This window comes from Euwallacea similis, chromosome 19 (genome assembly GCF_039881205.1).
Source record: "Euwallacea similis isolate ESF13 chromosome 19, ESF131.1, whole genome shotgun sequence".
In the NCBI taxonomy this organism is placed as follows: Eukaryota; Metazoa; Arthropoda; class Insecta; order Coleoptera; family Curculionidae; genus Euwallacea; species Euwallacea similis.
In genome coordinates, this window is record NC_089627.1 from 1620382 (window position 1) to 2197097 (window position 576716).

The 576716-nt window shown below is 36.3% G+C and overlaps 33 protein-coding genes and 1 non-coding gene across 67 annotated transcripts; 21 read left to right on the forward strand and 13 right to left on the reverse strand.

Annotated features, from left to right (window-relative positions):
- The first annotated feature begins 11156 nt into the window (after window positions 1-11156).
- Window positions 11157-91427, forward strand: Miox (Myo-inositol oxygenase). Its single transcript, XM_066399416.1, has 8 exons — window positions 11157-11166; window positions 87304-87344; window positions 87422-87605; window positions 87749-87957; window positions 88251-88387; window positions 90006-90140; window positions 90843-90941; window positions 91001-91427. The coding sequence occupies exons 2-8, from the start codon at window positions 87333-87335 to the stop codon at window positions 91107-91109; spliced, it is 885 nt and encodes a 294-aa protein (XP_066255513.1). The 5' UTR covers window positions 11157-11166; window positions 87304-87332; the 3' UTR covers window positions 91110-91427.
- On the forward strand, window positions 13511-61591 carry LOC136415046 (serine/threonine-protein kinase Nek2-like). Of its 2 annotated transcripts, none has more exons than XM_066399412.1 (2): window positions 13511-13530; window positions 60046-61591. In XM_066399412.1, the coding sequence occupies exon 2, from the start codon at window positions 60053-60055 to the stop codon at window positions 61487-61489; it is 1437 nt and encodes a 478-aa protein (XP_066255509.1). In that variant the 5' UTR covers window positions 13511-13530; window positions 60046-60052; the 3' UTR covers window positions 61490-61591. The 2 variants fall into 2 exon arrangements, with proteins under 2 accessions (XP_066255509.1, XP_066255508.1); XM_066399411.1 differs by lacking the exon at window positions 13511-13530 and adding an exon at window positions 58755-59078.
- alpha-Catr (alpha-catenin related) lies at window positions 30246-57882 on the reverse strand. Of its 8 annotated transcripts, none has more exons than XM_066399500.1 (14): window positions 57583-57667; window positions 49107-49289; window positions 44208-44388; window positions 39944-40104; window positions 39396-39605; window positions 39112-39343; window positions 37983-38152; window positions 37648-37902; window positions 37311-37589; window positions 36835-36990; window positions 36606-36782; window positions 36343-36549; window positions 33112-33162; window positions 30246-32237 (listed from the first exon to the last, which is right to left on the reverse strand). In XM_066399500.1, the coding sequence occupies exons 3-14, from the start codon at window positions 44239-44241 to the stop codon at window positions 32103-32105; spliced, it is 2067 nt and encodes a 688-aa protein (XP_066255597.1). In that variant the 5' UTR covers window positions 44242-44388; window positions 49107-49289; window positions 57583-57667; the 3' UTR covers window positions 30246-32102. The 8 variants fall into 8 exon arrangements, with proteins under 8 accessions (XP_066255597.1, XP_066255591.1, XP_066255589.1 ...); XM_066399494.1 differs by lacking the exons at window positions 49107-49289; window positions 57583-57667 and adding exons at window positions 52412-52578; window positions 52642-52883; XM_066399492.1 differs by lacking the exon at window positions 49107-49289 and having other exon boundaries at window positions 57583-57882.
- TRNAK-UUU (transfer RNA lysine (anticodon UUU)) lies at window positions 56377-56449 on the forward strand. Its single transcript has one exon. It is a non-coding gene; the product is annotated as a tRNA-Lys (tRNA).
- On the reverse strand, window positions 61743-67850 carry ND-MNLL (NADH dehydrogenase (ubiquinone) MNLL subunit). 5 transcript variants are annotated; one of them, XR_010752579.1, is made up of 3 exons: window positions 67714-67849; window positions 63691-63930; window positions 61743-61920 (listed from the first exon to the last, which is right to left on the reverse strand). XR_010752579.1 is itself a non-coding variant. In XM_066399420.1 (3 exons), exons 2-3 carry the CDS (start codon window positions 63774-63776, stop codon window positions 61830-61832), a joined length of 177 nt encoding a protein of 58 aa, XP_066255517.1. In that variant the 5' UTR covers window positions 63777-63863; window positions 67714-67850; the 3' UTR covers window positions 61743-61829. The 5 variants fall into 5 exon arrangements, 3 of the variants coding, with proteins under 3 accessions (XP_066255517.1, XP_066255518.1, XP_066255519.1); XR_010752578.1 differs by lacking the exon at window positions 67714-67849 and adding an exon at window positions 64025-64160; XM_066399420.1 differs by having other exon boundaries at window positions 63691-63863; window positions 67714-67850.
- On the forward strand, window positions 65170-68731 carry LOC136415048 (carbohydrate sulfotransferase 11-like). 2 transcript variants are annotated; one of them, XM_066399414.1, is made up of 7 exons: window positions 65170-65371; window positions 66144-66312; window positions 66366-66453; window positions 67807-67918; window positions 67976-68120; window positions 68201-68390; window positions 68456-68731. In XM_066399414.1, the coding sequence occupies exons 2-7, from the start codon at window positions 66145-66147 to the stop codon at window positions 68680-68682; spliced, it is 930 nt and encodes a 309-aa protein (XP_066255511.1). In that variant the 5' UTR covers window positions 65170-65371; window position 66144; the 3' UTR covers window positions 68683-68731. The 2 variants fall into 2 exon arrangements, with proteins under 2 accessions (XP_066255511.1, XP_066255510.1); XM_066399413.1 differs by lacking the exons at window positions 65170-65371; window positions 66144-66312; window positions 66366-66453 and adding exons at window positions 66972-67111; window positions 67428-67580 and having other exon boundaries at window positions 67648-67918.
- LOC136415040 (prestin-like) lies at window positions 69064-72343 on the reverse strand. The gene is made up of 13 exons (XM_066399400.1): window positions 72253-72343; window positions 71987-72105; window positions 71744-71904; window positions 71579-71690; window positions 71347-71522; window positions 71074-71238; window positions 70913-71017; window positions 70616-70749; window positions 70186-70561; window positions 69898-70134; window positions 69672-69818; window positions 69464-69623; window positions 69064-69403 (listed from the first exon to the last, which is right to left on the reverse strand). Exons 1-13 carry the CDS (start codon window positions 72309-72311, stop codon window positions 69249-69251), a joined length of 2106 nt encoding a protein of 701 aa, XP_066255497.1. The 5' UTR covers window positions 72312-72343; the 3' UTR covers window positions 69064-69248.
- swm (Zinc finger protein swm) lies at window positions 79225-86854 on the forward strand. The gene is made up of 16 exons (XM_066399396.1): window positions 79225-79454; window positions 79632-79750; window positions 80305-80435; window positions 80875-81482; window positions 81581-81953; window positions 82337-82564; window positions 82677-82814; window positions 82945-83157; window positions 83326-83481; window positions 83981-84110; window positions 84232-84380; window positions 84603-84807; window positions 84928-85136; window positions 85352-85465; window positions 85773-85922; window positions 86046-86854. The coding sequence occupies exons 1-16, from the start codon at window positions 79396-79398 to the stop codon at window positions 86121-86123; spliced, it is 3060 nt and encodes a 1019-aa protein (XP_066255493.1). The 5' UTR covers window positions 79225-79395; the 3' UTR covers window positions 86124-86854.
- A 136-nt stretch (window positions 91428-91563) lies between the features above and the next one.
- Window positions 91564-92644, forward strand: LOC136415051 (uncharacterized). Its single transcript, XM_066399419.1, has 3 exons — window positions 91564-91756; window positions 92027-92158; window positions 92393-92644. The coding sequence occupies exons 1-3, from the start codon at window positions 91657-91659 to the stop codon at window positions 92470-92472; spliced, it is 312 nt and encodes a 103-aa protein (XP_066255516.1). The 5' UTR covers window positions 91564-91656; the 3' UTR covers window positions 92473-92644.
- Window positions 92645-101365: 8721 nt separating this feature from the next.
- On the forward strand, window positions 101366-102381 carry LOC136415050 (uncharacterized). Of its 2 annotated transcripts, none has more exons than XM_066399418.1 (4): window positions 101366-101550; window positions 101666-101821; window positions 101875-102015; window positions 102064-102381. In XM_066399418.1, the coding sequence occupies exons 1-4, from the start codon at window positions 101490-101492 to the stop codon at window positions 102288-102290; spliced, it is 585 nt and encodes a 194-aa protein (XP_066255515.1). In that variant the 5' UTR covers window positions 101366-101489; the 3' UTR covers window positions 102291-102381. The 2 variants fall into 2 exon arrangements, with proteins under 2 accessions (XP_066255515.1, XP_066255514.1); XM_066399417.1 differs by having other exon boundaries at window positions 101382-101550; window positions 101660-101821.
- An 11094-nt stretch (window positions 102382-113475) lies between these two features.
- On the forward strand, window positions 113476-294727 carry LOC136415041 (uncharacterized). The gene is made up of 14 exons (XM_066399401.1): window positions 113476-113877; window positions 142499-142604; window positions 284774-284915; window positions 286829-286896; window positions 286986-287124; window positions 287180-287301; window positions 287437-287676; window positions 287731-287925; window positions 288084-288269; window positions 288589-288663; window positions 288751-288849; window positions 289602-289727; window positions 289784-290086; window positions 290283-294727. The coding sequence occupies exons 2-14, from the start codon at window positions 142523-142525 to the stop codon at window positions 290381-290383; spliced, it is 1878 nt and encodes a 625-aa protein (XP_066255498.1). The 5' UTR covers window positions 113476-113877; window positions 142499-142522; the 3' UTR covers window positions 290384-294727.
- A 44-nt stretch (window positions 294728-294771) lies between these two features.
- Kdm2 (Lysine demethylase 2) lies at window positions 294772-310720 on the reverse strand. Of its 3 annotated transcripts, none has more exons than XM_066399399.1 (17): window positions 310524-310720; window positions 304325-304547; window positions 302503-302734; window positions 302260-302447; window positions 302083-302203; window positions 301874-302030; window positions 301647-301817; window positions 301395-301554; window positions 299658-299811; window positions 299415-299570; window positions 299270-299363; window positions 299028-299203; window positions 298818-298923; window positions 298610-298756; window positions 298314-298461; window positions 297766-298086; window positions 294772-297653 (listed from the first exon to the last, which is right to left on the reverse strand). In XM_066399399.1, the coding sequence occupies exons 1-17, from the start codon at window positions 310569-310571 to the stop codon at window positions 297226-297228; spliced, it is 3030 nt and encodes a 1009-aa protein (XP_066255496.1). In that variant the 5' UTR covers window positions 310572-310720; the 3' UTR covers window positions 294772-297225. The 3 variants fall into 3 exon arrangements, with proteins under 3 accessions (XP_066255496.1, XP_066255495.1, XP_066255494.1); XM_066399398.1 differs by lacking the exon at window positions 310524-310720 and adding an exon at window positions 305193-305309 and having other exon boundaries at window positions 298818-298920; XM_066399397.1 differs by lacking the exon at window positions 310524-310720 and adding an exon at window positions 305193-305308.
- A 1531-nt stretch (window positions 310721-312251) lies between these two features.
- Window positions 312252-315901, forward strand: LOC136415045 (uncharacterized). Of its 2 annotated transcripts, XM_066399408.1 has the most exons (5): window positions 312252-312459; window positions 312572-312706; window positions 313868-313925; window positions 313980-314980; window positions 315033-315901. In XM_066399408.1, exons 2-5 carry the CDS (start codon window positions 312575-312577, stop codon window positions 315282-315284), a joined length of 1443 nt encoding a protein of 480 aa, XP_066255505.1. In that variant the 5' UTR covers window positions 312252-312459; window positions 312572-312574; the 3' UTR covers window positions 315285-315901. The 2 variants fall into 2 exon arrangements, with proteins under 2 accessions (XP_066255505.1, XP_066255506.1); XM_066399409.1 differs by lacking the exon at window positions 312252-312459 and having other exon boundaries at window positions 312466-312706; window positions 315121-315901.
- LOC136415044 (hippocampus abundant transcript 1 protein-like) lies at window positions 315401-327146 on the reverse strand. Of its 2 annotated transcripts, none has more exons than XM_066399407.1 (10): window positions 326900-327146; window positions 322346-322563; window positions 322190-322287; window positions 320958-321108; window positions 320752-320901; window positions 320511-320698; window positions 320248-320457; window positions 320044-320192; window positions 319888-319984; window positions 315401-317419 (listed from the first exon to the last, which is right to left on the reverse strand). In XM_066399407.1, the coding sequence occupies exons 1-10, from the start codon at window positions 326978-326980 to the stop codon at window positions 317313-317315; spliced, it is 1449 nt and encodes a 482-aa protein (XP_066255504.1). In that variant the 5' UTR covers window positions 326981-327146; the 3' UTR covers window positions 315401-317312. The 2 variants fall into 2 exon arrangements, with proteins under 2 accessions (XP_066255504.1, XP_066255503.1); XM_066399406.1 differs by lacking the exon at window positions 326900-327146 and adding an exon at window positions 323494-323893.
- Window positions 327147-328573: 1427 nt separating this feature from the next.
- GABA-B-R2 (gamma-aminobutyric acid type B receptor subunit 2) lies at window positions 328574-336222 on the reverse strand. 4 transcript variants are annotated; one of them, XM_066399395.1, is made up of 20 exons: window positions 335969-336221; window positions 335668-335917; window positions 335507-335610; window positions 334237-334374; window positions 334008-334186; window positions 333840-333955; window positions 333555-333787; window positions 333277-333502; window positions 333070-333226; window positions 332861-333007; window positions 332685-332794; window positions 332369-332622; window positions 332199-332309; window positions 331979-332147; window positions 330966-331204; window positions 330715-330917; window positions 330321-330651; window positions 330078-330264; window positions 329816-329995; window positions 328574-329743 (listed from the first exon to the last, which is right to left on the reverse strand). In XM_066399395.1, exons 2-20 carry the CDS (start codon window positions 335822-335824, stop codon window positions 329370-329372), a joined length of 3615 nt encoding a protein of 1204 aa, XP_066255492.1. In that variant the 5' UTR covers window positions 335825-335917; window positions 335969-336221; the 3' UTR covers window positions 328574-329369. The 4 variants fall into 4 exon arrangements, with proteins under 4 accessions (XP_066255492.1, XP_066255491.1, XP_066255489.1 ...); XM_066399394.1 differs by having other exon boundaries at window positions 328574-329761; XM_066399392.1 differs by having other exon boundaries at window positions 328574-329764.
- Window positions 336223-336851: 629 nt separating this feature from the next.
- Window positions 336852-344541, forward strand: coro (protein coronin). Of its 2 annotated transcripts, none has more exons than XM_066399404.1 (9): window positions 336852-337014; window positions 337442-337639; window positions 341520-341645; window positions 341775-341937; window positions 341992-342376; window positions 342433-342595; window positions 342652-342924; window positions 343276-343496; window positions 343547-344541. In XM_066399404.1, the coding sequence occupies exons 2-8, from the start codon at window positions 337442-337444 to the stop codon at window positions 343456-343458; spliced, it is 1491 nt and encodes a 496-aa protein (XP_066255501.1). In that variant the 5' UTR covers window positions 336852-337014; the 3' UTR covers window positions 343459-343496; window positions 343547-344541. The 2 variants fall into 2 exon arrangements, with proteins under 2 accessions (XP_066255501.1, XP_066255502.1); XM_066399405.1 differs by lacking the exon at window positions 336852-337014 and adding an exon at window positions 337242-337377.
- A 281-nt stretch (window positions 344542-344822) lies between these two features.
- On the reverse strand, window positions 344823-346954 carry LOC136415042 (transcription factor IIIA-like). Its single transcript, XM_066399403.1, has 2 exons — window positions 346799-346954; window positions 344823-346493 (listed from the first exon to the last, which is right to left on the reverse strand). The coding sequence occupies exon 2, from the start codon at window positions 346438-346440 to the stop codon at window positions 344851-344853; it is 1590 nt and encodes a 529-aa protein (XP_066255500.1). The 5' UTR covers window positions 346441-346493; window positions 346799-346954; the 3' UTR covers window positions 344823-344850.
- Window positions 346955-347449: 495 nt separating this feature from the next.
- On the forward strand, window positions 347450-348526 carry Dpm3 (Dolichyl-phosphate mannosyltransferase subunit 3). The gene is made up of 3 exons (XM_066399537.1): window positions 347450-347713; window positions 348226-348303; window positions 348354-348526. Exons 1-3 carry the CDS (start codon window positions 347564-347566, stop codon window positions 348417-348419), a joined length of 294 nt encoding a protein of 97 aa, XP_066255634.1. The 5' UTR covers window positions 347450-347563; the 3' UTR covers window positions 348420-348526.
- A 74-nt stretch (window positions 348527-348600) lies between these two features.
- On the reverse strand, window positions 348601-352465 carry LOC136415112 (uncharacterized). Of its 2 annotated transcripts, none has more exons than XM_066399535.1 (12): window positions 352207-352465; window positions 351878-352130; window positions 351710-351823; window positions 351473-351656; window positions 351276-351421; window positions 351087-351222; window positions 350656-350838; window positions 350390-350493; window positions 350208-350323; window positions 349906-350025; window positions 349574-349693; window positions 348601-349514 (listed from the first exon to the last, which is right to left on the reverse strand). In XM_066399535.1, the coding sequence occupies exons 1-12, from the start codon at window positions 352305-352307 to the stop codon at window positions 349226-349228; spliced, it is 1866 nt and encodes a 621-aa protein (XP_066255632.1). In that variant the 5' UTR covers window positions 352308-352465; the 3' UTR covers window positions 348601-349225. The 2 variants fall into 2 exon arrangements, with proteins under 2 accessions (XP_066255632.1, XP_066255633.1); XM_066399536.1 differs by having other exon boundaries at window positions 350390-350484; window positions 352207-352463.
- Window positions 352466-353578: 1113 nt separating this feature from the next.
- Window positions 353579-366890, reverse strand: Sos (Son of sevenless). 2 transcript variants are annotated; one of them, XM_066399787.1, is made up of 23 exons: window positions 366506-366890; window positions 365024-365143; window positions 364827-364970; window positions 364603-364767; window positions 364405-364416; window positions 361928-362106; window positions 361711-361871; window positions 361445-361658; window positions 361289-361377; window positions 361071-361232; window positions 360847-361013; window positions 360481-360789; window positions 360138-360271; window positions 359798-360083; window positions 359484-359747; window positions 359249-359431; window positions 359058-359172; window positions 358751-358917; window positions 358330-358491; window positions 357939-358246; window positions 357484-357673; window positions 356824-357098; window positions 353579-356703 (listed from the first exon to the last, which is right to left on the reverse strand). In XM_066399787.1, exons 1-23 carry the CDS (start codon window positions 366593-366595, stop codon window positions 356523-356525), a joined length of 4077 nt encoding a protein of 1358 aa, XP_066255884.1. In that variant the 5' UTR covers window positions 366596-366890; the 3' UTR covers window positions 353579-356522. The 2 variants fall into 2 exon arrangements, with proteins under 2 accessions (XP_066255884.1, XP_066255885.1); XM_066399788.1 differs by lacking the exon at window positions 364405-364416 and having other exon boundaries at window positions 366506-366889.
- A 955-nt stretch (window positions 366891-367845) lies between these two features.
- On the forward strand, window positions 367846-410162 carry pigs (pickled eggs). Of its 3 annotated transcripts, none has more exons than XM_066399763.1 (15): window positions 367846-368130; window positions 369388-369731; window positions 387052-387125; window positions 390519-390614; window positions 393224-393370; window positions 393903-394113; window positions 402712-402819; window positions 403180-403352; window positions 405732-405926; window positions 406036-406204; window positions 406291-406471; window positions 406525-406725; window positions 406783-407082; window positions 407170-407306; window positions 408251-410162. In XM_066399763.1, exons 2-15 carry the CDS (start codon window positions 369558-369560, stop codon window positions 408434-408436), a joined length of 2352 nt encoding a protein of 783 aa, XP_066255860.1. In that variant the 5' UTR covers window positions 367846-368130; window positions 369388-369557; the 3' UTR covers window positions 408437-410162. The 3 variants fall into 3 exon arrangements, with proteins under 3 accessions (XP_066255860.1, XP_066255859.1, XP_066255861.1); XM_066399762.1 differs by lacking the exon at window positions 367846-368130 and adding an exon at window positions 368938-369312; XM_066399764.1 differs by lacking the exon at window positions 367846-368130 and adding an exon at window positions 368938-369173.
- A 30199-nt stretch (window positions 410163-440361) lies between these two features.
- On the forward strand, window positions 440362-453005 carry LOC136415299 (uncharacterized). Its single transcript, XM_066399814.1, has 4 exons — window positions 440362-440696; window positions 440745-440883; window positions 451356-451475; window positions 451942-453005. Exons 2-4 carry the CDS (start codon window positions 440792-440794, stop codon window positions 452063-452065), a joined length of 336 nt encoding a protein of 111 aa, XP_066255911.1. The 5' UTR covers window positions 440362-440696; window positions 440745-440791; the 3' UTR covers window positions 452066-453005.
- A 12241-nt stretch (window positions 453006-465246) lies between these two features.
- LOC136415296 (fatty acyl-CoA reductase 1) lies at window positions 465247-473812 on the forward strand. Its single transcript, XM_066399812.1, has 10 exons — window positions 465247-465434; window positions 465641-465855; window positions 467496-467747; window positions 469445-469590; window positions 472301-472410; window positions 472482-472680; window positions 472739-472820; window positions 472879-473036; window positions 473088-473348; window positions 473657-473812. Exons 1-10 carry the CDS (start codon window positions 465431-465433, stop codon window positions 473757-473759), a joined length of 1530 nt encoding a protein of 509 aa, XP_066255909.1. The 5' UTR covers window positions 465247-465430; the 3' UTR covers window positions 473760-473812.
- Window positions 469615-470337, reverse strand: LOC136415264 (uncharacterized). Its single transcript, XM_066399783.1, has one exon. The coding sequence runs from the start codon at window positions 470335-470337 to the stop codon at window positions 469615-469617; it is 723 nt and encodes a 240-aa protein (XP_066255880.1).
- Window positions 473813-474025: 213 nt separating the features above from the next.
- Window positions 474026-510143, reverse strand: Liprin-gamma (liprin protein kazrin). Of its 5 annotated transcripts, none has more exons than XM_066399468.1 (21): window positions 509864-510143; window positions 509595-509766; window positions 490037-490145; window positions 485973-486356; window positions 485705-485891; window positions 484439-484571; window positions 484227-484381; window positions 483126-483253; window positions 482894-483070; window positions 481933-482071; window positions 481676-481882; window positions 481448-481535; window positions 481037-481203; window positions 480449-480648; window positions 480010-480198; window positions 479761-479919; window positions 478874-478997; window positions 478640-478784; window positions 476422-476587; window positions 475225-475472; window positions 474026-475162 (listed from the first exon to the last, which is right to left on the reverse strand). In XM_066399468.1, the coding sequence occupies exons 3-21, from the start codon at window positions 490073-490075 to the stop codon at window positions 474982-474984; spliced, it is 3216 nt and encodes a 1071-aa protein (XP_066255565.1). In that variant the 5' UTR covers window positions 490076-490145; window positions 509595-509766; window positions 509864-510143; the 3' UTR covers window positions 474026-474981. The 5 variants fall into 5 exon arrangements, with proteins under 5 accessions (XP_066255565.1, XP_066255561.1, XP_066255562.1 ...); XM_066399464.1 differs by having other exon boundaries at window positions 480010-480219; XM_066399465.1 differs by lacking the exon at window positions 509595-509766 and having other exon boundaries at window positions 480010-480219.
- Window positions 493560-500793, forward strand: LOC136415215 (SLIT and NTRK-like protein 2). 4 transcript variants are annotated; one of them, XM_066399688.1, is made up of 4 exons: window positions 493560-493820; window positions 493877-494781; window positions 494834-494934; window positions 500767-500793. In XM_066399688.1, the coding sequence occupies exons 1-4, from the start codon at window positions 493765-493767 to the stop codon at window positions 500776-500778; spliced, it is 1074 nt and encodes a 357-aa protein (XP_066255785.1). In that variant the 5' UTR covers window positions 493560-493764; the 3' UTR covers window positions 500779-500793. The 4 variants fall into 4 exon arrangements, with proteins under 4 accessions (XP_066255785.1, XP_066255784.1, XP_066255782.1 ...); XM_066399687.1 differs by lacking the exon at window positions 500767-500793 and adding an exon at window positions 500593-500622; XM_066399685.1 differs by lacking the exon at window positions 500767-500793 and adding an exon at window positions 495398-496369.
- Window positions 510144-511730: 1587 nt separating the features above from the next.
- On the forward strand, window positions 511731-514681 carry LOC136415027 (glucose dehydrogenase [FAD, quinone]-like). The gene is made up of 8 exons (XM_066399377.1): window positions 511731-512117; window positions 512175-512305; window positions 512360-512587; window positions 512639-512859; window positions 512912-513347; window positions 513400-513569; window positions 513773-513970; window positions 514030-514681. The coding sequence occupies exons 1-8, from the start codon at window positions 511946-511948 to the stop codon at window positions 514304-514306; spliced, it is 1833 nt and encodes a 610-aa protein (XP_066255474.1). The 5' UTR covers window positions 511731-511945; the 3' UTR covers window positions 514307-514681.
- Window positions 514682-514840: 159 nt separating this feature from the next.
- Window positions 514841-517041, forward strand: LOC136415026 (zinc finger protein 557-like). Its single transcript, XM_066399376.1, has 3 exons — window positions 514841-515076; window positions 515130-515394; window positions 515756-517041. The coding sequence occupies exons 1-3, from the start codon at window positions 514951-514953 to the stop codon at window positions 516835-516837; spliced, it is 1473 nt and encodes a 490-aa protein (XP_066255473.1). The 5' UTR covers window positions 514841-514950; the 3' UTR covers window positions 516838-517041.
- Window positions 517042-517118: 77 nt separating this feature from the next.
- Chpf (Chondroitin polymerizing factor) lies at window positions 517119-521042 on the reverse strand. The gene is made up of 10 exons (XM_066399375.1): window positions 520474-521042; window positions 519989-520207; window positions 519726-519877; window positions 519518-519670; window positions 519257-519463; window positions 519006-519172; window positions 518552-518766; window positions 518252-518499; window positions 518020-518188; window positions 517119-517969 (listed from the first exon to the last, which is right to left on the reverse strand). The coding sequence occupies exons 1-10, from the start codon at window positions 520895-520897 to the stop codon at window positions 517695-517697; spliced, it is 2229 nt and encodes a 742-aa protein (XP_066255472.1). The 5' UTR covers window positions 520898-521042; the 3' UTR covers window positions 517119-517694.
- A 5044-nt stretch (window positions 521043-526086) lies between these two features.
- Window positions 526087-527240, forward strand: LOC136415101 (protein takeout-like). The gene is made up of 5 exons (XM_066399513.1): window positions 526087-526246; window positions 526302-526394; window positions 526447-526597; window positions 526670-526818; window positions 526874-527240. The coding sequence occupies exons 1-5, from the start codon at window positions 526183-526185 to the stop codon at window positions 527173-527175; spliced, it is 759 nt and encodes a 252-aa protein (XP_066255610.1). The 5' UTR covers window positions 526087-526182; the 3' UTR covers window positions 527176-527240.
- Window positions 527241-527783: 543 nt separating this feature from the next.
- On the forward strand, window positions 527784-531350 carry dtr (defective transmitter release). Its single transcript, XM_066399799.1, has 8 exons — window positions 527784-527878; window positions 528001-528182; window positions 528245-528618; window positions 528669-528733; window positions 528789-528874; window positions 528924-529061; window positions 529132-529359; window positions 529468-531350. Exons 1-8 carry the CDS (start codon window positions 527784-527786, stop codon window positions 531348-531350), a joined length of 3051 nt encoding a protein of 1016 aa, XP_066255896.1.
- Window positions 531351-533387: 2037 nt separating this feature from the next.
- On the forward strand, window positions 533388-540569 carry LOC136415117 (protein takeout-like). The gene is made up of 6 exons (XM_066399540.1): window positions 533388-533514; window positions 539339-539431; window positions 539769-539916; window positions 539975-540108; window positions 540195-540361; window positions 540414-540569. The coding sequence occupies exons 1-6, from the start codon at window positions 533442-533444 to the stop codon at window positions 540549-540551; spliced, it is 753 nt and encodes a 250-aa protein (XP_066255637.1). The 5' UTR covers window positions 533388-533441; the 3' UTR covers window positions 540552-540569.
- Window positions 540570-540927: 358 nt separating this feature from the next.
- On the reverse strand, window positions 540928-544076 carry LOC136415115 (tubulin gamma-1 chain-like). Its single transcript, XM_066399539.1, has 8 exons — window positions 543907-544076; window positions 543763-543843; window positions 542670-542840; window positions 542338-542572; window positions 542085-542279; window positions 541647-541890; window positions 541383-541565; window positions 540928-541328 (listed from the first exon to the last, which is right to left on the reverse strand). Exons 1-8 carry the CDS (start codon window positions 543953-543955, stop codon window positions 541149-541151), a joined length of 1338 nt encoding a protein of 445 aa, XP_066255636.1. The 5' UTR covers window positions 543956-544076; the 3' UTR covers window positions 540928-541148.
- A 437-nt stretch (window positions 544077-544513) lies between these two features.
- Window positions 544514-546374, forward strand: LOC136415297 (tRNA (guanine(37)-N1)-methyltransferase). The gene is made up of 3 exons (XM_066399813.1): window positions 544514-545092; window positions 545153-545983; window positions 546278-546374. Exons 1-3 carry the CDS (start codon window positions 544561-544563, stop codon window positions 546370-546372), a joined length of 1458 nt encoding a protein of 485 aa, XP_066255910.1. The 5' UTR covers window positions 544514-544560; the 3' UTR covers window positions 546373-546374.
- Window positions 546375-576716: the final 30342 nt, after the last annotated feature.

Sequence of the window (576716 nt, forward strand, 5' to 3'; positions counted from 1 at the left end):
GCCAACGAAATCTATCAAGGGCAATTCAAATGCCGACGAAGTATATTACAGGCAGTTCCAATGCCGACCCGGTTTATTGCGGGGATTTCCAACACCGACAAGGCATGGCATGGGAAGTTCCCATGCCCCAACTAATGCTCACCAGGGTCGTACCCCAGGGGTATGACAATCTTAAAGTTAATTCCTACTATCTAACATGTATCCAGCTTAAAAGTAACGCCTATCTACAAGAGACGCGATCCTACAGTGATGTCATTAATTTTAAAGAGTGATTCCTTGTCATATTTTATGAAAAAATGTTCATATAAATATGTGTCCTAACTTGCATCATTTTCGAGATACAGGGTGTCAAAATTTTATTAAAAAATCGATTTTTTATTAATTATTCAAAAAACTTCGCGCCGATTTTGATGAAACTTGGCATGTTTGTTAGCATTAATAAAAGGCTACGTTTGATGTTATTACATTTTAAATAATAATTCCAGTGGTGTCACAAATGGTTACCTGATTGATATTTATTACCTATTTTTGTGAGTAGGAAAAAAATAAAAATATTGAATTAATATTTTTATGATAGGTATTCCCAGAAATTAAGCGAGTCACTAATAAAGTCAAAGGACAAGAAAGTTCTATTTTTAATTATTTAATCTGATACAAATATCTAATTCAGAAAAAACGGTGGCGTACAATAATCACACTATAAATATCAATCAGGTAACCATTTGCGACGCTACTGGAGTTATTATTTAAAATGTAATAACATCAAACGTAGCCCCTTATTAATGCTAACAAACATGCCAAGTTTCATCAAAATCGGCGCGAAGTTTTTTGAATAATTAATAAAAAATCGATTTTTTAATAAAACTTTGACATCTTGTATCTCGAAAATGATGCAATTTAGGGTACATATTTATATGAACATTTTTTCATAAAATATGACAAGGAATCGCTCTTTAAAATTAATGACATCACTTAAGTTACACCTTGTATTAAAAATAATACTATTTCTATTCAGTTAAGTCAACTGGTAAAATTGTTTTAAAAGAACTTAAAGTAACTCGTGTTACAGTTCCTTTACTTAGGTTTCCATACCCAAAGCTGCCTTTTACTCAAATAAACTGCTGCCACAGAAATTTCAAAAACTAGGCAGGTAAATTCAGCTGTTTTCCGCAACCTCAAAGCAAAGTTCTTCCGGTTACGTTTCTCTGTGCCATATAATATTAAGTTTACTTATCCATTTCCATATGTAGGTAATTTCCGAATGCAAATACCAGCGGTTTTTGCCATTAATTTCCCTGACACGTTTTGTGGGGAATATCATGCGGTAGATAATCTCTCATAGTAAGGCATCGCAATATTAAAGCTTTCGGGATGTTACACATGCAAAACAACCACCACAATAGTATGTAAATTGACTTGGTCAGGCAGCGGCCGCTATTCGATAGTTTCACACGATTAGCCGCTCTGTAGTTCGGAGCCGATTTATCCAGATTTATATACAGAGGTGTGCGTGTTGTGTCAGTAAGAAATTAGATTGGATGGAACACGAGCAAAAGAGTTTAGAACAATATGAATAATTAAATTAGGGCAGAAACTGGATAATTGATTATTCTTTAGGCCTTATCACTGTAATTATAATTATAAACCTTTAGTTTAGACGAGATATATTGATGCTGTTTTTTCAATATAGAATCATCATGATAATAATTTTAAAAACTTTCTCAATCATTTAACTTCGTATAAAATTAACAATTGAGAAAAACAAAATAAAACATTTCAATTCTTAGATATTTTAAACAAAAAAGATTTGCAAAAGTTCAAAACAGGAATTTACCACAGAACAGGCAACTCGAACCAAATGCGAAAGGAATATTCTTATAGAAGAACGTTCTGCCCAACAAAAAAGGACCGGTAAGAGTCACGAGACCCAGCCCCACAGACAATCATAATAGCTCTCTTATGAATGGCAAGAAACAGAATATTGAATCCAGAAACCCAGAAGAGCATGGGCTCTAAAATTAGATGCCATATCAAAGATTCATCCCAAAAAATTAAAAAAAGAATGAACAATCCGCTTCAAACGTATAGCAGATATTTAAAACAGATTTTATAGTCGACGACTATAAAAAATGATATCTCGAAATAATTGAAAAACGCGCTTAACATATTACACTATTCTAACAATATTTTAACAGTTAAACTTTGGCAATTTATTGCTAATTCCGTCTTGATTTTCTTAGAATTAATAACTTCCGTTTATAATCAATAAAAGTGCTAAAGAATACGAGGGAGAAACGTGGCAGTCTTAATTTATTATAGCGCATTTCTTGAGTTGTAAATACACAAAGGGAGGTTCTCGGTCACTATGTCAACGTTTTTTAGCCTTGAACGAATTGATTGTGTCATTTAAAGTATTTGTAAAGTCCATTCTTTAGAGATATAATAGTGCTGTTAGCTCCATTTCTATACAGAGAAATAAATGGTTATTTTAAGGAATCATCCCGTAGAGGTATATAACTTTTAGGAGTAGAATAGCAATTCCACGGTAGAAACGTGCGATGGGGTCAAGTACAGGCAATTATACCAAGTAAAATTCATTACTGTGAGTGCAACGGGTAATTTATGTCTTATTAAATTGCAAACTCGAGCAAGGTTAGATTTGGCACACGTTCCCGGCTAAGAACCAATTTGCATTACTTACTGCCTCTATCGAAAGAGCTTATTACTATTACCCGGTTATAGGTTATCGATTCGTTTTCGGTAAATTCGATTCGAACTTTGAATCTATTTGTAAAAATTCATGTAATGAAGGCCTTTATTTAAATTGTCATGAAAGTGAAATATAAAAAACCATTTCATTCACCACCATCACAACCATGCCACAGTAGATACTTTGAGATCTAACTTTACGTTTCCCTAACTAAAAACTAGTTTAAAGTTCATTTCGACTGATTCAATTAAATTTATTGGACTCTATTCAAAATATATGAAGAAAAAATACAAAATTCAGTAACATCTATTTTGACTCGTTAAATGAGTAATGTGCCATCCTTTTATTCGAATCAAAGGAACATTGCTATATTACCATGTAGTATACAATTCAAACAAAAAAGAAACAATAACACCCATAAAATGAAAAAATGAACAGAATCTCCTTAACAACCTCCACTTTCTCCTAATAAATAACAACTAACCTGCGATTTATGATGCTTTTCTCAAATAAAAGGAGAACAAAGTATTTGGCGACACTCAAACATTTCGTTTGTTGCCGTGCTAACACTCAACTGACACTAAGACATCTCAGAAATTATATTTTAAAGTATTTGTCCAATAGTATAGCCCAACTGTGTGAAAATATGTACTTGAATTTTAATATTTCTACTTATTGGAGATATGGAAATTTAATTTAGTAAATGATAATTTCATTGGTGGACATTTCTATATGGGACACACTGCATTTGCATTTTAACATTTTTACATATCAGAGATATGGAAAGTTAATTAATTTAAACTTAAAAAGAACCAAAAAAACAAAATCGACAACATCTTCTTTCAATGCTGTACTAGAAAATGAGAAAAACTTTAATCACACAGTAATAAGATGATAATGGTGTGGTTTCCAGTTTATAAAGAATAAGCAATCGAAATAATAACAATTACGGGAGAGTAGCCTATGTTGGACCACTTTGACATATTCTAATTTTATACGAATATGTACATATTTTTAATGAAAACTATGTAAGGAAAAAAAAGTTACAAGTATTGCCTACAAATTATTATATTTATTATTACTTCAAAACAATGTGAAACAGGGAAAAATACATTTGAAAAATGGGAGTAATTGACCCAATCAAGGAAATCCGTCTCCCACATTGGACCACCGATTGCCCCAATTCGACCATTACATACAATTAATACAAAAGTACTTTTTGACATTTGGACTAACTCCAGCACATTTTGTGTGAACCCAAGTGTGGCATTTTATGCACCGGATCATCTCTGCTTTTTTTCTTCCTCACAAATAAAACAAAACCATGTTGCCTTGGTTTTCTCTTTTGTTTTTTGTTCCAAGTTTTGTTTGATTTTCCTTGATTTGCTGCAGTTTTAAAAAATTTCGCTTACTTGTTATTACTACAGCTTTCTAAGCAGTTTCTCTAGCTCGAGAAGATAATGCGCCTGTCTGTGGATTCCGTACTGGAGGCGGTGACAGTTCATGAAGAACATTCTCAAAACCTTTAATTATTCTAATTTGACGTAAATCAACAGTAAAGTTATTGAATTCACTGTCATTTGACGTAGATATTGGCGCAGTCCTTGGTTTAGATTGCAAAATATCTGATGGTGTAAATTGTCTTGAAAAACATATCGATTAACGGGCCAAACACCACAGACACGAAAAGTACTCTCGACTAATGCAACTGTTGCTACTTTTCCATATGCTTCATTTTATTTTTATACATCATTGTATTTTTCGGCCACATCAAAAGCTAATTTTCTCATGTCCTTGATAGTTAATCCAAAAAAACATTTTCAAGATGCAGAATGTGTTTAGCAAGAAATTTTTCCATCTTGACAGAAAATGTAGGTTGTCTACCTAATTTTTTCATTTCACTCAATTTAAATTTTTTTTCGTCAGCATGTCTTTTAATAGATGCTTTAGAAACGGAATATATACAACTGTACTCGTTCAAATCACAGTCCCCATTTTTATAACCGTCAACAGCCATTAAAGGTTCGCTTTCAGACCAACGGCCGTAATGTCCTCTTTTAGCCATATCAACTTTAAAAAAGTAAATTCAAAATAAATAAAAAATTGATCCTGAAGTTGCGTCACTTAGATTGGACTGATCCAATATAAACAACCACTATACATATGGTCCAAAATGGACAACTCTAACCTAAATTCGTGCATACTTTATATTAACTCGCTTTGAACTAATAACATTGAAATTATTACATACAATTATAGATGAATAAATTCTCTATCTAATCGTATAATAATTTAATCGGTTACTTACTTTTCTACTACCTTACCAGGCTTTGGAATACACGTTTTATTAAAAAGATAGTTTGTAAATACAAAATTACCACTGGTCGGTTTATTGCGTACACAACCCCGTTGAAATAACGATATTACCTTCTGTAGGGACTATGCAACGTATATTTTCTATTTTTAGAATAAGTTACTAAGTAGTTTTAAAGTAACGATAGTAGTCCAATCAAGGCGACAGTCCAACATCGACAACTTTCTCCTAAGTTTTATTTATGATATATTTAAATTTTTGTTAAGTTTCGTGGAATTGTCGGTCTGGAAGCTTAAATTTCTGAACGTAATTGACGACAAATTTACATTGCTGGCAATTTTCATTTTTGACACCTCATTCATAAAATCAAATTTTATACGATTAGGGAATAACGGATAAAATTAATAACAAAAGCTACACACCACTTTAAAACTTAACTTGACCCAAATTTAGAATACCTGAAATAATTTACAGCGATGCTATACATATTTTTGTAATATACTCTGTTAGTACATTACAATATTAAACATTAGGTGCGGAAATACTTCATTCAAAAGTTATAGAAATTTCACGTTCATGTGTTTTAACTATGTATTTCCAATTCTAACTTTCTTACGGGACCGGGGAGTGAAAAGGGTGCTGAGTGAGGTAATTAAAACGTGGTTTTTTACCTTATTTATATTCTTTTACCTTCTTTGCTGGAATTTGGGGCATTTCTGGAAGTGAATGGCTGTTCTCAAACCAAGTGTTTTTTACGACATCTATGCGACACTTACTTGATTTTGAGCAACGATAGATGCCCAGATCAGTGTCAATAAAATAATAATGTTAAAAAGTTTTAGGTTGGTTATCATGTCCTTTACATTTTGTTTTACATAAAGGAAGTTTGGGCAACAAACTATGTTGAACAGCAAATTCAAAAGTTTCTTGTCGTGATCGAGGAAGAGACATTTCTCTAAAATGAACCGACATTTTTAACGATACACATACTGATAGAATATCAAAATAATAATTTATTTATATAAATAAGAACCACAAAATTTGCTTGTAAGTATTGATTTTGAGATATATGTTTACCTTTTTTTTGCTTCCAATAAATAGGTAAAAACATTTTTTCATTTCTTGCAAATTCATAAGCTTCATGCCTAATTTTAGGAAGATCTTTTTTTGCGATTATTGTAGTATCGGGTTTTGATACTACTGTAGATATAGGATGGTGTTTATATCTTATAATGAAATCACAGATAGGAAAGGACTATAAGTATGCGTTTATTAATGTAAAGTGAACAAAAGAGAATATAAAGTAACTTGTGAGTTTAGCGAGCGCGGACGCGACTTCTGAGTTACCAACGACAACAGAACCCAGAAGAAAAGAGAGCTTGTACATGCCCTGTAAAATCTTAAATATTAAAACCCATGATGATAAACCATGGGCGTACCCTGGCTAGGGTGCCATCTGCACCACCCGCCGCATCAAACCGTTACGTCTTGGCTGGAAATTGGAACTGCCACTATAGGGCCAACGAAATCTATCAAGGGCAATTCAAATGCCGACAAAGTATATTACAGGCAGTTCCAATGCCGACCCGGTTTATTGCGGGGATTTCCAACACCGACAAGGCATGGCATGGGAAGTTCCCATGCCCCAACTAATGCCCACCAGAGTCGTACCCCAGGGGTATGACAATCTTACAGTTAATTCCTACTATCTAATATGTATCCAACTTAACAGTAACACTTATCTACAAGGGACGCGATCCTACATTATTATATTGAACATAGCATCTTTTTCAGTATTAGCAGTTGCAAATAAAATAAAAGTATCATATATTTTTCTTGTGAAGGGGCCACGCTATTGTTTTAGTCGGTTAGGTTAATAACTCATTACCAACTACTGCTCTACATATGTTTATGGTTAGTTTAGGTTGGTTCACGTTTTATTTTATCCCACCTAGCACCCCTTTTCCCACCCCGGTCCCGTAAAAAAGTTAAAATTGGAAATACATAGTTAAAACACATTAACGTGAAATGTCTATAACTTTTGAATGAAGCATTTCTACACCTAATGTTTAATATATTCGTAATGTACTAACATAGTATATTACAAAAATATATGTCGCATCGCTATAAGTAATTTCAGGTATTCTAAATTTGCACCCTTGACTTACTTGTTATTTCAGAATGAAGAGGCTTTAGTTTTATTTTATCTCATTATCTGCTAAAACTTACCTTTAAACAACAAAAAACCACAATCAGAACCTTTTTTAATTTAAACCTCAAATTTACCTTACCCGATCTTTCACTTTCACGGCCCTATTCTGAGGTCAGCAACATCCAATGGCGTCCTTCCCATTACGTCATTCTCGTTGACCTGCCAAAACTTACCTGTAAACAATTGAAACAACAATCAAAATCTTCCCATTCAAATTGAACCACATCTTACCCCAATCTTTTACTGCCATCGCCCCATCCTGTGCATCGGACCATCCAACGGTGTCTCTCTTCAATCAGAGGAGCCCCTTTCCCCTGCAAAGCCCTAGACCTTACATCCTATCGCACTTCCTCATATTAAGCCGCGGTTGAACTTGGCGGTTTAAGATGAGAGAGCACGGGTGGAGACCTCGTTCTACTAAGCCTTGAGGGGGAAACGCACCTCCGACCATCAAGGGCACTTTTACCACATAAGGAGAAAATAGTTTTTGGTTACACCCGCTATGATGCGCGACACGCACTTTCACTCACTAAATGTCAGGTACAGAAAACTCGTTTTTGGTTAGTAACTGTCAGCTACGCGACACACACGCACGATCAATAAATGTAAGCTGACAAAACTTACCTGTGAAATAAAAAAAAATTCATAACCTATCCGATTAATTTAAATCGAAAATTAATCTTACCCCGGTCTTCTATTTCCATGGCCCCATCCTGGGGTCGGCACCATCTAACAGTGTCCTTCCCATTCTCATTGACTTGTCAAAACTTACCTGTAAACAATTGAAACAACAATCAAAATCTCCCCATTCAAATTGAACCACATCTTACCCCAATCTTTTACTCCCATCGCCCCATCCTGTGCATCGGACCATCCAACGACGTCTCTCTTCAATCAGAGGAGCCCCTTCCCCCTGCAAGGCCCTAGACCTTACATCCTATCGCACTTCCTTATGTTAAACCGCAGTTGAACTTGGCGATTTAAGATGAGAGAGCATGGGTGAAGACCTCGGTCTCCTTAGCCTTGAGAGGGGAATGCACTTCTGACCACCAAGGGCACTTTTACCAGATAAGGAGAAAATAATTTTTAGTGACGCACGCTACGACGCACGACACTTAACAATAATTGCGCAACACGCACTTTCTCTCACTAAATATCAGTTACAGAAAAATCATTTTCGGTTAGAACATGTCAGCTACATGAAGCTTACACTGGATCACTAAATATCCGCTGCACTGGTGACGTATCTCACGAATCTTTAAAACAAATGAACAGCCGATTATTTCGATTAATAACTCCAGATTATAAACATCTTGTTTGTTGTCATGCTACCACACGACTAAATCATCACTGAAACGATATCGGTACGAAAATATATAAAAAAACTTTACAATCTACCTGTTGCAAAGGTACGAGTTATAAACCGAACAATAACGATGATACGTTCAAAAAAACTTTTCAACTGTTTTATGCAAAATGACCATACGCAAAACAAAATAATATACAGTGTACTCTTTTCATTTTCCAGAAATCTTTATAAGAATGCGAAATCCATCTAATAATGTTAAATCAAACAAACAGTTGTTCGCATAAGTTTAAATACTGAAAATTGTATTTAAATTATTGAAAACTCTCGAACAAGATGATTGATATTCATCTGAAACTATAAAATCGATGCTAAATATAACAATTATTCTAATTAAGCATTAAATAAGTTAAAACGGCGTTTAGTATGGGAGCCTTGTAAACGTCAATACTTTTAAGGGAGTAGTTTCACGATGCAATAATTATTTTGAAAAATATTGTAATTTTCAAATCTATTTCCTATTTTTTTTCTGAGTTAAAATACCGACTATTTAGGATTTCATATGGAATTAAACACGTTGGGTTCATGCGAAACTTGGCTTAAATTAAAAAACAAAATTTAAAGGAAAAGTTTAACAGTTTTGTTAGAAAAAAAATTGTAAACTAAATGGTGACTAAACTTTTCGATTTAATGCCTTATGAAGTTCTAAATTATCATTGTTTATCTAAATTTGCCAAAGAAACCTCTTACATTTTTTGGTGAATTTCACTTTGAAATAAGAAAAATTTACTCCACAAAATTGTGCAGAAACAGCTTATTCCAGCCTTCACCTATTTCTTATTCACGAGGAATTTTCCCTTCTTGTGAGTCGTAAAATAATCACATGATTTTGGTAAATATATGTCTCACACGAGAACGATAAATTATTAATAAATTTTAACAAAATAAGAATTTTTATCCTGGATGAGTGAAGGACGGAATAAGGGACCATTCAATAATGATTTGAGCCACAATTTGGTTCATCGTCCCATCTTTACTGTGACAACACCCAATTACGTCGTTGACCTGAAAACCTCTACCACAAATTTATCTTACGTTATTCCCATCGCCCCATTCTATGTGTGGGACCATCGAACGGCATCTCTCCTCAGTTAGAGCTTACTGCCTGCAACGTCCTAGTCTTACATCCTCCCCTACATTGCTTTTCCCTCTGTTAAACTGTACTTTAACGGTGGAGAGCAAGCGTGGAGTCCTTGTTCCACTTAATTTTGAGGGAGAAACGCGCCTCCGATTCTTATCAGCTTGAGCCACAATTTGGCTCAAGTAGGCATAAATTGTTGGCATGCCGAAGCTAACCTATAAACGACAAAAACAACATTCAGTACATCACCTTTTATTATAAAGCACGAAGCAATCCTACCTTGATCATTTAGTCTTATCGCTCCATCCTGAGTGTTGTAAAATCTACGGACGTCTTTAGAATTAGGTCGTTTCTGGAGACTTATTGCTAGTAGTATCAACCCACCCATACATCTGCTGTCTAGATTTTTGCTAAATATCCTAAATTCATTAAAAGGAAACAGACTCTGACATTAAAATTTGTATTAATTTTTAGAAAAAAATAGAAGATATAGTTTTTTGGTTTATTCACAAATGCCTCTGATAATGGTCAAAGAATAAAATGGAATGATTCTTGCATGTTTACCAAGAAATCTTTAACAAAAAAAAGCAAAATCAAAGATAGATCCTATACCTATACCTATTAATTTAATAGACTGATATGTGACCTTTTGCTCAGTAAACATGAATAATGCTTGTTATTATTATTTTAAGAATTAAGGACAATTAACTTAATTACTAAATATTAATTGACGGAATTCGTAATTTTTGCTTTGGCTGAAGAAGTTAAAAATTTCCACTGTAAGAGTTTCCCATTCAACTCTGCTGTACAGAAACTAAAGAAAAGCTCCTACTTTAGGATAAACTCTTTCGAAAAAGGCTTAGCAGAGATAAAACAGATTTCTTATCAAAATTTATATAAATTTCCAGGGAAGCAATACTCTTTCCTTTACGGTTAAAATTTTATGAAAAGTAATGTAAATATCCATAGCTTTTTTTGCTTCGATATTTGATTTCTCAAAAATCTAGTTTATATTGGACATCTTACACATTAAATATGAACGATAATTAAAATTTTCACGGAGAAAACTGATTAGGAGAAACGAGAGAGGAATATGAAATTCTAAACCGGTTTCGGGTAAAAATTCCCCCAAATCGAAAACTATTCGTCTAATCGTTTCGCATAAATTAAATATTGTATTAGCCCGGAAGTCGTCTCCGAAGCAAGTTGGGTGTATTGTTTAATATTGCCAAATAGCTTTAAACGGCTTTAGAATACTCATAGAGGCATAAATTATTTGAAATCACGATTTACTTGCATAAGAGATCGTAATAAAAACAGTAGGTATTTTAATGCATTATTTCGCGTGTAAACTACAACTTATTAATTAATTACGAAATATGTATTAAAAAGAGGAATCAGCCATTTTGCAATAAGCGAATAACTTACATTAACACTAAGAATTACTTAGATAAACCAAAATTTGGAAGCTAAGTGGTTGTCTGAGGTTTCTGTTGAGGTTTGTGTGTGTTTTCTTCCTTTTTAAAGAACTAAACTCGGAATGATTTATGTAAAAACTTTTAAACATGCAATTTGAGACGCCAATTTAACGAATATCACGCGGGAAACAAAATTGGACAATTGCGTAGAACTTCCAGCGTCAGCTAAAGTTTTCCAAACAAATGCCAACCAATAATCACCATGAAGATCATTCTGCAGCCATAGCTCATGCGTCATACGCGAAATCGACGTAAAGTAAGTATCAAATGTAGTCTTTGTAGAAAATGTTTTCGACCAGTTTTAGTTTTATAAAACGGTATTGGGTTTAGAGCAGGTAATAACTCGACCGGTAGCATTAAGGGTTAGTGATTCAATTGCACACTATTCTTAGTTAATTAAAATATATGCACTTCCTTTGATTTTACGTTTCTTTAATAATGTTCCTTTTATTCCTAACGTTCCTAAATATGGTTCCTCGGTAAGAATGTAGGCATTTAATTTTTTCGATATTATTTAAATTTTTTCGATATATTTAAATAATTGTGAATAAACTAGAAAGGTAAAAACTTTCCAATCTGTGAAACGTAGAAACATAGAGTTCAAACTTAAGAACATATTTGGGAGTGACAGGGTAATTTGAACATTCTGAAAGAACAAGAGTTTCAGTCTCAGACAGGTTTTTCTTGGGAAAATTTATTACTGTCTTTGCAGCTACATTGGGATTATTATTATTCAAAATTCAAGAGATTTAATTAAGCTTTTTTGAACTAAGAAAGGTAATGTTCCAATTATAATGGGATGTACTATTTATTCACTTCGGTGTTAGATTGGCAGTGAAAGCTAAGTCGACGTGACAACAGCGCTATCCACCGTAGAGCGTTATTTATATTATGTTTTTATATATGTATGAGGGCAGACAGGGACACTTTAGCTAGCACCACTTGTCTCAAACGGACTCGTTTCTCGCTTTGTCTGGTTATTCACACAAATTATCTGTTTTTCGCAATATTTTTTTACCATATATGTACACTCCCGAACATAAAATTAAGGTCGCTTGAAAAATTCCTCAAAGCTTGTAGAAACAAATTCGAGAAGACACTTTTCCAGCTCAGGATGGCTTCTCTTCGAAATCTAAAACGATCTTACAATTAAACAATAATTACATGTGCTTCGGCGGTATGAAGGGACTGAGCTGCTCACTCGAAGACCCGGATCAGGATAAACAAAGGCTAGAATATCTAGAGATGACTGCTTTTTCGTGTCTATTGCTTTGAGGAATCGAACGGCAGTTTTCCTTCAAATTCATATGCAAAAGGTGAGAAATGTAAACAAAAGCGATGGATTGTTAGGAGGCAACTTCATGCTACTAAAGGATCCTCTAACTAGAGCTACAAGACCTTTTGCACGAGGACACTTGGCTTAGACAGTAGAGGATTAGAGTCGCGTATTATTTTCCAATGAATCTCGATATTGTCTTACGGACTCAGACAAACATGTGACAGTGTGGCGACGACTAGGCGACGAATATGCCCAAGCGTATATTGCTGGACGGCTTCGATTTGGTGGAAGCTCAATTATGGCCGGGAAGAAATATCTTTTGAAGATTGTGCGGAGTTAGTTTTCATCCAAAATGGGGCTCTGAATGTGTTATCAGCAGAGGTTCTAGAAGACCATGTTGTACTATTCACGGTTATTCTTGAAGAGAACGTAACCTTTATGCATGATATTGTACGGCCTCACACTGCTCGCATTGTTATCGCTTTTTTTGACGATCACATGATTTGTCTAACCTGTTCGAAGTCCCGATTTGAATCCAATAGAGCATGTTTGGGATGAGATAAAGAGACGCTTACCGAGACACGTATACCGGCTCCTCGAGATTCCACACAGCTTTGCGAAATGCTGGTGCAGGAATGGAGCAACCTTCCGTATAAAGTTAATAGATTATGTTACAAGTGAGTAAAATTTGAATAAACTATAAACTATTAAATTAATTGCAAATTAGGAGTTGACTCTAATTTTATGCTTGGTAATGTATATTATTGTTCGATACCAATAAACTTCAACTGTAGTTAGGGAGATTATTGGTGATATGTTGCATAACCCGTGTCTTTGAAATCACGAAATTAAAGTAATCCAAACGCGAATATCTTATCCATAGTTAGTTCGACGTGCCATTTTATAAATTCCTGAAATCCGGTAATGTCCTGGAAACATTAGATTTGTGGTCACTTCGAGCCGGAATCACAGCGCTTATTGGTCACTTCTGCCGGGTAGTGTTGGATTGGATTAGAACCTATGGAATATGGAACAATGTCGTCCACGAATTGAATGTGTAGCCCCAATAAAAGCAAGAAACTAAACCCCGGTGAGTCAGTTTTTTTTATCACGATTTTACCTTTAAAATTCTGCCTAACGTGATAATTCCCATTTCCTGCATTGAAGTAGTCAATTTTGCTGCACGAAATTAACGCAATTTAGTTATTTATTGTTTTCGATTTGAACGTATCTGAAGGGGCAATCAGTGAGCTTTAATTTGAGAATGTTTAGCAGCAAAACTCGTATTTCTGAATCTTTGTGAATGTATTTGTTTATTGAACGTTACGGTATCGATATTAGCTGGAAATGCCTTTGAACGGTATAAAAGAAATATCCCCGAATAGATCGAGTATGGAACCCTGCTGAATGGAGTCTCTAAACGGTAGTAATTTATTCTGAAGACTTTGGCATATTCGCAGAGTGCTAAATGAACATTTGTCTCATTTTAAACAGTACCTGCTTCGGAATATACTAGATAATAAAGAAACCTTTCAATGCGAAATTCGCCTCAAGAGTATAAAGAACTTCAGTGAATTTGACAAAATTCAAACTCTTTTTCCTTCATTTTTTGTCAAAAATACTTTTAACTTGTTAGTGCAAAACAGAATCGATTTAAGGGAAACGGGAAAATTGTCTTATTTGAAATTATGCTGTAAGGGCGATGCACTGAAACTCGTGAATTCTCTTGACATAATGTCCGATAATTCAACTCATCATAATAACTCAATCGCTTTAAAGTTGCTGCAGAAACGATGCGAAAATGAAAAGGGAGTGGTTGATTTTCACGTGAAAAATGTACTTTTCAATTTACCAAACGCGACTAAGGAATTAGCTGTAAATATTAAGAATCTTATTGATGCCGTTAAATAACATAAAGCAGCATTAGAAAAGTTTAAATTGCTTACAGATACGTGTAATGCCTTGTTAAGCCCGATGATAATAAGCAAACTTGACTGTACTAATCGTGAGTGGGAATGAAAGCAGTGTAACACTAAGTCGTCCATCATTGACCAGTGGGTTCAATTTTTGAACTAATGAGTGTTTTGTATTTGAAGCTGTTCGCAATTTCCGAACTTTTCAGTCACATAAGCACGACCAAGACAGAACCGAAAAGAAAGGTCAGGAAAGAAAACAAATGCCATTAGTTTAAAAATTATACTACTATATTCATATTCTTTAATTGGAAAATTTTACAGAAAATGTTATATTTATATCCAGAATAATTTTATCCATCTATGCGTTTATTTCATATAACTATGAATGATATAAAAATACAATATAATGAAATCCGAAAACAGAAACTGTGTAGTAGTTGTTTACGGATGGGACATCTGAAACAGAAATACAGGTGAAATAGTTATAAAAAGTGCGATCAAAAGCATAATACTATGTTAAACTTCGAAAAACGTCCATGAAGTGAACGCATTCCAACTCTTGGTAACGGCGACCATAATCCGTCTTGAATTTACACTAAATCCAAGAAAAATCGCAGATAAATTCACACTGTGGAGAAAATTCTCCAATGTCCCCCGGTAAATTTTTTCCATTCCCTCAGACAAGGAAACATTTCAATATCATCAAAAATAAATTCAGTTCCGGGATAGAGTAGAAGCAATATTCTTTAACGATTTGCCTGTTCTCTCTCAAGATTTACCACGAGCTAAACAGAGGATATTTTCTTATCCCTGAAAGTCTTTTTCTCTAAATACTAGTAGATTTCCGTACTTGAAAAAGTAGAAAATCGTTTAAAAAATGTATATACACGAAAGCCTCTTCTTACCCATTCTAGTAAATTTCCTGCATGAAAAACTAGATAATGGTAGATAACTGATGAATAAAATACTTAAAGTTTATATAGGAATTAAAAAGGAGTCTTCAGATTCCTGAGAAATTTCCTTAATAAAGTTTCAAACATTTCTTATTTGGAAAAATGAGAAAATCTCTAACCATCGATATAGATTGAAAAACATCTATGGGGTGAACGCGTTGAAAACCCTGATAATCACGCCAACAATGCCCCTTCGTTATTTCTACATAAACACGAATCATCGAGTGGTACCTAATCCATGACAGAGCGTAGCTGGTGAATAGTACGGAGAATGTAAATAGTGTACAACATTGGCAACCGACCAGGATACCACATTATCCTTGCGTGTTCTAGATAGAAACATTATTGTTCACTGCAACTATTTTAATCACAAATGAGGAAACAAATTGGCATAAATGCAATGCAACGCTTAATTGCAAAAGCCAATGAAATTTAAAAAGCGAAAACCTTTATAAAATAAAAAATTTAAGTGTCCAAAAAATCAATCTTTCCTTATCAAGTCTCAGTCAAGTTGTCATAAAAATTAATCAACGAATGCACGCGAAGATAAAATGCAGATATAACGAATTTGAAGTCAGATTATGGTTTTTGGTTTTGACAATTCTTATTAAAAATTAACTTTGTTTAAAGTCTCTGGATCAGTGCTTCAGATTTCAAAAAAATGTTAATTTAACGGACGAACAATTTAATGAACCAAAGCAAATTGATATTTTATTAGGTGTAGACATATTTTATAATTTGTTAGGTTCGGACAGACTGAAATTAAAAACTCCTGTCCCAAATTATGGTATACATTTCTTTAAAATTCTTCGATTATTGAAGTTTAATAAACTTAACGGGTTTTAATTATTCCATCTTGAAAAACAATGCTATACCTAATATTTAAATAGTAGGATGCTCTAAAGAAATTTTGACAATTTGCCATAATTACTTTAAAAAAAGTGTAAAAGACATAAAATCAAAACCACACCGGTTAAGAAACAAATATGGGAAATACGAAAATTCAAAATATTTCTATATATGTTAGAAAAGACCGAAAAACTAAGCAACTGACTTATAACCATCGTAATAGAATTTTACACTTCTTACTGTAGTATAAAGTAGGGAACAAACTGAGCCGCGGTACTATTAACGAAGCTGCACCAGAATTCGACGTTACTCGATTAAGTGTGTCCCGTATTTGGCAAAAGGCTAAAGAGCAATATGATAATAGATCTTCTTGTGCAGATGTTTCGTCTAAAAAAAAAGAAAAATGTGGTCGAAAATGCAAAAATTACTCAGAAAATTTGGACAAGATCGGGAATATCCCGTTCAATCTTCGCAGTACAATCCGTAGTTTAACTTTTTTATCAAACATTCCAAGATCAATTATTTTTCGCATCTTTAAAGAAGGCACACAGTTGAAATAAATAACATCAACAGTAAAATCATTGCTAACAGAACAAAACAAATTAGCTCGAATAAAATTTTGCTTATCAAAGGTGAAGCCAAATGGATTTTTGAAGATATGTATGATTATGTACATATTGATGAAAAATGGTTTTACCTGACTCAAAGTAAACGATCTTATTATGTCTTGTTTGATGAGCAAGAACCTCAGAGATCTTGTAAAAGTAAGCGTTTTATTACCAAAGTTATGTACACGGCTGCAATGGTCAGACAGCGTTTTGATTATGCTAAAAAACAGTATCTTGACAGAAAGATCGGAATTTGATCCTTTGTTTATCAAGAGCCGATCAAACGAAACAGCAAGAACCAAAAAAAAAAGGATCCTTAGTAACTAAACATATTAGATCTAAGTTTCCAATGGAACATAAACTAAAACCCGTATATATTCAACAAGACAATGCCAAACCACATGTACGTGATAATGATGAAGTTCTACTGACTAAAGAATCAAAAGATGGATGGAATATTCAGTTCCAATCACAGCTACCAAATAGTCCAGACTTAAATGTTTTGGATCTTGGGTTCTTCAATTCGATTCAATCGCTCTAGCTTCAAGAATCTCCAAAAACTATCGACGAATTAATCGAATGTATGCAAAATGCTTTCCATGCGTGAAGTACAGACGAATTAGATCATGTTTTCTTGACTCTTCAAAAGTGTATGGAGTCTACTTTGATAGCTAGAGGGGACAATAATTACAAAATTCAACACATGAACAAAAAAAAACTTCGCCGTGAAGGACGCTTACCAGTGTCAATAATGTGTAATGAAGAGGCTCTTTCCATAGCTCGAAATTTCGAATAACCTAATAAGTGGACCTATTTTATGTAAATTACATACTTTTAAAAGATAATTAGTAATGTAAAAAAATATGAATTCATTTGTTTTGTATACCATAATTTGGGACAGAGGGAGTAATAAATTGCCGATGCACTGTACTTAAATGTGAATATATAAATATATAATTTCCAGAAGATATATCTGCAGGGACCTTGAAACATGAATTTGGGTCTGTCCATAAATTACAAATATCTATTACGTTTAACGTAATATTAAATATTGCTAAAAAACTTGGTTCAATATTAGCTTAGTCATAATTTCACTTTTCTGGTTGTCTGAAAAACCTGACGAGACAGAGTTCGTGGCCTGAGCTCTGGGAGCAAAAAATTTAGATATTCCCGTCGTGTTTGTTCGGAACGTTTCTGGGCCCATTTAAATAAACTTAAACCCCCGTAACATTTACGATCCAATAAAACACAAAAAGAATGTAAAAAAGATAAAGCAGATTATGCTAATTCGTGTCGTTGATATTGTTGAGAGCAATTTTTCTTATTCATTCACGTGTTTACTGGATTGCTCGGTTGACTGAGGGTAGATAGTCGACGTTTGCACACCGAAATAGAAAATTCCCCAATGACTAATTTAAATAATTCCTCTTATTCTCAAAGGCTTTCAGTTTAATTTAAACAAGACTGAACCTCGCCGTGATGTTTACGATCCAATAAAGCACTCAAAGAACATGGAAAGAAATAAAACAACACAATTTATACTAATTTACTTTCAACGTAAATTTTATCCCCGAATTCTGTTTGGACCCGGTTCCTCAGTCTTATCGGGGCTTTTAATTATTAATCTTGTCTCGAATGCGGGGATCTTTCTGTAAATTAAGGTAATTAATCTATTTTTCTTACCAAATATTAGGAATGATTCTCTTCATAAAGTTGAAATAGACGGTGTGGTGGCTTCGCGCAGAAGGCGGGTTTCCAGATTTAATTAGTTTTCTGGAGTGTTAGCGGCTTTAATTAAACCTTCTGCCCGTGCTTGGTAACTCTCAAGAAGGTATGAAGGTGCGATTAATTTATTTTTCAGAGTACTTTTCTATTACTTTTTTATATTATAATGTAAATGCTTAATTATATTATATATTGGGTATAGTATAGCCACCATGGCAATAGTAATTAGAAATATTTTAACTTTATTTACTTTATTGAGTTACTGCACCAATACTCGGCAACTCGGCACAAAATCATACATTTTCTTCTTCCTAAATCCATATTCCATGGTATGATATAATTAAGGTATAAAACGAATCATAACACAGCAATGAAAATTTCAACAAAAGTTAATAACTGGACAATTGCTTTCGTTTTAAAGACTTTCCAATTTCGTATTTGCTTAACCCGATGGGTCACCGAGGACGAGTAACCTCAACAGCAAACCTTACGTTCTCCTTAAATTGGATTAAACTTGTTCTGTTTGCTTCTTTTATTGTTGTTCTTGTTTTATTAGATCGTAACTATCTGAGAGGTCTAACCCTCTTTAAATGAAATTAAGGGTAAACCCAACAAAGGGATTTAAAAAGGTTACAGGGGCATTGATTTCGCTTAAATTTGCTTCAGGTTTACGTAGATTAGCACTGCGCTGTGGTGTTGCTTTACAATTTGATTCAAATTTCCAGGAATTTCAATCTTCAATTAATTATTAGCACACTCCGTTCCTTCATAACTCTCTAAACTATATATTGTTTTGGCGATTTCAATGTAACTGGAAAATATTGGCTTATAGATCTTTTGAGATAATATAATATATAAATATAAATAATGTTTTACGCAGCAAAATAACAGATTTTTTTTAGAAATGTTCAAGTTTTATTGTACCTTCATAACATGACATTACAATTTAATATATCATCTCACTAAATTTCCAGAAAGAATCCAATTTGATATTTAACCTTCCTTACATGGTCATATATCAAGTTGAACTCTTCCTGGTTTTCTAAAGAAAGCAATGAAACTTGCTGCTAATGTTTTAACTTGAAGGCAAGTCCCTAAAGAGCAACGGGAATATTGACCATGTCGCACATATTAAATTTTAAGTTTAATTAAAATTTAAAAGAAAAATAAAACTTTAAAAAAACTTTTAAAAATGTCATTATAGTTACATTATTTCCACTGAAACACCGAAAAAGTCGTAAATGCAGTAGACCTTCAAGAGTCTAAATAAATGCAATTTTCTGTCTTTATCATATCTAATTCATACTGGTTTGTTGAAGAATTTCAACTATCTTCTTTTTGAGTGCTCAATGGAAAGACAACAAGAAAGCGATAGTACCAAAATCTACTTTAATTTAGAGAAGAAGAATGGCACTAGACAAAGGGATCTAAGATATTGTTGATGTTAACGATTGCAAATTACTAATAATTAAAACCTTAATGAGTCAAATGAGGAGAGAGTGGATTTACGCCAATTGCCATCGAGCTGTATCTTTTTGTATTTTTTGCATGTATAAATTTTTGCGTAGATAGTGCTTAGGTCATTTACATCGTTTTTTTTTCCTTGACCGACTTAACTTTAGCTGCAATTTCCGCCATTTACAAGAACATTATTTTATGATTATTACGTTATTTATCTAATATTCCAATATTTTCAAAATTTATAAGATGACCAACATCAGCATGATACTGATCATGCACTAGTAGTCTCCATCAATCTACAATCACTGTTCCCTTGTCTCTCAGAGACTTGGATTCAAGTGAAAACAATAGCAATAAATTCCATTGTATACTTCCATAGCTCAAATTCTTATGGTTATGATTTCGTCACTCTGAAGAAGATAATAAACATTAGAGAGTGCCTGATAACTTAAATCTCGATTCAAATACATTAATCCCGTCGTAGTTCCAGCGCCGAATCGATACAGTTCGATCATAAACGTTTTTTTGACTGATTCGTCATATTCGTTTATGCACACTCATTCTTAGCTATAAGGGCTTATTTCTTCTCCGATTTCCTTCCGCCTGTTATTTTTATAATTAATATCTGTATGTATATTTGGTATGCAAGAGATTACATAAAATATTATGTTTCCTAACACATTTTTATCAATCTCTCGTCATTCATTTTGCTTTTATTCACTTACTAGTAGATACTCTCGTCCAGTGCGCTTCAGGCAAAACTGAATAATTACTGAGAATATTAATTAACAGGACCTGAGACTGATCGAAGCCCGTCGACTTGAAACTCTTCGGCGTATGATAAATATAAGCACTGCTATCACATTTTAATTAAAGGATTTTTTTATGACGGATAGTTCGGTTCTATGATGAGACTGATGTATTTGAATCGACTTTAAGAGTTTTTCGTCTTACCGTCTAAGACTGAAAATCCAAGAACTTCTAGTCTGTGGAAAAAGTTTAAGGCATTTAAATTTTTTTTATATTAACGGCAAACTTAGTAATGAGAGTTTCCAAGTTGATGGTTTACCTTACAAAATTACACACAGTTTCAAGCAAGTTTGTAATGAAAGCGATAAAATTTAAAAAAGAGTTTTGAACTTGATAAAACCTCATAGAATTACAAACAATTTGACGCTTTCTCGTTTGGTATGTTAACCAAAGATGGGAATATGGTTCATTTTCAAAGCTTCTTAATTATGTTACCTGTTCATATGTTAATTTTACCTCTTAAATCTTCCTAAAAAAACAGTCGGTTTATGGAATTATTTATAGGCTTATTTACAGTTCTGTATTTACTAATATACTTTTCGATAGGAAATTATCAGATTCATTTCCACTTGAATCATCACGACTTTCAATTAGAATCCAAATTAATTTTTCCTTAGGAACCGGCAGTAATTCGCATTACCACTAAATTGACAAATTTGTCAAAAATTCCTGGAAAATTGATTATTAATCTTTTCCCCTATTACTCCGGATATGTCCCAGGATTCCAATTAAAACGACTGATATTCCGGGACTTTAATTTCAATCTGCGAAACTGTATTTACTTAGCTGAGGCTGAGCCCCCTAGAAAATTCTATTAGATGTCATATTTAGCAACGCCACTGAGAAACACACAGGACTTCGTTAAACTTGAGGTTTATTCCTAGCAATAACCATCCAGTGTCTGCGCGGAGTTAAACAAGCCATTGAGTACACATGAAGTTGCTGGAAAAGAAAGTTTTCTGGAGCGACAAAGAAGAGCCCCCATATCGTTACTTTTTACGCATTCTTACTAATGAGATTAGGAAATGAAGTCGCTGAGGAGTAACGGTTCCATTTCGCGGCCCGCATATGGCGAACGACGACCCCTTAAAGGCCCGGAGAACCCTGAAAGCTTCTTTGTTTTGGGGTTTTAATTTGAATTAGGAGGGGTCAAATGGAGATTGTTAATTGAGGACGCGCTTAAATGGTAAAAGAGGAAACTTTGCTTAAATGATTATTTTCATAAAAAAAGTTGATAATTTCCTTCTAAAAGCACAGGATTTTCTCAGGTTTCAAAGAAAATTTTACTCTTCTTTGACATTAGCTGAAAATAACTTTGTTCATAGGTATTTACTGATCCTAATTTCTAGATGATTCTTTCCTAGAATTACGATTTTGATTTTTACATTCTTTTTTCTACAAATTTTTAATATTAATTTCAACTGTGAAATTTCAAGAAATTACCCGGGTCTGGATTGCCCATATCTGTTTTCTATAATTTTTCAAACTTCATCCAGATATTTTTTCTCAAAAAATATTGCGATTTAGAAAGAAATGTCTTATCATTTCTAGTAAGCCACTGACCGTTTCTTTCCGAAAATATGAAAATGAAATATTTAATTAATAAAAAAATAGCATGCATTCCTCCTTTTTTGGCCCTAAACTTCTAAAATGAGTGGCGAAGTGAGGAAGCTAAAGTGGTGTCCGATCCCATGGAAAGTATCGTGACCTAGGTTCTCGCAATTACTTGATCCATCTAATGGAGTAAACCTAAATGAATATCCAGTTATTTCAAAGAGCTCAAGAATTATAGAATTTTTGTTATAATTTTTAAAATTTAAATCACGCTTTTTCTCGAAGTCTCGGCAACACATCAACATATAAGCTTGGCTGTAATACTTCAGCAGACACCAACAACTTCAACAACAGTCTTGCATACTCTGCTGTTTAATAACTGTGATAGTGTAGAGCTCGTTCCTTTTAAAGGAGAATTTCTATAACTTAATAAAGCTGACTTTGTGTGCACATCTTGTCTCTTAAAAAAAATTTGAAATAGCATTTTTTAATATCCCCACAGTTTTCTCGGTTTAAGATAATATTGAAGATATTTCTTCAACAGATGAAATCAGAAAATTTTTTTTTTTAATCACGGCATTTTTGCTTGCCTGCTTCTGGTTCATTGTACACGTTGCCATCAAGCTGTAATACCTCTCGTGGCCTCAACACGGGTCCCATAATTCCTCAAGTTTCAGAAGCAGAAGGTCTTACTAATTCGTATACCATTGCATGTTTTTAAAATATTTGGTTTTAAAGCACGCAGGAGCTGACACTGATAGAGTATTTTCCTGCAGAGCCAAAATAGTTTCCGTTGACATTGCCGATTTTTGCCTGCATTTAATTGACTTCAAGATAACCCGAACTGACGAGACCCAATAAATTCGAAGCAAATCTCTGGGGTGCTCGAATTAACTAAACGCAGAGCTGGAATGAGGCATACAATCGCAAAAATTCTTAATTTTCTTAGATTTATTTACTAGTAAGTGATTAATATTTTAACTCATAATATACTATATTTTCTTCGATTTTCTTCGACCATGTGCAGAAAATATGTTTACAGTATGTTCTTTTAAACTCTATTGGCATTCTGGTTCCTTACATTCCTCAATTCACGCTGCTTTATTATTTAATTGGGATTGTCCTGAGGGAGATTACCCTGCATTTCCTATGCAAACCAAAGCAATACAGAGCAGAAACCACATACAAGCACGGAGTGTCGCTGGAAGTTGTTTAATCCTTTGATAACCCTAAGCTCTGTTGAGCTTGCGGTCTACGAGAGACGGTCAACTTTGAAACTGGACACGATTATAAACTTAGACGAGAAATTGGCCAATTTGGCGAGCATTTTTGCCAACACGAAAAATACGTTCATGCAACATTAATTTAGCAAATTCTTCGCGTTTAACTTCCCGATCCCCCACGTACCGATATGCCCGATTTTTCTTTGGAAAACAGCCTTGAGAGTGCGATGGGGCACGAACTCTCAGCATCCCCCCATCAAACTTTGAACGATGCCGTGTTTCAAAACTCTCCGGTGAACAAGATATCTCGGCCTGTCCTTTGCGGGAAATCGGGGCCGGCTTTAGTAAAACTTTCATTGGAATCGATACTCCCCGCACACGTATAATGGATATATGTATGTGTACCTACTGCGAGCCCCCCTTCTGTGTTTTACGGCATAAAACACTTCTTGTGTTGCATATAACTTAGGGAATTTATTGCCCAATGTCTCGAAAGTGCAGTGCGGACGGCTGAATATTTTATCGTTTGGATGCAATATTAGAATAATTTATTGAGGAGAAGTGTTCTGACGGTTTTCTGCATGTGTTGTCGTCACTTGGTCCACTGGGTATTAAAGGGTAATCGTGAAAGCTGCTTAAGGGAAAGATGTAGATACCGGGGTATCGAAACTTTGGCTAAGGGTAAGTATACCTGGAAAGATAACGTTTTAATGCCTTAATATGGTACTCAAAAATAATTTCGGGGAAGTTTCACGTTTCAAAAGTAATAATGTTTCATCTATTTTTGAATGTTACACGTCAACGCATTTCTCTTTTTCCAATACGCAAAAGGAAAACTTTAAAATATACAGCCGTAGGGATATTTAAGACTTTCTCAATAACCGAAAGTGTAGAAACTTCAAGAAACATATTTTCTTTATAGGGCGGATGAAAGAATATCGCTGGAAACTCATAGGCCATTTATTTTGATTTTCTCAATAGCCAGAGCAGGAATTTTCATCGCTTTGTAGTCTTTCCTTTGTAGAGGGAATTTGCAATCCAAACAACTATTCCAGTAAGCCTTAACTCTATAACGTAACGTTAGCGGGAATTCTTTGGAATTAGATTGTAGGAGATTTAGACAATCTTCGTTATAACGAAAGGCCTCAAACGCAAAAACTTCCTTTGTTAGAACGCTAATAACAGGGCGATACGCTCGTTATATTTCAGGCTGGTTTAAAGTTAATTTGTTAAATACACCGAAAGCAGCCAGTAAAAGATTACGAGAGACCCTTAAAGGGCATTACGAAACAACTGGGAAACTTCCAAGACGCCTTTCTTCGGAACAAGAGGAACACTTTATAATTCGAGCACAATAGGCTGAAGCGACAATCCGGCAAAAACAGCCTTTGCCAAAGGTCTTGATAATAATATGCCTGGATTAGTGCATTTGACGTCTATTAGTTTAGAGTACTCAACAGCTTCTCTTGAAACACACAAAATGGAAACATTTTGGTCTCTTCAAAAAACAGTAAAAAGTTCATTTCCTCTAGTAACATCGAACATGAATTGTTCAAGCTTACTTTCGAATGTTATTTCAAAGGACTTCTATTTGCTTGGTAGAGAAAGGATGTTATTGTAAATTTTCTATAATGGGAACGAAGAATTGGGAAAGCATTCGTTTAACGTTTGAGACATACCATAAAGAAATCTATCCATAAACTATTTATTTCGTTTATAGTTTAATGCAACTTCTATGCTGACCAGAAATAAAATACAACTTGCAAGATCCAAGGACTAAGCTAAAAACTTGCAGCCGCTTTTATAAGAACGTGTTTAACGTATAACGTATAAGTTAAACGTTATATAAGTTATATAAAAGTTATATAAGTTAACGTATAAGAACGCATTTAAATTACCTTGGTATGTTCCGGAAAACTAGATTAGTCAATACAGTATTCAATAGGAATAGAAAATCTCCACTACAACATCACTTTTGTCATCAAATTCTCTCATGAAAATGTAGTGATATCTCATGATTTGATTGTCCATATATTTTCTCTTCCAAAGCTCCCTTATAGAGCTTTGTGAGTAATCTTGGCAATAAATTTATCCTCCAATTTAGTGCAGGTTAGATTATACCCGGACACCTTGAGTACTTTGATTGAAGAAACTGGATCCATCCTGACAAATTACTTGTTTACCATCATCAATGCTACTTAGCTTTTCAGGCATATCCGTAGATTCCAAAAGTATTAGATTAGTAAGGGTTGGAAGTTTTTTGGTGGTATACAGTGGCTACCAAAAAAAGTAATAGTTTCGTAGTAGTTCCACGATTTATCCCACAAAGACATCATGAAGACTCGGGTTCGTTAGCAAAATTGTACTAACATTTAATCACTACAAGTACTGATTATAACCGCAAACAAGGGAATTTCAATTTTGCCGAATGTGTTTAATTCTTTGAAATTGTTCAAAGCAAAACAGGCGGAAAAATAATTCGAATCTCTTTAACTCTCCGCCGCGTTGCAAAAAAGTTTAAATTATTTTAACTTTGTGGTGAATTTATTTATTATTGCCTTTTTTGTTGAGGTTTTCTTTGTCTAAGCTCTGAGCTACATATGTTAGAGCGTGTAAATATAAATTTCAGTAAATGTAAGCTTCAATTTGAATTAAAAGATAGAGGGCAGTGAGAACTAGAGAAATAAAAAATTAAGAGATAAGTTCTTGTTTAATATGAAATTTCGTTATTTTGGTGGAACTAATAATAACAGCACTTCAAATTTCTCATACTTCATAATCCTTCATTCTAGGTATTTACTTAAAGTATTTTTTGGTATCTTGCAATCACAGTTCTGCCGATAAATTATAAAATACTACCTACATGCTTCTAACCCACCAGCACCTTTTTTACAGACCCTAGATTTGTTCCTTTTTCCATATTTAGGTAGGATTTAAGGTAAAGAGGAGCGCGTAAGGTAACTTTTTCTCATTTCCATAGGGGAATCTGTAAATAACAAATAACTACTGCTCTCCAAAAATTGAATAGAAAATAAAGGAATTTTTTTAAAACATACTTGACCATAATCCTGCTACAATGAATGAATGTCACTGCTTATTGCGGATATTTGCTTTAATGAGTACAAGTTCTGTGTTTAATGCGAATTCTGATCGCGTGGTATATTCGCTTTTCCCAATTGGCGGTTATGAGCATGAGACATTAGAGTGACAATTTATTTACGAATTTGTAGAACCAACAGACTTCATAAGGAAATTCACAAATTAATTCGCAAATTAATTAATAAAGAAACTGACAGCGTAATAGTGGTTTTGCAACTTAGTAACTACTTCAGCTACAGTATAATGAATTAGTTATAGTCTTTGTGATGTAAATAGTAGTAAGTTTCACCAGTTGACATTAATTAAAAAGATAAGTGAGTGGTTCTAATGAATTATATTTCCTGAAGAACTTCTCCAAGCTATACCTAAAAACCTCTAGCGTATTATATAGATTTAATTCACAGAAACGAGTTCCAGAACCTAAGAACTTATTAAAATCATTTTAACTGAGAAATATAACGTAACACTTGTTTCACTGCTATCAGATGATATACGAGTACACTCTGTATAATGTGCATCACATAACATTTCGTCACTTCTATGAAAGAGTCGCCACCTGGAAGTTAATTCTGAAAATTAGGAACTGATCGATACGAGTTTCAGTTCTTCAGCATTTGCAGATTCCATTTCGATGTTTTCTACGTCTAGTTAGGTCTAAACGACAAAGGTGTCAAACCCATTTTATTTGTTCTTGTACAAATCAAGTAGATTTAAATTAAAATTATTTTCCCGAAAGTTCCAATATTTAACTTTAATAACACAATTTAACTCGATCGGACCTATGTTGTCTAGATCTGTGTGGTATTCAACTTCGGGAGATGCCGAAGAAATCAATTCTTTCATGCCCATATAAATAATGGGCAGTGACAAAAGCCGAATTAGATATATTAGGTCGTGTAGTATGAAATGAGTAGAATTGAATTGAAACTTTAGTCATTTTTTTTTCATATGAAATGTTTTTACTGTCAATCGAAATATGCACCACCATTATCAATACACTTCTGCCATTTAACGGGAAGTTCATTGATTCCCCTGCAGTAAAAGCCTGCAGGCCGGGAGTCGATAAACTCTTGGAAGGCAGCTTTGACAGCCTCGTCGGAGTTGAATGTTTTCCCTACCAAGAAGTTATCCAAATTTTGAAAGAAGTGGTAATCAGTGGGTGCTAAGTCGGGTGAATACGGTGGATGACGAAGAGTTTCCAATTCCAACTCCTGTAGCTTGGCCAAGGTGACTTGTGCGGTGTGTGGCCGAGCGTTGTCATGCAACAATAGCGGTGCACTTCGATTGACTAATCTTGGCTGCTTAACCGTCAGTTGCCTCATCATTTCGGTCAGTTATCGGCAGTAGACATCAGCCGTAATCGATTCACCAGGTTTCATGAAGCTGCGATGGATGACACCTGCGTTGGACCACCAAACGGACACCATAAGCTTCTTTTGATGAAGATTTTTTTTCGCACAATGTTTTGGTGGTTCATCTTGATCCAACCACTGCGATGAACGTCTGGTATTGTCATATAGGATCCATTTCTCATCACAAGTAACAATCCGATTCAAAAATGGATCGTTATTATACCGGCACAACAAAGAAGCACAAGCTTCGAGACGTTGTTCTTTCTGTATGTCGCTCAACTCATGCGGTACCCACTTGTCCAGCTTTTTCACCTTACCAATTTCAACCAAATGAGTCAGTATTGTTTTTTTGGTTACACTGAATATTAACGATAATTCGCTTGCACTTTGACGTGGATTCGCTTCCACGACGACTTTCAGATAATCGTTATCCACTTGAGTTTCAGGTCGTCCACGTGGTTCATTTGTTCAGGTTAGTTCAGGTCAAAATTGCCAGAACGAAATTTCATGAACCAACGAGATACTGTTTGCTGTGAAGTGACTTCAGTACCAAACACATCATTAATATTGCGAGCCGTCTGAGCTGTTGTGGTTCCACGGTGGAACTCATATTTCATTAACACACGAATTTCACTATTTTGCATGGCTGCACAAAAATTTTTATAAAAATAAAAGTTTTCAATAATTTTTAACACTTTAAACTCTGATCGAAAGAGGAAGAATGTGCCTTTTCCACATAAAAAAGTCAAGTGCAAATATAGATTTAGAGTGAAGTTATTCGCAGTTGAATGTGGCATTTCGAGAATCTACTCATTTCATACTACACGACCTAATATTACCGAGACTAAAAATCTGTGGTTCATCACTCGAGAGATCATCCGCTCTGTAAACCTGCACCGATAAGTAACACTGTCACGCAAGTCTCACTAGGCGGGTAATAGTAGTGAATGGACCGAAAGGGGTCGTTGGCCTTTAAAAGGGAAACAACCCCCTAAAAATTCTTTTGGTCCTCAGCTCTTTCAAGGTAAAATACAACCAACATCACCCTTAGTATTAGACATACCAAGCTGTGATAATTAGTGTATATCCTAATCTTGTGTAAATAAAGTGGTTGAGTAGGAAAAATACGTATTTAATCTACTGGATCAGTTTCTTTGTCGGGTTGAATACTGATGCTTCCTGCATGTCTACCGGGAACTATAACGCAAAACGAACCCGTTCACTCCAGGTGCACATTACACTTACAAACCTGTCGGGTTTATAGGTGTTTGCGTTTACCAATGGTATTCGGAGTAACACGGCGTGTTGTTGGTGCTAACGGGGTAATCTATTTTTCCGTTACGAGGTGAACACACTGAAGGGACCAGTATTCTAATCCGGCAAGGATACTAGTCCTAGATATAAAATACGCGCTGATACTGCTCGACTATCTTTATTTACACAAAACTATTGCTACGTTTATTATCACAGCCTGTATGTACTATACTGAGGGTGATAATCGTGGTACGTTATCTCGAGAGAGCTGAGAGCCAAAATAAAATAAGAGTAAGAGAGCTTTTAAGGGTCGTTTTGAGTTTATATAGCTAACCAATCCTTTCGCTATTTCCGCCCCTGCTACTCGTCAACTGTCATTCTTGTGAGTGTCACTTGTCGGTGCAGGTTCTCGGAGTGAACTACTCTCGAGTGTATAATGCACCACAAACTTTAGAAATGTCAATTTTGAGTAGACATGTCCAGTTTCAATTTCTAACCTTCTAGTGTCAAACGTTGACACCACACTTCAACACATACTAAAATTTTATATTCCGCAGACTTCTAACGTCACTCATATGTCAGATTCGACTACTGTCACTGTCCTTTATTTGTCATACGACGGCAAAACAATTGTTTCCCATGACACCGCCCTACTTTTAATAAATACGAACAGCATATGTATGTATGCATGTACATTGTACTACAGGCTTTTTTAAACCTTTATCATACAATATCAGCTAAATTAATGCCAATATGTTTAATTTGATGGTTATTTAGAATTTGATTTAAGATTCGAAATAATTCCGGAGATAGGCATGAAAAACTGAATTTTAAAAACACAATAGTGATCTTTATTTAAACTTAACTTTAAGTAATCTGACATTGAACCAGGGTTTATATCTCCTTCTTCTACTTCTTATCGACTGAGGATAATTTATCGATAATATTAGCGGGGTAAACATTGACAAGCAAACATGTATGCCCAATAAAACCAGAGTAAATTTATTATTAAACATATATTATTTATATTAAAAGTTATTAATATCTCCCAACAAGTCACGTCCATAACATCAACGAAACGTGTTAAAAGATCGCCCATACCAGTTAAACACATCGCCCTATTTTTATGTATAATATTCTCACTTTTATTAATATTTTAATAATACGTTAGTAACACACAATACGTAAGACCATAACTAGCTCTATAATCATTAGGTAAGTACGATTTAAGGTACAAAAACTACATGCTACGCTTCTGGTCATGAAAATATTTCTTTGGTATCACTATCGTAACGTACTAAGCTCCTTTTTGGTGTTTACGAAACAGATTTTTATATAAAACTCTCGAGAGAATTTTTTATCGAAAGTTTTGATTTTTGGGAAATCACATTTTTCTGAAACCTATTGCTGGCTTTGACGTGGGAATGTTAATAGTAAAGGCGATATCCAAGAACCAAATCCAAAAATGTTTCTTTTAAATTTTGATTTCATGAAACAAACATTAAAAAATTAAATAATAATTATTATCATAAAAAATTCAAACGAGATTTTTTTATGTAAACGCACAAAAACTAATGGTTTTTAATACAAACTAACAGGGTATAATAATAATTTTTTAATTAAAAATAATTATCTAAAACATTAATTTGTCTACGAGTATCACTGTAAGTATGATGTTTACAGGCACGACATGTATTATAATATTAAGTAATACGTAATACGAAACTGTTCCTAGACTTAGAAGAAGTGTCAAAAGGGAGAAGTGTAAAGAAGATGGATTTTTTTCTTTTAAAAAAACTTAAAAAAATTAAACATAAAATAGATGTAGGTAAATTCTTCTCTAAATTTAACATTTGGAAAAAGGGAGTAGGTAAAGGCATCAGTAACTGGTATTTAAGGCGTTTTGTTCTTGTTCTTCTCTATTTGTTACTAATGTTCTTTTTCTTTACTGTACTCTAGTAGACTAAATTGTTTCTCACAAACATTTCTGAAAGAATAATTAGTGAAAAGGTCAATCTATGTTTTTTGTAGTTAGTTAATAGTGTTGTGCCAAAAAACGACACAATAGCATAACCACTTCGTGAGTCCTTCTTGTCAAAGATGTATTCAAAAATCGCCTATAAATATTGTCAATTACTGGCCTCAACCCTAAGAATAGATTACCTGTAACTAAACTAACTCATTTGAGGAACAAACACCTATACAGACACAAAAATAGATTATTTAAATTATAATTATACGTTTATATACCTTCTGGCAAGTTTTAACTTTCAATATATAATCTAGAAAAGCTTAACCTTGTCTTAACAATTAATATATTATATCGTTACTTTATCGGGCTAAATGCTAAATATCGAGGTGATTGGTGTAAGTTATTCTTTATGCAGTCATTTTGAATGATTGTTTTTCATTTTTTTATACTTACTTTAAATCACTACTTTAGTTGCTAATGGTACATACTTATAAACACATCCTTGCCTCACTTGAGTGCTGTTACTCACAAAAAATGGAAGATCATTTTTATTGTTTTAGTACGATTTTGTAATTTGCTTTGTTGTGATCAAGGCAGGCAAGAATTAGTTGGTTTCTGGTTTATGAACTGAGTATCCAAATTATTTATCTAATTTGGAAATTGAGTCAAAGACCATTACGGAAAGAAATTGCCTGAAAATTTGGCACGATTTGGGAAATTTTTCCCATCTATAACAACCAAAAAAAGCAAATTTGATTCCGCGATAGGCCGATATAAGAAATTGAGAAAAAGTAAAAATGCAAAAAAGGGAGATGTCCTAGAACAACAAAAAGGAGACCCGAGTGCGTCTCGAGTCCCCCTTGTTGCGCCGGGACATCCCCAACTGTCATAAGCTTTGGTCTGAGCCTGTTGCCGTGCCGCCCTTGGAGTCGCCACTTGCACCACCTCCACTGGACGGGCCGCCCTCACCCCCCATACCTCGTCCAGTCCCGCTGCCGCTGCCTCGAAATTCCAGTTTGTACTAGAAATTTCAAAAGGAAAAGATTTCTATTAGTGTCTTCTAAATGCCAATAAACAGCCTAGCAAATGTTAGGTAATACAGGCCTAGATTTGAGTTAACTTCCTAGACTTCCCTTTTTTTTCCAGGCAACTGAAAAATTGGTTTGTCATTTTAATAGGCTTGTATTAGTAGGATTTTGAATACCTATTTGTACTGAAACATTCATAGAATCTTCTAAAAAAATCTTTATAAATAATATAATTCAGCAGTATCAAACCGAACAATAAACCGAGCAGATAAACCAATTACTTCTCTTGCTCAAGTTCTCGCTTTAAGATCTGATGAGAGATTTTGAAGAAAATCTATTTTTCTGTAAAAATGCAACAAGCTCTATGCTGCATTCGCTGCCGTTTATAGCACTGCCTAATGAAGCAAAATTTTACTTCATCCTTATACTTCATTCCTGAAACCGACGCCCTCTTAAACTTCTAAAAATCAATATTGAAATTTAATCGTACTAAGAACTGTGAAGATTTCAGTACAACTGCAGTATTACCTTTAAACATTTAATCAAAGCAATCACTTGTTTATATACACTTTCTTATGGTGACCAATTAAACATACTATACGTAAATAAATAATTACGGAGTCCATTAGCCTTATGGTAATGTCAACAGGCGATTTGTTACGGCCGTTAACTGTGACTATAGCATCTATGAACCATACACTTCTATGTATATTCAACTTCTAATAAATAACATCTAGTTCTTACAAATGGCACACACAATTGTATACAGTTCGGTAGCGTGCTCGAAAACAAAATGGTCGAAATCAAATTGAAATAACAGGTTCTAACACGAACACAAGTACGGGCAAGCACCATCAAATGATTAACCTGGTAATCGTCATGGTTGTTGAGGAAAGCCGGGTTGTCGGGCAAATTTAGCTGATATAAACAAGAACAAAGTTAATAGCTATTTTTTTTTGTTGTTTCAAGCAATAGTAAAATGCTATTGAAGTTTTTTTTCAAAAGTTTATAAATAACGTTTTGCTATTGCAAGATGAAACCAATAAACTCTATGTTGTGTTAGCTGTAGTTTTCGCATGTTAGTCGTTTAATGGCTACAAAAAAAAATAAGAATTTTTCCTAAATCCTTGTTTTATTGCGAATTTGCTAATCAATTACAAAAATCAGCATCCTAATTTATACAGTCATAAGCTTTTTTCGAATGATATAAAAAATGTCATTTCCTTGTTAATTCTAGTCTAAAAGGTCATATTATGACCTTCGACGTCTACCCAAAAAAAGTTATAGGTTGATAAGGTTGGTAAGGTTGATAGGTTGATCCCTGCAACGTGACTTAAAAAAAGGTCTGCAAAATTTTATCCGATATGCTAGAACTTTTTTTTACTCGAGATAAAATCGATTTTGTGTTAACAGGCAACATCAACAAAGTTTTAGTTTAATACAAAAATAAAGAACTAAAACGATGCCATGACTTTTCAGGAAAAAGAGGAATTTTATATTTTTTTACAAGTTTTTGCGTCACTTTTCGGGGAATATTTGATAAATAATAATACTTTTTATGGTTTCTGTCGAAGACCACCTTTCAGATTACAAAAGATATAGATATAACATCTTTAAAAAAAAGTTTTTAACTATTTAAAATCGGATGCTACATAGTAGATATACGATACTATGGGGCTTTTGGCTTAATAGTGTTGCTGTTATCGTGGCTTACTCGTTGCGCGTGGCTATTTTAAGTAAACATTCAAGGTCGTTTTAGATTAATTTCGCGCGCATGCTTGTGAACATTATCAATAAGATCCATAGTGTCCAAAGGCAATTTGTATAGTGCAATTTGCTGTTCAGTATGGAAGACGGTGTGAATATCTTGAGATTGATTTGGGGGTGTGTAACTAGGGGTTTTTGGGGTGAGATACGGGGAATGTGACTAGGGTTTATTGGATGAAATATGAGATGTAACTAGGAATTGTTAGGCAAGATGTTAAAAAAAATGTTTATTTCATGAATATATCATCTTAGCCAACCACCCCTAATTACATCCCTCCATATCTCACTCAACAACCCCTAGTCACATACCCCCTACACGCGCAAGATTCGTCCAAAACGACCTTGAAGGCCTACTAATAATAGCAACGCATAACAACCGAGTCACGCTAAGGCTAACGCCATTGAGCTAGAAGGCCTATAATATATTTACTAATGCTGATTTTCAATATCCTTAACTTTTTTCCTTGTGTGTATTATTTATTTTTAATTTAATCAATCAATATAAAGTTACCAAGATGAAGTGAAATCAATGCATATAAGCAAGACTGGTTTAAAGAATTGTTACCAAAATCAGTCGTTTTTATTTTTGAATTGCTATCTATTCAACTTCACTTTACCTTAATTTTGAATAAAATGTGCTGCTGATGATTTACTTTTAATTTTTACAAGTGCGAGAGCAAATTAAGCATAACTAATTAAGCACGAATAAACGAAATAAAAATGCCTAAAAAAATAGGTAATTTTGTGAGTTGTATATACAATAAAATTCCAATTAAAAGAAACGCACGCTTAGAAAAAAGGAAATATGTAAGTTTTTGGAACAATTTTTCAAAATTTTCGAGTTTACTTATGGAAAGGATCAATCGAAGCTACGTTTAAAAGGGTTGATGTATTAATGAAGGAATTTACTTTAATGCGTTTAAAGAATATTCTGTATAAAAAGCTGGACCATTTATAACTAAATACAGGGTATCCTATAATCAATGATAATCGACAGATTGATTATAATAATGAGTATATACAATGTAGGACCAAAAATTATGAGCTTTTAAAACTAAAAAGTCCTGCCGACACCGTTCTGTTTAACCTAAATAATAAAAGCGCTTTCTCAGAAACATTTTTATGCGACAATTTTGGTTAAAGTTATGTTGATGTTCGGAAAATCGATTTTTCTTAAAAGGTCAATAAATGATACAACCTCCTAAATATTTGGAACTCTTGAAAAATTATTTTTCTTGCAAAAAAATTGATGGATGCTACAATTATTTCAAATTGGATTACTGCTTTCTCAAGGTCCAATACTATCTCCAATGCCCTGAAAACTTGTGCCAACAAAATCAATAGCGCCCTTCGATTAAACTCAATTTTTGGCGAAATCCCAACGTTAATATTGGTAAAATAATAAATTTCAATGGCTGACCCAAATACTACAATGTGAATGGTTATTGAATATAGCACTAAAATCATCCGTTTTCGAATCAATAAATATCTGAAAATCTGAAGATCTACCTAGTCTATGTAGCGTAAAGAGAAATTATTTCTAAATTAGCTGGCTACATTAACCATGCCTTTAAAAGTTCCAAATCGTCCACGTTAGAAATATAAAACTAGAGAGAAGTTTCAACAATCAGAAGGTTTAAAATAGAAAAATCAGCATTATACAGAGTCGAGGACCCTATAGGTCTTAGCAATTTATGTCAGATTTCATCTGCAAAAATATAAACTATAGGTCCCTCCCTGTACAAACCAAATGAAAAAAGAAGGCACTAAAAACAAGAAAACTAAGCTTTCAAATATATTTTTTAAAGACAGTCAGCCATGCAATAACAAACTGTCATAACGCAAGTTTAGTTCAACAAAACCACAAATGTTAAATCATAAAAGTTTTGAAACATTAATCACACGACATGAAGGTTAGATCATAATGATTTTTCGTGAGGGTACGTACTTATCGAGGCAAAGTGGCAGCGCCTCTCAAAAATCTCTGTTCGTTTAGTAATCTGTGCAGAGCCTGAGGACTCAACTGCCCAGGTAAAAGAAACCCGTTCAGTTCATCACACGGTATAGTGACTCTTTGTGGTAATGTGATATTAAACTAAATAAAAAAGAATAACAAAAGAACAGTGAAATAAAAGGAAACAACTATCGTAAAACAAGAAACACAGACAGCATAGAAAAGAACATTGAGAAAAAATAATAGAAAGAGGAAGTGAAGAAGAAGTGTTGAATATGAAAGTATTTTAACATCAATACTTTTAGAAAGAAGAGTAGTGTAGATAGGGTATCATAGTGTGACACAAAGTGGCGAGTTTTAAGAATAGTAACACTTACCTTGGTAGCGCACTCAAAACAAACTGTAACGACTTTAGAAATAACGTTCATAAGATTTTTGGTTTCCTGTATAACATTATCCACTTTGGTGAAAGTGGCCGCCTTTCCCACCGTGTGATCCTTCACCGTGAACTGCAGCCTTTGAACAAAAGTTGGGACCTTATCAAGGTTCTCAAGTAGTTCTTTCTTTTGGGCACCACCAGGCACCTGTTATAGACAACCTTCTCTAACAAAAGTTTTGTAACGGTTAGCTTTTTGGGTACCTGGTAACTGAATTGCCGGATAACCTTGTACAACCTGTTTGCCTCCTCTGCAAAATACTCGGCTTGAGTGAACAGATCTTGAGTAGTTTTAAGGGGGCCTTCGCCTTTCGTAAACTGGTACATGGAAAAGGCCATGGAAGACATGTTTTTTGCTCTTTTGACTATATCATTGTTTTCCTGGAATATGCAAACTTGGAGAAGAAGGAGGTTGGTAAAACTATGCACTTACATCCATTTGGGTACTGTTATTCTCCTGCCATTTTTCGGTTTCGGCCTCCATTTCACTGGTTGCAAGTTTCATTTCTAACCCAGACTTGGCGATCTTTTCCTGCTCTTCGGTGTCCAGTCTCACAGCCTTAAGGGGTTTCGACGTGGTTCCATGTTTCTGAAAATGAGTTAAATATATAAATAAATCTTTGAAAATTTGAGAGCTTTTATAATACATCTTCAATAATTCAAAATATACTATTATATAAATTATTTTGAAACGAATTGTATGAATTTTGAAAGCCATTTACTCAACTGAGATTTTTTGGGTCGATTCAGAAATCAAATGATTCATTTGACTCTGACGTAAAATAACACTTCTGATTTTTTTAAACACACCCTTTTAATAGCTTCAGCTTTATTACGCCTAACGGGTCATAAGTAGGTTACATTAAGTCAATCCTTAAAGAGTCTTCAGAGCAATATAAGCATACTTACCCCAGGCCTGGGCAACGACATATAAACTTGCTTCTCCGGCTTGGCCTGGCTAGCTTCCAGTACGTCTTTCACAATAGTAGTAACATCAGACACCAACCATTGATACATTTCAGCAAACACTTCTAGATTCTCCTGAGAAATTTTACTGCCAGGGTGCAAAGACACCGTCTTAGCTGCGGTTACCACCTGGGGTCCGTACACCCGAAGATTGATCTCGGTAAATCTCGCTGAAACCTGAAGAGTTTCTGATACTGCTACGTGTCGCAAAAGTTTACAAACCTAAAAAAATCAACATGTAACAAAAAGTTTCATATGACTCAAAAAAAAAACAACTGACTTCTAAAATGTGGTCAATGGAATCTAGGAAGTGGTCAGACGTTTGATGTAGCCTATCAATATCCCCTGATAGCGCTTGTTCACGAATAGCTATGACCATTTCCAGCCCTTGCTTAGTAGCTGTGTTCAAATCCTGGGCTTGGCTGATGGCAGCGTTGGCTAAATGCCTGGATAAGTCTCGGGCTGTGTTAATGCACACCTGTACTGATTCTTCTACCTCAGGTGAATTCACTATACCCTCAAAACCAATTTGTATCTAAAATTTGGTTATTTAAACGTAGAGAAATCATGATACACACAAGAGAACAGCAATTTATGAATTAATCACTCACTTACCACATTAGCATATAAACCTAAAAGATGGTCTAGTTCAGCCTTAAGTCTTTCGCTTGCTTCTAAGATTGCTTCCCTGTGTTCGTGGCTAGTATAGGCACTGTCAGTGAAGTCCTGAGTTCTTTCTAGTACCGCTTCCAGTGCTGCGGGCAATGTATCTTGGCAGGAGGCGTCTAGAGTTATAAAATTTTCATTAAGTTTTTTCCATATTGTTGAAATTGGAACGGTCAAATAAATCAATAAAAAAATACTTTTCTCTCTTTCTAATGTTTTTCGTAGCAATTTTTTAATATAAGCACACTCAAAACCTAATGGGAGGACTTAGATACTAATGATATTAGTGAGAATCTCATGATCATTAATAAATATCCTTAATAACCTCGGTCTAAGATAGTAACGTTCTTCTAGCATATGCTAAATTTAATATAACTCATCATCTAACGACTTGTCATTGACGGGAAATTAGCTCAGATGACCGTGTAGTCAGTGTGTAGACCGTGTGTCCTGCGGTCCTGGTACGGATTTATTGAAAACCTTCTTTCCACACTCAAGGCATCTAGTAAAATTCTATATAAACGCAATGAATAAACAGCTTATCTCCATTTCCAGCCGTTTATTGTACGATAAATCTACCCCTATGTTTACCTACCGTATATGTAACGCCACCCTTTAGATGCCCCACAAAGATAAATAAAAATCTCTTTCGCTTCTGAATATCGTTGCTCCATGGAGCGTTACAAAAGGACATTTTTGTTTCTGAAGCGTGATTATTACCTAAATCCCTTTCATGCTCAAACGTCAGGAATTTGAAATAAAATCAGATGTTTGGCTAAAAACCGTTTGAAATTCACATTGCATGCAAACACTCGCCACGGAAATTCTTCGGACGTAACAATGGCTTTCTGCATAGCTTCTGTAGTTTCTCGCCCATTAAAGTTTTCGCTATGAACTCGCATGTCTTTATTTTGCCACATAAATCCCATTCGAGACTTGTTAATTACATAAAACACACTTCGTGGCTGACTTTTAGATCGAGTTCAAACATGCCCGATTACAGAACGTACACGAACAGAGCTTGTAACTTCACGACATTTAGACGGGCAATTTCAGTAAATCTGAAATTAATACTGACCCATCGTAACTTTACAATGTTCCAGCAACTTTTGCAGATGTCTCATACAAGCATATGCTGTCCCCCTATCATTTTCCATTTCTTCTCTTTGGGAATGTACACTCGTTTCGCTGCCATTCAAGACACCATCTTTGACCACATAATGGATAAAGTCCATAGCTCTTCGCATCTGGCAGAAGACGGTATCTCGATTTTCTCTCGCTGAAGTACTATCTGGATGTCTTAAGCTGGTCTATATGGGGAATATGTAAGTGTAGTATATGAATAGAGAAATAAAAATGTACCTTGCTAGAGGTTAATAACATCATTGTAGACCTCTCTAAAACCTGCCTAGCAGCGGACATTTGAGCTCTCCTTCTCTCGTCCTTAAGATCGTTCTGTCTATCTCCAGTGAGATGGGCAAGCTCGACCATTTCAGCCCCAAACTGACTAAAAGCCTTGACGAACTCGGTGAAATTGCCCACAGATTCTAAGCGATCTAAACTGTGTGAAACCTGAAAGGCAACAAAAATTTAGCTGTTATATTGGCATTTCATGATATCCCCTTCAAATTTCACAAGAACCTGCAAATTATTGTCCTCTCAAGAAAATTCTTTTTTCCGAATGGCATAAACATTTTAAGATCTTAACGGTTCTTGATAGGGCAGTAATAGAAATTAAGGCCTATAGAGGGGGATTGTAATTATTCAGGTTCCTGGAATTTACTGTCGTCGAAATTAACGTGCCATAAGAAAGTTAGAACTGATGGGGTCGTATAATAAATTGGGGACAATTTTCTGCATTGCGACAGCAGTTTAACTTGACGTCTGTAGAATTTTATAGAGAATCATACCTTATCCTTGGCTAGAAGGAGTTGCTTGACGACTACAATATCGGCCAAAAGTAACACTCTGGTAATGGAAGCTAAAAGGCATTTGGCAGCTCGTACTAAAAGAGTTCGGTCTAGAGATACTTCTTCGTTGGTCTCTTCGCATATCTGCTCTATGGCACTGCCTGAAAACCAACATGTAAACCTATTGAAAACAATCGCAACTTAAAGATGAAAAGACCAAGGTTTTAATACTCCTGCGAAGAGCAGTCGAAAAGAGAACGAAAAGTGCAACTCTGCATTCATAGAAGCTTAAAATTTCAGACTGATTTATGAGAGACAACAGGCCGTTAAGAGACTAGCATTTTCTTCAAAGTGAGAAGGTTTTTGTTGTTTCAGCCTCAAATCCGCAAAAGCATTTAATATACAGGCAAACTTTCCTTAACTGCAATGAATACAAAAATCGCGTTTTCAACTTATGTAACTTCTGGCTGAATATAAATGTAAAAAGTTTGCTAATACCTGAGCGACCCAAAAAGCCTTATCACAAAGATTGAGAAATTCAATTCGTATTCAGAAATTTTTACTACACACACAAAGTTTCTTTGGGAACTGGAAAAATCCCTGAGAGTTTTAGCTGGAAACCTCTCCAAATCCCTGCATCATTAGCCCTTTTTCATGTAAAAAGCAGCAGGTGGAAAGGTTCAAATAGGCAACGATAGTATATTCCTGTCTTATTTTATGAGATTTATTATTGACACTGCTTATTTGCTATAAATATGTAAATTAAGCGATTCTACCAAAAATAAGGAAGTTACTACGGTTTTCTTTGACCTTGAAACACCTAAAAAGGCTCATTGCAACCCAATTTTCAATTCTTATCTCGCCTTACAATAAAGTTCCTGTTGAAATTGTATGCATTTACCTAAAGCTTTCTAGTTATTCGGATCCCAGTGCCCGACCTTCCAACGAGAACATTTTAAAGCTTCAGCAACTTTAAACGAAAAGCATTTATTCTAATTCGATTTTGGCTCGTCTCCATGACAAAGCTCATACTCGGTTCCAATAATCCTGGTCTGTTCATTCGATTTTCCTTCGAAAACTTTCGAGTTCTCCGAGCAAAAGTTCCAGACAACCGACCAAATTATGTGTTTGTCTATCGAAGGTTCGTAATTTTCCCTTACCTAAATATTTGGACTGTGTTGCTCAACTCTTATTTTTAGCAATTTCTTTCGGTCGTTTATAAATAATAATAGTTCGAAAGCTCACCCAATTTAATGAAAAATATTTTAAACGGGACATGAGGAAAAGCACATTGGAATTTGTGTCTAAATAAAAAACAAATGGATGTTTATACATAGAATTTAATTGACCGGTAATTTCAAGTCCTTAAAAGGTCAACTGAAGAGAAAGCTTGACAAGACAATTAATATCTACCCAATTAGCTTTTATAAATATTCAGATAAATGAGAACTAAACGGGGTTCATATTTAGTATAGATTGATGAGGGACGTGAGCTTTCGAACAAAGCTTCATTGCCATAGGAGTGAAAGGATGAGATTACTAAGCAAAAATCAGTAACAGAAAAATTTTTTTGTAATCTCTCAACTTAATTACAAGAAGATTAAGCCAGTTAAACTCACTCAATTAAGGCTTCACCGCCAAACCAAGCCTTGAAAAAATCTCATTAGAAGTCTTTTTCGATATATCTTGTTTTGTTTGCGGGTGTGATTCGTGCCTCGAGATTTACCACAAACCGCTAAATTTATTAGGCCATTACCACATAAACAAAGAAGCTTTGCATTTAAATTCAATGGAGCTCTCCTGCGGATTTATTTTCCTTTTAGAAGGACCCTAATCTGACAGAGCAAAATGAAGGGGGATTTATTTTTATCTTTTAGCTCTGGATAATTGTTCCGGATCGGGTTTGTTGAGTTAACGAGTATCGCTTTCACAACGGGAAACTTAATTTCCTAACCATACTTAAAACATGATTTGAAGTATTTTGTAAATAAATTTAAGTTAGTACGTTCATAATCATAATGAGAGCCTATCGGTTTCCTTAGAGATATCAGATATTCATATATTCCTGAAAACAAAAATGGTCGCATTTAAGTTCAATAATGAAAACCACCTGTTTGGCATGCACAAGATGTTCCAGGTTACACTTGAAGGAACGTGAGTCTGAAAGGGAATTTTAAGTGCTTGGCTACGTTTATGAATGTTATTGATAAAAGACTTCCCCATTTAAAATTAAAACTGCTATTATAAAGCACATTAGGATGTTTATGACAAATTTCGCCAAAAATTGTTGAGTTTTTTTGAAAAAATTATTCAAATAGCCCTCTTCCCTAGCAACCCCTACTTGTGCATGAGGCCTCGTTCCCAAATAGAATGAGAGAAAAAAAGAGAACAATTTAAAGGTTCAAATTCCACTAAGTTCCAATAAGCCCAGTTAAAATTAGTTCTGAAAACTTTCCTTCTCCTCACAGACGTGGAAAAAGATTTTGAATCCGGTAAAAAAATTTCTTGTACAAGTTAGAAAATAATAATATCTTAAAATAGGCAAAATCATGTAAAGGGTGATGGTTAAAAAAACTCAAGTAACCGTTGAACGTTGAAGCGAATATCAGCAGTATGGAATCAACTGAGGTGTTAGTTAGATCTTTGATCGTAAATAATAAATTGCTTAATCAACGCCCTGTGATTACGGTTCACCGCCCATTGCGAGGTTTTTTTTAATGGTCACCCATTATTATCCTACTAAACAGGAACGGAGTAATAATAACGTTAATTAAACTTTATGTAAATATAAAGGAAAATTACCCTAGCGCATTATTTGCATGTAGACATATCACAATGTGCCGGGTCTTGAGAATAAGTGGATAGCTCTTAAAATTTGCATAAACTTTACATAAGAGTTAAAATTATCTTGAAAATATGTGCTAAAAAAGGATTTTAGATTACTGCGACGATACACGTTTTGAATATACCAGACTCAGGTCATCACTCCTCCTTTCCAGGCCATTTCTAGCCCCCTTAATGTGTGCCCATTTTGTATGAAACTTCATATCTCGAGAGCAAACTCCCAAACCTTTTGGGCGCATCGAACTTTCGTGTTTGAAACTAAACACAACTAAACTTTTAGCCACAACAAGTGGCAACTGTGCAGTTGTGAAAACGGGTCATCAGTGACAAAAGTTTCTTCTCGTTACCTCTATTCTTGAAACGTAAGTGCTCCGTTTAAAATTTTAATCTAAAACCATTCTTTCCAGAGCGTAACCTTGTCACGCTCCTTAAAAGGTATTCTTCGTGCAAAGGGTCTGAAATATTATCTAATTCTATGGAGTCATTTTCAAAAGGTATGATGAAATTGACATTTGACAAGATGGGAAGAAATGCGACATCCACTCTATAAATTTCGCCCTATTCTTTCCAATTTCATAGATATGCCAGGAAAAAACGAATATTGTGGGATACGATCTTCCCTTTGAAAAAAAGCCTTTTTGTGGAAGCATGTGAAAAGAAAAAATCTATGTGAAGTAAAGAGCAAGATATTTTAAGGAAACATTACTGTATACAAAAATGTCTCGAGGGTTTAAATCAAAAAAAGCTTTTTGCCTCCGAGAAGTTGAATAATACTCCTTGGAAGTCAGAATGAGCTATCAATAAACATGCATAGTTCACGAAGTGAACGTCGAAACGAGTTTCCGCATAAATGATTCCACAAATTGAATCGGGCGCATATCTAGATAGTAAGCGCGAATTCGTGGAAATAAAACGAGCATTCCCTCGCTTTAAACGTGTTCCAAGGGTTAGATATTGAGCAAAAGTTACGGGCACAAGGGTTTATGAATACTTAAACGTAAACGATAAATGCTCCCACTTACGGATACAGCAAAAAGAAAACCGAAAATATATATTTTTTATTTGAGCTTGAAGTTTTAGGGTTCAACTTCTTATCCAGTTTACAGAGAATTTGCTGAAAATTTATGATTTTCTTGAATAAAAAAATAACTAAGCCCGCGAAGGCAAAGCAGCGTTGGAATCCGTCAATGAATGGAATTACGCGAATACGACTTCCATTACGTTTAATCACCTGAATTTCTTTGCTGCTGGTCAAAACTGAAATAAAAACTGGGGATTGTAAATATATTGCAACCAATAATTTTAACTCCATTTTCCTAAATTTTCTCTGCACGCTATCTAGAAACCGCTCTTACAGAACTGGAGAGGGTCGTTAATTAGGGAAAAGAAAAAGATAATTTTATATCTATAACAAACTTACCAGCTTGTCTCGCTTCTTTGCAAGCTTCGTACATGCCCTGTCGTATTTCCTGATAATCGTCCGCAATAGTTTCACCAACAGTAACGAACCTCTCGATGGCCAAGTTGACTCCTTGACCAACGCGCGCCACTGCCGTCGACCGAAACGAACCGACACTGCCATGTTCTATCAGCGAAGAAATCTGAAAACGTAAACGGGAAAAATCAGGGCGACGGATTTGAAATTTATCCAGCGAGGTAAAAAAAAATGTGGGTCTCTTACACGAGGCGAGTCCTAAAATGCGGAAAATGGAGATTAAGAGCCGCTAGAAGTAAATAATAAATTGTCGAGGGCGAGCTACAATACAAATGATGGCAAAAAAATTAATGGGGTGGCAGAAATTGTGAAGATTTAGACCACTTTTTAATTGCAACTGGAAAAATAATACATGATATCCTAGAAGAAATTTGTTTTATGTTGCAACTAGTGGTTTTTGCTAATGTTTGTGCCCTCTCCTGCAGCCATTACCGCTGAAGAATGCCATTTATTATTTAAATATGCAGTGGACTTGCACACACTCCAGTCACTTTAAAACCGACCTATCTTTAAAGGTAAGTGGCACACTGACTGACATTAACTCGCACATAAACCCAACCTATCTGGGTTAAACCCGTTGCCCTAACTCCCCTGCTGATTCGTTGAATAAAGTCCTGTCAAAACGTCAACGCATTTAATGGCATCCTGATTGATGAGCATCATCACCGCTTTGCATACGCAACACATCCATCTAGGACTTCCTGGTTTATCGATTTTTTTAAATTAAGTTATCACTAAGTCTAAGGACGATGTATGACACGCTTTGAAGGTTATAAAACTTAAAATCAGTTTTCCTAGGTTGCAATTGCCAGTTGACTAGAAGCGGTTGTTTTCCATTTAAGTTGAGGCATCAATCTGCATTTGAAGCAGCTGGAAGTTGGCCCTTTTGTTCATTTATCACCGGCAGTTTGCATACTCGGCCTGAAAGCCTCTTCAGAACGAGCGCTCCAAACTTTTGCGGCGATTTTCTCCAAACGCGATTCCTCTTGCTTGGATAGAAGTTGAAGAGTTTTATTAAAATGTCGAAAACACTAAGGAAGTACAACATGTTTATTCAGCTTGTATCAGAGAAGTTCCATAGATAAACGTTGGTGACTCCCGAAAAGTTAGAAGAGCACGAGGGTTAAACGGTATTCAAATTTAACATCGAACAATAACTAAATGTAATAGTAGACAATCTAGAACTGCTCTGTAGGAACAGTTGATACAGTTGAAACGCGCAGTTTATGATTAAAGCAACATAGGTGTTAACTTATTGCCGTGGGAATACGACTCCTCAAAAACAGACTATCCAGACTGTTGGACTGATTGATGTATGCATACGTACACGAATCGCTAGGTCCATCAGCAAGTGTTTATTGATATTAAATTTCTGTCAGCATGCAGGACGCAAAAAAAAGAAATACAGAAATATTTCCAATTATGTACATTATGAATTTATGTAACCCATGTCCAAACACTACTCATAAAGGAAGGAAATCCTCCGACTATACATATTGTAATAAATGCATGTAGATTGAGTAATAAATTCCGAAAACACTTTCCCCGGGACGTTCTCAGAGGAATGGATGACAATATCCAGACGCCTGTCGAAGATTTATGAGGTCATCGATTTTATTTTTTATCTGAATATGGACGTGCGAATTACAATAAAAACGTCTAAAATTGAATTAAAATGTACCATAAATCCATGCTTTACGTATAATAAAAAGTTACTGAAGAAGAGATCATTTTTGTTCCAAAAGGCCTAACTTAATGTTGAGACGACAATATGTTTTAGTTTTCTACGTCACAAAAGTTTTTGGCCTTTTAATTAATTAGTAAGCCATTTCGCTGATGTTGAAAAAAATTATTAAATTTGCAAAGAAAAAAAAATCACTTAAGCAACAATAATTAATCAATTTTTTTTCTGAAAAGTTCTCTATACAAATTTTAATTTTAGACGAGAACTAGAGCTGGGTTGGGGACATGGTCATTAATTTAATCAATTTTCCCCTACTGGCAAAAAGGAAAATGCCATTTAACTTGAATGACACAATTGATGGATTTTTTTTATTGTTTAGGGTCTATGCGCATATAAACATGTAAGCCAATGTGATGGGACAATGTAAGGCTGTTTCTTGGCTCGGATACACTCTATTAAAGTGATAAATGATTCCCTTAAGGACACGTCTTGGGACATTTAGGGATAATTCTTTATGTAGCAGAATATATGATTCCTGGCTTCCTAGTTTGAATAGAATAGTTTCATAAAATTGTCATTAGTTTTATGTAATGACAATAACTTGAAATTTTCGGCAAAAAATTGAAATCTGAATAAGGATAAAGTGTCAAATAGAAGAGATGTAAAAATGGATTGAAATGATAGTCGAAATAGAGTACAAGAAATGAAATAGGGTTATATCTTTACATTAAATTGCTTCTTTCAAATAAAATTTCTAGTTGCAACCTATGCGGAATATTGGATACTAATAATAAATTGACGAAGCTGCAGAATGTTTCCATGTAACCCATTGCATAAACGAATGGCGAGTTCCTATAAATAGCAATTATCAGCACACCCTCATAAACCCTTGTCACTTCACGTCCTCCCAATAAACCCTGGGGTTGGGCAAGGAGTGTCATTCGATCAATTAGTTAATAACTATGGTGGTTCGATTACATTCGCAGGGTGTGTGGCTCTTAAGTTCCCTTTCCATTTACATTCAGACAGTTTCACCATTAAAAAAAGCCCCAAAACTCACTCGAAACTACCTGGAGATTTTTCCAAGCTCCCACTGATCCAATATTTACGGTCAGACCCCGCTAATGTTTTACCTTAACAAAACTGCGGCGCAACTTCACCCACGGGACTTTTAGATAGCAGATAGGGACCCAGCACTGACGGGATTAACGAGAATCTTTTAAATTCGGGTCCATTTTCGAATCAATGGTCTATACAGAAAATGGACGTCGAAGAGGAAAATTAACGAAGTGGAGGAGGACAAATAAATTCGAATGTTTCTGGAAAGTTCAGGGCTATGAATCTGTCATTGCCTGGCTTAGATTTCAGAGTCTGTTGCGGTTTATAACCAAGTAGGAATAAAAAAAAGAATGAAGATCCTTCGAGAACTTGGGGAATTTTTGTGTACGCACTTATTTGGTAATTTAGTCGAAATTGACTTGTAAAGGCTTCTTTCTTATGTAATGCTTGGATCTCTAACGCATTATTACTCAATTAATAATAATTTGTAACAATCGCTTAAAATAAATGCTTTAAGTGAAGTTATCGCACCTAAAAACTTCCTTAGGAATTTGCAAAATAAAAAAAATTACTTTGACACCCTGTAAAATGAGAACAAGCCACTTTTGTGTAAAGGAAAACTTAGCCGAACCGCTCTATTTTTTTAACCTTTAGTGTCCAATACTGTATAACTGTATAGATTCTATATAAGATTTCGAAGAGAAGGTGCAAGAATATGACTATTTCTTTACAAATTATGAATTAGCCGAGCTATACTCCACAATGTCTGGAATGAAACAATGCAGTTTGGGCCACATGGAATATGCGGTTAAGCTGGGAGATTAGCTCGGTTTGCTACACTAATTGACTGCACAGTCAATTAGGGATGAGATTCCCTCTTTATCGACGCCCTGGCTCGTTTAATCCCGTAAAACTGCAGTGGAGTGCCTGAATTTTCAAACAGAAATTTGCATATCATTTGCCCAGGAGCTATGTCCCTGTTTATAGCCTAAAGAGCATAAAGGATATTAGGAATTTTGCTTACGAAGTGGCTGCAGGTTAATAAATTCAAGAGCAAAGTTTCAGTTTTGAAGATGGTGGGGCGTAATGGATTTAACTTTCACCACAGACAGCCATAAAATTGGTAATTTTTCCTTGTCTAGTATGTCGACCTAAATAAATAAATTTTAGGGTAGCAATGTTAATGCCCATTTTTCAAGAGCATGTTACGTGTCTGATCTGATGTTTAGTCCTTACAAGGGGAGAACAAAAAATTGGCATGGATTAAATAGGAACTGCTGGCAATTTTTCAAGACCAGATCATTTATCACTTTACGAGGGTTAAATTGATTTTATTGCGCCTGTTATATTGGCCTGAAATTCGGTGGGCAAAACTCGGTTTTACAAATTAGAGCACTTCCAAATTCCAGTTGCAAAACGCTGAAAAACGTTAGCCTTTCGAAGCACGTTTTATCACTTAAAATCGTATAATTGGAACAATGGCTGTTCCTAGTAAACCTTGAGAAATGGAAGCATCGAATAGTCTTGTTGACTTGATCTTTGTACTCGAATAGACCTGCCTAATGTCAGCAAGATATCAAAGGTAAGGTTTCACTAATCCAATAATAAACGTCCTTTACAAAACGCAAATGTCCCACGTTTTAAATATAAACTCGGCTAAAAGGATTACGAAATAAGCGACCTCTGCACAAACTGGGGGTGTATTAGCTAAAGGAACGCCTTGGGCCCTGCCGTACCTGGATCCATAAAGGACCACGTTCATTCACTCATTTCACCCCCAAATGAATCTAACACAGTTGTCATTGTATCGCCTTCATTCAGAAACAAAAAAATATATTTTTACAGGAATCCAGAATTAGTTCGAGCACTCTAGTTTGCATGATTTCATTAAGCTTTCAGCTTTAATGTGCAATTTTAGAACAACTATGTTTCCAGAGGTTGTGATTAATGGCCGTTGTCAGGAAACGTTGAACGATAATAAAAAACTCAAGGCTGTTTTAAATCTCTTTGGTAAACGAAAAAAATCATTGTCTCTACGGTATTACGACCGAAGAGAAGTTGAAACAAAATTATCAACATACCCGAACCGTTTCCAACCTTGCCAGTTCGGAAACTCTCTCTAACAGCTCTCAAAAGTTGTAAGTGATGGATGATCTGCCAAGTACACCTTATTTGTATTAAATTGTCCAAGATTAATTTAGGCAAGGCCTTAGAAGTAGAGAAAGAGGCGGGCGGGTAGAAGAACCATTAAAATCTGAAACTAACTGTAAATGGCACAATTAAGTCGGGCTTTAAATGGGGGAAGGCTATTTAATTTAAACCACGCAACAACGACATTGGCATGTTGTAAACCAAAAAGTTATGTAAAAGACAGCTACATGAAGATTTGCTTTATCTGCAGATGAATCAATAATCGAGCAAGAGAGGGCTAAATAAAAAAACCTGCAGTAAAACATAAATTTGCAGGGAAAGTCGTTAGCCTATTTAGGTTTCATGTTTATGGAAACCAGGGAGAAATACCGGACTCGAATGGCAATAATTGTTGTATAAGTTACCTTATTCAAATTAATGAATCTTAAACATATACTGCTTAAATCCAAGAAAAATACAAACTTCCCATTTGTCCACCTCTAAAGGCCCGTAGATCATAATCCTGGTAACTTTACCACGAGAAGAATATCAACAGAAATAATGAAATCAGAGCTAAGCCTGGGCCAATTTGTCCATTTCCATAAAAGTTGTCTTCTTTGGTAAAGTTGGACATTGATATATCGCCTTTAATGCATTTACTATGTGGACAGAATCTACTCAAATTCTATTATTCTTGTATCGACACAGTTACTTTGCGACGATAATCTGACTTCAGATACCTTATAATATCGTTGACTGGTTTGGAATAATCTAAAATATCAAAAATATATTAACTTTATTTCACAATTAGATATCTTCAGGACTGCAAAACGTTTTGAGGTTTATTACCGATGTTCGATCATAAATTTGCTCTAAATGTAGGAAATGGAATTTTTTTTGCTTTAAAAGAATTGGGCCCAAGAAGTGTTTCAGGAAAGAGGCCTGCAAAAATATTTCAAGCCTAAATTCAAGACCTGGAGATTGACATTTTCTGAAATGGACAATAAACCAATTTCGTTATTTCGAAATTGGATTCTCTTGAACATTCAACAATGTTTGAGTGAAAAGTTAACGATTGGCAGGCATATGCTGAAATGAGTAAATTTATCGATATTCGGCCATAAATTCGCCCAAACATACCAATTTCATTGAGTGGCAGCCAGATTTTCTTAAGCCTACAATAATATTTTCAGACTGCAAGAATATATGAATTTCATTGTCCCGGAAAGAGGTTTTGTTAAATTTATCGATATTTAATAATAAATTTGGTCTAAATATTTCATAGGACTTCATTGTCTTGAAATGGGCGTTTCTTGGGCCTACAAGAACATTTTGATAAAGAGTTAATGGTTCATATATTATTTGATTAGGAATGAGCAAGTTTATCGATATTTGGTGTGTAATTTTGTTTTAATTATATGAATCTGATTGTTTGTTTAGATGTGATTTCTTAGGAACTAAAAATATGATTATATTCGAATTTTAGGTTTTCAATTAAAGACGTAAACTATATAAATAATGATGTGCCCCTATAGAAAATCCTGTATTTTCGATGTTAAATTTGATGTAATTGTCACAGTTTCCTTTATTCGAAATGGAATGACAACAATGCCTCAAGTACGTGGAGGAATTATCGATTAAAATAATCTGGAAGACAACCTTAAACTTACAAAAGGAGGAGGAATTTTTCCCCTAGAAATAGAGCATATATTTGTGGAGTGAGTTACCGGTTCACGTAGTTTGAAATATACGTATATCAAATAACAACATGTCGACATATCGAGACATATTTGGTATCGAAACAACAAAACAAAACTATTGCTGCGGAACAGATATTAAATTAAATCGAAATTTGACTTTTAAAAGTTTAACTTTTACTGGGTATCACAAAGGGTTTATCACGATCAATAAAAATGTATAAACCTACCTAGATTCACGAATAGACAAAAATTGGATAGCACACCGTAAATTTCTTTTATAGAATCTGATTTTGATCTCTTTAAATTGATTTTCGAGGCTTCGCAGCAAGTTAAGACAACTGTTTCATTACTTGTCGAGATAAGTCCAAAAACTAAACAATTTGATAAACCTGACCCAAAAAAATGATATAATTCTTACTAATTAGCCGATTTAATTGATTTTGACTACCTAGAAAGTAGAACTAAGTAATCCTTTTGATACTACACGAACATTGGCAGAGAAAATTGAACCGTACTCCTGGATAATCCCATTTTTCATTCACCAAATTTGCCCTGATTAATTCGTTATATTCCATGTTTCCCGGGCTCAACGTTCGCTTTTCACAAAAGGAAACATCGCTTTTCACAAAGGTAGGGAAACGCCAGAACTATAAAATTATAATCTCATTTGATTTTGTCAGGAACATGCGTAATTTTCTTCTATAGCTAGGAATTGTTTAAAAAACTGTGCCTTTGTGGGCCCTAAAAAATAAATATACAATGTATAAAATTTCAGGCAGTGCTTCGGTTAGTTTCTAATAAGCCTAAAGATTCTGAAAAGATTTCGTGCTTACATGCTTTTTCACAATTGATCTTTTAACTCACTTTTAATATACCAATTCTCACAGGTCTTGTTAGTTGATAGTTAGAAATTGGCTTCAACGAATTGATGTTATAATTCCCATATATATATATATATATATATATATATATGGAATGAGTGGATTCGCGAATAGTACAGGGTTGCTAAAATTTTAATGGTTAATCGATTTTGAATAAATCGCTCGACTGATTCATTTCTAGTAGTTACCAATCTTTAGATATATTTTAAGAAACTAGAATTTCTGCAATACCAAACTCCTCGCTATATCAATTATCTATAATAAACTATTATTTAATTTTGGGTTAAATATAGAGTGTAGTGTATTTTAGTACTACTAAATTCCTTAATAATATCTTTTTCCCAATTTCCACAAGTAAAGTGACATTTTATAATCCAAACAAATGGCTAATCAATAGAGTGTCATTTCGCAACTAGTTACATATTGAACGCAGGTACCTTCGTTTCATTACTCATTCAACAAATGAGACAATGCTGTAGCTCTCCACATATAGTGTACACTACAAGAATCATGTATGAAAATAAGGAAATATCATTTTGTGTAACTCGGATCATATTGCAATACCTTGCTTCGCTCGTCCCGCAAAATCCCACTTGTTACAAAAAATGATCCATTTCCTAACTGGTTACATAAATAGCTGCGACGGTGAGACTGAAATAATTAAAAAATTCATACCTTTCCATTCATAGCTCGACTTGACAAGCACGATCTAGGCAAGCTCATCTTCTCAGTGCTTCACTCACTACAATCAGAATGTACCTTTTGCAACCGCACATCTGAAGATAAGTTTCAATAGGAAACACATTTTTTGTGAAAATCTTTTACATAACGACAATCAACTTCTGAAAAGGTTTTTTTAAGCAAGCAAAATTCCCAAATGGAATACTTTAAGAAAATTATTGTACAGCGTTATTGTTGATTGGTAGAGGAGGTCTAACAGGTGCCTCCAGACCTCGGAAAACAAGGTTATGCCAGTAGTTTCAGAGATGATGAGCAACACAGTTTGAGAGAGAGTCCTATTTCAGGCCGAGTTTCTTTGGTCAAATCCGTTAAAGACTGTTATAAAGCAGTATTTATATTAGAGAAATGTGGAAGAACGAACGAGATAACCCGCCAGACAGCGCGGATCCGGGAAGACTATATCTGTGCTGCAGTGCTCTCGAGTCCGGGACTCCGGAGGCCTATCGATCACCTGGATTTCGCGCCAAGAAATGAAGCATGCGCTGCAACATCCCTCTTTATCTCTCACAGACGCGCTAACCTACACTCATTTCCTTCTGTTAGAAGCTAGAAAGCCAATAACGTATGTCTCAAGCCGACAACGTCATGATGTGGACCATTCTATTCAGATGCTGATACATTAGAACATCAGAAATGTGTCACACACTGAAAGATTAGCATTCTTGTCTGGGACTTTAGATGAGCGATTACCTCGGAAAAATAGAACTTTAAGGGCCCCATTACGTGGCCGGAATTCATCGTTTTACCAATTCATCCATTTTTCCCATCTTGATGCCTTCCATCAAGGCCGAGGCATTATAAACAGTCCCGTCATAAATCAGCTTTCGGCTCGAAGGTGGAAAATCCTGAATAAAGGGAAAAAGTCAATTCGCAGCGAGTCGGAATTCCGGCAGAGCGACAGCGAAGGAAACGATCCTGCTGCTGGTGGTGGTGGATCCTGCGGCTGCCGCAAAAAGCGGAACTGCTTAAGGGACGTTCTTTCGTTATTAGTGTCGAGATTTAGTTTTTGCAGAAGATTTAGAGGGTGTGGGTTTAAAACTGCAATTGGATATCATGGACATAAATAGGAAGTAAAGAGAAATACCTGTGGATTCCAGACGTCCAAGCAGAAATACAAATTCACAATAGAAAAAACCCAATAGTCTGCCACGCCCATCAGCTAGCCTTGATGGTCACAATGACCCACTTAGAGCAAAGTGTTACTTAAAATAGGTGAAAAATTCTGTTAAATCACATATAGCATATAACACCACACATTTTTTTTATAAGAAAATAATAAGAATACCTACATTTAGACGGCCAAAAAATAGCGTATACAATTCAAAAAAATTTAAAAATAGACTTAATCTATAAAAATGGTTTAAAATGACTACCACCAGCTATGACACATGAATGCAATCTACTTCTAAGTAACTGACATGATTCTTGGAAAAAACTGCATGATGATTTTTTAACGCCCTGTATTTCAAAAGAGAAGCCATTTCCGGGCATTATAGGAACTTCTTTTATCAGAAGATTATCCTCTTAAAACAGCGCCGTGTGTTTAGGATTGGCAATTTTAATATGAAAATACTTCAAAAATTTCAAATAATGTTAAAATTGTTGGTTCTTAAACAAAGGAACACGGGAACCTGAGGTAATGCCAAACGGACAAAATTTGTATATTTGATTTCCTGATTCCATGGCGTGTCTAACGAAATATTTCCAACGCATTACGAAGAATTAGACATATTTGGTCCCATTGATCGATTAAGTCCGCAGTGTGGTGCTAAATACTTTCATAAATGGCAAAATTCGAAATTTGAACCATAACTAATGATCGACGAGGAAACATTAGCCAGTTTTGTAATTTGAAACTCAGCCAAAGTTCCTTCGTTATTACCTCAACTCCATCTCGTAACAACCTCCGCCAAATATAGCGTAATATAAAACCAGCCGATTTTGGCACTTTGCACCATGCTCCATGCTCCAGATACAGATACAAGCTTTAAATTCGTATACCTACATCAGACATTATGTTTAATAAAAATTCTACGCGAGCAAATTGGAAATCGGTTTTTAGCTGAAAACGAATTTCCTCTGGATAAACTTTTACACCCCACATGGGTCGTAAATTGCCAGATTTATTTGGCGGTATATCAAAACTTTATGTCACTCGTAAATAGAGATGGTGAGCTCCGATATTAACCTGATGGAAACAAAATTTAAAAATTAATCTTTGTGGTACAACCCATGAAATTCGATTTGTCAACAGGTGCGATTGGCCAGAAGAGAAAAAACCAAAACTGCCTATATAAAAATGATGGAAGCAAATATTCTACCTGATAAAATAAATGAAATACGAGCATATTTACATTATGAATGGGTTCATAAATTGAAAATTGATAGAAATGTAAATTCAGCCTCAGGAAATGGTGATGTAGTGCTTTCTGTAAACTCGAATGCAATTTTAGATATGCTCTGCTGCATATTAGCTACTATATTCCCATCATTTAGCATATTGATGGATCTCGAGCATTGAGGTAGACATCAAAATGAGAAAAGAACTTAATTGAGTCGTATTCGATTTATGTTTACTGGCTACTTCCGCCAAATTTGTATTAGTATTAGTAGATTTCTAATAAGTAATTATTCATCCCACATCATTCCTTATTGATAATTATTTAACCGATAAATAAATGAAGGCAATTAATAATCGAAACAGTTTAACGTATGTGTAAAGCGAGCGCGCTGATAGACTTAAGGTCATTAATCACTCATTAATACACGAGTTACCTGCAATGTATTTTTCACATATGCATATTGCAAAGATACATATTTTTACAAATTGGCAAAAAGTCTTATGTTACGTTACAAAATATGAAATATAAAACTGCATAGATGCTTGTTAAAATTCCAAAATAGGAAAAAGGCATTTTCTACTCATTTGCAATGTTTAATATTCATGAAACGTTATAATTAAATTTGGCCAAGCTCGTCATTTCTGACTGCAAACAGCTTGGATAATTAATGAAACTTATTAACGTGAAAATGTCTGGTTTTGACTTTTGGATGATGGCTAAAACTCGTTTAAAACAAAATCACTTACCATAATCACTCAACTGAATGGGTCGTTTGAATTAATCACTGAGGTGGTAAAATCGAGTAGAGTCTCAGAGATATAATGTACCCTATTGTATATAAGGAAGACATTGACTTACCTGTAATGGAAAGAAAATAGTATGAGTAATACTTGGGTATTATCATTTTAACTACTTGGGCAATTTGGTTTTTTACCTTAAGATAATCAGATATCTAAATAAGTTCAGAGAGACGTGTTTTCGCCAAGTATCTCACTTATTATTAATGATTTTTATTTATATTTATTTATATTTTATTATATTTTTATATTATTAATGTTTTTTTCAAGAACTGGGAAATACTCCCCCGAAGATTTTGAGGTATAAAATTCAGTGAATCCACTATTTTTCCTTCATATCATATAATGTAGTTACAATCAATACAATATATTACACAGAAAATAAAAATAATTTAAATATTTTTTCGTAAAAATGTTCTATAGTTAACACCAAACAACTAAAGAAATTTAAATAGCAAAAATAGTTATAGCAAGTTTGTCTTATTCTAGTATGAATTTTCATGAAAATAAGTTGTCTTAACAATAAATATTATCTGGGACCATTAGAGGGTTAGAACTAACCAAACCGGCCCCTTGATTATATTTATGCATATTTATGTGCCGTTCCCTGCCAAGTCTTTTTAAGTAAACATCGAAAACCTATTGAAATGGTTTATGCCCTTGGACTATTCTATCTAAGAATGTAGCAGTTAAGGTTTTACGCTCAGTCTACACGCACTCTAGTAGGAAATGAACGACAAGCACTAAATTCTCGATATGTGCCCGGGTAGCTCAGTCGGTAGAGCATTGGACTTTTAATCCAAGGGTCCAGGGTTCAAGTCCCTGCTCGGGCGGATACCTTTTTTTTTATTTTAATTAAAACAAAATAAACCACATGAATTGAGTAAGGTAAGTAATATATTTTTTTACATTTATTTTATATGTTTATCATTTTATATGTTTTTTAACGTATAATTTTTAATTATCGCTCTGATGAACTAAAAAATCAAATTGATTAATATACATTCGTAATCATTAATAATGAAACCTAACAAACATGTATAGCAATTATTGCTGTCATGAATGCTTGCAGAATCCCTTTCTCTTTCGATAATTACGAAGTTCTTAGCACTTCCCCAAGGAACCAACCCCATCCCTTAGGTTCGTAATTGAAATGTTTTTGCACCTTCGATTTAACCGGGAAAGTCCATAAATTTCGGAATACTGCAAACTACATAGTTCAACCAGCAAAGTTTATGCACAATGTAAGTTTGATAAACGCTTAGTAAGATAATTAATTTTGGTTGGCTGATATAACCTTATTATGACCCGCTGCAGGTTAATAGTTTTAATCATATTAATCTTAGGAATAATACAAGAAATATGGTAGAAGATTATTACTAGCATTTTCTATGAGCAGTGTAAGTGGTAAGTGCCTAATTTGAAGGATTAGGCAATTAGTGATGTATTTAGTTTTTATATTATTTTTATTTTAGCCATGAGGAAATCTGCTAAACAATATATTTTTTCAAAAAAGTACGCTGTGGTATGGAGTTGTAGAGTAATATATTCAATTAATTCAATTTAATATTTATAATTAAATTTTAATTTTTACATGTTTCTGGAATTATTCTACTATATGAAACAAGCTACTTTTAGGGCATGCTCTTGCACCTCTGATCTCTGACCGACTTGAAATCCGTATGCATACTTAGTACCTAATTATATATTGCAATCCTTAATACCTACTAGTGCTCTAACAAATAAGTCCTAACATCTAACCTACTCTACGCAATAACATATTTCAAAACCACCCTCATCAACGTGGCCTAACCCTAACCCCCCCAAACAAAACACAGTCCTAACCGCAAACATTACATCTCCTACACAACTGAGAGCACACCCAAATTTCTCCCCTATCCCTCAAGTGAGCACCCTCAAACATCAACCACCTCAAGCAAACAAAGCAGCTAAACTACTCTATTACCTGTTTAACAAGGGGAAGCAAAGTTTGTTCTATACTACGTGTTTTAATGTCTAAACAATCAAAATTTGTTGTACCTACAGCTGCCATTTTCTACACTACTATCCTCCTTGTCCCTCACATATCATATCCACATAAATCTATCTCACTTGAAGGACCAAAGCTCCTTATTCATTCACGATCTGCCAAGAAATCAGATGGCTAATCAGCTGATTATTTGGAACAGGGGAGCTTTAGTCTGGAGCTATACGTATCCAGAACCGACAAGGATTGTACATCTATGTCTCTATCCGGACCGCGTTGCTAGTTGGGACAATGTGGAAACGGAGGTCTGATCCAAGCGGACTATTTTTATACCGTTGGGAGTCGGTCTGGAACGACGCGATCCAGAGTTTCAGTTCGAGTGCCATCTTTGATATTCGAGGGGAGAGTGGATGTCATATTTCCAGGAAACGGGAATTTTTCTCGGGGCTATATGGATCGATACCCTGCAATACCAGCAGGAGTGGATACTACTAGGAACGAATGCCTATAAGAGTCTAGAAAATTATCAATTACTTAGCTACAATATTGACAAAATGAAGAATTACATTTATCTGCCTATAATTAAACGCCTCTTTTAGGCCTTAAAACATCTTTAAATTGTGAGATCGCCAATGTGAATTCTCATCAATTGCTCATGAAGACACCGCAGAACCTACGTAAAAAAGCTGAACTTTGTGCGAATTTTACAGTAGCACAGATGTTTCCTAATTGTATATGCTATTAAAATTCTATTATAAAGATCTGAACAAGGAAATACGACGCTGACCTAGAATACTTTGTTGGGGGTTTTAAATGAGAACCCAAATTTTAAAGTTTATGACCCATATTAGTATCGGTCACGTAGCCGTTCAGAGAATAGAACACTGAAAAATTGGCTTTAGTTGCTTGCTGATATCGATTAAAAATCGCAAAAGAAATAAGTGGTAAAAAAAACAATTTTCACGTTTCCCAAATACCAATTTTTTCCTCAACAGTACCTCTCTCAAAAACTCAAAAACAGACCAGTTTGCATCATTTCAAGTACCCACCAAACCTTCGTCCGTGATTTCGATACCTCTACCGTTGCATACAAAATTCAAAGAGGTATCTTTCATCTTTGTCGGACTCCCACACAACGCATAGTAAAGCGAAATTCTTCAAAAGTACCCAGTCAGGTACCCGAAGAACCAGATGCTGTATTGGACCACATCAATATTTGAATTTAAACGGTTATTTTTAAAGGTCTCTGCAGATCGAGTGGAGTAAACATATACAAAAGGTGCGGAAAATTGAATCGGATTAAAGAGAAACGTTTAAAGTTCCTAATGTTCAAGGATAATTGAGTGTTTTTTGAGTATTTGTGTGTGTTACTGTGTCCGACAGTGTTAGTGATTGATAGATAGTTTATCTTTATTTTTGGCTTGGCTCTCCATAGGGAATTGGAATTCAATGGTGTAAACAAATATATTCTAAAGGTAAGTCTTTTGTAGTTTACTTAAGTGCGAGGCAAATATACGTTCTTGAAACAAAATATACAATATAATGGTCGTGTTATTTTTCTCTTTCAAAGCTTAGTAGGTTTCTTGGCCTACGAGTCAATTGATAACTGCGAAGATTCTCTCTCTGTGATAAAAAAAAGTAATTTTATACACTTTTATATCATATCAACACGAGTCCGTGCTCAGATTCATTATATTATGGCTTCATTTGATTCCTGCTTCAAATTCCATAATAATCAGGAGGTAATCAGTCTTAGAGGGAGGCGGGATATTCCACCATTGGTATATCAGAAACGATGACTGATACAATATATTAGATTAAATAGAAAATTTCTGCTGCAACACATTGATTAAATATATAAATAACGTTGATAAAGAAACACCAAACTCTCAAATTTCATAAATTGGTAACGATGGGAAGACATACTGGGTGATTTAGAATTTAGGTGAGGAACTAATGGGATATAACCCTGCTCACAGAGAGATCTAATGGAAAATAGTTTATTGATAAAGATGTTTGTGGAAACATTCAGTCATCAGATTTTACAGTTTTAATTATGAGGCTAAAATTTCACATTTTTGTCCTATACGGAGTGATCAACTCTTAAAAGTAGGGCTCGGTAGCGTCCAAGCTATTCGCATTATCATTTAAAAAAATAGTCAGCATTAAACGGGGTGTATACAAACTTCTATTGTAATTGAGGCAATTCAAAATTCATAACTTCTACTTTATAAAAATAATGCGAGGCAAAGAATAGGTCCCCTTAAACCTATCAAAATTAGTATCTCCAGAAATTAATGTGCCACTACGGCATTGTGGCACATACTAGTATAAAACGAATAATCCTGACAATAAATTTGTTTCTCAACATCCTCCATTGAGAACTTGCTCTCTTATATCCTGGAAATTTTCTGTAAACAAATATTTTTTCGCTTGTTTCAGATCCTAAATGGAATCGCTCTTAGACTACGCCCTTCAGAGCACACCCAACCCATCAGCATTTTTAGTGGCCAAACACAAAACCACAGGCAAACTCTACTATCTTCAAGGCATATATCTCTCGGACCTCAATTCTAGTGACCAGAAGGCATTAACTAAGAAAATTAAAACCCGTATAAACTTGATCCACCCCAATGTGCTACAATTCTTCGAAAGCATTCAGCACGAGAAAATCCTTTACTTGAAAACTGAGTTTTGCAAGTTTGACACCTTATCGTGTTTCTTGCAGAAGGAATGTGTAGAAAAAGACCGGCAAATCCACGAACAACTTCTCTGTCGATTACTGTATCAGACAGTGCTGGCTTTAAAAACTGTAGAACTCTTCATGGGGCGTCTGAGTTTAGACACCATCTTATTAGATGAAGACTTCAATATCAAATTGTACAACTTTCCTAATATGGAACATTACACTAAACAACCGAAACAAAAGGAAGTGAAAATGTCCCAGCTGGGAGCTACAGTTTTTGAGCTTTGTACCCTTAAGCCCTTTAGCAAAGCCACATTCGAACATGACCTGCAACAGCAGCCGTATTCTGAAGCATTCAGAGGGCTTTTAACTTCAATGTTGAAGGACGGCACCGGAATAAAGAAGCACATTAATAAGATACTTTGCCACCCCTTAGTGCTGCTGCAAGCAAGCCAATGGAACAAAGAAGATGGATGTTTTATAGAAAGTAAAAAATCATTATCCAAATCGTCGAGCTCAGATTTGTCCGAGTCTGAATACTCAGAAAGACTTGAGAAGTTACGCAAAAGGGAAGCAGCTGTGCAAACTAAAGAATTGTTCATTAGAGAGCAAGCAAGAAGGCTTTCAGTACGAGAACGAAAAGTCAATTTAATGGAACGAACAGCAAAAGAAAAGCTGCAGCAAGCTGAATTGTACTTAAAACGCAGCAAGGAAAACAGCGCAAGCTCCAGGTCCAGCAATTCCCAGTCTAGTCTACAATCAAAGAAAACCTGCACCGCAGAAGTTGATTCTAGCTATATCAGCATTGAAGAATCAGATATTTTTCGTACGAGCACAAAACTACAAGTAAATAAAATAGTGAAACCTTCAAACTTTTCAAGGACAATGTCGGAGAGAAAAATTCGATTCAAGGTGAGTCCTCTAAAGGACAGAAATTTTATTCGAAGAGGGACTGAGAAGAATAGCTTGAGGCAGTCAAAGATTTTAGAAAAAAGGGAAGTTGAAACTATTATAAAGCAGCAGAAAAGAAAGTCGCTATTTGTGGCAAATGAATATCAAAAAGTCGGTATTGAAAAGGTGCCTTGTGAGGTGAGCAATATTGGGTGGAGTGAGGAGACCAAAAAGCAGGCATTTGATATGCTTAGAGTATTGAATTGTGGAGACAAGGAGAACATTGATGTCAAGCATACAGTGCTTTAAATATGTATTTTGTATACTGCTGATATGTGCAATAGTTATGTAAATATCATATTATATTTTATACAATGGACACCATGCCTGCCTTGATTTTAATAAAATTGTATAAATTTTCCAAAAATATCAACATGTGATAAATGACACGAAGCGTGTGATATATTATTACTAATCAAATTGAAGGTAGAAACAAAAGGAGAGAAGAAACTATCTTTAACGCTTACTTGCTAAAGCAAAACTACAGAATTCACTTTACATCTTTCAAAATTTATTTACAAAATTTATATAATAACAGCTAATATCTGACTATGTAATCAATCATCAAGCAAATTAAAACTAGAGCCTTTCAGGGCCAGGTTGGTTTCTCCCCTTCCTTGAGTACTCTTCCATACAATGCAGACTTATCTCTGAACAAAGACAGACGTTCAGTTTCAGACCTAAATATAATTTAAAAAATCTTTAAACTGTGTGAATTAGTAATTTTTAGGTTTTAATGCTACTGACATTTTCAAACTAAATATACAGGGTGTCCCAGATAAGGATGAACAGCATGGGGATCTCGGAAACGGTAATAGATACAAAATGGTTTAAATTGGGAAAAAGTTAGGCAATTTAAAGCAAATTAATAATCTGTTTTTATATCGACGAAATTCCGAATGGTTACGAAGATATCCGGAAAAAAACGAATTTGGCGGTTTTCGTTTTTTGCAAATAACTCTTATACGGTTATAGTTAGAGGAATAAAAGTTTTACATTATTAAAGCACTTTTTTGAGAACTGTTTAGCAGTGTTGCCAGTTTTCTTGTTACATCCTTACTTTCAGAGAAAAATGAGTAAACTTTTGATTTTCATATGGGCGTGATATCAATTATTTATATTTTCAAAATCATCATAAAATTCCGTTTTCAGCCATGCATTACATTTAATATTTTTCTCAGAAACTCTATGAGTTATAGCCATTAAAGCATTTTTTGATAAGTAGGCCATGATTTTGACTTATAGTAATGGTGCACATTAAATAAATGAATGCTGTGGAAACGTCAACATTATTTAAAAGTTGTAAAACCTTAAATTTGTTTGACGTGTGCATAATAATGTCTCAAAATTGCTTTTCTAATGAAGAGAAATTTGACATGTTGTCGTGTTACATATTTTGTCACAGAAATTGTGTAGATGCTGAAGATATGTATAATATTATATATATGTATAATATATAAGTCAAAATCATGGCCTACTTATCAAAAAATGCTTTAATGGCTATAACTCATAGAGTTTCTGAGAAAAATATTAAATGTAATGCATGGCTGAAAAGGGAATTTTATGACGATTTTGAAAATATAAATAATTGATATCACGCCCATATGAAAATCAAAAGTTTACTCATTTTTCTCCGAAAGTAAGGATGTAACAAGAAAACTGGCAACACTGCTAAACAGTTCTCAAAAAAGTGCTTTAATAATGTAAAACTTTTATTCCTCTAACTATAACCGTATAAGAGTTATTTGCAAAAAACGAAAACCGCCAAATTCGTTTTTTTCCGGATATCTTCGTAACCATTCGGAATTTCGTCGATATAAAAACAGATTATTAATTTGCTTTAAATTGCCCAACTTTTTCCCAATTTAAACCATTTTGTATCTATTACCGTTTCCAAGATCCCCATGCTGTTCATCCTTATCTGGGACACCCTGTATACCCAAGTACTAAATTTAAAATGAAATTTAATTAAAAATTGTAGAAGAAATGAAGCAATTAACAATGTTGGAGTACCCAAGAAGGCTTTTTTACTTTACCAGTGGTGGTGATGATAGTATGTCATAATAATTTGAAGCTATATGAAATATTTATAAATTTATCTAGGTAAAAATTATTTTTCTTAACATGTTCACTTCATTTCACTAGTTTACAGATGTTGTCTGAATCAAAGAAACCTATTTTATTATTTTATATTATTGAAATACTTGTTGGGATGTTGGAAAATGATCAGATGATGGAGGTTTTGGTCACAATAGTAAGATGGATACAATGAAATGTGTCTAGAAATCCAGCTTACTTTTCTCACTCTAAGTAACATGAATTCTACAATGCTGCTAATAGCTAATTCCTTTTTTGAAGCAATCATTAAATACTGAATTGCTTCAATACACAATTCTTCATTATTATTGCAATTTACAAAACTAAGATTTAACAGCATATCCAAATCTCACCTGTCAATATACTTCCCAAGTAGATATCCAAGCAGGGGAACACTCAAAAAGGGCCACTGTTTAGGAAGAAGATAGTATGTTGCCATCTTGCAGTTCTTCTAATTGTTTAACTGTCTCCCAATCCCTAGCCTTGCACAGTTGTGTATAGGACCAGTCTGCGTATATGGTACTCACTGTAAAGGCGGGAAAAAGGGTTACTAAACAGTACCTCTTTATTAAAGAGCCAATTTGTATGGCCATCTGAAAATATAACAGGAAAGATTGCAGTTACATCACAGGTTTTGCCTGGTTAGAAGGTGGTAAATAGACTCTTGTACATATCGAACAATCTTACCAGAAGAAATAGATAATAGAGGAGCTGCTTAAATTGATTTACAATTGGCTTTATGGGGAATTATTTATGAATAATACGAAATTAAGACCTGTTTGGAGATTTCTCTAACCTTTTTTGAGATACCTAACCTTTTTTTTTACGCTTTTTTTTACAGCAAATGTCAAAGTCAAATTGAAAGTTTCATTAGGTTTTTTCAGTATTGCTGAACTGTTTGTACTATTTTGCACCTGCTGCACCGGAGTGTTCTTTATTGCAAATTTAGGGAACTGAATGTATTTTCTATTGTAGTGTATTAAAATTTAGTGAAATCATATAATTATCTTCTTACTCTAGGTTTTGAAGTAGGTTTGAGGTAGTTTAAAACATATCAGTATTATACAAACATGTCAGAGTTTAAAATTAATGTCTGATAGTTTACACGAATATCGCTGTAGATAAGATGAGCATTTAAATTCTCTTCAGAATGAATATAAATGAGTAAATATTGTCTACAGTCTATTATTTCGCTAAATATTGTAAGGAATTTCTTTCACCATAACATCAAGAATCTTTTCAAAATATATGATTAAATATATTTGTTTAATTTATGATGTTGTCCTTGTTTTACTTGTACTTACTATATCTACTAAAAAGAGATCCTTATGTTGCCGGAGGCAAGAAATTAGACAACATTGTTTAGATTTTTAGACCAAACCAACTGCCGGGCTCTAACCTCAATTGTTTAAACAACCTAATGAACATAATTATTTCAAATAGTCCTATTTTTCCTAAACAGGAATCTAATGAGATACCACATATAAATGAATAGAATTTGAAACCTATATGCAGTGACTTGATATTTATAGGAAAACAAGCATCCAATGATAACCGGCAAGGTGAGTAATCCCAAGAACAGTCCCCACTGGGCTCCAGATAACCCACATAGATTTTATAATTTTCTAGCTTATTAACTGTTTTTTAACATCAACTTCCCCCACTTGAGTAATAAAATGTAAACCATACAATGATCAGTGGTTGGTGACCATTTTACATACAGCACAGGAATTGAACATATGTATAAACATATTTATTTATACCAAAAATTCCATTAATATAAAATACTCAGTAAAACATAAACTGTTTAACCAATATAATTATCTTGCGTACGCAAATTCCTCAGGAAAATGGTTTTACATTATAACTACCAGACCAGTTATGTGAGCAGTTATGTTAGGATGATGTAATTAAACTCTTGTTTAAGAATTCTTCTAGGTTTAATGTCCTATAGTAGTATCTTCATTATATTTCACAGCTAGTCAATTAACAATTGAACCTTGACTCTTATTGTGATATTGGAAAACACAGATGGTAAGATGTACTACTAATTGACTTGCTTAATTAGTTAATTTTTGCTTTGGGAAGATAGTTTGGTCCCATTTATTTTATTTGTTGTGCTGTTGTATGGAAGTGACAAGTTTTTTTTAATCTATGTGTATAAGTGTGCTTAGCTGATTATTTTTAGTTTCTATGGAGATTTATCTGGTAAGGCAATATTTTTGATAAGGTTTTCACTATAATAACTAGTTAAGTTTGGAATGGTGAATTAAATCCCATTAAGTAAGTTACAATAATTTTGAAATAATTAATTCCTGTTTGTTACACTAATAGTCAGCCGAAAGTCATTTCAGTCTATGTATATAACTTGTATATGACAATGACATGTGACATTGCTTACTAGTGATTTGTTAGAATTTTAAATAGTGCATAAAGGTCAACATCCAAGGCCATAGAGCTTGTTTTGTAATTCAAATAATATAGTAATTTTATATTATTTGAAACCACTCAACAACTAAGGATCAGTAAGGGTCAAATTACAAATGTGCTATTAAGTTTACTATTAACATGGAAACCAAAATATAGCTACTAATATAGATATTTATCTATGCTTACACTTACACAACCTCAAGTTTATACATCTTATACACATATTTAGTAAAAATTTTCAAGAAATTACAAAGGAAATTAATAATCCTGGCCCTATTTTTAGGCCATTTTCATTAGAATCCACAATTTAATAATATAAGTAGTAACAGTTTTAAGAATTTTTTTCCCATTTGCAAGTTTGTATTTCATATTCCAGAATGACAGATCTCACTACAACTACTAAACCAGAATTGACTACTCTTGATGAAGCAATTGATAATCTGTCTCATGAAGACTTAATTGAAATAACCCAAAGTAGCATTAAGAGATTGATAGCTTCAGATTCTTTGCTATCTGATTTACCTGTAGATGTGACTCCTGAAGAGGTTATATGTTGAATTTGACTAAAATCTATTTTGTCTTATTATTCTTCTTATAGGTCTTATCACAAATTGCAGTCATACAAGGTCAGAGTATCACTGTGACTATATTGAGATATTCAGAAACCTCTTTAAGTGTCGTGGTAAGTTTTTAAATATACCTTATTAAATCAAACATCCAAGTAGGAAATTTAAAGCTTTTAATAAAGTTTTAAATCTCATATCATTATTTTTATAATTGATGTTTAATTAACATTTATTATAAATATTATTTTCATTTACCCAATAAAGTTCTGGTTACTATTAATTAAGCCTTGGATTTAAATTTGTTGTTTGATAAAATTGCAAAACTTCTAGGAAGTGTCTAATGAATTTTTTGTTGTTGACGTAGTACGTTGTGTTCCATTCATTATTTTTAAATCCTTTAATGATAGTATAGGTATGTAGGTCAAATAGGCAATCCATTAAGTAATCTTATTGATACTACTATCTGCAATGTATCAATCTTCAACGTAAAACTGAAGTATAACTACTTTATCAAAATGAATCATGTAATCTTTGTATTTTTTCAATTATCAAGTCTGCCAAATTTGCACTTATTATAGATCCCACAACAAAATACCACAGTCCTAGATTTAAAAAAAGCCATAAAAAGACATTTTCAGCTGAGGCTGTTGAGGCAAAAAAGCAAGAGTAAAATTAGTTGGAAGTATATTTCGAGGACTTACTGGCTACAGAATATTGCCAATGGCAAAGTACTTAAAAACGACAAGGAATTGGTTAGTAATTATGGGGTTGTAAACAGGTAAGATAAGAGTTATTAATTTTTTGCATTTATCTATGATTTTTCTATTTTTATATTAAATTATGGCTATAAAAAATTTCACCTTCTATTTCGTTTTAATAATAATTTTATTACGCTGAATTTAAGCAACCATAAAAGTGTTACTAAACGGTCGAAACCATAATACTTAGAGCATTTTACATCAGAATACTCAAATATTTTATGTTAATTTCCTCTAAAATAATACATGATTATGGCAATGTAACAAAAAGTTTCCATCTTTTATAATAGTCTAAAGTTTCTATTTCCGTCTCAATAACACTCGTGCCCCTTTTAGGTCTGAATTGAGGTTCGTAAAACGCGTAAAAGAAAGAGGCCCTACGGAAACTCACTGAGACATGTTAACTCCCAGCTATGCTGATGCTAGAATTAAGAAAAAAACATCAGTTTCTTGTTTTGGTATTCTTAGCAGCCTTCTTGCCTTTTTACGGTAAGACTTAAGCTTATGAAATATCCTAGTTATCGACTAAATGGAACGATTTAAATTCTGATTTTAGAGACGTACCCTTGGTTGGAACAAATCACTCGACAAGAAGATTTAATGTTGGGGTGTGAAAACTTACTTTTAAATCAACCATGGGTTCGCAACGTATCCCAGTTAAGTCATATTCTAGTGGACCATGACCATAAACTGCTCTACTGCTATGTCCCTAAAGTCGCATGTACTAATTGGAAGCGAGTAATGATGGTCTTGACTGGCCAGTCTAATGTTACCAATCTAGTCGATATACCTTCAAATATAGCCCACGCTAACAGCTCTACTATAAGGTATGAAAGATTTTGCGTGTTTTGTTGCGCTTTTGATGTTGTATTATCACGCTTTAGGTTATCAGAGCTTCCCGAAAGTGAGATTAACAAGATTTTGAGCGAGTATACTTTGTTTTTAATTGTGAGACATCCGTTCGAAAGGTTGCTCTCGGCATATAGGAATAAATTTGAAGATAACATTACAAGTTCTAGGTATTTTCAGGTGAGTCATTTTTTGGATACAAAAGTCTTAAAATATGTTGTCTTTTTTCAGTTCTTTTCAACAGTTTTTTTCAATTTAAGGCACGTTACGGCAAACACATAATTAAAAAGTATCGCCCAACTGCAACTATCGCCGATCAAAATTCTGGGGACAATGTCTCTTTTGCGGAATTTGTGACCTATCTCCTAAATGAGGGAGTTGACACGAACGAGCATTGGACTCCGATTTATGATTTGTGCCTGCCTTGCCAACTCAACTATACTTTCATAGGTAAAAATTAATTTCTTTTGCCGATGAAAGAAATTAAATCGTTCTTCGCCGTTTTGCTCTTCTAGGACATTACGAAACGTTGTCTCAAGACGCCCAAACCATCCTGGATATGGTGGGGGCTCCTCCAGTAGTTTTTCCAGTGACGCGGGCGGGCCATACTAAGGACAAGCTAAAGGAGTATTTCCAACAACTATCCATTTTTACCATTGAACATTTATACAAAAATTATCTGTCAGATTTTAAGTTATTCGGTTACGGATTGGAGGACTTACTGGGATATGATTTAGCTTAAAGTTATTTTTTATTTTTTATGCATAGTGTGCGAAGAATAATTTTTGTATTTTTTTTAATAAAAAACTAAGTAAACGTAAACAGGTGAGTTTACCATCCAATCTTTTCTTTAAGAGAAGCTTATGGCGATGTAGTATACCTCTAATAGATTGATCGGTTTTAAGGTGACAAACAAAAACACAAACGGGCTGCCAGTGTTTCTAATTTTGCCCACATTAAATGAAAAGTACTGTTTTCATCAAAGTAGAAAGTGATACCCAATTTTTTCCGCAGATTGTTTGAAATTTAATGGAAATGGAAAGGAACCATGTTTCTTATGTACCATGTAAATAAAAATACTACTTTTTAATTCATTAAAAATATATCATACCTAAAATATATTTGTACATGAATTATTGTCTGTTGGCTTTAAGAATAAGTGTAAATAAACTCCTATTTCAGGGCCTCTAGCCTAATAAGTACGGATAAACAAACTTTATTTCCTTAAGAATAACATAAACAAGAAAAGATCGATTTATTTACAATATGTACCTAATAGAAACTTTTTAAAACATAAATATTGGTTTGTTACACCTTGTCGCTCAGTGTTTCACTCTCTTTTATCTGTATAGAAAGGTTTGACTGAGCGAAAAGTACTGCATCATGAACTGTGGGGAAAATGAGGAATTTGCTGTCCTTTTTCTCCCACCTATCACAGTTGGTTATCACTTCATAGGCTTGACCTTCAATATGTATCATTATACAACCTAGAATCTCTTCAGCTCATATGATAAAGGCCGTACCTGAGCATCCGGCTATATACAAAGAGATGCTCAACTTTTCGAGATCTGACTGCAGCTGCCTAAGAAAGACTACACCAGACGGGTCCAGAAACGTTAAGGAACAAAAATCTATTATTATTCCTCTGGCTATTAGGTCTTCTTGGTCGCTACCGTATATTCCCTAAAAAGCGTATTATTGTAAAGTTACCAAAAAAATTTTAACCAGTACCTTCTGTTCTAGCTTTGCTCGCTTTCTTAAAATGGCACCGGGGTCCATGCCAACCTTCTGAATAAAGAGATCTTTAAACGAATCCCTTGAAGCAAAACTTAAACCTCCAACAAAGTGGATAATTCTTAAACCAGATACTTCAACAGTCTAAAATGAAAATAATTGAAAAAAAACCTTAGGTCAATTTCCAACAAAAAGGGAGGTTCTCAAATTAAAAATTCCCTACCGCTTTATGCCTCTTCATCTCTAGATACAAATCGGTGCCGGGCAGCCGGCCTAATATAGACGCCCTTGCCCTTAAACCCTGGGCAGCTACACTCAGCAATGAGGCAGCAACTCCCGCAGCTAGCCCCACGCTGATTTGCACCAATAGCGTGGTAAAGAACGTCACTGCCCAGACGAAACCATCCCAGCGACTTAACCGCCAATAGCGAGGTAAGTCCTTCACTTGCAGCAACATCCCCTCAAAAAATTGATATTATTTCTTGGGAAAAACCATAAAAATTTACCTTACTTTGAGGGCAATTACAATTATACTGGCTAAAACACATCTGGGCAAGGTTTCGAACACTGGACCAACCCAGAGGAGCACTATGAGAAGGAGGACACTGCTGACCACACTAGCCAGTTGGGTCACTCCTCCAACTGTTTGCTGAATCATAGATCTGGAGAGGGAGGCGGTTACTGGAAGGCAGGAGAAGATTGAGCCTACGCAGTTGCTCAGACCCATTGCTAAAAGTTCCTGATTCGAGTCAACCTCGTACATAAGTTTCCTGGCAAATATCAAAGCCATAGACATAGTTATGGTGTAGGAGACCATGGTGATGACGATTATATCCACCCAAATGAGAGGTAATAGCTCGAACACTGGCATTATAGGTTCGGGAAGTCTGAAACGTCCTTATATTTAAATCAGTGTTTTATTTCTTGGATCAAGTGTATACCCAGTAGGAATGTACCCTAAAGTAGTCACGTTTTGGCTCTGATGAATGCCTGTGAAGTAAGTAATTCCCGTGCCAACAAACACTGCTACAAGCTCTATAGGAAAGGGCATCCTGCACTTCTTGGACAGCCATGGCTAGAAAAATTCATATAGTAACCAGCGGCGGATCTATGAGTAAGTAGGCATCGGTGCAAAAAGGTTCTGAAGGGGCTTATGGGCCCCCAAGCTTTTGCTGGGAAGTGAAAATTGCATCCAGTACACAATTGCTTGTACTGTATTTCCAACTTCTGCAACTTACCTTAAAGAACTCATTGTTTAGTATTAAAATGGAGCAAGTGACTAGAGATATAAATAGAGCTGTGATGTTGGGTTTTGCCATTGCTAAAGCTGCATCATAGACGGTCTAAAAGTTAGAAATTTATCAAATGTAATTAACATATTATCGTTTAGTTAACTTACGTAAATAAAAGAAAAATTCCCTCTTCTCTTTCCAATGCTGAGACCCAAAAGATCTTTGAGTTGAGAACAAACTACATGGAAGGCAGAAGCGCACGTGAATCCGCTAACTAAATTATCAGAGAGCAGGCTTGAAACTGCACCAAGTTGCAAGGTAAACATTATGAGCTAAAATTAATCATTAATGCGTTATCTTAATGATAGAACCACAGTCTGAACTCAATAAATCACACCAAATACGGGACATAAGTAAGTAAATTTTGGGTCTTTATTTACCTGTAAAATTGCAACGCCAAAAGTTACTGTAATAGCCACTTGAATGTTCGTAACCTTTAAAGCATCAGGCTCAATGTTAGGATCCAGCAATTTTTGAGTACCATTGGCCATGATTTCCAAGTTGGTGTGCTCACTCACTAATTTGCCAGTCATCAAACACACTATGGCAAAAGTACCTATAAACAGTCACATTCAGTCATGCTCCTTTTACATTAGGTACTACAAAGCTAACCCATAGAAACATGCCTGGAGGTGCCGAAGAAGAAGTAGACTAGAACTGGAAAGAAGGCCATGTAGATACCGCTTATTGGGGGGACGTTTCCCAACAAACCATAAGCCATGCCCTAAAAAGAGTTCGGTAATTTATGTTTATTATTGTACTGTTAAAATTACTAACCTGAGGAATATGCATAACTGCTACAGTAATTCCACTGACAATATCCGACGTGAAGCTCCGTTTCCAGTTGTATTCGGGCAGCCATCTGAGTAGAGGAATTCTATTTAAGAGGCAGTCTAAGGGTTTGATGGATTTATAGTAGTTTGCTGCCTTACTTTTGACTGCAATAGGGGATTTTTAGAATTGACTACACGAGGAAATTTTTATAACTGTATTATGAGAATAATGTACTTTCGATCTTACCTGTAGTATAGGGTTTCTCATAATGGGCATCTTTGTGGAGCTCCTCGAGCTGGTAGATAGGCCTGGCAATATGCAGGTCAGTGCTGTTTTGCTTCGCATCGTCTTCGTTGGTATGATAGCTGAAAAAATTTGATAAAAAAGGCTCTAGAATGTAAGATTTTTGTTAACATTACAATTTTTTATCTTTATTAGACATTTCGACATATATGAATTTCGTGCGAAATATGCCCTAAATCAAGGATTTAAAACTAAAATAAACTGCTTACAGATCTCTTAGGAAGTAGTAGGATTTATATTGCAGCAAGGGCGTTTTTTCGTTAACCATTTCTAATATGTCCACACTGCATACTTTTGTAAATAGCGTTAGAGGTCTAGCGTTAGAGTCTTGATTTGGTTTCACTATGCACCAAATTTGACTTAATCTGGATTCATGCAGACATAAACAACTTGAAATTATGGGAATTAAGAACAACATTGATAAGGAAAAGATATGTTTATGTACATATATGGTGTCAAAACATTTTTTTAACCAAGAACTAGTCTATTGTGACAAAGTAAATTAGACTTCGGTTTCTCGTTATTTGCTTTTGATTATTAAGTAGGATTATGTACGGTATGTGGGATTTACCACACTGATTCGAGTAAAGGTAAATAATACATTACCGTACGCCTTACTTTACCGCCCGTCGTTTTATTTTCGTTTTTATTGATGAAGTGACGAAATCGATTTCAATGACTTACCGATTTCACAGAATTGATGTGTTTGCAGTTAAACTATAATTTTTTTATTGACAAGCTCTTGTACGTTTGTATTTATATCGAAACCCCTTGCTCTATAGATAAAAATTGATTTTGTGATATAAAAACGTCATGAATTGATTACGGGTTTCATGGTGTATAACATATCATCATGGAGATATTTCAGGTTAGTACTCTGCAAAATAATTTTAAAAAATACTAATGGTCACCAATGCACCATTTTCGATATACAAGGTGGCAAAGTTTCACAGTCTTTCTCATATCTTGCATTTTTCTCACGTATGCCTTGAGTTAAATTTTTCAAATTTCGTGCACCTGTTTTCTTTAATACCCCTTTTTGACCATGGGTCTATTAGCACTTTTTTATAATTTTGCGGAGTACTATTGCCCTCTGAAATATCTCTATAATAATATTATTACACGCTGTATACGATTTTTTTTTTAATTCACAGAGGAATCGAAATTTTCCGAAAAAAATCATTTAATGTAAAAACGTTAATGATTATGAAAAACCAAATTGTCGCACTTTCCTTTTATATACATCGTGTTATAGAGCATAAAAAGTAGCTGCAATGAAGTGAGTCCCACTTTATAACATATTCGTAAATAAAGTCATAAAAAAATATGAAAACGATTTTAAAGAATTTTTGTAGGATTTTTCCGAAATACTCCGAATTTTTCATTATTTAACGCGAGGAGCGGAATGTTACTGACCATAGAAATGCGTAATTTTGCCTCTATTTAACCAAGCCTGTGTTTCTTTTTTACCTTTAAGCATTTTTCTGTATAATTTTCTTTTAATTACATTTCAACAATCAACATTTAATTCAGTAATACATTCAATTCAACGGAAAAACTATTATAGGCATCTACCTTACCTGTTATACATGGGTTCCAAAGCACTCTTGCCCTTCCTCTCTGCCATGTCGAACGTGTTCCTCTTGTCCCACACTCTCACTGCTGCATTTCAAAACCACCCACTGCCAAAAATCCACTCTAATTAAAGTGAAATTTTATAATCTCCTCCCGGACTTGAAAATCTTAAGCACGATAATATCTAATCTGCTTAGCGTCAATAATTTGCTGCCTGATTGAAGTAGTCATTAGTCTGGAAAAAGCACACCTTTATATAACCACCCAAGCAGGTATCCTTTAAGGTCACCTATTGACTTTTACTTCCAGCCATGAAAAGCTTTAACGGGGGGCTGCGAGGGATCTATGCAGTTAGGGTGAGAAAGATAAACTAGTGCAAATAAAAGTGCTTCGTAGAAATCTTTACGTTGTGAATGTATGTAAATCTTGAACTTTGTTGGGTTCAGAGGCTGACTGATTAAAGATGTGTGATATCGGGTCAAAAAACTTACGTCGTGTGCTCTATTAGATGTATCTAAATGCCATCAACCACCATCACATGCAAACACTACTTAAAAACTGGACACACACTTTTCCTTAGCCGCAGTTAATGAATCGATGAGATGGTCAATCGCAAGGTCTATCCAATTATGACCTCTTTATTTTTATAGATTCAGATATCACCTTGGATTTCCGATTTAATCAGAATTTCTCGCACTAATGGAAACATCACAAAAAATTATTTTTTTTGTATGAGACTTATTCATGCACTGCTGAGTACATACGTGCTTTACTGAACAAATCCAATTGTCGCACGCTGAATGGACTTAGCTTAACTATCGCAGATCAATGGAAATCCCAACTGTTTACTTACTTAAGTATGGTTAAAACGTAAATGTTGTTTCTGGGAAATTGGCGACGGATTGATGTCGCTTATGACTGTGTTTTAAAAATTTAACTGGGCAGAAGAAAATGTAGAAATATGTATTCAAAAATAATTCGTTCCTTTAAGGAATTATTGACACAGCATTTTGATTATCTTATACCACGTTCTAATGGGTTGCTAAAACAATGTCACGAGGTAAAGCATAATATCTCTTCGCGCATAGCTGTGACTCAAAATGGTCATAATTGTTGCATATTATCAAATACATAAGCATTGATACTGTGGTATTGAACACCTAATAACATTTGTAAATTTGCACTAAAAGACATTTTGGAGAGCTTACCGAATAAAGGCTCAATCCTTGATACCTCACAAATTAAAATTAAATGAAAAATGAAGATATTATTTTGAAAACCGGGCAATTTTCATGAAGGTACTTCTCAAAGCAGTGAACGAAAATCCATGTTAACACCCGTTTTAAACATTATGAGGGGCTAATTAAATTAGTAGGTAAAAAATCTTTATACCTGGCTGATAAATCAGGATTATGATGGATCCCAGTAATCTGTTAGATTTCTAATTTATTGCAATAATTTGCTTTATTTCCCTTAGAAACACTGTGGACGGAGATGACTGGATACCGCTGATAACGCGGGTTTGTATTGGACTAATGAATAACTTCATTTTTGTAGCAAAACAAGGAGTGCAGATTTAATAAACATATAATTTGTATTGAGAAATTTTAAAACATGCATGTTGCAGACAGAAAGATAGCTGGAGAAGCATAGAAAGGATCCTCTGATGTAACATTGATAAGTTTATTTTAAAAGCAAAGTAATTTAGACCACAGTGCGATTTTTCCAACGTTCAAAGCCTCATAACGATGTAAGCCACACAATTTATCTTCTAATTGGTTCACCTTTGTTTACAGATTTGTCTGTAACATAGAGCGTGCCCAAGGCAACGCCATGTCTAGCGTGGGGATTTCTTAAACGGAAAGAAATGTGAGGTTGTTTACATTGAGAAAAAATTGCGCAATCTGGAGATCGACGAAACACTGTTTCAAAATTTGTAGAATTTTCGCAGATATGTGGAAAATCACGAATGCTCCATTTTGGTTTTTACTAAATAATTCAAAAATTAGAGATCGCAGAAAGTTTACAATAAAAACTAACTATAAAGTCAAAACGTCTTTCAATCGCTGGTAAGTAAATAGTTATTTAGGCATTAAATAATTGACTCATAACACTGCAAAATTGATTAAAAAGGAATAAACGTTATCAAAACTAAGTTTTTTAATCGTTTACAAAACTCTTATTATTATTACGATTTTATTTACTTTTGCGTTTACTGTGGAATTAACTCGGCTATATTAATTAAATAGGTTTAATTCTTTAAATTCAGGAATTCAGGAAACATCTGGAGATAATAACTCAGTTTTTGTTTTTTCCAACAGTACAGAACATCCATTCTTCGCTAATTATATGGGGTATAGGGTAAACGGTGATAGAAAAAAAAAGATTGATGTTCCGAGCTAAATTTTTGAGCTTAGTCCGTTGGTCTAAAAAACAAGAAAATGCTCTATAAGAGCTTCAAAAATTATATTTATGCAATTTTAAAACATGTAATTTCAAGAATCTGACTACGCCACTGGATGCTATGGCAAACACCCTATAAGAAACCGATTTCAATTTCTCGTTAGGCGAAATGATAGTCGAAATGTAACGAATAATCGCAAATTATCAATTTTCATAATTTCTCGGTATATCGGAAAAATGCTGATAGCCAGATCCACTTCGGATTAACAAACTAAATTTAAAAATCGAGCTCAGACACTAACGAAAAAAAAACTGACAAAAAGTGGACACCCTGTATATTTTATTACTTAACCGTGAAATTAATTGCTTAATTATTATATGGCAAGATATGTGTTTAATTATTTGAAATAAAAATAAAGACTTAATTTCCTTGTTACTAGCAAAATCACATGATAAAACGAGGTGACGAAAGTCACATGACTGAAGTAGTTAGGTCTGCAAGCAAGTGTGTAAATTAAAACAAGATTACTTGTTCTTTAAATAAAGTTTTTAATAAATATATTTTGATATGGGGTCTCGTATATCACCTTCAGCCAGTCAATGATTAATAGGTTCTGTATCAGTGTGGTAAAGGTTCATCTAGTATTTGGAAAGTTAATTATTTTCGGGTCAACAAAAAGAGCGATTTAGTAAAAAGATTCATGTTAAAGACTGAAAGACCTTAATCCCTTTTTAATTACTTTTTAATGCCTCTTTTTAATACACTGGGATGCAGCAGAAAACTCCCAAGCGATACTTGAAATTTTTTGCCATTGTCATTTGATGCCTCATAATTCATGTTAACGAAAATTCCTCCAAATTGAAAAAAAATCTGAATTTTCAAGTTTTCTTCTTCAACTTAATTTCAAACATATTTTTTGCATTTTAGAGTAAAAAATTACGCACAAATGGATCAAAAATATTTATTTAATTGTGTTTCTATGGTGGTTAACGTCCAGTTGTCGTTAACTCAGAAATCCAAATTCAGTGCGTGTATTCCAAATTCCAGACAAATATTTCATAAATTCTAGGAGCTATTAAAGAAAAAAATTAGAGAAAAGTAACGGTAAAAGACTCTATATCTCGGAAACGAAGTATTTGCAGATCTCCTTTTATATGAAGTTTTCGGTTGATCCTTGGTCGTAGAAAAGGCGGCTAAAATTATGTAACCTAATTTCCGGACACCCTGTATAATAGAGAATCCTGTTTGAAATTGCAGATATCAAGGGAAAATGCCATCTAGAAAACAATAGCTAATGCGGCAACATGGGATGAAACAGCTGATTATGAAAGAAGGTCAGCAAGGTTGTGTCGACTAACAGATATGTGCATAAAGTTACACAATTTGTCAAAAGCATCAGGATTAGGTTTCATTAATAAGATTATTAGGTGCATAATGCAGATTTCAGTGAAATTGGAAGCCAACTTTAAGCGAATTATAGGGCAATTAGGATGAATAGCTGGGATAAAAGTTAATTTGCAGAACATAGGATCACCGGAATTGATGCACAATACTCCTTAAAGCTCACAATTATACATATAATCGGCAATAACCCTTAGAATGACTTTGAAAATGATTTTAATTTCTCATGATTTTAAATTTTAATTAAATATTATTGTCAGCTTTGTAGCCAAATTGCTTGCAATTTATCCAAAAAGTAAGTAAATCATTAATCCGAAAAATAATAGACAACTCAATAAATATTTGCATACTACAGCTCTCTAATCTTCCGATTGCACTTACCTACAAGCAGTTCCTATAGTGATTATTTAAATTAGATAAATTTCATGCGACTATAGGTATCTTCAATCATAAAATCATAAAAACACAAATTAAATGAGTAGTCCTTTGATCAATCATTTACACTACACTACGTAGTCGTAGCATAACTACACGTAACGCAGACGACAGAACAGGGTGAAATAAAAACTATAGATTCTAAAATTTAATCTTTCTGTTTCAATGCATTTTATCCTTATTGATAATAAATGGGAAAAAATGGTAATTAAAACACATCATGTACCAGGAACTACATACTTATATAATTATGAATTAATTAATATTTTCGAATAGTGGACGCGCGTTTAGTTAGACAACAGGGCAATTAATATTCTAAAAATGAAGGTAACTAGTAAAAATAATGGTGCATATTGATAATTACTTATCAGCCTAGAGTTAAAAAAATTACTTATTATTTCCCAGTACCTAATAATATTATGGTACAATGGCAACTCCGCGAGATATAAATTAAATCTGTTGCGCAACGTTGCCAAATACGTCCCATTCAAGTGTTAACTAGACAGAAGATTTAAGTGAAAAATTAATTAAGAGGTTATTACACCCCTTAATTGCACGGTAAACTCTTGTCAAGTTTATGGGTGCATGTGATGCTGTCGTACATATTGCACGATTTCCTTCATGAAGACATGTGATCAATTGAATATTGCAACGCACTTTATTGCTCATTCGCCAGGTAAATAAGTAAGCCTCGTAATTTTATTGATGCGTCTAGTACTTAGATTTCATCTGTGTTTTATGTAACCAAAAGAAAATAAGCGTTTTTCGGCTAGTTATTCTAGCATTCATTTTCCTTCACCATAACGTCAAGAGTACTCGGTTTGTGCAAACTTTTAATTGATATTATTAATAAAACATAGAATAACAGTGACAGTTTTCTTGTATTACGAAACAGACTTCAAGTTATCGAGTAGCGTTACTCTATATTCCTTTTTATTTGGCAGATGAGGTGGAATCTTGGGCTTGTAATTAAATATGTTTTATTAAACGGACAAGGAAATATTTGCGCGATGTAGCCCTTATGGTTTGAACTTGTATTTAACTTGTACATAATATTATCTTTTAATTAATAAACTTAATTATTAATTATGAATTAACAAATTTGAAATTGCGGGATTAAGATTATTATTTTTGATTTTTTAAAGTAATATATTACATATACAGTTTATTCTCTACATAGTTTACGTGATCCTCTAACAACCTGGTGGTGAAATATAACATCATTGTTTTAACTACTCGCGCATCGAGTATTATATACATGTCACCCTCTAACATATTCCATGAATAAAGGATAGAGTATAGTACGCTAAGTATATCTCTTGAGAAAATTCCTACGTTCTTTGACTGATTCGACAGCCTCATTATCACAAAAAATCAGAACAACAGAAGATGGCTGACTTTCGATGATGCAGTCTTTCGTTTAGATAGTTGTGCTGGTAATTTTGCATAATTCCTTAGAAATTTGCGTTTGTTTTGTGCCCCGTTTGTTCTACTGAACTTTACGACTACTGTTTCCCAAAATATACCACCATCCAACATGATAATAGAACAAATAGAAGCCTTTAAAACTTGGCTGACAGCTGTTCTGAAGCCAATGTAAGTTGACCCCCATACACGGCAATTTTGCTCCTTTTGAGCCATAAGCTCCTGAACAGATGGTTCCAGGCAAAGCCCACTATTTCCCGAAATTCCTTAAAGGCAGTTCTCAATTTTTAGCAATTTGAAAACTAAGAAGATAATGCTAACATAACCCTATTTTTACCCCATTTTCAGGTGTGAGGCTGACCCGGCGGCTTTAGCTAAATATGTCCTTGCATTGATCAAAAAGGACAAATCTGAGGGAGAACTCAGAAAAAGTATGGTTGGACAACTTGAAGTTTTCTTAGAGAGAGGTAAGTAGTTTAAAAGTGTCCAGTCTATTTTTAAGGACCACCTACTTGGAAATACAGGGCGATTCTCAAAGTAACGAACACTGAATATGTGTGTGTAGATGGCTTCAAAACAAATCGTTTTTTCATGTGAAATTTTTTGCTCATATTTATGATTTCTGTGATACTGGCCTCAGATATTGTTCAAATAAGAATTCAAATGTTCTACTTTTGCAATTACCTCGCGTTTATGTACAATGGTGCGCATCCGCATTTCAGTATAAATGTTTGGAATCTGTAAACTAATAATGTTCAAATCAATGGATGTATCATGGAAACAACTATTCTTAACACTAGGGATCCCAATCAGTATATTTAAATAAATATGACTTTTTTCCCTGTGGGATTTCAAAAGTGTTTGTAAATTTGATGCCAGTTGAAAATTAGGAAGATTTAAAAAAAATTTACATATTAAAAATCAACTTGTTTCAAAACCTTTAACATGCGTCTGTTCTAAGGAAACAGCCAACCTTGGTTATCTTTATTTATTATTATTTAAATATGCATTTTAATTTCAGAAACGGAGACCTTCGTGAACCTAGTCTTTCAGACTCTGACAAGCAAGGAATACATCAACACTCCTGTAATTCCAAGTGCTAATCCTCCAAATCCAAATATTCCTACTCCTGCGCCATCTAAACCTAAAGAGGTAAGTTTGATGGTAAGTTTAAATAAGACCTTCAAGCAATGTGTTATCCAGTTCTTGGATGTTTTCTCTTAGGCTTTTGGGTTATAACAGAATTGAAAATATAGAGTGTAAACACAAGTACTCCTCCCTTTCACTCCAGCTTTTACAGTAACTATTTCTTTCAGTTAAATTTTGGACCAAATAGAGTTAATAAAGGACTAATTTTGTCAAGAATATTTGTAAGTTTAAGTGTTGAATTTTCTGTTAAAGGACACCAAACTTATTCATACATATTCTTTTGTTGGCACAAAGCACTGTAGGTATCAAAAATACTACACTCTTTGCATTACTGCAATTATTAAATAATGTTCATTGATTTTATTATTCTGATGTGCCTTTTACTGTACAAGCAGTACTTACTTTATTATTATGTGTGCAAAATTTTATTTGTGCACAATAGGCAAAGGACACCAAAGTTATCATCCAGCCCAGTGAACTGCCAAATCTCAGCGAAGCAGTTAATGGCAACAACATAGAGAAAAAAGATCTCAAGAAAGACGTCAAAAGCCGAAGAAATTCTGATAACACTCCCAGAGATACTACTGTAGGTCCAGACAGTGCCCATGGAAACCCACTTGTACCTTCTGCCATTACTTCCAACTTTCAGGAGAAAGATGAAAGGTTGGCGAGACGACGATCCAGGCACCGCTCATTATCGCGCAATCGTTCAAAATCCCGATCCAGATCCTGGGATAGGACCAAAAGGTCGAGATCCAGAGAGAAATCCCGGGAGAGAGTCGACAGAGAGTCGCACAGGGTGGACAGAGACAAAAGGGAAAGAGAAAGGATTGAAAGAGATAGAATCAGACCATGGAGAAACAAATCTCCTGGAAGAAGGTATGACAGGAGAAGGTCAAGGTCTCGTAGCCCGAGTCCTCTGAGGATTAGATCAAGGTCTAGAAGTCCCAGGCATTCTCATCGGGGCCGATTCAGGGGTAGCCGAAGCAGGTCACGGTCACTTGAAAAGAGGGAAAGGAAGGATGTTAAGGATCCAAAAAATCAGCCTAGGTAAGATTATTATTTAGTTTAAAAATCTAAGTTGCTTTTCTCACTCCTACCCGTGGTTAAAGCGATTAGAAGAAATCAGCATTTGAAACTTTTTTCAGTCCTGGAACTCCTGGTCAGGAGCGTAACCATGCAGACTCCGAGCCCGGCTCAACAATAGTACAGCACCCTTCCAAACGCAGGTGTAGAGACTTTGACGAAAAAGGTTACTGCATGAAAGGAGAAATGTGTCCATTTGACCACGGCATTGATCCGGTTGTACTAGAAGATTCTTCTTTAACCAGAGTGTTATCTTACAATGCCAATGGTGACGTGGCAGGTACGATGGCCGGCGGGGGTCCTCTGACGGGTGTACCGTTACCTCCTGGAGCATTACCTCTCAATCACCCCGTAGATAATCCGTACAACCCGCAGGCGCCGCAGATGTGGAGTGGGAATAGGTTTAGAGGACCCAGACCCATGGGAGGCGTTAGAGTAAGTATGAGGATTATTTAATCAGTTTTTATTATGTTAAAAAAATGTTTTGCGGGTTTTCCGCTTTGCGTCGAGTCTCAAATTGTTCCTGGAAGTAAAAGTAGCACTGCCCTCTTTTATTCATCCATCGCTTAACTTGATCACCCTGTATATGTATATGTTTTTTATGATATTTTCTAGCAGTTTCACGTTTAAGTAAAAAGTTGGGCAGATAGTTGGTGCAGATAGAGATTAATTGGCACTGAATTTTTCAAAACTATGTGTATATTTATACATAATGAATATAATCTGTACTTTATGTATATAATGTATTGGATCAAAGTTTCTAGAACTTTAACTGGAAGATTATATTTTAACATTTACATATACATTCTAATTTATAGCCACCAGGAATGGCCCAGTTTCCACAACATCCTCCGCCAAATCTTGGTTTTCAAAGAGAGTTGATACCTGTGCCTGTGGTAATGGACAGCACAAAACCTCCGGGAATGATGCCACCAGGCGGGTATCCCTCTGGTCCTCCGCCGCAGAGTTATGGCCCCGGCGGAATTCCGATGTCCCATTCGGGCATGGAGGGCACTCACATGCACACAGGAATGTATAAGAAGAAGGTAAAGCCATTAAAATATTTCTACGATCATGATTAGAATATAGTAGAATTACTATTATTTAATCTAAAACATTGTTTTCCAAACTTAATTATATGACATTTAAAATCTTTAGTTTGACTTCAATAGACTGGGCCCCAGGAAAAACATGTCAAATTGCAGTCTTGAATTGAAGAAGGTCCCAATACCACTGAATACCATTACCAATCTCAACAATCACTTTTCCAAGTTTGGTAGAATCGTCAATATTCAGGTGAGTACTTTTTAGCCAGTGAAGCCAAATAGATTTCTTTAACCAATATAAGAACCAAAACCAATATATTGAATATCACTTTTAAAATTGGTTTATAATTTCTAAAGACAGGTTTTTGCTTCAATTTTAGGTCAATTATGAGGGTGATATCGAAGGTGCTCTTATTACATTTTCCAACCATGGCGAAGCTCTTTCAGCTTACAGGAGCACCGAAGCGGTGTTGAATAACCGGTTTATTAAAGTGTTTTGGCACGACGCCGATGGAAATAAGCAAGAGAATGTTCCACCGGCTCATGAAGGGGCGATTAAAGATCGATTGGGTGGACCTCCAAACACAAATAAAGTATGTTTTAAAAACAAAGTGAAATGTGTGTGAAGTGAATGATATCCAATATCCTTAACATTTTTCCTTGCATGTCCTTTGAACGATCATCTGTCAACTAAAATGTATTTTCCTCTTTAATAATTTACTTAGGTTACTCGTTGCAGTATTTTATGATTTCTCTTCCAGGTATTGAATTTAGTTCAACCCAAAGCAGGCGAAGGCGAGGGTGAAAACGGCACTGTAAAAGATGAGATTAAGCCCGAGTTGACCAAAGAAGAAAGTAAAGCTCAAGAAGCTGCTGATATAAAGAAGAATCAGGAGTTGTTGGCTGCACAAGTTAAGGTATATTTGAGTTCTAAAATTAATGATTCTCTTCATGATTGGTGATATACATTGTTTGATGTCATTTCATAGTTAAAGTAAGTACTAAAGCAAGGACATTTTAATATTATGGACTACACGACAAGTCCAATATTTTTAGCCTAGTTCATGAGCTAACACATAAGCACAAAAGAGGCGACTCTCATTTCATTTTTCCAAGGTCAAGCAATATATTATTGTGCAAAGAAAAGCGTGGGTGATTTATTCTAATAAATCGAACTTACTAATTGTAGGAGACCAGCTTACATAAGTGAAACTAACGGTCTGAGTAAGACTCACATGGAGGCAGAAGTAAAATGTGCTGTACTATTGTATTGGCATTGTAAAATTCTGCTGTGGTAATGTTTTTTTTGACCATGGCTTGTTTCTAAGTGTTAAATTGAGCGTGTGCTGCTAGAGTTTATGACAAATTTGATTTGTAGTATTTTATTAGGTAATATTAATTCTATTTTTTCTCTAGATGAGTAAAAGCAAGGACGAACAACGTAAAGAAGTACTAAAAATACAAAGTAATTTGAGGAAACGGAAACAGGAACTTTTAGATAAACAGTTGTCGCAACAGAAAGTACTCCTAGATAAGATGTCGAAATGTAAGTATCTGATTTTGTAGCAAGGGTGCTAACTCAAACTCAAATATAAGATATATATAAAATTATTAAAACAAAGTTGATGGACTTTGATATTAAAAAATATTTAAAATGATTTTTATAGTGCCTCCAGGACCTCAAAGGGATGTAATTAAAGACACGATAAAAAAAACACAGGAATCTATAGAAGGAATAAAAAAGGACCTGGAGAATGCGACTTTGGCCGCCAAAACTGCCACTGGTGGAGTTAAATCTAAAGAAGATATACAAAAGGTAACAGAATAATATTTCCTCTGTAGAGATATTTTTTAGCTGTCATATGCGAGAAATATATAATAAATACGATTTCCCTTTTAATGAAACGTTTTTGCGACACGTCTTAACCTGAATTGTTACGTTTTTTTTAAATCTCCTTTAGCTTAATCCACACAACAGGTTTTGACATTGGTAACAACAGAAAAACATATTTTATTGTCAATAATTTCTCTCTCTTAGGAACTGCTTGACATGGAATTGGATGTGATTGCAAAACAGCAAGAAGGTGCTGATACCACGGAGTTACAGAGAAAAATTACAGAACTGAAGGCTAAAGCGGCGACTCTCAGCAAGATGCCGATTAGAGGGCGTAGCCGAAACAGATTTACCCCTGTTGCTAGCTGGCATTTATTGTCAAAAAATAATTTAGTGGATAACAATTATAGTGAGTGACTTTCTTTCTTTTTTTCTAACTCACTTTCCGGTATCATATGGTTTCCAATCTTCCAACCATTTGCCGTAATTGAAAATTTGGATATTGTCATTATTATATATGGTGTTTTAGCATTAGCGATGAGTGGAAAAGTAAAAACCGCCAGCAAAATAATCAACAATCTTACTACGACCAAGACTGCAGCGTCTGCTCCAGTGCCTGGTCAGTCCCAGTCGACGACCGCCTTTTCGAAACATATAACGGTGGATCATCGACCTGCTAGGTTGCTGGTGTCTGGATACGAAGCTGAGGAACAGGAGGCTGTGGTAACACATTTCCAGGTAAGTCCAAGTTCCAAACACGAAATTATTTGAGGAGTCATAGATCGATCATAAATATATTGATGGGTAAGTCGTAGAAATGTATCTATACTTAACAAGTCGTGAAGCAGAAAGGTACGACTGCATCAGGGAAAAACATTATACATATTTATATTATTAATGCTATTTGAGCTAGTTGTTACATTTGTTAAGTAATAAAATATACTTATTTTCAGCAATTCGGTGATGTAGCTGAATACTCGATCGACGCATCCTTGCCCAGCATTACGTTGAGTTATAAAACAAAGAAAGATGCTGAAAATGCTCTAGTAAAAGGGAAACACTTTCAGGTAATTGTTACTATAAATGAAATCTTTCCCACTGCCATGGGGGAAAATTATTATAGTTTTTATTTTATATATACTTTTAATTTGTGAAAATCAGTTTCTATTTGTTTTACAAGAGGTGGTCTTCTTTAAGTCTATTTGTATACTCAATGTAAACCTTTAGATGCAGTTAAATATGATATTAAATATAAAGATTCGATTAACATTTACAGTTCGATATTTTTATGGTTTAATTCTGCGTTTTTTTGAGATGTAAGGTGGAAGTTTTTGACAAGCCTTTGTTTATAACAATTTCATTTAACTATTGTAGGATCGGACTTTGTCTATAACCTGGCAATCGGGTGCCGCTCATCGTCTTCAGACTCAGAGGAGTGGAGGTTCGTCTACCAGAACCATTCTTCTGTCACAATCCGATGAAGATCATTTGATAGATCAAAGTTTATTGGAAGGAGACGATGAGGTGAGCTGCACGTTAAATTATATTGCAACAAAATTTTTAACAATAATAATTTGTAACAAATTGAACATAAATAGGCACAAAATAAAGCAAATAATTGACCACATTCTTAACGTAATATTCTAGGTTGCACCCGAGACTGAAGAGGCACTCCTCCAAGACGACGAGGATGAGGACGAGGAGGACCGATCATGGCGTCGATAGTTGTTCCGTGACAGAATTCTTGACGTTAAGGGCTGTTTAAATAAGTTTTGTTTGAGTGTATTTTTTGCAATTTATTGTTGTTAAAATACTAGGGCGAATGCCTTTCATTTTCAGCTTTCGGATGCCATAGTCGGTTCGTTTTTCTGGCGGTTTGGTTGGAATTATACCTCACAATAAGCATAATTTGTGTTTTGCATATCAGCCATGCGAAATTTTCCAATATCGAGTTCTTTCTAGTTTTGAGAGGCATAATTTAAGCCTATTGTCAGTTGGGCACATATATTTAGCTTTGAGTGTATAAATTTCCAATGTTATTTTTGTTGGAATCTAGGCGTAGTGTTTTAGTCCTATTATCATATTCCTGGTAGTCTATTATCTTTTAAATGTTAATTGTCAGCCAAAAATCTGCATTGGGGCATGTCTCGTTTCGCACTTGGTTTATCTTTTATTAACTTGCTCCTTCTTCCTTCGTTCCTATGAATTCTAGTCTGTAATACGGATTTTTGGCATTTTAAATGTGTCAAATAGCATTAGACACACTGTATAATTTTTTGGTAATGGAAATGATGAGGTAAAAAACTGAAAAGAACACAGCTTGCCCCGCATAACATGAGAAAAAAAGAAGTAAATCTTTGAAAAAATATAAAGGCATTAGAGTTAGAAAAAGATAGAGACAAAAAAGTGTATATTTTAATAAAGATAATTGACTCTGGGGCTTGAAAAAAAATACAAATTTATGAAAAAAAGAAAATCGATTGACGTATAGCAGATTGCCAAGATTTCTGCCACAGGTAAGTAAACACTTAATTTATAATAGTTGTTTATTGAAATGATTTATATTAATGACCCACTGAATAATTTAAATTTGTCGGAGGTTTAAGTTAAAACGTACGTACTATTCTATGTTTACCCACCATTTACAAAAAACATTCCACTATTACAAAATCGAGACTCGTGTAACAGTATGATAACAACAAAAACAAATTTGCTATAGCTCCGATTATCAAGTATAACTGCACCCAAAAATAAAAACAATTTGGTATTAAACATTTGACTTGTTGCACAAAGTTTCTTTGATTGACTTATCATCAAGGGTAGAGAGGATATCTTTTGATAGTGAACTATTGATAATTGAGTTTCAAAATCAATAATAGATTTGAATGCCGGGCAGTTGTGTTGCTGTTGGTTTCGGTGTGAAAATAAGTAAAAATGAGGATCCTTGTAAGTATCCTTATTATATGCTATGCAGCTCAGTACTTGTAAAGGTGGTTTTGGCAATTTTCATTATGTTTTCGTAGGTCAATAAGCCGCAAACCAACCTTATCGATCCCTCAGAATTACTCAGACCTGAGCCAAAATTTGCTGAGAAAGATATAGGCACCTTTAGAGATTTCTCAGTTAATCCAGATGATCCGATTCGGGAAAGAGTTAGGCTTACCTATGTAGACATGCACACAAACCAAACGGTTGATTTTGTGAAAGGTATAGAATACCCTCACTTAGATATGTTTCGAAAAATCCGGAAATTAGTCTAACCGGATTTTACCGGCATGAAAATATAAGTTTTCCGATCTTTAATATCAATCGTAGTTACATTGTTCATCTATTATTGTATAATGGATTAGGAAAATATGAAAAATGGTGTGGCTTCAATACTTTCAAATCAACAATGAAAAATGCACTGATAAGACTGAACGAACTGGTAGATGAGAGTGATCCGGACGTGGATATTCCAAATATTGTGCATGCCTTTCAGACTGCTGAAAGGATTAGGCAAGATTATCCAAATGACGATTGGTTCCATCTTACCGGACTGATTCATGATGCTGGAAAAGTAAGTGTTTTCTTGTTGCAATTAATTATAATTTTAGTTTATTTATGAGAATTTCTGAATCGTCTGATTTTTCTTTTTCGATTAGTGGAAATTTTCAAGCAAAGCTATCAAGTTATTACGGATTATTTTAGCTTGTACTTATGTGTAGAATGTGCAGTTCGCCATTTTATCCAGAATTGAGTATTTGGAATAGATAGTTTCACATCAAAATTATTCTACTTCTGTAGGTCTAAACATCTCTGACCATAACACCAACTGACCAATCAAACTAAAGATATATTACCTTCTTTCAGGTGATGGCTTTTTATGATGAACCCCAATGGTGCGTAGTGGGCGATACCTTCTTGGTGGGTGCTGACTGGGCTCCCAGCATCGTGTACCGAGACATCTCGTTTGAAAACAACCCAGACGGCAAAAACCCCAAGTACAAGTAAGAAAATCAAAGCCCTTGACGCATTTGATAGAGAACATCGTCGGAAATGATTAAATAATCCCCCTCCGAGTTGGCTGCTAAGCAGAAATGTTAAAAGACAGAATCTCATGAATAGCAAATGATGAATAAGAGATTTTGGGTCACATTTCAGATTCCGTGCGGCGCGAGCGGGGCATAAAAGGCCCAAAGAAAATTTGTTTGACACATCCAGAAGAGATTAATTATGATGAGCGGGCGGGGACGTCTTATCTGCGCTCCTCAACCTCTCCGCAACTCTCGTGTTTAACGACAAAATGGCAAAGTTTCTTGACTCTTGCAACTTCACAGGTTTATAACTAAATTAGTTCTCGCGGAGGAGGCAGCTTATGTCACGGGACGGATTTGTCGCGTTTAGAATTCGCTCTCGAGAATTAGGTCTCAGGTAATTAAGGCCACGGGCTTTACTACTTCTTCCACCACATATTCTCTACATTATAATCGCAATTTACTTTGAGACTTGAGATATTTTTCATGCACTGGAAATAAAGTGATTGTATTAAATCTGGCACGTGCTGCGTCTGTTTTAAATCCATCTACAAGGTGTTCCATTTAAAAAGAACCGATGTAAATCATAGCAATTACAACACGTAATTTTTTTTAATATGTATGAGTACTACAGTGAAACCGCTTTTTAGGTAGTGGCTCGTTTTTGAACTTTATTATTCTCTTCCGTTACCTTCATATTCTGAATTGTTTTAGAATAATCCGAAGTTTTGATAAACTAACATTTAATACGGTTATGAGTTTGAATTGTTGTTAAGTTGTTTAAAATCTATATTTATGTTGGTAATCTTACTTTACTTTGGAAATATACGGAAATTGCACATCTTACTCATTGCATCGTAAGTAGACGGCTATCTGACGGCTGATTATGGTGGTATCCTTTTCATATCTGTATTTTTCTGGGACACTGTATTTTTGTCTAGCTTGCTCAGATGCAATGCTCGCGTCAAGGTAAGGAGATAAAGTGAACAAATTCTGAATAAACAGCAATCTGGAGAATTCATTCAAAACTACCCTTGATTTCTCGAATCAGTCTGAGAGTTCTGCACTCTTCTTGCTGAATATTTTATTGGAAAATATCGATAATTTTTGTGATAAAGCATTCCTAGTTTGACATCCCTGTAAATGGAAAATACAGCCAGTACATCTATCTTCTTCTCTTTATTCCTTTTTTAGCTTGACTATAGGTCGTTCCATGCTACTTCATGGTACTCTCGTTCTTTTCGAGCAAAGCTCAAAATTTAATACATCGAAAAGTAATTAGTGAGTGAAAAACCCAAGCCCGATTCTGTCTTTTCGCGAGAGCAAGGTGTAAAAAAATCCCTAATATCCAATGCAGAATTAAGTCTTCCGACACCGTTAACCGTGTTATCTACGGCCCTAGACTTGTTTTTCCACTTTTTACGACACGGAAAAACTTTTTAACTTTTCTTGATAGACGTGAAAGTTTAATGAGGCCCAAATCTCTGGAGACGTTCAGTTCCTCTCCGACTTCGCGGCAATATTTAGAAAACCCCCTCTCTAGGGACTTGTAATTGGGTTACAGAATTATTTATCAATGATTTTATTTCAGCACGAAATATGGCATGTACCAACCGAACTGTGGATTGGACAATTTACTTATTTCCTGGGGACATGACGAGTATCTCTACAGGATGCTAAAGCACAATAAGGCCAAGTTGCCTGAACAGGCACTCAAAATGATTAGGTATATTTCAAAAATCATCCTTAATATTCACGTAATAATTGTATACACAAAAAGTAGTGCTAAACTCTAGGTACTACAGTTACCACTCTGTTTTCTTTATGCGTGCCAATATTAACACCATAGGTTCTTCTAATATTTATCCTAATAATGTCAATTATTCGTTTATTAACACTTTACTTTCATACCACGACTCATTCCAAACTGAATCTGTTGTGCGCGACGTACACAGAGTGATGTCTCTTCCAGGTTCCGTTGTAAGAACTGGCCTATCCTTATGTGTATTTCTTGACAATGTTTTGATTTGATGCAACTTCTATGTCAGTTAAATAAGTAGTCTTTGATGTTTTACCCTGGGTTATGGAGTTTAAGTTCAATAGTCGAATTCATTAAGAAGTCAAATACCCACCCTATAGCCTATGGCGCCCTTTACCCCTACAAGTTTAGGTTACTCGCTTTCGTGGGTATGTTACAATCTAAAGCAGATCACAAAACTTCGTTGTCATCTGCAATTATTATTATTATTATTATTCTGATTCCTCGTGCAGTTTTAAAGGTCTTTTTTACGAATGGCACTGAACGAAATATCAGAGGGAATATCTTTTTGAATTAGATTAAGATGAGTTGAGTGTGAAATTAATGTAAGCGAATTGTGAAAATTACGGGGCAGCGAGGATAATATCAACCTCTCTAATATTGTTTTAGGTTCCACAGTTTCTACCCTTGGCACACTGGGAATGACTACGGACACTTTATGACTGAAAAGGATCAACGTGAGACTAAAAATTGGGTTTTAATCTTCAAGTAGGGTTTTCTGTCTAAATAAAAAAAACGAAGTTTTCCATTTGTGTACCGTTTTACAGTCAATACGATCTCTACACGAAGAGCTCGAATATTCCTGATATCGAGGCCTTGTGGCCTTATTACGAGGGCTTGATCGAGAAGTACATCCCTGGTGAATTGGAGTGGTAGCAACTTTAATTCAATAAGTACAGAGTTTTAGAGAAATATAATTATATATTTAATAATATTTTTTATTGTATGTATTGTGTGTATTGCAATGTATCTGCAGGTGTATAAGCACCTGCCTCTCCTTCCCGACCGGGGCAACTTTGTTGGACAAAAGAGACACAATCAAAGGCGTTACGACATTTTAACGTTTTTATCTGACGACAAGGTCTTTAAACAATAAGTAGGTTGTTTTATAGCCCACGAGTCAATGTTCTCCCAGATTTTCTTAAAATATCGCCTTAAAATTTCCAAATGTGCTCCTGGACTATTGACTAACTTTCACTTGTTACTGTTGCTACAACGGACCAAGACAGTATTTACCTGTAACACTCATCTTGTTTAAGACGAAAAATTGTGTGTTCTACTTTAAAAAAATTGCAAATTCCTCATTTAAATAAAAACCAATAAGATCAGATGGCGATTTTTGTTTCTCGTTTTTTGCTTGGTCTTAGTTTGCCGCGGTATTGTGCGCCATCAGCGACCCATCTGGTCAAATCAAGTATCCACCATGGATATAAAAATCACCTTTTTGCTGTTTTTTACTTTTACCTTGGCCAATGGATTGCCGACCATGTACAAAGTGAATGAGAATAAGATATTTGAAAAAGGTGCGTTTCTTTGTGCGTAGGTGTGTATTTTTATTTTAATTTGTTTTTTTTTTAGTATACGTAATTTTGCTTTATCTAAAAGTCACGTTTTAACATACAGCTTTTTCTCATTTCATCATCTTGATTTAGAAAATTTCCGCATTATGTAGATGAGCTGTCCTCGATACGTGGGAGCTTTCCTTGGGAGCTCCTGTTAATTATCTGAAAGTCTATTTTTAGCAGTGACTTCTTATTTGAAAGAAATTCTTTAACTACTATCTCGATGTTTAGATTTAGTGCCGGTATCCTCAACTGTAATCCCACTGCCAATTTACAAAGTTAGCTCGACTGGGTACAACATTAAGCCCACGAAAGAAGATGAGTTAAATCAACGACCGAAAGGTCCTGTTTCTCTTGTCACAGGTAAGGCTCCACAAAAGGCAAAATGTCTTGATCATATCAGAGGTTATACGATGTACATAGCCTCCGTGCAAGTTTCTTTCAAATTGAATTATGAACAATTATGTAGGAATAGTAAACAAATTCCAAAAACTGAGTGCTTAAAAGGCTTCTGTTTTTTAGTGATTTTGTTCTTCGCCACTCTTGGCATGGTCACTTTTTAAAATTTTTCTGACATTTTTTTTGCTTCTTTTATAGTAAATAGTAAGAAAAAGATCTTCGCCGAAGAAAAGAAGCCCACCGTTGTGAAGCAAATAGGAGCATTTAAAAAGGAGTAGACTCAATCCATTCTGAAGATGTTGAATGCACTACTAACAATAAATAAACCAAAGTTACCACAACTAAATACCTGTGTCATGTACCTTGTTTTATTTTTATTAATAAGCAGTTAACTAACGTATTATAGATTTTACTTAAAAATGTTTATTAAAGCTATTTTAACATTAAAAACCTGCAGTGTTACTTTTGAAATCCTTTATTCTTGTTTTTATTTACTTTTGTGTATATCTTCTTTTCTATGAAAAAAGAGTTTATTTGATTGATGATTGTTCCTTTCCCTTACCGTTTCTTTTGAAAACAATGATTCATGCTCAGAACTCAATCATTAAGGAATTTATGACGGTTTTTGACTTGACTCATCTCCCCATCGCAAATGGTTGATTTGATTTTTAGCCACGTAATCGTTGTTTGATTGGTGATTTTTTCTCTTTTTTATTTAGGTGGAATTAAATGGGTAAAGTTAAGCGGTGGAAATAGCTGGAACAAACATTGTTTGTTTCGAGCAGCTGACTGCAGCGTTGCTACCATGCAAATAATGCGAATAAAATCCTCGAATACAAGGTAATAGTTGTAACCACTTTTTGAATTATAGGTTTTTATTGTTGTCATTGTGTGATTTTAAAAAGTTCTACTTACGACCAGATCTATGAAGAATCTATGAGACTATGAATGACAATTTGGGATTAAAATTTACAGAGTGGTAGGTATTTTTGATGGTTTGCCTTCTACCCCCCCTAACTTTTTTGTTAAATGCTAACTACCGACCGTTTATTTTCCGAAGCTTAAAGTTGCTGTTCAATTAATAAAGCTTTTCGCTATCTGGCATTGTTTCCGTATTTGTCACCGTTTTCCAGTTATTTGGAAAAGCATCTAGGAGCGCATATAATTTTTCATAAAAAGAGCAGATATGTCCATGTGTTTCTATTTGGTTTTCCAGATGGCTAAAATAGAGTGGATTCTCTAATTCAATTAGACTACTAACGTTATTTTTACCACATTTTAATATGCATCTAGAAATCGAAATGGGGACGTTGGGGAGCCATGAAACATAGGAGCTTTTTATGAGAAAATCTGCTCGTAATTTTCCGGTGATTTTTTTGTACTTATATCGTGGATGCTTTAAAGCCCGTCTTACACGCTTATATTAAAAAATATTATTAAATAGCTAATAGTAAAAAAAGAAGCCGAGTACGATACTTACTTGGATGCTCCTCTGTATTTACATTCCTCTCTGCAGTATTTTTGTTTGCTCATTGTTGTATATGCATTCGCTCAATTATTCAGTTCTTTTATAGATTTGTAATTAAAAATCTTTATTTGCTATTCAAATTTTGAAATTTGGCTGCACATAACTAGCGGATTCAAATAGTTCTATTTCAGGTAAAATAAACTGAAATTGAAATGCCAGCTTAAATTATCGCAGGCACGTTCATAAAGGAATTATTTGATTTGGATATCAAAATGATTTTGTTCCGTGTATTTTTCAATTAATATTTTCACCGGAAATGCATTTGCGCTGCAGCTCTAATTATTTGGAAATATTTTGATTCTGTTTAGTAATTTTAAACAAACAAATAGGTACCTATCTAAATGCCAGCCAGTCAATTGTTGGGTAAAATATATATACCCGAGAGCCCCCATTAACTTCCTTTTTCAGGATGTTTTTAGTGGTTTTAATGGAACCTCCCTTACAGCGTTGTGCTGATTTTTTTACTTATTCTGGATTAATTGTCAAAAAATGAGCCCTTATGCTCTTGTTGGACGTAAATGTTGATTAAAACTTGGCTTCGAATCAGCAACCAGCTACGAACAACTAATGCGACAAAAAATCCAATTTAAAAACTCCGCCCGAGGGCGATCGAACGATTGCGGACTCTTCTTGTTTTAACTTTAACATCAGAGGAACAAAACTAATGTTGCAGCGATTTTAATAACATAGAGCTTTGATGAAAAATTTGTTCCCAACATTGTCGCAACAAACGCCCCCAAGGAGCAATCTAAACGAATACCGGCTTCTTATAAATTCATTTCAGGTCTGCGTTTTGCACATTTTTTTAAATCGGTGTTTTGGCCTTTATAGTTTGTTATCAAAATGTCTTGAATCCACCAACATCGAGATGTCTTGCATATCTGTTTAATCTGTCCCAAAGTCTAATGGGACCTTGTCCCAATCTCAGAGATTACTTCCTATTGGACCTGTCATCCAATGACTCTATTGATAACAATTAATACCTATAGCCCCTATCATAGAAGCAACCAGGCCATAGTCTTCCTATTTGGAGAGGACTTCTGCAGTCCTTTAGCAAAGAAATCTTAAATGTGCCATGAGGTTTAGCACGTGACTTCTCGTGTTTCAGTCTGAGCGATCATAATACCGCTAAATTTCGAAAAAGTTTGCTCAAAAAACGACTTTAACATAGTAGGTCCTACTCGCATCGTTTTGTATCAGTCGTCATCTGGGACCCATTCCAGGTACATTATTAGATCTCGTCTAATTGAAACTATTCCCGAAATGATGTGTTCCCGTTTTAATTCCCAACGATCAATAACCAGCTTTAAATATAATTAATTTCGCTAGTCTAGGTAGCTAGAACGGAATTAGCTACAGTTTAGGATCAGGGGGAGGATCTGTTTAAATTATTATCATCCCCAGGGCATACGTTGTTTACAGGTTTCTCTCCGTCGATTCGATTGTTAGTTCGGGAAGATTTTGCCTTAAAGATTGGTGTGTTGCACTGTTTATGTAAGGATAACTGTAACTGCGCCAGACCTGAAAGGAAGATAGATCTTCCATGATGCTGCACTCCATCCCTAGCAATGAGAAGCGGCGGCATAAAGGGGTGTCGAAGAGCATTACGTAATAATAGCGAGTGATGGGTGAGGATTTTTTGTAATCGCCGAGGATTTAAAAAACCAATTCCAATACCCACCAAAAGCCTCCTGCTCTGTGGTGGTCGGCAATAAATTTCGGTGCAAATGGAACCGAACTCCCCATATTGTTTGCTTAAAAGGGCCGCAATGCTAAATTAATTACAGAAAAGTCTAAACAAAACTGCGGCTATATTTGCTTTAGTATAAATTATCAATGGCCTGCAGACCAGTTATGTAGTTTTGGAAATACGCTCAATTTCCTTGTGCAAATTTAACCAACAATACGCGATTCGTCCATTTTCGCGCTGCTTGTGTTATGATAAATTTAGTAGCCACAACGCATTGGCGTGTGAGCGTTGCCAAAATAAACATCGCCCTCCCTGAGGTAATAAAAAAGCCCTCCATTCATTATCATATAAACTCCAGAAGCACAAAACGTTTCATATGAAAAGGAAATGAATGGACATAAAAGAAACACTACTAGGTAATAACGCGAGGAAAGAAATCATGAGAAAGATATGCGTGTCTCTAATTTTTCGTCAAAATGGCCGTTTAATGGCGACACAGGGTGATATAATATTAAATATGGCGTGTTGGTGGGCAATAAGAATGTTAGATAGAATACAATAATTACTAAGGTCGGTCAGAGGGAGACTGTTGTCCACTACATTCAATTGATCCCCTGCACGAACCAAGAATTTGGGCCTGGATTAATCATCTAGAGCCCAGAGAGAAAGGTAATTTTCACTTTCGTATTGCACGAAAAGCGATTAAAATTTACTTGTGGAGCTACCCCGTTCTTAGAAATTAATCTCTTAGGGTCTTTTATAAGGGATAACAAAGGACCAGAAAAATATCAGTAAAAGACGCGCTGATGAATTGAGAAGGGTAGTCAGACAGAAATAAAACTAAAACATTTCCCAGAGTACCTCCAAGAGGTACTTCTTCAATCCCTTATGTCTTCCTGGAAATATTGAAGAGCACATTCCAAAATATGGGAATTGATGTGAATACCGCTTTTCCTCATCTGAATGTACCTGAAACTGTACCTTATACGCCTCAGCACCTCAGAGGAAGGTTCCTTGTGACTCACTTTTGGTATGCACTTCGACCTTAGGCTGGTTGGTTGGGATATGTCCTAAACCAGACTAGCTGAAAAAGCTTTGATTAGTAGTGAACAAAACTGTCCAGACCCTTCTGTAAGAAGAACGGCCTCACTGGTTTCACACCAAGTTCTAAACGAAGTATAATTCTGTTATAGTGCTTTCTTTTGCTGCTGCTTTTCTAGGTCTATGACTTCATCTCCATCAGGAGTTCAGTACTTAGGCGAACGAAAACACGCGGATGCAGATTGAGCTTCTTATGTCCTATTTTCTAGCAACTTCTCTCGGGGAATTATTCGGGGGAATATTTCGGGATTAGGTCAAGCGTTGAGCATTTTTCTTCAGTTTCAGGTGAGTTCAGGTCCACCGTCTGAAGGAATGCCCAATGGCGGTTCCAGACAGTTCCATGGCAAAAAAGGGAGATTTTAGTGGACAAGTGCCTCCACAGGAGATGAATCGCACATAACCCGGTCATCAGAAAAACAGGCCGGGACCTGTGAAGATTTCCTGTCCTACAAAAAAAAAAGTTAGTTAATTTGAAGTCTGGATATTTTTTGGGTAATTCTTGAAGTTTTCAACAGTCGTTTGTATCAAAGAATTAAGTCTTGTCGAAACAAGCAACAAACTTAATTCGACCCTCGAAATTTCACTCCAGACATTTACTGTCCGGGTAACTCGGGATATTATAACAACCAACAAGATCAAAGCCGACATTGTATCTTTGTAAGTTTGTTTTCATAGCTCCAGGTTAGATTTTGCGGTCGGTAAATCTGGACCAATTTTTTAATGCTCCGAGAGAGTATTTTTTCGGAAAATTGGCTTCCATTAAATTGCGCATTGGCTTTGTTGTTTTTGGCAGATGCTTACACAAAGAGCCAAATTGAATTTTCCATTGGGATATGTTTGTTAATTAAATTTACAGGAACAAAGGCCCATCACGTTATCAAATAAATATAATTACTTATTATAAAGTAAAAAGGAAAATTTGAGGCTGATGGGCCATGATGTAACGTAGGAAGGCATATACGCATACCTGTGCTGTCACCTCTCGCCCGAAGCCCTTCACGTCAGAATCCACTTAAACAACATGTTCTGCACATGTTATCAATTAACTTGACTATGTTATTCATGCATATCCTATAGGGAAATGTCAATATTGTGCTCTGTGTAAGCCCTCGAAATACTCGCGTACCGGCAATAACCGTTATGTTGACGAAGAATAGACTGAACTATTACTGATCGAGGTATTTAAAATTGAAAAGCAATAGCCATATTTGTTTTAAATTTTGTGTGGAAAAGTCGGCAGGGTATTCAGTTAATAGTGCATCATTACATGTTTACTGACAATCAATTTCTTGTAATCGAGTGGTCGCGATGGGTGACGCTTTAGAACTTTTCATTCCCTTTAACCTGTTCCAACCACGCTGCTCAAAAGGATCTGAGCAACAGGTATACTTTTGGCTATAACCTTCACATAATCACATTAATTCACAATAAATTCATATAAAATTCATAATCACATAAAAACTGTCCTGTTTCACGCCAAACGCGTTGCCTTCGAGTATCAGGTCGAAATCCAAACCGGGACTCATCTGCGAATAACGCATCGGCCCGTTCTTCAATATGAGCTTTTGCCAACAATTGTCCTTGTTCCTCAGATTATTTTGAGCAGTTTATTTTATAAACTTCAGCCTCATAAAGTCGCCCTACAGAGAGATCCCCCGGTGCTTGCCGACGATCCCAGTTGCCCCAAAACTCATTCAGAAGCAAGAGATTTGTCAAATACATGAAATCTCTTGATTCAATATAGAAACCTTACTTCCAAATCAATCTACAGCTAGTAGAAAACCAGCTAGAAGTTTAGTAAAACTAAAACGGTAACAGAAAGAAACCTCTGACTTGATACTTATCTGTACTAAAACCCGGAACGCTGAAACTTAGGAGCAGAACAAACTTTGATATTGATCTCGTAATAAGTCCATTGGGTCCAAATTGCCTCGTTCTCCAGACTCGATACTCTAGAGAAAAAGCCTTTGGAAATTTGCGCAAAAAAGTCGAAAGAATCGTGAAGATCTTAAGTGTCCTCTCATTATTATTCTGTAAAAACTTGCTGTAAGCGTTGTCCTTGAAACTTATTAAATGCTTACCGATTTCGATTAATAATACTTATAGTAATGGGAACCCATGCACAAATCTTCTAGTGAGAGCTTTGTTCAATTTTTCCGTGAATGTGACCACATATCACGTAGATAATACCGTGCAGTGCGGGAAATAAGGTCGAATGAGAGTATTAAGTTTCCCAGATGCGCAGAGCCTAATCTGTAATATAAACAGAAGATCGAATATGTTTAGAGTGGCGCACAGTGGCATGAGGTTCAATGCCGACCTTCGGGGGGGGGCGAAGCTGGGTGACGACCTAAGATGGCAGACCAGGACTTTCCTGGTCGACGGCTTTTCTTCAGAGAGGGGGCAGTGGTTCAAAATTTCGCCTAGGGTGTTAGATTTGCTAAGACAGACCCTGATGAGGTTTCAGGATTTAGGAAGGTTCAAGTAGAAGAAGTAAATTTGGCAAGCCAAATGACACTCACATGCATCAAACATAAAGACATCACTCTTGCTTTCCTGCGTTATGAATGAACGTTAGTTATCTGTACGTACCTCTGCATGGATGATTGTCGTTATGAGATTCACTAGCACCAAAAAATGATGTTAAAAATCATTTTTTTTTCAATAGTTGGGTCGAGGTTACACAGATACCATATCCAGGTTCTAGAGCGTGCTGTAAGTCGTGCTTCAGTGATGTACATTTCCCGTTCAGCAGCCACATAAATTTCATATAAGTTAGTTAGGTAACTATCTCCCGACATTGTTAAATACGTTCGATAGAGATCTGCACAACTCGTCTCCTCCTGGAGACTGAAAACCAAGAAAAAAGATATCCAAACCGAACACAGTTTTCCAATCTTGTCCATATTTGCATATAGAGGAGAGCGTTGCAGACTGGAAAATATATATCGATGGTCCCAATGCTCGGGTGTCATTCCCGAGCAATATTCTCTAATAACGCAATCAAAATGTATTAATTCCAAGAGCGTGTGGAAGTCGTTTTGGGAATCGAGTTTTCCGAATAGATGTCGCTTTTTTTTCCCTCAACGACTGTATTCGTTTGTGTTTTATCCATGAATTTTTTATAATTGGCTCCCGGACATGCGAATTGAATCGATGGGCATTAGTTCTTTCCGAACAAACATTCCCATCAACCAAATAGTTATGGGCAGTGTTCAAACATACAAAAAACCACCGAGTCAACACGACAGCGGCCAATATTGAAACAAACACGAGAACCATTGAAACAATAAAGGCAATTTGTTTAAATTGGGGAACTTACCAAATTCAAGCGGGGCAATAAATGTATCGATGGGACACGCCATTCGGTCATTATGGGCAAATGATACCGAAGATTTTGAATTTATTAATACATAAACATCTTGCCAGCTAAATAAATAACGCTCTACAATTTATTGTAGAATGCATTTTAAACATTGAAAAAAGGAGGAATCTATAAATCTATACGATAAGACGTAGCGGGGTTTTAATAGCGCTGGATTCGCCCCTTTTTTACACCCCATTACAACGCCATTAAATTAGCATTTCCACCCCAGCTCAAATATTATCCTGTAATGCTCCTCATATAGCTGTCGGAAATGTCCTTTAATATGGACACTACACTATTTCAAGTATTCCGAAAGGGTCTACAAATAGTTCTGAAGGGTCGGTCACTTTATTTAATGCCTTTTGTCTCAGTCTTGTATCGCAGCTATATTGCGGTTGATTTTTCAATCATGAAGGCAAATATTCGTGGGAAGTATTGATATCAGCAAGATCGGTAATATTAGGCAATTTTTGCTCTCTTATGGGTTCTGGTAAATATTTCGAAATGTGGGGACACGTCATGTGGACGTAATGGTCGGATATTTATTGGTATTTTACTACTCTTTAAACAAATGCACACCCATTCACGTTTCGCAAAATGCGTAAAATTTCTTGTTTGTTGTACTGTAACAAAAAAACTTACAGTGTGTGTAAAACATGTTGAGTCATTAGAATTACTTCCATCATAAGAAGGGCCGGTTAAATAGAGAATTGATATTCTTCAACCTCCAGTACCCGACTCGAGACTCTAAGAACCAGGCAAACATGAGAACGGAAAAGATCGTCATTGATTTGCTTCTAACTATGTTTGGTTCCATTAACATACTCACTTACAAGCAGTACCGACCTTACGGAGAGGCGTGGTTGGGCGACGTTCCAGGGCGGCGAATTTTCCTGATCGCCAGTTTTTCTTGTAGTTAGGCAGGAGATGATTTTCTCTACTTCCAAGCCATTTTTACAGAATATTTCCACTAGATCACCCATAAGACCTGGTCGAAGGTCACTGGTGTCCACTCTGATGCTCTGAAATCAAACGTGCATTTTCCGACATCCTCGCTAGAGCAGACACGCATTTTATATTTTTTACGCCATAGCTTACGGTCATGTGAAGTGGATACAAATTGGTAAGCAGACACGCTTGATCTTCTTTTAAATTCACCATAAGTTGTGTTGTTTCTAAAGCGCACGCCGCCTCAAACGTGTCCGTCTTCTTGTATCGCTTGCGTAGTGTCGATTAACGGTGTTAAGCCCGAAATGCTCTCCAGCTGAGATACAGAATGTCAATGTTTCATTGCTTTTTTCTTTGCAAGCATCTGAGCTTTCGAACTTCTTATTCATTCTTTACCGCATTTTCGCATTTGGATATGTGTAATTTTTAAGCGTAATCTCAAAACATGATCACTCAGTACGTACCCACCATTAATACTGTTAGTTTTACTTCTAAATCTGGGTGCGTCAGCAAATCATGTTCCTAAGCACTGTTTGATAAAGATAGTACCGTTAATATATAGGAAACGCCAGTAAAAATTCACTTACTTTCTCTCGCGTAGTAAAACATGTCAAATATTGAAGTAACCCAACACTGAAGTGTTTGCTTTAACCCCCTCAAAATGCTGAAAATCCTCGCCTGGATTTTGAGCGCCAATCTCATCCTTAGCACTTTCGGATTAGGTGAGTCTCGCCAACTTTGAGCATTTTTAATCCTTCAGGACTATTCAAACTTTCGGCGTAAATCCATTAGTTTACGTTTAACTCTCTGCTAACTTATTACGTGTTACAGTTTCAGGTTTCGTAACTCAATGTTACCACTGCAACAGCCAATTTTGCGGCGACACCTACGATTCCAGACTTGGAGCTGTTGCGAATTGTTGGGATTTGTACAAAAACGTCATGACTTATTCCAATGCGAAATTAGTTGTTAATGGTTCGCAATTGGCTTCGAGTAAGTACCGATATTTACTGTTGTGCACACAATCCTTTAGGGCAATTTCTCAGACGATATAGAGACGTTCGCAATAGCCAACAGCACTGACACCAGTGCCAGATTTTTCGACATTAACCGGAAAATTTGGGAATTTTTCAATAAAGGAGAGATCGATCAGACTACCCAGTTTGCTTGTGTTAAGGCCAGTTACAGTGAGTAACGTTCTATTCCGCCTCTGATCTGCTAACAGGATCTTCTAGGTGAAAACGGGCAGACGTTGACCTACAGAGGCTGTGTGCCCAAATACACCAGGAGTATTTCCACAGCCTGCGATTTTGTGAACCAAAAGGTGACAGGTGCCTCCGCAGGTACCGTCTACTCTTGCCACACTTGCGAGAGCAACTTGTGCAACTCCGGAACGGTCCTACAGACCTCAGCCTTAACCGTTGCAGCTGCAATGGTTCTCAGGATGGTTAGTTATGTATAGTATTTACTTGCTTGAAAATTCCACTCCAAGTTAATTATTTCATGAATAAAATACCGAGGTTTTAGAATGTAAAGTGAAATATTCAATTTCATTCCCGTTCGTTATTTGTTGTATACTGTTTCGGGGAATTAAAAATGCCTTTTAAAAAAATTAGGAGCCGGGGGAGAATTCGGCCTTTAATTCGTTCTCAGAGCTCCCCGTTCGAGGCAGTAATGTAATTGTTCCCCATCAGGGTAAAACAGGTAAATAAATACGGGATAGGTATAGGACGTGTAAACATATCGTGCGTGTAATGGGTGTTTATTCATTTGGTTAACATTTGCCAAATTAAATGAAACGCACAGTGTGTCTTTTTCCTCGTTGGCCGGGTCGTTCCAGGCATGTGTGATTGCGCTCCAGGGGCGTAGAGGGATTTCCAGAGATTTTTCGCCATCTAACACGTACGCCCATGGTTATCGCCGAGCCCTCAGTCGCCATGCTTGAAATAACCGAGTTATTTACAATACTAAATAATAAATGTCTAATTTGAGTTCGTGGCGAAGTTTAAAGACATTGAAAGCGCAGACTTCCTTTGCCAGATAAATATTGAGATAAATGAAGGGTTCTTAAAACAAACGGAAAATTCGAATCCTCGTCCTTGTACACGTCTGTAGGCAGGCAATTTAATTGAAAAGTACCTGTGTTGGCTCCCGGGGCGGTGATCTTGCTTGCTTAGACTTAAACATCCCTTCTATCTGCAGAAACGTCAGCAGGCACTTTTTAGTTTTCAGGCACTTATTGTCTTTCATTTAAGTCCCTGACAACGTTTTCCATTAAAGCAAACATGGGAGAGCGGGCAAAGCTGTCGGAAAACGTGATGCTTTATCCAGCCGTATCGGAATTATGTAAATATTGAAAATAATGCATGAATCATGTAATCTCGCTCAATTTCCCTTGGAATTATGTTCCCATTAATTACTGGCTCGATTATTATTTACTGCTGCTGCGCGTTTTAAATTAAACACACCGCCGATTGATTGATAATGGACTTATGGATTCCAGCTTTGCATTCACAAAAGGATTAAAGATAAAAGGTTTATCCTGTATACCCTGATGGCTTTATCCTGTGTTTGTGTGGAGCTGTAGAGATGGAATATAATCTCTCGAAACCGGACGCTGATGTAGTTAAAAATTGTATTTATCGGGCTCGATTGATTACCTATTGAAAGGAAGAAAAATCCCCGTCGAAGATGGCTAGTCAAATATTCCAAGGATAATCGGACATGGATATGGTTGACTCAAATAAAGTGACTTCATGATGCACTTCTGAGAAGTATTCAGCAAACACGCAAACTGGAGCTCAACAGTGAGGATCTCGGTAACCGTAAAAGATAGGAGATGATAAATTAAGATTTTGTGTATTTTATGAATCGCTTTTTCTTCAATTAAATATATCTCTCCTTGGAACCAAAGCAGCATGGTGTTGCTTTTGCAACGACAATTGCAGAAATCGGTTCTCAGTTGAAAATCCCTTGATAACAAATTTTGAACAAGCTCAAAAGGATATGGTGCTAGTCCCTGGATCCTCCAGTATTCGTATGAAAATTTCCTCTCCTTAGCCACAGTACGAATTTCCGGTCTTCCATTATCTCCTATTATCCTCCAGTAGCTGAGTGATTTGTCCCTTTTTTGTCATGCTATGTGTCCACCCCTTGCTCATCGCACCATCTAGTTCAATAGTTTAGATTATCATTATCTCTGTTTCCTTCAGTTCCTTCTATTCGTGTATTTTTTTATATAAATTTCCATGCCTCCTAAGACTAGCTTCCTTCAATACGGAATACTCCATGGCTGATGATGGGGCTCAGTATTTTTATGATGCTTAGAGGAACAAACGCAAGAGGATTAAAAACGAGCCTTTTCCTGCATTGTACCGTCCTCCTGGTGGCTTTATTCTGTGTTTGTATGGAGTTGCATGGCTACACATAGCATAATCTCTCTAAGCTCTGCACTCCTAATTTAAAAACGAATTTTTTCAACGTAAGGGCAAGTCCAGAGTGTAATTGCTCTTTGGGCTAGAAGCCGGCTCGTAATTCGCCTCATTAAAAATTCATACGACGAACGTCCGGATATTTTTGTTTTCAATTTGGGCTCTCGCTCCACTCGTAATAACTCGGAGCCGCATTTTTAAAACAAATTTGATGGATGGAGTGGAATATTAGTCACCCGCGGGACTCTGCGGTAATGTATACCTTGTTTCGGTGTACTGAAATGTTAATGCAGATCCATTAAGTCTAAAAGCCACCTTATGTCAAGCAATAACCGTTTCGAAAACTGTAAAAGAGTGGAATAGTCGCTTTGTTTTCATCGGGCCAATGATATCTGCTCAATGACGATAGAGGATATGAGCAGCGTTTTGTGAGTTTAGTAATTGAGTATACATTACCGCACTGGCAGCTTGGCTGATTGTATTGTAAGAAGACTTGAACTCGTTTATTTAAAATTTTCAGTCTGCTGGGACAACTGGGAAAACTCAAGGGCCAATGCCATGGAATTCTTGTGGCGTTCATAAGATGCGAAGAGAAAAGACGACAAAAATGCATTTGAAAATGTTCCCATGGAGTGGTTGAAAGGAAGAGGAAGCGGACTTGCCTCGTGTGCCTTCTTTAAAGCTAAAGGGCTTCAACATGGTCCAATAATTTTAGGGATTCTTTTGTAATTTGGTGGTGTTGGTGGCATATGGTGTTAGTTTCCATTCACAGGATCGTGTCCGTTAGTGTCTGAAGTCTTTTTATCGCTCTTTCCAGCCATTTTCTTACGTAAGATGAAAGTAGGATCCTGCAATGTGCGTGCAATATTATGTGTGCGTGTTTGTGTACTCGCACTGCCTATATAATTTCCTTTTACGTCTGATCAATCTTGGCACAAATTCAGAGAAGGTACGTTAGTAAAAGATATTTTTCAGTCCACCGAATATCTGGGCATATTCATCCAGGCGTCTTCTGATTCTATTCTTGAAGGTCTTGTTCAAGTTGAGTGTTTCAACGTTGTGTTTTACAGGAGGCATAATTTGCATTTGTAAGAGGTTAACGTCAAAGTTCACAGCCATACGATCTAGTCCAAGTTCGTTGATCACCTTCCGGTGTTGAGTTTGATTCCTGGGGCATCAGAAATGTAGGTTCTGTCTCTCTTAGGGGTGAAGTCTTCAATAATAATTGCGTACTTGCAGAGACGTGGGCAGAATATTTTGTCCTATGTTGGATAGTGTATGTATGTATGTATAAAACATGTATTTGGTAGTCTAGGTAAGGGGGTCGTAAAATCACAAAATTAAAACATTCAAAGGATTATTCAGGGAATGCGGGTTCGCCTTCTTTAGCTTTACTTCCAGTTTAACTATTTAATTTTGATATACGATGATTGGTGGTTTCTAAGTATGAAAGAGAAAAATGCACTGGAGCACCGAGTTTTCAGGACTCAGTAAGTAAAAATATAATAAACAGAGACTTTTTTGGTTTCAATTTTTTAGGATGTACACATTCTCACCTATCTCGAGGTGTTCAGCTTAGATTTCCGACTCCAGCTCGAACCGCGACCCAAGTTATTCATCCGTAGTATGTGTTAGACAAGAGAGTTTTTCCGACGTCTACCGGCCAGTACAGGCTCGGACGTACGCAAATGTAGCCCCGGGCAGTTCGAAGGGCTGTTCGTTTTCCCACAAACACATCCGAACGAATTTGCGAATTAGAGCTGCACTGATTCGCGCTGGCCAGCCCTAAGGGCAGCCTCCATTTGCTACTAATTCCGTCTGTTTGTGAGAGATTCAACCTTTTACACAGGGCCAGGGGCGGACATCAGCCGTTGTTTGACCCGACGCAAAACGAACGAAAACGGGGAAAAAGGTGTAATTTAAAGTCTTTATCGGTGTTTTAAATGGATTTTTATAGGTGCAATTGCAATTTTGTTTCAGTGAAAAATACACATTAGGAGCATGCCGCCGAATTTGAAAAGAGTACATGGGAAATGTCGGAAAAACGGCATTGATTTGTCATTTGATCTGCAAAAGGAGTTTAATGTCACATTATTGAATCTGGAGGCAGAAACACTTACCCGAGTGATTGCATAACCTTTCTCAAACTTATATATGTAGCTATTTTTATCATCTAGCACTTTCTAGCACCTGGAGGTGCGACTCAACTATTTCTTGAATTTCAGAACTCAGCACCAAAAAGATTTATATTTTGCCCTCTGATTGAAACGCGGAATGAAGACTAGCTAAGTCAAATCCATTACTCTCCAGAGCAATAAAATGTCGCATTAATTACTCAAAGACTTCCGAAACGGGACTGATATCCCTGTAGAGTCACGTGCCCTTAACTATGCAAGGAAGGCCCGAGGGTCAGGACGGCCGACTTCTATTTTAATAAAGAGCATTGTGCAAGTGTCAAATAAATTTACGATTATTGCCCGTCTGGCTCATTATCAACCGCATACGCTAGAACCTGCAGAATTCCCTCAGGAATCTTCGAATTCGGACCATGGCAAATTTCGAGGAAAGGTACGATACCATATTCCCAGCAGCAAGGCTGTAGTGTTATTACGATCAACAAATGCTTTTGTGATAATATATTAAGTTTTATTGTGGCATCAGTCCAAACTTGCAACACAAAGTTTTGGAATGGACGTGTGCGACGATAAGCCTTTTAAATCGCGTATCTTCTGCTATATTTTCTAGTGAGCGGGGTAAAAAAGTTGCGACATGCAGTATTGTCTACTTTCGAAATTGAAAGGAGTTTCATTCCGGTAATATTGCATTCCGTTGTTTTGTCAAGATTCGACCAAGCTACTCGTCCTGCTGTTTCACAGTTAAATAACCCCTCGGACAATAAATACGTCGACAATTTCGACATCCTGTAAACCACTCGAATTTACGCAACTCCCATAAATAACTGAAAGAGTCGAAAAACCATATCCACCGCGTGAGAGTATTCCGACCGCAATAGAATCAGGACCGCAGGGGCGGGTACGCCGCCCATTGATTGTTTTAAATAATTAAAATGTCATCAGCAAATGCGTTTCGAAACGATTGCATGTAAAATCGCATAGATTTACTGTCGATAAATGAGCGAAAAAAATAATGTCACTTCCACTAGATTGGTCGAGGTACATTGGGGAATTGTTAAGTTTATTGCTCCACAGTTGTTATCGAGCATTTTTCTCGTTAATGGAGGCCAGTTTTTTGGGGCATTTTATTATTTTTATTTTTTATTATTATGACTCCCTAAAAGCCATAGAATGACTACTAGCGGACGTGGCTTTACAACTATTCCTACACGGCTAAGATTTGAAGCACAAATTTCATTCGCCATTATGTCTAGAGACATCGCGGAAAATGCAATAATCATAATAATACTAATTCTATTAAAAAAATTGAAATGTTGACAAATAATCATGACGTAACCCGGTCATTTTACTAACGATTAAATAATCAGCCAATTAGCACTATCAACGAAGAGGTATTTCCCCGTTACGCTGAAAACCCCATTGAATCCCATTAATCACTGACATTTATTTAGTCCAACTTTGTCAATTTGCAGAAAAATGATCAATATCCCATTACTAATTCCATCCTTCCCAATTGAATCAGCGAACATTTCACAACATAAAGTCTCAATATAGCCGATATTATTCATATTTTACAACAAGAAAAACCAATTACTATGAATTTCATTTGCACTGTACATGTTTGCATTGCTGCGGGAAGTGGGAACGTCACAGAGTGATGATTGCTGCTTCTCAAGACGATAATGGTAGAAAATTTTCATTGAGTTAGACGTATTTATTTGCCTTCATGTACTGGGATATAGCAAGAGCTTTGCGCTTTATGCGCTTTACTATAGAGTTCAGGCATTTTATTTATGAGTTTTTAATGAAAAATGCGAGTCCTCAACAAGTGCTGGTTTACACTGTTTGTGTTTGTGTGTTTGGATTCAAATCTTGGTGAGTGGACACGTCTGGGGTAGTTTGTCATTGTGCTTCACGCCAGGGAATTTTAGGTGAATCTCTAAGATGTTACGAATGCACTGAAAGCGACGTGAGTTCGTGTGGAGAGCCGTTCAATAAACGAAGTGTTAGTGCTATTGATTGCAGAAATTCTATCTACACCATAGATGCTAGCGGTACCACTGATGGATCGAATTTCAGTTGCATGTTTCTCAAAGAAACCGGTGAGCTTATCTCACTATTCTGTACAAATTTGTTAATTATTATTACTTGTGTGTGACTTTAGATCTCGACTCTAATAAATCCTTCTACACTCGGAGATGCAGTGCCAGAAACTTGAACGATACATGCGAAAATATTGCGGCAAACAATCGCATGATTTTGAAAAGCATACGGACGGACTGCAGGCAATGCGAAACCGACCTGTGCAACGCATCTGATGGATATTTTTCTAAAATTTGTTTTCTGAATTTGATAACTTTGGGTTTATTGAGTGTAATAATAATCTAACAATCTTTTGCTAAACGCTATTTCAGCCTGATGAAGACTTGGCTTTCCTATAGGGTATAGGTGAGCAGTCAAAGTTTACGCCACACCTGCAGCTTGAAGTTTTGTGAAAACTTCAAGCTGCAGGTGGCACCAATTTTTGACAAAACTATGGGGAGAACGATTCTTATTCTACACCATTTCTTATTCTAAAAATTGATTCTTATAATAAATGACTCCGAAGGTTTCAGATAAAACAGTATTTATCCTACAAGATAAGGCGGGCTGACCCTTTTCGGTCTATAAGTCTCGAACTTTCAGATTTCATGATACTACCGCCCTAGACATTCATAGTTGGCAGACTCGAGTGTTGTTGCTTAAATTTGTTGCGTTAAGCAAACGCGATCTCACGAGAGGGATGTTTATACTTTGCCGAACTGACCACTATCGCATACACAGGGTGAGTTTCTATGATTAGTTCAGGGATCTGGAAAATTAGCGGAGTTACAAAGTTGGTTAAATGGGGAAAGAACTGCAGTTTTAGGGAACCAATTTATACATATCCTTGAATTTCAACAGAGAACACGACTAACTCCCCTGTTTTCCATATTTTGGTTTATCTAAGTAATTCTGCCGCTTTCTGTACAAGGAACACTTCACTCTGAAAGAGCTGAACGTTTTGCTGCTTTACCTACTCAATTCACATCGACACTTTTTGCTTTTTTACTCGAAATATCTCGTCAGATAATTTTAGCGCTTCTAGAGAATCTTCGAGGATTGCCGGAAACCGCTTGTTAAGCCATATGCCGCTTTGCCGAGCATTTCCGAGTGAAAAAATGGTAAAATTTGCTGACTTTTTTTCTTCAACCTGAAATTAAACCAATTTCTAGGCATTTTAGAAGAAATGTGACAGATAATCGATTGAAGAAACTGCAAACAATTTTTTTTTTTACTGAACACATTACGATATCTATCGGATGAGTCATAAGGTGGCTTCAATGTTAATTAGTCGACATTCTCCGTATTTGTGGGTTTTTTTGTTTAGAGTAAATTCCTTGTAAAATGATCAAAATGGTTCAGATAACGGAGCTATTCTGACTAAAATTGAGCCGTGCAAGCTCAAACTTCCTATTCTATCGATTTCAACGCTCAACCGTTCTCTAGACCTCCAAGGCCTCTTGATCTTCCAAGTTTCGGGGAGTCTAATCACCATTTACGACCTTTATTGTATCTTACCCAAAAAAAATTACTTATTTCGACTTTCCTACGCCACTGCTCCGGTCCGGCTCATTGGAACGGTTTCGCATGGATATCGTGAAAAAGCCCAAAATGTTTCTCCTTCGAATGAGCTGTGACGGTATATTGTATCTCAGACATGGACATTATGGCCGATAATTAAGTAAAAGACATTTAAGTTTTGGGTTTGTTTTTCGGTGCAAGGTCAGGCAACACTCACTTATAACCAAACGCTGTTTGATTTTTGGTTAACACAAGACGAAAATCACTCTTAACACACGAGCGGGAAATATTGTGCAGGCACCGTATACGTGAACACCGAAATCACGTGAGTGTGTTAAAAGACTTTTTATCTAGTTGTGTATTAAATTAAAAAATTAAATATAAATAAAAATTATGTCAATTTTGATTTTTTCCGGATATTTCTGGAAGTACTGGAAATGTTTACAGTCTTAAAACAGACGCCAAATAAGCATTAAATTACATAGATTTACCGTAATTTAGTCGACCGTGTAGTCCTTACGGTTTCCGAGCAGCGCATGAATTTGTAACATCCCGTATATACTGGTATATCCCGTATACCTATGCAATATTTAGAAGTCCCCCGTATAACGGACTGCATGATAAGTTTAACGAAGGAAGTTATACAGGGAATTTGAAAAATCATTTATCCCATGGGGCTCTTGCTGCGGCATATTCTACTCTTTCAGCTTCAACTAAATCACTAAACTGACCTTCCTAGGCATAGCTTGATGAACTCTAAAAATTGGCCTAAATTTGCTGTCCATTTTATTTCATTTTTAACTTTATCTATGTCAATTATCTATGCGATGCGCACTCAGCAACAATGTGTAATAATAATTAATAAAAGTTGGATCAGCGTATTGTTCCTTTCTGTTCGGTTAAGACGAAATTTAATTGTACTTTGATCGACTGTACTAGAGTCCAGTCAACTTTGTAATTGTTTAATATTGCTCAACGTTTATTTGCGTCGGTTATTGTTTAAATTTTAATTTATTGAAAAAGTTTACCGACGATAAAAAGCAGCATTTGGTCTAATTGCACTGAGTATATGTATTATATAATGTAGTATTGACTATAGTTTACCTTGCATTTAATTCAACTATCTATCTGTTACAATATGCCAGAACTCCATCTTGGTAGTCGAATTGGAACACTCTGTATAACGCTTCACCTACTAAAAGATTTCTTGGGTGTATTTCTCATGAAGGTGATTTGACTTCAAAGTGTTGGTTGCGTTATTTACGTTTTTCAACAGCTAATTGGCCTAGTCTACCATCCCTAATGTAGAACTTCATGAATTTAATGTAACAGAGCATATTATACTTAATGTCTGATTTAATTGTAAAGGGGTCTTTATGATTCTGTTTTGCGACCATAAACCGCTTCATTATGCTCCTAGTTCAATTAAGGTAGGTATATTTTATTAAAATGGCAACATGACATAAGTTCCTTTTAACAGCTGCTTAAGGCATCTTAGAGCTTATTTTGCTTTTTAACCTAAAAATTTTCTAACCTAAAAGTAGTAAGGTTTCATTTGACTCATCCATTTAAGAGGGTACTTGCAGGCTCACTCAGCCATAAACTCATTTGCCCCATAGAGCCTTATATTACGTACTTAGTATATAAATAACTATTATGTTTGACTTTATTATAAAGAGCTATTTACGATATTGTTTTGCAACCCTGAATTGTAAACTATTGAACTGACAATGACTCATATTAACTTATGGATATAAATTTCTTTTAACACATGACTAAAATATTTCGGCGGTATTTTAATTTCGATTTAAAAGTTAATTTATTATCAAATTAGCATGAAACTAAACATGAAACGTTGCATGGAACACAACGTAATGAGTACATTATATTCTTATTACATAAATAACTATTACGGATATGCTATACAGGGTGAATGTATTTCGAATTCAGACATGGGGATTCCGTTTATTCAGATTTCAAAATTTGGTGAATTCGGACTATCTTTGGAAACTAATTCAAGGAAAAATGGATGGAATTAATGCAATTTGCGTTATTTTGAATAATATTATATGAGCGAATGATCGAAAGAAGAATATATTTTGTGTAATGAAAATAAAGGAATGCATTTTCAACAATTTTCATAGACCGTGTAATGTTAATTAGTCTCCGAATATTATCGTTAATTTATTCAGTGATAAAAAACACATTTTATAGCGGCATGTAACGTTTAATTTTGATGCTGCTACACTGATGATGGTTGTAAACAATCGAAACGTCGGACTTCAAATGTAATATCACCGCGTTGTAGAAGAGGAAGAGTTGTAATGATGACCTGCCAATCATCATGATTTACCTCGCCAACTGAGCCGTATAAAAAATAAAAATCTTTATTTAAAATTTCACTTCTTTTCCAATAAATTTGAAAGTCATCGGATTTTTGAAACGACATATTCTTGAACTCCAAATGACGTAACTTTTACCCAATTTAATCGACTTCATATCTTTTATAGTTGGCGAGATCCTCATGGTTGAACTCCAAAAATGGACACCTTGTATATTTCTGAAGTGTAGTTACAATATGGCGAACTACGATATACACATTTTCACACAATTAGCATACAAAATTGGTATGCATTGCCTAATATTTTTGCAAGTGGCTATAAAATTGTGTCAGCTAATATAAAGTAAAACAAAGAAGATGATTAAGGTTCTAAGTAAACAGATAATTTAATTTTTCGAAAGAAAATGGTGGTGCACGGCAAAAGAGTTACGGACGGTAAACTGATATCTGCCCCCATGTGTCCTATAAATTTTTGTAATCAGGTCCGACTAATAGAGTAAACTCAAATGAATATCCGCGTGCCACTAAAACTGTCAGAGGCAAAATTGGAAAGAATAACTGAAACATAATTTAAAAAATAACAAATAAGTAAAATTGACCCTGTGGACATTGAAAACTGTCTCAAGGCAAATTCAATCAAATCATATTAATTGTGCCGAAAAATTGCATGGTCGAAGTTTGTGCCATTAGACGAGGACCACCCTGTGCTGATGCTCCTTGAGAACTCCTCACCCTCGCATCTCGAATTATTTCTCAATTCGCTATTTTCTCCACAAACATCCTAACCTAAAATCCATCACTATTCCTGAACAAACCCTTTACAATTTGCCCTTTTCCAGTACAATTCATCCCTTCAAACGGCAAATTCGTCCACCTACCACCTTTCAAATTGAATCAGAGAAACTTTGAATAGACTCATAGGGCCAATTCTCATTACCGCCGTCTCAAGTATATAATTATTACAATGGCAAACCGTATGATTGACCCTCCCGAGCCCGAAAGAGGGGGATGGCGGGCAAAATACAAAAACTCCCTCCCTGAACATTTCACCCTCGTCGCATGCAGCTGGTTCGGGTAAGTTCGGGAAATCCGACCGCGTTCACGACCCACGGCCTTACGGACGAGACGTAGCGGTAACATACAAAACAAATTCAGTTCGTATCCACCTCGGAGACAAACTTCGGTTGAACGAACGCTCGTTTCCGTATATCGCCGGTAAAAATAATGTTTATGTGAAAGCAAATTGTTAAATCATCGAACGAATTCGGTAATCGAAGGGCCTAAAGGGCGTTCCAGCCAACAGCACTTGCAATTTTTCCAGAGGTTGTTCCGCGAACCAGAACCAGGCAATGTTTTGGGATGTTTGTCGTCCGAACGAATGGGAATGGACCATTTATTGAACAGGCAACGTCACATGGGAGAAATACAGTGAACTTCTTTGATTTTACTCAAAACGGATCAGTGAGTAACTGGTGAAGTGTGAATGGTGCCCTTCTAGTGCTATTTTACTCTCAAGGATACTGGATCATTGAAATAAAGGTGGGGTAGATAGTAAATTTCTGTTCCATGGAGTTTCGATTGTTGTCGGTGCTGATGGTATCTCAGAGCGACATGTCGTAACTGCAAATTGAATGCACAGGTGGATAGCTCGCTTAAAATTGCCCTAAGAATCTTTTCACATATTGAGAAAATATTTAAAATTTCGAAAATTACTCGCTTTTTTGGGGGAACCGCTTTTGGTTTTTTTGAAAATAATTCAAAAACGAAAAAATGTAAAATCGTTTTGGAGACGGCGTTGAGCTGGCCATTAAATTTCTTTAAACTTTTCCTATTTAACATTTTTTCTAGCTCTTACAGTTCTCAAGATGTATGCCGGCCCAATTTGGGCCACACTGTACGTAAAACAATTAGAACGTACGGACATTCCTATCGGTTGTTTGCGCCTTTTTTGGTGGTTTTTAATTTTTAAGCATGTGTTGCCCATTTCACACACCAATAAAGCAAATATTATCATATAGTATTTCTTAATAAATGCCACAACAAATGGCACTTTAACTCTGGTACTGCAGGTATCGCATTTGCAATCTCTGATGAGCGATTATTTCTTATATTCACTGAAAGCCGGTTCAGATTCTGAATGAAATCTTATCCGGATTCCGTCCTGAAGCACTGTTTTTATTTAATCAAAATAAGATAAGTAGTCGGCGCGACATATGTAACTACACATCGATCTTCAAGAACCGCTCTACATAATGTGGGGATTCCTCTAACCATAACGACCCATAAAACCCAGTAGAAATCCTGTGAATTATGGTCCGGGGTTGGCTTATTGGTGTTAATTCATAGCGGGGTTTTCGTGCGAGTATTTCATGTTTGGTGTCCATCAACCATTAATTATTAATATTTGAAATAATGCCTAAAATTAAATCAACCGTGGATGAATGAATACCCGGTTATTCCCAATTGAAGTATGAGAACAACAAATTAATTTGCAGGGCCTGTATAAAAGCTTTAATCCGGTCGTAAATTTGAAACCGAGATCAAAATTATATTTTCTAGATTAACTGGGAGAAAACGCACAATAAATTCCGACATATTAAAACTGCAGTTCATTAACAAAATTTGAAGACAATGTAAAGTGGAACGCACAAACAGCAAACTTTTTTGGAATCAATGGCAAGCGAATCTACACAAATCGAACAAAAAGAATTTAACATTTAGTTCGTTTCTTGAAAAAAAACACAGGAAGATATATTTCGTCTGAGTCTACTTTACGCAAAAGCTGTGTTGACTTAGTTGACAAGGATATAATCGAACAAGTGCGCTAGATACATGGCGCACCTACTAATGGGAATGTTGAATGAAGATTGCCCAACTAGTGCGTTAATAATCCATTAGGAAAAAAAAACGCGCAATAATACCATATTGAGGTTTGTCCACGCCGAGTAAAGATTTTTTCCCAAGCCCTGTTTTTAGCGCAAAAAATATTACTAATGCTGCCCGATGCAGCCGCGTACATGCTAAAGGCATATTCAAATTAAAAAGTTTTATTGGAACACAATTTATTTTCTTTAGTAAATGGTTGGATAAGAACAAGAAAGATAGTTTTTTTGAAAACTCCTTTGAGCATTCAAATATCTCGGGACAAAATGTCCAGTGTGGCACACTTGACATTCCTCTTGAATCCGCAATTACGGTGGCATGGGGCATATGCTATTTGCTATTAACCGAAGCATTTTAAGGCGAACATATTACAACTTTCTGAATTTGACTTCAAGGCAATTGCGAAGTATCAAGAAGTTGTAAGAACGAAGTTGAACGAAATTTTGAAAGGGAAAATCTTACATTAATAGAAGCCAGGAAGGAGGCAATAGAAAAATTTTAAAATTATGCTACAAAAGTAGACCTAGGACAAATAATTTCTAATAAACTGACTGGAATTTTGGACAAAAATACAAGATGCAAACGGCTAAGTCCGACGTTATCAAAGGAGATGCGTTCAGAATCGTCCTGTAGATGCAACTTTTGTCCCTTAGTTTAAATATGCCCCAATTACTACGGTAGACAGCAAATGAAGCTTTACTCTTAGTAAAAATTTGAACATTTAGTTATTAATTTAATTAATAATAATAAAAAATAATTATCTACAAAATATAGCTTTACCGATTTTTTAAGATTTTATGTTGATTACCAAAAATGTAATTAATAAGATAACCTGAACTTGTAAGTTTTTATAATTAAAACATAAATATCAAATAAATGAATTGAAATGAAAAACAACGACCAACGCTATTATATTCCTACTATAAATATTAAAAGTGCAATGGAGGAAACTAACAAAGGAAATGAAAGAGAAAACAGCCATATCACAAATTAAACATAATCAGATTATTATCGACATTATTCAGGTAATGTGGCATTATTTCTTATTGTTAAGAAGAAAGAAATAAGGAAAGCAAGATATCTTATACCTGATGTAGCGATCTATTTCAGGAGATCCCGGAAGTCCTTAGAGAGAAATTGATAACTTGATTTGTCCTCTTGCAGGCCTTTGGCATGATTTGAATTTAGGTAGGGAATCCAGAAGGGTTCAACTTCCTTTAGGGCCAATAGATCTAACTTCTGGCAACATTATCTAGAAGATAATGTCCATGGCAGCCATGATACTAACAAAAGATCTGTCTTTGTTTTATCGCTTCGATAGAGGTTACTCTCTTGATAAAGTTACCTAGACGTTGATTTTTCATCACCATTAAAGGACTGAAACCGCAGATTCCGTAGCTGAGATCTTTTCCTGTTTAGAGGTATTCACATGGATGTTGATAGAAAAATACGGGATATTAACTCCCACGATATTAATACTCAGGTTACATTGAAACCAAGATTTAAACCTTAGTCTGACGATTAACGTTGGTATTTATAAAATATATGTATTATGATGGATTTTGCTGGTGGCAAAAGTAATAAAACTACACATAAAGTGAAAGAAAAGAAGACGGAGAAGATTAAAGAAACTATAGAAAAACCAAAGAAGAAAAAGATCAAAGGAACTAAAGAAGCTGAAAAAATTCTTACTAAAACTGTTTGCAATAAAATTATTTACGACTTTATTATTGAATGTGGCAATGGTTTGTTATTGCGTTGTTAAGGAAACAAAGGGACCATAAATTACTATTGACCCATTGATATGTAACCACTAACTACTGCAATTTTCGAGGCCAACACAGCATTACATAATTCTCTATCAACTCTCAGTAGAAACAAGGTTCGAATTGAAAATTAAAAACACGCCAGTCCCTTTGTAATCAGTTATTGCGAAATTTTGCATACCAATAAAAAAAAGCTAAAATAAATTAAATCTCATTGTTTAGGAACATTTACCTTTTGTGTTCAATGAATTGTAACTATAAATATTCCCAGGATCAGGTTATAGGAAGGTATTGTAGCAATCAGCATGGAGAGTTAAACTTTTTCTTGAAGGAACATGAAGGCCGATGATAGCGGTCCATTAATCAAATAATCTGCAATTAACCCGATGAAACAGATCAGAGTAACAACTCGTAAAAATCCTCATTGAACTGATACCACGACTTTTCCATATATATCTCGACGAATAAAGTATAATTTAACTGGATTTTGATTAAAGCAAATTGCATGACCATGATAGGTTCATCTTGTAGATGTTTGGATAAAGGCAAGGGACAAGGAGGGGGAATGAAAATTCATATTTGAACGGAATTTTGAAAGAATCTTGAATGTTAAATTGTTGTTTGTTATCGATTCATCCAACCATGTACCAATGTGAAAAACTCAGTAGAAAGGGATAAACACCACACATCCTGAGTCACACAGATTTTATTAATAAAACGCAACTGTTACCCAAAATAAAAAAAGATGACTACTAAGATATAAGTATTTACGTTTCTCTTTGTGTAATGATCTCAGTAATGATTCATATTAGGAAGTTTCTATGGAAGATTAGCTGAAAGATTAATGATACTTGCATGTCACTCCGAGGCTTGCATTGGTAACAAGGAGTTAGTAAATTCAATTCTCTTGCGATAACGTACCAGTAACGTTGCTAATATATTATGGATATCATTGTATGGTGTTTGAATCCATCTTAAGCCGGGGATGAAAGATGTTTTCGCAAGAGAAATTATTTAGGAAGATTGCAGGAGCTTAACTTTAAAGCAACACAGAAAATGTATTTTGAAGTGAAATTACTAATCTAGCTACCTACACTTAGATTTCAAAGTGGAAATTTCGGCGGTTATCTCCGATAAAATGTTTCTCAGATTCCGTCTTTGTGTAAGTTTGCCAGCCAGTTCACAACTGGCTTAAAAGATTTTTTTACTAGAAGTGGTAGTACATTAATTCGAATTCGGCTTCTGATTTTCTTTAGAGAGATTCTCTTTAGCACCACCGTTTTGCTATCAGAAAAGAAAGCAACACGATTAGATTTCTTCCTGAAAAATGTTTTTGAAACATAAATAAAGATCTATTAACAACAAAACGGTTAATCTCTTTAGGAATCTCTTTAGAGATTAACCGTTTAGTCCGAGGACTTGGCCTTAACTGGAATAATTCATGATATTATTTCTATATTTGCTACCACATGTTTTTATTAAATTAGGCATAAAAACTGATATATCCAACTCGCCAATTTAATAAGTATAAACCGTGCGGTCTTGTCTATTTAATTTTTTCATCGAGGAGCATTCCATGCATGCAGCTGACTGCTAAAAATGTTATTTTTAGGCCAAGCAATTATACCATTATCCTTCAAACTCTTACAGATATTTCAGTGCTTTCATACATCAAAATGCTCAGTAGTGAAATTAAAGATTAGGCGAATGCTGTTGTATTATTGAGTCGTAACAGTTCGTGCATATGTCCGGGTGGAAAGTGAGTACTTTCCATCTATCTGTACAGTGTACTAGATTTTATAAAATTATATTAAACTTAGCTGAAATAAACATAAATTAAATCCAAAATACAAAGAGACACGCATTGAATCATAATATCAACGTTGACGGTTTATTTGATATTAATTTCCATGGCAGTAAATTTAATTGCAATAGGGTGATGAAGACATTGTGACCGATTAGCTGGCTAGGTAAATAATGAGCCATATGCGTGTCATTATTACCTATTTTAAAATGTACTTTACAGCTTCCAAACACATCTAGTAATGGTTTTTTAGAGATAATAGTGAAAAAATAATATACACATTAAGTGAAAAGTATTATTTGTCTAAAAGGCCTGAAAAGATATACTTTTTACTTAGATACGTAATATCTATTTTCTTCATTATAATGAATGAATAGTTGAGCCTTTATCTCCTCAACTATTTATTTTACTGTCCCTGCTCGCTGTGAGGTCCAGGTGTCCTGGATGGTGCTACAATAAAATTTCCTACATTGCGGAACTTGTTCAGCTCATTTGCAGAAGCTTCTTTGTCGGTCAAGCTGACTACAATCCTCCGTTACTTCTCCTCAATGCTGCCTTTGTTGTATTCGATTGGAGATCCTCTCAGTTTCGTCTTCTAAGAAAAAAAGAATTAAATGTCTAAATTTCCAAATTTACACATGTAATTATCTTCCGTTTTATTAATTGTTCCCTAGTTTGCTTCGATGAATTATGAGAGAAAAGCTTTGATGGTTTTATGAAATTATAAAAGGGTAAGGCACAAAAGTTTGCTTCCCCAGGTAAGTAGGAAATTTTGAATTATTACTCAGGATATATATCAATATAATGGGGCAATTCCGAGGTTAATTTTGTTTTTTGTGCAAGAAATGTGCTATTGCTCGCCTAATCCTTTAATATTTACGACGTTATTTTCCTAACAAGCAGATGATGATAAATGTTTACATTAGTAATCAAACGAAAATGATTCACATGATAACCTACATTCAAAAGCCTTATCTTTGAATTTTTACCATCATGTTTGTTACGCTGTTACGCATCAGTTTATCATACCACAGTTTATTGATGAGTTTTCCTTAATTAAGTTGAAGTCAATTAGTGTTTTAATCGAATAATATGCGAGTAAACCAAGAGCAAATTTAAGACATTTTATAATTTTCAGAAGACTTTTAATTAAAAACTGATGGTGATTAGGAAACTTAATTTTAATTACCCAGAATATCAAGGTTCATGTTGGGAGCCTCACTCATTACTTTACGGAATTATACAAGGTTGATCCAAATGAATTGAGGTTAATTCCGGCTTTTGATATTCAGCATTCTTCGGATTTTTGGAGAAGGTTTGCTGGTACAGCTTTCCCAAAGTTCAGAATTTGTCTTCATTTTTGCAGGACCCATTTAGTTATTGAATAATGAATATCACACAAATTTGCGAAATTTTTCAACCATTTCAAAGCTTTTTTTGATTACCGAGATGGCAAATGAGGAGTCGTTGATCGAAAATGGGCCGGTGTCGTCAAGAAAGGGACGCTGACTGTTCAAAAAAGAGATCAATAGCGCGTACTAATCGTGCCTCCTTTTATTCACAGCAGTGAGATAGAGAGATAAAATAGTAGTTGGAGCAGAGACAAATTTCTTAAAACAAAATTAGACCTTTTCGGAAAAGGTGATCTGGCAGCTGATGACAGGGATCAGTCCGAACGAGATAGATGAAGACTAATAATGATTTCAGTCGAGCTGGAAATTTCCATGTTTCCTAAACAAAATTTTGAGCTAATTCTTCATAATACCGTGGTAAATTGAAAATGTTCAGTTTAATATCAATTTGGGGAATCAACGCTGTTCATCCGTCCCGTTCTTAAAGACCTTTCAAGCAAACAGGAGACCAAATAAATAACACCTAATCTGACACCTCCATGAAATCCTATGCTTTTCCTATTAGATCCATTAATAAGTAATGTAGACGACTCAATAAAGCATAAAAACAAAACCTGTTAGCATTTAACCGTGCAGGCCCGGTATCAGATGTTATGTGGCCTTGATGGACGACGACATACCAGCGAAGTCGCCTTTTATTTATGTTAAACTTTTGCCCTCCCACAGGAATGTAACGCGATACAAGACGATTTGTTTATCATCAGTAATCACTAAATCCTTTAGCAATTCTCAGCAATCGGAATGATTAGAGTAATTCATGCAGTAACCATTCTATAAGTAAAATGAAAATGTTTTATTGTTTATGGGGGAAACGTTGGGATCCGGTATACATTGATGTCGCCTGCAAACAGCGACGGACTGTCTGGGTATCTGTGCATTGCACTGTTTAAACACTGAAGTCAAATAGAAATGATTAGTAAGATCATAAATAGTTTTAAGTATGGTTCGATGTCAATGACCTGCACTCGGGTAAGTAGGTACTAATTGAACGAACCATTTGTTTACTTATTGCTCATTCGAAATAAAAAAAAACCTCCTAAGGGAGTGCTGAGGGAAATATGTCTGAAGGGGGCGTTTCGAGAAAAGCCCCCAAAGTAAGTAATAAAAATGAGTCATGTCGCCATAAATACCTAACCCGACAAACAAAGTTCCCATAATTCCTATGGAGAGCAACGCCCATTTCCATTTTCCTATTTTTGATTGCGAGTTACGATTGGAACATCGGGGACACATCTCGTCGTCCCGAGACCGAGGGTCCAAAATAATGGACTTCCTTGCACTATTCGGGATTCGGATTTAGCATAATCTGAAGAAGATTGGATTAAAAGGGATCGCAATGATCTATATAAGAAGTGCTTTTCTGTTGAAAGTGAAAGAGTTAGGCGGCAGCTAAAATCTAGCGAAAACACCCGTTTTGCCAGGGAAGTACTCTCTTCAGTAAGGACTAAGCAAAATTTGTGGAATTTTCATTTGCCGATTGATTTGGTATATCAGCAGACCGATGAAAGTACAGTAAGAGGCAAATCTGCGATCATCTTTTTAATTTCGCCATATGCGCCATGAATTACGAGTTGTAAACGAGTGAAGATATCAATCTTCAGAGCGGTGATGCCACAGCTTAAATGTTTTCGTGTCTTCAGCTGTAAAATGTGAGAGTAAGCTGTAGGCGATAATTTCAATTTTATGATGGTTTTTCAAATGAAACACCGGGTGTCATTCGTGAGCAGGGTACTTGAAAATGTAAAGTACCAGAATTCAGTAACATGGCTTTTCTTCGTTTCTTTTCTTGCGAACGATTCGAAGTGGCCTTCCTGACTTTCATACTGAAGAGAAGCATCATGGATGAATTGATCAGAATTGTTAACATTTTAATTAACCTCCTCCTCCCTCACGAGTTCACTCCGTGAAGAACCCAAATTCAACAATTCATCACGAATGTATTTTTCATTTGCCCTTTTGTCAGAACCCCAATGCATAGTTCCTGACTTCTTGACGCTGCTTAAGACTCTTTTTCGCCTTCTCTCGGTTGCTGAAAACTGTCTCTCCCTGAGGGCCATCATTCCGATTCATCTCAGCTTATCTCCGATGTGGCAAAAATTGTAAAATAAAAGTGACGTGACGCTGCACTAATAAATTAATCACTGTGAAAGCATTCCATTCATAAATCTATGGTGCGGGTTCCATATAAGGCAGCCCGTAAAAATTTACATTGTAACCTGGTTCTCGAGAGCCAAACAAAGGAAGTAAACAAACAAAGAAAAATAAGACTCATTCGTGATGTCACGAAGCACTTGCACCATCCGATTGCATAATTTAATGTCAACCGGTTCTGATTCATGAAATAAACGACCTGACCTGTGGTAGTTATTCTTCGAGTGGTGTTACTTTACTCAGCTGAAGACACACGCCTGACAGCTGTTGCTAAGGAAAAACGAGCTGGCAATCTTCTGCAAATCTAACAGGAAAACACATCATTTTGGATGTCATTTTTCCCCGTTTCCACTACAAATATATCCATAAACGTCGCTCTTCCGCTTTAAGGAAGAATCACAGACCAATAAAATCGGACTTTGCCACAGAATTTTCCAGGATTTTTTCGTGATAAATCACGTAAATCTTTATACTTATGGGCGCGCTTTCTTACTTGTCATATTAGAGCCGGTCATGATTCATATTTACCCCCAAAGGGTGGTGGAGTTTCGGGACGAATGGCATTTGCCAAAAACAAAGGTTCCAGAAAGCACGGGTTGATTGAATTTTCACTTCTTACGTGGAGTGTTTAAATGCTGCTGGAAAAAATTGCACTGATATTCTCCGTCAATGATATTCATATCGCATATTTTTTACGCAGTAGAGCGTCACTGAATCGCTTTCAACTTTTAAACCTTTTAATTCATTTTCGTTTTTTGCCCTTTTTAATTCAGCAGCAATCAATTTTTTTTTAGTTTAATTTACCATAAAATGGACATAAAAAAAAAATCGGTAAAAATCGTTTCGTCGAGCCTGATCATCAACACCATTCTTCGAATGCCTATGCCATTATGATGACTACTTTCTTCACTTTATACTAGCATCCTTCGAGGCACACATCGGAGAAACTTTAAAGAAATATTCTATCAAATTTCTTCAAGACCATCAGCAAAACCCACAAGAAAATTTGCCTGAAGGAACACGTAACTTCTTTAAAAAAGCGCAGAGTGTCACAACTTGCAGTTCAGCAAATTCCTCCTTCCTCAAGTTAAACTTCGAACTACTTAGATGTGAGTCCGATATGAGTTTTATGGCGAATTATTATGAGTACCGAAATCTGAGTCCATTTTGACTTTAAAAAATTAGATAGAGATGAAGATTCGCTTCTTCCATTTCTCTGGTCACAGATTCACTGATTGACGGTTTGGATCACTTCCACATATGGAAAATTTTTCCCAAGACTTACGAAGATGCACAATGTTTGGATATGCTAGAGCGAAAAATGCGAGATCACGTTCTTGCTCTCTTGATAGGAGCTTACTCCTCATGAGGCTATTCGTCTTTTGATTTTAGGATGCTTCAGGTAACAACCTCAGGCATCCTTTTTCAGAACACTATGCAGTTACAACTAAATGCACCGTTTCGCCACCGCGTGTTCTAAACTTATATTAAAAGAACATCATTTGGTATTCCTTACTTTCAGTCTAATTTTTTGCCTTTTTTGAATCCCTCATCTGTAAAAAGAAATTTAAAAATAAGTTAAAAAGTTAAAAAAAAGTTAAAATTTATGGTACTTCTGCAAGTTTGCTTCAGGTTCTAACATAAAAGTTTTCGTGTGTGGGAATTTGTGCCGTTATCTCAGTCTTGCGTGGGTCTTTACCGAGATAAGTAGATTTTTAATTAATGATCAACGCTGGCTCAAAATTTAATTAATAGTTACTAAAAAAGCATGAATTTTAATAGTTTTTATCCAAGGCCCCAGTGCAAAAACGTATATAAGCGGAAAAGACAACATGACCCAAATAAAAAGTCATTTATTTCCACTTTCCCGGGTTCCATATCATTTTCTCCCACAGAGCCAACCACTAAAAATTCATGAGCTATATTTTTATACCATTAATGCGGCTCCTTATAAAAGGGAACGTTGATCAAACATTTTTTCCCCGGGCCCAGCCGCGGGATGAATTTCATTTTTATATCCACTCCCGGCCATGTTTCATGCCTCAAATCCGGATCTCAAAAAGAAAAGATTAAAAAAGCAAACAAGCGTTAACGGCCAGCCTGACCAAGTGGAAATCGAACCGCAACTCACAGAAAAGGGGGCCGGGTGGGTGGGGCTCCCGGACTGACCGGAAAGGCGATCGAAGGAAAAAGTTGTGCGGAAGAAGAATCGGGAGTAGAATTTATGATTCGCTGGTATTTCTGGAGGAAATTTTGGAGCAATGCTTTTTTAATTGCCTTAGAGCTAGGGAAATTGTTTTCATGTGAATTAAGGGCAAATGTGAAACGAGGATAAATCAGGAGGTTTTGCGGGTCAAGACGAATCACGTCGTTAATCATATGACCCTAAATTGGTCATCCATGCAGATAATTAGTTCTAAACGGAAACTAGTCTCTGGCTGGCGATAAACAAGAAAGAGAGGCTCCTCTGAAGCGGTATCATTGACAAATGTTGCTGCTTGTTGCTTTTTAAAAAGTGTTTGTAAGTTATCCAATAACAATAAACATAAATAACAATAAATTTGATTAAAACCACGATAAAATCGATTCCCGTAGAGATGCAGGAAAACCTGCCGACAACCATCCAAACCATCACCTCATGAAATCTCTGTTTAATCCGAACCATTAGCCAAAGAATCATCTACAGTAAAATTCGTGATATTTCCGTACCGTGTTTCATCCTTCCTGACCCATTTTTTTCGTCGACTTTTGCAGGGGTTAATTGTGCGAACCAAGGACCCTGACAGTTATTTTAATAGCTACGTATCGTCCTCATAAAGACGCCGAATTTAAAATTCAAATTAACGTTACGACTAGAGTTTTATTTCATTTTTACGGTTTTATTTTGTCCGCGACTCGCTGATTTAACAAGTCCTCGTAAAGTGCCCGGTGATGACTTCTCTCCACGTTTTATATGTTAAATCGTGAATAGCTTCGTGAATTAACGTAAATTTATTTCTCTTAGAAAGTAAATAATACGAAACAATCGGTGGAAAAAAGACCATTCTTGAAAAAATAAATCGGAATCGGGGAACGCCGATAAATCAACATGGTTTCGGAGCCGGCTGATCGCAGCGAAGGATGTGTATAACCGGGAGGTGCACAGGCGAAGAACATGCTTTAAAGCCTGTGCCAAAAGAACAAGCTTGAAAAAAATCACAGAAAGAGACGTTAATAGTGCGACACTATGGCCTGTCCAAGCCCCAAAACTACACGTAAAAGCAAAGGAAAACTATTCATTCAGCCTCTCTTTCATCATGCATCTTTATTCGCGCCAAACTTTCAAGGTGACGCTGCCCTTACATAAAAACATCAACAAATCCATATTTATTATGAAAGGCTACGGGTACCGTCTGAAGCAGGTTCCGGCCGTAGTTCTTGAAGACTATCTACGAGTAAATGAGCCAGGTGCAAGGTTCGAGGCCATCGAAGCGAGGAATTATTGAAGTCCGAAACGCACCGATACGGGTTCGGGCAGACTGAACGAATGGGGTACCCTTGACGGTACCTCTGCGAACCAAGATTAAGTGCTTTCTCGTTTTTATTTGCCTCTGCTAGCCTGACATTCCTTGTATTATTGGGGACTAATGAAAGGATCATCTCAGAACTATCGCACGGTGCTTTGGATGCCTTTGTTCTGCAGATAGATAGCTCTACAGATGGAAAATAATTTGAGCGTTGAGGAGTGTTTTTACCAATGCCAGAACTACTTGTGCTGTAATATTTGACCTACGCCGCATAAACTGATGTTGTATCGAAAAGGAATTTTCGATTCTGGATGATTCGTCGTGTGAGCAATCCACATAAAACGATGCGTTTCAAGGAGTTATTCCACACTTACTTTTCACACAAAAATCATAACTGAACAGCGAACCAGGAACGATGAGCGGTCGGAAGGTTGTTGACTAAAACCAAGGAAGAACTGATTACTGGACTGGTGATGGTGCCTATGTCCTTTCGTGATGCTTTACAAAGTTCTGGGACGTGACTTGAAGAGAGACTAGGAGGAATCTCCTTGTGGTCTGTTGATTATGATTCGTACTTCTAAGGGAACCTCACGGAAGTATGAAATACTACTGAACTTCGAAGGGAACCGACAGGAACACTGAATAATGGCTTAACATTAAAGGAGACCTGAAGTAACCTCGGAAATTGCCACTCAAATTGCAAGGGGACTTCCCACTAATAAATTGGCAGTAATCAGTATTTTCGCAATTCTGAGGTTATTCAACTTTGTTATCAATCCGTCCGTTATCAAGCGAGAATCATGAATTGTCGGAAAAATTACAGTCGAACTGGAAACGATTGGGGACATAAGGGATCCTTCATTACTGGATTAAAATCGATAAGAACCGAAAATGTATTAATTTGAACCAATCACATGACTCGACCTAAATTGGCAATATTGATTGTGATTATGTATAGCTCATCAAGGTTCTTATCATTTTCGCTGTTTATTTTCTAAGAAGTTGCAGTACGTCGCCGTTTAAAGGGGAGGATAAGAAACTCGTCAGTGATAAACATATAAATCAAAATTCCTACCAAAATGTTCTGGTGAACCATAAAAGCAGAGTACTAATTGAGAGAGATTGAAGCTCAAGTGTATCACCACAAATGTAAATTTAGAGTTTTTCGGGGTAGTTATGATGAGTGCCCCGTCTCTAATAAATATCGTATTGTGGATTGCTCACAATATCTTTCAAATGATTTCATCCTTTAATGGATTGACGACGTCTGCATTGCTGCAACGTATTGTTAAGATAAACCAAATGAATTGCGTATAATCTACTTGAAAAGGTTTCGGTGTGCGCGTAGCAACTGATGAGTTAAAAAATATAAAAATATATTGTAATAAAAAAAATAGCACTAGGAAAAATATTATTGTTGAAAACTGTACAACTGATCATTTTAGAAAAATAGTGCCTGTGGCAACAACGGGCAGCTTGTTATTGGATCGAGGACGATTTCCCATTTAAGTGCGCAAAATTTCACAATATTCCTGTATCTATCAATGGTTTGCGATATGTTACTCCTTATGTTTGGATTGTATTTTCGAATAGAAATACCATTAAATTATAATATGTTATGAATTAGGTTCATTCGCACTGCACTCATTACACTAACTTTTTTTTGTTATATGTGGAAGTTGGGAAAACGCGTTTACACATTCCAGACGATTGGTAGTTCGGTCTGGTAATGTGGAACTCATTGACAAGCTATTGCTGAATACCCACTAAAACCCTCTTTCCACTATTCACCCAATAGTCCACCTGAAACCGCCATCAAGCATTACTTCGAGTGGAGGGTGGTTATAAGATTACTCCTTCTCCTGGTTCCTATTGAGTTCTGATTTTCTTATCTTTATGTTCATCATCATGTTGCACATAACTTCCCACTCCTCCTTTGATATCAGCAGGAGTTTCGATAGGTTCCTCTTCGTGTCTTCCTCTCCGCATTTCTCTGCCGCTGTACTCTTTTCCATCGTTAAGTTATCACAATGGAAAACAGTGTGTTTAGCATCAACCCTCTCCCCGCAGAACCAGTCTTCTCAGTTCATCTTCTTTTTTATTTAATGGAGGTATGTCCCAAAGAAGCCATGCCCCGTCATCGCCTGAGTAAGGAAGTAGTTCGTCTCTCCTCACTTGCGGTGCTTCTATCCGGCCACGCTTCTGACGAAACCCCGTGTCCATCTCTCATTTTGATTCCACCTCTTCTGCCATCATTCCATCAACTCCTCACGGTAGGCTGCTCTCTCTTCCTTGGTTTTCCCGTAGCTCTTTGCTCTTCCCGTTGTCTGAAAATCTACCAATGGGATTATTGCACTTGCCTGAACTAGCCTAGCTGACCGGTCTACTGACACTAGATCAAGTAATTTAGCTCCTTCAGCTACGACTTGGTTGTCACTGTCCTTCATTTTTAAAAATTACTTTATGGCAGCATTAAGTAATGTTTTTGGTTCAATATCTATCCAACTCACAGTAGGTCTACCCAAAGTGACATTAATACAATTTACCTAATTGAATAATAACCGTATTAAAGGACATATTGTGACTGGATTAATACGGACAAGAGTAATGTCGACTTCAATTCTCCTAATGGAAAAAAATGGCCGTAAACATCAATAAAGATGAGAAGTGAGAGTGGCTGCCACGTAGGGGCAATGCTATTGCGAAGCAATAAAATAATTCACACTAGGTGTACGGATGCAATAATCCACCTTGAAGCCTCGAAGCTGGCTCTGTAGTAAAACGCGGAATCCAATTAGCTTTATTAGTTTTCTTAATTGAAAAGGTGGGGAACTAACTCGAAGAACATCTAGGAGAAAACGGGATTTAATGATGCATGAGTTCCTTGGCGGAGGCGTCTCGGTATTGAAATCTCATCATATACGAGTGCGCTTTGCGATTGGACTCTCGAGAATTCTATCGAGAGAAAGAAAATTCGAAACCAATTCAAAGAGCTGACCTTACGAAAAGTTTCGCAATAAAAGCCGCGCTATAAAACGCAGAAAACATCCTCCTCCTCAGAAATATAAAGGGAGTCTACATCTGACACTAATGGCGCTCATTTACATTTTCTCAACTTTCGATGTCTGCTGAGATCACAAAAATGTGCATCTTTTATATAAATCTATTATTACATAGGGGGCGAAGCGTACGATATATTTTCCATTTCGGGATGTTTCCACCTTTCCCTTTGTGTCCATTACGTATTCAGACAACATCTTGTGATGGAGTGAAATGTTTCTTGAATTTTGCTCGGGGAAAGAACATACGACGGGCGTTTTTTTTTTGTTGTTTTACTCGGTTTCACCTCAGAACCGATATTTTTCTGTGGGATATTTAATTTCTCATAGCGAACAGAAAGAAAGGCCACATATGAAGTTTCGTGATATTCAGAAGTGACGTATTTCTACGTCTCATAATACGTAATAGAGTATGAATTACCTCTTCGTACAGAGTGAAACGACCAAATGGAGTAAATTCAATATCTGTTCTAATAAAATAGTGACTCCAGCTGGAGTCTAAAAGAATGATGCACATACTGAAGAATGGTATCAAACATATGGAGATTTTTGTTCATAACGTACCGCGCTGCACTAAATTGTCCTCAACTTGTTAACTTTTCAACAAATTATCATTTTTAAAAAATTCAAAAGCAGCATTAAATAGGACATAAAATACTATATTTTAATTTTTGGTTATTTTTTCAAATGTTGCTTACGTCACCGGTAGCGCAACTGGTCGATTTTTAAAAAATTGAAATATGCGTCAAGTGACACCTCAAATTAAAGGTTTATAAAAACTACACTCAATAGTTTATTGAGATTCAAAATTTATCGATTAGTTTTTGAGAAAAATAGGCATAAATTTGTCAAAAACTGAAATACAAACTCAGTTAAATAGTACATAAACAATGAAAAAACTTGTTTGTTGATAGGAAATTTGTTTGTTTGCCATTTTGCGCTCACAAACAAGTTTTTTTTTATAAATAAATAAATAAAATGAATAAAAATAAATAAATAAATAAAAATAATCAAAGACTGTTTGTGAGCACAAAATCCAAAACAAACCAATTTCCTATTAACAAAAACGCTTTTTAATTGTTTACGTTCCATTTAACTGAGTTTGTATTGCAATTTTTACAAAATTTATACCGGTTTTTCTCAAAAACTAATCGCTAAATTTTGAATTATCGTACACTATTGAATGTAGTTTTGAAAGACCTTTAATTTGAGGAGCTACTTGACTCATTTTACAATCTTAAAAAATCGGCCATAAACAAACGTCAAAAGACAGGATTTTTTTGCCCTATTTATTTAATGTTGCTTTTGAATTTAAAAAAATTAATTAAAAGGTTAACAGGGAAGGGAGAATTTAGAATCGCGCAGTATAGTGCTTTGGGTGTCCCAATTACGAAAATTTAAAAGTTTAAGACTTGGTCTGAAAAAAATGGTATCTCTCTTAAAAGTGAGGAATCCGGGTGATTTTATAAAATTTGAATAATCGAAAGTCCACATCTGAAACTTGAGAAGGCCGGAAAAAGTGATAGGGAACACTTCAATTCTTTGCTGTTTTAGGTTTTTTAAAAAAAGAAATGAACTGATTGAATACCGTTAGCACGGTGTGATAAGTCCAAATTTCCTGGTCGACAGATAAAAATCGCGTTGCGTGAGTCCCAAAATGTTTTAATTAATTGAAGAAACTTCTAAACATGAACAATTAGAAAAGTCGCAGCACAGTTTAACAGCCCAAAGTCATACTAAACAATGTTTGAAAATCAATGAAATATGATTTTTAAAAATCCCTTAAAAGTGCCCCTTCCCTTCACATTTAGGACCTAAATTTTTGAGCATTTCCAAAATTTTTGCGCTTTCTTGGTAAACCGAGTGGATTGTTCCAGAAGATCTGTTATTGGTTTTTCATATTGGCATCAAAATTCTCCTCTCTATGAGGTTCTACAGTAACGCACCTGACTTGCAATCAAGATAGTATCACCTACGAAAGAATGACGTTAATAAGAAATTCCAAAATTTGGAAAGCTTTCAATATTTCGGAAGTGCTACCCAGCGGCATACCTCTAGAATAATAAATCCTTTGGATTTTATCCGGGTTTTCCTTAGGCCGGACGGGTCTCGGGAAAGGAGATAATTGTTAACATAGAAAAATTACGTTTTTTTCTTCTACTAATCATTAACTTATCATTCGTTCATCATGAGCTGAACATGAACTACCGATATCTGATGTCCATACATAATTGTAATGTACTTTTTGAATAACCAATAACAACTTGAAGGTTCTAACTATTCGCATTCGGCCCATCCATCTCTTCTACTAGCAGTTCGACCGTTTTTGAACATGGGGTAGTTTAACCTTTGCATCAGTGCGTCTACCTGCACCCCATACCTTTAAATGCGCCATAAGCTTAAAACAGCCGGCAATGCATATGCATAAAACTGAGCACTGCCTAATCCGCACATAATAAGCCCATAAAACTTAATAGAAACTGCCCCGCAACACGTGCCTCCCCATGCATGCGTAGTCCCATTGATCATGGGGCTTTGAGGCCGGATTACCATAGTTTTTGACTGCGTTGGCCCGATAAGACTAAACGGTGTTAACCGAGGCGTTAGCCCGATATTGGGTCTCATGAAATACTGGTTTTTAAACCTCTTCTTACTGATAACTTAAATTCAAAAACTTATCAGAACATTGTTGAAATCATTGGGTATTTTCTGTCTTTTTCACGTTCGTGTATTTTCGTTCAGTTTTCATGCTTATTCCACCAGGTTAGTTCCGGCTAGCAATGAAAATAAAACGCGATTTTAGGGAAAATTTTAAATTCTCGAATTTTCCGCCGGTTCCAATTATAAAGGTCGCTTTGGATCGAAGGACGTATTGTGCAAATATGGGTCACCCAATTAATAGGAATCTGAAATATGGCGGTTGAAAATTGCGCCAACAGACGAATACTTTCGAGTAATTAGCACACAAATTGGGAGATAATTGACTGGAACGAGAGGAGGACGAGAAAAAGAACGGTCCAGGATTTTTAATTAGAACTCGTGCAAATATCCCAGAGAAAAGGGGAAAGTCTTGGCAGCTGTGTTTTTTTTCATTAACAAGAGACCCAAGAGAATGGTAGGTTAACCTAAGGCCCGGTTTGACAATCGCAATTTTAGTGACGCTTAACAATATTAAGTCAATAGACAATTAGGGGATCCGGTATGTGGGAGGACAATGTGTGGCGAAGGCCCCATGTTCATGCGTGGATCAACAAGAGGCCCAAAAAAATTTTTTAGACGGATATGGGCATTTTTCGAGTCGTAATGTGGAAAGTCGACAGCCTTTCCAAAATCTTAGGAATTTTCCAAATATCCAGGAATTACAGCTGTATTTCTCACAAGGAATTAGTTTTTAACACAATTTTTTAATTGGAAATTTGAAGGTTCCAAAATTGAGAATTTCACCCAATAAAACACTAAAAAAAATCCACAGAAAGTAGCCTGGTTCAGATTAAGTCTTCTTCATTCGGATATTTTATAAGACTCTACTGGAGGAGCTTCTGCTGGCCTTAGGACTATTTTTTTTAAGCAAAGATAGTCAATTGGAAATTTGGGGATTCTGAAGTTGATCCCATAAGAGCCAAAAATAAAAGTGAAATATTCTTTGGCTCAAATAACAACAAAACGTTGTGCCCAGCAGTAATGATGTTCTTAGGCAACGTTTGCTGTCTAACAATTGCAGACAGCAAGTTCAGAGAGTGGTGGGTGGTCGACTTCATTTTAACACAATTTCCCTGATTTTTCATTACTTAGAACCTGGAATGCGTATCGAAATTTACGCTTTAAGGTGGACCAGACTTTAAGTTGGCCACTCTCTATAAAAATGCATATTCCCCTTATCTCTCCCAGATTTGGAGATGCCGGTATAATTTTCCATGCCACTTCTGGAAATTGTAGTCTAAGCAATTTCCAGACTACTTCAACTAAATTTGATGGAAGTGCACTTTAAGCAGAATAGGGTTCGTAAAATTTATATTTTTTTTCAGTTTAATTGCGATAGTTCCCCGAACCACCTATCACAAGTAGATAGGAAAAATCCATTGGGGACCTAAAGCTGCTGGTGTCAACTCTGATCAGAGTTATTATATTTCTGATTGCTATTTGTGTATTAAGATGGCCAAGTGGTATATGGCCACTCGACGAGAAATAATGAAATCATCATTTCCCTGTTTAATGGCACTAAGCGTTTCGCAAAAAATGTATCTAATGGCACAATTTCTCAGGGGGGCACTAATTCCTAGTGCTTGAACAGCCACATCATGAGCGGTGCGTTATCGGAAACAATGCACATTGATCTCAATCATGTTTACATGAAACCATCAAAAATCGATAGAATACGAGAAGGGACTTAGATGTCCCAAAACACAGGAAACGTTGTTTGTCCTCAGCCACGCAAACCACTCGGATTCCCTCTGAAAATACGGTTGACTAATTAAATTTGTCGGGCCCTACGCCCTGGAAAAAAATCCGCCGTGAAAACAACCTAAATAAAGGACTTTATCGGCTTTTATCTTGACGAAATGGGACTGTTGTTGTTCAGGACGTGTTTCGGACCTTATTTTATTTACTTAATAATCCCTTCTTGTCTGTCGCACTTTCGACAATCGCAATGATTCCTAATACCGAAACAATGGACGATTCTACAAAAAGTAGACAACTAGAATAAGGGCGATAAACCAATTTGTTCAAAAGGCAAACAGCTTTAATCGCCTTAACCGGCAAAGAGTTTTAGTGTTTCTAACTGAAAGAAAAATAGCTCTTTGCATAGAGCAATTTAAGCTAAAACCGACGTACCTTGCATTTGTATCTCGACCAAAAAGGAATGTGTTTCGGTCTAAAAAGCTTTTTAAAACTCGGGAACGACCTATTTGCCTTGCTTTAAGCTGCAGTTAGAGGATAAATGCGAGATAAATAGTCGTTAAAAAAGATGAATTGGGGCCAAAATAAAGATAAGGGCTCCTGGTATTGTTGGTCTAACTGCCAATTGGGATGGAGTTATTTTAAACGCGGATAAGTGTCATTAGTTTTTTTACTCTGAGCTTTTGGGGGACTTTATTTGCGGGGATTTAAGCTGTGAAAATTGGTTTATTCAAATCTGATTTGCAGTTGAAGTCTGGTTGGTCGTAGTTCGCGATATTATGATCGAGATGGAAAAGATCAATGTCCTTAAGAGGAATCATAATTTTCGTTAAGGGCGATTTTTAAGCGTTTTTCAATTTTAATTTTAATTGTTTTAATCCCACAAAATCCGCTTCCTCTAGACCCCACTTAAAGACAATATTATAATTGTCTGTTGTTTTTATAGCATTTGCTTTGCTTCTATTCCGAACGGAACACTCTAGATCGGACATAAATGACATGTCAGAACTGTTGTCAAGTGTCATATTTGACATCAGTAATCGTAAAACGTCGCCTGTCAGGCATTTCTGACTTTTGTCAAAATCTCAATTTCACTTCGAAATCGACTTGACCTAAACGAATTGAAAATCGGCGTGGAAGCTGACACAAATTTGAATACTGAAATCGTTTTCAACTTGTTTGGAAATGTAGTAGGTATCTCGCCTACAAAACGATGGGGGATCTTTTACGATTTGACAATTTTTTGTTTAGGGAAATAACAGTATCAAACCTATAAAATATTTCCTAAATTTATCCCGCTTCGCAGTCCCAAAAAAAAACTTGAGGTAATTTTTTATGGAGCTTTTAACTCCCGATCGTCATGGCTCGAACAATGGGGTTATTGATACAGCCGGAATCGATGGGTGGCGGCATTCTTTTTGCTCGTTTTCAGAGGGGGATTCACGGATCAGTGTGTTTTTTGCGAACTGGATAGGATTGGCGAGTTAGCGAAACAAACGACCTACTTTTATTTCCCTTTTCGCCGTGTAGTTAATACGCCTCCGAGGAATATTCACCGGTTCCGACTGGCTGTAAGGAGGAAATTGCCATCCCTGAAAAAATCTTATATCCTACCCCCATCATACATACATACAAACGTTTTGAAATGCCTGCTGCTACCGATTCCAGCCTTTTATGAATATCGGCTATGCTCCTGGATATTTTCTGCCAGTATTTTATTTCCATTTCGTCGACAAGAAAACATATGCCCCATCAGGTATTCGTTGTTTGCACATATTTTAGTTTGCCTTTGGATATTTACCTGCATCATTGGCGTACCACTTTTTCCATTTTATCAAATAACAAAAGCAACGGACCGTAGACGAAAAAGCAACGCCGAAAAGATTCTGTCGCTCTTTCCCAGAAACTGGATTTTTTACGAGCAAAGCATTATCAGTGTTATTTGGGTTTTCATTTCACTCTACATATTTATACCTTTAATAAAGAAGAAAATTACACGGCAAGGGGCAAAATGGGGATTTGAATACGGGATAAGGGTTAGCAAACTGATTTTCGTGTTTTCCCCATTTGCCTCTCTATTCTCTGGGGGGTGGGGGGGAGGTCTTAGCTTACCTCATGATGAGCTGAAAGTTCAGGTAATAAGCGAAATTGTATTCTAAAATTTCTAAAAAAGTATCTGCTGTACCAAAATCCCGATTAAGGAAAATTAGAGCCCGTTTCTGCGACTGGTCTTTGTAGTTCCAGGGGTTTCTGTGACCCGGAGAGCCGTTTTCAGGTTTCCAGTTTCAAACTCCATATCGTTAAAATAACAGCATAAAAGCAGAGATACACGGGCACACATACAAAGGAGCGACACTGCCCCGGTGCCATAATAGCCCTGCTGCCGGAACAAATTGAATTTCGGAAGAGGAGCTGCCTTGCCAATACTAGAAGGTTATAATGCGTATTGTTCGTACGCAAAAATAGTTTTGTTTTCTATTTTCGGGAAATTATACGTGTGGAATTCAGAAGACTTGGAAATGTGAAAATTGGTTAACAGCGTCGATAACTCCCGAAGTAGGTGATTCTGCTGCAATCTCTGACAAAACGTTGACAAGAAGATAAACCCATCAATCCTGAACTTTGGGACGTCCAGTATGGTAAAAGAATATACTAAAAAAGTAATTCTCCCATGCAGCACTTTTTAGCCTCTAGACAAGCGGCCGCTCGCGAAGCGACAGAATAATCATTAGAGAGAAAATATTGCTGAAAACTTTGTTATTTACTAAGAGTTTATGTAATATGTTATGTATAAGATGTCGCAGGAACAATGCTTCGAATGAGGGTGACATGTTAGCGGATAAGAGAATAAGGCACTTCAGCCAGATATGCCTTATAAAAAAGATGCTTATTTTTGTTCTACAGAATATGTAGTGTAGTGGCGCCATCTGTCGCTGAGCGAGGCACAAAAAAGTGACTTTCCTAGCAGTACTGATAAGTACAATATTTTTATTTAATTTTTTTATAATAGGCCACCAGATCATCGGACTTTCAAGAGACTTTACGACAAGCTGATTGAGACTGGTCCATTCTGCTAAAAAAAAATTCTCACTGTAGATCAAAAAGGGGAAATCTTTATCGGAGCACTGGGGGGTCCAGAGACGAGAACCAGACGTATCTCTGAAGTGATGGGGGTCAGCAAATTGTAGATTTCTAGACTTGCATGGAAAGAGAAGTTGCTTGCATTTTGAATATACAATTTGTCCCAGATAAGGACGAACAGCATGGGGATTTCCAAAACTGTAATAGGTACGAAATCGCTTAAATTAGGAAAAAGTTGCGCAATATAAAGAAAATTAATAATGTGTTTTTATACCGGCTAAATCACTAATGGTTACGAAAATGTCCGAAAAAAACGAATTTGGCGGTTTTCATTTTTTGCAAATATCTCTTATACGGTTACAGTTAAAGAAATGAAAGTTTTACATTATTAAGACAATTTTTTGAGAACGTTTTAGCAATATTGCCAGTTTTCTTGTTAAATCCTTACTTTTAGAGACAAATTGTTAAACATTTAATTTTCCTTTAGGCGTTATACCGAATATTTACATTTTTAAAATCGTTATAAATTCCCTTTTCAGCCATATACTACATTTGGTATTTCTCTCAGAAATTATGAGTTATAGCCATTAAAACATTTTCGGTTAGTCGGTGTTGATTTTGGCTTACAGCGATGGTACAGATTAAATAAATAAATGCTCTGGAAACGTAAAAAATATTTTAAAGTTGTAAAACCTTAAATTTGTTTGACGTGTGTATAATTACGGCTCAAATTTTCTTCTCCAATGAAGAGAAATTTGATATGTTGTCATGCTGCATATTATGTCACAAAAATTGTGTAGACGCTAAACCTATGCACATATTTAAATCAGATCCCAAAAAGAAAGCAACCCGGAAAATCTATATTTAGAAGACTGGTGTCTAATTTGAAGGAATAGGCCTCGTTTAAGTATTTATTTATTTATTCTGTATCATTGTTATAAGTCAAAATCATCAAAATCAAAAAAGTTTTTGAGAGAAATATCAAATATGATACATGGCTGAAAAGAGAATTTTATGATGATTTAAAAATATATATATTTGATATTGCGCCCATATGAAAAGCAAAAGTTTAACAATGTATCTTTGAAAGTAAGGACTTTACAAGAAACTGGCAACGCTGCAAAGAAGTTCTCAAAAAATGATCTTAATAATGTGAAACTTTCGTTCCACTAACGGTAACCGCGTAAGAGTTATTTTAAAAAAACGAAGGCCTCCAAATTCGTTTTTTTTCTCGGGATGCCTTTGTACCCATTCGGAGTTTAGCCGATATAAAAACAAATTATTAATTTGCATTAAATCTCGTAAGTTTACCCTAATTTAAGAGATTTTGTATCTATTACCGTTTTCGAGATTCCCATGCTGTTCATCCTCATTTGGGACAAACTGTGTAAATCTGGATATATAGTAATAATACAACACATGAATGAATATGTGTTTTTTTTACGTTTTTTTAAAATTCCAGCATATTTTTGTGTCCCCCAAAAAGCAATGAATTTTTTGTAAAAATACGACAAAGAACGATCGGGGTAGTGTTGAAATCAAGTTGGTTTAGTTTACATTTCGCATGAGCACACCATGACGTAAGTCCTCGTGCAGTAAGAAACCATATAGTACGCAAACTCTGTTTGGATTTCGCCACGCGCATACATAGATTTATCGGCATTTTATGGGTGTTTTATATTTATGCGGCTCACACGAGACGTAAATATAGACATTTAATGGCTTAATTTTAGGTTGCAGAGAGAAAGAGCGGAGCTAATAGCCCTAACAGTTTCAAAAAGGCGTTAAAAAGTGTACCTGAATAGGTTTAGGGTGTTTCCATTTCGGTATTTATGGACAAAACAACCGCATAAAAGAGCACTGGTCTACGGCTTTTTATTTTACAGCTCCGGGCACTTTACACTAAAATGTTTTATGGGAAGGGTGAAGTTTAAAAATTGAACGAGAGGGGGATAGAAAAAAATTTAACGCAAAGAGTATTGGCCCTAAAATATTAAGGGTTTTCTATGAGGAATGAGTGCTATCGTGACATTTAATTCGTTGTATTTACTGCGCTTGAAAGGGAACATCAAAACAAAATTACCACCTAAAAAATAATGGCCGGACTAGGTTCCCCATAATGAACTACCCAAATTACCCTATAAATTCTTGCCGGGACTTTCCTAAAACCCTCCATCAAAATCGGTCACTAAAATTTACGCCCATCGTTACGTTTAGTGTTCGAACTTAATGGAGAATTCTTAATTAATTCCCTTTTCTTACGTCGCTAAAAGTATAGCTTTCCTTCCAATGATATTGTACATGTGTGTACACAAACATATAGCGTTATGTTTGAGTTGCTCTAGGGCGCCATCGCAACATGGAGCGAACAGGGAACACCTGGCAATATAAGGGATACGCTCCGTAAACACAGTGGAGCAATAAAACTAAAAGCATCATAAAACAAACCTAATGTAATTTTAATAAAGCTGAAATTATATGCGGCATTTCCTATTCAAAACAAACGAAGTAAGTTGCCTTTCATTTCGAATTCTTAATTGAATTTTCATACTTTTATTGGGATGTTATCGGGCTTAACATCAGATCGTGCTAGGAAATGCCATAAATTGAAATATGAAGGTGGTGCTGGCTTTGTGTGATTGTAGGGACATTTTTAGCATTGGATGCATTAACGAACGAGTTCTTTAATGGATGTTATTCATAGGAATCATGAGTGGAATTACGAGCATGGTAACTCAACAACAAAAGAGTTAATCAAACGGCAACAGCACGACAAACCTAAAAGCGGCTTGAAAAAATTAAGAAGTCTGGTCTGAGAAAAATGCGGTCTGAACGTCGAAGGCTGAATAGTTCAATCGCGGCTTAAGCTTGGTTCTAAAGGTGGCAAAAATTGCAATAAAAAGTGTACATTCATTTTTCATAAAAACTTTAGCTTCACTCGGAAGTTTCGAAGTGTCAAACATGGGAATACTTTTCCTACCAACGTGCAGTAAAGAGGATTTATCGCACGAAGATAATTTTTTCTGCTCCTTCACCAGTAAAAAGCCGATGACCTTAGAATGACCTTGAATGAAAATTTTATCAGCACGCAGGGCGAAAATATCACATTTTGAGTTGCGCATTTATCCCCCTCCATCATCCTCAATAGTTATGAAATTGAAAGGATTTTTCTGCCTTAAATTAAATTAAAATTTGGGAGTTGGAAAAGAGCAATAGCATCCAAATTTTTTTTTAATGGATAATTCTGCGTGAAAGACCTCAGTCAAGTTCCAATAATTAAGGTTGAGAAGGGACAACAGGGACCCTCCAAGTTTCGGCATCCAAATGGAAGCAAAATGAGAGGATTTCAAAGGGAAAACTGTTAGGAATTTTGATGTACTGTATCTTATCATAGAATGCCTCTATCGATGTGAAATTTTAGGGATTTTTAAGATTTCTTTTAAAAGTTGAGAAACACGTGAATTCATCAAGGTGCAACAAAAAAAGCAAGCCTAAAAAGGAGAACGTTCAGGAAGTTTAAGACATGATTTTTTCCGTGGAGACCTTCAATTAAGGACAAAGCGTTTTGAGGGAAGGTATTTCCCCTTAAAATTCCCCAACTGGTGTTAAATTTTCGGGATTTTACTTATTGGGGTATTGCTTAAAATCTGGAGAATTCATGTAAAAATCCTCTATTCAACGGCTTGAGATGATTAAAGACGATCAATAAGACGAACGAATAATTATTTAGGATGAACAAGGACTTTTCAGCTTGATGATTCTCTACACAAGAGACTTTAATCGATGTAAAGTTTTTAAAGAATTTCTACTTCGGATATTATTGTGTACTTCAAGAACACGGTGAATACCATCAAATTACGGGAGAAAATCCAAAATGCAGAATCTTCGAAGGATTTTCAGCCAAATATCCCAGAGAAACCCCGCCTGCATTGGAAAAACATCTAAAATTTAAGTCGAAGAAGCTTGCGAGAGTTGCTCATCTCAGATTCCTGTAAGTTGAAGAGGCTCCTGGAGCAGAATTTTCTGAAAAATCTTCAGTCCGAAAGCATTTTCATGAGAGATTCCGCACGAACCCGAATGCCCACTATCAAATATTTAAAATTGCTTAACGGTTAAGTTCACTAACTGAATCCATTACAATGCGAGATGACAATAATGCAGTCGCATTAGAAAACAAATTACCATCCCATTTTTTCCTCAAGAAGTTGAATACTGGGTGGTGCTTGATGGGCGTGGGCTATTAACTACGTGATATGTAAATTCGAGACGCAGCTCTGCGTGTGGTTGTTCCTTGTTAACAATCCGGGATCTGTCATGCGAGATTTAAGATTATCGATCATAAGCGATTGGATGGTTAAAGTTTTAATGTCGGGTTCACAATGCACGACTTCCGCGCTTGGTCAATGACATTTTCCAGCGGGTAACCGCAGCATCCGGAAGATTACGTCTGAAATTGCGTCATTGTTCGACGACCATGCCCGGCACGATCCAGGCCCAATGTTTTATAGATCTCGGAAAGTATCAAGATAATTTAATTATCCTCCTTTGATGGTCGAGGTATATGGTTTTTCTGGTAGCTTTATTATAATATCGAGGTTGTTCCAACAAGGAAAAATGGGAAAATAACAGCGTAGTTCTTAATCTCCCCGAATCGTCACGGAAACAATGAACGGATTAAACACGCAACGGAAATTCCGGCCCAAAAAGGGAGCAAAACTCGATCGTCGTCGTTTGTTTTAGCGACTATACCCCGTTGGCAAAATCGGCGAATGGGACAAAAAACGACTACAAACAATGCGAGCCATTAGATCGATACCGTTCGTATCGATAACCCCATCGACAAAAACCTTTAGGAAATTGATGCCCGAATTATACGGGGTGGGGAGATTTATGAGTCGTGCTTTTTATCATTCCAGATGGATGTCTTTAAGAGCAAAATCAGCTACAATCGCACCTTAAACAGCAGCGGGAATAATTTAAAGTTTTTTGCGGAATTTGCGCCCAATAAGCTGCGATGAGGCAGTGGACAGCGTTTATCTAAAGAATAGTGACGATGACCGGACATGTGTAGCAAGGAAGGCGAGCGTCTCGATTAACGATCTAAAAAATGATACCATTACCAACCCCATTTATCTATCACCTAATGGGGCGACGAGCCCTGATGAACGGGCCCCTTAAAAAGGGGCCAAAGTGGCGAAACAATAAGGGGGTTCCGGCGGGCACGTGCTCGACATATTTTTATGGGAATCCGGCCTTTTCTAGCCCCGTTCCGGATTAGATGAAGGAGCGCTGTTTTTGCGGCAAACAGCGCCAATGTTAAGTAGCCGAGGGCTGAAGCTTTCTTCCGAGGGCTGCGTTGCCGCGTCCTCAACCCTTTATCGCGACATATTAATTTTAATACAAAGTCCCCGAAAGCCGCGGGTCATTTGTCAAGCCATATTGGATCGGACTCATAAAAGATCCCCCATCTCGGTGCCGCAATATATCTCCTTTGTCCGGCGACATAAAGTATGAAGTGTCGCATGAACTGTCCTTTGTTTGTCGTCAAACATGGAAGCGCGAAATCAGATTAAAAGAGCGTGCGACAGTTTTTATATTGCCTAAGAGGGATGTTTAGGGGGATTTGCGTCAATATACTGGATAAAGATCATATTCTGCTGCGAGGGAGTGCGGAACAGGGGGGGGGGGGCTCTGTGCACAGGGGCGTGGAAGCAAGTCGGACTTACGGCTCATCGAATGTTGTTTGTTTCAAAGAAAATGAGCAACGCCACTGGTTTTGGTATTACTAACCATTGAATTATCCCCCTCGAGTACCTCTCATGTCTAATGGCAAATGTTGATTTTTGTTGAGGCGTTTGTTAAGCGTAAAAGGGACAGGTGTCATCCGAATGATATAAAACTTTCCCATTTATGAGGGTATATTTCTGGAAGGCAGCAGCTGAGAGGAGGGGTGTGTGGGTGCCTGTGCATATATCCACGAACAGACAGCGCCATATTTTGAGGTTTAATTTCTGTGTATTTTCTTTGTCTGCCTCACATAACTTTACAATTTTGCAACGAAACAAAACATTCTGAAAATGTATTTTTCTCTTTGTTGCAGGGCCCGCGACCGAAGTTAGCAGGAATGTCAGCAGGAACAAGTTTAAAATTTGCGGCCTGGGCCTCCGTAGTCTACTTCCTGGCTACCTCCATCTCGCTAGCAAAAGGTAAGCGAAATTCCTCACATTCTTTATCTGCCTGCAAAGAATTAATGCGATATTATGGTCTTAAGACTAAAAGAACCTAGGCGTTAGCCCGCTAGGAGCAATGCAAAGTTTCCCCTTCTAGTCCTTTCAAAAGACTTCCAGGTTTCACTTCAAAGTCATAGCTCACATTTTCCTATCCGACCGGAAAGCGTAGTGAAGTTATTTATTTCTGGGGATGTTTTTTTGATGGGGGCACATTGGGGGGCATTTCCTCCTTCGCATTTTAACAAAGTTTCAGCTGCCACTCAACCTGTCACACAAGGACTCGGTCGGTGCGGTTTTCTTGAACGTTCCGCCGTAGTTGTAGGTAGTTTCGGTTCCCTTAGGGCCTCAAACCGGACAGAGCGATATTTAAAGTTCTCCCCGAGTTAAGTTTAGAGGTAAATAAAACGGTGAAGTTGGGAATTTTCGGTTGGCTTTTCCTTTAGGAGAAACACGACTTAAAGGTTTTGAGGAGTTATGAATTGAAAGCGATTGTTTTACGAGCTCTTTGTCAAAAACGGACATTAGAATAAGATTAAGTGCCCCTCGAGGCACGAATTTGCGAAATATGGGAAGTTCAAGACGTTGTTTTATAACATCAAGTTAGACACATGCAAAATGCTAAAGGTTGAAGGAATCTTTTTTTCTCACGAGGTGAAACCTTCTGGCGACCGGGTAGTGCAGAATTTATAACTAGAAGTAACTTTTTTTTTAACGAGGTTTGAGGGAATCTGTTTTTCCACACTTCGTGAAGTCGGCACATAGCGATCTGAATTGTTTACTTTGTGTCGGGTTGATTTTTCAATCCAGGAATAATCGACCGACTAACCCTTTGTTCTCAGAGAAACATCCGGAACCGCCAACACGAGGTCATTACTTTAGATATAGTGATTATTGTATGTTTAAAGATTCATCAGGTTTGATTCACCGGTTTTTTTGATTTTCAAAACTGAACGACACATCTGGATTATACTGTTCGATAAAATATATTTTTCGATAAAACAGTAACTAGAAGTAACCTGAATTAACCCAAACTAACCTCAGCTTGAGATTAAGAATTTTCAAAAATGTTGTAGCTAGTACTAGACATATTATATCCGCACGGGAGTGTAATTTCCTGTGATACTCAAGTACTTCCTCCTAGAAGTAATTAAAAAAACAACGTAGATCAATGCTAGAGAGAAATTAGCCATCAGACCAGTTTTCTTTTGTTTTTCTCTTTCTTAACGACGCTTTACGCGAGGTTCTACAGCCGTCTGACGAGGGCTAACAAGCACGAAACGAGTAACGGCCTACAATGTGGAACATTTATCGACATAGTAATGTACTCTTTTGTGATACTTAGTTCAGGTTAGTAGTAGTTAAAGTTTAAAGCAGGTCTACCAAATTAAATGTGCATATCTGTGTGTAAAAAATATCTGGAATTGGTTTGCTAAGGATCGACAGTGATCTGATTTTTAGTATCCATGAGAATTCTCTTCCAAATAAGTTCAATAGGTTTTTGATCTATTGACCCTAAGATATCTAGATGCCAACCCACCCATGGATAAAAAGCTTTTGGAAATTTTGGAACTTGAGGCGAGCCGATTTTCCATTTGCTAAGTACGGTTATTTATGACTGGGAAACGAGAAGTGTTATTTTAAAAGACCTCTTTTGCACATATTTTCAAACCATCAAATCCACTATTAGGACCAAATTATTAATGTGATCTTAGCATTAACATTAATAGTTTTCAAAGGTACCAGGAATCTGACAAACATTTAGGCACAATATCAACGTTTTTATGGAAATTAGCTTGCGATGTAAGTTGCCAACACATTAATAATTTGGTCGTACGGCAGGTAAGGGAAGATAGTGAGGAATACAAGCTTCCTACATTTAAAATATGATGAAGCGGGCGTATTCTCAGCGCTAGTTAATACAGCGAAAGTTGGTTTGTTAAACTTCATATACAACTTGAGGCGTTGGTTCCTATTTAAATTGAAATTAAGTTAGGAATAGCAGTGCTAATGGTTAATATATTAGTTTTAAAAAATTTTGTTAGATGAAGAATTCGACCCGTAAGCCAGTAACGAAGCTGGTAAGTGATTCAAGTTGGTTCAGTAGAACGTTGTTGTATGCGTGAAAATTAGAATCTTTAGAGACTTTGGAAAAATGAAGATGAAATTCGCTTTTTATTTACAAATTCGTATTTGAAAAAATTGAATATTTGAGTGAAAACTAAGTTCCTATTGATTCTAAATAGCACAAAGAACCGCGTTAAGGTCTTCCACCGCAGGGCTTGAGGACCCTCCAAAAAACAAACAGGTCTGTATTCACAGATAGCATTGAAATTGCCGAGATGGTCTACCGATAACTCAAAGAAAATTATAAAAAGTTGTGTAATCGTCCAGTTAATAACTTACCAGTTAATCTTTAGTTGACTGGATCGAAGGATGCCCAGGAAACAGGCTGTCACTGCAGCCTAAAGGAAAACCAGTTCGCTGCAAAAGCTTCTCACCGAAATTGATGAAACCAGCCATCATTTCTATAGCAAATTAACAATCTGGTTTCTAGTTACTTCATGATGAACGGCACCTATAGCTCAACTTTGAAGATGAATAGTTTGCTCATCCTAAGGGCTGTCTTTATGATTTGTGTTCTTTACATTTTCTCGAGATAAATGTACCGAAAATTTCTGAGGTTATTTGTGCTTCATTTACTGCCAAATTCAGTTCTCGCCGGAAATAAGATGTGAAGAGCTCAGTTATTAAAATATCATAATATTAACTCAATATCGATCATCTGTCCACTACAAGAGAAAATATTAATCGGGCACCGAAATAGAGCCTCCTGACTGTCAATAAAGCAAATCGAATCACACTTCATATTAAAGTGGTGCTTTGTAGCCGGCAACAAACTTTCGAAAGACCCTAACTGACGGCTTAATTTAAATAAATTAATATCTCCATATCGTGACAAATATTAATCAGCCATAATCACCGACACGGAGCGTTTTTTTATCAAAATAGAAATTAATGTTCCCCCTAAACCATGAACATAAAACTTCAATTAAGACATCGTTGGTTGGGCAGACAACCAAATCGACCGAGAACCTACCAGATGGGAGATTAAAAATGCGGGTTGAATATTTAAAAATAATGTGTATATAATCAATCATTAAGGAACGTAGGGAACTTTCTTAGGTACCCTGTGGTCGAACTTTCCCATGTCCGCAGTGAATTATATTGAAGAGTTTTCGTAAGTTACCCAAAATTAAACGAGCTTGTAGTAATAGAGTTATGAAGAGAAAAAATTTCTCACAGAAAAACAATTACAGAAATCAATTTTGTAATCCTAATTAATGCATTTTCTCCACGAATTTCGTTTGCCAGTTTCAGAATGTTTTCATCGTCACTACGAAGCTCTTGATGAGTCCGTAGGAGTTCTGCTATTATTTCATAGCTCTCATCGCGGCATCAATTAATTTGGCGCAGTCCGCTGCACTCAAACAATTCTGATGGGTCAGTTCAAAGTATTTTTCATCATTCTTCGTTTTACTTTAAAAACTTATTGAAATGTCTACATACTTTGATCCTCCTTTCGTCAGAACAATGCAACTGTGTATTGCTTTCGGTAGATTTACTGCGGCCCTTTGTTCCAGTATACACCCCCGGTCTAAAGTAATTGAAACCCCTGGTGAATCTGCAGCAAATGAACCATTCTTCCGCGAAATGCTCGGACATTTGTTTATCCGTGCGAATTTTACGTCCGTTTGTTTGCTTCTGCAACTGACTTATATTAGCTTACGTGTCTAGTTACGGTTCGGGATCCGGTTTCCGGATAAATTGGACATGAGAGTAAGCAAATCGGAATATATTACATACAATGGACAGGGAGGGTTTAATTGAATTTCATACCACGGAAGTGAAAGAAGAGATTGTTGCTTAAGCTCAGCCAAAGATGGAGATAGAAGCCAGGGTGGGCCCCAGCTAGAATCATAAATAAATATTATTTTTTGGTATAGGTCAGCTGATATATCTATTGATACTGCTTTGGTCTATTTATTATGTATTTACTTGTTTTTTGTCCTTGCGCAGCCGCAAGCCGCTTAAATACAAACAAAGCACCTAGTCCATTTAACCTCAAATCTTTGAGCGAGCATGCGTAAACATTACAGCAATAGGTTTAGAAAGGGTATTGCAGTGTCGAAAGACGCTCCAGCGCGTAAAATTGCGCACGTGTCACTCATGACACATCTGGTCTAAAGAAGTTATATAGTAATTTCATCCAGCGATTTCGGGAACGTTGAGGCAATGTGGTTTACAATTCGACCGACTCGAGGGTGACGGGGGTACTATAGACGTTCCTCGGAACCAAGATGGCATGGACAAAGCACCGATGCAGCGTTACTTCTTTGTGTTGACTGTACTATATAGGGAATTTTTGGCCAGAGCGCATCTTGAGCGCATGAATGAATGAATTGAGTAATTGATGGGATTCCAATTTTTGATTTCACAACACAATTTAATTTTACTTAAAGCTCGCGAACTCTCCTGCTAATCTTCATTGACATAACCTCGCGGATTCTACTGAATTGGTCCTATGAAGAATAAAATTAATAATTTAATTGAAAGACAGTCGTATTTAATAATGTGGCAACATGGCGGGCCTGGCATGGGATCGCGCGGGCAGGTCTCCGGAAACATTTGAACGTGGTCATTATACAATTAACAAAGACACATCGTTTTACTTTCCCACCCGGCAGGGCACTCTTTGTGCTGGACTTGTTTTCCATTAATTCGCTTTGCGCATTTGTTTCGTATACCCGCAGCGTGCCCCTATTCTCTCTGTTGTTCAGTTCGGACTCGAATTTTATGTTTTTCCCCTTTTATATGAAAATACGAAAGGTTTTGTTCTGATTTTGACCATTATGGGAATAATTTGGTTCAAGGGAGTAGTACATCAGGGGATTCGCAGGAAAAATTGAATTGTATAAAGCAGAACTGTCTGTCGAGATATGAGATCATGCGCTGCACCACGACATCTAAAGAAATTTGGTTCGTCTTCCTGGATTCACTTCCCATCCATGTCTTCTCCTCCTTGCCATTTCTTTAACTCCCATCCAGGTCCGGACAAATCTGGATTTAGTAATTTCATATCAAAGAGACAGCTAGTCGACTCTCGTCTTAATGAAATCATCGGAATTAGCTAGCATAACTATTCGTCAGAATGGAAATACATATTAGCTTAAATGCTGATTTCTCCCACAATCAGAATAGTTCTTTCTTACTGGACAAATACCACTTATGGAGGAGATGGTCGAATTTAGTGGTAGCTCGGTTTTTACGTACCTTCATTTCGCTGAAAGCTATATAAATAGAGGTAGAGCCGGTCTTACCAGGTCTGGCGCCCTGGGCGAAATTTTTAATCACTGCTCCCTACCTCCAAGAAAAACCACCGACCAGAAAAGTTCGCCACCCTTCCTGGCGTCTGGTGCCCTGAGCTTTCGCCTTCACGTACCCCCATAAGGTGGGTACTGCATAGAGGATAATTTGAGTAATTCATAAAAAAATCCTAAAACATGAGAAATCCAAGTGTGGGTGCTGGAATTGCTGGTGCTTTGGTATTCTGGGATGATTAGTATTCTCATATAGCTGCAACTCGGACATAAGTTCTATTGCAATTAAAATCATGGCATTTCAACCGAAGTTTTTCTGGGTTAGATTATATCAGTTAATAGATTTCCGGCTTTGAAGAGATTTATAAGTAATTTAGACCATCTGTTGAGCTTAAATAAATGCAGAAAGTATCTCCATTTATACAGAAAAATACATTGGTGAGGGATGATCTTCGAGAAAGCCTAAGGGCCGTGTCCTGCTATGGCGACACTCAAGCAAAGCTCAAAATTTAATGCCCTTAAAAGTAATCAGTGTGTTCACACTAAAATGAGCGCTACACTCCTATGCATCTAATGGAAGCCGCGCTCATTTGAGTGTAAGTGTGAGCTCGTGTGCGAGTCTTGACCCATATGAAACGGGTATTAAACTGAAAGTAGTTTTGAGGTATTGACTTACAGACTATTCTCCATTTCTGAGTGCGTTATACAAGGTGCCGAAAAATTCTTAATATTAATAACATCCTTCAACCTTATGCTTGTCTTGGAGACTATTTTGAGATTGGATGCCCTTCAGGGCAATTTAATTTAGTGCGGATCACTGTTATCTGGATAGTAAAAATTTAAATTAAATATCCAAGGGAATTCTATCTTGCAAATATGCATGTCTTGAGCTTGCGAACTGAAAATCCGGCCTTTGAGGTACCTAATTGGAATTTATGGTCTCTAAGTAGGCAAAGAATTAGTGTATATAAGAACAGAAAGAATGAAATTCATCAAGGATTTTCGCAGTCTTTCTTACCAGAACAAATGTCGCGCTTTTCTGAGAACGAAAAATTACCAAGAGAAATTCGCCAACCGATTCATCACCGCAAAGACCCACTTGAATGACCTTCCTCGGTGTCAGGTCTGTCCAGTCGTCTTGAGTGCGATGTTAATTGAAGAGATACACTTGAGGTGCATCTCTTCGTTTAGACTTCGCGACACTAAAGACGCGCTGGCTCACTTCAGTTCTCCACAAAGTGAATTTTTTATTGCAGAGATACCTCACATTGAGAACGCTTTGTTCCATAATGTGAGCAAATCTTTGTGTGAGCATTTGTCCGCAGACTGAGAAAGAGCTTATGGCTCCTCTGGAACGTTCCATAATTTTTTCCATTCAAACCGACCAACGCCCATTGAATGCACTCTTCAATCTTCATTCAACATGAAAGTCCTAAGCGATTGTACCGCTGCTCCCCTTCGATGTTGAGTTATGCGGCTGATTGAACACCGCTTTGATATCGAATATCTAGATCTAAACGGACTATTTTGGACATGTTGATTCGTTATCGCTTCTAATCCAGGAGGTTATAAAAGAGCGCTATCAATTCAAAAAAAGGACGAAAAAGGCGACAGAGTGAAGTAAAAAAGATCACGATGGAAGAACTGGGAAAGTTACCAGCAGGCTCTATTCTTCGGTTGGGCCTACATTTGCTTTGATTTAGGAAAGCGGAATTTGACAGGATTTTTTTAATTAACTACCATCATAATGTGAAACTATTAAGATTTGAAGCTACCTAGATCTTTTTGTGTCGCCACCAATAATTATTATCGAGCGACTACAAAGCTCCCGAGCTCTTCTCTCGGTTCTAATACGAGATTTGCATAAAAGCTATTAAAGCGTATTCGTTTTCCGACAAAAGTTAAAGTGTATTAGCGGAAAATCACCAGTAATTTGAGCATTTAAACAGTGCGGTTTTCGTCGGATGCCTCGATATGAATTCAGACGACTGCTCGCCAGAATGAAACATGTATTAAACAAACTAGTTTAACTAGCTGGGGGAAAACGGACTGTTCTCAAACCGATTTCAGTTTATAATTCTCGAATAACCGGCGACCGCAGTAGTTTGAGTCAAAGTTTGCGAAAATACCGTTTTCCGCCTGAAATAAGCCCCCGTTTCAAAAGAGAACTTTCGTTACCTGATGGAGCCCACAATGGAGGAGCGACTTTTCGGAAAAAGTTTGCCCTTCGCGAAAAGCGATTCTATATAAGGCAATCGTAAACATCAATAAACCCAATTTCAATTAGAAAGACCATCAAAAGTTCGTTGCCACGAGGGGAGTTGTGTTCGATATACGCCCCCTCTCTCAGCTTCGATCGCATCCCAGGACAAATTACTTATGGATGAGCCCAGTGACAAGGGCAGGATGGGGTCAGAATTGATTAAGCACAAAGAAAAATGACAAAGTTGCATGCCACAAACCTTGAAGCAAGCTAAAATAATTGTGAGTTCTTCAGTGACCCCATAGGTCTGTAGCAGTAAGACCCTCTTTAATTACCATTACCTGACCTGGCCCCGACACGAGTTGGGTATAAGTCGATAAAGCTGGAACTTAAGTTTTCTCTCTTGATTTGAAATTAATGTAAGTTCCCGATAAATGACGGTGTCTGCACGGAAAAGGAAATGGACGTCAGCGGAAATAATGTGTATCGACTTGCAACTCGACCACGATAAGATAAAGGGAGTGGATCATCGAGGGGAGTTTTAGCAGCTTTTCTTATCACGAAATTTCCATACAAAGCACCCCGCTTACAGCTGGAGAAAATACGAAAATCGTCCTGGAAATGTCGTTATGAAGGTACATTTTAAATGTTCAGAACAACTGCCTTCCTCTTAACAACATTTTTTAGAAACTAATGCTAAAGCTGCCTATTTCCCCCCCGAAGCGATACGCGATGAGTTCAGTCTGAATCGCCTTGCTTGGGAATTCGTTTGGTGCCTTGGAGTAATTACCTCCGCGGTTTTCTTGAGAAATTAAGATAATATTTATTATTTTGTTTCTTATAGAGCGATACAAGCGTTCACGAAATGAATTTAGATTGCATTTTATCTCCAAACGAGTCTATTTGAGCTAAATTGTTCGCCGTTTGAAGGGGGAAAAGCTGTTTAAAACACGATGTAAAAAAGGCGAATTAAAGCGGTAAATGTGAGTTACAAAATCAAGCCAAAAGACTTTAAAGTTGTTAATATAAGAGTGAGCATAAAAACGTATTGCGGTGCGATGTTTGACACAAGAAACCACTTTAGGAGATTTAAAAAAAGTGATTTGACCTGCTGGAATAGAAAGGCTAACGATACAGAATCTTGATGATGAGAGTCTCATCGAGGTCCAAAACAGCTTCTTCTGACAATCTGTGTTCTAAACTCCATGGGGAAATGGACCCTTCTTTTGATTGATCCGCACCAATCCGCTGATTCCGCACCAATCCGCTTCAGACCCCAATGTGAACCACTAAGCCTCGCGTTGAAACTCTTCTTCAAATTTCTGGCTTTTCTTGCAAAATAGTCGAGGTGTTTTTCCTTTGCAAAATGCAGACATAGAGGTTGAGGCTCCTCTTGGACCAGTGTTCCAGAAGCTTTAAATAGTTTTTCGGCTTCTAAGGATTCTTGGAATTCGAACAATTTCTGTTTTGGAGTTAAAGCAGTCTGAAATATTCAGTTTGCGATGAAGTTGCCTTCAACTTTTGGGCGTATAATGTTGCAATTAGATCGGAAGCATTTCTTATACGAGTGATGTCAAAAAGTTTAACGATTATTTTATTTGAAGATAGAAGAGCAATAGCTTTTTTTCTACCGGTGAGTTGGTCCCAAGATCAAATTGCTGACCAAATACCTTTTTGTAAAGGATACTGCAGCAGTATGGCCTCTTACTGGTTCAGTACACGCAAACAACAGAGGTACCGAACCATAATGGTCCATTGTTTCGTCTGGTCTGGGTACGAGAATTTTCGTTGTAAAAGTGCGCGGACCGATGATTTCAGTCAGTTTTATTAATCGTTAAGTTAATTTAAGGTTTTTTTATATTGGTTTTGGACGGCATTTCCTGCAAATTTATTACCTTAAATAAATTACCACATTCTTCCTAGGGCAAAACCCAACATAGCCAATCACAGAACAGTCCCAGTCATAAGGTAGATAAGTTTAGGTCTCTTTTGGTCCTCTGTTCCATGAACTTTAAATGGTTTTTCGGGCTATTAAGAAGTGCTAGATATGCTAGATTTCTATTCTATTAAGAATTCAATTTCTGAAACTTTTAGGTGAACTTCATCAAATTTTGATTTGTGGTTGAATATTTGAAATGGGCTTGAATATGAATTGCAGGAGCCCAATTTTTCAAATTCGAATTGGAGTTATGGTCGCAAGTACAATTTTTTGCTATTTAAATTGCAATCTCGTCCTTTGGTTCTTGCGTCATTTGGACCTCAATCGAATATAGAATGCTTTCATTAGAATTGGGAAAATTGAATTTCTTCAGATTTACATTGCTTTTGTGGGATTTTTAATATAGTTAGTATTTTCATTCACGAATCACACTTAGAAAACCTTTAGGACCATTCAGCTCGTCTGTTCCAGGAATTTGCAACGACTTTCTCGCCTTTTAATGTCGCTTATGGAAATTCAATTTTTGATTGATATTCTTTGCCCTCCTAGCCTGTCGGTTGAAATCATACTGGATGAATGAATTCAATAATCTGCAGTCATCAAGAGATAGAGCCACACCCTCTGTGCGGGCGATAGAGTCGATCAAGTCGAATGCAATTGTTCTTGGGGTTTCCGCGATATCGGAGCTGAAAATTTGAAAAGTGGTTCATCCTCCCCCTTTTGGAAGTCTTCAGGAAAATTAGAAAGTTTGAGGTGCTGTGTCTCGCTTTAATAAGAAAATATGGATCCTATATTGATCCTGGAAGCCTCTATTGAGACCCTGGAGTCTTAAAAACATCATTTTAAGAACTTTCAATGCTCTGTCAAAATCGCGAAAATCGTTATTAAAGTTAGTCTAGATCGAGGACTAAGACATAAAGTAACACGTCTAGTGCCGGCTGATGGAGTTTATCGAGGCGATTGAGTGGATCGGCATTTTTAACCAATTGCTCATATATATCGGCGCTTAAAATTTGAAAAGTGGTTGAAGTTGGGTACCACGGAAAATTCCCCGGAAAATTTTTGAGTTGAAGAAGTTATATGTCGCGATTCATACACAAAATATGTGCAAGTTCAGAGAAGAAGGAGCGAGTAAAAATAATATTGAATTGGAAGGGCGTAAAAATTCATGAAAGCTCATGTTTGTTACGTACCGATGTGAATGATTTGCCCATGTCCTCCATTTACAATATTAAGCCTTCTTATGCAACACGTACCCATAAAAAAGGAAAACAAGCTGGGGCAAGCCCGTAACCCAACGGAAATATGTATAAATCATATCAGGCCGAGCGATTTTTTTAAAAGGCTCCAACACCCGAGTGATAACAACATTTCCATACATTAAGTAAATCGACCTGGATTTAAATTTTAAATTTAATCCAATGTTAGAACGGCCCACGAAAATGTTGTTTGCGAAATAAAAGTTCTGTATGATTTATATACCACGCAGTGCAGTGTATAATTAAAGAGTTTAAAGGCAGTTAAAGGAAGGAAAAGTGCAATATGTAACTTTAAAAGGAAAAAGGCACAGACGCAAAGAAGATTAGTTTATTTTCTCTTGTAGCGAGCCATCTAGTAATTCCCACTCCATCAAACTTAGTATTTTAAATTATTATTTTACATTGATAAAAGCCCCTAATAAGCTCAGCATAACTAAATAAATTAAATCCCTTGTTTGCTCGACTGACAAATAACGTGACATGCTTTCGAAAGCCCATTTGAAATGTCCGCGTCATTAAGAACCTGCCGTCTTCTTGAACATGTTCTCAGGAACAACCGGGTACAAAGAACACATCTAGATATGCCGATAAGCTTTAATGTCGGAACCACTTTAACTATCCGGCACTTGAACTTGACTTGCAACAATGTGAACTCGTTAAAGTTGTTTGAAGGGCATTGTTGTGTGGTTTGAGCTTTTTGTATAATGTAGTACACGCGCAGTATTAAGAAGGCTTAATAGCCACAATAGTTATGAAAGTCTCTCACACATACCACCCTAGGGGGACATTAACAACAGGTCTGTTGTCTGAGGTCAGAGACCCCAGATTGCCACCCTCCTTTATATGCCCCTGTCCCCATGTAGGTTATTACGTACACACCATTCTCGCCATTTGCGCTAACATTTACAGAAATGTCCCTTTTTACATATTGCGGAGAAAGGGTGAAATGAAGCTGAAGGAGGGGATTTGGAAAATCCCTCTTCGCTTCATAAGTTGTTGAGCATTTTTCTCGTTAAAGTAATTTCATTAAGGAGAATATGCTTTACGAAGAAAGATTCCTGTGGCTTTATGAGCGCTTATTTTGAATGGCAGCTTCTATTGCTGGGGTGGGATAACGGGTGACTAAAAAAAGCACGGTAGACTCAGTAGGCGATGAACCGCAGACGTTGGGCGTTGATTAAACCATTTACCATCAAACATGGGTAACAGCTGACGAGTTTATCTACGATGTGCCTCTGACCTAAAACTTCAAATGAAGTGCGACTTATGGTCTGAGTGGTCCCATTTGTTGAACTGGACTTTCTCTCCCTCCATGCACGTGGGACGCGAATTCATTTTATACGCTTGACCCACGAAAATTATGTTGATTTATGCGACCGTTTTAAATATACTTCAGTTGATCACAATTAAATTACTCAAAAATTCGTTCCTCTCTAGACTCTCTCGAGTGAAATTTCGCGAACATCCCGTTATTTAGGGGCTCAATCAACTGAATTAAGGATTTCAAACGGGGCACGCTAATGGCTAGTCATTATCACAGATTCCTCTCGAATTACTTCTCCTAATTTTATTTATCCACTGGGATGTGCTAAGAAATCATTTTAGTTGCCTGTTACATTCACGCAACGTGACGCTAAATCAAATTATCCTTCTATAACTAAGAGCTAGAGCTCCCTAAAGCTAAATATTAATGTTCTATTAGGGCGTGTGGATATAGACCCAAATAAATAAAAATGTAGACAGACACCAACGAAACGATTTTATTTAACATTTAGTTCATCCCTTAAACCCATGAAATTTATCATAAGGTATTAGGTCTTACCCTCATAGTCCTTTCTGCAACAATGGCGAGTTAATAAAGGCCAATTTTGAGCATCATATTTTATCCGTTATTATTTACATGCTGTAATCATTTATATACATATCCAAAAGGATTTTAAAGGTTAATGATAAATTGAGTCTAATTTTAAAATGGGATAAAGTTGTATATATACGAAAATCCGCAGGAAAAGCTGCTGTAATTTTGAACTCCAACGGTTCAGCCCATTTGTGAAGTTGGGAAAGCTTACAGAATTGTGTACAGAAATATTATTTAAATAACAAAACAATAGTTCTCATAGAAGCTTAGGATTCATTCGCTTCTTTTTTCTATTTTATTTATCTTCCTCAGTAAAGATTTAAGACAAATAACAAGGCGATTCGAAGCAGATACTAAATTCTTAATTAAATTAAGAAAAGTAATGAAATATAAAAAAAAGTAAGACGCATCCCAAGTCAAAAATGAGACATTAAAGAGTCAAAAAAGCTGGATAAAATGAATAGTCATGATAAACCACTGAGAAGTAAAATTTACGGTAAAACTTGATGATTAAATTTGGAAATTAATCTGAAAATAATTTTAAAATCACACAGATAAAAATAAGATAATAAATATGTTTAATAAAAAAACATTAAGAACAAACTGGTCTATGGGGTAAGGTTTAAAATTCTGTTGCAGTCCCACAGTGAGGGAACCAGTTAATTCAAATGATTAAAAAATTAAATGGGAGGTACCCAGGACAACCGAGTATCACATTTTCAAAAGAGCGCCAAGAAATCTGATGCAAGAGAATTCCAAACGAGAAATAATAGGTATCCTCCAGCATAGAGTAATTTTTAGTAATGGAACAATAAACTGCCAGAATGAGCTTTTTAATCAATTTATTCCAGTTCTCGAGCACAATTTTAGACACTTAATTAGTGTTCGTGAATTGTTTATAATAATTTACAAGATTATTTGCTTTAGATCCAGAATAAATGAATTAAAAAAGGGCGTATCGCTAACGCGCATACTTGGGAATTCCATTAGTGAAAATTACTGTCTCTTGAAAAATACCTAATATTATATTACATAGCGAGGTAGAAAGTGTTCTCGAGATTGTAATGAAACTCTCCATTTTGCGGTTTGCACACTATTTTTTCCACTATTCGCTTTTAAAGACACCATCGTGAGGCGTGTTGAATGACTGTGAAGTCGTTTTCTCCCCTTTTTCCTAAAACAATTTAATAATATGTTAATAATGACACGCATATGGCTCATTATTTACCTAGCGAACTAATCGTCCACAATGTCGTCATCATTCCACTGTTGATTTATTTATAGTTGCCATGGACATGAATGCCAAGCGAGACGTCACTGTGGATGTTTCATTTGATTTGCCCTTTTCCTGTGTCCGATTTAATTCATGCTTAATTTAAGCGAGGTATAGTTATTTTTTGGAATCTTGTAGTGGAGAAAATCGTATATACACCACGGTAGTGAAGTAATATTGACCCTTACGCCTAAGATCCCTGAGCGCCACGCCCTTCGGGATTTAAACTAGTCGTTCGGGTAATATTATAATGACTTCACAACTTTGGTGTATAATGTACTATTACTTACAACCATAATATGTACTTAAAATTGGGATTAAAGCTGGATTTATAAACCCCGTTGTTCCACATCGTTGGTTCGCCGGTGTTGCTGCTCTTGGGCTAATCCAGCAAGACAACGACATGCAAAATCATAGTGTTAACCTAAGAAAGCTCATTAACAGCAAACGACGACCCTGAACAGCAGTAAAACTATTTTTTATGGGTTTCTATGGATAAACGAACGCCATGAATCAAATCAACGGATAGTTTCTTGTCGTAAAGATAAATAAGTTGAACTCTAAAAATGCTCCAATGGCCTACTTTCGAGAACCCAGCAAACAGAAGAAGCCATAAAGGCTGTAAGCAATGTATAGTTTCTTGGGAATGCTAGAAATTAATTAAAATTGGTCAGGAAATGGGGGCGGGAAATGAATGTGGGAAATGCGGGCAAGAAACAGAGGTATTTAATATGATATTTTTCATCCTGTAATGAGGTTGGTAATGTCCATATTATAGAACACACAGCATAAGAAAAAATGTGAAACTTAGCCACTCTGTATATTGAAAGTGGTGTGTTTTTTAAATTATTTTGCAGAGTATTATCGCTCGCTGAAATATTTCCATGATGATATGGTACACCCTGTATATCAACATTAAGTGAGTATAGAAGTTTCATATGACAAGAAAATTAAAGCATGGCAACAAATGCAATGGAGCAGGAGAATACCCTTTTGCCTAAGGGCAATTGATAGAAGCCTTGTAAAAGTAATAAAAACGATAATAACTGTCGACACAATGAAATGAGGAGAATAACACATATTGCAAAACCGCCTCAAAAAAAAAATAATAAACTGAGAATTAATGCTAAGCTCTAGCCATAGCGAGCCGCTTTAGCAACTCTAGCTAAACTTCTATCGAAAATTTGAAAAAAGGGGGGGAGGATAAAGAATACTGTCGTATAAAAAAATACGTCGAAGTTCATAATACATAATGGTTGTAGCGTAATGGTGCCTTCCTCATAAAAATAATATTGAGCTAGTATATCCATATCGAAAGCAGTAATTTCATAGTGCTCGGTTTATACAAATCGCTTGGCTAAAAAATTAATCAAACTTTACTTGAACATAAAAATACAGCTGAATAAATGGATTTCCTTGATAAAGCCCGGATTATATAATCGAAAGCGGACGTTACCTAGTGTTACTCCGCATAATAACTTGAACATATTTCAAAATTGCTATTTTAGAGTCGCTTTGAATATTCGATTGCGCTTTGGTACGAATTTTTCAATGTATATTTTAACAGGTGAAAAATACAAAATAAATTGAATTGGCTTTGGCCATAATGCACTAAAAACGATAAATGGGAATTTGTCAAAATGTAGGGCGACAAAGGGAATTATAAACGTTTTCCCACACCGAGAGCGCCAACTTTTATAACGGTCAAATTACGACAATATAATTATTACGCTAAAAATATTTCCTTATCACCTTCGCACTTAGTTTCACGCTAAAATCGTGCAACTTCGCCGGGAATCTACTTATCTCGATCTGAAATACCTCCTCCAGGGTAGGAGGAGGAGGAGGAGGAGAATGGGAAGGGGCGGTGGTCGTGTCTCATGCTTCGGTCCTGCCGTGGTGCGAATTTCTTTATTAAATACCCGGGCCCGGGAAGCTAAACTTAGTTCGATTACAAAGTTTCTGTCAACACATGCTTCGGCTATTATAGCCAGAGGGCGAAGTAATCTTTGTCATGCAGAGGGTTGGATTGTCGGCATTTGGGGCGTTTGACAAATTTCTTGCTCAAAAATTACTAAACTTTCATGTGGCACTTTATTAGGGATTCAAATTGCGTGAGCACACATTTTGTTTTACGACACGGCCCGTTATATGTATAAAAGCCCCATTAAAGGGCATTTTGATTATTTTGGCGTAAAAAAAGCGCTTAACATGTAAAGTCAGCATTAAACAACGTTGCAAATGGTTGTAAAGTAAGCTTTAAAAATAAATGAGGTTTAGAGGTTAATATTAAAATTAGGCTGTTAGGAAAGGAAGATTTTATCCTCGATTTCATCGGGAAGGGGCCATTTTTTTAAATGCGCCCCACTAAAACCGTTTATGAGTTCTCCCCGCCAATAAATGCGGGTCGAAACTTTGGCTGGGAACACTTAAATTCGGTCACTATGTGGAACTAATAAATGTATCTACCATCCAAACGACCAGAAGTCTTTTGGGAATGAATGTGGGGACCATTAACGGTTAAAATGACTGCAATACATTCTTGGGACTGTCCTAAGGCGGGTCATTTTCTTACACAATTTATTCCTGGATATATCTTGGTGACCTAAAGGCTCTGATAAATCATTGTGAATAATACATTACAGCTGTAAACCATGGGGATTAAAAGTTTTACAGTCATACATAAAAGTAAAGATCTTCGTGCTGGAAGGTACATTTGTATTTTATCGACTCGATTTATTATTTATTTATTGACAAAACTAATTATTATTTTAAATAACGGAGATAAGAGAAAAATGAGCAAAACATGGACATAAGAAAAGCATTCGGAGACAAGCCAATTAACCAGATCTCTGGTCCTTCACGTTGCCCAGTTATGATGGTCCAATTTTTCGTTGCAGCTGTCTTGTATTTTTCCCATTATTGTTCTTTTATGTACCCACCCATTTCTTGGGTTTGTTCATCTATTTGTTTGACCCCTCCTTGACCGTGACCATAGAAGTACCGTAACAGCAGTCTTTAAAGTAGATTAAATATTTAGTTTCTTTTACACAGGAATCGGAATTCTACATCCTTCAAGAAAATACGGTCCGGGCGAATTATACATGATCTCTCTATTCAATGGACATCTGAATTAATTATTTACTTAATTGCCAAATTATGATTGACTTTTTATTAATAATATATGTTAAATGTGATTATCCATCTCCATGCGGTATCAAATTCCTAAGATATTTACCAATAACACTCTCACATGCACATACCTCGAGTTTATACCCATGAGTGACGATGCAACGATGAAAAATATAATAGTAGCAGAGAGATTTTGGATATACCTATAGAAGCTTCGATAACGAGGAAGAACTAACTGAATTATTAAAGCAGTAAAGAGACACATACAGAAAATAAAGAGAAATTAAGTAATCTAATAGCTATAGATGGATTAAAAAGGCCATAAATTTTATTCAAAAACTCTTGAGGTTCATCTGATAATCACACTTTCCTCCAATGGACGCATATTCTTTATATAATCTATATGATCGAAGTTTCTGTTTTTCTGTTTAATATTTCCTGCTTTCCTGTATTTCCTTCCTATAGAGTATATTACGAGAGAAAACTAAAAATTCAATCGTTGCGTTCCTAAGGAAAAAACCATATTGTTTTAATTGTTAATAGTCAATGCTGTTATAGGTAATTGAAAACTGCATAGTGAAAACATAATTACCTATACGATTTCGAAGCCAAACTAATAATTTTGTTATGCTTTGAAGAGTCGACCAATGGTGGAAGTTCATTAATATTATGTTATTTCAACATTTAGTTTAATAATTAGGTGTATTGTAACCTAATTTACACATAATTTTTTACGATAGAACAAAAAGTGGATAAAACTATAATATAATAGCACGAGTGCAAAAACCGCACTCTTTTTGTCGCTCTACATATATGATACACTTTTTAAAGCCACAATGTATTTTTGCGTCTACGCAAACTTTTCTTTTCAGGATTACTTATCTCAATATTTTAGTTGTAATAAGAGAAAATGCTCACAAATTAACAACTAAATCTTAATGCATGTTTTCGTTCAGGTTAAGATTAGATGACGGAAAAAATGTAGACATTCTGTAGTAGATACGATGAGTCTCTGATCTATATATTGCTTAATTAGTCAGATGTGTGGTATTTCCTGCACTAGCCTGCTTTTCACTTGGAGTTTAAAATCTGTGAAAATCCTAAAATCCTGAACTAAATCCGTAAACTTTCCTCTTTCTAATGAAGAAAATGAGTACATTCTATAACACATTAAAGCAAACAATTTTCTTTGCAAAAATGCAGACATTCCTATTGGCAAGAAGAAACGTTCAATGAATATTAACTATTTCCTATAAATGGTGAACATGGCGGGGCGTAGCATAACCTTTTTGGTTATGACACACTTTTTTCTTTTGCACGGTAAAGCGAAAAGTGAACCAGGTTACTATGTGCGACCCTCTTTTTGATATTATTTAGCCAAGTGCTATCGAGAAAACTGCGAGAAAGGGTAATGAACTAAGGGTAAAAATTGTCGAGGGCCCTTGTTTCGCCTTTGCTTTTAGCCTTTTTCCTTCGCTACAGTGGAACGCTTCCTTTGGTTATTTAATTTTTCAAGGATTATCCACAGGTTTTTGATTTGGCCTTTTTGGCTTTGCCGTGTTGGAGCGAGAGATGAACTATAAATCATTCTCGTATACCTATTGTCTAATATTCATGAAATGAAATGTTTCGCACAAGCTCATATCCCGGTCGGTTGGCGAGAGCAACTGAGCCAGTCGACATATAACTTCATTACATTTAAACTTTGCTAATTTAACAAATCTCATCTAAAGTTTTTGTTTACGAATTCCCGGCGTGCATTTAAATTGTAAATAAAATAGAATAGTTTCGTCCAGTTCTATTCAATTGATTTCAAAGTGCTGGCAGGTTAAACTTCTCACTCTCTCCGCCGCTCTTAGCAGCGCCCCAATCAATCGTCAAGGGGAGATAATTGCAACTTTGGCTGGCATTTTCTGATCAGGAGAACAGGAGATAACTAAATTTACCTTTCGAATAACTGTTGCCATAAAGAGCATTCGCTACTGAAGCGGAGACGCAGGCGGCATACGAAACAAGCCTCAGATTCGTCCAAATTAGTGGAATTTCGTCGTAACCCTAATTAAAGAACGCGCTATCCGGAATGGATATCTCATCAGCCCTAATGTGTTTACTAATTTGTTTTGCTTTCATGCTATTGCCACTTCCCCCCTTGACAACCCCCTTAACTAATCTCATATTCATCTCGCGCCATATGCAAGAAATTTTTTTGTCCGCGTTGTGGCCAGAATTGGTTTCATCAAAACAATGTGGGCTAGCCGAGGAACAGTTAATTAACAGGAACCGGGCATCGGATTGTGCTGTGTCCATGTTTACCGAGTTTACTGTTAGACCTGGTTCACAAACAACTGATGATTAATCCTGTTTGAGGAGGGAGCCAGACGCGCGCCACTAATCACCACAGACGGGGCCGAAGGCACGTAGAAGATTATCGGGGGCTCAGCGAAGGCCTAAAACAACGACAGGGGGCCGCGTTATTGTTTTAAATTATCAAAGTTGCAGCGGGAGTTTTGGCTCATAATACGCGTCCAAATTACAATCCGCCAAAGCGATGTTCAGGCAGAAATGGACAATTCTGAGAAAGAGTTTAAGTCCTCTTCAATTCTCTGTTATTTCAGGGGTTTTGAACAGAGACGTTTCCTGGGCAATTGACAAGAGAGGCCTTTGCGTCCTAGCTCATACAATTTTTAAGGTAGTAAATTTCGTAACATGAGATTTCCTATATTAGTCGAGTGTAGACAATGAAAATCATATTTATTTGAATATAAATGACCATTCCTGGTTAGTCAGAAATTCCCAAAAAATATCTCCACAGGGCTCTAGGTCAGGAGAGTTACATCAGTGCGGGTCGCCTCGGGTTAGTTCAGGTCAGTTACTGACAAATCCAAAAGATACCCTGCAGGACTGTTGTCAATAATTCAAAATTTAAGGTTCAATTTGCTGCCGATTTCTCAGAATGGTTAAGCGCCTGTTACGAGGACTCAGAAATGGGGCATGCCACATACGACACACTAAGCATGAAACACCCATTTCACAGCATAATTCTAGATGAATCATCGAAATTACTTTAAAACCGCACCATCAAACTCTAGTTTCTCTATGCGGTGTCCTAGGGGTTCTCGTTTACATGTAAAAGTGTTTTCGTTTTTATGTTTTTCCGGCTTGCAGGAAATGATTTGAGGGTGACAAATGGTTTCGGGAATAACGTCGGAAAGATTGAGATCATCCTTTGATAAATGCACTCTTCCTCTATAAGCTGATTGAGCGTGGCTCGTGAGTACCAGCCAAAAACCGAACTAGAATAAATCGGATTACGCTTCGCAGGAAAATGAAGTTTATATGCGATTTAAGCGTACGTTGTCGAAAGATAAACCGATGCCCGGGCGAGTTACAGGAAAATAGGGCCACTCCGGAGTGGTCAAGTCACGTATAGAATATTGATGTCCTTGAGGTTATTGAGAAAGTTTGGCGATATGCACATTGGTGGGAAGAAGAAGGCACCGCAGACTTCCTTCCTAACTCCGCCCGCAGAAAATTCAATCTAAACCCTGTCTCCACTTAAATTTTATGAATCTATAGGGGAATGTTTGCACCTTGAGGGTACATTCCTTTGACTACCCCCTAATCCGCGAAGCAGGTTATAAACTTGGCAATTATGCCTCGTAATTACGATGTTACCTTAACGGGGTTTTCCGAGGTGCCCTCGGGGGTTCCAGAACTTTCTATTCCGGAATTCTTGGCTATCGAGTGCATTACATCAAGTCGTTTGTCTAGGGGCAATCACGGAACATATGATAGCAGTTTATCCGGGACTAAAACTTAAGCTCATCTGCCAGAATTAACGAGACATTTTTTGGTTTGCACACACCTAGTCTATCTCTATCACATATGAACGGCCTCTATCCCGGAAATGTGACATATCCTGTAGTCCTTCGGGCTTAGGGTGATCCCGGCTGCAGGGATTTAAGACGTGTAATTGGGGATTTAGCGGGATAGCCAGGAACGATTATATTCGCAAAATTAAGGACTTATCCGAGCCGCTGCCTGGCACAGCCAGAAAATTAATATTTACTAGTTTTTTCTTCAATGGGAAATCTAGATAATGAAATCGGGGACTTCGACGAATTAAGCAGTACCTATTTGATGTATTCCCTTTGTCCTCCGAAGTTTGACCGCCTGAGGCAAGTATATAAACTGAATTCATTACGGCATGGGAGTATCGATTTTCTCTTAATATTACCGGCATAGATCTGCGAAACAAAACTAGTTGGGCACTACTTGATTTGAGGCATTAATCAATAGAAACCCGGCACGTTCATGAACCGATAGTTCCGAAATCGCCAAACCGGAATAACCAGCAGCAATAGCAGCAACAGCAGCGCTCCCGATAGCTGAGGTCCCTTTCCACATAATAATCCAATCAGTCTCATATAGTTAAGAGATATTTTCTAGATATAGATTGGCCCCTTTTGAAATGGATCGCGAGGAACCAAAGTTATACGGAATTAACAGGATTATATTTACGAGGGATCAGCTTAGGATAGATATTATACTTGAGGACTATAAGGAATGAAATATGAGCAACGATTCGGAAGTTTGCCGGTTAGAATAGCATACAAATTAGGCCGCATGGTGAAACAGATTTATTGAAGGTATCTGCTAAATTTGCATATTATGTGTGAGTAGTTTGTATGTTGAAAGAACGAAAACAAAATGCCTATTGGAATTAGTCACCGTCCTGTTAGAAAAGTCGAACCGTTCACATGTGTTTTTCTATTAGATAAGCAGCATGTTCCAGTTTTTAGTGACTTTTATCAGCCTGCGTTTCCAAAAAAGGCAATTTGCGACCTTACTCTCGCAAAATACTCAAAGCCTAATAGCATAGGATTTTTTTATAGAGATATTCAATGTTTGCACACTTTTCCGATGTCGCCAGTCTTCCAATCAGACAAGGTGTTCCAAAAAGCTGGTGCCAAAGTTAAGGAGATTGTAGGGGACATTGTGGTGAACAATTTTTGCAAAGAAACCCCTAGTTAAAAATGAGCCGTTTTAGTTCTAGAGTTAGTTTTGCTCAAAAACCTAATGTTACCTTGTTCACATCAAAAGACTTCGATTTTTAATTAATTTTTATTAAAGATAACGCAAAAAAAAATTATAATAAAGGTTCAAAATGATGACCCCCCCCCCCTCCTGAATTAATTACATAAATTTGTTCTTTGAATCATTCAATCGGGTGTCCGTTGTAGGATGTGCGGATCTCGCTACACGAAATGAGAAGCTAACATCACTCATCCTAACAGTTTCTTTTGGGTGGCTGTAGGAGGTTCATACACCAACGACTTCAGCATACTCCAATGCCAATTTCAAACATAATATCCCAATATTTCGATTTCTTAACTTTTTGCTCCAAAGTTAAGTGTCTCAAATCACATTTTTTCCTCTTTCCAAGGTTGCGTGTCTCCAATCGCAGTGCCTTTTGATGCACTCGTTTTTGACATAACTCCAAAGCGTGCTCCACAAGGAGCATGCCAGCGTAAATGCCGATTTTTCCAAGACCGAGTGCCTGGATTCACATTTTTCCATGCTTTTCTGATATTGCGTGTCATCCATCATATTTATACAGCAAGTTTATACACGCATTTCGGACGAAATTCCAAAGCACATTCCACTGGGTAGGTGCCAATCCAATGTTGCTAAAGAGAGATTTTAGTTTTTTCCACTGTTCCAAAATGATACTTTTTCTTCATTTTCCCCTCTTCCGTACATCCAGTCATGTTGCCTTTTGATATGCTTTTTTCCGACGTAACACCAAATACTCTAGATCTTTGCCTATACCAACAGAAAACTTGTCTGCCAAGAGATACTCGATCTTCTCACTTTTCCAAAATTACAGAAAAACTACAACTGTTTTGTTTTCGGTAAGTAAATGGAATCTGCAACATATCTGCCTTGCAACACAATCCGGTATCCAAACCAGAGTAGTCTACTATACGCTTTTGCCCTTTTTTCATATATTTTCAATGATAACTGAAAAGGGCGTGAAAAGCATCAAGTTCTTGTATTTCTTGTAATGTTTCATAAGAACTTTCTTTTGATGTGAAACCTACAGATATCAGCTTAATCCCAAATACTCTTAATGGCACGTCGTTGACCTCGCGAGTTTGACAAATGTATTCGTCCATTTTCGGCACTGTGGGGGTCTCCCCAGGGACCCAAGTGAGTCACGCCATCCAGTCCTTTCGAACCCCTTCGTTTTGCCCTTTTGGCCGTCCAAGATACTTATGTTGGGCAAAACCATGAAACGGTCGATTTTCCTGTGGCTAATTAACAGCTTTTTATGCTTAGGTCATTTTTTCTATCCATTACCGCAATATGCGTTATTAACATGGGCCATAAGGGTAGGTGGCCCCTTGTTGTTGGGTGATAAATGAATGTCCTAATCGTGGATCTGTGGGAAACGTGTCAATTTATTATTGAAGGGCGGGAAAAAATTGACACGGTATTTAATTTATAATGGCTTTGTTAGTGAATTGACGTGTTGATAACAATGGGGATGCGATGTAAAAGCCGCTGTACGAATCGATCAGGGCAAGATTGCAGGAGTAATATAAATCCGTTTCTGTGTTTATCAAGACGGATAACGTGTGTTGGCGTTGAATTAATTCCCCATTTTCTACAAGGGGCTCAAAGTTTACCCTCCCTATGACTTCTTGATCGTGATTTCCAAGTGGGGAGGGCGTAGCCGGAATCCGGAATATTGTCCCATTCAAAGCAAAAAACTGAGTCTTCTAAAAGCCCAGGCTTCTGACGTCCTTCCCCCGGTCGAATTAAGTATTACCTTAACTAGATTGATGAATGTTAATTCAAAGCGCGTTAGTCCATTCTAAAACCCTCTGAATAAGGCATTAAAACCCAGTCATTTAATTTAAAGAATTAACTTCACTTGAATGGTCCCTAAGTCCCGCAGATTTAACCAGAGCCCCTATCTTTTATTATGCAAAACACCCTTCTTCTCTTTCGTGACACGTACCAATCATTCAATATTCCCAACATAAATAATACCCCAACTCTAAATTGCGTAATTATAGATAGTGATAAACTAAGTTTTCCCAGAACAACAGGGATATAGTTTCATTCAAACGTAATTCTGCTGATGCTCAACATTACATCGCATCAACAACATGAGTGTTGCTGATGCTGCGCCAGTGCAAACCTGCATATTACTCGGTGTTAAGCCATTTGTTATATGGTTTTGAATATGGAGCTGTTTAGTACAATTCCCAGGCGATTAAGAAATTGTAGCGTACAGCGCTCTATGTCAGCAGAATAATCAGCGATGTTTATGCTCAAACAGTGGCGGAGTTTTGCAGCTGTGCTTAAAAACGCGGACGTATGCGATGATCAGCAAGTCGAAAATTGCCGGGAGAGTACCGACAGATACAAGAAATAACGGCCAATAAGGCCATCTAGATTCTTTTACCAAATTATAGAATTCAGCATCGGACGCCATCAAGAGCAGCTTTCTAATGCTCTGTTGTGCAGACAATTGAGGCGTTTTTTAGACATTTTAAAAATTTATTTCCGGCTGAAATCAGCTGGGATCGTGCTAAATCAATCACCAACCTAAGTTGATATTAAAACTTTTGGGTGCCTGCTCTGGAAGCATAGAGGGTGTAATATATCATCGTGAAGATATTTCAGGGGGCGACAGTACTCTGCAAAATAATAAAAAATTGCAAATGGACCGACCGTGAAAAACGTTTTTGACCATGGGTCTATTAGTATTTATTTAATATTTTGCAGAGTACCATCGCTCTCTGAAATATCTCCATGATGATATGTTTCACCCAGCATGACAGCAACATTCATGGAAGCCGGGATTCGACAAGACTCGTTAAGGCATTTGCCATTTTCACTTTGCATCAGCCCATCGGTGTGTTAACGGTTAGCCCTGATCTTCCTTTTTTCTGGCCACTTTCACTGTGATCGTCTTCAATGTCCTCTTCAGTAATTTCTCCAAGGAATTCAGGCAAAGGCGTCTCAAAAGAGTAAGTTCTTTCTAAGAAATTGTCAACATATGAGAAAGTAGTAAGGCAATTAACATTTTCCAGGGCTCAGATTTTGGCCGGTGTTAGATTATATTAACCATTTCTTTGCCACTGAATCGTGTGATAGTGACTGATATTCACGTGTTAAAATAGTCGATAAGTATTCGTTCAAACTACTATATTCCGAATTAAAATCGTCTAATTCCCCACACCCACGAAGCTCTAAATCATTTAATAAGGAAGCTGAAGTTCTCGTAACCAAAATAAATAAATTGATGTTGTCTGTTCACGCTTTTTCAAACTTTCACGAGGAAATCCTTCATAATTAATAATAAGGAAGTCAAATGTATGTTCGGAGGATCACGGTTTTTTTGAATTATCGTTCTTCTGTTGACAGCTCCCTGTGTTGAAATTGATTAACGAAAATAGAACGAGAATAGAAAATAGACAGACCAACATGACACGTCCTGCATTAACCTCCGAACCAGCAGAAAATCGGGCAAAATCATTCCTCGCAATCTTGTTAACCGCATTATTAAACATTCTCAGACAGATTCCCACAGATCAACTGCCGAATTTAGAACTGAGTTCCGCCTACGACCCAAATGTTACAACCACATTGACAGCTTTAAAAATGACTCGATCCTCCCCTACGTGTCACACGATACACCTAGTGCCTTTGAGCCATGTGTCGGGTGTCATGGAGTTGATGACGGCTCTTCATTATCTTCTCACACGATTTTCCTTTCCGCTCATATTTTTGTATTCCAATATTTCACTTTATTAGACAAAGGAGGAATGTCATTAGAAAACCTAAACGTGAACATTTTTCCGCAAACTAGGAACAGGAGCTCATTATGTCTTGTCGCGCCAAAAGGGCCAAAAAATGCGGTCGTTGAGGGGCAGATGGGCCCTCGTTAAGGCTCAAATAAAACCATTATCTAATCTCTGCAAGTATTTTAGTGCGTTTCACTATGAGGAAAGATAAGCGCTATTAATCTAAAAGTTGTCTCAAGGGTTATGTTCAGCGCGACTCTTCACGTCTTGGACAAAAACCGTTACTTAATAGTGCGGTTTAACTGGGAATACGACACTTTCGGCGATAACAATAATGTGGAGGAATACGCGAATTTTACAGCCCTTAAATACGTTTATTTGATGCCCATTAATTTTAAATTGGCAATTCTTCGCGAACATAACAATGGTAGGAGTAAACCTTTAATGGCAATAAAAGTGTCGCTGCTGGATATCTTCTTTTATTGCGAGTTTCTTGAATTTACCGAAGCATCAAAAATTGAAAGGCTGTTATGCAGATGACTGTCATTTGCCGGGTAATAAAGGTTTAGGGAATACATGACTTTCTTGTTAAGGGTAAAATGAGGATGCGTTCTTTTACTTATTATTAAGCGGAAAACAGGGCATAAGATCTAATAATAAAACATCTCTGTACTTTGTATTTATTTCAAGTCATTAAATCGAAAGTTGCACCCTCGTTATAGGTGAACAAGACCCAATAATATACCTGAACCTAAACGTTGCGTAGAAAATAGCCTTGTAAACAGGGCCTTAAACCCACCCCATTGCTTCCCATATAACACAATAAAGTTTAAAATTGAGGGGTGGCTGCCAAAACGCGAAATATATGACAGATTGACGGTAATCTGGGGTTTTACATGCAGCATTCACTTCTCGAGAGGGAAGTTTTAATTTGTAATGGAGGGGTAGTAGTTGGATATGCGGATCTTGGTCCGTATTCTAGGGCAAAAATCCATTTATCAAAGCAAATTGAGAAAAATGGATTGTTTGTCTCAAAAAGGTAGGTATGGCATTCTCGTTGGGTAGTTTCGGTAAAGCAATAACGGAATATTGAATCGGGGGATGGATGAATAATGCTGTATGCCCGAAGGGCCTTATTTACCCATAGACCCAATATTTCTCGGATTAGGGCTCCTCTGCAGACGTACGCGTGGCAGAGCAATTACAGGGTCACTCACCACCCTTATTAGCGCCTTGGGGTTGGATCATGGCTAAGGACATAGGATGCGGTTTGCAAACAATGCTGCATATGTGGATTTTTAACTTGGGAGATAAATATGTATATATTCGCTTGAACCTGGAAGGGAATAAAGCCAAAGGCAAAAATGCTGTATGCGTGCATCATTGTGAATCATTCCTCGATGATAAATAATAATCCGTTATACTGGGCGACGGCGCATCTACTGCAACGAAATTACCGGCAGGAGTGTCAAAATTTCAACGCTCAGAGCTGCCTCCATACAGTAATAATAATAGTAAAATGTTTGTTTATAACAATAATAATACTAAATAATAATAACAATAATAATAAATAATAACAACAATAATAATAATAATAATAAATGGGAAAATTAAAAAGACAAAATAAAAAAATAGTACATTATACAACGAGCACAAACTGCTGCTCATTTTGTGCACGAGCCGCAAACGAATTCACTAAATCACAGAGCAAAGGAGTTGTAAATTTGTGCAAGTTTTAATCGCTACTCTTTCTGCGCTTACAACAATTTGTGAAAAACACAAGGGATTTATTGCTTAAAACCGAAAAATACGATACAGCTGACACTAAAACAAACCGTGGGATTTAATCTGTTACAAAAAGTAAAAAAAGATAGGCATGAGCATGCAGTTCCTGCAGCTCTCAAAATGTGTTATGATAGTCGCTTCAAGGAAAAAATGACATTCTGATTCAGCTGATGAAAATCTAAAAAATGGAACATTGTAGTACAGTTACAGAAAATCCAGTAATGAGCCCTTACCACTGATATCTCGAAGAAACGAGTTACTTCACCTTGATCTGGGTAGTTCGGACTGACGTTCAGGAAAATTCTTTCAAAAGTGACTGTGATTTTTGTTTCCTGCCCAATATGAACTGTCAAATGACGTTCACCCTAATATCCTGCTGAATCCAATGGATTTCCGTCACGAGTATGTCTGTACGAAACTGTATTTATGGAGGTAGGTATGCACGAGATATAATTGGCATTCTGTGTTTAACATTCCGAATGAAAAATGGGGCGCGTATAGAGCACAGGGTTGAAAAATTTATATCGTCCTATAAACGCCAAATAATGGAAAAACTGCGCGATAAATGGAAAAAGTCGGATAAACGTCCTGTCTAGACTGTGAGCGAAATGAAAAATCTGTCAGGTGGCAAATGTGATTAGCAAATCGCACTGTGTTGTAACACGATTGCATATCTTTTTACTAAAGAATGTCGCCATTATTCTAACTCAAATATGACGTAAAAATATATATAACTTTTGTAATTACATCCAATATATCGCCAGATGTGTAACATGAAGATATTCAGATGAGAGATGATTTAGGGACGGAAAAGCTCTTTTACGTGTCCCCCATTTTATATTTCGTTTACAATCCTGCTGCTCCTGTATATTCGGTCATCAAAGTACCGTCTAAAAAATTCGAAGTTTGTTCAGTGCAGTTAGCACCTTCTTGCTGAAAACAATAATTTTGCAGTGTATATCGAAGTATTTCAAGGCATGGAGTGAGATTTAATTTCGATAGAACTATGTATATTTGTCTAATGTAATGGGGTGTGTAAGCATACAGTTTCCGTAGAAGCTATATATTCCAAATGAAACTTGAAGAAGTTTTAACATTTTCGGACATGTTCAGACGTGTTCCAAATGAAACCTGAATTTAGTGAGCTGGCTACCTCACAGACCGTGGGATTTTCATTAATTATTTTTTGGGCAACTTGAACGATTTCTTCTGTGAGGATGTGAGAATAATTGCTCATCTGCTCCTCTTTTTATGTAAAATGCGTCCTGTTTCACGAAACAAGTTTAAACTCCTTTTTAGAGTATTTTTAAACCCCTCATAATTGACTGCCACACTGGGAAAAGCTTCTTGGAACTCCTCGATACAAGGCTGAATGCGATCTTGCGAAATCCTGTTTATTTTCGGCCATTGAGAAAGTAACTTTCCAACAAAAAACCTTTTGCTGACACATATGTATACACACCATCATTAAAACATTGCCAAAATGCTGCTTTCAAGTATACTTATTTTTGCAAACGCTTGAAAAATCCAGCGAAATCTGAACGAAATTACTAAAAGCTGAGGCTGTTTTCAGCAAGAAAATGTAAAAAACTCACATTTTTATTTTTCTGAATTTTCAAAGATCACGTCGACTCCCGAAATTGATGCGATGTTCGTAAAGGTGCAATCGGCATTAACTCGAAGCTCCCCGGGCACATCTGCGTCTCATACATCACCACCTTTTTTAGCAAGTCGAAGTGAAACGGACTATGCCCAGAGCGCTCAGAATACAATTGCGCAGCGCGATGCGATTTTTTAAATGAACGTCCGTTATCTTATAGCGGCAGACTATATGAACCTCAAATTGAGTTCAGGAAGAACTTGTGTAGAAAATCTTATGCCAGGAATTTTTAATGCGGCAAATAAAAAGACAGTGGCAGTTAAATGGGTTTAGCGGAACAAGTTTATGTGGCCTTCATAACTATGTTGAAGCGTTTTGAAGTACGATTCCGAAAAAATATTTCGATTCAGGTGCCAAGATACCTTGTGGTGCTTAATAAGATGCGTAGAAACAACCCAAATACTCAAAGAATTGAAAGCGGTTTATAGATGTTGAAACATTTTAGTCCTTGTCCTGAAACCAGTGTATTGTCGAGCGAATTAAGGACTTGCCAGAGACGTACTGAACTTAAAGTGATGAAACTCCAAATTAAAATGAAGAGGACTTCGTGAGAGAGTATGTCGTAAATTTTCCAGTACACTTCCCAAACACGTTTTCCCCTTTCCTAAATGAAGCTGACCTGGACTTCATGGGAACTTAGCCAGAAAGCGAAACTTGCAATGCAAAACAAAAACACATATTTAGGAAGGACGTAGCACCCAATAAGGAGTTACAAAATGAGAACCGGGTAAAATGAAATTGATCATAAATGTGATAGAGCGAGAAAGAGTCAGAGGAGTAAGTCAGGGATTATCATATTGCGATACGGAAAGTTCAAATTGCAGGTTTGCACGCCACTGATATAGAGCTTGGTGTTGTGTCTCGATTTACTGGCGTTGACCTAATTTCTGCCGGTGATAATTGAATTAATATATTACAATTATAATGGCATTGTGTGTTAGCAACTGCATATTTGTCAGCGACTGATCCAATTTATTGTGAACGTAACCGTACCCCTGCCGCCTATATCGCTTGATTAATTCGTTGCCGGGATCCAGGTTTCGTTGCACTTTAAGCCGTTTTCGAGATACACACCCCGACTGAAAATCGGGGGATGTACTGCCCCTATTATTTTTCCTATTGTTGTCGAAAATGGTGGCTTACGTGGCGATTTATATAAGAAATTTAAAGCGAAGCTGCTGCCACGTACATTGAATCGGTTACAAATTTGTATTCAATAGACCCGTGATTCGATTGTCCCTTTATTTTCTGTCGAAACATTTTTAAAGGGTGCATGGAGGGTTTTAAAAAATAGGGGAGGTTTTATCGTTTCGGAGCGGGTAAATATTGATGGGTCAGTGTCACATGCGCTCCTGCAGTCATATCGTGGGTTCGCCGGAGGTGCTGAAATATTCAATAGATCTTTCAATGGCTGGGCCGATTCGAAATTACGAAAGCAATCACAACGCCCCTGTCACGTCCATCACAGATTTTAACAATGAGAAAACGCTTTTCACAAATTCGATTAAAAACGCTACAATTTTCCTTGGGTAATCAATCAAAAACGAGAACGTCGACCCGCCCCGTCGGCCACGCAAAAAACAATTTATTCGAATTACAACTGAAAGGTATTATGGACGGAGATGGATTCGGAGGATCCGTCATTTTGCCTCTTTTTCCTTCTAATTACCATCATTCTTTCGTCATTTCTTTCCCGACAATTTTTTCGGCAAGTGTGGCCATAGACATCGGAAATAATTAAGCGAACAATGCCTCGAAAGTTTGTTTCGAGGAAAAAATACCACTAATGATTCTCGAGCACGATTATCTTTGTTCTGTATAGATGATATCGAAGGGCATTCGGGGTTTTAATTTCAACCGCCCTTTCAGACAATAAATATTTAATAATCCGAAGAAAATCGTAGTACTTCATTAATAATCACCAAACGACCATCACTAAATAATTTTGGGCCGCAACGGTCGAGGGCCGGCTGATGTGCAAGCGAATGCTGCAAAGGTTCCAAGGGGTTGTCGCGGTTTCGAAAGTGTTGTAAATGGTCACACCACATGTTTAACGTACCAGCTCTACTCAACAACAGGTATTCCAAGGCTTTCAGCTCGACTTACCCTTCACGGCTGGCGACTTTATCTGCATGCAATCCAGCAAAGTTTCTGCATTCAGGAAGACTTCGCCTTCGGTCCAGCGCTGACTAACACGAAATTCCACTTAGAAATGTGTCACACAATTTAAATATTCATCTCTCGTACATGTTAGTCTACTGGCTATTTTCGTTTTTAATCCTTATTGTGCATTCATCTTCAGGACCTCCCATCTAACCATGCTTCCCTAAGACATGTTTGTCAGTTCCGATTTTCTCTAGTTCTCTTTTGTAGATTCCAATTAATTGCCTCTATCCGCGGAAGGTCTAGTTTTCGTACAAAATTCTCTATAATCTATTTCCCGAATTTCCAGAGACTGTTCAGGGATCCGGGCAATCTTCGAAACAATCAATCTACCCTCAAGTCTTCTTATGTTGTATCGAGGATCGCAGTGGTTTCAGATTTGTGATCGAGATGCGTGATTTCTCAGATGTGCAGAAGGAATTATCTTTCATTGCACATACCACAGCTAAAATGAAATTTTCAAATTTCGATAGAATTTGAATAAAATCTGACACTTCACAGAGAAATATTAATTCGACTCTGTTTAGGAAAATATCGCAAATTTGACATGGTACAAAATTAATTATAAACTAAAAGTACCATGGCCATTTACAGTATTGCCAACTGCTACCCAGCCAAATAAATTAAACTGTCGTAACTGTTTAAAACTGGACAACACCCAAATACATAAATAGATTTGCGATATTAGCGTCTGTCGAGTAGTATTTAGGGTTTTAAACATTGTTTATTGTTTTAAACAATTACAGAGCGGACGTGCTGCTGATGTTAAGTGCTCAAAATTGGATTTAGTTGAGTTCGATTTAAATACATTCCGTCCATTTTAACTGTCCTCTGGAATTACTACATCGATGCTAGCATTACGGAACGTACAAACTACACGCCACTAATAACGATCGCTTAAGCCTAAACAAGCCGCTTTTGATCTTTGCCGTTCTAATCCTTCCCTGCCACGTGTCTTAAATCTTCCCGTTTCTTCGGTGCCGCCTGCCATGGGGATTTATAGCGTGTTGTGATTGTTCCCCCTTTCATTTAAAAAGATATACGATTTCGAAGTTTCCATTCACACCCCCCTGCAGGAAAACAAACTTTAGTAGCATAAAAACGCTCATATGACGGTGGTGACGGTTTGAATCCGGCCACCAAAGGTGGACGGTCTTTGACAAAAACTGTCCTTAATTACTGCACTATTGGACAGTCGTTTCGCCTCGCCTTCCCCAATTTTAAATTGAGATGAACGGAAGCAATTATCGCATACGGGGCACTCCTCAAAATTTGTTTACCCTACATCAAAGATGGACGCGGAATCCAATTTCACTGCTCGGGCTGATTAACAGCCAATTTTACCGGTCGACGCAAAATTGCGGAAAGAGCACATTTAAGTGCAAGTACTCAAAAGAAATAAGAAGTTAAGGAAAGTAAAAAGTACAATAATCGTTTAACTGATGGAAACTCGTATAATACCGAAACTCCTCGAAGTAATACCGCAACAAAAAAGCGGCAGAAATAGCTATCAAATTGCTAACTACACTAGTGGAAAAGTTTTCAGACCGACGCTGACCTATGGCCACTTATATTGACCTCGATCAGTGGCATTGGGCGATATAGGAAATTGCTTCCAAGAATTTTTATTTTGCACGTGCAAATGCTCAGCAATACTTTACAACTAATAGTTCAATTTGTAAGAATCTAAAATTATCAGAATTTGAACGAAGCAGAAAACCTTTTAACGTTAGAGACACAAGCTGAGATTCGAACGCTGGGGAAGATACTGTTTCCAATCGAAAATGAAAATCTGGAAGCTCATCCAGGCCCGTAAATCCAACTGTAGGGTTAATGCAAGATTTGGTACTTCACAATATGAAAATCTTCAAATGTGCATTGCTAAAATGCCACATTTCTACAGGAATCAACTTTAATTGGATGTGGTCTCCAAGCGCAATTTTATTAGCACAAATCCCATTTGTTTGATTCTCACTTTCAAGAACAATGAATAACTCGGCAGTTAGTTGTCACCCCTGTAACCTAAGGCCCTGTTTTATTATTTTTAATAACTGAAAACCAATATCGTCAAAGTGGATGGGAGCGTGCAACAGCGACAGCCGCAACATTGATCGATGCGACACGAAACCGAAACGCGTTTTATGAGGAAATTCTCCAAAAGTAATTTTCTGAAATTAAAAACAGAGACTTGAAGGCCAGGAAAAGGTTCGACATTTATGGAAAGCCCTGAAGGAATGGATTTATGGTGAATGGAAATTTAAAAGAAAATTGATTTAATGAAAAGCCTGCGTGTATTAGGTTTATGGCATGTAGTAAAAATTACGGCATTAGGTTGATGGAAAAATCCAGAAGAATTGCCAAGTTGTAATACTATTGGTTAAAAAACTTACTGCAACATAGTTGCAGATGGAGGAAGTCGATTTTCAAAATGGCCCGGCACGCCCCTTGGAATTGTTGCTAAATATTTTTCACCGTAAAGCCATTTCCAGCTCTCCACGTCACATTCATTTCAAAAGATTGAGTAATAGTTATTTCTGTATGGAATTGTTGAGTAGCAAGGATTTTCGAAGCCTCGCCGGTTAGCAGCCTTCCTCAGAGGGATTCTTCCCACAGGTTCTTCCAACTGAAGAGGAAAACTTCACCACTAGTGAAGGTAAAAACCAACTGTCAATACCAAAGCTTGTGGTCAATTGTCATGCCTTTCCAAAAGCTGCAGGATCTGACAAATTTCTGCTTTTGGTACTGAATTATTGCCGATTCCAGTTTTGTTGGTCCATCCTATGTATCAACTACCATGTTCCGTCTTTTTTTGGAATGTAGTTGCCACATTTAATGGTCCCAAAAGAGGGTCAAATTCTCATTCCTTGATATTTTTAATCATAATTTTCAGTACCTTTCCATAATAATTAGATAAATCTCGTTTTTCTGTTTTAGACTATTTCACAATTATTCTAGTCTTTTTCCAAAATTCAGTGAAATGTTTGTCTACTTTAAAATCCCTTTAAATATACATGCAATCCTCTTTTAAATTTTTTAAATGATATCTTATGTCAATTCTCATCTAGAATATTGTGTAAATTTGTAGCTTTAGAGGAGTTAATTTCTACCCTGAAATCTCTGAAAATGCCAGTTTCTTTGTCTTCCAGAATCCTTAATCAATCACTTATATATTTCGCTGTCCAGAATTTTGCCCCGTTCCGAAACTATTGTCAAGTTTAAACCGAAGAAATTCCATTAACTCCAATGATTAGCACAGGTTACACTTCTGTGTTAAGGAACGTTCCAGGTTGTATTAGTTGACATAGAATGTCAAGCTAAGCCGTCGCTGGTTTCGTACTTGTTGGCACTCATCAGACGGTTCTAAGCGAATAACCTCGTGTAACGAAGGTCATAGAGGACGAGAAAAACAGCAATAACTACTTCGAGGGTTAGTACTTCGATCGGCAGTGAACCACACTGTGTTGCTCGATGTCTTACACGAGACCATTTGCCTACGACGGTCTGATGGGTGCTTGCAAGCACGAAACCTGTAAGGGCCTGGCATGAGGATTCTGTCTCCACCGATGCGATGTGGGACGTTTCTAAAAGCGGGAAAGGGGTGTAATCTCCCTCGCTTAACATTGGATTTAGTGAAATTTCTTAGATTTCCAGTAATTCCCCTAAAAGTCGTCGAGAAAACCGGTGTAGTTCATTGGCCGGTAGGGGTATCGGCCTTCGAAGTAGTTGCTTCGGTTTTTCTCTCTCTGAAGATGGCAAAGAGAAAGGCATTCCCAGGGGAGCTAAATGGGCCTAGGGTTTCTTAGGGCCCTTTTAGATCTTATCCCGGTTCCCCTTTAACGAACTTTTCCTGAATTTGCTTTACCATATTTCCTCGTGCCTTAGAATGCTTTTAGAATGTTCTCTTCAAAATGTTCTAATAATTGTTCCCAAAGATCTGCATCAACTCCCGGCTACTTCTACTCCATACGACTTGTCCTTGAAATCTTCTCCAGCTGTGTTTACTTACATCTATTAACATATTTTGTGGCATTGCCCTCTTTTTTGAGTAATGCGGTCTAAAGAGAAGCAGTCTACTTTGCATCTCTTAAAGGTTTTCATTTCCCAAACCACTTACCTTCGGCATGCTTTAACTGCTGTTGGCAAGTTTTAAGTTTCCACCTTCTCTTGTCGTGGTAAACAGACTTTTCCACCTTCCTCGCCTTAATAAAGTGTACAGACACTCGTTCGTAGTTAGTGATAGCTAATTACTCTTCCAGATTAGAATCTTCGTGGATTTCATTTGCGCGCGAGATAAGAGGGAATTAAGGGCGTGTTACGTTTACAACTTTACACCGCAAGTTTTAAGTGTAAAACGCGGTGTCGCTATAAGCCGAAGCGGGACAAATTTGCATACAAAAAGATATGGGCGACGAGTTTTCTATTCACTTTTCCGTTTTTATTGCCATGCTTTTAAGGCTCCTAAACATTAACGCTCGCCCCGGATAACTTTTTCTATGTTTGCGTTTTTAAATCTAACACGACAACGAATAATGCCCCTAAAGAAGAGAAATAGTTAAACGCGAAAACATAAATCGAATATTAATTTTCCAGAAAAGACTGTAACATGGTACATGTGGATGCACTTCCCGATATAAACTTACCGCATAATCGGTCAACTAAACTTTTCCATCCCGTTATGAAAATGGCGATGGCACGAAGTTTTTCAATTGAACGTGTTTTGGAACTTGTCGAAATTTTAAAGTTGATCGGCCGGTGCATTCTCGACAAGGAAGACTCGCCGCTTTTACTTTATTAGACATGAAGAGCAGATGCTCTATCCCTGTCAAAATGCCCCTTTGAAGTATTCCCGCAGAGCCCGAAGTTGTGCCATAATTCAGGACCGTTGTCTCTTTTAGTATTTTCAAATACTTAATCTTACGGTAACAATGAACTCTTGGGATAAATACAAGTAAACATCCCTGTACTTACCTGCGTCTTTTTCCAATATACGGTCGAATTAACGTTACAAGAGCCGCAGACTAAATAGAGATATTTCCGTGTATTTTCTCAAGCGTTTTCCCTATTTTCCGAGGACAAATACATATGAGAAAAGCACATGTTGTGTTTGCAATTCAATAGGAAAACAATACGATACGTATCAAGAGGGTGGTCGGTGGGGGCGTCAAACGGGGACCAGGGGGAAAGTGGATTGAATTTCCGTCCTCTCCGAACTATAAATGCATGCAATTTTCCAAACAAACCGACTAGAAAACTGCTACGAAATATTTCCTATTATGGCCCTCTGTTTTCGCCCAGAATACGTGATGGCACAAAAATACAATCTCGATGATCTTCGAGATTTGATCCGATGAAAACAGGGCGAAATTTATTGACGCGGGCTTTACAGAAGGTGAAAGTCGCTTCTTTTATGTGCATAACTACGTTTGTTAATAGCCGAGATGGGGGGCGAAAAAAAATTGTTTGGTGACTTGCTACTGACAGGAATGATGAGGCCATTAAGACAGAAACTGAGGCGGCAGGAGGAAATAAATAGCCGATATTATGGTAATTCTACATTTGGGGTTGTGCCGCATTATGTAAAGCACTTTGTTTGCTTTGGGCCCTGCTTTTGGGAGAAAGCCGAGAGCTGGTTTCCTCAGATTCCTGAAGTTAAACATTATCGATAAAACATTTTTACTACGGTCTGCACCCCTCCGTGTCTAATTCAATTTTTTCCTTTATAATCAAAGTAACGTCCCCTTAGCCACTGATTGATTTGCCGCCTTTAGTGCATTGTTTATTTTTTGAGGGGGATGAAATTTGAAAGCTTTCGGAGGTTTTGGGATTTGATCGTACCTTTTACTTTAAATTACATTGCAATTATCAATAAAATTTACCACGGATTCGGCTGTTGGGAATTCATGAGAAAATTTACAAGTTTCCAAAGCACTTTGCAATTTTCTGTACTTGTTTGGACTTACCTGTAAAGGGCTGAAAAAAGAAGATGACGCCTGCGACCGAAGTTTGACTTCCGGTGTGAAACAGAGGACATTTTATCGGCCAAGGGAGTAAATCTTTTTTCGGCTCGCGATAGATACAACGTTTTACGCACAAGTGACATTTTTTAGTCTTCTGTCTGTAAGTAGAATTATCTATACTTGGTTATTTGATAAAAAGCGGTTTAAAAATTAACACGATTGATTTTTATTTTACGGTCCCTTATCACGGTACGTATTGTAACTTTACGGCCCGTGGCCGCGACAAACGGGCCGTAAATATAGCATAAGGACCGCTGCTCGTAAATTCATTATTTTTATCATGGAAACTAAGATGTCAACAAACAGTTTCGATCCTTTGTGAGTAAAAATAGTAATGGGAGTAATAACGTGTTAACCTGTTAAAATATATATGATAATTTTTTTATTATAATTTTTATATTTTTTCCTATTTATTATTATTTATATATTAAAAAATATATATATGACATTGCCAAAGGCGAAGTGCATATGCGAGGGATTGCTACTATCAAAGTTGTTAAATAACGTCGATAGTAGAGCATAGACGAGCATTCATATAGTATAAGTGTAGTAAACAAATCATATAAGGGCATCATACAAAAGTAGGCTAAAGTACATTCGTACATTGAACAAAAATAATACAACCTTTACAATATCATTTTTTCATTTCGGAACATCTCGATGGTATTAATGTACTCTTTGCCGAACACTGCCAACTTGTAGCTGAACTCTTACAGAATAATAAAGCTAAAATTCGCATCCAAAAATAATTGTTACGTTGCCTACTAAGGGTATTTATTTATATTAATTGCCATTTCATTAATAATTAAGGAAACATCCGCAAAAAATATTTCCATCGTTTCTCCAAAGTCCTTTGCATTCGTTCTCTTCCACCACTTCAGTCGGCCACAATCTGCAGACAAAGAGCAAAAAGCAAAGAGGACAGTTATAATGCACTTTAACCTTTTTAACATTTCAAGACAAACGGGCTTTTCATTGGTTTCCCGTTTCCTTGATCGGATTTTCTCCTCGGTCATGTTTTTCTTTAATATGAAAGGGTTCAAAGGACACGACGACAATCTGCTCGATACTTTATGAATTATTTTCAGCGTGCTTTTTATAATTTTATTTCAATTTGTCTTGTTATGAAAACGGCTCCACAAGCAGCCATTATTTTAAAACCTCCTTGACCTATCTACTGCCCACGTTTGCACTTTTTGGCAGTCGTTCACCTCAAATGGCTGATTCTGTGTTTTTAAGACGTTTCACTGCCCCTTCCTTTTCATCCCTTTTTATAGTCCTAAAATCAGTGGCAGAACGTTCCCTTTTTTATTAATTCCTAACTGGCGCCTTATGTAAAAATCAAAACTCATAGAAATGAGTAGAACGGCACTGAGAAATTTAAACGCAAATAGAATTTTCTTATTACTGGGATGAGTGTAGATTTCCATGGAAAAATACGCATTTCCCACACCACTGTCAACGTACGTAAGTATCTACCCTAAGGTCGATACGCTGTGGGCCCTCCATCTCGAACTGACGTTGCGAGGGGTAGGAAAGAAAAATGGCATGCTACATCGGTTTTCCAAATCATTATTGCTGATAAGAATAATCTATGGGCATGTAGTTGCTCGGTGTTAAGTGAAAATATATATTTTTTATCGTACTTATCTTTTGCTAAGGTGATAAGGCGCTTTTCCGAAGGAGTTACGACCTAAAATTATGCGATGACTTCGTGCTCGTGAAAGCCGTGGGCTTTAGTCTTAGGTTTAACAAATTCAACAGATATATTATCAATGAAGAACAGGAATATGGTATTACATTATTTCAGTTATAATCATATATTAATAAGAAGAAAAATATGGAACCCTGGAATTCGCAAGTAAAACCGTACCACTGAAGTAATTGCATTGTGCAGGTGTTTTTCTGAGTCCCTTCCACAACATATTCGTAAAATTGTACAAAAAGCCGAAGGGAAATGACATCCATCAGAAGAATCATTTGACATCCACCCAGGTGGAAAGTACTCACTTTCCGCTCGGGTGGAAATTGACAGTAAGGAATCGAACGGTTTCCACCTGAACGAAGCAAACGAGAAATAACATCATTACGTATAGTAGGCACATTATTGAAAATAAAATATTTTAATGGCAACTTATGCAATGAATAAAATCTGGTAGTGTGGTAGAAAGTTAGAAGTCTACACCTGTTCCTGAGCCAAACTGTTTGTGTGTGTGCAAATTTGAGAAAATCTTGCTGATCCTAATTCAAATTAACAGCGTTAACCGCTAAGAACTTTGAGTTAACATTAGAACCTACTTCCTCGCGATACACGTTAAATTATCTGCTTGACATGTACAGGGTGGGGCAGAGCAACTCGCGTATTTGAATTTGGCGTCCTGAAGCGATGGTTGCTCCGAGGAGGGTGAGGGTAGGCACATTCGAGAGGCCAAGGCGTAAAGTTATAACAGAGAAAATGCATGTGAGGCGCTTTTTGGCATGCCTTATGACATACTTATTTTTTTCAGTGATGAGATTCGGTTCCATCTTTCGAGATCTGCCAATAAGTAGAACTTGCCCCATTGAAGCCCTGATAACTCCAGACAATTTCATCAGCACTCTCTACATATACAATTTGTTCGGTGTGTACTATCGCAAGTTAGAATAATCGATCTATGCTTTTGTAAAGAAAACGAATGGGCAATATCGGTGAGTTTTGACTATTAAGTCCACATGGCTCAGAAGTGTTTCTTGCCAACATTCAACGAAATGGATGTAGGAGATGTATGGTTCTAGTAGGACGGTGCCACGACACATGCAGCATGTTCGTCAATGACTGTTTTGCGGCAACACTTCCCAGGACGCCTCATCTCCTTGAGGGGCGATCTACACTGGCCGGGACGATCGCCTGATTTAGCCCCTTGCGACTATTTTTTATGAGACTATCTAAAATCACTCGTTTACGACGATCGTCTTAGATCTCTGGCTCACCTGAAGAACAACATTCGTCAAGCTGTCGCCAACATACCCGTCAGTGTGCTAGAAAGAGTTGAACGAAAGTTCCGATTAACGAAGTGTATTAAGAATAATGGACGTTACCTGCCTGATGTCATCTTTAAGACTATGTAAACATCAAATGTGAATGTTGCACTTACTGCTGTTCTAAGGATTAAATATGTGTGTGCATTGCTTTGTTAAATTGCATTCCTAAATGAGCATGTTGCTCTGCCCCACCCTGTACTTCCTTTTACTAAGTTTTCCTGTATCTCGTATCAAGTTATTTAAGAGTTTTGTGAGAACATAAATGGGAATTAAGACGATTACTACAGTCAAGTTTCCCAGCAACCACAATGTGAGTGCCATTGGAATGTCTTAATAATATTTTACCTCTCCCCTGTTCTTCGGTACACCTCCGGCAAATTTTCCGCAGAGTGATACAGTAATGAAATAAGCGGAATAGTGCAAGTCACACAGAAGTAATTACACAGGGCGAAAACGTAAGGGCATTTCGGAGCCATTATAAGGCTAAAACAGCCTTAACAACGTTGAAAACGCATTAGAATAATATAGAATTAGTTGAACGAAATTAATTGGGCGCGAAATTACAGCCCTTGTGATGATGGGGCGTTTTCGCAAACATACGCCGGACAATTCAGTTGGGGATCTCGCGGATCGATCGCAATGAGGAAAAACTGCTTTTTCCGATGAGATTCGGCCCCGAATCCTGGAGCTTTGCAACTCAAAGCGCCGGTGATTTATTGACTAGACAAAAAGTTAAACTTCTTCCGAAACGCTAATAGAAAACCAGGGAACAGCTTAAAACTACAAAAGGCGCTTTCAATAAATCTGCCCCTGTCAATCGCTCGGGGAAAATAAAACGCGACCGTAGCGGCACGTACTCGAACTTTGCCTTGCGGACGGCACCGATGCCAATATATAATTTTACTTGTTTAAAGTTAGAATTTATTAGTTTTATACACCCGTTCCACCTGACGTTACATGGGAAATTGCATTTCGAAAGACTTTCGTGCCTTGACGTGCACCGAGTCTCGAATCGCGACATGAACTTGTTGAACTTACTGTACACGATTCTGGTCCATTTAAACTTCTTCTATAGCTCATCTGCCAGCTAAACCCATTTTTAAATTTACAGACAATTTCGAATACTTTGGGAAACTCAGATGAACCGAATACGCTTCGCGGAATTGGTTGCGTTTTTCTATTTCCGCAATGAAGATCACTTTAACTTTCTCTAAGTTGAAGTAGGCATCTCTCTCATTCGAAGTTTCGAAATTATTCTTAGTTTCAATATTATCCCACACACATCTCAATTAAGGCCCGTATTCTTGCAAGTGCGATTTGAGGACCTTTCACAGTCGCAGGCCGCACTAATTAGCTGATAATCACACTCGGCCCGCAACAAAATCAATGTTGATGAATATTGAACAGGGGGTCGTGAAGAAGGCGTATGAATTGCTAACTTGGGGGTTATTTAAGCCGTCCGCAATGCCCCAAAGGCGAGGTGAACAGAAAAAGGAACAGGTTAGCTCTTGGTAATTTACCTACGGGAGCTGTGGAGGGAAGGGATGACAATCACGTAATGGACAGAAGCTCGAAGCTTTAAGTCTGATTAAGACCGTTTTGAATGAAGAGAAGATCTCCGGAACCGTTGATTTTGCTGAAAATGCCGATGCGACAAGAAGGCCACACCCAGCTCCAAGGAAAATAAGGTCAAAACCCGCTTCGATCTTGCTGGGTTTTATGGGACGATCTACTGGGATTGCAAATTTCTATTCTGATTTGGCTCTACAAATCTCCATCGCCTAAGACCGCCGCCTTTTTGGTACTGCGAATCTTCTTCAACTTGATGATGGCGCAGCATCCATCTTGTTGGTGGATTTGTCGGTGAAGGCACGAGGCTAGGTTGATAGTAATCTGGAAAAATGGAAAAATCAATGTGTCGGAACGCCCTTCCAGAATAAAACCAACAAGAAAAATGTAAATCTCTTGTTTTCATAATCCCAAATTTAATGTTTTCCAAACTCCATTCCACTGAGCACTCAAATTGTATTGAATTTTAACCGTCAGGTCTCCCCCGAGGTCATTTTAGCCCCAGTCTGTTTCCCTACGCAACGATTGTACATGCCCATGTGCCATTACGGTTCGTGAAACATAAAAAAAAAATGAAAAAAAAGACAAGAAAAATGGCGGACGATCGCTCTCTCTACAGAAATGATGAAGCCAATTGATTCGATATGCTGATATCCATCTGCGAGACTTCTTTTTAGCCCTCGCTGTTTCGGCTCTGCTCGTAAATCTGTTCAAGTGATGGAATAGAAGTCTTCACCCGTTCTCTTTCTTGTGTTTTTTCAATGGGCGTTTGAGGATAATTTCGAATTTAGCCGCCCCCACAAACGAAAGTCTATTTGCATAAATTAACCCATTTTAGCCGTGGTGTGCTTTGCGTGCCAATAATTTATTTTAAAACGGTTGCGGAAAATTGCATAAAGTTTTTACACACTTTGGGAGTACATTTAAATTTGAATATTTCCATAAAATCTGCGCCAATAATAGCCGGTGCAACACTTTGGACAAATATGGCAGATTTCCGAATAATAAATTAACTTTGAAACGGTCGAGTTGGGCCCATTCACAACGACACCCACTTCCAGCCGTTGGTATTGTATCAAATTTAATATTAAATTTTATCACATAATAAATTTCTACATAAATCTACATAAATATCGTTCGCAGTGGAATTATATTAGACAATGCGTAATTGATTGAGGCCCATTGTTTGAGGGAAAAATTACATACAAAAACGCGACAAAGGCCTGAATATATATTTTTACAGTTTGACAATGCACGATCGTTTTTTTTTTGAAATTTCATCAGGTGCGGTATTGTTTAATATTTTTAAAAGCAGCCGATAAAAACGTGTTTTCAGGGATGCAAAACACGCAACATTTTTGTTGTCAACTAGGAAAATATACCCAAATGTTAATAAACATGATAAACTGGGCTATAAAATGGAAAAGCCCTCGCGTTATAAATGTCATTTAAATTTTATAGTTACTGTAATGTAAAATTCTAACCTAGATTACTCGTACATTAAAAACCACACTGTTTTAAAGGTGTTTCTAACCAAAGTGGGATTATTTATGGGCAACATGTCAGTCCATTTTTCAAACTAGGATTTGCCACATGAGCGTTTTTCCTATTTTTTTTTCGCAGTTTTTTTACGCAGGGTGGAACCAGCCACGTCAATCCATACAAGACATCAGCTCTTGATGGCATAATCCCAGTAATATTGCAGGACGCTGCTCCCTTTGTTGGGCCAGGTGTTCGCTTCCAAAAAATTTGACATTTGTTCAAATGAAAACGATGGACAAAAATTATCCTCAATAGGTCCGTAATAGAGGAAACACTGGGGCCGCAGCCCGTCAGCAAAGGTTAGCTCGCTTAGGGCAAGGAAAAGTCGGTTGAAACGACTGTTCATTTGCAAGAAAAGAACCCTTATCCACCGGCAGAGAGATGCTGTCAGCTGTTTTAACATAGAAGGAGCATTGCAAGCATCGCGGCTATTAAGGAAAAAAATAAATAAAGAAATAAAAAATCACTTAAACCGAAGCTAACTTTTAATGTTTACGCTGAACAATTCGCTCAAATTGCTTTTATTTGCGTTTGAATTTATTCTTTTTAATGTTTCACTAGAAAGAATAGGAAGAATGGGAGGTTGATTTTTTATTTTCAAATGGTCACCTTTCGCCTTCGTCCCCCCACCTATTGCTTATTTCTCGCTAATATTACTGAAGGATGTAGCAAGAAATGGACAACATCGTATTTATAGAAACTTGCAAGGCATTTTCAATTACTGCCAAATACCCTTGCATCCACCAGTCAACATCAAGAAGCAGAAACAGGTCTATAATCTTGAAACAAAGTAAAGACTAAAGGGTTAAATTACTCTGTCACTCCCAAATATATTCCTAAGCTCGACTTCATTTTAGCTATAGAAGAAGCGGCTCATCAAGAAGAGTTTAAAATTAGGTCACATCTAATTTTGCATAGGCCTTTTAAAATATAATCAAATTTAGCCCTCATTGAAAAAAAGGTGCTACAGTCATAATGGATCGTGTTATCGTCGATGGGCAAAGAATGTTTTCAAGCGTTTAGTAAATGAATTTAAAATTATTTGACGAAAAGCTTTATTTCTTAAACTAAATTGGCCTATCATTCATGTTAATAAAGATTTTACAATTTATTGCGTATCCTTTTTAAAATTAGACACATTTCAAAGACATGAGCGCTCCAAGGTATGCCCCTGTCTCCTTAACTACTATATCATTTTTTCTCCGTCTTTTTCCATCTATTTAGGCGCTCATTAAGCTTTCAAAACGTTCGCCTAATTTAACTCTCCTCAAGAATTCTGGCCTGTGAAAAGTCATAATTCAGCGGGACGTTATTTTAAATGTGTCAACACAGAATAAAATTAAAAGACTGTTTTACAACCTCCATTCGCGATGAGTCATTTCGACATAGGGTGTTTATCTACCAACATAAACCAATTCAACGTTGTTTTTTGATCAACAGCGGATGAAGCTTTTCTACTGACTTCTTAGCTTTTGTATATTTTCGGAAGGCTGCCTCAGTGAAACTATGATTGGTACATAAAATAAATTATCCAAAAACTTCTAAAAATCCCAAATGGCTTTTAAACGCAGATAAAACGTAACTTAAGACCCAAACAAAAACAGAGATAAAAAGGAGGAATCATTAAGATACAGAAATACATTCCCTGGCAGCGACATAATTTAGATTAGCTGTCAGCGGGGCTGTGCATGTTAACATGCGGCACATGACTCTTTTCCTAACAGGAAAGAGATATGACACCGTATATTGCTATTTTAGATTAATGAACGTCTATTTTTGTTTCAGGTAAGAGACCGATGTTTCTTCTTGCACGTAAGTAGAAACTAATGTTTAGTGCAAAAACTCCTCGAATTTATTGAATATGAATTTTCCTTTCAACTTCAGAAAGAACTTACCCTTACCCACGTCAAGTCGTGCCTTTCCCCAAACGGTTCGTACATTTTTTCCCCAGTGATTTGTGCGTTGTCTCTAAGAAAAATATGTTTTACGTCCTGCTCCTCCTCATGTGTATTTCCTTAAAAGCAAATCGAAACAAGGGGCAAAATGAGGATCGGGATTCGTGTTCCTAATGCTGTTTTTTATAAGCTTCTTCTTGTCTTATATTTCCATATTCTCCTGAAAAGGACAAATCGAGCACACGTGAGTTACAATTACCAAGAGCAACATGAAATCCGACACGTCACTGCTCGCAAGTAATATCACTTAAACAAACCTTAATAAAATGGATGGATTTTCGCAGTTACAGTCCAGACAGTATGCGGCATACAACAAAGCCCAACCTGTATGTCCTCCCTGAAAACGTCGTAAAATCTGCCACCTCATGGACTCTAAAATTACATTTTGCAATATATTAATATTTCCGGGAGGGTTTACGTTAGGGACGGTGCTTTTCCTTGTTTTGTGTCCGCGAATATAAATGGAGTACACGTGCACTCTAATTCAGACAGTGTCATGTGTAATCCAGAAAGCGTCAATTGTGATTCAGAAAGCGTCAAAGGTAATTCAGATTTGTTAGGTTTAATTAAGGAAATGGACGCATTTACGACTTGACTTAACAAGAAGCTGTTAATTTGATTTTGTGAAAATCGAAGATTTAAAATTCTAGCTTTTAGCGAAGTGCGAACTGCAATAAAACGTTGCAGCGCTGCTCTTCCCTGAATGCGCCCGATATCCGATAATACAAATATTTAAATTTCGAAAAACAATTCAGTAACAGCCAAATATTATCGTTTCAAGCTTCTCAAATTGGACTCCTGCATCTGCATATACAGGGTGATTCTCGCGGTTCATTATTGTGAAGTATCCAATCTGCCAATACTTACCGAACTGAAAGTCGGATCTATTTAAGCTCCTGTAAAGCAAACGCCCTGTACTATATTGTTCCGTGTTCCTCAAATCAAAGGTTGAAGAATATTTCGTCCAGCTTGGCCATGAAGTTTTCGCATACCCTTCGTGGCTCTCCAAATAGTCATAATGATTTTTGGTATACAGAGTGTTTGGTAGAGCGATAGAAGGTTTTCAAAGGGACATACACGGGGTCACTTTGAATCTATATAACCATCATCGTTTTTGAAGATTAACCAAGGGAGAAGAGTCGGGAGGGCAGAGTATAGGGGCCAAGTAAATGCATTAGAAGTGGAGGTCTCATTTTGACAATGAAACTAATTAATAGTAGTATTGTTTAAGTTAGAAATAGCGCTATAAGTTTTTAAATAATTAATACTTATTTCAATTTAATCTCGCTTATTTTCTTGTTGTAATATTTTTTTTTTTTTAGTTTTATGGACTATAATTTTGTCATAATGTCATTATTTGAAAGAGTATACACTAGAGGAGTTTTTAAGACTCTTTGAATTTCTTGAGCTAGCACCGTATTGGGGAAAATTTTGTTTAAAATGGAAGAATAAATTGGGATCAAAGTATTTTATCACATTAATTTGTCTATATAAGCGTTTGTAATAACAATTTTTAATTAATTCTTGTTTTGCTTTGTCATTATGCATATTAAGAATATTAAAAAACATATTTCCGAAAGCGGCAAGTATTTAATATTAAAAAAAAAACAAACTGAACCTAGTTGTATCAACTCAATTATTTGACATAAAAACGTAAGAATGCAGATATTTCAAAAACGAGGAAACTTTGTATAAGGATAAATATGCTTATATAAATTCAAAACGACCCCATCTATCCTCCACTGAAAATTTTTTATCGTCCTACCAAACGCCCTGTATACTTGACACATCTGAAATATTGATTCAAAGCTTGAAGCTTTTTTAATTTCATTCGAGTGTACCAAATGAAATTTGCATGACCATTCAAATTAAAATGTATGGAATTTGAAGGCAGGATATACCTATAATATTATTCCTCAATTGGGAAACTGGATTGCAATAATTTATGTACAGTTACTGCATAAATTATGTCATCCTCAGAGTACTGACGTCTCTGCGTTGCAATGTCGCCTTAGTTGCAAAATTAACCTGTTCAAAATGTGGATATTTTTGTTTTGCTTTTTCTGGCTGCTTGTCAACAAATAACAAGAAAGCTTCATGTGAAATATGAGAAAGAACAGGAAACCGCAGAAACAGCTGTCTTCTTGCCTTTAAATATCCCAGAGATTTGGATTTTTGCGGTTTTGAGGTATTGCCAGTGGCGTGTGTGCCGCCTCCTGAATGATTGATCGTTCAGACCAGTTTAGCCAGTTTTCAATAATTGATTACATTCAAAAGAATAAATAACATGCACAGATGGATTATGTTTGTATCCCACTGGCAAGCAGGTTTAACTCATATTTGTTTACGGAAACTGTCAGAGGAACATATTGGAATTTACCCTATCTCCCAACATTAAACATATCACATTTTGTGTATATGTGTGTGAAGTTGCACATGTTATTTTGTATTGTAGTAAGGCGAAAAACAAAAATTTTTGCTCGGTGTATTAAGCATGACTTTCCAGTTACTGGAATTTATATAAAATATCGTGCAAGCTGGAAGCTATTAGGGCAGGCTGTTATCTCGATCCAAGTTATGCAACTAATGAGGAGTTAGCTGCTTCAAAACTAATAATTGGCTTAACGAACAAGACTTTCGTAGTGTTGCCTGTCAGAGAGGCGTCCCAACGATGACGGTTGAACAACAAGACCAACGTACTGTTCTTGATCTTTTATTAAAGAGTTTGCAAGGGAATTTTAATTGTTTATTGGGCGCTCTTCGAAGAAAGTATTCTGAAGGCCATTTGGATAAAACCTCGACCATCTTGTGGGGCAAAAACAAAGTGAAACGTCGCACCTCGCCCCTCACCTCTTCGTAAAATGACGAACAAAATTTTCGTTTTCCGGCGACGAGGCCCTCGAAACTTGCTTTGTGATTGATCCTCTCAACCGCCCGCTCCATTCATACGGCAACAGCGCAAGTTGCATTTGATCAGCAGTACTTAATATGTTCGGTTCGATGGAAGGACCAAAAGTACGTTGAGGATAGAGGAACGGAATGTGTGATGATGCTTGAGGGATCAGTCCAAATTTAATACAAAGCATAATTAATAATAGCCACCATATCAAGATATTTGGTGAATAACTATCACTATCTGAATCGAGCAACATTTTTACTACCTCTCTATCCGTAACAAAATAAACAAATGAAGTACGATACACTGCGATGCAAATTTTTCACCATATTAATCAGCAGTGATGTTCGATTCTTAGTGAAGTGAATACCGAGGTGAACGTCGAGGTGCCCAGCGAGGTGCGATGCTTCACTATGACTTTACCCCTACTGAAATCTTTGTGGATAGGCTTCAGAAATCGACACCCTGCATATGTCTGTAAGGTAACTTAACCTGTGGCAATAGCAAAATACATTTCATTGGTTTAAATTTCTATGGTTCATATTAAGAAAAACACTCTGTGTAGTGAGTACATAACTGCAAAAATGGGCGGCCGATGTACTTGCCTTTCTGAAAACATTCCAAAGTCGATCGCTCTTCTAGATCACTTTACCACACATCATTTAAATAAAAACCATGTTTTAACGTTTCATGCTGCTATTTCGGATTTGTGTAATTTGCTAATTCAGTTCAGGGCAACACACTAAGTTTCCGGAATCCAAACTAAATGAAATTACAGCTCAAATAACCGCAGTATCCCGGCAGGATAGAATTTTCCGAGGCAGGTTTTTCTGTTGTCGTTTGCCGGGAAAGCCCCTAATTGGCCATATTTCTCCATTACCTGGCGCTAAAGTGAAAAGTCGCGAAAATTTATTAAGCCGCCATTTCTGATATCCGGCCCCACTTTAAATATACTATAATGAAGTTTTTCGTTTAAACGATGAATCAGTATAGTCTGTTTTTTAATAATTTATGACTCAAGCTAACTTTATTTCGCTGCAAGTTCCAAGCAAACTTATCCTTGACACCTGAATTTAATAGTCAAGAGAAATACACACAAATCCAACATGACATTTAAATGGCACCTGTACTACCACCTATCACTTTAGGCACACGCCCCCTCTGGCTTCCGCTCTGAATCTCAGCAATGCAGTTAATTAAAGTAATATTGGGTCGAAACAAACGTTTCTCCAACAGACAATACTAGGAACACTGTTCATTAGGCCAGTTATTAGTTTTGCGGAAACTGGCTTCTCGTTAATTAAACATGTTAGATTATAGGGCATACAGGGTGTCAACTTGACTACTTTTCACTCCTATTATCTCAAAACGGAATTGATTTTTTTTTAAATTGCCGAAATACATTGATTTTGTTATTGAGGGGGAACAATTTTTATGTAGAATTCATTGCGCCTCTTTCAACCTTCCACCCCCCAGAGCCACCCTCTCAAATATCTTAAATGGCAAGGGGGATCGAGTGATACATCATTTTAGAGAGCTTTTCATTCTCTACATTTGGGTATCTTATAAATTCATTTTTCCTACTGTTATTTTCCTAGTGTTTTGATAGTGTTGAAACTAAGACTTTTTTATTCAAACATGTCTTACGATTAAGAAATTGTTGTATATAAAGATAAAACAAAAAATATTTTTCATTACTGGTCTTTAAAAATGTTTTAAGCTTTGTTGTCGTTTCATATCGTCTATCAAAAAAATGAGTTTTGTTTTGCTAGACAATTCACTACCCAATTTCAGCTTCTCATTTTGCAATGTTTCCTTTAAAGCGGCATATGTCTTAGACGGTTCGTCCTATAACAATTTATCAAGACTACCTTTTCTATGTAATTTTAGACAAGAAATCATATTTTGATGTCAAATTGTCCTAAAAGTTAAAGGATACAGGAATATGTTAAGTAAATGTAGATCCCCTCTGGTTCCGCACGCCATTTCGTATTTCTTGGCGGCCACCTTCGAAGAACCGTAGTTGCCTTAGGAGGCTTTTGTGGATCAATGTTTATACCAACTTTACTTCATATTTTCGAGTGTAAAATCAATCCTTAAAATATGTCCTCTTATTTCATTTACATCCTGTATATCGGAGGCCACCAATACTATCATACTGGGACACTGGAACTCAAATTTATTGACTCGCCATTTAATTGATTATTCAAAATACGCACCGAACATCTTCAAAAATTGAAGTTCCTCGTGCACGATTTGGAAGTGTAATATCGGAATCATTTCGAACTAAACCAATCTCTAGTAAGTAGTTATCAGAATTTCATTGAAATTGATAAAATTACCTGAGTTTCGCTCCGACAGGCCGCAAAATTAATGCGAAATAATTAAGAAATCGGGTTAATAAGTCATTTCCGAGGTAACCGGGACCTGGAGACGGGAATCGGGAAAAAGTGTCCAGGGCCATTTGCGAAATTAATTTTAAACTTGCCAAGTTTATAAATTGACTAACCCGAGAAATTTGATAAACAGGAACCGGTAACGAGGTTATCGATATTAGATTCTAAACTTGTAATTAATAATATCTGTAAACAGTACGAAAGTTAGCCACACAGCAAGAAGAAATAGATGCAGCTTTCTACATATTTGAAGATGGGTCTTTTAAGAAAGATTTATACACAAGATATATATAGTCAATAGTAAATGAATGCCAAAAAGTCTCTAGCGTTCTGAAGGATATCTATATTAGAATTGGGAATGAAGCACCTAACGCCAATATAGAATATTGAAAAGCCAAAAGATACCTTACGATTTGTGCTGCCTGATATATTGCGAACGAACCAGGCGAAGATGGCATGAAAAATTGTACCTACAGCGGTGTAATTTCCAATTGTATATCATTCAAAGCATGGAGGAGTTACATTTGTAGGGCACCTGTGTAAACGCCAAAAGATTCAAAGAATACTGTGCCCACCAAATTCACCGTTTTCCAAACGGGAATAAATAGGGCCTTTCAGCTTCCAGGGAATATAAGCACTACTAAACTTATCTTGATCGACACTGAATTCGCTTCGGTGCCTTGAAATTGATCCTTTGGAGAGCAAAAGAACTCCAATATGGGAAACAATGAATTAATGTTTCATCTGTTTCCAACTTATAAAAAGAACAACGTATGGTTTACATTATTCCTCATGTTGCAGTCAATACCTAAAAGAATTAATAAAAATATCTAGACGCGTTTTGAAGACATTTAAAATTTTAATTGTTTTTAATTAAACTTCAACACTCCAACGTGATTGTTATCTGCACGTTAAAACGTGAGATTCCCTGAAAATCGTCATAAATTAGTCTTGTCTTTTCAGAGTATCTTTTGCTGTCGTTAACCGGCTGGAGAAAAGAAATGCTGAATTTTTTTATGAATATGTCAAGGACCCTATAAAGCTCCTAAGTTAATACTTTTCCAAGTAACAAAGAATGCAGTGATTGCTGTATTAATAAAAGGAGACTTGCGACTCATTTGAGGTCAAATGTCCATAAAAGCGGGGTTCATAAAAGCATATCATCAGCTTTCAAAAGCCGGATTATATCTTTCAAGCTGCTTCTTACTAAAAACGTCCTAGATATTGACTTATTTTGTTTCTCATGTAAAACCACCACTCATAAATTTTGCATCACAACCACTTGTGATACAAAATATATAGATTGGTTGAGAAAAATGTGCAGTTGTTTGGGTAATTTTGCCAGCAAATGAGGCAGGTGCCGGTCGAATTTTTTTAACACCGAAAGGAAAATTGTGTTCAACAAACAGATTTTAAACAAGATTTTGAAATTTTTTGAAGTGAAATGACCGAGAAAAATCAATATTTGCTGAAGATTCATCAGATTAGGACTTACGAAGAAACTTACATATACAATGCTATAAACAAATAAAGTGTAATGTTATTACTGTATATTCAACGTTTCCCAATAGATATGGCCTAATAAACCAGCCTACTGTAAGTAACTTAATCTTCTTCCTCGTCCTACTAGGCCTAAATATTTGCTAGTAATTCTATGTAATTTATGGTTGAAACTGGGGTTTCCTTACCTTTAAGCATCCGTGAAATGTTTGCATGTTAAAAATGATACAACACCTCCTCTATATGCATCGCTATTTTATGGTACTCAACTTCCCGAGACAACTATTAAATTGGTGCAAATTTTTACCTTTTGCCTCATATCACGTAGCGTAATGTAACCTCGTAAAATTCGCTTGTAACAACCAATAGAAAGCGTTTTTTCCACCACTGTTTAGAGGACTAATCGGGAAACAATTTCGAAATCGACTCATAAAAATTCTGCCCGATTTATAACACAGAGGCCTGGAAAAGTGCTGTTAAATTAAAATTCTTACAAACTTTTTCATCAAATATCAATTCCGACTGCGCATCTAATTGAATAATTATAACTCGAAAGCCATCGAAGAAAAGTTTCTCACGCGCCCTCTTGTGCAGGGTGCCCGATTCCAACCTACTTCTGTGTTTGTTTGTCCATGGGCGGAGTTGCTGTTCGCACCTCTAGTTAGCAACTACCATAAATATGTTGAAGTGCCACTTTTACAGTAAATATAGTTGATTATAATTTAGATCGATTGGGGCTGGGAGTTTTGAAATAATTACATTAGTACTTTTTGAATGAGGACTTTTGAAAAGTTTTGTGGACGTCACTGATCGCGACCCCATAGTCGAACGATAATTACCCTTTTTTACCATTCCGCGATGTCGAGGCTGCCTAATGCCCTTAATTCCTCGCAGTCTTAACTTTTCGACACGAAAATAAACGGTTCAGGACGATTTTTCACTTTATTGACTCAATTCATTGTCATTCGTTCGATGCTTCGGACTAATTGACGAATCTTGTCTCGATATTATTTTGAAGAGAAAAACGCGAAGATCCTAAAGACTCGACTCCACTACGGAAACTTCCCCGGCTTTCAGTCTCCCCGGACATCGGTCTTATTATGCAAGCTGTCCCCGCCATGTTTCTTCCTTCCTAATTCCATTTGATCTTAAATATTTGAGCAACGAGGGAAATTAATGAGAAAATGAACTTGCTTTCTCGTGTTTTTAATAAGAGACGTGGCTCGAGCCCGTTTGTCGCGTCATCTCCAGTCCTATCGGGACCTCCATGTATAATTACTAGTAATTTATTCAGTTATGTGATGCAACTTTGAACCGACTGGTGGAAAAATCTGATTCCTACTTCTAAGGAATTCATAAAGGAGAATTCTCATGTGGGTTAATATAACGCGAAACAGACAGCAAGAGGGAGGTAATTTTTAAGGGAGCGAGGAGACCCTGAAATATGGGGTGTGTTCGTTGGTGTCGGTATCGACCCCCGGATGTTTACAGCGTGTTCGAAATTCGCCGAAACTCATATAGTTCGTATGTTTACGATTATTGCCGTCTAAATTCTGGTCCCGTAACCGTTACGACTTCGGAGTAAGTGAACTGATTTCGCACCGCGCTGCCTACTTCGGGCGTAAACTGTCGTAAATAAGTACTACTTCAAGTTGCTTGGGGTTTTTATTGCCGCTCCACTTGTCTGTTTTCAGCACAATTTGCACCTTCCTGATAGACAAAACGGAGGTTACATTTTGTTATCGTCAAGGAGAAACAAGTCAATGGAAATGCTTTGGAACGGATAAATTTACGAAACGTTATGACACGAGGGTTGTTTCTAAAACAAAGTATTGATTCTTTAAGAATATGGAGTAGTTCAGACTTTTTGTATATTCAATAGTGAGCTCTCATTAGACAGTTTTATGAGTAAATGTCTTTGAATCTTTGCAGCTGAACACAAGATGAACATCGAGCTGAATGTAAGACTCGGTCAAGTGATTTATGAACAATTAATTTTTATTCTAGTGTCGAAGCTCGGTTAGAGGAAACTTGTAACCTCTTAAAAGACGAAACCATCATTCATTGTAACTGAAGGATTGATCTTCAAGTCAAGCACTCTTCAACTCATTTGAATCAGTTCAATTGGTTCCGTCGACAAACTCGCTTTCATTCACTGGTTTTAATTTTTAGAGGTTGGAAGGGCTGAGGAGAGGGGGCAAGAAACATAACTACGATTTTAGCAAAAAGGCTGATTCATGATTTCATACTCTTTCATTTGGGAATACTCGTTGCACACACCACGTTTTTCCAAGTTGAATCTAAAAAATCTCGCAGAAGAGCTAAAAATCCATTGGTAACCTTAAAAAATTGCTGTAATATCTCAAAATTAGAAGTCCTTTAGAAATACGCATAAAATAGTGAAAAATCTATAGAAATGTCTTAAAAATAGACGAGAAGCATTCACTCGAATTTCAAGCCTTTAAAACAATTGAGGCAAAGTCCTCACAAAATGAAAAATCGTTGAAAATATTTAAGAAATTCCACAAAAGTTTCTGAGAAATATCTAAACAATCCTTTGTAAATACGAACTAAAATTCTAAGGAGTTCTCAAGTTTGTTTAAGAAACCTTTAGCAAACTACAAAAAACTTCAACATTTCAGGTCCGTTTGAAATTCGGGTAGAAGAAGCTCTAAAAGTGTCTAAGAAATGGAAAATTCATGCAATTTAAAGACTCTCAAGAATCGATCCAAATTTCCCAGTAGCGTATTAAATTATAATAAGAAAGCATCAAATAAAGATAAAAATGATTCGCTACTTATGTTCACAGAAATCCAGGCAGATTCGCACATATTGCCTGTGTTTTATTTTGATTTTTTAAAATTTATTTAAAAAATAATAAAAAATCACAATATTTCGTTCCGCACTCACATGTTTTATCTGGCAAAAGAACACCTAAAGCAATGAGGGTAACAATATGATGCCTGCAAACTCTGCCTAATTGAAATGAAAATTTAGAGAAATTGTTTATTTTATAAATCATTAAAAACATAAGACAATTGCTCTTAGTGAAAAATACGAGCGGTACAAGCACAATTACGATTTTAAAACTAAATTTGACATTTTTGTAGAACGTCCCCCGAAAACTAACTTCTCTCATTTCACTATCTAAGGTCAATTCGACACTCCACACTGCATCTGGATAACCCGATTATCCAACGCGAGCCAGATGAACAAATGCCGCTTTATGCATTTTCATCATCTCCCGGATTAAATTCGCCCGAGCTCATTTGCCTGAACTGTTCTCAACCGTTTTCCTTACAAACGTAATACTGTTTCTTACTCCGTCTAATCTTCTTATTGTGGTCGATCTACAATTGTCTACGCGGTTTCACATTAAATTAAATGCTGAAGCTGCCAACTTTAGACGGTTTCACTTTATAATTTGCGCAGATGAATATGAGTAGAAAGGAAAAATGTACACAGAATTTCGCAGGTAAAAAATACGAAATTAGATGTGACAAAAAGAATATGATCAGTTTCAGTGAAACCAGAACATAAAGTCCTAGTTATACAAGAAACGCACTTATTAACACGAAAAATTGGACTTGAAAGCGATGTTTAAGAAGGAAATTTTGGAGAATTGCAACGCCAAACAGGCCTTTTTTTCTTTTTAAAGAAAAATGCCAAATTTTACGATTTAATTTGTTAAAAAACAGTTAAATGCATTCGATGAGATAAATATTGCCAGCTTAAAAAGATTTGAACAACCTGGAAACTTGGCAAATGTTTGACCTCAAAATGGAACTTCTGCACCGCTAAATTTCAGTGTGAGTAATCTCGGCAATATGTAATTCTTAAAAATAGTTCCGTGGAAGGAAAGTTTTGGAAAATTAACTTAAACTTAGTAAACGAATTTTGTCTTCCATGGTGAAGTGCCTATAGCGAAATTTGGTCATTAACCGTAACACATGCTCCAGCAAAACAGACAAAATGGCTATTTTAGGTCCACAATATAGACCATGAATATTAAAAAGTAGGGTTGCAGTTATTTGTTTTATTTCGTGGTCGAACTGGTTTCAGTTGTGAGGTTATTTCCGGTGTTTTTTTCAGTTTTAATACGAAACGTAAAAACCCAGGCCCGATTGTTGTGTGTATCTGAACATTTCAATTATTCTTCCCGTTAACTGCATAGACATAGTGGAGCAGGGCATTACGTAACAAATCGATTTAACATTGATTGCCCGCGCTTTTGTTATTCCATGGACTTTGTTGACCCTTATTACGCACTGTTTGTGTTTTCGTTGAAAAATCAATATTTGTGTAAACCTCAATACCGGCTACAGCAAAACAAATCCAGTTTCAGCATACAAATATTAACATGTTTAAAATTATTTTTTCCGTTCAGACAAACGCGGTTTTGTGTGGAAAACCAACAGGAGCTTTGCAGGAAAAAATGTTCGGCTAAATTTAATATTCAACACATGTTTCCGGGAACACAAAACCGCGTAATCAATCCAGCGAAACAGACATTAAAATTAATTGTAGCTATCGCTACAACGTAGCTGGTAGCTTTCAATCCGGCGTACGTGATTATAAATATCACGTAAAACTGAAATAGGGCCGCGCTATTAGGGAACTATTGTGCACATTAAAATTTCTACATGTTTTGATTAGTTTGACGACATTGTGCATCATGATAATCAATGGATGCCTCCTCGTGAAAGACAAAATCGCCGCGTCCCAAGTAGCCTCCAACAAAAATAAAAGGGAAAAACAAATTAAATCTACCGGAATTCTCCGGGCTCTTTTCAGATATTTCCCATTCAATTAAACCACTTCAAGATGCTTGTAGAGTGTATTTGCCCTGGAAAAACAACCTTTCAGGCATTTCGGTACATGCACCTAATAAAATTCGTTTTCCAATTGAATTTTAAATCTAATTTTCGCTCAGTAGGTGGTTCCGTTTTCCCTTTTCTCGTTTGCGTTGCCTTTTATCGACCGTTGGGAGGTTTTGCTGGTTATCGATTGAATGGGCGACAAACCGATGGATGGGAATTAGCTTTTGAGGTTTCAAGTTTCAATGTATTATCTACTTTCATTAAATTAGATAGATAACAGTGCTTCTATAGAATTCGTTTAAATATATTGATTGTAACTTGGTTTAGATTCCACATTCAACGGTTGTAGAAGATTTTGATTTGGCTTTTTCGCCCTTTATTTCGAACCCTTTAGCAACGTAGGATTTAAAACTATTCTTTCCAGACCCATACAATACACTTAAACATAGAGAAGACACTTCTCGTCTCGTTTCTTGAATGACTGGGCCCACTTAGCCACTTCGCCAAAGTATTCAAGAAACACATTTCCAACGGTTTTAAGTTTACGTGTCTGCCATCAAAGTGTCATACGAATCTACTAAACATTTTTTAAATAAATTGTTCTTGTTGATATCTTGTAAAGGGTTATTCCTAATAGACTCGATTTTTAAACATAAACACTTCAGTTTTATGCTATTTTTCGCTGCCACCTAAAATTTTTTGTAAATAAATTATCTCATGTTCTGCAACTGTTTTCAACCGTTTTGATTCTATTTGTAGTTGAATTTTTTTTCATTCATTCAAAGGTTGAAACGTTAGAAAATATGGTATATTGTTCTTTCTATGACTACCTTTGATTTGAAATTAATTTTTTGCAATAATGCCAGTCCATTATACAGGGTGATTTGTAAAGAATATAGAAATAAATTATGAAAACGTGCCTGAAATAACGGTTTAAATTAAAAAGTTCTTTAAAGCTTTGCTAATTTTGCTATCTGTACATCTCTTATGGTTGCCAAAATCTCAATGCATGCATCACCAATTTGAACCATACGGTACATGTATCTTCCTCTTTTCGTGGAGATAATACGCTTTCGTTAGGAAACGAGCTCCTAACCCTCCTAGAGGGCATCCACAAATCCGTGTCATATTCAGACAGTTGTATATTTTTCAAACTTTAAAGATTTGTAGGGCCGTAACGATCTGAGACAGGCCCTCTTCTACGCGTAGATTGTACCCCGAACCCAGTTTCTTGCTTAATTAATTTTAAAGCTGTTAAAAACCAGACGCCCTGTTCCAGGACCCTGTATAATGCGAAAATATATTGTCGCCAATCACTTGGCTTCTTCTACTAAAATGCCACAACGTAAAAAGGGAAATTAGACTCGCCACGAAACCAATTTAAAAAAGATAATTCCCCTTTATAACCCTTTAAAAACAGGCAATTTTTATGTTTTGACATCCAACCCGGACCCGGGGGGAAAAAGAAAGAAAAGTAGACGGACGGCGTTATGGAGAAAGCAATTTAATTATTTTAAAAGGGAGCTTGAAAGACTACGGACAGGCGCTGACGTAGACGAAATTGCTGGAGAAATTAGCAGTGACAAATTTCTTTTTAGCTCGAAAGCGTTATAGGCAAATTTTGGAGACGCTTCTGTCGTGTTCAGTTTTCTAATAAGGGTTAATGGAATTTTAGTTTTGTTTCTTTGCCTTGTTAGTTTTCAATCACAATATTTGTTTTGGCAATAGGCCTGTGGCAGCAAGCCAGGCGTTTTATAGCTAGTTAGTAGTTAATTTCCTTTGATAATAAAAAATCCTCATATTCCTCTACGAAACCCCAGCACTGTCATGGAACTTTTCTAATTAAGCAAGAACTGACCGACCAACAGCTAATTTCGGATGCTTTAGATATCAGTCATAATTAAAACATTTTTGCAATACTTCAGCCCTTTCAGTCCGGAACGGTAGGATATTAAAAGTTTGCGCTGCTTCTACATTTAGATAAAGCCTGCAGAGGAAAAAAGTGAACTCGAAACATTCCTGTTTATATTATACTTTGCGTAACTTTTTCATTTAACCGGGCATCGATTTTCTAAATTATTTAATACTTACTTTTTCAATGACTATAGCGTGAGTATTTTATTTAAATTGTTTATAAATGGGGCACATTAATTTTTGATAAGGCATTTTCAAAGTATGGCTGAGTGTTTCTTAATTTATCTGATAAAAGGGACCGTAATTTGCTTTCTAAAAGAATTCCTTATTGTTTAGTTAATGGTTAATTTGTCCTCGTTTTGCGAATGCAATCTGAGCATTTTAAGCAAGTGAATATTAAGTTGGTTTTAGAAGGATACCTAAAAATGATTAATATTATCAGTCACTTCTGATTCTATGCCAATTTGGTCCGTCTCTTACGGGCCTAAACTGATTATTTTCCCCCAGTTTTTGACCTAGTTGAAACTCATCTTACATCTCGGTTCAAATTCCTCTTGCAGTTTAAACCCTAGTTTAACATTGTATACTCAGGTCCCTCAAAATTCCTTCCTAATAAGAGAATTCCCTCCTGAAAATTGAAATAAATATTTGTATCAATTTGTAGGCACTTATCTCAGAATAGGTTATTCCTTTCAAGAAATCCGCATTAGACTTATTGAAACGCTATGTCGGAAATTTGGGTTTATCGTCAGCTCCATCCCCAATGCGTTTGCTCGTAACATTTTTAGCTTTATAAAGGAAACGCCAATTTGAATAGGATCAAAACCGGGATCAAACCCTTATTGTTGCAATTTGAATAGGATATTAGATCTGCGTGTGTGATGGCAAAATAGCTCAATTATTAGCATCCCCTTTAATGAAAATTCAGTGAAACGCAAGTTTGCAAACAAATATAATAATATAAGCCAGAAAGATATAAGTTTGGCTAGTTTTAGATATGAAACTTTGTTGGACAATAGAGTGTCAACCCAACTTTAATTCTCTGAGAGTAAAATCGTGTTACCCCTCCGAGTTTTCATTATTTGTGTTTTTGCCTTTTAAGTTTATGGCATTTCCAGTATTTCCGCCGAGATTAGTTTGCAAGTAATTAGAACGATTGTAAAGTGCAACTTTCGCTATATGCAAGAGAATGGAGGAAATTTGCAATGAAACTCAGTTCAAAATTATGCTCTTAAGAACTCGAGTTAGTTAAATTTTTTAAAGACAAGAAAAGCGTTTCATCGCTCTATCCCAGCTAGTAAATTTCTATTTTTAACCACCCGGCGGGGTTGTTTATTACGGCAAGTCTCCCTGGAAAAGTAATTAATAACAATTAACATCAACCCCCGTCCTGACCCGGGCTCGTATTAAAAATGATAAACGTCGTATCGTTAAAATAATTGCGAATTTTTATTTCGAGAGAAATGTGGCCATATTAAAAATTTAACGACGGCTGCCAGCCTGAATAAATATGATAAAGCTTCGCCAAACTTAAACTTGAATATTAAAGAAACATGAATATTTATTAAGGAAAAAATCAAATTTTAAATAATAAAGCACAACAAGCAAATTAAACATTCTAAGGGCCATCCAGACTGCTATCCTGCTTGTTTTTAAAATTTTCAAGAGCACGTTTCTGATTTCGAAGATTCGTTCAGTATTCTAGTTTTCAGAAAACTTATTGATTCTGTTAATAAGTTAGAGGCAATTAGATAACTGAAAAAAAATCCAGACAATTAGTTTAAAAAAACTTAGATTCCCAAAGAAATCCAAAATGCACTTCTTTTCCGTTGATTTCAAATTTTAAGGGCACATAATAATCAACACTTTCTAGCGTATTCTGGTTTCCAATTAACTTATTGAAACTGTTAATATGTTATAATCTGTGGAATTCGAACAAGGCAGAAGCACCCTAAACCAATTTTCCAGACATGAATGGAGCGCAAAATCCTCTAGTTCCTCGTTGTTTCCTAACTTTCGAGAACAATTGCGGAATCGCACATAACTTATACATCAGTTAAATTATTGCATCTGTTATTAGGTAGAAAAAATTAGTTGAATTTGAACAAAACGGGATCCAAATCAACCAATTTTCAAGTCTTTTAATTCAGAATAATAGTGCAAATTGTTCTCCTTCTTTATTGTTTTTGAATTTTAATGAGTACATTTAATTCTTCCTAACACACTCTGGTTGCCAGCTACCTTACCGAGAAACTGTTAATAAATTACCAGATATCTGCTGAATTTGAATAATACATAACTCGACCTAATTGTTCAGACGTGCTCCCCTTCTTGTGTTTCGAAATTTCAAATACAAATATATTTTACAGTACACAATCTAGGTATCAATTCGATTTTCATGATAAATTTGCTATTATTCTTCAGTGTTTTAAAAACAAAAATTCACAAAGTAGGAACTTTGCATCTAACTACCAGCTCCATTTTATTCAGGGCCAGTCCAAGAATAGCAACGGTTGCAAGAAAGCCAGGGCCAACTTTCCCTCCACCCTGCAAAGGCGAATTTGGGGATGATTTATCGCCCCGCATAAATATGGCGGGGATTTAGACACGCCTGAATTTGTAGCTATGTTAATTAGGAAAATATTCTGCATCTGGAGAGATATTATTAACATTGTTCCGGTTCTGGAAGTGATCGATTTGCATATTGAAATTAGACCTAAGCGTAAGGCTTAAGGTAATTTTTGGTAGGGGGGGCAGATCTGTATTCACGCAGTGATTAAGGAAGGGAGTTCTGAAATACGGAAATTTGTTATCCTCCATATTTTTTTATATCGAATTACGTAGAACAGCACGAAAGTAATAAAAGTTAACTTTCCTTAAAGATTGCCGGATGCCGATGAATTTGTAATCTGCCATAGGCAATTTTGGGTTGGGCCATTAAGGCAAAACAGGTCTTTACCATAAAAAATGAGCCAAGTTTTTCGGGAATACGAATCGGTTCCAACACGTGGAACTTCTACGAAGTTTGTTTGGCTTTGAGTGTTTAAAAGTTCTGTTCTTGACGGCTATCTTTATCATTTTTACTATCAGCATCAGCAACAATGGGCATCCATCAGTTTCCTTATTGTACCCTTTAATTACCCGTGAGTCCCCGTCTGCAAGGGCCATTTGGTTACTTTACGATCCCCATTCAATCTTCTCCAATTGATTCACTTTTCATTTTCAAGTTACTGACTAGATATTTCCGTCATTTAATGCTGCTAGATAAACTGTATTCCGTATAATTTGGAAGACAATTAAATTTTTTTAACATTCCTCCCAAGTTTTAGTGCAAAGCAATATCCTTCGCTCGAATGGATTATGTTGCCACGTACCCACGTATCGTTCCAATCACGCGCTATTAGGAGTTCATGTCGATCTAACCCTTTAATGAAATGCAAAAATAGTTGTTTACATCACAGGGCAGGAAAGTCCTACTTTTGCTCCAGCGGATAATTTTACGCGGATGTCAACGTTCGTGGAAGTAAAAGACACTTTCCCCTAGAGATGTGTGATAAACAAAGGAAAAACAAATAGAAAAAAAGCAACCAGCGCTTTACAGTCCTAGAAATAATCATATGCATTGCTACGAGGGAAAGTGGCTCTTACACCCTTAGATCTTTAATGCCCCCCTCTCCGCGCTGGGCAGCGGACAATCCGCGGAAGGAAAATACTTTCATTCTCTTGATAGTAAAAGTTGTTTTCTCCACAGTTAGTGAAACAGACTTTTACTTACCAACTCGAACTAATTCGCAAATGAGGGGGCCAGGTGCTATTTTCTATACACGTCGTAGAAAATGTGTTATTCGTTCTTTGTTACAGTACAATTATTAGTCGCCACTTTCACAGTACAACCGTAACAAAATTATAAACATGGTTTCCTAACGCAGATTAAAAAAAAATCCCTAACAAACCTTTCAAGAGGATAATAAACACGTTAAGCAAAAAGTAATAACAAGTTTTGGTCCTTTCCGTTCCCGACAGGGTTGCATTAATAGTGTCGAAGCACGCTAGACATTTTTTTAAAAAGAGAGTTATAGCTTTATTAAAATTTTAAGTTTTTAGCTTTTCTTTAAGTGCCAATCTCGTAACAGGCCCTTAATGCTCTAAATGTAAAGAGCATTAAACTGAATGTTAAGTCTTGGCTAGACATTTGAAAGCGAGCGTAATGACACGATTCATTAATAGAAAGATTATTTGTTTTAATTTCGACCGAATGAACAGTTTGGCAGTGGAGGAAAAATTTGTTGTTGCCATGTTAAGAACGAGGGGTAGAATCGGAGATTCAAGTAATATTAAAATTCCTTCGGATTGTCAAATAACAATCTACTTTCGTAAGAAACTCCCCGTGTCAGGCCACGAAACGACTGCTAACCTTATTACGACACAGATCGCGACTCGTATAAAATGTAATAAGAAGAGTTTTAATATTTATGATTTAGTCGATAAAGTTTAGAAAATGTTTTTTCATGCTCCCTTTTTCCTTTTTGCCGACATTTGTAGATCAAGCCGAATGGTTAACAAATAAGTTAACACAAAGGACCGGAGAAATACCCACAATTGAGGAATTCGCTTTAATAACCATTTGTCATTTCTCCACTCCCCTTGAGATTTACATATTGCAGTTCATATAATATCGATTTGTCCTTTCCCCCAATTTACTCAAATACCTGGAAGTATTGATCGTCTACAGCATAAAATAAAATTCGTAATTTGCTGGAGCATTCCCCATAGACTATAGACGGTCTACACAGAAAACAAAGTTTAAAACTTTAGTTTCTCATGATATAACTAGCTTCATGGCATCATCCATCCAAAGTGTAACTTTGTTCCGGGGGAAAATAATTAATAATTAACTTCCGTAACTACAGTGTTCCACAAACGGAGCCGGCAGTATCAACACGGGCTCTTGGGAGCACAATAATTAAAGTAAAGATTTGTGCATGATTTCGTGAAATATTAACGACGAGAATTTTTAATGAACAACTGCAGGTAGAGATGTATTCGAAAGTCGGAAAGTTCGGTTAACGTCTGGCAAAGACCGGAGAGGTTAATTATTAAACTGACGTAAAATTTTCACGTGCATAAGCTGGGCTAGGAGCAAGTAGAAGTTCCTCGGTTAAAATATAAAAAGCAGGGAAATTAATTACTCTTTTGTAAAATTCCCAGTCTAATTTCCACTTGTTTGTTTATACCGACGGAGTCCATCACTCTTAGCCGCCATCTGCCCCAGAGTTTGTCGTTTTTTGGACGCGCTGGTTTCGAGCGCAATTTTTCATTGTGTTTTTTTCGTGTCTCCAACTTCTCAAGACTTACGGACTCGAATTAATAATAACAGATGTCCGCAAATATTGCCGCCAGGATACGACAGCCACAATGTTCTTATTGGCGTAAACCCTGGCAAAACAACTCCATCGTGTACATTTTTCAGCCGAGAAGTTGTTGCTCCAAAAAAAGGGAAGATTAATTAATGTTCAAATGATCTGACAAGACGACTTATTTGCACCAGCACAAAACGCGAACTTTCCGACACGTCCGCCAAATACCGTTTCCAGGACACGTCCGTACATGCCGCGGGCCGTGCGGAATAGCAAACAAGAGAGTGTATTAATTCTGATTTGTTCAAAATACCCGAAGCAGGGAATACTATTATATGCACGCACTGAGATATATTCTCTTTCGAATTATTGCCATTCACAGAGCGAACTTTAAAGACAAGTCTCAAACTTTTTCTCAGTTCACAATCTATCAACTAGAAAGGGAATCAACCTTTATGTATGGTTTCCAGGTCTCTAGTAGTGAAAATTACAACAAGTAGCTTCAATGCTGTTATGAAAATGTTGTACATGTTCAAGATTTGAGGAAAAGGGATTGGCCAAATCCCATTGTTGATATTTGTAGAGCTACCAGAGGCAAAGGGCAGCGTTAACACTATTGTAATTCATTCAACAGCTTTCTAGCAATTAATTGCAGAGAGCGGAGAGAATCCCCCGATAACGGAGAGCAAGGATGGGATGGAGAAGTGAAAGGGTGTTTCCTATGAAGATCATCATTGGCTGCTTCGCCAAGAGAAAACTCTGAAGATATGCGGCAAGGAAGTGATCACAGAGTTTTGCGAAGGAGCGAAGCTTTGTTTTTACCTTTAGAGCATTTCAGCTCGCACAACATTTATAAGACTCTTCACAAAGGATTTATAATAACATACTTAAAATGATTCATGCCATTCTTAAAGCGGCAGAGTCTATGACGCTTCTTCAAATTGCCATCATAAAGATCTCTGTCAGAGTAGCAGATGGTGTTTAATAATTACAAATAACCGTAATAATAAAGACAAGAAGGTGATTCATAATTTTAAGTAACAATACAATTATTATTGGTTGATAGTGAATGGAAAGTTTTTCCACAGCATGAATGTGGTGCAGAAAATGTTGTAGCTACAGAAGATTAAAGAAAAGCAGTTTTAACGTTTCAACTTTTTCTGTGTCACGTAAGCAGCAGTTGCTTGTGACCAGGCATTATGTAAGGGTTCACCTTCCTGATTTCTTATAGATTACTGATCAAATTGAATATCAGCAAAAATTTACGGAATCTGTCGAAGGCGGATCACGTCACCATTCTTATAAAATTTTGTAGAAACGAAGATATTATTGCAGTAAATTTTATGTGTGCTTTCACAAATTTTTATGAAATTAGATTTTCGAAAATTTCGAGCTACCAACGCGAAACCAAAACCTGTTTGATTGGTTAAAACGTTCAGACCAATACTATAAGAACGGGAACATAATTTCAAAAATTATTGTCCATGTACCAAGAAACTTAAGATCGAGGTCTCGATTTACGAGAGGTAAATAGAGGATAATCTTAGATAGAAATAAGAGTATAGTCTTAGAAGTACCCGATTTGACATATAGATGGCGATTTTCTTGTTAAAAATTTGCCCATTTTACAAAAACCTAACCTTAAAACGCTTATGCCTAAAGTTTGAGGGTGCTACGTGTAATTGTGTTTGTTTTGGAGCCGTTTATAGTGAATGCTTTTAGAGATTTTGTGAACATTGAAAAATTGGTCATGAATTCATGATTCAATACTTTCGTTTCAAAGATCTTAGTCCATCTAACATCAAAGCGGAATTAGATTCTACTCTGAAGGAAACTGATACTTCGTAAACAACTGTAAAATATTGGGTGGCAGAGGTTAAACGCGGTCGTAAGAGCTACTAAGACGACCTCCGCAGAGATTGACCCAATGAGGTGACCATTCCAGAAATTGTGGTAAAAATCCACAAAACTCTACTGGAAGATCGTCAGCTAAAATTGCGCGAGTTAGCAGATATTATAGTCATTTCAAAAAGTATTGTACATCGCATTTTGACCGAAAAATTGGATATGGAAAAGCTGTGCGCAAGATGGGCCCCGCGATTACTCATAATTGAACAAAAACAGCGCCATGAGGATGTTTCGAGGGAGTGTTTGGCAAAGTTTCGCAGCAATAAAGCCAAGTTTTTGCGGCGATTCATAACCATGGATGAAATATGGGTCCATAATTTCACACCTGAGACGAAAGAGCAGTTACAACAATAGACTCAAAGGGGAGAATCAGCTCCAAAGAAGACGAAAACCGCTCCCACTGCAGGAAAGGTGATGGCGTTAGTTTTTTTAAATGCACATGAGAAAATTTTTATTAGCTATCTCACTAAAGGAAAAACAATAAGCGGAGAATATTATAAAAATTTATTGCAGCGTTTGAGCGGAGAAATTAGGTAAAACGACCGCATTTGGCGAAAAAGAAAGTCTTATTTCATCAAAACAACGCAACAGTTCACACTTTTGATGGCCAAAATCAATCAACAGGGTTTCGAAATTTTTCCTCACCCACTCTATTCACCAGATTTAGCCCCCTCAGATTATTTTCCATTTCCAAACTTGAAAAAGTGGCTCAGTGGAAAGACATTAGCCAATAATGATGAAGAGGTGGAGTACGAGTTTGATGCCCACTTTGAAACATTCGAAGCTTTTTACTATAAATAGAGTATAGAAGCCAGGGAATATCGCTGGAAAAAGTGTGTTAATTTCAAAAGAGACTGTGTTGAGAAATAATATTTCGATTTTTTTTTTGTTAAGTTTTAGATCGGGTACTTCTTAGTGTCAGCAGTTCTTTGAAAATAGCTTTCGTATCGATGCAGACTAAAAAATACCATTAAGTCAATAAATCATCTTCCCCCGCACTACCGACACAAATGCAACAATTTAAAACCAATTTGCTTCAAATCCCACTTTAAGGTAAATAACCACATTTTTAACTTACAACCTACAATAATAACCCAATGTCACTGTTTCCTAGTGCATACAATTTCTATTTTTTTTTTCTATTTTCAGAACTTGTAGCAATTATTCAACGAATACAAACACGGTCAAATGTCAGCTGTCGTGCCTGCCGATTCGAATTTTCCCTAGTTCGTTTGCACTTTGGATTTTATGATTATTTATTGGCAGGCGGATTGCTGCACATCGCTACCTTTAGAACTGGTGTTCAAAAAATCGGATTAAAACATTGATATAGTTCAGTTCCGTCTTTCGTATTATCGCCGAATACTAGCAATCGAATTTGTCAATTATTATTATTGTCAAAAGCAAACTAATGATTGTTTGAATACAGATAATGTTTTCCGTTAGTTTGAAACCGCTGTTGACATGCCGGCCATTATCACTGTTGACATTCCGGCTAGGACTAATCGAAAGCAATTCCGATTAAATTAGTATAGTGTGAGATAATTGCATTTGAATGCTTCCACACAGGGCCTTTGTTTCCGATGCGTTTGCTGTAAAAAAGACCGCATCGATGTCGTGACAAGTAATTTTAGCTCGATTTTAAATAAGTCGGACATAAACGCCACCATATCGATTTTATAATTTCGCAGCTCAATGGTTTAATGTAGGTCTGCGGAGGTGCGTGCCAATACCCTTACTGCAACCACAAGTAGAGGTTTAACCGAACAACTTCATATTTGCTTAGTGTTGCTAACGAGCAATGTAAACTAGAACAAAGATAAGAATCAAAAACTGGAACACAAGTTCGTAAAAAAAGGAAATATGTTTCATTAAAAAAGAACAACTTTCTTATAAGAGGTAACCTTTTTTTATTTTAAATGGTTTCAAGGGTTTTTAAATACACTCAGATCGTTGTCGACTCAAAACTTTGGCAGAAATTGATATTCTAAGGTAGATATCAGGTCGTATTTTCTTTAACGATATTTACTACCCCAAGAGCTGCAGAGCGTCATGACTGCAAATTCGGCAAATAAACGAGTAATGGTTTTTTATATCATATACAAGAAACATGCAAACATCACGTGAAAACAGATTTTAATCGATACCAATCGGAGAAAACATTATGAATTTTACCCGGCGAAAATGCAAATGTATTGCCGGGGTGATAATCACCGGTGTAGCAGTAAATTTGCTACTTTTTCCACAGTATAACCAAAAAACTATTTTTTAATAAAAATTCCATTTTTTAGCTGAAAATGAGCTTTTAAAACTTGGAATACTGCCATCGTTGCTGCTCTCTAGAAGCTGAATCAAAGTTTCTTTTAGACTGATTTGTAATGCGAATGGAAAATAAGTGTACGAAATTAGTTTTTAAACATTGGCCCCTTTTAGCAGAGGTGACAATTATACAACTGTTTTAAATTTGGAACAAATATTGCGCCAGCTCCCGTTGAAATGAATTTCATGAGTATCGAGACATTGAGTGGAAGTTCCAGCAGTTGCACAATCGTTGAGTCTGCCGAATGGGGCTATGCACTCATAGTGCACCCTACGAGATCTTCTTATATCTACATCTTGGTGTGTCTGCATATGTGTAAGCTAAAAAATTTACTTTCCGTATCGTCATATTGAATATTTTGTTTCAGGTAAGATCCAGTCTCTTCCATCCACACCCAATCAGTGGTAAGCTAATATTACCTATACCTGAAATTTAGTAAAATTAATGGAATGGCACAATGAGAAAGACAAGTATAATACTATTCATGTGAGGTAAAGATAAAGAATAAAATGCTTAAGCATTGCAAATAACAATATTTTGCAACAAAAATGCGTGTAAGTTAAATTTTAATGAAGACATAATGATTAAACTAGTCATCAGTTTTATGGTCCAGGAACGCTTTTCTGTAAAACGTTTGATAGTGGTTTAAAGTTGGACTTAAAGCTAGGAGTTAATATTACTAATTGCTCATATCTGATGTATTAGAGTATGATGTAAACAGAAACATTTTCCCGGCATTCTGATCAATTGTACACTTCTCCTTCGCAGAACATGTTAAAAGATCTAGCAATACCACCACCAATAAGCGTTTTTGTTTCATCATTTAAACGATCCTCAGTGGCTTGATCTATGACTTTCAAATTTTATGTTCCTTCTTGAGATTTCCAATTAATGAGAATGGTAAATTGTATCGTCAAATTTGCAGATGCAGTGATTACACCTGACGCAATACCCCGAACTCGTTGTTATTATATATAGGAAAAAATTACTCAATTAATTCAATTTCTTTGACATTGAAATAAAGTGTTCTATGCAATAAAGCAATCATCTTCGTATAGCAATATGGTATCCCAGTCACATAGTACCAACATCTGAACAATAGATTTATAGAACACGAACCGTAATTAATAACATTTTATCAAAAGCGGGTTATCATTCGAGATGGAACAATATCCAGCTTCAAACGTCTGCTCGCTTTGTTCCTTTGCTCTCTTAGTTAGTTATAGAAACAGCATTCGAATTAATTTGAATAATCAGTCGAAGTGAAGGTGAATAGCGTCGGGATGCAACGTAGAACTTTAAACTGTACTACGATGGCGCCGATATCATTGGTAGTTAGTAATTTGCCTCGTTAAGGTTCTATCGAAAATACTCGGTGTGTGGGAGAAACTTCAAGAAGTTGCATATACCGCCCGTTCATATGACGTAGCGAATAAGTTGGACTTTAGTCGTTAATAAGTTAAAGGCAGGCCATTAGCGAGAGCAAGAATTGTTGAGACGCCCTGAAACTAACTTCGAAAGTAACCTTTATCTATTCATTATAGAAACTTGGGCTGTTAATAAATGACGACTTAATCTGTGAATCTTTAATTGCTTTTCTTTCAAAAACCTTTTCGTTTATATCGACCAAATTGGAGTTAGTCAAAAATGAAGAGCGCAATAGAACTTTTAAAAAAGTGTTAATCGTTTGGACTAACTTATCTGGAATTGTCAAATATCCGTATGCGACAACTATCTTACGCTCGGTTCCCACTACCTGACCGCCTCTCCATGGGAACCCGACACGCCATGATATGAATTCTCTAAAATATTGTAAATAATTCAATATTTAACCCCCACTGCATCCCATTACAGTAGATCCCAATGGCATGTAGATGAAATATGAAACGTACTGTATAAATTTCGAGAATAAATCTCGCCGTTACGCCTCTCAAACGATAAAAGAATGGATCGTAAAAACTATTCGTAAATATACACGAGTCTCGCATTTTATGCTCGATGCCTTTAGCATGCATATTAGGTACATTACACCATCTTTTCACGTTTTCCGCACGCCACCTTCCACATTTCAAAAGTGAATTTCTACTGAAAATATGTGAAAGAGACGGGCTAATATATTTTTTACCCCATAGCTCCAGAACTTTTTTTCCCTTCGGTGTCTTAAATCATCAGCCATATACGAGTATAAGGGAAATTGTTTGTCTTTTAGGTAATGTATCATTTGTCCATTTAAAACGCCTAAACTAGTTTGGAACTTTGGCGCAATTTTTGGGGACAGAGTGGCTATTGGCCAATAGAAATAAAGTTCAATGAATTTTCGTGTATTTACGCGAATGTACTAGTTTTACCTATGTAAAAAGCAAATATTCGCCTGGAAAAACACTCTAATGTGACAACATTTTCAAACCACTCCCGATGGAAATAAAGTTGATATGAATATTTCAAGAGCCTGTAGTTTCAGAGGTCGTAGTAAATAGTAACGTCAATTCGGTTGAGAGGGCACAAGGTAATGGACAGAAATTAAATATTTATTTGGAGGTCACATTTATTACACATAACGGCCCATCACCTTATCAATTTTTCAATATTTCACAAATGCGGGATATCTGCCAGGTATCAATAACTGTAATTGTCTAATATAACTATAAATGATATGCATGTTCCAATGTGAGTCGACAAATATTTTCAAACCGTTTTTAAAGGAGTCTAGGATATGCTCTTGAAGCGGGAAGGAACGAATTTGATGCTGTTTTCGAAACTCAGTCCGTGTGGCTTTCAAGGAAAAATGACTAAGGGCCAGCTTTTCAATCTCCTGGTAACTTTGCCACCAAAGAAACGACGAAACCATAGCAAATCAACAATTTGCTATGACAAAATTGGACAATTTCTCTATTCATTAGAGAGCATTATGAAAGTGTCGGCATGAGTAACGCCGGATGAGCATTCTCGCACTGTTGCAAGTCCTCGTATATAGCACATCAAAGAGGATTCCTTAAATTTACACTTTGCGTGATCTTTAAATATTAAAAAGTCATCCGTACGTATGTACATGCATCCAACATCCTGCGAAATTAATTCTCCGAACGTGATGTGCAAGTCACTTCTTTTATTGGTTTCGTGGTCACAATAACGCAGTATCTGGGGCTTGGAAGTCGCCATAAATCAGGAAGCATAGAATAATGTTTTAACTCCAAACGTAATTTATCGCGGGTAGATTATGTTATTGCCCAGGAGTTCGATTGCTCCGACCATAAATAAAGACGGTCTTTTGAAACATCGATACTTCGACTCGTTCTTGTATTGCCGGAAATATGAACGAGGTCATTCAGAAAATAAATTTCCTTGGTCGTGTTCAGCTACTACACACACGCGCATTCATCTCACAGTCGGATTCGTTCATTCATTATCTACGGAGCAAGTTAAACAAATTATTTAATACTCAAACATTATTATCTTCCTGCCTCTATTTGAAATTACTTCCAGCATGCCCTGGATGAATCCTCCGAGTCTGCTGCTGCTCGTGTATATGTCATCGTGCAAATATTTTCATGCACGTAATCGAATTGTGCTCAGTGTACTCCCAGAGCCAAGCCTCTGGCTTGAAACTGCCAGTTTAATTCGTTAGATTTAAAAGGGGATGATTTCAGGGAGTTAGATGTTTGAGCAATGAAATGTGTCACGTTTTCTTTTAAATTATAAACTATTCAATGAAACAACTTCAAAGCTGCAGATCCACAGCTCTAATGCCACAATATGATTCAGAGAGCAGTAATTTTATGATACCTGAAAGTTCTTTTTTTCATTTCATTTTCTGTCTTGGTGATCACTCGAAGCGGCATTTATTAGTGTTTAGTTTTTTATATGTCCAAGATTGACCTCTTACTCAAGCGTAGGTAACCAAGTGTTATTCGTGCTCGCCAAATGAGACGCCACACATCTGTTTTTATGAGGTAAAGTATGCAAGTATCACCAGTTCAAGTCGGAACATGGGAATTGTGCAAGTGCGAGAAGGACCGCATAAGGTTTCATACCCCTCGGACAAAAATCAGCGAAATGGGTTGAGAAACCAGCGATTGAAGTGGGCGGAGCCCGTCCAGATCCAGTTGCCAGATTTTTCACCGTTTCGGAATTTTTGCTGAAATATGTTCTACTGATGGATTAAATTAGTTCCGAATCTTTACTTATTTATAAATTATTGTATATTGCCCTTTATAGCATAACCGAGTTACATCATCAGTGAATATGATGATGTTTCGGTGAGTCCAAGGACTGGACCGTCAACATTGGCGATAGTCTTGAGACGAAATAGAACGATATCGGAAACTAAATAAATTGACCAGCGCAAGTAAAGCATGTAAGGAATTTTGATTTTAACGCGCAGAGTTATTTCGTTTTATTATTTTTATTTATTGGTGCCTTCTGCTCCGATATTTTAAAACATTTCCAACGCCGCAAAATCGATACTAATCTAAACATCGAAGTGGAGTCTCCGACCCGACAGACTCCACCCATTTCGTTGTTAGTCTTTCTCGGGGACATATTAAACCTTGTGCGGTTCTTCTTCCATTTGCGCGATTGGTATGTTCCGACTTGAATTGGTGTGGATATTGGTGATACCTGTGCGCACTCTCTTTGACTTTAAGCTTCCTTGATTATGGTTCCTCGTTAACAATACAAATTTCGTTCCCTTTAATACTGCGACCATTATCAAAGGTTCGTTGGCATATATTTGACCTAAAAAATTCTAACAGATTGTATGCTAAGTTCTTTCGAATTTAAATGATTGAGAAAGTCATCCAACTGATTGTTATTATGCTCGTATATTGAAAAAAGAGTTCCACAGAAAAGTTGGCAGAGGCCCTGAGTATCGCTCAAAATATAGATTTCTATGAAAACTGGCCTGACAAAAATGCTAACAGCAGTAATTTGATATTGAAACCGTCCAGGCAACCACTGAAACTAATTTTAAAGAAAATAATCTCCGTATTTTTACTGAAGTTACGGAATAATTTTATGATCATTCTGTTGTTTCAGGTTAGTTTGTTTTAGTTACCATTTCAGCAAATACTCAAAAGCACTCTTAACTTTCGGGTTCACCGATTTTTCAACGACTAACTTAGAACTTCGTTTTTATTTCTTTGCATGGCAATATTAACACACACATATTTTCCTTTCCGGTCTGTTCAGCTTTAATTCGTATAACTGATAAACTTCTTACCCACCAGTTATGACTCGTTGCACCTATACCTACCTTGCATCAGCTTTGCTCCATAGTTGAAATAACATTACATGAAAATAGCAAACAGTTATCCAAAAGCCAATCAACATTTCTAATAGCCGTCAACAGCGCCGAGGAAGGGTCCTTCAATTTCGCTATTCCATTTCGTTTTCCCTGTTCGGTAAATAGACTGGTCAATAGGCCCCAAAGTAAACTAAATATTTAATTTTTGTCAATTACTCTCCCAAAAGCTTTCGCCTATTACCGAAATTGACTGATTCAATATTTACCGCTCCTTTGTACGAATCGGAGCCTTTCGTCGAAAATTCACTTGTTTGTTTTTGAAAGCTCAGCAAAGAGCCTCGATATTAAAAATTCGAATTTACGATCGTTATATTCAAAAGACAAAACCGAAAAGAATGGACGGGAAATTGCTTTTTGCTTTTTTTTATGAAATGTGACATTTAATTTACTTTTGAATCATTGATGAATTATACGTGATACGTTTGATTTATATAGAAAACGATTATATTGCTGATTGGTTTTTATTTGAGAGCGCAATAACATTTCCACGTGGTTGTATAGCAAAACCTCCGATAAACTTTTGACCCACATAAAGCCATAAATTGTGTAGCCTCATTATTCCAGTTGAAAATTATACTGTACAAGTATTCCTCATTATCCAGCAAAATACAATCAGTCGATCGATCAATATCGGAATGATAGTGATAAATCACGTCAGTCCAGCTTCAACGGAAAATATTAAACACTCAGTCTGGCGTTTACTTTAAATTATCGATTTCAATGCAGCATTAATAGTGTAATTAAAATATCGAGCCAGTGCTCTACTTTTTAGAGGCCTCTATTCTAAAAAAAAAACCATTAAACTCGCATTAAATAAAATCGGAAAAGCTGAATGTGTTAAATAAGTTTAAACCCGATTAGACACAAGTTAGAGGTTGGAAGAGCTCTTTAAAAATGTATTAAATGCTTTGAAAGTCCGAGGTAATTACTCAAAAAAAAGTCGATTCAAGTCGTGAATTTTTAACGAGGGTTGTGGTTCGGCTACCAATGATGAATCCACTGCTCTGATTTAAATTCAAACATTATTATTCCTTTTTAATGAGGTTTTACATTTTTAAATCTTGAGTAGAGACGTACTTCGTTAAATACTTAAGTGTCTAGTTTTTACCTTCACCCATGGTGCAGTTTTCTGCTGGAATGAAATTAAATAGGACATTATTTGAGGAAAATTTTTCCCAGTGAAATCGAAACTCTCTTGAAAGTTATTTTTGAATAATAAAGTTTTCCGAGCGGAAGCAAACATCGAAAAAAAATAAAATTACTTTTTATCTCATTCTCGACTGTGTAACTTCTTAATAAGTTCGGTCAGCGATCGAAACTTTTGCGAGAAAAGCAATTTTCGGGATTTTTCCCTGTTAATAAATGTATAAGGAACTTTTATAATATACCAACAATTCCAGATATGACGGAGAAGGAATGAAATTCGCAAGAAAACTCCCGATCGCTTAATTATTTATTGCTTTCCAAGAGTGGTCCGGAAATTATAATTAAATCATTAAAAATAATCATTTGAGTTAAAGAGTCTTCGGCGGTTGAAAGATACAGAAAGAAGCTAAATTTTCCTATATCTTTGAAAACCAAATGTTTGTTCTGCCTTTAAAGTTCGATCACGGTGATGCCTAAAATCCAATATCGGTGAAATCCCTGATTAATAACCTCGTTAAAACTTTCAAGTTCAGTTTTGTTTAATTTAGCTCAAGGGTCCCGTGCTGGGGAATTAAGCCTCTAACACAAAGTTCAGTAACATTGAAAATGTTTTACTCTACAGGATGGGCTAGAGTTAATCTACTTATGATATATGAAAACAATCACGTTGATAAAGCCCCATTCTGCGATTGCGGTTCAAGGTAGGCTTAGCAGAACGACGAAATATCTCCAAATACGCAAAAACTCCTCTGGAGTTCCGAGACCCTCAAAAAACTTTACGAAAGAACGAGCTCGTTATTTTGAAAAACACATACGGATTTTTTTTAAATTATTAAAGTATTTCTCAGAACCCATCATAATCTCCCAATACCTAGTCATGTCCACTATGTCTCGAAACACACATAACTTGAGTCATGAAATTCTTTCTTCTCTTGCGATTCAGATGCAAGTATCAACGTTCGTAGATATTGGACCCATTCCACTTGCAAACTTATTTCGAATAAATTCCTTTTAATAAAGCTCCATTCTATTTCCCTTAAACCTCCCAGTTTTATGTTATAGAAACCGACTTCCGAGCGGTTAATTCTGTTTTCTCTTCGCGTTTTAAGATGAATCCCGAATGAACCCATTGTTCCTTTGTACGTATCCCGGATTTTAAGACGCCATATTCCCGTTAGCTCCCACACCTTATCACGGTAAAGCACCAAAACGTACTTTTTCGTTTATCCCAGTGTTAATACACTAGTCTAAATGAAAAGTGATATTACACGAAAACGTGTACGAGTCCGTTGTCCTAAGGGACATTTTTAGGGTCGTTAGGAATAATGGGCGTCTCACTACGTCACTGCGTTTAAATAAATGGAAATCGGACAAAGTCGTTCATCAAAAAGTTGACACAGCGACAGACGAATAGAACTAGACTCCCCGGGTTCACCTGACGGGGTTATTAATATTTAATGTCCGAGAATAGTCTGGGTGGAAATAATGGATTAAAATGTTTACTAATGGGGCTTCCAGGGATCGACTTTTATTGCCACGAAGTTTAATTTTGAGGCCATATAAGTCAAGAATAATATAGGTTCACTGTCGATAATCGCCAATAAAAATCAAACGGTTCAATTCGAGACATGGTTTATGGGCATATTGTCTGAGTAGATGGTTCTATAACTGCTATTGTCCCACACCCCCAAGGCGTGGGATCTGTTGAATATAACATACCGCTTAGATAAATAACTCCGTGTTGGACCTCCTTATCTTAGACACACTGTATTTAATAATTGTACAAAGGTTACGGTGGAACTGATGATCTCGGATAATTATAAACTCCAAGAAAAAAATTTTCACCTCCTTTGCGTGTATATCTTCGTAAAGTTTCCAATTTAAGGCGACAGGTTTTAATACGCATTAAGGTAAACTTAGCCGTAAACAAATAGATAAACTTAGAAGTTCTCGAGTGCTTGTAAATTTAAATGATATAAACTCGCTATTGTAGACTCAATCTCGAAAGTAAACTTACTTATCTGGCGCGATTTCCTTTTGAATCGACGACACGGAACGGGGGGTTGAATAACAAAAGAGGGCGGTTTATCTCCACCGCAGTCTCGATAACGTTGCCGCCACCGCCGCCACCGCCGCCACTCGTAGCTTTTCGTCGAGATCACCTGTGTCTTAAGAATATTGGATGAAATCCATTCCCGGGGATGAGCCTTATAAATTAGACTGCGATGCACTTATTGGATGCATTTATTTTTGAATTTTCTTGGTGGCGATATTAGATTTGTGGCTTTATGCAAAGAGGCAACAACGTCGATTGCCTTTAGTATGGGATGTCTTAAAAATAAAAGATAAGCTTGAATAATTATAGCTAAATGGGCTTGGATTTCATATTATTTGCGTTAGTATGTGCTCGCTTTGCCGGAAATTTTAAGATCAGTCTTAAGGGTAACAACAGGCAAGACAATGAAATATTATGCCACGCTGAACGAAACTAGCTTTATCAAATGTCTTGTTTTCAACAAACATTTTAGATCGTCATTGTTATTTTCACGCGTTTCTCCTCCACTTTCTCAATGAGCTCTATCGCTTTCTAATGGCGTCAACGGTTCAACCATGTAACTGTGCCTGAAATACATTACACGTTCCTTGCGTATTTTATTTGTTTTTTCTTTTATTCTACTTGAGAATAAGGTCTCATACACAAGTAAGAACTGTTGGAGTGGGGCAATTGCACACTATGTTCAGTTGAAACTAACTAAGAATAACGTTCACTGTTTACTGAAAGCTCGGATGAAAACCCGTGCTAACATTTTGGTGACAAAGCTGCCACCGTCTTCGAAACTTCAGAAAAATGAGAATTCTCAATAGGATTATTACAAATAAAATGGCTGTTATGAGTTGCTACCTTTTACGCAATAATATTATTCTATAATGATATTCAGTAATAAGTAATGAAATGAATCATGCTACAAACAACTTCGCGTTCCTAATGTATAATTTCTGACGTACTGTTCGAGGAAGTTTATTCTGCATTCTACGAAGCAAAATTAATTAGAATCCACCTGCTATACCTAAATGCATAAAAGTTCACATTTTACACAGTTTTTATGAAAATTTCCATTGAAAACGTATCACAACGAAGCTGATATTGCAATTGTATTACACAGATTAAGGCCGAGAGTTTTACAATCGGATGCTCTCCCTTGCTATTGCTCTTTTAGGAGCGGGGCAAATTAAATTCTAATTAAACTGTTTGCGAAAATCGAAAAAAGACATACAATATTTAGATTGTAATTTAAACACTTCAACATACCACCTGGCGCGAGGAAAATTAGAGAAACACGCAAACTGACCGGACCAGATAAAAACTCTTGGTCGCCATTGTTCGAATAAATTAAAACCGGTTTTTCGTTAACAGTTTCGCCGAAAGTGTCATGTGAGGAAATTAATGACGATTATTTCTGGAGGTGGCACAAAAACGCGACGATTTAACTGAGGAATAGGGAGATAAAATTAAATTTCGTCACAGGATGATTTGTGTAGCGAGGAAAGTATGCTTAATGCCCCTTTATATACGCGAACAAAAAACAAATTAATTCCGAACGGTTTTGGAGCGCCATCTTCAATCTGGAAAAAGTGTTCGGGAAAAAGTTTATTCGGGAACTGAGTCGATATTAAAAGGCCTATTTGCTGACCGAGATTGGAAAGATCAAAAGCAAGGGTAAATACTCACCCTCTGTTTGATAACACATCCGGAGGACAGTCGTACGTAATAACCCTTTCTGACAGGACGGAAGTAGGGGATTATTGGGGTGATTTAAGGTGTGCGCCCCAGGCATAAATTGACTGATATATGAGGTCCGAAACGTATTGCTGGAAAATGGCCTCTGGTGAATTATTGCGTTTATAGATTTGTTATTAAGTTAATGGCCGGCTCTTGCGAGCACTATAGTGCCCCCTTGAGCCAATTTTTGCAGCTAATGATCCAGTAATTTATGTTTAGCCCTGGTCATTATCCAGCATTTCTAATTAATAAAACCAGGCATTAAATGAGAAAATTATTATCACAATATGAATTTTTTAAACGAGCTTGCTAATGGCCTCCAGCGATTGATGAGGGGAGATACAAATCCCCAGGCAATTTCACATCATGAGGACTTTAGGGGTCACCAGCTTAGTCTCGTTTGAAGTGGCAAACAATGCCTCGTTTAGGCTAGTTTACGTCAAACGTTCTATCACGCAACGTTCAAGGGAATTTTCCAGTAAATAAAATTTCAAAGCAGACCGACCAGATAAATCCGCCTAAATTACAAAAACCCGTACCACTAAAAGCTCGAATATACAGCAATACACGGTATCAAAGAGCCAATAAGCCTTTGTTTCCGGCAATTTTTGAAACTACTCTGCGGCTTCCTGTATTTAAAATGGCTTGAATGGTGTCGAACTGATTTTCGGTCATGAAAATGCCAGATTAGGCCCTTTGAGAGTATTAGTAGGAATTTCTAAAAATGTCAGTAATTTTGATTTTATGAAATGTTTCCTGTAAAAAGTGGAGGAATGGCTTCAGCTTAGTTTTATTTACCTCTGTGCTAGTAATTAAGTACTGTATGTTCTGCCAAAAGTGTTTTAGGTGATTTAATCCAGTTTGGTGCATGTTCATTTTAGAGGGCGCTTCACTCAGTGGTACACTTAGATTTTTTGTAAAAAAAAATTACTAATGCGATTTTAAAAATTTTTTTCTGTCTCATTGGCGTTTCGTCCTACTCAGAGTCAGTTTATGTAAGTTATTAGTGTAGGCTTCAATACTGGCTTAATGTTGAAATCCACAACAAGACTCTGTGTGTCATACATAAGACGGTTAGGAAACATAGGAGTAAGAAATAGTCCGAATAAAATCTCGAGACGTGATATGCAGCTTAAACCATTTTGTTCTTTTTGACGTATGTATTTAAGTTTAAAAATAGAAGCCCTTGTTGCGAAGACAATACGCTCGTTACGTGTCTCCGTCTTGATCTCGAGCCTTTGCCAAGACAAGGCTTAAGTGGGATGAGATCCTTTCGAAACTTTGCCCGCTTTAAATTCGGATTAATTTTTAATTTAAATTAGACCTCCTGAGCACACACATACGTGCTCGGTCTGGTAAGGCGAATTTACAGTCTGCTTGCCTTACCCGCGGATTCCACTTTCTTGACCTCAATTTCCCTGCAAACCGATAAGGGGTCCATAAATTTAAATGCTAAACTAACACCACTCAACACCTCTAAATCAAACTTTATTGTTTGCGTATCTTTTAGGAGAGGAGTTTTATCTAAACAAAACTTTAAACTTGGAGTCGTTTAAGTAAATAGATAGGAATGAGGTGGGGTGGGAGAGTGATAGAAGAAATGATTAGGGGCTAAGATAAGCGTTTTCCAATATAAGAGGTAATGCTCGAGATGGTATTCGACACACGTCTGTCACCCATGTCACGAACCGCTCATTCTTTTCTCCAAATTATCGATCGTGCCGGCTCTAATATAATAAAATACGACACGAGCGTCGTTTGTAAAGTATTCCCGATAAAATGGCCGCTCATTGTTTCACACAGCGTCGCAGACGAGATACCGGGTGATTAATGGCGCCGGCGACTTGTCGTCTCTTCGAGAAAATTCCGACCACATTTGCCTCTTCTTGTTGCCGGGGAAAGAATTTATTAACCGGCGAGGAGTTTTACCTTTTTTTGTTTCGACCAGGTATAGGAGCAACTTCATTTGTCTCAATCGGGACAGCTTAGGACAGTGGGACAAGGATTAGAAAAATGGCACTGTCAGTTCTCTAGTCTCAGAGTTGATAATTCACTTGTCAGGTGGTGCACTGTCTCATGCAGTAACTATCCTCATGACTTCTGAGACATTCCTTCTCTTCTGACATGTTCTGAAATTATTTGCTTTTTTAGTCATCCCTGGAACTTAAATAGGTCAAAAGATTATTCATATTATCGACCAGTCAGGGTCGGGTCCAACATTAATTTCGTATTCTCTATTTATAATAGCACGCACGGTCAAGTCATGGCCAAATAACTTAAAACGATTGTTGCAATATTTGACCTGACCGTGACCAGAGTGTGATTTGACCGATAATATGAACGGTTCTTAAAGGTTAAGTCAGATTTGTTGAGGTTTCATAGGATGTCACAGGATCGGGTCGGAGGATGAATTAATCAAGAAAGGGATGGTTGTGTTTCGAGTCATGATCTTCTTGACATCTTATTTAGTACCCCACAAACATACTTCTTCCGCACAAATTTTGCCTAAGACCCAAAACATCACTTTACAGCATGATAGACAAAAATGATTTTTTTATAACTCAAAAACCTTTAAAAAAAACAACTCCGTAATACCGGATATATATATTTTTTAATTTTGATAAATAATGTAACAGATATCGTAATCAAAACGAGCGACTAAACGAGTTTGTGCACAACGTTCCCTTACAAGTCAGTCGTAGGCTTTATAAAGCAACCACGGAGCGCTCTGAAATCGTAAGTCGAAAACGCTAATTAAGACAGATCAGCAGGATTATCAATCTTAGGCACTGGCAAGACAAAGACAAGAGTTCAAGTTAAATGGACATATAAATTTAATACAAATGCACAGAAAATTCATACACAAAGGGGGAAAGTACTACTTTTTATCCAATTCTCAAGACAACTAAAATTTAGCAAAAGCCAGTATGGAACTTTTACTACTGCTTGACTACTGTATTATACAGAGTGTCCCAGAAATAATGATAAAAGTACGTGTGCCAATGTCAAAGAGATAAAATTGCTTTATTTTCGACGGCAGCCCACCGGCGTCTCAGCAACCACTTCGCATCTATCGGTGTGTAGAATACATAAGTGAAACAATCAAATTTATTGGTATTTATCAGTGACACAGTTACTACCAGATCTGAATTTAATATGAAGTTTATAAATCCGGCTTTAAAACCACCACAATTTACTTACTGCATAAAGAGACTCAATGCAACAACCCCTACTGATGGAGTAGGCATTATTTCCAAAAATGAGAAAAGCAATTAATTAGTTTAAAATATTTGTTTCAAGATAGCTGGCAGGTGACGCTGCTTATGCCGTACAGAAGTACAACGCATCCGCTTAATTTTTTTATCAGTTCCTATAGCTTGAATATTTTTGCGAATTCTGATATTCCCAACAATTTTATATCAAAAGGGATTGTGCAAGAGAACACGTATCTCTAACCGTTTTCGAGATATTTTCAATTAAATGATCCCATGAATTTTCAAATATTTCTTTTTACAATTTCTTGGTATTGCCTTATTCCCAAATTAAATTTAAAAAAAAAAAACAGATTGTTGTACAACAATGTTAAATAACGCATTTGTTCTACAACATCGTCATAAAATTTAATTTATTAGCTACACCACTGGTCGGGCGAGCCACTGAACTCTTCATGTCCAGATCGGAAATTGCATCTCGACCATTATTTTTAGTAAGGACGTGAACCCGACGGCACACGAACATGCCCGATTGCTTGAACAGTTGCATTTTTTTCCACCATTATGACGATCTATGGTCGCTTTCGGCAAAAACACCAAAATATTCCTCTGTGAAGAGACTACACACAAAACGACAATTATTTGCGAAACATGACGATTTAGGTATAGCGACATGATACATCGTTTTAAGGGAAATTTAATTGTCTTTGAACTCAGTTACTTTTATACAGGATGTTCTATTTAAATACTCAGGTTTAATGACTAGCCGTTAAAGTATTAATTTTGATCCGCTGTTTCTACATGAGATACATTTGTCGATCTTCTCGAGACGTTTCTCAGTATTTCCGCTTTTTATGAATTCAAATTGCATTGAAAATTAATTTATATGTCGGAAACCGTTAGACATTGATATAGTAATTATTAAACAGAACTTATCAAAACCAACTAGCGAATTAATATACGGGGGGTCCCTTTTAATATGCCGGAGTTGCAACTAGTTTTTTATATGTGTCCACATATCTGCCATAATAATGTCGACAAACAGGTTTTTGAGGATGGTACTAGATAAGGAGCTTTCGTGACAAGAGCTTGTAGACTTTCTTGTAACAAAACTGCATATGGTTTATTATACATTTCGTGTTTAATCCAAATATTTGGACAACCGAACGAGAAAAGTGGTTTACTATGCAAATTCTCATCTAGGGTATGGTATTAAGTTTTACGGCCAGTGTGCCGAAATTAATAGAATTTTTGTTTGTCAAAAGCGGGCCCCACGAGCTATTCTCGGATTAAGATCTAAAGATTCATGCAGAGGAAAATTTACAGAGATTGTCATACTTACTGTGCATGCAATATATGTATGTATATCCAAGAATATATGTATATTATTTTTCTTTAGGGACAAGACTCTATTTGAACGTCATGCTCCAACAAATCTGCGGTCGACAAGGGTCATGTTCTACCAAAATATCAGTTATCTCTTTGCGAATGTGGAGCTTATTACAATTGCATGAAAATGTTTAATCGCCTGCAAAGCACCATTGAGGATGTCATCACACAACCTAATTAATATAAAGTTAAGCTTTTCAAGTTTATTTTGAATATTGAACCATATTTAATTGATAACTATGTTAATTTAAGCACTTAACGATTTTCTGTCCTGTTTTATGTGTTGATGTTATTTCACTTTGTGTACCTACAGGTTCATAATTTTTGAAATAACGGTAATTATTATTATTATGGAGGTAAGGCCAAGTTCATTAGTAAGTCAAATACCCAGAGCCCATAGTCTGGCCTTATGACAATGATGATGATTATTATTATTATTATTATAGTCATTAACAATATTATTATTATTTTCACTAAGTAAGATGGGTACATGGCTAAATCACATGAGACTGAAGAAAATGTATGAAATGTACAACTAGTGATACCTGTTTGAGGCTTGATGCGTCTTCTTGAAGAGTCGCAGATGCCAACTTTGCAGTTTTCATTTGTACCCCTATCACGGACATGCCAAGTGTGTGTGAGTCTGTGATATTTTTCAAAGTTATTTATCTTCGTTATGTGTTAAGATCACTTCTCTTACAGCTAATACAGGAATCTTTAGGCACTTTTTCAAATTGAACTAGTTAAATTCTGATCATGAAAAAAATGAAAAATTATTATTACTAAATGAGAACTAGTTAGACCTCCGGTTAAAACGTTTATTAAAAATTTATCAACCATGTTACTTTCTATTTTTAATCTGGACTGGTTCAAACGATTATATGAACAAAATATTAATATGTCGTATTGCATTTTAGTTTATTTGCATTTTTGTCCGTGTTTGATGTTTTCTCGTGACATTTTTGTTATGTTCCAAACGAAATTGTGGACTATTACAAAATAAATTCTGTAATGCCGACTATATACATTTAACATTATCCTGAGGAAGTCACTAAAAGCATCGCAGTTCCGATTAAAATCGATATTACAATTTGCCTTTCCGAAAGGCAGTTGTTAACTGTAATATGGAGACCAATAAACCATTTGCCGTATTGTGCCGGGTCCATTATTGCGGCCGATATGCTCTATTATATTCTCTTTAGATATAACATATACCGGCCACATTGAATAATAATATTCATTCTGTTTGTTGCTGTTGCTGATGGGATGCTGATGTTCACTTGATATTCCGCTAAAAGCCCTTTGGTTGGGTTGGTTTACGCCTTACAATCGAGAGTTCTAGGTTCACAAAACTCTCATCCTTCATCAATCTCTACTAAGATTGAACATTTTCTGTACATTTATTTATGCTTAATGCTTTATTTATTGAATTCCTCATCAAGATTCAGGAGACCCGAAATCCATCATCGCCTTTTCGTTAATTTTCCCACTTCGCCACGTCATTGTTTATCCAGAACTGAAATCAAGATGTAGGTCTCTAATTAATCCTGGACATCCATCGGCGGCGGCAAATTGTGTTGGTTTAGCCATGTCAATATGGCCGCCGCAGACCCTTTTATCGCCGTTTAATGGCGGATAAATGTTTTAGTTGGGCGGAAATTAACAAAAACAGGATCGCGGTCATGTTGTTGTTTGCTTACGCGCTGATTAGGGTTGGGCTGAGGCTATTTGTGGCAACCGAAACTACGAATTACACAGCTGAAAATTCTTGATTCGATCAATGGCTTGAAGCTGTTATTAAACCCAATTCGCGAATCGACTGTATAGCTTACAATTTGCAACAGTTAAATCTGGGGGAAAAATTGAAGTGGGTACCCTTAAGGGGTAAGTAAATGTTAGCGCTTTTAATTTGGTTAACAGGCGGAATGCTCTTGGCTACAAATCAGTTCGAATTAAATGTTTAGTTTACTTATTTTCATGCTTATCGAATTAAGCAGAGGCTGTTATTACACGAAGTGGCACTTTCATTTGAGAAATGTATTTAAGGTTGTAATCACATAAATGAATCGCCTGAAAAAACTGATTAATATCTTAATTTAGCAAGATTTAATTAGAACGCAACAATTTAAAATTAGTTGGATCACTGATAATATAAACTGATGTTCTGTAAAAGCACACTTTAGTTTGGTTGGGAAGCAAATATTCAACAGCTACTTATAAAAAACACTGAATTGCTCGAGATGGTCGTTACTTGAGGCCAGCTAGATCTGCGGACTTATATCCGTCAGATTTTTTAAATACATATGTTCTATACATCTGAATCGGCTTGTTTATTCTTTTTTTAATTTTTGAGAAAAAAGCTTAACACACCAATAGAGGTTCTTGATTTATTCCTTTGGAAACATAAAATCATTAGTTCATGCTACTCCTGTAGAAAATCAAGAAGTCTTATGTTGTGTCTTGTAAACTATCCACTTGAAAGATCTGGTTTTGAATAATTTTTTGTTTAGAAACACATTTTTTAAAAGTCTTAAAAAACAGAATTTTCCAGAATTTTGATAAACAATTTCCTCACCACTTTCCAAAGGTTTCTTGCAGATTCATGACAGGAGAACGTTCTTAACATGAACAGTTTTTAAAAGTAGGAACATTAACTTGCCACTGAATTCGAATCAACAAATTAATCTAAGGGTATAGGATGCTGTAACATTCGATATATCTTAACAGTAGTGTATCGCTGTAACTTTCATTGTTTTACGTCAAACTTACAGCCATAAATTGTTAATATCGGATGTAAATAGGGAGATACGGAAAGACAAATGTGGAGCTGCCCGTAATAAAACCGTCCTAATTTTGACATCTGCACATGCGCGTTTTATTATTACTGCGCGCCACTAATGAGGATAGTGTTTGCTGTTATTTACGTACGTTATTTATATGGTGATCCTCAAGGTTGAACTAGCGTCTTAGATATTTACCATTTTAGGATTTACGTAAACTAAAAATGGATACCGCTGTATTTTAACGATTGTAACACGAATATTAGTGAATGGGATTTATTTCAATTATGACCTGGAACTAAAAGTTTTCTTCCGTATCTCTATATTTGTTAGAGCATACAGACATAAATCTAAAATAACCTACAGCCTAAAATATAACGCAACTCCGCAAGAACTTCCTTGAAGTATGCAGAAGCTTGTTTGGAGCGGGGTTTAGAAAATACGCATCCATATTAACAGAACTCGAATGATTTAAGATGGGAACAAAAATATATGTGGAATATCAATAATCCCTTTTCAGGAACAGCTAAAAGCTTTTTACCTTACACGTTTAAAATGCTAATGTTGTTATGATGCCTAAGTGCCCGTCAGAGTTAGCTTAAATGATTTATACTGGAGTAGGTCGGAAACGAAAAGTGGATAGTTGAGATCCAGAGCTCGTACTTAGAGATTCAAATTCTTTATGTGCCATGGGAGTGGATGCAAACGAGTGCGTTGAAACCGTCAAAAATGGTTATACGTATTGTAGTTTCGGCTGTAGAATACCTGGAACAACCATGGCACACTCGACACTAGTTAGAAACATAAAGAAGTGTGAACTAGGAATTACCTTCTTACACATACTTGAGCTGGATTTATAATTTCGTTAGCGTAAACCAAAAGTCGGAACATTACGGAATAAGACGAATGAACATCAAATGTTTAAGTTAACATTAAAAACAAGTTAACGTAAGATATGACCTCTGGCAATTTTGACATCGCGATAATATTAGAAAGTTTTGAACCACTAATTTAACACGCCTTAACCGTTAGTTGACATATTTTTGAAGTTTTCTTTAACGTTAACGGGTTTCGCTACGTACGGCCTGACATCGCTTACCTTAAACATTTCTCCAACGTTATCATCACCAAAATGATTTTGCAATTTTCACTGTAGGAAGTATGAATAAAATAGAGCGATTTTTAGATCTAAAGTAGAGTAACTGAACGGACCCTCACCTTTAGTTTTTTCTACGATGCGGTCAACGGGAAAATGTTATAACTAACACGTGTGTTAGTGAACGATTAATAACATTAACTTGATTAACGCGTTCGATATGCATGCGCGCTACACTGGTCTGATTATTATTCTCTGTCATTAATAAGCTTATTCGTTAAATAACCGCTAACGTTGCTACGTAGTTTTATTTATAGTTTTCAAAGTTGAGCTAAGCTTTATAACCCTAATCGGATTTGTGGCAAAAAAAAGTTTCCAGCAACTCCTCAACTTAAGATGAAACTTTCGCATGTGTGTTTTCTTCACTATATTAACACCTGTTTGAGTTATAATAAAAACATAGGGAGTTAATCATCCCACAACTCGTCCTGAAGTTCGTCAAACTTCCAGCTCTAAATTAACTCCGTCTCCGAAACTTCGGGCTCATCTAACATTGCGCTACAGATAAAAATGAAAATTAAACGCACATCTATCATCCTTTTATGTAACTAACTAATTTTAGTTGAATTTAACTCGGTGCGGTTGTAGATGGCGCCCACACACCTGACGGCAGATAATTGATGGCTCCGCTATACGTACGAACTGCTTTATTATTTTAATGGCTTTTCGTAATCGCCGCAGACCGTGAATCGTATGAAGCGATCGTATCAATATTGTTTTAAGGAATACATAATAGAGGGCTTTGTTCGGCCATTTCAGACGATAGAGCAATATTGAGCTCTCAATTGTTTTGGCCCGACGCCAACTCTGATCGTGCTGAAAACACAAAAATAAGAAAAGTCGTGGTAAGTAAACGAAAATAGCGTTTTTTTAATGTTTGGCAACAACGCGGACAGTTTGACAGCGGCAAATGAGCAGTTGAATGATGCGAAGTTGTCAGTTGTTGAGAGATTTTTCTGGCTTGCAACGTTTCGTATTTTGAGCTCGTGCAAGTGAGTTAAATCCGATTGGATATGTAACACTCAAAACTCTGAGACATCATCGTTGTCTGGGCTTGACAACATCGCACAAATTTTGGAGAGCGATTAGTTGGGGTTGTCTAGCAATTTTAGCGTCTTGTCGCTATAATTGCTTCATAGAGGGCAATGAATGTCGCGAGGTTGCCACGTGCACCTCAATTTACACAGTTGTTACCCTCAATATCGAATCAGTCTGCCCAACTAAATCGACGTTTGTAAATCTTTTTCCAAAGCGCGTCACTGGAGTCTTGTAATTCACACAAAAACCCTTTCTAAACGATATTTATACTTGCTGCATGATCAACAAGAAGAAGTCCTCGAATTATTTTTCTCGCACCAATGTCACCGTCAAATACCGACAAAAAGCTTTGACACAGACACATACCACATTGACTTGGGCGCGGTAAAACTAACTTTTCATCTTTGCTGTAAACAGGTACCTGAGGTATTCAACTCGTCGCTCGCTGACGGAACCCGTTTTAAGTGCATTTTTTCGGTACGATTTCTCACCTCAATTTTTAACGTCGTTTCTCCCTGAAGACAAATAGAAAAATAGCTCCGAATCCAAAATTGGACCATAAACAATCTTGCACGGCAAATCATTTAAGCCGAAAGACGTAATAAGTCAGCCGTCCTTAGATCCGTAATAAAAGAAATGGCGTCGCGAGCGCCGCCTTGCGGCATAAATTTTTCAATATGACTGGGACCTTTCGCTAGATAGTTTGCATTAGAGATAGTCGTGAAATTTTAATACCTCAGCGCTTTTAGCCTGGAAACTTGCCGCCCTCCAGAGACGTCGTAGAGCTGTGTTTCCATTGCTGATGTCTGCTTCCTGGTTTGCCATTTCTTCGTAAACCCACCTGGTTGTGTATATGGCTGTTTGAGTTTCTCGCATAATTTTCCACACGTTTATAACAAATGTCTCATTTTTGTTTTAGGTATGTCTAACATCATGTTTACAGGCAATCACCCTTTGCATTCCGTAAGTATCCGCGTTACCCATAACGCCATACTTTCTCCACGTTTCCATTCCGAACCATAAAAGTACGCCCCATAAACTGCGATAGATTTACGGCATGCTTGTTTATATTTATGCCAGCATTTTAAAAAGGCACCCATTTCAGGTCTTAAATCGTACCGACATGACATATTTCAAAATCCTAGGGGACCCAGAGAGGAACTTTAAATATTTAAACTGTCGCGATGGTAGATGGGAGCAAAAAGGGCTCGAGTACGAATTAGAATCAAAATATCTCGTTTGGTTATCAGAGACTTTCGTAGAAAAATTTATTACAAATTGACATGTTTTTTACTCAATTATCGGCCATAATTTTCATTCTGTCTGGGCTGCGAAATCCGGTGGAAGCTCATCGGAAAGAAAACTGTTTGGGCTTTCAGGCGAAATTCATGTGAAGCCGACCCGATTAGGGGGGCCAGAGCAGTGGTATAGAAAAATATGTAATGTGGTCTGGTTAAGATGCGATACAATTCACCAATATCGATTAATCTCGACGAAACACACAGGATCCAGAGTCCTCGTTAACCTACTGAAGGCTTAGGTTCGGTATTGAAATCGGTCGAACAAGAAGTGTGAAAAGCTCCCTAATCTTGCGAAGTTCTACGGGTTACATTTAGTCCGAATGGTTGTGTTATTTGAACCACTTTAACTGTGTTGCATAGAGGCATTGGAAAGAGCCCATCCTAAGCTATCTTCCTGTATTGGAAGAAGTCCTGCAGGTCGATGAATAATCAAGATTTGCAAATTCTGAAAATGGCGGATATTTGAATTGGAGGTAACCGTGCACCTTTCTCGTTACAGATATCGTGATATACCCAGTTCCAAAAGATTATCTGAATTTTTCTCTATCGAAGGAAAAACACTCTTACTCAGAAAGGTGGCAGGTTAGTAGCCAACGAGCAGTTCTTAGAACTACTCAGGGTTTCCCTTAGTAAAACATGGAAAACTGAAGCGTTACCTGGGTTCTTTGTTGAAATTCCGGTGCGTTTGTGTCGGATTTGTAGAAGAAATCGTATAATAGAAATTCACCGTGTGCCGTGTTCCTTTGTAAAACCTTCAAAACATGCAACTCTACATGCCAATTTAACGAGAATGCGTTTCAAAAATGGAATATGCTGGATGGCTGCATAGGCTTTGGAGTCTTAGCTAGAGCCCTTTGTCGGACTTCAATACGTTTTGAATGACATTATTTCAGTAAAATTCCATAACCGCTAATAACCATGAAAAAATTGTTATAGACAAACATCAAATGATATATATATATGGCAAACGTACATATTTCATGCAATATTCGCAACATGGCATGCATGGTCATGATTCGCGGTGCGTGTTCAGAGATTTCGCCACATGAACGGTGTCGAGTGTAGGCTTTGAAGAAAATGTTATTATTTAGACTTTTTTAAGTTATTGCGATTTGATATTAGGAATTTTTGACATTTTTAGAAACAGATCATTAGAATGTGTACGACGGTAACATCATGAAACTTGAACATATTCAAATGGAATTGCGAACCGAGTGCGCCATGCGCCCTCGGCCTCAGAAATCAAGGATGCATACTATTTTTCCACAAAATGTGTAGTATTTGTAGAAAAATAGTGTTTTACTTATCATTGATGTCTTCGATATAAATATTTCCTTTGTCAAATTGATATAGATTTCACCGGAATCTGTCGAGTTCCATGAATCCTCATATTAGTTTCTGTCCAATTTGTGTTTACTTTAACGCCGCACTTAAAAAAACATAACTTCTACTTGACGTCCATGGAATATTAAAGCAGACGCGGCCTAAAGCAAGATACTTCGCAAATGGCATAATAAAAGCTACGATTCAAACTCGACGTGCCGTTTAAATTTTTGAAAAGGACACGAAAAATGCAAAGTTTAACTCCCTTTATTTTGCTATGTAAACATCCAAAGGTCATGTTATCTATGAATTTATTTAGATAGATTATGGGCAAACATCTACTAGTACATGAATTATTCAATTGACAGTTAAACTTTGAAAACAAAAAACAAAAAAGGAAGCTTGGATCACAGACACTTGAAGAGTCCAATGAATACATTTTTTCACGGTGAGATTGTGCACGCAAATTAAAAAAACGAAATATGTGGACATTATTTCGTACTCTAGTACAAATTTAGCCTCATTTTTCTTTCAAAATATGTTGCAAAGCGTCAGTTTCCTAAACTTGACCAACCCTATGAGCCGAATACATTTGCCCTTTTAAGGACGAAATAGAGGAATATTTCACAAGTTTAATGAGTTGTTGAATGATGATTTTGATAGAGGAGGCACGTCTCTGCTCTTGTGCCAATTTTGAACATAAAATTTATACAGCGTCGTTTTCACTTCCCCTTAGAAAACAAATATTTTTGGCAGTAGTGGAGCCGCAATAAGGTGATTCCATAGCAGGAAAGGCATCTAATAGCAAAAGATTTTCCGCTTTGAATGAGGTTGCTTTTTTGTTTGGATCTCTCAATATGAGTTTTTGTTCTCTTTTGGTTTAAGAACTTGATGAGAACTAAGTTTTTTTTGTAGATACGGAAATTAGTTTTTTTTTCGATTAGGAACAGCCCATCTGCCAGTAGAAAGTATGTTTAAACACATCGTTCGACATACTTAGAGATATATTCTTCGGTAACTCTTAAATAACAGAAAAGAGACTGTCTCCTGGAGTGTTTTCGATTTTTTCTGTTTATTTCTCTATTTAAGAGATAATTCTTAACTTCGTTATCTATGTAAATTTTCTTTTCGCCCCATGTTAAACTCTAAAAGTGCTAAAAATACTTTCTCTAACTCCTTAAGAGAGAACGGTACATTTTATTAAAGATTTATCTCTTTCATTACAGGTACATCTTATTGTAGCTCTACTTTCCTTCATTTTTATTTCTTCGGAAATATAATTTACCACTTTTTCTCTTTGGAAGTTAATTTTTCATTGTATCAGGATTTTTTTTTCACTTGAAAACACTTTTTTGGGTTTTTTAGTTGCGATTTCTAGAAAAGGCACTGTTTACAACAACAAAGCATAAATGCGCAGAGTAAGGAACCAAAGGTCTATTATTTTTACTTTCATCAGATGTTATTTCGTAGTCGTTAATTATCTTCAGTTTATAAATATTATTCTGTTCCAGAGCTGATATTAATGAAAGTTGTTTATTGGGATTATTTGAAGAAGGTCCAGCTGAAGGAACTGATTCGACCTTTCGGTTGTTACCGGATCTTCCAGATAAAGTGCTGCATGAACATAGCACTGTAATATCGTTTGTATCGTGGATGTAACCCAGGATTTTCGCACCTACATTGCCAAGTGCTGTAAACTGATTATTTTCGAGAATAATGTATATAATATCATTATTCTAATCAAATGTCAAGCTTGAGTTGGGTCTAATTTCAACGTCGGCAATGTCCAGATTATTAGCCGTTTCTAAATTATCGTTAAGATGTATCCTATTTAGTTTCATGGTCAATTCAGTGATCTTTGCAACGCGTGAAATAAAATAGAACCGTTGATTTGGAAATGCACAATAACGAATAGGAAATTATTAAAAACATTTTTGCGAAAAAACGACTATGAGCCAAATTTGTAACCACATTGTTAAAAGAGAAAAACAACCCCCAATATTTATTTTAACAACGTTTTTGAGCGTTTAAACAGATATAATTCAATAAAATGTACCACAGATAAAAAATAAACTTACCTTCAGTGTTAGCAATAACAAAAAAAAGTTATTGCACTGAAAATAACGATTAACTACAACGAATTACTACGTGCTGTCCTGTACACAGCAAAACATTAGGAGAATATGGACAAGAGTAGTTTTACAATTGCAGAGTTGTTATTGTGAAGTTGGGAGGTTTATGTGGAGTCAGCAGCATTTCTGGGCGATGCTGAACGCTCTTTAAATACTTGAATAAAACAAAAATCGATCAAAAGTGGAGTTAGTAGATTAACACTTTTAACCGACCCCCTGCTTCTTTGCCAATTTCTCAGGGTTTTATGTGGCGCTACCTTAAGCTGTTGATAACATTCTAATTTCCTTACATTGCTTCAATGGGGTCTCTCTTTTTTGCTGCCTCCCTACCATCATCCAATACTAACACCCTTTGTCTGGTTGACATTCGAAAGGGTGATTTCAGTTTCTAATTAAAGTGATCTTAATTTTTAATTAAAACTCACTTCTCTGTAAATCCTGGCGCCCTTTCATGTTCGAAACTGCAAACGATAATTTTAATATTGTCCCTTGCAATTACGATTTTATTTTCTTTCGGGCTCTCGGATACGATTTATTTGTTAGTATTGCCGAGATCGCTTAGTGAAGAGAAATTGATGTTTTTCATCTTTTTGTAAGTGGAATCCGTAACGAGATATTGTTTCTCACTGCTGATGTTTCCACGCCTTGAGTTGATGAATGTTTATTAAAATAAAGCGTTATATTATGTAAAGCAAAGCAAGCACTGCTTTAGCAGCGGAGATTTATTACGTGGCATATAAGTTCTCTCTCTCCGTCTTAATTTCGAGGACAAAAACTGACAGAAATCTTGTTAACTGAGCTTAATCATCTGACCGTAAGCAAAACTTAATAGAATCAGCCAGAAAACAAAAAGGTAATAATTAACACAGCAGGTTGCAGCATAGTTTTAATCAGCGCTGAGGAAATAATACAGACAAAGGGCCCCGCCCTTTGTCTGCGGTTGCGGCGATGGATTATGCTCTTCTTGCTGGCGCACTTCCCATCAGTTTTGAGTAATAGATAGGGCTAATTACTCCTGTGATATTTTAATAACAATTCCCGATACAAATTTGTCTCAGTTTCTTTCAGAGGCTCGTTAAATTTTTTTAGACAGCTCCTTCGAAAGCTTAATAAGAACACCTCCAATTTTTTTCTGATCGCCTCTAATCCTTTCACGAGACTCAGATTCACGATTTGCTCGATTGAACCAATTTAGTCGGGCAAACAAATTCCGAAGGAATGTCGACAAGGCGGAATCCCTTCATGGATTGGCACAATTCGAAGACAATAGCGCGTCTCAAAGAAGCTCGATCTTGTTTGGTAGTTCCTCTTTTGAATAGATCCCGTCGCATTTTACTGCTTAAAGGTCAAAAATCTGCACAAATTGGTCGTTGTCTTTGCAGATTTTTTCATTAGTTGTTCACTGCTGTAACTTCAACCTTTTTCTGCCGATCTTAAATGTTCAGCCTCGATAAAAAAATCCTTGGTTTATGTGTTATTGATATCGAATTTTTTTTTACAATTCATTCTCATTCTACAGGGTGTAATTTTGGATCCCTACAAGAAATTTGAGGAACGAGAGGAACCTTAGAATATTTTTACATATACCTCCAGACGCCTTTGTGATTTTTTAATGGTTAGCGTTTCTGATTCTTAATAAAATTATTTAAAAATATGTCTCTATTTAATCCAACAATCGCAAACATGATCGAAACTACCCCAAGTCGTAATGAAAACGGTTAACACGAGCGACCTGCAAAAGAGAATTTATGGAATTTGAGAACGAAAATTCGTTTTTATTGAAAATGTTTAACAGTTTCATTTACCATTGCAGTTAAGAGGTGCCACATCGGTAATTAACGTAACTTTGACAAATTTAGAGGCGTCCAAAACGGGTTTCGACTAGTGGCGTGCAAATAGGTTTCAAATAACCAATTTTGGTCTATTTTTGCACGCATACATGTAGCTGATAAACAAAAAGTATTATTTTTGGTCTGAGTACCAGCTAACTTGGGCATTAAAGGCCTTGGTCCTCTATGCACCTACACTGCCGTCCATAAGTATTTGCCCACCGCAGTATTGTTTAATTTTAAGAATAGTGGATGGAATAATGAAGAAAGAACAATATTTGGAAATTTTAAAAAAGCAAATGTTACCCTCTGGACGTCGTATTTTCGGGCAAAAATTTACTTTTCAACAGGACAATGATCCAAAACACAATTCCAAACTGTGCAAATTTTATTTGAAGCAATTAAGAACGGAAAATAAACTTGAGGTGATGGAGTGGCCATCACAGTCGCCTGACCTCAATCCCATCGAGTTATTGTAGGATGAGCTCGACAGAAGGATAAGAAGCGAATGTCAGGAATCTCTATGGAGGATGTTGCAAGAAGCATAGCATTTAATATCAAGTGAAACGCTAATAAAGTTACTTGAAAGAATGCTACGATTATGTGCAGCAGTTATAAAAAATAAAGGTGGTCATATTGACTAGGCTAATGTTTAAGACTAAGTTTTGAAATAAGGGCAATTTATATTCAAAATGAGTGTTAAATAATACGTATAGTAAACCTTAAGATATAACGTGATTAGGTGAATATTTTGAGGTGGGCAAATACTTATGGACGGTAGTGAAAATGTCTATTCTAGCATTATAGTTTACGCCCGGATCTACTATTACAGCGGCCCAACATCAACCTTTTTTGAAAAGTTCCACCATTTCTGGCTACAACTTTTACCTCCTCAAACGTTTCCATTTCGTTCATCGCTGCAGTGAGATATTTTGGATTTATTAAAAAGCGGACCCCTCTTACAGCTGTTCTGACGAAAACTCCCTGATGTAAGACGTTCCCATTAGTTCAAAATGGGAATGCCAGGAAACATTTCAAATTTTCCTGAACAAAATTGACACTCGTGAATCCACAAACCAGCACCAGTTTCACCGCTCTAAGTTTCTTTGATATATACCTATAGTTTTGCATTATGTGAGGCTCATTTAAATTATAAGTTTTGACATTCAGGCCTGGCAAGGAAATAAAGGACTCCTCCAATAGTCAATGAATGGCATTTAATCTCCAAGTTGGCGTTTTGTTATTTTAAGCCTTGTTTGTTTCAATATTTTACCACTACACCACCACCACAAACAATCGCATTGGTCCCTCTGGGTATTTGCCGCCCATTACACCCCGCCTCACAGGCTTCAAACATATAATATACAAAAACAGGAAAGTAAAAAACTGTTCGTGGAAAACAATCGCTTCATTATCGCAGAGGGGATGTTTATTGTTCTTATATTTCGGGACCGACATCAAATCGACTGCCTGAGCAAATACAATAGACTTTTGTTAAGAAAAGCAGTCATGAAAAAGTGAGGAAGCTCAGCATTTAGCGAGGGGGCTTCAATAATGTCGTCACAGCTTCGATATCGTGACAATAAATTGAGAGCTCAGTAAATCCTGGAGGAGGAAAGAAAATCGCGTATTTCAAAGAGTACTATTCCCGAACCTTTCATGTCTTAAACAAGCAATTCTCCAGGTCGTTATACTCTGAAACCTCAACGCGGATATACACATACATTCAACTTACGCTGGCCGTAAAAGGAAAGGTCTGACCCCTAATAGATTGATATAAATCTTTAAAGTATAGAAAGATAAGTTCAGATCATAGGCGGAGATAGAGACATAATTCGCTTTTGGCACTATCAGCAACTATATTGCAACTTTAGGGCGATTAAGCCTTTTTAAAAGACGCTTGGCTGTCTAGTTAGCAAATTTTTCAGTTGCCTTATCCAACGGAACGTCCTGCATAGGGCATATTTTCCCAGTAGTGGCGTCTGCAAGCACGCCCTTGACAAATCCCTTTGACCCAAATATATTCTTATGGGAAAAATAACAGCGGAAAAATCTGAGGCTTAGGGTCAGGCCGCTAGTTCATTCGTTACGACAATTGGTGGATTTTCCTCGAAATGTTCCTTTCAGATTGCCGGCTATCGATTGGCCGGTCTCCATTGATTTAAGTGTTTCATTTTATCGTTCGTGCAAGGGGATGAAGCCTGTTTACTGCTTTTTACGATCACCTTCACGAGCGTTGTTTGTATTTCCGAATTGGGAACCAAATTACTGGATAATTGCATGCCTACAAGTCAAGCAAAACCATCCGGCATCAAATTCCTCTACGAGATCTTAAAACAACTAATCGACAATTTCGCAGGGGGGACGTTCACCCCTTTGCCTCTCTAATTTTATTCCCTCAAGTGAGTGTCGAGAGCTGCCATCAGACAGGTAATATATTCACCAAGTGGATGGTACATGTTGATTTACAAAATTACATTACTCTTTCTCTCTCCCCAGACCCTTCAGATTTATATGGAGTTTTGCCCTCTTAGGGTGAGAAAGATCATTCGATACGGGACTAAACTAGTTTTAACATCTGTAAGTTAATCATCAGGTAATTGCATAAGGTGCAGCAGTTCTTAAACCAGGATTGGGAAAGAAAAAGACCCTTTTAGCTCAAAAGAGTTCCTCTTGGAAGGTTTGAAAACCTACACACGTAAAATGGGCGGCGAAGACAAAAAGTGCTCCCCAACGGAAGGGGAACTTACTCAATTGGGATAAAGTTTCGCCAATTTTAGAGCAGAAATTACATTTTCTCGTTTGGGTAATTCGACTTAAGCTCGAAAGGGGGCTCAAACCGGGCATTTATTATCTGCCTTGCTTGCTTATCAAAAAGCAGGTTCTTGGTAAAAAAACTTAGAAGTAGTTATGTGCCGGAACAATTTGAAATATGTACGTTTAGTTTAGCATACACGTTGTTAAACTGTCTTTAATAAGTTTGAGAAATAGACTTCTTTCTGGAAGTGTTCAGAAATTCCCAAAGCAATAGTTAACTGAATCGCGCATTTGCGCTCTTTGGGCCCCTCCAGTGAATACTACAAGACAGAAGACATATGAAAGTTAGGAAAAACAGTTTTATGGCACATTTCCTGGATACGAAGCCAAATTCGTTTGAAACTTATAGTAAATTTTCATCTGTTAGGAACAAGAGTATTACGGTTATAACCTGCAAGTGACTCTAGGACATTGGCATTGTCCTGAAGCACCGAGGCGGCACTTAACAACGACAACGCGAAGAGATTTATTGCCTTGGAAGGAATTAAATTTAATATGAAAAAACTTTGTTGTCCAAATCCGACGGGTCAAAAATAGCTCGCACTCATCGTTTGAAAACTTTCCAGACGATATGCTCTTCGGAGGCTCAAAAAAGGGCGGCGCTTCGCTGCCAACGTCGCCTCTTCGAAATTACTTTATTAAAACGATTATCTCTCCCTTTAATAACGCAATTTTTCTTTTCAATTACGTCTTAAAAGTCTTATCTGGAAAAATCCCTGTCGTTATAAAAGTCTGGGCCAAAGCCAGCTTATGCTTAAGCATTTTCTGCATTAACATTAGACAAATTGATTTGCAGCGACTCAATTTTGCGCCGTCTTAAGACCAAGTGGTTTAGATCCTTGGGGATTTTAAACAAAAAGAATAAGCTACAACAAAGCAGTACTTTGATATCATGTAATTTAGACAATGATCTAAGGCTGCAAATTGATTCAGGAAGGAGAATTTAATAAGTACGTTATTAATTACTGAGACCTAATAGAACCTAATGCTCACTGAAGAAAAATTCGTCTTCGATGGTGCAACCTGTCTAAGCAGTTGGATGTGGTCTTTTACAGCAACATTCAAAATAGTAATTTATTTAAACCAGGATCGAGTAGGAATTAATAGATATTTTAAATTTGTTTCCTTTCAAATTTGTCACCTATATTACTGCTTTATTAAAAGCACTATAGCACACTTTAATGAGCCGACAAATTGAAGCTACTGTGTGTTACATGAGGATCGCGGATCTAGTATATTATTAATAACCAGGCAATGATAGAGTCGGACTCCATTTTACGGCAACTCAATTATACTGCTGTCAAGCCTTTCTCTAACATATAGTTAGAGTCATAGCTAACCTTTCTCTATAGTCTTTTTATGACAAGTCTTTCAAGCATAGATTTTAAATTTTGTGGCGATGGTTCATGAATAATAACCATGAATTGAATGTCAGTGGAAAAGACTCTGGACACATGAATTTGCGCAAGAGTAACATGATTTTGCGGCCCTATGCTAAGGGTGTGCAGTGCAATCTGCACTTTGCACATGCATATTAGAGTGTAAGGCACGTGCAGGATCTATCGTCTCTACCAATTTGCAGTAGGTGACTTTTAGGTAGTTAGCAACGAGCTTCCTTTCCAACCAGTCGCAGAAAAACTAATTTTGATCGGAATGTGGTATAATTTTGCCGGGATTTCTACTGCGAATGTAATTGTTTATTAAATAGAGGTCAATAAATTTAGACAAAATGATTAATTGACACAAATTGCGATTCGTACTGGAAACACATGTTCGCCTTCCGACACAAACTAATTATTTAAAAATAATTCGCTATAGCATTCGGATATGATATAATTATATATCTGAATAGAGTTGTTTTATTGGTGTTATTCGGACTGTCGAAATTTTAATGCGAATTTGAATATATTTGTTTGAGATTAATTAAAATTACCATTGCTAGTTATGGTTCTACGCAAAAATAATTATATTTCTATTCGATTCAGGATATTACGCGCGCAATGGACCTATTGGGATTAAATGCATGTGTGTGTTTAGGACCAATATTGTCAATATCAAATTTTCCCCCGATGCATTATTCGCTATGAAATTTAGCTAAAAACAATTAGAAGTAATGAATAATGAAATTTTACTTTATTTGCATTGCCCCAAATTACACAATGTAAGGACTGAATTAAAAAATTCTGCCCCCTCTTCACTTTGTAATATTGAATCGTAGATTCTCAACTATTCCGGTCCTCTCCCTAATCCTAAAGGAGAGTTACTGGCGACTCCCTAATAACATTAGAGAACTTTTAAAAACTTAGAGGCTACTTTCGAATAACTTTGCTAGAACTTCCGACGACGCATCGCTGACGCCGCGACGCCTTGCAGACGCAAGCTGGGTAGCGATTAGATGCTCAATTAGAGCAGATGACAAACTAATAGATTTCACCCTCGGGAGTGTTCAAATCCTGTTTGGATAATCGCCTCATTAAGTAAGTTCTAAGAAGCTATACAGGTGATTCAGTTTCGGCCTGCGTCCTCTCGGGGGGTAAACTCAGCTTCTTTGAAAAAACTCCTGTTAGCAAACAGGCAGGGTGTTAAAGTTCCACATTTTTGCCTGGTTTTTCTTTGTAGCTCTTCCAGTTTCCCACAATATTCACAATTCCAAGAAGTTCGAAAATCTACTGGGTGGTGTATTTTTGACCCCCTTTCCGCCGCTCCAAATTTTTGCTGTGGTTCGTCGAAAAATGATTTGCCAAGCTGAGGAGAGCATCCGAAAGTTCGGTGATCTTCCTCATTCCGATTACTTAACCAAGATGCGAACATAAAAAAATTCACCAATTAACGATTCAACTAAGTAAAACAGCTGTGATGGAACTTCTAGAAACGCATCATTGATACCAAGGCGCTTTGCAGTCTCCTCGATGCTCTTAGATATTCAATTGTACCAGATGATAAACTAATAGATTTCCTTGGGGGAGTTCAAATTCAGTTTAGGTAATATCCTCCTTGGGAATAAATTTATTCCTCATAAGTTAATGTCAAGAGAATTTGACATAAAGATAGAATCGTAGAAACTAATCGCAATTTGAATTCGCGTGCCTCGCGAGGACGTATCGACAAAGGCGCCCCCTCTCGCTAGTCCGCAATGTTAATTAAACTAGATTTAATTAACCACCATTTTGGCGAGCCGTGTTTGATGCGGCCGCAATTTCAAATGAACATCATGTAAACGATTAAGCGACACGGGAATCCTTTTGATATTATCCGGTATTGTGCGATATGCGAGTCTGATTTAGTTTAATAGATCGGTAATTGCAAAATTAGGTATTGCAAATAAGTCGGAAAGGACTAGTACCAAACCATGGCATGGCTCTGGATGATGCAGTTGTTCGAATGTTTAACTTTATGTAATTAATTAGAGGAGACAGAGCGTTTTGAAATGCTGCTGAAACGGTAGCAGAAATCATCCCTCACAAAAACCCAGAGTTTCCTCAATTTCTGGCTGCCAAGAATGTTCCTTTTCAGGCTGCATCCGTATATGCGCGTCTCCTCGCACATGCACACAAAACTTCCATTTTTGGCCCAAATAATATGAAAATTAATTGAAAACTTCAATCTTAAGCTTTCGAGCGACGCAACGATATTAACTGGGAGTACAAAGTTGGAAGTAGAAACTAGTAAAAGCTTGAACACATCGACATTCATCCTAGATTTAATAAATGTATTTTCGCATAAATAAAATAAATCCCCTTTCCACGATTTTTGATTTCACAAACATTCGAATGGGTCAATAATTTAGCCATGCATTATTTTATGGCCTTCGGGTGCTGATGAAAAATGCTCGTGCATGAAGGCTTAAACAAATAATTTGAATTATAAATACTAAAGATATATAAAATACCGCAATGTGGCCAGATGAACGATAATAATTCAGTGCATACGTCGGATAATGTCATCCTATCAAAACTCTAACGGATTTTGTTGTGCCTGGCGTACCGGCAACGTATCCATTATTTTAAAGCAAATCTGCATAAATCTTGTCAAAACTGCGCCTCCAGCTATGTGCGCTTATGCCGAATTATGTAGATTATGTGCATATAACTTATGCATATTCCACGAATGTTAATTTAAATAATATCAGTCAATACGGGGGTTACTAAAGCGCTCTTAATGTTGCTTGAAGTTAACGACGAAGTTGATGATGCGAACTAACGTCTTTGAAGCCGGAAAATAATTTCTCTCTAAATTTCTCGTTCCTACTCGACTGTCGCTATTCTATTAGAAAACAAATTTGTTACTATATTTATCGATATGAAATAGTCTATTCTTCAGTTGACTTTATCGTGAGCGAGAATCATAACGACGTCGCTTTTCCATTTAACAAGCCCGACTTCGGCAATTTTTCTGCCTTTTTCAGGAACGGCAATACCGATAACTGTTGGAAACTGAGTGAACTCTTTCACCTCTTTTTTTCTTCCGACTGCAAAGCTATTACGATTGCCCAGGAGGACCCTTGGGGGCCCTTCTGGATACAGGCAACCTTAGAAACCGAATAATTGTTACTAGGGCACCTATATCAGAACAAATACGGGAGTATTTTCCAATTAGAAAATGTGAGTTTTTGTGCTCTTGCGCATATTTACAATTATTCCAGGCCTATGTAGGACAATTTGCCTTCCTAGTTAGAAAAGTATTCAATTTAAAGGATTTTAGATAAGGTACCTTATCCCTCAATCTTCCTACAAAGTCACATTTCCCTTACTACATCGAATCAATTATTTAAAGTTTTTTTAATGCTATTTTTTGAGTAATAAATTGTAGGGGGTGTTTAAAATGGTCCAATTTACCAACGCAGAAATAGCAGACATTATACATTCGTCTTACAGATTGAGCATTACCGCGAGCCATTCCTTAGACGAAATACATGTGCGATTTCCCTACCGAGTTCCGCCAAACGTACAAAATTTTATTAATATTCACGCAATGCGCTGTGAAACTGGCACTTTAAAACGGACAACAGATTTCCCAAGAAGTCTGGCAACAGTTAAGATTGAAGAAGCTGTCATGAATAAAATCAAAGAAGTGTGAATCGAAGAAGAGTGAATATAACACCATCGCTAATTTTCACAATAACCATATTAGGGCTGCAAAGAACCCACATGCTCTCACAGAAAATCATCATTAAATGCAATTTTCTCTCAACACTTGAATTAGCATAATAGGTGACCAGCTTATTGAACCATTGCGAGCAGTGCCGAACGCTTTTAGAGTACCTAAGATATTCTTGAACCACTGCGAAATATTAATTTCAGGACTAGATAAAAGATGTAGTTTATGCACGATGATGCACCACTACGCTTTACAGTACCATAACCCTTGGTTAGTAAGAGCTAAACTGTACGGCCTCCCAAATCACCTGATATAAGACCTTTAGATTATTTTTTGGTCACAAAGGAACTATAAAAAATGTATGGCTATTTAAAATCAGATATGTCATAGTATGTGGCCTCCTCTATCAATGAAAAAGAAACCCAGTAAATATTTGAATTTCCTATCAACTTTGTATACAAAATTTCGTCAAAATGCTGCGTTATTGTCCAAAAATATACTCAAAAAACCAAATTAAAATTTTGATTGAAATTGAATACTCTATACTTTGACAATTTAGCCATTATAGTCCCAAATTAATGTAAACTTTTTATCTTAAAATTCTTCAAAGATTAACTCCTTAAAGTTTGTCTACTTAGGTATTTAGCACCCTGGAAAATGTGAGTTGTCATTCATCAACCTGTTATAATAAATGAAGTGGAGCATCAACCTGAGTGCTCACAAAATTCGTAGGGTATAAAAAACTGGGGAAAATTGCTGTTATCCAGAGCCTATCCAGAATCCTAACTGAAAGCCAGCACCACTTATGAAACACAATCCGGATGTGCAGCACGAGAGAGCCAGATGTATAGATTAGTCCCCTCCCATATCATCGGGCTGCTTAACCCGAAACCCGGATAGACAAAGCGAATTTGACGATTTATATCTCCCATATCGAGTGGCCGTCAATATCTCTTATGATGACCACTGAGTCTCTTTAGGGCATCCGGACTAAAATCCGGGCTTTGTGTTATTGTACAGGGTGTTTCAAATCAAGGAGCCACTATGGGGATCTCAGAAACTCTTAAAGATACGAAGAACTTTAATTTATGACAAAGTCGCGTATCTTTATGCTGAATAAAATGCCGTTTAAAAATCTGAAAAATTCTGACTGGTTCCCAAGATATACAAAACAAACCGAAGCTTTGATATTTCAATTTTGTTTCCTTCTGGCATTATTCCCATGAATATCGGAAAGTGAATGAGAGATTATTAGGGCTTCTATTTCTGATAAAGAAGATGACACAATCAGACTTTATTTCCAACGTTTCGTCATTTGGTGACCATCACCAGTTCTTTGGTTTTAATATGAGCTTGAATATTTTATTGCAGTTTTCAAATTTGAAAAATGCTCATTTGAAAATAACAAAAGATTATCAATTGGATTTATATTAATAATAATATTAATTCAATTAAAAATTAAAAACATATTTTAATGAATGATACTTAAAATAATAAAAGAAAATTATAAAAGGTATTCGAATTGAAAGCCATTTGCCTCGATACATTTTGCACTCAGTTTATGTAATCTTAATATCGCACGTTGAATAGATCGATGGAGAAGTGCTGTTATTTCCTTCATTAAATTCAATCGTAATTCATTAATGTTATTTGGGATTTCACGGTATAAACGGTTTTGAAGGTATCCTCACAGAAAATGATCCAGGGGATTCAAGTCAGGACTTCCAGCAGGTCATCTTACAAGCTCCTGGTTACCCACCTATTGATTTGAAAAAATCCTATTCAAATAACTTGTTACTTCTCGTCCATTGCGAGGAGGAGTACCGTCATATTGCTACCATAACTTTGGAGAATAATCAACGGTTCGTCTTCAATTTGACCCGGGGTATGACGTAATGTCAGTTCTAAGTATCTTTCGGATGTCAAAGTGCCATCATATATTATAGGACCAAGAATTCTATTGCGCCACATACCGACCCAGAATCATTAAATCAGACTCGCCCTTGTGGTCTAACTTCTACATTTTCTCTAGGCTTTTCTACCGACCAATGATGCTCATTATATCCGTTAAACGTTCCGCTCGTCGAGAATGAGCATTTATCGGTCCAAATTATATTTGACAAAAAGCTGTTCTCTTCAGTAATTTTATTTTGAAACCAGTGACAAAAATCCAATTTTCTAATGTTATCACCCGACCTAAGTGCATGGCTTGTGTGGATTTTATATAGTTTATATTTATTAGAACGCAAAGTTCGCCATATTCTTATTCTAGAAATATGCAATTCCTTTCGAAATGCCTAAGAGACCTTTAGGATTTTATCCACCTTTGAAAAAAAATTCAATCGACGAATGGATATAATGTTTACAACTTTGAAAATTTACCACATTTAAAAAACGTTATTTTTCTTGTGGATTTCTTCGATGACCATAATTATTTATGAATTTACTAAAGCTTCCAAATTTCATAAAAAAATTTGTCCAGTTTAAAAAACAAGCTTTGATGATATTGATTTCAATTGGGATACTGATTCAAATATAAGAGTAATAAAGTAACATTACACGCTTTTCTAAATTTGAAAACTTTGAAAATACCATTTTTCATTCGTTGCAATAAAGTTTTAAAATGAAAAAATTAGTGAAAATAGATAAATAATTCTTTTGATAAATCAACAATTATAAATTACCTTGTGTTGTCTCACAACCACCTAAGCCCCAATAATTATTATATTAATAATTATTATGGGAATACTGTCAGAAGGAAGCAATTCGAAATATCAGAGCTTCGGTTTTTTTTGTATTTCTTTGGAATCAGTCGAAATTTTTCGAATTTTTAAACTGTATTTTATTCAGCTTAAAAACACGCAACTTTGCTATGATTCAAACATCCTTGCACCTCTAACGGTTTCCGAGATCCCCACAGTGGCCCCTTGATTTGAGACACCCTGTACAAATAATTGAATTCTCTCGCTCAGTGCAATTGGACATACATACGTTAACCTAGTTCGGCATGAAATGGCGTCCAAAATTCCCGAAGTTTTACCGAGCTATGCAAAAGGAACCCAATATTTGAAATCCCACATAAAATATTTGAAATGTTAATCGTGAGAAGACGAAACGTCCGAAAGGAAACTCTTTAACTGTAATTCCACTCCTTACGTTTACCCTTTGAAACTACCTTTTAAAGTTGAGCCTTTAAAAGGACTGGAAGTTCCAAGAACAGAACTAGCCCTTCCAGAGCAAACACAAAGCTGTAAAACATAAAAGAATAATATTAAAATATCGTTTATAATCTCCGACGTGAAAAGGAATCGCGATCTAAAGCGAGCTGAATTTTAATTAAAAATTATGATCTGCTTAATTAATATCAGTAAGTTGTTTGCTACAGTTTCGCAAAGCTTATTTTTATCGAGAAGCAATTTGTCAGACAGTTTAATAAACTCCTTCTCTTTTCGCTTTAGCCGGAATGTTTCAAAGAAAGACCGAATTTTTACAAGAGATGATGTGCCTGTGATTAGGTGCTCTACTAACCCTCGCCCCGATCCATCAGCTGAAAACCACACGTTGAAAGAAGCCACTAATTACTACCCCCGGGCGCAGCTCCCCCTGACGGTGGTGACAAACGTATCAGCACTTGGGGTTGCGATGGAAATTAGCCCTAGAGGCACCCAGAAACCACCCCGGATTTCGAACCCCTCTAACGTTTAGTATACAGGACCTTCTCAACAAGTAATGCCCGAAATATTTGAGAAATCTAAAAAACCGCTCGCCTTCTGGATAATTCGTTTCAATTTCTAAGGAAGGAGGAATTACAGAGAAATATGTATTTCTCTCTTCCAGAGGTATTTGGAAGTATCTTGCGATGGATTTACAAATAATTTCAAATTTAGGAACTTGCGAGAGTTCTTGGGGTGTTCCAAGAGCTTGAAGAGCCTCTATAATTCACATATTTGTTTTGTGTTTCGAAGAAACAAGGATACTACAGACGTTTTCTTTAAGCTGTTTGTTTCGTTTCCCGAGTCTTTACAGAGTTTCCAGAAATTTTTCGTCGCTGCTCAAAGGGGTTGGTTCAATTTGTGATGATCTTATTGACTTTCTGTATTTCCTTGAGATTTTTGCAACTTTTTCTTTACCGATTTTCAAAACAAAATTAATTTCCTGGATTCTAGGAGTAGCTCTATTTCTCGTTTTTCGACAACTTCCGCTCTTTCGGAAAATTCACATGTATTTACAAATAAATGGAAAGCCGTGCCTGCACAAATTCAACAATTTGATCCCCCTCAGTACGTTTGATGCCTGGGGCGTAGAGTGCTGATATACTTGATGCGTATGTGAATGATTTTCGAGAGCCCAGGGGGGACAACAAGTGTTCGCGTTTTAGCGGCTAGATTGAATTTCGGATTAAAGTTCCCTTGTTTTTTCATTGTTGAATTGCACCACAAAATTCCTCTGCGGATGTAGGTTATTCTCTTTACCTAAAATTTCGAAAAAAGTGTCTCAGAATGCTGTGAAATTTGACTTTTATTTTTAAGTGAATAAAGGGGGTAATTCGAATGAAAACATGCTGAAATAACTAACTTGTCTCTCCGATTTGTTAACGCTATAATAAGCTTTTTAGTGAGAATAATTTTCCATGCCGCCACCTTCAGCACTTATTGTGCACGAAGATAAAACGGGTCACATCGGTGGGTGCAACTTGATTGTGTTTGAACCTCTTTGATTTAACACTTTCTAAATAGCCACTTTCGCTTTTTTGTTCAATATTGCCACATGAACAAACGACCTTTCCGGGACATGCAGTTAGCTCCCACAAATGCTGTACAAACGTGTGCTGCCCCATGTGTAATGTTAATAACATCTCCTTCTTTTACTGGTAAGCTTCCGTGCTTTGAGATATACCTTGAAGGCAGCAAAACGAGTTCAGGCGATTGCGACAGGCATTGATAAGGGCTCGTCAGATGGACTACATAAATACACTAAAAAATTTGGAAGAATTTCGGGTGTCGAAATTCAAAAAGTTCATCGCTTGGGTGTGAGGAAAAAAGTTTTTTTCAGCCCTCTGAGCTGTCACAAAATATACGATCAATATGAAACCCATTTTCTGATCTGCTTATCAGTTTGGTTATTCAAACTGCAAAATGTCTATTTTGCGTGAAAAAGTTACGAAATCATCAGAATCGTTCACTTGAAAGCCGATTTAACGGCGTCAGACAGCATTATAAATTCTTAATCGAGTGGATCCCCATTTATGTCACCGGGGATTAAGTAAAGCATCCTGGCTCGATTTTGCATAATTCCCTGACTCCCATAACCTACTCCATCTAGTTTAGGGATTATTAACCAGGGAATATTTTTAGATTGAGGTGTCCGCTTATTACCGGAACTTTGCCTTTGACGAGGTCGTTTTACGAACCTCCTCTGAATATCAAATAGAAATTTGTGTGTTTCTCGTCATATTGCAACAAATTGCATGTCGTACTTCAATACGTTATGAGATGGGAGTGGGTTAGACTTACAAAGCTAAAGCCTCAGTCATTCTATACCCTTTCGTTTAGCGTTACCGATGGGTGTCAATAACCCTCCAAACCCTTTGACATGCACAATAATAATGCGCAAAGAGACATAGTAGTGAGAGAGATAAATTTACACAAATAAAATAAAGGGGACAAATGAGCGTCGCATTATCATTTATTATGAGTATGTACCCTAAGCGGCAGACGCCCTAATGGCGCCTAGCACTAAAACATTTCCAACCTAAATTTGAAGACATAGAATTCTGCTTGCAGCGAAAAATGGAGGGGTAATATTAGTCGCAATCATGCACGGTCGTAAAAGAATTTTACTGTTCGAACATCAACTGTACCAACACGAATGTCGCTTGGAGATATGAATTATCGAAATTTATCTAACACCCACGTCGCAGGCGTGACCTGTTTTATGGGTGACATCCAGTGTGGATCTCAGAATACGTAATTCTGTTTAGAAGTCTCGAGAGCGAGGAAAAACACAAGATCCAAGTGCAGAAAAGTTCGCCCTAACGGATAATTAGAGGAATCAGTTCTTTAATGGCCTCAGCGTAAGTTTATTAGCTTTCCGGGTAATGTTGTATAGAATTTAATGTCAACAGCAATTTGTCTTGATAGCCTTCGTGCTCGGTGACCATTTTAAAGTTCGCTGTGGTCGAACGCGACCGGAAATGTGAGCGAACTGCTTTAATTCGTCCCAAAAAAGTCGCCTCTCTAACTGAAAAACCGTTCTCGTGTTACGTATAAAACAGAGCATAAATATTTTATTCTCTCCTCAATACCGGCACACAAAGCCACAAATATGACTGATAAGTATACAGATCGGGAGATCAAAAAGGTTCTCCCGCGGGACCTCACTGCTTGGTCAAATTTATAAGGGGAATGAGGATAGAAAATGTCCAGAACGGTGTCCGCGACGGCTCCTTGGGGAAACGCCGAGATTTTTTTTGTGATTTGATGTGGGGATGAACTTATTAGTTATTTATGTAATAGAATTTGATTTATTTGTAAGCCACGGTCAAAATGATTTGACAAAAAGTCATTTAAATTTAAAGGAAACATTGATATTATATACATGCCCCTATAACCTCGAAGGCATACTTTGGGATGGTACTTAGAGAATGAGTTCGTCGCAGAAATACATTTTGTAAACGATGGCAAAAATTGACACAAGAATTCGCCCTGTGTACGATGTTTCGGATTCGAGTCCTAACATGAGGATCTTGAGAGACATCAGAGGTACTTCGAAGATATCCGGAAAAAAACGAAAGCTGCTTTTAGGCTATTTGATGTGAGCAGTAAGTTGTTGCTTTGCCTCTATTATTTTCTTGGTTCATTTCATTTAATGAAGAAGAAAATATCCGGTAGCCAAACCCAGAAGGGGAGTATACCGTCCTTTAAGCCAAGGGGGCTGATACGGGTGCGGTTTATAGATATTAAGGGAATGTCACTCAGGTGTCATCTCGTGAAATGGCAAAAAATTCAATTTATTAATTTCCTTTAGAATGTAAATTTCCGAAAATTTTACTGATTGCCAGGATAACAGCAAGCAAAATCGAGGACAAAACAAAGCTAAATCTAATTGTGAAATTTTCATTTGTAACACCATTAGTGCCTGAATTAATTCCGGTAATTTATTTGAGAACACGAATTTGACGATAATTTTACCGAGCCGAAAGCCAGGGGAAATTCCTCTACTAAACCTGTAAGAAATACTTTCCAAGTCTTTGCGTACGTTTGGGAATACCGTAAAATTAAAAAGAGATATTAACGGGATATGCTTGCTATGTTTACGCATTGTACGACAGCAGGCAAAGATTCATTGATCCAACTATACGTATCTATGTGCATAGGATATAGGTATGTCCCATTTAAAGTTCTGAAGTATTAAAAAATGGTAACTTTCTGAAATTTCCAATGAAGTATTCGGTATATTTTTATATTTTTAGAATCAGGGAATGGAAACGATTCGCCTTAACAGAGAATACGAACTTAAGCTCAAACCCTTTGAAAGTTATGACTCTCGAAAGCGCAAAGGGTATCAATTTTCAAGCGTCATTTTCTCTAACACGTTGAGAGTCAGAATATGGTACAAGGCGGTTCCAAAAATGTTAAAATTTATCGGGTGTTTTATTGGAAATTTCGACGTTGTCGTTGATTTCGGCTACGTAACTGATAACCCTGCATTCGCAAAATTATTTGCCAAAAGAAGATCACGATCTGCTAAGGTCACGTGTCAAATTTAAGCAAGTCACTATCTTTCATAATATTCCCAATACTTCTAAAAAGTTATTATAGATTTGCGTTAAATTCTTGCGGTATTTCTCCTTTTCTTTCTGCAATTTGTGATTGCCCTGTCTCAGCAAGAAAGATTGATATGTACTTTGGTATTTGCTAGAAATTATATAAAATTTAACAGAATATTTTAAATATGCCTTATCTGAACGAGGAAGTTTTGCATATTATTCACAAAACTAATTTGCCTTTTAAGTAAGCAAACAACATAATAACTGAAAAGCCCGTAGCCATTTGAAGCGGCATTCAGCGAACGAGCAATAAGACAAAGTGCGTTTGAAGAAAATCTCCCCGGATGAAAAGCGAGGGCTTAAGCTTTTATTCGACTAAACGACGACCTTATACATTAGTCAATAAAATTTGTATACGAGGTAGCTTAAGGGTCCGCGGAACGAATTTTGGGAAAAGTCGGACACCTTATTTTTGCAAAAAGGGCACAATAAAGAAATCGGAAGATATCTTTAGGGCGCGACGAGCGTTCCTGCTTTAAACCAACCGCACCTCGATGGCATGTGTGTACCCGGGACAAACAAGACGACGCAAAAGGCGCTATTTTCTTGTGTCGAACGTGTCACGAATGTAAATACGTTCGGGTCGAAATTGAAAAAAATGACGGTTCGGGTATATTGGAAACGCCGAAAACGAAGATAATAGGACGTTTTGCGAACATTCATGGTCCCTCAAGGATATGCATATCTCAGGTCAGCCATGGAAATCTTTAAAGCAAACTCAGAGCGTTCTATTTATTAGGTTTCCCAAGGCCTCATAAATCGAATCATTCCTAAGAGTTTACTGCCTCATAGTCACAGAAAATACCTCGAGAATCTTAATTTTCAGTACGACATTTACGGGATCGTAAAGCTGGCAGTAACGTTGGCAACAATGGTCCATATATTTTCCTTTGTCACTTATTAAGGCCAAATGCCCGGAAGGAAATTCTATTTTTTCCAGTAATCTTCTGATTCTGTGCCATCGATTCTGCTTGCAACTCCAGCGAAAGATACGTTTTTATTCGACAAGACGCCATAAGAAAACGTAACGGATAATGATATGGTTATTCGTTACACATTTCAGGTTTCCCATGTCTCCTGTGGGACCAGTAAGCCAGAGAATGAGCGGTATTTACGACAAACTTCAGGTTTTTATTTAGCATTTTAATGTGCCATTTCCCGTTGCATCGCTCTTTGTTTCCGCCTCGGCAAAACATTCTCATAGCTTTCGTGGAACATCCCAACCCGTGTACTCGAATATTTCGCCCAATCAAAGCTTTAACACATACGAAAAATCTCATTAACATCGTTTGTCCTTTGCCGTAGAGCAAAACTTATCTATTTAGCTCAGAAAGGCGTTTTCATTCATATAAGCGACACAAGAGGTCTCTTATGCGTAATTTCGGTGAGGGCTTTCAAAGTTCCGAGCTTTGAAGGCTTTTAATAAGGTAGCGAAGACACATATAAAAGAGGAAAAACGAGTGAAAAGGTGTGGTAGTCTAACCCAGTTTCAAAATGGAATAAGGGCAGATGGTATTTATTCTTTTCCTTTTTTTTCTTTTTGTGGTCAAAAATCTTTAATTGCTTTTTCAATAACTCGTAGCCGAATAAGGCTACTCTCCGATTTGTGGGGTCATTACTGAGCTTTAATGGTACATTGACTAGTGCCAAAAATAGCACTTTTCTTACGAGAAATGCAGTTTGCTGACCTAAATACAAAAGCGAGTAGGACAATGTTCCACGAAAATAGTAAGCGATTGTCTCACACTAAAAGATGAGGTCACAAGTAAACACAGAGTGATTTTCTCTTCAGACGGCGCATCATCATTGCGTGTCAAGAGGTTTTTTCCTTTTTAATTAGATGTTAGAATACTGACATCTCCCAGTTTTCACCACGCACTTATCACATTTGATTTTGGTTATTTTTAAATTAACTATGTTCCCGCAAGACGCACGGCTCAGTCCTCAAACTGAGATCAGGAATATCTTATTTTACTTCCTTATTAATATGCCCTTTATAAAATGCGATGATCAAACGTCCAAATCGCTATCCAAAAACTCGGCATTTCCAGAGATTACTTTTTCCGACTAGCGATTCGATCCCACATCCATATTACTTGTTTTCCTCAAATAGCGGCTACGTCCGCATATAAACATTCCCGATAATGTCCTATGGGAATTCCTTCAGGGAAATACGTATCCGTCATACTAGTGGACTTGAAAGGTCCTCTATATCGCTTTATTGGTCTTGTTTGATTAATTATGTATACACGATGAGTCCGAATTCATATTTATGAGTTTGGCTGCATTGGCATAAGGATTTCGCCTTGGCGGACATTATGTCCAGATGGGAATTTGCGCTTTGATTATAACTGTACAAATGCTTGAATTTTATTCACATATCAAAGGCTATTCTGGCGTATAATTTGTGCTGCGGGATTACTGACAATAGTTTCGTAACCACATTTTACGAATTTCCCCTTGGCCTGGTTGTTGATATAAACATAAATTGTCATTTTCTTCTTTACTCTATACAGAGCGTTACCAGTTTATAATTTTTTATTATACATTTTTAAACAATTTTATACATTTTTAATGTTTTTATATCATAGTTGTTACTGCTTTCGATTTACACAAGAATATAAAAAAAAAACGTTCCATTTTTAGCAGAATTTTCTATGTGGATCAAGTAATAACGAGCAACTTCTTATTAATTAACACAGAATTTTAATGAGATGATTAAAATTTTCCACAAATGTACAGCATGAACTGAATCATTTATTTACCGCTGCAAGTCGGAAAACCCGCGGGTAATTAATATATATAAAATATGATGATTTTCCAATGGCGAATCTAGGCGTAATTGAGCCTCAATGCGAGGGCACTAAAATGGATTTTTCTAATTGTTTTGTGCAAACCTTATTTGAGTTTTTCTACAACTCTGAAGCAATAAGAGATGGGTATAGGGTCAGTTAAGTTTAAATTCATCTTCTTCAATTACGGCTTTCTAAAAGATTCTATTAAAGAAAGTCGAGCTTTGGGAGGCAGAAAGACTATGAGAATTTCGATAGAAACCAAGAATCTAACCAATACTAAAGACCTACTTCAATTAGCTTGTCGCTAAAGTTGACCGCACATGAATAAATTTTATGTTTACATGTGTTTCTGCATTTGCGACTCCTTCCTTTATCGATTCACTACCGGAAAAGGGCGTATTTTTCAAAAGTCAAATTTGCTATATTGGCCGACATGTTTATTGTACGTGCCATTGACTTTGTGACGTAAATGTTTGTCCATAAAGACAAACAATTTAAATCAACAACTTCTTTTTACTACCTCTTCACAACTGTAATGAACGATATTAAAGTCGATTTACGTCTGCCTCTAAGAACCCAATTAACAATGAATTACGTAAAGTGGGCTTCATAATTCCACTGCAGAGCAATAACAATACTTCTAGGTGACATTCCAAGGCGATCCAATAAATTTGAAAGGAAAATTTGTATTTCTTAGGGGCACAGGAAGGCAGCGCACCGTCTAAACACCTGATCCAAGACAGTCGCGTATGGGTCCCCATCTGTAAAATATCAGTCCCAGGCCGGTAATTGTAAGTGGATTTGTTCCTGTAATGAAGTGGGTAAATAAATCCAGAAAAAAACGCCTTTGTTCGTTATAGGCAGATGGGCTATCGTACGTTCTCCCCAGACTTACGCCTGAAAAATGCACCAGACGGATTAGGGGAGGGAGTTTTTTAAAAACCTTCCTTATGACTGAATTGTCTTTGCGAGCAGTCCCGTGACTGTTATGAGGAAAAGAGGGCTGTTGTTGGAGGGCAATTTCTTTCATTGCGATCAGAGCACTTTTGTGTTTTCGAAAGGGCGCCTCCTATATCTGTCACAGACACGGATACTCTTTTAAAAAGCTGTTAAATGTCTAAATTTATTTACTGTCAACTTTCGGCTAGTACTTAGTGAACTCCGATTCGAAACAATTTTAGAGCAAAACTAAGCAATTGTAATATGAACTTAACGAATTGAATGCTATAGTAGGTTTATAGTTCTGTCACGCGAAAAATAAACTGGTAGAAGTTCAATCACACACATATGGAACAGATGGGTTTTCGGTTTTCTCCCTCTCAGGCCACATACACAGCCATGACCGGATGCTGGAAAATTATACCTTAATAACGGAACGGCTTCTTGCTTTCGGATCTGCCAGGAAATTGTAATAGACGTATAGAAATAACGCGTCTGCAGTATCATGTTGGTGGTTTTGATATTGAAATTGCTTTTATATGCCCCAGGAAAACTAATTTTCTCCTTTGTTTGCGCACAAGGTAAAGAAAAATTTCTGGATATCTGGGAGTTAAGACGGAAGGAAAGTTTTTTGTGAATATGAAAGGACCAGGTGTAGATTCCAGGAAACCCAATTTAGCAAAGGGTTGAATCACGGAAAGGATCCAGCATTAAGATGATTATTCGCATAACTGTTTTCATTTCGCTAAAATATAGGAAAAAAAAACAGAACTCCGACAATATTTAGTATTTGATGTCGATATTTGAAAAAAAAACAAAAGCGAAACGTGACGTTGCCACACTTTCCTGTTTTTCAAAATCTAGCAGGATGTTGGGAAATTTTCAATGTCGTTGACAAACATTTCTTTTGTGATAATTTTCACTAAACTGGATTTGAATCGGATTATATTCAGGATGTTTCGTTGATCGATATACGTAGATATTTGGGCACTCCATAGCAAAGGCAAATTTGAACGCGGTAGTGCAGATTTAGTTATATTATGTATATAAAATTTATTTGTTTTGGAGATACTTGGTTTTAATGATTTCATTAAAAAGTGATGCGTGCAACCACTTCTTTTTTACATACACATAATTTCGAATTTATATACTATATGAATAAATTGTATTCTAAACCATTTTAATTCTGAAAAAAATATATATTTTCACCCTTAATGTCGTAGAATAATGCTAAATTGCATTTTTATGAATTTATACCGATTCCAGGGGTATTAAATAGTCAGTTGACAATTTATCCATTTTAATTTCATTTTTATAAATTGCAACATGGTCACTAGTTGACGATAACCTGTAGTTTATTCTTTTATCTTTAATTTGGATCCATAAATTGAGCCTTAGCCTTTAACTAAAATAAAACAACACTCATTAAACTGTCTCCTTTATAATACAACACTTACCCCAACTGAAACCCATTCATATGGCTTATAATAAAATAAATAAATGTCAGTAAACAATGTCAACCATATTATAGCTTGTCATGACCATCCGAATAAATGTCACATTACAGAGGAGACATTTTACATGATTATCAGATGGTGTCGTTTAATTTAATTTAATTTAATTTTAGTTACACGTCGAAAAGAAATGTTAAATTTATGGCACCAAATTAAAGACAAAAGAGAAAACTACAGGTTGACGTCGACGAACCACAATGTTGCCATTTAAAAACATTAAATTAAAATGGAGAAGTCGCAAACAAAGAGGCCATTAAATTGGTAATGGCCTCTGCAAGTGACATAAATTTATAAAAATGTAATTTTACATTTCTCTACGGTGTTAAGGGTAAAAATAATATTGTGTCCATAAAATTAAAGTGCTCTAGGTCGGGGAGTAAAAAATTAGAATTAAAAGGCGGAATGACGTCTAGAATCTAAATATCGAAAAATACATGGGTAATCCAATTTCGCCATTGACAAGATGAATTTCTTCCTGTAACCCTTTCAGTGTGGATATTGAAAAATTACTATAGACGAATGATGCGAAAAGTTCGAGTCATATTGCGGTTTTGTGGTCTACTTTTTGCCTTCACTGTTAGCATGATATGCTGAAAAACCTTCCGCCATGCTTTTTTTTTAAGTACAGCCGAGAGCAGGAAAATAAAACCTAGAAATGCCTTTGAATTGTGATTGGTTAAGAAAAATTGCAACAAAAGATCTATTTTGTACTTTTTAAACTTCCCCATACTCTTATATTTATGTCTCTATGTTCAATAATGATAAATAGAGATTGGTTAAGTACTTTATCCAATAAGAAATTGACGGCGAACCGCAGAAAATCCGTAAATAAACCGCAGAGTTGACGTTAAACTCCCGATTTGTTCATTTTTCATGACCGCTTTAAGTGCCGGTAAATGTCTCGCTGCTTTTGAAAAGGATTGAATTAGGTTTTATTTATCGTCGAGACCATTCAATTGTAGTGGACACAGGTTTTTATTGCGCAATTTGGACTGTAAACGTAGATTAGTTTAACGAGGCCAACGATATGTCAATACGTTGTTCAAGCCATGAAACTAGCATAGGATTTATGCAATCTTCACGTTTTGTTCAGGAAAACTTACACGAGTTTTTATTTACACTAAAAAACCATAGAAGAACGCAACTGAGGGTATGGCTTAAATCATTATCCAAAACCTTAAGTCTTGTTTAAAACGTCCGAGAGAAAGAAGAATAAATAACGATGAAAATATGGTAACTAAATGATAATGACCAGCGGCTGCGAAAAAGAAAAATGACTCATCGCTTAAAGACTACTTTGGCGGGGATTATAAATAAGAAAAGAAATTTGACCTTTAGTCTGTAAGTAGTTTGTTGTACGTCACTTTGCCGTTCCTGAGGGTGTAAAAAATGCCCTCGATTATCCCTGAAGGGGCTGCGATCTATCCATCAAAAAAATTTTATTTATTATTTGGAATGTATCTTCTCTTCGTTTCTTCCACGACAAAGTTGCTTTCATAATAACTTGTTTACACAAGTTTCAGTCGATAAGAGACTCGTTAGTTTATTCCGTAAAGTTTGGTAGACAGTCCCTGTAGGCGTAGAAAATGGTCATTTTTCGGGCGCTGTGTGCTATTTGTGGTTCCAAATTACTACGTGCGAGATTACACAAGTGCATCTTAGTCTGTTGCATTTCTCTAATTCGACACCAGATTATTTAATACTACGAAGATCAAGAAGCTCGCTGTGTACAGATACAGAAACTTGTAGAAAAGTTCTTATGAAAGAGCCATCGAAATGGAATCTTGAACAAAAACTGAAAAGGTTTCAGAAATCAGTATGAAAGGATGTAAATGGTATATAAGTTGTAAAATACTTTTGTAGATGTTAAATAACTTTAAGAAACTTTTGAAAATTTGATTAAGCGTTACGATACTGAAATTCATGGATACATCACCAAAACTGTGGCAGTATGATGAAGTTTAAACTAAACCAAACTAACGCAAAAAAAAAAAGACATTCAATGATGAAAGGAATTAGTCTAAAAACACCTCTTTGCCGATATTTCGCAATGAGAAGTACGAAATGATTACATAAATAGCTGTTTTTTGAATATCAATGAATTTTAGTAAACCACGAGTTTCTTCAAAAAATAAATAGTGAAATAATAGTGGCTCATAACTTCTCAGTCCATGTAGAGCATTAGTAATACAATGCAACCGAACGTTGATTAAACTTGCCACATTTTGAAGTAATTCCAGCCTGAAAAGAAACAAGCACGTGAGCTTTTAAAATTAATTTACCAGTTTTAACTTAAATTGGATGAAAATTACTTTGATAATGACTGATTGAAACGATTGATTTGAAATCGCAAAGGAAAAATAAGATCTTTCAAGTATGGAATCATGTCGAATTCTTTCCTATGCTTCGATGACATTTCCAATTGTTGCATGGCGAAAATGGTACTGCTTTTCTTTTTACAAATTTGCATGATGACACCTACATCTAACCTTGTTATTAAAAGTATTACTGTTTTTCAGGCCAGTAATAAATTGCCCCGACAAGTCAATTTGATTATTTCCCTGGAAAATTAGCCTCTCGCTAAAATCATTAATTAATATATACGTCAAACACGACACCTTAAGCCGACGACCTTAAAAAAACCTCTATTAAATATTCATAAAAAGTTCTTATACACGTTCATACAATCTCCAAAGAAATCCATCAGGTAATTAAAATCCCTCCAAGACCACCCCTTTCGGATTTTGACGTTGCCGATGCTAATTAAAATGTATAACATGGCGCCTTGCTTAAATCAAAAAACGATTAATATTTCAGAAAGGATATAATCTATTCCCTGGAGGCATGGAAAGCGTATCCCGAGCAGGAATAACGGATAAGGAGAGCGTCTTTGGGGCTTACCATTGTTTTTAAAGCCAACAGGGGCTTGTATCGACTTTTCATACTCTGGCTTTCCGTACAGGTACAGACGCTGGAGTAAGAAACGAACTGGCTTTCCACACCCCATGGCTGTAGTAATTTCCTCTTTTTGCCCCATTTCCCGAAGTAGCCGCATACTGATCGAGAGATGAAAAAATGTAGCGTCGTCTCAGTTCAATGATGCGACAAACAAATCAATAAAAGCCCAAGATGGAAATTTCCTTAAAGAAAGAAACAAATTACTTAGGTGACGTAATTTATGGATTTGTCGTTCGAGACATCGATCCGGGCCGATGGCGACTACCTAGGATATCTCTCGTCTATTCGAAATCCTCTTTCGCTGATTGCTGGGGTGTTTAATATTCCAAAAAGGTGCGAAGAAGAACAAAATCAATTTGAAAATGGGGCCCATTCGGTCGTTTAAAAGGTAGGGTGCGTAAATTGTAAATTATTCAAAGTTACCTCGATTTCGTTGAATTGTCACTCTATCGTAGGACAGTGTATCTGTATTAATTTGGGGATGTCGGACGAGATTAACTACACTGGGAAATTAAGACATTTATATTGATTTAGTGAGGCAACTAATGATCCCTTGATTTCACAGCTATTATTCAATCTAATCTCTGTTTTAGCTCACTTAAATTGTCAGGGAAATTTGTTTGAATAAAACACTATTTCCATAAAAATATAGGTATTTACGCAAATAGAATAACTTAGTGCGAATGAATGCAAATGTAGGAGATGCTAATGGCAAGTCCGCAAAAGCAATGGAGCATTGACGTAGAAATGGAAATAGGGAAAATGTTTTTCAACCAGAAGATTCGTGGTTCTACTTATCGACCTTTGGCATATGTGCGTACCAAGTAGGTACACACATCGTGCCACGCAGGTCCGAGGATATGCACACGTTCTCTTCAATTTCTGCTTGAACGCTCTATTCCTCTTGCTGACTTGTCATTAGGTTCTCCTACGTTTACATTCATCCGCACTAAATTTTCTCACTTTTGAAGATTCCTGGCTGGGTAAATCACGGTAGATATCCATGGCAAAGCTGTCGTGGATATCCTGAATTCATCCTCGAAATTGGGGAAACTTTGGGTGTTTGCATAATAGGTGACTGCCGCCGTTTGTCAGGTGAGCAAACTTTTCAAAATTTTAGAATGAAATTCGATGAAATTCGAATTCATTATTTTTAATATAAATTTGTAGCTTAATAGGAAACACAATTCATGAGGCTCACTGCCGCACACGTTCAATTGCAAAACTCGTCGCTTCGCTCCTTGTTTTGCAAACGTGGACTGGTGCGACAATAAGCTCGCTTATGAAACTTGTATACATATAATAATGCGGTAGCGTGACATACAATATTTTTTACCAGGGAATGAAGATGAATGCAAATACTCGAGTTAATTAAACGCAGAGCTGGAATGAGGCATAAAGTCGTAATAGACTTTAACATTTTCAGATTTTCTCGACGACTATTTGCATTCATCTTCATTACTCTTAGCTATAGATCTGCCCTGTACTCTCGGGTCTCCTTCTTTCACTTGAAGATTTGGTCGAGATGGAGCAAAAAGGACATGGCAGATGGCGCTGATAAGATATTTTTCTGTAAGCCCAACATACTTACCTATGACATTGCCGATTTCTGCCTTAGTTTAATTGACTTGAGATGAACGGAACTGATGAGATTTAATAGGATCGAGACCGGTCTTTGGGGTGCTCCAGTTAATTAAATGCAGAGGTGGAATGAGGCATGAAGTCGTGATAGGCCTTAATCTCCTAAGATGGAAATTGTCAAATTTAATATCATTTAAGGTATAAAAAACATTTTCCACCAGGAAATCTTCATTTTCAGGGATTTGGGGATTGAAGTAATACAGTTAAAGTTCACGCTAATAGTTTTCAGGCCTAAATATTTGGGTTTTTATGAAAGCTTTGTAAGCAGAAAAACCATACTTCACTCCGAGATAAGCACAGACCGAAATATCGGCATACTAAGTCAGATTCCGAATTTTGCAGTGTTTTACTTTCAAAGCTCTACGGTATAATGGAAACATTGTCTATGCAAGGTGTTACATAATTGGTGGTGTAAATGAGTATTGATACTAGATGGTAAAAACATAGAGCGATTCAGCTAAACTTGCCTTACACAAAAATTGCTTGTCTTCATTTTTACAGGGTGTCAAAGTAATTTTTTAATCTAAATACAATAGTGAAAGTTACACAACTTACTTTTCCCCTTCCAGTTGTCTTAACACCGCATCTAGTCCAGTATTTAAACATTTATTTTAATTCACTACAAAGTGGCACTAATCTGGCTGAAAGCTGATCCATTTTATCATTCAATAAAAGCCCCTGCCGGAGATAAGTCCTCCTTTGACATTTGCCTAATTTACGGAATCCCAATAGAGCGAACCCAAACATCCCAAGTTCCATAACATTCCCCTAAATTCCTCTATGGCCGTTTTATCGACCTTATTGGTCCAGATTTTTATTGGTTCTAACCATTTCATCCGTCCGGTTGTAGGTAAAACAGCCCCTGCAGGGATTTACATAGTGCTTAAGTTTTATCGTGGCACTTTAACTTGTGCGGTTTTTTAAAGATACCTCAATTCGGTCGTGGAAAGTGGATTATTACGGGTCCCTCAAATCGTACGACACTGGGAGGCAAAGAATGGGGCACAGTAAAAGCACGGATTCAGTGCAAACAGCGGACCACTATAAATTCAAGTAATCTACGTTGTTGTTTGCCCTTCCGATTCCAAAACGTTCCCAACTACGTATGCATGTTTGCAAATCCGAAATTCTTGTACTCTGGATGCACCGCATTCTGTTGGGTATTAGATTCGCGAGATATTTATTTTTGAGGAAACTCGCACGGCTTTGCGCCGTTGGTTGCGGTGCCAGATTCTGGAGTTTGCAGCTTACGAGCAGAGATTTACCTAAATTAGCAGCTTTGTATCTATATGAAATGTGCTGATTGTTGCAAATCGGTATTTGCTGAAAATACACGCGCAAATACCAATAATCGGCATGTGCTTCTTGAAGTAAAAACTATTTCCATTTTATCATCATTAAAATCATCTTTTTTGCTGCTGTGCTCACACAAAATACTCGCCTGAATCACCATCCAGGAAATGATGTCGCTTCGAATCACGCAAAAAACTTTACAGCCTGCTTTTTGTAAAGGTACAGCTCATAGGTCGTATAATAAAAAATGGTACGAAAAATGGTGGCGTTTCCAATACAAGAATAATTCTATGCAGGATGTTTATTTAAGAGCCCCTCGGACTTCTATGAGTTCATTTATGATTTCATAAAAAAATCAATTATAGAGACGTATGTGAGACTAATGAAGGTAAATTTTAAAATTAGTGACAATCCTACAGGGTGCCTCAAAAACGAGGGGAGTCATAAAGTGGAACTTTTTTAAATGGGACCACTTGCGTTTTTTTCACGTGATAGGATTCTTTCTTAATCCTGTGTTAGTTCCTAGATTTTTTTTACTCTGAGGTGCAGTGATTCGAAGCTATGACGTTTAAAGAGAAATTTTAGACGTATGTAGTGCCTCATAGAAGTATTAATATCGCAGTTAGCTTGAGTTAGATTTTAATGATTTTAGAACAGATTCTCATGTAAGATCACCTTAGAACGCACAAATACTCATTTGATCACAAATACATACAGAGTGTTCACAGTAACAACTTTAATTATCATCTTTTCAACTTCAATTTTCTTGATTTTTTAAAATAGGATGGACTGCTTTTTTATCACGTATGACGAAATAAAATTCAAATTTCCTCATTTTGATATAAAATAATGTCTATCTTAAATGTTAATCCAATTATTAATTATTTCAGGAAAACCTGGATTGACGGCTAAGTACCTGAGTGTTTATCATGCGTTGCCATGGTTACGATGTTTTGTCCTTCAAGTTTTGACAGTTCTTTTAGGGTTTTCTGTTCCTTCGAAATATGTTTATTTTAAAACTGATCATCAAAATGAGGCACACTCAATAAGAACTTATTAGCATGATTTATGTGATGGAAATTGTTTAATAACATCCCGACACAACTATTCTTAATAGAGCACAACGATCATAAAGGATATTCTAATGTAAGGAGCATAGAAAGTCTAAAGAAGCGTTTTGAACGGAGAGGAATTTTTAATTATAAAATGAAAAGCTGAAAGAAGAGGGTTTTAGGAGAAGAAAATGAACTGAACATCACTTTATCATTAGTAGAAAATCCAAGCATTAACGTAAGAGAAATTAGTCAAGAGGTGAATGAGCTGTCAAAACTTAAAACGAACATTGAAACTATGACAACGCATGTTAAACACTCAAAAACTTAGCCATGAATGCAGTTTTTCCTGAAATTATTAAAAATCCCATTAAAGTTCAAGATAACTATGACATTATTTTACACCAAAATGAAAAAAATTGAATTTTCTTTCATCATACGCGATAAAAAAACACACCAACTTATTTGAAAACATCAAGAAAATTGAAGTTGGAAAAGTGAAAATTAAAGTTGTTTTTGCGAACACCCTGTATGTACTTTTGACTAAATGAGAATTCGTGCTCGCTGAGAGAATCTTACATGAGAATCCATATTAAAATGATCAAAATCTAACTTAAGCTAAATGCGATTTCAATTTTTTTATGAGGCACTGCAAATATCTAAAGTTTCATCTCAAATGTCATAGCTTCGAGTCACAGCACCCCAGAATAACAAAAATCTAGGAACTGACGCAGGATCAAAAGATTTAATCACGTGAACAAGTACAGATGGTCCCACTTTAAAAAAATGACAATTCATGACTCCCCGCATTTTTGGACACCCTGTAAGACCGTCACCAATTTTAAAATTTACCCTCATATACATTCTCATAATTGATATTCTTGTGAAATTATAAATAAACTCACAGGAATCCGAGGGGCTGTTAAACGGATACAGTGTACGTCAACATTTTCGATTACTTGGATGGGTCACGATTGATTCATAGCCTTCGGCTACATAGTGATCAGGAATTGCTGCTGGTGAATGATGTTAGTTCCAACTTAAAACTTTTTCAATTGGAAAATAATTCTTTTGCTGTATATAATATACTCTGGTATATCCGTTGGTTTCATTTTCTAGCTATAGCTTTCAAAGCTGGGCTTTATAATTTTGCTCCCTCTACGCTTTTAAAACATTTGCAGGCTCCTACATTAGACGAAGCATTTTGATAGCCAATTCCAATTAGTAGTAACACGCTCAGCTCGACATTTACCCAAACGTCCCTGGATATTATACGGAGCAATTCGGCCAGATTTTCCGGCAAGTTGACAACGATACGAGGTCCAGGACTTGCAAATGGGATAGACTCGATATTAGGACGCTTTTCCTCCGGTTCAAAATCAGCGGCGCACCTGATTTCTTTCCAAAAAAATGTCTTTCATCCTCCATCATTCTCTCTTAATGGTAAAATACTGGGAAATTCTAGCCAACTTTCGCGTCTTCCTCTGCCTAATTAAAAAAAAATTTAGGGCGTAGTGGCCCTAAATAGGTAACAGTTCTGTTCTCCACCACTGGCTAAATGTGGCCATACCGCAGTCTTTCGCGGTCAAATGCTCGTCGGGGGTTTTAATATTTAAATATGTTTGTGTTCGTCCAACTCATCCAAGTGAAAGGGCATTTTAATGCAGGGCCGGCCGGAATTCACACAGGGTCGGTCTTCGCCCGTAAACTCGCATGAGCGCTTGCCCCCACGAGGGGGGGGTAAATAATCTAGTGTATTAATAGCTAATGTTTCGATGTTTAAGACCTTTGCGTTGAAAATAACCTTTAACCCAACACCACGATAAAACCTTCATTAATTATGAAACGGGCAGTGGGGAAAAATGCTTAGCGTATTTCTAATAATAGTACGTAAAAAGCGGTCTTGTTCGTATTTCAGCGTTATGGGAACCGGAGGACGCATTTGTCAGAAAAATGTTGCCTGCGTGGGCTTTTTAAACCTGCCCCCCCATTAAAAATTGACTCATAGCCATATTTTTCTTTAACCTTTACGAGGTCGTTGCTGAAACTTACTTATTTTTTATGGTCGGTAAAACGTTTTTAAATAAATATTTAGAATAGCAAAAAAATGTTTCGCCTGAACAAGCAGTTCTCCTTTGTTTTACCATTTAATCTTCTGCCTTGTGCAAACTTTGCTGGGCAGGGCGGGTGGAGAAGGGGAGTAACATCGTCTTTATCCTCTTAAAAGTTAGAGACATAAAAGGTTTTTAAAAACTTGAAAGAATCCCTTTGATAGCTTTAACAAGAAAATTATTAATATTTCAAGCCCGCCTACACCTCCACAATATATTACCTATATCCCGAAATTGAGATAAAGAGCATACCTAGCAGCAACTAACTCCCTGCCAAATTTCCCTATATGAATTATTACCTTCGCTTTTTTATCCGAAATAAAAAATCGGTTTGTGCTTACGCCGAAAAGGGATGCTCCAACGCAGGATGGGAAATTTATTATATTTTCCTTTTTCACGGCATAGAAAACTATCTAACTTGACAAGTGACGCTTATGAAAAGTGAAACACATAAAAAAAATCGCATAAATCATGCGGTCGCATTAGGAGCCAAGAGCTTGGAGAAAATTAGCTTCGGAAACTCGCCATTATATTCGGCAGAAAGGATTCTGAGTAAAAGAAAAAGGGAGAGACGAGGAACCGGGGTTATCTCGCTTTTCTGGCGCTTTTTAAAAGTTATGTGCTATATGGGGGTTATTTAGCTTCTTTAATTTTCCTTTATGCAGATTACAAGAATTAACTTCAGCAGAAATTAATTCTTCCGCACACTGTGGCAAGTTCAGAATTAGATAACCGCTGTACTCGCGAATCTGTATTTTTTAGAAGTAATTTGTACAGTGATTCCTTCCTGCCCAAGGTGAAGTGCGTCCCCAACAAGAAAGGGTGGTCTCATTGGAGAAACCAGTTGTAGCAATAAAGCTCCTTTTTGAAGGAAAAACAAGCCGTCCGGACAATGCACACATATGTGTTCAAATATTAAATAATGATAAGCATATTTCGTTGCTAATCCTTGCAAAATCGAAGATGATGAAAAGGGGGACTCCGGCCGTCAGTTGAGGATAGTTGTCGTACCATAACATATGTAATGAGTCCATCAGTATACTAGTTCAGCAGCATTCTTATACCAAAACCCCAATTTAGTTCCCGCTTGATTATGGTTTTACGACATTTTATTCCATTGCCCTTCATCCACTTTTTCTGTTATAACGATCTTTTGCTTTCGCTTTCCCCTCTGATAAGCTACATCATCCGCACCATACGGCCCATTTGGCCCGTGTAAGGCGACATTAATTGGTTCGTGCTAATGCAACAGTCCCGATTTGCATTTACACGGCGCCTAATTAGCTAAGCCTATTTCGGCAAATGTTCACTTTCCGCAGGGTTGTTTGGGCGAAAATGGTCGACTAAAAAGCTACCCCTTCCTTTGGATAACGTGTTTATATGGTGTTCGCTAATATGTTTGAAAAATTCGCGATTTTCGCTACAGTGGATGAAGTTTAAATTAGTCGCACCCTCGGGAGGTTAAAAATCCGCCGGAAACGTACTAGATAGAGATAAAAGACGAACAAAGGGGGCGAAGCAGCTGAGGAGAATGTCGATATAGTGTTTTTCCTGCAATTAAGCCGGCACTTACTATTCCGCACTTGCAGCTGCGTCTTATTTAAATTGAGGCGGCAGCGAATGAAAAATACCGGTTAAACAGATAAAATTACATAGCAGTGCACAAAGGCTCTGAAGAATTTACACAGAGGCGTAGATAGAATGGACATTTTTTCTATAAAACAAAAAATGTTACTTTATATAACCATTACGTCACCCCAATTTGGGTTCTCACCATGAGGATCTCGAAAACCGGATTAAACTAATACTTTTCCTTTGCAAATGTATATAATTTGGTTTTCGATCCGCACCGAAATTTTATGTGACATTTGACAGATGTCACAATAAATGACAGCTGCCTACATTAAAAAATCTCCAGTAGTTACGAGAGAGAACCGGAAAGCGTTTCGTTGCAACTTTTACCATTTCGAAGTTAAAACATTTGAAAAAGAAAAAGGGTTTCATTAAAGTACCACAACTTTTGTGTTCGAAATTTTTTCCAAAATTTGCTAGATTCAGTAAAGAAATTGAAAAGTTATTCCGTAAACCTTGTATATTTATGTAAGCGATAGGAGATGTTTTCAGGAAGCGGGTCGAGGTTTTCCTTTAAGGAAATTAGATCAAGAACAGCAATGAAGACTTTGGAAAGCGAAATATTGATTTACTGTGGAAATGATTTCACTAGAACGTTAATCTGGATTTCTGGAAGCAATATAACATGACTCCTGTCTATAAAATATGTGTTTTATAACCAGTCGAAACCATAACTTAGAGAATTTTGCACCGAAATGGTTTTTGAGAGACGGAACTAGTACCACGTACAACTACCAAATCATATGTAAACGAAAGCAAATTTTAAAGAGCTCTATTCGATTACCCAAAAGTTACATTCTACTATTGCAAAACCTCGGCAAGATAATTTATTTCCTGATTTGTTTGTAAAACACCTGAGCCCCATAATTTTCTCTTCCAAGTGTATTATTTAGAATGAATAACGACCAGTTTTGTAGGTAACGTGTACAATATTTAAGATTTTAGTTATCCTGGATAAACCAAAGAATTGAGACTTTTAATGGCTGACTCTTCAGTTTAAACTTCGAGGTTGATTATTTAATGAAATCTACAAAGGTAACCGTACGTGGACTACTTAACAAAAACCACATCTAAACAGACCATACTCCCTTAGTTTACGTTTAAGCCTCCTTTCTGGTTACTTTTAGTTTAGTTAGCAGTTCTTAGTTAGTTCTTCAGTTAAAGTTTCGCATTTTAGCGCTTACGCAGAAGTAGATTAAATGTAATAAAGTTGCAAAATGGAAATTTGATGGGTGCTGAAAAGTTCGAACTAAAAAAACTTCTCCGTAAAGGAAGGTCCGCCGGTTTGGAATCTTGGAATTTTCGGCCAAACTGGCAACACAGCAACTCAGCATGGCCAGCTTGATTAAAACATCTGCAAGTGACAAAGGGAAGCAAATATATCGGCCCTGGATAGCGATCGCCTTTCGTCTTTTGTCCCCCGCAGCCGCCGTCGGCCCCGCCCGTCCCCCCTCGTCCCTCCGCCCTCGGGGGAAATCAAAATGCCACCCTTGGTGTCGTCAAAGAGATCGTTTTCAGGGGATCGTTCAAGAATTTGCGAATTTATAGGAGTCATTTGTCTTTCTGCATCGATCGTATCTCTCTTTGCTTGTTCCCGATTAAATATTAAAAGCATACATGCGGAAGACGTTACCGGGACACGGAAGGGAAACAACGGGTTTCGCCTTTATCAAAAAGTTTCTACAGGGCTTGGTACTTAGAGCCCGAGTACTAGAGAGCGAAAGTGGGCTTTCAATTATTATGTTCGAATGAAATTCGTAGCAAAAAGGGCCCGGTCGACCTAGTTAGGTTGCATTCATGCGAATTATATGTATATAGCGTTTCCAATTTAGTGACTGGTCGCACGGAGCGAGGAAAAGTTATGTTTTGTGGCTAATTTTAAGCTATTCATTGGTTTCTGGCTCGCTGAATGTATAATTTTCTGCAAATTGAGATTTATGTTTCAATAGCCGCCCGATTTTGTATCAGTTTCAGTTGCATAAACAGGCATAAAATTTGAATAAACAATGTACGGGCATCTACTCTGAATACAAAAATATTTTGACGCAAGTAATTTAATAATAATTCTTTTCTAACACAGTGGGAATGACAAAAGAGTTGTTTTTAGGCACTGTATAACTACCGCCAGCCAGCAATTTAATTAAATTTCCGTTTTTCACGTCTCGCCTAGCTCCATCCTTCCAACAGACGCCGCCTAATATTTTTAGTTCATTTAAATGTTAAAGAGGTTTGTAGAGTAAACCACTTCCTGATACCCTTGGCGCGTTGTTCCAGATACCAGTGGCGCAGCATCTATATATGCCAGGCCGTTGCTTTTAAATGAAAAATCAACCGAGTGCATTTCACTTCCATGCAGTGGTTATCTACAATCTTTTTTATGCAGGATTGGGAAATTTGCCAACCAGGAAGTTATTTTGAGACCTTCTCAACCTGAAAACGTGGAACGCTTAAAACCCTTTCCCTTTGCTTCTTTCAAGAAGCTGCTAGATTCGAGCCCGAACTATCCCATTGCTTCTGTTGAAGCTGCGATCTCAAAATACGATTCGTCTCCCTCTATTTAAGCTTCCACTTTTCTCAGCTTAAAACGTTCCGGAATGCCCATTTCTTCGGCATAGAATGAGATTGTTGTACTATAGTGTTTTTCTAATTACTTCTAAGAAGTTGGAATAGTACGGTCTTAAAGGTTTTTCTTTTGGAAGATAGTCAATAAAAAGAATTCTTCCAGCGTACCAGAAAATATGCGTTATGACCTTTCCGGCTGATGAAACGATTTTGGTTTTATTGGAACAGTTTCGTCAGGAACGTAAGCAAATCGGGGAACGCCCAGTAAGACGACGTGGCGCCTTACAGGCACAATAGTTATCGGAACGCAGTGGAGGACTGTCCATCCAATTCATTACAATACAATACATCATCTCGATGTTTAAGTATTTCTTTTAAGTTGTCCTTTACCTGTAACTCTCAAACTAAAACCTGAAACTAATAGCTAAAATGTTCAGTTTAAATTGTCGCATACTTAGATTTACTTAAAATACACATCCTTCATCCGTCAATTTTCCGCATTACTCATAGCTGGATAGTTCATGCTAACGTAATACAACTTCTTTGTCGATTGAAGCATCTGACTTCTCATATTCCTACATCCAACTAATGATATTTAGGAAATACTTTATGTTACGCGCGTAACAAGGGGCTTAATGTTATCCGAAAGTTTTGCCGGTATTACATTAATAAAATGGGGCTCAAAACGGTCGGCCCAAATTGAAAGTGGCTCAACAATGGATTTACCCTGGAAAACTTTTAATAGGATATTAAACGTACAACGGCATGAAGCTTTCTGCGAATAACATTATAATATTCTTCAAGATTTTTTTGTATCTGTCGTGTCTGATTTTTATTTTTTTTCTCGTTATCATCGGCAACCCTCATAGATGTTTTACATTGTGCCGCCATAATGGCAGTCATAAAACAGACCAGCCATAAAGCCCTAATTTTCTATTATCCTAAGACATAAGATATTAACTGTAAGGACCCGCAAACATCGTTCATATCCCATAAGGGACCTACTTAAGTAGTGGCTCATTAGTTTAGTTAACTCCGGGATAAGTAAAGGAGAAATAGAGCTGCTTTTGTAGCTCAAACTTTGGCAATGAAGATTGGGATATTGAACTACCTCAGTATGAAGCACGTTTAGATATATTAGATATATTGTTGAAGACTAAATGACGTAATGAAACAGATATGTTTACATATATTATTAGCATTAAGCATTTTCTAAAACATATCGTAGCGCTCTCTTCCCATTACTCTTGAGTAAAGAGAGTTAATTTTAAACTGAAGAAAAAACATTACTGTGCAGCAAACCCAAACTACTTAATTACATTACATTGCAAGACCGTCAAACTGCCAGTTCTCACTGCATATAACCGAGCAGAGTTAACAATATCATAAATTGAGCTGAATTAATAAATCTTTGATCAATATTAGACCAGTGGGCTTTAGGAATGAAATACTGTTTTTGAGGTAAAATGGTTTCCATGCGACTACTTCATACTTATTATGGTCCGAGTACTCCCAAATACCCGAAGCGTTAATTAAGGAAGTGACACCCGGGCGATCGGATTGCCTGAGCCGATTAGATCGGGCAATATTGTTGCTTTTTGTCCGCTCCAATAACTTCCGACCACTGCCCCATCGTAATCCTATTAAATTATGTCCCGTTTTTGCCCTGCAAGATTATCCTGGGGTAAACGGAGCATCTTATGCCAAACTTTGGAGGGTCTGTGGCTGAAGGTCAATTGAAAGTATCAAATTAAGGAGTTTTCGTTTAGGGTCAAGGTGTCCGTAAGATAAATAAAATAGCGGAAATAAGCCGTGAGTTGTAGCTAAAGGTAATTCCGTGTAAAACCCAACACGGACACTACTTTATTTCTTCTTTTGAAATCTAAACCATCCCGTTCGACGGACTAAATCCCACGAAGTAAGATGGTTTCTCGCTTTTGTGTGAGATCGTTTAGACGTGTCCTGTGCGAATTTGTTCATCTGCCGGCTTTATCCCGATCGGCTCGATTTAACAATAGCTCGGATTTCGTCTTTTTTGTAATCTCTGTTTATACGGGCCTTTCCTGCCAATCAGGTAAACCGAAGTGATTTTCCCTCGGATCGTTTTTATAGACACCACCTCCATCAATACAGAGCAGAAACAAACTATAAATGGACCTAAACAGGTCATGACATGACATTTTCACCGGGTAATTTTTAATTCATTCTTCCCTTGCTATCGAAACTGATAGAGAGGTACAGGGACCGTGTTTGGCTTTGTTTTAGAACTATCTAGCCGACTTTGAACTAGGAAAATTGACTATTTAAATATTAAAGTGGTAAAAAGGCCGTCTCGAAATGAATTGTGGACGAGGTCAAGCTTTGAATAGGGGTGAAAACCATCAGCAGTGGCCAGAGTCGTGTTTTTAGCTCACCTTATGTGGAAGTTATAAAGGTCAAGATCATTCAACGATTTATGGTTTTTTATTTAAAACGTTCCAAGTCGCTTGATCACCCAATGGATTCATTTTAATGGTGAGATTTGTCTGATAATTTGGAATTTGCCTTTTGGTGAGCAGGACTCCCCATACGAAACAGAACTGGCGAGATTCCTGAACTTCAAATCAAAGCAAGCAGTAGTTCAACATAGTTTCTTCAGTTCCCGCAGAAGCTGCATAGCATGAAAAGTACCTTAAATAAACATGAGAACTACAATTGTAACGTACGTAATCTTCCATATCCCAATTCAAGTTGGAATTGGGAAGAATTAGTTGACAGGCAACTCTGTTTTACTTGGGAAAATAAATTTTCCTTCCGCACTAACCAACCTCTTTAAAAGCCATAAAAAATTAATCTCACAAGTTTTCTGCTTATCCTGTATAACGCATAGATGCTTACCAAGAGGATTATTATTGTACTGGCGAAGGATTAAAGATAACATCTTCCTAAATGGCCATGTATTATTCACCATGCGAAATTGTTGTTTTGCCGTTTGTGCGTCGGCAACAGATTTGCTCAAAATGAGTTTCCTAAAGCCAGGGATAATCGCCTGTTTAACGTCAAAGAAATTTCCTCCCCCGTAAATAATTGCAGCTGAAAATTTGCTTAGATTCAGGTTATCTTCTTATCGTTCTGGGTATATCAATAATTATTCCTAGGAGTGAAACCGCCACTTTCTTGCACGAATCTTAATAAATAGAAGATGATGGCATGCTCTCTTTGTTACAGCAAACTAAACCCGATGAAATCTGTATATTCCGGGGTAATAAAACAAAACCGTAAAACCCCTCGGAAACTCGCCCGCCGGAAATCCCGACCCTTTATTAACATGTTTACCAACTTGGAGCGAGTTTAAGACAGGCGTTAACCTATAGTTAACTAACTTCTATAAAACTTCCTTCCGGTGAACCGTGAAGTGTGCATAACTAGAACGAGCTAGCGAGCTCCAAATCTGAGACACCGTAAACGTATGGAGGATGCTTTGTTAATTAAATAGTGTTCTTATGATTACATTTTTTAAAAATAATTTTCTGTTTTGGCGATTACTCTAAGTGGTTTTTGTTAGTGCTTAGTTTCTGTCTATATTGTAATGGGTCTGGAAACAACCTGGGCAAACTCAGGAACAACCTACGAGTGATTTATTTTACTGTTAAATAATGCAACTCAATCAGGTTTACAAAAATCCCGGCCAGCAAAGTACGCGACAATTCGACCAAGAGAGAGTTTCCAAGTCTAAGGAAATTTTTAAGGACTAAAACCAAGCGCTAACACACATGGGCGTATTACGGCTAAGAGTCAATTATCGGCTAATTTATTATCTATATCCTAAGCGTAACACCTAGATGAATGGCGCGATTGATCTTCTATTGGGGTGTTGCAGTCATGTCGATTTGACGAGACCTAGATATACCTAAACTTTAGTTCTTCCAAAGAAAAGGGGTGAAAGCTTTATCATGCAAGGCAACCCTTAGGCCCGTCGCGCACGAGCAACTTTTAAATAGAACATTCGGGTTTAAATAGAATCCCGCGCATAGGTTGAAGCAACTAAAAAATTGGAACATGTTTCATTTTGCCGGTGAATAAATAGTTACCGACAAATATACAATGCACTTGTTCAAACATGTCGCCGCGCACGGGCGATTTTTTCTGGCTGCACTATAATGTACCCTTATGGTACAATTATGTACATAATCATTTTTTGGTCATATACCCGGCATGGCCACATTTCAGTATCCATTATTATGCTCATTCGGAGAAAAATTAAAAATTTTATCGGGTACTCTTCATCCCTCAAGCAACTGATGAAATTGTCCTTTGCAAAGTGTTCGTTCGGCTTAAAATCGGATAAACCCAAAATCGCTTTCGTTTTGGTTTCTTTTTTCGTGCGACAAAAGCACAAACACATACAATGCAGGCGTTAAAAATCCCCCCCTTCTGCTTTTTTTGAACGGTGGAAGATATGAACTTGGGGTAAATTTTGTTCCATTTATGGTCACATCTACTACATTCCGATGAACAACTGACAATGTCAAATCACAACAAATGAGATGTGTCACGTGAACACCCGCGAAGACGATGCTGTCAACGCAATTTTTTCAAATGGAAAGGGGGGTCATGTGACATACCATTTTAAAGGAAATTTGATTTCCTTTTTAGCGAACTACTTTTTATTAGAAGAAGAGAATAAACTGTTTTATTGCCAGGGAGTACAAGGCGAACATTTCGAACACTTATTAAGATAATCTGTACCTTTTTCAATAAATGTTTCTCTTTTTGTATTTTATTTTCTCTCCAGTCGCTGAACCGATTTTAATAAAAAGTAGCTCGCTGAAAAGGAAATCAAATTCCCTTTAAAATGGTATGTCACATGACCCCCCTTTCCATTTGAAAAAATTGCGTTGACAGCATCGTCTTCGCGGGTGTTCACGTGACACATCTCATTTGTTGTGATTTGACATTGTCAGTTGTTCATCGGAATGTAGTAGATGTGACCCTAAATCGAACAAAATATACCCCAAGCCCATATCTTCCTCCGTTCAAAAAAAAGTAGGGGGGAAGGGGGTACTTTTAATGTCCGCACTGTATATATAAGTACTATCTCAACGAAATCCATTACAAACTGACCGGTACGCGCTACTGAATAATTGCCCGTACCGGTTAGTACGCAGACTCGAAATGTTACCAGCAATTTTTTAATCGCATCAATATTTAGTCACCAGCAGGGGGGTTGCTGGTGACCGAAAGAAGAGTGCTCATTGCCTGCGGGCCTTATGTGAGTATAATGGGCACTAGAATCTAGCCATTCTGGGTATATTAGCAAAAAATGTTCATGTATATAGGCGTAACATAAAGATACATTACAATATGTCCTTCCTCGAGCCTTCGCACGCGATATATCATTTCGTTTCGTGTATCTCCACCGTGATTCGACTGGTGAGCTGTAAACTCGCAAAAAAGGCTGCAAAGGTATTTGAATGTTTGGAGGCCGTCGCATCGTTGTTATCGTTCGAGCTATGGCCATAGTTCATTCAAATCTAAGATAGAGAGGAAGTAAACAAAGAGGCGGCGCTTCCGCGTGTGCCAGAGTTGCACTCGGATAGATTTCAAGGAAATGAACAAACATCAATTGAAAATAACATTTTTTTAATTAATGAGATAAAGTAGAAAGCAGAAAAGTGGTGAAAATCACGTTTATTAATCTATATATTTTTATTTGTCCATCATTCGCAATAAAACCTTACATAATTTACGTGAATTTATTTTTTTACGTTTTAAGCAACATAACAAAAACATAAAATAACATTTGGAAATTTCACGAACCTATTCATTAACTATTCACGGAGTTTATTATAAGCTATAAACAGAAAATATACAAATAATATTACATATATTAAAACCAAACATAATTCACAATATTAACCTAACTAAACTCTATGTCGAGTCAAATGATGAACTCAATGCGACACCGCTACTGGAGTCGTTCCATATTTCATCGACTAACATATCTAGATGCTGATTTAGTTGTTGTTTGTAGATGTTAATAATGATTGTTTTTGTGGCAACCTCCAAGTGAGACCTTTTGGGACGTGTTTTTAGTGGACTTGGCAAACAGGCATCAGAATGCTTTGCATCGGCGTCGGACATTTTCACTCACTTCCACAATACACGCGATACTCACGAAAAAACTTGTATCACAATCTGGCACTTTCTTTTGTTTGCCATTAGTTTTTATCACTTTCTATTTTTTGTGATTGGGATGTTTAAGCTGCTCCGTTTATACAGGACGTTTCTTAAATGTTAGGCAAAAATTTATGGTGCTATTCTCTGAGTAATTTTAAGAATTTTTCGTCTTTTGACGATTTTAGAAAAAGTGCTTTGTTCCCTAGCTACAAGGGCATAAATTTTTATTGATTAAATTTTTTATTAGGGCATTTTAGTAGGATTGCTCCAGGATTTTTAATGGAAATATATGGAGATCGCTGAATTGGTTGCGGTGAACCTAACTTATGGCCAGCTAGATCCCTAGACTTGAACCCTCTAGATTATTTCTTATGGGATCATTTAACACGTGGACTGCCGTGGGTATTCAATAGAATATATATATGGTAGGGTCCAAACTGCCACATGCATATATGCGATTACACACTTGAGGTTATCAATTTGGCTGCGTGTATGGGAGTTGTTCTCGTTTACGATGCTTTTCAAATAGGAGGTGCTTTGCCGTGGAGTAGGATTGTAATATTTTAAACTTAGCCTGTAGAAATTTGCTTTTGGTCATTTTATATTCAGGCTTTTATACATTTTAAAAACTTTTTTTAAGAAACAAGCATTTATTTACCGATGCTAAACTTAAATAAAATAAGCATAAAAGCAAATACAAAACAAATTGTCATCAGAAAAGACAAAGATTTTATATAAACAAGATTTTTTTTAAATCAGCTTTTTTTATTATGTAAGAACTGTATGCGTTTCAAAAAAACATTTTAAGTAAAGTAGGGATTTTTTTCTGAGATTCGTTTAATTGGCTTACCACTTCCTGATTTTTTTTAACACTGCCAATTTCACGAAATAATTTGACAACGTAATTCAAAGTGCTATGAAACTGCGATTCCTGCACCGCAATGTGGGGGAAATTTTTGATGAAAGTCTTGAAAACAAGGTTGACATTTACAGGCCCATTCTCCGTTTATAAACTCGCCATTCCTAAAATAAGACTCAATCATGAAGGCTTTTTGCTTGAGTGTAAACACCATTTTTTGCACCCAGAAAACTTTAATTAAGCAACACACAAGTCCGTGGAGTGTTGGAAAAGACTACTTTTAATGAAAACCAACCAATAATACAGGTAAACAGAGTGGTATTTTTAAATGAGGATAGGTTGGTTCGTTTATGTTCGAGATTACGCTGAACATATCAAAGACATACGGATCCGCTATCAAAAAATTCCATGGCCTTATTGACAAGAAATTTTTTAAAACACACGGTATAACAACCTGAACTATCCTGAACTAAATAAATGCTTCCTACTCGCTACACAAATCCATAATTACTATCTCATTCACGATCCGACACTATCCGATGCAAGCCTATACAAGACTAAACCTGTATGTGCGTGTATTTAAACAAATACACGTAGCGACAAAATGATTTTTTTCGTTACACGCTACGTATATCATTTTTCGACACGAAAGTAAAATAACATGCAGATATGAATATAAACGTACAGTTATTCATTCTAAGTATAACCATCAATTTTGAAATCATTAAACATAAAAAAATGCTCTTGGTCATAATGACCCAACTACAAATTTGGTCGCAACAGTCAACGTACTAAAATCATTAGTTCACACTAATCCAGTGGGAAACCTGGAAGATTTGCGAAATCGAATAATTGATGGGTGCAATTCAATAAAAAACAGTCCTGGTATTTTTGAAAGAGTTGGGTTGTCAGTGAGGAGAAGATTAGAAGAATGTATCCAAGCTGGTGGCAGTCATTTTGAACAATTATTGTAACTTTTCATAAATTTAATGAAAAACATTTATCACTTTGTATGTAAACAACAAAGCATTCCTCTAAAAATCATCAAAGGACGAAAAATTCTTAAAATTACTTAGAGAATGGCCCCTAAATTTTTGCCTAACATTTAGGCAACACCTGGTATATACACCGTAGCCGTTTGAGAAATATCCCGTAAAGAGGAGAAATTATCAAATAATTCGACGTTAGTTAGGTATTGTTTCTTTCTTTCTCTCACTTATGGCGTTTTCGATAGAGAACACTTACACCTAAATACGAAGCTGCACTCATCTTGCAGCTTATGGCATTCAATCTTTACTTTAAATTTTTGTTTACTTCCAATCAATCTTAGACTAGAGTGAACTGTAGTATCTTTGCCAAAAGCCGATTATACGGTTTTTGTGTTTTCGTACCGATATCGCTTCTTGGATGATTCAGCCGAGTTGTAGAGTTATATGGCCATTTCCCTACGACTCATCATACTTTATGTCGTCCTTCACTAACATCTACAATACATATTGTCTAACGCTAACCCAGCACAAAAAGCTCTATATACATAGTGGAACATCAGGTGTATAGTTAGTAAGTTTTCTTTGTTGATGGAATCTAATGCTTAATTCTTGTAAATAAAATATTTTTTTAAAAACAAGAATCGCATTATTGAGAACAATTGTAGCATAACAAACAAGATATTCGTCATACTGAATAAACTAGTAATCTTCTGTCCTTTGAGACCCGAACCCCACCAGAAGTTCTGGTAATATTTCTGTTTCTGATCGAGGGATGAGGCATCATGGAAGAAGGATAGCACATTCTAATATGGAAAACTGAGGCCTATAATTTGGAAACTTTGTAAGGGTGCAAAAACAAAAATTCATCATGTACATTAATTCCAAGAAACTTCAAAAATTATCAAGCTTATCTTTTTATTTATTACGCAAAATCGCGGCTTAAAACGACAAATTTCATTAAACGAACTTCTCTCCCTTAACCCCTTTGAAGTAAATTACCCCAGTTTTTCGAGCGTCCTTTTGAAACCTTACGCCACTAGTTTTAAAATATTCATTTTTCCTTTCGCGGCCATGAATATTCATGTCGGGAGGGTTTTTAAAACTAGCTTTGACTCTTTGTTAAGTTGCCGAGGTTAACTTAATGCATTATTGAAAAAACGTCCCTATGATAAAAACTTATTTGCGAAAGACTTCAGAAGACCCGGAAGGTTTTTCATCGTGCAAAGAAGTCGTTCGGAGATTCGTTTTCAATGAAGAAGAATTTTAAGTCTATAGAAGTGATAATTTCGTTTGAATGGGTTGTAAAGAGGCGCTTTGATGTTGGTAGTTTAATAAGTTTGCCAGTAATAGTGTAAATTGGGCCTATTCAAAAATTTATCAGTTTTAGGAGAGAAACAGTTATTCTTCTCGCAAAGAGCTAAGGAAAACGAATAGGCTATAACAAAAATTCATTCTAACGAAATTGCGGTACTTATAAAACATCGTACTTAATTATTAGTTGGAACATTATTAGCAATGTTAGACGTGTATCTGTTCATCTAACACACGTTAAATTGACGTTTCTGAGTTTGACAGAAAGAAACAAGTGAACATTGCCACGTTGCCGTTAGTTCTTGTTTTTCGTAACATTTTAAAATCAACGGAAATTGCAGTTATGTGTATTGCCATATTAATTCGTCCATAGAACATATTACCGTTCAGCAGACGTACAGTTAACTAAACCAAAAGGTCCATTTTTAGGGGCTTAATTTCCAGATGAAATACTGAGAGCGCATTATCATGCCAGAAATCAACCCTACCCGCTTCCGGAGTCGAAAATCCGGCTATATACCATCATCATTCCCGGATTCAAATTTCGTAATTATCCGAATGATACTGGCGAAACTATGCGGGAAAGGGCGCTCGTATTCTTTGTGTAGTTACAGACAAGGGAGAACAAGGGTAATTTTTTAAGTTTCCCCTACCCCCCGCCCCCCGTTTGTAAATTGGATTTATTATTAATTAGTCCTAATGTAAGCCACCTTCCAAATGCCCTTGAAACGATCTTTTTCTCCTTCGTGTCTCCCTCGTGGCGATATGTTATCGTCAAAATAAAAAGCATTGAATCGAAAGAATTCTGTTATACTCTCCGAAACAGCAGTAGAGTATACTTATACGCATTATTTGTCTGTGTTATCACATATCGATCTGACAGTGACATATTACGCAATGCACCCACTTTAGGGATTAAAAGGGCGAATGCTGGAGGTGCAGCATGTTGGTAGCTGAGTTTCACTATTCAATGGAATGCAATATTTCAAGGTATTTTAGAGATGAATATAAATTACCGAAAGAGAATAATTTAAAAATGAAGGATTTAACCAGTTAGTTCACATACAATTTCTTTACTATGAGATTTGTCTCCGCTGGGATAAACAATGCAGATTTTTTTCCGTTGGTTCTGAAGCGAACTCAGAAGAATCACTGAATTCATACCTGTCCTGTGCTGATCAGAACTAATAAGGTTGCTGACCAATCAAGTCTATTTTTCGATTAATTATCAGCTACTAATTTATTGGGACACTGCGTATCAACTAAGAAAATGCAATTATTATCGGCACACTATAATTTCCCACCTATTCGGTTCTAATAACGCTTCTAAGTTGGTTCGAGTTAATTACTGCCCTGACCATCGAAACACTAGTCATAACGTTATCTGGACGCATATTCCATTCAATAACAATGGGATTAGTTTTAGTCCTGTTGAAACCCATGGTACATTACATATCGAGGTGGAAAGTGTTTTATTATTACCTGGAGATTTGATTGTTAGGCATAATCTCGAGACAGTAAAGAGACTTTTTGATTCTATTTTATTTCCAGCCGTTAATGCATATTTATAATTTGGATTACTCCTATATTGCTGACTTTTGATTTGAAAAATGAGTTTCTTTCCAAAAAGAGCAAGAATTTGCGCTCCAAAAATGCTTTAATGGAATATTTTGGAGAACAAAGGAAGCTCAAGAAACCATAAACTTTGTGAGCAATGTGTAGTATGTTTGGAACAATGCTAGAAATTAATTAAATTAAACCGTGGAATCAGGGTGAGAAGTGAAGGAGGTACGTAGAGGAAACAGCAACCTGTAATGAGGTTCGTGATATCAGCATTACGTATATGGCTGTGAATAAATCTGTGTATTCTCAAACTCCCGGTTTTGTCATGATGAAGATTTGACTGATACGGTCTTTCAGTGTAAAGAAAGTTCGAAGAGGTAGGGTTGTCGAGAAGATACAGACCGATATTTTTCATTCTTCCATTAAGCTTCTTAGTAATACATTGTTGTTCTTGGGAGAGGGACCGAAACGGCGGTTAACATAGACGACCTCGTTGCAAGCATAGAATAAAAGATCATTTCGATTTGGTGTTCTCTTCTGGAGAAATGTACCAATATCTAGATTCATCTGGATTGTGGATCTGGATTTAAGCCCCGATATTTTGGGAATCCAGAAAGCAAATTGCATTAAAAACGTCAGATCAGGCTGATCGTCTCGATCAGCTCTGACTGCCTGCTTCTACTTCATATCGATTTTCGACGTTTTGAAAGTCGCTTGAAACGAAAATTCTTCAAATTTTGTTTGTAAGATTTCGGAACCTCAACGGTAGAATCCAAGGCCAATCGAGAGTCCATATCTGCGGATAAGAGCAATAAATATCGCCTTAAAAGATTCTAAATTTCCTTGAAAACTTCCAAAGAGAGAGGTGCCCAATTTTAACCATCTATAAAGTTTTTAGCGCGGATCTTTTGGAAACCCCAAGAGCAGTTGTATTATAGATTTATTGATCAATGAATCGGCATAATGCTTCAGCTGCTATTGTGAGCCACCTCGTTGATCTCAAACATACAAATGCGTCAGTCCACTTTGCGGCCTTTACCAATATTGCGTAAATACAATCAGCCGCTCAAGATGCCTGGTTGTGATAATACCTTGATGAGATAACCAATTAGGAGATCAAATTGGCAAAGAATCCCAACCCTTCCTTCTCCAGTTAACATAATCAAATAAAACGCGACCCGACTCTTGGGACCCCAAAGTATCCCAAACAATAAATTAGATTAAGTGCACATTAAGGTGAACTTCTTGGAGTTTTCCCTTCGGTCCTTATTACCTACGCGTTAAACCGAGGTGTTTTTCCCTAATAAATTAGCATACTTTATTACGCCTTGTTGCCAATATCTTTTCTTCTCTTTAAGTTTCGTCCCAACCATCCAGAACTTTTCCCCGAAGCAGCTACAAATGGATAATTTATAAGGCAAACATAAGCCTTAAAAAGGAAAATTAATAAGCCCCGTCATGTCTTTAGGGACATCCATCGCCGCGTTTTAATATTCGAAATGTGGCAACCGTGCCGCGAAAAAACAAAAGCAACCCTGGGAAAGACGTGTGGCTTAAATTTCACCTTAAAGAAGGCTCTTATAAAAATAATTACTTAACGTTAAACCCAGCTGAATGTCTTATACTCTAAATATCCTTCTACGCTAATTTTTGAGTTCCAATGAATATTTCGGTGAAGGGATGTCGCCCAAGATGAATGCCCTTTCTCCGGTGAAATATTAAAGTCTCTCCTCATGCATGCATATAAATATTAGCTATTCTATGATCTTTTGCCAATACATAAATAATATCTTAATGGAAATGGCTCCCTTTGTTTAATATTTCATATCCACATCAAAAGTAGTTTTTTTAAGATGAGATTGGGCTAATGTAGGAGAACATTTGGCAGTTAATATTTAATGTCTCAGCAAACATTTCCAAGAACTAATGGGACTATTTATTCTTCGCAGGTGGCTGTCAGTTCCGGAAATCCTGGCAGGGACGGTGGTTCCAGAGCGGTGTCCAAGGACTGATATTCATCAACAGCACACACATCGAGTCTAAAGGGGAGTGCTATGAAGAACAAGGGGATAAATATCTTGTATATGACAAGTAAGTTGTAATAACTAAATAGAAGAGGAAATATTTAATTTCCCCTGTTTCGATCGTGATATAAGGCAGAAAAGAGATTCCATCTCACAGTCGTACGCCTTCATATTCCAGCGACAAACGTTATCTCTCATCCGAAAATATTCCCTGCATTTTATAATAACGTTGAAATGCAAAGATCTAGTTATCCTGCTGCCTGTATTCGAAAATATTTCAATTTCCGACAAGGAGACGAACAAATAATACGCAGCCTGATAAACTTATGCACAACAAAAGTATCTTCATATCTACTTTATCGTGTTGACGTTTTAAAAAGTCGAATGTGAAAGAGAAATTTTGAAGTTAAAGAAACTTCAGAATGATGCCGATTTGGAGGTGTCGTCATATTATCATGAGCATATGATGCATTGTAACGAGGTGTCCGAACGAAATACGGCCTTATTTTGGTTCCGATTTGGACCGTTGCATCGCTGCCATGGCATTGTATGGGTTTAAAATAATTGATTTTATCATTTTGTTAATCATCACCTCGTTATTCAATATACTTCACTGAACAAAACGCATACACAATCCTGGAAACTAAAGACGAACACAGGCCTTGAGCCTTTACCAAAGCGTCCTAAGCCTTAGTGCAGTTCAAAAAATATACTTTTTTTTGTTAATTTTAGAATATAATTATTTTGTGAAATGTTCAGCAGGGAATGGTAAAATAATCGACCAAGTTTTCAGAAAAGTCACTTGATCACAGCCAGATACCAAATCAGTAGCGTGTCGAATACCTTTTGCTTCCCGTACGCTCATCCATGCACCTAGACATTGTGCTGATGAGGTGGTCTGTATGGTCTTGGGGTATCTCATTCCAAGCTACCTCTACCTCATGCCTAAGCACTGCCAGAGTCTGAGAAGAATGCTCTAAATTCAACAACGTGTGGCCTATAATGTCCCGCACATTTCCGAAAGGGGAAAGATCAGGTGATCTTAGTGGCCATGATATTCAATAATGTGGTGTTGCTTCATAAGATGCCTCTAGCAACACTCCCACGCAATTGGTCTGGCGTTGTCTTGTTAAAAAGTGGCGTTCTGGATTGGCGTAAGGTATGGAACAACATATGGTTCCACTACCTCCCGAATGTACCGAAGAGCGACCGTGTTGTCCCTAATGAAAACTATATGTGACCTACTGCCAAGAACAATTGCACCCCATTACCCCCACGGTACGATAAATATGTCTCTCCACGTCAACTGCAGATCACGTCTTTCACCACGTAGGTTCCTTACCCTTGCATGACCATGATGCATCTCTAAATAGACATGGGATTCGTCACCGAAGACCCACTCTGTTCTATTCCTGAGCCCATTCACGTCTGTCTCTGCACCATTGCAATCGCATGCGTCTATGCTGGAGAGTAAGAGGTAACACCCAATGGGGACGAAAAGAAAAAAAATCAAAACGTCTAATTCGACGATACACGGTATGCATCCCAGTCACCCTTTCATATTCTTCAAACCAACGATTTGCAATCGTTCGAGTTGTACTAAAGCCATCTCTAATAGCCCAAAAGTCTTAGGCGGCAACCTCGACGCTCTACGATTTCCCTTCGAAGTCCGATATCTCTAGATCTGTGTTGTCGACCGTCTTCGGTCCATGCCTGATAACACCTCAGAATGGTACGTAAAGGTCTGTTGATTCTTCTCAAAATTTCTTTAAGTGAGAAATCTGCTACTCTTAAACCCACAATCCTCCCTCTCTCAGTCACTTAGCTGAGGAATGTAACCAAATCTACGCACAGGTGCATAGCAGTTGATTTACAAAAACAATATTCAACCTCTTGAGTGAATAAATCTGTCCCCTTTTGAACTTGTATCTTCCACTGCAAGTGCTTTGCTTTTTCTCTAAGTCAAACGTAATTTTCCAGATCTGATGATTGCTACAGGTGCCTAGTCCTGCATGCAAAGCATCCTAGTGTACTTCAGTACAAGGAAAGTGAGTACCAATTGCAATGATTATCTATATGCAATGATATGATCTATTGAAATCTGTTATGAAATTTAAATTGTTTTCATTCTTCTCAGCGTACTGTGAAGCCAAAGACTCGTTAGCTGAAATTTGCTCAAGAATAGTGGGAGATGCGGCATTGTATAGCATGTTTCGAAAGTATCCTGAAGTGAAACCTATCGAATGTCCCTTCAAAAGTGCCCCCTTCACCTTCGGGTAGGTGCAAGTGATATTTCCATTAATTCAATATCGAAGTGTCCGTGTTTTTTAGGTATAACAGAGGAACGGGCGATTGCAGCTACCCTCAAAGCAGGGCTGAAAGCTGCACCGACGATTCAAGATTGGTGCTCAAGTATCAGGCATGTCCGGATGTGCCAAGCACAGAGCAACATGGTACGTGCAAGTTTTCACCAGTATTCCTATTACTGTGCCATTAATAATAAACTGAGAGAGTGATTTATTGCTCCCCAAGTCTTCACTTATTTTCCCCTGAGTATCTATCATGACGTTTGCCTCCGTTTTCTTTAGTGGAAGAACTAATTTGTCTGGCAACATGGAAAGAAGGTTCCACCAAGTACCTGATAGGCAAAATCGCTCAGGGTAACCGTAGAAGCTTGACCTCAGACGAGGACCAGTACCGCTGCTTTATATACCAAAGAGGAAAGGAAGACGGGAAAATCGTCTACAACATTGCCCAATCGGGGGATGCTACATGTTCAGGCTTGCAAAGCCCCACTGAAGGTAGCCGGACCATGAAGCTCACTATTGGTATGGCTTTATGAATAGACCTGCTTTCGCGAACTAACAAAAATTCTTTTTCAGTGGACGATCAGCATAAACGGTGCAAGTTTTCAGAATGGATCACTATCCACCACACTTGGGTGAGTCTGGATCATCACAAGACCTACAAATTTGCCCAGAAAAACGCCACGTTGAAGATATTGGATGATGAGACTGCTAAGCCAATTAAAATACACCAAAATTTCGCACAACCACAGTATGCTTTCCAGGATTTTGGTAAGTTAAACAAAATTCAATTAAGAATCGACATCTTTATATGAATCGTCGTTGGCTGGCAAATATCCAGAAAGATGAATTAAAAACAAACTAAAAATTACATTCTTTGGTTTAATATCTCACATCATTCTGACCTTTTCCATCGGATTATTTCATAGGATTCGAATCAGAAGACCAAAAGAAGCAAAGCTCCGAAATGCGACTAGTTTGTCACGCAATCCTGCAACAATCGGACAACAAACAAGTCCAAATAGTCGCCCACGTCACTGCCGGATGCGATAGTGGATACGTCTGCATGGTCTTCTATAAAAGAGATTCCAATATCATGGAGATTCAGCAATCGGGTAAATATATTTCTGTTTAATAATTTATCAACAATTTTGTCAAAGCTCCATAGACTCCGCTGTGTGTAACGGTGGATTTATGTATAATTTACGGACGTTTGCCGGTCATATTCTGGTAATTTCATCATCACCGTTTAATTAATATTTGAATTATTGATGTTCAATGATATCCGATTCCGGTTGTGCGGAATGCATCGCGCTTTGATTCAGACGAACAATGTCTAATTTGATAGGATGTTAATTCGTAATGAAGGCTTTCACTCTTTGTCCGCTAAATTGGACGATTTGCAACATCATTTAGAGGAAAATTTTCTTTCAGAAAACTACGTGGAAAATCCGGATGAGGCGTGCACAAATTTTGATCCGATGAATATTCCATACACAACATTAGTAGGTAAGTTTTACAAAACGGTTCTGATTTTAAGTTTGGATGAAATTGTTATAATTAAAAATATTAATTATTATTTTTTTACTTATGTAGCTCCAATTCTCCACACCAAAAAATGTCCCCATTTAGGCAGATATTCCATAAGTCAAAGCAACACTTTCCTGGAAAAGAGGAAGCGCCGAGATCAACCAGGTAAAAAACACGATCCATTAATATCCTGAAAGTCTTTAAGCTTGGAATTTTTAGCGTTTACGCAGCAGTAGGGGCAATGAATATGAAGTAAATAATAAAGTAACAAAATGGAAATTTGCAAGCAAATCTGCTTTACGACCATTCCACTGGTTGCAAATGGTGATTACAAATAAATAGAGAATTGAGTATAAATAATAACAAAATAAAGCAGAAAATTGAAGAAATTAAGCAAAAAATTTAATTTGGTTTTGAAATGTGAGTCAAAGTCAACATATGAATATCAACATTTTGTTCACGTTTCAAAACCAAATACCATTTTTTGCTTAATTTCTTCAATTATCTGTTTTATTTTGTGGCTATTTATGCTCAGTTTCATTCTCTATCTAACTGTAATAATCAAATGCAATCAACGAAATAACCGCAAAACAGATTTGCTTGCAAATTTCCATTTTGTAATTTTATTACCTACTTCATATTCATTGTTCTCCACTTCTGCATAAACGCTAAAAATTCATTAAAGTCAACAAATGGGTATCAACATTTGACTCACATTTCAAAACCAAACCTCATTTTTTGCTTAATTTCATCAATTATCTGATTTATTCGGTGACGATTTATGTTCAATTTCATTCGCCATCTATCTGAAATAATCAATTGCCACTAATGGTATGACCGCAAAGCAGATTTGCTAGCAAATTTCGATTTTGTAGTTATATTACTTACTCATTACCTAACTAATTCTGCCTTTACAGCTGATCTAAAAATGAACAAAGCAGAACCTGACTGCATATCCAACGAATATGAACGTCTCTCCGTAGGATGCAGCGGATCTCACGAGATGGAGTTCCAATCCACCTGCCCATCGCAATCCGGCAATGGTAAGTCAACCCCCTTACAAAATAGACCAGTTATCGGGCTAACATGTATCTTTTAGCTTTCTCCTGCCACGGCAGCTGGGAAGAAGACGGGATCTCCTACGTTATCACCACAGCAGTTCCTTCCTCTTCTCCGGCTCTTTCGTCTTCTTCTTCAAAAAAATCCACACATCAAGAGAACATCCTTAGGCATTGCTTCATCTTCCAGCTCTCCAATCAGCCCCAAGAGCCGATCATTGAGGGCGGGCTGGGGAAGAGCGTGGGCCCGCTAGTTTTGAAAATGTCGAAAGTGGGTGAAAGTTGCCATAGGCATGTTAAGCCCGGAATCGATGGCAATTGGGCTTTGAATTTTACAAGCAACGGTAAGTGAAAATTTTGGTTCTGTTGCATCTTTGAAGGGAATCAAATGCTTCGATTTTTGACCGGTGAGTCTTGTCGTAGCTAAAAAGCATTGTGGGTGGCAAAAAACAAGGGAGAAATTCTTTCTCTCCGTTTACTCAATAAACATATAAAGAATATTTTACTTACATGGCTAATCAAAAATTTTTGGATTTGCAGGTACATGCGATCAATCCACTTCTGACAACGCAGGTCCGATTTTAATACCCGCCATTTCGTTGATCATTCTCTCCTTCTCAGTGGCGTTGATTTTGAGATGATGAAGAGCTGCGGTGCTCCACACGCTGAGCGATTATTAAGTGGCCCAGTCCTACCAAATGACGAACTAAATCTAGGTATTCTCTTTTTAATTTGTCCAATTTTAACGTATAACCGCTTCGAATGTCGGTTTTCTCTAGAGAAAAATCTCTTGTTGAGGCTTGTTTCTGCAATATGGAACTCATATCTTAGCCACATTTCCAGTGGTTGTTGGTTAAAATTGCCTGTCTAAGTATATGATATAGGTCAATTTTTAAAATGGTTTTTATCGACAAAGAAAATACGGGAATGAAATTGAGCTACAAGAATATTTGTGATTCATGTTGTTGGGCTTTTTAATACCTATTTAGATATGCATTATTTGTCTTTAAGTGTGTACATGGCTGTTTGACGTGAAATGCTAAGCACAACAGTTTTTTTACTTTTTCTATCAGATACTCAGTTTCTTTTCTACAACATTTTGCCAATAGCACGGTTTGCCATTTTACAGAAGTAGTTGACGTCAACAGTCAAGGGTGTCTGAAATCAGACTATTCTTATTTCGTGACATTTCAAAAAAGTCTTTATTTTTTCCCAAACACCTTATTTCAGACACCCTAAAAAGGTACAATTTAGAATTTAAGTGTATATTGTTCATAGTATCGTTTTGATAAAAATAAGTTGGAGATGTTTTTTAACTCATTGAGAAAGTGGTTAAATCAGAAAACTTTCCAACAATATTAAGCAAAACGATTCGGGTATTACTAAATACAAGGCGTCCCATAATGACTTGACTAACGAAAGCAATTGCTTTGGGGCTCTGTGTACCTATAACTTTATTGTATAAATTTCAAGGTTTTAAACATTTTTCGAAACAGGTTTAAAACACTTTCAGGGCATATCTTATAAAGTTGCCAAATTTAAAGGCTGCAAGGCTCCTGAAAAATCTCATAAAATTGAGAGGTTTTGAGAGTTTTAACACATCTTTAATGAAACGTCACACTTACTCGATACAACGAATGTGCTATAATATCACTTCTATATCTTGAAAACTTGTTATATTATTTTTATTATAATAGATTATCGGTTACCTGGAACAGGGTCCAAAGAAAAATTTGGCAGCTCGTAAGGAAAAATCCTTGAAAGTTGTTTCTTTAGGTTTTTGACGAGGGTTTTCGATGCTAAATTGCGAAGTCGTAAAAACCCGAAAAAAAGATTTAATTGCGTTGTTAATACAGGGTCTTTCAACAACAGTAAATTATCATCAATATTGCCAGAGAGTGAAAAATCTCTAGAAATGTTAACTATACAGGAACAGATTTCTCAAATTCTGTTCCTCATCATGGAGACACAACACATTAATTAGGACTACTGAGTCTGTTTGAAATTTTCACCTTACAAATTCTCTTCTGCTCAATTCTTCGAGATAATTTTTTGATGTCTGAAGCTATTTTTGGAACAACAAAAAAGTAGCAACTCTGATACTAAGAAATACTAAAATTTTGAATCTATCTGCTACTAAACGTTCCTGTTACTTGGAAGATTCTGTAAATTAACAGGTGTTGTGTGTTGACTGTTTAACATTAATCAGGTTTCTGTAAATAAATATGGAAATAAAAATAAATTCGGAAGCAAACAGGGTCTCGCAATAGAAACGAACCCTTGTCATGAACCAGCGCACTACTCGTGTATTTTGTTGGCATGTGAGGAAAACCGTTCTGTGATTTAGAGGAAGCAGCTAAAAATGCAAGAAAAAGGTTGCTATATAAACTGTACAGGTAGAAAGAGAGAAAAAGAAATTTGATCTATTGCTTAGAAAGGGGTAGTTAGATTCAGGGCATGAATATCGAAAGCTATATGGTTTCGTTTTCCTTAGTAAGTACCTAAACTGAAATGTAGTATTGGCTATTCCAATTGGCCTGAGAAACGCATATATTAACAGGCTATTTAATTCTAAAAAAAAGTATACTAAAGCTGAATTTTACTCATTTTGTACAGTTTGTAAATATATGCAACTGCGGGTTTTTAGACATAGATTAGTTAAAGCAGGAAGGTCATAGGGGTATAAATTTAGGATCGTCAAAACTTGAGATGTAAGAATTGCAATTAAATATTAAAAAGAAAGGAATATCCATTTTTATATTATGTACTGTTAAAGTAAGCTAAATGGCAAGAATTTTCCATACAAATGAAATATTTTTATTGACTGATTGTGAAGGCGGTTGTTGTTAATTGGCCAGTTTAATGCTAATTCGCATTTTCTTATTACATAACAAATTTCAGTGTAAAACCCTAACTAAAGCACGCTATGTCTTGACTAAACAAAAAGGGCTCTTCGTTATCGAACACACTCGCTGTACTCATAAGTAACCGAATAATTTCAAGAGTATCGTTACTTACTTATAGTCTATAACGGCGATTTTAAACTATCTAAATGTGATTTTTGTAAAGATATACTTAGTTTTAAACGCATAATAATATTTAAAGAGATTTTAGGGCCAGGCCCGTGGCGCAGCACATTAAAACCAACTTTTAAACACTAAAATATAGACGTAAACGTAATAGGATATTTTTAAGACTTATTTTGTATATTTCTTGTATATATGTGTTATAATAATAGTACGATGTTTCCCTATTATATGAAACTTTTTTGTAATATATGAATGTAAAAAGACTGTACGCCAATATATTTGCAGAATAATATATTATTGCTATGATTTTAACATTTTTTAATACACTCAGAGCAAACGTCGATCCTCCGTGCAATAAATTAATGATGTTTGATCTTGAAGAATTTTTTATTTTACATTCAACTTAACGGAGGATTTGCCTCCATGGCCAAAATCGACACTCTTTTTAAGAAACACACGGTCAACTCATATTTGTAAGTTATTGTTGCATATAGTTCAGTTTTGCCATAGAGGATTTAGCTCAATGATCAAGATCGTCATACTTTTTAAAAAATACACGGTCGACTCACTTCAAAGGTCATCGTTCCAGAATCCAGTTTGACCATGGAGAATTTACTTTCATGACTAACATCGCCACACTTTTTAAGAACTACATTGTCGACTCACTCCGCCATAGTGCAGGTACGTATCCTAATACCAATCAAGATCTGAGGAGTCTTTTTCAGAAGCATACGGAACGTCTTGTACTGTTTCTCCAGAGCAGTACTTCACCATTAGTGTTTTGCGTTTGACGGTTTAAAAATTGCATTATTACCATCTTTCAAAGGGCAAAAGCCACAAAGTCGAATAAATGGGAAAAAATGGTATGTTCTAGAGATTTCTACTGTGGTGAAAACAAATCGCTAAACTGTTTGTAATTTAGAAATATTCTTTATCTAATCTACTTAAATCTGTCTCATCAAAGAAAGTTTACAATTATAAATAATACAAATTTTCGGCATTACAAAATTCACTTTAAAAAGTGTACCCATAAAATAGTTAAAAAAAATAACAACTGACTAATGAGTAATTAGAAGTAGCTAGTACCTAACATGTGTTGTGGCTCATAGCCACCATCAACCAGACGCATTGTAAAAATATTTTAAGAAAAGCGAAAAAAAGTTGACTACCGTGAATATTTTGTAGAAATACCTGTATAAACAACAAAAATTTAAAGTAATCATGATTTAACTGTTTAAACTTGATAATTAAAATCATTCAAACATTTGCACCCCACAATGTATACGTGAAATAAAAAAATACATTCAAGATCAAACATCATTCAGGTATAGAGTGAATCGGCATTTCACCCCTGAGTATACTTTGAGCGTTTACCGTCAATCGTTCACCTTCACTTTGAGGTGGTTTATGAGTTTTATTATGCGTTCTTTGTTATAGTATTTTTGTTTCTGTATACGCTTTTGTTCCTCTGTAGTAGATTAGCTGATGTACTAAAATGCACATTAAAGTTCCGCTGAACTTATTCACCCATTCAGCCAGATTACTTTATATCGATTTGCCTATCCAGCCTTTTTAAACTACTTAGGTGGTCTATAAACATATTAGTCCACCTGAACAACTTAAGCTATTACAGGCATCCTTGTAAATTTTACTGGTAAAGTTAGTTTACTTACAATAATTTCTGCATTGGTTGAACTTCAATGTGCACTTTACCAAAACCCAACGACTCCTTAATTTAAGCCACAATTTGTAGTTTTTACCTTTAAGTGAAATTCACGAAATATTAATAATTGTCTTTTCTCATGTAAACTTTCAAAGATATAGTAAAAGATTCTGTTCTACTTACTACTTCGATATTTGCATTTCTCAGATAATAGTGTGTCCAAGTTTTTGCTTATCATGTGTAAGGATTATAATTCTTATATTTTGACTATGAAAATAGAGAGGAGGAAAAATAATTGCCGGTGTCTTATTTATGCGGAAATAACGACAGATGGAAGTGTATACAAAATGTTTGTTATATTATCACTCTATAAATCTTATAAAACAAGAAATATTCGGCTACTACTAATAATACTTTTTTTTACAAGGAAGATAAAGCAAATTCGAAACAGAGAATCCGCGATCCAATTATTATCTTTAGACTCCGAAATAATATATATTATTTAATCATCAGGCTGCCGTAACATTAGGTATAGTATGTAATAGTAATATTACTACGCAAAACGAAATACTTAATTGAATAATACTACTACACTGCAAACTCAATAATAAAGCTTCGTTTACCGTGCGGTCGCAGTAATTTGTCCGCAGGGTGAACGATATTCGTAACCCCTATTGTGTATCTTCACAATTTATTTAACGCAGATTAAAACCAAAAAATCTCTTGCAAAAGAGTAGATATCAATGTATCTACAGATCGAAAATTTTATTAACTGTTCGTAAACAAAAAAAAAAAACCTAAGCTCATCTCACTGCCAAACTATTAAACAAAAACAGAAAAATTATTTCACGTAACTCAGTAATGGCGAGTCACCCCCTTTAAATAGTAAATTAACCTAAATCATACCAAGCGTTAATAAAATGTTCGTCATTCAGACGCGCAGACCATTTTGTCTGTTCTCTGATGTCTTAAGAATGATTCAATTATGGATCAGGTCACGGTCAGGGCAATTCAGTCAGATATTTGACTGTGGCTTGACTGTGTGTTAATGTGGGTTAGCAACTGAAGATAAATGTTATACTAGTTGATCTGACGGTCACCAGATCATAATCTGTCTCATAATATGAATCATGCTTTATTAACACTGAACACAGTACCTAAAGTTATGCTAAAATTAATTAATAATGTACACACACACTAAAACAGTAACTGATTTTTCAAAACAAATTACTGCCAACTTTGGTTTTCTATTTGTTTACATTTCAGACAAAGAGTTTATTTCTTAAAACTTTGAAGTAAAGGCTTTGGCTGTTTGATTATGAGTTTTCATAAATCATCTATTTCTGATGTTGAAAATCGCCGTATTTCTTGAATAAACCTATGATGTATAATATTTTTAAGAAAATGTTATTAGTTATATTATGTTCTTTAAAGCTGAACTACGCAATTTACAGTCTTTACTAATCTTCTTAGACGCAGGATACATAATGAGGAACTTACGAAACACAGTTTGTAACAGTCCAGCACAGCACCAAGTAAAGTCATACCAGAGTACTATAAATTGAATCATAGTTATCACAAGGCGTTTTTCACACAGTTTTTCTTCCTTAAACACTTCGCCATATCCATAATATTTTGAGAAAATTCGGGGACATTGAAAATCACCTTAGGACCTTACTTCTTCGGTTAAATTTTATGAGAGGCTACTATAACTTTAATATCCTATATAGCAATATCACAATGATGTATAACTGTATTTTTAATCGTTATACATCAATGTTCCGACAACAAATACAGCTATATATGGCTAACAACAGATGCATATAAATTGCTCATCAAAATACTACACGGCTTGTTCTCAAACTATTGTTCATTGTTGGAACGTTGTATCTCAGAAACGTTTCAGCTGATTTCAAATATGATCATTAAACTTTGACTCACTGAATTTGGTTACTACAACCAATGTAGAACTTTCTTTATAATTCGAAGTTCTGATGGATATCTCGGAATAGGTATATCTTTGTTAAACAAAAGCAGTTATAAGGATTTTAAATTCCACATTTTGTAAAGACGACTGTCACAATAACCAACCTTTATGTCTAGAGAGCCGATTTATTATCCTTGCGAATCCAACCTAAACGAACCTAAAACTGTAAATCTGATTGTGGTAGCTGTCGCAGTTGTTGTTCGACTGCCCGGTGAGTGCTCAACTCATTAAAGTTAAGCAATCTATGATAAGATTTAATGTACGTGTCTAAATTATTATTATATTGTTTTCCTCTTTAATGTGAGTGTGATACTTGGCATATTCGGCAAAAGTTCAGCAGTTAAATAAAATAAGAAGTGCAAGGTGAGAGAAGTAAGTTAACGCAATTGCTGCATAAAGTGAACTTTAGAACTTCTGAATTCAACACTATTCAGAACGGAGAAAAATCAATATATCCAATATGGCTGCCTGAAATTATGACCGAAAATTGGGAAATGTAGAGGGGGCATTAAGAGAATTGAAAGCACTACTTGCAGCTAAAGATACCAAGGAAACTCAGATTTTGAATAATATGCAAGATTTGGCACATTATACAAAAGATTTTGTTAGATAAAAAAAGAAAGTACTGAACCATTCTAGAAAGAATGTCTTTCCCTAGAATAAAAATACATAGTATTTTGGTTTCGCCCAATTCAGCTAATAACAGCGCTCAAAATATTATGGTATAAAACCTATGCTATTGCCCCAACTAACCGGCATACCCCATTATGTATCCCTATTAAAAAACACAAAACCTTTCATGACTTACTGCGACTTATGCCTAATATCCACCAACTTAATCTCCCGCACCTGCAAATCGTGTTTACTCTTAGCTGCGAATTTAATCAAAGCCTGTGTGGAAATGTTCAATGCCTGTCTGCAGTCTAATCGCGTCAGTTTCTCGCATTTCGACAAATGTTCCAAACTAACCTCAGTCACCAGTTTGGCGTGACTCAAGTCCAAAGTCACTAAGTTCGCGACTGTGTTTGCGGGTTTCGTGGTGAGTTGCGCGACACCCGCGTCCGATATCCTCGGGCACATGCTCATACTCAGGTTCTCGACATTTGGTAGGTACTGCGTGACGTAACGCATGGCTATGTCAGTTATATCGGTACCCGCCAATTTCAGAGTTTTCAAGTTGCGGAAACGGATTTTGTCCCCTGCTAAACCTGACCGCGCATCGTTGTTCGTACCTGTATTCCGAAAATTTATAAGAATAATATAAAATCAGTAAAAGCTTGAAATAAAGTAAAGATTTTTTTTTATAAACTTAACAAACAGGCGTTTTCTTGAATTGAGACTCACCTAAGATCTCCCTTAGTGCCAAATCATTAAAATCTGAAATAAAGCTCAAATCCAGAACCTGCAAGATAGCAGAATGATTTGTTCGTAAAGAAATGGCACTTTTTACATCAATGCTTTGCAGATATAACTGCTTTAAATTATTCAACCTCTGGATGAGCCATGGCAATTGGAAATGGTTGATTCTACACCAGTTTAAGCTGAGAATTTCGGGTTGACGACGCACAGTGCCTTTCAGCATGTCGCTCGAAATCTTTTTGTGGTCGAATTCCATGCGTTTCCACAGGGACGGGTCGATGGAATATGTGGCCCATGTTTTACAGACTACAATACAACATAAGATAAAAGTCCCGTTAATTCTGCCAAAGGGCTAATTTAGTAATTTTCAGGAATATTTGTATCCTGGGAAACGCTGAGATAGAAAGACACAGTATTGGTCAATTTTGTGGTTTCCAAGGAAATTATCTTCCAGACAAAATTGCCACAAGGTTGTTAGAATCCATTCCGCCGAACCAGAATCCAAAAATAAAGTATTTACCATACAGACTTACCTAAAGCGCAGTTCAACAATTCCAACGGTGTTAAGTACTTAAATATGCATAAAATGACTCTCTTATCTAACACTAAATTGTTCGTGGGAACTATTGGATTTATCATAAGCGGCGCCGGTCTTACCACCACAATTGGCTTTTTCAAAACCTGCAAAATACATAAATGACATACACATAAAGACTCAGGTAATTTTGTAATTAAAACATTGAAATTTTGAAATAAATGTGCACCAAAACAACTGTTTGTTACTCAGGCATATATTTGATATTGGAAGCAGGCAATTAAAATTTCATACCTTTGTACTATTACTCGCTATCTGGTGAGCCAGTTGCATCCTAAAAGCAGTCTTTCGATGGCCGTCGTTGGCGGTGGGTGGAGGAATCACTTTGGTGTCAATTTCGGAATTGTCGCTAGATCGTCTTTTTTTGATTGGTAACAATTCCTATAGAAAAAAAAAACATAAATGAAACAGATCGCTATTTTCACTAACGTGTATTTATTACCTGCAACTTGGGATCTTTTTGGTCATTGTCGCTCCCTGAATCAGAATGTTCCGGCTGAATTTTGTTCTCAAATGCACTAGACGCATCAGAACTTATACTAATTCTTCTGAAATAATATAATACCTCATACTCTGGTTTCATGTGTAGTAGATGATAAATAATTCTTATTGCTTTAAGTGTGGACAGAAGAACGTTTTATAAAGCACTAACCGAATATCTGAAGATTTTTGCCTGGCACGGAAATGCCTAGGCCTATAATCGGTATTTTTTCCCATTTTACAGCACAACGGACATTCCCAAGAATTAGGCATATCCTCATTGATATACCCACTGTAATCTTGGCAGAGCCGTTGCACGCATTGTGGATGTGCGATTTCATAGCAAACCTAAAGAGTAACAAGATTCAAAACTTAATAAATTTTATCAGTACAATGGGGAAAAAATGCGCTAACCGAACATTCCATAAGAGTACTAGGAGTATCACATCTCTGGGGACCTTTCTGTAATGGTGCAACTGGGGTCTGCATCCAACCATCCAGTCCACACCTAAATAACCAGCGCATGAAGTTAAAGGTATAATGTCACTCTCATAGTTACCTAGCGCAAGCAGCTGTAACTGGTAACATGGGTTGTAAGCACTGTCGCATATTGCAAGTCTGTTTAGCCCTCCCTGGGCCACCAAATTTCACCATATCCAAACAAAATGTGCATTCACCACAATCAGCTCGCTGGCATGCTGAACATTTTTTACACCTACGAATACACAAAAACCCAGTCGGTGTTCACTTATTCAAATTAATCGAATGAGACATTTTGAAACACTTATTATCTAATTCCTACCTCGTACGCCGTCTCCGAGGTCCCCCTTTGTCACCAGGGGCGGATCCAGGCGACGTCTTGGGTCCTTTGAAAGCACCGGGAGGCTTCGGTGTCCTGATCACATTGTTGGGGCTGGTTTTGCCATAGAAATGTTTCCTCTTATCATCGTGGGGCACTGAAATAAGTAATCATAATGTGTAACAGAAAAGTAACGGTTCGATTAAGAAAAGAACAGAAATATTGACATATTGAGACAACATCAACCACGAGCCAATTTGGAAATTCAGTTTAAACTCCGTTTGGAGGTTTAACTATCAAATTCGCTAAAATTTACGTTTTACAACCTATCATAAACTCCAAACTGAAATTTAATTGATACCTGCACTTCAGGTATGATTTAAACTTCAATTTAAAGTTTATAACATAAAAAAGAGGTGATTTTACAATTGTTGGGAAAACGGGAGTGGAAATACATATGAAGTGATTTTGACGAATATTATTAAATTTGAAATTGTTGAAGATTTCGACGTGATCTGACGACCCTGTTACCACGCAAATATAACTTTAGAACGAATGCCAATGTTATAGTAAACAGGGGACATGTGTCAAATTCCTACGGCTTGCTGTGTTTCAAATAATAAACAAATGGATTATAGATGCCATATTCACAGGTAGTGTCCCACATAAGTGGGCCACTGGATTTCTCTACTTTATAGTGGAATTATTATAAAAAGTAAAATATATTTTTTTAATATTTATAGCATTTTTTCCGGATTATCCAAATATATTTTGAAAAAACTGGTGAGGATACCCAAAGACGTTATAAATATGTAATTGGCTAGAAAAACTTCTTCACGACTTACAATAACGTTTTCTTCGATTGAATGGAAAAGTAAATTTAAAAAATTAAGCGTTTCCGTGTCTTTTTACGCTTTCACTCAGCAAGTTAAACGAGTCACCATTCTTACCAAGTATACAATTGAATAACATTCAGTGCACCATTTACCCATTTGCAACAAATAATAATTAAACCCATATTTCATTGGCATATGCCAGTGTACCTCTGGCACGCTTCAGCATTGCTACAATGGTGTATCACACACAGCGATTTAACAACCACCTGGACACATTAGAGAGCTTTCAAGACCCGCAAAAAACTACTCCGGTTAACGGTATTTAACAACTTTGACATACCAAATGTCAGTTAACTTTTGCTACTACTACTAACAAATGGCAGCTAACGAAAGAGACTTTACGATAGCAGTTATCCTTCACATATGCCCTATATTCCTTCAAATCTGATATACCAAATTTTTACTGCAGGATGGCTGCAATTTATCCAGGGAGAAATTTATTATTTTCGATTATCACAAAAACATGCAATGTATTGAATTCCCAGTTTCTAATGGTTAAACAGTCTATTATTTTGATGGCTTTGTTGACATCACGTGAGCAAACTTTCCCTTATAGTAATCGCAACGGTAGCGAAATACGAGGGTCAATGAAAGCTGTTAACTAATCTTTCAAATAACAGCTACGTTAACGTCTAAGTTAATCGCAGTCGGAAAGAAAAATTAAAGTTCTTGAAAACTCTCTATTAATAATGACCCGTTACAAGTTTTGCTGCATAGAGCTAAGCAGTATACAGGTCGTTCTATACGTTTAATATAGAAGCATTGCGTACTTTTGTGTTTACCGGAAGCGCATTTTCAACACATACTCCCAAAATTAATTATTTAGTTATTATTTAAAACTTACGTGACAAAATTGGCCTGTTTGTTATAGCCAATTCCCTGGTGTCTTGTCTGTGTAAACCAATCAGTGTCCGTACATCTTGGATCAAAGCAATTGGGTCTCTGATCAAATCAGGAAGATTTTTCTTGTTTGACGGCAGCATATGAAGATACCTTACAATGTCCTAAAAAACGAAAATTGAATAAAATGATGTTGCAAGAATGTTTTAGTAATCTAAATAGGAAGCACATATGTAACGATAATTATTCAACTTACTTTTAAACCGTGCAGCTCGGCTTGGGTCAAGTGAATGTGAATTTTATCCTGCGATAGTTTTACATTTTGACCTGAAGTCAAATGGCAATTCCCTAAAATGCAATGCACATAACGCTCCAACACATACCAGAGCATTTCTGTGAAAAATGGATAACGAAACTTTTGGGGAACCTAAAAAACCAAAATAAAGATAGTCTTTTCCATTAATTGTAAGTTGATCATAGTACCTTAGTAGTATCTTCAACTTGCGCGCATTTCAACTGCTTTTCTATTCCGAACGAATGGAGAAAATTCCCTCCAAAAACTAGAGAATCCATTGGAGTGTAAACTGCGTGTATCCAGCCCGTCGGGATAAAAAATGTCTGGCCGGCGTGGAGAACAATCCTAAAAAGAACAATCTTAAAACTTCAAGTAGAAGTGACTTTTCTAATCCAACCTTGCACATTTCTCCACAGTGTCGCCGAAGAAAATGTCTGATTGCTTGCCGGAAAGACACCACCTTTCATAGAGATCAATATTATGTTCGGTAGGGGGAATTAACCAAAATACTTTGCAGCCTAAAATTTCATTTGAGTGACAAAATTATATGAATTAAATCAATAAGTATAAGTACCTTTTAAAATATGGTACCAAACAGAGGTTCCACCAAAGTCGATGTGAAAGTCTGTATAACATCCCTTAACAGACATCAGGCAATACTTCTGTACCTTTGGATATTTCATATCCTCAAGCAGATTAGTAGCCTCGATCTGGCTCTCTTTCAAGTGCCTAGGCCACACACAATCCACCCAATCAATTTGCCTTTGATAAGACTGGCTCATTAGTCCTAAATAACTCTCCTCTCGGCAATAATTACCTTACTACCGTCGGGCTTTGAACGTAGTTCTCCAGCTTAGTGTGAGAGAACTCCAATGAGATCACGTTTAATAGCCGCGCCTTGTTGGGGTCTTCGTAGTATTTTTGCCATTCTTTCATGGTCATTTCGCTGTTCTTTTGGGTACTGACGTCCATCACGTCGAGAACCCGCCTAGAGCCCACACTTACTCTGACGTCGTTTATAGAAAAATTTGAACTAGGTACTCTGATACCTGAAATGAGACGTGGACAGGATTAAGTTAAGATTTGATTGATGGTAAGTAATACATGCATCAGATTGATGACAGATTTAATATCCTATACGCTAGTTCAATGACACTCTTTTTCGTACACGTGTGTGTAGCATATCACAAAAAAGTGTGCGACAATAAAAGCAGGCCTATTCCCTCAATAAACAGAATAAAGCAAAAAAAAATCTGTAACCAACATTCTATATATTTGTGCGTGTTTTTTTATTAAAGACGGCAATAAAATGCATTCAAAGTCATCTTATCCTTCGATTTTTTATGTCTCCTTAGAAAACTACAAATTAAAACCGAAACACCCTGTATATTTAAATATTAACCACTGAAATATTTATTTAACTTTTTCTACAAGCATACGATAAATTGGCTTTACCGTACGCACTCGCGAGATGAATGTAGCACTTTACCGTACTGAAAACAAAGTGGCATGTAGATGGTACTATGCATGACGATTAACATACATCTACTAAAACATTTACCGCATACTTTGCACGTGTGTAAAGTTTTTACTGCACGCTAAAATTTAACTGAACTTACAAAAAGGGGCAAAGTTAACGCGCGCGTGCTCATAGCATAAATGTGCAATTGCGAAAGTGTCTCTTCCCATGAACTATGAAAGTAAACATAACTAACAAAGATCGTAGTCGCGAAAACAAACGCAAACACATAACTTTTATGTACTGCTGACAAATCAATGATGAACAAAACACAATGAACTGCTCTAGCTAAAAAATGATTCTATCGTAATAAGCTTTTATTGCGTTAATCAATTAGAACTAATATATTCCTGCCAACAATTTAGCTTCATCCTATAGGTTTCCAAAATGCCACAAAGGTCTTAATTTCGATAACAATATTCACCAAAACATTACAAAATACCAAAAGCATTGCCAGCCGACCAGGGCTCAATTTCCGCGCGGGGTAAACTTTTTTGTGATCCATGGCCGTGGGAAAAATAATGTACATAACTCGCAAGAAAATTCTTAACACACATGCGCGACTCCTACCCTCGCCTGCGGCTCAAGCGCAACAGTTGACACTGGTGCGTTAAGAGTTACCTCCTTCACTTGTGATGTAAATAACTATTACCACGCTAGACTACTGAACGAGCGCACCGCTTCGCGTCATTCAACTGCAATCTGCGTGTGGTCAAGTACCATTTTCCACATTTGGCAGGTAAAGAACTCTTGTAGTAATAAAATTGAGACTTCCCATCGATTCCAGTGGTTTTGAAAAACGTATAGATCTAATGTTTTTATTGCATTATTCACAATTATTATATCAGGAAGGCAGTTTACAAATTGAATACTTTCAAGGAATCTAAATAGAGTAAATGTGGCAAACACGCTCGCTCGAGTGCTTCACGCCTCTCATCATATAAAACGCAAGCACAAAACAGGAACATCGAAACTAGAAGCGCACAGTGCAAAAGGAGACGAGGCGAACGAACGTTCATACGCCCTGAAACGTGAAAAGCATGGGCGTATACGTAAAATTGAAAGCATCGCGCGCGCAGTTTTAAGTCCCAAGTCATTAGAAAATAAATCCCAAACTTACCCAAACCAGTCTTATCCTTAAAGAGCAAAGGAGTATTGAAGCCATATTTCTGAAAATAAGCGACGTTCAGCTCCTCGCCTCTCATCTCCTTGACCATCCCGTGGGACTCGAACACTCGATCCTCCAACTTTTCTTGCAGATTAAAAGTCCTCCGGCCCTCGAGGTCATCTTCGTCACCCAATGCCCAATCGTCGGAGTAGAGTTTCTTTTGCTTGCGTTCGCGCTGAAACCAGACGGAAAATTAGGATAAAGTTTGTAATCAAAAACACGTTAAAGGTTAACGCAGGATAGATGATCTAACGGCGTCCGCAGAAGTCAATAGACAAGCAAAATATCAACAGGTTGTCCGTTCTCTGGGAATTGTACGGAACCGAGAAGTATACGAGACATTCCGTGCTGTACAGCTATAAAATCAGATTTATAGAGCACAACCCTCAGGTCGAAAGAATCTAAATTTTACGGCAAAAATAAAAAACAGATGGTCAAAACCCTGCATATTTCACACGCGTATTTATGCATCGATGAGGGGGCGATACGAAGAAGCCCACAATTTGCTTCACCATTTTATGCAGAACTTCAACTCAAGTTGTTACCACAAACATATTATGCAGTAAGTGCTGGGAATACCCTACACCAACATATTATAATTAAACCCCAGTTTCATAATACATACTCTCATCAATTCTTCACATATACATTCCACGACACTCTTGACGAAGTGCATTCCTCTACACATACATCCAGACAGATTAAAATCAATAAGCCTCAAAGCATCAATTTCTAGGAATACCTATCTTCTACCCAATCAATTTACAAGGGGACAGGTTATGTTAAAAAAATGGAAAACATGTTGGCAAGAAAAACGTACCATACGAGAGATGTAGCCCTGACGATCCGGAAGACGGGAGGAGAACTTACGTTCCCTATGCGCCATATTGAACTACTGAAACTGAAGCTGACGCAGCTGGGATGAAAACCGAAAGCTTCGGCTGGATAATCGGGCGCTTATAGAAAGTCGGTCCACAGCTTTCGGAGCGCAAACAGTTCCAGTTTTAATATCTAAGCTTAATGAGGGGACAAGTGGAGTTAAATTAAAAGAAATGGAGCCTCTTGAGTTCATGGGAGAACATACAGTTGAATATCATCATTTCATTACTAAATTTTCCAGGATCATCTTTTCGATGATAATCGTGTCACCTTAAGGTAAGAAAACCAAAAGCATATCAAAACAATTCTTTTACTCGGACCGATATTCATCAGGTAGGCCGAAATGGTTCCGATCGTCCTTAAGACATTTCCCTAAGAAACCGGAACTTGAAAACTATGGTGTGTAAGGGGTATATGTAGGCGCAGCCGCGGGATACATAGTGGAGGGCCAGTTATGACGACAACAGGCCAAAGGAAAAGTGGAATTTGCATTTCCCGTCAGAATCACCATCTACCCGTCAAGATTCTCTGTCCAAACTTCCTGATTCCACGAATTGTTGCATAATAGGATGGGACGTTTCAGCTTTGTTGCGGACGTTATTACCTTTTGAATTTTATTAAATATGTTCTATACATTTGAGGCGGATTGTTCATTTATGTCTTTTATTTTTTTGGGGGGAGGGGACTAACACGCCTCAAACAAGAAAAAGTAAAAATACGACGGAATCTAGTATAAAATTTAAGATTGAGAAAAAGTAAAATAAAAAATATCCTTTCTTAGATATTTTAATTAAAAACAAATTTATAAAGGTAGTAAATCAGTGTTTACCAGAAACCAACTCATACATACTATTATTTGAATAGACTAAAACGCCAATTAGCCAAATTTTAAAAAAATATTCAATGGTGCATATTCCACTTAATTACTTGTACAATGTGTCTAATTGTAAAGTAAAGAGGTGCGCAGCAAGGGAATCTCGTAAACAGTATTAGATACAGACTTGGTAAATAGAAGAAAAATTGCGCATTCGAGGGGGTAGTTTCACGGTGCAAACAGACTTACAAAATCACTTTTGATTTCTTAATTAGTTCGAAAACACTTTCTAAATGCAGCCCTGGTGATTTTATGTGGATTTTAAGACAAATGTTATTACAAATTAATTGATTTATCACACTTAGTAAATATATGCAATGTTTTGGTTTTTTTGTGTTCTGAGTTTGATAAGTATTATGTTTGACTCGTAGTTGTAATTTAACCAAAATGTGATTTTAAAAAAATTATTATTTTGAAATACCTGAAAAACAAAAAATAGCTTTGTATATTTATATGCATCGTGAAACTACACCCTTGACGCGCCACTTTTCTCCCATTTAACTAAGTCTGTACCTATAGCCATTTACGAAATCTCCATGCTGGATATTCTTATTTTTTAATATTATCAATTATCCAATATATTTTCTGACGCATCGTTCTTTATTTTACGACCTATAAGCCGTACCTTTGCAAAAGGCAGGCTGTAAAGTATGTTTTCGTACAGATATTGTTTCTTAGGTGGTGATTCAGTTGTGTGTTGGCGCGCCGATATATAAAATGTTCATAATACGGAATAAACTAATAATCGAGATAACCAGTTGTTCTGTTTCAAAGACTCGTGAGATACGTCTATAGTGTAGCTATTATTGATTGAGTGAAAATGGATGCCATGTAGCTGTCATTTAGTGTCATTTAATGCGGGAAAAGGGGTGTCGCCAAATACTTTTTTCTTCTTTCGTTTGGAAGCATGATAAATTGCCATTTAGTAGATGAAGGTGGATGTTGCTGATGAAATTAAGTTCTTTTTTTCACTTTTTTAGTTTTGTTGGTATTATTTGTTTGATTTTAATTTCAATTGTAGAATGCACGGCAATATACGTAGTTTTCCTTTATTTCAAGAAAAGCAGGGCAAATCGCCTGTTCATTTAACGAGTCTGATAATTACTAGTAATATGTAGTAAAGTTTCGAATGGAACATGACAAATTTCATTTAATGAGTCAAAATGGGAAATCTGAAAAAAACGGAAAAAACATGACAAATCGATATTTATTTATATGAATTAAAATGGCTGTTGCCAAATTTATGTTTCTTACTATTTGCGACTTTTCTTTGAAATAAGAGGCAATATTCTAATTATGTCCCTAAGATTGTACAGCCTTTTTAACAGTCCGAGTATACTTATTGAGTCCATTTGACTATACAATATACAGGATGGCACTTTTTTGTAGCAGGACTTTAACAGTCGATAGAAAAACCTATTTTAAGAAGAACATTTCATATCAACATAGGCCCAAAAAATCGATTATTTTTTATAATACTCCAACCTCTGGAGATATTTAAACTAAATTTGGTGTACAGCATCACATTGTCTGCTGCCATATTCGGTAATATCACAGCCCACGAGCAATCAGTGCCAGAGTTGTGAAGTTTTACTACCATAAATTTCAATAAACTACTAATACGGTCCTGTCTAAAATAAAATTTTATTATTTATTTTTGTTAATGATACGTATTGCATAATTAAAAGTGAAAAACAACTATAAAAATTAACTTAATTTAAAATAGGTGTTCAAAATATGAATCATTTTGTTGCACATATAATTCACACCGACGTCTAATGGATCGGAGAACACCAATTAAATTATGATTTCTAAATTCAATGCACGTACCTCTAATGCGGCCAATAAGTTCTTCCCTTGTTTCCACAGGAGTTGCATATACTTGTTCTTTTAAAAATCTCAAAACAAAAAAGTCCAATGGGGTTAGGTCGAGAGAATTTATTAATTAAATTTTTTTTTATTGAATTTGTTACGCAACTAAGCAAGATATAAAAAAATGTCACGAAACATTTTTTGTAGAAAAAGAATTACTCATTTAGGAAAACAATCTTAATTTGATTTTAGACAGGACCGTATTAGTAATTTATTTAATTTTATGGTAGTAAAACCCAACAACTCCGGTACTGGATGCTCGTGGGCCATGATATTATTACTGAATATGGCAGCATACAATGCGATGCTGTAAACAAAATTTGGTATAAATATTTCCAGAAGTTGGAATATTATAAAAAAAGAATTGAATTTTTTTCAAGTTTTCAACGCCCGCTATCTTTAAAATAAAGCATTTATGTTGATATGAAATTTTCATTTTAAAATAAGTTTTTCTGTCGATTATTAACGTTCTGCTACAAAATAGTGGACCACCCTGTATATTTTCTCTTATTCTGTTCGGGAATAACGTCTCACACATAGATAGGAGTTGTTGGAGTTCAGAAATGGCACATCTTTCTTAGTTAAAGCTAACTAAGAACAAAACTCACCTAGTAAAGCATAAATGTTATAACTAGATGATAGTGTTTATCAATATTGCACTATTACATCAAACACTTCATCTCTCCCTGCTGTCCTTTTATTAAGAGTAAAAACCTTATGCACACTCAAATCCTAAATTAGTGAGATATAAAAATTCGGGTGTTGAATAATTTTATATAAATAGATACTCATGTACATTCAAAACAGTTGTGCTTACATGCAAAGTAGACAAATTTAATTGGAGGCAGAGAATATAAGATGTAAAGCGGAGAAAATTAAAAGAATATTTCAAAATCCTACTCGATGAGGACCATTGGATGGCAATTCCTCGTAACAATTTCTTTGATTCGTTCCCGTTATAATTTATTCGATTATTCATTGACAGACTTCATTTCGCAACTACTTACACAAACAACTTTTTTTTGCGACGTGCGGTAATATATTACTTTCCGCGCTAGTTAGGTAAATAACTATAACGCTTGAATTAATATAACGTCTTAAAATTATATTTACTCTTCCTCTGGCATTTGATTCGATAACTATCCTGAAGAGACAAGCTTCGATTTAGTACAAAGTACGTTTTTTATTAAATAAAATAGACATAAAATGGCATTGATTTTTAAACGAGACGTCTTGAATAATATGAATGAATGAATAACGTCAATTGAACAATCTGTTCTTCCTCAGTTTTTTCGATAGTCATTTGAACTGAATTGCGTAGTTTTGAGATTAAGGAAAATTGTTAATTTACTACCAGCATGCTACAAAGTCGCTTTGCTTTGCCGTACGCATTATCCACCAGAAATTAGTACTTTGCCACGTATAAAAGAAAGTTGCACAAGTCAATGTCAAAAATATTTGTTGACAATGTCAAGTGTGGTAATTGACGTGCGTGCAGTAAAACGTTGAAACGCACGTGTGCGTCTACACGCTACTACTATTTAATGGAACCTATAAAAAAACATCAAAATTAACGCACATGCGATATGCTCATAGGAAAATACTGTACTTGACATGTGAAAGGGTTTGGCTGCCACAAAAAAACTCTTGCAAAAGGTTTTGGATGGTAAAAGGGAGGAATCCCAGGAAAAATATCACCCCATAGATTTGGACGAAATTGAAAACTCTATGTAATCTCCAATAAGTTGCAAAATTGTCCACATTTCAGGTAAAGGTTTGATAAACTATGAGAGTTATGAGAAAATAAAGAAAATTGAAATTGAACTGTTCTATAGCTGTATCTTAAATCTTCGAGAAATGCGAATCCACTTTGTTAGACTTAGATTTATTTTATGCTCAAAGAATGTGTGGTTAGCGAGTTGCCACTGCTATTTCAAAAATATCTGCAGTTACCTACAGATACGAAAATTATGCGAAAACTCAATTACTAGTAAACAGGGTTCAGGTCCTCCTAAAACTTTAAATTTGCTTCTAAATAATGGTACACATCGCCAAAAGAAATGAAGGGATGGTGGTGCAGACACCAACCGTTGCTTCCACGGCCCCAAAACCAAGACGTGTGGGGTACTGGTGATGCTATAAACAGGTGAGCCAGTACATATAAAACCGGTGTCGACGACTTACGAAAACAGTCTTATTTGAAAGTACATCGCGACGTAGCATAGCCTTCATCGCACGCTTTGTAACACATCGATCGGAAATAAAACTAGCGCAAACAATCACATCAGGCATATGACTTACAAATTAGTACTCACTTATTTGACCACAATTTCTCATCCATGAGTTAAGCGAGAAACATCCCCCTATCTATGGCATTAAAATCAACCAAAAGTGATAAGAGCGTGCATTTACTTTGCAATGAGAAAAGGCATGGCGACTACACAATCCATGAAGGTTTACGTGAGAACTTTGTGCCACAAAATGGCCGTACCAAGCCAACATTTATGTCAATGGAACGGTACTTACCAGCTGTCTTGAGATTTTGGCCTTTCCAGAAGAGCAAATTTGCGACATTTTTCCGCACAACTACGTGAATTTCGAGAAATCCACGACCTCCGAAACGTCCACGTCTACACACAAAGCTTCCAGAAGCAGGACTAAATATAAAGCTAAGCCCATCGCTTACGTCGTTTAACAAACGGTATTTTCTGTCCTCGTCGGATATCTTGAGCATCTGTAAGATTATCTCTGTTAGGCCAATTATCAAGCACCATGCGCATGTCGTTGGATATTCCGTAAAATTAGGTTTCAATCCAACGTTGTCAGTATTAGCAAAATGACTAGCTTTCCTTATTAACGTCTACCTTATTGCTAAATTTCCAATGGTTTAAGTGTCAATACTTAAAAATTTTAATAATTCGAAGTTATGGTTAATTTTTAATTATGTGTGCAGCAAGGGAAAATAGAATTTAAAAAAATTAATTATGATGCAAATATTCAACAAATAGAAGTATGCACAGGGTGTCTCAAACTAGATAGTTTTTTGGTGGGTATCTCACTTATTATTGAAATTAGACTCGGTGTTTATAACAGAAGTGTTGACAGCGACAAAAAAGTCGTCGCCATATTGCTTTTCGTTAACATGGGGTATATAAAAAAACTGCAATTTGGGAGCCTCTCTGTATATACGGCAAAGAGATACCAACGAGATATCGTGAAACTGTAAATTAATTCTGACGAAGTTTTTACCGTAGAATTCAGCAGCACAGTTCGTTTTTAACTAGATTTTTGTTAATTGCAATAAGCTTACCTAAATTAAACACAAAATAACTCCGAAAAAAAAACACAAAAAGACAACGCGTCTTGAATTGTAATATCAACGATGACGTTTAATTTGACATTTATTTGTAGGGTGACATGTGACATTTGCGTCGTCTAGCCAGTTAGCTTGCTGCTATTATTAACTTGTCATTATATATATGTATCTAGCAATATCACTTCGAAGATGTTTTTCTAAGATCTTTGAATAACTTATTTATATCACCAAATGTTTTGAAAGATACGACTTCTTGGCTCTTAGCCAACACGTATTGCTGCGTAAATTTGCACCAAAAATCAGATTCGCGAAAACTCCGGAAAAAATCGCTACACTTACGGAAGACAATAAAGTTAACACACATGCGCTCGTAGAAATGTTGAACACGTGCAAAAGTATCTTTAAAGGCATTCAACTGCTGACCAAACTACGCTTCGCGTCGCAGCCGCAATCACTGTGCGTTAAAGCATCGCTTTTCACACTCGTTAAGTAAATAACTATTTTACAACTCCGTTTTTAAAGATACAAAAAGAAAGAAATACTAATCAAACTGAAGCGAATTTAAAATTTTGAGGCTGCGGATAGCATTTCCAAATCGAAAAGTCGCGTTTCAAAAAGATATCACCAGCTGACCCTGTATAGCTTGGGAATCGTTTCAAGTCACGTTTTGTATTTTTTCCTTCATCCGCTTGTAAAGAGCAATCAGGCAACGGTGCGGCAATAATTAAAACAAATTAATCTAGATGGGTGCAGTTGCTATCTCTCCTCAACTAATGACGTTAATTCGTATAAAAAGTGACAAAAACATAACCGCAAAATTGTGCGGTTCCGATGCTCTATCAAATCGATTGATGCTTTGATTCGCTTTTTTTTCTTGTTTTGATTTTTGACTGACAATTCAGAACGAATTTCAAATTAAACTTTATGTTATTTAAACTAAGTTACAAAATCTTCTAAATAAATACATAAATTGTTAACTACATAAAACTAGTGCGAATTTTACATTTAAATTTAATTCTACGCTCCTGCAACCAATTGTTGACTTCACTTCGATTTTTGGAACTGAAACCAAGTTTAAATATGTCCAAATATTAATCGCTGTTTTGCAAATTTTACAATTTGTTATTATTTTTCACATTGGAGAACGTAAGTGTGCTTACCCCTTTGATAAAATCAAGTTGGTAGACGGATGCTACAATTTTCATTGGAACTTACAAACTTGCATGAAGTTTTACCATGGAAATTTGATTTATTTTAGAAAATGAACTCGAGGAAGCAAGCAAAACCAAAACGTCTTCACCTTAAAACCAGCAGTAATAAATGCGAAAAACATCTTAGGTTTCCCAGGTCTAGTTCACAACTAAAATCTAATGTCATATCGACAAAATTCACTGTGAGTTTTAAACTTTTCTCCAGCCTATTTGGAAACTTAAACTGGGTTTATAGATTCATGTAACATATTGTCAACTTAAGAAGTCAAATATGTTCAAATGTATTGTACAGTTCATAAAACATGTATCATTAAGTTACGTAACATTTGCAAGCAGATGTAGATAAGCTTCTTATCTACAGCCTATAAAAATCAACTATTGAGAAAGCAGGTTCTTACAACAAAGCTCTATATACTCACTAGAAATTCTGCAAAGCAATGAATACATAAAAGGATTATGAAGAAAAGGATGAGGATTAAATAGATACTTCCAATTTCTTTCTGAGACTAACGATAGGAATTGCATAATTCTATAAAGTGGGCTGAAAAAATTAACAGAATTTTAACTTCTTAACAATGTGTCATATAAACCTATAAATCAAGTTTTACTACTTAGCTATCACATTAAGTATGTATAAAAAATATACTTATGTGCTGCCCATTCCATATACAGGGCAGGCTGACCTTATTTGTCTCTAGATTAAATGCTTGCTTAACTTTTCACCTCTGATTGGTGAGTCAGAAATTCTCAGGGGAAATAAAGTACTAAGCACATATAATTAAAATTGAGTAAGCTGTACAAGAATGAGCGCCCTTTTCATTTGTTGAATGTGTGCAAATTTGTCAACATCATAGATTTATTTGAGCTGCAAATTATGCAACAAATGCACTTTTCTAATAATTATTGGAAGCAAAACCACCAAAGCTCAACATTTGCTTGTCAAATACTTGTGATATTTCATCTGTGATGACCTACTCCTTGTGATTTTCTAACAAGTCAAGTGGTATCAAGAATGAAGATATAAGAAGACAAGTAAAAAAATTTCAAGCTCGAAATGCGAGTTCACGTGCACAGCTTTTGTTTTGTGCAAATGAGCACATCATTAAGTTTCTGTAAAATCACCAGTTCAAGTAATGTTGAAAAAGTGTAAAATATGGTCTTGTTTGGTCCTGATTAGAACACCTTGTATCCAATGCCCTATATTGCGAAAATTTCGAATATTAAAAAAATAATGAGTATTAGGCTGCAAAATTTTGAAAATGGTGAATTTCTTTTTGGTAGTGTATGTAAGATGCCTAAGGTTACATCTAAAATTTTTAATATTATTTCGCTATTTCTTACAGCTATTACCTGGATTTGTATCAAAAGGATTCGCTTCCGATACTCTAGTTAAAGAAGAAAGTAAGTACCAGAATATTTTCGATTCGAGAAATGAGAAAAATAAATTATATTTAGGTCCAAAAAAAATTGTAACATCATCTGACAGTTCAATTAATGAGAACATCCAAGAATTTTTGGAAACGAAGAGAGTAAGACGGTCCCAACGCTTACAAAATAAACGGAGCTGTAGATTAAGAGATGCCACAAACACGTTTCATAATAAAAATAAAACAAACTTTAAACGTTTTCAACAGGAAAATAAGTCTAAAAGCATTTTTATGGGCATTAATGCCGCGTTTGCTAAACTTGAGTCACAATCAAAAATTACACCGACTATCGGTAACAATCACAACGTAAATTTGGAACTTACACAAGGACGAAACGTAGAGAAAAGCTGCAATTTCAAACAACCCTCACAATCTAGGACATCTTCACCTGAGTCTATTCGCTTGAACGTAGCTCTAGATCCCTCTGAACCAAACAAAAATAACAAACTTTTAGATTTTCTTAACCTTCTTAAACACAACCCTCCAAACAAAGACAAGCCCAGAACCAACGAAAAGTGTAACCGATTTTTTTGCTCAGATTTTTCCAACAAAATCCGTGTGATCTTAAAAAAAGATGCCGTGGAAGCGTGCCGAAAACAAATCATTGAGCAAATTAAGAGCACCAACCTGATCATGGCAGGAAAAGTCTCGAATATGAAGAAATACATAGGGAATAGAGATGTAGAAGACTACGAAAATCTGGCAGAAAACGTACTTCCAATACCTAGAGGAAATTGGGTGTATGCTACACCGACCAACAGAAGAATGGTCGTTGAACAAGCGCAAAAAAGAGAGCACTGCCCATTGGAACCCGCTGTTATATGCGAAACCGACAACTCTCGCAACTTATATGAAGTAAATAAACGAAAGAGTGTAGATTTTTTAGATGAAAATACCCAAGATGTCCCTGAAGAGACTAGCACTTACTTCAGAAAGGTGGTTGCCGTAAGGAAAATCCCTCGATCTGATAGTTCCACTACTGAACATTATGAAAGGCAAAAGTTGTGTGATGATTTTAAATTCAGAAAGGTAATTTTTAAGATTCATTACAAACTATTAAAGCATAAATTTCATTTTTTAGAATTCAAAATTGAGTCAACTGCCCGATTTCATGACAAGTCACATTTCAGCTCCATTCAAACAGAAACTTAATGTTGCTGATGGTGCAGAAAACTATATTACGTTTATTGAAGACGAAGGTGGCTTTAAAATATGTCAACCCCAAAGAGACGATCAAGAGCAAAATATTTTTAATAGTGGTAAAATTTTCGATTTTGCCAGCCAAAAAACAAATTTGTTCAATTTTGGGGAATTTAGTAATGTGAAAATTTGATTAAGTTCTTAAAGCCGTTATGTGAAAGTAAGATTAGGATACTATTCTCCTGTTAAGACTTAATTTATGTTATTACTTATGATTTCTAAAAATATGGGCGAAAAAAAATTCTGAAAAATACGTAAACGTTATTTATTCTCTTCAATAATTGATGTAATATTCTAATACCTAAAATACTTCTTAGTATATCAACATCTTTAAACTACCGGCTTGTCATATCAATAATCAAAAATATTTTTACAAAGACAATAAATACTTACAATAATCAAATACTTCTCAATAAAACAAACAATTCTCCGACAAGACTGAGGCGCCAATTTCAATATTATTTGCTTGCTTATTCGGCAAATCGTTTTGATTGCAGAAGCACTTAAGACAACTAAAAATTAGCACAGCCGAAAAATAGGAATAACCTCAAACTAAAGATTATCCTCTGGTTTTATAAAATAAGATTAATGCAAACTCCAATATAACCTGCCTTGGAACTTGCCTCATGGGGTACACTGCTTGTACAGTCAAAACGACTTCATGTATAAGGCAAATAAGCTTGAAAGTCTACAAAAATATCATCGAAATAATTTTTGAAGTGGTAAAAACAAATATTCAAACAAGGCAAACATAGGTTCATTTCTAAGGAACTACACCCTATTTTACAAATACTCCCAACAGGATGGCAGAAATAAAGTATAAAAGCGTCAATGTAAGGCTTAAAACTAACTTTGTACATGTAAAACCTTATAAAAGTGCGGTCTGCATTTGCCAAAACAGCACCAACAAAATGGGTCAAAAGGTGCTAGTTTTTTGCATAAGACATTATTATTGAGATATTATACCATTGCAATATAAAAGAAATCATTCAAGACATGATAAAAACACAGAAATGTAAGCCAGAAGAGTACTCAGTTTTTTGTAAAATTTAAGAATCGAAATGTTGTGCTTTTGATTTTTGAGCGATAAAGCACCGTGAAGTACTGCTTCATGAAAGCTTTTTCAAAATGTATATTTCTCATGGCTTGAAATTCTGGGCAAGATAGTGACACATGCTTTTAAAATAATGTTCTCACGTTTCTCTCTAAAGATACATAGAATATACTACAAGTCAAAATAAATCATTGACCAGTAGGAGAAAATCGCATTAAAGTTGCTGCATTCCCTAATAAGACGTTTTATGTGATTTTTCACTAGGTATACTTACGTCAATGTTGATACAAATTACTGTTTACTTCCAAGAAGAAATTGTCTCGCAAAATCTGCTCAACTACTATTTAATACAAAAATAGATTTCAGTGACTCTTGCTTTGCAGGAACAAAGAGTGAAGCACGCGTGGAATTGGGATTCAGATATTTAATACTTTGCGGTTAATGTTAGCGTACTAAGATACACATACACGTTGTTTTTACACATTAATGTAAAAACTTAGAGGTCCAAATCGCATATCTCCGTGGATCTAGTTCAGACTATGAAAACTTCCTAGACAAAAAAATTATACAATTTAATAATGGCCTTTTTTATTTCGCGTTGAATGATTATTTGACAGAGCCGAAAATATGGTTAATGGGCTAGTTTTGCTTTGGCTGGTGGCTGAAAGCTACAACAATCTAACTACAAAAGTGCCACGTTTTAACTTTCTTTGTTAATAACAATTACGAAAACTGAGAGGACATTTGTATTGTGCTATGTATTTTTATGAAACCAATTTTTTACTAATCAATTTTGTATGCGCATTTCTATAGGCAAAAACTGCCGAACAATTCGATAAATCTGCCCTAAAATGCTCACTAACTCTACTATTCACATCACGTCCGAAATCTCTATTATACATATACTGAGGATTTCAAATCAAAATTGACTGAGCTCTGATATGCCCCTGCTCGTACATAGCACCTAAATACAAAATCGACATACTCCTAAAAAATATCATTTTCCCCTCTAACATGCATTAAACTTAAACATAACAAATTGTCGATCACACTTAATTTCTACTGTATCATTTGCACATACTTCTCTCCTAATAATTTCGCTAGTATTTACAATATTGCTGCGTCGTTAACGCTCCTACCCGTTATTAGAGGACTTAGGGTTCCTGGGACACGCTGCCCCCGTTCCATTTCGTAATGGGTATCCTTCGGAATGCCTGGAAGGTTATAAAGGGCAAAAAATTAATTACAAGAGCGCAGCGAAAGATTAAAACGACTGTATCGTTGACTATTTTATTTTTGGGTCATCCGGAAATATATATAAATACGCAACTAAAAATGCATAATTAGTAATTAATTCAAACTTTTTGAATCTTCCGGTATAGAAAGGAAACATTTATTGAACAGTTTCAGTTGCCTGCGAAAAATAATTTAAATTTTAAATTTTATTACTTCATATTCATTGTATCTACTTCTGCAATAATTTAAAGGAAACACTTTATGTATCTACTGCACACAATCAGAATTGACATCTAGCAGCACAATCTCAAAATTAATAATATCATCCGATAAGTCAATAGGTTAGGGTTAAAATACGGAATTGTAATTTTGATTTTGTATAAAATTACACAATTTTTAACCCAAATTTCGAGATAATACTGCTTGAATAATAAATAAACACTCCTGAAGTTATTAGCTTGTAAAAATTTCTTTCGTATAAGGGGTACAAATAAGTTTCTGCCGTTTGATATCAAAAATTAGGAATTTATTGTGAAAGAACGGTGCATTATATTTTATTCAAAGTATTGTCCATCGCTAGCCACTACTTTTTCCCATCTTTCTGGAACATTCGAATACCACGTCGGAAAAACTCTATCTTTTGAGACTATCCATGAATCGACCCAATCTTTGATATCTTCATATGATGTGCTGCTCAGACAGAGCATGTGCCATCGAATGGAATAAGTAATAGTCGGATGGGGCAAGGTCTGGTGAATATGGCGAGAGGGGTAAAAATTCCCAATTAAGTGTTTTCAAATACGTTTTGACCGGCACTGCAACATGCGGACGAGCATTATCAGTAGAATAATTTTTTCATGTCTGGAGTAGTAATAGGTGCGTTTTTCCTTGAGTGCTCGGCTTAATCTCATTAATTGTGTTCGGTAGAGACTTCCACTAGTGGTTGTGTTCGATTTGAGCGACTCATATGACACTAATCTCATCCCACCAAAAACAACATGAGTTTTTTTCCTAAATATTTGGTTTGGCTGTCGATATTGAAACATGGCCAGGTGGTCCCCATGATTTTCTCTTTGGGTTATCGTAATGGATCCATTTTTCATTACCAGTAACTACACGATGCAAAAAAGCCTTTTTTTTATGCCTGAGAAGCAGCATTTCTTCACTCATGCAAAATTGGCGTTCAACGTCTGTCGGCTTCAATTCATAAGGAACCCAATTCTCAACACTTTTAAACAATGCGAAATTGTTTGTTGAGTCATTTCTAATGTAAGTGCAAGTTCTTTTTGCGTTTAGGACGAATCTTCCTCCAATAATACTTCCAATTCCGCATCTTCGTACACTTTAGGTCTTTTACTGCGTTCTTTGTTTTCTACGTCAAATTCACCGTTTTTAAATTTGTGAAACCACTCGCGATAACTTCTCTCACTTAAAGCAGCTTCACCATATGTCTCTACAAGCAATCGATGCGCCTCAGTTGCAGATTTCTTCAAATTAAAGAAGTAAATTAAAAGTTCCCGCAAATGACGCTTATTCGGCGCAAAACTTGACATTATTGAACGAAACAAATTATATGATGCTAATAAGGAGTCACTAATATTTCAAGGTTAGTTCAGGTTAGTTAGTTGTTACTAGATGACCAAGCTTGCGATAGTACCTTTTACATCTGGCCATTTCAAGATAATCTTCTGGTGAGGCCATGTTTTATCAAACAGCGGAAACTTATTTGTACACCTTATAATTTCCCAATTAGCTCTTAAAGATGATTCCTATAAATAACAGATATCCACTCGCCCGTATCGTATCGACAAAATATCAGGGAAGTCATTAAATATATAAATTCACATATAACTGTTCGGTACTTCAAACAAGAAATAGAACATCCATTGATTTTCCTTTGGAGAATTGTATCTTCTATGAGCTCTTATTATCTTCTGTAGATAAGTGGGTAAATTCCTAAGTGATAAACCACATTGCTTCTATGAAGGTTTTCCTTTCGTTATTTGATCCTGGCTACAATTGTCGATTATCAAAATCAATTTGAACAAGATAATTATGAATTTGTTTCTCTAGAAAATTAAAAGCTGTCAATCCAAGGTCACCATTCCCATAAAAAACCTAATCTGCTCAATTTTTATATTTTTTTCCATAGTTGTTTCAGTAAGTGTCTACAATTTTGCGACAGGCATGCCAATATACGTGGAGATTTAACGATTTTAGATAAAAATTCCTATGTTGCTATAATAAATTTTTTGCACCTTATAAACCAATCCTTTCAGGTTTGCACAGGTATTAACTAGGAATTGGAATTTTCTCAGGTCGAAAACGAAAATTTTAAAATCCATTCAAATAAATAAACTTACATTTTAATAACGAAAAACAAAAATATACACATATCTACACCGCACTTTATAGGAGCTAAAATGTTATTAAATATCACACTTACTGCTTTCTACCACTGCCTTAGATGGTATAAAGGACGCCACGAAGATGGCGCAGATGACCAGAAAAGCGCCAAAAACAAACGGCGGCCCTGGGACGAGCTAAATTTAAAAATAAATATTAAAACCCATAACATTTCCTATCGATCGAAACTACTTACCTGTGTATAAGACTCGAAGACCTGAGTCGAATGAGTGGCATTGTGGCTATTTTCTCCATCGTTCAGGTCAACATGAAACATGTAGAAAATCACCCCAAACATCGCGGGACCCAAGCCATTACACAGGCCTCGCATACCCGTTACCATACCTGAAAATTGAGCATTTTAAAAAACCCTAACACACTCAAAATTTTAATGTGGTACCTTGAACCACCCCTTGGCGATCCGCGGTACTATGGAGTGAAACAAAGGCCGATATGGCCGGGTACGTAATGGACCCAATTGAGGCCAGAATTCCGGCGCCCCACATCATCCAAGTGGTCGTGCCGAAACCATACCATAAGAGCTGCAGCATTTCGAACAACAGTCCGATCATGATCGTATGTTTGGCTCCCAGATTTTTTATTAAAATACCTATTGCAAATTGCAAATAAGGCCAGTCTTAAAAGAAATTCTCACAAGCTTACCTAAGGATAATTGAGTTATTACAGCTAAAAGCCCTACCAACCCTACGAAAACGGCCACCATTTTGGCACTCCACCCCATGACTAGTTTCAGATATACGAATATGCAACTGTACTGCCCTGCTTCAGGCAGGTAGCTAAGAAATACAGCTATGCAGAGCAGCAGAATCGTTGGATCTTGACCAACATTCCTACAAATGCTCGCGTTAATTCCACAGAAAATATTAAAGGCGCATTGTTTTACCTTAAAGCTGCAAAAGGATCTGCTTGTTCCCAACTTATAGGGGACACTCGTACTTTTTCAGGTAAAGATTCGGGAACAGCGACGAGGATGAAAAATACGTCTAAAATAGCTACAGCGGTGGCAAGAGCGACCACTAGAGAGACCGACCATCTACAGCAAGCATGAGAATACCATATATGTTCAGTAATATTTATTAAAATCAGTACCTTTCCATTAAATAGGCTCCTAGAGCCGGGGAGATGACCATACTGGCAGCAAAGGTCCCGCTCACCAATCCGTAAGCCAGAGATCGCTCTTTTTCATCCGTTACGTCCGCTACATAGGCAAACACTACACTGAACGTAACGGCAAACACTCCTGTTAAATGAAAAAAAAACTGTTTATTGTATGGCGGAGAGAAAGAAATTACTGTAAAAATTATTAATTGTCCACTTAATTGATGAGAAAGCAGATCAAAAATTGACCCATTTGGTAGACATGAAATTTTGCCCACGACTCTATAAAAATATTAGAATTTTTCGTCTGTGTGTAAACACATGATAAAGCCTATTAGCCTTACAGTGTAACAAATACATACTTATTACATAAGGGACTATTATGTGTTTATAAATGTTTAATCTTGTATGATAATTGGAATATACTGCAGCCCTCCTCAGTTAATGGATGTGGTTAAAACAATACGATTAAGGTAAGAGCCATGGCGTCGCAGGTCATCATCTCTCTTAACTAAATTTCAGTGAAATGACTGTCAAATGAAGTGCAGTGTGTAACAACATGGTGAATTCTTATTTCCTAGAATAGAGTCTCTAATAATTATTATCAGTTCTATGAGAGTGGGAAATTCAGCGTAAGCTTTTTCACTGACAATAAATATTACGGGTCTATTTACCCACAACAATCTGCGGGCCTAATGTTTTTGGTAAAGGTATCTACACACTGACAACATGACTAATCTCAGGGAAATTATGACTACTTAGTAAATATGCATGCAATTAATACTATATGTTAAGTTGACGCAGCGGCATGTTATGTCAATCGAATTATGCATATAATATGATTGTGTAATAAGCAGTAAATGGGAACAAGTTTTTAGATCTTTCTAGATCAAATTTGACCAAATTTTTATTTTTTTTGTAATCATGTCGTATTATTGATTATTTAGCATTAAAATATGCTAATATTGAACTTAATTTATTTGGCCTTTATCATGTCTTATTAAACAGTTTTAAGGAATATTTAGCAATTAAAATAGAATCAGGTTTATTGCAAATTCCAATCTTAGCTATTTGGGCAATATATTTTATGGTTGCATTGATAAGATACCAATTACAGGCAAATGAGCAAATAGTAAAGCCAAATAGTAGTAATATCGCTGAAAATGGTAGGTTGATAGCAACGGCCCTAAACATTGAGGGGTACGAAATAAAAGGTAATTTACCTGATATTGAAATCATTGCGAAAAACCAGAATGTGTTGATGGTCATCAGTGGAATGGGTAAACAGGTGAAAAATACTGTCACCAAGAGAAACAACTTCCTGCAACGATAAAAACATCGTTACTATTAACACTTTTAAATCAAAAGATTTTATATACCTTCCACAAACATCACTGAGGGCGCCAATCAAAGGAGCACTCAGGAAGCTGAGAATCCCCTTTATCCCCATAATAAGACCATTCATAAGGAACGTGTGATCAGGGAACGTGGAATTCAGTACGGAGATTACGGGCATCGTGAGCAGGCCCCATGCGAAGAACTCCAGGAAAATCACCACTAAGGCATGGTACAGTGAGGGTCTCCCAATACCTGATGTCTAAAATTGAAATAAACTCATTATGCTAAGAGAATGAAAAGTTATTACTAAAATTGCTAGTGCTCAAAAGTCCGATGTGTTTGGATCTATACTGGTTTTAGTGGCCATTTCATTAGTTGAAGCAAAGCTTAAATAGGATAGCTCATAATTAGAGGCCGTAGACGCTTCATTTCCAACAATTATTGAGAACGGCTTACCCAAATTCTTAAAAATGAGTTGTCATATGTTTTGCGTTTATTAATTACAATTAAGCATAACTCGTTATCATCAATGTCAACTTCAGTCGAAGTCCACTCATCTGAATCAACCGCCACTTTGGTGTAAGTCATGGTTTACTCAGCAGGAGATTCAAAGTATGAGGAATTAACACAGTCTTTTCCTTAAGAAACAGAAATATGCAACTTAACATACGGGCAAATGCCGAGGCTAATGCTGTGGATAACACTATATGTGGGCAAAACCCAAAATAAATAGCATCAGCACAGTATGCTTGCCATTATAGCTATCGTGAGTACATCTTATCTCAGACTACAATCCTGATAAAGAAATTCGTTGAAAACATAGATTCTTCAATAATGACAAATATCAACAAATCCACGTTGTTACTCTGCTACACAATACGTAACACTGAGATGATTCATATCAAATGCAATTTCCAAATTGTGGAAGGTACCTCTCTAATCTATAAACGGCAGTGAAAGATTCTTCTGTAACTGCATTATAATTCTATTCAAAATTTTCAAGTTCCAGTTTACAGATATTTTCTGAAGATTCAACGTATGGTGTTAAAATAAGGAAATACTTGTGAAGGAGGAGTAGCCTCACCACCACCATGAGCATGATAGCTGTTAAATCTCAACAATGTAGCCATAGCATTTCTGATACAGTCACAGAAGCAAAACAATAAATAAAATGGCCACTTTTACTTACGGGGGGAAAAGTGAGATAGCATTTTTTGAACCTCCTAAAATTGAGCACATATCTCTTGAAACAATAATACACGATTAACCAACACATATTATCAGCATCATTGCTTGTATTGTAGGGCTAAAGAATTACTCCACCGCCATAAGAAAGACGCTTATTTTTCCTCACAATTTTCTGTCCAATCAGTGTCACAGGAGGGTTAATAATCACGACTTTAATAAAAACTGCTTCATAACCGTGATATCACACATCTAAGCTGTTTATCCTTTGTCCATGAAAAATCTCTGTGTAGAATGCCATCTCTCTGTATAAACTTGAAAAATGTAATCGCTAACAGTACAAGATTTGATCTCGTGGAGTCTAATCGGAATGGTATCACCACACTGGCATCAAACCGGAGACTAAAACTATAACTCTTATAAAGCTCTTTTTTGTCAAATGCCTATAATCACATTTATCTTGTTCTGTGATAAAGGCACGATAAAATATTGATATCCAAACTATACATATCATGCTAATTTAAATACCTCCAAGCAGACATAGGCTCCTATAGACATCAACACTAAGATAATAATTTGCATTATTAGTCATAGATAGTTTGTACTGAATTGAAGTATTATAATTTGGATAATTCACGCCTTCAAAACAAAATACCGAAATACACTGTAGTGTATTTCATTCTCGATCTCATTTATGGAGACCTACAGCAGGAAATTTAAACGTGCCTGCAAAAAGAAAGAAGACATTTCAAATCAATAAATAAGCCTTATCGACTTGTTATAGCAAACTAACTTGAACGCCACTTAATTTGTTCTGGATACATTCAGAGAAATTGTTGAATAATTAAAGCGAAGTTCCCACTTTGCAGTCTATACATAGAGTTTCGCTTTCAGTGGAGGTTGGCAAACATACCTACCCAATTCTCATAAGTAGTACCTACCACTGAGTTTTAGTAGATGTATATCTCATATATGTTAGAATGAGATATTACTGTTCAAATATAATGCATATAGCAAAGTTCGCCAATCATCTGATATCGCATTTATGAAATGTATCGAATTATCTTGGAATGATTAATCTCAATTGCTGAATTATTATAATCAATTTTTTGTTTATTGAATTTTACAGTATAACAGAGTTGGAAAAAATTCAAGATGTTGAGATATCACATACATCGGAGGTGTTTTAGAAGTGACATAAGATTATCATCGATCAAATGAGTAATTTTTACAAAGTTTATTTAGCCAAAAACGCAGAATTATTGATTTTTGTTAAATTCAGTTTAACAATACGACAAATAAGTCGTTTTTTGGAAAATAATGTTTTTTTTATATTTGGTTAATTTCAGGAAAGAGATTTTTTTTGACAAAAGTGTGGTAGTACACTGATATACCAATGACGTCCATTGAAATTTCCAAGCTATGAAACCTATTTCTCCAAATTTTACTTGAATATTTTGCTTATTTCATTTCGTACTTTAATAGGTGTACAAATAGAAATTGAGCATTTTTTGGTAAAATTAAAAACATATTTATTGAAATGTTAATAATCAAAATAATCACCATTATTATTTATGGTCTTTTGCCATTTGTCAAATACAAAATAAATATTCTTACAATAGAAGCTTAGAGGTTGCAAAGCAAAATAGTTGTCGAACCATTTTCATCATTAGAGAACCGCTGGTCAACTAAATGTCACTATATTGATCTGGATAAGTAGAGAATGGAAGGAAGTAAGTCTAGAGAATATGCCAGATTAAGGGTGAAATGAGTTCCTGGATCGGTTTTTCTGTATGCGGATAAACATTGTAATGCAGCAATATCATTTACTGATTTCTGTGGCCCGTAAATGGTCTTTTTTCCTTCAGAACTTCACTTAATTTGAGCATTTGGACCTTATAACATTCAGCCGTAACAGTTTGCCCATATTCCAGAAGCTCATAGTAAATGACTCCATTCCAATCCCACCAGACACATAATAAAACTTTCTTGGCAACCCATGCTTTTCTACGCTTAGGATTGTCGTATAGTATTAACTTTTCATCTTTCATAATAATTTTGTGCAGAAATTTCTTTCTTTTATACAAAGCAAGTGCATACAAATGTCAACTCTTTGATTTTTGTTGCTTTCTGTTAATTCGCGATGTTAAACCATCAAATTTTCATACCTGGGGCATGGTGCACAAATAATTAAAATACTAAAATTTGCAGTAAATTATCTAGTGACCTTTTCTTGTTTCGAATAACACACCTCTTTTACATTAATATGTAATCATTATTTATTGACCTTCTTGCAGCCCATGAATTTACAATGTCAAATAGTCAGACTAGATAATAAAACATTATATGGCAACTTATTGCAAAACACAAAAGTATTGGGGTCAGTTTTACTCCTGTTTTTACATAGTTCTTACTGAAGGAGATAATATAAGGAAAAGAGAGAACTCAAATATGAAAAATTATATTATAATATCCAATTGGAATGAGTTAAAACACAATTCTCAATTTTTTAAAATCAATAATTTCAAAATTTCTCAGTATTGATTTATGTTAAGAGAAGCCTAAAAAATAAAACCTGCTTGATTCCTTGACTGGTGAATTTGGATAATCAAAATGTTCAAAATTAGAAAGCTACAAATTTTTCCTAGATTTTACATGCTACTAGAAGCTACACTTAATTTATTGAATTAGCTTTGTACTGAAAAGTGCAATGCTATATTATGGCTATGAGTATGGTCTCTAACAGGACACTGAGGCAAGTGAGGTGTTCTGGGAACCACTCTAGTTTTATAAAACAATGTAGTGAAACCATATATGTAAATAAATTCCTGCTGTAAATAGATGCTCTTCAATCTTTCAGCAAGGGTGCATATGGGTAACATTTTGTTTTTGTTTGAGATTTTGAATTCTATCATAAATTTACAACAAACTTGAAAATTATAGCAATAAAGTACTATCAGCTTAGGCATCAGATTATCACCAAGATGAAAATTTTGCTTTAATGTAAACATTAGTATGATTATAGTATGAATGATTCTCATTAAAATTATAACTAGCATGATATGACAATCTCCTGAATCATGTATCAAGTGCTGGCATCGTGCTTTGACTGAGGCCATGGTTACTTTAACATTGTTTCTCTCAAGATTACTAAATCTGTCTAGTTCTTAAAAATTATTCACATGGGGTTGACGCACTACTATTTCTCAATTTACTGGCAATACCTACTCAAACAACAAACCGCCCTTAGGACAAGCAACACTTCAGTGAAATTGGGGAAAGGTCGTTATTAAAAAAAGTGCGCGAATTGATTGAGAAACGATATCACAGTCAATATAATTGTCGTACAAGGTTTTCGATAAAACATACACTTTTTTATTTGTAGAGAAAGCCTGAACATGACAACTTACGGTAACGACCCCATCTTTGACGATGGATTTCCTGGAACGGATTATCATCCCAACGACCCTCTTGGACCGTTTGGCTTTCATTCTTGCCAATGTTCGTTTTTCACCTTAGGCAAGAAAACACAAATTATTTTTAATTAGAAACACAGCATTTTCGTATTTTGGATTTGAGTTTGGGTTACCAATACGAACGAACAGAAATGCATCATTCGACTCTTTCGACTTTTGTCCTGCTTCACCATAACCGGTTGACATTTACATGTACTGACGTTTGACGTTTTAGTTATGATAACAGAGGTCGGTATTACGCTCTGGAAATTCGTACTTTCTTCTCTAATGCGGAGATTTAAGTTTAGTCTCCTTTTCTGAGATAATTTTTGACAAATAAGTTATAGTGAAACGGGCTGACGTCTGCAATAGTCGGCAAACAATTATAGAATTTGGTGGATGTATGACTCGATAATGTGTATATGATACATCATCTTAATGGCATCGAATGAGAGATTGTAGATATGTTAATTTAGATTAATTCAGGTAGTACTAATAGACTAGTTATGGCCGCATATTTTACTAGGACAAATTGAAATAATTTATATCGTTTTTCATGCTCTTTTATGATCTTCATAGCCCTTTCCAGGTAATTTGTGAATGCCTATTCATAGTCTACTTTGTTTACCACTTAAATGTCACCATTCAATGCTCCACCAACTCCATACTCCATATGTAATTTTTAGAAATGAGGCATACGTCAATTTTTTTTAAGGTTATGTATGTTTATTTATATCTTTTTTATGATAGTATTCCAAAAATCTTGATTTTATTTCGATTTTTTGTGTTTTACGTAACTTTCCTTGATGTTTTGTTGAATAAACCTTAAGTAAATTGAACAAGCAAAATATTTACCTAAAAATCAAATGATGACATTGCCTTCAAATGCAAAGAAGCTGCTTTTAGTAGGAGGAGTGGCTCTAACACTTCACATTGGTTTTCTTTGCATTAAACCAATTGTGGCCCCTGAAAAGAAACAGGACAACAAAGTAGTAGAAAAACTAAAAAATCTTTAGTATTACAACCATTATTATCCCGATTATAGTATATAAATATTATATATAATTCCTATAAGGTAAGTATCTTCCTCACATTTAAAGAATAGGAATTAAAAAGATGCAGTTTTGTAGAAATACTTATGGAAAGCCAAATGAACTGATCAAGCACCATACCAGTTATTTAACTGACTGACTAACATAATTAAAAGGGCTCCACAATTTATGTTGTCATTTATTTTATTCAAGTATCTATGATTCGGTTTTTGCAATATTTTTCTAGGGTCATCAATACTCTGGAAATTAAGTCTAACAAGAATTTCAGCTATAACTAATACAAGCATAATATTTTTGAATTTGAGAGAATTATGAAATGAAGTTCAATTACTTTCACAGGTCATATGTTTATATATGTAATTGAGTTTATATGTAAAGTGCCACAAAATTAACCGTGGAAAGGTAATTGTCTCATAGGAAATTGCAGATCTTTCCATAAAAGCATAACAAATTGCTCGTAACAAATATTAAATTCTTTAATAAAATTTACCTTTTAAATTCAAATTATTTTGCATTTAAAGTATAGTTAAATACACTCTTTACTGGCAGGTCCTCTGATTTTTCAAGAACAAACATTCAACTTTGCTTTCATTTCATTATATGGCATCATTGGCAAATATTTTCAGAATTTCTGTGTCTTTAGCTTTAATTTCTATGTCTAGTAAATTTTGGACCCACCAATGAAGACTCCTTTTAACTACATATACTTAAACATTAATAGTTGTATTTGGATTCAGAGAAAGTCTATTTTGACCTATTCCAGGAATACATGTTCCATTATTTTCTGATTATGTAATTACTTTCTGGGTAGGTTCAAGGCATTCCAACTAGGACTGAACACTCTTTTCCTTTGAGCCACCTCAAATTTATCAATTTATCTAGCCCTGTATAAGTCAAAAGTACATAATACATACTAGGTACATACATCCAAGACATATTAATTGACAATATTGAGTTGTAATGCTTTTTCAGCAAAATGCATGTAACTGCAAGTTAACACAAGCATTTTAGGCAAACTTAAGTATTTAAGGTAGATTGTCAAATTAGGTGTATTTATTATCCATTCAGGAACTGATTTTTAAAAATATATTATGTAGTAGATATGTTAACTGTCAGACAAATATAAAGCAACTTGTGAGAGTTTATTATCCGTGTTGATTCATAATCCTGTTTATGAAGTGTAATGGACCTGCCCCATATTACCATAATAGTTGCTTTACTTTCATCCCATAGTGTGTATTTATAACATAATCGACTCTGTATATAATATTGTTTGCTGCAATAATAAAATAAGTTTACAAATCATTGCCTTTCAATAACTTCGCTGAATCCTTCGAAAATAACGTCATTTAGTGCATCTCCTGCTCTTAAATCTATAAGTACTCAACTATATCACACTTAATACTAATATTAGGACACGACCGTCCAAATGAATAATCTATATTGTGTTGGCTCTTATTCCGTTCTGTGAGCAACTTCTGGAATATCGGCAGTATCTCTCTATCTAGCAACTCTCCCTCTGATGTTGCGTTGTACATGGACTTGTCCCGTTTCGGAGGATGGGTTCCCAATCTAATGGCAGCGGCAACATTGGGCGTACTCGTAAAGTATCCCATTTTCTGACACTGCTGGTTACTTAACATATCCGTCGTCGTATTCGTTGTTTTTGCCGGCGACCGTTCACGTTTCTCTTTATGCGAGCTGTGTCGATTCTTTTCAGAGGTCGTACGGTGTATGTGAACGTCATCTGAAACGGAATAATCCCCTTCTTTTCTCCCATGTTACATCCATACATTTAAGAAATATATAAGACAATTACCTTCATCGTGTTGTGATATACTAACTCTACTGCTCTTCTGATGAGCTTTCTGGCACCTGTGTTGTCCACCAGTGTCCCATAGCTCACTTTTGGCTACTATATGGGTTCCACATTCAGGTTTTTTCTTGGGAGTGGTTCGTGCAGTGCTTTGCATGCTAGTTCTTCTATGACACGTTATTTCTGGAAGGAAAAGGGGGCGTGTGAGGGAGCGAGAGGGTCTGGTGTGTGGTGTGGAGTTGTGAAAAATAACTTTTGTTGATACCTTTAATTGCCTCTTCGTCTAATATATTGCTAGAAGTTTTAATGCTGCTTCGCCTCTTTTCCTGGATTTCTATAGAATCAACAGCTCCGACAGTGCGGGAAGCTCGACGCTCGTGAGTGGGAGTTTTCCTCTCGTGTCGCTTTAAAGTCGACTCTTTCTCTTGCTGTTCGCTCGGAAAAGATTTTATCTAATACAATTCTCTACTTTGTTAACATATTCAGCCCAACCACATTCAATAGATACCTGCGTATCACATCGTTGTATGTCAATCTTTTCAGCGATAGATACGACCTTATTTGGTTCCTTAACGCTATTATAGTTGCTATCCACGTTCATGTTACTTTCTTTCTGAATCTCATTGGTAACTTTCTGTTCCCCTCCAGTAGTTCTAGAGAGGGTCCCATTAACTTGCTGTTGCACCTGAGGCTGTAACTGATGCTGCTTGCCCTTAGGAGTCGCCTGTTGGTGCTGCATACATTTCTGCTGGTTGTATAGGTCCTCGTTAATGGGGCCTTTCGGCGAGTTAGGGATCTTTTTAGGTGAACTCTCGTTAGTAGTTGAAACCCTCTTCCTCCTGTAATATATAATCGTGAAAATTTTTAAAAGTGAAATTTTTAAAAGCTTTTGGTGATTATACTTTTGGCTGTCTGCGCGATGTAGTGAAGTATTTTCAGCTTGCGAACTGAGACTGCATAATGACGTGAGGTCGCTTGTTTCTGTTGCACTGGGCATTTCTTTACGCAGCAAGGGAACTGAGAGACGATTGGTATCACTTATTGAGTCCTCAGTTTTTTGCTCCAGAATATCAGTGGCGTCATTGCCAAGCTGTCTAATCAACATCTAATGCGAGATTATTAGCTCTGTAATACACCACTCGCTTTTACTTACTTGTAGCTCATTGTCCTTGTCCAACAAAGTTTTGCGATATTTCGTGTTCAAATCCTTCAAGTCTTTGATTTTAGTTTCGATTTCCGACACACTAGAATCGCGTCTGGTCTTGGACATGGGTCTCAGTGTAGCTCTAATGCGCTTGTCCACAGTGCCCCCAGGGTCTTTTCTAAGTTCTACCATTTTTGGGACGAACACGAGGCATAACGTGATAGTGGTGCAAAACATTATGAAGGAACCTGCAAATTGGTTTGTTTAACACTCATTCATTTTGGACTATATAGGATGATTCAGAACTATCGGATCAAACTTGTAAGGAGTATTTAGTGCAATAATAGAAGATATTTGAGTATAAGAACCCATTTTCGAAAATGTCTCTCTAAGGCGCTCCGGCCGTATATATATTGTTTTAAGACAGTTATATGTAAAAATGTATTTTATCAAGTTTTAGTATGTTTATTTTAATTTGTTTGTATAAAATAACATTAGAATAATTGTTTAAAATGTCGTTCTTGAGCTTCGTTAATTCGGACAACATTAGATTGGCAGAGGTGGTCTAGTTCCGTAACCCCCTAGGTCACCCGATCTAACACCTTTAGATTTCTTTCTATTAAGATATGTAAAGTCTGTGGTTTATGAAACGGCAGTAGAAACAATAAGACGGGATTGTACGAATTACTATGGTATTTGAACTCGTTTAAAACGATTATCAAATTTTTAGCTAAATTTACAAAAACTATGTACGACATTTAAACAGGTGTGTTCAAGTTTTAGGGGCACATTTTCGTCAATTATTGCTATGTTATTTTGTATAAACAAATTAAAATAAAACGTGCTAAAACTCGATAAAACATATTTTTGCACACAATTGTTTTAAAGCTTAATAAGACCGAGGCGTCTTAGGAAGGCATTTTCGGACATGGGTTCTTACATTCAAGCGTTTTCTATTGTTGCACTGAATCCCTAGAAGTTTGATTCCATAGTTTTGAATTACCCTGTATTGGGGCACCTACTAATAAGCACGAACATTTCGTCCTGATGATCCACCAAAGCCAGTGCCACTGCTGCACCCAAAACACACATTATAACTACATTGTACACCGAGAACCCAACGTAGCGACTGTCATTTAATGCTGGGATGGACACATGGCGAGTCTCCCAAGCCAGAAAAGCCCCAAATATCTATAAAAAAATCTTTTATATCTGAGCAAAATCAAAGTAAAATAAACATACCATCAGTAAGCCTTTGTATACGTAAATGGACGAAATGAATATGGTCATTTTATTAGAGGTGCAATACTCGTTCTCAGGGATGATGATTTCGTCCTCATTTGATGGGTGATGCTATTCCATTTTCACAAACATTTTCAAACAACATTTTATTGTTTCAATCCGGCACTTACATAAGGCTCTCCTCTCTTGGTTTCTCTGTAGAATGGGTCAGCAATCTGCCAAGTGGTCATGATGACCACGTCCACGCAAAGCAACACTCCCACAACCATAAATAACTGATAGTCTTTAATGACCTTCTTGTTTAGTTTGACATCGGTGAAAATCGAATGTACTCGCCAGGTTTTACTGAACATCGACCCAAATGCCAAAGAAAATCCGGCCATCAAAGTCCAAGCCCGTGCTGTGCAGATGTAGGGAAACGCCTCTGAAATTGTTTTTCAAGAGTAAAAGTAAGGAGAATGTTCGTCTTAGAATTGTGGTATCTACCGATACTGGACAGGCCTGAATCCAGTCCCAAGAAAATGATACTGGTGTAAGTGATCATACAGCCGATAATAATTAGGTTGTTTAGTTGGGGGCTGGACATTTTTATGTATCTGTAAGTAAATTAATAGTTGTTACCTGCATCTGAACGTTTGATAATACAGAACCAACAAACTCACCTCTGGTTCCTATATTTGATATTAAAAGCCAGGAAAAATGCCGCAATAAATATACCCAAAATGGCTGAAGAAGCTAGTATTGCGTAAACCGTCTTATTTACCCTAGTGTGTTCAATTATAAGCACTGTTCTGTCTTTAGAAGGGTATCTGTAGGGAAATACAAAAGGCTGGCTTGCGGACGTTTAGCCATTAATCTAGCTAATAGTTACTTTCCGGTCCACTTTAAGGGCACCCCTAAGGTCAGATCTAAATGTTGAATCGCTGCAGTATATTCCCCAACTTTAACCTCTTGACCATCCTGGAATTGCTTCAGCAAAATGCTAGCCTTTCTTTCGTTGTCGTAGAAGCGCACTGGACCAGTGACACCTGAAAAGAATAGCTGACCTAATGAAATCTTCTTAAAGTTGACTCGGTACCTTCGAAACTGGTGGTATTAAGGGCGTCCAAAAACAGGCTTTCCCACATAGGATCTCTGTAGCGAAAGTCTGTTACCGTCTGATTGCGGCGAAAGTATTTGACTTTGTGCGCGACACTTTGAATTGCATTGGCCACTGCCCAAATACCATCGTAAGTGTACCCATGAAAACGTGAGTATTCGTTGCCTCTCCTCGAATCATACTCTTCTTTGTATTCGTCTGCAGTCTTAAAATACTATGGCTGCAATTAAATAGTAAATTAGGCAAAGGTTACTTACAATTCCTGATATTGTGATTTCCCCATTGGTGCTTAAAGGCAAAAGGTCAGTTAAAATGGTTTGCTCCAGCGCAGTCTCCAGTTCGTCCAGAGTACAATTTAAGTCTGGGTCATTCTCCTTCCACCAGGCGAACCTGTAGGTGCCCATTATGAGCCACTGATACTTTCTGCCATACATGTCCAGCCTGTAGGCCTCACAAAATACCTGCCTGGCCCACTTTTCGTTGAAATTTCCTAAATAAATTCGTTAGTCAGCTTAAAGAAGGCACGATGTTTCGATTCTCACCCAGGATAATACGAGTGTCCTTTTCCTTCAACTTAGTGAGGGCACCGTTCACTTCAAGAGTAAAGCTTTGGGCTTCCACTACGTCATAGCTCAATACATCTAACTCAGCTACCAATCTTGAAAAGAGTGTTAAGGAAATATATATTTAAGAAACTCCTGGTCTCTTACCTGTTGTGTGCCAAAGAATACCGAGGTTCATTTTGGTATATCGTGCCTACTCTAGTCCAATTAAACTCCTTTAGAAGGGCCAATCTGGGTGCGTTAAACGCATTATCTGACGGCACTATTCTGAAGAAATTGGGAAAATTTTCTTTGGTGAACATTGGGTGGGTATCGGCGTAGGAAAGCTGCAACAATTATATTTTGAGGGGGCTTTGGAAAGCAAAAATATACGTACCTGCGTGAGGTGCCAGTGCTTGGAAGCTTTGGCAATGGGGTCCGTCACGTGAGTGCATGCAGCACCGAAGAGCATGAGCTTATGAGGTCCGCTATGCATCATGTCAAAGAAGGCTTTTACGCCTACGGCCGCGTTACACTGAAAATAGTGACGTGGGTGAAAGGATGGTGAGGAGGAGAAAGTGCGGGTATTTTTTTAAATATCCACAGGGGTTTGAAGACCATCGTGTGACAAGATTGGGACGACAGAAGGGGGACTTTTGAACTCACAATCCGCCGCAACTGTCTTCCCGAACCCGTCAGACGCATTAGAATGCACTCCCTTATCCGCTAAGATATGAGAAATGTGGCTTAAGTCCAAGAGCATTCATTAGTGTAGCCTGTAACTTCTCCGTTGAAAAAAATATATTGTGTAGGTTGGTTTTTGCAAATTGCATAAAGTTAATACGCTTCGTTCTCCTGCACAGAGTGTTGTAAAAAGGTTGTGCAAAATTTAAAAAGATTATAGAGGATATTGCAGTGGACAATTTTTGCATAAAAACTCCTAATGACAAATGAGCCGTTTGTATCCAAAATCATTTTTGTTGAAAATCATAATGTTAGCTCATTGACACCTATAAACTTCAATATTTAATTCATTTTTATTCAAGATAACGCAAAAAAAAATTTATAAGAAAAGTTCAAAATGACAACCCTCAACCTAGTTACATAAATTTGTTCTTTGAATCATTGAATCCTATTATAAGATTACTCTTATTTCACGAAAAGAGGGGTTACTATTATTTTTGCCAACAGTTCCTCTTGGGTAGTTACAAGAGTTTCATACACCAACAACTTGATGTAACCTTAGAGAAAAGAAATCGAACAGATTTAAATTGAGACTTCCCGCGGACAACCTGATAGGTCCGCCTTTTCCCATCCATCATCTATAAAAATGTTGGTTTAGATGATCTTGCAAAATACAGGCAAAATGTGTAGGTGCACCTTCAGGTTGGAACCACATTCTATCCCGTATACCCATAGGAACGTGTGCATTGTCCAATAACTCAGGAAGTCAGGAGACAAAAATCTGTTTTTATTATATTTGTTTTTGTTCTATCTTCTTAAGTTTAATATCGAAATCTTTCGAACAAAAAGACTCTGGAGCCAAAATGGCTGATTTTTAGCTAGGGTTTTCTATTTAAAAATTGTTGACCGCAATATCCCTTACAACCTATTTAAGTTTGGCACAACCTTTTTGGAATACCGTGTATACACAAAAATTCGCTTACCATGGTGTCATTCCACCACATGTGCAACCTGTAGTTCCTAAGAATTTGCGAGTGTTCGTTAACGTGATCCAAAGCTAATTTCACGCTGGGCATAACCCCTCGCCCTGAAGTGATGGATTTTATTAATTCACGGTACCAAGGGATGTTAATTATCGCCTTACCTGTATCAGAGTTTTCAACTCCTTTTCCAAAAGGAAAAAAGCCAGCAATGTAGACGTCATGCCTTCTTGCGTCCACATTTGGTTTCTGCAGAGTGCACAGCTCAAAGTTAAATACAATTAGAAATATTACGATCATGTTTCCTCTAAAATTGCTCATTTTTCAATCTCCCTTAAGATGTATCACCGTTTCCACTTGATGTTCTTCAACGTTTTATGTCTTATTATTGTATCGTTAGAACGCATTTGGACGCTGAAAAGTCCACTGATAACACTATATGAAAAAGCAATGAACTAATTTTACCTGCATTCTCTCTAGGGAACATGATCATTTATTGTGCCCATTGATTGAAAATGCAGAGTGCAATTCCAGTACTCTATGTTTTTTTTTTATATTTCACACGCACTTTTTCAGTGACTCTTTAACATATTTAATAAAATTTTTATTCCCCGTTCCCTTAAATGTGTCGAGAATACTGCTAATGCAAAAGCGCCATACCGGAAAACTGGGTTTCCAGAGCTTGCCTCAAACCTCTGTAGGCTGGACTTGGACGTTTGGCTCTATTGATTTTCCAAATAGCTCTAAATGGGTCCCTGGCAAGGGGAGTTTGCGCCGGCTTATTTATTCATATTATTTTGACAAGGGCAGGCATGCTGTTTATTAGCGTTTTGTCCCGTTTGCGGTCCAGAATTTTCTTCCCGAAGGCTATAGAGATACTTTATTCATTACATCATAACGAGTATGTAAAGAAATGTTAAAACTCCATCGACATTGTTAAATATTTTATTAATATAGCATTTTCCAGTAAATTATAGTTTTTTTTGTATGTGCTATTTTAATTTGCTTGCCTGATCAAATCATATTTAAATATAGAACTAATTCTAAATTATTAGACTTTAATCTAATGTAATTTTGAAATCTCAATTTTCCTGACAATCTGAAGAATATACTTTGTCTCTGCAATAATTTTCCTGCTTATTGACTTGTGCTTTCACAAAAGTTCCATAGATAGCGCCAGCCAAGACGTCTACTAATTTCCAGCTATTATTTTCTTTCCTTAGTTTATATAAATTAGACAAGAATAGGCATATGATCTGGTCCTGTTTTTTGGGAAATGCATTAGCCAAGTGACGCCTTTTCTTACCTTCAGAGGTCGCAAGAGCGGATTTTTTTGACGTTTCAAAATTTCGCATAACCAAATATGGCTTTTTCCTCGGGTCGAATTGATATCGTGAACTAGTTATGAAGTGGCAGTGTGTATGAATGAGAATTTAATTAGTTTTAATCATTTTAAATGTAAATAAAAGTACGTTTAAGAATTAAGTGGTCGCCCAGTAGGATTTACCAAGGTTTGTGCCCCCTGCAGCCCCCGGAAAGGGGCTTTGCAGGTTATGTTTGAAAGCGAAGTTACCTCTAACTTTTTCTTTTAAATGGAAAAGCGGTATTTAAGGATAGTCTTTCATCTTATGCACCTCTAGAACTAAGCTTTCTTAAATATCTTTTATAGTGTTCAATCTAAACTTGAACCCCCTTGGATAATATCAATATAAAATTAGACCAGTTGAGTTTTCTGAAACATAACTAAAAATAGTGTCAAATACCTAATTTTATACACAATTTGCTCTCTAATTGATTAGGATACTTGTAGCAGTTGGGGCAGCCAAATATTTTCAACTCAGAAAAACCACACTTCACCCGAGAACTTAACTTAGGTGGTTTCTTAACTAAAAAATAGTTTCCAGCTGCTAAGTTAAAAATACTATCCCACAATTTTAGATGTCGTTTCGTGTCAGAAGCTCAAAATTCCGGCATGTTTATGGCCAAGCACTGAAAAGGGAGCAATGTTATGATAACATCAGAGTGTCAAAGAGCTCTTGGGATTCAACATTCTGTGCTGTGAACCCAAAGTTTATTGCCATTATAGTAGAGAGTGCTGGTGGGGGTGCTTTTATTGTTCTGCCTCAGGGAAATAAGGTAAGATATAATGTTAGAATAGTGTTCTATACAGTCCTATATAAAGGTGTTCAAATGAAATAGGTAATTTTGATGAAACCAGTTCATTTGTATGACCCTTATCTTTGTCCTGATTTTGTCCACTATATCACTGATATCACCTTTCCATATGCCAGTTAAATGTCACATCAAATTAATTTATGTATGTCACAATTTTAATTCTTCTCCCACACATCCTCCTAATTATATGCATGATTTCCTTGGTGCATTCCGAACTACTGTTAGAATCATATTATGCCTTTTTTTGTGACGAAAGATGCATAATTTTACTTGAAGTTTTGATATCATAGATATATAAAGCCTTAGGAAACAGGAACAATAAGAAGCTCAAAGCCCATTTAGAGTTCCAAAAATATCGAGCATCATGCTTATAATAATAAATATACTTAGATATATGTTATATTAAAGGAATACTACATTAGTTGTGTTTTATAGTTAGGGTAACATTAATTTCTTTGTTTAAATATTAGTTTTAGAATAGCTGTGTTTTAACATGCATTCCACATTATTCATACATCCTTAGTTTTTGAACTACTTTTTCTCTCATATTTCATTTATTTTAATGCCCTCTTTAAAAACTTAAATTTGAAGTCTTCTTGATTGTATGTAATTCAGACACCTCTAGGCAGGACTAAAATATGACAAAGATTCGCTTTGAACGGCACCTATGTATCTATATTTGGCAATTATTAATTGAACTGTGAGGTTTATCTCGGCAGGAATTTTCAATAATAATTTTACAACTTTACATGAATAAGCAAATCTCAAATGTTTTGGCCTTGGTTTTGGCCCAAGTTCATCCTTTGTTTGTAAATACAAATCCCTACTTGTTAATGTATTTATAAGTTCTACTCAATTAATTTTGCCCTATACAACTATAAGATAAATTATCAAGATTGTGAATTGTAAAAGGTGAGCTGTGATAGATATGCAAATTCATTTTCATCATACCTTTGGTAAATTCCAGATGAGAATTGTTAGTTAATCACTATACATTTTATTAAGTATTTTGTGTACTTCATGGGGTACGTACTACCTTCTAAGGAATCATATTACTTGAATGAGGATAAAGATTTATCTACACGATTTAAAACATCGAGATTTGGAGATCAATGGGTGAAACAGCAACTTGTTATGAAGAATCTGTTTTATTGCTTGATACATTGAGCATTTTGTATTCCCAAACTATCCTTCAATTGAGAAAATTTTAGAGGTTATTAAACAGTAAATCTGAACACGAGGATCCTCTCATCTAAAATTTGGTAATGGCTCAAAGCAGTACATATTTGCTTGAATTTCTGTAATATTTGTAACCCACGTTTATGACTGCTATAAAATATGTTGTCATTAGTAACAGAATTGTTAGCCAAGTTTTCTGTTTTTTAATCACTTTTTAGTAGTCTCACTTTCTTTTTGTTGTTAATTGTCTATTTTGAATTAAAGCCAGAATTATGTAAGATTTTGTCTAATCTTACGCCTAATCTATATTAATGATTCCTGACACATAAACCAGTTTTGAGACCAGCAAATTGATAAAATATTTAATATCTAAGTCAAGCATTTCTTAAAATAATTTATAAAAAAGTGTTGATACTTAAAAGCTATTTGAAACGTGGACGGCTTATCTGCTAATGAACGGAAAGTAGTGGTTGAATAAACGATAATCGCATTTTTGGCAATTTGAATCATGCACGGTATAAAAATTGAAAATCGACATTATTGAATCACCAATCTCACATTACTGAAGACCAAGAGCCACTGTTCCGACTCGAACAACTTTGTTACAGCCCATAAAAATTGAACTCATAAAAATTGGAATTAAATCAATAAGGAGATGTAGAGATTGCGAATAATTTTGCAATCTAGGTGCGCACGGGAATGTCTTACTTATTTTGGGGCAAATCATTCTAATTTTAAATTTTGGCTTCAAGCCAACCAAAAACGTAATATAAAATACCCACTACATTTCGATTTTTCACGCAGCTATTTTTAAAAGGTCCGTTTTGAAAATTGCACAATTCTCGAGATAATCTTTAATCAATGGGAATGCTAAAGCCTCGCATTAAAAATAAAAATATTTATTGATTTTCCATAACTGGCACACTCTAAATGAGTATTGTCATTTAAAGTCATAGTCATGTCTAGTTCTTTCCTGAATTCGATTCTTTAAAGAGAGGAGTGAGCCAATAAATCAAGGAATGGAAGTTGATTATCGTTTAACATTATTTTATATGTCGGGAATAGACAAAGGGTAGACAATTACTCTATCAGTTCTCTATGCCCCCATATTCTTCCTAAGGCAACGCGGAAAACTAAGCTTAACTGGACCTTAGTTTGATGATTTTATTTGCATAATTGTGAAACCTTGATGATTTGATGTTTGACTAAACGACACTTGTGGTATTCTTTTTGTCTCAATACGCTGATTTCGAATACACACTTAAAGATTATGAGAATTAAAAAACTGAATGACCTTAGTTCCGGGTGACGTATACAGGGTGTTTTTTCTTGGTGTGCCTACCATTGCTATCTCCGAAACGGTGAGAGTTACAACTTCGATTAAATTAGACTAAATTGGCTTCTTATAGAGCTGATTAAGGAAACCGCTGCAAGGTTGCCACATTTTCAGTAGTTTTTTTTTAGCTCCATAAGAAGCCAATTTAGTCTAATTTAATCGAAGTTGTAACTCTCACCGTTTCGGAGATAGCGATGGTAGGCACACCAAAAAAAAACACCCTGTATATCTGCGTTAGTCGCCGTAATAAATCTCTCGCTGAATGTGAAATTGACCACTGAAAATGAGGGTAATTTAAGGGTTTAAGGACGAATCGTTCCCTTTGGCTTCAGCTTTATTCACCTAAATCCAATCCTCGTAAGTTGTGGCGTTCATGAAAAATGCATTGCTATTTCGTAGAGGGCGGCGCTGAGGGACCTAAGAGGTGAGGGTCATACGCATATATGTATACAGGGTGTAACATACCATAATGGAGATATTACAGGGGTCGGTAGTACTCTGTCAAATAATAAAAATTGCTAATAAATCCATGGTCAAAAATGCACCATTTTCCATATACAGGGTAGCAGTTTCACACTTTTTCGCATATTTTGCGTTTTTCTCACGTTTGCTTTGACTTAAATTTTTCAAATTTTATACACTTATTTTCTTTAAGACTCTTTACGACAAAATGTCAAAATCAACAGTAGCCACATATAGAGTGCTATATTTTTAGGTCACGTACTATTTTATGCTTTGTATATTTTTTTGGAACAACCTATATAAATTCTGATGCTAAATTTATATTCTTTCTTCAATTATTTAGTTTTTTGGCCTTTTGTAGGATTTTCCTATCTTTCAGCGGTTTCGTAGAATTCGCAAAAATATCTATTGATGCAAATAGAAAATGTAAAGGATGTAAGGAAAAAATAATTACCCTTCTCAGTAACTACCTAAAATAATTCGTAACATTTAATCAAATTTCTTAAAATAAAAATAGATTTAAATGAAAACAAACTTACAAAAACTGTTGAAAATATCTGAAAGAAAAATGAAACTTTGCCACCCTGAATATCAAAAATGGTGCGTTTTTGATCATGGGTCTATTGGTATTTCTTTATTGTCTTACAGAATACTATTGTCTCCTGAAATATCTACATGATGATATATTACACCCTGTACATAACTTTGATTATATACATATTAATTTAATCTGTTTAGGTAATTATTTAATTTAATTTACTTACTTAAATTCTTAGACATATTTTCGGTATCTGAACGATTCTGTTGTTCCTCTCTAAACTCTCCAAAATAGTAGACAATAACAATCCTATTTTCTGTTGTCAGACTTCCGGAAGAATATCAGCCGATCATCCGCTCGTCGGAGGCCATAAGGGACCTGTTTTAGATATAGCCTGGTGCCCGCACAACGATAACGTTATAGCCAGCGGGTCCGAAGACTGTGTTGTAAAGGTGAACATTAATTTTTAGCTTTTATCATCTAATACACCAAGTAATATATCATTCACTTCAGATCAATAAACACTCTTAAGTTGTTTTCATACACCATTTGATAAAGTCTAATATGTTTTATTTGTCAAGGTGTGGCATATACCTGATGGAGGCCTCATTAAGACGCTTACAGAACCGATTGTTGATCTCGTGTATCATCAAAGGAGAGTTGGTCTCGTTCTGTGGCATCCAACCGCACAAAATGTGCTGCTCACTGCGGGCAGCGACAACCAGGTCGTTATTTGGAATGTCGGTGAGTCTATTCAAAATTTTTTTGGCGTAGCCTCTTTTATCGTTGGTTGTTAAGGCACCGGGGAGGCTATGGTGGAAATCGACTGTCATCCAGATGTGATATATAGTGCCTGTTTCAATTGGGATGGCTCGGAACTTCTTACTACGTGTAAAGATAAGAAAATAAGAATGATTAATCCTCGTACTGGGGAAGTGACTGCTGACGCCATCGCGCACGAAGGTTCGAAAGCCACTAGGGCCATCTTCCTCAGGCACGGCCTGGTGTTCACCACCGGGTTCTCAAAGATGTCGGAAAGACAGTACAGTTTGAGAACCCCGGATTGTTTGGAGGAACCAATCGTAATGGTCGAGTTGGACACCTCCAATGGAGTGATGTTTCCTTTGTATGACCCTGACACGAATCTAATATATTTGTGCGGGAAAGGAGATTCGGTTATAAGGTGAGTCAAACTCCTGCAAAGTCCTTCAAGCGAATACTGTATAATTATTCCTAAAGGTACTTTGAAATCACCGCAGAGCCTCCATTCGTGCACTACATCAATACCTTCCAAACGCCGGACCCACAGAGGGGTATCGGGATGATGCCAAAAAGAGGTTGTGACGTTACGACCTGTGAAATTGCCAGGTTTTATAGATTAAACAATTCTGGATTGTGCCAAGTGCGTTAAGGCAAGCTTTAATTATTTAAAACTACTACCAAAACCAACAATTGCAGATTATAACCATGACCGTACCAAGGAAATCCGAGTTATTCCAAGAGGATTTGTATCCGGACACTTTGGGAGATACATTTGCGTTAACCGCAGAAGAATGGATCGGTGGTAAGGACGCAGAACCCATTTTGATATCTCTGAAGGACGGTTACAGACCGCCGGAAACGAAAGCGCCGATTGCGAGGAAAGCGAATTTGTTGAATAAAATCCCGTCGAAAAGTTCGGCGGGCGGGAGAAATGATAGCGGCGGGGGCGGTGGAGCTGCGCCTGTACCGGTACGTGTTTGTGTGTATTTACTATTTATTTATTTGTTATACAGTTGATTAAGTTTCGAAGAAGTTTAAAATTTTAATAATTATTTAATGAACGAATCTATTGATGACGGCAATTAATAATTGAGATTTTTTTAACACGGGTGCGCAGCGAGCATAATACTCTGAATTGACTCCTGTCCTGAGCTTAATGCTCAAGACGGAAACGTTAATTAAGAATCCTCTTTGGAAAATGTGTATGATTATTCGTTATGGTTTTGAAAAAAAGTAAACACATTTTTTGGTTTTAATATATTTTTTGAGAAAATTTTTGACGTCTATCAATGAAAATAAATAAATTCGTTTGCTATGCAGGATAAAGCGCTCCAAGAATTTGCCGATGAGATTCGTAAACTGAAAGCCATGATAGTGAAGCACGAAAATCGTATTCGGGCGCTTGAAGCCGAAGTGGCGCAGTCGAAGCAGACTGCAAATTCGGTGGACGACACGAATGGAGCTGGAGGCGACGCGCCTGCCATGGCTTCGGACGAGGTTTGAGAGCTCGACGGACATGCTCAACTACTTTGCTATTAGAGGTAAATCTTTAACGCGAAGCAACAGCCAAGAAACCTTTCTTATTTTTCAGAAGTTACTGCGGTTGCCTTTTCTGCTTTTGTACCCATCCCATCATTATTTATTTTTTCATAACAAACGTCAACGGTACTAATTAAAACAAAAATCATCCTCGCTTTAAGTAAATTATTGTACAAACACGATTTTTATTGTTTTTCCGACGGGGTGCCCTAGAAATATAGGCTGAAGGCAGAGATTTTGGTAAGATATTAAAACTTTCTGTAGTTGTAGATAGTGGCCCCGTACTATACTGTCTCTATATATCATCGAACTGAAGTGCTCTTATGAAATATAAGTCTGCTATGCTGTTAAACGTGAAAAAATTATCGACTAGTTAGAGTTTTTAAGGGAAATATGAATTGTTGCTAAATTCAAGTGGAAAGTTGCCGTTTAGTAACCTTTTGACGCAATATTTTTGAACAACGAATTTTTGCAGCCATTTGTATTTCTTTTAAAAATATCCCCGAAGTAAGTAGGTGTTTTGAATATATTTATATAGTTTATAAAAAGTGTTTCTATATGAATATTTTTGACAATATACAGCTTTAATTGTGTACTTAATACCTATACTGTTAAAGTTTCTTGTTGATATTGTCAATGGATAGTTTTATTGTAAACAAAAGCCGTTAAGATAATATTTTTATAAAATTTTGTGCAGATGTTTTGCTTATGCTCGTCGTGTTCATTATATTTTTGTGGTGCTAGACTATCATCGAATGCTACCTAATGAATTTGGTTGGACATCATCTTGGCTTGAAGAAATCTCTATAAATGTTTCTGTATATAAAATCTGGGAAGGTAGTGAAATTTGAAACAACAGCAATAAAACGACAATTGTTTTGTTTTTTCCATTGTGTGTGTGTTGTGTGTGTTGCAACCTTAACAACGAATAATTAATGATATTTACGTCTTCACTGTATATAATTGTGTATAAACTTGCATTTTGAAACTAATAACATTAATGATGATAATTGTTAGTATTTTTACAAATATATTGTTCGAAAATACGCCCCTAGTATTTGATTTTCGACATTTTTATTATTGCATATAATTAATACTCTGAGATTTATTGAGAAAAATTAATTCCCGTGCTTCCTATTTTAGCGGTCTTTCATTAGAAGCGTTTTTTTTGGTAACTGTAATTTTTTGTAAATCCGGTTACAACGTTTACGAATAAGGCATTACGTGTTCCTAGAGGTGCTCACTTCCACATATGGTGATGTTGGAAATCGATTGGGGAAATAAGTAAGTACCGTAATGATCATGGTATGTTCAAGATAAGGATACACATAGGATAAAATTTAATATTTTACAATCCTACATATCAAAAATCATAATATCTACACCTTCTGAGTCGTTATTTAACACAATTTGATCTAAATTAATTCCCCCTAAACTCGCCTGCGAGTCTCCACCTACGGATGTTTGCACTACCACTGTTAATTCTGAAGGGGGAGTTTCAGTTACCCCTGTTTCTCTTTCCTCTTTATCTTCCACCAACGGGTTATTTATTCTCTCACGAAATTGCAAAAATAAAGCTTCACTCTGAGGTTCATTTGTCTTATCAATCTTATCTATCTCAATTTCCTGTTCTTTTTGATCTCCGTCATTATATTTTTGAGTGTGGTTTTCATTAATTCCTTGAGTAAGTTTAATTTCACATCCCTCGTCTAAGTTTTCACTTCTACCCTTGCAAAATTCCATTAAAGTTTTCTCACTTTTAAGCTCTTCATTTACGTCACTCACCTCAACTACTTTTTCAGTTACCTGGATACCACTTTTTAGGCCACTCAGTTTGAAAGCGGTGATTTTCTTCTTTGATCCTTTGTCTTTTCGTGGTTTTCTGCGTGGTTTTTCTTTCAAAGGCTTGACACTATGGCAGAGCCTTAAATGCTGTTTAAGGGTTTTCTTGGTCTTTAAAACTGCTTCACACTTGTCTTGGGGGCATTTAAAATACTCAAAAATTTTGTCATGAAAAGTTTTTATATGGCTGGTAAGATTTTTCTTATATTTGTAAGAACGCTTACAGTCTAAATAAGGGCAAATGAAATTGTCATTCTGACTGTCTTGCACATGCACTTTGAGAGAGTGCTCTTTTAAGTGCTGTTTAGCTGTAAATTTTTTTTTGCAAATAGAGCAAATGTGTTCAGCTTTTGGACATGTACACTCTACTTTTTTGTGTTTTATGTATTGAGACCATTTTTCAAAAGAGCTGCCACAATCACAATTATAGGTTTTGTGTCGTGTTACATGTTTATGATACATGTGATAATGGGAAAATGACTGAGAGCACTTCTCACATCGATACGGAGCAGGCTTATCATGGCACTCTATTTGGTGAGCATTTAAGTAGCTTTTTCGACGAAACTTTTCCTTGCAAATAGAACAGTCAAATGGTAAATTGACATGTTTATGAAGAATATGCTTTTTCAAGCTGTACTTATTAGCACAAACTAGGCCACAACCATCAAAATCACAAATAATTTCCTTCAATGAACAATTTGCTTCTGCATTATGAGCAGTGTGTTTATGCCTTTTTAAGTGAGATTGACTAGAGTAGCTTTTGTTGCAGTCATCAAATGGACATTTAAAGAGATTAATTTTATTATGGCAGGAGGCTATATGATTTTTTAGTCTGTAAGGTCTGGAAAATACTGCCTTACATTCAGGTTCAGGGCATTTGTGAGATTTTGAGTCTTTCTTAGTTGAGTGTTTTTTAGGTGCTTCAGTTTCTGATGATGATAGGTCACTTTCAGATGATGTTAGGGGTTGAGGTTTTTGGCTGTTTCTTTGATGGTTCACTGCAGATGATGAGGTAGTTGATAATACATTTTGACGAGAGTGGCGTGGTTGAGGAGACCATTGTGAGTCACTGGAGTTGTCCTCTGAAGTGTCTCCAAAACTCATGTTTTTGATTAGCTATAATTTGGAACAAAATCGTGATCAAATGGAGGGAGTTCCTGTAAAAAGTAAAGAGCAATAGAGATTAATTTTGTCATTTATTTTGGATATACCTAATAACCCACCTCAACTTATGGGGCTATGGGTGTTTGGGAAGAAATTCAATAAAGAAATTTTGAGATTTTTGTTATTTGCAAAGATCTGCAAATTACTTTGCCAAATTTTAACAGAAGTTAATTAATAAGATAGTTCAACTTAATAAACTGGCAATGGAAATCGAATCGATATTTCACGAAACCTGGATCGGGTGGACTTCAAATGGTCTTTAAGGTGAGTTAATTCAGCTTAGTATTGAAGTACTTACCTAGCTTGCCTTGAAGCGCTACTGGCTGACGGTCAATGGTTTATTAGGATGGAACCGCACACATGTAGACCCCGACAGTAAGCGAGGAATAAGGAGGAAGGTGAGGTCATACAGGGGTAAGGTTTCAGCCGAGATTGAGGTTATGTAGAAGTTTACACATTAACACTGATTTTTGAACTGTGGTGCATTATACACTTGAGAGTAGTTCACTCCGAGAACCTGCACCGACAAGTGACACTCACAGGAGTGACAGTTGACGAGTAGCAAGGGCGGAAATAGCAAAAGGGTTGGTTAGCTATATAAACTCAAAACGACCCTTAAAAACTCTCTCACTTTTACTTTTACTCTTAGCTCTCTCGAGAAAGGTACCACGATTATCACCCTCCGTATAGTACGTACAGACTGTGATAATAAACGTAGCAATAGTTTTGTGTAAATAAAGATAGTCGAGCAGTATCAGCGCGTATTTTGTATCAAGGACTAGTATATTGGCCGGGTTAGAATACTGGTTCCTTCAGCGTGCTCACCTCGTAACGGAAACATAGATTACCCCGTTAGCAGCAACAGCACGTCGCGTTACCCCAAATCCCCATCGGTAAACGCAAACACCTATAAACCCGACAGAACCTATTTATGTCAATGTAACGTAAACATAACCTTATATTCTTTGTTTATTCTGCAAGGAAAAAATAAAAAAATTGTTAAAACCAGGCACAAATGAATTAATAAACTTACTTCAGTGTTCTTAATCTTAATTTCGAGGCAATGACTAAACTATCTGAGTGGATGGTTACAGCTGTAACCCTGGGTATGCTCTGGTTGGCCTTACTCACCAATATCATCGATAATAGTTTTGCTAAAAACCATTACACCCTTCTCTTCTGGTCTCCAATCATTTTTGCTGCCTTATTTGGGGTAAGGCATATTAAATTAAATGCGCTTAATATCGCTAGTTTCGCAGTCTAGAATTAGGTATCAAAGACACATTTTATATCAGGCATTTTTGAAACATTAGTCATGTCCTGGCCATATAACTGACTCCGGTCAGGTTTGTCCAACTCTTAGGTGATCCGGTGCGGTCTGACACACGTTCCAAGATAAATAGTTGTGCCCTATTGATCAAGAGTGTCTCCAACTTCATCCTCATTTCTTGTGATCCTTCTCCAATTATCAGATATTTATTATGATAATATTATGGTATCTCTGATAATTATCTGGTGATTAACTTTTTTAAAAGTAGCTAATGTCTTATACTTTTGAAATATCCCCTTCAACATTATTAGTCAATTTTTTTCTTTTTTTAAACAAATGCCTTTTAAAGCTCAAAATTGTACAACTTTTCTCCCACTTAAGCAACTTTGTAACTCTAAACATTTCCAGGATTCTTATGTTGTTCATATTTTTCATCCTGTATATTTTGATTTCAGGTATCTGCCCTTTCTTTGGTTCTCTATAGAGCTTATACCTTTAATGACTGTGATGATGCAGCAGAGGAATTGCAAAAGGTAGAACTATCTATGTGCAAAACATTCAAGTTTTACATATTGTATTTTAGGAAATCATAGAGGCCAAAGCAGCCCTGACAAACCTTGGGTTTAAATTTAAGCAAACAGCGACATAGTCCCTAATTATATTTATATATTTTTGAGTTTTATTGGAACATAGCATGTACAAAATCAATTTCCTTAATAATGTTAATATTATTAATAAATAACTGATAGAACTTGATTTATCAAATACCTGTATCTTCTGAAGTGCTAGGTTAAAGTAAAGAAGAAAATCCATCAGCATCTAAGCTCAATTTGATGCTCTGGAACATGATTATGATATGAAGGGCAAAGAGAATTCAGTCTTTGCATTCTTAAAGAGATTTACAGATGGCCCGGAACACTGCGGCTGTAGTTAAGCTGTTTAATGTATTGAATGTAATGGTCAAGAACCTGCCTCTCAACGGATTTAAAACAAAGATTAAAACTATGATGTTGCAAATAAAGGTGTTTGAACGAAATAAGTGACCCTGGAAAAAATGGTAAATTTCTACAATTTTATTTCGGTTCCGATTTTGATCATTGTATCGGTGGCATCGTATTACCTTATGTCAACTAAATACCATATCATGTTAATTGATAACTTCAATTGTTCTAATGATATGGACAATTTCGCACAATTTATTTTATAATTTTATTAGCCATTAATCAATTTAATTAGTTTTATAGTTATTATTATACTGATGCAAGTTAGGTAATTTGATTAACCTAATATCAATTAAAACAATTTAAAAAAAACACTCTACGAAAGCATCCAAATAAGAAAATAAATTGCTAATAACAGCAGTCTTCTAAAAAAATTTTTGTGTGCCACAACTTTTCTCATTATCTGTTTTACACAAATCACAAACACGTAACCATAATTTTTTTTGGCTCAAGTTTACAAGCACGGTATCCTAGGTTTACACACACAATAACTGGGATGTAATACTCTACAATTCGGATTTAGCGTAAGAAACTTTGCTACTCCATCTCTAGTAACGGCTGTATGCGTTACATCCAGTAGTTCTAGATTCAAATTCTGGACGCACACCAAAGCTTCATCTGTAATTCCTCTGTACCCCCTCAGAGAAAGCCGGCGTAAGCTAATTTTATGCTGACTCTCTTCCTGGTTCAGTAATTCTTCCTGGATCAGTCGGATCGGATTTGGCCCTCGTATGTTCACCCGTCTGTAACAACAAAATAATAAAAGACGCGTCGTCGAGTTAGTGTAGTATTTTGGTATTACAGAGATCGTCCTCCGGCAATGTGCACTCGGGCAGCTCTAGCGGGTGCACCTTGGTGCTCCCGAATATGCCCGGCCTGTTGTTGAACAGGTTCTGCTCTATTTTCTTCAGCGGCAGGTTCCCTAAGTAATCAAAGGAAACATTTTGTAGAATTTATTGGGTGACAAGGATACATGAACTCTGCAATATCTGAACCACGCTATACTGAAATTCGCGGGAAGTGTGCAAATCTAGGTAGCGTGAAGTGATACTTTTCTTCTTTTTACTAAAGTGAAAAACATTAATTTTTAAACCCATTTTTGCGTGCTCGTTGTATATTATATGAATTACTAACATTTCATTATTATCCATTGCTTGTTTTTTACTGCTGCTTCCGGCATCTTCACTAGCTCTTCTTTTCCTAGAATCAGTATTGTCACTTTGTCTTGAAGTGGAAGGCTGTTCCAGTTCGGGTCTACATTAGAGAAGTGAGCTCATGTGTGCATCATTAGTAGGATATAAAATGTCTATATGTAAACGTATTGGACAGTTTTCAAAATTTAAGTATTTTTGTTGTGATGTGTTAAACTAGGCTTCATAAATAATCTGTGTTACATCACATTTAAATGACGTCACAAACACTATCAATGTACTTACCTACTCCTTTGTGCCGCTCCTTGATCATTTATGTTAATATCTATATTGATGATGTTACTTCCAGGTCTAAAAATATCTATAACCTCTGGTTCTGGAATGTTTCCTTGTTCATCAGCCTGAAATCAATAAATAGGAAATTTATTTTAGCATTATTTTTATTGTAAATTATAAGAATAAAATACCTCTCTGACTTTGAGTACAATCATTTGCGATTTACCTACTCCAAACATGCAACAGTCCCGATCCTCGTCAGAATCGCTATCGTTATCGGAAGAGTCTAGAAAATCTAACCATGAATATAAACAAACGAGATATAATGCAGTACAATTAAGATGCTGTTGACAGCAGAGGTTATAAACAATTTCTCAATTATTTTAGCTACTTAGTCAAATTAGAACTACTAAAATAATTAAAAATTCTCATATAGAAATCAAATAAAATGACTAACCAGGGTAAAATTTCTTCTGACTTTGATAGAAAAAGTTCTTGAAGTCTTTGGGAAGTGTATTCAGTTCCTTCATATGTCTATTACATATGAACCGTTGTGGAGAAAAATTGAAATCAATGTGGTCATCTACTGGCATGGTTCTGTGTATATCTTTGGTCTCAATTTCTTCACTTGTGCAGGGTTCTATATGGGAAATAGACACTGTTAACATCATATGGCCTAAGAGATAAACTTAAAAACAGCATGTTTTTCAAAATTTATATATATTTTTTATTTTTTTGAATCAAGTTGATAGAACTGTGAAATGACAACTTTAGAGACTAATGTTTGCTGTTTTTTCATGTTGCATCTATTCAATGAAGTAACAAGGTTGATGGTAATCCTTTACAGTACATAGTTTAATTATTTACGGAAAGATACAATATAATTACCATTGTCTGCTTTATCTTCCCATCCACATGAGCACGGAGGATAAGGATCCTGATATAGTATACTTCGAGGTAACTCCTGCACACCAACACCTATTAGATGTTTGTACTCACCTAAACTATGGTTTTTCACAGTACTCTGAAAACAGCACCCTCAAACAAAATAACAAATTTGCGTTATTTTTTAGTCACCTGTGAAATTAAATCTTGGCTCTCAATGGTCAAGGGTGGACACCTTATTAAACATCGCCCAGTGTCTAACTCATAAGAACTCATGCTTTGCAAGTACATGGCTACCACAGTTTTATGTGATCGAGACACTATGTCATTTGCAACAGCTAAAATGTTTGTCATAAATACAATTTATAGTGCTACCAAATGTGACTTACTATTAAATCTTGTATCAATGAGTTTCAGTTTCTTGCAGCCATGCCTGGCCACATTCAGGTAAGGAACAATGTTTAAATGTAGCCTCATACATCTTATAACAGACAGAATTTCTAAATTTGGATATTTAGCTATAGACATGAAGAAGTTGCTGTCTAGCCAGTCACATTCATCCAAAACCAATACCTAAGTAGTATAATATTTACTGAAGTTGCAAAAGATATATTATTTGATTTTACCTTTAAATTATCCATGGCACTGAATGAACTTTGAAAGAAGGTTTTTCCATTTTTGACATAAGTTTTCTTCAAACTGAGTTCTTCTAAAGTTCTTGGAAAATCTTTTAGAGTCAACTAAAACCACCAATTAAATCCAATTAATAATAATAACGGAACATGACCACATACAGATCTTCCATCAAATCTTTGATTTTCTAATGCCAAAACTGTAAGTTGATCCAATCGGTTCCAGCCAATTAAATTTTCCTGTGGTAACACTCCCATATATTTGCTCTCAGCCTTCAGAAGTATATGTGAAGTCTTGTTGTGTATTCTACTGCAGACATAATTAACTTTTTTGGTACTGTTCGGTTCCTGTCTGGCCTCGATGTAGCGCCACAGTTGGGGATCTTCCACTATATTTTTAAAATACTGGCAGGTCCTTAAAGGTGGAAAGGGGTGTCAATAAAGCTTGTGTAAGAGCAAGTAAGAGGTTGAGCCAAAAAATACGAATTTACCTGCTTAAATTGAATAAAGACGTAGCATCTAAATAGGACAATATGTACATCATGGCGCAGTCGGAAAGCTGGAGTATTTTGCAGTTTTGAGGTACTGCCATAGTGGCTAGACGAGATCAGCTCTGGTTCTCTAATTAATCTAATTCGGATTAGAATTAATGATTAGCAGAAGCTTTTCCCCTTTTCTTTTTATTTATTTATATTTTTTCTGAGGTTGAATATTGACAGTCTGCTGGATGTGGACTTCACCCACAGATGGCAGGCGCAGCTTTTTTGAGCTGTTCACATTCAAAATTAGCTGAATGACACGTTTTTTTACTCTTGTTTTTACATGAAAATCTTCAGATTTGTCATATATCTTTTCCCTCTTTGTCACATACACAATATATAAAATTTAATTAATTTATCTCCATCCGTTTCGGAAAAATGAATTATAGAACTATCCGTAGGAATGAACGCTTTACACCCTACACGGGAAACAACGCGTTTTTCCACACTTTTTTATATAAAATTTTGGTCCCGTTTCGGGACCTAGAATACAGAGTTTAATTTGTGGCACCATTTCTGAGATACCTTATATAAATGCAAGGTCGCGCTGACGATGATAGGTTTATTCCAATCGGTGAAGGAACCACCCCACAATGGTTCAAGAATCAGCCTGGACAACACACATTGAAAATTTGGATATAAAATAAGCAATGCGCTTGCCTAGAAACTAAGATGGGGTAAACAGCTGCCATTAAAGTCAGTAAATTACCAACTTTTTAAAACCTGAAGCTAAAAGTCGAACCAAAATGGTGTTAACTGTATGTGTATGATCAAGCATTATGGCGATTAAGTCCTGCTGATATGGATACAGGTCATTTGGGACGAGGGAGGGGATGATACCCTTGCAGGGGGGGGGGGGGGGGGAGGCATTGAGGATATTCTAATGTTTGGCGAAGGTGCAGCTGCAGATATAGGACCTGAGCTGAGACTTCTGAATTACTCGAATAATCTATCAAGCATGGCACACTCCTAGACGGTCCTGCTGAGGTCGAGAGCACGGAAAGAGCACAATTCGTCATAAGGTTGAGCCGGGAATAAGTAAAAGTATTTATAGTGATTCCTAGCATGGTCTGTTCGTTGCTCACTTGACCGGAAAGGGCATTTCTGAAATGCCGGCTGTGTCTTAAAGAGGAGGAGACCGTTTTATGCGCATGTCGAGCTGTTGCCACAGATTTTATCATTAAGGCAGAGTAGTAGTCCCGCCACAAGATTTAAATAGGTTAATCTGAGAGGTCGTCAGATTCGCAAGGAATCTAAATATACTAAGAGGCGACCAATAAGATATCCCTTCATCATTTCCCCCTCACAACAAATTAAAGAGTCATTAATACATTGATACATTTAATTGTACTTAATTATAATATGGTAATATATAATATTTCATCATTTTTTACAAATATGGTCCTCATACTACTATCACAGATTAAAAAAAATATCTTAAGACTGACATCGTCGGAGAATTTTCCCGTTGATTTTTCGATAAAAATAATCACCCTACATCAATCTCCTTATAAGAAAATCCCCCAACTGTTAAGGGTTCATTAAGAAAGCGGGTTACCTTAGAATCAAGAGGCTATTTAACATAATATCTATACCAGACAATACCTATTGATTACTGCATAAGACAATCCCGAATTGATGAAAGTTCATGTTCTAAATTAAACTGAACTATTTCTAAAGCAATCCGCAATTACGCAATGGACCCAAAGTCAAATTAAAAATGACCTAAGTTAAGATGCAATGTGTTTTAGAGGGCGCTAGTTTTATATTAACGATCAAGAATGAAAACTTTTGTTGCTTCCTTCCAACCATAAATTTGAAAACACGTCTTTTAGTTTGTTTATATAAAGACTAAGCGCTAAAACGCAGTGCATTCTTGTACAATTCCTTTGTGATTTTTCTTTGTTACAATCAGGGAATATTTTACATTAAATTATACAAACTGCCTTATAGTATTATGTCATTTTTATGGCGGTCTTTATTAACGTTCTGTATGATGTTCTTTAGCTAGGTACAAAAATTAGATAGATACCGCTTTATTTTTGTAAAACAAAATAATATTCGATTACTATTATTATAATTATACGATTACAATACAATATCATGACAGATGATCAATAATTTGAATATTTGGCATCTACACATTATTTACACGACATTTACAAGACTTGTTACATGAAGCTGTCTTTAAAAATGTTTGAAATTTACGTCTGAAACTGATAACTCTTGGGGAGCCTAGGAAACACAATAGCTCTGAGAAAATAAGAAATCTGAAACAAATATTTAAAGGGAAAATATTACATTTATATTTACAATAGTATTTATGATTATACTTTAATTTTAGAATAGCTACATTTAGAATTTGGGTGACGGGTTTCTATCCAGATCACCGTCCAATTTGTAAACAGGCATCAGAGGAAGCGACTGCACAATAACTGGTAGCGCTTCTCAACCGAAGACGAATACACCACAAATTTTACGCGACAATTATTAATTTACTGAAAGACCTTAGTTCCTCAACAATTAATCTCTTAAAACATTTATTACAGTGAGTGGAAGAGAGCTCTCGAGTTTACACCTATAATAGGATCATAACTTCTTTACACAGATTACTATTTAATTTATTATTTTAGAATTTAAACTTTGTACTTATGTCCGAAAAAAAAAGCGGTTTCGGATAAGGTTCAAGTTCATTATTGGAAGCTGCACGAATTTCAATGCCTTTGAATCTTGTCGCCTACCGGATTAACGTTTATTCCTGACTGCAAGCGTAGAGTTCCTAGTTTAAGCGTGTAGGGTGGCACGAATGAATCGGCGCATTATTTGGTTTTTTAATTAAAAAAATATTGGAATTTTATAATTATTAACGTCAAAGCAAGAAAAAGGGGCATCAGAATTGACGATATATGTATATGGTGTCTATAAATAGTGCATTTTCTGTCTTTTGACTAAGCCTTGAAACGAAGAAGTGTCTAAAATGTAAAAGTGCCACGGGTTATGTCAGGTGTTTCTGCAAAGTGGTCCTCCCCAAATGGAAATAAAAATGTTTAATTTTCATCATATAATATGTTCTCAAAAATGACGGATTAGAATACTAAATGGATGAGTAAAACTGCCTCCATATTATAATAATGTATGGTCACACAAGTACAGGCCTGTCTACGACTCATTGAGCTGTGTTGTAATACAGAGCCGCGTTCGTTCCCACACTTGATAATTTGCATAGTGTAAAGAAAATGCAATTAACTTGAATTGATTTTTTATTTTAAAAGCTCATTTTAGAGTTTTAAAATATAATTTCTACATGCAAGATTAGCACCTAAAACTTTCGATAAAGGGCTAACTTTATCGCACCTTAAAAAATATGTGAACAATGAAAAAATTACGCCATTTTAACATTTTCAAATAAGGGCCCTTCAAACCGGAAGTAGTAAATAACTGCTACATACATCAAAATGGCAAATTATGAACATATCACATGAGGAAGAATTTAAAAAGTGTGCAAAGTTTTTAAATCGTACAACACTTCGCAGAAACACCCGGTATGTGCATTCCGGAGACAGCAAATATAGGTACTGGGAAATAGCAGTTTTCAGATTATAAGCAGAAAAGGTGAAAAAATTATATGTGAAAGTTGAGAGCAGGCTCAGATACACAAAAATATAACAAATTCTGTTAGGGAACAGAGGAACACACGCGTGGTCCTATTATCACTCGACGCGGACCTTTAAAGTTGAAGACAATTTCTTGGAGGTAAAATCGTTGCGACAAGAATGAAGAGTCCGAAAAGTATTTTTTGATTTATAAATGGTAAAAAGTAAACCATCAGATGCCCCTCTTTCTTCAAACAATTTAAGGCCTCTACCGTAAATGTTTGGTTGGCTTCGAGTTGCTCGCACTACTATGACTCAACTTTTCCTTTAAAATTTCTGTTTGCTCTAAATGCGAATTCAAAACTTGAAAATCAACGCCAATACTCCCAGCAGCCTTTAAGATTACAACCTTCAGGTGCCTTGTGGTTTATATCACGTTACCCTGCTAGTAAAGACATTCCCAAAAAATCTTTAAATCCAGCATAGGTTCGAAGATTAAAAAAAAAAACATCCAGCCTCAATTTTACTTGAGTCACATTAATGAAAAAAACCCGAGCGACCTCCTATAAATTTGTGTAATATACTGACGACATTGATAGGTCCAACTGAACCAAATCTCCTTACTTAAGGCCGATAGGGGATCATGACCACCATAAAAATGCCGCCTGGTTCGTCCTAGGTGCCCGTCGTGCTCGGGTACTGGAACATGCTTTCATAAGCAATTCCGGCGGAGCGGGCAGCCGGTCTGGGCGGCAGTTGAGGAGTGATTTGGCCCGAACTTGACTCACTTGTGCTGCTCGAGCCGTAGCGCGGTGATATCGTGGGAGGTCGGGCAGGCGATGTGGCGATGGGAATGCTAAATACATATTAAAAAAAAAACAATATTTTCCACCCGGACTTCTCGGAAATGCTACACTCTTACAAATATCCGAAAATACCTATTAAGGCTCGTCAAAACTTCTTACTTTAAACTTACTTTGAACCGCCATTGGCCGTTTGTTGAGCATGGGTGGAGGTTCGGGGCGTGAGATGGGCGTGTCTACGGATATGCAGCTGCGACGCATGCGTGGGTCTGAGCGGGGGCGGGACTGGACCGTGGCCCGAATAGTGACCGGGATGGGGCAGGGTGTGCGAGTGCAACCCGTAGTACTGCGGAATGGGAGAGATGCCTGGCTCACGGCGGGGCGGCAACGGGGGCGGGGACTGGTCTTTCGGGGGTAAGGGAGGAGCGTCCGATGCTTGTTTGACCTGCTGCTAGTAAGAAAGAAACAAGGTCCAAATTTTAAATGTTGGAAACCATTATTGCTAAGCGATTGTTTGGTTCTTGTTGAGAGATCGAATCGAATAAAGAAGTAGTTAGCCTCCACATATTTCCCATATTTTGTAATTTTGTTTCATTTGGTTCACCTATACCACTAAAAAGCGTTAGCAATTGGATGATCCCTGCGATGAGTCACGTAGTAAAGTGACTCTCCTTTTTGGACTGAAAACATACTAATTCTTGAACCAGTTTTAAGTCTATGGATTATTGAAGGAGATATTAGAAACGAAAGTATTTCTACTTAACTACTTCTCTAAAAAGCACAATTTAATTTATTGGCGAGGTCCCCGGAATTAGGTAATAATTAAAGCTCACCTGATGAGGCGAACTCACTTCGGGACTATCTTTCCGCCTTCTGGGTGGTAAAGGAGGTGGAGTGGGCGGTAGCATTCGTGGGCTGTTTGGCTCTGCCGAGGAAGGTGGGTGTGGAGAAGTGGGAGTGCGAGGCCCTCCGGGACTATTCGGAGCTCCCATTGAACTTGTTGAATGGGTGTGTCTATGCGAGCTTTAATTTAAATACATTTAAACAAAAGGTGATAATAACGGGTGTCCCAAAATGAAGGCAATTTTAAACATTATATGTTGTTTTTTGTTTATGAAATAGTTTAATATTCTGTTTCACAAATCGTTATGGGTGTACTAAGTAATAAATGTGCATATTAGCATAAACATAAAATAATAGTATTTTTTGAAAACTTTAATGTGTTTAATTTGCAAATTAAAATTTATCTTCTTTTTGGGACACCGTTTACTTGAAAAGTTAAACATACAAATGCGACGGCAAACTGGACCCACTCTCAGAGGTCCTCGCAGGTCTGTATGAGGCGGTTGACACCACAGAACTGACGCTTGGGCTTCTTGAGTGATTGAACAAGTTCATGATGGGATTCGAAGGGGCTGCGGGCGAGTTTGGGCTGAGCGTCGGACTGTTTTGCCCAGTTCCAAGTTGTACCGGAGCGAACACACTGAACTCGTTATCGCTTTTCGACGAGTCTTCACTTTTGCTGTCGTCGCTTTTCAGGGTGGAACTCATTGTGTTTATGCTGTTGGCTACCGCGCTTCCGGCACTTCGCTTTGGCTGATTTAAATCACAATATTAAAAAAAATGAAGCGTCACAATACTTAAAAATTGAATCGATACCCTGAAGCGGTCACACTTACCTTAATTCCAGGGCTTTTGAGGTTCAAATTGGGCCACTTTCTTGGGAACTTAGGTAACTGCTTGCATCCTCTTGGCTCGATTTCCATGGACTTTTGATAGAGGTAGTTTTGGATGTCGGTATCTGACATATCGCCGAATGGGTTCAGGTTTTCCAAAAAAATCTTAAATAGAAAAATAATTTTTAAAAAAACACGTTAAAAAGTGTAATATAAATAGTAATTTTGTCCTTCTTGAACAGAGGTGGAAGCGTTTCCATTCAGCAAAACATTTTTGTTGATAACTGAATTGAAAATGATATTTGAATCGGGTCTAAGAAACAGATAGCTCAATTAATAAAGCTTACATAGTATTTTGTCTACTGCTTGTCACTATTTTTTTCCTCCTCCATCCTAAAATAAAAAAAAAACGAACCAAACTTACTCTTATCGCTGGAGCTACTTGAAAACAATACGGCTGGTTCTGGTACTGTTGAATTTCTCCTGTAATTTCTGCTACTTTTCGTCTCTTAAAAAAATTAATCAACTGAGTTCCCGGTAAATAGTCAGGATTGCCCTCTTCTATGTGTAGAATGTTTGACAAATACATTCCTGAAACAAAAACCCATTAAAAATCTGCTACAATGATAGGACAAAACACAACATTAAATGTTAAAATATGTACGTTATAGTGCATCATTGAGTTGTGTTATAGTAAATTGTTTTCGCATAAAAATATGACTAATACTTACCTAAAAAAGGTACACACGGTGGATTAATAGATCGCAATTTTTCTTGGTACTTTTTGAAATGATCGTCCACTCTTCCACATTCGTCCAGTGCCTTCTTATAATGCTGTGTAATTGCCTAAAAACAGACATTTAAACATATGTAAATACATCATTTGCTGAATTTTGAATCGATTAGAATAAGTATTTCTTACCTGAAATGTAAATCGTAACCTATGAACAGCCGCCGACTGTGTGGCGGACCCAATAGCCAAAACCCCGTTAAAGTTGTTCATCTCATTTAAAGCTATCATTATTTCGCATATCCTGTTCACAATTGCCACTCTTTCTTCGAAATTCTCAGCCTCAACTACATTCTTTTCTAACCATCTGGTAAACTAAAAAGAAATACTCAGTAGTTAACATTTTAGGTAAACAAACTTGACGTACATCTGTTGTGTGCTTGATCATCTTCAACAAATTAGGGCTGGTCAAGTCTTTGTTCTTTTTGGTCCACACCGAGCCGACTAACTCACTCGGTTTGATCATCCTATACAAGTCAAACTCTATTATCGTAAGTTGCCTGGCTATCTCCAAAGGATGTAGTTTTAACAAGCTAAATTCCTCTTCACTGGACGATGCTAAGTGCCACTCTATAGGAGGCGGTCTTTCCACGAAAGCCACGTTTTTATGCCTTTGATTATCGTTCTCTTTCTAAAAACCCTCATAAGAAATTCACATATTCAATTCGTAACAAATACAACCTTTCTCTTAATGGTTTTCTTGACACTATCTACCCATTTTTTCATATTTTGACCGGCAACTGAATCTAAGAATTCCTCGAGTTGATTTAAAAGTGCCGGGTCCCTTTCGAAGTCGTAAAAGTGATGGTCAACCCAATGTCTCAAAACGTTGAGTACTCTAAACTGCACTGGCTGACAATATTCTTTTCTGTACTTTTTCCAATCTTCCCTCTGATTGCTTTTTTGAATTTTGTCTGTGTCGTTCGGGTCTTGCTCGTATACTTTCGAGGGGTCAGGAATATGAAATCTAAGCGGATTTAAGAAATATGAAAAAAACAAAAACAGTGAGCGGCAAACATACCTTTCGATTAATAAATTGAGTAATGTGGTAGGAGAACAGAAGCTCCGGTATGTGGTCAAAAATGTCCTTACGAACTTCGGATCCGCGTATATGTGGTACGTGAGACGTTCGACTAGTTTGTATAAAGTAGCACCCTGAAATAAAATGGAAATTAGTTAATTGAGTATTTTATTATTCTGGACCAGGCTCAAAACTATATAGATACATGCTTTATAAAATTTACATATACAGTTAGACTTTTTGAAATTTTTGGACTATAGGTAATTCGCTCGGTTTTATTGCATGAACTCCCCTATGAAGTCATCCGTAACGATTTTTGGTAAAAATAACAACACACACTTACCTTAATCAAAGGTACGCCACCGCCGTTTTCCAGTTGCTCCAGAATGATGTTATCTGGCGAGTCTGGTTCTGCGAACTTATACAGCTCCGGTGGTGGCAACTTTAATGGGTGCTGTTGTTCTATCCTCGATAATATACTATCTAAAACCCGTTCCAACATTGACCTATTATTCAACATGACTAGATCTGCCATCCAGGAGTTTTTCTCCTCGAGGCTTTTGGCGCAGAGCATCACGCTCGGTGCCTGTCTTGGCAATATTTCGAACGCGTGTCTTATTTCTTCCGTGTCTTCGTGATCTTTGATTTCAACCTAAAAAATGCATCGTCTCTTGACGTAGCTGTTATAAAATAGAGAGAAAAAATGTACTTTTCTCATAAAGAATCGTTCTTTCAGTCTACACGTGTGGGGTGTGTGATGCACTGAACTCTGCCGCCTGGACGACGTAGTCGGTTTACACAACACCATAAGACCGTCGAATAAAAACACACGACGTTCGGTCAGTCTTTTTTGGCTTACTTTGGTTAACACATCCTCTGAAACGTTAAACAATTACTTCATGTCGAGAGGGGTTAACACACTCAAAACACTACCTCTAACAAATTCATTGCAGCACTGCCCTAAATCCTTGGAATCCCAATTCTCCACTATCCGTTCCAGTTCTTGAATTTTCTCTATTGCGGCGGAACGTCTTGATTTCACTTGGTTCAACGTGGCCGATCCCCGGGGGTTCGGTTGTGAAGGAACACAATGAGCTGTGCATTAAAAAAGGACAAATTCGAAAAAATTGTATACCCCGAACAATGCTCACTTAATTCATCCTGTAGAGGCTTAAGCATTCCCTCAACTTCAGTCAGCATTTCCCTATCTTCAGGAGCTGGAGACAGGCCAATCAGCAGTCTATTATTAAAAAATATAAATGAAAATATATCCCCTTTTTCATCTGTTTTGTAAACCAGGACGTTACCTAATATAATCCATATAAGAGAAAAAATGCCAAATAGGGTGAGTCAAAAGAGCAGGCAAATAATATTTCAATGCCAATGCCATTCCCTGTCCGGCGGTATTCAAAGTGGCTTGTTGTTTCGATAAAAGCTCCAATAGTGTCTGCCTGCATGTGATAGAGGTGACATCTCTGCCATATTTGCAGTAAACATCGAACTCTTTTGCTTCGGCAAGCTCTAATCACCACAAGGTAAACCACAAAATCACCAAAGAGCGCTATACAAATACCTTCGAAGCAGGTCCCTATATAAGGCATTTGCTCCTGGGCCATTTCCATGACGTCTTCTAAACTTCCAGTTAGGGTGTAGGTCAATTCGTAAATATCCATAATGTTGGAGAAAATCAGTTCTATGTCTTTAGGATCGTTGGTCAGTTTTTTAATCTCTTCTCTGTAACCATATGTAATGTTAGATCACTGTATGCAATAAAAAAAATAGGACAGTACCTAAAAACCTTAATGATCATATGTAACTCCTTTAAGTAAGCCTTCTCTGAAGCGATTAGCTCCCTCACGGTCTCCTCGTAGGTAAGGCTCGTCCGCGGGGCGGACAATACTAGTTTTTCGCTCAATCGTTCGCTTAAATTACCTCCGCCCTCATCTTGATAGAACATGTCCATCAAAGCCTGAAAAAACCGATTTAAATCCTGATGGCTTATTGGCGATTAGAAGCATTAGATAGAAAAATTACTATTAAGAATGTATTAATAGTGCTGGAAATTTATATAAATATTGCTGTTCAGGAAGTGTTACCTGAGACTTGGTCAAAACAGACTTCTTTCACCCCATATACACTGAATAAAGCAAATTCTGTGTAATGATATGGAGCACAAAGACTCTTTCTTAAACTTTAACCCTGGAGGAGAAAGTTAAGTTCGGAAATAAATTTGAGTCTACCTTTCAATAATGCAACTTGCCAGTGCAGTAAAGGTACTTTTATTACCAACATATGATTTTTCGTATAAATGTTACTAGGCTACTTACAGATAAGAACATGTATTTCCTGCAAAACATGATGATGATTTATTTTTTAAAAAGATGTGAGATTTTCAAATTTTTTAAATCAATATATGACTGACAATATCTAAAGATGACCTTTTACTTTTTTTTAATAATAATGGATCTTTTTACAAATTTTAAGCAAAAGTTATATATACCATTATCAAGTCTAAATTTTAAGTATTTTTTTAAGCGCCTCAGGACTGGATACAAATCAAAATAGCATTTATTGGGAATATATCGCTTCCGCTTTGTTTTCTGAATTGAATCTGAATATTCAAAATGGGAAACCTTCCTATTCAAAGTTCAAATTCATTGGAAATTAATTTTCTCCCTTAAAACTATAAAACTTTAAATTAATCTATAGTATCAATCAAATAGAAATATATATACAAGAGACCAAATAGGTGCTTTAAAACCTTACATTTACATGCACCAGTGCTGACACGTTAAAAATTTGTGCCGGCAACGATATCAACTTGGTGCAAGAAGACGAAAAAATAGGTGCAAAGCGGCATTCGAATTATGCCAGATGCCTAGAAAGCTGGAAAGACAGGCAATGGAACAATAAACGCAGAGCAAGCAACTGAAAAGAAAGCCTGTAGATGTGTTAGTAAAAAAATGTGCTTGTGGAAATTAAGTAAGCAATAAAAGAGGCGTAAATGCATAATGGTAAAAAAGTAAAGATTTCTGCAGTTATCTACAGCCATAAGAATTCTACACTATGAAGAGTACTAAAAGTTTAGAAAGACCTGTATAGTTGGAGTGCTGTATAGTCTTGATAGGTTCTAATTGTGTGTAAAGTGCCAACCACTGACAACCATATACATACACATACTACTATAGATACAAAAAAAAATTGTAAGTTTTATTGGATATTTAAGGTGGTTAATAGTCGTTATTGACAAATGCTCAATATGTTGTCATATGCAAAGGGTTGCTCACTCATAGTAAATTACATAAAAAAGCACAAAATTGAGAGGATACAGTATACAGGCTTCCACATAAATTAAACAAATTCATAACCAGTTTCGATTAAACTGGAAGTGACAATAAATAACAATTGGGCTTAATAAATTATCAATTTTATTATTATATAGGATGGTTCAATTGTTGTTAAATTTAATTTGGTTTACGAAATATTAAGGAAAAATCGAGTTGCGGACAAAACGCCATTCCAAAATACGACCAAACTCACATCTGTATTTAGAAAAATGAAGTGTAGGCCTCAAGAAAACCCGATTTTCTTGCAAAATCCTCATTGTAATATCCTAACGCATTTCGCGATCTTATAAGGACTTTATCATAACTGCGTAAGAGGGTCTTGTAATGCATCAAAAGAAGTGATTTTATCAAATAAAGGCAAATAAGTGTTCGACTAATGATTACGACAGAAGTCTGATAAGAGTGATTGTTAAGGTTTATTTCTATAACATTTTTATTCATCATATCAATCATCACGTTTCTTAATACCTAATAATTATGAAGAACCTAGAAAATCCAGGAAAATATTTTTTTTAGTCAGCCTAATAAACTCCGGTTAGTCATACGAATAAAATACTTCATGAAATTGTTCAGTTCTTTGGTTAAACTGTAATCCATAGTTGGTCTAAGGGCTGATGTATGGCCAAATGACAGGTCAAGCTGCTCTTAATTCTAAGTGGAGTGCAATTATTTATTTAATCTTTATTTACAAGATACTCCAAAAAAGACAAATGAGTTAAAATGAGACAAATAAGTCTTTGTAAAATGTGTCTTTATTCTACAGAAATAAAATCACGGCCAAACACATACATTGTGCAACTCTCATTATTTCATATTGCCACACACGTTTTTATATGAGTGAGCTACCCCTCCTGGTATCATGCACAATTTTAATACAAATATCAAATATGGTAGAAAAAATAATTATAAACCCTACATACCATGAATGTGGGCTTGTGGCGCAGCGTGAAAAGCAAAAAGCAGTTTTTATAGCAACTATTTTTAACTAAACTAAAAACGCAATGATTGCTTTGCTCTTTTTCTCTCTCGCAGTTCAAACGTATTTTTGACCAGAAAAAGTAAACTTTCAATTGTAATTTGAATGCTACAAGAACGGTTCAAAACATTGACACACCTACCTTATCAACTTTCATAGATATCTGCACATCTTGGTAGGTAATTTCAACGTGTTTGATATTTTTGGCGTAATTTCCGACTAGCTTTAGGATATCCGCAGATATATACTCCAAGACGGCGACTAGAAACAGCGATACTGTTGAATCTACTTTGTAGGACAACAATTCCTTAAATTCATAAAACTTTTAAAACTATCTGCCAGTTATCAAATTCTAACAATATTTACTTTTTGCATAAGATTGTGAATTCTATCCACAGGCAATAGGAGCACAGACTTCTTTTTTCCCCTCTCTAAAGCTTCTTGGGCTTCTTTGAGAGCCCATTTATCAATAGGCGTGGGGAATGTGTTTTGTACCCTGGATTCAACATCCTGGAAAATGACTTTTTTTTAAGAAATTCACTGAGTGAAGGAGTAGACAATACCTGCACAGTGTGAGGACTAGGTTTGGCACATAGCATGCCTAAAAGTCGGAGACATAAACTCTCTACATAATCGAGGGCTTCTTCTCTTGCCCCCAGAGAAGGGTGAACCTGTTCTAATACCTAGAAAAATATATCAATACTAAAAATTATATAATGAACATGAGAGAAACATTCAGTTATTAAATTAAGACAATAAAAGAAACATATTTTTCACGCTTTATGATGTCTCGATTCTCAATGCTTTTTATAAGTGGGGAGTAAGATGGAGAGTATGTTTGTGACATTGCCATGGTGGTTCAAGGTAATCTATTTTTTCAATCATATTGAGTTAAAAATGTTTTTGATAGTTTGTGTAACATTGAGTGGAAAAGGAACTTCATCAAAAATTAGGTATACTGGGAAAAAGTATGCAAATATCTCTTCTATGCGAATGGGTATATTACAGAACAGAAATTCTTCACATGCATGAAAATTATAAATACTATCACTAAACCTTACATTTTGTCAATCAAAATAAAGAGCCTAATCTAATAATACCTATTCTGGGCCATTTAAAAGAAACCATAAGTTTTTAATATATCTGAAAAAAATGATATGCAACTGATTTTCCCTTAATGGCATGCAATTTTTGTCACACACCTCTTTCATGCCATAAGCCTCATTCACATCAATATATTAGGCAATCTAAAAATTGCTTAATAAAGATCTAAAGATATAAAACCCATCATACATACATTTATAACTTGAAATAACCTAAGATTGCAAAATCAGGATACTCAATTTTCAAGTCTTGTCAAAAATTTAGATAAAACTAAACTAAAAATTTTTTTAAAATCTAAAATATGATTTTTTTCTTATCCCAAATTAATCTAAAATGTATAAAACATTGGAAGTGCAAATTAACCACCTGTAAAAAGATTAAAAACTGCCAAATACTGACATTAAAATATAAACAAAACTAGAAAATCCTTATATTTCAAACCAAAAAGGGTCTAAAGTTTTCACAATAGCTATATAAATTAAGAAAATCCTGTAAAAAACTTAATAGAATTAAAAATTAATTGATTTTAATGCAAATTAATATAACAAATGATAAAATTACCTCAGATAGTATACCTATTTCCAGGGTTATTTTCCTTTCACTTTTCCAAAAGGAAAAAAATAGGGAAAATACGGAACTTTAATTCAAATATTACCGTTGCAAAAACAGCAATAATTGCTCTATATTAATTAAACCTCAAAGTTTATTTACGAGATTTAGATTTTGGGAAGTAAGCAGATAACTGGAATCTAACTGAGGACTGATTCAATTTCAGCCCAAATTTTGCTGTTAATTGATATTAATTCTTTATTTTAAAGGGTGTGTATCTAGTGTACTTTTTTAATGCGTTTCATTAGATACTTATAAGTAGCTTAAAAGTGATTTGAGGTTTACCCCCTAGCAATGAAAAGCTATGTGCAGTGTCTACTTGGGGCGCTTACTTTTTTCAAAGCGGCAGTCAAAAGACCTTTCCATTTTGATGCGTTTTCTTCAGAATCAAAATCGTAATCTGAGCCGATGCCAGTATTCATATTTATCTAAGGAAAACCGTGAAAAATATCAGCACTCCTTCCTGAAACACTCCTTTAGCACCGCCATTGTCATCTCAAGACGGGAAAAATAGCGGAAATCTTCAACTTAAAAACGGTGCACCCAAACAAAAAATCAACTAAAAAACGTTACGGAACACTTTTCGCTTTAGGTCACATTGCACATTTTCCGTTTTTGGCGATTTTCATTCCGCGAAAAACTATTAAATTTGGGCTTTTCTTCAAAATAAATCGTTCGAGTGGGACCACAAAACATTCAGTTGTCAAAATTGCGACGTGACAGATACAACGCCATTTTTCACAATTTTCCAAGAACACATGGATTATATATCTATCCTTTGCTACTCTGTAATGAATCGGGTTTTTATCTCTTTTCAAAGGAGCAACAAATCGTCCATGTTATAAGCTATCACTGTTCATTGGGTTGTAACGTTAATAAACCATCTCTTTTTATTGTCTAATAAAATGTTAACAAGGAGCCTGGGAGATGCGCAGTGGAGAAAATCGATAAGACTTGGCAGCTATGCAAAGCTCGAAATGCGTTTTATCTTTTTCTATTTGTGTGTATTAAAAAGAAAAACATAGATCGAAAAACTTGAGTAAAATTATTGATGTCTGGGCATAGTTGCCACACCAGATAAAATGTAGTTTTAACTTGGGAAATGGGAACTTATCCATACTTTATTATTCGCCATATTGTTAAGAACATTATTGCTGTCTCTTTACGCATTGGCATTATTGGTACAACTTACTGGGGGTCCCAATTAAAATATTAAATTAGTCCAAAGGGTAAATTTCAACGTTTTTATGGAGATTAGCTTGTAGTTAACAAACAACACATTAATCATTTGACCCAAAATATATAATTTGCACTTAAGCATAATTTTGTTTGCGTTTTTTCAGAAATAGTCAAGATTAAAAATCAGAGAGGGGGTCATCTTATTAGTAGAGAGGGAGAATTAACAGAGTAGTAAGTATTCCGGGGGTACCTACACTAAAAATGTTTGACAAATGTGTATCTCAAAAATAATGTAGAGAAATTCTACTTTTCTCTTTAGAGGTAGAGCTTTACTAGAGGAACAAAATCATCAAATTTGAACGGAAACTCCTATGGTAATTGCTAGATTTTCTCATAATTAATCCGTAAAGGGGGGAGAAAATTCCACCCCTGTCTATGAGGGCTAGGGTTGAGGGTTGCGTCGAGACATCGGCAGTCGGCATTACCGGGCGTCGCGACGCCGACGTCGAGTGTACATCGAAAATGATGTCTATGGCCGGGTGATCAGCTGAACTCCTTAAGCCTCAGTTTTCATTAATCGTTTTTTGGGTTTAACTTTTTGTTGGATTTTTACTTATTTTGAAATAGAAACGCCTTTTCTACCTTACAACCGGATACTTTATTATGTTTATTGATTTTACGTGAAAAGAACGCGTTTAAGGTTTGGCTTGAGTTGCCTTGTTGAGGAGCCTAAAGTGCGGTGATTTAAGGAATGAAACCTTTAGTAATCATTTTAAAGGTATGTTCATTTTTAAGTATTTAAACATATGCCGTGTCAGGTGATGAACAAAAAGAAGCTGACTTGTCCTTTGCCTGCCCCTAAATTCGCAAACGGCATCTTACAGTCGCAGTCACAGACACTAATGCGTTTCACGCACTTACATTACTAATGAGTTTTACACAAAGTGAGTACCAATTTATTGTATTTGAACATTTTCAATTTTTTCACAGAGTTATTAAGGAGTTTTGATTGCCTAGACTTAATCGTGCTTAAATATTCAAGTTCAATCTTTTGGGGTACCTTTGATTCATTTTCCAGATAGATACTTGTGAGAGCATTTCTGTCCTCTGTCCTACTTGAATCGAATATTTCAATCATGGTTTTAATAAAGTTATAAAAGCTCAGCTAAACGGAGCACAAAAAAAATCTTTCGGAAACCATGGAAAACTATGTAGTTTCCTTAGTGATCTAAAAAGTGACTTTAAAGCCATCGCAACTACATGTTAATAATTTAAAATAATAATAGCAGTTTTTCCACTTAAAAAACCAATAAAGCTGGACAATTTGAAGCATCTGTACGTTCTAAATGGAAAAAATTACAAAAATTGCAAATATTTGAGGACAACTTCTAACGCTATATTTTTACTGCAGTTTTAAATCAGTCATTTGTAGCCTATTTGTAGCTTGACCAAGTAGTGGCAGGCACTTTGCAGTTACCAGAAAATCGTTAACTTACTAAGAAAAGTATGAAAATCATTGAATCGAATAATTCGCAGGCTCGCAGTCGCATGAGCGCTAATTGGTCTGAAAATGAAAAACAAGAGACAATCAACAAAAGTCGTGTGTGAGGGTTACCCATAAGTAGTACCCGTTGCCGAAGTATTATCAATGCGGAGGTTGCGCGCATTACTTACTTATTCATTTGTTTCAAAGACTCGCTAGACTATCTAGCAGTTCGGTTGTGTAGACGCTGCGCGTTTGTTTTCATTACTCGAAGCGACGTCCCGACGACGGAACCGCGACGACTGTGCTTTGTTTCCGTTTCACCGTTTTTGTTTCCGGTGCGTGTTTTTTTCTTTTGACATTAAAAGCATTGTTTTTCGGATTTTTACGTCCTTCGTTTTTTTCGTGTTTTGTTTTTTTATTGACTTTGTTTGTTGTTGTTTGACTGTTTGAGAGGCATTTCTATATTTTTTGTTGGTAGGATTTTTTTATTATTATTTTCTGAATTTTTACAGTTTTTCAGTCATAATCAAAATATTGCTCTCCTTTCAGAAAATAAACGAAAAAAATCGCATTTCCTCGACAGACAAAACGATGATTATTCCACCCTCTTCAGACGTCCTCCATGAGAAACCTGTTACCTCCTAAAGAATTCTAATTTTTTGCTTAAAAACTCACCAAACGGCATAAATATAATAACAAATTATAATAACAATAAAAACATGAGTTCGGTCCTTCTTGAATCCAGGCCCTTCAGGCCCTTTAAATCCAGCGAAGAATACCTGTATGCCATGAAAGAAGATCTGGCAGAATGGCTACAGACCATGTATCCGCATCTCAATATTGCTGTAGACAATTTTATGGAGAAATTGGAGACTGGAGTTGCTTTATGCGAGGTAAGTTCTATTTTTTTCTATTTATACACGGAAAAGGTGTAAGTATATAATTATAATGTATAATATAGGGAAAATGTTAATTGAAGGTTTTGGAGGTTTTAAGGCTCGTTACTGATATTTACATAACGTGGTCGATGCTAATTGAGAAGAATCAATTATTGTCGCTTTTTAAGAACCTTAGTTGGGTACTTATTGTGCATGTGCGTCATCTTATTTTTAAAGTATATATAGGTGTAGTCCAATTAAAATATCGGATGGTCCAAATACGTTAAAAACTTGGTAATGGTTTTATCAAGCTCATCAGTAAACAGAATATATAGTCAGAAAGTAGTAGTCAAAAAATAATTTACATGTATCCAATATAGGAAGACAATAATTTAATGTGGTTTGCTTGGTTACTTAAAGTCAAATTAACTGAAATTTATTTTCTGCAAAAAACAATCCAACATTGGAGTTTTTATCGTTTACGCAGAGGTAGGTACAATGAATATGAAGTAAGTAATAAAATTACAAAACTGGAATTATTTCTTGCAGAAAATATCTTTGCTATTCAATTATTGACTTTGACTCACATTTCAAAACTAAATCTTATTTTTTGCCTAATTTCTTCAATTATTTGCTTTTTTTGTGACTTGTCTATGCTCAATTTCATACTCTATCTGTAATAATCTATTAAAAGTCTATGTGTAATAATCAATTGCGACCAATACTGCTGCAATTTCCCTTTTATAATTTTATTGCTTCATTCTTATTATATCTACTTTTGGGAAAATACAAAAAAATCCAAACCTAAGGTCTAATTGTTTACTTAGGATCAAATTCTTAACGTGCTGTTTGTTAACTTTAACTGCAAACTAATTTCCATAAAAACGTTAAAACTTACTCTCAGTATTGGTGGGATTCTTTTTTTTTTCTACGGAAACTAGCTTAATGTTAAAGCTAATAGCACATTCACAACTGGCCCTTAAGGGAATAATATTATATGAATATTTCTAGTGGCTACTTATCTATGCCTTTCTAAAGGTTTCCAATTTAATTTTGTAATTATTTTATTGTATTTAAATTTGCACTTGCTAATGTGTTGAATTTTGATTTGGCAATAAGAGTTTTTGAGGTAATATGCAATTTTTATTAGTAGATATATCTAGGAGATCTCTATAGGCATAAGTAAAAATAAAAAAATCAGCAACGTCACAGTATTCAAAAGTTAATGATAAAATTATTTTCCTTATTAGATACTTAATTTTTAAAACTTGAAAAAACATATTTTTCTATGCCTTTAAATATTTTTCTCCTGTTTTCAGTTTTATTTTCTCTTGTGCGAAACTTCTCCACTATTTTGCGTAACTTTAATAATCGACCGTACTGCTGGTGATATGGCTTCTTTTTATCGTTATAATTGAAACCTTATCTTAATGTTGCTAAATGTTCAAGCCTAATTAAATGCATAAGCAATTTCAATTAAGGAGCAATTTCACTCTATAGTGAATTACTGTTTTATTTGACTAGGACGCAATATTAAAAGCACTTAAAAACCTTCTAGTGCTGTTAAACGAGTGCATACATCGTCCGAACCGAAATATACGAATTAGAAAATGCATTAATTAAAATAAAATAACCTTGATGGACGATTATGTCACACGCATTAAATTTTATATTGATCCTTACTTAATGTTTGTTATCCTTGTTGTAATCGTAGAAAAAATAGTGGTACCAAATTGCCAAGTACTTGCGGTTTTACTGTTTGCTTGACAGCTTTAGGCAAAACGGAAAGCTATATGGCTATAGAACCGTGATACTAACTACTCCGGGGCTTCGACCTTTAAGTACTAGTTTTAGACTATTTTTTTTAACTTTTACCAGGATATGAATAAAGATAATGTGTGAAATTATTTTTTTTCGTTAGGCATGAAACTGCGGTTTTGCGCAACAATTCATTGGAAATCTATAGACCTTGAGCCAGAAAACCTGAAAAAGTATGAACTAATACTCATAGCAGCACCATCTCTTAATATTTTCATAATCTAAAAGTGAAAAAGATTTGTTAGATGGTGCCACATATGTTTTAATGTCTGCGACTCAACATTAAGTAACGATTTGAGTTTCTATTAGTTCGGATTAGTTAAATTAATTAAAAGGTTTATTGCGATTAACAAGTATTTTATACAGAGAGATCATTTAAATTTCATATTTAGTAAACTGTGGAATTTGTTGAAGAAAAGAATGAATGTCGATAAAAGTATATAAAGCAGCATAACCTCACTCGTCTTCTTTATCAAAAATTAATTTTAACGTAATTTTGTGGCATATGATCAAGTTACGACCTACTTTTTATCTTCTATTTTTTTTGTGTAAAATTCCACACCTGGCTAGATATGAAATTTAAATGATCACTATGTATATGTATATGGAAGTATATATAATTCAATTATATTAATCTCCTAAAATTTATTTGCAAACAAAAAAAAGCGTGACCGAAAAATATTATTCATCAAAACAAGTTTTTTTTATTTCGTGTATCGAGAAGGTGTAAACGAATATAATAAATTGGTATTACTTTGTTCTTGTGATGATTAGATTAATTAATTTTTCGATTGAATTTGAAATCTCCATTGTAATCCATCGATATCGAGTTACGACTGGTTATGTCGGTTTTTACAACAGCAACAAAGTTTATGGTTTGTATGACGATAAAGATTACTTATTATCTAAATGTTAATTAGTCACGATATGTTTTCACTCTAAGTTTCGTTGTAAATTTCAAATAAGTTAAATTTTCAAGTGAAAATATTGATAATCAAATACATGTGCCAAATCACGTAGCTATAGCAACCTTGCAAGGATGTTGAGGACCCTTATTAACTGGTTTCAGAACCTAGGAAAGTAAAAGTATGAACGAAAAAATAGAAATAAATAGTAAACTGAAATATACATATGGTAGATAAATATCTAAAATGTGTAAAATACTTTTAAAATCTTCTTCTAAATCTCTGAGGTATTTGGAAAACCACTTAATGTCGCACATGGCCTGACTTGTTTGAAAATGTCCCTTTTCTTAATATTAATTTTAATCATATTCATGTCAATACGTTCCCATGTTCAAGGTACTACAAAAATTAGCAAAATAGCCACATATTTTTCAATGAAACCGTTCAAGTTTACACAAGTTAATTCTAGTTTGATTTGCATTGTTAAAGCTAATCTTGGTTAAGTCAAATTAGCACCCTACTTTGTTGTGGCTATTTAAATCGCTCTATAGGATATCTTGAAATTTAAGAATTTCGAAATTTTGGCATTTGAAGATGCAACTTGAAGAAATTGAAAAATGGAGTATCTAAGCACATATTTAGTATGTCTGAAGTAGTAAATTCTTACTTAGTTGCCTACTTTCCTAGGAATGACTTGACAAAAACTACAGTTGATAAATAAGAATTGCCGTTTTTAATTAAAAGTAACGCAGATGTGGTTTTTAGGCACTAATTAATAGTTCAAAATGTATTTTTGATGAGAGGCCATATTTAAAATTTCGAAGTTGAAAATGATATTTCAAAATCTAAACGTCATTTAGTTTAAAAACTACGTCACTTCATTAAAGCTCTTAGACAATTGTAGGAAAATCTTATTGATTATTTTGCATTAAATCAAGAAGAAATAATTATAAAAATTTACGAATTTTCATTTGCTTGGATATTTTTGAAAATAACAGTTGAAATTTGTAAAATATGAAAATTAAATATTATCCTCCGTTAAAAAGAACAACCCTGCTTCAATTTAACAGAGCCTCTACCTCTTACGGTTCTCGAAATCTAAATATTGGAAGTGAATACCTATTTGAACTTAATGGAAATAGGAAAGTAGGAAAGTATCACATCCATTATTTATTTGTTGTTTGTAGATTTAGCAGAGATAAGTAAAAATATTGCCTGTCTGTGCCTTTCCTGCTTCATGCTGAGATACGTCGTGTTAGAGTTCCAATAACATGTTTATTATTTTCCTCTTACAGTTTTGAGGATATTTATTTCGAATTTTTATTGTGGCGGATTTTTTCTCTACAAAGTTGTTTGTCGTCTTTCTATTTAACATTTCAAAGCCCGTTTAGAATGCAAGTGAAAAAATGAATAATTAATAAAAAAAACGAATAGAAACCACATTATTGAGTCGTGAAACTAAAATATGTACAGTAAACACTTCATTATTTTTATCAGATACATATTTATAATGTTATGGTGTTATTTAGGGGGGCAATGTTCTTCAAACTTAAGGAAACCCTTACGATTGCATGACATGTTGGATTTAACCACTTTTCCAACGCTGCTCTAAATCATGCTTCACATCTATAACAACCGCTATAAACCATAAACCGCGAGACAACTCAATTGTGTCTGAGCATTATAAATTATCATTATAATTTGATTGTTGGCAATTAAGTAATCGCAGATACCGAAAGGTACCTCCATGGGTATTAGTGTCGAAGAATTGTGTCAAATCGAACATGCTATAAATGGCTAACAGATTAAGGCTATCCTACAGACTGAAAAACTAAGCACTTTTACTATCATGTGTGGGAGCAACTATTATTATTATTAAATCGTTTTAGCGGCGATCGATATATTGATCGATCGAAGGTTTGTGATTGTTGTCCAGTTATACGCCTTAATTCGGCCTTAGGAAACCATTAGTGACGTACAACATTTCCCAAATTTGTTTCGTTTTCTTAATAACACTTTTAAGGGATTAAGCAGCATTAAAATTCTATTTTGTGTGTAGAGATATGACGTCAGATTAATCCAAATTTAGATAATCTGAGAGATTTCATTGCCCTTTCGATTTAATCAGATCCATCTATTCAAGTCGTAAAAAATAATCCCAATAAAAATTCCGTGGATATTTGGGTGCTATATTTGTCCGAAGCAAAATAGTGTCAACCGCACACGTTATATAGATCTGCCGCTTTAGAATCTTAAGATGCCGTGTAATGGCCAGAATCCATCATAGCTCTATTTTAATAAGACCTGGTTTATATACGTTCTTTGATGTCAACGGGGGAAGAGAGGAATTCAGGTTGAATTATGAGTGACCCAAAAATAAAGTAGAAAATTTTTAGACTGGCGCCAATGGAATTTTCGCTTTGATTTTTTGGGCATTTTCAGGCACTTTACAAGACAATAATTACGTGAGTCACTACTTAATTTACAGGTAAGATTGGAGAAATTAAACGTCCTTATTGGCGAGTTACATTGGAACAATGCCTCGACACACAAGGTTCCGACAATTTAATATGGTCTTATATGGAAATCAAAATAATCGCTAAAAATTTCTCGAAGGCTGTAGGCACTTCGACCTATATATGGGTATTTTATGTTAAACTCTTATTGTAGGAAAGAATACCAATCTAGTTGTGGTTGTTAGTCACACATGTAAAACCTTCAGCTCAACCGTCTTTAAAATTCGGCAAGGGATTGTACGACCATTCATGAGTAACCTCCAAGAAGGTTATTTTCGAAAACAGACATTTTCGCGACGATGTTAGCATTTTTTCTGCAATCGTGATACATGGTCTATTCGCAGCCTTGTAACACATTTTTAGCGAACTATTTACCATGTAGAATTTTCAAGTATTCTCTCACCAAATCAACTAAAATGATGTATTATCACTAGTTGATCTTGATATAATGATATAGCTAGATATGGAGGGTCACTTGAGGTACTAGTTAGTTCATTCAATTGTTAATGTCTTTATTGCAAAGATAACAAGAATGCAATCTAGTCTCGAATCCCACCGGAATTGTCAAAAATGGCAGTACTACATGTCCGCGTTGTGACTCACACGTTGTGATTTAAAATGTACGAAGCTAACTGACCGTGTTCCGGTCCGGTCATTTCTAGTTACAGCACCGATTGTAGGATTGAATTTAAAGTTTAAGGCTGTTTTATGATTCTTCCCTCTGAACATGCATATACAGGGTGTAGAATGTAGGGAATGGTGCGGCTGAACAGTGTACAGGAACCATGAGGATTCTACAATATCTCGTGCAGCTGTCTTCTGCTGTAGTATATAATTTCACACTAGAATTCAGAAGTTTTCAATTGTAATTCAGAATAGACTACCAATTGAATTAACTTGAACGTACCGATTAAATGGAATTGAATTCGTCAAGGGTAATTTAATTTTTCTAATTCTGAGCGGTTGTTCATAACCGCACTACTAGCAATTTGATTATGAACTACTTTACCACACTGCCATGGTTAATTGTCCTCTGTTTTCATAAATTTTTTTAATTCATCCATTTCCAGCTCGTCGTTTCGCTCTTCGTTTTGCAAACTTGGATAATAACCGACTATAATTTAGAAAGCCTGAAAACCTGAATCGCTGTTTCCGGGTATAGTTTCTACTCCTTGCAATTCTACGCTCTGAAACCTCCACTCATCTCTGAGAGCAGAGTTCTGTAGAGGATGTTCTTTTTTGGCATGAGCTCGTAGACAATAATATTTCGAATTTTATGACCCTGAGCGTCCCACAGGGCATCATGTGTCTCCATATTAAATGACTGTGTGTTTTGTAATGTCATTTGCTTGAGGCTGAGGGGCCACCCTCAAGATTTCCCGCACATGTTTCTGCATATGCAAAGGGAATGTGCCTCCTGAACGGTGCTGGAAGTGCAATTTATGGTTTTAGACTCGTGCGGAAGAAGCTCGATGTGTTGTCTCAAATAGCAAGTGATTAATATGAAGAGTTATTGAGATGCATCACGGAGTATGCATCTCCACCTCCGCAAGAGAGCACATGAGCTAATTATAGGCAGTGCATCAAGGATAAATACGTATTGTGTTTTCCCGTGTCTTGGTTGTGAATATTTGTGTGAGAAGGGAAGAAATGAATGAAGACCAGGCCTATTTTAACCGATTAATTTGAAATTTTTTGTTCCTACTCCATTTCCAAAAACTCTCATTTATCACTGAAGCTCCCATTTTTTGACCCCATTGACCATTTCTTTCTACTTGTCTTGACTGATCCGATCAAACATATCACAACTGCAATTTGAATGAGAAAAACGCGGCAACTATCGTGAATAAATGCCCCCCATTCGAGGGTACCGTTAGACAGCACCATAAACGCTATATAGGTGTATAAAGGCATTCGTGGATTTTATCTTAAAATTAAATCAACTTTTATTATCTTAACGACGATTTTCAAAGACACCGAACGACCAACGATTCTTTGAATAAAATGTTGAAACCGGCCGCGCGTGAGGAATTATATAAATTTAGAGAATTAGGATAAAAGCGTAATTATTATTAAATGTTGAAGGAATTAACTAAGATTTTTTCGGTATAATGATGGCCTAAAATTAAAGTCCACGAAAAAATGGTTCCGCATTCTTCGATTGTTTGTTGGTACCAACTTTGAGATATATGCGTCTATGCAGTTAGGCCTACAAACTTCAACCAACGACACTAATTGCCTGAAAGGTGCTAATGGTTAAATGCATCAGTAGCTAATGAGATATCTATGTCAATGTAGTTGACACACTAACTTATCACACTAGTGAATAATGCATAAAAATTACTTTTAAGCTTGATGCAGCCGCCAGCCCTATCAATTTTCCGGCTTTTATGGTATATTTAAGTCAGATAAAATATTCAATAGGTGGAAAGTTTTTAATTTTTTTTGGCATTTAAATACTTTGACATTATCACATGGTTTACATGTGTCGGCACGACCCAGCTGACCTATGCTAATCTACACTTTATTCAGGCATGTACACACGGAACACGAATATCTGCGGGGCCTTTTTCGCTTTCCCATAAAGGTTCCTAAACAGGGAATTTACGTAATAAGTACCTAATAATTGACTAAAAATAGCCCCATGTACCAATTTCTTCCAGTGAAGAAGGCGTAGATGCAGAACAATGAACAGTCATCGAGAAAACAAGTGCGGCGGGTGCGTGTCAAGGTGCGTACCTTATTTGGGCATGCGACCGTGTTTTGTTTGGGTACTGGACCAGTACTGACCACGGTCACCCTTGGAATTATGGGTTAAGTCTTTTGGGAACTATGGAGAATTCTTATGGAATACAGCGAACATGAAATAATGACCGATGAATGTTTTATAATAGTTTATACAAGGTAACTGTTAGCACTCGACCAGAAATGTGCGTGGGATGGCTATATTAAATTTTTGACAAGGTAATATGGGATATTAAGTGCCTTTCGCACAATTTACAATAGGGTTCTGCTTGGTGATGAAATCTCTAGGACCATTTAGCTCAGAAGAACCATTAGGTTTGAGGAAGGTTGTCAATGGCACTTGTGCTGATTCCAAAGGAATGCTTAGTAGTACGCAAGTAGGTACGCGCAAAGGAATATGAAGATATGTATTATTTGTATTGCACCCAAACCACAACTATCTAATATCTTATTGCGCAAAACCCGAGCACCAGCCGCCTAATATGTTATTTCAATTTTATTGTGTGGGCACCGATAATGTATAAGGCAATTATTGTAATATCTGGTTGAGTTCTTGGTAGTACACCTGCTTAAAATTCATCAGAAAACAACAATGTCACGAATCGGGTCTCACTCATTTAAGAAAATAATGTGACATTCTTGCAGTTTTCGAGATTCTTTCGACCCTTTTTTTACACACTTCCTTCGTCATTTCGATTTCGAGAACAATATGCAAAGGATTTCTTCTTCTGAGGGTTTTATTTACTCATTTGCTTTTAATGCGCTTTACTTTATTTTTTCTTGGTGTTACTTAATTTGTCCTTTCGTTCAATAGAAACTGGCGGATCTATTCACTTTTCATGTTTAGTACTTTATTTATTTTCTCCAATACAAAGCTGGAATATTACATAAATAATGGTTTTCCATTACAGATTTTTGAATATGGAAATATCGACACCGTGCTGTTGTTCCAAGAACCATATAATTGCACAGCAATCTTGTTGCTCGAATTAATTAATCAATTATTCGTGAAAGTGTTAAAGGTGATTTTATTGATTTATTTATTGTTGAGATTAATCGGATTATAGCTTTAATTGTTGCCGTTAAACAGCGTGCATGACGTTTTTGCTTTAAAATTACTCGGCAGTGGCGATAGACTCGAGGGCGTCATTAAGAAAAAATTTATGTGGTTTTTATGATATCAGGTGAACGAATTAATTTATTTCTAAATTGATAAACATCACGCGGAACTGGAAATATGAGAAATGTTTAAACGCAAGTTGATTGCTCCGTCGTTGCTGTTGTTGTTTGTGCACAAATATGTAGCCACGCGATCATTCGAATTAACTTCGAATGGTAGGAAAAATAGTTCAGGTGCCATTTATCTGAGTTGTTGAGTAACAGCTTTGTCACTATCTTCTCTCTCACTATTAACTTCCTTTTCATCTGGACAAACACCCTCTTTTGGCCAATTACTTTCTTCCAAGTACAACCATCTTCGGTCTTCGCACCATCCTTTTTGGGTCCATGCATTTATGAAAGTTATACTTTTAAGGTCCGATAGGCGGTATCGTATAAAAATCGATAATTTTTCGCTATGGCGATGTCTAGAATTTTTTTTAATTTAAAATTTCAACGCTCTGTATCTCAGAAACGGTACGTCTTAGAGGCAATATTTCTAAAGCAAACTCATATTATTTTTCGATGCTTTATCGATTCTTGTTATACCAAATTTCTACCATGGAGACCGGACTATCCTGTATGTCAGACCAGATTAGGACAATAAATTATCATCTATGAAGCATCAATTCAGCTTATCTTACAAAAATACCATTTTCTAGTAATAACACAGTTCTAAACTATTACCGAACGTTTATACCTTTTTAATCAATGATAATTAATACTTGTTATATTTCAATTTGGCAATCATTGATCCAAGGATATTTCAATAATTAAGAGTTGAAAGCAACTTTTTTGCAACACACACTACAATGTTGAGAACGCCCTTAATGGTCTACAAAACTGGCCATGAGCCAAAGAAAAACAAAGGAAGAAGTGGCTTTAATGAGATTTTGGTATGTATCTGCTTCAATTATCTTGCAATTAAGAATTAATAAGGAAAATTCGATTTTAACATACAAAGTCAAAAATAGAGAGTCTTAGGGTTTGGTAGATACGAGACAAGTTGATTAGAAACATAAAAACTGCAGATTCGATGTAGTTGTTAAGACTTAAATTCTAACAAATTCGGAAATGGACAACTCAAAATCTGGGAAAACGAGACCTGGGGTTCAGATTTAAGCAGTCCATGATAATGCTAAAATTTGACAATATTCGCTCTTCTACTAAATCCTGAAATGGACAGTCGCAGCACTTATTGACGATATCCAAAATCTGTCTTGTGTCGATTAGTTTAACTTCCTTAGGTCTCTCCTTGGGTCCTTTAAGTTTTAATGTATGTTAGTTTGAGCACAGTTTAGCATTCAGTTCAGGATTTAGTATCCCTGTAAATTGCTTTATGTACAGATGGGTCGAGCATTTTGTTCGACTTGTGCTTAAAATGTTCGCAGCACGTGCCCTTGATCTAAAAATCAAATTTTGAAAAATCTGTAAGTCCTTTCTAACCCTTGCGTTCCGATGACTGTGTATTGGATCAGGCCTTTTTTCTCACATTCCATACCTTGAGTGTTTACATCTCTGTCGGTGCATTGCTGGCTCACATTTCAGGAATTATACATTATCTTCAAAATAGTTTTGAAAAAATAATTTTCGCTTGAAATATTTACAAGAATTAGCATTTATAACTGGCAAATGAAAGGTAATATCTTGAGTAAAAACTTAGTAGCAAATAAAGAAAAAGATCGTTGACGCATGTAACGTTACAATACCAACTATGGCTACATATTCATTACAAACGGGCCGTCTTTCTTCCATATTAGTACACCTCCTCTTAACATATTAGCCACATTATGCGCCAAGGGAATATAATATGGAATCATAACCATGTAATTGCTTCAATTCGCCTATTAGTACGTCAATACTTAGTATGCGACATGAAACCCCTTTGTGCCATTTTAGGTATGTTCTTTTCTCCTCTCCTTGCTTGTGTATGACGAACGACAAACCTATTTAGAATTGCATGCTTCCAAGCGATTAAGCAACGATCTTCATTTCTGGGTGATATGACTATGCCGGGAGATCATGGAGGAAATGAAACACAATAGGAAAAACAAGCAGGCATGTAATAATGGTTAGATTACAAAATAAAAGAGCTCGCGATTACCGTAGAAAATGAAATACATAAGGCATTGTGTTTGTTGGTTCCGAAACAAAAGTGCATGCGATACCCCTTGGCGTCATATCTGTGTCAGTTTGTTTGGTATGTGGTTGGTCATAGGCGTTCCACTGTTAAGGAGATTAAGATAACTGTGACTATTTCATGCCTAAATAATTTCTTTAATTTGTTCGGACATGTAACAGTTTGACCTTACAATTTCTAATATTTTTTTGCATAAATCTAATTGCGTAAACAATAAATTGTCGTCAATTTACACTTTGTACTTTTAGCACTGCAATTATTGTTTTAAATTCTATGGTTTCACTTCTTGCTCTTTCAAAGAATAAACCGCCAAATGCTAATTAAATATGCCGAGTAGCGGCTCATCATAAGACTCAAATTATTTAGTTCAATTACGGAGTTGGAGGACCTGGTTATGTAATTTCCTTGTGGGTTTCTTCATAAAAAATTATCAAGCATAGAACACTAGGTGTATAATACACAAACCCACTAAGAAGAAACAGCACAATGACTCATAAAACTAGATTGTTGTAATATGAAATGGACATTTAAGCTAAAAATAATTGCGAACAAATTTAGCAAAACAACGTGATTTTTGTTGCTATTATGACATTGCGTTGGGTTTCGAGTTTTTGTTACCTCGAGTAAACAAACATAATTAAACTATCTGTACATCTGTGTTTAATGAGAAATTACACGACGATAAACTTGTTACAACTGTAATTGAACAATGATAACCTTAATGCTGAGTAATTGAAATGATGGGACAATGAATTAGAAATTGGTGTTTGAGCTCATTTAACTTTTAATTCTATAGGCTGTTCTTATCGACGTGTTTTCTCCATTAGATTATAAAGGTTTTATCTATGTCATATCATGACTAATTAATAATAATAATATGCTAATAATAACAGTAAAAAAGGAAAGAAACCTCCTCTCGATTAGGCCAGAATTGAAAAGTGATAAGAATGGAAACATGTTCAGGAACTGTCTAAGGAGATTACCAAATTGAAACAATTCTCAAAATTCTTGAGACCATATAATTTTTTATATCTTCCTTTATATGGATATAGCTCTCCTTTTTTACCTGTTTTGTCTGTGCTTTTAACGACCTCATGTGCTAAATACAAAGTCTAAAAATATCATTTCAATGGTACGAAGAATGGAAAAGAATATAGGGGTGAACCACCTCTCAGATACAGCTGGTAGAATGTTTTTTCACTAGCAAATATAGTAGTTCTAAGAACCACAAATTTAAGTGAATTTATTAACTTTTCGGCAAAGTTTGAACATCTCAGATTTCATACAACAGTCATAAAGAAGTCAGGGTTTGCCAGTCATTCATATTAGCGTTTCGTAACAAATTAGGCTTGTAGATGCCGCCTCAACCAACGTGTTTTTTAATGACGGTTAATATGACTTGAACGATTTCAAGATTAATTCAGCGAAAAGGACATTTTTGAAGCTGTGCCCCAAGTAAATCTAACGGAAAAAAAATTCCTACCACACAATATCTATGATTTTCTATACGGATTTTCATTACCCGTTTTTGATTATTTTTTTATGTTTTTGCCAGACTTTACGAGTAGAAATTTAAATACTTAAGTGCTGTTTATTTTTTAAAGTTTCTTCAACTTTTTTTCAATATTAGCACACATATGAAAAGCGCTCACTTAGTGGAAGTGATGTATTTCTTGTTTTTCATTTGATTAAATGTTAGGGCTTCCTAATCAGAGTTGCAGAAATTCGCCAAAATAGCACAAACTCTTTGAAATGTCCTTGACTTAATAGGATTAATTGGTCACAGATTGGATTTAATTTCCTCACATTGGTAGTTTCCATGAAAGCTGCGTCATGTAGACACCGAACTGTGACGTATTACTCATTTTATATGCATTTATTAAGTCTTCAACCAGTCTACGCACTTCAAGATAAAAGCAATTATTCAGTCTGTTAAATCATAACAATCGTTATTTATTTGTGCTTCCTTTGGGTCGAGTGACGATAGTGCAAGGAGAGGAAGTTATACATAGGCGGAGAAGATATAGTTATTTAAATATTTTAAAACATACCAAATTTAGAAAAAAAGTGTCATTATTTCCAGTTTAATTCTTTGTTCGGTTCGATTTTAGCACCCAAATTTGGTGAATTTTTAGCTATATGCTTAGCATAAGATGAGAAATTTAGGAAAAGCAAAGAATTCCTGTTTCCAAATTTTCTAAATATTCTAAATGCTTTCATGAATTTGGTCATTTTTGGTACTTAGGGTTTCAATTTTTTAATAGATGGAAAGTGCGAGTATGCCACTGACTACGTGCGGTTAGAAAAAAGACAAAACCGGCCATATCCTGTCATGCTTATGTGCTTAAACGTTTTGACTTCGTGATGATGCATACTATTATTATTGTTATTGTGCCAGCTGATTACATTACTTAGCTTAATAACTGTTAAGGAGCGCAATATGGTTGCGTTAAAAGTCATTGCCGTGGGGGCCGAATTGCCATAATATTATTCCGCGATATTTCCCTTGATTTATCTACAGGAATTCTGCGTTGGATATTCGCCGTCTTACTATCGATTTATCTTAAAATGTTAAGTATTATTTGTTGCTAAAACGAAACCAGTCGATAACTGGTATTAAAGGTTTAAGACAAGATGTGGTGTATTTGCCGAAAGCGTCGTCACACTTGTTCAGCGTTTTATTTTTAAAAATGATTAAGTTTATCTAGGTATTCCCGACAAATGACACCATACACTTTGGCACAATTGGCTTGTCTCAAAATACACATATGAGAAAATACATTCATTTAGCTCCAGTCGTAAACGCATTCATTACGTTACATACGAGAAGACACCTCAGTTATGAAACAGCCGCGGCCTTCTTGTGGCTTTGAACTTCTGCGTAACGCATAACCAGGCCAAAAATATTCAAGCAAAGGATAAGTGACAAGAAGAATTTGTGTCATGATCTTCAGTTTATTAGTCGGCGATCCTTGACAGGCCTTATCGGATACCTGCACAACAATGAAATCGATCATCCAGCGCAATAAGGAAAAATCAATTTCACGTTTGTCGCATTTTCAATAACGCACTCTTTATATGGACATATATCCTTTCTTTCAAAAGGACTCCAAATTGATTTACTCCTATGAGTTTGCACCGCGGTACAGTGCTGTATCTGAGATAAAATTCATAGGTATTTCATTAGATTCACCGACGGTTTCTAAAAATGGAGTCTCTATACATTTCCTTAATGGTGATTTATCAAGTGTCAGGAAAAACTTACATGAATGCGATTTTCGGTGGGTTGTAAAAACACATTTTTCCGCAATTTATTGCGGAACGTAGATCTAATAAATTTTCGCAGGTTTCGTTTGCTTTAATTATTTAATTTAATAAACACATATTTTCTTTGTGTTTTGGACCTAGTAAAACGCAAATAGCACACAGTGAAATTTGTAATTGTAGGTATTTTCAACCAAAAAGTTTGCTCAATCACTTTTTTGGTTCTTCTCTTGACCTCAAAATCCAGGCTTGTTTTTGCTGCTTTGTTGGTATAGAAAACTGAATCATGAATATCAGCGGTGGTAGCAAGATCGTGTATCGCAACTTATGGGAAAGATCAAAATCCGACTCTGTAGTTAAAAAACATATATCAGAAATAGGCGCCAGGCCGGTTATTTTTCTCTGCCATATATGGATTTCCTTGGCCGACCTTGCCGTACGACACTGAGGTCGAATCACTGCTGCAACCTGAACAAAAATTCATTCACTGTCACGGTCAAATTGAGAAAATTATTCTATAAGCCGCATTTTATGACCAATTAATATCAATTTTTACTATATATGGACGTGGGCTCTTAATGTAGCAACTGTCTTGGTGGAGACTTCCGCGGTCCGTTCTCAGCCCCAACAGGATTTCTTGATGTTGGCCAATAAATTCGCGATTTGCAGAAATAGGTTTGCAAGTCAGTTTTGAAAAATTGTTAAATTAATGGATAATATTTATAGCAATTTCAACTATGTAGCGGTTTTTGCCAGTGGCGTAACATTAACATGCGGAAGCTATCATATGGTAATAACACGAATGAGAAAAATTTGAAATGTCTGGCGACATATATTTATTTTCATGTAAAATCTTTCATGGCCAAGCAATAAAACTTATATTTCTGAAATGAGTTGCTCATCAGAAGTTGTACACTACAAAAGGACGCATCCTTCGAAGTAACGATAAAGGATATTGAAGAGAAAACTTGAATATTCATCTAAAGTAAATAGGTTTTTGAAGAAATGACGAACTTCTCTCCTCATCTGGAGCTGCCTCCGACCTCTTTAAGTCACAGGAATTAGATGCAGGACCTTTATCTTCACTTGCCTGAGAAGATTTAGAAAAATGGTTGGGAAAGTAAACTAAATTTTCAAATATTTTTCAAGTAATCATGAGTAGTGGCGTATGGTATCCCAAGGCTCAAACAAGAAATATATTGGAATTATTTAACAAGTAGATTTAGGTACTCATTTTTACCTGAGAAGATTCCGGGAATTAATCGAGAAGCGCTTCTCCGTTATTAGTGAGCTACAAATTTGCATGCAATCTTCTAGCATAGCAGCCAATTGAAATTAAAATATCCATCACGATATACACAAAGAAAAACATAATATAAGACACTACCCACGCTATCATTCCATCATTTAAATATGGTGAGGCGAACGGTGTAGCTTCCAGCGAGTTACTAGTTGATTTTTTACTTGTTTTGCGTTTTAATTTAATTACAACATCATTTTAGTTTATGCAGTATTTACATATTGTGAGCCTACAGTAAAGGCGGCTGTACCAACAATCATTATTAAACTTGAGTAAGGTTACTTAACAGGATGAATCAACTATGGTGTTATAACTTAAATGAATAGCAAGGTGCTTGACGACGAGGTCAACATCAAATGGAAGTGATGACAATAATATTAACTGGGGTATTCTTAGGGTGATTTCAATTCAAGAGGAAAATCGGGGTTTTCAATTGTTTTGGTGCACAAATTGGTGAGAAAAATTTTTTGTTAATCACCACATGTAAAACTCTGCAAGGGAAAAAATGAGTTTAATCATCGAGTTGAATAATTGCAAATGAGTATTCCTGACTTCTATTAAAGTTCCATAATAAAAAGGTTTTTCTTCAAGATAACTTATTGAAATTATTTGTGAAACAAATTTAAAGCCTTAATTTTGGTTAATAGTTCTGCGAAAATTTTTGATCTGGTTCTAAATAAATCAGTCCCCAAATGAACCACAAAAAACTTATCACTAGTTAGTGATTAGTGATTCTATAACGAAAATCTCAAAAGAAAAAAATCCAAATATCCTTTTTTTCTGATTAATGTAGTTCCAAACTTCAAACCAATTTTTTAAATTGATGATATATTTTTTCCAAAAATTTTCACTCACTGAAATCCATAAACTCATGGAACTCATCGTACTTTGTGTTCAGTGTTAACTCATCGTACTTTGTGTACTAAGTGTTCACTGTTAACTCCCGCATTAACAAGTATTGTTTTTTTGTGAGGATTATATTTTACAATAGTTTATTAAAGTTCAAATGTTTAAGAGATTAGCTAAGTAATAAACATCAAAATAACATTTCTATAATTTAGTAGGATTCTAAATATAGAAACCATCGAGAGTATTATTCCTATAAGTGTTTTATTAGTTATTCTATTAGTTTTAAGTTATAAATCATTTTGAAAACAGTCATATAGGGATGTATGAGTGTACAGATGGATTAATGATGCTAAGTATCTCCAGTTCGTAGAAACACAAATTTAACATTTTTATACGCTGTTCATCATAATTTGAATTTTCCTTTCATTTCAATATGTGTTATAAATTGACAGACATTTAATTATTCATGTCTATTCAACTTTGACTCGTACGGCTAATGTCTTTTGGACCATCCAGTTATGTTGAGACTATATTTGCCTATATTATATAGTGAAATTAAAACTTGTTAAACTATTCATATTTACAGCATTTTCCTTACCGAAATTCTATGTTCATTGTAGTAAATAACATTTTTTTTCAGCATGCAAATGCAGTTAAGGCACAGGCAGCTGAATATGTGGCGAAGAAGCAAGCCAGAATAGCAGCTATGAGCAGGTAATTTACACTTTTAAAAGTTAATGAAGAAAGTATCATTTTGTGATAAACGGTCAGAAAATAGAAGGGGGGGGAGTATAAAGTAAGGGGGGCCTGTAAAATACAGAATTTTTAATTCAAAGACCCCAACTCCAACCCTTGTCAGTGCCAAATTAATGTATACAATTTCAAGCGCGTTTTTCCAGGAAGAATAAATGTATCATGATTTGTTTACCGTAATACGCGTCATTAATGGAATATTTACAAATAATCGTAAATGCATCATCGTAAGCATTTATACAATTTTCTTATTTTTGGTTCTACTAGTCTGAGAATTAGGAAATATTTGCAATAACATGAATCTATTACTGTTTATATTTTGATCTTTCTTATCGGTTTTCTTTTAGTTTATTTTATTGTCATAGCTATGTGTGGTACCTGGTTTGCTTTGTCTAGCTCAATGTGGTATCAAATTCATATCTACCTACTTTTATCACTTCAAACATTCTCACTTCTTTAGGTTTTTTTGATTATTTTTTTTATAGCTTCCTGTTGTGCGTCGTTGCGCTATCATGTTGTTACTAATAAAATTGGTGATTTTTAACTGTATTCCTGTCAGAGGAGATATTTTACGATTTTGTTGCTGGTAAAATAGACAAATAAGGCAATAAATCGTTAACTGTAAAGCAAATTGAAAACGAATTGCTCATATTAACTTGCAGCAATTTTAGGTACTTACAGATAAGAAAAATGTCCATCTTACTGTTAAAACATCAGTTGGCAATTGCCGACATTTCTTTGACCAACTTTTCCATTAGCCATCTTGTGGGAGAAAGCAAATTTTACCTTCACGGTCATGATATTTTCCCAATTTTTTTCGAAATTTGTGGCTTCACTGGCACCTAAACGGAATTCATTTCGTAACTGGTTGTGTCTTTTAACCAATTACTAAACGAGTTTCAACTCATCATTAGTTATAAAATAAGGGCAGGATACTCAGTTAATGAATGGAACCAATGTCAGTAATGTTGGCTGTAATTTTAAAAACTTCGCAGGTTGACTAAGTTCAAATTTCTGTCTTTCTCTTCGGATTGCGCTAAAGTGTCCTAAAAACCATACATTTCCTAATTGGCTACATAAATCGCTATTACGACGATCAATTTTCGGAGCTTACACAGGGAGATTGGATAAGTAAAGAATCGAAAGTATTAAATAAATTGAAAGAGCTAAATATTTGAAACAAAAATCGTATGACGGAATAAGGCCGAGAAAAACTCTGAAGATATAGTTTTCGGATTTTGAACATCTGTTACAGACTCTTAGATGTAAGATAGTCACTTTCTATGATTACATACAGTTCCAACATACATACATTGTGTAAACGCTTTAATACTTGAAATGTGGCGAAAATGTAATTTTGTTTTAACATTTAGCTTTCTCAGTTTAACGGATATTAACGGTCTTATACAATGACGTAGAGATAACGGCACAGAGCAACCAATTGCCGGTCCCATTTTTTGGCCGGAAGGCCGCCGTTTATTAGTGTCACTATGACATCATTTTATCATTGTTGTGACAACGATTTACGATTGTGAACGATTTGACGTAATACAAGATTTAGTCATGATTTATTCCCGATTTCGCCGATGTGGATTAATTTCTCACTTGCTGAAATAGGGTGCTAAAACTACCAAAAAAGTAATGTTTCATTCATTTTTTTCGGTCGTTGATTCTACATTTATCCAAATTCCCTATGCAAGCACCAAAAATTGAAAGGCGTTCAAAAAATTAAACATTTTTTGGCGTGTTTCATTCGCACCCTATATAACATAGCTGGAAAAGTAACTGGAAAATATACCATTAGAGACTTTTAGCACCTTAAATCTTTTATCTTTTACCAAACTGTATACGAACCACCTATCTCACAGGTTCTTAAAACTTTCCTGACATGTCCCCGTACCAAGTAACAAATTCAGACAAGTACAATTCATAAAAATATATAGCATATTTTCTAAGTGGCAACTTATTAAATCAGCCTTAATGGCAAGTCAGGCCTTCGTTAGCGCAACCCAAATCAGGAAAAGCAAAAACGTTATCGTAACAAAATTGATTTGATTGACTGATTTGATTTTTATTGTTTTAATGTCAAGTGGGCGGCATTTTTACGATATTTTGCTTGGTAAAGGAGTGACCGGCATTTATTTATGTATTTAAAATACCTACCAAGATACGAACCTGTTTTTTTTAATGGAAAAATCTTAGGTAAGTTACTTGGGTTGGTGTCTTTATTTCCATACATTATAATAAATGGCCAATTCGTCTGGGTCTCTTGTTAGAAATTTTTTTATGGTCAAACAATAAGGCAAATTGATTTGCTAATACACTTTTTTCGCCATGTTTTGCTCCTAATCAGAATATGTTATTGTTTCAACATATCTGATGTCACAGGTTCTGCTAACCGCATTTTCCTCTAAATAGGCGAAATTACTTAAGAAGTTAATTGCCTCACCTTATTTGAAATGGATAATATCACTAATGGATTTCGATTAGTTGATTTTTTTAAGTGGATGTAGTAAAAGTGTCAATGGATTTTACGATGATTGTAAAAGTAATTTTTTATGTGTTTGGTGCAAGAAAAATTGATTGTTTTATGAAAGACGACAAATATGTTTAATTGGCTTGGTGGTATGTTGAATGTAAATGTTTTTGATGATTATCAATAAAACTATCGATTTGTTATTGAATTGAAAAAGCCATATGGATGTAGTTTCGGTTGGACTGTCGTGTTTGTTAGTAAAATATGTTTTTCTAATGTATAGTAATCATGAGTGGCAGTTGGGTCTTAATAAACCTTTTTTTGTATTGGATCCTATCTGTGAAGAGGAAAAATAAGATATCGTTTTCGATTTGATTTATACAAAATTACGTCAAAGAGGACAAGAACTAAACGGATCAGCATCAAATCAATGGCACAATGTTAATTTTTTCCAAAATTTAAAAACGGATGATTCGAAAATGCAAAAACGTATTAAAGCATTCATAAAATCTTAGACAGCTGGAAATCTTAATAAGTTATTGAAAATCCTGTCAAGCTGGGTTCTTCGGGAACATTTTTGAAATTAAAAAAAAATCTAGGTGACTTTATAAAATTTAATAATCCACAGGATTTCCAGGAAAAGGCCTCTCAATTCCCAGTCGAGAATCGGGTTTATCGATAAAATGAATACCAATTTGCCAGTTTCTCATATCTCAGTTTCAACGAACCAGTTTGCAAATTCAAATCAAGTAGAATTATGTTGCTGATGGCACTCTTGTATACAGAGCATGCAAAGTTGTTCAACATACCAGCAAAAGTGTGGAAATTATATTTGTTTATGCCATAGATTTATTAAACTAAAATTATTTTTGTTTTAGGTCCGTTACCGGATCCTTAGCGCAAGCCCAAAGCCTCATACAAATTGCCGATGTTAAGTATTTCACCACTGCAAAACCTGGAACGTTTTTTGCTAGGTAAGTTTGTTTCGTTCACTAACATTCCAGGAATTTGATCACCAAATTGCCCACTTTCCTTGGCAAATCTTCTACGAAACGTAAACGATTGAAATCATTCGATTTCTAATGAGCACTCAAACTTTTCATTTCCTTACATAACTTATAAGTGAAATTGCCGCTATTGACGGTTACCACAATGCAAGAAAAGTACATTGTGTAAATATACACCACTCAAAGGCTTTTTTGCACTATAGCAGGCAAATAAATCAATTTGCATAAAATAATCATATTCATTAGTCGGTGTTCCGTTGGGAGTCTGCCTGCGCAAAACGGTGGTACCGCTCTCATGCAAAGAACCGAGTACGCATCATGATGCAGTAATTATAGTGATTACGATAATGTGGTTTAAATCGAATTATATGCACACTCTTGACAACATCTAGGTTTCAACTCCGAGATTATTCAATTAATTCAGTTTACTTACCGGTTTTGCAGCTATTTATTGCTCCTTTTTGTCGCTAATAGTTTGTAAGTAGTAGAGAGGAAACTAATACATATAAAACGATAACTGAAAAAGAGCTCGTTTGATGCTGTGCAATATCATTAAACCATGCATATTAGCTTAAGTGAAGTTCGCAGTGTGGTACGCAATCTAAGTGGGTACCTAGGTTCAAGTGAAAATAGGAATTATTATAACATATACTCATATTCCTACTACACATGTTAACAGCAAAAGTAAATATGGTTTTGGTCGTAGATAATGAAGAGAAACTGTTTTTGATGTGTTCGATCTTTTTATGAATCCATATAAAGCTTGTCTTCAAAAGGAAAAAATCCCATTCTTGCATCGTGGGTTTGAACTTTCGATGCTTAGCAAAGAGTTTCCTTGAAACTGAAAGTAACTTTGTTCTCTTCTCTTACGGAGAAACAAGTAAGCTCCGCATTGTTGAGTGTAACTGTCTTCACAGAACTGCTCCCAGCTGCGCCGTGGGTACCTTCCAGGTACCCACGGCACTATTCGAGTACTTCCCGTATGGTAATAACATAATCAGATACATTATGGTGCTAATAGGAATCGAGAGAAGTCGGATGTGCGACGCTCATGCACATACGTAACTCATGCATAAAATGATTGCAGTTAGGACGTGATTAGCATGTAATCGTTGCAAACGATGAAAGTTGTGACATGCGCCGGAAATAAATTATTATTACATATCCTAAGTGATATCAATTCCTTCGTTTGTCGGCTTTTATGTTATGAATTTGATAAGCATTATCGTCCAAATAAAGCAGGTAGTAATTATAATAATTGATACAGGAAAGACCACACTAGAAGGGAGATGTCAAGAGCTCATGTTAAACGTTAAGGAAGATGAATCGAACATTCGGGTTTTGACGCCCTAGATACCAAGAAGGAATACGGTCACTGGAGGGGGGACATAAGGAATGAGGGAAGCTGTTCGCGGTGTTGGTGGTACTGAAAGTTGCTTCTAGCGTTCAGAGAATTTTTGATAATAATAATTAATTAAATATTTGTTAAAACTATTTTGCTTTCGTGGTGTTAGCACCACACTACTAATGGTAGTCATGAATAACCACTAGAAAAATTGGAGGTTTTTTAGATGATGACCGTAACAGGTGGTTGTTGTTAAGCCAGCATTTATGTTTTTTATATCGAATCAGAATAAGAGAATCCAAGACCAACCTTTTTCGTCATTATTGGCACCACAAGAACTTTTTGCTACGATTATGTAAAAAATGGCAACTTTCATCATATTTTATCATACGAAACATCGTTTTTGGAAAAAGTTAACTTTCATCTTTTTATTTTTTTCTCTTTTATTTTCACATAATTCAAATTTTATTTTAATTAATAAGAAAAAATTACTAGAAATCACTGCCGCAGAAGAATTATTTTATGTCATTGTTTACTGATTATGGGAATATCATCATGAAACAGACACCACAATCTACATTATACACTATCGATTCCCATGCACTTGGTGGTACTATCGCGTGCAACATTCTAAATATACACTGAAGAAAAAGAAGTTCATTGGCACCTCACAGCTGAAATAAAATGCGACATAAAAATCTTCAAGCCTCAAGACAAAACAAATTTGACGCCGGCTTAAGAAAACATGCTAATGGCTCTAATAACAAGAGGGCATTAAAAGGAAACAGATTCCCCTATAAATAGTGCCAACATCTAAAAGGTCTAATTTCTAATTTTTGACTTGTGAACATTTATTTTTATTTTTACATCCTCTAGACTTAAGATTGATTTATTGCCGAAGCTGCGTTAAGAATGTTAACTATTCTCTGCAGCAATTAGTGGAAATAATTTTAAATCTTCAAAGTGTCAAATTACAGCGTGTAATGATTTAAATTCGCTCTTAACGTTGCAGTCTCTATTAACGAACACTCGATAATGCGTAACTCGCTAATTGGCGATAAATTAAACGATTATACCGGATTTCGCACCAGCACCTTTGCATATAAACGAGTATCGATATCACTACTATGTGATGGTGTTTCGATTTAAAACTGCAATTTTCATGTATGTTAAGTCGAAGTGAGCTTTTATTTTTCACGATTACAAGTACTTCGACCCTTGTATGTTTCAGGGACAACGTCAGCAACTTCATCAACTGGTGCAGGTTTTGCCTGGAAATCATCGAGTGCCTTCTCTTCGAGTCCGACGACTTAATTATGAGGAAGAACGAGAAGCACGTTATACTTTGTTTGTTGGAAGTCGCTCGAAGAGGAGCCAAGTAAGTATTTGCACATATTTTTTTATTACCAAGATAAAAGGAATTCGCTCAGACTGCATCAGCAATAAAAAATGATTCAGATCATCGTGTTCTTAGTGTGAGTATTTACAAGGTCTCACTGCTTGTTGTATGTGCTTAATCAATGAGTACATAAGCCTTCGGATGTCAGAGTAATCCAATCTTTTATACAGAGCCATTATGGATGCATTCGTAGATTTATAAATTGATAAGCCAAATTGCGTGCTAAATAGGCCCTGTTGGACACCTACATAGAACAGTTATATCTGGAACATCTTCTATATATTATATAAACATGGGCGTCTGAAAAATGCAGTTCAACTGATACAGTATTCCTTAAGTTACCTGCTTTTTGTTAGGCTGCTATGATCTTTCTGCATAGGTTTAAGTTATAAGTAAAAATGTTTTTCTACTACTTACCCGATTTATTGCAATTTTACTCAGGACAATCTGTAGGAATCTCACTAGAAACAGAACTCATTAACACCACTAAAAACATATTACTTATTTTTAGATTTGGTATGCTAGCTCCCATGCTCGTCCAAATGGAACGACAAATCGACCGTGAAATAGCGGCTGACCAGAAGAAACTTGGCTTCGGAGACAATGAGAACAACAATGATCTGGACGAAGATAGCGATAGTGAATTTGAAGAAGAAGCTCCGATGATGTATGGCCCAGTACCTCAAATCGTCACCAATGACCTGAAGAGTTTGGATGAGATGGTAAGTGTGAGAATTGAGCAGAAAAGTTTCCTTGTAAGGTTCAGTTAATCATTCAGCAAACAGTCTATTGCTATGGGAATTCAACCTAAATGTTCCTATGATATGTTTGTTCAAGATTGAGACACATCTTTATTGTCAAATTTTAGTGTCCAACATGACATGGCATGTGGATCGAATGAGCATGATAAAAATGAATATTTAACTTGTAATCCACGATTTTCTGAAACTTCTATGATCTTGATTTAAGCAGGATCTACTGTTTTGCTTCGGTGTGAAGCAGTATAAGTGAATCGTTACTCAGTTACTTCAAGATTGTCTCGTTTGTTTACCAGTGTACACTTATCGCTGACAGGTGAATGACTAATAGGCGTTAAAAAATCATTTATCACCTCGGCTAGTAGGCAGTTGTCGTAACAAATAATTATGTAACGGCCTGTTTAAGAAATGTTGTTTATTTGGACATTTTGTTTATTTAACGCTGATGGTATACTACATCAGCCCGAAGAATGGTCTCTTTTTGTACTCCTACACCATAATGTGCTGTTAGGAGGCGAAGTACATGTACTTAACAATGTGTGCCTCAATGGGCGAAACAAAGAGCGATAAGAAAGATAATCGTTTTTCTAAAGGGGCTTTATTGCAGTAAATCAAAACGGGCTTGGCGTGCAGATTTCTTATAGATTGCTTCATTTTGTTTCGGACAACCAGGTTGACATATGACTCTCTCGGGAGCTACAGCATATTTTAGAACGTTACGTAGGTCGACATTATCTATGACATTCCGATCGGTCGTTATTTTGCAATCAGCCTGTGTAATAAAATCAAATACCTTAAAGGTAATACTCGTACACGAGCAACGCCAAATCTGCGTAATTGAAATTGAAATTCGAAAATTAATGGCGTTCAGTGAAAGTCCCTTAAATTGAATTTCCAAAGGCAGTTGGGATTGATATAAGATCCAAGTCAGATGGAAAATATTAGACAAAAAGGAACGGAGCATTAAGATTTGGACATTTGTGGATTCGGACGTCTAGTAGCACCAGAAAAAAGCCTGCTCAACTCTGAGAGTTTCATGGACCCAGGAGAAGTTAAACGTTGTTCATGAGCAAGTCATGAACAAACTGAGTATCGTCAATGATCGAGCCAAGGCAAAATATGATTTATTGGATCGTTTCCAGGTTTCAGGAAAGTGAGTTCGTGTGGCTATACAATTCGTAGAGGAAAGTGGGGAAATCGCCCAAACTGAGTCAAAATTTAAAAGTTATTAGTCGTAAGGAAGATTAATGACGTTGTGAATAGAATCCAGCGGACTCTCAGAGCAAAGTTAAAAATTGTTCATTTGGATCGGTTAATGAGATTCCATGGAGGTCTGTTTATTCAGAGCGCACAGCCTTAAGAGGAGGGCAGTGTTACGACTGGTGTGGGGCCGCCGCAGGTAAAAGACAGAGATAAAAAAAGGGTTTATCGCAACGGCGCTCTCGGCCGAAGAATTTATTGCTTCCTTTTATGTATGTCGAATATTCTTGCATATTTGTTTATGTAAATGTGTGAACATTTGTAAAAAATGTAATGGAATTTTGTACTCATCGGCTTTGACAAACAGTAATGAAATAGTTGTAGCCATATTTATTTATCGAGTTATTAAATGATGTTTATGTGTGAATGTGAGTAGACTTCAATCATTCAAACCCCGAAAATTACAACATTTTATCCAATGTTTTGCACTGAAGTAGCTGTAGTAGTTCACCATTTTTGTTGTACGTTTTTCATAGTATTTTCCATTTTCATACTCATTTTGGGCATGATCCCTACGCAAGCTTCATCGGGCTCATGCCTTCATAATTTTTTTAAAGAGAGATATTCGGTCTCTTAAGTATTTCAAAAATGGCGTTTTGCATATGCATTCCGAATACAACTTCAAACCTTCCTCCATTGGCGCACTTTATATTGTTACTTCCAGATCCTATTCCGAGGTTAATTTTGTTAATAGCCTGGATCATCGTGCTTAAGTATAATTAACATTATTTTTTGTACCTGAAAGATTAAAACTTTCGTTTGATTTATGACTAAAATTTGAAATTCTGAACCAACTCCTGCTTCGAAGTGGGTTTAATTGATCGTTTAATCTGCCTCCTTGAAATTAGCATTTTGTGCACCGATTGTTCGATACACGTTCCGTAAATTTCGTCAGGAAAAATCGCAATAAAACCGTCTATTGAACTCGTTCTGCCCATGCAAAAGAATCGGAACGTATACGTACTCGAGATTAACAAATTACCCGTAACTTAGAAGAATTTTGCGTAGGATAGCCCGGTTTCGGTTTTGTGTGTTGGCAACCTGTTGTCTTGTCTGTTTGCACAAGGACTTTTTAGATTGTAACGCTCGTGTATTATTATACAGGGTCTCACAATGTTTAGTAAAATCACTATTATTACGAGCAAATTGAGTAGCCGACAAGGAACGAAACAATGGCCTAATTACCATTAGGTGACGTTCCTGGTACAGGAAAAGTTGTAGTGGTACTTAGAACGTTGTGTACGAGACACCAACAAAAGAAGTAGCCATTGTGCGGCCAAACAATGGCAACATTAGCACAAAGGAAATACGGGAAAAAGTACAATGAATCATTTTCGTCGTTCTTAGGAGAAAATGCGTTTTACGCATGGATATGTGTAACAACGCTAAAGAAGCCACCCTGTATCTTGCCCTGATTTGCTGCCTACGACAAACTTTGCATTAAAACCTCACTAACTGCCTCTATGCTTAATTCTAATAATTTGCATTTATGTTAGTAAATTACAATAAGCAGTTACCGCAAAAAGACGAATATAATTTAATATCATATTATGACAATCAATAATTCAGAGAAACGTGATTGGTAAATAATAATAGCTGGGGGAAAATTTCCCGTCTTAAGTAAGTGCATGAAGGCATACTGAAGAGCCAAATTTATGGTTTTGTCATTGAGGAGAATAAGAAATTCCCGTCACGTATTACGTTTTTTTGCAAAAATTATATAATTTTATGCAGGCATTGTCGACCTACGTGAACTACCAAATATATACGTTGTAGGTAATTTAATAGCGTGGCCAAGTTCACTGAAAGCCAACATGCACGCAATTTCCATTTTTATAGGATGAAATCAACAGATACAGGGTGAAATCCCAGTTGAGTATTAACGTAAGACGAAAAATGATCCACTAAAGAAGACCACTAACGGCAAATCGGTTGTTAGTTGTTAGTGCTGTTCCATTTCTCGGGTATAAGGAGGCTTAAACTTCTAAGTTACATCGGCTCTAATCAATACAAGTCCTGCTGCGATTTCCCCGTTTTATCTAAAATCTTGACTCCAAAACGTTACGATAATTGGACGTAAATGCAGACTTCCTCCCGGTACCTTCAACACGAAGAAGTATTGTGTCGACATGTGTCGAACGTGCAATGTCGACGCAATTTATTCGGTAATTCAAAACTTCGGCAATTTTTAATCTTCACGACTAAGAACAATGGCCAAATAGGGCTTACTTAATGACAAAAAACCTTCCTTATTGTTTGCAAATTCTTGGGCTTTGGGTACAGCTGCCATAGTGTACGATGGTAGTTGTTGGTCATTGTAGTTCGTATATAGAGGTTGTTTATTTGCACGTAGATAGTACTAAATACTTAAATTTGTTAGGAAATGTATATAAAATTACTGCAGTTTCAACTAAATCCAAAATAAAAAATATTGTGAAAACTACTTGAAAATCCAATCTGCGGTGGGAACTTGGCATTTTTCAGTGTCTTAATTTGGTGTACGCAAATTTTTGATCAATTTAAAGTGTGAATTAAATCTAATTTAAATCAATTGAAAACACATGAATCACCTCGAATTCTATTAAAACTTCAAAGGACACATCATTAGTAATCTTTTCATCAATCGGTGATATTCTAAACTCAATCTTTTGTAGGCAAATTATTTGTATCTTTCCGAATTATCCTAGAATTTAGATTTTCATCCATAACTATGTATGACTATTCAAATTCGGCAAAATCGGAATTTGCTTAAATGCTTTTTTGAAATTTCTTGAGTGAATATTATCTCGTGCTGCTTTTAATGATGTCCTTTTTGATATCAGTAAAATCTTCAAACATTTGAATATCGAGTAGTATTTTCGACTTATTCGCACTTTCTGGTCCTTTTTCCGATAAAATCAGAAATATCTTGACAGCATCTTCACATTCACATTGATTGATGCTTCTCACTGATCTTTCCTTGGTAGTTGAGTAGTTAATCTCGTATGAACAATACTTGAAAGCGAAGCTTCAACTCTAGACATGAAACCTCGTCGTCGTCATCTAGTATTTGAATTAATAAAACACATTTAATGATGTGCACGATTCCAGTGAAAGCAAATTTTAATTTATGGAAGTCGGGACCGAAATAACGTACCTTCATGGACGTTGTTAGCCGATGGTTGCATTCGTTGCATGCCTGCATGCAGATAAACGTATCGGGTATTCGACCCGGTAATGTTGCGATTTACCGGCAATTACCAATCGCCAATAATATTTTTGCTTTTCATTTCACAGTTGTGTAATGCCACGTACGATGTATTGTCTTGCATCTCCTTTAATTACGATGAATTAGCACTAGTGTTTTCAGTCACGAGTCCATTGTATAACACATTATAAAAATATCTCACGAACGATTCTCATATAATTAAAAAATTGTCGAAAAAAAGGCGAAAGGATTTACTTTCATTAGGCAGTTTTAGTTGTTTCCTGAATGGTATCGTTAATTCGAAATTTTTCCCACTTTAAATATTGGGTGCCAATTTACCCAATGTGTGAGAAAAAAGCAGTGAGAACGTAATAAAATGTAATCAGTTACTTGCTAACTGCTACCGAGAGTGGTGCAATTAACTGTTGATGATTCTTATCGGCAAAGAAACATTTTACTTTGATTTCTAAAAATTATGCTTAGCAAAAATGCGAACATTAGGGTTTCACGCGGTCTGCGAGGCCTGCTTCAATTGCTTAGAAGCACACATGTCCAAGGGGCATACAGAAGGAAATAATTACGTTCATATATTATCGCAGCTCATAGATTCATCCACGCGATAAGATCGTACACAAGAATTATAATTATTGGAAACCTGTAAGCTACAATTATTGGCGTAATCAATTAATACATAAACTATCGGCAATTTTCCATTTACGGTAAACACACGGAGGCTATGTGGGGCGCATATTAAAATTAATGGTCTCTTGGAACACTTCAAGATCGATTTTAATATTTAATGAGCGAGGAAGTATCCAGTAAATTAACCACGGAGGATTATTATTTTGATACGAGTGCCCTGAGAGCGTTTTTAATTCGAAACATCCACAATCGAAAAGAGACACGTAATAATCTCCTGTATGCAAATAAGCCGGAACTATTACGACAAAAAAGTAAATATTTTCCCAGATCGTTTATAACTTTCAGCGTCGATAAAAAATTAAATTTAATCGGCGTTTAATTGCAGCAGACAATGAAATTATTGATAATTGATGATTTACTGCTAAATGCCACTTTAGATTAATGCGTCGATGACCTGCCTATTCAATTTAGAAGATTAGCCGGACCGTATCGATAATCAGAGATCGTCCATCAAGGCTGTAAGCGTTAATTTTATCGCCTCATAGCAGCAGAAGAACAATCAATTTATTATTAACTGATCATAAACCCTTGAAACATATTTAAAATATTTTATTCAGTATCTGGAGTGTTGTTTCCAAAGTCCCAGCCAAAAGGCATGAGGAGAAAGACAAATAACTCAGAAGTCAGGTATTTAACGTTCAACGCGGGCTGTCCCGAGCCAGTTCCTCGAAAAAGCGGCCTACTTCATAAAAGCTTCAATCTTCCAGCCTATATTCGCCTGCATTGCAAGGCTTAAGCAAGCATTTATCTGGTAATTGGATTATCCATGACGATCTTAATCGAATTTCATCTAATTGGCCGTAATTGATCCGATAGATGGTCAGATGTTTAGAAAGTATAACAAAGCGATCGCTAATTGTTTTAGCGTGAAATTCTCGCGCCGGGTTGGCCAGCAGCAACGAAACAAAGGAAAATCGCTGCCGTCGCCGTCGCGTAGATCAGCAATCAGTAATCGAGAACCAAACAAAAGACGCACGACGTTAATTAGCCGCTGGCTCATTCGACGGTCAGCAGCGGAACTGGCCAAAAGAAAAGAGATAATGAGTGTGGGTAAAGATTCTAAAAAATGCATATTTGAGTTTGTACGCTAGATAATGGTAGTAGCTGAAATTCAAGTGAATAATGATACGTGTACAGCCTTATAGAGCTTAGCAACTGCCATAAAAATATTACTTGAAAGACCTTAAGCCCAAAGCATTGCAAGAGTTGACAACCATGAATTGCACGATGACAAATATCTAGAAGGGCTGTGTGTAACAAATCATTTCCGGCATTCCCCTGAAATACTTGGCCCAAGAGCCAAACCAAGAGGCCGAAGAGCTTTTCACAGTGTTTTGCAATTGTTATCAGTATCAGCAATCTAGAAGGACTGAATGTAGGAAATAATTGCCGGTGTTCCATTAAAATTGGTCATATTTTTTTAATTGAAGAGCATCAGGGTTTAGTATCTTCATGACGTCAATTTGCGGGATTGGATGGAACTACATTTAGTGTCACAAATGAGACACTAATTTATGGTGGCGAAATTGGAGAAAGCGACATCGCCATAACTTCTTGCGTTTTATATCTGCGAGGGCATGACATTACTAACGCGAAATGACGTTTCGCTTCACTTTTTTTGTTGTTTTAGTAAAATGCCGACAATTGCCACATCACTATTCAAGAAATATTTTATTTACGGTAAACAACAGGAAAAATGTCCGGGTTGATCGATAATAATCTGATAAATGAAGTAGGTATTGTTGGTTTTCGAGTATTTTCTATTTTGCAGGATGGCAAATTCTGGATTTAAAAAATTTATTGTTGTCGTTGACATCACTTTAATTTTGACAATTTTTTTCATTTTAATAATTTCACTCTAAGTTTACTAATAAGCTGTCGCTTTAATTGCAAGTTTATTTCCATGGAAACCTTGATAAGGCGCCTGGGTATTGGCAACATTCTTGACTTTTACTGAAACTGGTTTGATGTGAAAGATAATACTACATTTATAATTTAGTCCTGAATTACCCTTTTGTCAAGTTTCCTACATGCCAACTGCAAAATTTGCCTATGTTCAAAGCGGACATAATCGTAAGGAAATAGCTAACTTACAACTTAGAAGTCATTCAATTCATTCATACACGCAAAAATGATCACAGGAAGCTCTCAGTGTCAACCGCGGAAATTTCGAAACTATAAATTGGAGATGACATTTATAACGCCATGGTATGAAAGAATCTTTTTTATTACGCATCCATTATAATCAACGATTACAGTACGCTGCAGCCTGCGTAATAGTATATTACTCTCCAAGGTTGAGAAGGATATTATTATGACCCGAATGTCAAGTTTGAATCTAAGACGTGAGGGTCAAAAGCATTTCACAACCGAAGTATGTATACAATTTTTGTCCACTACTAGATTTAAGTAGATTTTATAGAATACAATAAACATTCCTAAATTAAACATAAATTAAATCTGAAACACATAAAAACAACGCGTCTTGAATCATAACATCAACGGTGACATTTTATTTGACATTCATTTTCATAGCAGTCATAAATAAGCAACCATGGGGATGATGACGACATGGCGGCAAATTAGCTCGTTAGGTAAATAATGAGCCATATACGTGTCATTATTCACCAGTTATTCAAGTGTTTTAGAAAAAAAGGCTTCATAGTACTTCGGGTCTATTTGATGATTGCGAAGTACGAGAAATACTTCACAATTATTAGTAATGATGGTATCGATAATAGTGTCTTTTAAAACTAGTAATGGAAAAAACGGTGTTTATCGTGGATGTATGACTACTACGGAAATAATATTTGAAACTATTAAATAAATCTCTAAAATGATTAGTTATTGCAATATTGATGTATTTGTAACAAAAAATATTGTATAATGTTCGTGTGTAAGAGCCTTTAAGGCCCCTGCGCCTCATAAAATACCCCGCGACGCACCGTGCTTTGCAATATATCGAACGTACCTTAAAGCCTCTTTTATGCACTTATGCTATAAGATATTATGAGGAAGTGGAAACTTATATATTTTCGGTTTGAGTTTCAATATACTCAATGACAATGCCATTGCCACTTCACAATTGCTTCCTAACATAACTTTATATACCAACCAGTTTTAGGAAGGTTCTAAGGGAGGTCAATTAGAGTCAATTCAGAAAAAAATAGAATTGATTAGAATCGTAAATTTTAGCAAATATTTGTTTTTTTTGTGTTAATACGGTTATGTGTGCAAACGCGTAACCGAATGTGCACGGACATAACCGTATTGACATTTGTTACCATAAAAAACATGCGAATATAATATTGGCCAAGTTTAAGATTTGGGTCTCTTAATGCGACTTAACCCTGACGTCAATCCGTGAAAAAAGTATTTTTCTTGTATTTTTTACCATTTCTATTTTCTTCCAGGTTCGTGACTTAGTCTCCCTCTGCACTTGCCCGACACAGTTCCCCATGATTAGAGTCTCTGAAGGCAAATACCGAATCGGAGACACAAAAGTGCTTATCTTCGTCAGAGTGAGTATAATTTCCCTTTTTTTGACCCACCTAAACAATCCGAGTGAGCCGCCCTAATCATCGAAATCACACATAAGGCAATTTCATACTTTAAACCTAAACATAAATGTATTTTTACATAATAACGGTACTGTTTTGATACACGCATCTATTTTCTTTTCCTACGTTTTGTCATTGTTTTGTCTTGACAAGCTTAAGCCGATAATTTACATAGAACTCAGATGCTTTATACGATACGTGAATTACATGACGTATTGCCCTCTTCTTTTGTGGCTTTTCGTGCACAGCATGGGAAAATAGTCAATTAAAAGCGTGCAACTGACATAACTGAACTAACTGAAAACTTCTACCTCTTATCAGATTCTAAGAAAACACGTGATGGTACGGGTGGGAGGAGGATGGGACACCCTGGCACACTACCTGGACAAACATGACCCTTGCAGGTGCCGCGCTCAGCACAGGCCCACACAGGGTGCTCGATTAGTGCCAGGAAAAGCTCCGGATTTGCATGGGTCTCATGTCTATTACGACAGGTATGTTCGGGTAATATGAGAATATCGTATTTTATTGACTGATTTGTTCAGTCATTTCAGGTGAGAATTGTCGGAAATCTTAGTAAGATTTACTTATTACCTATAAATGAGATTACAGGAGATTTACTATTGCACGGGACGTTTGGGTGTGTATTATAACCCGGCCTGACTCAACATTATTTCCACTTTTATATCGTTAATGAATCATCAGCGTGCTCCTTTTTCATGAAACCTACGCCTAATTCTTATCGAAAACAACAATTAAATAAATTAGAAATCGGTCGTGCCGAAATTACAACAACCAGTGAAAAATCAATGGACTGTCCATAAAAAACTACGTTAGGTCACTCTGTGCGATTACTTCTGTCGCAATTACCAAAGTAAAGAAACACGTGAAAAATAAATTTAATGAGAGTTCACACCTAAGGTGTTAATAATGCAGTATTTACAAACGTTACTAAGTATTTTTTTTTAAGATCGTAAATCCATTCTATGCGCAACATGTACCAACATTCCTCTATTAACGTGGCAATCACTGCACTTTTATTATTCTTGTGTGCATGGGAGATGTCGTAAATGTCGAGATTAAGACCGATGACATCGTAAAGCTTTGGTTGAAAGTGCTATAAATCACATTTTAATTATAATATCGGATTTTTTTGAAGATGGAGACCTTCATTTATCTTTTATTGCTACGCTTATCACTCTTAGGGAATGTTAGTTTTCTACCATTGCCTGATAACGGCTTAATTCTAAGACGTAAACAAGATAAGAAGGAGAGTCGAGCTTGATCAAACACGATGCTCTTAATTTATAATGCCAAATGGTACTTCACCAGTTTACAAATATTGTCTTAAGCTTAAAGTGCTTAATGATTCCTTTTAAAAGTAGAACATCAAATTGCAGGCGCCGTTTGGGAGGTGTGTTCTAGATTTCTTGTTCATATTTACATGTTAAAGAGAACGTTGGACTGCATTAGGTACATATGCATATTTGAATTAGTAAAGGCTTTTGACTTCTATGAACCTACTGGCAATAAGGCAGACTTCTTGGAAAGCTGAGAACTAGACAAAAGAGATTATATTCAGCCACTAATTTTTACTTGTATTGTCTCCGTAGGTACACTTAGATAATTATGTAAAACGGATGAAGCAAAATTCGTCAAAAGTAAACTAAAAAAATGATACATTCCACTCTGACTCACTCACAAGCAGGGAGGCACCCAAGATAATAAGGACATTTGGATCGCTCTGGATTCAGCTAGAATAGCCCTAAGATAATTTGTCCAATAACTTTTTTTAGAGGTGTGTAATAAATGAGCATCTTTTCCTCTCAAGGATTTCAGAGCTACTTTTTTCCGGAAAAGTCTCTTAGAGTCTAAAATGAGCAGACCACTCATCTTTGTTTCACGAACTAGATGCGTGAATTACTTGCGTGTCCTGGTTGTACGACTGAATAATTCCACAACCCCAATATTTACTTCTTTAAAAAAATATCCTGCGAAACGTTTGAACTGTTCATGAAGAGAATATAAATCAAGACGGAAATACCAACAAGGAGGATATTGAAAAACACCTTAATGAATAGTGGAGTATTATCGCACATTTTCAATTTGTACGCGTTCGTTAGGAAAAGTAATGAGGAGGAAGTTACTTGACCAGGGCAGTTTTTGGAGATAATAGTGCTCAAATATGAATTAGAAGGACATTTTGGGGAAATAGTGAAAATTGCAAAGGTTTACCTAAGTACATATAGCAATGTATTACAGGCACTTCCCATTGCATCTTTCGATTTAAAATATAACGTATTTTATCTGCGACTGTCAGGATATTGCATTACTACTGGCTCAAAAATGATGTCAAAAGACCCTAGATTTCCGTATACTTTCATTTCCTACGGGTTGCGCGCTTAACGATAAAGGAATAAGCTTATTTCCCACGGCATAAAAAGTATCCCATACAAGTGGCGCAAAATGACCATTTCCTACCCACATGACGTACTATTTTTGCACTCATTTAGTAAGCGCTGTATATGATATTATGTTTTTTTTACAAATCGGGGTAGTTATAGAAAAAGTATACCTGCACAAAATGACAATTTTCTACTTATACGATTTACTGTACTCGCCTGTGGCTCGTGCGCAAATGACACATTATCAGGAAATGAGTCGTATTTCGTGCTCATCGTATCTAATATTAATTCCTAGAGAATATCGACTCTTTACAACTTTATTTACTTCAAAAACTTCGATCTACAGTTCACACTCTCCGTCCGATTTTTGGAGTATCTTTCAGAATTCACTTCAATAATTCATAACACTTTTAACGTTGATAACTGGGGTATAAACCGGATAAATGAACACGGTATTACTTTTCACAGAATGGCCACATCTCCAGCTTCACTACCTCCAACCATCAACGGAGTTTCGAGCGGCCCAAACAGTTTAGGTCCACCCATGAACTCTCTGAATCGATCCAGATCCAGATCACCTTCCCAATTATATACAGACACTAGGCGTTCAGTCAGTCCAAACTTCCCTAGGAAAAGTTTAGCACCACCACCAACACAAAATAGGTAAGTTGATCGATACAAGTTACTCTGTTGTTGTTTCCAGTTACCTTATTTTGTAGTTTTCTGAATGATTAATAACGGCTTTTGAAGAGTATAACGTTTGTATTTTTAGATCTAGAAGCCCAACTCCAAATTTCACGTCGACACACCACACCAAGTTGTCCACTAACAAAAGTCCACAACATGTGGTCAAGAATTCAGGTCCGCAAAGCTTGCCTTTTATTCCAACGTCCCCCAAGTCAAAACATGTTTCAAGCATACAAATACCAGTAGAGCATAAGGTGAGTTGGATGGCTAATTGAAATCGCTTAATAAAGATTCGATTCAGTAAAAAGTTGATTATTTCTACATATTCTATGTTGTTTAGGTTTTGAAATCTGAAGCTGTTTTACAAGTGAATGGCGAAGCTCAGGGCAGTGACAATCACAGTGATACATCTTCGCAGATGTCAGATGAAGGGTATAGAAGTATGGGTGTAACTCAGGACAAAAACAAGAAAAGATCTTCAGTGTATAGTCAAAATTCTGGCGAAGATGTTGAGGAAAATGGTAATTTTAATAGGTGTTGGAGATGATTATCGGTCATATTCGATAACTTGTAGAGCAACAAAAAATTTACACTGAAGATGAGCTTAATGACGTCGGTTTGCGGAAAACGAACTTTTCCCAAAGGATTTTTGACGGTGATTTTAAATCCTCCAGAAAAACCCCTGAACCTCCAAGGTCCAGTCCTCAGTCTCCATTAGCGGACTCCCATAATGAAAAAAGACTTCTAGATAGCCAGAAACCTAGCCATAATTTAGGTAATCGATATAACTCTTCATGAAACAAAATTTATTTACCTTAATAATGAATTGCAGGTTCCCATGCTGCTAGAAGTTCTCCTCGACCTGAGGATCGCCCAGTACTCAGACGAACTAGCAGCACCGACAAAGTGGGTTCCAAGAAAATGCCACCAATACTTCCAGAAGACCGTCCAGTACTTAGACGAGCTAGCAGCACTGACAAAGTGGGATTCAAAAAAACTCCACCAGTACTCCCCAATTCACCTAAAAAGCAAGACAATAGCAAGATTAACACTTGGAATGGAAGGCAAAGGCCCACAAGGCCTAGTATTACTCAGGAAACTTACGTGTCCCCCTTCCAAAGGAATACAAATGGTATGTATTAGATATGTAGACGAGTAGACCTTCGAATGGTTTTTTGAAATATGATTTTTGATTGAATTTGAATTTGGTGGTTTTTAGGTAGACGAAGTGTTTCGGCCTTAGGAGAACGGAGAACCTCTGCCTCTGCGAATTCCTCACCGACCAAAGGCCGCCTTAGACAAGAACTGTTGAATGCTGTGAGGAAAGCTGATGATGACGAGACCATAGCCCTACAGGTAAAGAGTTGCTTTAAACTGGACTTTGTCGAAACTCACTAACCAGAGATAAGTGAATCGTAAAAAAATTAATATATTTTGTGCTTAGCCTACTAAATTTCAACGGTCCGGAACACAACTTACATTAAAAACAAGACAAGTATGAATATGAAGTTTGTCAAAAGAAGATATTCAATACTGCTCTTTTGATTAGCTTTAATTGTGTGTTTTTGTGTGGAATTTGAACCGTGTTTGAGGTGAATTTACCTGAAGCTTCATATGGCTTAAGGCCAAGTTACTAACATCCTGTCAACTTTAACTGGAGACTAATTCCCACAGAAACATTGAAATACAGCCAGGGTATTGCTTAGACATTTGTTATCTACTTGAAGTTAAAGTTGATGGTACATTAATAGTTTGGCTCTTGAAGGGTTTAAAGGGCGATTGCTTCCGTTAAAATTAAAACACTTTACTATGAAACCGAATTTTAGTCTTTACGGTGGGATGCAACTGCTTTTTACCATATAAAAGCAATGTATTAAAGTCTGTTATTGGACTGATTGTGGTTTACATAATAAAGAAATAAGTTTTTGCATGAAAAAAATTGTGTGTGCAGTGCGCCCATGAATTTTTATTTTTGTGCATTGATCATGTATATTTTAATGGCATCAAAGCATTTTTTTACAATATGTATCAGACAGAGCATTTTTCCGTAGTCTTGAAAATCTGTTCGGCAAGTGCGAGCTGTTGCAAAACATTACATGAGAATTTTGAATATTTAAATCTAAAGATTACTGAAATTTGCATTGTCTTTGAAGGATTTTGATTTCACTCAAGGAATTTTTTAAGAAAACTGATCAACGCTAAAAATTAAAATGTCTTTGAACATATTTTTGGTTTTCATATTGCCTGCCTTAGTAAAAACTTTTGTCTTCAGAAAAACAATATTAAAATACTAATTTTAGGTCCAGGAACTGCTTCGTAAATTTGGCAGTCTGAGCACATTGGACAACGAGGCAGATTACGTCCCTGCCCCTGCATTTTCCAGACAAAATAACGAGAGAATGTCGTTCAGGAGCCCCAGGAAGGACTCCAGACCTGAGAATAATGGATCTAGGATTCCAGCCCCAGTCATCCAGAACAAAGCCTAATCACTTAGATAGATCTTTTAACAGTTGTATAATTTTGTAGGTAGATTTTTTACATTATTAGTAGTTCATACAGACTAATGAGTGGTTTATCTAAGATTTAGATTAGTGAAGTTTCTGTTCAGGAAACGATACCTCTGGAAATCAAAGCAGAGGGTAGACCTATATATTTGGTGCTAATATATTATTAGTAACTTAGTCTAAGAACAATCAAAAAGATCACTCATTTTCTCTAGACTGATCGTTTTATTGGCGTTTTAAATCATTCCAGCCTTCAAGTGCAAAAAAGGAATTTTCGTTCTATTCAAGTTTGTGCCTTGAAATGATCCAATATTTTCGGTTTTAAGGCATTAATTGAATTTGGCTCACATGAAATATGAAAAGACTTTGTAACTGATCAATAAAGATTAGTTATACTAACTTTGGGTGATCAAGGATTCTTTATGTCTGCAAGGTTTGGCAACACGTATCCAATCAATTAATTAAAATTATTCGTATTTTAAGGGAGACTCCTTCATTGGTTAACATGATCGCAATACATTCGTGTTGCTTCTCCTTGTAGGCGCCCTCATAGACTAACAAGAGTTTTGATTTATCCAAGGTTTATCCTATCTGATAACCAGATATTTCATATCTAAACCGCGTTTAAGCTATGTTTGGCAGGAGAATCTAAAAGTACTCAGCCTTAAAGCAATATCTGAGGAAAATCATGCGCGCTCTTGAGTTTACCAGTAATGAGCTTTAAAGTTATATGATACTTCTGGTATGTTTACTAAGGCTTTATTTTAGTTGGTTTAATTTATATAAAAAATTAATACAGGGCGTCCGGAAATAATTGATGTACACTGCAAATAAACCGTGGATACTACCGCAGTAATCGACACAAACTTATGTACATCTAATATTTTACGGCTCTCTGTATAATTATTTTCTTCTGGCAATAAATTACAGGGTGGATGTTTCATTCAAGACTGAGAAAATGTCCTCTTCGTGCTAATACGGACGTCAACTTGATTCACTTTTATAGTCCACTCTGTATTTTTTTGCCCGAACTTGATGGCATTTTAACTTAATAACCTCACTTAGAATTTTCATATTTATCTAGCGAAGGGTATCAAGAAACTTTTGGATTTCCTGTAATAACAAAACATACTGTACCTAACCGGCATGTACTCCTAACGTCCTAATATGTAAACCTTGATAATTATGAATGAGACTAACAGGTAAAAAAATATTTATCCGTAGATGGAATTTTATGAAATTTTTAGCGTTTTCTACTGCTTACTGAATTGAAAGTGCTCAACTAAGGGACAGAGATAGTTTTTTAGTGGAACATTCCAGTTTTGATACGACTTTTGATAGAAAATCTTAAGGGCTTGGAGAAAGCCAGCTTAGTAATTTAGCGTTTAAACTGAAATTCATCTAATGTTGAGTTGAGCAAATTTCAAAGTGGGTATGTAATCAGGAAATCGATATATTATATTCGTTCTACGTAATAATTAAATATTTATTGATATTGACATTATTTGCCGTATATTGAATTGCCAATGTAGCTGTTTATTAGAGCATGTTTTCTTCTTCTGAAAAAAGGTTTCGTTAACTTTACGCAGTTGTTGAATCGCGACTTTAGTATTTTATACATAACAAATTATAAATTTAAAATTTCCTTGATTATTACTTATTATTATTGTTAATTTTTTACATTTTAAAATAAACTAATTTACCGCAACTAGAGCGTTTTATTTTATCTTAATAGAAGGAAGATATGGGTACTCATACGTTTAAAAATCATGTTTTCTTCCCTTCATGATTGGTATATTGACCCAAAAATCAAACTTAGAAACTACAATGCAACAAACATTGGATGCTTTAATTCCCAAAATCATGAGTCCATGCAAAAACTCGTAATAATCCCAATAACGTGCAGGGAGAATTTGGATCCGAAGAGGGTGGTTCTTTCTGGATGCTATGTCTTTTATATTTGGTTTATCAACGCCTGACGTAGAAGAAACGTTCAAGTTGGTTTCATGGAAGCAATATCAAGCTTACCACTCTTTTAGCTAGTTGTTGTTATGACAAATTTCACGCCTCTTAGTCCTCATATGATTTCCAACACAACTTTGTAAATTTCTGTCTCATTTAGTCCTTGTCCTTTCCACGTGCAGTACCATAAACCTCTACCACATACATATAATAGGATTGTTCTTTGTTCATCCTTTTTTGTTCTTTCTCACATTCTCGTATAGTACTTCTATCATGATTTTACTTTGAAGCTAACTGCTCACGTTCCATAACTGAAGTCACAACAAATCCAACCAACGCTTCAGATTGTAAGCAAACATCAACTGATTCTACTAATAAATCTGCTTTGTGTGCTGTGACACAAAAATATAAAACTCGAAGGTCTTCCATAATGAATCATTGGTTAGCCAATAGGTCGTATTAACATGTTCATAATTCGCAGTATGCGTCTGGCCAATCTGTTTGATCTCGAACAATACGGAGTAATCTAGACGTGGTGGTAGTATTCTTCATAAACCTTCAAATTCTTGACGAATTAGCTGTGGTCTGTTGTGAGAAATCAGAAATTTCGGGAGTTCAAAACGAGCTTAAAGCTTATGCAAAACTGGTTGTTGTAGATGTTGCAAATTTTACAGGAATTACTTCCAACCAACTTGTATAACGTTCGTCTAGTATCACCCAGATCTCTCCTCAAATGGGCTTCTATGGTATAGATGTGGAGGCGCGACCAAGAGTCCGGGAATATTCCCTAAGGGTAGAAGTGTATTTCAAGATAATTTTAGGTTGTTTGCTGACAAGACAAGCATTTTAGCACTTGTGGCTAATATTTGGACAATAAATCCAGATTTATATGAATTTGGATTCAGATTTGATATTAACTTTGGCATAGAAAGATAAATATCGTTAAATTTACCTGTCCCATTTATACCGCGTGTTCCAGAAACTATGGTACAAACGAGTATTGGGTGCTAGAGGGTAAAAAAATAGAGTGATTATCGTGAATTTTATTTAATGAAATCCATAATATTCGTAGACGAACTAAGGGCCTTATCCACGTCGTGAAAATTACAAAAAAAGCAAGTAAAAAAAATTTGTCGCACCTTGAACACGATTTTGTTATCGTTTCCATCGAATCTCAACCTTCTTTAATATTATCTGATAAGTCTTCTCTAATGTTATATATGGATTGGTATAGCAATGACTTCACAAAGCCCAAAAATAGGAATCTAATGGATCTAAGTCGATCTCCCACTTAAACATAAACCTAAACAAAAAAACGTTCTAGAATCTACATAGGGCGTGACAAAAATTTGTCTATAAGATTTAGTATTTGTGGTAATTTTTGGGCAAAAGAAATCAGTTTTGCAATGTAATTTATATAGCCAATTAGTACTTGCTTTGAAAGTAGCATACATGACCAAATTGCGCAATGGAAATTCGAAACACTCTGTATATAATCTCTTAAAAAAAAATCAGAAAATGTGGAACAGAGACATTTCATATTCTGGCTTTAAAAGCTACCAGACCTACTTCCTACATCACACTTTTTGATGCTAATCCTGGCTAAAAGGTAAGTAATGCTTTTTTGTGTATAAAACAAGTTATACAGTCATGAATGCATGATAATAAAACAAGCAAAACGAAAGTAAGTATTCTGTATACTCTGCTCTTTTATCCAATTTTACTACTATAAACACAGCTTCTTGGTGAAAAATCTACGTCAAAATGAAAATCTTCTGGGAAATCTCTCGAGATGGAACTACTTGGACAAGACCCCGGGGAGAAAACATTCATTTCCGTACCTATATGTGGTACAAAAACTAGTTTTATCTTCGGTTTTTGTAATATTAGGTTAAACCCATGTCTGCAATCACTCGAAAATTCTTTAAAGCGCTGTAGTTTTGTCTCTGCCACGATATACAAGTCTGTTCGCAACAGAAGTTGTATCACCGACATGATTCCTACTAAACTTTTAAGCACTAGAAAACAGCACTTACGGGATATATAAACTTTCCCGGCTTAATTGGAGCACTAACGAAATCTAATTTTATCACAACTAAATTAAATTAATTTCAGAAATAGCGATTCCCTTGGCGATGGAGATAATAAGGAGTAATTAGTTTTAACCGTCACTTTTTCCCAGTACATATAATATTTCCATTTAGCAAGAAGGGAATTTAAAGGGGCACTTATTAGGAGAGACCTGGCTTTTGTCGAAGACGTCCATATCGTTTCGCCTTTCCTCTCGCAATTAAATTAAACTCATTTTTAAGAGAGGTAAGAATGCTTTATGCCGTGATGTAATGGTAATGGAAACGCCGCTATGTAGCTTTGTCACGAAATGGAAAAAATTCTTAACAGGTTAGTGGTTTAGTAGAGTAATAATTTTGCCTTTTAAGAACCATTTATGTTGGCATTATAATATGTTTTCATGGACTGTAATGAAAGGGTAATGAGACAGACATCCCTCAGACCCAGGCGAATATAGAATTGGACAAATATTGAGCTGAGTGCAGTGTAAGAGGTCATTTCCAGTATTCACTATCACCTAATAGCCGTGTTATACAGGGCGTAACGGAGGATCGTCGTGGAGATATTTTAGGAAGTGATAGTACTCTGCAAAATAATAAAAAAACGCTAATAGGCCCATAGTCAAAAACACGCCATTTTCGATATACCGGGTGGCAAAGTTTCACGTTATTTAAGGGACATTTTCAACAGTTTTTATAGTTTTGTTTTAGTTCAGATTTATTTCTATTTTAAGAAATTTGATTAAATGTTGCGAATAGCTTCAAATAGTTGATAACTGAGCTGGATGATTATTTCTCCTTTACTTTCTTTATATTCTTAATACGCATCAATAGATATTTTTGCAAATTCTAAGAAAACGATAAAGATTCGAAAATATTACAAAAGTCCAAAAAATTAAAGAATTGAAGAAGGAATTTTAATTTGGTATCAGAACTCATACGGGGTGTTCCAAAAAAAGATACCAAGCATAAAATAGTGCAGGACCCAAAAACATAACATCTTATATATGGCTATTAACAATTTTAACATTTTATGATAGAAGGTCTTAAAGAAACCAGGTGTTCAAAAATTTAAAAATCGAACTCAAGGTATGCGTGAGAAAAACGCAAAATATGAGGAACAATGTGAAACTTTACCATCCTGCATTCCAAAAATGGTGCGTTTTTGACCGTGGGTTTATTAGCATTTTTTCATTATTTTACACAGTACTATCGCTTCGTGAAATATCTCCACGATGATTAGTTACACCCTGTGTACTTATCAAAAGCATGTGTTCTCCAGTGGTCATCTGCATTTTTCCCATTTTTATCTTATCTAATATTCCTATATGTCTCATGCCATATGTCCTATGCAAGGACATTTGGCGCCATGGACAAGTAGAGCCCAATAAGACCCGGCGAGAAGGGACAACGTAAAACCGTCCTTTACCAATGAAAACATATCACTCTTTTCCATAATTTTCTGTAAGCAGTTATGTTGCAAAATTGTTTATTAGTTATTTAGGGCAAAAAATATATTTTTTTAAAACGTAATTCCTGAGAGGTTTTTTTGGAGAGTTTGAGAAATTTGACCAAAAAAAAAAACGTTTTTTGGCGATTCTGCAGCAGTTATTGCGAATGACGCCCGGCACTTCAAATGCCCTTTGTACAATCGTTCAAGGGTACATCCACCTGAATGTATTCGCTTCATGTAAATTCCTCTCTTATTTTCTCACATATTTAACTTCAAATCTAAGCAGCAAATTATCATTATATGCTTCAAAGTCCCAGTAGTTTATATCGTTATAAATGTGACAAATTGGTACCGACTGACAGACCGTAGTTGGGGCCTAAAACCTATTGAAATAATGGCAGTTCCAATTCTGTTACCTCTGAATCATTACTTGCTCTCTCATTGACCAGGGCCTCTCCATGTGGTTCATCATGATGATTCGGCACTCTAACGATAACTAAATTCAAAACCATACCACCAGTACAAAATTAATGCTAAATAGTAAAATCTTAAATTCGGAATTATTATGGAAGACATCGCAGAAGTTCTCGTCCTAAACTTCTTGCTCTACATATTGCTTGTGCTGTTCAGTGAGTATTTAAAATTCATTCTTCTCATTTCTATCGCTTTTGAACACTATTTTTTAGTGATAATAGTTCAACGATGTTCCCTCAATGCGATACTATGTGCAGCTTCCAGATCTGGCGTCCATTGCGTTTACACAGGGTGTTGTCCATGCTGCGGACTTCAACAGAACACTCAGAGTGTGTTTCGCTGCCATCAACGACATTCTTTATACTTGAGGATGTGGTAATCCAGATTATATAAATTATGAATACACCGGGCGTCAAATTAAATCCACCGGCATTTTTTTGTGATTCTTGAATAGCTGTAGCTCCTCACTGCCTGATCTGATTTAACTGACTGATACATCCTTTGAAAGTTAGATTCTTTTGGAATCAGGTTTCAGAAGAGCTATGTTTTTTAATAGGTAATTTTTTGGGTGCTACACAGGGTGAGCAAAGAGCGCTGTACAAATGTTAAAATTTCACTCTTTCTATTTTTAATAGACATAAGTGTCTTAAATTTCTTTTTGAGGCGCCCTGTACTATAAATAGCAGCTCGACGTTTTTGATGGATTCTTCGTGAAGGCCCTAGAAAAAAAGTGGCAAAAAGTTTTCTAAATGGTGCGTATTTAATCGAAGACAAAGCCAAGATATTCCTGCAAGGCGTTGCAATTTGCAAGTGAGAACGAATTCCCGAATGGTGGTCTCGTGAAAAAAACACAAGAAAAAAGGGTGGGAAATACTGAAAAAATTAAATTCCAGGGCCTATACCGGACCAGAAACTAACCACGTAGGAAAACTACTATCTAGGTCAAATTCTTATTGTTTCCTGATAAAAGATATCTGAAATGCGGCATCAAAACCTGTTTTTAAGCGGCTGTATTTCGAACTGGTTCAGTCCGGGTTAGTTTATGGCATAAACTTTCCAAGTTTTCCAGAAACAGAAAAAATATTCAGATCTATGTCTAATGTGGGAAAGAAAAAAATGAAGGAAATTCATGCAGAAGTGGCTTTTATTTGTAGATTGTTATGATCTTTCCTTCCTTATATTGATATTCGCTGATGATGAACTTTGATCGCAGGGGCGATTTGCTGAAAAATGGGATTTGTTTAGGGCTCTGAGGACTGGGGGTCGGATAGAGTAATCCGAAATGAATAGGTGGAAAGGGTCTTAGTAAACTTGGGAGAATGACTCACTGTTTCCACTCACTAAACCTCAAAGATCAATCGAAGAACAAGCTAAAAAGTTTTCCATAAGTGTTCGCTACTAATCTGTCAGCGACTTTTTTAAGGATACTGAATTCCTCCTAGGCTTATCATTGAATGTAAATTTGATTGTTTATTTGTATATAATTTTTTTATCTTTAAGTGAGATGGTAGATATATGTACATATGTCTGTATTATAACATGTTATTGAGGACCCCGCAACCGTTGTGGCTTTCAGCCACGACTGTTAAGTTGGATAAATAAGGAGTGTGTTGTTGTTCCTACACCCTCAAGTTTATCTATTTCTTCCAACCACCACCGAAAAGTAATTAATTTCGCTGCATTAGCAACAAGTCCAGGAACAAGTAAGAGCAAAGTACTGAAGTCCTGAAGCTGTTAATCTGGCGAAGCTTACGCTGCGAGAATTACCAAAGACTTTCCGCTTGAAGGGATTCTTCTTGAGATCTTTAAATCATGATAATTGATATGGATATACAGTTTCATGAGAAATACCCGGTGATGACTCATAAAGTAAAATTCCTAGCAGCTTGGTGATACCTAGAGGAGACTACATATTTCGGGTTAGTTCATGTTAAGTTCTATTTGCAAAACCCCATGGTATCAGCCTGACCCTTCCAAAATCGACTAAACAAAAAAAGGAAAAACCTGAACTAACCGCCCCTTCGCAAATGGGCTCACACCGGTTTTTGCTCGAGGCCGCTAAGAAAAGGCACCGTTGCTCTTATATGCCCTTTTTTTGCAATTATTTAGGCAAATTTGCATGTAATCCTGCGGGTCTTGATTCCCCAAAGAAAATTAAAAAGGTCACAATAATGTGAGTGAAATTTGTCTTCTAGAGGAAAACAAGCTGCCTTTCGAATTGATGGGTATAGGGGAAGTAAAATGATTAATGATATAGGAAATAACTAGATGGAAAATATGTGGGAAACCTAACATGATACGCGTCCTCATACGAATTGTTTTCCCCTCGAGCCCACATAAAAATCATGATAAATGTACAACTTCATTTTTTTAAAAGGTTTCAAGTAAAATATTTCCACAATATCTAGGTGTAGCTTACAGGATGATTACTTGGTGAAGGTAGGCTTTGACATCGTATATATACATAGCTACCGCTCCTCTTCTACATGGATCGGTCTGTGGTGCGATTAATGTAGTAAGTAGCGATAAGAAATTGCTGATGCAAACCACTGAGTGGCAGCACTCAGTGGCGTGACATGTGTAGATCGATGACGAGTGGGGGTAAAAGACCTACCCGTACTTTCATGTGGTGACCCCTGGATGCCTCCTCTCCCGAGTCCCAGTAACTACTTCCGGAGGAAGGAGAGAGAGGTGGCGGACGTGGAAAGCCGAAGAATGGATGTTTAATGGGTAAAATCGGGGAGTGCGTGGACGTGGGTCTGCCTAACCGGCCCTTCGGACGCACACGACAAGAAAGGCTAGAGAAGATAAAGACGGAATGATAAAGGAACTAAACACCCAAGAATGGCCACAAACGGAACGTGAAGAGAAACATTTTAGGAGAAAACGCAAACATGCAGAAACAACTTCTATTGTCGAAGAAAAAAAAATGTCTGTTGGATGTACACATTCGAATTGATAACAATACCATACGAAACCAAAAGAACATAGATAAAATGATTGAAAGGAGGAAGAGCAGTGTTGCCCTACAACTTAAATGACACCAATTGAGCATGGGGAGGCGCGACTACCTCAGGAACTCCTTTCAATTATATGAAGGGCGACAAAAAGTACTACAGGATCAAAATGACCCGAAGAAACAGTAGATGTTCTAAACACACAAATGAGGAGAATGCGGAATCAACTAGCAGAAGGCGAGTGGAGTAGATAGTAGCTACTCGCAGTCCTCTCCGACCCTGACAATATATACCTGAGGGACAGTTCAGGAGACAGAGAAAGCTCTTTCATCCTAAGGTTTTTAGTGGGTAGGCGCTTTGAGGAATACCACACTACCCGATTGCCAGAACACCAGGCCGGGTGTCCTTTGGAGATTTTCCTCCTGACAATAAAAACGGCGGCGGTAAGCCTGTCTGCAGAAGGACTTCGAACACTAAGAGAGAACATCATTTGGAGCTTTGGTTTATCTCAACTTCACCCAGATTAAATTTAGATTACAATTCTTGAAAAAACCAAATTAGTACTATTAAATAAACATAAATAATTGGAAAATAAATAATAGTAGCGGGTCGATTGGCCCTTATCAGTCTCGGTCATTAGCAGAGCACGCGATTTGTTTAGACAAACTTCATAATGTTGTAAGCTGTTATAATTATTGCAATATTGTTTAGCAAAAGTTTAAAAAGGTTCTTGTTTGCTAGGTTATGCTCTGCAATAATTAGAAACTTGTTTAAGCTTGTTATTGATTGAATTTATTGCTGCCGCCACTCTTGCGTAAATTAAATTGTATATGAATACTATGGGCGCCTTGTGTTAAGATTAGCTAGAATTTCTAATCCATGTGCTAACCGACGGATTAGCTTGCACTGGATAAAACCATAAAGACCATAAAACGGAATCGATAAATCAATGTCTATTGTCTGGAAGCAATTAAGAGCGGTGACGCGATGTAAAGAAGTGATGTTTAACGTGTATTTTCCAGGGTAGATTTGAAAAGTCTCCTGCGTATGATCATCAAAGGCGATTACTAATTCAAAAATAAACAATAGAGCGGAAATTGTTTGGGTTAAGAAGCCGCCAATATTGCCATAAGTACGTAACAGATATTGAGAATTACAGTCCTGGTTAATGAAAAATTCGAATTTATTGTACCTACGACAGTAACTATTGCTACGTCAATGAATTACATACAGGGTGTTTCCAAAAATGTGGGCAATATCCCAGAAATGAAAAGTTCTTGTACTTATAAAATGTTTTTCCAAAACTCACTTTTGCGGAAACACAGCTGCTTCAAAACTTGATACCTAAAATGGTACTTCCTAAATAACTTTTTTTCCGGTTTTTATGATTTAATGAATTTATTTCAAAGTAATAAGTTTATTTTTAACAATTCTGATACAAAAATGTTGTTCATTTTCGCATCTGTGCAACAGAGTAAAATATACACGCAAAATTCCATTACTTTTGTAAAACACACCCTTTAACAAACTATTGTTTTTCTAGAAAACTGTTCGTTTTCCATACATTAACCCATAGTAATTTTTTTCTTAGGTACTCCGGAAATCTAATATTTCACATAACGATTAAAAAAACTAAGCCTCAAAAGTTTAGGGAAAAAGAAGTTGAGGGCAGGCACCCCTCCGCCTCCCTGATGATGTAGAAAGAAGTGTTAGGTCCTATCCTATTAACCTTGTTATGACACACGAATGACCCAAAATTCATTGAATCTCATCAACTGTAGGAAAAGTTATTTAGGAAATACCATTTTCGCCATCAAATATTGAAGAGCTGTATTTCCGTAAGGATAAGTTTTTGGAAAAGAATTTATAAGCATAAGCACAATCTATTAACAAGAACTTTTCATTTTCGAGGTATTGCCCACATTTTTGGAAACACCCTGTACACGTAGATATTACACGTCTGTTCCTTGAAACCTCGACGTCTCCCCAGGGCACGCAAAATCCTCCGATATACTGCATGGGGAAATTCTGAATAAAGCGATTTTTCTCCTTTGGTATCGAAGTGTTCACATTAATTTGCAATAAGCTTAACAAATTATTTATTAAGCAAATCATAAAATGATGACCCCAGTTTATTTTAGTTTGAAGTGTTAATTAATCCAATCCTGGGGCCAATAAAAGAGATAAAAGTGGACAAATCTGCATTTAAAGATCGTTCCAGACGTTTAGTGTCTGGAAAAATCGTACATGATTGGAACTTGGACTTCGTGCTGTTAGAAGAAGCAAAAGTAATTTAATACAGGGCCGTATTTGCGTTATGTGCAATTGCAACGATTTTTTGCACCAATTTTTTTGATCTACCTACATGTTTCCTGTGCATGGCATCAGGACCCTAAACCGCCTTCCGAACGCTGCGATATTTAATTCGATATTGCAAATTTTCTTTACAACTTTCTGAACCTTAATTTGTCCTATAACTTAATTAGATAAAGATAATATAAAGTTGTGCGCATAATATGTAGGTTAGCGACTTATTAATTTAAATAAATGAGATAATTCAAAGAGACGCATTTTGATAATATTTTGCCTTTCCAAGATGTGATTTATTATGAATTTTTAAAAAGTGTCATTAAGATAGCATCACTTTTGCAATTGCTGGTCCAGAGTCTGTGCCATTTAAATTTTTATTCACTGGATTAGTTTTTGTTCGCTGTAGTCACGTCCGCCACTTTATTTCATAACGAAGAAAATTCTGGTTTGTCGCAGTTAAAATCTCGAAAAATGTATTTATAATATAAAGAATTTAATTCACCACCTGTTCTACACTAAAAATGAGGTATTTCATTGTTAAGTTACCACTGTAGCCACAGTAATAGATACCGACAGAAGGTCTGTCAATGTCTACAGGTAACAAGCTCCACAGAGGTGTCACAAATATGTAGCAGTTTCTTGATTTGACGTTCGCCATTTGACATTTTAGTGACATGTGTGAATAGACGTAATGGAGCTAGTCAAACGTCAGTTTCTTGCCAAAAAATCTGGACTTTGCGTTCCAAAAATGCGTCAAAGCAAGCAGAAGAAGGCAGATTTTGTAAGTAATGTGTTAGAAACTGTGCTAGAGATGAATTGAAATGGGCCGGGAAGTCAGAGTGAAGCCAGGGCCGGCGTTAATAGGTCTGGCTCCCTGGGTGAAATTTATAATCACTGCGCCTCTCCCATAAGGCCGGTACCGGGTGGATCGTAGAGGTGGGTCATATAACATTTTCCAACGTGTAATGAGGGTAGGAGTGAGTACACATCTACATATAATCCATGTTGCTTCTGCCGAGCAAACATAAAGCATAGTGAGGCGCATAGTCCTGAGGCAGACGAAGAATAATTTCCAACATGATGTGCATGCTATTTTATTCACAACCACATACAAAAAAATACATAAAAATACAAAAAAAGAAAAATGGGGAAGATATGTGAAATTACGTAAACAAGCCTCGGTACTTGCATTTCCAGGAGTTGCGTAATAAATGGCCCATCCAGAATTCTGAGAAGGCAAATTTCAAGAGAATATATCATTGAAAATGAAAAAAAATATGTTGTGAAAATCTGAAATTAAATATAGTATAGACCCTTTTTTCAGTACTTTCCACAAGATATGCGTCAAGGTGCGTAAGAGGTCGAAGAGAACTTGTTGCATCTTTGAGATATCATTGGACCTCCCTGGTGAAAAGCACTCACTTTCCATTCGGATTGAAAGTGACGGTCAGATATTGAATTCGGCTAAGAAAAACGTAAGAAACAACTTCATCATTTACATGGTTGTAAATAAAGTAAATTTCCCCTGCCCTTACATGACATTGGCATCGAACTTGATGTTAAAGCACGTCATTTACTCACATCATAGTGCATAACAGATTTTAAATTATCAGAACAGCTTCTTACGCCACACTTTTGAAATAAGAAAATAACAAATTATTACGTGAATTATTCTTAATAATCTTTGTAAGCAATATCTGCTTTTACGGGCACTCATGTTGTTAAACATTCGCTATTTACAATTATATTTTTATTTTGGTTATATTTACAGATTAATTTGGCCCCCCATGGAGAATGCCACTCTGAATAGATCCAACCTGAGAGACATGTTGTAAATTTTCCATAAAACGAAAAATTGTTACTTTTTCATAGTATCGGGAATGATTCTTTGGACGGATTCTTTAAATCGCATATTCCGATATGCGATATACCGGGTGATCAAAAATAAACTCGCATTATGCGGTGAACCTTAAACCGTAGTATACGGAGTAATTCAAAATTCAAGGGACAAACATCGAGCATTGGGAGAAGGAGAGATATTGGAAGAATCACCGCTGGTAAGAAAACAGTTCACGTGAACACAGATTGATTGCTGGAGATGCCCAGTTTTTGAGTTACAGGGTGCTCAAATAACAAATTTTTAAATTATTTTTCCTCCATTGCTCTACGGTTCCTGAGATATTTAGCTATAGTTTTTAATGTATGTACGTTATTGCATATGCCAATTCGTAGTTATTCTTCTTATCCTATATGAATAATTTTCGCATTTGAATTTTGTATCACTCCGTATATTGATCTGATTTGATTCTGGATTGGATATTTCAAATAACTTTTACATAGTACAGTTACAGGGTGTTCAAATATCAAATTTTTAAATTATTTTTCCTCCATTGCTCTACGGTTCCTGAGATATTCAGCTATAATTTTTAATGTATGCACGTTATTGCATATGGCAATTCGTAATTATTCTTATCCTATATGAATAGTTTTCGCATTTGAATTTTGAATCATCCCGTACATTGATCTGATTTGATTCTGGATTGGATATTTCAAATAACTTTTAATGGTGATTGCCAATCAAGGGAGTATTCGCTAGAATATTAGAAGAGCTATTAGAAGAGCTAGAATATTGGAATGCACTTTCGCGATTATACCCAGTTTTCGCGACAGTTAGAAAATTCTCGAGTTACAATACATCATTAACCGACTCTATGGAAATTTCTATTTAAGTGTTGATTTCAACCACATACATCAGAAACACAGACTCTTAAAGATTGAAAATATTTCTTAACATTTCCTTCATAGCTCCTACAGTTTATTAGATATTTAGTTGAAATTTGGTGTTGGTACTATTCTTAAGGAATAACGATCCCCCAATCTGTTGCCAATCTCTTGCAGCTCTACCTGATAGGCCACATAGTGCAAATCCTTAAAAGCTCTACATTGGCCTTAAATTTGGACTAAATATTTTATGATTAAAAATTTGTTACTCTCTAATGAAAAACTCTTTTTTGCAAAGGTGAGCATGGATATATTCTTATAGGTTCGTAATTAACTAGGAGGTAATAAGTAAGAGATCGGGTAAATCCCAATACTAGTTCAATCCAGATGAAAGTTTTACAGCTCTATGACGAACAATTCTGGAGGGTTGATTTTTGGATAAATCTATACAGGGTGCCATATATCATAATGAAGATATTTCAGGGGGCAATAGTACTTTGCAAAATTATAAAAAATGCCAACATTTTCGATATGCAAGGTGGCAAAGTTTCATATTTTTTCTCCTAATTTGTTTTTTTTGCACATATGCCTTGAGTGGATTTTTTAAAATTTTGTACTCCTATTGCGTTTAAGATTCTCTAAAATAAAATGTCAAAATTGTCGGTAGCCATATACAGGGCGTTATGTTCTTTTGGGTCATGTAGTATTTTATGCTTTGTATCTTTTTTTGGAACACCTTTGAATTCTGATACCTAATTTAAATGCCTTCTTCAATTCTTTAGCTTTTTGATCTCTTGCAATATTTTCATATCTCACACTGTTTTCGTAGAATTTGCAAAAATATCTACCGGTGTAAATTAAGAGTGTAAAAGAAATAAGGAAAAAAATCGTCCAGCTCTGCGAAAATATAAACCTTAAATGTGAAACTTTGTCATCCTGTATATCGAATATGGAGCGTTTTTGACCATGGATCCATTAGAATTTTTAGAATTATTTTGCAGAGTACTATCACCCCTGCAAATATCTCCATGATATGTCACTCCCCATATATACCTTTAACATCTCAGAAATATCAGCTCAATTTCTTATTTCGTAGCGCAGCTTCCTTACTCAGAATGATTCTAGGTTCTTAATTGAGAGATGTAGTTGTCCCCTTAAAATAGTCGAATTCTTGCGTTAACACTACTGATCATACTCTAAAATTCACATTAAAGAGGGGGAATCAAATTGGCACGAGTCTCGCGTTTAAAACTTCTTAAAATTTCATGAAATCTGGAACTCAGTTATGTTATGCATTTCAGATTGTCGAACTAACCGACTTCAAGTCGAGCCTATTAGCTTGGAACTTGAGACTTGAATGTCATTCAATAACACACTTTTTATACAGACTTTTATGGTTTGATAAGTCGAATTTCACTTATTTGTGTATTCTTAGTTTGCTAATTGTATTATATCTCGACTACAATATTTTTGCACTTTGATTTCATAACAAGCCTTGATCTGTAGGACATTGAACTAAATTTAGATTCAAAGGCGCTTCTATTACTTGTAAATTCGTAGTTCAAAGAGTTCGGATTTGTATCGAAGCTATATTTGTGTAGGGACGAACGAACAAGTGAAGAAGAAGGATGGGCAGGCCACGTGGCATTCATTCAACTGCAAGATTTATAAATAACGCATATTTCAATAAACAAATTTTTATCTTCGGGGGGAATTATTATTATTGAGTACCCTTGTCGTACGTAACAACACACAATTATTGACAATGACTTACTTTATCACGAATAAATATCAAAAAATACGCGAGGACCCCATATGATGCGTGCTGAAATCAGCTATGTAGCATCTGTTGTTCCTGAAATTTTAATTCGATTGCAAATATGCGATACACTTGATACTTTTATCGCAGAAAACCCTTCGCGTGCTAATAGAGTTGTTCCGGAATTAATCGAACCCGAAAGCAAATAGAGCGAAAAATAGTGATACGAACAAATAATGGTGACCTTGGTACACCCCCGAACTAATTAGATTAAAACTGCATCAAGTCGGAAAGCGAGCTGCGGACGCCGCTGGTGCTAACAATAAGCGAACAAATTGAAACGTTTATCAATTAGCTGTTTACGAGATATCAGAAACAAGGTGTAAAAAATAGCGGTATTTAGGACATGTTTGCTTGTGATGTGAATTTCAAGGTTTCCCTGCCATCACTCCATCAGGCAAAACAACTGATTGTGCGGATCAGTTAGGCCATGTGGCAGGTGACCAGTTAATTAATTTGAACGAAATATTATCGTATGATGGAATAATATTGGGAACATTCTCCATAGTTAGTAAACGTTAATTTATTAACAAAATATAGAAAGATTAACAAATGTACTACTACTCCTCTGCACCTCTGCCCTTCCATTTCTCCACTGGCCGTTTTCTTCCTTTCCCCTTCCTTTTCAGTTTCGGGGAGGTACTCTAGCCCAAAAGGGGATTCCCCGATACTTGGCCATCTAGTAGCGGGGGTAGTACTAACTTCGTTTGACAGTGCTTAATCCCAAGAAGGCGCTGTCAGTTTGCTTGTCATTACCTTATTACTAACTCTAATACCGCAACACTGAAAACTTATAAATTAGTAAATCTCTGATATACCTGGTGTTCCAAAAAGTTGTGCCAAACTTGCGGGGGTTATAGGGGACATTGGGAAGAACAATTTCTGCATAGAAATGCCTAGTCAAAAATGAACCGTTTTAACAGAGTCACATTTGTTCAAAAACGTAGTGTTACCCAAAAGACTTCGAAATTTAATTTATTTTTATTCAAGATAACGCAAAAAAGGTATACTAAAGGCCCACAATGACGACCCCCCAACTTGGTTACATAAATTGGATCACTGAATCGCGTACCCGTTGTAAGACGTTTAGATCTCTGCCGCACGAGAACTGAGGCTGCCATCACTCTTCCCAACAGTTCCTTTTGGGTGGCTACAGGAGTTTCATACGTCAACGACTTGATGTTATTTCAGAGGAAAAAATCTAGCGGGCTTAAATCGGGACTTCGCGCTGGTCACCTGATAGGTCCACCGCTTTCGAACTATCGCCCATAAAAATGCTGGTATAGATGATCCTGTGCAGCACGGGCAAAATGTTCAGGTCTATCGTCATGTTGAAATCAGATTGTATCCTGTATATCCGTAGAAACGCGTGCGTGGTCAAATAGCTCAAAAAATCAGGGGACAAAAAAGTGTTTATTTTGTTAATTTTTATTCTGTTAAATAGTTGAATATTGAAGTTTTTTGAATAAAAATGACTGGAGCTAAAACAGTCCTTTTATGACTAGAGATTTCTATGCAAAAATTGTTCATCGCATCGTCTCCTATAAGTTCCTTAACTTTGGCATAACCTTTTTGGAACACTCTGTATATTATAAGTTTCATAAGACAGCACATTGCCCTCTCAATTTATTGCAAAACTCATCATTTTTCGTGTGGCAAACTTGAACTTGTGCGAGGACAAACACAACAGAGATAAAAATTATAATTATTAAAGTGTATTAATGAGTGTTTTACGCGAGCGTCTATCAATGCGGTAGAGTCAGACTTAAAGAACGTAAAAAAACTAATGTGATTAATTATATCATTTACTTGTATGCACGAGTGAAAGACAATGATACACAAATGCTGCTAAGTCAGCACAGGAACTGCGATACAATTATTTTACTCCAAAGTTTTACTATTCGCATGCGATAAATTGCAATTTGATTTGAAAATGTCTGATTTTTCTGAAATGTCTGTCCGGGCATGTGGCGAAAATCTGATGATGCCAGAATGTGCTGATCAGCACTTGTGGTCGTGTACGATAAACAAATTCATCATCATTAATAAAACTTTGAATGAAAAATAATGAATCGCGTGCTTCTTTAATATCGTTTTTATCACAACCATACTTTGTAACATTAAAGTTTATGGTCTTTTGCGTTGTAAAACAATAACTTTCATCATCAGTATATTGACTTATAAAGTGGACAAACACTCGTTTCTACTCGGTCCCAAATCCAAAATTACTTCATTTTTATTTCATCCAAATCAGGCGTAAATCAAATAGTTGAGATTTCTGGAAAACGCCTTTAGTTTGTCCTGTGAGAAGTGGGGCCAAAAATGGGAGTCTTGATATAATTGAGATTCTCGTAACCCCATGCAAGAGCTGCGGGATGGGCTAAGGAGAGCGGTAAAAGGACTTAATCTAAAGAAGCACATTTTATCGGTGCTGTTGTATTTTTATCGCCCTTCGTGTTATGGATAGGATCTTCATGATGAATTGATGCTTCCCTACTGTGGTAACCGGTGCGTGAATGACCGCCGCGAGGAATTACTTCAGGAGCAATTACCTCTTCGGGGAATCACCGTGCAAGCGAAAAAGAGTAGATAGGAACGAACTGAAGAGAAAATAAGAGGAGCAGTGTGGAAGGTGGTTGTATTTGAGTTAGGGTGATAAATTTGTTAGATCTCGTTAACGAGTTGTTCTTATTAAACGAACTTGAGAATCCTGTGAAATGTTTGAACGCTTAGTGGAGTACCACACCTACGATCGATTTGTGTTCTTTCAAGTTGCGGGAGAACACTATTCTTCCTCGTTCCAATCGCTTTGCCTGTACCCTTCTGGTCCTGTATCGTGTTGTCATCTACATCTGGCAGAAATTATTGCTTTTCTTCGGCAATGGAAATTGCTTCTGCATGTTTGCGCTTCCTCCTGAGGTGCTTCTCTTTGCGTTGTGTATGTGAGCATTCCTTATTTATGTCAAGACCATTAAGTGATATTATCTGAAAATGATAGAGGGTTTGGTGACGAATTTCTTCTAAGATAAGCGTGAGAAAACGATAGAGGGTTGTTTATAAATTCTTTTAACATAAGCGAAAGAAAAATGATGATGGGTTAGGTAACTGTGGGAAAAAGGCTTAAATGTCTTATCAATTCTAAAAAAAGGGGGATGCGCTCGGGGGTGGCTGTGACGAGTGTGTCGGGATTCATCCTGGACTTGTCCTTTGAGTAAGGAGTAAAGGAGTGCTTCAGAAACTTGTGTTGTTCCATTTTTATAACCATTCAAAAATCTTACATGTATGTGGGATCCGTTAGTGAGATCGCTTTAACCCTTCTGTATTGTATATGTAAATAACTTCCCTTTTCCAACAAGATCGAGGCACGATCGAGAAATCACTAAGTTGTACGTAGTGATAGCGGTAGTATTGTTAGTTAAAGGTTTCGTGGAACTTTAATTAAGTTAACTCTGTTAGTTCTAAGGTAAAAAGAGATATGAGGGGGTTGCTGTACCCTATGGGACGTCCATGTATGTCGTAACCTGGTTGGAAGTATTCTCGTCAATTCAGAGGGTTTTGCGGTCGTTATCTTCGTGTAATATTGATAATTGATGATTGACGTCTAACCACCCTTCGTCGGCACTGGTGAGAAAGTGCACCCGCGTTTTGCCGGCATTCATGAGGAAGTACCGACCAAGTGCTATCAGTGCCGCTGTAATGTCGCAAGTGGTGTTATAAATCGATAATTGCTCTCTAGCCAGGGTACGACACTGTTTTATTACCCTTAGATTTATTATTTAAGAGCGTCCCGAACCTAAAGGTCCTCTTTCTTTCGAGTGGTTCATCTGTATCTATTATCCGTGGAGTAGAAATCAAAATAGTGTATCCATCATTATATCAAAGCCCTAGACAACGATATAAAAATCTACATGTATATGGCAGTCCTTCAGTATTAAGTCCCTTCGTGATTCCGTCTTGACTTCCTTTGGTCTTTGTAATGTACCCTTAGGCTACGCCTATGCATTCCACTACTTTAGTGATATGCCCGGGATGGTCATATGTTGGGAACCCATTATCTTCCAATACGGGTCACCCTTCATAAAAACTTTCACTCCTTTTTCCTGGTCAAGATAAAAGTATAAAATATCCATATTTTGCCAAAATGTCACTACAGCTGCAACGCCCCCGTAAATCATCATTTCTTGCCATTATCTTGACGTTACGGGTTAAGGATTTAGAAAGTTACCATCTGTGGATTGTCTTGTTAATTGCCTAAAACCGGAGTACGCCTATGGGTACTGACCCCCAGACTTGGGACTTAAGATACCCCGAAGCTTGTAAAAGTACCATTATAATAATATAATTCGACGCTCCCGGAATTTTGTAACCTTCCTAATAACTGTTGGCTCTCTATTGAAATGCCAATCTAATCTCAAGATCTTTAGTTTTGTAAACGATTAAGGGTTGTGTGTAACATAACGAGTGGAATAAAAATCTACAAAAAGTGTTCCCGAGTTTGTTTCACGAAGTTCCATTACACCTTTCCTGTCGTGTGGTCCTCAAGAGCTGGTTCGGCAGAGCCGCGTCCAGGCACTCCCCGGTTTTCCCCATTGAACATCCATCTATCTGCTCTCTGCGTCTGTTGCCTCTGGCTTCCTCCTCCGGCATTGGCTAGCTGAACTCGGAGGAAGAGGCATCCAGAGTTTACTACGTGTAGGTGCGGATAGGTCTTCCAACTAACCAAAAAAAATCGAATTTTCATCGTTTAGATTAGTCAAGTTTTTGGACCCTTCAATGATCTTCGATAGCTCAAACCCATTTTTAAAGAGGATTAGAGAATCTGCCATAGACCCATGTGGGCTTGGCTTACAGGCGATCTCGGTTACCCACCTAGTGTGAGGTTGGTTTCCTTTCAGGATCAATGACGGACTAAACTGCTTCCCTCTTCTCCGATACCATTGTGAGGCACTAATTCGGGGAACCTAAAACCTGAAGAAACTGGAACTAAATTAATTTTCCTGAGCTAAAATAGCGGGATTTATGCAGGAATTTGTGAAAAACTTTGTGTAGGTATATTGAAACGATATATGCAACACTTTTTTTTCCTCGAAGCCTCTCGAGGGTTGTAAAAAGGGGCAATGTGCTGATATGCTTGAAATAAGTCTCAGCTTGAAAAGCGGATCCCAGATTAAACCTGGAAATAAACCTAATTTTTTACGATTTTATTCTGATGTCCCCGAAGATAAAATTGGCGGTTGCTATAGCATAAAAGAACAATTTTGTTTCAAAGTCCATTTTTTGGACTGTTGGATTAAGCTGGAAATAAATTAATAACGATCGTTAGGTTACCTTGGACTTTGATGAATTGTTGCTCAAACATATGGTTCAGAGTACGGGATTGGCTAAAACTCACTTGGGCTTGGAGATAAAGATATTAAGCGATTAGGGAAATTTTAAATTTAATATGCTCCAGTATAAGACAATATGTTTTTTACCGCGTAGCAACTTATATCAGTAGAAGTAGTACAATAAGTATTATCATATAGCCATGCCTCCACAAGTTTAGCGTGATCCTTCAGCTTGATCCTTAATCCGTAGCTTCAATCTAAAACTTACACTCAGGATTTGAGGATTTTACCAAGATAAAGTTATAAAATCGCCATTGTTTGCCACACGCAGGCAATTATCGCCTCCTACATTTTCCGCGCTCTATTTTCCCGATAATTGATGGTTTCCCGAATCGTCCAACAGGAAAAAACGAGTCCGGAGAATCCCAGATATGTCCATAAACTGAAGAAATCGGTCGATGCTTGAACGATTTCGAGGAGCCTTTCGAATTAGGATTGATATTGTTTTTAACAAAACCAAGAAGTATATTGCCCCCAAACTTGACCTACCCAAAAACGCACCCTATTTGCCTCTGAATCCCCAGTTACCTAACGAGCATGTTAGCAAAGAAGCGGTGAAAGGAAGAAACGAGGATGCACTTAACAAGCTTACAGACATGGCTTTGTCATTTCACCAACGAGGATGCAAAGAGACTCCTTTTGTGCCTTAGTCATCGGCACATATTGTCTAATTCGGACGGCGAAATAAGGATGTAACAATTACTTTTGAAAGTCGGATGGGTATACAATTAGTCATTTTGCCACACAAGAAGTGGACTAAATAGATGTAGAAATTTTCCGAGGTGGAGGCTGGCTAAAAAAACAAAAAAGCTTCATTTCTTAGTAAAAAAACATTTGTTTAGACTTTGTGTATACAGGACGTCGTCAGGTCGGTTAAATTAGCTTTCATATGAATGTAGCCGCGTTAATTGTATTTTGTAAGCTTAAAAGACGCGTTCATAGGACAAATTAGAATGAAGTTGAAATTTTACGGCAAAAGGTAAAATGTTAAAAACTCCTCAAATATGTATAATAAGCGGCAATGCAGTGAACTGGGACATACTATGCACATACGTTGGCCTGCACGTTCACCAGATCTTTCCCTCTTTGATTATTATTTATGGGGAATTCTGAAAGTTTTGGTGTGTTTTAAGGTTCGAGTATTTTTTGGAAAATAAAGAATTGCTGACAATGCCTTTCCAACTCACAACGTTTGCTTTCGCCCTAATTGTGGTTGTGGCACATATTCTATAAATAACAACGTGCTCAAATCACAACGCTCAAGGATTTCTATGAAAAAACATTATTATATGGCACAATTGATGCGTTTTTATTACCTTCCCCGGAATTCTATTAAGCGATCCTGTAGGAGTTGGAATTTTTATTAATGCGTCAATATTGGAGATTGCAATATTACCACTTGGTAACAGAAAGTGAGATAATTGTGCCAGCCGAATGAAAAAAAATTAATTTTACATTATAAATCTACCAATTAGTTTCGCAAGTTTGATATTTGAAACAGGACGTGGCCAGTTTGCATTGGATGAGGTGACTTATGAGGCTGACGAATATCAGATCGATCACGTTCTTAATACGTGTTATGTTAATTCGGTGATTAATACTTGCATCAGATTTGGAGAGATTTCTCATTTTTCGATTCTTTTTTTGCGGTTTGATTCCTTCCTCGAACTGTAATCTTTCGAATTATTTAGGATTAAAACAACTTGAACTTTTCGAAATGAGTTTATCACTGTAATTAGGAGAAGCAACTTTGTCTGGAACTCTCTCGGGAAACAGCTCATTTGCCGGAAAATTAATTTTGTGCACATTTACATTTCGATTCCCACATGAGCTGCTAACACAGTTGAAGGGATTATCTTCTGAAGGACGTGGCAAAGGAAACGTTATTTCGTTTCAAGCTGCGTTTTGAGAATAATATTTTCTCATTAAAAGGAAATTTTCGTGTTGGTATTGTGGAGAAAGCCAAACTAGTGTAAAACTGTTATGAGTTTTTGGCGAATTGAAGCACTTAATCAAGCCAACGGTCATTACACTGATTATCTAATTGCTGTTTGCACCGAACAATTTTTAACACCTGTACTTGAAGTTGAGGCATCTTCAAGGCAAAAATAACAGGAAAAACTCCGGGATAAGAGTACATTAAATTTAAGAATCCGTAAAGTTTCAGAGGAAAAACTTACTAACAAACAACTAGAATTAAACTCCCAAGAAAAGCGAGCAAAGAGATTTGAACATATTACAAGATTTGTATGAAAGTCAATATTTTCCGCAACAAGTATGGATATAAAAATCAATTTACACGAGGGCACAAGCTATAAGTAGACGATGGTTATCATGGAAAAACCCTGACAACAGAATCGGTTTTGTGCGTTTGATGTGGGTTAAGCTCACGCGCTTTGAATGAAACTTCTGTAAGTGACTATCCAGACGATCGGCCTCCTGAAGAAGTACAATCTGTTAGCTGAATCGAAACAGATATTATCTGAATGAATTTGTGAGTTTAGTTGCGTGAAGTTCATAGAAACTTCCAAATATCCTTTAAAAAATGTTGGATCAAATTTTTATAATAGATCAATCTTTTAAAGTCATTGTATTCTTGGTGATTTTTTAAAATATTTCTTCGCAATCGCTAAATACCTCTAGGGAGAACTAGAACAGACGTTTGAGGAGATAAATGATGAGGAGATCTCTAAGAACCTCCAAAATATATTCAAAGTTTTCGTTATGAACTATTTTTTCTAAAAATTAACCCTAACTAACCTGAACTAACATAAAACAATCTAAACTAACCTGAATTAACCTGAACTAACCTTTTTTTTATATAGCGGATGAAGTGAATGCATTAAACACTAACCGGGAGCCTTTGATGTTGTTACTGTTGCTCGACTTCCAAGTGTGAGATTCGCTCAGGGGAACTCAGGAAATATTCACCTTTCCCGCTCGCCACATCGTTTCCATTCTGGGATCGCTGTCAGAGATTACTTTCGATGGAGGATGGTACATATTTTTTTCTGTTTCTCTACATCTCTACTGTTATTTTCAAATTTACTCTTTCTCCATATTTAACTTCACTACTGCCTCCAGGTACCCAATGCCTCTTTAACCTGGACTAACTTAACCAGGATTGTTTAAGCTGTATCGAATATCACCAAAAATACGAAAGGTCCCAATTTTCCAGCTACTTTCTGGATCCAAATTCCTGCCGAGTCAATTGAAGCCTCCCAAGGGGCTAGATCTGCACGGAATGGAGGTTCATGAGATTAGGAACTGAGGCGAAGTTCAGGCTTAAAGTAGGAGACCTGGTGATGGTATATGGGTCAGATCTTGTAAGTCAAGTAATCAAAATTATGATGGGTAAATTTGATAAAAATCTGATAATTGCGGTCAAAAAGGAAAAGGTAACGTCCGTACGGATGTCCCATTGCATATTATTGAGATGCAATTTAGATCTGGTGAAGTCCTAGGGGGGCTTGATGAGAGTGAGAAATATTTTCGCCACGCTTCTGGATTACATTGCCATGATCTTGAGCCATATTTTCTTTATAACCGATACATAGATACCTAAACGATTTTCAAGAAGTTTCGCCCCTCACTTGTGATGTGCAAATTGGAAGAGATTTTTTAAATCACTAATCACGTACTTGTTACTTGAAAGACCCTGTGTTAACTCCTACATAGAATTCTTTATAGAATTACAGTAGGCACAGGTAACTAACACACCTAAAATTTCCTAGACGCACAAATAGCTGCCAATGAACAGTGAAACTGTTAAATTACACGTCGTTCGTTCTAAGATGTTCCTTATGTGGAGAAGTCAGCCAAAATAATTAGGAACTATTGCTGCAATCGAGTTTCTAGACTCATAAATTGTTAAATCAAATCAGTTACTTTGGATTTGCTACTTTTTCCAAATCAGAAACTAAGCTAACTGGCGTGGGCTTAACACCTTCCGGCCCTATATTGAGAGGAAGACTGTGTGAGGAACTTTGTTGGCAATCGCTTTAGGACTTGAGGCCGTAGTCGCCCTTTTTAATTAATAATTAACCCCCAAGTATAAGCTCCTTCAGGAAGTTGCCCAAAGCAAAAAAAGTTCCCGAACATCGAAGTTCGCGCAATCGTACACATTTTGAAATTTTGAATAGCTGTTCGCCGTAACGTCAAGGAAATTCCCATTGAGGCAATGTATTGGCAAACAAATTCTATAGAAAAACAGTCGAATTTAAAATTAGCAATGGTCCTCCGGTAATACCTGACCTAATCCTGCTGGCGTATGCTGGTCGCAGTCTGTTTGATTTGCTTGATTCATTCGTTTAAAATTTGACGCATCGCTTTCGCAGAACAGGGGCCAATCAACTCTCAGATTTGCATACGACATGTGTAGACAGACTCTTTCGTTTAGCAAGTTTGAACAGGCACGAGATGAGCAGTTTCGATTTCGGCCCGTTTCGCATTCCATTCGACTTTTGCCAATAACCGTTAGAGATGAAAAAAGGTCGGAAGTAAAATTTAATAAACATAAAACTTAATTACGTAATTGGCAAATTGGATGTGGGTGGTCGTCTTCGCCTTAGGGGCGCTTTCGGCGGAACCGAAAAGGGAAATGCGGTGTCCCAGGTGTTTCGGGTACGTGACACTGATAAGCATAACGGAAAAATCCCGATAAGAATTGGCATAAAAACCGAATTTCAACGAAATGACGACAATAGTAATTTGATTACAAAGGAGCGTAACGTGATAATTTCGGAGCACGTGCAACCGAGACTACAGCAACAATATCTGCAAAGCTTTGCCCGATGTATGTTCTAATATTTCATCACATTTCCCAAAACAAAATTTCAAATTGCTCGTCTGACACACTAAAAAAATAAATATATGCTGCAGGTCCATACGATGAGTTATCGCACTCGACGTTTATTTTAATAATACATTCATTCATCTCAAATTTGATTCAGCTGGCTCGGAGGCACCATACTGCTACGTCATGTTTGCGTTACATTTGTAGTTACATGAACTAAGCTAATAAAAAAAGTCTTAAGTCCACAGTGGCGTAAATTACCCCACTTCTGCTATCTTCTCGCGTCATGCAAACTATCATATCATCGACGCCTGTTCTGTTGCAATCCGACTCATTCCATGAAATTAAATAGACCTATCGGTGATATTCCAAAGTTGCCTCGTCATTAATCACCACTTTAGGTTATCTCGGGAAAGGGTGTTCAGGGCATTTTTCTGCATAAACGCCGATCCGAGGGAAGCAAACCGATATGAATATTTCACGTATTGGGTGTGGGGCTTGGAAGTGATTTCACATAAGATACATATTTCAATTTAATCTTGCTTTAATTTAATCGCAGTCAGAAGGCACGTCCGTGTTAACGTGACAGAGACTTCCAGCGAACTACACTCGCTTTCAAAAGTCTTGCACCCCCATGTTAATTACGCACATTTTAACATATTCCTAAGAGATATTCCTAAGAGCATTGTTGATAAAAAGACCACTTTGTTTTCAACTATGGGCAATGGAAAGAAATTGAAAACAACATGTTTACCTGTTAATTTTTTCTGCACAAAGCATTTGTTGTCTATCAGTACTGGTAAGAATTCAGTGCAAGCAACATGTCATCACGCCTAGAAACGAGTTGTGAGCATTTAAGAGGGGTAGAGTTGTTGGACTGGGACAAGAGGGTTTGTCTCCTCATCAAATAGCCAACAGGCTGAGTTTTCACAAAAGCATCATCAGTAGGGCAATTCAGCGATATGAAGAGTATGAGGATGTGCGAAGCAGACCTCTTACTGGTCGCCCTCGTGCTACCACGATTGGAGGAGATCGTTATATTGCTAAATCGGTAGAGATGGGCTCTAAATTCATATTCGTCGCTAGGAATTTAAAAGGTTTTACAAATTTTTGCTAAAACCAACATAGATAGGGGATGAAAGACTTTTGAAAGTGAGTATATATGTATACGATTAGCAAATTTACCACCACTCTATACTTAAGGACCAACATTGCAGACGCCCTTTGATTTATGACCTCGGCCATCTGGTTTTCGCACGAGGAAAAGATAAATTTTCAAGTGCTCAAAAATAAAGAAAGAACGTTTTTCACTTCTTTCTGTATAATAGAGAAGGAGTCATAAATTTGATAAATTTGACTCTTCCATACAGTAAATTAGAAGAAGACATAAAGACTGTTGAATTTTGGACATAACTGATTTTTACCAGAAATCCAACATCGCGCATCGACTTTGAAATGTAAGTGATTTTAATAAGGCAATCAAAAGTCTATGAGAACCTGTGTTGAGGAATAGAAAGCAACTTCATAGGAAGTGTTGCAGGGCACGAAAGAAGTAGTAATAAGGCGCGGGAATATTTAAAGCATGGAGCAGAAAGAAAATTTCTCAGACTATACCAAATCATAAGATCTTAGGCAGACAAGAATATCTCCTTTTTGGGTGCCCGAATGATGAAATATACTTGGAACTTAATCTGAAATGCAAGCCAGATTGTGATAGAGACGGCACGATTTGAAACACATTTTTTTTTAAGTGGGAAAATTAAGTTACTTTAAGAGAAAATTGTGGAATTATTTAAATTTTCAATCTCTTGCAATGGTCCACAAGTAACAAAATAGGCTGCAGAATAACCTCTGAAATTCGTGTGCTACATTACTAATTTTAAAAATCGAATGAATAAATGGGAAGCTGGAGAAGCTTTATCCTGGATGGAATTCAATAGTTTTCTATCGGCAAATTTAGTGCAAAACTATAACTACGGCTATACTAGTTTATGGCATACTACTTTATTGCCGTGCTACTTTATTGCCATGCTACTTTATTAGCATACTACTTTACTGACGTGCAGAAGGCAATGATAGAATAAATTATTTTTGCACTAGCAACAAACTCAATGAAATTCCCAATCTTACCATTTCGATTCTCGTATCTTTCTCACGGCATGTTTGCAAAACAAACATATTCCTCAAACTTGGCGGAATCGCTTTGCCAATTTGTGGAAACGGACATTCCGCTATTATTTCATGATATTAAAATTGCTGTAAAGAGTGTGCAAAGTAAGAAGTTATTATAGAAGTAACATCTACTGACGTCCACGTTCGTTCTTGTCAACATATTCGAATAAGAGCACGTTGAAGATACGATACTGTAAATAATAATCGGTAACTGATAACATAAAGTGTGGCTTTTTCTTGACGTGAATTCATGTTTTTCATCCATGGCAAGCCTGTATCAACGTTTAAACAATATTTTTGATTATCATCTTCAGAAAACAATACACTTCTGGAAATTGCCCATAAGGGATTTTAGATTCTCTTAGTCTCTCCTGCTTCTTTTGGGTTGTGTTTGCAAGAATGAGGTCATGACAATGACTGATATCCCCTATAACGATTTCTCGACTCTTCTTCTTCGCTCTGTCTCCAACTCTGCAAGTCGAATTATTCGATGAAAATATTTCGAAAACTCTTCCATTTAGGTGTAAAAGACAGAGTGAAATTTAAAAAATATATACAGGGTGTTCCACTTAAAGTAAGGACGGGTAGCTGCCGCCATTTTTTGGAACACTTTGTATCTTCAATGATGCCTCAGATTTGAAGGTGAAGAGTCACCGTAAATATCTGGAACAGCTTCTTGAAGTAAAATTACAAAATGGAAATTTGCAACGACATTGCACGTAGCTCTAGGTAGACGCTAAGACTTCCGGACCTATACTGGGTTGATGTAACGCAATAAGGATATTTGACCAGTTTGTATAATCAAAGCTAATTCAACCCGAATTTCGTAACTTAAACTCTCTCTAATTACGAAATGCAGATGATACAAGTTATCGGGATTCCCCTATCGAAAATCTTATCGACTTTGATGAGGGTCGAAGATGGCAAAATTCTGTAAAGCTTAAATTTTAAAAAAATCATAAAGAGATTAAAGTGAGCTTCATAAAACGTCATAAAAATAAAACGAACACATCAGCAATTCTTAATTATTCGAAAAACAAAATTTTGTTCGCCCAAAACGTTATTTTTTCGTATGTTTTCGTTCCTTCGAAAGCGAAAGTCGATTTAACACGTACAAAACGTTAATTTCCTCTTGCGTCTGCTTCGCGTGAATTCCGGCAGAAATTGGAAATTCATCGACCTCTTTGGAAAACAATAAAAATAATCCGAAATAAGCAATGCGTTATTTTCCATGCGACTGCCTCCTAAAACCATTCAAGTTCGGGCTAAAATGTACAAGTCAATTGGATTTTCCATGTACTATTTTCTTGCCGATTTTCCGAAATAATGTAATTTGCATGTGACATGCGTTTGCGTTTTAAAACTATGAATAAGTAAGAAAAGTGCATCTAAAATAAATCGCAAAGTAAACGCAAGACCTACGCTAATGGGTCTGATCCGGTTTGTCAGCGTTCGGCGTACGCTCTAACAAAAAGGTTTCCACATATTGTTTATTATACATTAGTGAAGCTCATTACCAAAATATGTATGAATGAAAATTCTCAGGTATTCATCAGCTAAAACGCAACGCGATTTGAAATATTTAATCGATCTATGATCAATAATAGTGCGAAGCTATCGATCGAATGAAAGGGACTTCCATAATTTTTACTGCACCAAACATGTAGTCATCATTAGTAAACACAAAAGAGGATATGGACAATCGCCTCAAATTGTGTAAAGGAAGAATTTCTGAATCTACATTTATCGACGCTTTCGGTAGTGCCTGCATGCAAGCTTTGGTGTATTTCTCACATTAACATCAAGAGGAACTTTCCATTACGCATGTTTCAAGCATCGTCGGTTAGAGCTGAAGAGTATTGGTCCATGTTCACAAATTACCCGAACCAACCAAGTACTGACGCAGTGCTTTTGAGTCGCACCTGAAAGATCTCGCTGAACTAGAAAACTATTACTGCCCCTGCTCAGTTAGCTAACGCTGAGTTGAATGTTCCTGAGACACCCTCTGCCAGTATCAGTTATTGAGACATTCCAGAGGGATGATGCCGATCTTTAGTTAAAAAAACATTCTTCCAATCCTCACCAACCCACTCCTGGAGCTACTCTTACCAGCTGGTTCCAGAGTCACGGCATTACTTTCCCAGCTTTTTTACTTCATTCCGTCTCTGGACTTAGTTCCACAGCTCCATTATTTATTTGGAGCAATTGCTGAGGTGCTTTGTTGATGTTTAGATATCAATAATTAATTAGAAATCAATGAATCAGATTCAGGTTGCTACTCCCTAGGCACATAATATTGGCAATAAACATATTTTCGTCCGTGGTGAGTTTAAAGGTGACACCAATTGCATTTTTCAGTTGTTGCAGGTAAAAGACTAACCAGGAGACGACCGTAGATATTAAAATTTAGTCATTCACCTCGTGAGAATAACGAAATGGAGGTGAGCATGATTATTCTCCGTGTTCTTGCCCCTTACTGATCTATGTCTTCAAATTGCTGTTTACTCCAGACCAAACAAAGCCGATGGCAATAACTTCGACGAATTTCACTACAATTAAAGACCTCTGACAGAAGGAAACATCATTAAGATTAATTGCCCTGTCCGAGCTTTAAAACAGTTCCGAGCTTCAAATACTATCCCTAATGCTTTTATTTATTTACGTTTTTTCAACTGAGGTGATAAACTTTTTAACGATAATAAGTAAAGTCAGTATTAATTGCATATTTTTTGAGAAACGTTAGTAAATAATATTATTTTGCTCAAGTCAAATGATAATCGTCGTCGTTATCTTGTCGGAATTAGTATTTCAAAAGTCTTGCGGCGTCACCTCTATGGACCAAAGTTAGGTTGGTCAGAAAATAATATCAGATGACTCAAATCTGGAGGTAGGGCAGTCCCAGTCAGGGCAAAATAGTACATTAATAAACTGGGGAAGTGCGGGTATATTCTCATAGAGAACTGATCTTGCATTTGCAATCTTTGCAGGTCAAGAGTTTTTCTTTCCACTTTCAGATTTTTCCTATTTGCCTGTGTTTTTAAGTCCTAAAGAAACAGAATTTAGGTGTGAATCACAAGTGGCACACGAGGGCCATCGTGAGACTATTCCGTGTCCCATCGGGGATCCATATGATCGTAAACATGCTACGATACAAGTTTTATAAGACACTGTATTGGCGCACGAACTCAAGTTTGCGAAGTAATGAGCGAAGCAACCTCTTAGAGCTTTATAAAACGCGTATCATGTTTTTTTAAAGTCGAATTATTATAAAAATTCAAAAATGATTGTCAATTTGAAGCATCTAATAAATTTTAAACCATCAAAAATTTCTCATTGTTACATTTTTTTTAACGAGACACTCATTGGCACACTTAGGCGAATGCATGATTTTTGTCCGGATTACATTCCTGGCAGTACCCATTATTACAGGCACCTAAGCTTGAAAGGTTGAGGTTTCTAGGACTTTGGGCGGTGCACGTGAGAGCTTTATAAGTGATAGAAACCCTCTGGAGCTTCCAGAATTACCTCCTTTCCTCAATGCCAACTTAATACTATGTACTAATATATTGCCGGTGTCCTTAGGATGACTTGGCATCTGTCTGGTATCCTGGATGACGTTGCTGTTCCAATCCCACACAAGTGTTTATCTGAAATGCTGTAAAATATTCCAAATACGTGCGGTACCAATACAGTTGGAGTGTTCTGTTTATCTATACCTAGATCACCTAGAAATTAGTTATCACGATTCGCCAATTGCTCACGCCAGGTAGCTGCGCCACCACGGCACCACCTGACGCGTTCAGTGCCGTATCAAATGGACGCCGACGTCGCCGACGCGTTGATACGCAATCGGACGTCACAGAATCCAGCCCACTAAATCTCAAACTTTTCAGAGTACCAACTGCATATATATATCGCGATTGGCGCGAAAGCGCGCCATTCGAAAACGCGAAACGACCGAGATCCGCAAACGACAATTTTTCCCTTCAACGGAAAAAAAGACGCCCAATCCGAACGACGACGCCGACGGCGACGATTTGCTTTTGTTTGTTTTTATTTGCTCAGCTCATTAGATAATTGTCATTCACTTTTCTCCAAACCAAAAGTGCTAGAAAGTGCGTGCGTAAGTTTCAATCGAGCCGAAAGAACTTTTCAATTTTTCTTTTTGAAGAGATTTGTGGTGCAATTTGAGTTACCATACACCACCATACAATCACGATGAAAGCCACCCTTTTGAACACTGCTTTCGTCCTGATCATCATCCTGAACGTGCATAACCAAGTTCTGGCTAGGCCGAATTTAAATAGCAGGTAATATTTCCGATTAAAAATTTAGCGTTTGTTTGACACTGAATGTAGTCATTTTATGGTGTCAATAACAATTATAAATAATTTTTACATCCGGGGGATTGCAAATTGGAATCGCGCTATCCTGTCAACGACCAATTTTGCCGGGCTAATTGTTCTGCTGCTTAAAGCTATTTTTAGCAGAAATGTCCATTTTTTCCTCCTCGAGAACTATGCAAAGAGAAGTTTGTCGAATTAACATTACGTTTGTTTTAAAAATATTTTTTCCGCGTTTTTATGCTCAGCTTTACTTTCGATGCCCGCCTACCTTATGTAATGCATTTGCATAGATAAATATTGTTCCTGCAAACAATGAGATATTTCTGGAGTCAATTTAATTGTAGGCAATTAAATCTACAAATATTTCGTAATGTTGCTAAAATGTGTGCGAAATTAATTAGGACTCGGAAGGTCGTGATTTGCGCGTATAGAAAAATAAGCTGCGCTATAATTAAAACGTATTTCCCAAAAGAGAAAGGTGTTACTTTTCATTTTACGTGTGTGAAAAACCAACATTTTCATCATCTCATTAAAAGATTAAACCATGACTTTTGTACCAACTGAACTATGTCTTCGATAGTACCACCTCCTATATACAGGGTGTTTTTTCCAATTTTAAAATATCCAAAAATTCCTAGAGATCATTTTCGCGATAAGGAGGGGAATTTCACAATTATATTCCCACTTAATCTTCCCTCACCAACCGCCCTACTTACAACCTTAAACGTCAACCTCCTGCTTGTGACACCTGGTTTTGGAGTTCTCAAAAAATGCTCTTCAGAGGTGCCTCACAAAGCTACATGGGAAAAATTGGCAATTTTTTTTCAATTTAAGGTGATTTAGTTCGAGGAGCCGGGAGGGGCAAGTTAGAACGGTTTAGTTAATATGCGGTTTGCGTCCCCTCTTTATCTTACAGAAATGGTTTCGAGGATCTTTTCGCTTTTCGGATATAGGCATTGCACATTGTCGAGTTGTGCCCTGTGGGTACTGAGAGGAAGGCCTCTTTGCGATATGTCTTAAGAGGTAGAATACCTGCATGTATGTGCATATATCTCGAACCTACATATCTTAGTATTTTTCCATGAAGAGGGTTAGAAGCCGTTACAATAAGGGTTAACTATAAAAGCAAAAATACTCGTATTCATGGTGAAAACTCCCCAATAAGTCTCGAAAGAAAAAATTCTGAATTTCTTTTTCTAAATCCCTTAAAAGAGAAACGACCTATTAAAATGCAACGTTTTAATAGAAATCTGAAAAACATGACCCCTCTTCGTATGCATTTTAAGGTGAAGCAATTTAACAACGAATTTAGAGCGAAATTTATTCCTGCTTCACTCTCTAATAGCGCAATATACCTGCGAGACCTGCAGCTGGCAAATATAACTTTAAGAAAATAATATCGCTAATAAAATAAACGTCTGCAAATTTTTAATGCCAGAAAGTTTTTGCGTAATTAGCGTAATTAAGTAGTTATGTTTAGTGGACATTAACGAATTCGCCTTCATGTTCATAGGAAGGTTCCTATAAAATGTGAAATGTAACACGGTAAGCAAAAGGAGAAAACTGCGAAAGACGCAAAAATATTAAGTGTTTAGTTGGAAATTCTAGAAGTTTAACGAAGTTATAAATTTCTGAAAATTCTTCAAAAAAGCAGAATATAGCTCAGCACCCCATACACTTCCCATGAAGCCCCTGCGCTTCCTTCCACAGAAACCTACCTTGAATCGCCTTAGCAAAAACGGAGGTTTCACCACGTATCCATGCCAGTTGTCCCACTAGGGACATTCTCTATTGGGTCCTCATATGGAAACCTCAGATATGACCTTAGAATCTCCCACTATCGTTCATTAAAACCTCTTCTACCTGCGAGGTCCGATCTGGCGCATGGGAATCTAAAATAGAGCTACGATCGAGAAAAAAATTAACTTCAACGAAATGATTTTTTTAACACATCACGAACTTTAAAGTACGAAAGTTCTTTGTGAAGAAACGCAAATGTGAGAATTCAGGAAAATCATCTTTAAGAGAGTGGGAAATCGGATGTCTCAACTCGGCTTCATCAAAAATTAGCGATTATTTAAAAGAATGAAGAGGAGATAATGTAGATCAACGAGCTCATTTTTAAATATGTAAATAGGATGGGGATTAATTATCAAAGCTGCACATAGAAACGGGAAGAGCCGCAGCAAAGTTTTCGTATAGTTTGGCAAAAGATAGTGATAACAATGTGAATATAATTTTCATCAGCATTTTGTCATCATATATTCTGTCGCAATATGAACTCTAAGCACTATGAACATCTTCTTATCAACGTATCAACTATTCTCCTTTCGCTGAGAATGTTTATTTATTTGAAGACGTTTGAGTTGAGTTTATTACTGTAATTTTAATTACGTTACATCATTTACTAGGATTTAATTGTTGTTTTCGTTCCTGAAAATAATACTTCATCTATTCAATAAGCTGAACAAGAATTCGAGTCAATTAGTAATGAATATTAATTGAGGAATTTTTTTCTTATTATCAATCGAACAACTGATTTGAGAAGATCTGGGCAGGCAACACCTCCCATCTCAGCTTTCGGGACAATCTTCATCGGACTATACAGAATGTAACATATAATCACAGAAATATATCCGGGGTGATAATACTCTGCAAAATATTAGGTGTACAACTTTGCTTCCGCCGTTTTTTTTCCGAATTTCGCGATTTTATTGTAAAAAACTAATTATACCTTTAGGATCCAAAGTATTGTCCATCGCTGGCCACTACTTTCTCCCATCTTTCGGGCAGCATACGAATCCCGTGTTGAAAAAATTGGACATCTTTTGAAGCGATCCACGATTCTATCCAATTTCTTACTTCTTCATAAGACCGGAAGTGTTGGTCAGCTAGCCCATGTGCCATGGATCGAAACAAGTGATAATCAGAAGGAGCTAGGTCAGGAGAATATGGCGGGTGGGGTAGGACTTCCCATTTCAATGTTTCCAAGTATTTCTTGACCACTTGCGCAACATGGGGTCGAGCATTATCGTGCTGCAAAATCACTTTATCATGTCTCTCGTTGTATTGCAGCCGTTTCTTTTTCAATGCTCGGCTCAAACGCATTAATTGGGTTCGATAAAGAGCACCTGTGATTGTTTCAGTTGGTTGTAACAGCTCATAATATATTACGCCGAGTTGATCCCACCAAATACAGAGCATGATTTTGGAACCATGAATAGACGGTTTGGCCGTCGACGTGGAAGCATGGCCGGGATATCCCCAAGTCTTTTTGCGTTTGGGATTATCGTAATGAACCCATTTCTCGTCCCCAGTCACAATACGATGCAGAAATCCCTTCCGTCTTTGCCTTGCAAGCAACTGTTCACAAGCGAACAGACGCCTGTCAATATCTCTTGGTTTCAACTCGTACGGCACCCAATATCCTTGCTTCTGAATCATTCCCATGTCTTTGAGGCGTTTTGAGATTGTTTGTTGAGTCACTCCCAATGATTGTGCCAATTCTTGTTGACTTTGACACGAGTCTTCGTCAAGTAATGCTTCCAAGTTCGCATCTTGGAAAACCTTCTTTCTTCCACCGCTATGTTGGTCTTCGACGTGAAAATCACCGTTCTTGAAGCGCTGAAACCACTCACGACATGTCCTTTCACTAATAGTGGCTTCCCCATAAGTATCTGAGAGCATTCGATGAGCCTCAGCAGCAGATTTCTTCATATTGAAGCAGAAAAGTAAAACCTCCCGCAAATGACGAGAATTTGGCTCGTACACTGACATTTTCAATTGCGAATAACTTTATGATGAAGACACAAATAGACTAATATTTTTATGAGGTTATGTTAACAGGTGCCCAAGGCTCCTGCATGCCCACATGGGGTTATTTATTTCGATCATTACTTACCGCTACATACATCTATTCAAAAACGGCGGAAGCAAAGTTGTACACCTAATAATAAAAAAATGCTAAAAGACTCATAGTCAAAAATGCACCGTTTGTGGCATATATATAATTATTGAAAAAGAAATTTAAATTTGGTGTCAGAATCCGTAGTGAATGGTCCAAAAAAAGATACAAAACATAAAGGAGTACGTGACCTCAAGAAATATCAGACCCTGTATATGGCTACCGACGATTTTGACATTTTGTTGTAAAGGGTCTTAAAGAAAATAGGTGTATAAAATTTCAAAAAATTAACTCAAAGACATACGGGAGAAAAGCACAAAATTTGGGAAAAAATACGAAAGTTTGCCACCCTCTATGTCGCCAATGCAGCATCTTTGACCAAGGATCTATTAGTAATTTTTTATTGTTTTGCAGAGTACTATCATCCCCTGAAATACCTCAATGAAGATATGTTATACCCTGTATATTGTGTGAACAAATTTCTCTCGCAATATAAGATAAATTACCAATAAAGGTCCATTACCTTCGAGGGCCATCAGGGCTCTTATAAGACTTTGGTCAGAGGTAACTTTAATTTCTTTGAACTTTCAGTACATAAAAGTGAATTCTTGTTCACTAAATACATACAACGATTTAATTACGCTAATTGGGCAAAAACATCCTGGAAAGTTATCATTCAAGGGACTGGTGGCACATCATCCCACACGGATCCAAAACGTTAATCCGCCCAGTGTGCCTCAGACAAGATCCAGGGAAAATTTTTTGGTTACCGAAAGATCGATGGAATTGAAGGCGTCTCCATCCCAAGTCTTATGACACAAGTTAGAATTAAATTGCGAGCTATCGAAGTCGATGGAGCTTATGAAGTTTACGATTTTTTATTTAAGTAGGATTAAGGTGCCAAATCAGTTGTGAATTCATCTTGATCTTAAAATACATATGTGTATGAGTCCATTAAAAATTGCCTCAAAGCTCTCGTTACACGGGTGAGTTAATCAATTGGATTTTTGGCTATGGATACCTACCCCCATAGAGTAATCACCTACAGACTCGATTCTTGAAGATCTGTGTTACCGTTCCATAGATCTTCAATAAATCAAAGGTAATACTGAGGTTTTCTGCATAATCCAATAATTAAAAATGCATAGAATCCGAGATTGTTCTCTATTCAATTCTTCTTCGTTTGGTCTCAGTCTCCTAATTGAGGAATGCAATGGATCTAACATTGTAGAAAACATCCACGTATCGACTACTGTGGTTGTGTAAATGAAGATGGAATGCTCGGGTAAAGTTCTCTTTCAAGTTGCTCACTGTTCTCTGTCTTCCATTGAAACCAGTTTGTTCATTACCAACAGAATATCCATTGAGGTCTCCTAAACATCCAGGCCACCTGTAATCTCTTGTCTTCTACTGTCGCACCAGGTACCACCTCCAGGTGAGGTGTCCTTAACGCTTAAGTTAACAATTAATCCTTGACACCGCCCTAGTGTGGCAGAAGAAAATGAGACCATTGCTGGGTGCGTAGCAATGGGCAGGGCAATTTTTTTATATCATTTATGGGCATATTTCCATAATGAATGCAGATAAGGTATCGTTGGTTGATATTTCTATTATCGTTATTTTCATGTGAAAATTGTTATCAAGGATACGCATTGTGGCCTTTGCTTATTACAGAGTTTGCTAACTGCTCCTGGAAATTTCACGTGCAAAAACACATTCATGTCGTTCAAATGAGAAACATTTTTCACTTGAAATGGCTCTTTAGTAAAGCGCTCAAGAGTAAAAATGTAAACAATCCGGAAATTCTTAGTAACGCCATACAGAAAGAACAATCAATTTTCCTGTATATATTATACATACCTCCCTACGCATTTTTCATGGCTGGAAAAATAGCTTCCTCTCATCAATAAGTAGGTAGATATTATTGACACTCTTATAACTTTCGCTTTACTTGTATTCGTCATCTTCTTTTGAATGTAACAACTCATTAAAAAACCGCTTAAGCTCTCCAATTATTTCCATACTTATATGCTCTTAAAATAGCATAACCTTTACCTGAATATTGCATGCGCTTGAACACAGCTCAAAGCGACCTAAATCTGCTGCTTCTCACATCACCGACTGCAACTTTTCTACTTTCATAATTCGGAAATTAATTCCTCAACTTCCTGGAAAGTCACCCAATCCAGACTCGACTAAGTAGCTGCATAAAATCAAAGTTTTTAAACTAATTTTTTGTTCACATACAAACCATCGCCGTTTCGTTGATTATTTACAACGGAGCTTAAAAATAACGGCTCACGATAAACTTGGTTAAGCCACCATTTTGAGCAGTGTAAAGTTGGAGTGCGGTATATTCATTTTTCGAGTGTCGAGGAATTAAAAGTTTTCTCCTGCGAGTGTGCGATAAAGTGGTTTTACCGCATGCATTTGCAAGATGAAAGCAGCTCTTTGCCGCAAATGAGTAGTTACAAGTTTCACCGCCCGAGAATCAAAGCAGCACGTGCCATTGTCAAAAGCATTGATATGTACTGGCTTCTTCCCAACAATACTCTCATGAATGCCATGACTTCTCACAATACTCTCCTGAATAGCGGGTTATGGTCACTCTTAACCTTTCACCTTTAGAGGTGAACGTTAACGTTGCGGACTATTTTCAGCTCAGTAATAAAAAAGACGATTTTGATTAGGGCAAAGTACCATGAAAATTGCCCTTCCCTCTGGTTGACAAAAAGTGACCTTGTAGTGACATGCAGCTGCAATTAGCGTGCGGTAAAGTATCGCTTTTCGCGCTCATTAGGTAAATAAGTATTTTAGTCCTAACAAGACAGTTTTGAGAGTTCAGGTTTTCGATGGTGCGGAATACCAATATGTTTACCTTGCAGTGCTCGATTGTAAAATCGTTTTATAGATTAACTGAAGGTGAGCTTGCTCACTCATACAATGCAGATTTTTTCCTGATAGCAGCTGTAGGATTACGACAAGTTGAGATAGGTATTTAATAATGACTAACTGTTTTTCTGTTCAAATACGGATCTAAAATTTCCCGTTATCGAGAAAAAATCGGTAACTTATTAATAAGAGTATGTGTATAAAGAGACCGCAATCCAAGCACCAGCTAATAAATTTAATTCCTTGTGGACCCCTCTCTAGCACAAAATTTGTTCCAGTTTGTTTCCAGTTTACGATCCATAAGATTGTTGACTCTTGATTTATTGCTGGCCATCTGAACAACAGGGAAACTTCTGGCATGATATGGGGCTGGCTGATCCTAATGTAATTAGGTACTCGGATTATCATCCGAGTTTCAATAAGGCAAATTTGATTTCGAAATGTAGTGTATCTCCAAACCTGTACCGTATCGTTCGTACTGACGTTTCAATTTAGCTCATTAGTAAGTTTTTCGATGCTGGCCCTAAAGAGGTCAGACAGCTGTCTACATATAAAAAAACTAGAGCTATGCTCTATGAATAATTGAGAAACGCGTTGAAACCTCGGCTGATCTGAAGAACATTACATTACAAACTTTTATTTTGTGTGTACTCAAAGTATTTGAGTTAGAAGGTTACTCTAAGTAGAGTTGGAGATTTAATTTTTCTGCTTTAGAGGCTCCAGTGATACGAACTTCCTGAATGTTCAACTTTCCTATGAGTTTAAAAATAAGTTTTCATCAGCTCGAATGTAATAAAAAAAACTTTGTTCTCCTCTTCCACCACTTACAGATATTACTTCTTCAGTAGGCAGAGAACACACACATAGTCAAAAGCGCTCTAAACGGGTGGCTCCTCCGATTTTTCGGCGACAGCTTTAATTCATGCAACTAGCGATCTTCGGACCCGCCAGTTAAAACCTGTCTCGACCACTTTTCCTCATCAAGTTTTAAAAAGTTTCCTAAGACCTCATGGCAAGAAACCGATAATGTGAGTACACCTTCAGGCTCTCTTCCTTTCGCCTCAAAAAAAGTCTGGGCGGTAGGTTAAGAGGACCAGAACACAATATGCTTACAAGCTAAAAACAATTCTCGTCTTTGGTGACTGGAAAAAAAGGGGGGAAGGGGGGTGTTTGATCACCAGGCATCTTAAAAGACATGCATTGCAAAGAGAAATGCCCATAAATACCATTACAGACCATCACCGAGATCGCAGTATAACTGCCATCCAAAATTATAATTTTGTTATCTCCCCAGGAATACTATAAGGCTCAGTGTTCGTGCCATTGCTTTGGAATTAACAGTATAATCCGATGTTAAAAACAGTGAACTTTGAAAATTTAGAGATTGTCGAGTATGCGGATGATGCACCCTTGGTCATATATGCACCAAATAGGGTCGAATTAGTATCGGAGACATATTGAGTTGGTTTGCGAAGATATGGTTTGCCATTAAGCTCCGTCCTTGAATCAACTTCCCAAGAGAAGAGCGTCCTGACCCTTACTATCTGGGTGCGAATGTGAACTTTTCAAGTGACGAAGAAAATCTTATCCAGGACTTGAAGGAATGATTCAGGAAAATATGATGACGATCCATGGAATTTTCATCCAGGTCCTGTGTGCCCAAACAAGACTCGTCCATCGCCACGCAGCGGAACCCACCAAGTCAATTCAGTTCCCTGGACCCACCTCCTCTTAAATCTGGAATACAAAATAGCCTAAGATCTTGCAATGAGAGAAATCGTTGTGTTTCTAACCGCAATGATGGGAAGCTTTAAAACCCATTTTAACTTAACTTTAAGGAGAAGTGGTGCAGATGGCAGTTGGGTCCATTGATTCCATTACGGATTAAGTTATGTAAGATTTTCCCTCCTGCATCTATGTTACACCTAAGAACTTTGTTAATGTTATGTTGATGTCAATATGCTGCTTATACACGTTAAGTACGAGAGGGAAGGGCTGCGGAAAACCTAATTTAATTTATCACGCAAAAATCGGCCTTAGGCTCAGTTGCACGTTCCAGTTTAAATGTGTGCTGCAGACTGAGTCTCAGATTTAATGTAAATTCCATTTGCTATCCATCAAGATCTCCAATTTAGCCGCATGCAGAGTTTAAATTGAAGGTATACAATTGGGCCTGGGAGCTATCTGGGAAAAAGGCGGATTTCCCCACCATTCTAAATGTATATAGTGTTTGTAAAAGAACCCGAAAGATTGCTCATCTTAATCAAAACTTTAATAGAGTTATGGTATAATAAATCATCTTTGCTAAAGTGCTTCAAAGCGTAAACGAACTTGATTTTCGTATAAATCAGCAGAAGTTCTTTGTATCAATTTTCTTCGAACTTATCCAAATTTCATCGAACACTTTTGGCAAAAAACGAGGCGGTTTCATGCCCAAAAATGAGCTCCTGATGGACAGCAGTTGATCGATTGAATCGAACCACAAAGACAGACAAAAGTAGGGCTCCAACAGAGCTCGCATTTCACATTTCAAATGCACCATAAATGCGCCTCTTATTTAACACCGTTCTTATGAGCCTGAAAGAAGCCGGAACGATGGAGGCATGATTGAAAATTAAATTTCCAATTATAATATGAGACTATGCATATTTAACGAAACATGCCATTGCAGGATATTAATCTCCCAACTGGAAAATTGCCTGTGAAATAGTCTCCAAGAAAATTGATTATTATTTTGCTGCAGCCTGTAAATTCCTCTTTAAAATTGAGCGATTACAGTTCCAACAACTTATAGATCTTCTTGCTGTGGCATTCGTCCTCCTTCGGTGGGGTTCTGTAGGGAAGCAGTCGATGTGCAATCATCCCTTTGTCTCACTTTTTCGAATTTATCTCGGGAAGATCTTAGTCCACAAAACCGCTCATCCGATAATTTTAATCTAAAAACTCGAAGGAATTTTCTTGTTATACACCCAGTTCCGACTCAATTACCTCGAACCAGAAACAAGCTGATGAAAATTTTCGTTAATGAATGAAGGGCATAAATTGAAAACGCTCTAGCGATATGACCTAAAACCGGCAATCGGATAGCTTTAAAGGGCTGTAAAACGTTACATAACGTGAGGGCATGAAAGCGACTACGGTAATCCTTAAGTAGAAGCTGCTAGTAATAAAATTAACCCACCTGGGACATCAAGCCGGTGGGCAGGAATTTTAATGTCTTGTTAAAACACTGTTGACTGGAAACGACCTGTAGGAAAATTAATCTTTATAATATGCAAGTTAACCAGGGAAATTAATTATTTTCCTTTCGCTCATTTATTATTTTCTTAATAATATTGTAATCGCCGCTTTGGAATATCTGGGTAAATTGTTAAGGGTGGCTGAGAAGATTGATGACATTATTAATCATACCATGGGCTTGTGAGTAGGTGCAACAGCTCAGGGCGTCAGCCACATAAGGCTCAGTGAACTACTTACTATGACAATTCATTAATTTTCTTTAACACCTCGTTTATCCCATTCCCTTGTTTACAAATTGTAGGACATCGAATTTATCGCGTTAATTATCGTGCCCTTGCCGGGGTAAACGAAAAGTCGATGGTATAGCAGTGCTAATTCGCTGTTTTCTTCCATTTTCCAGGGTGAAGCGAATATCGAGCACCAGCTTTGATGATGTAAGAACTCGTAATGAACTTGCTCAAATGAAGGGATACGCCATCACCTTGCCGGTGGGAGGAGGCATCCACGACATTGAGAGAATGTGAGTATTAATTAATGGCAAAAGCCTCACATCTTGAGAGATGGAAGGAAGATAAATGTTGATGTAAAGCCGCTCATTAACGTCAGTGAGAATTTCCTACGGTCGGGGAGGGGACAAAGCTTAAGCGTGGCATTGTCACCTCATTGCCGCACTGGCGATATTGCCTGGGAGATTAATAAACAATATATCCCTTGAATTTAATGCTGATTTCGAAATCGAACTACTTACGTACTTACACGCTTCCGATAATAATTTGGAACAAGTTTCGCGCTAACATAAATCCGCATTAAGAAAATGTAATATCACTCTAGTCTTACTGCATAGATAGTCGCAAAAGTATCTCGATGTTTATTTTATGTCTCCGATAAGTTTACAATATTTCGATGCCTAATTGCGTCAATTAAACAATTTGAAACTCGTTATATCTTCCAGCTTGTTGAACTAAAATAATCGTTCTTCGTTGCAGTGGCCGCAAACGCAGATCGCAATCCAGATTCCTGGAAGCCCTGTTCAACCACTCGGAAGAAGATCAAGGGGACCCTCGAGACGATCGGAATAACCTTCCGGAATTGGTCTTCGATTACAAGTAATTCTGACAATGAAAACGACTAATAATAAAACACTGTGGCCATGGATACTTAATTTCCCTTCAAGTTTCCTTTTCAACGATACGTATTTTAGACGAAGATTTTGTGAGAATGTTTTTAGACCAATTTAATTTGTATGAGTTCCAGACTCTCTTGTCGCAACCCTAAGAAAGAGCTTTTATGCCTCAGAAGTGGGTGCTCCTAGTCCATATCGAATCTCATTTAATGCGCGTTTGCAGACCATATCAGCAATAATTTTTATCGTTCTTTGATGTCGGTTGAGCACCTCTTGGCAAGTTAATTTAACTTATCAGTATTACTAAGTATACGTGTCAAATAAGTCAGAAAAAGTCTAGTCCGACCTCTTAATTTTAAGTAAGTTATTGCTACGGTTCGATGAGTTTTAGTTAAGTTTATCGCCACATTGTAATATACATAATTGTTGAGCTTTAATTAGAGTTGGCTGATTTAGCGCCTAATTTGTGTTTATCAAGTTCAGTCAAAATACGTTTCATTTAATTGGGTTTCTTTCCAGCAGTTCAGTGACAAAAATATAAGATAAATATAAAAGTTTCTTCATGTCTGTAATCTAGAGAATACCTATACTGTAGCGTAAAGAGTAACTTACATTTTAAAGCTATCTAGAAACGATGTTCATGTACTTAGAAATCCAAAAATAATAAACTCATCAACAATAACTTGTGGTTGTGTATTCATTCATTGTTCGTTAAACTGCTTCAAATCCATCATTTTTTAAAGTTAAGAATGATTTTTGTATTTAGAAATTGTGTGGATTTCATGCCTGAGTCGTGGTGAACGTTGTATAAGTTGTTCGTACGTTTTTTAAATTTTTGTACTTTAGTTACGACAGGTTTTTACATTTTTTTAACTTATTTATATTAATTTATTTTTGTATTGAATAAAAACCGCTCTATAAACTGAATGGCAACTTGTTTTACTTCCCATGGGAGTGAGGCGCATCGCACGCTGAGAAACCTGAAACTAAGCAGGTAGTCGACGTATCTTTCGTTTCCTGTCTAAGCTCTCTTGATTAAGAACTAAATTGTATTTTTTAACATCCGAAACCTCCATAGATTAGCTCCCATAAGTTCAGCATTGCAATATTAATTACGTTCATTCTCAAGTTTTTATCACTCTTCTCGTTATTTTTTTGTCTTAAGAAAAACCCTCTAAAGACATCCGGTCTGATGTTCTAACGACCAGACAGTCTAGGGTTTGCCAAGGCACCCACTCACTAAGAACATCGGGTTTCCTTTTACTCCAACCTATAACGACCCGGAACTGTCTCTGGGGGATAAATCGTGAATGTCGAGAGGCTTGGGGTATCGGCAATCAATTGCTTTTCGGCCCGGAGTTATTGTCTCTTTTGAGTGGCACACTCCAAACGCTCCTTTTTCTTAATCAACGCAGAAGTGGCATTAGTATAGCGGTTCACTTTGGTTTGTCTTCCAACATCCCGTTGAATCATTCTTTTCGTTGCACTTGTCGTGGGTGTTGATGGTTATTAAGGAAAAGTGCAGAACAACTACCGCTTTAAAAGTTATGGACCCAGCGCCAAAGAGGTGAATAAAGGAAAATTGCAAGATAACGGTGGTTTTAAGCTAGACACATACTAAAAGAACAATTTTCACGTTTATGAAGATTACCATCCCATATTATTATAATAGATTTGAGAGAAGGATGGCTCGGAGGAATTGAGAAAGCGAGAGGGCATTGTGCAAGTGCAGGGCGCACATAATTGTTTTGCATTCAATTACCGTATTTCCAAGATACAAGATCCTAGCTTCAAGCGAAGAAAATGGTCACTCTTATAATATCCAATAATCCTGGAGTGATGCTTTTTGTTCCAATTATATGAGGAAGGTGTATTCTTAGCTCTTCATTAACTTATCACCAATCTTCGCTCTTCTAAGGGCACGTAGAGATAACTCCCTGTCAATTACCTTATGACTAAGACCTGAAAAACCACGTGTATACATATGCAATTACCCACAAATTCTTAGTTCACTCCAAAATATCTCCATCGTTTCCCAGTCATTTCTCTCACATCTAAAAATTTCTTCTTGATCTCCTGGATATACCCAAATAACATATCAGATTTTGGGAATCAGAAGTCATTCTCTGGATATTTCGTTTCGATCCAAAAGTAAAACCAATTGATGTTTTGCGTTTACTAATCCATTAAGTTCCCCTATAAAATTCTCCATCGAACTCCAGAGATTTCTCATCAAATTCTCGCAACTGATAGGTCCCTTCAGGGCCAGTAAACCCAAGTTCTGGTAACTATATCAGAAGGATGATATTCAAAAGGAGTGTTTTCATAGTACGTTTCCTACAGAGTGTTTCCATGGAAAAGGTGTCGATCAGTGAAAATTGCGAGAGCTTTAATCTATCGGGTCTTACCTATAAATGCCTAATGTTATTAGTTAATATTAGTAGCTTGATTACAGCCAATAGATCAAAGCACATCTATAGCTCAATCTATCCTAATATAAATCAATAGCCCTCACCTCGCAGATGCTGGATTCGATTTGCTATGCGTGTGAAATGAAGACCAATATGCGTACCTAACGAGTCAGTTGTAAGTACAGCCTAAGGGCCTCTGAAGCATCAAAGGTTTATTGACCAAGTTAAAGAGAAATTAGTGTACTGTGTTGGCATCTATGTGCTGCACATCTAGGTTATCACGTTGCTATTACAGATCGCTTTAAGGCAGAAGCTTGACGTTATACTCAAGAGATGGAGCCACAGTGAACATAAATTAATTGAGTGATTTAAGCATAAGTGTATTGCGCATATACAGTGTGAAAGTTTTCGATGGAACAGTCCATATAACTAAGATGCCGAACATATACGGCCAAAATCATCGGACACGTCGATTTTTATTTTTTCTTGCGTTTTTTTTTTATGAATTATTTGAGCGCGAACGCGCATGTCTTTTTTTTATTGTTTATTTTTGTTCAGTTTCTGTTTATGCCGAATACTGTTCTTCGTTGCTTTTGATTTATTGCAAAATTTTCAGCATTTTGATTATTGCATTTGACAGAAAAACAGAAAATCGAAATTCTGATTATGAAAGAATGTGGATAGACAACGTACACATCAAGAGAAGAAGAGAAGAAGTACGTGTTTTATTTAACAATAAATATCCAGATGATGGTCCTTTAGTGCACTCCACAGTATCTAAAATTTTGAATAAGTTTTCTGAACTGGGACATGTTAGAGACAATTTACAGCATTGGTCTAAAGTACCCGAAGAAGTGCAATTAAACGTTTTATTGCAGCTACAAGAAAATCCGCATAATATCTGGCGAGCCGTACAATAATGACATCAGCCACACTTCTGTTCTGAAATATTTGAAAACTTATAAATGGCATCCATACAAATTACCATAAATTGATTGGTCCACGAGTTAAATGCAGATGATCCTGGTTGTAAAGTTAAATTCTGTGCTAACATGATGGAGAGGTGCAATACTGATGCTACTTTTGTCAATCGTATTATCTTTTCTGATGAAGCTACTTTCACACTTAACGGTACAGCCGACAGACAAAACTATCGCTATTAGCACCCCAAAAAACCTCATTGGATGATGAAGGCCCACATTCAATTTCCAAAAAAGGTAAATGTTCGGGCCGGAATAATTGGCAACGAAATTTTAGAACCTTATTTCATTGATGGAACATCAACGGGTGAAAAGTATTTAGAATTGCTCATAGATCTTGTTGCTGCTCTTGTTGAACTATATCCAAATGAGAATCATCCTGATGTTCCCAGTGATACTTTATGGTTTCAACATGATGGAACATCCCCTTATTACCACGTTGATGTTTGGGCTTATTTAAATGACATTTTTCCTGAACGCTGGATTGGGAGACGATGGGTAATTGAATGGCCGGCACGATCACCTGATCTTACGCCTTTAGATTACTTTCTATGGGATAATCTTAAGAGTAAGGTATACTTTAACCAACCAGCAACTATCGAAACCTTGAAAGAAAGAATCCGTAATGAAATAAGAACAATTACCCCAGCAATGCTTCAAAATGTCAAACAGGAGTTTATTCATTGTCTTGCTTACTGTCAAGAAGTAGGTGGGATTCAATTTGAGCATTTAATTTAATTGTCGCTTTTTGTTTTGTATTAAATCGGTCCTTTTCAGGACAAAAGAAATTTTAAAAGAAATCAAAATTGTTACTTTTTGATGTGTTCAATCGTAAATTTCTCGAAACTTGTTGCGTTTAGGTATAGGACATGGTACATGAAACACCCTTAGAATTTTGCGTAGAGTTCAAAAATGGAATAAAAAAATAAGTGTTCCCATTTAAAAAAACAAAGTTGGTGGTCGTACCTGATTTTTGGACCACTTTGTATACATGAATTTACCATAAAAAAAACTGCAAGAAAAAATAAAAATCGACATGTCCGAGGATTTTGGCCGCATATGTTCGGCATCTAAAAGTTATATGGACTGTTCCATTCAAAACTTCCACACTGTATGTATGTACAGTAACAACACACTACAGGGTGTTTTGCATTTACCGAATTGAGCAACGGATCAATGAAAAGCCTCTATTATTGCCTTTGTAACAACACCCTGACATCCTTGCTAAACTTAGCAGAGTCTCAAAAGTTTGATCTTTAGCCCAGTTAATTTTTATCGGGTTGCTCGTATGAGAACAGAAGGCTGTGCTATGGTAAATGTTCTGATTCTGAAATCAAAAAAGATGTATAGAATCTCCAATTATTAGCAAGACGTGGTCATGGCGTAACAATGAGTAAATTTTTTGTTTCAGCCAATAAAGTAATTAAGTACTCACCATGACCGCGATGGCAAGAGCTTCTTTGTGAGTATTGTAAAGGCGATTTGTAACAACTCTTTTGAAACTTACGAAACAAAATTATATATTCTTCAGTTACCTTTGTGGTCAACTTATACGATTATTTCTTTCCAAATATTTAATTAGTTAAGGTTACGATTAACGTAACAATATTTCCTCACTAAGACAACAAACGTAAAGGTAATTTCCAAAACGTCAATTATGAGTTTAACACACTGTTGAGATATGTTTGAACGATTTCCTTGTTAGCTATTTCTGGGCGAAGTCCACTGAAGTAAGTCCAGTTCCTTCCGTCAGGGAACCCTTAAGGCCGCTCCATACTACAGCGGCATTCATGATTCTCCCAAAGCTCAAGCTTTAGTGCATGGAAAAGTAACCAGTACGTTCACATTGATTTGGGCGTGGTTCTCAGGTTATCCTGCTATAAATAAATTCAAAAAGAAGTCGCACTCATTTAAATGTGAGCGCCACCGTTACAACATGAAAGTACCCATCATGTAACGGACCCACAGGTGAAACAGGCTCAGGGTATGAATCGGACCCAGAGTGTGAAACGGATGTTATTCCTTAACTCTCTTTAATTATAAATGTTATTAATGAATGGTTAATGAATGGTTAATGAAACCTAATGGGGCCCCTTTGTTTCGTCATTACAGATAATTAGAGAACTTATAAAATAAGATTTTAAATGATATTTTTAAAAATTATTTATACATATGATTCAGCATGTGACTTGACACTAAAAACTATTACCAGCTGGTATCATTAAGAAACATCCCACGTATATTATTTGGTATGGTCTAAATTATAACGTACGTGTAAATTAATTTTTGTTACACACGTATCGTAATTGACGATTACAGTACGCGGCAGCGAGCATTAAACATGCCTTATGGTGAATGTATTGTTATCAGGGAAAAAACACTAAAAGTTCCAATTTCCGCGTGTGCAAAAATGTTCACAAATTCGCCACCCTTCTTAACCTCTAAAGGCATCGAGTAGTTCTAATGTAGTTGTAGTGTAACTTATAATAGAAAATATTGTATAACATGCGTTTATAAGAATGTCTTTAAAGCCCTCGCGCCTGCCGAATAATAAAGCATTATGAATTATCATTAAGCATTATGCAGCAGCATTACGTATGATCAATAAGCGTTACGCACCAACCTTAAATTTTATCAATAAGCATTATGCGTTGTCGTTAAGCATTATGTATTAGCATCAAGCACTATGTCATGATTTTTGAATGCGGCAGCTGGGGTAGCAAGACGGTCCTTGGCTCCGACTCGACGGCGAAGGTCGGAGAAATTAGAGCAAAAAGTACCCCTATAGTTGATTAATTATTAAACATTAATAAATTCCAATTTCGTAAAATTAACGTAGAATTGTAACTAACGAAACGAGGTCCAATGTCGTAAAATATTATATAACCGATATTAACGTGTCTTTCTTGCAACACTGCTCGTACGAGGTATCTTGGGAAATTCGCGTATTATCAATAATTAGCCTTCCCCAATGCCCTAATAGACAAATAGCTAGTCGAGTGGAATTCCATTTTTACCAAGCCTTGGTAATACGCCATAGTGATCCGTGGTGAATGCGAATACAAGAATGTCGAATTTATACAGGTATAGTGTATTTTACTGCTTAGAATCTCCTCGGAGCATAAAATCGAAAGTGGTTCAATGTCTAAAGAAATAAATTTTGAACTGCCGCGCTTAGTTTGAATTCATGGCCATTAACCAGAAGAATTAAAACTTACTTCGTCCGGGACCTACTTTCTTGGGCAGACATACTCGTATGTGGAAAAAAAGCACCTAGGAAGAGGTTTGAAAAATGGCATTGCAAAGAAGCAATCAATCTTACGACCGTGCCATAAACTCCAAAATGCGTATGTCCAAGCTCTCATACAATAGGAGCTATGTTATGCCATGAACGAGAAACATGGCTGTTAGCCATAAAAAGAAGATGCAGGTTTTATCGTGTTACAACACACATGACTGACATAATGTGAAACGCAAAGGTGTATTGTAAGATTAAGTTACGTGCAAGAAAAATGACGCGCTTCATGATTTCGGTGACTTCCTATGATCTTTATTTTCAAATTTCCGACGAAGTTTTTTTAGCGATTTTGAGGCGTCTTGGTAGGTGCACCGCAGAAGTTTTCAAATTTGGACACCGTCCATCGAACGCAATCTTTTTCAATTAGTTTTCAATTAAATTATTTTTTTGCGTCATTTTGGTTCTAAAGCAGTTCAGCAATTATTCTACAAACGTAAGTATTATGTTTTTATATTTTTTATGTACACTTAATGCATTTCTTACGATTATACTACACGTTACTTAGTTGCTCTTGACAAGGTTAATTCAGTAGCGTCTCTCATAATGTAACTTTATGTGTAATCAACGAATATCATTTATATACTTCTACATTAAACTGTGTAATGAATTATAATTATTAAGGAGAGTGCTACGAATCTTTTCTTTGTTTTCTTTATTTTTGTTTTAGGACAACGCTAACTTAATCTTCCCTGCATTCGCAGAAAAAGACTGCCGGCTTAAAAAAATTTCTTGAGTTGCTGTTCTTATCGCCTTTTAGTAAATCAAAGAAATTTCAATTTTTTTTTCTTACGAAAAAATCTTCAAAAAGAAACCAAGCCTGGCGTTCTGCCAGTGGGGAGTGTGGGATCCCCCGAGGCGCCTACCCACTAAAAACCTCGAGATACCTAAGAAACCGATCTTCGACCACCCGGGACTGCCCCTGAGGATATTATATTCAATTTAGAGGAGGAGGAGTTAAAATTCTACCGTTTATAATTCTACAAATCCAGTCGTTATCGTCGTCTTTCAAAGGACGAGGATGTCTTGCACCCCTATTATGTGACATTTTGCCCGATTATTTTTTTTAATGCATTATTACGTTGTTGTCCTTTTGTCATTCCTGAGTAGCGGCTCGTTCCATTCGTTCTGTTTCTTTAACTATCGCAGAAATGGCATTGCGGCAACGGTCAGATTTAGTTTTGCTTCCCACTATCCCGTTAATTAAATCTCAATAGTTAGTAGTACAAGAGACCATTCAATAGACGCAGAAATCTCCAGGTTCCTCCTGCTGTTGGAGGTTATTGAGGATAAATCACACTGAGAAAAATTATTATTTGGGATTTCAATTAGAATGTTTTTCACATAATTTTAATCGATTATTTTCACCTATTTTTGTGGGTGTTTACAGAGCAATTGGTGCAAATTATCATGTAAATTAATAATTCTACAAATTTTTGTTCGGCACAGCTTTTTATCACCTTAAAAATATTTTTATTTTTGAAAAACTAATCATTCAATTCATCCAATCGTCCAATCATTAGTTTTTCTCTCGTGTCTAACGAGTCATCAATTTTAAATAGTCACAGGAGCCACATTCTTACTTGAATTCTTTTTATATAACCAGTTAGAGAATGCTTAGCTCTCAAGGATTTACAAAATGACCCGACTTTCACAGAAAAGGATTTCTTAATGGGATGCATACATGATTTATCAGATTTTTCTGTATGATGAAAACCAGAAGAAAACCGCATATATACATATGTATTTTTAGTGTAGGTACCAGTACTACTAATGGTAGTACTAATGTGATCAGTATTACCATTATTGGTACTGGTTGTTAATTTAGCTCCAAAAATGCAGATATTTTCTTTGATCATGTAACTAGCTGCGAAACCTAGCTACGGCCACCAGTTCAGATTATAAAATCCACCACTGTATTTGTAATTTTTTTAAAAGTTTTTTAATTAAAGAGTTTCTCCACCCGAATATTTCTTAAAATTAAGTAGGTTTGCTTTATGTTCTATGAAAAGTTGTAGCTGTGCTTCAGCTAACTTGCATAATTGCCTCGTGCCTAGCATCACGTGTCTGTATGATTTGACGCTACTGACCGTTTTGTCCGAAAATTCCAGGCCTGATTCAGCTTCTATTCTCACGTACATTAAAGGGCATCCACAGGAATCAATAATCTACTCATAAATCCATCTTTTAGATTTCTTTCCGATGTAACATATCTTTTATTACATTATTAAACTGGAGGTGAAAGGACGTCCAAAATCTGGACTTTATTTCGCCTCTCGTCCGAACTTACCATTTTTTAGGAGCTTGATGGAGCCTTTTCCTTCTTACGCGGAAATATCGGTTACATATTGTTGAAAAAATTATATTGACACAAGTGATTATATTTATTTAAGTTAATTATTCCCACTAAATAATGCTCAAGGTGCTTTTAGTCGCGAGTGTGATGCTTAATATATGTATGAAAAAAGAGCAAAGGTATACATCTGTTAAAACTATAATTTAGGTTTATGCATAGGTGCAAAGTGTGAAATTTTATTTAATAACCCGATTCCTAGTACGTACCTATTAATGGTGTAGGTAATTTACGTCAAATACAGATAAATTTAAAAAGCTTTAGCGCTACACAGGGTGTTTCAGAATAGTATGTCATAAATTTAAGAGGTGATTCTATGAGTGATTTTGAGGAAAAAATGTTTATATGAACCTAGGTCCGTTTTCGCTTTCTGTCTGAAATACAGGGTGTTAAACTTTGCTATATTTTTTGTTTTTTTTTTAAATAAGTCTGGATTTGCATTTAATATTTTTATCAAACTTGGTGGGCGTAAGTTAGGTGTAGAAACAAACTTTTTGAGAGAAAAAGGAATTTTAAATTTAAGCAGTGGCGCCTTCAAAGACATGAAAAAAAATAGCATAGTAGTTTCTTGTAACACTATTAGAAATACTCCGGGAATTTTTCAAAGAGTGCGTGATAATATGAGAAAAAGAAATGAGGCATGTACCATTGCAGGCGAAGGACATTTTCAGCAACTTATTTAATTTTTTTTTGTCTGAATGGTCGTTATAAATTGCTACAAATTAAGTATTATTGTAACTAATTTGATCGTTATTATAACATACAATGTTAACTAATCCGTTTGTTGTTTGAAAACACTCGATGTAATAAAGAAAATTTAAGAGACCATTTTTTTAACAAAAAGAACTAGAATTAAAAAAACGATTTTTGTTTTTTGAAAAAGCAGCGGCGTAACATGTTTTTTACATACATAATAATATATAATATATAATATATTTTAATACATAATAACATATATAATCAAGGCCATGGCCTTGGGGGAGCCACTGTTTAAATTAAAAAATGTGTTTATCTCTTAAAAGATGTGTTTCTACACCTAACTTACGCCCACCAAGTTTGATAAAAATATTTAATGCAGGTCCGGTATTATTAAAAAAAAAACAAAAAATATAGGAAACTTTAAGACCCTGTATTTCAGGGTCTTAAAGGGACACTGTTTGTCTTCATGTCTACTACCTCTATTAAAAGAAAATTACATTAATTTCTCCTTAAAAAAAATCACACTTGGAAACCTACACTGGTTTTTGCTAGGTACATGAATGAGAAATTATTTTTTTCTTGAAAACGGCCACTTGGGCAATAAAATACTAAGAGGCCTTTTTTGTTAAGAATTGATGGAATATGAAAAAAAAAATATTCATATTAAAAAAAGTCAGTGGCGTGCCATTTTTTAAATTAAAAATATCCCATTGAGTGGCGTCCGTGCGGCCGCCACTGGTGTAGGTGAAAATAGTTTGCCTACTCCAGAACATGCACATTTATCCCGCCATAACATGTCCCGAATTTCATGTCCGCATCTCAAACCGTTTTTGAAATATAAAAAAAAATTTAAAAAGAAGGAATTAAACACCCTGTATCTTGGAAACGAAGCGATTTCGGAATTATTTGTTCTAAATATTTATTTTCATGAGCTCTATAACCCCTGAAAGTTTGTCGGTATATTTATTAATATAATATAATTATTAATAATTTTATTTTTTCCCAATATTTCCGAAACCGAACAAATTTTGGCAACAGTGCCTCGAGATCTTAAATTGTCATCAAATTTGACAACTTTTGTCTAATTTAACCGAACTTGTAATATCCATAGTTTAGAAGATAGCAATAGTGGCCCATAGCAATTGGACCACCCTGTATATTATATATATATATATATATATATATATATATATATATATATATAATTCTGAAACACCCTGTATACAGGATGTTTCATAATAGTATGTCAGAGATTCAGGGGACGAATCTGTAGACGATTTAAAGAAAAAAGTTCATAAGAATATGGGCCCGTCTTCGCTTCCTGTTTGAAAAAACTTATTTGAAATACAGGGTGATAAAAATGTTTTTTTCTTTCTTTTTTATTAATAAATCCGTTTCGAAATTACATAATTTTATGAAAATTGAGAACCGTAAAATAAATATAGAGACACATCTTTTAAGGGGAAAACAATGTTTCTAGTTCCACCAGTCTCGTCCACATTAATGTGACCCTGAACATTTTAAACAAACAATATGATACGTCATTGTTTTTCGTTAATAAAAATGATTTTCTGAATGCTTCAGACAGGAAGCGAAAACGGATCTATGTTCATAAAAACCTCTTTTCTGAAAAAACAAATTCACCCCCTAAATTTTTGACATACTATTATGAAATGCCCTGTATAAAACACCCAAAAAATGAATAAAACACAAATAAATTTGTGGTAGAAAAAACAAGCTTAAGGAGGTTGCAAAATTGATGTCATGAAACTTCCTTACATCTAATCAATCGTAGAACTTATGCGGAGAATGCACAAATCTAATGAGATTTTTCACAGTTTTAAACGCTTTCCTTGCGATTTTATACGGGTTTTATCAGTAGAGGCTCACTTGAACAAATGAAAAAAAGTTCAAACGAAAATAAATGGACAATTTCTCATCTAATTTAACCTCTCCCCTACTGTGAGTTCAACTGCAAGTTAATTGGTCGAGTCAAGGGAATTTAAAAAATGCCCTTTGCTATCCCAGCTCGACCCATTCCACAATCTGCGTCTTTATATTGGACAGTGAAGATGGGGAGATCGGAACCCCAATGGTGGTAGATTTTTTAAAAATTAGCTACGCCTTATTATCTATAAAATTCGGCTGGTGAAAATAAAAAGGCTTTAAATAATTAATTTTGAAAACCAGAAAGCTGCTCTTAATGCCATTTGGCCTCAATTTAGTGCAAATAGGTTTCTAGAAGATCTAACAAATCATAAACAATTAGAGACCGGTCAAAAAAGTCCTGGATAGTTTCCTGGAATCCTTTACTGTCTTAATTAGGGGCAAATAGCATTATGTAACTCCCACGTATGTCCCTTAGTGCCGATATTCCGTTTCGTGATTATTGCCCATTTAGCTTTGTTATAGCTTTATAAAGTGCTCTTGCCAAGACGATTAGGTCCTAACTGAGACTGTATAACAAGCAGTTATAGCAAACATGTGTGGGCTTTCTGGGTGGTAGCAGAATTTTATCAGTGTTTTAATGACTATTTTTTAGTGGTTTAAAGGAGAGTCCAAATTTAGCCATAACATCGCCCTATGAACAACTGTGAAGTTTGCGTTGTGTGGATGTTCATTATAACTACTCATAATCAAGAAGATGACGTCAATAAAATTATTGCTGGCCAATTCTAAAAAAATCATTACCTTCAAGGATGAAAAGAAACGATTGCGTACTCCATGAATGTTCGCAAATGCAAATATTTCATTGAAATCTTTTTCCAGGCTCAGAAATTCAGCAGCAAAAACTGAAATTTTCATGACGTGTAATAAAAGTGAAAATTTTGCAAACGTGTATAGATATTGAAAATTGTCTAAATATTGAAAAGAACATTAATAACATTGCGGTATACAAGTTACATAAGACAGTACATTGGCCTACGAATTCACATTGGCAAATCGACGAGCGACGAGTTTGATGACCGTTTGATTGCTGTGTTCAATAAATAAAACTCAAAATTAAATTTTAAAAAAGTTGAGTGAGGGGCGCTGTGGGGGTAATATATGACGTCCCTGCAGGCAATTCCTCTAAATTTGCCGTTTAAATTGAATACACCTTAATCCATATAACAGAGACAAAGTAACCATGGCAGCATGCTACTGTCGCTGATAATCAAGCTGTTAGTACTAAGGTGATTATAACCATTACGAATTAGAAAAAGTCTTTCATCAAGCAAACCCCAAAAAATCCACAAATCACGAATTTCACACCACATATTATCTCGCAATACCTCAAGGCCTTGGACAGGCGGTACCCCACTTTCCCGCTGAGGAACCCAGTTAAACGAAAGTGAACTGGAGGAGACCCGGTGGTTTTGTATGAACCTTGGGTAGGCAAAAATTGAATTAGGACCTGCTTGTTGGCTCAGATTGCGCGGACATTGGGTACCAGCAGCACGGTACCAGCAGAGCAAGCATCGCGTGTTTGCCTCTGATAATATCAGTTCTTGATTGTTTATTCGCAGGTTACGAGTTCTTAGACAAACAAAAACATTTTATTCATTTAGTGGCACTTGATAGCGATACGTGGTTAAAGAAGTGAAGAGTAGTTGCTTTTCGTTGCAGGAAATATGTGTAAGAGTCTATATCTTAAGTGTTGAGGGTGGATGGTATGTCAGCGATTCGAGGTTTGCCGCTAACTGGCACCTTCAGTCGAATGTCAGAAACTTTATTTCTCTATTAAGTGATAATTATTTAGTGAATCTTGGTGGACGTCTCTGTTGTGTGGACGCGAATCAACAATTTTTACTCCCTAAATTAACCTTTCTTTTTATTTTAAGCTGAAACGACGGAAAACTTGGAAGAATACCCAGATCGGATTAGGGAGCTGTATAATGGAAAAACGTTGTTCATTACTGGTGGTACAGGGTTCATGGGGAAAGTTCTAATCGAAAAGTTATTGAGAATGATCGAGGATGTGAAAATCTTCCTGTTGGTCAGAGAGAAGAAAGGGAAGCTTGCCAAGGAGAGGATTCGAGAAATATTTGCAGGCCCGGTAAGTCACCTTGAAATTGTGTACTTACCTGCTTTCTTAACTTAAATTGTATTATGAAACTCTCCATTCACCTTCAAAGAGCCTAATATTGGATTAATTGATTTGACATTGTAAAAAGTCCCCTAGATGATTTTGCACGAGCATTACTGGTCCTAAGTAGAGAGCATCCGCGTGGACGGGTCGAAAAATATCATGTAATTGTTTTGTAGAAACTTTCCATTATTGAAGTGGAAAATGTCAAAATAGACAAAAAATAAGAAAAAGGTGAAGATAAATTAAAATTCGCTTCCGAGGTTCCTCATAGAAATGATGGATTAGGGTGCGTCAGCACTGGCCTAGGACAAAATTCTTGTTCAGATGCAGAATTAAAAAATCACGTTAAATTTCCCACAAATGTAGATTTCCAGAAATATTTGTAATATTTGTGAGTAAAATGCTCTGAAATGACGTTTCAGTGCATATGCTTTAACTATTGTTAGCAGCTCTAAAGAAAGCTGCCCTCATCCAAATGTGTTTTGCATCATTTACAGTACATTTTTTTTAACAGCGTTGACGTGAAAGAATCAGTAAATTTGTGCTGGAAAGTTATGATATATACGAAATAAAATCTATAAAAATCATAAGCTCCACATTGGTTGCCTGCAATTCCTCTGTACGGGATTAAGGAAGTGGGCCCAGAATAAACAGAAATCGCTTCCCCTTGGAGTGCCTAAGATATAACAACAAAATCGCATAGAGGATTGCCGCTTTTGTTTGAGTAAAACAGCGAAATTCAATAAATAATTGATTCAATATCCGGATATCCCTTGAGCAGTGGCGCACAGTGCTGTAATTCCGATTTCAAAGGCTTCATGTTTCTCTAAGTTCTTTTTCCTTCTTAGTTAGATGTCAAATATTCACCCATTTCCGACAAAAAATTCTAATGTGAACATGAGCCTGAAGACCTTAAACTATTCACACGAAAAGAATTCAACGATTTAGTTAGAGATTTGAGTCGTTCGAAAGCGCGTTCTAAGTCGCTGGATTCTAGAGGGAAAGAGACGAACCTACTAGCTTTAAATACTAACATTTATTGGTATAGAAATCGAAGAAAAGAATTGTTCAAATATTTTATAATAGAAGGGTCATCCTCTTCCGATAGTAAGAGGAGGGGGACCTTCCAGTCCATAAGAAGGAAACACTTTTGACTAAAATAAAATATGAGCAACATTGGTGCTCCATATGTGGCCATTCGAGAGTTATTGGTATGGTTTGGAGCAGCAGCAGGATACATAAAGATGTAAGGCTCTCTTATTTGTACATGGGACAGTAGGGCTCGTATTAAGCACTGGACAAGAACGAATTGGCCTGTCAGAAAAAATCCTATTTTTCCCAACATTAACTGCGCGATTTCGACCCTTAAAAATAGCCCTATTATTATCTTTCCTACTAAGGAAACCAACGCAACAACATGGACTAAGAGTTAGCAATCTTGCAGTCTGAATTTTAGATTCCTTTATACCTATACGATTATCCTTCAACCGATGAAATCCCTAATTTATGAAAATGATATTATAATAATGCCGCATTTAATACCTTTAACTTATGTTAACGCAGGTCTTTCATCGTATTTGGAACTTCCTGTTACAATATTTTTGCAGCTTTTCGACATGCTAAAGAAGCAACGTGGCCCTCAGATAATCAACAGAGTAACAGCGATAGAAGGAGACGTCATGCTCCCCAATTTGGGCATAAGTGAGGAAAACCGAAAAATTATCATCGAAGAGGTGGACATAATCTTCAATTGCGCTGCGACCATAAGATTCGACGAAGGCTTGAAGAAGGCAGTTCTTTTGAACGTCAGAGGCACCAAGTTTATGTTGAATTTGGCTAAGGAGTGCAAGAAGTTAATGGTAGGGCTTAGTGACTAATAAATTAGATAGATGGTTCGGAAAATGAGTTGCAGCTTGCTATTTTCCATGAAAATTCCCTGTTTTAGAGGAGTACGAGTACCATGGTATAAAAATTAAATTTTTGTGCCATCAGCAATGCAAAGAAGCAATTGTCAGTGAGCAATTGTCAATATGTTGAATATAATAAGAATAATTGCATTCAACATGACACCTTTATTCCGTATTTTTTAAAACTGCACATTTCTTTCCTTGAGGTTAATTCGGGTTAGCTCGGGCTACTTGCAGATATCTTGCAACCATTTTGGTAAAGTGTCTTTTCCTATCTTGATATTTTCTGTTTTTGAGGAAAGCATCAGTACAAAGCCAAAAAAAGTGTTATTTTACTTTAAAACGATCTGTTAAATTATGGAAATAACCTTTATTTTTAGCGGTAAGATGGGAAATAGCAGTTCTATTAAAGCCAAAAAATATTTAAGAAATCATTGGGAAAATCTGTTAACAGCGTTTCTGCAACCGCTCTGGTAAAATTCAAATATTCTCTAGTCATAAAAGTTACAAATTACTAAAAGCTCATGGGATCGCTTGAATTCCACAAGTTCTGTTAATTTTAAATATCGACTTAATCTAGGTAAATTAACCTTTTTTTGTAGAGGGGGAAACCTTCATAGATACTCGGCTTGTTTTTCTGGAGACCAGGTTATGTGGGATTTGTCCCCTGTGGGGATGCCTACTCATTAAAATCTCCCCTCTTTGCTACGAATCCGTCTGGAACCGCTGCTAGGCATTCCTTCAGGCGATAGCAAGTTCTTCCCGTGCGTGGACACTTTTAGCTTCCTGTTATTTACTCTTTCTTTTGAGGATTCCTTTACATTTTCATTTGTGACTCCAATCTACACAGCATTTTTTATCTCTCACATTATAACATGTCTTTTTTTCCCATCATTTTTAACGGTATCACGCATTGACTATAGTCTCCACACCGCCAGATGACTTTTTTCGTCCGTGGACACCTTTAGCCACCTTAAGGAATTTTCTTCCTTTCAGTATGTAAATGAATCGTTTTTTTGCAAGGAGGTGGAAATCTTCCCAAAGAAACCCAGCTAGGGATCTCCGTTGGCCCTTTGGTGACAGCTGGGTAGTGTGGGATTTGAGCGTAAGCTAATGCACCCACCTACTCATTAAAACCACCTCTCTTTCTTCTGACCCCGGAACTATCTCGTCAACATTCCTTCAGAGTGCTCAGCCACTCCAGCTACTGCTCATTCAGCGAATTTCGTCGTTTCTTCGCCTCCTCCGCACCTTTCTTTCTCATTATTCTTTCAACCATCCACTCGAATGCCGTTCATTTCTCGCTGTTTTGAACCTGAACTAACTTGAACTAACCTCATCGAGCCGGAATAAAAGATATTTGGAACTTCTGACATTGAACCCATCAGGGAGCATTATTTAGGACTTCGAATACACGTCCAGTTACTTCAATTGAAGAAGCCTGCTACGAATTGGTCGATGCTCTGGTTTTCAAGGAGTAAAGTATAGTGAAAAACTCTTTTTTAACATTAATAAGATTTCAAAATTGTAGATCATCTATGTCTTTAATCACCTTCGCGCAATGCTCCCATAGTGGCTGCACTGTATTAATGTTGGATTAGAGCTCCCTTCGCTTAATTAACCCTCACTAATTTCAAATTTTTTTCCAGTGTTTTGTGCACGTTTCCACTGCCTATTGCCACCTGAATGAGCGAATATTATACGAAAAACCCTATCCGCCACCTGCAGATCCTCACAAAGTAATAGAAACCATAGAGTGGCTGAGCGAGGACATTATAGACGCTATAACTCCACAGTAAGTGCCAAGATTTTATAATACTCATATAAGAGCTTTAAAGACACTAATTATCATGAACATGTGAATTCCTCTGGTGTTCCCCACAATGAACGTCCCACTGTTCAAAGTATTAATATATTTCTCTGGCATGGCATTGCTGATCTTGGGTTCGGAGAACGGGGGACATTTCACAGTCAAACTGGCATCAATGACTTCCAACGTCAGTTCCTTCAAGATTAGAGCCGCCTTTATGCCGCAAACCTTCGCAGTTTTTATGTAAATACAATCGATGATTTTGTTGTAAATTTTACAAACCCGATCTCGGCTAGATTCACTCCAATCGGCCACTCCATGGCAAGTCTCATAGTCTTTGTTCAGATCCATGTAACACTTGTTGTATTTGCTGAATTTTTTGTAAAAATCGTTGTTCCTGCACAGCTTCATATTGAGGGTCCGCAATCCGCTGAACAAATTCGGGTACAACCCTTCGTTGGTCGTGCAGTTCTTCAAATAATCATTCACCTTTCTTATGGTAGCTAAGATGGATGGGCACGTGCTCTCCAAGTCGTCGACTGCCAGGTCGATGATATTCTCAGGGTTGGCAATCTGGTGTTCTGCCAGGAAATCCACAAATTTGTTTTCGTCACATGAGGGTTTCCGGATAGATTCAGGGATCGTGTCCCACATTTCCTGTCCTAGGAAATATCCAGGAGTGTAGGTGGCCTGCACGTGGGAGACAACAAGAATTAGTGGTAAAAGTCGCATTTTGAATTGAATATTTGAAGCGTTTTACAGATGTAATTGAAAGTGTCATTTCTTTTGTCATTACTGGTCAAGCACAAATGGATATTTTAGAGTTATTTTCTGGTCTTCTTTTTAATACTTGTTTATTATGAATTAATTTAAACCGGACCGGTCTTTGAAAAAAAGGTTATGATTCAAAGTCTAATAATAAGTTAATTTATCAAAATAATTCTACCTTATGCTAATTATTGATAGTGTTTATGAAAGGCGACTAAGTATAGTCTTATTGAATATTTAACTAGCTGTTTTCAATCCCCGCTAATTTATGTCTTCCTCCTTGCGTTTGGAATTACAAATTCGATTGAGGCTGACACAGTTGTCTTGGTTTACTTTCCGTATATTTTGATGCAAATGCGGTAATATTAAAAGCAGTTTTTCCCTGCTTTAATTAGTGGTACCTATTTCATAACCACAATTCACTTTACGTTGAGAAAGTGCCGAAGGAATCTTCAATAAGTGTTGCAGTACTAATAAACCTCCTTAATTGCGCGATATGCAAAAACAGTAAATAATCAATTTCCTGTAACGAAAATACGGCATTTTGATACTTTTTAATAAAACTTGTCTGGGTAATCATCATTCGATTAATATCTATATGTACAAGGTGTTCCTGAACTACTTAGCCGAACTTCAAAAGGTGGTTCTGCATATCAAATGCTAGCAAAAATGTAAGGTAGAAAATTTCGGAAAATTCAGCCCACTTTGAAGAAATTTTATTTTTTGATTTTTGAGGTCTTATCGTGTTTGATAATGTAAATACCCCCGTATCTTTCATTGCATTACCGCTACAAAAATTCCAATGGTACCGTTGAAACCATTTAAATTTCCTATTTTAAATAACCATTGTGAGTTTATTTTATTTGCACTTTACTAACTTTTCAGATGCCTGATCGTAACAGTTCTGTATTTCTCTCTTTTTGTTAAATTTTCTAGTCCATTGCTCCAAAAAATTCTCCATCGTGTACCATTTCACACTTCATGAATAACATCTACAACCATGTACCTTTCTACCGTGGTATCATTACTTGAGTTTACCTTACTTTTAAAAAAGTGAGGGGGTGTTAATTATTGAAAATCATTTGCACAGGGAAAAATTGTATTTTCAAAAATTAAAAAATATTTTAAACAAAACACTGTAAGTTATAAATATTGTTCAAAATACCCTCCTTGTTGGTGCAAACACAACCTACACCTCCGAAGAATGGTCCGGATGGTGCGACCAATTTCTCTTCTCACCTATTTGAACACAACCTGCACGTATCTTTTGTTCAAGTTCTTCAAATGTATCCACATTATGGTCGCACTATCCGGACCATTCTTCGGAGGTGTAGGTTGTTTGCACCAACAAAGGGAGCCTTTTGAACAATATTTATAATTTACGGTGTTTTGTTTAAAATATTTTTCAATTTTTGCAAATACAGTTTTTCTCTGTGCAAATGGTTTTCAATAATTAACATCCCCCCCTCCTCTTTTTTAAAAGTAAGGTAAATTCAAGAAACAGTAGCACAGTAGAAAGGTACATGGTTGTAGATGTTTTTCATGAAGTGTGAAATGGTACAAGATGGGGAATTTTTTGGAGCAATGGACAGTAGAAAATTTAACAAAATAAAGAAGTGTTACAATCAGGTCTCTGAAAGATATGGGGGTATTTACATTATGAAATACGACAAGGCCTCAAAAATAAAAAAATGAAATTTCCTCAAAGTGGGCTGAATTTTCCGAAATTTTCTACCTTACATTTTTGGTAGCATTTGATATGTAGAACCAACTCCTGAAGTTTGGCTAAGTAGTTCAGGGATACCCTATATACATATATACATCTGAATAACAATGAGAAATTTACTTAATGGGGGAAACAACAAAAATCTGTAAACGAATATATCGTTCTACCTAACAAACTACTCATAAAATCCCCTTTTCATAGGATTTTAGGAACTATCCCCAACACATATGCTTTTACCAAAGCATTGGGCGAAGCCTTAGCTGTGGAACAAAAGGACAATATACCTGTTTGTATCTTGAGACCATCGATTGGTAAGAAACTTTATATGCACATTTCTCCTCCCAAATTTCCCAAAAGCTTTAAAGAAATAACATCTATTTAGTAATCCCAATATGGAAAGAACCAATTCCCGGTTGGACGGACAACATCAACGGACCAACCGGTCTGCTTATCGGCGCAGGAAAAGGAGTTATCAGAACGATGTACTGCCAGGAGAAGAGTTATGCAGATTACTTGCCAGTAGATATTTTAGTAAATGCCACTCTATGCATAGTTTGGGTGTACATATGTAAAAATGATAAGTAAATAACTGCTATTTACCAACAAGTGCTATTATACTTTATTCTACTCTTTCTGTAGCAAATCTAAATGGATCTTCAACATCACGAGCTCCTCAAACTATAAGATTACAATGGAGGAGATTATTAATATGGGCAGAAAGGTCTCTATTCAATAATTATCTAATTTCCTAACTTTAGGTCGAATTAATGGTTGCCTAGGTAGTTAATGAGAGAATACCATTAAACGGAGTAGTCTGGTATCCGGGAGGCACAATGAAAAGGTCCAAAATTGTTAACTACATTTGTTTCTTCCTGTTTCACATCATCCCAGCACTCTTCGTGGATTCTATTCTACTACTTATAGGATACAAACCAATGTAAAAAAACCTTTTTGAAGAGTGATCCAAAACTTAAAGCATCTTTTCTAGATTGTGCCGAGTTCAAAAGAGGGTCTGGAAAGGCTTCGAAGTATTCGAATACTACGCGAACAACCAATGGGACTTCGACAATAATGAATCTCTGGCGGTACGCGATAAAATGCTAAATCCTCGGGAAAGGAAGGTGTATAAATTGGACGGAGAAGGCATTAATTATATGGATTACTTTACCAAATGTACTCACGCGGCCAGATTATATATTTTGAATGAGAGCGATGATACTTTACCTGCCGCAAGGAGGCATATGAAGGTGTAAGTATTTTGATAATAAAGGGATTAATATACAGAGGGTTAATTAAGTGAGTACATGAGCTTTAAGGGGCGAATGTTTGAAAAATTTTTAGATTCTTAGATCTTTTTTTACTTTGGACTATCGGTTCATAAGTTAGCGACTTTAAGCGATCCCACAAAAAATAATTAAAGGATTTAAATCGGGTGATCTGGGAGGCCATGTATAAAGCCTTGCCTTTAGATGTGCATTGCAGAGAATGTTTTGTTGAGAACATCTACTTTTAACGAGTGATACTTTTTACTTGATAAATAAATAATTGTTGTTTTAGGATGTGGGTTGTCGACAAGGTGTGTAAAATGCTTTTCGTGGGATTCGTCCTTTATTATCTGTACCAGAAGATCCTAAGTCCCTTAATGACTTCCATTCGTTAGAATTGGATCCCTCTGGAAAAAGTAAAATATTGCAAAAATTGTAATTATTTTTTGTAACATTGTTAGAGGGTAATTTTCGCACACTATAAAAATTATCGTCAGAAAAAAAAGATGTTTCATTTTCGTTTTCTTAATGAGCAAATCAGATTTTAAATTTCCCTTTGGAGAGCCTGAAAAGGTCCTTGCGCCACATCTGGAAGGTCTATGATTCCGCATTCATTACTCTCCTCTCAACAGGTCCAAGATAAATCCGTTGTAGTTTTTGCGACACTTTATTGAGATTAAAAAACGAAACGATAAATGATATAAATAATCACAAAAACTAAGACATATCACATATATGATGGGTGAAAATATAAATCCGTGTTTTCAGGCAGGTCCAAAAATTCAAGATTTCCCTCTTTAAACCTGCATAACTAGCAGAAATGGAAACCATTGTTGAAGGGAACAATCTTCAATATCTGAAATCCTCTTAAATATGTTATCACTATAAAAATGAGCAGACATTCAAATTGAACCCTTAATAATTGAAAATATTAATTCTCCATTGCTATACTAAATCAATGATACATTTTCTGGATAAATGCGAGACAGTTTCTTGAGCTGCTTACCTGACATAGCAATAACAAATCACAAATCTATAGACGATTAATAAAGTTTAGAAAATGTATTGCATACTTACCACTTAAATATAAATAAATATAAGTCCACAAATTAAAGACTACGAAATATTTACCTAATTGTTAAAAAGTTATTCATATTTCAGCATGTATTTACGAGTGACGTGAAAATACAAAAAGCCCTTAAAAGTAGCCATTACAACGTTACCAATGGGTTATAACAAAGTGAACTACCAAATGGAATGTACTAGAAACTCAATGATTTATTTTGGGTTGAGCAAGCAATGTGCATGTCTTCCATAATTTTTCTGCAAATGGTATCTAGAGGTTGCCACAGAACTGCTGGAAGTGACTACTTCAGATCACCGAAGAAAATTATAGGACTGTTCGCAAATATTGCTTTGATGCAGGTCGAATTGCCGCTTTGATCGGTGATGTAAGAATCCAAACATTTGTCTTCTGACAAATTGGGTCTTAAATTACTCTTGATGGAGCTCAAGAATCTGTGTAGATATACCTGCACAAAGCTTCTCTTCCTACGACACTTCCCGAATCGCTAAACTAAACGCAAATCTAACGTTATGTTAATACTTCAATACCTTTTAAATTTTCACACCCTCTACATGAATTGCGTCTATGTCACTAATACTTTTCACTCTCCTATGCTGCCTTTTTTCTCTATGCAAACTACCCCCCGTAAAGCCCTTGACATCCACGGAAACGTTATCGTTTTCGGAACGAATGCTTTGAACACTCCTTGTTATGTCGTATTCGTCAATTGAGCTGGAAGATAATTACTTGCTGGAGTATGATATAAAAGTGAATTTAACTGTATGGGAACTAACCTGCAGATATACATGTCGTAATCCTCAGACCTCCGTTGGAATACGTTTTTCGGGTGAGCATGAGCAAATGGTTGAGCATATACTGGGGACTCGCCTCCAGATCTTGTCGCCTTGCTAAGGCCGTATTGCAGAGGGGGACTCACTCTACTCACAACAGAGGAGCCCTCCGAACTGGAGGTGGGTGATGTCTTCTCTTTCTCTGCCAAGGCTTTGGGTTTGACAAGACCTAGAGCCCTACTTAAGGAACCCTGCGATAAGACGAAAATAGTTGTACTGTCGAATGGTGTCCATTATCCCATAGGAAGGAAAGCCATTAAGACCACTGGATATTTGACGGAATCACTTTCATTCCCGAAAAGGGTTATAATTCAAATATAACTCGGAAACCCATCCTTGTGCCCCGTACTACAGTTCGCTCTTTTGAGATCATCATCAGCAGAGCTTTGATTTCCACTACAGGAAACAAAAATATGGCTCTCATTCAGATATTACAGCGCCAACAGATAGCAATTATTGATCATGCCATCTATGTGTATGCCTTTTACTCATTTTATCTCACGCCAGAAACCCCGCTGTGTGTCAGTCAAGCACAGTATCTGATTCGACCCCCAACATACACAGATGACGCCACCGATATTTACATCTAATTGCGACACAAAACCTCAGTTGAAGACAGTATTTTCGCTGACTTGGGTGTAAATAAAGGTCATGCTGATATTTTGCTCTTAAAAGAGTGAAACTACAATATAGGGGGATTTTCGCCAAAACAAGGAAAGGCTTAGTTTTCAGTCGGAAGAAAAGAAGTCGGCTATTAGAGCGTTTATAAAACTGTTTACGTTTTGTCCTACAGGGGGAACTAAAATCCGAAAAAATTTGGCAGAACCATGAAATAAACCATTTCTGACCGCCGCAGGACCGTCGCCTTTGTTTAAAAATCGATGTCTGCCTCATCGCATCGCATATGAATCTTAATCATATAAATCTCTTAAAATCATTAGTTGTTTCATCAATACATCGGTCAAAGAAAATATAATATTGTGGAGCTCATAGCTCTCTAAAAGGTCGAAATCGAAAACAGCTCAATTTTCGATAAATAAACCCTTCAACGATCCATTAGCCTGAAAAATTGGCCTTAAATAACTATCGCTTTAATTAAATATCGGCTTACTTATGCAAGAATATATTACTTAAACTCACCCTAATACTGGTTCTTTTGGACTCTGTGGCACCATTGCCAACTTCTCTGCCCAAAGATGGTATCGTTGCGGTCAATCCTCCACAGGATTTAGAAAAGGACCTCCCCAAGGATCCTCCCGGAACTCTCTGTTTCGCCCTTACCCTCACATAGTGCACTAATGTGGATCTAGCGTAACAGTGCGTAAATCAAACAAACATCGAAATAAGCGGTGCGGGACACACAAGCATTCTATGTAATTTTTTCTTCTTGTAGCTCTGCTTACCGGCTTTCGTGGGACAGTACATTAAATAGGACTTACCTCTCATGTTTGCTCTTGTTTATTAGTTGTTAGGAAACAGGTAAATGGCAATTGTTCTACACTAACATCGATTCATGCAAAGAACTTTAACAATAAGAGAACGATTATAACGAAGATACTAAATACCAATCCAGAAGAACAGATGATATTTCAAATACTTTAACGGTTCCAATAAAAAAAGTACATTCAAAATTTTAGGAACAAGAATAAACAGGTGGCAAAGAGATAGAGATTTGGGTAGGATGGATTAAGGATTCGGTGCTCGCTAACATCGATTATGGGGATTGCGGTGCTAAGCAAGAAGCAAAAAATAACATAGAATGGGTGTGTTATGTGTTCCCAGTAAATGTAGTGTGAGACATTGTAGATACATAAATAACCAGGTTTACACGACATGGATTTAAATGGATGTTGCCCCAATAACGAATATTAATTATCTATTTGGATCATCGTACTGTTTATGAATTTCTCATAAATTTCATAACTCTTTCTATCATAAGACAGATTTACCATTTAGGTACCAAAATATCTCAGAACCTGATTTCATATCATCGGCATGGTAAATTTTCATAATATTATAATCTCAAACTATTGTTAATAAACTCCTATCCCTCATCACTTTGCACAATGAATGTACCCCAGCAAATTTTAATTCATGCATCAGGCGGTCATTTGAATTTTGATCGAAATTTCGGCCTAGTACAGACAACATGTCTTCAGTGAAAAGGTAAAACTGAAACGACATTGGTCATTTCATTTCACAACCTTTATTTTTTAACTATAATAATAAATTATGTATCCTTAGTCGATAGCATTATTTTATATTTTGATTCGCTAGTTTAACTTAAGGATAATGTCAGGAACCTAAAGATAAATTCAGGTTCTTACGCGGACATCCAAAATTTATTAACTTAGAGTTTTCAACATTTTTGGAGGTTCGTTGTAAAGTGTGTAACGTACAATGAGCGGTTTCAAAAATTTTGTGTCACCGACAATATATAACATGCTGAGTGCTCTAGATTTCGTGTCACAGCATTTTTCTCAAAATATAGAAAATCGGGTTGAACACAAAAGTCGTAACATGGAGAGAGAGGTATAGGTTGAACATATATTTAAACATATGAGGTGGGTCAAAAACTGCATAAAAATTAACTTATAATTTAAAATGACATTATTAAATAGAAAATTCAAAAATGTGAAAATATACAGATATCTATTTAAAATTAAAAAAAAATTTAAGTTCTAATGTGCTTTTTGAGCCACCGTGTATTTTTAAACATAGTCCCATCCTATACTTCTTCCTCTATTTGGTAACTTTTGAATTGGAACCATTCTTCTCTCTCTCTCTCAGGTTGTGAGATAATTGCTGGCACATGATCTTCTTTTCTTTTCTGTTGTCACCCAAACACAATAATTTATCTACAACCACATCAATTTCGTGAAATTATTGAATCATTCAATCATTGAAATTGATGCGGTCACCCCATCAGTTACAGTTATGGAAGCAATTGGGCTAAATAATGAAAATGAGTACATAAAGTAGATAACTCAAAGTCTGTATCTTGGAAGACATCAAAACGTTATTTCTGGCATTATTGAAAGAATATAAGCAGTTTTGGAGACATCCCTTGTAAACTTGGTTATTGCTAATTTTGCTTTTACGTTACATAACTGCTATTGTTAAAATTTTGTTAAAATGCTGAAAACTCTGTAGCATTGAGGATGAAAAAAGCACTTTACTGTTGAAATTCATTTCAGGGAATACAGAACCGACAGACATTTTAACCGCATTTTCAAGATACCGTATGATTTTTCGTCAAAAGCAACAATTAACTTAATGGTGAATTTATCTATTATGTTTGGAGATGACTCTGGCTGCCTCGGCCTGGAGCTCATCCACTTGGCAGTAGATCACATACCTGGCTGGCAGCACCAGCGCCTCCAGTTCAGCAGTCAGATGGCGACGGATGATATTCTTGCTGGCGGGGATTCCCAAAGCTGTCGCCATGGTATCACCGTTGAAAGATGGCTCGAGAACCACCAGGCCTCCGTGAACTCCACTATCTATTGTAAAGGAAGAAATAGAAATTTGTCTTGTAACAGTCAAAATTTTTGAGTAGAACCTGAATTAACCGTTTATGTACTATATTAACCTTTTAAGTTGTCAGCATATTCTCCTAGATCAATACTCCGCGCCCAGCGAATAAAACGCTGATTGGTCCAAACTAACGGATCTGCGTCCATGTTTTCGCACTGGTGTCGTCTTAAGGCGAGAGCCTAAAAGAACAAATATGAATTTGAGTTTATCGTAGGCACTTCAATGCCTTCAAGAGGACATAGAAAGGGCGAGAAAACCTAAACAAAAGATAACAGAAGCATTAACAAAATACCATTGAAGCAATGATTGTAACCAAAATTCCATTTTTCACCTCGAATATACTAATTATACAGATCAGAGGTCCGGACGTATTTTATCAAGTTAAATTATCTTATTATTTTCAGCAATTAGAGCAAATTTAACTTATTAAAATCGGCTGTGGTATTCTTACAATACTGGGCAGCTTAAAAAAAGGGTGAACTTCTTGAAAACGCCCTCAACCAAATGCAGTAGATTGAAATGTAATCATTTATCAATACATTTTCTTTACCCTCTATGTCCTAGAAAATATATTTTTAAGACATCAATCTGGAACTCTCAGACGAAATCTCATTATTTTATGAGTTTCAAAATCTCTTTAATTTATGAGTTTCGGCAACGGCATTTCGAAGACACAGGTCCCCAAAAGTATTGTTACTTCAAAATTTTTCGTGAGCGGTTTCGATAGAGTTGTAAAACTGAATAAGGAAACGAGATAGGATAATAAGAAAATGGATTATATGATCTATGACAAGATCAATGTAAGGAAAGTTCTAGATGTCAAGACGTTTTGCCCAATGCGATGCAAAGGACCGAATGCAACCAAAGATAATTTGTTCATGTTTGTCCCTTCAAATTGTCCTCTTGAGAAATTCTGCGTTTTTAGGTTGAAATTTTACTAACTTGTCTATCATATTTCATTATCCTCAAGAGGTGTATGCCATGCACTATAGAGGCTTGATGGAATTTTCTAGTCACTCCAAGGTATTTTTCCAGCTCCTTTTTGCTCAAATGCTCCAACATACGTGCATCGACCATATTCGACGCAAAGCTCTCTGAATACTACATAAAATATTAAATTATAAATGTTTTTATTAATTTAACTATACAGTCTAGTGACAGGGTCAGTAGGGCCTTAAACTCCCAACTAACCTGAGACAATCCTAAGTCAGGCAGCCACTCACTAGACACCCATGTATGGCCAAGTTGGGCGATGCACGGATACCTAACCAAAGCAGGATGTCGATGTTCTTCAATGGCCAACCTCAGCTTCTTCCTGTGCATAGGATGAGTGATCCCTAGGCCGCACTCCAGCTCCAAATCACTCAGTTCGAGCAGGACCTGCCCGTTCAAACGACCAATCTATAATGACGTTTTAATAATGTGCAACTCGGATCCTAATACTGCCAATTAGTTAACGCGACAATGGACAATACTCAGATAGTATAGAATGGAACATAATCGGAAATTTTTCTCAGCTAATTTGCGGTGCTAGTGTGCCAGTTAAATTAGAGGCATGAAATTGACGATAGGCTATCGAGGCACCTCAATAACCTCCTCATCAATTTCGAATACTCAGTAATCAACACACCTTTCCACTTTTAATGTTCTCAGCACATCTAGATCCATATTGAGGCATTCCAAGAGCGACTTCTAGCCAGGCTAAGACAGTCGGAGCCCTCCATCGTTCCATGGGAATGGAACTGGCCTCCCTAAGTAGTCGGAGCTTTTCTGCATAGCCCTCTTCGGTTAAGGGTGACCAACTGCGGAAGGGTTCGTATCCTTGCTCACCTAAATTGAAGAGAAATTTTCCAAAATACATGGAACAATTTTCTCAAGGTCTAAATCTTATGTACAAGCCACTTTAACGCAAAAGGAGATTGAGATTCAGAATTACTTGAGCGTTTTCTGTAGTTACTAGAAAATCCTTGCGTTTCTAGGTTTTTCAGCGAAACCCGGAAGCACCAGGGTTTCCCAGGAGGAGAGGGTCAGTCACTTTTGAAGCAATAAGCAAGAAAGTTTAGTGTTCATCTCAGCGTAGATACAAAGTTTTGGAGAATTTTGTTTAAGGCATCAAGGCAACACTTTTGAGAGGAAGGGACAAGTAATCAAAGAGAGTGATAGCCAAGAGCATTAGGTGACCCTCTAAAGTCTAAATTAAATTAAAGAAAGTTCTTACTGGTTTCTTGTAATGAAGAAGTTTTATGCCTATGCCGCGACCTGGCAAAAACTCTAGAAATGCTTCCCCAGGTCCCACCACGTCCGGTAAGTCTGCTGGGTTGTTTGGTTCTTTTGCCCATGGATATTGGTTCTTGGTCTAAGGGAGAACTGAGCTGCTCTACAGATCTAAATAGTAATTTTTATGTAAATCATGTTTATTTTTCAATGACGAAATGGATTTCTCTAATGGTATCACTGCATCTACACCTACAAGTAATTATTAGTATAATTTGCGGCTTTAACCGAAAACCGAAACTGATTCAAAGTTTGAATCCTTCGCTTTGCTTAAAATATTCTCAATTATTAATTGAAAGTATCGTCACGTCAGTTTGGTTTAAGGTTGGCAAATGGGAGTTAGTAAAACACAAACCTTGATAAACTACTTGGATCTACAGATCTTGGAAAATTGTTAGCGTTTAGTGGAGATAATGTCGGACTACAGTCTTTAGTTGACACCGCTGCAAAAATAAGTTATTCAGTTAGTAATACACATTAACATTACCACTATTCAGTATCCATAAATATGGCTTGCATAAGGGAAAACTGTACAATCAAATTACTACTCTTTCCAAATAACAATGCCCCTTGGAAAACTTACATTGATACAGATGAGCAGGAGGGGGAGGTACTGCCGACATCAAAGAAACCGAATCCACATCCCTCACGCTGCTCCCTTCTACTGTTATTGTCGGTGCTCCATCAGTGGTGGAGTCGGATAGGTTCCCCGTTATGGAAGTGGCACCACCGCTTTCCCTATCAGAACTGACCCTGACTCCTGAGTCTGCACTGCAACTTCCTCGATCACCTGATCGAATCAGATAAAGTTAAACCAAGAAAAATTTAAGTAATAAATACCTGGTAATAATCCAAGGTGTCCAGATAGCAGCCCGCCGGAACCCGGAGTTAAAGCTCCTCCATTGATGCTGTGGCGGGGCAAGGAAGCCAGAGATTCTTGGTCGGAAAGACAGCCCCCTGCTGCCAGTTGCCTTCGAGCCTACAGCAAGTAATAGCTATTTACCTAACAGATTCAGAAAGTGATACTTTACTTCACGTTGATTGCAGTTGACTAACCAACGGGAGATGGAGTGCGGTAAAGACACTTTTGCATATCTTAGATTAAATATTTTCTCTACGAGCGCATGACATTAAGTTTACTGTCTTCAGAAGTTCAATTAAATACGAGTAGTGATTAAAAAGTTCCGGGACTAATCCTTAAAAACTTTATTTAAAAATTTTGTTTCACTTCGTGGATGGAATTCGTAATATACCACATCCTTCTTGTCGAGAAAAACAGTGAACATGATTAAAACATTGATTCTCAAATACCTATTGCAACATTTGAAGTTTCGTTAAAATGTTTACCCATTTTAACACAAAACTTGACACAAACACGTTACTCTTCATTTAAATTCATTTTGCAAAATATCGAAAAATCGCCAAACACGCAAAATTCGTTCTATAAAAATTTCGCGAAAACGAGAAAAATTGAGCATCGGAAAAAACAGTAGTGTTTGGGCTGAGCCACGGTAAACAATGCTGCTCGCCGCTCTGCGTTTCATTGCGACGTTGCCCCATAATTCAAAAAATCGTTGAACTTTTTGATCTCCCCTCGTATTAGCGAGGGATAAAATGTTTCATGTACACGTGCGATAACAGTACAATTACATTACTCGAATAGTAAGAAACATGTTACGAATGAGACGAAAGTTTGTGACCGAGTCGTAGGCGAGTTCAATAATTTCGAGAACCGAAGTAACATGTCTTACTTTCAAATTTAACTATTGCCAGAAAAAGCTGATGAGTCCTGAAATAGTACCTCAGTTAGCTGCTCCTGCGCTTGCTGCAGTTGCAACTCTTTGGCGTTCAGCTGAGCAGCCAGAGACAGGCTTCGTTCAGCCTCATCTCTAGCGTGCCTCAGCAAGCTCCATCTCTCCCTCTCCCTTTCCTCCCTTTCTGTGGACAGTTGTTGCAGAGAAGTTTCATCTCTTACCCTCTGTGTAACCCATGCATAAATCGTCAAAGGGAAAATCATTAGGTTCTATAAATACCTGTCCATATGTTCTAATAAAGTCTCTCAGCTCTCTTTCTTTGTCTTCCAAAGTCGAAAAGAGCTGCTTCATTTGATTCAGGAGGTCGAATTTTTCGGCTTTCAGCCGCCGCTTGTCGGCCTTCAGGGCTGAAACGAATGTTCTATTTCAGATGCTTTATGTAAAATGAGAGGAAGCAGGGGGCTTGATGAAAGGATAATATTTTTCATGTCTCATCGAGTTAATTAAAAATGAATTCTCGAGTTAGTTTCCGCTCATAAAATCACGAACATTTCCTTTAAATAAAATTACGTTCGTCTAGGAAAAATTAATTAATTAGTAGCTCTTTGGAGTGTTGAGAGGTGTTTCTACCGGTTGTACTGGTTTATAATGGAACGTGGGGACTGAGTTTATATTATGACAATTTCAGGAAAGTTACAGAAGATCATTGCCATGGATATAATGATAATGGCATCCACACACACCAAGTGAATTAAGCCATTGTTAATTCCCGAAAAGAACGACTACGTCCAGGGGCAGAGCAGACGGTCTAAAATCTTCAGGTGTCTAATAGTACAATGTTTTCTGAATAATAGAAATGCCGCAAATTTTAAAATTGGCCCATCATTGAATGGTTCGCAAAGTGTTAAATCTTCTACATCTATTCGTTCCTTTCATTACCTGTTTATGATGCATTACCATCTGAAACGATCAGGGTATCTCATTACCGGTAAAGGCATTGACTGTTGGGGTAATTTCTGCCCAACTTTACATTGATCTTTTCTCTTTTAATTAAATTCTTAATTTTTTTTACATTAATTGTAAAATTTTAATTGGATTATCACGCTATCCACTCTTTAATTATTTGATTGATATTGAATTGATTACTTGGCGCACTGCCGTACGTGTCTACTTGACGATGTAAACTTCTCTTTTGCAAAGAGCTGCAAGGCATTGGGTCCTTTGAAGGTCGCTTTGGGTTCTTGTGAGAGTGAAATTGCTTTAGCAAGCAATATCTATAAATGGCAACGACTCGGAGAGATTCCATACTGTAGGTCATTTTTACTTTATGATGAAGCTAATGAGAATTTAAAATGACTTAGCTGCTGAAATTAAACTTACTAGTCAGAGCTTCTTTGGCAAGTTGCAACTCCATCTCCAATGCATACTCTCCAGGATCTGCGCTTTCTCCTTCTGCAGGAGGTTTTCTCTCATTCAGTATACCACTGGCTCCGGTAACCACCAGCCTGCGTAAACGCGTGACCTCTGCTTGCAATCTGTAAAATGAAAAATATAAACGAGAAATAAGATTTCAGAAGATTCTATTGACTTACTTGTCATTTTCCTGCCGAAGTCTGCGAATAACTGAAGCGGATTTAGGTAAATTGGAGGGTGAAGGAAGCAATGCCAATAAGTCTTCAGGATTTCCTCCGTCTGAGCTTCGTGCTGAACGAGGAGACGAAGAATCTAAAAGATGTGTTAACCCAGTTTCAATATAAATAGAAGAATTATTCACGTAGTAGTTGTCTGCTCCGAAACCCGTACATTTTTCTAGCATTAAATATTAAGATCGAATACTATAAAATGGAATGTCTAGGGCTGACGGGCACCCAAATAAGAGAAGACCAGAGACAAGAAGAATATTAATAATTCTACGTTCGCTCCATATTTCTAGTTTACATCCAGGAAATGATGTTTCTGAAGTGAAATTCAATTCAATTTAAGAAATCTTCATTAATTACGGCCTTATGGATAAAACTGGTAGATGTATTACAGAGACGGACTGAGTGGCTGCCTCGACGGGTTGATTCCCAAAGTGCAGGCATATCAAAAACGAAGGAATAAGGGCGAGCACAAGCAGTTAAAAAGAAACCAATAAGGAGGTGCTCTTGCTCTAAATAGGGTTTTAGTAACAATTTTAGGAAAGTGCATCAAATAAAGCTTGTTTGTAAGTTTGCCTACTTTCTCTTAAAATTAAATACAAAACACAAACTTACAAAAAGTTCAAAAGGACCGGGGACTCTTCTACCCGAGTTTTCAGTATGGTATAGGGCTGTAAACTTTTATTGCAATTTGATGTTCCTACACATAACACAATATTGAACGCTTGATCTTTGAAATTTGAAATAATGAAGGTTCCATTATATTAAAAAATTGCAATTTTTACCTTCGGAGATTATTATGTAAAATGTAGTAAACATAATGAAGGCAAACTAACGCAGACAAATTCAATCATCCCAACGCATATTTCATGCATATCACGAATGCATCTGAAATCCAATATCTACTAAAACAACGTTGCAATCAGGGGCGGCGCTAAATTTGATCATTGCACCAAAAAGTGTAACGACTGCTAAGAAATAAATTGCAATATTAGACTAAAGAGCGGAGAAATTTCCATATCGACAGAAAATCATGAAATGGAATGCCAATTTTGCATGCCTCTAGTTAAATGTGGTGATCGAATTCCTTTTCTGTCCTTGCAAGAACAAACGCCATCGGGAAAATCTCAGTTCCTGTGCTTGCAGGAATAAATAAAATCGGATAAATTTCAGTTCACACATGATACGCAAATGATGGAAAATGCACAAATTTCTTACCCATATCTGGTTGAGTACTGCATCCCGGTTTAGGAGACTCTGAACGTTGGTTTTCTGGCGAAGATCGACTGTCTTTAACAGGACTGGCACTCTCTAATATTGTCATGTTCCCTTTTAAATCAGCTTTATCGGCAGTCTCCAGGAGTTCGCACTTAACTGGGTCAGACCTCGTTTTCTGGACGTCTCGCTGAAAAATAGGGCCAATTTTTATTTATTAGGGCGCATCTATCAACCCCCCGATAACCCCAAGCGATGGATTCAAACTAACCTTACAAACGTCCTCATTAGATTCCAACGAGCTGGTATTATTCAACGACCTACTTCTCTTTGATTCAATGGAACTATTATTGTTAGCCTTAAAACCGTCCTCTTTCCTAATATCACCGTTTCGCAATTTACAACTGTCAGTTTCACTTTTAGTTTGTGGTTCTTTGTTCTCGTCACGATTAATTGTCGTTTGCGCGCTGGATTTCAATAGATCATGCTGCGCCACTGGCGAGGGTGACACAGGGGCGGCGACGTCGGAAAGTTTCAGTTCGTGGGCGTTGCAAGCGGGGCTCGGAAAAGGGACCGGGGTCGAGCTGGGGTAGTCGGATTCTATCCGGGCGGTTAGGGAAGAAGAATGTTCTTCTACCATTCTGCGAAGCTTTGCCTAAATAACACCGAAGTGGAACCGTTAGTAATGTGTCCTGAAACTAAACTAAGGGATAAGCCATTCCGCACAGTCAGTCATTTTTCACAAGCTTAACCTAGTGGTTGTCTCCCTATGAAGAAAGATACAGACATTCAAGGAAATAGTGTAGAAAATCGTGGATTTTTGGCTCTATAAATGTATGAAACCGCGGAGATGATTTTTCGTTTTTGGAACAGGTTCTGGCACAGAATAGGACTGAACCTGTGATTTTTAGTGCTCTACTGAGTTCTCCTAAATTGACGCTTTAAAATTCGAGGTTCGGAACCTTTAATTGGAGATTTGGAACTTCCATTAGCAATGAAGGTTTTAATAATTAAAATCATTAGAATTTCCTCCCCGTTGAGGCGGTAGATCGTCTAATGCGAATTGATTACGTGTAGTCTATGACTTCGATTAGACGTAGTTTCTGGATTAGGGTGTGACTTACTACTGGATCTACAATTAGACTACGTTTACTCAAGAGACTATCAGTAGTTTAATCAAAAAATCTTGTGTAGTCCTTTTTTCGTACGCTAAATTGCCAATTTTACTTGCACATTCAGGTAAAGTGACAATGCCGTCTATTTCCTGCGATGGTTTTAGTAACTGAAATTACTAGAGTTTCCTTTCCATTTGGTTCCCTTTATGTACATTGAAGATCCCATGTTGCTTCTTCACATACATGTCGGCGCCATCATAAATTTAGCGAATACCCCTAAATAGACAGGCAGACAGACTCTTTGTATTGGTAGGACCCTACGTAATCGATCGGGGTTCTGGTTTTCTCGCTATTCTGTCGACCAAAAACATTCATTATCATTCTTTATGGCATGACTTCCAGGAACCCCGGGAATAAGGGACACACTTGTTTTTAACATGCAAGGAGGGCAAAACGGGGCCAGCGGACCAAAAAATGAAAATTCAGGAAGGGAGAACAGCAATTATCGAGAGTTGAGATTGAGAGGTCTGGCCCCGGATTGTCATGTCTCTCATCCTTTGATTCGATTAACATATGGTCTACCTTTGGTGAAAGAGGTCATTGGCATAAGACATTTATCACCTTATACGGTAGTCAGTAAATATTCGTGTAAATATAAATTAGTGTAATCTTAGTGCCATTCGTTCTTAGTAATAAGTTAGTGGTATTAAGTGACTTTTTCTAGTGTTTAATTTGCGACTCATGGCTTCTGAAAGCAACTCGCCTTCGGGTTATCCGACATACATGTGAGCTTTCATAAAGAAAGCCATATGGGGTTACTTATCAACCTATTCAATGTAAATGCAAAAACCATGTTGTCCCATAATATTGTAACCTATCCTTGGACATGTGCGGAATGTCACAGGCACCTACTGGTGCCCCATTGTAAATTAGAAATGGACTAAACTTGTACTAGTCAAAATAGATCATTCGTGGTAAAAGATAAAGGTCTGTTTACCATCTCGCCTAAAAACATATGGAGGTGCGAATAAGATGATTAAGGGATGTAAGTGTGGGAAGAATGTGGGAAGTATGGTGACAGGCTTTTGGAAAAAAAGCAGATGCACCTGGGGTGACTCTCACGCATTAAAAAGGGATTCATTCGATTCCCGATTCTAGAGAAATAAAGAAGTACCGCCTAAACTTGTGTTTTTGTTTCTCTACGAGTTAGGGAACTTCTGACATACATATATGGAATACTTCGCATATTCCTTCCCATTGAGGCGGCCGATCCGCTATTGTGATTTGAAGATCTAATATAGTTTGTTCCTAGACTCCATTAGAGTTATCTAACCCATTTCATTTTAATTTTTCAAATTCGATGGTCGACTCCTCGAAAATTTGTAGACCAATTAACTTTAAAAGATAATTATTATATATATATATTATATTAATATTATATTAATATTAATTATATTAAAATTAAGTTGGCCGTTTCGATATGTTATTGAAGATACATTTACATGAAGGTCTCACAAGTATACTTTCGAGTTTCTCGACCCTCGATCCTCAAGCTGAATTGGATTCGGGATGGAAATGGAATAGAAACTAGTCGGCGATTTAAAGAGAAAACAGCATATCGGAAAATTCGTAATTTTCCCGGGTGAGTTTAAAGATGGAGAGGCACCCACTTTAGTCATTTTTCGACCTGACCTGTTATAAACTCTTATGAAATGAATTATCCCACGAAGACACACATATTTCCGATCAAACCTAAGATCTAAAACAGACCGTAAATAGCTACGCAAATCTACATATACCTTCGTGACAAAATACCAAACTTTTCTTCCGGGACTCTAAATTTTTGATACGAGGCATAGAGCCAAAAATGCGATTGACCCACATTTGAGGGCAATTGAATTTCTATTTTATGTCCGCTAGAAGCAATTTTTTGTTTGTGTACCTATAGTTTGTCATTGATTTGCCATTTAACTGTTGATTTTCGTTCTAATAGTGCCCATATTAGATTGAATACGGATAACTTCAGGCACGTCTTGTAACTCTTAGAATTCCGAGCGAATCAACTGGGGTCAAAAGTGGATTAGGAAAACAAAGCCCTCAGCTTTTGAAGGGATGTTGTGAAGAATCTACGAGAGCCATTTGATGTCGCCTAATTAGGTGTCAAGTATGAAGCTGGATGGTGTTTTATGTCTATAATGAGTAAAAAATTGTGTTTTTTGTACAAATGTGAATTTTATTGCCTGTTGAGATTGAGTTATCGATTGCCATAATACAGTGCGACTCTAAGTTCTAACAATCCCGTTAACTTTTTAACAAATTATGTTTGATTAAAAAAAAGGATAAATAAAAATCACCAAAGAACTGTTTGTGACCACAAAATCAAAAATAAACGAATTTCTTATCAACAAACTAGTTTTTCCACTGTACACGTATTATTTAACTGAGTTTGTATTGCATTTTTTACTAAATGTATATGTAGCTGTTTTTTTCAAAAACTAAAGAATAGATTTTGAATCGCAATACACCACTGAATGTAGTTTTGGAAAACCTTTAATTTAAAGTGTAACTTGACCTAAGTTTTAATGTAAAAACATCGGCCATTTTACGCCACTGGAGATATAATTAATTTTTTGTATATTTAAAAAAATAAACAAAAGTCAAATAATAGTGTTTTTGTCCTATATAATGTTGCTTTAAAAGTTTTAAAAAATAATAATTAGTTAAAAAAGGGAGGGGGGGAGGGGTCAATTTAGAGCCTCACGATATAAGGTTAAGCTTTTACCGTCAAAGAAATAGGAGAGGGGGAAAGAAAATGGACCTTTTAATCATTAACCCTAATACTAACAAATCTGTATCTTTCACTGTTTTCGAGATCTGAGTGATGTGGCTCGAATTCGAAACACCCTGTAGATACAACGGAACCTTAAAATTCCCCAGTGTGGTCATGTGTTTAGGACATTATTTGTAACTAGCTGAGTCAGTCTAAATACTCGGCAAATGTGCTTTTTATGACCAATACACTGGCCCTCCCCTTGTGAGAAACTTTGAGAGGAAAAGCATGACTTAATAGTCTGGTCATAAGCTCTACTTTACGTAGGTCATGGTGCACGAAAACTCAGACCTACTTCACCCCTTTCTCTCATCTCTTAAAGCCAATTTTCAGGGTGAAATAGTCTTTCTGTTCTCAAATGTTAATATTTGGCGAACATTTCAACTTTACCTGAGCATCTACAAATAGACGCCGCATCAGCAGCGCCATGGCGGGGTTTCACGTTCCCCATGAAGCTCCATCAGGGTACTCTCAGCTCCCATTGTCCTTTAAGGCAACCCTGAAACAAAATTATGTTGCCTAACGCACTGAACTGAACTGAAGTCAATAACCGCTCATATCGACACTTTCATAATGCCACTATACCAGGACTTTTGTCTGTGCTAGTTTATAGAACAGATTCCTGCTGACCTAGTTTATCTATACTTATTATGTTACGTGTACAATAAAGAGGCCTTTCATTCGCTTTCAGTATACGCCACCATGTGCTCTATCTACTGCCGGAATAAAACAATGGGTGGGGTTTCTTTTGTACTTCTGTTACTAAACTTCCATGTGCAGGAATTTCCGCCGCGATAAGATAAATTGAACGTAGCGGGCTATATTTAGCAGGGTACAAACTTCAGGTGGAAAAGCCCCCCTTAATAACGTGTGAGTCACAGAGTAAATAATGCCTATTCAGACAAATCAAATTTACGATACGACATTGAGGGGAGTCTCGATATGTGGCTTTAGGGGTCTTCCCAGGTGGTTGAGCTCCCAGAGAGATATTGCTCGGCAATGATCGAGCTAGGTAACAAGTGCACGAGATTTTTATTACCGCCCTGTGTACACCAGTGGCGTGTCCCCCACGAATGCCCAGACTGCCTCACACCTCAATGGCTTCAAAACGAGCTACCCGCCTCTCATCCCCCTTTTAAGTTGTTCCATGTTCATGCCAACTCAGGGTTACAATTTCCAATAGTTCGGGGGGTGAATGACTCTGCCCTGTTTAGCCCGCCTGCAAGGGTGCAAAGCCAAAATGTATCGAGTGAGTCATGGCTACATGTTGCTTCAGTTGGATGTAGATACTTTAGTCTGGATTATTAATGTTCGAGCTGGCAGTGGCAGTTCATAGTAGAAAAGAGGATTAATGATTTTAAGTATTAGTGCCAGGAATGCGAAGAGACGAAGGATGAACGGTGTTGGAGGATAATTATCATACTCGTTCTATGCATTCGAGATGAATCAGAGGCAAAATTCGCTCAGTAAGCAAAGCCACTTCAGGTGCTTACTCAGCGAGGAAGAAGCTTGAGTGAAAGTGCTTTAAGTGCAATGCACTTGCCTTCCCTTGTGACGATCTGACTCATTGAATCGAAACGAATCAGAGATTTTTATTTTAATAATCGGTAATATAATATTGATGATTGATGTTGCGTCAAGTTTCACAAGTTGATAGGCCGCACAAATAGCAATATAAGGCAAATTTCAAGGCTATAGAAATTACGATTTTGGACACCTATAGCGCTTAATCAGCTCTCCACGATGGTAAATGATTTATTAAATCTATTTCCTAATCTATATTCCTACTCCGAGCACGTACTTACCTGCATATAACCTATCAGGAATTTTGAGTTTATTATAGTCTGACGTGTTTCATTATACGGGATTTCCATTCCTCCAACAATGGAAAAGTTTGCGTGGATGAGTAGGAAAAGTTTGCAAAAGAAATGAGCGTTCAAGTAGAAATGGAAAAACTATGTCAGGCAACCCGGCGATGCGTGTTTCTACTTATTGGCTTCATCAGACATGTCTGCTTGGAAGCGCATTTAACACGGGTTCAGCTTATCCTTTCTGAAGACACTCCTTAAAGTCAGCATAGTCGGTTGCATTAAAAGATGGCTCAATTTCGTCGTTTCGGAGTGAGCCACGCCTGAATTTCCTGTCTTGTATCGCTGCATGCATATGCCCCAGTTTGCAGACTGGTAGAATCCAAATATTCCAGGCTTCCTTATATTGTGTTTCGTCGTAAGAATTGCTGGAATTTTCTTCCTCGTAATGGATGAGGCAGGGAAGAACCAAGTTTATGATAAATGGGTTCAGACAATGCAGAATACGACTCACAATCTCGACAATTCGTGGATTAACGGGAGGAAAATTATATTCGGACTTCCGGGATTAAAGGCATCGGAGTCACAGGGATTAGAATCATGTAAGATTGTGATCCCTAGCATAATCAAAGCACTATTATGTGAATGCACTTGATTTGTTGCATTGGAATTAGCTTAAGAAAAATTAAGAACAAAAAGGGAAAACTGAACATTGGAGCCCTGGTATCCAAAGGTCTTGATATTAGTAATGAATCCAGTAGCTTTTCATATACATATATCTCATAAGTCCCATAATATCAACAATGTTTATACAGAGTGCAACATATCATCATGGAGTTAGTACTCTATAAAATAATATAAAAATGTTTGTAGACCTATGGTCAAAAACGCATGATTTTCGTTATACTGGGTGGCAAAGTTTTACATTTCTTCTCATAATTTACGGCTTTTCCCCGTATACCTTGAGCTAAAGTTATAAAACCATATAAAAGGTATAAAAATGACATAACTCGTATACCTATTTTTTTTAAGACCCTTTACGACAAAATGTGAAAATTACGGGTAGGCATATACCGGGTGTTGTGTTTTTTGGGTCATGTACTATTTTATGCTTTGTATCTTTTTTTGGAACATCCTGTACGAACTCGGCAAATTTAAATTGCTTCTTCAATTCTTTAGTTCTTTGGCCTTTTGCAACATTTTCGTAGAATTTGCATAAATGTCTATCGATGTGAATTGCGAATGTGAAGAAACTAAGAAAGAAAATAATTATCCAGCTCACTTATCAACTGTCTGAAGCAATTCGTAATATTTATCAAATTTTTGAAAATAAAAATAAATCTAAACGAAAACAAAATTATAAGAACCGTTGAAAGTATCCCTTTTGCTGCCCCGTATATCGAAAATAGTGCGTTTTTGACCATAAGTCTACGAATATTATTCATCAGTTTGCAGAATATTATCGCCACCTGAAATATCTTTATGATGACATGTTATGTGCTGTAAAATTTTGGGCTGATTTACCCTCCACGAAGCCTTTCAAAGCTTATATTTACATGTCCAATTTACTTCTCTATCATTACTATGTAGGTTAGTGCTTTAAAAAGCTGCTAAAATAATTAAAAACTGAAAATTACCTACTTTATATTCCAAAGTTGTTCCCGATAATCCAGGAAAAGTGGGAGATTTTCAAATGAACATTGGAGAGTTTATTAACATAAGCTCTGCTTTAAATCTAATGAGGGTCCCTTTACTGGGGCTTCTAGCGCAATTGCATATAATTTCCCTAGTAAAGCTAGTCCTGTTGGCTAAAAATTATACGAATGTTTATGTTTATATCACTTTTATTACCAATTCCGCTCATCATTTTCTACGATTATTATTTTAGCTTTGCTAAATACACTCACCCAACCAAAACAAATCAAGAACCGTCATATTTCATGATCAAACAAAAACCTTTAAAAAGTTCTCATGGAAAAAATATGAACTATGCGACCGATAATGTAACACTGAATAATGACTTCATCGTTGTTGTATCGGTCATACTATAGGATACCCATGGGTATTTTCAAACTATTTATTGACTTTGACTCACGTAAAAGAACATCGTCTCGCATGTGTACAGATGGGCGCAACGAGGTGCCACATTTGGTACCCAATTTTACGATCTATCGAAAATTGCCGGAGATAAGATAAAGATTAAGCAGTGAATTAATTCCGTTAAGACGATTATTATTTTAGTTGCTCATACCTTCTGGCGCATAAACGAGCCTAAAAACTCCGGTGATGTGGCTATAATAATGTGAAAACATGTATTTTTGGATAGTGCTTTTGATAATATCCCTTGGGGTTTTGCATGCAAGCTTGTAAGTAACAGATACTAATACATCCTTCAAGAGCCACTAAGCTCATTATCCCTCAGTGTCCTTGGTACATATCAATGCAACATGAAAACCCTCCAGCTGAACTGTAGCGGAGTCTCCCAGGAAGACATTAGTGGGGAAACTTTAGCAATAGTCAACAAACCAGATATAGATTTACTTAACATCACTAACAGCCACATAGCTGTGATCTCAGCTACAACCTTCGAGGGGTTCTCGGCTTTGCAAAGCATATACGTCACCGGCTCAAACATTTCACAAATAGACGAAGGCTCTTTTACGCATATAACTGGACTGCAATATTTGGATCTGAGCAATAACGCTTTAACCAAGGTAGACTTCCAGTTAGCTCTGCCAGGAGCAGCCCTAAAATACCTGAACCTCTCTAACAACTTGCTACAAGATATATCCAACTTTAATTCCACATACTTCTCAAAGCTGCAGCTTCTAGACCTATCCAACAATCAGCTGAGCCATCTTCCTATGGAAGTTTTAAAGAAATTGGACATGGTCAATGATTTTGTTATAATCATAGATAACAACCCATGGGATTGCTCCCATCCCGTTTGGTCTGAAAATTTGAATTCGATTCTGTTATACGTCTTCTGCGCCGTCCCCATCACTGAAACTATTCCGAAAGAGACCACGACTACAAGAAGAGAGACCATGACTGAGGCTACACAAAAAAAGACTACCACGTTGCAGCCCTTGCAGGACCGAGATCAGTTTGTTCAGGCTTTTGACAATAAAACAGCTTCAATTAATGAGACCCATGGAGAAAAAAGTGACTACCTACTAGTCAACTGCTACAAGTGCAGCTTTTACTTCTGCTTATTATGGATGTTTGTAGGGATATGGATCGGCATAATTCTGGGGAACGTTGGAAAAATACATCATTTGATATGCCATAACAGGTCATCTTATGAAGACAAATACACTCAATGCGGTAAACTGCTGAAGAAATTAGCGTATGAAAATTTATTTTCTCTATTTTTTAGAATACTCGTTGGTGGAGCATCACGTGGTATCCGGCATTTTCAATTCGAATACCCGTAAGTTTACCCCTGTATCGGCCCTGGGAACTTCCATGCCGAACATTGTGAGTATGGACAAGACGTGAAGTAGATCTGTTTCTGTGTACATGTGAAGACCGTAAATTAAAGCGAGCATTAACTGTTAATCAATGTTGCAATTAACAAGTGCGGTGTAAATAGGATGTGTTGTGTAACGTTGCCCTAATCTTTTATCGTTAATCTGCCAATGTTCCGAACAAGCCTGAAAGAGAAGTGTAGCAATAGATTTAATATTCTCTAAATCGAGACCTGCAGTCACTCTCTAGAAACATATCGAAGTGAGATAGCAAATAAATATAATAACGTAAAATTAACAATCTCGATTAATAATTAGCTATTATTAGCTCGATGGCAAACATAGTAAATTCCATTGAATAGAGAATTTTTCTGCTGGAAATAGTCGAAGTGTGGAATTTTTAGAATTTACCCGGGTGCAGGCACAGCGAATATGAATCGAGTAATAAAGATCCCTTGTATCTTTCATTCCAGCGCAAAGTCCCATTCAATGAAATCAACAGGAAACTCGAAAGCGACCCTTGAGACCACTGACCCAACTTCCTACCTATATGTACGATCTGCCGGAGAAGCCCTAAAACCCGTGTCAAATCTTTAATTCTCCCCTGTTCGGTTCATCTCCAGTCGATTATACATAAACGAGAAATGGCACGTAAATTTCCTGCAGGCCCTAATCCAACTAATGCCATTTACGTGCCGTGTCTCGCTTATATATGATCGACCGGAGATGAACAGAGCCGATGAGAGTTAAAGACTCTAAACCGGTCTTCACAGTGCTCCAGTCCATCGTGCATAGATGAGAACATAGTCTCGAGGGCTTGTTAATCTCAAAGAAAATTTTACCAAAAACTGCCAATACCGGAGCTATGATTGAAATGAGGAGACATTTAACCTCAATGGTCTCCTTGTGCAGCAATGTTTTATCAACGAACACTCTGTGTCCCTGATTCAGTACTCCATACGGTTCTACAATTAATTTACTTCATTTAAAAGGATGCTAAACATCTCCCACATCGCGCAACATATTACAAATTACTAGAGCGGTGAAGTTTTTGAAAATACCTTGTAACTTTCGTCTCGTGCACAAAAAAGAAGAAAGAACCTCCGAACAGTTTCTGAGATATCGACAAGGCTATTAAATGACATTCCAACGAACGTCAGCCTGTAAGAAAATTTGATGTTTTGAAAAAACACCCGTCTCTTTATCGACGACACAATGGTGGCACAGGAAAGAAGACACAGAAACATGAAGTATTTGCTTCTCATAGGTGAAGCAAACCAAGGTCATCGTAATTGCGTACAACCAACCAGTACCACTCTTATGGAGAGCGGTAGAACAGAAAGGGCGGTTCCTAGTTGGTTGTTTTTCGTGGAGATAAGGCCGGTCCTGCAACCAGCAATGATAGCAATAGAAAATTGATAAAGAAAGGAACGATAATATAGAGAAATGTCTTCAAATCTTTCACTACATTTCCGAAATTTATTGACTTAATTTGAAATTTTCTACTCTTCCTCATTCATCATTTACTTCAATTCTCAAGGCGTCACACGGGCATATCTTTCTTCCAACGGCACAGACCCTGAGTAACATCCTTAAACAATTCGGATTCGTTCAACTTTAACAAAGCCGAGTCGACGTCGCTCTTCTTGTATGTAATTTCCACGCTGAAAACTGATGACTTTTCCAACGTGATATGTCCTTTCTTAATTTCCTCGTCTGCAGAAAAAACCGTACGAACCATATTTCCAGATCTCCCGCTTTTGCGGAGCAAAAATATATGGCAACTGATGGATTCTTCGTCTGACAAATTGTCGAAGAAATCGCTTTTCAGTTGTCGATATTTGGACAAATATATCTTTCTTTGAGAATTCCGTAAATAGGCAGGAGGAGAGCAACTCCTGCTGAACTTTCTGGATCGCGAAAATGTCGGATCTGAAGAGTTTTCACTCCCCAGTGTATTTCTTCCGTAGGACTTGTGGGATTTGCAGCAATAACACCCTGCTTAGCCAGTGTTATGCATTATCGCTGCTTCCTGCAGATGATCCTCATTTAAACCCCCATTAAGGCAGTCCGGCTAAAATAATTATTATTTCCTTTCGTTAGCAACTTTAAAGAGCCAAAAGAAACCTGAGGTGTGTTGGGCCTCGTTAAATTAATGAATCTATTTAAGACGGTAATTTGATCCCTTTGATCCTCTACTTTGACTCTCATTGCCGCTATTCCTTCCTTCTGGGCTGCAATTACGCGTTCTAATTTTATAATAAAAGCAAATGAGATTGTTCATTTAATGTTGTAAATTAAAATTTCTCTAAGAGTATAAACATTGCACACGGCCCAGGGCGGCGGCCTTTCCTGGTCAGCGATTTTTCCTGAAGGTAGGAGGGCGGTGATTAAAAATTTCGCCCGAGGCGCCAGATTTACTAAGGTCAGCCCAAACTCCGTGTATGTATGATGGACAAGTCTAGCCTTGTTTTTACAATGTTTTTACAATGTTTCTTGGGCAAATTGCTCTATCGAATTCTTGCTTGCTATGTCCCAGTAAAGATTCTTTCTAAGTTTTTGGGTTGCTTTTATAGGTGAGATGGTTCACAAATCTTTTTGGCTCGTTCAGATAAGGTTTTTATGACTCCTTTTTGGCTAGGCTGATAGTTTGATCTATCGTTGAGGTATCGATCGGTGTGTGTCGGCTTTCCATACACTGTATGAGCCAATCGTCTCTTTGATTTTTTGGTTGCTGAAACATTGAAATATGCTACCCTTCCTTCCTCCTGCAATTCATTCTAAACTGAATTTTTGGATTTATCGAGGTGAGTTGCCCCAGAAAATCCCGAAGTTCGGTTTTAAAATGGCTCAAACAACAACAAACTTTGCAGACACTGAATAATAATAATAACAATGTAGCTGCAAAGAGAGTAATAAATCTGTCCAACAAAACTTTTCTGAGCCTGAAACTCTTGTACTTTCTAAAGGCCAAATACTCTATCACTCCTAAATATGTTCCTTAACTTGACTTAATTGCTGCTATAGAAGAAACAGTTCAAAACTTGCCACGGGAACACCAACAAGAGCTTAGAATTAGGTCAAAACTAATTTTAGATAATCCTTTTAAGATAAAACAAAGTTTAACCCCATTGAACAAAAGGCGCTCAATTCATGTGAACATAGAATTTTCCTTTCAGCAGGCAAAAATAACGCTGCAGGCATAATAGACGGTGTTACCCATCTATTGTCAAGATTTTCATTCAATCTCCTAAATCTCTTAGCGGGAAATATAGATTTTTAATGAAAAAAATATTAATAAACTAAATAAATTAAAAACTTAAAATTCTATTTATTCTTTATAAAAACTGGAAAATATAGATTTAGATCTAAATGGTACGTTGGTAAATGTCGAAATTTCTCGTTTTATACAGGGTGTCTCTAAAAGGTCTGTACAAAATCCTACCACAGATTTCTGAGACGAAAACATGACGATTAATCCAATTTACCTTAGTCCAAAAGTGGACGGTTTTCAAAATGCGAGAAATTAAAGTGAAGATTAAAAAAATAATAATAATAAATTACTTCGTTTGTAATGCTAATATGGGAACAAATATCGCATAGAGGGGTTTTTGGGGACGAGAAATCAAAATTCTTTTACATTTTCGGTGCACATTATAGAGGGCGCTGTTAGCACTAGGTGAACTCTCTTTAGAGGGGTATAAGTTTTTTATCACTCGGTATAAAATTTATTTATTACTAAATTTGTGTTTTTCTACATACTTTATGGAAAAAAGATATCTTGCTACAAGACCCTACGAGTATTTATTCTTAAGAGATTTGAAGTTTAAAGTTCGCAGCATATCTTGAAAATTAAAAATACGTATTTATTCCCATAATTGAAACGAAAAAATTCAAAATTTTCAATTCATCTTTAATTCTTATCACTTTTTTAAATCTTCATGTTTTTATTTGCCTATACCAACTTTTTATTATTTATTTTGCTGTATTGTACAAATAAATATATACTTTAAAGTTATTTTCCATGACAAGCTGCGAACTTTAAACTTCAAATATCTCAAGAAGAAACCTTTTTTCCATAAAATATGTAGGAAAACACAAATTTAGTAACAAATAAATTTTATACCGAGTGATAAAAAAACTTATGCCTTTCTAAAAAGAGTTCACCTAGTGTTAATAGCGCTTTCTAAAATGTGCATTGAAAATGTAAATGGGGGTCCATATTACTTTATCCCAACAAAAATTAATAATTTCTTTTTGGAAAAAATGACTTCTTTGATATTGTAATGCGTGATTCTTTGCAAAAAATTGTGGATTTTTTCTTTTTTTTTAATTATTTTTGATTATTTTTCTTATAAGCATCTACAGTATCTGCAAGCTTTCGGAACCGTGGAGTGAACTGGGGTGCTGAGTGGGGTAAAATAAATCAAAAACATAGTTGGATAATGAATAAATCACGTAATGAAACTAACCTAACTTAACCGTAACCAAACCCATCACACTCTAAACTAAAGGGATTTTGCAGAAGAAATAATATCATGACTTTAAGGTTATTGCCAGAACATATTGGTGACTTTATGGTATGAGGTTTATGGTAGAGAAGCTAGTGATACTTTTATAAATATTTGTGAACAAATTGCTGAAAAATATGTATTTTAACCCTTTTTCAATTATAATATAATAGTTTATTTTTATTTGGGTAAGATTAGTTTGATTTGGTTAGTTTAGAGTTTAGTGGATTTGATTACAGTTAAGTTAGGTTAGTTTCCTTACATGATTTATTCATTATCCAACTATGTTTTTGATTTATTTTACCTCACCCAGTACCCTAATTCACTTCACGATTCAGAAAGCTTGCAGATACTTATATGAAAAGTAATGAAAAATAATTTAAAAAAAACTAAATTTTGCAAAGAATCACGCATTACAATATCAAAGAAATCATTTTTTCAAAAAAGAAATTATTAATTTTTGTTGGGTATTCTATTAATTTCTGTCTGGGTATTTCCGAAGTAATTCATTTGTTTTGCTTTTTTTAATCTTCATTTTGAAATTCTGTATTTTGGAAACCGTCCTCTTTTACATGGAGATAAATTGGGTTAAATTGTAACGTTTTCGCCTAAGAAATCTGTGATGGAATTTTGTACAGATCTTTGAGAGACACCTCGTATATTTATCCGTAAGTCAAATATATGCCCTGATAATGGTCAACACATTAAATAGATAGATGCTCACCGCTCCCTAGTGCCTATATTTTATTTAATAAAACCGATGTGTGGCTTGGTTACCTATGCTTGAACCGGAGGTCAACCTTAGCCACGCAAAAAGAGACCAAACTCAAACAAATACCACTTAGAGTAATCACCAGCAGAGAAAATACACTTTTAAATGAGGCAGGTTAAATTGGGTCAATGATTAAACACCAATCACCTACTTTAACTTTTCAAAACATTTAAAATGATGAAATGACTAATTTTTGAGTGTTTTTACCTACTTAATAACATTACATTCAGTTTATTTCTATTCATTTTCATTTTGTTACTGAATTTTTTCAATCATTTTGTGGTTTTTTTTTTGCAAAAAAATACAAATTATTCCGGTCTTTTCAATAATCCTTTTCGAGCTCTGCCTTTTGAGCCCAGTTTGATTTCAGTTTTTACCCTCTTAGAAATCGGACATCTAGATGTTAAGTCGGCACATGTGTCTTACTTAAACTAGTAGCAATTGAGACATGCGTTACTCGCAGCATCGATGGCGCAACGATTGATTTTTTAAACGGCCTTGGGCGAATCAAACACCCCATTAGAAGCGCCAGAGGGTTGTAATTGTGTTCTCATCCCAGGTAATGGAATAATTATCCACGAACTACGTAAATATTCCACTGCAAGCCAAGGAAGAGTGCATGGAAAACACAAGCCTAAGGGTATTGCTATTGGACAGTTGGAGATACCATATCAAGCCAGTACACGGAATATAGTCCACAGATTAAAATAATAATTTCAGTTATAACAATAAAGTGGGTAAGAACCCTGGTTCTCTCGATAGATAAAATTAATTTCCAATGATCCTCACTGTTGGATTTCTGATACAAGTGTTTTCGTCCAAAATTCAATAGTCTTTATGTTCTCAAATTTATTGTCTGTAAGAGTCAAGTTTGTTCAATTTATGACTCCTTTTCTTAAAACAGAAGAAAGAAGAAAGTATGGGTTTTTGGGTCTTTTGTTTCTTGAAGTTAGTATTTTCACCCATGTAAAGACCAGATGACCAGGACAATAAATCAAGAAAATGGTTGCAGTGTTTGACCCTTTTAATACAGGTGGGTGGTAAAAGTGTGAGTCTTTAGTAGTTAGTTCGTTACAGATCTTTTGACCGTTAACACGTGCCTTCTGACTGTAACAAAGAAATTAGATTTCTGACAGAAACGATCTGTCTTAGATTCTTTTATTTCTATACACCATAATCGAACACTCACACTCGAAGGTTTGTTTATTAATTTAATCTTCAGTATCGCTTTGCCGTATTTCCCTGCTCTCAACCTAATCATCAGAAATAATCGGGATTTAGTCTGAACAAACTTGATTCAAGCTGAGCACTCGTTCTTACAATATCGTCTATGCAATGCAGGCAAACCCGCCGATTTTTTCTCCAAACTCAGCACACAACACGTACCATTTTCTCCAGAGAAACAACCATTTAGCCTCGTTTACAGCGCATACTTTAACTCGAACTAACCTAAACCAAATTGAAAACTCGTTCTCGCAGTGCAATGTAACTTATCTATACAAGATGGCCAAACTGATCGATTTTTTCTACAAACTTGTACACACCAAATGCCATACTTTTTAGAGCAAAAACCATTTAGCTTCGTTCGCATCGCATACTTAACTTGCCTTAATATGAACGCTCGTTCTCACAGTGCAATGTAGCTCGCTTATGCAACGTAGGTAAATCCACCCATTTTCCCTGCAAACTTAGCACACAACACGTGCCATTCTTTCCAGAACAATAACCATTTAGCCTCGTTTACAGCGCATTCTTTAACCCGAACTAACCTGACCCAAAATGATTACTCGTTCTCACAGTGGGATGTAGCTCGTCTATACGACGTACGTAAACCTTCACATTTTTCCTGCAAACTTAGCACATAACACATGCCATTCTTTTCAGAGCAAAAACCATTTAGCCTCGTTTACAGCGCGTACATTAAACCCTAAAATTTATTCCTCTCGAGAACATTTTTATCAAACTTAGTGCACCGGTACACGGTAAAGATATATGCATTTACTCTCAGGGGTCCTGTTTATTCATAAATCCAGGCTTATCCTTTCCAACTGAGATACCGTAGACATTACGAGAGCGTACCCTGCAAAGCCGCAATTTATTTCAAAACTACTTGTTTGTCTGGATACCAGTTTCAACGACTGTGTGATGTAAATTCACCTAACGCGTAAAGTACAAAACCAAAACATTTACCCTCGCTTTTCAAATAAGCGCTTTTAAGCTCCCACTGCAAATTGTGCAGAATTTTCTCGATTACATTCAGCTCTTTAATGTGATGCTTGTCAGCAGTCTGCTTCTCGCAAATTCGTTTTCTAAGTGTAGCTTTTCCATCTAAATTTCCGCCAGACGTTGCGATTTACCCGCGCTTCTGCTGGCCATGAATACACTTGCCCTATTAAAATTACTCCTATTTTGGCAAACTTTGCAGAGATGCAACTTACCCACTTACGGCATTGAATTTCTTCTCAATTATCAGCACCCATTCATGGTAGCATTCAATAGCTTGTCGAGCAGGTCCCACGTAGTGGGTCACTAATAAAGCCTGGAAATAGGCCATTGAAAGTGGTAATTGATGATTCGCGCTGCTGGTCGCCGTTTATGAATTACACGAAACAAATAGGCAAAAGTTACTGGGACTTTCCATTCCTTTTCCATTTCTTTTCTATTTTATTCTATTCATAACCGTCCGCAAGGCGAACTCCTACTCCTCAAGGATGTGTGCTGTTTTATAGCCGAGGTGGTTCCTGCGATCGTGAAGCTGCGATAATTTTGCCTCCCTGCAGAATTCGTTGATGGCCATATTTCGGCATAAGCTGTCTTCGGAGGCCTGCGGCATGCACTACGAATTAATCGCCAGACCGAGGGAGGATTCGATCAGATTCAGGCCTTCAGGGGCCACATGCCCCCTGCTTACCAATGGCGAAAACTTCATTACTTTATTTCGGGTTAGTTCAGGTTTTATGTAATAAGTTACCTGCATGTTTTGGTTTGGCAGCTGCTTCTTCAGACAGGCGATAATTTTGATTTTTCCCTCGAGCACTCAGAGCAATGACTCACTTGGCTGTTTTGTGGAAGCGTTATTGAGGTCCTGCAGGAGATTTGAATATGATGATGATAAAGTTGAACGCAAAATTGCTGGGTTATTTTGAAGCACAACTGCGGAATGCATGAATGTGGAATGTTTCCTGAATAAAGAGAATTGGCACCATATGTTCACCTTCTCTTGCAATTCTTTGTATTTTATCCCAGGGGTCATTCCCGAACCGAGAGACCTTTAAGAGCTATCGATATGTCCGATTCGTGCCTGCCGGGCATTCATAATCTTTTTATGTAAATTTGCATGTGTGCAAATTTCCTAAAAATTATCGATAATCTATATTGAACTGTCATCCCTGGAAACAGCTCCTCAAAGATTTCGCACTGTGCCTGAAAATTTCCTAGGGAAATCTCCAATTCCCAACTTGTCTACAGGGCGAGGCGCTATTAGAAAAATTACAGTTTTCCAGTTAGTTTATCTCCATTTTCTCAAAACTCTAATTTTCACTCTCCCGAAAAAAATATTTTACGTGAAACTAAATTTTGCCAGTTCTGCATTAATAAAAAATTTTATGATCAAAAACGAAACCACATAATGGGTGAAAACATTTTCAGGCATATCCCGTTAAAATTACGGCATTAACACAGCATTTTACCTCGGCCGATGAGCTGACCAGTGTAAATCAAAGCCGTAAAGCACTACCAATAGTTAAACCCATAGTGATCGCGGTCAGTTATTCGATCACATTTCAAAGTGGTAAACAATGAAAATACTGTTAATGCAGCTCGTTGTTAATTTTTCATGGCGAATGCGGCAATTTGTCAATCGCGCCTTACTTCTTCATGGCTTCATAAGCATCAACAGCTAACGGCCCGATAAATACAATTTAAAATTTAATCTCATAGACTCACACACACCAAGTTAAAGCAAACAGAAATGCAATTAATTGGCAAACTTAGATTGTCTAGTTTACGAGCATACATTAAAGATAATTGCCGTAGAGTCGGGTCGGAACGGCACTTCGATAGGACGCCCCGGGAATTTGCTTTTAGTAAAATTGGGAATTTATTTCCGTGTCGTGTGCCGAAATTGGTTTTTAATTCGAACGTCTACGTGGGATGACGAGAAGCGATTTTCCTTGTATTTACGCTATAGAATAATGCTATCAAGTGAAGGAAACGATGACCTCCTAAAGACGAGAGAGACAACGAAAACCAAAAGTTTGAGAGTTTTCCAGTACCAGACCTTCCAATTGCATCCCAGGCAGCTACCATGCCGAAAAACCGCTCGAAGAATTAGGAAACTCCTGCCGCCTCTCAGTAACATAAAAATTTTCATCCCAACAAGGAATTCAAAGGAGACATAATTCCCCCAGAAGGGAAAACCTACCCCATCCCAAACCTAGTTCTTGAGAGGTAAGTGCATTCCTTCTCTTTCTCTGAACCGTTAAAATAACACTCCTGCATCATCACATACGGTAACGGCTATCGGTCCAGGAATCAGAATAGAGAAGGAAGTGCCAATGCCCTTGCCAATCATAAACGAAGAAGGATGTTCCCTGATTAAAGGGGCACCCAAGCGGAGCTCCACTATCATGCTTCATTCATTTTTGGGAAATCTAAGATTTTAACCAGGTATTGTGCTGGAATTGCGTTTCCAATAATAAAAATGCTATTTCTCTTTTAGACACCTTTGTACACATGTATATACCTGATGGTGTGCAACAAAAGCATATATGAGCCAATGAAAGCTTAATAGCATTACATATCGAATTAAAGTGATGACCGAGGTTGTTAACGTGGGGTCAAGCATGAATTTCAGCCTGGCTCCAACGAGGCGTAAAAAAAATAAAACTGGAATAATATGTAGCTTTGAATTTGTCATTGTTATTTTTACGCCATTTGCATTCACCTTCACGCTTTTTGAACACTCTGTCCAGCAACGAATTGGGTGTATTATGCGTTTTAATTAATTTTTGTTTTTAATTAAAATTCGTTGCCTTATTTCACATGGGAAATACGAAAATTATTTGAGGCCATAAACATCAATCAAATAATGGTAAACGTTCTGTAGTTGGTTATTCAGCGGACTCATATCCTCCGCACCCACGGATGCATATTCACTTTAAAAATGACAAATTAAGGCTGGGGGTGAAAAAGACACTTTTGAGGGATTTATTGTGGCTTGTCATTGCAAGAGAGGCAGGGGATTTTTCAACATCAAATCGAAAAACGTTCCAGAAACATCGTGAATTAGTAATTACCCATCACATTTACAATGGTTCTTCAAATGTGCTATAATATAAAGAATTGCGGGTAGATAGTTTCTTACATGATATACGGTGTATAGCATATCATCATGGAAATACTTCAGAAATACTCTGCAAAATAATTAAAAAATGCTAATAGATCCATAATCAAAAACGCGCCATTTTCAATATACGGGGTGGTAAAGTTTCACATTTTTTAAAGGATATTTTCAACAGTTTTTATAGTTTTGTTTTGGTTTAGATTTATTTCTATTTTAAGAAATTTGATTAAATGTTACGAATAGCTTCAAATAATTGATAACTAAGTTGGATAATTATTTCTCCTTTACTTTCTTTATATTCTTAATACGCATCAATAGATATTTTTGCAAATACTACGAAAACGGTAAAGATGCGAAAATACTGCAAAAGACCAAAAAACTAAAGAATCGAAGAAGTAATTTTTTGGTATTAGAATTTATAGAGGGTGTTCCAAAAAAACATACAAAGCATAAAATGGTGCATGACCCAAAAAACATAACACTATATGTAGCTATCAACAATTTTAACATTTTCTTAGAGGGTCTTAAAGAACATTCCTAGAGAATCTTAGAGAAAATAAATGTCCGAAATTTCAAAAATTTAATTTAAAGCGTACATGAAAGAAAACGCAAAATATGAGAAACAATGTGAAACTTTGCCACCCTGTAGATGTACCTCGAAAATGATGCGTTTTTTTGACCATGGGTCTATTAGCATTTTTTTATTATTTTGCGGAATACTATTGCCCACTGAAATATCTCCATGACGATATGTTACTCCCTGTATATTTAATTACATACAAACTAAATCATTCCAATGTAACTATGCATAGGTGTTGTCATCTATGTAGACACATAAAGGAAAACCTGAATCGTAAAAGTTATCTTAAACTGATAATTAAGTAGTTTTTCGCAGTAGTGATAATAACTCAAGGACGATATGGCTAATAAAGCATAATGGGTATTATTTCTGGAACTCTCATTACATTGAAAATAAAAAACGTATTCGACATAAATATAATAAATAATAAATTCAGAAACTCATATATAGTGTCGTAACAACTTGAATCAATTCAAATGTATTTTCATTGCCAAATGCTCCTTTTGTTGAAAAAAATGTAAATACCATTAGATTTTCTAAACGCTACTAGACCAATTTTCTGGCAACTTTATGTAAAAGATAATTTCCACGGCTGAGCAACGCTCGATCTTCCTTTTGATACATTGGCCTTAAAAGTTTTTTAGATATTCTTTTAAGTAGATTACGGTAAAGTATGTAAAATTTTTGAAAACGAATAATTTTTCCCGTTTCGACAGAAATTGTCTTGTATGGAACTAGCAGATAACAATTACTCACTACTAAAAGTTACTACTAAAAGAAAGCAATAAATATCCACGAAATCCTGTTTTCAGATCTAAAAGTGCTTTAGGATTCTCATGAACTTACATTTGAAAATCTGTTCCGAGATTTCCAGCCGTAGATCAAAGAAATTTCTTTCTGCCATTTCGTCAATGGCAGGAGGCAAAACACTCTCCCGTGCTGTTCAACGATAACTGACACTTTGGATTGAGCGTGATGACGCTTCTTCCTTGTTATTGAAGTATGCGCACGCATACACAGTATAAATACGAGGGACGATCCAATTGCCACTTTAGTCATAGCCGAGATTTATGGGAGATCGCTTCACTTCTTTTTTAATCGTCTATGATAATATCAACCGTAGATTTGGACAAACTGTCAGGAAAAAATTTCCTTTACAGTTTGACTTCCAAAAATTTTTTATTTTCCTTTTAACTAGATTCCAAGGAATGTCCTTCAAAACTACGAACAGAGTAGATGAAAGAGGACACTTGGTTATTTTATGAACAGAATGGCCAGGTGAAAAGAGCATCATCACTCCTTGATCAGGAATGTCTGAGCTCCTAATATACGTTTTGATGTGGTGTATCTCTATTGCTGTCGCACTGATTTACATGATATGAAATACTTAGTTATACTAGTGCATGCTCCAGGCGTGGAAATTTAATTTACACGAAAATAGTATCTATGAAGATAAATTATTGCATTTGAAATCAAACTAATAATCACGTTTATATTTTAATTTTAATGAATTAAATGTACCCATAGGTAGTTCATTTTATATTATCAATAATGAAATTCATAAATAACGTAGGTGTGCTTCCAATATTTATTTACCCCGTTTGATTCAAATCCATGCTGATTAATAATCATAATGTGGAATAAGGCGCATACAGATGAACCAGAATATTATTAAGATAGCAGTATCTGTAACTAAAATAAAACACCTTGTAAAGGGTGAAAATACGAAAAAATTAAGAAGAAAATTTAATGTAAACTAGGACCCAGTGATGTAAACTCAAATCTTGGACCACCGTTACACGAAATGATTTTTTTGGGTGCCATGCTAGTATATGTCCATACTGACCTTCTCCAGGACATGCGTCAATTTGCATATTATAGTGTGCGTATAGAAAGAGCAATAAAACTTCTGGGAAAGAATGTGAAACTGTCCAAACTAGCGCCTTAATGTCTGTCTGAAGTAAATGCTTGCCCTTGCGTGTTTTAATAACTTTTATAAATTAATCTACATTTTCAAAAAAAGTAGGTCTCAGACCCACATCTTTAGCCACAAAAATCGTTCCATTATTCATTACTATATTGTCTTCAATCACGTGATATTCATTTCTTATCAGTTTATCAAGTTTTAATGTACTATTATATTAATATTTCCTTACTAATGTGATCTATTTGCACCAAATACATAATAACCAATATCGTGTCTAGTGAAACCACTTTGCTAAATGCAAGCATTATAACAACGTCTTTTAATGGCGTGTAATGGTTTGGGCCACATTTGGTCGTAAATTAACACATAATAAATCATCTTTGAATATTGTAGGAGGGCTGAAGCTCCTGAAGTTTAATATACAGGGTGGTCCAGAAACAAGGGTGCAGATAAATGTTAGAGGGTGCAAAAATAAAGCGATTCAGTTAAACTTACCTCATACAAAAATTACTTGCTTTCATTCTATAAGTAGTCAAAATGTATTTTTTTTATTTGTAAATTGGAAATAAATCTGACAGTTTGTGATTTAGATACTTGAAATTGCCTCTAAAGGGATTTGTAAGTGCGGTAATTTTATTTAAAATATCTCTTTCAAGCCAATTGATAGGTCAACTGATAGGCCCCCAACTGTGTTTTGCTGAGATACAAAAAATCGACTTAACTATGTTATTAGTGCTGATAACTTTTACTTTTTCACAAATTATGATGCCCTGAACTCTTCTACATCTAACAAATATCCTATATTAAAAAAATTAGTATCGATAACAGTTTTCGGGATATTTTGAGTAAAGTACATTTTGTTGTTTTCGGGGCCTACCTCATAATGTAGCCAATAACTTAATTGAAAATATGTCGGAAACGGTTAGAGATACGGTTTTTTTGCAACTTTTCATTTTGGTGGAGAAATGTTCAGAGTAATAGAATTCGTAAAAGTAGTGATGGTTAACGGCACTGATAAAAAAGTTAGGACGATTTTTTTGTACCTCTGTAGGGCCCAGGTGGCGCCAGCTATCCACTAGTTTGGAACAGAGATTTTAAATAAATTTTTAGAACCCAAAATCTTCCTAGAAACAATTTCAAGCCGGTAAAGTAAAAACTATAGATTTATTTGTAGTTTACAGAAATATAAAAATGACTTTCGCACCCTGTAGAATGAATACAAGCAACTTTTGTACAAGGCAAGTTAGGACACGTCGCTCTATTTGTCCTCTGTAGCCCCCAATACTCATTTGTACTGTTGTTCCTGGGACACCGGGTATAATATTTCTATGAACACTGAGAAGCCACATAACAAAGACAGGAGCTTCAAAGATAAAATACGGAGTCAGCAGGAAACGGTTTAAGCTCGTATTACCGCTCTAACCACATATTATAGAGCGACGGGGATTTGGGGCGAAAAACTACACGCTGGTGGTTCGGTGCTAAGTAACATTCTCTACTCGAATGACAACAAAAAAATAAAAAATATGAACCTACCTTTAATCCCCTCAAGCAACGAGTATTGTTGGTGTGAAATTAGGCGACAAATTGAGGCATTCTGTGAGATGGAGGCGCACCCAAGCTCAAAAACCAACACAAAGGCAACACCGTTTTTTATTCCCCGTGAATGTCAACCAAAAGCACGAAACAAATCGTCACCGTAATGTCCCTATGGACAAAGCAAACAAAACTCGTTCAAATGGCGTTATCATCAAACATTATCGATAACAGACGATTTTGCCTACGAGTGGCACATTCATATTTACCTTCGTTTCTAAACCCCGCTCACAAACATCACCATCATACCACGAACTGCAGTATGTGTATCGAACAAACATGCACGGCCGGAAGAAGCGCTTTTGTCTGAAGAAGAATCCACCTCCGAATCGCCGTTATTGTCATACATTAGCGTGAGATTAATTAAATAAAAAGTGTCCGTTGTTGAAAGTGTGGGGGCACGATTACTTTACTAGATTCGGAGCTAGAGCAGGACTGACACTCATTCATTGACTGGAAAGGGGCGCAAGCGCTCCGGTTTACGTGTGCTGCCTCTACGTGGACGCTCTCTGGGCTCTAATAAGGGTCCCGGACTTTTCGAAGGGATGGGGTGAAATATGGGAATAGGGGAGCAACTTTCATCACTTAAGTGTCCCAGTCCAGGAGGCACCAGACACCTCTCCGTCTGGCTTGAGCGAAGGGAGTTAGTTTGTCACCCTTAAACGTTCACCTCACACACAGGCAGCAAAGACATTTGAATATTATTAGTCACTTGCCCTCTTTTCACAAGAGTGGTTTGGACAAGTGTGCAGGTACAGTTATGTCCTTTGCACACTCACAGATTGTTGGTACATACGCAGAATTATAATTGAGGGTGAATACGGTGCAAAAATCAGTCAAGAGCAGATCTAATTGCGAAATTATTGCTGTCCAAAAGAATCATTTCCATGGACGCTAAGAAAAATTATATTGTGCCCATGGAATTTATCTTACCAGACATTTAATAATTTGGCCCTAAATCATTTAAGCGTGCCCACCGCAGCTCAAGTACAGGATTCGATTTTCCTGATAAATTCGCGAATGATGTAACAGTAAGGGCGATATATCAATGTCCTGGTAACCAAGATAATTTCCTTGGAAGTGGATTAGCCAATGCTCTCCTCTGAACCTATCGCCTCTATAGAAATTATCTGGTTGGTAAACCTACCAAGAGTTTGATATATTGGCCTTAGGCCTACTAAGCCTTGCCATCTTGCCAGACATGTTTCGTGAAATCCGACCAATGCCCTGCCTGGAATTCGTCATTTCTATGAAAAATATATCGTTGGTAAATTGACTAGGAGTTTCATAAATTGGTCATTAATGTCGCCATATAAACTCCTGATAAGTTTGCCAACAAGATAATTCCTATAGGAACCATGAAATCGACACACAGTCCGGACGTTAGATAATCTCTCGATTTTCATAAAAAATGACCTTCCAGAAGGTCTTGGCAGAGATATCTAGATAGATGACGCTCTCTCGCAAACTAATAATATATGCGAAAGAAGGATCATCTACAATACGTGATAAATCGCTTCTTCGATTAACTAACAAAATGTACGATTTCAATAAAAAATTGGAACTAAATAAAGTTCCGTCATCTACTACAATGTTGCAATATGTCGTTCTTTGGACACCCAGAGACTACATAGTTTCACCCATTTCACCATCCATCCTTCGGCCTTCCGCGTCTGTTACTGTACTCTCTCTCCTTCCTGCGGGGTTGACTCGAGGAGCCAAGTCAGGACTCGGGAGAAGGCTTCAGGGGCCACCACGTAGAGGTGCGGACAGGTCTTTGACCCCCAACCATATTCAGGCTAGGTAGCTCTAGGGAGAAGAAATTATCAAACTGTTTACTTAAGCATTAAATTACTTAATGGTTTATTACAAAATTTCCTCTGACTTCTTTCCCATCGCAATATTTACCCACGAACAACAATGGACAAGGCGCAATGCTAATTTCTACCATAATTTCTTAAACATCACATGAGCACGCATTTTTTAAAATACGTAGTTTTAAAGCATTTCACAACCATCTAAATGAATTCATAAATCACATTATCTCCCTGAAAATGTATACATTATGAACGTCTACACGTGTGTGTCCTCAAGAAGCTTCCCTAATTACTTCTAAGTTACTACAAAAATGCCTTATTACCATAGCTTGCGACAATCTGTGCGATAATGATTGTATCGCAGGAATACTACTAAACACCTTATCTGTTTTAGTGTCTGGCAACTTCAAGAATGAATTTTTCCCCTATATAAACGTTTTTCATGCAACAAAGTAAATACTTAAATTTGTCGATATGTTTAACGCACAATGTGGTAATAGCTCACTGAGTTATGGTTTCAGTGTGGGAAACACCTGTAGTGGTGGAACCACGGTTTTACTCTTTATGTCCCTAGTTGACTCATTATTGAGGAATACTTGTGAGGTGTCAGACACACAAGGTAGGATTACTCCTAAAAAGGTGCCAGGTAATAGCTTTTGCTAGCCCGCCAAACCAAAGCCTTAAAGCTTTAATGTCGTTGCAGACTCTAAGTATGACTTTGTTGTCATCGGCGCAGGCACCGCAGGTTCGACAATTGCAGGAAGACTCGCTGAAATTAAACACTGGAAGATTCTGCTGCTAGAAGCAGGAGACGATGAACCAGTGGGCAGCCAGGTTAACCACCCCATTAGGGTTCCTAACACTATAATACATCTTAAGTGCTCTCAGGTTCCTTCATTTTTTACCAACTACATAAACTCTCCAATTAATTGGAACTTCACCACTGAGGCTGAACCAATTGGATGCCAAGGCTTCGAAGGCAAGCGCTGTTCCTGGCCCCGAGGAAAAGTGCTGGGGGGAACTGGAGTTATCAATGGAATGATGTTCTTGAGAGGGACCTTCAACGACTATAAAAGATGGGTGGATGCTGGAAATACTGGTTGGAGCTATGATGAGGTCAGAAACTTATATCATGGAGTATGACCTGTTAACACAAACCCAAAGTAGATTCTGCCGGACTTTAAGTCATATGAAGATAATAGAGATCCGCAAATAATAGACGCAGATTTTCATGGAACTAAAGGCCCGGTGAGTATACAGAGATATCCTTACCAACCACCAATGGCTTGGGACATATTAAAAGCTGGCGAGCAAATCGGTTACAATATTAGCACAGACTTGAACGGTTTTAACTTCAATGGATTTGGAGTGCCCCAAATGAACAGCAGGTATTAATAGAGCTACTTAATATTCTTCAGTAAATAATTCACTAGCGTTCAGAGGTGGTGTTCGTCTGAGCATGGCTAAAGCCTTCATACGCCCTCAGAGAAACAACCCAAATCTGCATGTGATGCTTAACACTACTGCAACAAAAATAATCATAGACCAAGAGAAACGTGCTTCTGCGGTGGAACTTGTTTATAACAACAAGACTTATTCGGTCAATGTTGGCAAAGAAGTGATAGTGTCCGCTGGAGCCATACAAACACCTCAGGTGCTACTTCTCTCTGGAATTGGCGGCAAAGAGATGCTAGAATCTGTGGGTATTAAGCAAGTTCATGATTTACCTGCTGTGGGAAAAGGAGTGCAAAATCACGTGTCTTTTCAACTGACTTATAATTTAGACACGCCTAAAAAAGATATGTTGGACATGAGGAGTGTTTCCCAATATGTGCATGATCAGAGTGGGCCCATGAGTTCTACTGGATTAGCGCAAGTATGGTCTAGTAAAGTTGTAAAGTTTACGTAAATACAATAGTTTGTCCCAGACTACTGCCCGAATACACTCAAAGTACAGCGTTCCTGAAAATCCAGATATTCAGCTTTATTTTGGGGGGTTTATCGCTAAGTGTTCGCCAGGCTTGGATTTGGATGAGAAATCCAACGTCAAAGAGCAAATATCAATTTTTCCCACTTATCTTCATACTAAAAGCAGAGGGTACGCATCAATACCTTAAGTGCAATAATTCTCCTATCAAAAAATTCCTCAAGTTAAGAGTGCCCTGGAACGATTTGTAAATATGATCATTATTTACAGTCGAACTTAGATGCAACATACGTATTCAACAAACAAACTTTGTTTCAAAACACTCTTCACCAGGAATTTTTTGAACGCATCCGTTACAAAGAGTACTTTTGTAGATACATAGGGTTACATTCCAAGGATCCATTTGCAGCTCCAAAAATAGTAGCCAACTATCTTACACATGAACAGGACGTCAATGGACTGATTGCAGGAATAAGGATCGTGCAAAAGCTTGTAAATACCACCATACTGCAGAATAAGTATGGCCTGAAGTTGGAAAAAAAGCCTTATGGATCATGTGCAGACCTGTATAGGCAAGTTTAGTCCTTAAAATAGAAAATATATGGACAAAGCAGCGAAACTCCTATTTTAGGTGGGACTCTGATGATTTCTGGACTTGTGCAGTGAAATTCGAAACAGGTCACGAAAACCACCAAGGAAGTTCGTGTAAAATGGGCCTAAGATCGAACCCAGAGGCGTGCGTCGACCAGAGGCTTCAACTGTACGGTATTGATAATATAAGGGTAGTGGACGCCTCTGTATTCCCCGACCTACCCTCGGCCAATCCTCAGGCAACCATTATCATGGTTGCCGAAAGGGGGGCTCGGTTCATAAAAGAAGATTATTTAAATAGAATAGACCGTAAATGAAATTGCACTATAATAAATTGGTTTTGGGCACTGAAAAGAACAAATTGCAACTAACGATGCAGGTATTTCGGGGTTTTCCGGGAGGTAGAATATTTTATATTAATAAGGTTCATATGCAGTTATAAAGTTAAGCTTTAAAAATATCTGGGATAGGCATATTATGATAGGGATGGGAAAATCTCAATCTTTGATTAGGTTTCTTTAATCAATTTTTGATTAGCATTCAGCTTACTTTTAAATTCACCCTGGTAGGTTAAATGTTTCGTCTATTTATAAGCATTATTTAAACGGACCTGGTATCCATTGTGTGTGGCACCATCTATTAATGGATTATGGAATCTTAGAAAGCTAATTTTTTCTGTGTTATAAATTTATTAGTTTTAATTGAAATATTAATAAAGTGTAATTGTGCTTTCTGTAAGCCAAGTTTTGGCTAAATGGACAAAAAATGGGTCTTTAAATTAGTTCTTCATTCGGTAATTTGGCTTTTCATATGAGCATATAAATCACTAATCCCCATTTTTCTGTCTCTTGTCACTTGTCATTCCAATCACAAATGCCAATTACCAATCAAAGCCAAAGTTTGTTTTTAGTTGTATTTGTTTATTATTAAACCATAAAATAACAAAAAGATGAATTAAAAAATGAACAAAACCACAAATTTCTGCTGTATTTGCCTCAAAGAAACGTCAGATTTCGAATCTGCCACAGAGCAAGACTCGGACGGAGTCAAATATAGCGAAAAGTTGGCTCTCTGTGACCCCACACAAGTAAGAAGACATCTGTTTATAGGCATTATTTTGTTTGCTTTAAATTTTTACAGGAATGGGAAGATAATAATTTAAGCCTCTGCAACACCTGTCTCATAAACCTAGATGTAGTTTATAAATTTATCCACTTATGCAGGAAAAGTTATAAGTTGCGAAGAGGAAATCTGCAACTGCAGGAGTCTGAGCCACAAAAGAACCAATTAGATAATGAATCATTTACTTGTTTTACTTGTAAAAAGGTGTTTAAGAAGAAGCGATTCCTAAAAAGTCATATAACAAGGACCCACTTAGCCAGTGATGACAGAAAGAAAGATACAGGTAACTTCACATGTTTGAAACATTAAATTTTTTACAGATATCTCAGAAAAGTATTTTCTACATAAGCATTAAATTGCGTATGTTTGCCTTAATATAAGCAATCTTGTAAACCTTATGGTATAGAAGAACCTGTAAATTTGTTGCTCCCTGTATAAACTTGCTACATAAAGAATTTTTGGAGTTTTCATAAAGTTTTGCACATTGGTCAAAGGAATTTCTAATGAGAAGTCACAGAAAATCCAGTGAATATTGCACTTGACCTTAATATATGGGAAAATATTAACTTGCTTTCTAGTTTCCTTGGCTTCTTGCAGTTACTTTAGTCTGTTAAACATAACTTACAAATCACATATTATTCCAGATTCTGACCCACCTATTGACTCTAAAGTCCTTCCCAAAGAAGAAGACATTAATCTTCATGAACACTCCAATCTGACAATAAAGAATGAAGGTAGCCTTAAAGAAGAAGCTGAAGAAGTTGGCCACTACAGTGATTATTTTCCAAATGAAGATACCTATTCTAGTGATGAAGATGAAAAACCAAAACTTCGGAAATCCAGAGCCAAAAAGTCAAAGAAACCAGATTCATACACTTGTGAATATTGTGGTAAACAGTTCAACAGGCACCAGCATTGGTCTGCCCATATAAGGTCAAAGCACACATTTGAAAAACCTTATAAATGCAAGCTGTGTGAAGCCAGTTTTACCACTTCACACAGCCTTTTAGTGCACAAAAGAAATCACAACAATGAAAAACCTTATATTTGTAGTACCTGTGGGAAGGGGTTTGTCTGTTCTGGAGATTTATTCCATCACAATAAAATACACTTGAATAAGAAGGAGTATGAGTGCAATGTGTGCCAAAAGAGGTTTAACACCACCAGCATTTTGAGGACTCATAAAATAGTGAAGCACACACAACCGCAAGATTGGAAATATATTTGTGTGTTATGCGAAAGACGGTTTCCCATTAACAGCTCTTTGGCTTTACACATGAAGAGACATACTGGGGTCAAAGACCATCCTTGTCACATTTGCGGCAAGAAATTCTTTAACAAATCAGAAGTTACTAAGCACATATTAAGCCACTCAAACCAGAAAAACTTTAAATGTCATTTATGTGAAGATAAAGAGTACAAGAACAAGGAAGGTTTGAACAAACACCTGAAGATAATTCATGATTTGGGCACGTGGAAAGCTCCAAAACTGGAAAAAAGGTTTTTGTGTGTGTTGTGTCCTAGAAGGTTCACCTTTAACAATAAACTGCAGAGACATTTGCTGACACATACTGGAGAAAAACCATATAAATGTGATTATTGTGAAAAGAAGTTTAGCGATACTTATTATAGAAAAAATCATATGAAGAAGGAGCATAGTGAGCATTTGGATGAGGATGGGAATATTAAGTATTTGGAGTCGGTTGTTTCCAATAATTTCACATAGAAGATTGTCCTCCCAATTAGTCAATGGAAAGAGGAATTCTTGGAAGTTGGTGTTGCATCAAAAGAGTCGAGTTTAAGTAGTTTAATTATATTTTTAAGTGTGACATACATATTATTTATTTAATAGGAATTTATTACCAAATATTTGATTTATATAAAATATTTTTCACATTACATTAAAGTAATAAATAATTGATTTTTATTATGTTCCTATTATAAACTAAAATCTCTTGCTCAAATTCAACACAAATTTCAACTGTTGAGGGTGTAAAGCCCAGTAAGTTGTTACGTAGGTACTTAATTTAAATCCGAAAAATGAGGAGTAAAAATTTTATTAGTGCCCCATGAAGATGAGAAGAATAAAATAAATAGGCATCAGCTCAAAATTAAACGGATCAATGAGATGAAAACGATACTTCCAACTCAATTCTTTTAGGGAAAATAATAGCTCATTAATTTTAAATTGGCCTATTTATTGAATAAGTTTAAAAACCGGAAAATTATGGAGGTGAATCACTCTGCAGAATTTAATTTTTCATAGCTTCTGCAATAGTACAAAAAATATGATGTGAAAGATGTCTCAGGATATTTGAATATATCCTGGGACACTCTATTTTTAATTTTGGGAAAACAATAAGAAGCTATCTACTTGTGAATCAAAAGCTTCTTCTTTCCAAACCTTATTACATTAAATAAACACACTTACCAATATTGTAGCTGTCTCTTCTTACTTTTTACCTAACCATTAAATATGCAAACTGAACAAACTACATGAAACAAGCAAATTCATATCATAAGGCACTGTTGCATTCATTTCCCATTAACTTTAACACATTTTGTCATTGACATCATGGGGTATCACAGCAATTCAGGTATAGATTCCTGTTTAGTTAAAAGTAATTTAGCAAGTTGGGCCTCATTCCCATAAAACTTATTCGCCCTATTTCCGTTTTGGTCGAAATGGTGAATGACTCTTAAGTTCATTTCGGTCGCTCTCATGCAGTGTAAATCATCACCGTTAAGGAGAAACATTTTAAAAAGGTTCCCTTTATTTTTTACTTCTTGCGTTAGTAGTTTAGGTATATCATTGTCTACTCTTATCAGGGGGATGGTTTTTTGGGACCTTTTGCGAGCTAAAATATTGCTTTTTGTGAGGAAGCTAGAACAAGTTAAAAAACCTTACCAGCCACATAATCTTTCCCATAAAATGAGATATATTTGTAGTCTTCTCGGTCAAAATGACCGGCCATTTTAGTCACCTCTATCTGCAGTATTTGGGATATTTGAGGATTGTATTGTCTGAATGGGATGGGCGAGAAAATTTGATAATTCTCTATGGTATTCATTCGCACCTTTAATTGAAACACTTACCTCAGTTGCACAAAAGTAACAAGTTAATGTGAAATAGTACAAACCCTGTTCAAAAAATCTACGGTAATGTTAGCCCAAACGTCCAAAACCAAAGTTAAACTATCCACGCCGAACTTCTTCAAAGCCAAATCCACTACTGCAAAATTCAAGGCTTTATTGTCTTCAATCTTCAGTACGCTTTTACTTTCAGGAAGCCTAATTGAGAGCCACCCGATTTTAACGTCATCACTACTATGCCGGGTAGTGGCGACTTTGACAAAATTTTTTAGCTTGGCAAAGGTATCGTCAGGCCCTAAAAATCTTCTTCCTTTTTTCCCTCATTTAGTAATACCATTCAAGCTAACCCTGGCTCTCAGTATTGTACTGATATAACAGGACGAGAAGCAGAAAGGTCTTTTCTTTTTTTTCCATTATAGAGGCATCATAGCTCAATAGGAAATTGAAAACTTGAAGTACTTCAGTTTCCTGCACTGGTAAGACAATGGACACCCGACTGTTTTCGGTTACATAGGGGGCAGGAACAAATTCGACGTTTCCGAGAGGTTTACAAACCTCAAACCTTAAAAAAGCATTAAAGTCAAATTAGCAATTCTTTTTTGTTTATCCATAAGGAAGTGTGCAACTGCAGAATGTTTTAAATAGTGAACAATTAATGAATATGGAACGAATTGGGAACAAAGATGTGTAATGAGAAATAGATATGATTTGAAGATTTAAATAAAACTAGATTATTACAGAAAATAATAATGATGTTGTAACAGCCCTTAAAAAGACACATAAAATACAAAGCGCATCAACCTTTTTACTACTTCTTTGCCATTACTCAAATCGCGAAATCCCAAGTCAAGGATATAATCAAGCCCTCGGCTCAGATCAAACGATTTGTAACCATTAACCAGTCGCCTGAACTCATAAGCCTTGGGATATTGGTCTTCCACTTGAGCTATTACTTGCTTTAAAATGTTCTACAATAAAAACATTGTTTATATAATAACGACAAGATCTTACATAATAGATGATTATGTAAATACTTAATCAATTATTATCACCTGTATATCTTGGAGCTCAGGTTCGGAATGTTGACGAATTACGGTAAAGTCATCGGGAAAGAAAATGTGGCTCAAATTAAAATAGTTCTGACGAGGCATATCAAAGCGAGTTGCCGGTATAGAGCCAGGCCTTTGCCCAGGGGGCCATGACTGGGTTAAAGTTTTAGATAATTGAGTTATTTGTTTATTGTAAGTTTCCAAGTGTTGCTTAAAGTAATAAATATATTAAAATAAATTATTAACCCAAGGAACACTTTATACTTTAAGAAAATAAGCATTGAGCCTGAAAAAGTCATCATTAGCAATTACTGGACGCACAGTGACGGCGTTGTTAAATTTAAGATCTGTGCTCAACTTCTTTAAATGCTGCGCCAGATCAAAGTGTTTTAATTTATAAGAAAGTACACTTTGTCCCTAAAATTGAGAATTTTTAGCTGGGCAGCACAAAGACCTTACTCCTTAAATAAACCTGAACAGAAGTTTGGCAAGACAAGCCTAAACTATGGTGAATACAGCGCCCTAAATTCTCACTATAATCGTCTGAAACGGCGTTCATGATGCACCATTCTAAATGCTTTCGAGCTGCCTTTAGAACAGAGTTGCTTATAACAATCCCTGCATCTACAAATTATCATTTTCAAATACTGTATAGAAATTTAAATAAGAACACACTATATATTCATTTTGATTTCAAAATATGAAAAATATTTGTTGCTTCTACTTAGAACTTACCCAAATTACAATAGCTGCTGTCTAATACTGGTGTCCCTAAAAATACATCCATACTAATACTAATTTTGTCCACAATTTCTCTTAGTCTGTGGACATTTATAAATGTATAATCATTGGAAAAAAAGTAATAGTCATAGTCATTTGCAAATGTATCTGCCACATATTTGATGACTTGGAAAGGTCGGTATTTATTTCTTGCATCTGTAAATCCTACTAATCCTGAAAGAAATTAATTTTGTTAGCTAGAGCTAGAGCCAGATCTACTGTTTTACAAAAAAGCATTAAATACAAACTCAAATACTGGATATCCCAACCAAGTGGCTTTTGTGCCTGCAAGTTTTTTGTTGACTACTTCTTTGAAACAAAATTTTTAAGGTACTTTTATGATTTAAAACTACATTTGAGTTTAGATAAAATGTAAATACAATAGCAAAAAAGTTATAGACATAAGGAACTCGTTTGGGAGACCTGCTAGGTAAGCTTACCAGTAAGATTAAATTTGGTCTTAAGCTTATACTGGGCAGTAATAAAAAACTTAATTTTATTCACCACATGTCCAATAGTCTTATTTATATGGACAGCCTGGGTGTTAACTTTGTCCTCGGAGGTAAAAATCCCCACAAACAATTTCTCCTTTATTCCCAATTCTGTTGAGTAATACCTGGGCCTTACAAAGTTTGATTTGGTTTCGCCTCTGGGTTTTTCAGGCAAAATTCGTGGCTCAAGCTTATTAATTGAACTATTGATGATTTCTTGAGCAAGTCTACTGTTCACCTTAAAGGGATTTTCGCTGGTGTCGCAGGAAATGTCTAGATTAGTGTTTATGAAGGTGGATACGTAAAGGCCTATTAGAATACCCAGAAAAAGGTAGATGTTTTCAGAAATAAACTTTTTACTTAGTTTTAACATGGTGCTAAAGAGGTTAGTTAAATGTTAGAAATATTTATAAGTGATTTGTTTGGAAAGAAACATAATTTGCAGGAAATATTAAAGATTATTAAATATATGTCAGAACAACATCAAAATATATAATTTATGTTAAAACAGATAATATTAAAATAAAAAAATATTTAAATAAATATGGGAATTTGGTGCCATGTCATATATTTTTAAAACTGATATTGATTGATCGTGACGTTAACATCTGCTGTTTCTATCTCTACTATAAACTACCCAGGTAAGAAAGAGATAGAATGATATAGGTAGCTACAGTCCGCTAGAACGGTCTTATATTAAACGTAAAAAACTCGGGCTCCTTTAATTATTATGTAAGGTTGGTTACATATATTTGGTTAAATTTTAAAGTAGGACACAAATGATACATTTAAATTGCATTTAAATTGAATAATCTATAGTTGAGTAGTATGCCAAGCCCATCATCTTGAGTAGGTTTAAGGAATAATCTTTTGCCTGTGGTGTTTCACAATATAATCATGAAATACTAAAGATGAAAGGCAACCGTCTTCCTAAGTTACGATAGCGCCATCTATCAGGTAGCCCCAACATTAAAGTTTAAGATCATTTTTATGGAAATAGATGTTCTGCTCAGATTACGCCGTTTCAATGAACATTATTTTGCGGACAAAGTTACCAGGAATTTGAAAGACCCGACTTACAGCCATATGTATCAAAGTCCTGGTAAGCTTACTAACCGGATATTTTCCATAAAAATGATGAATTTATAAAACGGATATTGTCCAACTTTTCCCCTTTTAGGAAAATATCTTCTTGGCAAGGTTATCAGGACTTCGATACAGTGCGACTGAAAAAAAAACACTAGATCAATGTAGTTGCAACTTTACCTGGAAGACAATTTCCATGAAAATTATAAAACTATTAAACTTACATAGCAAAAACCCCTTTGTTTTATAAGAAAATATATTCTCAACAAATTGGGACGTGGACTAATTCGTTCTGATGAGAAAACTATAGAAATGGTTTATACAGGGTGTCTCTAAAAGGTCTTTACAACGCTTTACCATAGGTTGCTGAGATCAAAATAAAACGATTTAACCACATTTGCCTTAGTCCAAAAACTGATAATAACCGAGCTATAGGGTGGCAAAGTTGAAATGTAAAATTCAATTTTTAGCTATAATTATTAAATGGCAAGAGGAAAACTCATGAAATCTTCTACAAGGGGGTTTTTCGGGATGAGGAATTCATATCTACAAACAAAATTTCGGTAAATCGCAGAGGATCCCACGTACGCGCATTAGGTACTGGTTTATGTCCTTCAAACTTTTTTGTTTTTAACGGTAAATCAGTTTTGGGATGAAAAAACGTATTTGCGCGGTATTTTTGCTTAAAAAAGGTATACCTTAATCAAGTCGCTAACTGCAATCATTTTCGAGAGAAACGCTTGTAAAGTAAATGGAAAGGAACGTAATTTTCTAAATTTTTATTTTTTAATATTAGAAATAACATTAAAAAATTACTTAAGTAACTGTTCAAAATGCCCACCATTTACACGCACACAAAAATTAATGCGACGAATAAAATTAACCCCTGTTGCTCTGTTGCTGTGTTGCTGTGTGCCACCCTGTAGCTCGGTTATTATCAACTTTTGGACTAAGGCAAATGTGGTTAAATCGTTTTATTTTGATCTCAGCTACGTATGGTAGAGCGTTATAAAGACCTTTTAGAGACACCCTGTATAGTAAGGAAATCCCATCCATCTACAATTCCTGCTGAAAACGAAACGAACTGCCGACGCATCCCAGAGCCCGAATTCGGGGAATACCCGATTAAATTTCTACATGTAGTCACTGTTGCCAGAATGTGTTGATAGAAATCGCATAGGCCATGTACCACTTTTTTAATATAAATTAATTCACAATATGTGTTTTAGACGTGTTTAAATTACAATAAACCGTTGGCTCAGCTGCATGTATAACTTACACCTAAGGAGGAAAAATAGGGATATGTGGGCTACAATCACTTTCTGAATGTAGATAAAGATGAAGATCTCTGAATGACCGCAGTACCACACAGATTCACTGTTTATCCTGATTATTGTTGCGAAATTTAATTGGGCAATCGATGCAAAGTTCTGTTTCGAGCGGGGCTAGTTTTACAGATCAAGAACCAGTCAGAACCAAAAATGCAGCTACTATGATGTGCGGTATCTACATTCTTAACGCGTCTAACAAAACTTAACAGTCAATATAATTTTTTTTTTATATCAACTCCATATTACTTTGAAAATCGAAAGAATTTCACTATCTTATTTGGATTCCTTAGAGGTGAAATCTATAACGCACACGCAAGGATAAGCGATTTTTTAGTATGATAATTTTATTAAGCTTCTATAATAGCTTATAAATTATGTATGGTTTCTGCTAAAACGATTTTGTGGATTCAGCTGTGTTCTTGAACTTTTATTCCTCAATTTACATAATTGTGTTTATCTTGGAATTCGGGATGTGTCAGCCTCTAATTGCTGACTTTGGGATAAGTATAAAGGGCACAAAGATTATGTAGTTATGTTACTTTTTGATACATATTGGCCGTCAAGGACATTATGGGATGCGGTCGGAGCAACATCATAATAACGACAGTTAGTCCCAGATTTATGACCTCGCGAATATATGCCAATAGAAGCAGGTTATTCGAAAATAAAATTAATCACGACGTATTTTTATGTGGACCCAGTGATTCAGCTTCTATTAAAAAGAGAGCAAAAATATTAAATTGTGGGTCATTATGCGGGGAATGTATTTCCGAAGATCAAAGTATTCTTTGTTGTGCCGATATAATAACGATCCATTTTTGAATCGGATTGTTACTTGTGATGAGAAATGGATCCTATATGACAATACCAGACGTTCATCGCAGTGGTTGGATCAAGATGAACCACCAAAACATTGTGCGAAAAAAAATCTTCATCAAAAGAAGCTTATGGTGTCCGTTTGGTGGTCCAACGCAGGTGTCATCCATCACAGCTTCATGAAATCTGGTGAATCGATTACGGCTGATGTCTACTGCTGACAACTGACCGAAATGATGAGGCAACTGACGGTTAAGCAGCCAAGATTAGTCAATCGAAGCGCACCGCTATTGTTGCACGACAACGCTCGGCCACGCACCGCACAAGTCACCTTGGCCAAGCTACAGGAGTTGAAATTGGAAACTCTTCGTCATCCACCGTATTCACCCGACTTAGCACCCACTGATTACCACTTCTTTCAAAATTTGGATAACTTCTTGGTAGGGAAAACATTCAACTCTGACGAGGCTGTCAAAGCTGCCTTCCAAGAGTTTATCGACTCCCGGCCCGCAGGCTTTTACAGCAGGAGAATTAATGAACTTCCCGTTAAATGGCAGAAGTGTATTGATAATGGTGGTGCATATTTCGATTGACAATAAAAACATTTCATATGAAAAAAAAATGACTAAAGTTTCAATTCAATTCTACTCATTTCATACTACATGACTTAATACAACGGGTCGACCGCTGCTTGGCGATCTGTTAATTTTTACTCCTTATGAAACGTTCTAAAGACATTAAAATGATAAACATCTGAAAAAGGAATAATGGTAAAATTATATATAATATTTTCAAACTTTGCTCATCTGATGAAGACCTGAGGAATGAACTAATTACAACTAGTTCCAGAGCCTGGAACACCTTGTATATTTGATGTGAAATTTTAGAAATTTGTTGTACAGTTGTGGCCTCTAGCGATAGAGTTGAAAATTATTTTCTGCAATTTCTCGCGTGGAATTCCTAACAAAAGACTTTTCTGCTTTTATTTCTTCCAGTGGTTTTTGATATACAGCTGATGACCATTGCTACTTCAAAATTCATTGGCGCAATAGCTTCATTGGTTCATTTCCGCGATTTCAATCGCCAAAAATGTCCCTTTACTGAGGGAACTTTACTAGGGTTTGTAGAGTCATCAAAGGCAATTCCCCTTCGCTACTGTTATCTAACAAATAAAGCTGTAAATTTTGCGATATTTACTGTGAAGCTTTCATTGGGCCCGGTTTTCATTAGACACAGTTCTGAAACGCGAATTAGCAGAAATTAAAAAAAATGCAGGAACGATGCAAATTGGAAAACGCAAAACCATCAAAAACGCCAATTTACATAGGTGGCAATACCACCAGGGATTTGTTGTGGGAAAAAAAGGATTATTCGTTAATTCTAATTAGAGTCTTAGATAAACCCAATGTAGAAGTGTTAAGCGTTCCTGAGAGAGATGTTAAAAGGCGATAGGAACGGTAACCCTAAGAAACGCAGTTTTGTTGCACATTTTTGCATACGCGCCCGCCACTACAATTTGCCTATACAGGGGAACTAAAGATATCTCTATGTATATCTTCATTGATTAATGATTGGCTAGATATCTTTTTCAATGAATGAGAAAATTAAACCTTCGCGAGGGGGGATTTCTAGAATAGGTTCGCCATGTGTGCGCTAGGAAATCCACACAAATGTGGTTGGGAATATCATTAAATCTAGACGTCATCCACTTGAAAGCTTGGAAATATCAAACTAAGAGCGTTTGATGTTTAACAGCTATTGTAAGGAAGCTATAGGCGCTGACCACTATAGAAATGCTTACTACACTGCATGCGGCGCATTAATATTCCGATTATGTTGCTAAATTTCGTAATATTAATATTATTGTCCATTAATAAATTGTTTTGCTTGTAGCTAGTTAAATTCTGGCGGTTAAAAAAAAATTACCATGAAATTACCCGATAAACAAATTATCGAAATAATGTATGCAGGTAACACCTAATTGTTTAAGAATGAATCCATAAGCGTTCAAAAAAAACGGCCATGCGTAGATATAGGTAAATTGTCTCAAAAATACGTTGGTACCACCTGCTGGTGAAAGTTTTCAAATTTAGACTTTTCTGTAATTTTCAGGAATTTTCTTCTTGAAGTATTCAACACGAGTAGAATAAATCGAAATATTCCAACTCTGGGGAATATCGACCACAATCAAGCTATTTTGCCCTGACACTTATGTAGATGTTTCATTCTCAATAACCTTGCGTCTGCAATTTTGACTTAATTACGCCACTGACTATCTATGTAACACTCGTTATTTCTCTTAACCGAACGTGTAGAACGACGTGTAATTAGTAAAAAACCAATAAAACTCTGACGCATATAAAATGTTCCATCGTCCAATGCGTCTTGTGCATATGTAAAGAAACAACTACAATAAAAAGGTGAAATGTTTCTTAAGCTGCAGGGCCTCGTGATAGTCATTTTTGGTGTTTGTGCAGCTGTACATTTGCGTAAGTACTGCATCGCCTGACCCTTCTTCTTACAGGAATACGATTTTCATTGCAGCACCTGAAATCGAAAAATGCTCAAAATCGGACCCAAACTTTATCGAATGCATGAAGAGGACCATAAGAGACACTTTAGTATTTTTAAAAAATGGTAACGACAAATTTTCCTATAAAAAAAGTGGTAGCCAAAATTGTTTTATCAGGCAACAAAGAGCTGGGATTTTCTACAATTGACCCATTCTACGTGGAAAAACTGGAACTCATCGCCGATTCCAAGACATCAGTGAAGCTCAATCAAAAATATGAACACATTTACATGTATGGATTCACCACTTCTGAGATTAGAAAATTCAGGTGAGTAGGTGCCTGTGCATCCTATGAATCCTCCATTTCTACAAACCACTCAATGCAGCTTCTTGTTTCTAGTTTAGACTATGGTGTCCCTGGAAAAACTCCATGTAAGTGGGAAATAGAAATTTACACCCCTGCATCAAGAATGGAGGCGGACTATGAGTTGAACGGCCAAGTTCTCTTGTTCCCAATTAATGGAAAAGGAAGATGTAACGTCACATTAGGTAAGCAATTCGGTAATGATACCTGCTTTGTTCGTGGCAAATCAGATGTTTTTAGAGCGTCTTCTAAATAAACACGTTGCACAGTGTGAACTGTACACCAAAAAGGAAAAAACCCACTTGAGGCTAAAAGACTACACTATAGAAATGACTGCTGAAAGTTGCCATTTCGATTTCCCCAACCTAATTCCAGGCAACGAACAAATTTCCAAGGAGGTTAGTAAAACCGTAAATGAAAACTCTTTGGAGATATTCAAAGATGTGAAGAATGGATTCGAGCAGATGCTATCAAGTTTGCACCAGAATGCGGCCAATAACGTATTCTCAAAGATTCCCGAAGAAGAGCTCTTTGGGGCTTGAATTTTAGTTTTGCAATTGTATAATAAAGTTTCCCGCTGACTGATTATTTGTTGATTAATGCATGCAAAATTGATCGTTAATAGTCAACTTTAACGCTCAGTTATTTGACTTCAGTGCATAAAGCAAGTTTTGTCATCTGTCTTTGTGCTTTATCTCATAGTCCTGTCACTTTCACCGGGTTTGAATTTTCGTCCAGCAATTTTCCTATGAATGGTAAGCTGCGTTTTTCGAATAGCTTCTATTTCAAATTGTAATGATGAATTACTTTATTTACTAAATTCAAAATTACGTTTTTATTTCAAGAATCATAACCAACATCGCACAGAGTCATGACTGAAAAATATTGTGACTAACGCGTAAATTGAGAGGCGATTAATAATCTCATCCCTCGAAACGCACGCGCGTGGTTCACGTGTCAATTATTAATGGTGTTCATTAATTCACTTATATGTTAAACACCTATTAGGACTAATTTATTTACCGCATTTTTATTGAAACTGTAATATTTGCTGACGTAAACTGAAATAAGCTGTTGTCATAGCAATGTATATAGCTATTAGGTAGCTATGTGCTGAATGTGATTGATCAATATTTGATACGGCAAAAAGATGTCAGACGCCCTGGTTACTGAAAAGCTTTTATTATCCGAAACAGTGGAAAACAGCAATAAAAACAATACTCTGGACATCTTTAAAGGACCAAGGTATGGAAAATGCTATCTAGGGATGTGAAGCCCAGAGAAAAAACTACTTTGATTATTAGCACATCACTTATCTAGTCAAAGAACTCATGTAACTGACACCTAAAGATGTCCTCCTCTTGTAGAATGACCAAAAAATTTCTCAAGAACCACTGCAAGGAAAATCGCCTTTATCAAACTCCGTATCTAAATGACGTCCTTTACCTCCATTTTAAAGGTTTTTCCTTTATCGAAAATCTGGAAGAATATACTGGACTAAAGTGCCTATGGTTAGAAAATAACGGCCTAAAGGAAATAAGTGGCCTAGGCAAGTAATTAATAAAAACCAAGAATCTTGGTAGGTATTCTCACCAACACACCATTACCTAGACCACCAGCAAGGCCTAAGAAGCCTCTTTCTGCACTACAACCTCATAAAGAAGATCGAAAACCTGGAAAACTGTCTTATATTAGACACCCTCAATCTCTCTCACAACCAAGTGAAAACAATCGAGAATTTGGATTGCCTGAAGAGCCTACACACCCTCAACATCGCCAACAACTACGTGGAAAGTCTTGAGGACTTTGAGCACTTGGAGAAGCTGCTAGAGCTCTCGGTGCTCGATTTAGCCAACAACCACATTGATAACCCCTTGATAGTCAAGACATTAGGACGGATGCCTGGACTGAGGGTTTTGAATTTGATGGGCAACCCTGTAATCAGGAAGATACCGGCCTATAGGAAGACATTGATTCTTGCTTGTGTATGTTGTTGTGTTGGCTTAGGATTCGGTATGAGTTTAGAGATTTTTAGGCTCATCTTCAATATTTGGATGACCGTCCAGTGTTCCCAAGAGAAAGGGCATGTGCAGAGGCTTGGTATATTGACTAATTTTCGCCAAATTTAAACTAAGGCAATTGATTTTGCATATAGGCAAAGAGGTGGCATAACAGAAGAACACGATGAAAGAAAACGTTGGATTGATAGAGAAAGGCAAAAGATAATGGACAGTGTTAATGGTAATAAGGTACTATGTTCCTTACACGATCCTATGCAATCTCTGTATAGCTCTCATCAAAATGAAGGACGCTAAACGTGCAGTTCGGGACAATACTCAGATCCTGGATAGTGGTTTCTGCACATCAGTGGGAGACTCCGAGAGCGAACCCGAAAGTTTGTCTCACCCCAAATTGGATAATTTCAATCGTATTGAAGCACCTGGTATATTTATCAAATTATCATAATATCCTGCGAATAGAAGTTCCATCATTTGCAGGGAATTCTGCAATGGATAACGGCCCTGATAATGAAGAACCTTTCTTAGACAAAGAAAGAAAGGTAATTTATGGACGAGATGTAGCAGTAGAAGAAGATGGCAGTGGAGGGGATGAGACCAGCTCTGCATCTTCAGATACTGATTCCGACGGTGATTTTATGATGGACCGACAAACTATTGAGAATCATTCTAACTCTCGCAGCAGAATTTTTGATTTTTCAAGCAAAGGTGAGATGTTGTAGACTTTTTACTGCTGCTTTAAAGCCAATTTATTTTTATTGGAATAGCGCATTATCTATGAGAACACTGATTTAACAATTTTTTGCTCTATTCCAGCTCCTTTTCATAACCAAAAACGCCTGGTTGAAGAACTCGAACCTCGGCCTTGCACGAGCAAACAAGCCATAGCTGAAACCGAATCTATAGATGCTGATGAAGAAACGAAGGTAACAACTCGTGAAAATCTTAAAGCCGTGTTGACAACCAACCTAGACATTGCCAAAGGAGACTTTAATACGTCCCTTCCAGAAACTACTTCAAGTGGCAGTGTAAATGAGGGAAGAATTAAGACTCAAGTCTTAGAAGATCAGGGTGCTTTGGCAATAGAATCTGTTGAAAATCTCATGGATAAACCTGAAGCCAGTAATGGTTCACAACCTGAAATAAACAAATTCGAAGATCTAGAGAATCTGATTTATCAAGAAGTACAGACTGGAAGAGTTGATGATGAGAGCGTGGATAATATTGAAAGAAGTGAAGAGCTGAAACTTAACGCTAACACCTTAGAAGAAGATGTTAACGTAATTAAAAAAAAACATGTAGACCAAATAGAAGAAGCGTCTGCTCTATTAAGTGAACCAAGCCCACTCAAACCAAAGACCTTCTTCACGATCTACCGGGATCAAAACTTAGAAGATGGATCAGAGGACAGTGATGACAGTGAAGCAGAAGAAAGTGACAGTAGCAATAAAGAAGATGAAGAAAAAGTTAGCATCAAGAGGCAGAGCGCATTTGCATCAATTGTTGATAAATGTGAGGCAATCAAAATGAGCTCTATGGAAGTGCAAGAGGGTGACTTTACCATCTCAGTGAAGGCCGAAAAAGAGCTTCCAGTATGTCTCTTGCGCGAAGATAGCAAATGTAAAGAACTTAATGATGTTAGTTATAGACAGTTGCTAAATTTGAACATAAAAATTCCCAATCAAAATCGGATGACTTTACAGCTCGCCGACTGTAAAAGGAATAAAGAAGAAGACGAGTGTAAAAGTGGGATTGGCGAAATGCTTCTTCAGTCTAAGAAAGAAAGTAAACCGGAATCTGAAATAGTGTCACCGAAAGATATAAGTGAAGAAGAGGACAAAGCACTATGCGATCAGAATGATACAGTTAGTATTTGCTATGACATCACTTATTCTGAGAGGGATATTGTAGTATCTGACGCAAAACACCCCATGATTTACAATGTTCTGAAGTTCTCCAAGAACCGTCAAGAACATGAAAACACCGATAGAGTTATGAGCGAGTTACAGCAGGATGAAGAAGAAATTATAAAAGTAGATAATTCTGTGGTGGTCAACAATACTATAGGTGACGTTAGGGAAGGCATGTGGGAAATCAACAAGAAATTCGAAGAATTCCAGGAGAAGAATCGATGTGCTAGACAAGATATTATCGACAATTATAATGAAGCTTTGGAAAAGGAGATTAAAATAATTGATGAATTTATAGAGCTGCAGAAGGATAGGCCTAAGAGAATCTTCCTGAGCAAACCGCTAAGGAAGCCTGAGGAGGAAATAAATGATAAATATTTAAAAAAACATTTCAATGACATGGGGATGTATTTGCCTGAAGATGTAGAGAAGCAAGGATTGATTTTTCAAAGGGGTGACGTGGTAAATAGCGTGGAGGAAAGTACGGTTGCGGAGATTGTTGATAGTCAAGCTGAAAGGCAACTTTTAGCCGAGATGGAAACTTTGAGGAAAGTTATTGAAGGGGAAGAAAGGGAGACAAAAAAGAGTGACCTAGACAAGAAGAAGGAATTAATAAAGACAGAAAGGGAGAAGATAATTGAAGAACATTTTTTGGAGGACATACGCTTGGAAGACGATGCTGATGATGCTTTAATGGAAGAAACAGCAACTATCTGTAGTGTAAAGAGGAACGTGTCGCGTTCTTTGGAGATGCAGTTGGCTCAAGAGAGGAATAAGATTGAAAAGTGATCTCTTTCTGCTTAACATACATATTTGTATCTTTTTTGCACTGATAATAAAGAACGAACATAAGTCATCGGGAATATTGTTTACAATGGTCGCTCAAGGACATACCAAAGATAATTAAAAAAAAATCCTAAACAGCTTTGAAAAGTCAAAGTTGAAGAATATCAAATGTGATTTAAATAATATTAAGCTGTCGGAGTAGAATCATCATCAAATTTACCTGTCTGCATTTTTAAAACTGAAATTGCGGTTGTAAATGACGAAAAAATGGAGATCTAGAGGTTTTTTGAATCGAACTACATAATTAGTACAATTAATATAAAAATCCCGTAGTCCTGATACACGTGTACTTTTAGAAAATTAAAATGCGTCGTTGTTAATGAGTAGACAAATACTTAATATTCTTAATGGGTCCACAAGCCACACGAAGCTGGTTGTAATATTGTGCGTCTCACGTGAATTTACCCATAAAACCGCAATCATCTGATTATTTGATTATCAATTAGAGCAAAAATAGAGGTAATTGTGCGAGAACTAAACTTATATTTAAACACTTAGACATTAGCCTCAGTTATTAATAATCAATTTTATAAATTACTGTGGCCCTCAAAGCTCAGAACCGCCATATAGTTAGCAATAATTTAAAACAGACAAATTACTTGAGATGGATAATTACAGATTATCAGCTATTATCGAAACGCACTGTAGCAAAATTTTGATGGGTAGTTGAGGTGGGTATTTAAAAATTAAGACGAACTTTGATCCCGACGTTGAGGAATGGATAAATTCATAAGTATTCTCTTTGGGTTCTATCGTAAATTTATACCGCAGGTTAATACTTAAACAGCATTTTGCGTACGAATAAGCTTTGTAGTCACAGATGTATCCCACATATCTTTAGAAGCACTCTTAGTTCAAGTATGTGCTATAAATTCAGGGACCGTCCAATTCGGAGCAACATCAAACAAATAAAAAAAAACTGCTATTTCGATTCAGTTGGTAACTCTTGTTGAGATTGACTTCCTATGTGCAAAGATCATTTCAAATATTTGAACAAGAAACACTTTCGTTCCTCTTTCGTTTCTTTACTTACAAAATTTTGAGTAATTTATTCTCCTTTTATTGTCCTTATTTTACTAAACTTGCCCCGCATAACAAAACTCCTTGTTCCGTATTAATGGATCTGACAGTTTAAGATAATTTAAAAAAAATCAAAATAATTCCAAATTCCAAAAAAAGCAAGAAATGAAGAGTCGCTTCTGAAGATACTCAATAAGTCTTGCCTCGCCATGGAATAACATTCGAAGATCTCCTGAATCGGAAGCATATGAGAAAGCAAAAAATTAGGTCAAAACTCAGATTAGTTCAGGGAAGTTTCTGAACAATTCAGCAACAATTTCTTTTTATTCGGGTTTAAGGAATTTTGGACCTAACGGTGAAACCACATTTGATTCTCACGAAGATTATCTGCTGCACCTAGTGAGCCTACCCGAACTTCCACAATTTGTCTCTACACAAATCTATGAAGTGCCCAATGGATTTATGTTTAAAATGATTCATGTTTAGATTGGTGCGGGTTAGTTCAGGTTATGAAAGTTTCGGAAGATTCTTGAGGGGATGTTTGTTGCACTTATCCAGAGATATAGATTGCATGATGGCCTTGGACACTTCTGGAAGCTTAAAAATGTAATTTTAAAAATGCTCGTTTAGAGGAAAAATTAGTTTAAAAATCAGTCCATATCTCGGGAACTGAAAGAGAGAGGGTAGTCCTTTCAGTGCAGGAGTGTAGAGTTCGTTGATTTGATTAATGCTTGTTGGACACATTCAAATACAAATCGTTATGATTTAATAGTGAAATCATCATGATACTTACTCAACGCCGGCGTCGGTATCATCCCAAGAGATACCATCAAAAAGACCCAAATGCTCTTATCTCCTCGACTTAAACTTGACTAGGCACCATTTCCTCCGTGAATGCGTAGTAGGGGATAAGATGCTTTAAAAGCGGATACTGTCCTCTATATCCTCCTATAACTGTGGAAGTATTTGAAATTGAAAGTTTACATTTTTACTCACAAACAGATATAAGGAGACATGTTCTACTTTGCTTTAGTCGCTGTTTTTATTGGTTTGTGTTTGAACGATGGTGCAGGTGCCGCCAAGTTGCGTAAGTACCTTACTTTGAAGATATATTTTAGGTAATATGTTGTATGTTAAGTGAGTTAGTGTATGAGTAAATTATGAGCATAATGACTCAATGCCCTTTTCGCTCTTTAACTTGAATTTCAATCAAATAAATCTAGTCTCAATGCAACTTTGAGAGAGGATCACCGAAAACAGCGAAGTTGCTACAGTACGTGCAGAGTGAAAAAACTACAATAATGTAAGGTAGCGCGATTCCAGATATGGCCGTAAAGTTGAGTTTTACGTCTTTGGTGCAGAAATAACTATTTTAATGTAATTCACTAAACTATTAAATATTCATGTATAACATGACAAGTGCATTGAAGATTATCCGCTAATTTTAGGCAATATACACTGTAGTGCACTCGTGCTTTTTCTGACCCAGATTTTATTCATGCAAATTATCTAGAATTTTTTATTCCTATGCGTTTATTACATAATTTTATAGCGGCAACATTTCTATCAGTGTCTGCCAATGTATTAGGTTGTTCGGAAAGTAATTTCGTTTTTTCCCGACAGAGGATTTAATGGTATTTTTTTGCACTTAACCTCACACTTAAGCCATATAATTTTTATATGCTTTGAGAGCTCATATAACAAGGCTTGTGTGTGAAACATTTCAATTAATTCTACGCAGTAGTTTTTGGTTGGTGCCCTTTTAAATATGGAGAGCGATAAGCAGCATTTTCGACATATCCTACTGTTTTACTACAGAAAGGGTAAAAATGCTGTTCAAGCCAGAAAGAAATTGACCGATGTGTATGGAGAAGGTGTGTTGACAGTACGCCAGTGTCAGAACTGGTTCTCTAAATTTCGATCTGGCAATTTTGATGTCGAAGATGCACCACGTTCGGGAAGGCCGGTTGAAGCTGATAAAGACGCCATAAAGGCATTAGTTGATGCGAACCGTCGAATAACAACACGTGAGATCGGATTGAAGTTAAATTTATCGAATTCAACAGTTTATGACCACTTGAAAGGTCTGGGATTATCCTCGAAGCTCGATATATGGGTTCCCCATGTTCTCACAGAGAGAAATCTGTGTCGCCGCATTGACGTCTGCGATTCGCTTCTCAAACGTGACAAAAATGATCCGTTTTTGAAGCGCATCATTACTGGGGACGAAAAATGGGTTGTATACAACAACGTCAAACGCAAGAGGTCATGGAGCAAAAAAGATGAATCGACTCAAACCATTTCCAAAGCCGATATTCACCAAAAAAAGGTGATGCTGTCTGTTTGGTGGGATTTTAAAGGAATCGTTTTTTTTGAGCTTTTACCGGATAACACAACGATTAATTCGGAAGTCTACTGCCAGCAGCTGGACAAACTGAAGGATGCACTTCAACAGAAAAGACCCGAACTAATCAACAGAAAAGGTGTAGTGTTTCACCAAGACAACGCGAGACCTCACACAAGTTTGGTCACTCGCCAAAAGCTTTTACAGCTTGAATGGGACACAATGCCACACCCACCATATTCTCCAGACCTGGCACCATCGGATTATTATTTGTTCCGGTCACTCCAAAATTTTTTAGACGGTAAAACTTTCATCTCAAATGATGAGGTCAAAAACCACCTCGATCAGTTTTTTGCCAGCAAAGACAAAAAATTTTATGAGCGTGGAATTATGCTACTACCAGAAAGATGGCAAAAGGTGTTGGACCAGAACGGCCAATATATAATTTAATAAAGCATTTGTTTATTATACGAAAACTGTCATTCATTTTCACATAAAAAAACGAAATTACTTTCCGAACAACCTGATAGTTAAAGTTGTTAATTACTAATGACTCAATATTGAAATACCTGATTTTCATTGCAGAAAAAATGATATTTAATGTTTCTATAGAATCAAATTAAAAACATATTTTATTAATTCTTATGTATTAACAATGCTACGTTCCCATAACATCAGCGAACCTGGATGAAGCTGTAAGTAGGAATTTGTTATATTCTCGAAAATTAAATCTCTTTGAAATAATTTTAAACGACTATTTGACTATTTATGGAAAGAATATCATTTACAACAAATTTGTATGCTAATGTCAATAAAAGTTTATTTGCAACATGACACGTTTTGCAATTTTATATTATATAAATGTGTTCATTACGTTTATAAAGAGCTATTTATGGAAAACCACAGTTTATTCAGATGAGGAAATATGAGAAAATTAAAAGGCAAATATTTACAAAACCGTTTTTGACGAACATTTATTTATACAATGGATTTCAGTAACGTTCTTTACATCTACTGAAACCAATCAACGTCATCAGATAAATAATAATAATACATGCAGTAAGAGTTTTCAAATTGCAAATTAAAAAGATATTTTATACAGATATTTATTTTTTTAAATATATAATTACTTCCTGTCCAAACTGGAGCACACTACTAATTTGCCTTGAATGGGGCGGCAAGCCCTGATACCCCTTGATTGCGCGTTAATAGGAACCCTTCCCAAAAAAAGTAGACCTATGCCTACATTAACATTTTTTTATCATAATTTCCATAACTTATAATAAACAGATAATTATCACTTTTGACGAACATAACCAAATCAAGAACAAACAAAGAGGGCACGATTAGGGTGCTTACTTAGTAAAATAACCTTTACAAATGATTCTTGAACGAACCTGAAAAGTACACATCTGATAATTATTTTGCGCGATAAAAACGTCTATACTGTCATTTGAGGATTTTGTTCAAAATTATATAGTACATGAGAAAGCTGACTAAATGCAAGACAAATACAAAGTTCTAATGACATTTGTTGATAAAACACGACGAAGTCCATGCATTAATACACAGTAGCTGTTTAACGTTAATATCAGTTTGGAACTTCGCCTTACGCGCTAATTACTTTTAATTATCATGACATACAATGAAGTTTAATAAGCATATCAAATACACCTCTTCATTACGTAACATTAACATTTTCCGCCTTGGATAAAACTAACAAATAATTATTGTTATTGTCCGCATTGCGACATTTTTATTAGGCTTATCGATTTACATCATTTATATAAAAATAGTGATAACAAATTATAATAATAAGAATAAGAATAAGGAATTAAATAAATAGTAAAAGGAGTAAAAAATTACAGATGGCAGTGAGGTTTTACGTGTCGCTTTAGAAAGTGGCGTCCCAAAGGCAGTATCCCTGCCTCTCGTGCTGTATGTGTGACGATAACCATTTAATTTAAGACGATGTTTGCTTTCGTAGACCTACAACAATAGTTTGCAAAAAATAACTCCCAAGTTCACCCCTAAAATTACCTATGGAAAGGCCCCGGTATAAACTTGCGAAAACACTCTCGAGAATTCAAGGATAACTGACCTACTCTAAACGATTCCAAGTTGCTCTAGAAATATCGCGCAGTTCCGCTGACCACATACAGGCACCCACAAAAATATTGGTATACCGCACTACTACCTATAAAAGTCTTAAATATTTTTGTAAAATAACTTGTAATATAATTTTAACTAAATATATGTATTCCAATATGTGTACACACTAATAATATTATGCAAATTATTTCCGAAACTTAAACCTACTTATTGAAACACAAAATGAATTTATTCTAATTAAAAATAAATTTCACAGAAGTCTCGATACAGATAATAAAAGAACTATGTTTGCAAAAAATAAAGTCAATTAATACTGGGTAAGGTACCCCTTTTGTTTCAGGACTTCCAATAAACGGTTTGGCATTGACTGAACTAACTTTTTTGTAACATTACTTGATATGTTTTCCCATATACCATATCCCATATATACTTGATATGATTTCCTATGACAACTCTTTTTAAGTTACTTTTATTATGTATCACGTTTTTCCGAATGATTCCGTAGATGTGCTATGGGATTAAGGTCATGACTTTGGGGAGGTATTTTTAATAAATGTGGTATATTGTACATCAACCACTGGCGTACTACATAAGGTTTATGTTTGGCGTCATTGTCTTGCTGAAAGTAATAGTTGCGTGCCAACCCCAATTTTTCTACACTTTGCTTTAAATTTTCCTTTAAGATATTAAGGTGCACTAGATGGTTCATGACTTCATCAATTATTACTAATTTCCTACACCAGATACCGCCATGCAACCCCAGACCATTGTTCCATCTCCTCCATGTTTGACGGTTGGAATTATATTTATCGGATTTAACGCTTCTCCACACTTTTCTTCGTCCGTCTAGTCCAAAAATATTGAATTTACTCTCATCTGACCAAATAACATTTTCCCAAAATTCGGGTTTCATCGCTCGGTATTGCTTAGAAAAATCAAGACGCTTCTTTCTATTTACCTGACTTACATAGGGGTTCTTTCTTGCACTACAGCCCTTGTATCCTCCTTTATGAAGTGTTCTTCGAATTGTTTCCTCGTGGACAGTATTTCCAAAGTATTGCCTAACTTCTGAAGCCAACATTGAAGCATTTAGGATCTTTCTTGATTTCATTTAAAATGTATCTTGTTTCCCTTTTCGATAACAATTTTGGATGCCCAATTCGTGGTTTATTCTGAATTCTGTTTTCAAGTTCGAAACGATTAATAACTTTTTAAATCGTAGAGCGACTTCTTTTTACGATTTTTGAAATATCATTGTAAGACTTTCCTTCTTTATGTAAATTAATAATTATTTTTCGTTTACCTACATTTAGCTCTGTTCTGTCCATTTTTAAAATTAATAAAAAACAAGAAATAAATAGATGCACCTGACCAGAAACTTGAGCATTTGTTATGTAGTCATAGAAACGTGATAAACAAATAGTAAACAATGCATTCTTGATTTTTGTAAACATTAATATTGAAAACATGTGTCCTGTACCAAGACTTTTGTGGATGTAACCTATTATTATAAAAATAAATTATATTTTTTATCTGGTAAGTTAAATTTGTTTATGCAAATTATTATTATTACTAGTAGTACGTATAACAAAATATACATTTCCATGTAATAAAATTAAATTTGTTTTTGTATAAAGAAGATATTAACACTTTTTAATGAAATAATATGATGTACCAAGACTTTTGTAAGTGACTGTACATGTATATGTCGGAGATTTATTAGTTTTTTTAGTTCTGTAAGTGTAATATTAGAAGAGACAATAAGATGTAGGGCAGGCTGACAGCCTTCTTAAGAAGAAGCATTGTCGAGCGAGCTCACTAATACCACGACGCTCTTAAGTGGCCATGTGTGCTAATTATTTGGGTGACACTAAACTATTGGTTCCTTTGTATTAGGGACTAGCAGGTACTTTTCCCACGGTTCTGAAGGACTCACCAGAACTGGGAAAGTTAAGACAACAGGGACAAAGAACAGGCAGTTAATAGATTGACGAGCAGAAGAGCGGTCGTGGGGTAGTGAATTCGCTAGTCTGTCTTTTCATTCTTTGACTTTTAAAGAGATACCTTTCCTATAAAATGGAAAACGCATCAAACGCTATTCCGACATATACATATACTTAGAAAGGGAACTATGCGTCATATGACGAGGAGTTGAGAGTTAGTGGCTACAGTGGAAAAAACTGATATAAGCAAAGGTGTTCTGAATGTTGTTTAAGTAACTCGCGTGTTATTAAGTTTATATTTGTGTTCCAATCCAGTTTGGTGAGCCTGAGTCTGAGTTGAGACCTGAGGGTGAACTCCATCTTGTTGAAAATGGATTATTGTTTCTATGATGTTTTTAAAGAGCTCAATAGGAACGTTATTATGCATGTAATTTTCCCCGTTTTTAACTTGTAATTAACAAATTAATCAGTACCTAGTCGCAGATTCCTTTAAATGACATTTACTATTGCAGCTTCCACTTGGACCAAATGTAGTAGAACGGTAAAGACCTTTCCTGAATGCCTTAGGAAGGGCATCGAGTATGCGGTAAATTCTTTGGACAAACGTAAGTAAATGCAGACAGGCGAGTTTTAAATCTGTTTCCTTTATTAACGAATCTTTGCATTTAGCAATAAAATTCTCAGTAGTCACAGAAACCTACTTTTCTCCTCTACTATACCATAAATTATAATACATTTGGTTTAAACTTACAATTTGTTTCTCAATTGTTACTGAGCTAAACAGACCATTTTAATAGTGTTGGACAGGATCGATCGTTCAAAGAAACCTATCAGAAGTGCAAATTAGCATTTCTTGTTAAAAATTTTCCAGCACATAGTTATTAGCAAGTCATGAGGAAATTCTAAATTCACAAAAAAAATTGTTGTTATTTCTGTCCACAGCAACCCCAGAACTCGGACTCGGCAGCCTGGAGCCCTTAGATATCCCAGCACTTGACATAGGCGAGGGCAGAGGGGCGGTCAATGTGGCCCAACATTTCAAGAACGTGAAACTCTACGGTCTTACCAATGCTAAAATTCTTAGATCTATGTAAATTGTATAGCAAATCAAAAAAGTGAAATAGGAGCAATTTCTAATAATATTACAGGATTGATTGGGAAAAAAAGATAATGATAACAGACTCCCTGAGTCCTTCGCTGCGAATGGAAGCCGAATATGCCATGAAAGGAAGAGTGCTTTTGCTGCCAGTGGTGGGACAAGGGGCGTGCAATATTACACTTCGTAAGTTGAAAATCAAAGAATTTCGATTCAAACGATTATTAGAATAGTTTTTAAAAAATGTTAACTTTCTTTTCAAATTTTTGTAGAAAACATGAAAATTCATCACGTAATGAGTTTTGACTACGTAGAGCGCAAAGGAAAAACCTACATGAAAGTGAGTGACATCACAGTCAGCCTGAACCCAGAAAAAATCGGTTTCAAGTTTAATAATCTCTTCAATCGACAGAAGGAGCTGGGTGAAAATATTAACAATGTAAAATGCCTATTGGAGATTTTATACAGAACTTAATAGCAATACTTTTAAGGTTTTGAATGACAACAGTGCAGAGGTGTTCAACGACGTGCGTGAAGGCTACGAAAAGAGTTTTGGGTTGATCTTCAAGGATTTAGCCAACAGGATACTACTAAAGGTGCCAGTTAAGGACATCTTTTTAAATGCCTAAATGAGCATTGTATCAAAAACTGACTGAACTAAGTAATTAGGAATAAATTGAATTCTTGTAATATAATAATAAGCAAAAATGTGATTTCTTTTGACTCTGCCCGACCAACACATTAGTTACGCAATTCTCAGAATTGTTTCGGTGACCTAAATTAACTAGTTCCCATGACAAAAAAACGTCAGACCACTGAATACAATGCGTAATTTGGGCTTACATTCATTGGGATCTCAAAAACTATAGGAGCTATTTGAGTCAAATTATTAATGTGAATTAGCCAAGTCTTATTGTAACTCCCTGCAAAGTAATTTTTGCTTATTTTACTACGTAAATTTTTATTGTCATGTTTATTTAGAAGGTGTTCTGACACAAGAGAATTAAAACTTAACTGCTTTATTAACTTCTTTAATATTCACAGTGCAAAACACTTAAAATAAGTAGTAAAAAATGTGGTATTTATCAGAGTCTATCTTCACCTAAATCTCTAATAATGGCAAATTAAATATCGATATTTACATGGCACCAGCATCAGGTGATTCAAGAGATTCAACATTTTTTTAAAAATAAGAACACAATTTCTATTTCTACACAATCACATTTCTAAGAGCAATAATCTTCCCTTGTTGCCGCTATGTACTCATCTACAAGATCTTGCACCACGCCTCGACTGGAATCCAGCTCATCTAGGTTTTCCTTAAACATATCCTCCTTTTTGAATTGGTCTAGGAAAGCTTCACGTTTGCGCAGCTTATCATATTGGACTAGAGCTCGATCAAACAACTGGAAAATTGTGTTAATTAACAGGCGCCAGCCAAAAATTCTGAAGAAACTTGCCGATGAAATATTGGTATGGTTGGCCAGCATAAGCCCTGACACTCTATGAGCTGTGGAAACATAGGGTGATTTTTTAGAGAGGGCTACTTGAATACTGGCAGGACCCCAGGGGATAAATTGCGCTAGCTTACGCTCTCTGATCCTTTGGAGGGATTTATGGACTTGAGTTGGGTCCACTTCACCCTAGAGAAGGCAAATTTCTCTTCTTTCATTCTACCGCCCGTGAGCATATCGAGTGACTCAAACCCTCACTTACTAACTAACCTGAATAATATTAAGAATTGAGATGAAGCAATGTTGTGAATTCCTGTCCTGAGCAGTGGACACCATCATGTTTTTAGGTTGAAGCAAACGTCGCATTACATCAAGAACTGTAGTTTTCCGCACATTGGCTTCATCAGTATCGGTTGACAAGGGTGTGTAGCCCGTCATCAAGAAGTGAAGACGCGGTGTGGGGATAAGTGGAGCCAACAGTCCCATTAGGTCGTTATTCATATAAGAAGGATATCTGCGGAAAGTAACGTATGTAACTAAAGTTTTGAAGTAATAGTCTTTATATATTTTGGGAACAAATTAGAATAGTACAATAATGAACATTTATTCCCAAAATATATAGAATGCGTTGAAGATTTCTCAACTTCCATTACATACATTATTTCAGTGTTGGCGTGTTGGGCGGTGATTAAGTGTTGGAATATTCACCTTAAAGTTGCAGTGGAGACCGACATAATTGTGCTCACTAAGCTGTTTATTTGAGTGAATGTTGGATTCTGAATTTTTAACCGATCAGCTGCTATTCTATTTAGGGCTGTGTTGTCCAAGACCACTACCGAGTCTGCAGACTCGGTCAAGCGTTTGAGGGTCAAGAGAGAATTGTATGGCTGAACGACCACATCACTGAAATTTTTTTGCCTTTGTAATCTAAATTGTCCATCAAAAATTAATCATTAACAACCTTATTTCATCTAAATTTGGGAAAACGCTGTATGTTTGAACGAGTTTTTTTGGGAATCTGTCTGAGAGTTTTCCTAATATATTTGAGCCCATGCCAGAGCCTGTACCTCCAGCTATGGAATGGCACAATACAAATCCCTCTAAACTATCACTACCCTCAGCTTCTCGATCGATTATATCGAAAATTTCTTCATGTAGTCTTTCGCCCTGGGAGTAGCCAGAAGCCCAGTTGTTACCTGACAAAAAACGCATTATTCTTTTATTGTTTGTGAATAATCATAATTTCGCATTAAACGGTGATGCAAGGTGCTCATTACTAGAGTTTTCACTTACCTGCTCCTCCCCCGTTTTTAGATAAAAAAACATTTTCTTGATTGTACAGTTTTGAATAAGGAGAGTTTAAGATTGTGTTGATTACACGGGGTTCTAGATCGAGTAATACTGCCCTTGGAATATAGTGTTCATCATCTGCTTGATAAAAAAACACGTCCTTTCTGTCGATGCCTGAAAAGTCATATTGCAGACTTAGCAGCACACTGATATTCTATATTTTTGAGCAGCTAGTTCAGATTACATGCATAACAGATCCTCATCATGAAATAGCAAAGAGAATATATATAGGTAGTAGCTCAATGAAAGGCTTTTAAAAATATTATATCAAAAATGCTATTTTTGTAATTTGTAATGGTTAAGGGCACTTCACTGCGCTGCTAGCAGTTTGAATATGAGCTAGATTATTTAAATTTATAATTATTTGTTAGTTTTTAATATAATTATGACTGATCTCGTCAGGAAATAGTTATTTATGTAATAAGTTTTATAAGTAGAATCAGTTTATGTATGAGCCAAATAAAACTTCTATTATGTAGGTATACATTAGATGCAATGCTTTATGTCCAGTTTTATGTTAATTTGTTTCAAGTTTCTTATGCTATGTTTGTGTTGTGCCATACCATCTACAAACCCAGTTTTAGCTAAGAACAGTTTTGCCTTGAAGATTAATGAAGAAACTTGAGGGGAGTTATTGTCGAAAAATGCTTAATATGTACAAATACATATTCCTCTGCTTAGCGCCAAATTATTGAAGCAGGAGGACCTTAAATTTTCTGATAAGTATGAAATAAGAATAGTTTCCATGGTTTATGCTCCCAATAAACCCACCAGCAGTAAGTAATATAGTAAATAAGATGGGCCTCAACCTATCTTTTTAAGTTCAATAGGCACTAAAATCTGTTTAATGTTAAGAGTGTTCAAGCACTAAATTATTAACATTTTTCTGAATTAATAAGAACAAACAGTTAAGTGTAGTTCTTGAATCTTTGCTTTATTTCTATGGAATCTTTGATCACGTTAACACTACCAGCACCTCAAGCATGGGGTCTAAATCCATTTAAAATACAAGAATTTTGAGTCTTTTCAAACTCACCTTCTGTAGCAAAATCTTCAAGCATTCCTTCAGGACTTATACCATGTTCAAGGCACAGGCGCTTCCAAAATTCGAAACCGACTAAAATACATTTAAGCATATAGAACAATCAATAAAATCATTAATAATTATTTAAATAATTACTTTGATTTCCGCATTGGCCCAATTGCAAGGTTATCATTTCACAGGGCATGATGATAGGCTAAAACTTTAAGACTGGACGGTAACAAGGTAATATTAATTCTTTAAATTGTTTATTAATTTTGATATTTAATAATATTTAACTATTTTTAAAACAAAAAAAACCGTTTACAATTTACTAATTTCGGTTTGACAGATTAGATTGACTATTGACTGTTGAAATGAATGTAAACAAATAGAACGCCTGCGTAGTAGTAGTAAGATAGCTATAAATTGTGTATCTCTTTCTTTGTTTAGTACATTAGTTCTTATGGGTCCTAATGGCATGATATTTATTAATTTAATTTTCCTCGACTCCTTTTTTTGTTTATAATCACTGATTAACTACTTTCAGAAGTAATTTTTGGTCATTCAACAATATTTTTCTTTGTTGGTTGTTTATAATAATGTGGTTGAAAAGTGAAAATCACTAATATAAAAATACCGCACGTAATTTACATTCTCTACATCGAAACCATCATGCAAGAATTCTCATCCAACACCAATCATCGCCATCAAAACAATTGCAACTAACCTCCTTTTTTCATATTTACATCAAATAATCGTAAGTTTAATTTTATATTTAGTCTATTATTTTAATTATTTATATGAAATTTCATGCTTTCACGCATTTTCGCCCGTTTCCTACCCTCCTCCAACTATATACAACAGGTTTGTAAATACAATACTATGGAAAATTTTCTCACACCGCCTGCCCATGTGTACGAAATGCAAAAACTAGACAAAACTCAGTTTGAAAAGGTAATCCAGGTTCCAGTGCTCTACCCCGGTACCGCCAAAATTTCCACAGTACTATCTTTAGTGAAAAATCTTCTTTTGAAAATGGGAAAGTTTAAGTCAATATGCCAAACAGATTCTGGCAGTGTGCAGCTCTATTTGAACCCTAATCTCATCAGTAAATGGACAGATTTATCTCAGGAGACTCAAGAAGGCTTGGAAAGGCTTAACATTACAGATGTCAACCTGAAGATTGAAGATTTTACATTAGGTTATGACAATTTTAGTGCTGAATTAGTACTGCGGGCAGTATTGCCCCAAGAGCAAGATGGCTTCTCTAGTTATACTATAATTGGACGTATAGTACATGTTAATCTGAGAGAGCATTTATTGCCATATAAACATTTAATAGGTATGTGAAAAGTTTATTATCAACTGACTCATAGTTTTGACTTAAATGACCAATTTTTAGGGGAAGTGCTCTATGACAAACTAAAAGGTTGTGAATCTGTAGTAAATAAAGTAAATATTATTGACAGTACATATAGGAGTTTTCAAATGGAAGTGTTACAAGGAAGCAATGACATGAGAACTATGGTGAAAGAAAATAACTGCAGATTTGAGTTTGATTTTTCTAAAGTTTATTGGAATTCACGCTTATGTACTGAACACGAAAGAATTGTTAAGAACTTAAAGCCTGAAAATGTGCTTTTTGATATCTTTGCTGGAGTGGGACCTTTTTCTATTCCTGCAGCAAAGAAAAAGTGTATGGTATTTGCCAATGATCTCAACCCTGAGTCTTATAAGTGGCTGATACACAATAAAAAGTTGAATAAAATCCATGATGATTGTTTTAAAGGGTTTAATTTAGATGGAAGGGAATTCATCCTTAAAGTGGTCAAGGAGCAGCTGCAAAAATTTCTTGGGAATAAAGCTATCTTTATAACAATGAACCTACCAGCTTTATCAGTAGAATTTTTGGACGCATTCATAGGGCTCCTAAGTGATTCAAAGGTCCCTGAGGAATTTGATCCTGCAACTGTATATGTTTACTGTTTTGCAAAAGGAGAAAATCCAAAAGAAATTGCTAGGGGACTTATACAGACGCATTTAAAAGTTCCAGATGTAGATATTAACACTAAGATAAAAGATATTTTTAAAGTCAGAACTGTAAGCAATTTTAAGGAAATGATGCGGGTTACTTTAAGTCTGGATAGAGATATATTGGTTGGAGGACGGTTGGACAACAAACGAAAATGTAGTAGCCAGGTTGGAAGTAATAAGCGGTTGAGTATTGGTGATGGTGAGTGAATTCTATGTTCACAAAATAGAGAAGTTAAGTCATTTTTGGACTATTGTTTGAACATTTGTCTACAAGAAGAAAAACAAGCAAATCCCATTATAGAATGTTGTGTGTATCCTTAAACTGAGACTTAAACACAGTAATATAGAAAAAATTACATACATAACTCAATGTATGAGTAGTATCTGATTGAAATTAGTTTATTTAATTGTAGTTCAAGTTACTTAATTGAATAATAATGACACTTTGTTTTAATGAAGTTTTAGTATACCTATGTATTTGTATTTTATTTAGGTGAAAATGGGCAAAAACAAGAAGAAAACCAACAATGTTTTCAAGGTAGCAGGAGCGAAGAGTCTAAAAATGAAAGCCAAAGCCAAAATTGTTAAAAGCAATCTAAAGCAGGTAAGTAAATAAGATTGCGGTTCAGGATTAATTTTTATATTAATTTCACTATAATATCTTTATTCTATTTTTAATTTGCAGCTCAAATCGGCAAATAAATCGAAAGTAGAAGAAATTGACAAAGCATTGAACGGACTTCATGAAAAATTGCGAAAGCAGCCTTTATCGGAAGTCAAAGAACCGGCAATCAAGAAATCCAAATTGCCGACCGTTCAGGTTGAAGAAACTACCGAAAATAAAAACCAGGAAAATTTAGGAAAACTTGAAGAAATGCAATTATAGCAATAAATAAGTCAAAATCTACGTAGTTATACATATTAAGTTTGTAAATATGAGATTTTCACACAATTGCCTTTGCCACATTTTATTGACACTGAGTTAACGAACTTACATCATAATGAAGAAAAGAGTATCAGGCCCCGTTAGGGGGCCATTGAATGGAACGCTTACTGGTCCGCGAAAAGGGAAATTAAAACCGAAAGTCATAGGGCAAAAAAATTCAAGATGCAGGTGGCTGGTTAATATCGGAATGAACAATTTGCCACGGTCACCACAGTGTATAATGGAAAAGGGGTTCCACTGTGATGGACATACTGTCCCAGGTGATTATATTTAATTAACCAACTTATTCCTTTTAAAAAATAATTCAGACTTTTTTTACTTTCCGCTCTATACGAAAAGACAAAAGTGTATCTAAATATGTCCAACTGATTCTTGACCACTACACCACCTTGCTTCTACTACTTTAAATATCCGATATCATAAAAGACCGGTGACTTATGGAAGGTATACGGGAGTTTTATTTGGAAAATTTGAATGTGGTTTATGTTCGGAAAGACGGCGGGAGGCCTGCCGAGCATCAATAAAAAATAATAATCTCCGTGGTGCACTGCATAAAACATCCAATATTGCCCAAATATAAAACCATAAAACGCCTCTTAGAGTGTTCTTTATTGTGCTGTAAAAATTGTCCAAAAACGTTTATTTTTCCTTCGGTTGTTTATCGCAACTGCAGCTCCAAATGGAAACTCGTCACAAAAAGGCATTTGCTGAAGACGCAACAATACACTAACTATACTTATTCCAGCAATGACATTCGTATTTATCTTTTAAATTATTTAGCATTCAAGCTCAGTCCCGTTCGGTTTTTATTATTTTTTGAAACGTGCCCGGAGCATTACGTGCGAAAACTGTATATCGCCGTTTAAACGGAGGACAAAGCATCTTTGTGATCTCTCGATTCCGGAATAAAACGCCCCGCTAAATACACAAAAGGGTAAAAGTTGCTCTTAATGCGATTTTAAATACACACGGCTTAATATAATAAAAAAACTTCTGGAGAGTCACCGAGACCGGAGAGAGAAAGAGACGAAAAAACGCTTTAATGATGCGTGGCAAATGCTTCGTAATGTGAACTGAGTTTTTGTTTGGGAAAAGGGACAAATCTGGCTCTGTATTAACAAACAATATGGCCTTACAATCAACACACTTTTAATCAAAAAAATCGCTTTTTGTGTGAATTTTTTTTAAAGGAAGAGCTGTGCAGGGTTGCCCTTGTGGGGACTACATGTGAAGTTGATTTTATAATTTTCGTAATTAGTTGTTTATATTATTAATTTTTGGTATAGAGACGTAGATTTCGAACCACGGTTTTATCTATCTGTACTCAACCGAGACAGCTTACTAATCACATATAAACTGACATAATATGTGTGGGAATGATCTCAAGTTCTTCAATGGATTCTTACGTTTGTACAGGATCTATCGGGTTCCACTCCCAATTTGGAGACTTAGAAAACTATAAAAGGCGATTAAATATAGAAGCAAGGTTGTGCCTTTATGGGAGTAGTATTTTAGCATTTTATCGGGTATAAAAAAATCTTTGTGTCTTCAGAGATATCTTCGGATATACGAATATTTTTGTTTGAGATATCGCAATTCGTCAAGTGTAGCGTGTAATTGTTTTTCTAATTATTTATATCGAGCAGAAAAGTGAATGATGGTATTGGAAACCGAAATATCGTATATTGAAAGAATTATTTTCATGTTATAGGCCCGTAAAAAACTCTTGTAGCAAGCCCAACATAAGTTAAATCCCGGTTTAACCAGTGAGAAATTAGGGTGGGGACCTTGTACTTAGCCTTGAAGGAGAAACACACCAACAGCATGGGTCAGAATCTCACTAACAACATCCACTTTCATCGGAAAAGGAGAACACACTATATGGCGACACTCAGTAAATAACAGGTATACCAGTGACCTATCTCACGGGTCTTTCAAAGTAAAGAATACCCGATTATCCAGAATTTTAGTTTATTCTGTATAAAGATCTTATTTTTCGCCGCGCTAACACTTCACCGACTCATCTAAGAAATGTTATCGCTTCGAAACATACAAAACCTTTATAGTCCGCTTTTTGCAAAGATACAGCTCATAGGTTTAAAAACGATACAAGGTATGAAATAACATACAGGGGTCTTAAGATAAGTATCATCAACATGGGGATCCCGTAAATGGTAACACATGCAAATTTGGTTAAAAAGGAGAAAAGCTGTTCCTTCAAAGGAATAATTTCCCGATTCAAGCGATTATTTCGGAAAACCAAAATATACGAATTTCTTTTTTATTTTCAACTTTGCCTCCTTGCAGTCAACATTGTAAGAGGGTAATTTTTAAAGCTCGTTCTTTAAAGGATTTTCTAAAACCTCTTCAGCGTTTCCGAATTCATTTCCCAAAATGCCCTGTTATAGAGAAATTTCCTACCCAATTTTTTGAATTTTTCAAAATTTCTTCATTTAGTTGAGGAAATTAAAGGATTTATGGAATGTCTGCAGAGTTTACGAATATGGTTTGAATTTCCCATTTTTTTTTGCAAAATCTCAACAATTGCCAGAATATCAAGAATTTAAGTAGTTTCTAAATATACAGAATTGGTCTGTAGCACTTATCAAAATTCCTATTTCCACTGGTTCTCCTAAATTTTACTAATGTACATACTAAAAAATTCCTTCACTGCAATTTCGTGTAAAATTCCGTGTTAATTTTTTATCTATACTGTGCCTCAGGTTTTGCGCGTAGGCTTTTTTGTTTGCTCTCAAATTGTGAAATATTAAATACCCATTTTACCCCAATCAATAGATACATTTTTTTCTTCTTTATCCTGTTCTTCTTTTGAGCCAAAGAACTCCCTCAAATTATACACGTCCAATAGGGCTGCACATTACCTCTCATGTAAATGACACTAAAGGCACTTATGGGAATGCATGCATGCAGTGAGTCATCTGATAAGCGCTCCTTCAGGACACGATGATGGTAATTTTTGTGCCTCTATTGTCCTTGTTTACCCTTACTTAGGCCCTGCAGTCCTTGGCACGTCGAAATGAATTGTGCGTGCCTACTTCTTGCATTCATATATTGGCGATTAAGCCGTTCATACACTGACGGATATGCATGTTTGAATTTTATTTCGAATAATGCAGCTTGGTTTTATTTATTCAGGAAAGAATTAGGAAAATTTTGTAATTTAACAGAAAGTTGGAGAGATATGTATTAGTTGTTTTAGGCTCACTAAAGCACGTAACAATGGAACTTGAAAACACATGATAGATATATGTGACCAGTTAGGAAATTTACAGGTTTACGTAAAAACAGGGAGTCTGTGGGAGCGAAGCGAGGTCCTGCAAAATGATGACACGAGTTACATAAAATCGCTTTTCCTAATGAATTTGATATACGAGTTTTGTATATGTAAGACTACTACAGCAGTAATTGTGGTTACCGATTTCATTTGTTGAAAATTAAGGAAAAATGTTTTTCGGTTGACCATCCTCTTATTTCACCGAATCAAAATAGGCACAGGTATGAAATGCGGTGCGGTAGAAGACCTTTTTTTTTTAACGATACAGATGGTGTAACGAAACATGTGGAACAATATACGACCGATACGTGAATAACGTACTTGTTATAATTGGGTTGATTACAACACTTGGCTACGCCTTGGTTTAAAAATTCAATTCCGTACCTACATTATATACTTATTATCGACCTTGTAACGTTAATATATAACTATATTAGGAGATATTAAATTATAAAGAAATTCAATGATTAAAAGGGAAATGTCTAAGTAATAGATAATGGGATATCTAAATATTTAGAGAAAAGGTACTAGAATCTTCCTATATGAGACATTTGAGAATTCTCTTCAAAAAATTGGGAATTACTTCAATTTCACAACTAATGATAGATTATAGTTAAGTAATTAACTATGTTTTTAACAACCCTTGATATGCCCCGTTTGTTTCTAACATTATTACATCATATTTTCATTCTGTGCTTACGTGTTGTAGAGTGTAGGGTTAGCTTTACACCCCCCAGCTAGAAAAAGGCCAACACATACCTACCATGTCAATCACTGGGGCCAAGATTAGAAATCTAATTTCTATGCACCCCCTTTATTTCGATTTAATCTGGACTAATCTCGATTTGAAAGCGCCCGCTTCTCGATAAGAAGGAAATCGAAGGGATGATGTAGGGCGTCAAGTGAAAACGCACTTAATCAAAGAAAAATCCTGGAAAGCTGTAAATTTTAAGGGGGATTTGAGCGATAAGTGTTTTTGCTTTGTTAGTTTGCATTGCACTTATAAGATTAGCTGATGATTGTGTTTGTCTCTTCTGTAGATTAAATTTTATTAGAAATCAAAAGTCTTGCAGGGTATTTATTTTAGAGATTGTGGAAATTACGATTTGGAAATTGTGTCCATATTACACATAAGTAATTGCCTGTTTATTAAAATGTGACTCAAGGCTCTTGCTAGATATCATCGCGCTAGCAGTATGATGGAAAAGCGTGATAAAGAATCTTGACTCAGTCTAGTTCAGTAGTAAACATTCTCTCTCCGTCTATCCATAAATATTCCACAAAATTTCCATTAGATAATTGCGCGTTTCTTCTTCCTTCCTTTGCTAATTGTGGACTTTGGCTCGGATAAACATGAATTTTGGTTCTCTCATGAATTTCCCCAAAAACACTCCCTTCGTTAGAATTGAAATCTGTTCCTCCTGCAATCATAATACAACCTCGTCCTTCTCCTATACAAATATGTATGCAGCAACATCTCCCCTTATGTAGTACGTTTAGGGAGTCTTGTTTTTATGATGATGAGGGGAGAAAGACGCTGCAACATATTGCGAACAACATTACAACTTTTATTAAAATATACTACGCCTTGCGAGGGTAATTCCATTCGTTCTAAAACTTTAGTAGGTTTTTTATTAAGTTATAATTTGATTTGTCGGTTGCATGAAGCAGAATAGCAGGAATCAATGGATGAGGGGCAGAAATATGGATGTGAATGGGAGAAGAAACGGGTGAATTTTACATATCTATTTTCTGACGAGAGAACAGTGCAAAGAATTGAATAAAATATTTTTTAATTATCCAGGGAATTCTGGTGAAGTGGTACTCATGAAAAGTAGCAAATGGAGCTCAATCTTGCACTAATCAGCACCAATTACCAAATTCGTTTAGTGAGAGAGCCTTTAGGGTTCCATCAATTTCACGTTCGATTCCCTTATAAATTTAATTATCTCCGTAATAATTTATTAACGATTAATTAAAATTTGAGTTATCTAATATTAAAATGCGCCGCGACGGTGATTATGCCGTTTTATTGCATTTAATTGCGATGCATATTTAATTTGCGTCAGGCGAATCCGAACTTTCGGTTCACATTGTGACAAATTACCAATCAAAATTGAAATAATTATTCAATATAAATGCAATTTTAATGCGGTTAATTGAAAGCGGATTCGATGCAGTTTCAGTGCCATGCACCGAAACGAGAGGTCTTTTGCTCGCAGGTTTGCATTTTTATGCGAGATGTAAAATTTTATTTTATTTTTCGTCCGATTCAAGGAATAATTTTTCCACGGAATATAACAGTATAAACCAAATAAAATGTTTACGGTGGATCTTAACGATATAGCGATTGCATTTTATTGTAAATAAAAATAGCACGTCGGGTTTTTTATTATCATTAATAAATTATGCCTCTTTATGACGTATCGTCGGTTTCCAATTTGGATTTTTTTAATTTGTTTGTGGTGCAATGAAATGACGGTCTCGGCCTGGACCATTTACCAATATGGCTTATCATTACCAAATTTAGATTTATATCGCTATAATCTTTGAGTCCCGAAACTACATCACATCAATATGTAAGTCAGCTGCAAATGTTAAATTTTTATTATTTTTTTGAATTTTTGCACATTCATTTGAAGGATTCCCGGGGCATCATCTCAGTTCCGTGTCCGATGACTCCTATCGCATTAAATTTCCAAAATTTGCTCCGTTCTTTGTTGTGGCCCTTCTGATTTTTCAAATAGCTATTTAGGCTCCGGTTTGTTTTTCGAGCGCGTAAAAATGTAAGAAAGTTTTTAAACTTCAACAAGAGAACTAAAATTTCAGAAAGTCAACAATCTGTGGTGCACAGCAAGAAAGTTTGGAGTAAAAAAAAGGACCTATGGAAAATATCGGCCGGCGGGTTTTTGCAGTGGTGTTCGGTGTCCGTTAACATGGACTGTTAAGATAAATCCATAGTACTAATGAATGCATGGTTGGAAACCTTTTTACGAGTAGATATCCAAGTAAGTACCCTTTAGGTCTTGATTACAGGTAAAACAGCATTGCTCATAAAATTCTGGGCATATTTCTTTCTATCAAGAAATAAGTGTAACGAAAAAATAAGTGTTTTCTCTATGCACTTTTTCCAAAAAGTACCATATTACGTTGAAAAATGTATGTCCCGTGTATATAGTTATCAGTTTCTACAAAATATCATTGAAATGTCTCAAGCTGTTCCACAGAAATAATAAATTTTAATTTTCGAAGTACTGTTGCAGCACTTCGCATTTTCGTTAGTTTTGAAATTTATGAAAAATGATAAAGGAAAAAATGCTTATATTTTTAGATTGAATTTACACTTTCACTGCGTTCTGTACACATCAGCATCAACAGGTTGTTTGTTTACTTTTCCACCTTTTTTCTTAAAATCACATGCGTTAACCGGAGGCATGAAACGTGGGACACAAACCCTTACTTTGATATCCGCCGCGTTAGCTAAGGATTTGCATAATTCGGGTTTTATAAAACCAGCCCTAAGAAATAAGTCCCCAAAATCTCTCCCTTAAGAAGATTAAAATAAATATTAATGGCCACGAGTTCCTTTTGTTTCAGCCAGCACATTTTGCTTCCGGAATGGTAATTTCAGATCTCCGCCGGACCGAAATAAAAATGGCGGCCCGTCCTTAGTCCCGTTTAAGGCAATGAATACCGACGAAATTAAAACACTGAAACCGTATTAATTTTTTAATCAACTTTCAAATCCCCTTAATTTTTCTGTTTATTTTCAGTGCCGAAATTCATTACTTTCGGATTTTGCGGTTTCTTTCTGAACGGAAAATTGAATTAACTTTCAGTCTGGGACTGATTTCTTGGCTAATTTTGGATTAGAGATTCAGAATCTCGAGTTCTTGAGTCGTAGGAAGCGTCTCCCTTTCAATTCCCAGAACGATTAGAATGTGATCCGAAAGCACTCAAGCTAGTCGATGAAACCATCCCGAATACTCTGTTTCCTTAATTATCCGATCCGTTTGAATAATGTCCGTTTTATGCAAATCAAACGGCGGCGCGGCGTGTGCAATTAAAATAACTTATATGGAAGTTCGAATGTACAGGGTGTCACGAAGACATGTCAGCCCGTTTGCCGTTAATTGATCGTAGAGTTGCCGACTTTTGTCGTGGATCTCGATCCCGAGGTTAATAAAGCGACATCTGGCAAAGGATATCTACTTAGGTTTTAATACCTGCATTAAACTCGTTTAAATTCATTGCTATTGTTACGTCAAACTAACGGAGCTTTACAGCGAATCATTTGTAATATGGCCATAAGTGTCTCCCTGTATGATGAGTTTACTAGTCCCATTCGACGAGATCTCTATTAGCCAAAGGAGCACACATTAAACAAATAGTCAATAAAAAATAAAGTAGCCGGTGTCCTAATGTGGAATACCTTTTAATCCTAGCGCGATGAGATAAAAGCAGCCGGATCTTATAATTCCCTCTCGGTCTTCCGACTAATAACCATTCTTCGGATCCCATAGAAATCGACAAATAACAATAAAGGTGAGATTATTTAATTCCGAGCTCATATCTCCATCTGTGAATTTATTTCAATGACTACTGTTAACGTGGTACGAAAAAAGTTTAAGTATGTTGGTTACAGGGACGTATTACATCTGTGTTGCATATTGCTATTGGTGGTCTTGTATGGCGAAAAAACGAACAGCGACTAACTGTTAAGAGACCTTGTAGACTGATATGTTTAAAGCTCGCTACCAGTTAAGCAACAGTGAAAAAAGGATTCCCATGCCTACGCATTTGAACCAAAATCGAATTCCATTCACATTTGAAGTACCTCCGTGTTTTTGCATCTATGACCACAATTCCTTCAGCTGCAAACAAAATGCATAATTTATCATCGTAAACGAGGTTCTGCAAGTTTTATTCATTCCACACGTTGAGCACGGTGAATGATATCATTTTAAATGCAAAAATTTGAATTTTTTCTTGCTGTTGCTTATCCTTTCTACAAGTTCACAGATAATATGTACTGATGCCTATCCTGGTGCATTCCTCCAGAAATCAATTTTCAGCTGCCCTTGAGAGATAAGTATTTTTTGTTAGACCAGTTCGATGCCTCCTACCTCATACTAGAACTTAGTATAATAAACTTAATGGGCACTAATCATCGCGAGGCCCTGAAAAGATTATAGTGTTATTGAGTCCTCATGTCTAGTGATAGACTCATAGGTGTCCTTAATTTAAAAAGCGATGCAAATTACTTAGAGTTAGCGCGTGTCCTGATTAGCCCTCGGTTTACCTACACTATAATTTTCTTTCCAGTTTCACACTACGTATTAATAGCTCCATAAACAATTTCAGTACGTTAATGCTCCTTTTTGAAGTAATAATCGCGGATCCCGCTCATAACTAGTGTGCCTCTTAAAGAATTATTGGGGTTGTTCTGAAATGCACCCCCAGAGCTACCAGAAACGGTCTCTCCATAATAGAGCGTCAAAATATTAATTTAACCCGCAATTTCCAGATATAACAATAGAACAAATGGGCTGTTTTCCCGTTCGCATTATGCGGGGTTAGTGAAGGGTAGCAAATTCGCTATGCCGCCCTCATAATCATCTTGGACCACCGCGGAGAACAATGAGGCGATGCTCGTAACTTCGTCGAGAGATGTCTATCTCCTGGTGGAATGATGATGAATTATGACAGTTTGTTTATAAGCTCACCTAACTGCTATTCGATGTGTTAAAATCAACTTTCTTGTCTAGGAAAATTAACAATTAGATATTAAAATTTCCTCTTGGGCGCTGTAGAAAAGCAAAACGTAATTAACATTATTCATAAGGAAATGTTTCAGGAAACTCCTCGGCTAACCCCAATAATCCGCAAATTAACCGGGTGACTCTTTAACGAACCGAACCAGGTTTCTCTTTGCTCTTTTACTTAGCATCCTCAATGTTATGTAAACAGCGCCTATACTGGGTACTTAGGCAAATTAGCTGCCGGTCGTTCATCACAAGAAGCACTTTGTGCGATTGCTCGCAAAAGTGCCGATTCAGTGCGCCAATTATTGCCGCAAATTGCCCTTAATTTCGATACTAATGACTGATAAGTACTGGTTCTTCTAAAGCAACTTAGGAGCTTTATTAGAAAGTTCGTGGGTGTGAGAAAAAAATTGCCATTCATTTGCGTTTGCAGAAAATCCAAAGAGGGACTCGCTAGCTCACGATGGGGGTCTCATTGAGTGGTTTAATGGTACTAGGTCGAATCTGACACCGAGAGCACGACGGTACCGTTTAAATTTGCTTCGGCGAGCTTAACTGGATTTGGCATTGCATGCGGATACAATTTAAGGAGTAATTGTTTAAGACCCTTTGTTCTAGTTCTAAAAATTAAGCGATCACGACTCACCAGTCGCCTGTGATCTCGGCTATACGAGAGAAAGTCGTACATAAGGCTTTTTTGCAAATTAACAGTAGACTCTGAAACTTCGTTAAGAGGATGTTATGCTTTGTGGAAAATTCACATTTTTTATGGGAGATGATTTGTTTCTTTGAATGCTTTGAAAATCGATTCGGCGATGGCTTTTAATGCTCACAGTCCTTCCTGCAAATGGTATGAATTGTAAAGCCAGATTTTGGTTATTCGCTCGCCATGAACAAGCGGGGAAACTCTGCTAGTAAGGTGGTTTTTAATAAGACTCACCATATCATGTAGTCTGCGAAATTCTCTTATTGAACTTTCATAGGATCTCACTGAGTAGATTGATAGGGTTCCTCAGAAAAATTAATCTTCTCAGTGAAGTTTTATAGATATTTAGGTAAAAAAGATGTTGCAGACCGTGGTACCAGGAACCCCTTAGGCTCTCAGATGAATGGTACAAATCATATTAATTGTTAAGGAATATTGTGGCTATTGATCTTCTCAAAAAGGTGATTGTCGGTTTCTATAGAAAATTTAAGTTCATGCCTAAGATGCAAAAGTGAGGAATTATCTATGGGACGAAAGATAGTGTTAAGGCTGTCAGTGGAGGAATTTATATAAATACAACTCTTAGAAAAATAAGTCTATTTTTAAGGAATTTCTGAAATAATCAGCCAATGTAGTTCTGTAGATCTTAGAAGTTAAGTATGAAAACTGGAAAAACAACTGTATAAGCTTATCAAACGATCAAAATAGGCATATTCTTCGATCATTGCCAAAAGACGTAACTGCTCACATAAACTTGCTGAATCACCCAGTTTTCAAGGCTCAAACCAGCCATATCAATTCAATGACCTTTGACCACATTCGATGATAATTTCCGTAGCTTTCACAAAAGGAAGTGTAAGATGACATCATTGATGACATAAAGCAACATGTCCTTATTTAAAACGGCATCTAAGAGTTTCCATTCCTAAACTCGACGAGCAAAAACCAGAAAGCAATTTGCCTCGATGACTAAGTGCATTTGGACTGGCCGAAAACTGAAATTGACGCTGTGGCTACTTCTTGGACAGGCACCTGCCATAATAAAGCGACTTCTATTGTTTTTGTTAAACAACTTTTTTTCAACATGGTAATGCAAGAACGTGCATGACGATGGTTCCAAGACCCCCAGTCAGAGTGAGGGTTTGGCTATGTAGGTGTTCATATGTATACTGTATGTGGTGGTCAAAAATCATTAATATTTCAAATATTAAATTCGAAGGTCTTTGTAGTTTAGCATTATCTTTGTCCGTGTTCCCAAGATGATAAACTGGTCAAAAAGGACCATATTCATCAAATATGGGTTGATGTTTAGTATACGTGGTGCTCGAAAAGTAAACCACCTTACTTTAATCGCATACATCAATTTTATAATGTGATGATTTTTTCTGACCGCAAGTTATTACAAGAAACCCAAAAGTATTGCAACGGCGATAAAATGTGCGTGTCTGGGTAATGTTAATGTAATGCACTATTTTTCTCGAAGCCCGTTACAATAAAAAAAATGCAAGAAAGCTTTTTGCGTTAAATTTACTGTATTATTAGAACATGTTTGATATGAAAATATCCATTGCATAACAGACGAAGAAAGTAACTCTTGACGCACGAGCGTAAAATTTTACGCACGAGTCACAAGCAAGAACGGTAATCATGCGAGTCTTAAGAAACTTTCTTGGGAGTTATGTACAAGATGGCGAATTTTCTATGGATTTATGGGGTTTAGGCAAAACGGTAATAAACCCTGAACATTATTAGTTACATTATAGCAGCCCATTCTTTCCTGTCTTGATCTTGAGCTTCCAAGAATTTTCCAATCAAGTTCGCCACTGATAGTGACTAACGAGTTTTTAATAAAATAGAAAGACACTTATTTTTGAAATTCTCCTGGTAAGCAATGAAAACATTAACAGCCCCAATAAAGATATCAAATTCAATATAAGACTTCCTCAAGTATGCGCATAAAAACATGTTTCTTGGGTGATTTGGCTCGAGTCCAAAATTCGGCGGCGATTTTTATTCATGCGCGAAATTTATGGCCTATTTTGGAAACTTCTATACCTGGTTGCACGTTCAGCATCCATTATTTTTAGTTTTAGTTCTTTGTTAATGCATTATGCATGTGAGTTTTTGCGAACTTGTTCTTTAAAGTGCTTTTTGAGGGGTAAAAGCTGCAGTCACGCCCACCGGAGCTTAAGAAGAAGCTACGTTAGTGTTTAATATCAAAAACTTCTTTGTGTTGTGCAATCTAGGCACGCGAAAGATAGTTGCAAAGAGAGGGTAAAAGAATATAAAACTGAAAGCTGTCACTTTGTATGAACATTATCTTGGAATTAAAGCGGAAAGTTTCAATGTTCCCAAGGTGTACAAGAAACTTTATTGATCTGATTAAAATTTCCATCAATTTTGTAGGATAGTGTTTCTGACTAAAAGGCGCATGGAATTGAACCGTTGCGCAAACAAATGATAGAGCCTAAACAGCACATAAAAATAGGGAAATACATGGAACTCGTGATATCCCAGTTCTCTAATATCGCCAACTACTGGAAATTTAAATCCAAATTCAGGGTACGCTCCTATCTCATTTTTGCTACATTAGACACCAATAAGGGACACTTTAGTCAACCTCTCCCCCATATTACTAAAGGACTCCGGACCCATAAAATATACCAAACAAAAGGGTTATCTCCTCACTCTCGTAAACTTGATTAAATTACGTCCAACAGTAAGTGCTGGGAATAGATAACCGGCACATATTCGGCTACGATTGTAATGTTAATGATAATGGCTGTTAAGATAACTTCCAGATAAACTAGAAATTATTTATGGGGGTTATTACTATTTTCGGCGTTTATTAGGCTTTAATTCTTTGAGGTGATAAGGGGTTGTCGACGTCGTTACTGTTTACCTGTAGCGTCGTAGAGATGCAGTAGACATGGAGGTGTTATTAGTGGAGCCAACGCAGGTTATAAATTAGGTGCCACTAAGGACAGTGTCACAACAGATTATTAAATCATCGTAATAGTTATTAGTGTTGACAGTTTTATTTATTATCCCTCCACGCCCCGCCGCTGACTGAAATAGATCCACGAATCAAACTCTAACTCCATCAGGGATTAGAATTTTCATAACTGTGACCTGTGCTGAGGCACATGAATTATGACTGTCGTCTTTATAGTTTTACATGAGAGTTAAAAAAGGCTTCTTCATCTTGGTGTTAAAATTTATGAACTGATTATTGACTAATTATTTAATAAACGTCATCCCTAGACTTGGGGTTTGAATAACGGTCTTCTTGCGCATATATAAAGAGTTGGGGCATAAGTTGGAATTTAGATTTACGACCGTATAATTCATATTTATTTTCAACCCCATCTGGGACATAAAAACTAATTATAAACAAACATAAATACGGGCCGAGGTGGATTGTTGCTTTTGCGCCTGCAGGACCGGATTTTTAAACTTATAAGGGTGGTTTTTTAAATTTTGCTTCGCGGACCTTATGCGTTTTAGATGTTATGAAAAACTTTGGTGTCATAAAATGTGGGAATTTTATGTACATTTTGATAGAGATTCCTTAAGTCGTGGTACTAAAACATGCCAATTTCACAATTTAGAGTTAGGTGCTTCGAGATTCACTACCTATCTGATTCTTGTGTTTCTGGAACCTTCTTGTACATTCACGGAAATTCTCATGGTAAAAAATAAATCATTTCACCATCCGAAATTTGAGCTTTAAAAGCGAGAACACACCGTGGTTACTCTAGATACTACTTCTTTTGTTTCTGAGTTAGAGTGACAATATTTTCAAAAAAATATTAAAAAAAACAATTCTGGACATTCAGTTCTAGGCTTTTATATTAATAAGGGATATTGTGGAAAATACCTGTCTCTCAAAGCTACAATAATTGTTTTTAGATTCTTGTGCCAAGAGTTCAGCAGATACAGTATTCGATTCTATCTCAGAAGCGGTTTTGGTTCTACGATATTAGAGGGGCACATGGGATGACATAATCGCTTCAGTGTCCATCAAGCCATTGTGACCAGGGAAATAATCCTTTAGGTATGTACATTCATTTTATAAATATCTGTTTAGTAACTTGAGAGGTCTAGGGTGCACAATGTCAATCCGTCTTATGGTTAAGAGAAAATACACTTTTTAGACATCCTAAGAGGATCATAGTAACAATAACTTCGAGACGAAATTAATCCACCCCTCACATGAGGAAACGAAAAGTGTAATATCTCATGAATCTAACACTGTACACTGATTCTGGTCCTGGGGGGTTTGCGTGAAGAGATATGAGGACATCTTAGTGCCTTAGACACATTATTATTGTCCCCAAATGTAATTTCTAACTATTTTTATCAGATTCCGGCTATAAATAACGAAATAATAATAATGTTTGAGCTAAAACTAAAACAAACATTTTTGAGGTTATGATGAATCAAACTAAAGAAATTGCGGGAAATCTCTCCAGTATTATTATTCTATCTCTCTGAGTTGTGCGACCTGGGAAGCCGAGACAAGGATAGGTATATGACGGACCAATCCTGTAGTACACATATTGACATCCTTATTCGGCTTTCGTCTTGACGTTTTCGTACTCTGTCTTGTCCGTGTTGACCGATTAACCCAGATTCCTTCAAAGTTAATCATCCCCTTTAAATGGCGCTAAAACAATTCACATTGGAATGTGTGGAATGTAGGTCAGTTCTGGTGAACCGGATATTACTGGTTTTTTAAAAGTGGTATCGTTTTTTTGCCCTTGAGCTGGCGCTTCGGGTGGAATTTTTGCAATGCGAATAAAACTGTTTTTTTCCACGGTTTTTTTTCCGGGAATTATTTTTGAAGTGAAGTGAGCATCCCATACAGGGTGTCTGTTTCTGAAGGTCAACCATGGCGGTCTGGGTAACTATAAAGGATATGAGGTCGGTTAAATTGTCCAATTGAAACGTTTTTTTTTTTTTTTCTATTGATTCGTTTATTGATCCAATTCCACATTTTTCGCTTTTAAATTTGAGGATTTCAATACTCGTTACTTTTATCGTGGTCATTGCAAAGGTCAGCGTATATCTTCTTTTGGGCTGTTTTTCACCCCCCACGTTCACGGCCCACATTTCCCCTCAATTTTTTTGCAGGTAATTAGAACAACCCAAATTATTTATAGCAGTTTTTCATTAACAGCTCTCTCCTTTCCCTGGACTTTTTGCAAGCCATGTTTTTTATCATAATGCGTGTATTATTGAAAAATTTCAAACAGCAACGATAAAGGACAGTAAATCATAAAAATTAAGTTTACATCGAAGTGAGGACAGATACGAAAAGTTATCAGCGGACACTTTTGGTCTATAATTAAATGTCTCATCTCATGATTATGATCATTTCACTCATCACTAAGTGTTGTTCATTCTTGTAACACTTCATGAGGCTATTCTGTGCGTAAAATTTGATTTGAAACGCGATGGCACTTAGAAACAAAGAAACAAAAAGAACCTTTTTTAACACTTTATCCACTCTGTAACTAAAAAAACGAAAATTAAAATGCATGTTTTCACGAGCAACTGATCATAAAACCTGGAACAGTCTTTATGTGCAATTGGTGATGTTATACGAGTATTTTCGAAAGAAATATTGTGTTCAGTTTATTTTACTTTCCCATGATGTTCCAGGTGTTTCTTTACGTCCCACTAATTGCTTTTCTAGATCAGCTTTATTTGGCATTAAACTACATCTATAAAATAAATCGATATATGCCGACACATACCTGACCATAAAGCAGCAGCATTGAAGTTTTAATTTTATAAATTAATACATCGATGGATTAAAGCACAGCAGAACCGTTATAGTAATCATAGGCACACGATAACCGATACGGTAAACATGGCGATAGACATAAATATGCAAACACCTTCTATTGACACAAAAATGTAAATGCGCCTTTCCACTCTACCAATTACGGACCGTGTTCGGCACATTATTAACCAAACATCCAGCTAATTTGAATATTTAAGGATTATTTAAATATGAATCTTCTTTGTTATGGAAATTCCGACCGGTCAGTGGCCAATAATCAATCAAAAGCCGCGCGACCTGTCAAACAGACAAAATTGAAATTTTTAATCCATTAGTGTACCGTAGTGTTTGATTGAATATCGTTTTTTAATCAGCGATAGAGGTGAAATCTGATTTCGTTGACTTTGTTTGAGGTGTCAAGGTTGTGCAAGAATAGCCTTATGCTTTATACCCCATGGGAGTGTGAGTGAAAAAAAATGAGTGCCTGTTTTTCCAAATTATGAAATACTAGCTAACCAAGCATTCTATCGATGGGAGAATTCCGACTTTTCACTTTTGGCCCGTAATTAAAATTCGTTTCCCATTTTCCCATTATTATTTTGGTGTTTTTTGGTGATATAATACACACACCTGGCTGTTTGTAATTCCACAACACGAAAACTAGGCAACATTCGGAATGCAGGAGCGGGCGGCTTTCTCGAAATCTAGTATTCAGTCCTACAAATAAACGCCTTTATAAAGCCATATATTCCACACAATAATAACCCCAACTTTCCTGACCAGAATACAGAGATTAATTTATTTTTGTACAAAAACAGAATTTTGATCAGGGTTTTGAACCACTCTGACTCTGCCTGCGAGGTCGTGCACATGCATCAGTGTTTTAGACATGGTTTACTACTTTGAACTGTGGAACTGTTAATTCCGGGTTCAGGGACTTTTTTGATTGAAGCGGGCTAAAATCGGACTATATTTTGGCATTAAGCATTCAAAACTGCACCACTGCAATAACAAATTGCGCCAGCTTTCGCATATTTTACGAGGCGGTTCGCACAAATGGAACATTATCAAAGCGTATGCTAATTTTTGTTTTACCACCCTCACTTTGGGGGTTTATTTGCACAAAGCTACCCCCGGCAGTCCGAAATTTAATATTTATTTTTGTCCCTTGTTCCGTAGAGCAGATTTTTCAAAGCACTCGTGGTAGTTGCCAAAAAGTCAGATGCGAGTTGTGTTAATGGAAAACTGAAAACATACGGAAATAAGAATATAATGCAAAAATAAATTTAGCGAGCAAATAAAACGCTCAATCGACACCAAATTAGCAGAGAATATAATCACAATATCATGTTGAATGTAGCGATTTTTTAATTGATTGTTTCAAAAAGCCTCGAACTGAAAGTGGAGATGACTATATTTGATTTTTATTGTGTGAAAGTTTATTTTGCAATATTTAAATACATCAAATAAAGTTAAAGAGTCTGAAATGAATGGTGCATTTTAGAACCTAAGATAGATACGAAAATATCTATATACGAATATTGGATCGAAAATACCATTCACAATTGTAACATGAACCCGTTAGAAATATGTAACTGATTTTTGGTAGATACATACTTTACCGTTTTTGTCACATGTAATCGTTCTGTGCTTATTTAGTATAACCCTGTTTAAGTTCTTTAGGTTTGATACATTCCCAGAAATTTGATTTATGGTTTGACTCGATCCTTGAAAGTTTTATAATTATTGTCCATTTAAGTTCTCGAATGGAAAGAATAGAAAAGGGGAAAACGATAAGATTTGAATCCGAAAGTTCTAGAATTGGAGGAACATTCCAAGAAAATCAAATAGAAAAAACTTTGATCATCATAGGGAGTTATTCGTATCCTATGATCATCCATTTTTTAAATTATGTTTTACTCTCTTTCAGATCCCTCTCTCCCCATTTGTACTATGCCGAATTTTATTTTGCTTTGGTGCTCTGCTTCAAGTTGTCGTCCAGTTTTGTAATATTTCCAGAAGTTAGACTTTCATTTTAATCAGTAAATAATTATTTTTTCATTGTAGTTGATTTGACATTAATTATTGGTCTGATATCGTTAGCCTCTTTTCCATTTTGATTTCCCTCCTCGTTTACCTACTTTTGGTTTCAACGGGATATTGTTCAGGTGGCATAGGATAGTTGTATTTGCGAATAACTTTGATTTCGTCAATGGGATGTGCTTCAATAGCAATCATGTGACACTGGATTGCAAATTGCAGAAATAACCGATCATTTCTATCTTGTTGACGTATTCCAATGAAAAACAACCAATAAAATTAACCTTCATTTTACAAAACATTTCAGTTTATCTCTGACTAATCGTGACTTAATTTTCTGAAACTATTTAGCATCATATTGTAGGTCTCACGTAACACTTCCAATTCCTTCCCTTCTACTAAGAAATCCATTGTAATAAAACGCCCTTTGTCACCCGTAACTTCCCCATTTTAATCCTCAAATGGGCGCTAAACAGACATTGACACAATCCCGAAATTTGTCTTCTCTATTCATGCGAGTTTTTCTCTATTGTGAGAGCTGTTATTCTTTCACACCCCTGTATACCGTATACCTATGGATAAACTGCTTTTGGATGTGTCTTGAGTTCAGGGGATTTAACAGTGTCGCTCCACATAATTTGCGGCTTGACCGATTGCAGAAGAATGTGGCTGCACACCACTGTTTTTTTATCGAATTTATAAGGGGTGTCTTAAAGTTGCTCAGGTAGAAAATTTAAGGTGGTGGGACCAGTCGGATTAACAATTTTCTGCTAAATCGAATGCTTAGGAAAAAATCGTATAAAGGCAGGAAGTGAAACTTTGGCATTGTACATATATACATTGATATTTATACGGCACATCAAAGCGACATACGAATGGACTATTTCGCCACATTGACTAAAATTACATTGTTTTAGTACCTCGCCTCACTAAATAATAAGCACCCAGTAAAACTTCCTAATAGTACGAGTTTTAATGTCACAACCTCATCAAATCAGTCGAGCAATTACCTCATAGAAAAGGAAATTAACCAGACGAGTTGTAAAAAAGTTATTAAGTATGGACATTAATTTCCATCAATTGGTATGACGATTACGGTCTAGGATTTATGTAAAATCCATTGAAAAATAAAGAGGTTTATTGCGCTATGAAAGTTGAATTGTCTGCGTTAAATGTGTCAATCAAAATGTTAGTACTCGAGGCACAATAATCATTAGAACATCAACTGCATTTGTAATGGATTGAGGACAACAATTGGTATTCAATTCGATTAGGTGACGTGTGACTGTCGACGATAAGATGAATCAAGTTGTTAAGAGCATGTAGAGGAAATATTAAACACGGACGAATTGAAACAAAGACATTGTTTAAGGATTGGGAATGCCTCTTAACTTTAACTTTTCCTTTTGTTCCCTTTTGATCTGATTTAGCATAAAACCGCCATCAAACTGCCTAAGTTTTTGCAATGTGCCTTACTTGCCATTTTCAAAATAGACCTATGGCCTTTGCCGCAAATCACTTTTAGCTCTGCGAGATATGCATTCACAAAAAACACGTCGCTCTTCATGGCAACAACAGCGGCATAAAGCAATAGAGCCGCTGAACGTTTTCGTATTTTTGCTCTGTTTTCGTTGTCACACTGGTCGTAGTTCTTTTGCAACCCGTTGGAACAAAGGCAAAACAAAGTTGATTGAATCGAAATTTATGCATCGTTGGTGTTCCCTCAACATCCCAGAGATTCCACCACTTCAAAAACAAAAATGTCTTTATGGTTTGAGAAGTATCAAATGTCGTGTGGTAAGTTTCAAATTTTATAGTCGTTTATTGGTCCAATAATAACGATAGAGAGAGTTTCCACTTGTAGGCAAAAGAATTTTGTTCTTAGAAGCGCGGAGAGCATGGAAAGCGACAACAATGTATAACAATAACAAACGCTCCCATGAGAAACCAACTCATACTTCGTTCATTAAAGAAGTATAAAGTACCTATTATTACGGCTTATTATAAAGATGGCCGGATGGCTGGTAAATTTTTAAATAACCGAGAAAACCACTGTTGAATGACAGACAAGGTATGTAGGTACCACCGGAAATGGACGAGCACCCAAAGAGCTTTAGTGCAGGACTGGATTCAGGTAGCACCAAAGCTTCATGACATCGAAGCATATGTTCGGTTACCTTTTTTGTTGTCCCCATAGACTACATTTCACATTTTAGTTATTTATCTCGCTCTAAAAAGCTTCATTTCAAAGGCTCGTGAGGAATTCGATTTAGTACGCTCCTGGTAAAATCACTAGACCAAACTGGTCCCATCTGGGATTGATAATTGATTTATTACCACGGAAGAATTTGAAAATGTGGTGTCACATCCTGGAGATTTTCGATGCCTACCGTGAGATTTCCGACAGTAAGCACGATCTTTAGCGATTATTCCTGATTCAGGAATAAGAATGCAAAGACGTATTTGAGAGATTTAGTAGAACTTTATACCGGCTGACGCAGATATTAGGCAATTCAAAGAGTTTCAAGTATTCCTTCAGACATTGAGAACTTGATTTAGATAAGTGATAGATATAATGTGCCTCATCATTGAGCAGATGAGTATTAGTGTAAAATCAAGTAATTTTGAAGAACAAATCTATGGGCCAATGCATATAATTGCATATGGTCACTTTAATTCAATTGCCATGTATAAGGACCTCCTACAGTATCATGTCCAAGTTTAGAGATAGGTCAATATTATACATATACATTTTTTAAGGAATAAGTCCTACCACGTTATAGAGTGGTTCCCCCCTTTTTAAGGTCTCGAGGTCCTCTTTCTAAACATTATAAAACACACTAGTGCACAGTGACTATGATTTACCTACATAACTCTCACAGAAAATCGATTCCACACATTCGGAGTTCGGCAAATGCCAACCAGAGTGATTGAATTGTGCTAACCATATGTTTGTCGTTCGTGTTATTATTCGCTATCCTTCCTCAACTAGGCAAAATGTGCTGAATGAAGGAAGTCGATATAAATATTGCTTAGTAAGCGCACGTGTGTATCGACCGCTCGCCAATTTAATATCCTCCACATGAATAGTTTGGCAAATAGTTCGCCAAATAGGGATCATTTACGATTTGCTTAATCCTGCATAGGTGGATCCGGCTTAAGACTTAAATGAAGTTAAGGGCTGAAAGCTTTAAAATTAAAAACTTAACAAGTTTGTATTATCATGTAAAAAGTTTGTGTTATGTGAAATATCTACGGTAAATTACGAGGTCCAAATACATACAGCCGATGCAAAGGTTACTATCAGTAACAGGTAGTGCCAAATAACTCGGATTTTGGATTAAGGCAAATATGGCTAAATCGTTCTATTTTGATCCCAGTTAATCCTAGTAAACCATCGTAAAAGTCTTTTAGGAACACCCTGTATACTTACTAACCTACGAAGCGTAATTCTACGAACCTGAAAATCGGCCATAAGGGAAATTAGAGACAGGAGATAGGAAGTCCGCCAGGGAATGCCTATGGAAAGAGTTTGGTATCCCTGGGGGTACCAAATAATGGAATTAGGCAAATAATTCTTCCTCATCCTTAAATTAATGGAAAGTTGAAAGTCTGCTACTATTCTCAACAATTTAGACCTTAACTGGAACCCACCGAGATTTATTGTAAATTCGTGAAAGAGGTCTTGTAAATCTGGGTACGGAGCGAGAGACTGCTAGGATTAACCTGATGAGCTACTGATGATTCTTCCAGGAAACTGGAAATGGTTTGTCTCAATCTAAGGTTGGCGTCTTCACATACAATCCATCTGTAGACTAATTAATGCTTTGTTATCCGTGATTTTCGAAGTATGAACAATTATAGGTGATTCGTCAGATAAAGATCATCCAAGAACTCTATTTAGTCCCGGTATCCCAGGAATCGTTTGGCACCCAGGCATCTGAATCGAGGGGAGGTTCTCAAGTCCTTTTTTCAAGTTTCTTAAAGTATTTCTTAATAACTGGGACGATTTGAAGACTGACTGCTTTCATTGGCCTCAAACAGGACATTAGCGGTTTACCTATTAGTTCATATATAATATAATCCTGAGGAGGCCCAAATATATGATCGAAACGTTGGCCTTTTTGAAATGGAAAAGAGTTTCCTTCACTGTCCAAAACCGACTAAGTTGACCTAATACATGCTTATACTGGGACGCTAAATGCTATCATGGCTATAACCATCGCTTTATAGGATTAAGCAATGTGAATAATAATGTATTCTAGATCCTTCATCACGTCGGTTTCAGGTTGACGATCGGAGCACGAACAGTTTGCAAATCAACACATTAAAGTACAAATTCCACATCTCGTGCCTCTTCGGCCTTAACTCGGGTTTAACGTCTCAGGCCTGCCATTAATCCGGATTGCAGGCCGCTTGACAAAAACTAACTAAACTGCATTTATTCTCCGTTTGCTACCGCGTTGCATTCTGCGCTCGTTTCAGGACGACTCGCATCACAAAGAAACAAATAATGCGATTTAAAAATGCACTCGCAAACCCCGGAGGTTTATGTGAAAAATCCACACTTCGGGACTAAAGCGCAATTCGGTTTAATGGAATTTTTAGTTGCTCTCAATTTTTCTTTTCGCGTCTGATTCGTTAAAATATTATCGTTTCGTCTGCGGCTTTGGTTTATATTTATCGGAATTTTAATTAAAAATAAATATTTTGGTCTTACAGCACATAGAATCAATTTTGAAGCAGCCTTAAGGTTGTCTAATAATGTTGAAATTCCCCATCTTAATAAGGGTAATTCAATATCAGCTTTGAAGTGAACTTCTAACAGAGCGGTTGAAACAGAACTTAGAAAACTGATGAAAGAGTAATATTTGCTCAGGGCCTTCAAGAACTTTATCCGAACGTTTCCCCGTTCGGTAATGCCTCATGCATGAAATTATTACGTTTTATTACTCACGCTTTACCCCAACCGAGCACAGCAGCATTTTTGACACCCATAAAATATTGCCCAATTTAATAAAGCGCTTTGAATTAAATTAAACAGGCTTAATAAAAAACGCAAGACTACTGCAAGTGCAATTCAACCATCGGCAGGCATTCCAATAAATCTCCATCAACCGAACATTCCAGTGACCCCATTAAATGTCCGACCAGAAATCGTAAATTTTAAACAGTTCACTGCATTAAACTACTAGAGATTGATACTTAACTGGCAATTAACTCAAATTTAATGTGACGATTTTAATTTGAGACCGTTAGAAGAGCGATCTAGATCGGAGTCATAAATAAATTCTATTTTCGAAAGTCGTTGGATCCTATAAAAATGCATTATCTCAAGAGCGGAGCTGTAAATTAGAGCGATTTATTCCTATGTAAGTTATGATGTTGATTAACAACACAAACTGTGTGTAATATGGCAATCTAGAAGGCTGTCAAGAGGTGTTGAGAGAACTTTCTATAAGAAACGGCAAGCAATTTTTCATAACACAGAAACTACTTATTTTGCGAATGACCTGCAACTGGTGTGTGATTCATTCTCCTCATGCATCATACTCTTACACAACATTACTGCAATGATAAGGAACGCCAAAGATACCATCACATTACTCTCAGTTCCCGGCTCAATCTCGGCGTACCAGGTATAAGATTCGACCAGATCTGTTTTGACCAAGTGACCTGGTCGCCTGAGGAAAGGGAAGTTCCCAAGAGATCATTTCCTTGTGTCTTTTAATCCCAGAATATTGTCACTTTAATATTGAGAAAATTAATGTTTCTATGAGGCGTACAATCTCATTCAACTGATGGCGCAAAGGTACAAAATTCCTGAGGGTCATCAGCCTAAGAGAGTTGTTTAGAACTTGCGAAATAGAATACATCGACGCTGAATAGAAGAGAAATGATTGTCGATCATCATTATCGAAATTATTAAATTATATTATCAACAAGTCTGAAAATAAAGCAAGACCTAAAAATTCCTATAATTAGCCAGATTTCCTGTATAAACCTCGAAGTTAGCTCAGCCTGTATATTTGATTTCATGCACCTGGTATGTTTAGAAAATTTTCTGAACAACATTTTGCAACATCCTGTATATTTAGGATTTTTGAAAATTTTATGCCGATGCTAATCCCAATATTATTAGTTTCACAGCGTTTTGGTTGAGATTTAAATAGCATTAAACTGTAGGTTTATTGGCCTAGAACTGAGGTTAATGATACAGGGTTAATCGACACAATTCCATTTACTGCTCCATATGTATGTTTGTATGGATTTTAATGAAAAATTTTATGTTTTAATTCCCCAGGGTTACACAAATCATTTTTGCAATTTATTTATTCGGAGCTCTGCTCTACATTACCTAATATAGCCGCAGCTCAAATATTTATATTTTGAAACAGAATTTTCCCAAGTATTCGTTTTTAAAGATTTTTCAGCCATTTCAAATTTTAACGATAAACGATGCTTCGGAAAGACTTATCACTGTCGATACCAGAACTAGACGTAATTCCATTAGATGCACGTTACATTTTTATGGGCATTCTAAGGAATAAGAAAGTCTCTTCAAGTTGGTTAATTAGATAAGGTATAAGATATTGCCCATGCAGGAAGAAAATTCTTGGGTTTATGGAGGAGATTACGTGGCATTTACACTGAGGAAACCTCAGCTCTGAAGGCTGATTCTAACATCACTAAATGCCTTTCGAGCCAAGTTAATCCTCAATTGTGCCAAGTAAAGAAGAGTTTTGTGGATGCTGAAAACACAAAAACTTTCAAATTTTGAAAAAAGTGATACTTCTTGCGAATTCAGCCTCTGAGGTGACTGAATGGATTCAGAATCAAGGAGGGGGTTGCACCTCATGAGCAAGATAGGACAAAAAAGGACCATTATGGATGGTAGACTGAGGTTTTATGCTAAGATGGGAATCAAGTTACAAAGGTAGATGTAATCTGAGCTGGCTTATATCAACCAATGGTGCAGGAGTGAAATCTTAATGAAGATTTTGAAGGTCTTCCTGGGATCTTATTAGAAAGGACGTAGAAGAGACGGCTTAGCAAGTAGACTCATATATCAGCTCTGTGATTTTAGTGTTAGTCATTAATGAAATCAAAACGGCTCTAACATCACGGTTATTATAGAATTATTCAGTAGCTCAATAAAGAAAGGTTTGAGCATCCTCATTTGAGCCGATACCTCCAGAAATATGTAAGCGTGGTTCTGGAACACTCAGTATTAGTCCATTTGAAGTAAAACAACTTAGGCTGTTTGCTAATCTACAGCGTTTAACTAGGTACCCGCTAAATCTGAGTAAATAAATATTACGTTTCAAAGTAAAGAAAAGCATGCAGAAACTTATAAATAGTGCAGACGTATTTCCCCTCTTTTAGGAAAAACCGACCCATTTGCAAATCGTTCCGCTGACTTCAGATCAAACTTCTTAAAAGCTTTAAGCTGCCGAATCCGTGGAGAAATTCAATATATTTATTTATCGTGTTTTGTGTTCGAAATTGCGCCCAGCTAACCGGCAAGAATCCTGATGGGTTTTAATGTTTGAGCTTTTCGAAACCCCTTAAGCTTCAAGAAACTTACTTTGAATGGGAGAAGAGATCGATTTTTTTATTGGTCGCTTTCGGGCGAAACGGATACTTTGTTGTTTACTCAGCATTAGGCCTGAAGAGAGGTGTTACAGTTATGTTTTGTTGTCTGCATCGTACGAGGGCCTGTAGTGTAACAGATGGTGTTGTGGGCCCAAGTAAACAAAGACTCTCTGAACCTTTTTGTATACAAAAAAAAAACTCGAGCTCGCTGGTTTACTCGTAGATTGAGGCTGGGAAAAAACTGGAAAAACAAATATGAATATTTGCTGAAAGTGTCTTGAGTTGACCACCAATCATGGAAATGTGTCCAAAGTCTTGCAAAGGCTCGTGCCTTTCTAGAGTATCAAAATATTCTACCCGATCATCACTTATAAATAAGCTCATAATCATCGTAATATAATCAAAAGAAGTCAATAACGCAACCTCTGAACTATTATTTACATTATAATAAGTTTACCTAAAGTTATGGCATTAAGCAGGCTATAATTTTGGCTACTAAAACTAATATTCTTTGGACCATAAAGGTTTCAGGTTTCTATCTTTATCGAGAAATCTATACCTTAATCGTTTTATTAATATGTTTTCGTTGTGTTTAAGAACCCAACAGACCATACAACCGTTTAGTACGTGATTATCTATAATCTATCGACCAAAAAAATATATCTTTATCTATCAAATTCCTGAATTTTTTTAACATTTTGTAGTAGGGATCCTCTTCCTACTGAAATGTATACTTTGACCACATGAAGAACCGTTCACCCACTAGTTAATCCTTCTTACAGAATAAAATACGAATACCTATTTAGTTAAGTATATAAACCTCTAACATTATAATTAAATAAAAACTCTTCTTTTTGGCGTAGCCTAGTAATAGCTACATCTCTTTAATATTAAATTACTAGGTATACAAGGAACAATCATGAATTATCAAGGAATGTATGAATAATGGATTGTTTGAAATAGGTATAGACATTAAGATTTTCAAACCTTTAATGATATTTACCCATTTATTCATTTTACATCAAAGCTATTCTTCAACCTCGCCATAATTGAGCATTTTGATGGCAAATATCTTTAGAAACTTTTTAGAACCTACTAGTAGATAATTGTTTTTAAATCTGCAATAATTGAGTAAAATGAAATAACATTAGTGGCATTGGATAGATATCTTCATAAACAAACTGAAATCAGGACAAATGCGCCATACCTTAATATGTTTAATGCTCTTTGTTAATGAAGAAATCGAAGAAGAAAAGCTCATACAAAATTATAAAGATTTGTATACAAATATGTTTTTAGTTATTAAAACAAAAAGTAGATCATATTGGCAGCTTTTTGCTGAATTCAAGAGACTGATCTGATGATTGATGAAGATCACTGATGCATGCTGATTGAATAAAGACGGAGTCTGCTTCTTTTCGTTTACCGCAAACAGGAGGAGAACAACAAAAAATGATGAATTCTATGAAAGTGCTGGGAACAGGTATTACTGGCCTCTACACATGGTAATTGACAAAAAGGATGACATGTTCATATGTTGAAGTTCAACGCCCTCAGTGAGAATGAACGTTTCTACTGTCAAAATATAAAATACAAGTATTTGATAACTGCAAGAGAATTGCATATTGAATATTTATGACTAGGAGCATTCGGGAAGTTTTGAAATAATTGTTTGTACAGTGAGTGAATGTGAAATAATAGTATATAGGGCAACGACAGCTTTCCTAAGTTAACACAGTGCCCACCGAGATAACACCGGCTATTTGTGTCTCGAAAGAAATATTGTGAGACGACCAAAAATGATTACACCACAACAGGAAAAGAAAATTTTAGTGCACATTGCTGAAAATCCAGAAATAGGTAAAGAAAAAATGGTGGAAAATATCGGAATAAGTCATGGATCAATAATAAAAATGTTGCACTGGTGCAACATTCATTTGAAGGCGATCTTCTAGCTGGATATAATTTTCACACTATGCCAATGTTTTTTTAATAAAATCTTGTCCGCGAACCAAGCAGCTTTTATATATCGAGACTTTCTGGATGCCTAACTTTTTAGATGCACCTCTAAATTTCAGGCAAAATATGACTTTCAAACAAGACGGTATCCCTTCACATTTGTCCTTCCCGCTTAGAAATAATCCAAGTAGACATTTCCTCAACTGCTTCATAGATCGTGGATCCCAGATTCTTTGGCCTGCATGGAGTCCCGACTTCAATCCTATGGATTTTTGCATATGGGGATATATGAGTATGAAAGCAGTAAAATCAAGATGAAAGGAACATTTTCTATTTAAAATTAGAAGATTAAAAGGTCCTTCATGTAATTTTAAGCTTATCATGGCTCTTGACATGAGGAGAATAACCACATAAAAATAGAGCCTCAGATTATTGAGCTACTTAAAGAAAATTATTTTTGAATATTATATGCGAACATAGGCATAATTTGAGATGTGCACATGAGCAAAAATAACGAAGAAATGCAGTCCTGCAAGTTTCAACTGAATCTCTTAAATGATAAAATGTTTCGTTTGATCAAAGGGCCCCTCTGAGTTTTGATTTTTTTAAAATGAAAATTGAAAATTTGTTGACAACTCCTGGTATAGACACAATACACCTCCACATAAACCCACACTGATAAGTTTAATTCATATTGACAGCAAATCAGTCCGATGTTCATTGATTTCATTTAGAGGGGCATTAGAAGCGTAAAGGAATATTTAATCTGGGCACAGGTAGATCGTAATGAGTTGGAAAGAGACGACAACAGGCCGGTGTGAAATCCGATGACTTGCTCGTTTTGATATAAGGTTTCGTCGTGCTTGTGCCGGTTTCTTTGCCCCGGTGTTGATGTCTCAAAGCCCACGGATAGAACTCTAGAATCTAGAATGGCGTATTATTATGTCAGCGTTTATTTGCGAGGCCAACCGAAACGGTCGGTTTAAAATGCGGTTTGTCAAATGACGATTCAGTAAACATACTTTTTTACTTACAAAACTATGTTCCTCTCAACATGGAATAGCTCTGCCTCCTGATGCCCATCAGCTTTGAAGAAGTTTTAAAATGCGCCATGTATAGCGCATAAAAGATATTTCGCGGAGCAGGGAAATAGTTTAGGAAAGTTGGGATTTCCGGTATTATTCCGAAATTTATGGGCCCCGTGTTAGACACCCAGGGCAGGGTTATTTTAGTTTGATATACAATGTATGCTTTGCATCGCCGAGATAAAGCATACTCGGGGCGCAAAGTAAATAATGCAGGAGGAAGCCAGGGCTTTTGTTTTGCGAAAAATTACTATAAACCACTAAACTCCAAATAAACTTGTACAAGTCTAATGTAGCTTTACTCTGGGAGTATGCAACATTTGCATTGCTTACTGCGGTCCCATAGTGTTGATGTCTCCATGAAAAGGCCCTACTGCTGTCCCAGAGAAGTGGAAAAAATTCCCACAACACGAAAATAATCACAAAATATATAAATAATTTTCTTACGATATTGACGATGATATTGACAAAGTATAGTCTACGTTAGAGTACGTCAACATGACCTTGATCTCTCGTTATGTGTGGTAGAGTTATGTATTTCCATGAGGACAATTCTTGAATCTGAGTAATAGAGCTTCCTTCGTTAGTTCCATCAGACAAATAATGCAGGCAAAAACGCAAGTTACTTGAGGGCAAGAATCAAAAGAAGCAGATGAAGCGTCCAAAGACCTTAATTTCCGGGCAACTGCTGATAGTGGTTATGATCAAGTAAAGAACTGTAAATTTCGAAGGCACCTTTCCGTTTAGAAGAAAATAAAAAAGTATTACCTTCTGAAAAAAATTTGTCATCGATCTGAATTAGTCCATCACCAAACAATAAACTTATGAACTAGAGCAAAAAATAAGAGACTGAATGACATAACATAAAGATTTTAGAGCGAATAGAGGTTGCAGTTCACTAGAAGCAGGGAAGAACTGAGAAACATTCTCTAGTGAAATTATTGAACGATATAGCGTAGAGATTTCTAATAATCACATACACTGCAGTGCATGGAGAATCAAGTTGCACGTTCTGCTACTTGGTGATTTGAGGAGTCTGACCCGGATACAATTTTGTTCAAGTTAGAGCATTTCTAGTGTTACACCATCTGGAATTGAGGGGTTGAAACTCTAATACCTATTCAAGCTTTCACAAGGACAAAGATGTTTTCCGACGTCTCTCCTCCTCTCTTTTCTGTTGATGAAGATGTAGTCATATTGTGCTTACGCTTTGTCTATAAAACATATGGCAAAATTCGAGTTGACAAAATATGCAGCTAAAGACTATTTTAAAAGCCAAAATTCCGTGAAGTATTCCCGAAATAAACAACTCGAATAAGTTGGGATCAGACACTAGAAGAGAATCTGTTTTGAATAAAACCGATCGTCTTACAAAACAGTCTCACTGGATCGTTTGATTGTAGCTCAGCCCATAAAAATCATAATTAGTCAGGGTGTTAACGGGTCGAATATGTTATTTATCACTGTTCGCTTCCGTTTTTTGTTCCAGTTGTTGATTTTTGACAATTTAATTTCGTCTACGGGCTCGAACAATGGCTCCACTGCTTACGTGTTTCAAACATTGAACATTTACGAGGCCTTTTCTTCAAAATAATCGTTGTCTGTTCGGCATAAAACGCACACTTAATGATGGTCTTAAAATTTTGTTAATCAACGCTCTTCATAAATCATGGGTTCTTTGGACCCGTTTTAATATGATTAGTGTACATGCAGCAGGATGCTCAATGGGCTTATTGCTTCAATACTCCA

Coding starts and splice junctions, on each gene's coding strand:
- LOC136415040 (XM_066399400.1), bottom strand. CDS start 72,311: ATGGTTAACGAAAAAACGCCCTTGCTGCAATATAAATCCTACTACTTC. Junction 70,562..70,615: donor TTAGGGTACATTCCTACTGG/GTATACACTTGA, acceptor AGGACGTTTCAG/ACTTCCCGAACCTATAATGC. Junction 70,135..70,185: donor TAATTGTAATTGCCCTCAAA/GTAAGGTAAATT, acceptor CAATTTTTTGAG/GGGATGTTGCTGCAAGTGAA.
- Liprin-gamma (XM_066399465.1), bottom strand. CDS start 490,075: ATGGCGCTGCTGATGCGGCGTCTATTTGTAGATGCTCAG. Junction 483,254..484,226: donor TGCCAAAGAAGCTCTGACTA/GTAAGTTTAATT, acceptor CATTCGTTTCAG/CCCTGAAGGCCGACAAGCGG. Junction 481,536..481,675: donor TCCTGCTCATCTGTATCAAT/GTAAGTTTTCCA, acceptor TTATTTTTGCAG/CGGTGTCAACTAAAGACTGT.
- alpha-Catr (XM_066399492.1), bottom strand. CDS start 57,669: ATGGCAGCTGTAGGTACAACAAATTTTGATTGTTTAGACATTAAAACA. Junction 36,783..36,834: donor ATAACAGTACCCAAATGGAT/GTAAGTGCATAG, acceptor TGCATATTCCAG/GAAAACAATGATATAGTCAA. Junction 32,238..33,111: donor ACAACCATGACGATTACCAG/GTTAATCATTTG, acceptor TGAAATTTCTAG/TACAAACTGGAATTTCGAGG.
- Miox (XM_066399416.1), top strand. Junction 87,606..87,748: donor AACGGTTGATTTTGTGAAAG/GTATAGAATACC, acceptor ATAATGGATTAG/GAAAATATGAAAAATGGTGT. Junction 90,942..91,000: donor AATTGGGTTTTAATCTTCAA/GTAGGGTTTTCT, acceptor ACCGTTTTACAG/TCAATACGATCTCTACACGA.
- LOC136415115 (XM_066399539.1), bottom strand. CDS start 543,955: ATGCCCTGTGAAATGATAACCTTGCAATTGGGCCAATGCGGAAATCAA. Junction 541,891..542,084: donor GTCTCCACTGCAACTTTAAG/GTGAATATTCCA, acceptor TACTTTCCGCAG/ATATCCTTCTTATATGAATA. Junction 541,329..541,382: donor ACCATACCAATATTTCATCG/GCAAGTTTCTTC, acceptor ACAATTTTCCAG/TTGTTTGATCGAGCTCTAGT.
- LOC136415042 (XM_066399403.1), bottom strand. CDS start 346,440: ATGAGTTTTGGAGACACTTCAGAGGACAACTCCAGTGACTCACAATGG.
- dtr (XM_066399799.1), top strand. CDS start 527,784: ATGTCAGACGCCCTGGTTACTGAAAAGCTTTTATTATCCGAAACAGTG. Junction 527,879..528,000: donor GACATCTTTAAAGGACCAAG/GTATGGAAAATG, acceptor CTCCTCTTGTAG/AATGACCAAAAAATTTCTCA. Junction 528,183..528,244: donor AAAGGAAATAAGTGGCCTAG/GCAAGTAATTAA, acceptor ACCATTACCTAG/ACCACCAGCAAGGCCTAAGA.
- GABA-B-R2 (XM_066399391.1), bottom strand. CDS start 335,824: ATGAGCAATTTTAGAGGAAACATGATCGTAATATTTCTAATTGTATTT. Junction 334,375..335,506: donor TGTGGTGGAATGACACCATG/GTAAGCGAATTT, acceptor CACTATTTTCAG/TGTAACGCGGCCGTAGGCGT. Junction 331,205..331,978: donor CGAAATGTTCGTGCTTATTA/GTAGGTGCCCCA, acceptor ACCAATTTGCAG/GTTCCTTCATAATGTTTTGC.
- Chpf (XM_066399375.1), bottom strand. CDS start 520,897: ATGTTAAAACTAAGTAAAAAGTTTATTTCTGAAAACATCTACCTTTTT. Junction 519,464..519,517: donor TCAATGCTTATTTTCTTAAA/GTATAAAGTGTT, acceptor TATTACTTTAAG/CAACACTTGGAAACTTACAA. Junction 518,767..519,005: donor GGCAAAGAAGTAGTAAAAAG/GTTGATGCGCTT, acceptor TGCTTTTTTAAG/GTTTGAGGTTTGTAAACCTC.
- Sos (XM_066399787.1), bottom strand. CDS start 366,595: ATGAATACTGGCATCGGCTCAGATTACGATTTTGATTCTGAAGAAAAC. Junction 361,872..361,927: donor ATGATCATTAAGGTTTTTAG/GTACTGTCCTAT, acceptor ATATGGTTACAG/AGAAGAGATTAAAAAACTGA. Junction 359,432..359,483: donor TGATCAAGCACACAACAGAT/GTACGTCAAGTT, acceptor ATTTCTTTTTAG/TTTACCAGATGGTTAGAAAA.
- LOC136415297 (XM_066399813.1), top strand. CDS start 544,561: ATGCTTTCACGCATTTTCGCCCGTTTCCTACCCTCCTCCAACTATATA. Junction 545,093..545,152: donor GCCATATAAACATTTAATAG/GTATGTGAAAAG, acceptor ACCAATTTTTAG/GGGAAGTGCTCTATGACAAA. Junction 545,984..546,277: donor GCGGTTGAGTATTGGTGATG/GTGAGTGAATTC, acceptor TATTTTATTTAG/GTGAAAATGGGCAAAAACAA.
- coro (XM_066399404.1), top strand. CDS start 337,442: ATGTCGTTTCGTGTCAGAAGCTCAAAATTCCGGCATGTTTATGGCCAA. Junction 341,938..341,991: donor GGTCGTTATTTGGAATGTCG/GTGAGTCTATTC, acceptor TTGGTTGTTAAG/GCACCGGGGAGGCTATGGTG. Junction 342,377..342,432: donor AAAGGAGATTCGGTTATAAG/GTGAGTCAAACT, acceptor TTATTCCTAAAG/GTACTTTGAAATCACCGCAG.
- Kdm2 (XM_066399397.1), bottom strand. CDS start 305,258: ATGGCGCATAGGGAACGTAAGTTCTCCTCCCGTCTTCCGGATCGTCAG. Junction 301,555..301,646: donor CCGAGCTGCACGGTTTAAAA/GTAAGTTGAATA, acceptor TTCGTTTTTTAG/GACATTGTAAGGTATCTTCA. Junction 299,571..299,657: donor CCTCGGAGACGGCGTACGAG/GTAGGAATTAGA, acceptor GTGTATTCGTAG/GTGTAAAAAATGTTCAGCAT.
- LOC136415101 (XM_066399513.1), top strand. CDS start 526,183: ATGTTTCTTAAGCTGCAGGGCCTCGTGATAGTCATTTTTGGTGTTTGT. Junction 526,247..526,301: donor TTGTGCAGCTGTACATTTGC/GTAAGTACTGCA, acceptor TTTTCATTGCAG/CACCTGAAATCGAAAAATGC. Junction 526,395..526,446: donor TTTAGTATTTTTAAAAAATG/GTAACGACAAAT, acceptor TTGTTTTATCAG/GCAACAAAGAGCTGGGATTT.
- LOC136415044 (XM_066399406.1), bottom strand. CDS start 323,580: ATGTGTTGGTTAATCGTGTATTATTGTTTCAAGAGATATGTGCTCAAT. Junction 320,902..320,957: donor GGAGCCTATTTAATGGAAAG/GTACTGATTTTA, acceptor TGCTTGCTGTAG/ATGGTCGGTCTCTCTAGTGG. Junction 319,985..320,043: donor TCTTCGAGTCTTATACACAG/GTAAGTAGTTTC, acceptor TTTTAAATTTAG/CTCGTCCCAGGGCCGCCGTT.
- LOC136415112 (XM_066399535.1), bottom strand. CDS start 352,307: ATGGCAGTACCTCAAAACTGCAAAATACTCCAGCTTTCCGACTGCGCC. Junction 352,131..352,206: donor TCTTTATTCAATTTAAGCAG/GTAAATTCGTAT, acceptor TCCACCTTTAAG/GACCTGCCAGTATTTTAAAA. Junction 349,515..349,573: donor ATTGCCGGAGGACGATCTCT/GTAATACCAAAA, acceptor TTGTTGTTACAG/ACGGGTGAACATACGAGGGC.
- LOC136415051 (XM_066399419.1), top strand. CDS start 91,657: ATGGATATAAAAATCACCTTTTTGCTGTTTTTTACTTTTACCTTGGCC. Junction 91,757..92,026: donor GAATAAGATATTTGAAAAAG/GTGCGTTTCTTT, acceptor CTCGATGTTTAG/ATTTAGTGCCGGTATCCTCA. Junction 92,159..92,392: donor TCCTGTTTCTCTTGTCACAG/GTAAGGCTCCAC, acceptor CTTCTTTTATAG/TAAATAGTAAGAAAAAGATC.
- Dpm3 (XM_066399537.1), top strand. CDS start 347,564: ATGACTAAACTATCTGAGTGGATGGTTACAGCTGTAACCCTGGGTATG. Junction 347,714..348,225: donor TTTTTGCTGCCTTATTTGGG/GTAAGGCATATT, acceptor TTTTGATTTCAG/GTATCTGCCCTTTCTTTGGT. Junction 348,304..348,353: donor CAGCAGAGGAATTGCAAAAG/GTAGAACTATCT, acceptor ATTGTATTTTAG/GAAATCATAGAGGCCAAAGC.
- LOC136415296 (XM_066399812.1), top strand. Junction 465,856..467,495: donor GAGAAATATTTGCAGGCCCG/GTAAGTCACCTT, acceptor ATATTTTTGCAG/CTTTTCGACATGCTAAAGAA. Junction 472,821..472,878: donor TTATTAATATGGGCAGAAAG/GTCTCTATTCAA, acceptor ATGGTTGCCTAG/GTAGTTAATGAGAGAATACC.
- LOC136415046 (XM_066399412.1), top strand. CDS start 60,053: ATGGAATCGCTCTTAGACTACGCCCTTCAGAGCACACCCAACCCATCA.
- swm (XM_066399396.1), top strand. CDS start 79,396: ATGATAATAGAACAAATAGAAGCCTTTAAAACTTGGCTGACAGCTGTT. Junction 83,482..83,980: donor TGTTGGCTGCACAAGTTAAG/GTATATTTGAGT, acceptor TTTTTTCTCTAG/ATGAGTAAAAGCAAGGACGA. Junction 84,111..84,231: donor CCTAGATAAGATGTCGAAAT/GTAAGTATCTGA, acceptor TGATTTTTATAG/TGCCTCCAGGACCTCAAAGG.
- LOC136415048 (XM_066399414.1), top strand. CDS start 66,145: ATGACAGATCTCACTACAACTACTAAACCAGAATTGACTACTCTTGAT. Junction 67,919..67,975: donor GCTAACAGCTCTACTATAAG/GTATGAAAGATT, acceptor ATCACGCTTTAG/GTTATCAGAGCTTCCCGAAA. Junction 68,391..68,455: donor ACTCAACTATACTTTCATAG/GTAAAAATTAAT, acceptor TTGCTCTTCTAG/GACATTACGAAACGTTGTCT.
- ND-MNLL (XM_066399420.1), bottom strand. CDS start 63,776: ATGGCAACATACTATCTTCTTCCTAAACAGTGGCCCTTTTTGAGTGTT. Junction 61,921..63,690: donor CTTGGGAAGTATATTGACAG/GTGAGATTTGGA, acceptor AATTATATTTAG/GTCTGAAACTGAACGTCTGT.
- LOC136415027 (XM_066399377.1), top strand. CDS start 511,946: ATGTTTAACGCACAATGTGGTAATAGCTCACTGAGTTATGGTTTCAGT. Junction 512,306..512,359: donor ATGAACCAGTGGGCAGCCAG/GTTAACCACCCC, acceptor AAGTGCTCTCAG/GTTCCTTCATTTTTTACCAA. Junction 513,570..513,772: donor CTTCATACTAAAAGCAGAGG/GTACGCATCAAT, acceptor GTACTTTTGTAG/ATACATAGGGTTACATTCCA.
- LOC136415264 (XM_066399783.1), bottom strand. CDS start 470,337: ATGCGACTTTTACCACTAATTCTTGTTGTCTCCCACGTGCAGGCCACC.
- LOC136415041 (XM_066399401.1), top strand. CDS start 142,523: ATGTCAGCAGGAACAAGTTTAAAATTTGCGGCCTGGGCCTCCGTAGTC. Junction 284,916..286,828: donor AAATATCTTGTATATGACAA/GTAAGTTGTAAT, acceptor GTAATTTTCCAG/ATCTGATGATTGCTACAGGT. Junction 288,270..288,588: donor CATGGAGATTCAGCAATCGG/GTAAATATATTT, acceptor ATTTTCTTTCAG/AAAACTACGTGGAAAATCCG.
- LOC136415050 (XM_066399417.1), top strand. CDS start 101,490: ATGCTGAAAATCCTCGCCTGGATTTTGAGCGCCAATCTCATCCTTAGC. Junction 101,551..101,659: donor CCTTAGCACTTTCGGATTAG/GTGAGTCTCGCC, acceptor TACGTGTTACAG/TTTCAGGTTTCGTAACTCAA. Junction 101,822..101,874: donor TGGTTCGCAATTGGCTTCGA/GTAAGTACCGAT, acceptor GCAATTTCTCAG/ACGATATAGAGACGTTCGCA.
- LOC136415215 (XM_066399685.1), top strand. CDS start 493,765: ATGTATTTTTGGATAGTGCTTTTGATAATATCCCTTGGGGTTTTGCAT. Junction 493,821..493,876: donor GGGGTTTTGCATGCAAGCTT/GTAAGTAACAGA, acceptor ATTATCCCTCAG/TGTCCTTGGTACATATCAAT. Junction 494,935..495,397: donor GAACTTCCATGCCGAACATT/GTGAGTATGGAC, acceptor CTTTCATTCCAG/CGCAAAGTCCCATTCAATGA.
- LOC136415299 (XM_066399814.1), top strand. CDS start 440,792: ATGAAAGCCACCCTTTTGAACACTGCTTTCGTCCTGATCATCATCCTG. Junction 440,884..451,355: donor AGGCCGAATTTAAATAGCAG/GTAATATTTCCG, acceptor TCCATTTTCCAG/GGTGAAGCGAATATCGAGCA. Junction 451,476..451,941: donor ATCCACGACATTGAGAGAAT/GTGAGTATTAAT, acceptor TCTTCGTTGCAG/TGGCCGCAAACGCAGATCGC.
- LOC136415026 (XM_066399376.1), top strand. CDS start 514,951: ATGAACAAAACCACAAATTTCTGCTGTATTTGCCTCAAAGAAACGTCA. Junction 515,077..515,129: donor CTCTCTGTGACCCCACACAA/GTAAGAAGACAT, acceptor AAATTTTTACAG/GAATGGGAAGATAATAATTT. Junction 515,395..515,755: donor TGACAGAAAGAAAGATACAG/GTAACTTCACAT, acceptor ATATTATTCCAG/ATTCTGACCCACCTATTGAC.
- LOC136415045 (XM_066399408.1), top strand. CDS start 312,575: ATGAACTCGAGGAAGCAAGCAAAACCAAAACGTCTTCACCTTAAAACC. Junction 313,926..313,979: donor TACTCTAGTTAAAGAAGAAA/GTAAGTACCAGA, acceptor AATTATATTTAG/GTCCAAAAAAAATTGTAACA. Junction 314,981..315,032: donor ATGATTTTAAATTCAGAAAG/GTAATTTTTAAG, acceptor TTCATTTTTTAG/AATTCAAAATTGAGTCAACT.
- pigs (XM_066399763.1), top strand. CDS start 369,558: ATGAGTTCGGTCCTTCTTGAATCCAGGCCCTTCAGGCCCTTTAAATCC. Junction 406,726..406,782: donor GAAACCTAGCCATAATTTAG/GTAATCGATATA, acceptor AATGAATTGCAG/GTTCCCATGCTGCTAGAAGT. Junction 407,307..408,250: donor ACGAGACCATAGCCCTACAG/GTAAAGAGTTGC, acceptor TACTAATTTTAG/GTCCAGGAACTGCTTCGTAA.
- LOC136415117 (XM_066399540.1), top strand. CDS start 533,442: ATGTTCTACTTTGCTTTAGTCGCTGTTTTTATTGGTTTGTGTTTGAAC. Junction 533,515..539,338: donor TGCAGGTGCCGCCAAGTTGC/GTAAGTACCTTA, acceptor TTACTATTGCAG/CTTCCACTTGGACCAAATGT. Junction 540,109..540,194: donor GGCGTGCAATATTACACTTC/GTAAGTTGAAAA, acceptor AAATTTTTGTAG/AAAACATGAAAATTCATCAC.